At 37.5% G+C, this 486409-nt stretch overlaps 1 protein-coding gene across 18 annotated transcripts; it reads left to right on the top strand.

The window, feature by feature from the left end:
- Positions 1 to 20339: 20339 nt before the first annotated feature.
- Positions 20340 to 459914, top strand: ATP2B2 (ATPase plasma membrane Ca2+ transporting 2). 18 transcript variants are annotated; one of them, XM_049826154.1, is made up of 27 exons: positions 20340 to 20446; positions 131969 to 132020; positions 170551 to 170655; positions 268956 to 269440; positions 325039 to 325236; positions 351415 to 351672; positions 352675 to 352800; positions 361184 to 361309; positions 363086 to 363118; positions 364595 to 364690; positions 370989 to 371030; positions 372789 to 372953; positions 375214 to 375428; positions 376950 to 377192; positions 401803 to 402044; positions 402632 to 402866; positions 409367 to 409546; positions 410625 to 410712; positions 417958 to 418064; positions 418814 to 419005; positions 429295 to 429508; positions 433340 to 433551; positions 436686 to 436793; positions 440622 to 440804; positions 447280 to 447451; positions 453677 to 453732; positions 458183 to 458294. In XM_049826154.1, exons 4-26 carry the CDS (start codon positions 269242 to 269244, stop codon positions 453682 to 453684), a joined length of 3642 nt encoding a protein of 1213 aa, XP_049682111.1. In that variant the 5' UTR covers positions 20340 to 20446; positions 131969 to 132020; positions 170551 to 170655; positions 268956 to 269241; the 3' UTR covers positions 453685 to 453732; positions 458183 to 458294. The 18 variants fall into 18 exon arrangements, with proteins under 18 accessions (XP_049682111.1, XP_049682117.1, XP_049682109.1 ...); XM_049826160.1 differs by lacking the exon at positions 453677 to 453732 and having other exon boundaries at positions 447280 to 447366; positions 458183 to 459914; XM_049826152.1 differs by lacking the exon at positions 453677 to 453732 and having other exon boundaries at positions 458183 to 458335.
- Positions 459915 to 486409: the final 26495 nt, after the last annotated feature.

Raw genomic sequence — 486409 nt, 5'->3', positions numbered from 1 at the left:
CAGTGAATTAAAAGCCCAGCCAAGACTTATGAATTCACTCTGAGTTACAAACAGAAAAAGACAATCTTCAACAGATTTTTTTTTTCTCAAATATATTTATAGCTCCTTAATGTAAAAAATAATCTGCCCTTAAGAGAAGAAATACTTCTTGTGACCTTAGTCCAATAATCTCATACCTCACATGAGGTATAATTGAATTGGGTTTCCTGGATTTTCTTTGAGTAAATGACTGCTTTATACTGAGAATGAAAACTGGCCTTTCCCTTGACTTTATACGTGAGCTTTCTCTGTGAAGATGTTCTGCAGAATAGCACTGCCTGTCACGCGCTGTTAAAATAGATGCAGGCATGCTGATAAAACTTACAGTCAGAGATAAAGGATTTAAATTACTCACAGGAAAGGGGTGAAGGAAAAATATTGCTAATAATTCTGTGTGTCCCTTAGTTCTTCGAGACCTATGCAAAGGCAATAGGCTTTAAGACAAAGTTAGCGAAGACAGCACTTTATTTTTGTAGACCTGAAATGAGTCTGGTTAGTTTGTGCGTGAGGCTGCATGAAGGTTGCTGTATTAGCATAACTACCCATTACCTGCTTCTCTGAGAGTGTTTATGGAATAATAGAGTTTATACTGTACTCTGAAGAGCAACCTAAAAACCAAAGGGAGGCAAGCCATTATTTCAAGAAAAAGAGATGATGATAGACTACAAACTAGATGTGAAGCGCTTGTTTGTTTGTTTGGGTTTTAATCCTGTTTCACCACAACTTCATGTGCAAACAGGAGGCTGGAAGAATGCTTTCCTGTGGGTTTCTAGTCATACCACAAAAAATGAGACAAAATATGGCCAAAAAGATAATGGAATGTTGAACTGCTTTTGCTGAGTCTCCACAGTGTAGGTACAGAGTATACCTGTAATGGAACACTTGTATTCAGACACAGCCTTAATGGAGGGATGCTGCCTACCTGGCGCTTGATATTTGCATAGGTATGGATGTCTCCTAGATTTGTCTGAATGATAATTAGCTGCATTTCTTTCATTTGAGTAAAATACAGATATATATTCATATTGCTTGAGCTGGAAGTAAACGGTACCCCGCTTGGAACAGCATGAGAAAGTACTTCCACTCGCTCTCAGTATGCGAACAGGGAATGCTGAAAGTCTCGTTCCGAGCGGCAGTGTAGCACAAAGGATTACCTTTCCAAGAAAGGAGTATGTTCAGCTAGCCCTAAATCTGTCTTTAGAGAAGTTGACCCAAGAAATCCTTCAGTAAGGTCTGTTTTTCTTTTCCAAATGAGACTTGAGCTTAAAAATTAGAGGACAAGCATTTCAAGAAGCTGTACTCTGTAGGGCATGCAGTGTAAACAATGGAGTTCAAGCTGTTGTCTCTTCATGTAGTTGATTGTGCTTTTTTTCTGAGGTACCATTTCTTTAAAGTGAAATGGGTGTTGTGTGGGCACGAAGTTACACTACCTGTTTCTTTCCAGGTTTATGGACTTAATTTCCAGGGTCAGAAATCGTGTGTGGTGCCTGTTGGTGCTTCGCTTGCTCTGCTTCACCTCAGTCTCCTTTCCTCACTGCGTAGGCTTTTAATTCTTCCTTTTTTCCTTCCTCCTTTTTTCCTTCCTCCTTTTTTCCTTCCTCCTTTTTTCCTTCCTCCTTTTTTCCTTCCTCCTTTTTTCCTTCCTCCTTTTTTCCTTCCTCCTTTTTTCCTTCCTCCTTTTTTCCTTCATCCTTTTTTCCTTCCTCCTTTTTTCCTTCCTCCTTTTTTCCTTCCTCCTTTTTTCCTTCCTCCTTTTTTCCTTCCTCCTTTTTTCCTTCCTCCTTTTTTCCTTCCTCCTTTTTTCCTTCCTCCTTTTTTCCTTCCTCCTTTTTTCCTTCCTCCTTTTTTCCTTCCTCCTTTTTTCCTTCCTCCTTTTTTCCTTCCTCCTTTTTTCCTTCCTCCTTTTTTCCTTCCTCCTTTTTTCCTTCCTCCTTTTTTCCTTCCTCCTTTTTTCCTTCCTCCTTTTTTCCTTCCTCCATGGCTTTTTTTTTTGTTTGGTTGGTTTTTGTTTGGTTGGTTCATTTGGGTTGTTTTTTTTTTTACCTTGTTGCTTGTAGTTTCTCAGCTGTGGCTTTCTGTCCACATCCACATACTCCTCATGGCTTGTGATGACTGGAACAGAAATCAAAGTGTGCCCTTGCACTCTCCAGTCTGATCATCATATCACAAGGATGGAAATGCCCATAGATGCTATTTCTGTCTTTGGTAGGATCAGTAAAAGCTGGCAGAAGGGAAAATTCAATATGCTTAGAACAGGTAATGGAAGAATGAGACCAGAGTTTATCAGAGGACGCTGCTGAAAATGCTGCTGGGTCAGTTAACTTTACATCAACCTTTTACATAAGGAGTATGTAATTAAAAAAATCAATTTGTTGCAGAATTATAGTTTAATTTTACTTTCAGCTGCCACTTTATTAGTAGGCTGTGATCTCTTATCTCCAAAACATACTGACAGTGAATGTTAGGAACAAGTTGTGACCCATTTGGGTGAACTTGTGGGTTTTCTGCCTGCCTTCTCCACATCCATTTTTAGTGTTCTTTTTTTCATTATTCTGGATAATATCTAATCATTGCTTGAGAGAATTTGTCTTATGGGATCTTGAAGTGGGGAATGTTTCCTACTAATTTTTTTATTGAGTTTTTTTAATGCATGTCTATAACCTCATCTAGGTTGGGGTAACAATAGTGTCTTGGCTTGATGTGATACTCTTCAGGATTTATATACTTCAATTAGCTTCCCTCTTAAATAGCTTGTTACACAAATAAGGTCCCAGACCACTATTACCTCTCTCTGCGTAGAGAAAAACACTACCTAGGCACTCACAGAACTGCGTTCCACCATTTATTGTACTCTGTAGGAGTTCGTATCCTTGAATTCTGATGCAGTCTGCTGACCTTCTGCTGTTGCCTTTCACCTGATAGCAATACAGCACTCAATCTCATTGAAATGTGTGCAGCATCCAGTGATCTGCAAGAACTGGACTCTGCTGAACCAGCTTTTTGCTGTCGGGGAGCTGTAGGCCCTGGTACAAAATAGATCTGTTGTTAGAGCTCTATCCAGAAATCATGGTGCTGTGGCTTAAAAAAAACAAAAATGGAGACATCTTCCCCCCACCCCCGTCCTATTTCCCCTCCTTGTTTCAAGCGACAGCCCCTTGAATCTATGGAGGCTAGTTTGGGCTCAAAGTGATTCGCTATCTGTCCCATTTCTACCAGAGAGGAATTCAGTAGCTGATCCAAATTGGCACCCTTGACAGCATATTTAGCAAAGGGGCCTGGCATTGACCAAGACTGGTGACAGGATGACATCCTCGTCAGGCTTAGCCAAGATACACCAGCAAAGCTGTGCAGACAGTACAGCAACTGGGCTGTTTGCTCCCTGTCAGTCCAGTTTCCATCTTTCCTCAGAATAAATCAATGTAATGGTGGGTCAGGCTAGCTATATACCGTAGGAATTGTATTTCCTTTTTCAGTTGAATATACAACAGTCAAAAACTTGCATTTCTGTTTTGCTTTCATGCAGCAAAAAAAGTAGTGACTATTGGTATCCTTCTGCAAGTAACTTCCTTCCAGAGAGGTTTTAAGGAGAGAAAAATAAATCAGTTTCTTCTCATCCTGTATTAAGTTGAATAGCAGTTGATCAGCTGTATGGCCCTCTTGCAACTCAGAATCTCTCTATTTTTTCTGTCAGCAAAGGTAGAGTCTAGGTATGTTACTGGTTAAGCACAAAGCAATTATTCAGTATGTCAAGTCATTTTTTTCTCTTTATCTGAGTTCTTATGGGATAGACCCTTGACACTGATTAAACAGATTGAAAAAATAGCGTATGCAACTGCATAACAAAAGGTGAACTACAAAATAGTCTCAAATAGTTTCCTTTAACATTTTTCTGTCAAAGATGGAATGAAAGAGTGAGCAGCACAGTGTCATCCACACACAGAAGCAGCTTTACAGTATGAACGCTATTTGCTGAGTTAATTTTACTCTTGCTGTGCTGTGAGTGGTGGTTAACTGGGGTTGGGGGGAGGATGTGTCTTCAATTATCTGATATTTTCCCCAGTTAAAATGTTTATGTAACAAATATAATTATAGCTTTTATGTAATTGGGGGGGATCCTATTTCAGTATGTCTGGGTATCTCAGTTAATTTCCAGTCATCTGTCTGTACAAAGTTCTAATTAGGGGTCACAAAGCTCCTCACAAGACTTCTAAACTTCCTTGTAGATGAAATTAGAATAAAATTGCCCCTAAAGATATTTAATTTTTTTTAAGAGACTTTCTTGGGCCAGAGATAAGGGAGTTCTCTATACATTATCCTAATTTTGCAGTTTGTTCCAGTTCTCTTTAGTGTTCAAAATAGTGCAGTTGAAATCTCCCAAATAAGCAAAATGCACCCTGGCACTTAATGTTTGCTGTATTTGATCGAGTATGACAGCTGGACAGCTGCACGTAAGGTACTTCCATGAAATATCACTTGTAGTATACCTGAAGGACAAATTTACTTTTCAAGTCAGCAATTTTGCAAAGTTGAAGACTATAAAAATTTAGAGATAGGGCATGTGTTCTGTGATTAATAGTGCTGGCAAACCCCAAAATCATGGAATCTTTGGGACTTAAGTTGCTTATGGATATCGTAGGCCAAGCATTGCAAGAAGGAGGAGGGGAAGATAGAAGAAGCATGGCAAATTCAATTTAGGAGATCTTATACTGCAGATCTTACTTATGGACATGATATAATCTAAACAAGGATGAAGGATCCTGAATATTCCTGAAGGTAAGTGAATGTTTGTAAGATGAAAAAGGGAAGTTAGCCACTGGGTCAGCTGAACAAGCCAAAAAATAGGCTTATGCTCTTAGAAACCAAGAGCTTTCCAGTCGAGGGAGTTGCAATGGATTAGTAATTAAACAAGAACTAATAATTTCATACTCTTGCCAAACAACACAAATACCAAAAAAAGCAAGCACTGGGCTGTATAAACAAGTCTATTTGTAAGATGATGAAGTAATGTTTCCACTCAAGTACTGATAAGGCTCCTACTGCAGCACTGTGTCCAATTTCGGGAACCAGGCTATGAGGAAGATGTTGACCATTTGGAGGGAAGCCAATGAGGAGAAGCAGGAATAAGATCTGGGAAACATGATCTGTGGGGAAAGACTGGAAGAATTGGCATGTTTAGTCTACAACAGAGAAAACTGAGGGTGAGATGTGATAAGTCTTCCAATAAATAAATAGTAATTGCAAAGAGAATAGTAATGAACTAGTTTTCAAGAGGCTTGCAGTTAAATTGGATTGAAATTTAGGCCACATATCAGGAAAAGCCGCCTGATTATGAGAATAATCTGTCCCTAGAATGGGTGGCCTAGGAAAGTGACAGGATTTTCATCAAGGGTGGGTTTAAGAAGGTGTTATGACAGGATCTCCAGGGAATAGCTTGGATACAGATTGCTCTTCCTAGAGCTTGGCTGTAGGCTGGAAAACCTCTCAAAGCCTTTTGTGACCCATTTTTAAAATTTATTTTCTCACCTAAGGAAAAGATGAGTGCTCAAAAATTTCTTGATAAATTTCAGCCTGTCATTTGCTCATCTATGAAAATTACTGTGGAAAGAAGAAAATAAACTGTTTACTAGTTCTAAGGTATGTTTTCTATTCAGATGTCTATAATAATGTGTCCATCGTTCTGATGTCTGAACACCTCAATGGCACCTTGAATGCTTTTACTGCACTCTATTTGATTTTATATTTAGCTGTATTCTAATGTCATCTGAAAGACACATGTGAGCACAAATGCTGCTTAGGTGGGTCAGACCTGCCTTTGAATAGACATAGTAGGTTATTCTGTATGTGGTTTATCAGCTATTGTATGTACAAGCCAGATGCACTAGCAGATTTTGCTGGCAGTATTCGGGTACCTTCAAGAATCTGTCATTCACCTGATGTTAAACAACTAGCATCTAAATTAAAAGATCAGCTCTGATGGAGGAATGACAGTGACTGTATTAAAGGCACAGAAAGGGGATTAAAAAAAACCAACACAGGTTATATTTATCTGTGTGTGTGAGGGCTACTTGTCCCAAAGGGCAGTGGAGAGGACAAACTCGAACTGGAACATCTAGCTTATACCACGGATCACTGGATGATACCATTAGTCTTGTGGACTTGGGAGGAGCTTACTCCTGATCTTAATTCTCAAAATGAATTAGCACAGAAAAGTGTCTTGAGTTCCCCTTTACCCTTTTTTTTTATGGTCTTTTTCAGCTGCTTTGCTCTTCTCTCAGTGGTGCAAACTTAGAGTTCAAAAGTAACAAAGCAGATTAACTGGTGAACAGCCACAGGAGTTTCTATTTTACCCACCCTAAAATTAAATTAAGGAAAAATTGAGTATCTCTTTGAAGAAAAAAGTCAAAAAGCAGCCATGTAATATCTCTTCCACAGTGATTATGTGAAGAGGTAATCACTGATGATGACATGTTATCAGAACATCTATATTTGTGATGTTTCAAGTGTATTGATGATCAACATCACAGGATTAGTATTCTTTTCTAATCTATGTCCGGTGCTAGACTTTCTGCATTTTATAATATGGAGTTCTGAATCTCAGTTTTACAGAAGGCCTTCAATCTCTTCCACTCCGTGGCTGAGTACAGTCACTGCCCCATGAACCTGTGCTTTCACTTTTATTGCTTCTGTACATTAGCCAAAAACCACTGGCTATTTCAGGCTATGCATAATCCAAATAGATGTCTTCCTTCCCCTGAGGAAAATAGCGAAGAACCAGTAACGTTCATCATTTAAAACATGGAAAAATCTACAAAGAAGTACTACAAATGTAGACTTAATGGTCTGTGTCCAAATGACATTTTTCTGATGGTATCACCAAATACAAAATGCAAACAAAAAAAGCCTATCATGAAGAACAACAGCAATCTTATCAAAACTGAGTTTGACAAAATTGTCACATATTTAGCACTAAGGATCCCAAAGCATTGTTTCCATTTTCCATATTTCTCTGTGATCGTACATCAGTGCAACACTGTTCTTTGACTGTGATCTTCTTTTGGCAACCGGCTGCCCAGTGGTTTTGCACTCCTGCCCTTCTAGTCTCTTATGTATGGACTCAAGGGATTATTAGACCCAAAACTATGTTTCTTAAGCAGGATTTGTCTCTGTGCTCAACCTGAAAGGCACGAACATGGTGACTGCCACCAGGGGGTCCAGTCTTAACATCTTCCCTCCCTCCCCCCCATCACTGACACACTTTGAACTTCTTAAGAATGGTAGTCATGTTACTTTGCTGTTTTCCAGAAAGGCATTTTGCAGCTGACAGTTCAATAATGTCTATTTATATTTTTAAATGTTAAGGGTCTCTTTGAAGAATTGGCTCTTGGTCTGTCCTGAGTTAATTCCTACTTTCAGATTTCTTCTGATGTACATGAGTTGCTTGTGACTTTATTCATTAATTACATCATGTATATATGACATGAACAGTGAAGTCATTGAGGGGAAAGAAACCCAAACAAAACCATTATTTCTTTTAAGGCAAAGAAATATGCTGATTATTTTGTAGGTTTGCATTTTTAGAAGCTAATACATTAACTTGAAGCCTGTGAGTCTTGTCCTGCTTTCTACTTAGCTCAGTAGCAAAGTATCGGCTCTGTCTGCAGTATTCCTCCCAAAGCTGCCATTCAGAGCCTGAATCCAAATTAATCTTTGTTACATGATGTCAAAACAAAAATAGAGAAACTGACCCAGGAGTCACTAGCAGCAGGTTAATTCTTAAATAGTTTCCATTATAATAGGAGGGGGGAAGACAAAAGGAATGAAGTTGGAACAAAATGAAAGGTTTTCATGCAATTGTATATAATGAAGAGAAAAAAGAAGACAAGGGAACAGAAACACAGAGTATGCGTAGTCTTTATTGCAAGATTGTCTTCCTTAAGCAGATGGTTTTAAGGTGTTGACTTGCAAGAGGCCAAAGTAATTTACATGGGGCAATAATATCAAACAATTTTTATACACCTTTGTAATAATATGCCTAAAATATTTCCAATTTAAAACTATTTTTTACATGGAATAAGAATCACTTTGAAAAAATATATCATTCCCTTCAAAAGAGTTATTTAAATATTTTATAATTGTAGCTAGCAGTTTGTGTTATGGGTCTCAGCATTTTCCTGTATTACACTGGATATTATCAGTAGAATACAGTTACAGTAGGGCTTCTTTTTTGGGGGGGTCGTGGAGGTTGGTAATATGATAATCTTATGGTCATCTTAACAAAAGAAAGCAAATTAATTCCATTTGGGGCTCGAAACAAAATGCAGGGCTCTAAAGTTAACAGAATTTTCTACCTGCTCATGTTTCTTATTACAATACTCCAGGACTGGTTCAGAATTTTTTCCAGCCTTGTTGAATATATCCTCTAACCTGGAAAGACTTTCTTAGAGCAGTACCTTATCTCTGTTCATGTAAACATGTTAGTGTCACTTATAAAATGCATGTTCAGCACATATGTCAGCAATGAAATGCTATCTATGACGCTGGTGGTTTCAGAAAGGAATTGCTCCCCAGTGCCAGAATTTAGGGTGCAATGAAATCACAGTGTGAAAATGGTGGTACCAGTTAGTGTCAGTAATAGTTGAAGTAGTAATCTGAGCACAATTTTATTGCATTAAGTATAGTTGTTCTTATTTAATTTTGATTTCAGCATCATAAAACTTGCAACCAAGACTCAGACTTCCCCGCTGACCATTAAAGGTATGATCCGTGACGATGAAACTAGAGGGAGACTGAACATAAGAGAACATTTCAAACCATTTTCTGCTTCTAAAATAAAGATCCTAGCTCCCGTCTTTCAAAAATAAAGCTATACCAATATTCTCTGAAGACCACTTTGTTTTAACAACCATTGCATTTAAGTCAAGGGATGTTACATAGAAGAGCTTCTTGCAGCATGCACTGTCGGAGCACTGGTGAGTGATCACAGCACCTCAGTATCATGCTGAGGAAGAAGAGGCAGTTTCTGAAGCAGACAAATCTTCATCTGTTAGTGGTTTTCCAAAGATTTAAAAGCGGCACTTTAGGGTTTTTTGAGCTTAGTAGAAAGCCCATGTACATCTGGTAGAACTGCTGTCTGCTTTCGGTAAGATGCTCCACTTAATCAGCAGACTGTTGAATTTTGCGTTAAATCCAGCTTTCAGATAGACTTAATGTCATGATTAAATGGCTAATACTAAAACCATAGAAAAGCTGCAATGTGTTATATTAATTCAGAGGTGGCAAAAATAGAGAACATGAAACAAAGGGATGTATTTGAGAGCATAAATTTTTATAGCTGTTGGTCAGACATACATAACTTGACCAGGAGTTTGTACTTTGGAAATCAGGAGTTCCATAATAATGCAATACAGTGCAATAATGAGTACAAACAAAAAGGGTGTACAGGTGGAGATACAGATTTAATCAAGGAAAGTGAATATTTACACCAAAATAAAAATATTTTTGAGTTTAATTAGTGAAGCTCTTAGGGATTTAAGATCAATAGCAAGTTAGTAAGGATTTGAGATGAGATCTGTGGCTGTTGGTATGTGTGCACTTCTTTGAGTGTCATTTACGGTTCTCTGTTGGATAGTCTATTTTTCCTAATACAACAATGATATTAAAAATCACTTCCCACAGCTCATCTATATTTACAGTTTTGAGAGACAACAGTGTAATATCCTTCATCCTCCCATTCTTTGGATAAAGCTTGTTAGTAAAGAAAACCTAGACCTGATATGTTTCTAACAGCTGAGGCTGAAACTTAGTCCAGGAGTTCTCAGCAGAGCAGAGTTGAATTAATGAAGTAAGTTTTTATGTCCTGAGTACAATATATAAATTGCTGACCTTGAAACTTAGAAATATCAAACTAAAGATGATTTTTTCAATTCCTTAAACTATTGTCTCTATTTCACAAATGGATAAACAGAATCAACTCTTACCATTGTCGTCTTCGTAGGGATGGTGAATTGGTACAGTATGGTACATAAGATCTTGAACTGTTATGTTCTCTGCTGCTATGCAAGAACAGGAAATAAAGCACAGAATAAAACATAATCTATTTTTGTGTTGCTTATGTATTGCTGGAAGTATGGGAATTTGTTCTGCCCTTAGTATTTCTCTTCACTTTCATGTAATTTGCTTTCCCCTGTGGCTAATAAGAGGATCAAGGCCTAACATTAAAATGAGATGTAACAAATGGAAAAGCAAGAGTGAGCTGGAGGATGAAAGTGTCACCATGGGCTTTTCTGGGGCTCTCAAGCTTGTATGCAAACCCTGAAACTGAAAGGGGTGGAAGGGCTGGGTTTTTCTTTCCCCTTCTTCACCTCTTTCTGTCTCCTCCCTCCAATTTGCTCAACTGTAAAATGCTGCAATGTTTCACAATCACTTTGATAAAAATTGCTACATGGAAACATTTGCGTAGTCTTTGTTCATTCCTATGCAAAACATGATTTATTGAAGGTTGTAGTATTGACGAGGTAGCATCTGAATATATGAGCACCACTGTTCCACAAGAAAGGAGGGTTTACTTGTCTTTACCCACTTAAAAGTTGAATCATTTCCTATAAATACTCTGAACATAATGAGGATTTAGGCATGAAACAGTCTGTACTAGCATTTTAAGAACCAATTTTGTATTTTTTTTTGTACACTTGAAATACATGCCAGGCTAATCTTAGAATGCCTTTTAAAGCTTAGCAAGGTCAAATAAGTGCTTTGTGCAATCACACACATAAGTTGTATTTAACTTTTCATTAACTTTTCAGTGTGCTAAAAAATATGCATAATTCATTTCCCTGCTGTTTTTATGTAACCATATGATAATTGAATAGGAGAGGGGGAAAAAAGATGAGATATTGGTGAAGCTTTGTCATGTATGCCTACCACTGAGAAACCACTACGACTGCCAACTCAAAGGGTGTGCCACTGTATAGGTTCGTTTTTATTCATATCTCAGTTATATAATTAAAAGACTATTAATCTGTACTAAGTATGTCTACTCGAACACCCCCTTATAATTGTAGAACTTTGCAATAATTACTGCTTTAGTATAGACTTTCTGATTAATATATGCCATCACAGTTCACTAAAAGTAAGAAATGTGTGTCCATAGTCTATGAGAAGTTTTAAGGAATGGACGAAGATTTGCTGGTATCTTTTTGCTGTGCTATGAAAGACAGTTGCTTTTCCTTTATGGGTTTACTCTTATATAATAAATTTTTTTTTTTTTCAAATATTGTATCTTCATATCTAGGTTTGCTTTCTTTGGTCTTACATAACTGAACATATAGTTAAGACTGTCCTCTGTGCTTATATGCAGATTACAAGATGATCATAACATCTGGGTAGATACTACTTTGCACTGTATTCAGTGCCTCATCTAAACCTTTTAACGTTTGCCTTAGTGCAGAAAGTCCTGGATTTTCCTTCCTGAAGCTCTCATAACGTTGAATCAAATGTGTATTTTCAATTTTGCCAACTGTGGTAGACTACATGCTGAAACAGCTAATAAACATTTGTTTAACCAAGAAATAAACTAGAGACAGTAGAAAACTTAGAGGAAACAGTAATAACTTAATTTACAAGACCTAGCCCTGCCTGCCTTCTTCCACTGTTAACAGAACAGTCCGTCTTTGGTACCTCCGTTCTGTGCAAATACCTTGTTCCTTTCTTCATCAGTAGAGAAAGTAAGGAAACAGTTTGGAGTAACCAGAGGTATTGGGGAGAAAGTCTTGATGGTGATCCCAACCTGTTCGTTCCTGGAGAAAACAAGTCATTGAACTGCAAACAGGAGCATTTCTGAAAGACTCAGGGACTTTTTAGTCTTACTACTTTAGTCTTTAGACTTGCCAGTCATTCCAGAACTGTTTTAGCAAGCCATCATGGAAGGACTGGCAGACCATCACCCATGATCTTTTCCAATGTTATTCTAGCTTTTGTTGTCTGACGTGGCCCAGTTCATTCCTGCTACCGAGGTCCATGCTTTCTAGGCATAATTAGGACAGCTAGCTGTGTGTAGGAACCTTTTTAGTTGCCACTCTCAGGAAATGTGGTACATTAGATTTTTTTCTTCTGCTATTCAGTCAGAAAATTGTTTATTTTGGTGAGATACATAAATTGTAATGTAATATAAAAGTAATATTTGCCTCATTAGGTAGTGTTTGTAAATGAGGGTAGACTATGCATCAGCCCAGAAGCAACAGCAGACTAGTAGCAAAATACCATTTGCATAGGCATTGCAGGGAGACCTAAACCATGCAAATTCCATCTTCAGAGAATAATAATTCTCCCAATGACTTGTTTGTGTTAGGATATCACATACATATAAGAAAAAGTTTAAACCACCTCTAAGAGGTAATTAAATTTTAGAACTTTAGTGGGTGGGTGTCTGGGTGGGATGTTGTTGTGCAACATATCTGTATTCTGTGTCAAATGCTATCCCCAAAGTAGTTTTGATCCAATTATCACCAGAAAATGCTAGAGATAAGGTAGTACTTCCAGGATCAGTAAAACTGGAGAAACTCAGGTTGCTCCAGAAAAGCATTTTAAAATAAGATTCATCCCTGTGTTGATCCATGATTAATTAAAAGTTGTGTAGAAAGTTAGATTGAGAGATACTGTGGTTTGGATGCTCTTTGCCAGTAAATTGTCATTGCTGATAAAGATCAGGTTTAAAACTTTAAATGACAATTTTCGTAGTGATAGGAATAAGAAAGAAGTTTCAGTGAATCTGTTTGATGACGATGGTGGAGGAGAGGCTAATTTCATTCATTTGTATGGGATATAGAGTAGTTGAGGCTGGAAGGCACTTCCAGCTTCCCTGCTCAAAGCATGTTCAACTACAGCAGGTTGCCCAGGACTTTGTGCAGTTGGGTTTTGAGTATCTCTGAGGATAGAGAGTCCACAACCTCTCTGGGCAATTTCTGTCACTGTTTGACCACCCTCACAGTAAAAAAAGGTAGGGTTTTGGTTTGGGGTTTTTATTCCATTCAGATGGAATTTCCTGGGATTCAGTTTGTGCCCGTTGCCTCTTGTCCTGTCACTGGGCACCACTAGGAGACCCTGGCTCCATTGTCTGTATTCCCTGCCGCTGGGAATTTAAACCACATGAATAAAATCCCCCTGAGCCTTCTCTTCTCCAGGCTGAACAGTCCCAGCCCTCTCAGCATCTCCTCATATGACAGATGTTCTGGCCCCCTAAACCTCTCCCTGGCCCTTTACTCATTCCAGTAAGTCCATGCCTGGACTTAACAGCCCCTGTTCTGGGAGCCCACCAGCACTGGACCGTGCACTCTAGATGTGTCTCACCACTGCTGAGCGGGGGAGATGGACCACCTCCCTCGACCTGCTGGCAATGCTCTGCCTAATGCAGCCCAGGGGGCTGTTTGTCTTTTTTTGCCATTAATACAGAGCCTTTTTAGATTTTTTTTCCTCTCTTATCTGGGGCAATCAGTTGACACTATAAATTTATGCTGATGCAAATAAAATCACAATTTATTGTCCAAGAAAAAACTACAAGTAGTTTTAAACGGGGAGTAATTTTTTACCTAAAAGTTCCAGATCAATATAAATCAGTATGTTGCTGAAATGCTACAGGAAAACAGAAAGCTGAATGAAACATAAGAAAAAAAGGCTTGTACTTTTTCCACCCATAATGTATTCCATGTCCACGTTTTTTCCTTCCTGCTCTTTACACTCATCACTCGAATACATGTCCAAGATCATTAGACAAATATATGGATTTAATTATAAAACAATATAAGAGATTAATCCTATTTAAGTGCTTAATTTAGGTGCATAGTCACCTTAAATTCCTTTCCAGATAACAGAAAGATGCAAATGGTGATACTGAAGAGGTCTTAGGAGACCTGGAATGCCATCTGGATGCACTTACTTCTCTTTTCATTGTTTTATATATGTGTGTATACGTATGTATGTATGTATGTGAGTACACACACACTGGAGTCTAAGAAGAATGCTCCAAACTTCAGCATCATGGTTCAGTACACTGAATATAAGCCTATGTAATCATGATGATATATTAAATTTACAGGTAAGAGCCTAGTAAGAACCCCCTCTTTTAAGAGTTAAAGCCTGTAGGTGAGATCACACATGAATCTTGGGGCCATACATGCTAAGAATATGAACTGTCTCGCTGCTGCCATTTTCATATGCAGTTAACCACATAAACTACTGAGACAGCACATCGTATCAGGCATGCTGGTAATTGTGGGATTAATTTGCAAGTACTTTGCTTGGAGGTACCTGAGTCTATCCATGTCTGACAGGAATGCTTATGTTCATCTCACCTCAGAGCTCATTTGTAGTAATTGCTAAGAGATTCAAAGTGACTATTTATAGAGTGCATTGGAGAAATAAGTACTATATTCATTAGCAGAAGTTTTGGCCAGAAGCTGAAAAAGTGAAAAAGCAGACTTCAACGTTGCTAAATTGCAGAGCGGTCTAACAGTATTGTTAACTTCCTTTTGCAGTGACAGGGGTCTCCTGAGTGGATCCAAGGGCTTCCTGATTGTTTTTCCTGGCATCTATGACTTAAAGCAATCACTTGCTTAAAAGGCACGTTGGCAGATTTACCTTGCCCTTGTGCTGTTTTTTATTAAGAGTTTAAGTATGAAAGGTAAGCGGGCTTCCCAACAAAATAGCATGAATGTAATTTACAACCTTCAATCCAAAGAAGATATTTTAAAATGTTATTCTTCTCAAAGCAAATGAATTATTCTTAGCCAAACAGCAGCAGACTAAATCTGGTATTTATAAGATGACCACTGGGACCATGTCTAGATTCTGTATGCCTTGCTAAATCCACTTTATTCGCAACATGAATTTTGTGTTATTGATATATATTTTCTTTTAGGAATTTCGTGTAGTATTTTTTCCAGCAATTTCTACTGAAACCATTGATGACAACTAGTATTTAAATCAATTATTCTGTTTCCCCTTGGGAAACTGCTGTAGAAAGCAAGGACTGACTTTTAAATTTATAGGAATGTCGAGAAAATTTTGCCAATACTGAGCTTGTTTTCCAGTACTGACCTTTAGATGCCGCTTTGTTTTCACTGCTTTTTTGGATTTTACTCTTGCTTCTGAAATGACCCACATCCCATGTCCAAGGACTTAATTATCTTCCACATTCAAAATTTCTGTTACTAGCACTAAGGATTATGCAAACTGGTGCCTATTTCACTCTATCAGTATTTTTTCTCGGAAAACAAAGTCAAACAAGCAGTTGAAAAATGAGAAGAAAAGAACCATATTTAAGATTATTTGTGATTATGATTACTGTCCTCAAAATACAGCTAAAAGTTGTCTCTTTTTCTGGACTGTAAAATAACTGTGCTGCGATTTAACATTCAGTAGTTTACTGTCTTTTGTTCCTCACATCTACAGTGTTTTCAGGGTTTTCAATTCAGCACTGCAACCACTTGAGCATTTTCATTTGTGTACTTTCCTGTGAATAAATAAATTCAACAAAATATGTAAGCGGTTCTTAAAGTGATGCCATTCTTACGAAAACTTTTAATTTTGCCAACTGATTTCTCACAGTAATCTGTGGAATGGGTGTTATATAGGATTTTGGATTTTCTTTAAAGTAGACCTGCTGCATAATTTAAGAGGATTGTCTCAATGTGTTGCAAAAAGGTCTGAATATTGCAAAAAGCTCTTTCTCACAATTTATTCAATGCATATAAAGTAATTTTGTGACTGCTAATGAGTTCAGGGGTAAAAAAAGTTATTCTGGCCCCACTTATATACATGTATTCAGTAGATTATGACAAAGCAAGTAAGATTATGCATCTGATAAGCTAACTTGTGGTCCTTTCAGAAAATATACAATCATAATATTACGTTGGTTCCATTCGCCATATTCTTCTGATTCATTTCTATTGTGGTAGGTTTTGTATCCTCTTTTTGTAGGCTTCTTGTTGTTTGGTAGGTTTTTTGCTTGTTTTTTTGGAATGAAGGTGTTATGGACACCTCTGTCGAAGTTCTAAATGATGCAGAAAATGGCTTTTTATCTTGTTTCTGACTAAGTGTTTTTGGGTGCAAGATCATCAACTTTATGCCAGCTTTAACAAATTACTTACAGTTTGAGAATTCTTTTTGCCAGGGAAGCACCAGATTTATTTTATAGGGAAATCAATTCGTAACTTTTAGTAACTCTTATTTCTAGCCAGGGTCACTAGTGCCAACAGGGTCAGCATAAGAACTTTGTTCAGGCCCTGTGTCTGGCCTATACCATTGCTTCTAACATCAGGTGGATGTTGAAGTCTGTCTACTTTTCGCACAGCTGAAGCTAGGCCCTATCAAGGTCATTTCATGTAAGTGCAAATATAATGTGTGCTTTGCACTTGACTGTTTTTGCTTTGATACTGAACTAGAACTGTGAAGTGATGGTTGCAGAATATCCCAATATATCTGATAATCCGCTGGTCAACTTTTTTTTTTTTTTTTTTTTTTTTTTGTTAAAGAACAAAGCAGAGAGCACTTTTTTGTTATCTTCTCCTGGTCTTCTCCTGTAGTGCATATGACATTCAAATGTTAAATGCAAAAAGCACCTTCCTCGTGCTGACTGCTATAAAACTTCATGGTAATGTCACAGAATGTGTTACTGTCACAGCCTTTGTCTGTCATTAGTTTTGCTTTTAAAAACGATAGAGATTTAGGACTGGTTGGCTTTTCACTGGGAGACTGTTATGTGAGGGTGTGAGATTACTGTAGGAGATCACACTGGCGATTCACAGGGATATGCTTTCTACTGTAATCAGATGCTGGACATATGCCATGGTTTGGTGGCATATGATACCATGGGAGTTTTTTCTTAATAGCAACTAAGGCTAGGTCTGAACATTCTGGTAATGAAATGTCCAAATTCGTTATAAAAGAGTAGGACTTCATGGCTGTGAGTCAAATATGGGTACTCCAAATATCCTTCCTGGTCCTCATATTTCACAAAGCTCTGTACTGTTGTATAACAACTCTTCGTACAACGTTTCTGCCTGCTTCGTAAAGAATGATGACAGGTTTTACAGTTGCACTTTGCTCTGTTAATCTACGTACAACTACATTTTTGGCAGATCCAGTATTCTTCACTTTCATTTTTAGTGTTGCCATTTGGCACCAACAACACTTCAAAGGTAAACTCTGTAAGTGCATAAGGATTCCTTGGGATGGAAGAGGTTATGTATATATGATATGAAAACATTGTAGTTGTATGCTTTAATACATACATCTTCTTTTAGAAGTTTCTTAAAGGATACTGAAATATGAACAGCTATTTCATCCTAACATAATACAGCCAAACTGTAAGTTGTTGAATTGGCATCCATTATCACCTCCTTTTTGAAATGTCCTTGAAATTCCTCCTCCATTTTGTTAGTGTGGAAATTAAGCTCTAGGTTGTGAAAATTACGTGAAGCTGAAACCTGAGAACAACTATCTGACAAGTATAATTCACTATTAGATGATTCAAACTTAAGGCAAGCATACTGCCAAAGTGTTTGATGATTACATGATCTCTGCTCTTTCACATTCTTTTGACAAGTAGATTACCTGCACTGTGCATATATTCCCCCATTAACCAGGAAAATGAGGAAGAATTTAAAGGAATATCTAAACCTTACCTTAGGTGAGAGAATGTGCAATGAATTCAGGGAAAAACTTAATGCAAATGGTCCTAATCTCCAAGACATATTGAGAAGTGTTAAAGTAGATTAATCGATGCTGTTATTGTTAATGTCACGTTTTATCTTGTAGCATTATTAAAACCTGTACATAAAAGGTTGAGTTCCTGGAAATAATGTAGTAAAAGAAAGATCTCCAAAGGCAAAAAGAGATGCTGACACCTCTGTCATGTATGCTCTATAAAAATATGAGGCTAGCTTCTAAAGCTGAAAGAAATTTAAGCAATTCTACATGACTGTTTGCATGGGAAAAGATTTTCATAGGCAGAAGATATTAAAATGAAGAAAGCTGCCCTGTTATTCATTGTTTATCACAATTGATGAACAGCCATGTTCATTTAAAAAAAAAGCAGTCATAGGGGCTAAATATCTTAAGATGGAGAGCAAGCAAGGAGAGTAATAATTTGTTTGTACTGCTCTGGTGTTATTAGTCCCAGTTGCAGTAGCTGACCAGCTGTGGATGTTATGATGTGAGGAATCATATGCTTTGAACTGTCCTTCTGTGTAATATTTAAATCCTGAGCTCTGCTCTGATCTTCAGTGTTTAACAGGTGTGGTTGTGTGTGGAATTTAGTATTTTTGTGAAAACAGTCTGTAGGATGTAATGTTTTTATTCAGCGCAGAATTATCAGCCAAATGCATTTGCATGCAGCTAGTAAGAATGCACATCTAATGCTTTTCAAATGGTACTCCAATCATCTGCTTTAAATGATTAATAAGCACAAGCTGAAAATAGCACCACATTTACCTAATGTTTGCATGATTATTTTTGTAAACATTTCATTCGGGCTTTCTCTGCCATCTTTCTAAGCATTGTCAAAACAGAAATGTTGCTATTCTTGATTAGTTTTTCTCAGTTTGTTTGATCTTCATCATGACCCAGAGAGATGTAGCAGGGGAAAGCACCAGAAATGTTGATTCTCAGTTGACAGTAAGCATGCGGTTTAAGATCAAATGAGAAAATGAATCTAGATATTTGCAGAATAGTTACAGGTTTCTAACTTTTTCCAGAGCTAGTAACTGAACTTGGTGAGAACTACAAGTCTGTATTTTGCTAACGAGCTTGTCTGGAAGCACTACAAAAATACGGTCACAGCCCCTCCTGGTTTCAAGTAAGTTAGAAATAGTTTTAAAAGATGTGGAGGGATTTGTACTTTTGTTATGTTGGCTGTCCTACTTTTTCGTTAAGTCCTTGCTGAGATAAGGTTAAGACTGGAATTTAAATGGTGTTAAGGAAGAAGCCAAGATAGTAATCAGAGTATAATTAACAGCGTATCATCTCTCAAACAAGAAGGGCTGGCCAGCGCTGCCCTTCACCAATAAAAAGTGGTGGAAGATTTCCAGTTTTCCAAGTAAAACGCTAGCGTTGTTCGCTGTAGCAGCCTACAGGTGTTGTGTGATGCGTACGAATCCTTTACACTAAGCAAAAATCCATCCCATCTACCAAATATTTTTTTCTGCTCTTCAAAATTCGCTCTATTTAGTTCAGCTTTGGAGACATTCAGTAACTGGTTTTAACTGTCATGGTGAAAGATTATATGGCACAGCAGAACTGCTATAAAATCTAATGTAAGCCCATGTATAAAACCAGGAAGATTTGGTTACCCAACATTAACTACTCTGGCAACATTTCAAAGATGCCATCCTCTTTTTGGCAATGTTGCGAGGAAAAGTAGTATCTTCAAAACTATGTTGTGGGTTTTTTTTTCTGGGGGGTGGGGGGTGTTGACTTAATTTTCTAATACTGGAGTGTTAGTTCCTCAGTCTACGTAATGTACATCATCTGTCTGTCGTACTTCCTTCATGAAGTGAAAATATACATACGTTTTTCCACCACAGGTCCTGTGTCCCAGGGTGGGACTCTCCATCTCTCAGAATCAGGGTCAGGCCTTCCCCTTGCGGTTTTTGGAGAATTCTGACTGAGAACTGTGAGTATTAAGGAAAAAAAAAAAAAAAAAAAAAAAAGAAAGAAGAGGCGGCGGCGGTAAACCTTAGCTATTGACAGACGGCACTGAATCCCCTCTCGCTGAGGCGGGGTCAGAGCCGCCCTCACCTGCACGGCGTCTCCGCGCTGTTCCCGCCAGCGCCCCGACATCTTGCGAGCGCCAGAGGCGAATTTTAACGTCATAACTCGAACAGAGTCAAACTGGGGAGGGTGGGGGTGTCCCCCGGCCGCCTCAGGACGCCCCTTCTCCGGCCCTCAAGCCCCCGCCGCGGCCCGGCCCTCCTCGGCCCTGAGGGGTGCCGAGGGCGGGAAGCCGGTGCGGAGGGCTCCCCCCCCGCCTCCGCGCGCTCCCTGGAGCCCCGGCGGAGCTGGGCGCGGCGCCGGCCTCTCCCCGCTGAGGGGAGCCCCAGCCCTGCCGGGGGAGGCGAGGCGAGGCTCCGCTGGGGCCGGGACCTCGGGCGGGGAGGGGAGAGGCGCTGCCCGCCTTCTCTCCCCCCCCGCCCGTCCCCCCTCCCCCGCAACCACCAGGGCTTCCCCGCTACGCCGCGGCCCCGCTAAGTCTGACGGAGCGCCGCCGCCGCCCACCGCAGCGCAGCGGCCCGGCGCAGGAGGGAGGCGCCGTGCGCGGCCCGACTCCCCGGGCGCCGCCGCCGCTGAGGGGACAGCGGCCCGCCTCCGCGCTCCCGGCGGCTCCGCTCCGCTCCGCTCCGAAACGCCGGCTCAGGTAGGAGCGGGAGCCCGGCGCGGCCCGGCTCCGCCGGCGCGGAGGGGGGAAGGAGCGGGGGCGTGGGGGGGGGGGGGGGCGTGGGGAGCGGCGCCCCCCGGGGCTGCCCCGCGCTGAGGTGACCTTGAGGCGCGGGGGGCGGCAGGGGAGCGCTGCCCCTGGGGAGGCGGCGGTGGCGGGAGCCCGCCGGGGCCAAGCCCGCTCCGGAGGGGTGCCGGGGGCAGCGGGGATGCGGCCGAAGGGATGTTTTCTGGGAGGTGGATGGAGACGGCTCCGCCGGAGAGGGCAGCCGGTTGCGCTGCCGCGGGGGAAAACAGCCGCCCGCTCCGCGGCGGTTTCTTCAGTGGCGGGGAATAGGGGCGGGCGGAGGTGACCGCGCTCTCCCGTGCCCTGCTCGGGAAGCCCGAAGGCTGGGAGCTGGCTGGCGGCAGCGAAGCCCCGCGCTGGCCCGCCCGAGGCGCGGCGGGTCCCCGGGCGAGCACCGGCACCGCCGCCCCGCGGGAGCCTGAGCCACCCCGGGGACGGGCTCCGGGCGCCAAGTTTCCGAAGGGGACGCTCTTCTTTAGAAACGTTTATTTGGGAGAGTTGGAAGGGGGTTTATGCCCCTCAGTCCTGCGCCCTCGGCTGGGTTGTGTGAGACGGTGAGCTGATGGAAGGAGAAGCCCCTCGGGAGCGCCGTCGCCGCCGTGGCCGCGGGCGGGGGAACTCGCCCGGCTCCTGCGCCTTCAGCCGAGCTCTGGTACGGCGGGGCTGGGGCTCTTTTCTTTATTTTTTTTCTTCTTCTGTTTGGTTGTTTTTTGGTTGTTTTTTTTTTTTTTTTAACCCCACCACTGGGGGATTTAAGTATCTTTTACAAGCTGTAGTTTTCAAAGCCTCGCAGAACTCCAGTGAAGTGCTAAGAGCACCTCAGAGCCCGAGAAAAACTGCGGCGGGAGATAACTTTCCCTAGGTCACCCAGTAAACCACCCGCCGACGTGCCCCTGGATGCCGGCTGAGGTGTCTGCTGGAGTCCTCGTCGCCGCCACCTTTGCACGGATGTCGTCAAGATGTGCTTTCCTATCGTCACTGAACATAATGGATTCTTTTTCTGAAATTTTGACCTCGAGACTGTGCTAGAAACGTGAAAGAACGAACACTGTCCTCCGTTATGTATCTTTGAAAAGCCTGTTGTATTGTAGGTGGAGGAAAGCTTTCTCACTTAATTAAACTGTCAAAAAGTTTACTTCTTTCTGTGTATCTCTTGCTGATCATTTTTGCTTGTATTTTTTTTGTTCTTATTGTTGTGCTGCTTTATCACATCGCACCAACACAACCTAGTCCTGTGCTAGTACTTTCTTTACTTTCTTTTTATTTAAAGCATACTTTGTAGTAAAGTGATATTTGAGAAGCATGGATTCCAAGATAAGGTCATGGGAAGATAGGCAATCTGAAAGCAATGGTGTAGAGTAGGACTTCACTGCTGCTGAAATAAACTAAAATGTAAGTTTATAAACAGTGTGAAAGTTGACGCTGCTGTAACTCGACTCCCAAACAGTAAAAAGAAATCTTTTAAGGAATACTGATATATTGCTGGTAGGTACTGCAAGCCATTAGTTACATAAGCAGTTCTTTGAAACTGAGTGGGACTGCATGCATATGGTCTTGTTTGCAAGTAGCACTTCATTTCTGCTCCTGTCCACTCATCTAACACGTGACTAATTTTCACATGGTGACTCAAATAGAATTCAGCATTTTTATGACTTTTATGTGAAGAAGCGGTTGCTTGTCTATGTCTGTGTATCTTGCTAATAAACTAGTTCAGTAGTCTTTTTAATGACTTCATGATCTAATGGTGATCTCCATTTTCAAAGTAAGCATTGCTCTAAGTTTTTCCTAAAGCAAAAGAATATGTATTAAATGTTCAGTTTAGTGTCAACGTTAACATTTTCATTTTAACATTTAATGGAATGAATGCAGGGTAGTATGTTAACTTTAATTTGTATTTGATATCATTACCAGTATTGTCCTTCGCTGACATGCTATAAATCCAGGACCACAACCTCTTGAATTATCTAGGCTATTGAATGTGACAGTGATCCAAATTTCTGGCACGTGTCTCTATCCAAATAATATCTCTTAACCATTCAGTTGCCTATTTCCTGATTGCGCTAAGTAAACTTTTTTTTTTTTTTTAATGAGTTCCATGGGGAGATAATGGGTATACTTATATGGTTTCCTGTAATGCTGTCACTTCAATAGGATTAATTTTGGAGGAGTGCAAAGGGGAGAGCGAATGGACCATTATAATAGCCAGTGAATTTGGTTTGGTTTTCCTCAAATCAGCACTTGGTGTCATTTGAGATGCCTCAGGGTACCCCTCCTGGCCTTTCGCACTGCTTCCAAGGGCTGTGAGTCTCCACTATGTCCCATGTCACGTATCAGACACAATAGGGCACCTCGGATAGCATTAGCTACCTCTTTGTAGATAGCTGAGTCAAACCTGGTGCATTTGTCTGGTTCCTTATCCTTTGTTAGCTAAGAATAAAGCACTGCAGATCACTTGCCACAGTAGCTTTAGTGATGTGACTAGAAAGTAGGACTAGTTGTCTGAATATACATAAACCTTTAGGTGTTAGTTTAGAGTTAATCTACATCAACAAAACCTGCATATTCTGGTTATTTGTCCAAAACTTGTAGTAGGCGGTTTAAAGTATAGCAAGTGAGCTAAAAAGAAAATTCTGATACTCAAAATACCCTAAACTTTGCCTTGTTACTTCAGAATAGGTGCAGGATGATGAATATGGCTGGGGGAAAATAATCTGTTTTGACCATGAGGAGAGAACAGAGTGATTATACAAGATTTAAGTGATTTACTGACAGTCTGATGGGAGATGATAGTGGAGGAGATAACTGGGAACGGGATGAATGTTTACATTTAAACAACATCGTGTGGCTGCTGAAATCTTTTAAAATAAACATTCGAACAAAGTTCAAACTTCTGATGAAGCTTACCATTGGAATGCATGTGTCAGATGTACTTAAGAATTCTGTTTAAAAACAAAGCTTTACATGTAAAGTATACTGTGCAGTAAATGTTTGCAATTTGCAAAGTTCAAAGTGAAACTTCAGTTGTCCTTTGAAAGAAAAAGTATGTAAAAACTAAGTAAGTAAAGATGAGTATAAATGCAGCCTATTTATGTTAAGAATAGAACTGGCAAATGCAGAAGGATAAAATATTTTTAATTATCTGAAGAGGAAAAAATCTAAAATCTTTAAGAAAGGAAAAGTGAGCGTGGACAAATAATATTTACATGTAATAGGATAATAGACATAACAGTAATGCACGTCAGTTGCTGAGATACATGTTGGTCTCAGTATACTCATGCTACAAAATTACCAGTTAAATCAGAAAGGCTTATTTTTTTGCCAAAGCCTAGTCTGAAAAAAGTTTCATCTTCCATAAATGGAGTTGTTTAGTAGCAAAATATTTCAGACTTTCATTTTATAGGTGCAACCAACTCTTTCACATTTATTTGATCTAATATAGCATATCCTAAGTGATGTGTTAACTGGCATTTTCCTGGGTGACCCCATACACATCAGCATGGGCTTGTATCTAAAGGTCATTATGTGAAAGGCCTTGTTTTCACGTATTTCATTCTTAAATATTTTGTAACATATAAATAAAATAGCTGGTGTGCTGCAGGGACTCCCTCCATACACTGGAATGTAAACCAAAAAGGCTTAAATGTTTCTTGGAGGCAGAAGTTGCTGCATATGTAACACGTACAATAGGAAGTGTATTTTGAAGGGTTCATTGCATACCTTTAGGTGTGTGGAAAAAGACGTCATTTCTGAAGAGCCTGAGTTTTTTCAGTTTGAATGCTCAGGTCAATGTTCTCATAGCCTCGATAGGAATCATCTTGTGGGAGCTTATTTATCTGCTTTCGGCTGTTTCTCTCCTCTGATCTAAAGGCCTCACATTGCTGGCAGATTTTAGTCTTCCCATCACTCCTATTTCAAGGCCATATGTCCCAAGAACTTCTCGGGTTCCAGAAGTTGCCATATTTGGAGTGCCAAATACTTGTGAAGGCAACATTGTGGTGCAATTTCTGAACATCTGTGAAAGAGCAGCAACGGTGATATTATGTACTAGGTAGTACAGTTGTCATATTACAAGAATCTTTGTTGGCACAGTGAATTTATTAATTGTGTAGTGGAACCCCTTTAAAAAGTGGTAGCACTGGGTTTTTCAGAACCAAAACTGCTTTCTTTCATTGGTGCTTCTTGTGAAGGAGGTACTTTGTCCTGCCTGCATGTAGCAGTCAGATTATGTATGCATTGTATGTATATATGGAAACCATCACATGGGTTTGCAAATTCATCAAGGAGGAATTGATTTTAGTTGTTGAAGGGACAGGATTTGGAGCTGCAAGACTGAATCATGTTTCCCTCTCACACCTACCAAGCTTCACAGCCATTTGACCTTGAATGTGCATTTCAAGTTTTGAAAAACTTTGTGCAGTATGAAGCCCAGAAGCTGTCTCTGTTCAGCATTTATATTTCTAAGATTAATAAGTCATTAATTCCATACTGTTTAATTCCCATAGTGGGAATTATCTTTAGCCTAATTTATTTATTAACATGCCTAAAATAACTTATATTGAACTTCATGAAAAGTACGTCATATATAAAGTCATCCAGCAGGGATGAAGATTGCTTAAAAATATTGCAGCTGCTCATGTCCACTCCATATTACATGCATCTCTTTTTAAAATGCCTTAGGATTCAGCAGTTTTCTGATGAAAAAGAGCTTTTTCTTGGTGGTTAACAGTGAGGCTAACACCTAATGTATTCCTTTTGATATCTCATTATAAGCAGGAGATACTTTCCAAGCCTCTGTATAGCTTTACTGTGGAAAAGTCACAGTGTCACCTTGAATATATTTGGTGATCATATATATTCTATCCTGCTTATTGAATAGCGGTTCTTCATCAGTGGAAGTTATTCCCACTAATGGGAAATCTTCCATCATGGAAGGTGTGATTGCATTCAGCAGAACATACAAAATAGGCCCATATATTAGACTATCTGGCATTTCAGTTTTTGTGATGCAAGTATTTTCTTGGTATTTTAAACCTTTTTTGTAACATTGTTATTATTTAAACAGGCTAATAATGTTTAATAGGATTGAAATAATAGGAATTTTTTTTCAGGGAATGTTAGCTGTAACCAAAACTGGAAACTCCCAATAGGTTGTTGGGTCCCTAGAAAGTATTCTAATAGGTGTCTCGAAATGTTTTTAAGCAGCAGTATTAAATGAGGAGATTTTTTATAATCAAGAACAGAAAAACATTCTTTGCTATCATCAGATTTCTTTGCAATTCTGTTGATAGCAATTGCTGAAGCTTAAGGTAAATTCAGTTTATTAAAAAAATAAGATTTTGATTCTTTTTCACCTCAGGAGATTGATCTGTGCATTTTTAGGTGCTGGCCTACAATCACAGTAAAAGCAAAATTGTAGTTTTGAAAATAAACTTACATAAGAAAAACTAATTGGTGGCAATATTAGGTGCATATACAAATGCTTTGCTGCATTGAACTTGTAGTCTTAAGTTCAAGTGCAGTTGTAATGCATTGCTTTATTCTACAAAATCTACATGTTCACCAGCATTTTTCTAATGTGTGAAGTATTTTACTAGCTTTAAAAATCAGTTTTTGTGGACTAAAAGTAGAAGACTGGCATAAGTTTTGGCCTATAAATAGTAGAAAGTAATTACATGAAGACAAAATGTCAAAACTTTATCTGGAAAATGTCTATTACATGTTATTGGGTTTTTCTTAATTACGGTAAGTACCAAGTGTCCAAAAGCCCTGACAAAAACTAGGCCCATTTTTGGTTAAACATGCAAATGACACAAGAATTGTTCTGGGAGAGGTAGAATGATTCTTCTTGAAAGGTTAACTACTTTGAAAAATTAATGCTATACACTGTAGCCCCGCTGATTCTGTGTCAACTGCTAAAGAATTTGAGAGCAGTAGAAACAAGAAAATGCCATTATGGTCTGTGAGGGTTGGTGTTAATAGGTTTGTTTCCTCCAGAAGATACAGTATTATGTTGCTTTTTGTCTGACCCAACAGTGTTCTTGTCATATTTTTTCTTGGCACTGCTAACATTTATTGCTCCCTAGCTAAATAAGATGACAAGACAGAGTTACATTTACTGTGAATTTTCTTGTGATTTTTTTTTTTTTCCTTCCTTTTTTTTTCACTCAGGTTTTGCAAGTTTCTGGACAGTAGAGAAAAATGGAAAGGTTACTTTATGTGCAGCACTCCTGTTATATATCCTGGCATGACATATGCCTTTTTTTAAAATACCATTGTACTTTTTGTTACTTATAGCCTCCAACGGCTTCCAGATCCCTTCCAGCAGAACTCAGCTTATCTCTATTTTGTATTTTTACTTGATTTCTAGATTTGCACTTTCTCTGCTTACAGTTTACTTTTCAACAAGTTCTTCAATATATCAAGTTTTATTTTGAATTTTGATCTTGTTGGCTTGTGGACTGAAAGTAATATGAACTCTACCTGCTTACTTCTCAAACATGTTTCTCTACTGAAATTTGTTAACGTATACAGTCAGCTGTGATATATATTCTTGCAGTGTGCCACGTGAAATTGCATTCCATTGACAGCGAATTTTAGTAATCACTTTTAATTTGTGTGCCAGTTTGTTTTTTAAGAAACTGTGTACCCACTAAGCTGCAATTTCATATCAATCCCCTGCTAAGCTGTGATTTCATATCAGTCCTAGTCTCCCATGAAAATATCATGTTGGACAGTTACTGAAGGCCTTACTGTAGCCAGTATAAACTGACTATCACTGGGTTTTCCTTCTTTAGTAGGCGGGTTACCATATGAAAAAGGAAATCTCATTGATTTGACAATTTGATTGTTTTCAGGCACTTAATCTTGATGATTTAACTCATTTCAGCATCTTCCTTAGTATAAAAGGGAGGTTGATTGGTTTGCAGTTTCTAGACTCTGACTTGCTTCTCCTTTTGAAGTTGCATACTATTTTTGCCTCTCCACAGTCCTTTGGGAACTTTACCCTTCCTTCGTGCATTATTGAATATAATAGCTAAAGTTTGGGGATGGTTTTAGGTAATTCCTGAAGTACTCTGCAGTGAACTTCATCATTCTCTATCAAACTGAGTATGGGCTTCTTTCGATATTTTTTAGCCTGTTCTTTTTTCTTCAGGCCTGTAGTCCTGTCTTCTTCATAAAAATGACTTCAGAAATTTTTTTGCTTTTCATTACCCTTTAGATGGAGAAATTAAAAGAGTATGAAGAGGGTACTGAGTACTTCAGCTTTCTCTTAACCATATGTTATTTTCTATCCTTTCCCATTAAATTCTAGAACCTCTGCTTATGTCTGTCTCCCACTTTCTTCTGCTGTAATTGTAGATCGTTTTCCTATTGCCTTTTAATGTCCCTTATTAGTTGTTGATCCTTTTGTGTGTTGGCTCATCTGGATCATACCTGAGATGTTTGTGCCATTCTTTCCTACTTGTTCTTTGTTAAATGCTCTTGTTTCACCTTTTGTACAATATCTTCTAATAGTCAAAGCCTTTAAAGGCTCTGGGTGTAAGAGTAATAGTCTCTTACAATGCTTCCTACATTCCCTCTGCACTGAGATAATCTGTTGCACTATTTTATACAGGCTTTGTTGATAACTATCAGTTTTCCTGAACTCCTTGATCATCTCTTCAAGTGATGTTACAAACCATTTGGCTGAGTTTGCTGAAGTTGCTGCCCTGAATTCCACTTCTTTTTTTGTGCTGCTTTCACATCTTTCTTTCAATATGCTGGTGAATTCTCTTGACTTGTGATAATGCTTACTTGAAATGTATTGCTGCCCTTAAAATCTCAGCCAGTGCCTTCCTATTAAATCAGAATAAAATACAACTGTCATGTTAGTAACCTCTTCCATGTTCATACCTTTATCTTGTTAGCACAGGTCCACCTTAATAATATACCATGTTTCCTCCTCAAGGGAGCAGCATGAAAAGATTAAAAAAATGCATGTATGTGATGGCTAGGGCATGGCATGGGGGAACTAAGACTCTGTGTGTTTTTACTTGCTTTGTTAGGGGACATTTTCTGCCTTCATGCAAGTTGCTTGCCTTTGCTGGGCTGTTGTTTCAGATTAATAATTAAACTGCTATGGTATGCACCTAACCTGCATGTTTCAAGGGTTAATTCATCACTACTTGTAAAGCTACTAAGAATTTTGGATAGAAAATGCTGTTTTAAGTGCAAAGCACTGTTTGTATCAGCAAGATATTTCTAATGTTATTTGAAAAGAGTATTAAAGTCACTTGCTTAAAGAGAAATGAAGTGTGGTAGGTTCTACATATACACAAACAACCAAGTCTCTTCTCTATGTGAAAACATCAGTTTTTTTGGTGTTCTTCTTGCAGGCACCATTCTGAGAACCAGTGCATTTCAAGTAGAAGAACCTGCCTAGAACAGAATACCCTTTCAGTTAAAATTTCATCCTGCGCTAGGTAGGGAATATCACATTTATAAACTTGGCACTAAGTGTTGCGTTCTTGTCAAGAGACCACTTCCAAGTAACATTTATGGCCTGATTGTCAAATAAGTTATAGATAACGCAGTAGAAATATTTAATGTATTAAGGGCAGGATTTTTAAAAAGACGAGGAAGGGAAGCCAAATGGAATTTTAAGTCCTGTTGGCTTGTCAATGGAATTTGTGCATCTATAAGTTGGATGGTTTTGAAAATAGCACTCTAAATTGGTGACTAACAGAGATCTTCCCATCATAATGGCTTACCAGTTACAATTAATAATTCAACTGAAGATTATTGGAGTCTGATTCAGTAGCTCCTGAAAATGATGAAAGTTTCTCTCATTGATTTTAGTGGCTTTGGGTTACGTTGTTAGAGTGCTCTGATGAAATAATGTGCTTTTGGGGGATAATTTTCCCCCTTCCAATGCATCTAGGTAGCCACAATTGAAAGTCATGAGTTACAGGAGAAATGGATGATGGATTCTTCTTTGATGCTGTTTATATACCAGTATTTACAAGGATGTATAAGACCCCATTCCCCTGAGTGCAGGAAGAATCAGGCAAAGTGAGTTTCTCTTTGCCAGCTTTCCATAGCAAAAGCTCAGTGGTGGATTTCCTTGGGAAGGGAAGTGGGAGGTGGGCTCTGCAGTAGCTATTACTGCTGTGCAGCATGGGCTCTGCATCAAACGAAACAGCAGCAGTGCCCAGCCTTCCCTCCCAGCTTCCCTCCATCAGTGCACAGGGATGTCCGATGCCGCAGCCTTTGCTGTTACGCACCACTGAGGAGCTGGCTGTTTTCATCATTCCTTCTCTTTCTTTGTCTTTTACTGCCTGCCTCTCCTTTTTCATTTTAGCTCTCTTTCCATCCTCAAAAAATATCTAGATGAATCCTTTCCCCTTAAACCATTTGAATTCCTAAACAGTCTTATATTTGATATTGATTTGGATGGAAACATGCCTTTTACAGCTGTTTGAACAGAGCAATGTCAATTAAACCTACCAGTTTTATCCAACCAGATTTTCAAGCATCCCAGAAGCACAGCACTGTCTTCGGATAATCTGTGTATAAATATAAAAAACAGAAGCCCCATGTATATGTTTGTGAGGGACATAAAATCTATAAAAGAACAGCAGTGCATCACTGGTATTGTTAATAAAACAGATAGAATATTTAGAGGTTTTTAGGGAGATGTGGAATTTTTGTTATATTAATATCTGTGAAAAGAGATTGGTTAATCAAAACAAAGATTTGTGAAAATATGTTTATTATCACTGAAAGATGAGCTGATAGGTCCAGATTCCTCTGCAATGGAGAGAGATATTTTTCTAAATGAAAATACAGAGGTACTGCTGTTGAACTGGGAGTCATTTGGAAGTATTTTTGTCTTCTCATGACACCATGCAGTCCTGTTAGCAGTCTGCCTCTCTGCAGCAGCAATGGGTGTACAGCACTGATGTCTTTTAAAGTTGAATAAAATTCTGCTTCAGATATGACCCTGCCTGAATTTCTTCATCTGTGGAACAGAGTATTGCGTATTGAAGGACGCTTGCAGAAGTTGAAATGAACACTTAAGGCTGCATATGTTAGTGTTTAGTTCCTATGTGAATGCTTTTTTCAGTGCCGGGGGCGGGGGGGAAGGCTTTTTCTACCCATTATTATATACGACTTCTAGCTTCATAACTTTCCTATGATTTAGCCTATTTTTTTTTTTTTTCATATTTCTGTGTAAATATGGTGAAAGAAATATGAGATTGGAGGAGCTTATGATATCCATTCTGATTTTAAACCTATGACTTTTGGAAGAAAATTGTAGCCCTAAAAGCTTTGCTGTGTGAGGGGAAGGTATACAGAAGGAAAAGCCATAGGATGACTATAAGTGTTGAACAATAAAACCAGAACAAAAAGCTTTCTATAAATAGTAGCATGGTCCCAGTTCAGTGAAGTACTTAAGCATATGCCTAAATCCCTCCTTGTTCAACAAAGCACTTACATGTGCATTTGAATTCTGCTGAAATAAAGCATTAAACATCAGGCCTAAGTGCTTTGTTGAATTAGGCTGTATCTACACAGACAGACCTGGAGAGAAGGATGGTTTTCTTCACAGGAAAATTGTATGCTGTAAACCTTTGTGGCATAATATTTTCAATAAAGTTTCTGATATTGTGCACTGACCAATTAACTTAGAGAACTATTGGACATTAAAGTATTAGAGAGTAATTGTTTTCCGATATTCCAAAAATTGTGTTCTTTTGGTGTTTGCAAATTGATCAGACTTAATGATAACTGCTGCCTTTGTAACAGTAGGACCTGCATTATCTACTAAAGTGAATTTCCAATTTCTCAGTAAAACTAATACAACGAGGATTTTCCTCATGACCTTAGTGAAGCAGTCTGTGCTCAGGAATTTAAAGCTGGGCTTCTTGATCCAGGTACCCCAGTTAGCACCCTGTCCAGCAGTTTTCAAATACATGTAAAGACCATTTTGGTTCTCAATTTTTGAGTTATCTATATAAGACCTCTTACAAAGGCTTATTTTCTCAGAAAATATTTAGAACTTATTTTCTTAAAATGAAATCTAGTTAACCATTTCAATTTTTCAAAGCATTAGTCACTTTTGAAACTATTCTACAGGTACCCTATTTATTGACAGCTATTTTGAGTCATCTTGTCTCTGAAAGGGCTCCATATAATGTTATCAGTTGTTGTGATGGCTGGCTGGATTGATCAGAAGGCGATACTTAAAGTGTCTCTCGATCAGGCTAAAATAATGAAAATACAATGCATCCTGCTTTTTTATAACATGGACGTACACAACTAACCAGACAGTTTTTTTCATTTGTAGGAGTGTGGAGGTTATAAAACTTACATTTCCATTGGGATGGAAACTTCAACGTGTCACTCCCTTGTCAGGGATTCTGAGGTACAGACTTGGCTTTTGAGAAAGCTGCCCCAAGTTCCTGCTCTGATTGACAAGACAACTTTCACATCTCAAATCACTCAAAATTAATCAGACCCAGGATTCCCCAAATGCATTTCAGTATATTAGTTATGAGAGTCACCTTCACAGCTAGGATATTTTTTTTTATTTTTCTTTCCAATGGAAATCTGGGTGAAGTAGGTAGGTAAGTAATGAGTAGTTGGACTTTTGATAAAGCGAAGTTTTGACCAAACAATGTTCTGATGTTTTAATGAAACAGAATTACCATTGTGATTTGGTAGACATATATATGTGGCAAGTGGATATATATGTGGCAAGTGAAAGACCGCTTTCAAAAATAAGTCTTTGAAGTACTGGGACTCTATAAAAAGAAGTGTGTACAGCCCAAGTCATACCTAGTGCTAATTGCCTATCAGTCACAGTGCTAGAACACACTGCCTTTGCTTTGTTTATTTCACTGTTTTTCTGTTGAGCAAATCTGTGTACCTATTTTGTGTGTGTGCATTATGTCCCTATCAGGAAAAGCACACTGTAAGAATGGTTGATTCAAGTGTTACACCTTTGAGCTGATTAAAGAAATTCTAATCTGGATCTTTACATAGGAAGTTATAAAGGAGTTTCATAATTTAAACCAGATCAAGTCTATAAAGTCATAATAAGCTCATGTAAATCTCCCCAGTGTAATAAAGCTGAAATATTTCAATTGTATAATTAAAAACACGCCTCTGTAAATATTTGAGTGAAAGTCCCTTGTTGCTTTACATTATATTTGATTAGAGCAGATATAGCTTTGAAGAAGTACCATTTTGATCTGATTCAAAGGCCAACTGTTACGAGTCATGGTTAATGTCATAATGTTCTCTTACTTCATGTGCTGCATTTGGCACTTTAAGATATACAAAATGAGCTTTATCTTTTTGAACTTTATACTGTGTGGATGGTAGTTTCTGTAGCAAGGATCAAAATACCTATTAGAAACAGGATCAAAATAGGAAAATCAGTCTATAGAATGACATAAAAATTCTGTTGAAATTAATGAAATTATACTATGTGGTGTAATTAAGCAGGTTGGTAGATAAGAAAACTAATGAGCTGGTCTTTGTCAAATATGCAGACTGAGTAACTTCCAATACGATATTGCTGTAGAAATGACAGATTAAATTGGAAGTAAACTGATTAAGTGTTTGATGATCTAATGTTGAAATGTACAAGTAATAAAGCAAACCAGTTTTGCAAAATATGTCTCGGTCAAGCTTCCTCTTCAAAACGCTGAAAATAAGTTCAGTGTTTTGAATGAAATGGTCAAGAGCTGTTTTGTTAAAGTAGCGTGGCAAATAAATTCTTTAATTATTTAGTCCAGTGATGGTGCCAGAGGCATTTAAATCTTGCCTGCAGGAGAAGGAAGAATATTTTTTAAGCTATATATCAAGTACCACTACTAATTTTAATTACCAAAATGTACAATTTTTGATTAAGAAAAAAAAATCCAAGAAACTGAATCACATTCTATTCCTATTAGAAAAAAATAAATTTTTTCTGAGATAGGATTTTGGTATGAGTTAGACAATATTGTGAGTAAAGTTTAACAAAATGATAATGATTATTAAATATTTTTGTTAACTAAATAAAGGAAAACATAGTGGGGAAACATGAACAGTCATTATTTCCTCTACAATCCCTTCTGCGCATTCCTCTGCAGAGAGCTTTCAACAGATTTTAACCTAAGCGGGCTTCATCAGCTGGGTACATTCTCCTCTCTCCCTTCCTCCACCTCCTTGGGAAATTGAAATCAAATTGCATTGTGCAGCAGATTAGTAGGGAGTTGAGTAATCAACTTGCAGAGGCAGTGATGACCTGGAAGCTTGGTTTTAAGTTCTCCACGCCTCCAATCCAGTACTGTGGCTTTTTCCTAGATGCTTCCTTTCTGTTTGAGATAACTGACAAGTGAATATGGAAGCACATGTAGAAGTGTATGCATAGGTATATGAGAGTAAGATTGATAGGGGAGGAAAAAATATATCTGCCAACTCAGAGCAATTTATATTCTCATTTCAATTTCTTCCTGAAGGTGGAAGGCAGGTTTCCCTCAGCTACATTCATGTATCAGCTATTGTGTGTCTATGACAGTCTCATGGGACTGATGGCATCTTTTCATATTCACTTTTCTCATTCTTACACAGAAGGATCGTAGAGGTTCAAAGGTACGGTAACACTGGTCAAAATATCTTTGTTCTGAGAAACTCAGAATATTTTAAAGTTGTGGGTTTTTTTTCCTCTTTTTTTTATTTGAGTCTGTTAACCAAGATGCTTTTTAGCACCACGAGGGTTGGTAGGAATTGACGTTCTTCGCAAATTAGTCCAGCTGTAGCAATCTTTGCTGTATTCATAGAAATAAAACATTATTTGTTGTTTATATGAATAGCTGTTTGAGATCATTTTAAGGTAAAGGCTTATTTTTAAATACAACATACATTAAAAATATACTTCAGAAGATACTTTATTAATATACATAATAATATCTCAGCTTTCTGAAGGACAAATAACTTTTCACGTATGTAGAACTAGGAATTACAAGGATCTTCTGTGAAGTACTTCCTATCTATAAATATTTGTGAAACCCTGTCCAACTGTGAATAGTAAGGAAGGCTGCAGGCTGAAGATTTGATCTTAGAAGGCACCAGTTTCAGTGAGGATGGTGCTAGAACTCTGTAGCAAGTGGGGCACCAAAAGGGTATGCTTTTTACAGATGAGTATTTGGCTGTGATGATACAGACAGATTATTAAATTAATTAATTTAATTTTCTGTTTCTGGCACAAGTTTTTCTGTGCATCATCTCCATGATATTTGATCGTTTCCTTATAAGTTGTAATTTCTCGAGTCCGATAATACTGCAAAATGAGCTTTTGTTTTGTTTTTTAGTCTCCTTTTAAAAAAAGTAAAATCCTTCATAATTGTGTGGAAAAAATAAAAAATACCCCAAATGTTACTTTAAAAAGAAATGCTACTTTAAAAAGAAGCAAACCCCCAATTTTTCTTTTGCCTGCTTCCTCATTTTTGGAAGGAGTAACCTGATTAGAATTGTTTCAGTTTCTTGATAATAATGTCTACAAGATAATTCTGGGGCTGCTTTGGAAGCCAGTTCTCTGCTAGAGTAGTCAGCATTAATACAGCTGCATGAAATTCCTAGTGAGTAACATTGCCCTTTTAATGTTCAATTGAGAGTGTAAAATAGCATTTAAACTCACTGGGGCAGGAAGTGCGTATAAAGTGGAGTATCCAGTTGCCAGGAAGTTTACAGACACAGAATCGTTTCATGAACTTGAGAAAAGTGCCTGAATATGAAGAAAGTACATATTAAGTTTAAGCCTTGATATGCTCTGTGGTGCCATTTTACTAGAACAGATTACAGAAATCAAGTAGTAGTATTCAGCATTTTCCTGGGTTTTTTTGGTTGTTTTTTTGGGGGGGTTGGTTTTGTTGTTGTTCTTTTTGTTTGTTTTGTGGGGGTTTTTTTTGTTGTTGTTTTGGGGGTCTTTTTGAAAGAGATCTTTCCTCTAGGAATTAAATCCATGTTCTGTTAGATAAGCTCAAACTTAATATCAAAGCACCATGAATAAGGCATTCTTATCAGCTATGTTATACTGAATTCCAGTGTAGTTATGGTGAGTAGAAACTGGGGTTAGAATAAACCCTCCAAACAATAATTCTAATTGTAGACTTAAGAAGGTTCACCTTTGCTGGTAGGCTAATTTTAAAAAATACTTGATATACATGAAAGACATTTTAAGGAACAGCAAGGTTATAAAATTAGGTAGTTCCAGATTAGGATATTCTATAATCTCTATTCTCTGGGCAGTGAAGGGAATGCCGTCTGAACTAGTTATTTATGACAATGTGGCTGACTTTTGTGTAATGCTACAAATATGAGATGTATCTCTACAGACAGCAGAGTTCAGTGTATGGTATGTGTTTTCACTGTGAAAAGTTTCAGGTCTAATGACTGTGTGAACTGGATGAAGGCATAGGAAATGAATTATATTCCCAAGGCTCTTTCAAAAGGGAATGCGGGAAAATCCTTGACTGATTATGAACTTGGACTCTCAAGTGCAAAAGAGTGTATTTAGTGACTGTATTTCTCAGAATCCAGCTTTACTTCCCCTGTCTTGCAATATTGGAAACTGGAAGAAAATTAGCATTTAGAAAGTTAGGATTGAATCGACCACAGGAGCTGACAGTATTGTTACCTAAGGCAACTGGGCCAGGGCAAGCAAAGGAAATGCCTTGACCAAGAGAAAGTTTGTGGTAGGAGTGAAAAAGTTGATTTTTTTTTTTAATCTCAACTTGGACAGAAGTTAGCCCAATTACTCCAAGTATTGGATAAAAACAAAAATAAGGCCATGGATGTTGAAAACCTCTGAAAATATTTGTATTGAATCATTAATGTAAGTTCTGAGGAGAATAAGAGGAAGAGGCAGCTGATGAGGCAAAACCTTCACTGGCCATCATGCCTCAAACTCCACACACACACACCCACACCCACACACACACACACACACACACCCCGCTTCCAGAAGCAGAGGAGAGTGGTAGTGTTTTTTCTACAGGTTTTGTGTGTTGGTTTGTTCCCCTGTGGAACTCAAGGTGGACATCTGCGTAAGAGTCCTCTGTGGGGAAAATGGCAAACAGACCTGAAATCTGTGGATTGCACCCACTATCCTGTCTGCGTGTCTAGACTTACTTCAGGTATGGTTTTCCATTTTTATAGTGTTCTGTACACTGTAGGCAGAATGCAGATAAAGGCAAATTTATAACTGCATTTGAGTCGAGTGGGCATGCTCACACTTGGAATATTTCCTTACTGCTTATTGGCTTTTGCATTTCTGATAATTCAGTGGTTTATTTCAGTAGAAATGTTTTGCTAATTTGATAGTTTATGAACTTTCTCACATAGCTGTCAATGGACCAATAGAAGGTGAATATGCAGCATAAATTAAAAATCTACTGCCATGCTACTACATTAGAATAATTAAAAGTAATATGAATAAATGTTATCTTCTACAGATAATTAGTGCATAAAATATACAATAGGCAAAATACTCACCTGAAAATAAGCACTGTTATCAAGGGCAGTAATACTGCTAAGCAGAGACATTAGTAGTGTGTGTCAAAACCACATTTTAATTTCAAATGTCATTTAGGAAACATCAGTTATTCTTTTACCTTCCCTACTGATGATGTGACCTTTTGCAGTTCCTATATAGAAGTAGAGAATAAAACAGTTATTCAAGAATAGTAGGGCAGAAACACAGCAATTAAGGCTGAATATGTTTCTAAGCTATTGAATATAAAAACTAAAAACTGTCCATACACCTTCATTCTAATGGTAATCTAATCTCTAAGTCCATTCAGATGGACAGCCTGTTTCTCCTTCCTTAACAGCTCTTGTAGCAAATAAACAGTCCTTTCAATTTCTGCTTTTCAGTGTTCATTAAGTACCTTTAATTTTCAGTTAAATTCCTCTTTTATTTAGCTGTTTTGAAAGATGAGCTATAAACATTTATAAAATGTAATTATAGAGACATTTCATTGCTGCATAAATAAATATTTTTGAACATAGACACAAGAATTCTCCATGGAGTCACTTGGTTGTGCGTGTTAACTATAAAATTAATTTTCTGCTGAGTAAGTGTAACTGGCTCTGGAGTACAACCAGTATAAACTTAGCATAGCTTTAGAGATTGTTACAAATCTGTGAATGACTTTTAGCAAAGATTGTAACCTTAGTTTTGTTTAGTACTGCTCTAGATACATTGTTAACCCCATGTCGATGATTCAAAATGTTTCACAGTGTCATGGTAAAATTTAGAAATGACAAGTTTTAAAGTAAATGGTGTGAATGAGAAGAATAATTACTTGTATGAGCAGAAAAGATAAACCTTTATAAATGTATTCGAACAAGTCAAAAGCCTTATGAATTGCAGTTGCCAGGTCAGGGCTGTGCTTTTTGAAGAGTTACCATGTAATAATTACTAACATTTCATGCATGAAAGATTTAGGAAAGCTTAAAACCTGATGCATTCTGTCTCTCTCTTAGCTGATTCTTCTGTACTGTTTGATCTGTTTTTCTGTTCTCTTTGATTTGGCAAAGATAAGTGTGTGTGCATACAAACACAACATCATTTAATTACAACTCAGAGTAAATGGTGAATGTGTGCATGTACATAAACACACACATGCTGTCCTCAGTATCATTTAATTACCACCCAGTGCAAACAATCTTTCTGTTTTCTGTATCCTGGGGCACAAAAGGAATGTTTTCTTCTTTCTGTTTGTTTTAGGGGCAGTAGACTAAGTATTTCTCTGAAAGATGTAATTTAATATCTGACTACTGAACAGAACACAGAAACATAGTAGAAATTACTGTGAAAATTAGAAATACATGACACTTTCTTGACATGTAAATGTTTAGTATTGTATGAGATTGGGTGTCTTCTTTGCATCTTGCTAATATGCTTGACATTTACATATACAGCATGATAATTAAAAATTTGATCTGGCCTAGATGCTCTAGAAATACAGTGCATATTTATTCTTTGCATGTGGACACATACATTCATTTATGTGTATGTAGATTTCTGTTTTTCTTATTTGTTTTGGCTTTTTGTATTTTACAAAGGTATTAACAGTAAGGATAAATATCATCTCGCTCTTATGAGTTGAAATTAGCAGAGTGCCTTGGCTGCATAAAATAATGTTTAAAGTTTTTGAAAACTTATTATTCCCTAATGGCTTTCTTTTGTTTTCAGTATGCTTATACTGACTGCCTTTAAGAATTAATATAAATTAAGCTGGTATAAAGTGGTACAAAGACTGAATTTCACACTGTTTCATAAAAGAAGTTTATAGCAGGCCTGTTTCCCAATTCCTAAGGTGTTACTTTTATAAATGGTTTAAGTTATTTATCTCAATTAATACTTATCTTAAGCTTATTTGGACAATATATCTTTACAACTGGTTGTAGGAAATGAGGCTTGAACATATTTGATAAAATATTCTATCAGAAAAGTTATAATTGAACTCAGAATTTAATATTTGTCTATCTTTGATATCATCTCCCCAGGAAGGAAAAAACTACAAGCTAACAGCTTGCTAACAAGGCACCATTATTTTATTTGTATCTATCTGTTTATCAATTCACAATCAGGCTGCTGATTCAGCTTCAGCTGAATGTTGTTTGGACAATTCAAGTAGGTAAAGAGACTTTGGTCAGTTTACCAGTAAATAGATTTTTAAAGTTGAGAACTAAAAATAGGATTAGAAAGTGATCACTAATTGGCATCCTGTTGGTTTGCTCAGCAAGAGACTACTGAGACAGAAATAATATTTATGCAGTGCCTGGGTACCACTGTAATAAAAATGAATAATGACTGAGCTGCTTTCTCATCCTTGGAAGTGGTCCTTCCACTTCTGGGTTGGAGGCATGTTTGTTTAACAACTGCCCTCTGGGGTATACCTCTTCTGTAAGTAAGTAATAGACTTCAAGCTGCATAACCTTTTATCCTTGCTAAAATATTAATTATTTTCAACATTCCAAACTATGCACAAAGGAATCAAAGTACAAATGCTAATTGTTGAGGAGGGGACTGTAAGCGAAGACTTCAGAAGTCACTATACAAAGCAAACTTAATGCTGTTTTGGTTATTTTTCTGTCTCTTAACTATTTCCTTGGCCCATGCTTTTTCCATATGCCTAGGTAAGAGCTTAGAGGCAGTTTCCTGTTGATGGCATCAAAGACAGGGAATCAACTGCCCAGATTTTCCTAGAGGAAGCTGCCGAGTCTTACTCTTTGCCCTTTCAGTACTACCAGCATTTAGGAACAGCAGTACTTAAAAATGAAAGTCCTTTGCCTTATTTATCCCTGCTGAAGTTTTGTTTTCAGCTTAGAGAAGGTGAACACACCTGAGTCCTGAAAGATACCTCTTAGCTATGCCTGCCAGTGTAGGTACCAACTAATGGAGGTGTTACGTTAATCATATAGCATGTATACTGTAAGAATCTTAACTGATGATTTTACTCGGCTATGAGGAGCACACTTGCATTCCACATTGGACTAAAATCATTGTGAATTATTGCTGACCTAAAGTTGGTAAATTTTGTTTGCTTTCATATTCTCAGTGGCTGAACCAAATATTTTGCAAGAAACAAAACCAGAATTGAACTGAAGCATCAATTATAGAATCAGGCTTTGTTTTCAGCCTTAAATATTTGCTGGCTCAATTAAAACTAAATGTTTTCCAGATCTTCTTAAATCAGGTGAATTCTGAAATGAGAAGGTAATATTATAAAAATATTTTAACGTGAAACATTAAATTGTTCAGAAAGAAATCTTTCACTTTGATCTCAAAATGAGATGGTTTATATTCTGAAACTTCTGCTCTCACATTTTTCCCAGCTTAGCCTCTTGGTCAAATATAACTTCAGATAATAATTAGTTTTAGTTATGACCTTTTTCTCCTACTCCTGCAATCCCCAGCTATCCCCAAGACACACTTAATTTTTCCTGCAGCTTGCTGGCTCTATTATTACCAATCCCATTGACTTCTGCAAAATGTTCCTCTGCTAACTGGATGGTGTTTGGAGGAATGACATGCTCTTTACTGAGGTTTTCATTTGACTGCAGTTTGACTGACTTCTCAAGAAACCGCAGTCCATTTACTTCAAAAATGACTGCATGATAAGTGATACGGACAACCCCTTCCGTAAGTACTGAAAGAAGGAAAATCTAAGATGTCTATATTCATTTGTTCATATTCTAATTCTCAAAATGGATTAAAATCTAAAGCATGTATTATTTTTAGGCTCGTCAAGAAATGCACACATACATAATTCAGAATAGAGTAGAACCATGCTCTATGCCAGTGGCTTTCATCTAAAATAAATGCATCTATTTCTTTATCCAGGGCATTTCCCACCATCTGATTATTACAGTAGCTTTGTGTGATATTATACGATGTGTGTAGCAAAAGCAACATATATGCTTTTATCTGATAAGTACTCTAAAAGATTTTTTTTGCTTGATTTGCTATAGTTGTTACAAATTCTGCCGTTGCAGACTGGGATTGAAATTGTTTAACTTTGGAAGAAGTACTTAATGAAGAGTTGCTGAAATTAAATTTCAGGCAGGGAGATATCAGCGTAGAGGATGAGAAAAGGTGCAATATAAAGCTGTTAGTCATACCTCATGTACAGCATTGACTATGTTGCTCAGTGGCATTTCCTGTAATTTGCTCTGAAGACTTCTATGTATCTGTTAATCATCATTCCTGGTTTTAAATACAAAGTCTCTCTCCTTTGATCTCCTAGCTCTCCCGCAGCCCTGCCTAACGTAGATGTTAGGCTTTTCACAGGCCAAATATTATTTGTCAAAAAAATCCAGAGAAAACGTCTGCCCATAAATTTCTTATTTGCATATTCATCTGGGCATATTCCTGGCTCAGACTTGGCTTTTCTTTCTTTTCCTTCCATTAAAATCTTCTGCTGAGCAATGAGCTCATCGCAGCACTTTTCCTCTCTCCATTTCTTCTGGAGAAGAATTGCCTGTGTAAATCACTGAAATGGCATTGCTGATTGCCACAGTCTTGTAATGTAGCTGAACTCTAGCAATGATTCATCTTTGGATCTGCTGAAGGTCTCCAAATATGAAAGCAAGGAGAAATAGTTTGAATTATACAGAGAAAGTTTTGCAGTGAATTCTCAACACTACTTGAAGGCCATTGACTAACTATTGTAGATGATCAATATTGTCTATCATGTTTTTTTCATCCAGCTATCCAATTAACTTTGTCTCCCAGTGATGCATGGGAAAAATAAGACCAGAGTTTTGCTGGTACATTCAGACCCCGCAGGTATGTTTTACCAATATCCAGAAGAAAAATGATTATTTTTTTCCCCCCAGATTTGAACTCTCACAAGAAGAGCAAGGGATGACTTACCTAGAAAATCAAATTAGAATTTTCTCCAGCAAATGTTTTCCAAACACCTCTAAGCCTAACAGAGAGGAGGAATGAACACCATTTCTCTCTATCAGATAATCCAAAAAATGTTATGGTAAAATGTCTGTATGATTACCTCTATGTTGGAAAGCAATAACAAACTAAGAGAATGGGGCAACAGCATTGCCATGAGGGCAGTGTAGCAAGAATTGTGTAATTTTCACAAACCTTATAGTGAAAACAGCAGCTATCAGAGAAAATTACTAACACAGCTGTGTGGTGGGTAGTGTCTGTTGAAACGACAGTCATGTTAGCTCTAGTAAATGCTTCTAGTTTTATACACTTTTAGATTTATAAGCATTTTAAATAACCCTCTAATGTGCCACATGGTTGGAAGTAAGTCATCTCCAAAACAGAACACCTATGAGACAGATTTAAAGATCTAAAATTCTCATAAGAGCTATAACCAATGTCCTTTACTTATTCTCCAAAAGTTTTTTAAAAATGTAAATGTTTTCTCCCATATTCCTCTGCTTGCTAACTGAAAAGAATCCAAACTTCCACTGCCAATAAAGGAGGGGGGGGGAACTGGATCTGAGGCAAACAAAAATGTTTTGGTGAAATAGGATTAGTTCTTAAATCTCAAAAAAGCTTGTGGAGTCATGCAAAACAGAAAAGAGAGGTTTAGCCTGCATAGAAACAGAATCACATGAGTGCAATATCATTCAGACTTTCACTCATGTGACGTTTGGTTGTTGTTGGAGACAAATCTTTGAGAAAAGAAGTACAGTAGTTTTTATAGATAAGGAGCTCAGTTTCCTTAGCTTTTTGTGGTACATGAAATACAATTATTGCAAGGGGGATGAAGTGGGAATATGGCAAATACTCTTCTAATTTGTCTGCATGTGTGTTTTCTTTAAACAGTGAATTTTTTTTTTTTATTTATTTACGGTAATGTGTTTTGATTTGTGGGCTGTAACACCAGGTGCAGCATGTGTTGCTGCTAGAGTTTCACAAGTAGTTCTAAGAGAATGACAAGGCATGGGGAAAATTGTTAAGACCTGCCATAGTGAAGATGAAGTTAAAAAAGTCAGATCGTGGGGATAATGGCTAGAGAGAATGAGATTTGTTTGTTCATATATAGGAACTGCACAGTCCCTTCCTTCATTTTCTTGCAGACCTCTATGAATAATTGTGCACATCCACAGTGCATGTTGAAGGTTAGAGTCTTCATGGCCATCAGCACCTGCAGAGTGCTTTGTGTTTATTATGCTCTGCAAAAGAAGGCATGAAGGATATAGTATACTTCCTGGGGCTCAGTTCCTCTCAATTGCTTAGTTCTCCGAATGAGTGCTGTTTGCATTTGGACTGCAGGAATGTTTTGCGTTAGCAAGTTGCTTGTTAGTTTTCTTAGTGTTTTTAAAAACCTGGGCCTTGCCTGGAATAGAGTTTACTGCTTCAGCTCATTCAAAGGAGGCATAAAAAATTAACATTCTGTTTCCTGGGGTAATGCTGCATCTCCAGATTCCTCAACACAAGACAGAGATTGTCAGTTGTGTTGGAACCAAACTAGAAAATGCGTTCAAAGTCTGAGGGAGTTCGAGTGGCAAATCCCCCAGAAAAAGACTCCTTTAGAAGGAGAATTATCCTGGTGCTGCCTACGCTGCCTCTTTGCTGAGGCTTGTAGCAGTTCTTGAAGGCACTGACATTATGTACAGGGACAAAAATCAGATAAAATATGGGGTCAGTGTTACAGGTGTCACAACAAGCATTTTGTTCCCGTAGCACTTCTTTGTGTTTGAACTTTTTCCAGCATAACCTGGCCATCTAGACTGCATGTGTAGGATTTGTGTGCTGTGACTCATTCACCTCTTCAGCACCATTCTGAAAAGATCCCTTTACATTAATTGATCGCAGTACTTGGAGATCTTTCAGATGTGGTAGTTCTAAGTATGTTCTGCAGTGCACACTCATCTCTTCCTCCGTCTCTTCTTTGGTCTCTTGTCTCTGTAATTTAGAGAGAGCTGAGATATGGGTGGTGTATTTTGCTCTTCTTATGATTCTAGGAGTGACTAAAGAGAATTCTGGTCAAAACATGTCTCGGATTGGGTTCATAAGACACAGGAAAAATGTGGGACGTGAAAAAATGAAGTAAGGAGCATTTGAAACTCATTTCAAATTCCCACATCAACATCACCATTGAGAAAAGGTTGTTTTTAAGTTGCTGTGTGTGTTTTTTGTAATTAAAATTTGGTTTCTTGGTATTAGTATATAGGAAACCATCATTCTCGGCAACCCTTCTTTAATCCAGGAAAAAAGTAAACCTCCCTAAATCACACTGTCCCATAAGCCAAATTATGTATTAACCCTGAGATGAAAAATGGTAATACTTACCAGCATCATATGCTTCCTAGGTACTCTTCCATAAGAGTCTGTCATCCTTCTGGCAAGTGGGGAGGTGAGTCATAATGATTCTTTTCCTTTGCCTAATAGGTTGTACTTGGCTTTTCAGTCCACTTCCAATTTGACAAAAGTCCTTATTACAAAACATACTCCCTGTATACCTTCTCCTGCACCCAGATACAATTTTCACTTGTACTGCCAAGGATTCAACATGGATACTTTTTATCCACACTCATTGATGTGAAGGAAATAGTATTCTGATGGGAATGTGATTTATTTTTTTCCTGGTGCATTGTACTGTGTTCTCCTAAACTACGTGAAACTCCTATGCACAGCTTCTTGTAGTTTTCCAGTTATTCTTAATAATCTCTGTTGCCTTGCCTTTGTCTTCGATGCTAAGGTAACACCTGGCCCATAGTGGATGGAATGTAATGTCTTCTGAAACATACTCTCAGCAGGTTTTCTACCAGAGTCAGTGAAAGTTAATGGTCTTCTGAAACCTGAAGTAGCTTCTGGGTGATTTGGAATGCAGTCCAAGGAATGGACTTATCATTACCTGATAGTTTGTATTTCACTGATATAATTTTTGTCAAATCTACTTTTTTAGGAGAGATATTTTTGTTTCTCATTTTTCAGTAGAAAAAAATCCAAATACAAAATAGATTGAATACAAAGTGGATTGAGGCAGTATGGTTGAAGGGGAAAGAAATGTTTTCTCTGCTTAATAATTCTTACAGAAAAGTAAGTCAGCTTAAAGGAAATCAGTGTTGCGTTGTTAAATGAATGTTTTATTTAAATGAAGTAATGCCACCAGCTATAAATCACTTGATGACTCTGCCTTGAACATTTTTCTCTTTGGGTGGACATGACTGACTTCTGAAGGCAGGAAAGGTTTATTTGCATTGATCCCATAGTACTGACCTCAGGCTAAGTGCCATCAGCTTTGAGTTTAAAAAACATTTATTTAGATGGATTTCACATGACTGATGTGAAACTTCTTTATACCTTACAAATACTGAAGCTTTTCCTACTCTTCCTAGAAAGAACAAATGGGACTGTAATCTTCTTTATAAGAGTGGCAGCCAGAAGTTCCAGTCAAAATGTCCTTTTTTTTTTTTTCTTCCTTTTTTTTTTTTTTTTTTTTTTTTTTTTTTGTAGTGAAGAAGTAGCCTCTTATTTCAAGCATGAGTTACTGAATCTTGCCAGCTCTGGACACCAGCTCTGTCTCAGACATCTTCCCTCCAACACAGCCTGTGGGGCGGTGTACAGGGCAGTGGTACCAGTATTTTCAGCTCCTCTTGGGCCATGCATGTATGCTGAAGGAGAAGGCACTCTAGGACATGTCTGTCCCTTTCCCTGGTCTTTCCTTCCCTCTCTGCCTCCCCTGCCTGCACCAGCAGCCACAGGTGGATGTTGAACTTCACAGAGACACAGGTGGAGGTGTTTGGCTGTGCAACAGAGTTCAAGCCTGAACAGTCACTTCCTCACTGCTCTGGAGGGAGGGCATGAATCAAAATACATTTAATCTGGCTCTCAGACTGACAGCAGGACCATGCTGTGCACTCAACTGATGCTGTTATTTGAAAATGGAGAATGCTAAAAAAAAAAAGGAACTGTAATTAAGACATTGTAAATTAACAGGTTTTCTACTTAGCAAATTAAAAATGAAGCATGGATCGCAATATGAGCAGAGTGGAAGAAAGGTGCAGGCAGAGATGCAACAATGAAGTTGCATGTACATCTCTGAAATTGCTGCCATAGTGACCTGGAACCAGGGGATGCTCTGTGATACATCCTTTCAGAGAGGAAACAGGAGATGGTTAGAGAGCAACAAACATTTTCAGCCCCACACAGATGTGAGCCAGGGCTCTGAGAGCCTGGGGGAGCCAGATGCTAAAGCAGAGAGTATCCGTACCTGTTGAAGATTTGCCTATAGTTCCCCAGAACAGTAGTTCTAGTCATTTTAGCCTAGTGAGGAGAAACTAACCTGGTGAGCTGTTGAGGCTTATCAGATGAATAATTGGTCAGAACACAGAAAAATAACTTTTTAAAAAACACTGAGATAGCGTTTGTCAGGATGTGTATTTAATGGCTAGACCTCAATTCACTAATAAAAGCAGTTGTTACTAGTTGTTTGTAGCTGACTTCCGAGGCAAGGAAGTGTCATGAAAAATCAAAAGAGTCTAAAATTATTCAAATCAAAATGGTAAAAGATTGTATTTCACTGAATGATCTAGACCAGGAAATGAGGCTTGTTGGTTTTTGCTCATTAGTGATTTAAATCAATAACAGCTGACTTGAATTGGGTCAGAATTTCACCCCACCCAGACCGCTTTTCCCTTTCCCATTTGTTCCCTTGTTTCTCCAGTTTCCAGTGGTTCGCAGCAAGTGCTGGCATTAAAAAGGTACTGACACCCAGCAAGGACATAACCTGATCTGTTGTAAAACCCCAGTGTTGTGGCTGCAGGAGCCTGTGTGCTGAGCTTAGCAGAGTATCATTTATCGTGACAAGAAACTAGAATTTGTAGGCAATAGTGGGCATTTCAAAAGAACTTGCAAAAGCCATTTGAATGTTCTGATTCCAAGCTGTAAAGAGGATGAAGGAAGGATGTGCAGAAGGTGCCATCTTCTATATCCCAAGGGAACGGGAAGACCAACAATGAGGCAATAAGCTCAGTGGAAGTGTTACAAATCTTGAGACTTACCTTCTTTCATTTTTGTTTTGGTCTAGTCTCTGCTGTTCATGTCTAGCTCTCCCCTCCTCTCTCTGCTTCCAGAATGTTTTATGGGACTTCCATTGTCTTTCTCTGGCAGTCTATGTTGTAATTTCAAACTGTTCACACAGTATATTCAATTTTTCCAGACAGTGGATTTCAGCTAAGGAGATTAGTTGCTCTTATAGAATGCTAGTGGACAACATTAATACTTGGGAATTATTGCGTAAAATAAGGTTTAGGGTCCTAGGGTCGAGGGTGGTAAGCTGTAATTTTTTTTTTCTCAAGTGCTTAATTTTATCTTTTGCTCCAGATTGATGATTTCAATTGATTTGAGGCAAAGGTATTTCTACTGGGCATTCATAATGCAGAAGCTTCGGCTCGCTTTAAAAAAAAAAAAAAAAAAAAGTAACTTTTTTTTTATTTTGGGTGGTTATGGATTTCTCAAATATCTTTAATCTAGGACCCTGGAAGGTATTCTCTGGCACTTTTATTTGTGTAAAAAATATGATTTAAATGGATACTGTAGGTGACAGAAGTGACATGTTATTTTACAGTGTCTTTCAGTGCATTGCTTGAAAACTGTAAAATAGCACATTATATTTTACTTTTGTGTAAACAGGTATAATTTCATTCAAGTTAATAGTATGTCATTCATCCTAAAATTAGCCCACATTTCACGATGATAACTCAAGATTGCCTGTTGCTGTCATTTCTGGAAAGCAGGATTAATACTTCAGGACTCTTGCTCCTGAAGAAGCAAGAACATAGACAGAAATACAAATAAAAGCCTTTGTCCCTTCTCTCCTCCTTCCCCCTCCTCTTACATACTTTTTTTCCACTTATCTCACTGCAGCATGTAGGACATGGGATTTCAGCGTATTGCTTGCACTGTGTGCAAGCTGCCTTACAGTCCTTTGAGAAAATTTGATCTCACTGGGGGGGAATATTACTGTACTGGAAAAGGCTGGTTTTGAATTGCTTTTATACTGAAAAGTGATCTTGATGAATATATTATTTTAATGCCTCAGCTTACTGTACAATACTCTTAAAAACTTTGTCAAAAGCACACTTAATTTTCTGACTGAACATCTGTGTGCTAGTTACAGCAGCCTTTTCTGGGACATACTGGTATTTCTAGCTGCAAAAGCTGATGGTTCTAAAATGTCTTAGCAAGTCTTGAAATCTATTTCATGGAACTGTGACTAGACATGTGCATGGGCAAAGCTTCCCTTTAGAGGGGTTACATCACCTCCTGCTTTTTGTTTTGCTGATTATATGCTTTAAATGAACTTTTCTGTCCACGCTGGTGGACTTCAATGTGTGTGTGAAACCCGATAGTAATAGCTTTATGGTAACTGCAATGGCTGAAGGTTAGAGAAGCAAGATTTGTTGGGAGGGGGAATAAATTTTATCAAGGCACTTGATATCAGTGTAACTTGTAAATTTTAAAGTGTTGTGCGTGAGTGGGAAGGCAGAACTAAATAGAGCATACGGTTGGCCTTAAAAAAAAAAAAGGCAGAACAAAATTTAACTCTCAGAGGAGTGTAGTCTGTGAAACACTTCTTGCTTAGAATATTTTTTCTTATAGGAGTGGGATAAAGGAAGAAAGATTCAAAACTCATTTGCGTAGCTTTGAAATCTCCTTCAGTACTTCTTGTTCTTTTTAACTTTTAGCTATAATCTATCTTTTTAAGTTTCTATTTTGGACAAAAAAATTCTAGTTATGTTGCAGTTCTGCTTCTCCTAGAATTCAAGACAAAAAATTAGAAAGTGGCAGCTAAACGTTAAAGTGGCTGTTAAAAAGGATCAAAGTATCTTTTATATGAGCTTCCAGTCCTTTGCTACTAGACTTATACACATGACTAGTCAGAGTTTTTGTTGACATTTGTGAATTTTGCTGGCTAGTGAAGTACCATTTTTGCAGACTTAATATGTAATTAGAGACTTTTTTTTCCCCAGTGTTCTTGCCAACATGGGAAATTCTAATGCTAATGCTGCTATGTATCAAGACACTGAATTTGCTAGTTTTTCAGTATATCTTTAGGGTGCTCATAGAAGGTATAGGGTGAGCAGGAGAGAGTGAACGAGCATGTTTACACATACGCTAAGCACTTCCTAGGATATAAATGGTATTTAGCTCTTCCTGTGAATAGTTAATGTGCTATTATTTTTATATTTGCACACTAGTACTTTTGTCAACCATCACTGCCTGTCTCTTGGTGGACATAAACCAAAATGTATTTGAAGAGCTAAAACATTGTCTTGATCTCTAACTCTTCAGCACCACTGATTGTTTATACAGTAAGCAAACCAGCTGTAAATCAAGTTCATTGCCAATGTGGGAGGTTGATTTCCGTGCTCTTGTTAGCACAAAATACTCATTGGCGGTAGTTATGCCCAGAGAGTAAGATAACAGCAGAATAAATTGATATTATGGCATATATCAAAGAAGTTTTTTACGCTCACATGCACAGAACTATGTCACCAAGCTTGTTGATTGACACATACCCTGGACATTCATCTTCTAACTAGAGATGCTGTGTGTTCAGCTGTCACTCTTCCTCATGTCTAGGAATTGGCATTGTTGCTTGTAATGCTGCCGCTTGCTCTCTGGTGGGAGTACTGGGCTAGCTCTGCTCTTTTGCTGTTAGCCTCTCCTGCCTGAGCTAGCGCCCAAAAATACGTCGATGCATGTCCAGGCAGATGTAAGCTTATTCAGCTCGCCCTGAAGCAGGATGGAAAGCAGTGTGGCACCAAGAGCGAGATGAGATTATTAGATCTGTACTGAACTATGGAGTTGTGCAGGTTTGATATATGTCGTAGCACAGGCAGTATAAACACTCATTCGATTATGAATTGTTATTTAGAGATGCTCAAAGTTGTTTGAAAAATTCTTTCTTTATGACAACAGCAAAAGAAAAAAAACCCATAAGTGAGAGACTGGTGCCACGCAACCAAGTGCTTATATTGGCTCTGCCACTTAATAGCACCATGCTATCACACTCTTGACTATGTATGGTTGTTGAGTGTGTGCTTTTCACCCCTTTAACCTATGGATAGAAAATACGGGCTTCAGGTGCTTAACAGGTTTGTCCCTGCGCTTAGCGGCTAGATTTTTCTGAGTTGTTGAGCTCTTTTCTTCGGCCAAGTATCCTCTTTTTATATATATATATATATGTATGTCTATGCGTGAGTACACATATATGTATATATCTGTCTATATCTCACTCCCCCTTCTCCACTTAATGGCGTTTTCTCAAGTGCATGCTATAGAAAGCCCTTAGGTTGTGATAGGGCACTCGTGAGGGGAGGGGGCGAAAACTTCCCTCATCCTTTGCCTTATCTTCAGTTCTGAATTATCTTCTGTTGAAGATTGTATTCAAACTTCAAATATTGAGTTGACGTCTAGTTAAGATGGAAAGAGTATGGGGTTTGAGCTATTGTTGTTAAAAAGGGTTTTAAAGATCCAGGACAAAAGACTGGATGTTAAACCTCCCTCTCTGCAGAGAACTCATTCATTCAGTAGCTGATAATGCGATCCGCTCAGGATAAATGAAGATAAGATGTCCAGGCTCTGTCAGCAGCCTCCGATACTGTTGACTGGGGAGATTTTTTTATTTTTTTCATTTATTTTTTTTTTAAATGCTGCCTGGGCTCGCAGCGCTTATCAGATGCGGCTCCGCTCAGGCTTGCAGCAGAGGCAGCCTTGCCGCTCACATCTGGACGGCTGCGTCTCACTCGGCAGCGTTCGGTTTCCTGAACGCGGACCAAGTGCCCGATGCTGAGACGCCGCTGGGCTGGGGGGACCCTGAGGGGGAAGGGGCAACCCGGGTGCGCTCCACCCCAGCGGCCGGCCCCCTGGTTGCCGCTCGCGGTCAGACGGGGGCGCTCCAAATGGCGGCGGTCGCTCTCGGTGAGGGGATCTCCCCGTTGCCTCCTGTGGGCGCGCTGGGACCCCCACGAGGGTTCGTGCGGGGGCGCCCGCCGGGGGCGGCCGTGCCTCTCCCCGCCGCGGTCGCCTGGGGGCGCCTGAGCGCCGTCAGCGGCGGGGGCTGGGCACGGCGGGGGGCGGCGCGTCCCCCCCCGCCTCTCCCCGCGGTGTGGGGCCGTTGCGGAGCCACCGGGTGGGTCAATAAACCCGCCAGGGCGGCACCGCGGCCTTCACGGCGTTAGCGTGCCGTACGGAGGCGCGTAACGCACAGGACGGGGTTCGGCCGCTGCAGCACGCTTGCGGGTGGTTTCGCGTACGACGGCTGGGCGGGGAGCGTGAGGGGTTTGTGGAAGACCCTCTGCAGACCCGGGCGTCCTCCGCGACCCCAGCGGAATCCCGGGCCGGGTGGCCGGGCTGGGTTTGCTGCTGATCCAGCGGTGCTAGCACAGGTTTGGGCGGCGGGGGAAGGGAAAGCTTTCAAAGGAAGCAAGAATCAAAGGAGAAATTTCAAGGTCCCTCCCGCCCCGTTTATAAATCTCTTTGGCACCATCTTAACAGCGTTTTGTGTTGGTAATCTCCAGGTTCTCAGACACCCCGTTTTCACGGTGTGTAGTAAAGCGCTTGCTGCCGAGCAAAGAGCTTGTTCTTTTTTTAGAATGCAAACCCCGCAATGCTGCACCCATTTGAAAACAAAATTCGCACCTCTCCGTGTTGCCATTTATTTAACGCCCTATGGGAGGAAGAAACTTGACCTTTCTGATTGTTATGTGGTCTCCTTGAAGCGATTCAAGTAACTGAGTAAACACAAGGTTTCTTTTCTGTAATCTCTGTTTTCTAGCAGAAAGCTGCAAGCGAAAGCAGCTGATTATATTAAATCCAATTACAACTTAATACCTTTATGGAATCTTCTTTGCATTTCTTAAAATATTACGCATTCAGGACATGTACTGAGAGGAGATGATGGCAGCGTAACACCTGTACCCTTTGTGTTATTATTATTCCTGTTGTCAAACTTAAAGCCGGTATTTTAAACGTATTTTTGTTTCTGCATGTTACTGATAAGAATACATCACTGTATTATTGATTCTTAACTAAAATGGGGGAAAAATAACCACAACTCATGTTTTAATTTTTTAAATCTAAAATAGCTATTATTCTTGAGAAGGCTGTAGTGCTGAAACTAAACATCCTGCTGAGATAAAATAGTGAAAGTTTCTTATGGGGAGGGAGGTTAGAATATACTAGCACTCAGCTTGGTCTGTTTCTGTAACCACTGCTGCTGTACTGCCTAGAAGCATCAGGCTCTCTCCTACACATGATTTTTGCCATCCACTGCTGGTGACCTGATTGTATATTGATGAGCATAAACATTTTGTATAATCTAGGCATCTTCCTGTTATAGCCAGCATTATAATTTCTGTAATGGGTTTACTCTGTGTAAACAAACAGGTGGGGGGCCAGAGAAAGGTGTGGTTTTTTTATTTTATTTTATTTATTATTTTTTTAAAGTCGTAGACAGAGCTAAAGAAACAGCATTTAGCTTTTGGACAGATACTGTGGTCCAAAATTTGAAAAGTTCATCTGAGGTTTTTGTGAGCTCTGTTCAGAGCACTTTTTAGAGGAGGCTATTCAGAATCTCTGGCTCTGGGAAGCATCTAAAACTGGGCATCCAAAGCACATGCACGTATCCTGGTGTGTTTCAGAATTAGAATATGACTGTTCTTTCCAGTTTAGCTGTGATACATCTGCTTGGCACACTTAAATTGCTCCCTCACTCCCTCATTATGTGACAATAGTTTTGTTGATGTTTATATACATATGTTAATATTTTCCTCAATATTGTCAACCCCATATGCATATTGATGAAATGAAATTTCATACCATTTAGCATTTTTTATGTAGCATAAATATAGCTGATTGTTTAAGTTTAGGCATGCTCTTCTTTCGCTTGCATCAGTACAGCTTCTGGTTTCACTGAAGGCTCTATCAGTAAAAATGAGATGGGAAGCTGCCCCCAAAAATGTGAGTTACATAACAGGTAGAAATCCTCTTTGGCTATAAAATATTTATTCAGTATTATGTAAGAGAAAGGAAAAGCTTGGAGGTGGAGAAAGAAAAAGAAGAAGAAAAAAATCTAATATAAGATTTGAGTGGGAAACTGAAGCAGATAAAATCTGAGAAAGTAAGTCTGGTGATGGTGGAAACAGTCTATTTAAGGTTTCCTTCATGACTTCATCATTAATTCCCAAAGTTTTCAGGCTGAGGAGAGAAAACAAGTGTACAGGTTCTGAGCTTTCCGATGCACGGCTCTCACGTATTCTCAGACTTCAGGTACAGCAAGAAATGTCTTTTATTTCTGCCATAAAGCTTTTGTCACTTCATGTGAAGATCTAGTGACATTTTTTTCCAGGGTATCGTGACTGAAAGCTCCCTGCCCTCCGTGTCACCATCTACCTGCCTGGCCTTGAGACTGTCAGAGGCATGTAGTGATGTTCGAATACCTGAAGAAGAGTGCCTTCTCCCATGCCAATTAAGACTTCCAAAAAAGCACGATGTGTGCTGTAAAGTAGGCATCTTTAAATCTGGGGTTACAAAGTGAAAGTTTTTCAGCCTGTGACTGAAGTCACACTGCTGTCAGTTTTCTGTGACTGGGCCAAGGCTTTCCTGATGGATGTGATGTTTTCTGGATGTCTCAGAGGAGGAAGTAACTCTTAAGTTTGCTTTCTCTCAACATGGAAGGCTTTGTACATAGGTCTCTCTCTCAGTGAATGTATCTAATGTATCTAGGTTTCTCTTTGTTGTGTAAATAGCTGAAGAATATTAGCTTCAGTATTTGCAAAGCAGACGTTGCAAGTTTTGTGGTTTTTTTTTTTTTTTCTGGTGGTTTTGTTTTGGGTGTTTTTTTTTTAAATGAGCGATTCATGCTATTTTTCTCCAATTTTGAAGCTCTGATGGTTTTATGGACTCTTTAATTTAAAATCTACAGCATAGGGGGAAGAAAAGCCTGTAGTGGTTTTATTATTATTTTTCCTTAATAGTTGCATTTACTTCTGTGAGAATTACAGTGGAAAGCATGGGTAATATACGTACTACCTGTTAGCTTTGTAAATGATTGCTTTCAAATATTTGGCCAGGGAGGTAGGGATGAACTCAACTGGATGGTATTACTTTGTTTGAATTAATATATGAGCAAAAGATTCTCACCGGGGAAAAGCTATGATTCTCTTATCTTGTTGTCAAAGCACATGATGATGAAAATGAAATGAACTTGTTACAAGCGAAGTTTGGTAAGAACTCATCTGCGTGCAGAATAATTCCTGTAAGCGTGACATCTTCATTTAAAGATGTTTCTGACACGGCACAGAGAATTTGTCATGCAAATGAGATCCTCATTAGGAAGTAATATTTTTAGACTACTTTAAGCAAAAGGAAGCATGTTCTTCTAAAGCCTTTCTGTACACATATAGAACAATTTTATAAAAAGGAAGATCAGGCTGGACATGGTTGTATTAATGCGAGACAAATGTTTTCCCAGATCACCTCATTAGGAAATCTAAATTTGGAGTTCCTACATGATCCACCTTTCACAAAATGTTATTCTTTAAAGGCCGAGGTTTTAATGTCTAAAATTTAGCCTACCTATGCAAGATAACAAGGGGCTGTTGCGTTGCTGCAGTGCACCACTGGATATCCTTCCTGATAATTTTGTCAAAGAAGAAATGTGGGTGTTTTACCTGCTTTTGAGTAGGGTGAAATACAGGAACTCAGTTACAATATGACACTTATATAGGTGGGACAACAGCAATATTTCTTGGAGGGAGAAGTGGCAACACTGACACTGTGTAATATTTAAGCCTCTGGTCTTAAAAGCATGTGATGAAGTTATGCATCTGTCCAGCTGAAATGAGTATGTGTGTCTTGCTAAGTAAGACTGGGAATGTATGTTGCTGAAGAGGCCTGGGTGGGAAAAATACCTGTTTCTGAGCTGTGGTGAATGAGGGCAGTTTTCCGCAGCCCTGATTTTGCGGTCTTGCAGTGCAATGTGACAGCTCTGTACAAGGCAACTCCAGCCTCCTACCCCTCTGCTGTATTCACAGGGGAGGGTGTGGAGCTCCACACAGCCCAAACACCCTGTCTTGGTTCTCTGAAGAGGGGCTGTTGGGCTGGTGGGAATCGGCCACAGATTCTTAGCTGGGTTTATGCTTGCCTAAAAGGTTGGCTAGGTTGAAGGGGGCTTTGCATTCATCTTAATTATTTCTGTTTGTCTTGTTTTGCAGGTACTTCTGTAGGTAATTTCTAGTCAATTCTGGAAGTTGAAGAAGTTTTCTATGTGTCAGTAGGAGGAGTTTTGACTTTGCTGATGACAGAAAATACATGCAGTCCCCTGTGGCGTGAGAGGCAGGAGAGCAGGAGGTGATAAGAGGTTGCTGAGTGAACTATCCTACTCTACTGCAAGAACTAGAGAAGTCCTTTGCTTTGTATAGTGCTTGGGGAGTGCTAAGGACAGAAATGATCAAGGTAGATAGGAAAGGTGGTGACGGAAATTAGGAATTCAGGTCACTGGATAGTAGGAGTGATGAAGAGCAGATTGATTGGTACTCGCATTGCAACATTTGCTACTCTGCCTTCCCTTGCCAATAAGACCAAATAGGTATTGTTGAGGAGAAGCGGTTTGTGTGAACTTCTAAAGCTGTGAAGAGGGGCAACTGATTAACATTAATGTTTAGGGTTGGTGTCAGTCTCCTGTGAAACTGATAGTTTTGGGGACTGAGATGATCTCCGGTATCTGTCAGCCTGCCTATTGAAGCAACAAACTGTGTGAGCCCTTCTGCTCGGTGTGCTTAGAAAATGTATAGTTGATTAAAGTGGATATTTCTCCTGAAGTGATGAGAACTTTTGTCACCTTAGGTGGGCTTAGGTTCTATTGTTCAGATACTCGCGGAGTTACCAGGAAGGCTTTTGAGGCAAAACTTGGAAAGTACTGTTCCTGGCCAGAATGCCAGGTGAACGTGTATTGTACCAAGTCCACTATTCATCCATAACAGTGTTGAGATGCAGTAAATCTTTCTTCTTTTAATATAGATTATGAAATTATTGAAGATTCACAAGTCCTTGGTTTTTATTGCAGTCATCTAAAAAAGCCAACTGTGAAACTTCTAGCTTAAATAATGTAATAGTTTCTTAATAATTCTATATTCAGTATTGTAAGGTTTTAGGTTTACTATAATGTATATTAAAAAGATGAGGTTTGGTTTTGAGTGCATGCTTTTACTAAGCAAAGCAACACTTCTTACAGCTACTTAGATGGCAAGGAAACAAATGCAGTTACTGTTCAACAGCGTGACATTTCCTTTGAAATATGCTGTGGAATCTGTGGTCCTTTTATAAATTACACTTCTTCCATTCATCTCAGGAGGACTGCTAACGTTAAAGGCTGAATATTGCACTTTGGTGGACCTCTGCATGCAGGAAGAGAAACAGCGAGTGGAATGGAGAATCTGGTGACCCAGAGAAATAGGCAATAGAAATGGGTGAAGAATGACATGAAATAGGCTTTGTGCTGTACGCAGAATAGTTTTCACCTGGTGTGTTTTTTGTTTTGTTCAGGGAAATGGAACTTACCTACATGCTTTAAGTAACCACATTTTTTCAAGGAAATACCAGATTCCATCATTAAATCCCTCCTTCAACTAAAAAAATACCCCAAACAAAACGCAGCCAAATAAAAATAAAACAAAGCCAGCCCCCCCCCCCCCCCCCCAATAAAAAACCCAGTGCCACACCCCTGGATCTGGCTAACTCCAGGCAAAGTGAAGTAATAGTGATTGTAGTTGGTGGCAAATAGAAATGGAAATTTTATCATCATGCTAACTCCTTTCCAGTGGAGGAAAATACTGGATAGCACTTCTTATAGGTCAAATTTATCATTGTTGAATTAAGTATACGTATAACGTATTTGAGAATCTACAGGTAAATACCATATACATGAACTGAGTAGCAATGTACATTCAGTCAAATGAAGGGATTAACACAAAGCTGTATTCTTGACAAAGATAGGGAAATGGGAGGTGGGAACAGACATGGGATATAAAGGGTAGAGAGAAACCTTAGTAATGAAGGAAATAAGGTATGCAGGCAGGTATTTGTGTATGTCTATGAGAAAAAATACATCTCAGTGTGGTGCTATAAGACCATGTGCTACCTGAGTGCTGCTGTAGATTCTCATAATGGTTAATGAACATATTTTACTAAAAAAGTTATTTCGCTGTGGCTAAGCTTGTGTCTTTGAGAATGTGATGGAAGAGATACAGAACAGTTGGGACCGTTGGTGCTGCATTCCAGGCTACGTTCCAGCTGGCAGGCACCTGACACCAACATTTTACCTACCTGCAGTGTTGACAAAGATAATTGCAGCATTTCTGAAGAGAAAAAAACAGTCCTGTGGTAGTCAGCACAAAGGGGATTCCTTCCTGAGGCACCTCAGTGCCGGTGGGCACCTGTTCTATGTGATAGTGAGCTTGTCTTGTATAGCTTGGTGTTGTCACCTAGGGTCTATTCAGTTCCTGCAGGGAGCAGCAAGAACGGAGTGGATTATTGAATATGCTGCAGAGAATATAACGATTCTGCTTTACAGAATTATATAGGTATCCTTATTCCTCTTGCTTGTGGTCTAGGACATGAGGGCCTGCTAGAACATGTGCTGATGTTGCTACTGTTATTTTAAATTAATATCTTGTGTTCAAGGCTGTGGTCACAGTCTGCCAGATTGTGCAAGGGTTAGCAGAAAGCTGCCTCCAGAAATGGTAAGTTTGTAGCTTGGATGCCTTGGAGAATATGCCACTATGTGGATTCAGCTTCTGTGATTGATTTTCCTGAAAGGATAAAACCAAAAGCATACCTTTATCAAAGGAAAATTAAGAATGAAAATGATTCTTCAGTAAGGTGCTGCTTCTGGGAGGATACTCAAATGTTCTGAGACATATATGACTCAAGTCTGCTAGTATTTCTGTGAAGACTGTCTGAAGTCACGAACTATGGCTGTCCGGATAGAAGTGTATTAATAACAAAGATCTTATCGTTCCAGTTATGATACCATAGGGGAGAGAACTGCTTCACTTACACAAGTGTAGCAGCAGGGTGAATGACTGGGCATGGAAGAATACAAACTGATCTGAGACAGAATAATTTCTTCAAGGTCAATGACTGTCTTGGGGTTCAGGCTTAGTTCAACACTGCTTTGTTTGTGGTGATGTACTTTGTTGATGCAGTACTCAGAATAAACAGGTTTTTAAACTGTGAAGCAGAAGTGACAGAAGATGAATTTTGTTACGCAAGCACCTAACAGCAATAAGTACACAAGGCAGGCATCCTCTTGCCATCAACATTTTTTTTAGGGATAAGAAGTGCTGCTGGATACAACCAATTCAATAACATGTGCAGCAGACTTCTACATATATTATATTTAATAAAAGGTTAGTGATTGCTTTTTACTAATCCATTTAATAAAGTTATTTTATTGATTCCTCCCCCAATCTAATTATTCAAATAGTATCTTAATCATGCCATAATTAACTATGATCACAAACTCTAGCCTGTAAACACTACAGATGCATGTACTGTTAGAGACACTAAGTTACCACAAAAATTTGTCCTGGGTACACTAGCATTTACAATTGCCTTTGTACTTGCTGCTTAATGAGTGACAAAGTTTTGAACAAGGACACTCAGGTGTATTTGATGAGAATTTAAACTTTCCCATAGCTGTTCATTCTTTGAATTCTGTTACCAAAACTAATCTGGGAAGCTGTACTTTTTTTTTATATATATCAGGACAGATTTCCCATGACCCTGACTATAAATAAAACAAGATTATTATTTCTGCAGGCTGATTCTTTTAATACTCTGAGTAGTTTTCATGGATGCTTTCTTAAAATTAAAACAAACAAATAAAAAAGATTAATTCAGCCAGGTTTTTTTTCTCTGTTTTCACCCATTCGTTGTCTTTCTGTTAGATAAATGTTAGACCTCCAACTGAGGTTGTGCTGACACAGCATAACATTTTGGTTTGGATTGTTTGCTCTTTGGAAAAATTGATGGTAAATAAGGGGAAGGTTAAGAACTTACAAAGTCATAAACAAAGATGTATGCAACTACTTTGCATTTTGCATTCAAAGTACAAGGTTGGATACATGCTATATGTAAGTTCTCAATTCCTGTTTCTGAGAAAGAGGAAAAAGCTGAACTGTGGCCCATGTATTAATGGCTGGACACTCTGCTAAGTTGGCCACAGTTAAATTTGGACAAGGTTAAATGCAGGTAAAATACAGTCTTGGGGAGATATGCTTTATATCATTTATCTTTGATGTATTTTCAGTGAAAAGGTTAGATTCTTATTTCCAGCAAGACGCTGGAAAAAGAAAGAACTTCCTGGACTTGCTCAGGAATGATTTGTATTTATGATCTGTTAGTCTGTAGATATAAACCTACAAGATAGACCTGTATGAGATGTCTCTGTCCCTGCAGGCCTTCGGGACAAGCAAAAAGATCTTGTGCTCTGAACGTAGTGATTCCTTAACAGAAAAAGGTAACACAGTGTGATTAGAGTATTGCATAGACTCATAAGTAATACAAATTCTTTAAAGAAAAAGTAAAACTGGAGAATATTAACAGCAATATTATTTATGGATGCTGTGATCCCGTTGAGCAAAGGACTTGGCTATTTTTTTTTTCATCGTCAAGGTAAATAAGGCAGCCAAGTGAGGGGATTTGATGAGAATTTGCAAAATCTGGTGACCTTGCTTGAAAGCTTTGAGCTGAAGACATTAAAGGCAAAAGTTTTAGACCCTCTGAGTAAGATTCATTCTTACAGATCAAGATAGAAAAGACCTGAAGCATGTTGGAAGAGAAAGTAAGTGGCATATGCATTTGGAAAAAGAGTTCTGAAACAGTACAGAATTATCTAAAGTAGTTTGAGAGTGGGGTTCATGCTGTCTAAACAGTTGTTATTTCTGTAAGCAAAGCAAAACATAGCTGTAACATGAGGTAAAGCTGAGACCTGTGTGTTGGTGTGAATGGGGATGTGGGACTGGAAGAAATTACGTTTGCATGCAAGGCCAACCTCTTCAGTTGTAGGTAACCATATAACACTTTTCTGGCCATAGAAATGTTTACATAATGTCTGTTCCGTACCTTGTAGTGTACAAACACTTTTTGGCACCTGGTCTGAAACTTGAGATCTATAGCAGAAAACCAGAAAGCTATAGCTGCTGTGGTTCACTGGAAGAAAGGGGGAAGTACTGAAGGCTTTGTTCATGTCCTTGGTGCCTTCCAAGCTAGGATGTGTAATTACAGTTACTACTCCATTAATGATGGAGATTGTACACGCTGCTATGGAATAGGGCAGATGAAATGACCACGTAGTCCTTGACCGTCTGCCCTGGTGTGATGGGTTGGCCCCGGCTAGGAGCAAAGCACTTGCATAGCTCGCTCTTTCCCCACAGTGGGACGGGGCACAAAACGGACGAACAGGAGTCAGAAATCTTGTGGATCAAAATAAAGACAGGGAGATCACTCATCAATTACTGTTGTGGGCAAAATAAACTGAACTCAGGGAATCTGTCTTAATTTTAATTGTTTGATTACTGATCGGGAAACACAGATGACAAGCACTGAAACACCTAAAGAAAACCCCTTTCCTCCCCTTTGCCTGGTTCGCCTTCACCACAGACACCTCTCCCTTCCCTCGCTGCTGCGGGTTACACCTCCTCCCCTGGGTGAGGTGAGGGGCGGCACAAGAGACCAGGGTCAGGGCGCGGCAGTTTCTTTCTCCTGCTCCTTGTTCCTCACTCGTCCGCTGCTCCTTCCTCCATAATCCTTTCCTCAGCTCTGGTGACCGTCCAGGCGTGTCACCAGCTCCTCCATGGCGGCGGCGTTCCTCTCTCTGGCATTTCCCGCCTTTTCAGGGTGTTCTCCCAGAGGTGCCACAAGCTCCTCTGATTGGTTGAGGGGCTCCACAGACTCCCCCCATTGGCTCAGCTTTGGCCGGGGGCGGGTCTGCTGTGGAACCTGCTGGAACCTGCTGTGACTGGTGCAGGGCAGCCCCGGCCCCCTCCCACAGAGGCCCCCTCACAGTCCTCTTGCTACCAAAATGTGGGAGTTTACACCCAGTATACCTGGAAAAAGAAAACTTCCTGACTGCAGACTCGTTGCTGGGTTATCGCTGTGAGCAGGGCTGCTGAGCATGGATGACGTGCATAGCCAGGGCACTCGCTTCTTGGGGCACTGCTGGGCTGTCCTTTGGCAAGTAAGCAAATGGCGTCTTGGATTGATTGCAGCTTCTGGTGATACCTTTTGCTCGGCACCAGTGATATAATTCATTCAGTCTGAAGGCTAAGCATATATTCTAGCAAGGTCAGTAAGTCATAGCTATTACTTGAGGAAGGCACCTTATTTGCATTGTATTGCTCTGCTAGAGAAATTAATTTTGGAACTGCTGGCAGTTCCCATTGCAAATACTTCTTTGCAGTGGTTGGGTGTATGGAAGGAATAGAATTGATGTAACTAGGTCCTTGGTTCCTTCTTGGCAACACCTGCAACAAGATGCTGCAGGAGGATGAGGAAGCAACTATATGGTTGGGATCTGCTTATTTACAGCAGTAAACCCTGGAGATGGGAAGCCAGCCAGCCTAGAGCAAACGAGAACAGTGCTGGTCGTTGTTTAGCCTTTAGCAATTAACACAAGAACCAGCAAAGCAGCTTCCTTTCTCTCCTCCTTGCTATCGTGTTGATGCCCAAGTAGCTGTGAAGGGGAAGAGCTAAAGGATTCCCTCCTCTCCTTTAGCTCCCTGCAGTGTGGCAAGTGGGATACAACTGGAGCAGCCAGAGCTGCTGGCTGGCTGTCTTGCGATGTGCTGAGGTGCCAGCAGGGCAAGGAGAGCTGCTGGAGACACTGTGGCTTACCTTAGCCTGTTCCTGGAGCTGCCAAAAGTACCACAAGGCAGGTGTTGCACAGCCTATGGAGCAATGTTCGCATTTCAAAATTTGTTAAGAAAAGTTTGGGTGTGAGAACAACAAGTTTTCTACAGATCACAGTTTGGACATCCTTGTCATGCACTAATGAGCTGTTTGGGGGTTGTTAGGTTTGCTAGGAAAGCATTTTTCTTGTTGGTTTCCTAGTCTGTAATCTGCTTAGTTTGTGTTTGATTGCACTAATTGCTTTTAACTTGCATAATGTGTCAGTCATTCTGTGGCAGGTGCATAGTCACTCAGATCTAGGAGGTAAGAACATGTGGGAAAGTGACACTCCTCTGTTTGGCTTTGCCGTGTCTTTTTAGCTCTTGTTAAAATTAGAGGGAGGAAATTATTTTGAAATTAGTTTCTCTTCATAGGTTTTGTGTTGCTAGGTGGTCGGCAGAAATATTTTCAACTCCACAGTTGAAGGAATAATTGTAACTATTTGCTTTATTAAACTGATTTCTCCCAGTAGTATTTCAAAGCCATTATTTGCTACTTATTTAAGGTACTACAAATATTCCTATGTTTTCTGGTTGCATTCTTGTGTTTGGACTTAAAGCTAGAAGTGCTCTGCTAATGAAAACTGTGGGATAAATACCTCACTGTTTTGGACGCATTTGGTTATAAAGACCATGGCAATTATACTTTATCTCCAGTGCCTTAATCCATAGAAAGTGCCGTTTCCTTTATGCCACTAAAATTCTGAGGCTTGGAGGGGAAGTCCAGTGTGAAGGGAGAAGTGTCAGTAGCACAAAGCCATTTTCTTCTCTTCTACTTTCCTGAGAACCTTGAAGCTTGTGTAGAAAGACCTCACCAGAGGGAAGGGATGTTCTCCATTGCCCCACAGATATTAAAAGAGATGGTTCTCCTCAGACCCAGTGGGTGTGTTAATGTGGTGAATCCAGCTTTGCACCTCTGCCTTGTATTGGAGCTCTACCTACTGAGAACAGCAGATTCATTAGTGATGGCTGGCAGTGTTTCTGATACTGTGAATCCAAACACAATACTGCAGTAGGAATTGTAAGAGAGATGAAAGTTTTTCTCTTGTAAAAGAACGTAAGGCCTATAAAAAGAGAAGCGGGGGGGAAAGTAAAGCAAACTTTGGAGTAGTCAGGGGATTTAAAACAGAGCAAAATGAAAAGTTTGATTTGTTACCTGGGAACAGAGACAGTATGATTACTCTATGTAGATAAAGCACAAAAGGAAAGAATTTAGAAAGCTCTATTTATTTAAATTTCTATAGTTTGACTAGATATCTTACTCAAGTGGGCACCAGAAGATTTTCTGTGTTTGAATGTAGATATTTGTATTTCAAGTTCAGAAAGTTTGAGGCCTTATAGGTTCTAAAGGAAAATAACTTGCAGCAAAACTGTACATGACCTCAGATGTAAACACAAAATAAAATAATCCCCAGGATCATAGAATCATAGAATGGTTTGGGTTGAAAGGAACCTTCAAGATCATCTAGTTTCAACCCCCTTGCCATAGGCAGGGACAGCTTCCACCAGGCCAGGCTGCTCAAAGCCCCATCCAACCTGGCCTTCAATAATTCCTGGGATTGGGCATCCTCAACCTCTCTGGGCAACCTGTTCCAGTGCCTCACCACCCTTACAGTGAAGAACTTCTTCCTTACATCTAATTTAAGTCCACTCTCTTTCAGTTTAAAGCCACTACCCTTTGTCCTATCACTACATGCCTTTGTAAAAAGTCCCTCTCCAGCTTTCCTGTAGGCCCTCTTTAGGTACTGGCAGGCTGCAATAAGGTCTCTCCTGAGCCTTCTCTTCTCCAGGCGGAACAACCTCAACTCCCTCAGCCTGTCTTCCTAGGAGAGGTGCTCCAGCTGTCTGATCATCTTCATGGCCCTCCTCTGGGTTCACCCCAACAGGTCCATCTCATCCTTCTTATGTTGGGGGCCCCCAGAGCTGAATGCAGTACTCTAGGTCTCGCAAGAGCGGAGCAGAAGGGAGAATTGCCTCCCTCGACCTGCTGGTCATGCTTCTTTTGATGCAGTCCAGGGTATGGTTGGCTTTCTGGGCTGCAAGCGCACATTGCTGGGTCACGTTGAGCTTCTTGTCAACCAGCACCCCCAAGTCATTCTTCTCAGGGCTGCTCTCAATCCATTCTCCTCCCAGCCTGTACTTGTTCTTGGGATTGCCCTGACCAATGTGCAGGACCTTGCACTCGGCCTCATTGAACTTCATGAGGTGTGTACATGCCTACCTCTCAAGCCTGTCATCTGGATGGCATCCCTTCCCTCCAGCATGTCAGCCACACCACACAGCTTGGTGTCATTGGCAAACTTGCTGAGGTAGCGCTCAATCCCACTGTCCGTGTTGCTGAAAAAGAGGTTAAACAGCGCTGGTGCCAATACTGACCCCTGAGGAGTGCCACTCGTCACTGTTCTCCACTCGGACATTGAGCCGTTGACTGCAACTCTTTGAGTGTGACCATCCAGCCAATTCCCTACCCAGCGAGCGCTCCATCTGTCAAATCTGTGTATCTCCAATTTAGACACAAGGATGTCAGGTGGGACAGTGTCAAATGCTTTGCACAAGTCCAGGTAGATGATGTCAGTTGCTCTTCACTTATCCACCAACACTGTAACCCCATCATAGAAGGCCAACAGATTTGTTAGGCATGATTTGCCTTCAGTGACGCCATGTTGGCTGTCACTATCACCTCCTTATTTTCCATGTGCTGTAGCATAGTTTCCAGGAGAATCTGCTCCGTGATCTTGTTGGGCACAGCAGTGAGATTGACTGGCCTGTAGTTCACTGGGTCTTCCTTTTTTCCCTTTTTAAAAATGGGGGTTATATTTCCCCTTTTCCAGTCAGTGGGAACTTCTCCGGACTGCCACGACTTCTCAAATACAATGGATAGTGGCTTAGCAACTTCATCCACCAATTCACTCAGGACCTGCAGATGCAGGTCTAAATTAAGTCCATAGACTTAATGTAGAATGCATAAGATTTCCCAAGGAGTATTTTACTGTTTTGCTGAAATGATAGAGCATATTGTTTGTCTTTTAATTTTTAAGAGGATTTAAAGTTTTATTTTTGTAACAATTACTCTGCTTTGTTATTCTGAGATTTCACTGAGTTCCAGTTTTATGACTGTCAATATGTTTTTTAATTTGTTAAAGGGTCTCAGGTACATGATGGATATCTCACTAGGTTTGGTTTTGATTCACCTGGTTATTTTAAAATAGTATTTTCTGTGATACTCATTTGCAACAAAGATAATAAGTAACTAGTTAATGGGAATAAAATGTTTTGTGTTTCAGCGATGTTACCTCTTTTCTATCATGTTGATGGCTTTGTTTTCTTCTTCTGTTCATTAAGTTAGCTTTTCTCCAAAAAACCCCAAAGTGTAACTATAAAGCACATTTTTCTCATGAAAATACACAGCTTGTTAAATATTAGTATATAGGATCTTATGCAAACTCTGTAAGCAGTGTTGTGTAGCAAATTTTTTTTTCTTTTCCGAAGAGATTTTTCCATTAGTAAAAAGTTTGAAGTATTTTCTCACTTTATTTTTCTGCTTGCCATGTTCATTTTCATCTATTACAAATATGTTCATTTGGAAAAAATAGTAATTATTAAAACATTATAGCAGAAGCTGATTTTGGCAGTTAACTTGCTTTTTTTAGAGATCTGTTTTCTAATGTAGTTTGTTTTCCTTTGCCTTAGGCTAGAGAATTAATTTTGTCATGATGGCGTGAGGAGTCATTTGCTTAGGCTGTCGTTCTGTTGAAAGAGGTTATGAAGCAATGGAAGACAGTCAATTTAGAGCGAGGGGAAAATAAAAAATTGTGCTGTATCTCGGAGCTTCTTCCTTGTAAAGCTTTGTAATGTATGGTGTCTATAACAGGGTATTAAAAACTGGGAGTTTGAGATGAGTCCCTGGCTTTAATGGAAGAACCACCATGCTTTGGTGAAGGGAGTGGAGAGACTCATGGTCTCTTGTCATTATTCAGTAATGTTGACACATGGCCACATGATCAGGGATAATAAAATGTCTTTCTCTGAAAGGCAGAGGTTTTTATAGGGGAAATATGCAGTTATATGTGTGATGCTTTCTTCTTCATCTTATGTTTCTGTTCAAGTGCTTGTGTCTTAACATTGTGTTCTGCTTTGCACCATGAAGTCCTTTATTTCATTTTTAGTGATGAGAGTGACTGATGAAAAAAAATTTCTTTCAATGAAGCCTGTCCTCATGGACAAATAATACTTCTGATCTTCTGCAATAGGAACTAACACCAATACTCTGTGCATGCAATAGTACTTATGCTATGTTATAATAGGCGTGATTTTTGGTTTTGTTGTAAGTCTGTATTTGTGACTTACAATACCAGTTTGCAGTTCTTTTGTAATGCTCACTTTTCATTAAGACTCTTGATTTTATCCACCATTTTCTGAATGAGCCTTTTTCCAAATAATTTCCTTATGCTTTTTTCTTTTTCCATTTAATCTCAGTGTTTAAAAATAGAGAATTTTCAGACATCATTAAAGCCTCTGTCTCCATGAAATTTTAACAGATGTGATACTTGAGAGTCTCTGTAGTGGGCAGTGATAATTTATCAGGCAATACTTTTTAAGACCTGCATTATTATTCAGTAATTAAAAATTCACAGGAGTGAAAAGATACCTTTGTAAATATTTTATTCTCTCTCTTGCTTTTTTGGGGGCAGGGGGGGAGTATGGTGGGGAGTGGGGTGGTGTTTGGTGTGTGTCGTCCCCGTCCTCCCCCCCCCCCCCCCCCCCCCCCAAGAATTTTTAAGACAGTAATACCTTTTATGTAAGATTGCTAGCAACTATGGGGTAGTTTTCTGTGGACAATACTTGTGGCAAGGTAGGCAGTTGGAGACAAGAGTATTTAAGGAAATGGCTTAGCATGCCAGATTGTTTCATAGAGCGCACATGATCATTCTTTTGAGAATGAGGAAAGAAAGGAATACTTGTAGTAATGTGCATATTTTTCTCATGGTATTTTGTTGAGATACTGGGAAAGCTTTAGCACTGAGTGGAGTTAGGAACTGCTGGAAGAAAATGCATAACATTAACATAAAATACAATTGATCAAGATATTGCCAACTCTTTTTCAAGATGTAAATAGATGAAGTCTTGTGCATTGTTTGCCTAATTTCCACTTCTTAATTACTTCTATTTCTACCACAGAATATTGAATATTCTTGGGTTTTGGACATTTGAATAAAAATCTTCATCTTTTCCTTATGTTCCACTGCTAAGTTTTTCATATTTTGTGTGTATTGTTAAAAAGCTATTTTAACATAGATTCTTTGGGGTATCTAAAGCTAGTGTACGTACTTTTGTGTTCAGTAAGTATTTAGCCAGTGTTGTCAATGGAAAGAAAATGCCAAAGTCAGCTGTGGTTTGAACACCTAGCATACCAAATCATAAGACAGTAAATTTCCAGCTGGTTTACACTTCACGTGTTGTGTCACTGGAGAAGTTGGATCATCTTTCTTGCTTAGAGTTTTGCTAGTGCTAGCTTTTAGCATCATCGTTGTGTTCCTTGTTCCTTCATTGATTCTGATAGTGGGTTAAGTCTGTTTAGGACAGTACCAAATTCTGAACTGAATTCTCCTCTACTTGCGCTTGTGAGATAAAAAAAAAATTAAACAAGTATTATTTTTTAATATATATCACTGGGAAATACTACTAAATAAAAACCTCTTACCCATGCAACTGAATATAATACCATATGCGACTGAATGTAACACCATATGCAAATGTAAGACTTGCCCTGTATGTATGTATCTATATTGAAATAAACTTGCTTTTAAATTGGCAGAGAACATCTATCTACAGAACTCCAAGTGATGTTTCCCCTTGCTTTAAAAAGATTATGTCAATTCTCTTGTTTCATCCATGAAAGTTGACTGTATCTTGATGACTAATTTCAGGGGAAGATTAAAGCTAGCTGGACCAAATATTGGGGATCTGAAAAAAAGGGTTGTTTGTTGTTTTTTTTTTTCTCTTAGTTTGTGCTGTTTAATAAGCTCTTTCCTTCTGCTTACAGCCTTCTAGTTCAGTTTTGCCTTCTGCTGTTGTCCTTCTACTATTCAAGAGTCTTCAGATTTCTTCCCAGGTGATGATTTCTAAGTTACAGATATGTTAGTTTTTGACTGACTCACAGTAATCACTCTTGTAGTACATAACTCTAAATTTTTTACTTTCTGACCTCATGTCTTAGATTTTGACAAAGTAATCTGCTTTTACTATTTCATGTAGAAAAAAAATTACTTCAAAATCTCCTGTAGAAAGCAACATGTGTTTAGAAACTTTCTAAAAGTATACATGAAGTATAGCAAGTATGGCAAGACAATGACTTAAAAGCTTTCTTCATAAGGCTCATTTGTAAAAACACTGAGAATAGAAAAGACTTCTTATGAATGGAAAAGACTGAAGAGGAGTGGATGTTAATGTTATACCAATGGATATGCCGTCTCATCCCTTCTGAAAATCTACTTATTCTTTTTATAAAGCATAGTATAGGTTAAAAAATGAATGTGGGTGAATAATGCTCTATGAGATGTGAATAACAAATGGCATATTCAACAGTATTAGAGTCAGAAGTAGTGAGACAGGGCAGAGTTTATAGTAATGGAATTATATACAAAAATTCTAGTAAAATTTTAAGGATGATCTTCTGGGTTATTTCTCTCCTATTCCCCTAGAAAAAAATAATCTCTTGCAGCAGTGGAGCAGCATATGAAAGAATTGATTTGGTATCTTCTCAAAGAAGAGAGCTTGTTGTATTTACAGTGTATATATTTAAGCTGAATGGTTTATTTAAGCCATTTTCTTCCTGGAAATGTCAAGTTTTAGTAGTAGTACATTTTAACTGAAACTTAAGGTAATTGTGCTATATGGATGCTTATTTCTCTGTTTCTAAATATGCATGGATAAACACTTCAAGGAGACTTGGAGAAAGACATCTTTAATGCATGCTTTAGCTAGGATCCTGTGTTTTAGTGAATGTTGCGTTTCTAGTTGTCTCTCTGGCCTGCGTGAACTGTGAAAATTGTAGATGAACCTGAGAAAATTGTTATGTTAGGGATCCTGTTTTTATTTTGGAAAGTAGCATTCTAGTTTGGAGAACATCTGTAAGAGAAGCACTGTAAATGACAGGTTATTGAAACTTTGTCTTCCCTATGTTCCGCTTACCCTCTGGTTTCATTATTTCACCATATACTTAGTGGTTAAAGTGGCATGTACATGTTAGCTGTCCATTTCTGAAAACGAATGTGAAAACAGTAAATTTTTTTTTAAAATGTACTTGCTTTGTTTGCTTACAGATTCCAGGTGGCAAGAGATTTTCTGAATCTCCTTCTTAGTGTTCAAAGCAGCTTTCCTTTTCCCAAGTGTTTGTTTTTCCCTTACAGTTTAGGTCTGTGGAGATTGGATCTTTGATACTGAATGTTCCCTTCAGATGGAATAGCAAGGCACTATTTCAAGGGTACTGAGGGGAATGTGTGATACTCATAGAGCTATTACTGAGTAAGGAGGAAAATTTATTTTAGAAAGCTGATGAGGCAAACTGGTAGAAGTTAAGTTAGCACATGCCGTATAGAGAAAAGCTCATCAGTTGAGAGAGAATAGCTGCTCAATCGAGACAAAATTGAGACAGTACCTTAAAAAAAAATTAAGAAAATAAATTTATTTGTTTAGATGTAATACCTGTGTTGTCAAATACTAAATGTTTTTTTCCAGGAGATCTTGCATCCTTGAGTAAACGAGTGGCAGAAGAATGCAAAATAAAATTGAAATGTTTATAATATTCTTGTGAATTTTGGCCTGGTATTTCTTTCCTTGTTAATCCCTCAAAGACTTCTAATAAAAGAATTTAATAGTACCAGTAGTGTATGGTTTTTAAATTGAGAGGATTTTTTTACTGCTTTTGTTGGATCTACCTCAGCCAGAACAGCTAATGCTAGCTGTTTTATGGGATTGTTTTTTGAAACTGTATATGCTGATAGTATAAATATTCAGGAGGCAATGTAATTTTATATATAAAGGCAAATTATTCAGATGTATGAACTTGAAGACTTTTTTTGAGTTGATTTCTTCTTGGTAAAATAATTCTGGTTACTGCTGTGGGATGTGGATATGCTCTATAGTAAGGACTTCCTATTAGACCTTTGCATTGGTGAATGCAGAAAGCACTGACAATGGATTTGTGTCTGTATGAAAGATGTACTGAATTGTCCTCATTGTGCTTCTGTTCCTCTGAACCTATTCATGTTTCAAATAATAAAAAAGGCATTGTGAGAGCCAAACACTTTCATGCCAACATAACAATATTTGAAGAAGATAATCAAAGCTGTTTGTTCTGCTTTACTGCTTTCACTTTGTCTGCAATTCAGGTCTTCATTATGAAGCAAGATGGTGCCTGAAACATTGTCTGCAATAGAGGTAAAAAAATATGCCAGAATAGATCTGGGACTAAAGCACCAACAGAACTGATTTTGACTAGCTGGAATATTCTTGGATGTGCAGTGTATTCTCTGTGTGTTCATATACTGTTGCATGGCATTGCTAGTCTCCTACGGGCTATGGCTGTCATCTTTAGAAAAGAAACATACTGAAACCTTGATGTGTGAATATGTCTTTGTATATATAAAAATATATATATAAATTTTGTTTTACTTGGACTTACACTTCATAGAAAAACAGATTTTTCTTTCTTATTGTAGTACTTTCATGTAAAATAATGATACTTCTGCTTTGTCTGTAGACCCAGAATAGTTACTTAAACAGTACAATAATAATGATGGGGGAAACCTTCTGCAGAGCAGAACCAGAAAGATTGTTTATATGGCAAAAAGAGTAGAAGTGACAGTGAAGTATTAAGAGACAGCCTTTGCTAACAATATAAATGTTTCTGGCATGTTCTTGGGGTTTGGGTTTTTTTGTTGTTGGTCCTTCAGCCTTTTGTTTAGCCCTTAGAATAATGGGTCCTATGATAATTAAATATATTAACAAAAAATGGCCAGAGCATTTGCATGAACAAGAAAGCAAATAAAGCATGCTTATAGGACACCCTTCTCTATCCTAACTTGAAATTTGTCTTTAATTCTGATGGGCTATGGAAAGATATATGTAGAGAGGTGGATTGTTTTGTTTTGGGGTCTTTTTGGCAGGCTTAAAATGCTAATTTTTCCATGAAATTTCATGCAGTATGAGAGCTTTCATAATAACAAGTACTTGTAGGCACTGACACTTTGAATAAAATTGTATTGAAATTGATTTGGCTTTTTACACTTGAGTTGAAAGAGGGCCTCTTGCTAGCTGTACATAAGTAGAGATTATTTTGTGGTGAGGGAAAAAAACCCAAACAAACCAATAAAAAACCCCAGACCAAACAACCTAATACCTAACTGTAACCTGCCTTTGGAGCACATAGCTTTTCAATTCCTGAAGCTCTGTTTGGAAGGAATAATTATGATAATAATAGTATCAAATTACTGATTGATTATTTTTTTTTTTTTTAAAGTCAACTGCTTAATTATTCTTGGAAATTAGAAGATTTTTTTTTTTAGTGCTGACTTTTTACGTGAGTGCCCTGCATGATTCAATGTGTTAACTATAGCCTGAAAAAGCAGCTAAAGGCATGCTTAGCATTAGCTTGTCTCATATAATTAAATGCTTTGTTGGATTATAGCCAAACTGTTCACCATGGTGTAGAACTGACCTTTTGCATGGCACAAATATAGGAGTATTTTGTATATTTTTATGCTAACAGTCTTCTAATGCTAACAGTCTTCTAATGCTCACATCTTTTGGGGATTTTGTGGAAGATTATAGTACACCTCTGGAAAGCTAGACAAACAATTTATGATGTCTTAGTAAATGCCAGTTAATATTTGTGCTGTTAACACCTGTTACTTTCATTTTAATTTCTAATAGCCAACTGTCTTGGAAAGCAAAGGTATCAATAATTGTAGCTGAAATTTGATTCTTAAATTTCACATTGGATGAGGTTGATGTTCACATGTAAATAAATAGCTAACGGCCATAAAATACTCCATCTTTATAGACTAAGAGTATTGGACACTTATACAAGAGAAGAACCCCTAGTCTGTTGCAGGAACATTTAAAACTTATTATCATCATTACTTTGGTCCAAACTGTAATAGTGCTTTAGTGAAATAAAAGTGGAGACTAGGGATAAGGAGGGATTTATTTATTTGCTGCAAATGCTCCCTAAAGTAGTCAAAATTGTTGTAGTATCAAGGTGAGGCATTAGGCAGCGTTGGAGATTCAAAGAGGGGTTTTGATGGTACTGGAGCATCTGCTGGACATTAATCAAAGGCCATATACAGTTATTCCCGAACATGGTAACAAATTCTAATATAGTAGTTTCTTTTCAATATTTAACAATTAATTGCTTCAGATTTCACAAAACTAAATGGCAGTTTAAATATAATGTTTAAGGCATGCTACATAATGTCTACGGAAAAGCCTGAGCTGGCAGGTGAAAAAGGGAAAATAAATAAAAATTAAAGGGGGTGGTAATGATTTTGTAACTGTGAAAATGACTGTGCATTTTGCCACTAATTTTCCTGAATTCAGCACTTAAGTTCTTTCAATGGAGTATCAAATACTTCAATTTTTGTGTTTTCGTTACTATCATAATGTATCAAAAAACTTTAGTTTGATGTAGAATTTTTGTCTGGGGAGAGTTTCATATCAATTGTTTAATGTCTTGAGAGAGTTTCGCTTTTTCATAACATGTATATTAAAAACTTACTACAAAAAGCCAAAAGGGCATGCTGTGATGTGCCTGCAGCCCTCCACTTCTCCTACTTGGGGGAGTGCTTGCCACAGCAACTGAACTCCAGCGGTTTTTGTGTCCTGTTGTGTTCTTGTTTTGTGTATGTGTGTGTATAGTTCCTGTGACATTACGATGGATATGGAAAAGTAGAATGGACTATAAAAACTGTAACTTGTAGTTAGTTGGCGTTTTAGTTCTTAGTGAATTCAGTAACTGGGATTTTAACATAGTTGTTTGAATGGAATATTTACTCAATTTATTAGGAGATGAATGATTATTTGAATGACTTTATTTAGACTGCTTTCAGCTGAGGAGGTATAATGTTGCTCAATATGTAATTCACAGTATATCCTTTTTTCAGATTTTAAGATTACAGTTAATACATCTTCATTTTTATTCTGTGATCAGTATGTGATTAGTGTTCTTGAAATAACAGGTTTGCTAACTAGTAGATCACTTGCAGTGGTAGGCACTTGATAAGTCCTTTGGTTTTAGAGTGCAGATGTGTTGACCTTTGAGCCTTTTACAGTATGTAGCAGTGCAGATGCCTCGAGCGTTTAATTTTTATATGAGTCCAGCCAATTTTTTTAACCTTGACTCTGTGTGATATTGGAGCGCACTGTAGGTGTACCACGGCAGTTGTGTTGCAGTGGTGTAAATCATGCATGGAAGCCTGGATTGTGAGAGAACTATTTTTAAGCAGGGAAGGAAGGACCAGAGATGTGAGTTAAAACCATGTGTGTTTGTGTATCATAAGGATGAAGTGGGGAATAAAAATTGCATGCAGTATTGCATACTGCTTGATTTAATCGTGCTGCAAACAGGAGGAACTATATGAGGATGGTTTGAAATTCCTTTCCAGAACTCATGCTTATATAGGTCAGAAATAAATTTTCTCCCTAGCCCCAAATTAACCAATTTATTAGTGTCAAGATCTAGACTTAAAATTATATTTTTACTTAGGATTTTTCCTCTATTCTAATTATTTCTAAAAAGAAAGAAAAAGTAGATGTAATTTGGAATTTAATTTGCTGAAACATTCACTGGAAGAACAGTAAGATTTGAACATGTAGTTATGACGTACTGCAGGAATAAATGTTAGACAAAACTTTGATTTTTAGCTGTGCGATGCTAAATTATTTATCCGCTACTGAAAGATATTAGAAACAATAGGTTTAATGAAACTATCAACGACATCTTAAGAAAATGAAGAAGTTTTCTCACATGCTTCTGAAATAAGGCTGAGAAACAAAACGTATAGTCCAAAAGTTTAGGAGGAGGTCAGAGATTATAAAGTAAGTTAAAAGGATTACTTTTGTGTGTTTGGAATGAGCAATAATGTATTGCTGTTCACTTCTTTTCTGCTTGCTTTCTGTTTTTTTTCTTCCAGAATTTAACCTGTAATATGGATTAAGTACTGAAGAACACTCCCTCCCCCCATTATGTTTTCTTTCAAAATTTTTGTACTTTCAGCCATTGCTGGTTCACAAAATTGTGTAAACTGAGGACTTGACCTTTCCTAAGTAAACACTTGTTTACATCAGTTAGATCATGTGTCTGTTTTCTTTTCCACATTAGTCTTTAACTCACCATATTTCTGACAAACCAGTAGGACTAGATTTTTCTTAAGAGCTTTTTGTTGTGTGTACTAATTCAAAATAATGAGTTTATCATCAACACCACGTGATTGGCAACGGTAATACAGATAAATTTTTGGTGATAGATGAAATGCTATTCCCCCCCCCCCCCCCCCCTCCCCTAAAGGAAAACTATATGGTGATTTGGAAAAGAGATCAACACTGTTTAACTTCCTGTGAAAATCTAGGCAACTTGTATTGGTGTTTATTAAGCTAATTGCTACTCTGCTGATTGGGTTCCAGGCCACTTGTATAGTGACTTTATTAAACTGAACTATGTCCTCCTCCAAGGAAGGAAGTCTCTAGTCTGCTAGAGAAACCGATTCCTTTCAAGGTGTTTTAATTTTTCTTAAATGGTTTTGGGAAACCTGTGAGTTCCTGTGTGTTCTCAAAGGTTCTTAATTCACATGCTATTTTGAGCAATGCCATGTGATTATTTTTTTAATACATTATCAGATAATACCTTCTTCTATCTTCATCTCTTTCTGTCAGAGAATCAGACATGAAGTGTGAGTTTAGAGCATTTATAAATAGTCAGTGTTAGTTTGTTCCAGAAAATGTTAATAATTTCATGTGGAAACTATTTATTTGTAGAACTATGGAGAATTAGGCTTCTTAAATGACCACTCATAGAGGTGCTTGTATAGACTTTGGGGCTACAGAAGATGTGGAAAAGTTAGAGGTTTTCATCACACTACTAGCTGTCTGCAGTAATGAATTAACTTACATCTACTGTACATTGAAAACAAGGTTTATGTTTCAAGAACTACTCAACTGTGGAGTAGATAATGAAGTGAGCAGTTGTAAAATAACTAACTACAAACCCCCCTTTCATTCTGATAAACCTGTAGTTCATGTGTTTTCAGGCCAATGATTATACAATTACTGTACACTACATAATATGTGAACAAAAAAAATGTCCTTGGTTTAAACAGCTGCACTTGCCAGAAAGGAAAAAGTAGTCCGTTTACTGCTTCTGGATGGATTCTGAGGTTTTGCTTACTGTAATAACAATAGGGGACCCTCCCCTCCCTGCCACCTTCATACTAGTTCATAAAAGAAAGAATATTATCATTGGGAACCTTACCAGCATTTCAAATACCTAGAGTTGAGTTAGTTTGAGCGGTAGGAGCTGATAAGCAGCTCTGGAGGTATGCCAGCAAAAGGTCTTCCTCCCTCCCCTTCTCCCTTCTTTTTTTTTTTCTCCTCCCCCATCTGCTCCACAGTGCTATCTGTGCTAGATAAAGGCCTTCCCCCACAGATCAATTTTCTTCATCCCTGGAGAGAAGCAGCCAAATCCATTAATTATTCCCATTTCCTTTGCCAGGGAAGCAAGTGCAATAGTAAGAAAAGCAATCTATTTTAAAATTTACTTTTAATAAATTCATCCATCATATTATTTTAAGAGGTTATTTACTTAATGTTCCATTTATTTCTGACTGACCTCTTAAATGTTAGCTTCTTTTAAAACATTCATCAAAATATACCTAGTATTATTAAGTGGATTTCATTCTTTCCTTACCATGCACTTAGAACCATTTTTGTGCTCATAGACCTATGTTTGACATTACTGAACATTGGCATTAGTAGGTAAGTCTTTTTGCAGGAAAGTCAGGCAATCTTTTTTTTTTTTTTTTTTTTTTTTTACTTAAAAAGGAATTATTCATCAAGGTGAAGCATTACATAGAGAGAAATGTGGTTAGTTGCTTTGTTTTAGTGTTTTAAATAGGCAAAAATAAAACTAAGGCCCATTTTCTTTAAGGCTTTATAGACATCTTACGATGTTTTCCTTAGAAAAACCTGTTCATTTACTACTACATTTTGGTATAGTCAGTTTTCCTGATGTGCCTTTGCACTTGGTGGATGAAAATATAAAATGCACTACATTGTAACTTGCCATGGCTAAATGGCTGAAATGTTCACCAGTGAAGCAAGGTTTATGTTTATTTCTGTCGAGAGGTGAAAAATGTGGCTAGAGTTGTTGTAATATGGTAATGTTGACCTTTTACTGACCATTGTATCGAACTTCTTTTCATGATCAAAAGCAAAGCAAGCTTTGCAGCAACAGAGTCTGCTACTTATGCTGAGAACCTTTAGCCTGCTGCCAACACTGCAGTCTGGGTTGAGGAGGTTGCAGAGCTATGCAGTTTATATATCTATCCATCTATTTATAATATATATTTATATACATTCTTTCAGTAGGAAAAAAAACCCTTTCTGATATGATTTTTTTCCTCTAACAGATATGTTTGACTTATTCTGTCCTAATTAAGCTTATCTTTTGGTGGACCATGTTAAGCCAAGATTGTGCTCTGAGACTTGACAGATGACTATGTGCAAAATGGCTATATACTGTAATAAGAAAGTAGAGGCAGAGGAATTAATCCCTTGTATTTCATTTTGTTTTACTTAATTTAATAGTGCATTCAATATTTAGTTCTAAATAAGACTGAACCATAAAATCAGTTTGGGCAACAAAAATTGCCTAGTGAGATTCTCTTGCTTCTTGTTAAACTTTAAGAGTTTGTCGGCTCATCCCCCTGAAACATAGTGCATTTCTCTCCCTTCTACAAAAGATATTTTATAGATCTCTGAGAGTAGCAGCTGGTCGCCCTCCACAAAATACAGTGAAAGCTGAATGTTAAATCCAGAATGGCAGTATGGAGCACCCAGAAACAAGGTTAGTGACTAGTAATAACGCTGCCACTCCCCATCTTATCTGTGAGGATGAGTGTTCTGACATCCCTAGAGCTTGCGACAAAGCTACCAAGAAGTTAGGGCTTGAGCAGGAGTAGATGTAGAACATTACCTTGGCTCTAGATGGTGTCCTGCAGCACTTTTGATTGACTTCTAATCATTGAGTTTTAGGGAGATGAAGATGTTCCTAAAATACATGAGAAACTGGACTATGTCAACACTGGAACAGCTGCTAAGGTGGGGAAGTGTTTTTCTCCTAACTAGAGGTTGCACAGATTTTATAATTTGCATTAATTCTGCATCCTTCTTTTAGAAAGTTTCCATTATATAGCAGTTTCCACGCTTTGCTATGCAAACTACAGTCAGAAATTATTCAAGGCCATGCTTATTCCTGTTGCAGAGAAAGCTGTACTGGAATTAAGATCTTCAACCTCACAATGTTCAGGTTTGCTGAGGTGCTATTATGTAGTATTATGGCTTCATACCATTCTGGTAAATTTTTGTGGATGTAGATGCCAAGAGAGGCATCCATGTAATGTGTATGTTCTTTTTCTGATACTTACTAAAGAGTGGGTTACAATATCATATAGAGGTTATGTAGTCCAACTGAACTGATCAGGAACTTGAACATAGTGCTGTGTGGTATTCAGTGAGTATTTTCTGAACGTTGAATACAACTAAAGATTGTTTTTCTTGCTACTGTCTTTCTTGAGGGAATATTTTGAACATGTTTCTGCTTCTTTTGTTTAAATGGATGGTACATACTGTACTGCCTTCTGTGTTCAGCAAAACAGGTGACAAGGAATGGCTCAGTTCATCCTGCCTACACAGCCATTCATTTTAATTAAAATTCAGCCGACACTCTCTGCTGTCTGTATGATTTGTATAAATGACTGACTTTAATTTGACCTCCTGGAGTGTGAAGGGATTTCAGACTTCAGTTAAATGTTGTAAGTTGCAGTCTTTCCTGGAGTGTATGGGGAGTGGGAACTGATGAACCATTTCTATTGGAGAAACACCTGTTTGAGCTCAAACATAGAGCTGGGTGTGACAGGTCTCAGCTTCTTCTCCGTTACGTGTAAAATGAAAATAATGGTAGATTTATAATAGTTATAAGGAGCTTTCTGGCATGAAGACAGCCATTTATTATACCTATTATAATCATAAGCCTGAACTTTGATATAATTTTAGCTAAATAGTCTCCTACTTAGATCCTCTGGATGTGTTCTCTGGAGACTTGAAGCATGTAATTTCTGAACACTTTTTCAGCTACTGCTTCCGGTGTGCAGCCCTCGTGAAGACATTTTACTGTCTGATCTTGTGTAGATTGTAGTGACCTTGATGATAGGAGAAAAGGGCAGAAGTGCAATTCCAGCTCTGCAAAGGCCAAGGGAGGGACTTCAGTTTAACTGAGACATTGCAGAGACTGAGAGAGTGACAGGAGGGGAATGCCTTAAGCAATTGTCAAAGTTAGGATAAGTAGGATAACTTTGTTTATTAAGGACTTTACAGATGTAATTCAGTGAACCAGGTCAGCTGAGCATTTTCAAGTGAAGGGGCAGAGGTCAGAAGGAGTTCTAGCTCCAGACTGTGAAGCCTATGACTTACAAATGGACATGCTCGGGAAGACATGGAAGTGGAGAGAAGACTGTCGCTGATGGTTGTTGAAAGAAGGACACTAAGATAAAAATATTCCCTTCTGGTAAAATACGGTATAGCTCATAAAGCTCATAAAATGAGAGTTAAAGGATGCATCCCTAAGCAAAAAGGCAGTGTCCCCTGTTAATGATTTCTTTCGCATGTTGAGATGGTCCTGCCTTTGTCAGAGGGAAGACTAAAATTACAAGCTGATTTCCATTTTAAAGGGAGAGATAAAGGGCATAGAAACGAAGTGAAACTCTTGGGAGCTTACTGAAGGCAAAGAATTGAAAAGTTGATTCCATAAAGTGTAAGAAGTGGTGACCTTAGTCACCTAGAAACCAAGCTGGTAGAAACCAGAAGGAATATTTTACCAGAAGAGGTACTTTTAAAAAAACATAACAAATGCCCTTTGTTTTTTTTACTAGCTATAAAAGGTGTAATTTAAAAAAAAAAAAAAATTACCTCTTTTTTTTGACTATATATTTCCTATCCAAGTTTGAGATGAGGGGAAAAAAGGGAGAAGTTTTCCAGGTGGCTGTCTTTGGAAATAAGCAAGTAGACCTGACTGTCTCTAATCACAGAACAATAGGACCCATGGATTGCTGCATGCATTGCAACATGTAGCATGCATTATAATAAAGGTGAAAAGTACAGGAAAGAGGCATGTGCTGCAGTTCGATTACCTGTATAGAGTCAGCTTTGCAGAGTTAAATTCAGCAGTGAAACATACTGAAGTTTATCTAGGTGAAGTTTTAAGAAATCTTTCTCATACTGAAAGGAAACACATAAAATTGTTGGGTACCAATGTAAAGATGTGTGAATACCATAGAAACAAAAGAGTTCTAGGACACCACGTACATGTTTGGGCACTTCGATACTAAGAAAACCAATCTGTAGGAAAAGAACATAGGTCCAAATATGCCCAACTGTGTAATGTAACCATTCATAAATGCTTGATGTGGTCAGAGGTGAAATAGGGTAGGCCCTATTAAGATGACAGCAGTGAACGATGGACTAAATGGATGTAATGGCAGCTAAGAGAGAACACAGCATGTAATTTTGCCTAACAGGAATGGTTATTTAGGCGGATGAGGTCTCCTAAATTAATTGGCAGATATATCCTTGAATTAGCTCTTTAAAATGAGAAAGATCAAAACGTACAAGGTCTGAAAATTTTCTCTCCCCCCCCCCCCCCCCCCTTTTCTGGCACTTGCTTACAAGAAATGTGCTGCGAGACATGCTAAATCTGAGCCAATGCAAGAAAACGGATTATATAGGTAAAATGTGTGGTGCTAGAGAACAGAGAACTTCTGGGACTGCCTCAGCAAAATAATGAGCCGTGATTAGTGAAATTCATCAGATGACATCAGTCTTCTGCCATCTTTAAATTCTCTCTAACATTGTCAACAAATCCTGTAAACATATGTATGAGCATACATTGTGAGAGTGACAAGGGTTGCCTTGAGATAGCTCTGTAACCTGTTGACCACAAGAAGTTAAGCTCACTGTGCTTGATCTGACTTCTAGTTCCTGATGGTCTGTGATGACATCATATATACAGTTGCTTTGGAGACAACTGCAGTTATGAAAGGAGGTTCCAGGTTTCTCAGTATGTGAAACAGTGGCTGCTTGTTATCATCAAGGAAACGGGGAAAACTTTTGAGAGCAACTGGTTTAGATAGATTGCACTTGTTTGCCCATGTGTGCTACTGCCATGTGCTGGAAAGAAGTTTAATTGTGTAGTAAATGCTGCTTTTTCAGTTAGATATGTTTGGTTTCTGCTTTTGTGTTCAAATAATTTACTTAAAGCTTACCAGACACTTAGAAAAACTGTTTGATAAATAGTTACTGCTTTCTGGACTATACAGACAGGTATGGGAACATGTACCCCTCTTAAGTGTGAAATACAGCACCTGTGCCATCACTACTAATTTCTAAGTGGCCGAAAGACAGAGTATGTTGACAAACATGAAGTCACCTAAGGTTTTTAATTTGTTTAAATGTTACAAGATGTTCTTACCTGACTTCCTATTAGACTGTGAATAATGGTGAATTGAAAAGGAACCTGCGGCTGTTGTACAACAGTGCCTGTGGTACATTGGCAATATTTATTTTTAGTATTCATTGTGGTAGATTTACATGGAGACTATTTTGTTGAAATATTAGAAGGAGGTATTTGGAATCTGAAAGCATTTTTCAAATATAGTTTGAGTCTTTAATTTCAAAGCAGTCAGAAACAGATGTAGCATATTTTTCTACATCCCTCTGATATTTATTCTTTGGTTTAATCAGGTAGAACTTTTCATATGCTAGGGATATCTAATGTGATGGATTGCTTTGTTTTGACTTTCTTAGCTGTAACTCCTCTCTGAGAGTGCTTCAGATTCAATGAGATGTAAATAATGTTTAGAACAGTATAGAGGAATGTCACTTTTGTGAACATTTTGTTTTTCCTCTGGCTTTGTCCTTTGCACCTGGAATCTGATTGACCACCTCCAGTCTGCAGAATTTGCCTTGTTGAGGGTTCTTCAGTTTATCTTCCTGGACTGCTTAAGACCTAATTGCATTAATAATTCTATATTAATTAAGAGTATCTAGAACAAATAGCTGCAAAACACACTGTCAGGTAAACTTATTTTCACCAATCTTTTTTTTTTTTTTTAAAGGATTGTAAAATAGTATTTTTTAAAATGATTTTTCTGTCTGTTTTTCTCCCACATTCTTACATAGCGAGATATTTTAAAGACCTGGCAAATTTCCCAGATATTTTATTTAAAAATCAAGAAAAGAGGTTTAAATTCCTTTCTATAGAATGTTTAACTTCTGTGCTATAATTCAGATGGGTTTTCTTTGGATACGGAGAATGCTGAAACCTCCTATTCATCAATATGAAATAAAGTTTTCCCCTTTTACAGATAAAAATGTATTTTGTGTACTGGCTTTACTTAGATATGAAGTGTTGATTGGAGGTTATAATTTGATGTAAGTATCTATGATAGGCATTTAGATGCAGCGGTGATGAATGCTAAATAGTAGGCACACACGTAGATACTGATGTGAAGGGTTTTGACACTGTTCCATTACATTTTCTTTCCATTGGTTTTTGAAATAATTTTTTTTCTGTAGAGCATCAGTGAAGGCTGACTTACCATTACTGTGTATTAGTTGGAAAAAGTTAGGTGTTACTGGAATACTATGGGAAGTATTACCTGACATCTTGGATTTGACAGAATGAGCAATGACAGGGTTACAGATGTTGGTGGTGATTTTTCTTCTGTGAACAATACAGAATGATGCATCTGACTAGAGAGATGCTGACAAGCACATAATTTGTATATCTTTTTTTATATTTCCAGTTACACTGAAGAAAAAAAGTTTTTTTACCCAGAGTTAGCTGTAGGGATTAATTTGTTTGTGCTTAGTTCAGTAGTACTAAAAAACTCGTCTTTTGGTGTGAAAGATTCCCACCATTTTAGTCCTCTAAATTGAGATGGTGCTGAAAATAATACATATGGAATTCTTTTACTGCGGTTCATTAAAGTAACCTATTTGGGGAGGTTTTTTTCCCTGGGTTTATGAAAAATCTTCTATCATTTAACTTCAATGCTTGGCACTGTACCTTGCTAAGATTTCTTTAGTACCGTCTTCTCTTTTTGTCCATTAACAAATTCTCTTAAAACATGAGAAAAGTGCCTGTAATCTTCCTTACTCTTTCCAAAGATATTTTCTAATACTTATACCAATTGGGATTTTATAACTAAAGCTGAACCACTGGTGTCATCGTCAATGAATGTTACAGACAGTCTTACCCAAACAAACAAGAGATAATAGGAACTTTTGTACTTTGAGATTCACTTGTTCAATATTTATTTTCAAGTAATGAATTCACGTAAAGTCACCATGTGCACCTTTGAGGAAGTAAATGCAAAATCCTTAATTTGGATAGGATTATTGTCTACTGAAAAGATAACTAACTTGGAGGTTGATTGCAATTATGACTGTCTTTTGAAAAAATGAAATATATTTCCGCTGTCAAGCATTGTAATAAAACGATCACAATAAGGATTATGGGTAACAGGTTCACTTACATATGTGCTCTGTTGCTGTCTTGACCAGCTATAGTGATTTAATCTGTTGGGTTAAATCAGAAGCTGCCAGATGCAGTTACAGATTTACCAGCACTGGTGGAAAACTGGGTTAAAGTCCAATAATTTCTATAGGTTTGTCCAACAAGTTACATTTACGTGCATGATATCATGCCATGGGCCTATCCATATGTATAAACTTTTTTGTATATTTTTGTAAAGCATCAAGTTACCTGCAGAGGCACAATAGAGGCATAGTTTCTATTAAGTTTAACAGACTGTGAGGGTACCTACCCTCTTGTGTATGGAGTGTCTATAAATTTATTTATTTATTGTACATGAGACTGTGAGCCTTTGTTATTTTAAGGCATCACTATCTCTGTCTACTCTGTTACACACTTTGATAGTATTACTCTTCTCACTTTTATTCTAAGATCTTTTTGTTCCTGGACAAAGACTATAGAGGCCAGCAAAAGATGCTCACCAGGAAGAAGCTATAAGAATGTTTTCATATGCATGTTATTACTACAGCTATTAAAAGTTTAATATCCAGAGCTAGCATAAAATTAAAGAAGTTATGATTAAACAGGCTACTATGCATTTTTTTATCATCTCTTATTGCTTGGTATGGCTTCCACAAAGTTCATTCTGTATATTAATGCCGTCAGTCATTTGTATGACAAGTCTTATCAAAAAGCAGAAAGACTTGTCTAGATAGTCTTTTGACTCTTTTTTTGTTTGTTTTATAAAGCTGATAAACTATGCATTTAAAACAAGATTATTTTTGGAAGTTGCTTGTCTTTTATATGTTTTAGGAAACCAGTGCTTGATCCCTACTTAAATTTCATAACAAGTTTTGTGTTTTTCTTTAATGTTATGTACTGATTTCCTAAGATGATTTAGATATTACTATAACTACTGTAGTTGATTAAGCTATTTGTCATCTCAAACTTTTAAAAATGCAGGGATTGTGTCTACCCTCCTGGATACCACAGTGCTTGAAACAGATTGGTCCTTTTCGTGGTATGCACAAAGCATCACTCAGTCCTTCCCCACTTGGAACTGATTTAGTTGTAGGCTTATCCCTTCACTGAGTCTAAACATGCTGGCTCCAAAACCTGTGTGAAGGAATGTGTTTGTATGCTTTTTTTCTTCTGGATGTAGAAAGGGGAAAACTTTCTTGTCTTTTCTTGATACTGTCTTGTCAGATTCACCTTTCCCCTCTTGCTTTTACTGGAATCCATTTCCCTTCACCAGCTCAAGTCACATCTAGTGCATGCTGAGACATTCAGGCTGTGGTTTTTGACGAAAATTTTTGGAATTAGATGGTGTTTGAACTGAAATATTTCAGGGTGAAAGGCCAGCAATATTTTATCAGGGAAGTGATGAATGTAGAGGTTTTTTCCAGCCTTCTGACAAAGATTACAGTTACAAGGTTTAAATTATGACAACCTTTTTTTGCCTACATTAATTTTAATTGTACTTTTCCTTCCTTCATTATCTGTGAAATTGAAGGGCTTTGCTGCATTTAGTTTAGATACTTATTTCTGTTTCACAGCTTGTAATTTCAAAGTGTCAAATATTTACTTCTGGCATGTTTGACTGTAGTGTCAGGCTTTGTGTGTAATTTGTATTTGTGTATAATTTACACCTGATTCTTTGACGCTGTCAGAATGTATGTAATCTGATCTGTTGCTTTCCCCTCACTCTTGCTTTACCCTTTAGACTGCAGATCATTTGCTGTCATTCACTTTGCTTCACTGGGATGTGAAGAAACATGTGGAATTAATACTGAAGACTATGGGGTGTTTGTGCTCTATGTATGCAGTACCTTAAACAAGAAAATTGCAATGTAGCCTGAACTAGTCCAGTTCATGAGAAGAAAATGTTTTACTTTGTAAGAAAAGTATTTTTAGCTATATAGTCATCAGGTTTTTAAGACTTTACCTGTTAACAATTGCCATTTTTTATCTCTGATTTTGCAATGTTATGGTGAAGTGAGAGGTGGCCTGTGAAGTCAGTTTTCACCTTGCATTGACTACAGGAGTAAGTTTAAACATCTGAACTATTAACGCAACTTGGACTGCATAACTTGGTTTCTCCTAGACATCTGTCTGTATTTTTGGAAGCAGATTTGGGAAAATTAGGTTTTGAGCCTTCCATTTTTCTCCACCCTGTTCAAATCTCTCACTGACACTCAGCTTTCATTTACTTATTAAATGAGTAAAAGTGTAAATATATGGCTGCCTATCCTTGGGCATCAAATTGTGCAGGCAACCAAAGGTCTAGCCCATTTCTCTGAAGTTTTCTGCATCAGATTTGATCTGTTCATTTGGATATAATGGTGAAAATTGTAGCTTGCAATGACTGTGTATTCATAAGTATTTGAGCAACAATAAAATATAAATGGAGGTTTTAAAGGAACTTATGGCGAGTCCTAAAAAAACTTGATGATTCAGTATTCTGGTTTTCTTTGGAGACAGTTATATATCTGCAAGTTTCTTTTTGTTGTGAATTTTGAATGACTTCCAATCATCATCAGAAGTTTTATCAATGCTTTTTTGGGGGGTGGGGATGCCTTCTGTGCTTATTTCAATACAACTCTTAAATTTTGAAAGTATTCTGAGTATGTTGGGGTTATATTAAAGTTAATTTAAGCATGCTAGAGTGTGTTTCCACATCCCGAGTCCACCTGGCATGGTTGTATGCAAACTGCTTATAGGGAACAGTCCAGGATCTCTCACTAGATCTCCGCCCTTCCTTGCTCCCCACCTCTCTCTTGTGTGTGACTTTTTTTTTTTAATGTCCAGATTACATTTGGTAACCATATAATTTATGGTTATGTATACGTATAAATATTTTCATGAATTAGATACCAAGAACTCTTGATTTGCTCCATACCAGCTTCTTTACCAGTATGCTGCATTTTAAACTCCATATTCCAGAACATGAAGCTTAAGCAAACTGATTTTTCTCTGTAACAGACTCCTGCCAGGTATTGGCTTAAAACCAGCTCCTGTATGTACCCAGAAGGAACCAGAAAAGGCATATCTTCCTAGAGATTTTTTTTAAGTATCTCCCATGATGATATAGAACATGAATTAATCCACAGGTTTTTTTAAATATATATTCTACAGAAATACTACATCTTTTTAAACCTTTTTACATCAGAAGGAATTTAGTTTAATTCTCATTATTTATATTGTAAACTCATTGTTGATAATAAATAACAACTTTCCTTCTCCATAGAAATCAAACTGCATAGACTGAAATGCTCTAACAAGATTCATAATGCTTTGAGAAGAGATTTTCGTTTCTTACTAAATGCTGAATGATGCTTTGATTCCAAATTTGCAGTTGTCCTCTTCAAAAGTCTGAAGCTGGCCAACACTTATTGCTGTGCAAGGAATGCATTATTACTGCACAGAAGTTTGAATGCATTCCAGTAAATTCAACTTTTAAACAAAACTCTAGCAAGGTATGATTTTTATTTATTTATTTTTAAATCGCGTATTGTAAGAAGCTCTGCATTTGTGTTGATGTGTTATATTCACTGTATGTAAACTGAAAATAGTTAATGTGTAGCTAATTTTCATTCCTTATGAAAGAAGCCACCAAAAAAAAGCTAAGTGTATATTCAAAACCTCTAAAGACAGTTAGGGTCCAAAATTGACATAAATCATGAATACTATTTCTTTTAATAAATTTTCAAAAATTGAGGGGACCCTGGAATTTTAACTGTCACACAGCATGAAAAATCCACTTAGACACTGGAACTGTGTTCCAATCCTTTGGAACCAAATTAATGTCTAAGTAGAGATTGCTGTCTGAGATAGGTGGTGGTTTGTATGTAATTGCACCACCATTGATAGAAATGTTTGCCTTAAGGTTAACTGGTAATTTAAAAACAATGGTTTTAACTCTCTGGTTTTTGTGAATACAGATGGAATTCTAGCTTGGTTCATAGCAACAGTTATGCTGGTTGGGTTTTTTTCCTGAGAATGGGACTACAATCTTTCAAACATTGGGGAGGATCTGAGAGAGTTAAGAAATCTATCATAATTTAAAAATATTCCATAGTATGTAGTAAACGATTTGTAATGTTGTACAAGTGATAGAGGGCTCTAGGCTGTAAAATTCAAAAGTCAGATGCACGTGTGCAAAATGTGGGCAGGAAACAGATAGCTCTGATTTTTGTCTCTGATAAAAGATTGAAGTGCCAAACATTGCTTAAATAGCTATAGCTATATCCCATTCCTGGGAAAGTTTAGATGGTGGATCTATAGCATCTTGACAGATCCACTTATAGATGCTTTTTATAAATTAATTAACTGTGTTGCAGTGGTGCTCTTTCCTGAAATTTCTGTCTATTGGGCAGTTCATCTGAGCAAAGAATAAGGTCTGTGGTGTTAAAAGGTCTGTAAATACCATCTGTGCTATTTTAAGTTTTGGGTTTTTTTTGGTTTTAATAGAGAATAGTGGTATGAGCAGGTGAAGAGGGATTATGAATTGTTCTCACCCATCACTCTAAATAATTACCAACCTTCCTGAACTTTGACAGTATGAACTTTATTAATTTGAATACTTAGATCCTTGTATTTTCACCTTTTAGGTCAGGAAAAATCTCTGTTGCTGTTGGCCATTGATAGCTTGTGTTAATCATGAAATTTCTGTCTTGGTTTTATAAATTCAAGATACTTCTAGAAAAACCTAAGTAAATGTGTGTTTTTCACCTAGGTTGCTGGGGACCTTTTGCTGTAGAGCCTAATGGGGAATTACTGCAGGATAGTATCTTCAGCAAAAGAAATGGTGTGTGTGTGTGCTTGCCGAAAGAAGAAACTGAAATTTCATACAATCAATGTAATGCAATTAGTTGTAGACTTCTCAATGTTTGTCAAGAGGCAAAGCTAACATATTAGAGATACTTAACTGACAGTGTGTTGTTCTGAGTTAAATAGTGATTTGCTTCAAAATAAGGTTCAACAGTTTTGGTTCTCTACAAGCTGTTAATTGACTTCAGAAAACTTTTCTCCAGTTAAAATGGATGGAGATGGTAATTGGGACTTTTCTCCATGGCCACTGTCTGGTCAAACCAGAATGATTGCTATCTTTAGGCCTATAAAGAAGGAGGTGTCTCTTTCTCCTAGTGAGTGAGAGAAAAGAACAGATGATTTGGAGAAGGCTGTAGCATGTAATATCTTTTTTTTTTCCTTAGCCTATCCGGAAGAGATTATCTGTGATCAGATACTTTATGTGATTTCAAAATAGTAGTGCATGCCTGAAGATGAGAACGTGCTAGAAAATATTTAGGTAATTTAGATGAATTCAACTTGGTTAGGCTCAATGAAAATACTTTCTTTGCTATTTAAGGAATTCTTTGAAGTAATGTATGATTTACTGCCATTTGACATAGCAAATTTGTTAGAAGGAAAAATTCCCAGAGAACTGGATGATGTGTGTGGGTGGGAAGCAATATTGCTTTTCTTTGTAGGAGGGTAAAGAGTGCCTAACTGGATATTTGGAAAGATGTCAGAATGGATTTTTAAAAAATAAGCCTGACAGTACATATAGGACAGATTTTGTTAAATAGTTGACAGGTTTTACTGAGAACCCACCTACTTTATGGCTTTGAAAGGCTAGCTGGAATACCAGAAGAGGGGAAACACACAAATGTGGCTTCAGTAGGGTATTTGACATGGTCTAATATGACATTGTCATAAGAAAAACCTGATGTAGGTGAAATGACTGCAAAACAATTAAGCCTTTTCAGGGGAACAGACAGTTTAGAAGACTATTCAGAGTTATCAGTTATTCACTGTCTAATTGGAATGGATGACTCAAGAATATGTTCTGGGCCTGATTCTTCTGTGTAATTTTTTTATTAACAGGTTGATGCTAGAATAGAAAAACACATAAAACTTTTAGTGTTTCTAGGATAGGTGGGGATGCAAGCATTTTGCAGGACAGCACCACAATTAATATTGATATTTGCAAATAGGTGAAATTAATCAAAAACATTGAAGAACAAATTAAAAAGGGAAAGTATTCATTACTAATAAATATTAAAATCAAAAGTACAAACCTAAAATAAGAGATCATTTCATTAGTAGGCGGAAAGGGATTAAGGTTAGGGTAGGGTGTAGAATTATAGTGGACTACAAACATGACAGCATTGTGTTCTATGAAGTTTTTAATCTGGGATGTTTGGAGTTGGCCTTTGTAATATGCACCAGCTCTGTGTTCACCTTCAGAGCTCACAAAGGCCCACTTAGCTAGCCTCTAATTTTTGGTACTGCCCTTTAAAAAAGTGGAAGGGAAAGCAAAGGAAAAATTGTGGAGAGGACAGTGGATAAGGGAAGAATAAAATGTTTGTGTAAGGTGATTTGTGGGGGAAAAAGACCTGAAGGAATTGGAAGAAAAACCTATCAAATGGCAACATGATTCTTTAAATACAATATTTCTGAAAAGAGGATGGTAATCCATTTTTCTGTGTGATCCAAGAAGCATAGAACAAAAAGTCATCATCAGATAAGTTTGCGACAAAGATTTAAATGGGGTAGTGGTGGGGGGAGAGTTGAACTACACTTCGAAGAGTTGAAGCACTGGAGTGGGCGGTCTGTGGAGGCTGTGTGAAGGATTGTAAATGGGACTGGAGGCACATCGTCAGGCACACTTTTTAGGTCTGCTATATTCTGCCCAAGCTGTGGGAAAGGACTCTGAAGTTCCTTCCAGCCTGTTGTCTTTTTCAGGTAAGCAAACCTCACTTCACACTTGTGTGTGGCCCCTTTAGCTCACATGGTCTTAGTGGAGGGATTTAAGTGAAATGGAAGGTAATATTCCCTGATGAAGAGCATCCATCTGTTTCCCCCGTGTGAAAAGACTGGTATCAACAAATATGGTCATCATGTTCCTTCTTGGAATGTCTTTGCATGGGCTTAATAGGAAAATCTTAGGCATACTCTGAATTTTACCCATTGGTATCTAGAATGTTCCTTGCAGCTTTGTAAAGTGCTACTGCATCCAATAATTACTTTCATTGTTTTATTTTCAAAACTCAAAATGAGCTAACATAATGAGACAGCATATGCACATGGAGTTCTTTTGAGTAAGTTCATAATGCTGAGTCTCTGCTGTTGTTGTCCCTTTGTTGTGTGCCTTGAAAGGTCAGAAGATTGAGTGCTGATATAATCTTAGATTTAAATGGATTGTTTCCAGATATTAGAATGGCCAAAGGTGGCTCTGTCACTTTCCTCAGATCTTCAGAGCTTGGGGTTTAAGCACTAAACAACACTTAGACCCCTTCTGTCATCTAAAAGCTTAACAGCTTCACATAACTTTTAACCTATAAGCCTCAACTGCATATTTTTGAAGTCTAATTGTTTGAAGCTGCCAAAAAATGAAGAATTTATGATATCTGTTGGAGGAAGTAGAAGAGTATAATTATGTACCACTTAGAATCAAGAAGCATTACACAGCATCAAAGCAAACTGCAATGCATTTTTGGTTATGAAAATTAGTCTAAGTAATAAAAAAGGTTATACTTTTTCAAAGAAAAGCAAGCTGTGGAATTATTTTTAATGTAAGTCTTTTAAAATGAGGTCTGTTAACAGCTTATAACAACTTCAAAATCTTTGTTGGACTCACCACATATCCTCTGATGCTCTTCCTCACACAAACTAGCAAAGCAAGTTTTATTTTTCAGCCGCTTGTTTCAGAAAGCTGCACAGTTCTGCTTGTAATCTGAGCATTTTCTATTTAATATATTCAGGAATGTTTAATCTAAATAAATATGCCATTCTTTCCATTAGCCTATGCTCATGTATTTGTATGATCTGAGTTTAAGCAGCTGCTTAAATCACTGCTTGCTGCAATATACTAATAATGTCAAACAGAAATTGATTAGACAGCCTAACAACCCAAAGTAAACTATTTATTTCAAGTTACCCTTATGTTTACTACGTTCACATTTAAAATCTCTCACATGACTTTTACCTGGCCTTTTGCCTTTGCATGCTGTGCTTTAGGACAAAGTGAAAAATCTGTTTTCAGAGATCTTGTTAAATTAAGCATAATTCTGCTTAGTCTAAAGCAAAGAAACTTATGAAGAGAAAATAGCAAAGGAAGAAAGAGGTAGCAAATGTGTCACCAATACTTTGAGTTATTCTTAAGGATTTTGGTTTGGAGTTGTTGGCAAGAGCAATGATTGGTAAAATGTTAACAAATAGCAAATTCTTATTTTGTGCTCAGCAAATTATATTAAAGACACATTTACAAATTTGAAGAAAACACAGCAACTCTTTGGAAATGTACACTTAGTGTTAACAGGATTGACAGGTATTTCGTCTGAGATTTATTATAAATCTATCAATATCTTTGCATTCCTCACAACTTCTAAGACAGAAGCAATGTGAGAACAGCCTACTGGCCTTTTGCTTCTGATGCTTTTGTTATACCTGACATAGTGCACAAAAGATTCTTATAGGAAATCTTGGCAGACAATGATTTCTCAGGTTGTTTGCTTGACTTTAACCCATGAAGAAAATTCAAGAGTGAGAAGACAAATGCTTGAAACATGGAAGATTGAATTTCAGCTATATTTAAGTTTTTTAGGTGGTTCAATGCTAAGAGGTCAACCTACATAAATAAAATGTGCTACTTTTCCTTTACAGTAATTAAAAATGTAAAAAAATATAAAAATATTACATTTCTGTTTGTGGATTCCTCCTGTCCTTTGGAATTCTCTGAAGCAGCAATCCTGAAGTACTTTATAGGTCTTTTTTTCTCTAATTGGAATTTCAGTGCTTTCAAAGGAGAGAGCCAAGAGAGACCTTCAATGTTTGGCTAGGGTGGAAGGTAACAGTTTAAAAAAAACCCAGTGAACGAAACAAAACCAAACAAACACATCCCCCCCCCCCAAAAAAAAAAAAAAAAAACAAACCCACAACACCCCACAACAAAAAACCAAAACCAACCCAACAAAACCAACCCAACAAAAACCCCAAACCAAAGAAAGAAATCAGTGTTCTAGTTTTGCTGTGGATGCAAATGGGAAGTGCAGACAATCTCAGAGCTATTTCAAATGTATATAATGTCAACCTGTGTTGGATTCAGAATAGAAAAGAAACAGGCAAAGGCAACAATTATTAACTCAGGAAGCAGAGTTGTAGAATGCAGCTGGGTGCTGTCTCTGTCTGTAGCCTCTCCTTTCTGGTAGACTTCTTCAGTGAAGCATATGTTGCAGGTTCATGGGATTGTGTACTCAACAAAATACTATGAAGTGCTGTAAAATCATGCATACATCATCGTGTATTTTTAGTAGACTTTGTTTTGTATGTTTGGGTGCTTTTCTTCAGTCTTAGCAGTGGTAGCTTAAAATGTATGGTGAGTTCAAGGGGTAAATACCTTCCATATATTTGATGTACATCACTCCTGTTAGGCAAAAATATTTTCATGTGTCCATATAACTTTGGAGTCTGACAGAGTATATCTTCCTTAGTAATAATAAAGGTTGCATATGGGATCTTTCAGGCTATATTAGGTGTGATAGGTTCACCATATAGGTTAACACCTGTTTCTGTTAGTGTCACATTCCTCCTAAAAAGATTGTCAGAAATAAATTGCCAAGAATCTTGAGGGAGGAGGGAAATAAAAAAATTTAATAAAAAGTGCTAGGTCATGTATCTAGTAAGTGAATTTATAGTTGTTTTTAACTTATTATCTATAATTATAATTTTCTATAAATAAAAAAATGTCTTTGTCATCTACATTCTTCTGAGGGAAGAAGGAAACTTTTATAAGATACTTTTGATACAAGTCAGACTTGGGCACTGTGTCTTTGCTTTACATAATCTTTCATTCCTTTCGTGAAAAAGATTAATATTCGATGCTCAACTAAAAGGGGTTTGAATTTTATGGTTCCTTTGGTTTTCACCTCACTGGAATGTCACTTTAAGAATGGTAAAAATTATCTATTTGTCAAAATCTTTCTCAAGTGTGTTTGGGTTGTCTTTACCCCTGGTTAAAAACGTTACTATTTCTTAACTATAATATTTATTGGGAACAGTATGTATTGAAAAAAAATACATAGGGCTGGATGTCTATGGTCAGCATTATTCAAAATTAATGTTCTGTAGTGTTCACTGTCCTGCAACATTTGCCATTTTAACTTGCCTAATTGGTCTACAAATCACATAATCTTAAAAACTCTCTGTTTCAATGAAAACAAACAGCAGAAACAGCTATTCTTGGTATTCCTCCTCAAATATTTTTTTATCTTTTTAGGAATAATGAAAAACTTTTGCTTTTCTCCCTAGTAGTTATCTGAAAGCAATTGCAGTTGTTATCTTCGTGCTGTATTGAGTTTTCTTTCATTCAGCAGAGGACTAGCTTACATGTGACTTCCCAGATAGAATAGGAAGCTAAGAAAAGTTTTTTGGAAATGGTTTCATAAAATACTTAGATGAATGGCTGTTGGGGGTGGGGGCACCTTATATTTTGATTTATTTTTAAATTTGTCCTTTCTGAGAAGATGCCAGATTGTGTGCAAGAAATCTCTTTCCGAATTGGGAAAACGCAAAATATTTCCTTTGTTAATAATTTCTGTTAGAAGGTTAAAGGAAGTCTGATTTGATTATTGAGGCTTTTGGTGCTAGGGAACTTTACAGCTGAGGAATGCCTTTGTGAACTTTTTCTTCAACAAGTGGAAGGCCATACCCAAATACAGTTCCCGTACTGAAAAGCTGATGATTTCTTCTTACTTGGACAGAAGAACAGACTGTGTGCCAACATGCTCAGTAGTCTTAGCCAGGGAGACTTTTAGATAGGCAATTCTGTCCAGTCTGGATATAGTTACTGGGAGGTGAATTTTCCAGTGAGAGAAAGATGCTGTCCTTTTTTTATGTGATGTTTCGTAAGTCTGTGAAGATGAGGAGTGCAATGAAATGCTGAAGCTTTTACTTTCTTTTCTGAAGTTTTGGTTAGCGGTATATGTGTTTGTGAGTGCATGCGTATACATGGTCTAAACATTTTGTATGTGCACATGCGCGTGCACTTTTTTCTTTTACTCATAGTGAAATCTTTATGGCTGTTCTTAAACTTTCTTTATTTGGAGTGGCTCCTCTTTTCCACAGCACAATTCCTAAAATCACTTTTGCAAAGAAGCCAATATTGGCCTCAAAAAATTGCTCATACTTCCACTATTCAAGTGACTGAGACTTACAAATATTTTTTTGAACCGGAGACCAAAAAATGTTAAAATAAAGGTGGCTTCTTAACTGTGGATAACATTTTACCTACAAATAAAATGAAGAGTTGAAAATAAATTTCCTAATAGGGCTATTCTAATTATTGGGTTTTTTTAGTGACTTTGCAATCTATTTTTGTTATATTAAGTAAAAATTCATCTCAACTTTCAGGTTATACACATTGTGTTTAAGAGAAAGTGTACCCCATGTTACATTCGAAATAAAGATTTTGCAGATACCTGAATTTAAAAAAAATAGCTTAGTTTGAAATATAGTTGATATTTCCTTGCATAATTTTTTTTCATTGTTTCATTGTAATTTCCTACTTGGACATTTTTTGTTTTCCTCACTAGAACACAAAAGACAAAAAATCTAGTCATCTAATTTGTTGGATTATGGGTGTTTCTGTGAAAATGTATTTTTACTTTACAACTATGCTTTGACAAATCTGTTGGCTCACATCTAAAATTTTTAATTAGCATTACTGGTAGGAATGGGCCTGCTGATCACTTGCAGGTAACTAATGTGGGCTTGTGTCTCTTAGAGACAGTATTTGATTGTGGTGGTTTTCCATAAAGTGTACATTTTGAGAATAAGACTGAACACTGAACTTGCACAGTGTTCATTTAGAAGTTGGTAATAAGACATTGTTAATTATTTTCTCTTTAAATTATTGTATAAGCAACAGATGAAGTAGAAAGCATGGTTGCTGCTTCTGCATTATCTGTTTTCCCTACTCTCTTCTGGTATGTTTTGCATGTTAACACAGTTCCTCATCTCAGTGCTTCAGGACTCAGAGTGGTTTGAACCAGGGTGGAGGGAGAGGTAATCATAGTCTGACCCAACTAAAATAATTCTGTAATTCTACAGGGCATTTATATGAAGTAAGAAAAAACTGGTCTGACTGGAATTTTGAAGTACCCTATTCAGAAGTCATTAATGAAATATTTTCTCTTCTAGTGAATGTGTGAAAGAAAATGGGAGGGGGAAAGCATTTTTGGGGAGGGGGAAGGGTTTATGGATAAAATGTGAAATTGCATTGGCTTGCTTTGACAGGCTGAGATTGGGTCGAGTCTGGAAACTGGAATGTGCCCTTGTGCTTCTTTTTACTTTTTCTGGTCTCTAGACATTTCCCTGTGAGTTGAGGCAAAGGAAAACAGAAAGCACACAGGTTGACCTAAAGAGATAGGCAACATTTAACCTTGATATGAGCAGCTATGATATGTAGTATTGTACCTATGTACGGGACATAGCAGAATTATTTTACTATTTGCACTGAGTTTAAAACCAAAAGAAACGCACTCTTCTAGCTTGGACGGTAGTAGGAAAGAAATATCACGTCTGCTGTATAGCATTAAATACTGTCCTTTGATATAGTACTAATAGTGATGTTTTTTTTCTGAACACAGATTTACAGGTATAGGATAGAAGTATTGCATCATGAGGTGTTCTTTTCCTGTTTTAGCTGCTGCTCTGCAAGTAGGATGGGAAATGCTGAAGGACCTTCATTGCTGTATATGTTTTCATTGCTTACTACTTGCATGTTTTAATTCTCTTTAGAGCAGAAATATCTTCATTATAAGCAATGTTTTGAAGCGCCAGTAAGGATTATGGTCTCATCTTCTCAAATGCTATTTTCTTGCATGATGCCATTTAAGCATATTATGTTGAGTATTGCTTAAAATTATTCTTGATTAAATATACTTTCTATTCTGCATTTACTATAGAATTCCTCAAATCTAGCCAGCAGTACTTGACAATGTAAGGAAGAGTTCCTTCTACTTTTGATTTGGGGGGTGTGAGTGTGTATGTCCCCCTCATTTTCTTGCAAAAACGTGATTGCATAAAGATAATAAGACTATTCATTCAGTGATGATGTTGGGAATATTAATCTGAAATTATTGCTTATGTTTTGAGTAATTCTTAAAGTCACTTTTGTTTTAAATTGATTTGTTACTCATCATTATGACTTTATATTTTAGCCTAGTTCAACCCCCAGTGTCCATTGAAGAGGGTTTTTTTTGGAGGAATTGTGCTTAGTGCATTTAGTTCTGTCAGCATTTCCACTGGAGGGTAATGCTTGCTGCACTGACTTAGTGAGACAGTTGTAGCCATATTGAGAAACAGTAACTGAAGGGTTTCTAGAAGGTGAAACTTTTGCTTTATTTCATTAACACAGGGGATGTATATATGAGATCACACATCATTCAAAGAGGTAAGGATGTATAGAATTCAAAGAGAGAAGGGATTAGTTTTCATTTTATTCTAGTAATAGCTAATGTTAATTAATGCAATTGGAATATTTTGCAGAGAGAATTCAAGTTTCATATTTTTAAAAAGATGATTAACAACATCCTGGAAAAGACAGTGTAGGGTGGAAAGGAGAAATTATGGGGAAAAGAACTTGGTGTCCTGGGAAGGAAGAAAATAAATATTAATAGTAAATACTAATTCTCTCTATTCTGTGATAGAATAGAGAACTTGTTATCCCAAATGAGAAGTAGAATTGCAGCAGAAATCATTCCCCACAGATAGGGTTTTTGTGTGTGTGATTATGCTTTTTCTCAACCATAGCTAAGATAACAGGCATATTTTCTCTGATAGTTACTGATTTGCAACATAGTGGGAAAGTTACGAGGAAGGGGGAGTGAGTAGAAAGTTTGCTTTCTTGTTTTTTTGAGACCGTTGTTTCAAGACTTTCAATCACAAATGGATTCTTTCTTCATATGATACAACATTCCTCCAAAATCTTACAGAGAATATAGGTTAATTAGAGCAAGATAACTTAGTGAAGTGTGTGCCCTCAGGAAGAAGAAGGGAAATGGTACTTGCATACGTTGTGAAAAACATATGCAACTAAATTTATCTCATGCTAGCAGATTCTACTTATTTTGAAGATTGTTTGTGGGATACTTCCAACCTTGTATGAAAAAGGGCATGGGAAGATTTTTTAATTTCTATTTGGGCCCTCATATCTCCTTTCTCCTTTCTCCCTCCCCCAAGGAAAATGCCTCTGAACAGAAGACAAATTATTTCTCTGCCTACACTTGTATCTTAGTAGTCTGATTTTAGCACCATGTCGTCATGCTGCAAGATTAATTGACATATGCTTGTTTTTGGTTTTAGCCTTCTCCAGTTTTATACAGTAGCTAATGCTTCTCCCATAAATCTTAGATTTAACTGTGAAAGCTTAGCCTGTTATCCAAAACAATTTCTTTCCTGTTCTTTTGAAATGCAGCAACACTAGAAACTGCTGTTTATTGTGTGCAATATATATTTTGTGTATTTGATACTAATACTGCTGCATAAAAAATAAAAGGACTGGATGGCTTAATATTTATCTGCTAGCACTTTAGAATCTTTCTTAACCCTTTTTAGTGGGTATGCTGAGCTGCAAGTGCTCTGATTGTAGTTCACAGAAACACAGTGTCAAATTGACCTCTTCAGCTATTATTTTCAGAAATGATTCCCCCATTACTGGGGAATTCGAACACTAATGTAGGATGCATCGTAAACCTTGCTTTGATTTAGTTGGAAAAGTATTGATTGCTTTCCCTTTCGAGAAGAAAAACCCCACTGATATTATAATTACATGTCACATCTGTAGTTGAAAAGCAAAAATACTTGTACCCTAATGCTCTTCTAGATTTCAAAGTATATAATTTATTCTCATAAAAGATACTTTCTCTCCCTGCAGATTTTGCTGTGCATGTGCTGCCTTTCTATCTCAAGCTAAACAAATACTAGTTAGTTGAAATAGATTTTAAGGATTCTAATTGTTTATAATCTTCTTGTGGAGTCAGTGACCATAATATATTCAAATTCAGGGATTGTACTTTGGATTTCCAAGCAGTAAAATAAGGTTGTTTACTCACTGTTTTGAAGCTTTTCATGATACTCAGAGAATTACCTTTTAACACTGCACTTCATAAAGCTGTTGGTATTTCTTCCTTGACAACATGTACCCTTAGGTGTTGAATGCAAAGATTTTTGGCACATGGATAGTAAAAGGATTTATAAAACAATTTTTTTAAGAAGGTCACTAACAAATGCTGAGTTGCCATTTTTAGAGGTGACTGTCCCAGCTGCTTTTAAAGCTTGTCCTTTGTCTTTGGTGTACCTTATTTTACAACAGAACCACTGAAGGTTGAGTCAAGTTTGTTCAGAGCTGTATCCCCTGGAAACGTATTGGCAAGCATGATTCAGCACTGCTTGTCTTAATCCTGTACATTCCTGACCATGGCAAGGCTACACATTCAATAAGCTTTATTCCACACTGTACTTTCAGCATTTAAAGTTTGTGAAGCCAAAGGCATTAAAAAGACAATATGATAAATGAGCTTTTTTCTTTTTCTGTTCTGTAGATATAAACTTTGAAAGTTTCAAAAAGAGGCTATTACATAATATGAAACTATAGTTTCTGAAGTATATTAAGAATCAATCTGAAATGTGAAAAATATATGAAGTGACACAACTATTTTCAGCACCATTGGATTCTAGAAGTATTTGGGGCAGTTCATGCCAACAGCACACGTACATAAAATTGGTGTGCAGATAAGCTTGTTTTAACTTGTTCCAATGACTGCTTTATTTAGGCAAAGGACCTCTTTAAGACCAACCTTTCCTCGTCAGGGCAAGCTTCTAGGACAAATGAAAAAGCTTCCAAAATAATGGTAAGTTATTCAGTGGATCTGTAGAGATGAAGAGGACATATACGTTTTAAAACCCATACAAAGAGTAATGGCTTCAGGCAGTGCTGCTGGTAGGAGGCACTCAAGTAATTATAATGACTGCTGTCAATGTAAAATGGGTAGAATATGTTTCATAAGGGTCTAATTATTGCTTTTAAAATGAGCAATGTGGCTGGACTCTGTCTTACTAGAAGACCTAGATTTCATTTAAGTTACGCCTGTCTCACCCTGGGACATGATTATGTTACCAGCTAAAACCTTGCTTATTTTTCAGGAAGGTGGACAATGTATTTCAGTAATTTACATATAATTTCCTGCAGTAAAGCTCTGCAGAAAACTGAAACGAATTCCAACCCTTAGGGAATTCTCCAACACAAAGCTGGATGTTTTTGGGAGATACTTGAGTGTAAGTGAGTGTTATCACTTTGTTGTATTTTATGGTGCTTACACTAGTATTTATGATGGTACTACCATAATATTATGACATGTTGTCTTAATAGCTCTGAGAAGTAAGGGAATCACTCCTGTCTACAAAGAGAAAATGAGTCATGCAATAACTTGAGAAATTTCTTGTGATATATGGTAGATCCTGTGGAGCAGGATAGATAGTCATTACGTAGTGTCTGAAGGTTGTAGGCCAGGACTACCGCAGCACTAAGGATATATACAACATAAGCGACACTTTATATGACTATGAATGCAGCTGTCCTGTTTCTTATGTGTCTTAACCCATAAAGTAGTTTTCGTTTCCATCAAATAAAAAATAATCAGATCAATAAAATGATTATTTTATTGTTTAAAATTCTGAGTTGGTGAAAGGAAATATTCTGAACAGTAGTCTTTTCCCGAGACAGAATCTGTGCTTTTACAATTGGGATGAAGTGAGCAGAGAAAGAATGTCTGTTCCTAACTCATCAAATAAGTTATTTAAGGTGGTCGGTTGTGTGGGGGTTTTTTTTTTTGTTGGTTTGTGGGGGATTTTTGTTTTTAAATTACCAAAGTTTTATTAAATGACTAAAGTAAAAATAGTTCTATTGTTACTCCTTTCATGGAAAAACATTCTAATTGTTTGAGTACCACCACCCTTCTTCATTTCTTCCTTATGGCAATACTGGGCACTGCTAGGCTTTGAGAAAGCAGGGCCAGGGAGGAAGAAAGCAGGGAGCCCAATTTTCTGGAGAATAAGCACTTACAATAGAATCTGTGTAAAAAGCCAGTTCATAACATTACTAAGTGTTCCCCCCTAGATCTTGCAGTCCGAAACGAAACCATCACATCTTCACTGTTTGCAGCTGTTGCTTGAATGCCAAAACATTCTCTAAAGGATGTTTTGTTGCAAGAAATATGGGTGTCTGCGCATGAACAACTAATTTTTCAGAGTTTCAGTAAGTATACTATTCCAAGAGAAATTTCCATTTTTATAACTGTTTTCCATGGTATTTCAGGCCACCTTAGTTTTGGAAGAAGGAAAAATTGAGAGGTCTTTTAAGGATAGGAATCCCTTTGTTGCAAAATTGCTGTGATGGTGTATCAGGGAGGAGCCTCTGGTTTGTGAATAGAATCTAAAACAGGTTTTGCAACAGGTTACTGAACTCCTTAGCACAATCCATTGGCACTTGCTATGGTCTTTAAGTCTTGGCCATTTCAAAAGAACTGCATTTCTATCAAAACGCACTATGTTGTTTTAAGGGAGGAATCAAATACTATTTTCAGTATCCCTAGTCAGATTTGGAACCTAGAGGTTCTAGACATTGCATTAATGCATTTCAGATTATTACTGTATATGTAAGTTTGTTCTCTATTGTTCCACCATCATAATTGTATGTAAATTAGAGGGAAATTAGGCTGAGTAACTGCAAATCTCTGTAAAATCCACTTTTCTATATGGGAAGATTTTCCTGAAAGGAAGCATTACTAGAACCTTTAAATTAATGTAATACACTAACAAATTACTTCATGGAATTTCAGGGATAGCATACATCAGTTTTCTCCTTTCTTAGCACAAATAACTGAATGCAATTGTATTTATGTTTTTTATTGTTGCCTTATTGGAATGTCAATATTATGTTTAAGATGAAAGTATAGAGGCTAGTCTAGCTCATGCTTTAATAAATTATATTTCCTTGAAGTGGGAGATCCATTTAATCTCTACAGATAGAGTAAGCATCTTTGTTTTGAAATGCATTACAGTTTTGTGTATCAACAGTAGCTTCCAGTTAAGGTTAGCAATTGCACTGATACTAACTTCATGCTAGACAGAATCAAGCCTAATCTTTCAAAATCATTGTCGCACCAAACTGTTATGTGTCACAATAGTTTATATCCCACTTGACATCCCCTCGCTAATGGAAAAGCTGTTAGAAATTAAAGTAAATAGTTTGGGATAGGGTGGGTTATGTTTTTCTTCAAATAATTATTCACTTTGTTTCCCTATGATTCTGGTTGGGCGATACATTAGAGGAGGCCAAGGAGGAACAGTGAGAACACGTTTATTCTCTCTTCGGAAGTCATTCCATGAAGCGTGATTTATACAAAATGCACAATAAGGAAACACCCTGCTACCCTGATCTTAGAAAATAAACGGTCTTTGCAGAGTGAATCAGAAGCTGAGCTATTTCCATGGCTGCAGGTCTGTTAAGCGATTGGTCACCAGTGGCAGCTTGACAGCAATACCTGCATCAATTGCTCTTGCAAAAGTGTTATCAATAGTATTAATGAAGGTAATTATTTTGTTTCTGAAAGTACTTAATTACTTACAGCAGCAAGGGATAATTATTGGAAGTAATTTCTTTGCAGTAACACTTTCTCCAGCAAGATCTAGGGTGGGGAAACCTGAGCTTGTAACTTTTGTTTTAGAAATAATGTATTTTGACATGGCTCTGTCCTGTGGGTGTTGTGCATCATCAAAGCAAGAGAATCAATGCTTCTGTGCTGAGATGTCAGTAGGTCAGTGATAGTACATTTCTCTTAATCTTTTAATCATGAGGTAGCTAAAAAAGAGAATCTGATGTTTTTATGACTCAGAATACTGAATGGTGTCACCTTGTCAAAAGCATTAACTTGCAATACTGTCAGTCCTTTTAAAACTTTTTATGTATTAACATAACTTTTTCCGTTCTGGGCTCAAGCACCCATTAACTTGTTGTAGCTGTGAGGGTTCAGCATATCTGGCAGTTTCAGGTTGGATACAGAAAATGCACAGCAGATGATCAGCGAGCATGGGTGAAAAATTTTCTTGGCTCTGGGTGATGTAAGAATTCTGCAATAGCTTCAGAGAAAGAATCCAGCTGGCCAGAATTGCATAACAAATTCTTTCTTTTTATGGTTTTTAATTTGGTGGCAGGAACGGTGGAGACTTGTGACAAAACAATTTTTGGCTGAAAAATTTAAATTCATTGTAACCCAAAGTGTTTGTGTAAATGTATCCTTTTGAAATTCTAATGAAACAGACCATTGGAAACAGCTTGTTTCCTGCTAGCTCAGCTTTGGCTTGGCAGATGTAGACAGAATTTCTATGATGATTGCTGTGATCCACAGACCCAGGAGGCCTGTGGTCCTTCGTTTTCAGATTTTAGAACAGGGCCAGGGCTCCTTGTTTCACAATAGGACCTCACAAAGTCTGGGCTCTTGGCTTCTCTGGTTTTGCCCTGGCATGCTCAGTGCTTGCAGAAAGCCAGGTGTGTCCAGAAGTGCTGCGAACGACTGCTGACTCTTAGAAATCAAGCCTTGATTGTCCTATTTTTCATAAGTTATTTTGATTTCTTCTCCTGTGGGAAGTTTTACAGTATCTGTCTTCTGTTTTTCAGAATTTCTTGCTAAATAAAATTCTCTATTCCTACTTTTACAAATGCTGTCACAAATGAGGCAGGAAGCCCACAGGTGCTACACGTCACTCTAGTTCTTGGAGCTGACTTAGCTGAGTTTTAAGTAGAGCAAAAAGTTAAAATAACATATTATTCACTCACATGCATGGATTTGTTTTGGGTGGAAGGATTGGTGGAGAAAGAGTAAGGCTACCTGTGCAGGCCGCTCAGGTGAGTGACATGAAATGCACATGTGTTAAACAGGGCAGTGTCAGCAGGTGGGTGACTACTCTGTTCTTGGCAGTCAATCACAATGACACTACCTTAATATTTGCAAATTGCATGACTTAAGTTTATCAAAGTAGCATGAATCCCAGTTATTCTAAATTAATTACTTTGCAATTCGTTTAACTTAATGAATAGGTTCTAAAGCCATAGTTTAGTATAATCTTATGGACTAGAGTTATGTGCCCAGCGAATGAGATTTACCATATATACATTTGGTTCAGAGAAAGGAAAACCATTAGTTTTTGTGAAAAGATACGCTTTTGACCTAGAGTGACAGGTTTGTGTAATTTTTGTATGTATAAGCTGCCAAACACTCACCTGCTTAGGACATCCAGCACCGTCTGGTATTTTAACTTTCTTTTGCATCAGGTTCAATGTAGCAGAGTAAGCTTCACTGCTCTGAATGTTTTATGTTGTCACTGCAAAAGTCCCAGCTGGAAAGTGCTTATTTAATGGTTTTCATTTGGCCTATTTTAATAGAGCCAGACAAGGGTGAGAGTGACCTGCTTTGACTGAAGCAAGCAGCTGACAAAAATGATAGGTTTTATGAAAAGTTTTATGGTTATATAAACATTTTTAAGTTTCTAGATTTTCACTACTTTAGATATTAAGAGTTTTGGGGGGGGGGGGGTTAGCATGTGAAGTAATATTTTTACCTAGTGTGTAGCTTCATTTACATGAAAATATTGTATAGTCTTGTTTCATTCAGGTTTTTACACATGGAAACGGGCATACAGGTGCATAAAAGCGCAGGAAGAAAATACATATGCCTGACTGTAGAATTTGTAGAATTCAGGTAGTGAAACTTTATCTCAAAGTGCATTTATTGTAGAATTGAGTAGAAACTGCAAAGCATCCCTAGATATATAGAGGTAAAGAGAGTTTAATAAAGGCTTTAATTGCTTTTTAAAATTATGTAGTGTTGTCAGTATGTTACTTTACTTCATTGTTACTTGTTCCAGAGGTTATAATTCTGTTTGTAAATGCGTTTTCTTTCAATGTTTTACTAGAATTTTTTTCTTTATTTTGGCAAATTAGAGTTTACCAGTTTCTCCAAAGTGATCATAGAAATGCTTGAATATTAGACCTAGTTAAGCATTTTGAAAAAGAGCAAAGAGTCTGATGAAAGTAAAAATTAATGTGAGTGTCCTGAATGTACTTCACTAATGCTTAGTTTGGAAATACCTTTCCTGGTGAATCAGTCTTTTTGTTGCTTGTGTTGGGGGTTTTGTTGTTTAAAAGCCTTGCTGACTTCAGTTAAGTCAGTTTGAGAAGAGTTTTAAAAATTAGTTGATCTGTTTTGTAAAGAAAGGAATATGTTTTTTTCTTTAAATGACTATGGATCTATTTTGTACATCTAGCAATTCCACACGAGTTTTCATTTCCACCTGTAAAATTGAAAGTGTTACACATCTGTACGACAGATGTAACATAGAGGTTTTAACCCAGGAAAAAAGAAATAAAATCTGAGATTAAAAATCTATGAAGAGCGGTCATAAAACAAGTAGTTTCTCTAGGAACTTTTGGTATATGGTCTCTCTTGGAACTGCTTTTACCTCTAGAGCATACAGTGTCTCTATACTTTGCAGGTAGGTCTGCAATTTCACAGATATGTGTAGCTTCCAAATGTTTTATAAGAAAAGCTATAATTATGTAATAAGTGGAAACATTAAGGGCTTTTTCCACATCAGTGGAACAGTTATGCTTATTTAGAAAAATGGCTTTTTGTTGAGCTAGCTCTTTAGAGTTTAATAAGATTTCAAGGTATATCTGATCGCTAAAGTCAACCTCAACCCTTATGCCCTATTATTTTAAGTACATCTCAAGGAACCTTGAGATGAAGCAAAAGTGTTGAATGCTATTGGCTTTTTTAAAATAGTATAATAAAGCCTTCCCTTTTCTTTAGAATTGCTTAACTTTTCTGCTTTACTATTTGCATAGCATATTGACTTAAAATAACCCAAAACCCAACAAAGCAAACCCACTGCTTTTTGTGGCAAAATAACCTTCAGCAGAAGTCCAAACAGGAATTTGTTATTATTGCTGAGGAGGGTGGATGCAGCTCTGTTCTGAAGGAGGTTTCTGTCAGACCCTTAAGGATGAAAGCAAAAAAAATCAATTTTGTTTCCACAGTACTTTTGTACTGTCCTATACCACTTTTCTGTGGCATTACTGAACATTTACAGCCATGGAATAGGAACAGACATCATAGTATTTCTAATATAGAAGCACAGAATCTTTTACCCTTTGACAGTTTCTGTGTATAAAACACTGGGGATGTGTTTTTGTGAACACGTGACATTTTTGTGTTTTCAGTTTCTGTATTTCTTTGCTTGTCAGTGGCTACAGACACTTCTTCATAACTCGGGCTTGAACTTCTTAACTCGGTCTGGTGATGTTTTAGGTGTTTAATTTTTGCAATAGTATTTATTACAAATGCACACAGATTGCCAAAAGCATCAGAATCGGGAATACTCTGAAGGATCTAGCAGTATTTTCCACTGTCATTTAACTGAAGGGGTGTACAGCCCTTGTAATTTTCTCCTTGTGAAGATGTCCCAGAAAAATACATAATTTCCATTATGCAGGACCAAGGAATTTCACGTTGCACTGTAGATTTTTTTATTTTTAAAAGGCAAAAATCTGTAGAGCTCACTACACAGATTACACAGCTTGTTAATTATTGAAACCATTTATTTTTTTTCGAAGTTAGTTTATTGAAAGGGGGTAACTTTTTCTTACTGTTTTTCTCTGTTTTGCAGAAAGAAATCTGTTTCTCTATATTAAAAGCTTAAAAAAAGATTATAGTGCTATTACACTGTTTGTGCAACAGACTATGGTTATCTTTTACTTGGTGCTGGATTACCATGCAGTTATATTGCTACGATTACTGTACTCGGCCCCCTGTACTCGGCACTGGTGAGGCCATACCTTGCGTACTGTGTTCAGTTTTGAGCCCCTCACTACAAGACAGACATTGAGTTGCTGGAACGTGTCCAGAGAAGGGCAACCAAGTTGGTGAGGGGCCTGGAGCACAAGTCTTATGAGGAGCAGCTGAGAGAACTGGGGCTGTTTAGTCTGGAGGAGGGCGAGGGGAGACCTTGTCGCTCTCTACAACTACCTGAAGGGGGGTTGTAGTGAGGTGGGTGCTGGTCTCTTCTGTCAAGTAACTTGTGATAGGACAAGAGGAAATGGCCTCAAGTTGTGGCAGGGGAGGTTTAGATTGGATATTAGGAAAAATTTCTTTACTGAGGGGGTTGCAAGGCATTGGGACAAGCTGCCCAGGGAAGTGGTTGAATCACCATCCCTGAAGGTATTCAAAAGACGTGTAGATGTGGTGCTTAGGGACATGGGTTAGCAGTGGACTTGGCAGTGTTAGGTTAATGGTTGGATTCGATGATCTTAAGGTTTTTTCAAACCTAAACAATTCTATGATTCTGTGATTACCCTGGTATTGTCTGGTATTGCTTCCTTGTACATATAAATGACACAAGCAAGTAAAGGAGAATTCAGTTATGCACAATGCTGAAGCTTTTACATGTTAATATTTTGTATGGTTTGTAAGTAAAAGACCTTAATTTACATTTACTGCCTGTACAGTGTAAGCTATATTAGGTATGTTGCTTTGTTGGGGGTGAGATCTTTTAAGTAAATTCATCTTTCTGTATAACAAGAATTCCTGGAATGTGAGGTCCTTCACTTTGTCACAAAATTTCATAATTGTTTTTCTCCCTTTTCTATCCAATTTAGTATGGGGCAGGTTTCCATTAAAGAAGGCAGGTGTTCAGTTTGCATAGTCCACATGACAGATATGTATTTTGTAATTTACTGCTAAAGTGTGAATTAGAACCAATCTACAGGTTACTTTTCCCTGGGAACTGGGCTCAGACTGTTAAATTTGCTTCATGTAATCTGTCAAACATCCTAGTGGGCAATCATATAACTTATTTAGCACGCATTTTAACTAGCTACCTAGATATGAAAAGCTTTATATGCCATCATCCTCTTGAGCCATGTGGCTCTTTTTGAAGGATTATCTTTAGTAAGCCTACCCAGATGAATTCTAGCCAGGTAAGTTGATATGTACTGTCAGCTAGATCTAAACAATGGAAATGATTAAAATCACACTAACAGGATAAAATATCATTAGCAATGTCTCTTCCCTTTTGGTGTCAGGTCAGTTCTATGCTAACAGCAAATGAAAGACTGATTTAAAAAAACAAAACAACTGAGTTGTTTTATTTCAGCACTGCTAGAGGTTTGCTTGGCTTTCTGTGTGTTAGTGAAGTCAGCCTGCCTTCTAGCAGATAGGCATTAGAGCAGTTTTGGTTAGTGATGTGTCTGTGCTTTGGGGAGATGCAGAAAATAGGTAATGGAAAAAGGTAAAAATAAAAATATTTTATTTTAGTAAGTCTGCACTACTACTATTAGAATAGAATGAAAGTAGTTTGAATGCAAATTGTTCCCTTACAAACTAGCTATCTGTCTCAGACTGGAATCTTACAGGAGGAAAGTCTAGCTGATCTGTAAGCAAATCTGAACCAAATAATGAAACCCACAAAAATACTCTCCTCTGACAGTGTTTCTTCACTCCTGCTGTTATATCAATGCACTATTTCCTCAAAATACTTCCATTTTTATTTAGCCTAGAACTAAGTTTAATATTTTCCCTCAAACAGTAGGGGTTAGTTGTTCTGTGCTAGTAATCCCCATAGCATTTCCATTTAATTTTCCTAGCAGTTGTGTAACATGGCAGCCAAGGTATTCTTGTGACATTTATAATCAACAGGAATTCAGATATGCTTTAGGACACTGAGTTTTCCCCCACCTTGAGTAAAGTGAGGTATTTTTATTTCAGTACATTTTCCATAATTTTTGGAAGAGAAGAAACATCAGTGTTTCAGAAACAGCACTGTACTTGGTTTCTCAGTGGGAGGCAGTGTTTGAAAAAAATGAAATAGGTTACAGCAATGACAGTTATCTTCTTATTCATGGATGAGAAGCCATTCTTCCACCAATCACTCCTATCTATGTAGAAAATCATGTAAGACCTTTGTAATGTTCAGCACAGCATATCTTCATCCAACAAGTGAGGTATTTCTTCCTGCTGTCCAATTATTTTGGCTTGAGTGTAGCTGATCAAACTTCACTGGGACTACAGCTGCGTGACAGTTGCTGTAGTTAGATGTATCTTGCTCACAGAAAGGAAGCTTCTGTAAAACTTGGAAAAGATTCTGGCGGTAATAATACCATACAGTTCAGGAAGGATGGTGCTGGAGTAACGGAAAGGTAATTTTCAAAAATTTCATTTTGGCCTTTATCACCAGGAGGAGTGTGAAGGAAAAAGTTTTATTTCTACCCACCAAGTGTTGCATTATGTTAGCGTGGAGTTTGTCAGCACAGCAATAAAATGTTCATGTAATCCTACTGGAACTATTGTTGTTGTCATGTCAAGAAAGACCAATAACATGACACTTGCCACATAGCCTTATGAAGACACTACAGGATGGTAGTAATGAAGTCATCCAAAGCAGATGTTTCTGTTTTGTGTTTTTTCCCTGCATTTTTGTTTTAATTAACCTGTTCATTAAAGTTGGAGATAAATAATAGTAGTCATCCCATTGGTATTTTAAAAATAAACTTTTAAACTGGGGGTTTTTTGGTGTTCCCAATATAATTTTTTATTGGCAGTATGGTGGATTATAGTATGAAATCATGTGTTCTAGAAGGCACAGTTTCTAATTAGAGTCACTAAAAGTTGTGGGGGTTTTTGTTTGTGTTTTTTGTTTTTTTTTGTTGTTGTTGTTTTTCTTTTCTTAATTTGTTTTAGCTGATAGTAACTCTTTCAGGGCCATTAATGGGTTTAAGGCAAAAACCCGGATTATTTCCTCAACCACATATTTCATGAGATCAGTCATCATGTCTCTGTTCTCTCATCATAGATTTTGTTCTGCCCAGGTTTGGTTAAAGACTGGATAATACCAGTCATTGGATAATAAAGCTACCTCTACAGTATAGATTTGAATGATTTGAATCTCCTGTTTCTCCTCCTTTTGAGTGTGCAACTTTTCAATCCTTTCCTTTCCCCCTTCTGCTGCCCCCTTTCTTCTTTTCTCCTTTCTTCTTCTTAGTAGGATTTTGCCAGAGCTCCAGAAGATTGACCTTGCTGGGACTGAGGTTACAGGTCAAATGTATGAATCAGACACTTAAAAGCAGGCTTGATATGCTCTAGTGTGATGCCTAGGCTACCCCAGGAAGGGGTGACAAGTCTGAGAGGGGTATTTTGCAAGTGGAAGATCATTAGCTGTTGTTCTCTAGCCATTAGACTGTTTTCTTGCTAGCTGTCCTCTACACTGTAGTGCAGGTTTGTCTTTTTTTCTCACCAGGAACACCAGCGGGGATACGGTCTTATTTCAGGAAATAATTTCAGACATCATTTCCTCTAACCCCAACTTCCTCTTTGTGCCCCAAGATGGTGCTATGATGACTATTAACTGGAGGAAGTCGGAAAGGGGAAAAACTCTCCAGAACAGATCTTGCACAACTAGGGAGAAAAAGAATCTGATAGATGTGTTCTTAATTCCCAATGTTTCATATGCTTTAGTATTTGTTTCTTCCTTCGTATGCCTTTTAAAGAAGAAGAGAGCTAAGTTAGTGGTGGTTGCTAAAACTAGAGGAAAATCTAGCAGTAGCTTGATGAAAAACTCCCAAACCACAGTTAACTATTGATTATGACAGAAGTAGTTTAAGTGAAGATTTAATCTATTATTTGGAGTGAATACATATTGTTGTCACCAACAAAGAACCCAAAAGAGTAAACAGCTAAAAAGAAGGAATGCAAATACTGAATAGATTCCAGTATTTTAAATCCACCTGTCTATAGCACAGCTACTCATGCAAGTATTGATCAATAATGTACAGATTTCAGCTTGTTTTATCTCGGGTTTGATGCCAAACTAGCAAAGAACTATCTGGAAAAATGTTGTTCTTGCTCCTCTTCTCTTTTTTTCTCTTCTCACTTCATTGAAACTTTTGACCAAAATGAAGATGTTACTTACCCAACAGGCTGTGCCTGCAGCATGTTGCTCTACAGCAACAACATGTCTCGGGTAGAAGGCTGGAAGCAGTTTTGGAAACAAAAGGCACTAATACCCCCTCCAAATTAATCCTACAGTGAAATAAATTAAACTTTGGTACTTCGACAATAACTCTAATGAAGTTAGAATTTTGGGTCATTTCCATAAGTTAAATATATTTAAAAGCATATACTTATTTAATTTGCATAATTAATACTTTTACAAAATTCTCCTTTTTTTGAGCTCAGGACTGTTGAATGTTAATGGAGTTGCATTTACAGTGTGCTAAGTGAGGTTAGAACTGGGTCCTGCATGTTTGCTTTGATATGTTGTGGAGCAAAATTCTCTAGCAAAAGCCTTTGACTTCCATGGGTGTTAGTGTTGAAACCTTGCAGTAGAAAAGCTCTTTTTGTACGCTAGCAAAATCTTTATCTCTAGAGCTTGTACTTTTGGCATGTTTGTGAAGTCAGACAATAGGAGCTAGGCGCTACATATCACTAAGCATTCTGGAAGAAAGTTTAATTGATACTGTATTAAAATCTTAGCTGCTAAAACCCTTCAAGAAATGATGCTGGTCTAAAATATTTCCTGACTTATCTAAAGGCTTTGAGAAGTGCTTAAAGTTCCCTTGTCTATTGTAAGACGTTAAGGTGGGAAACTGGCTGTTAGCTTTTCGTCATTGTATAGCATACTGCTAATGAGGCAGGGAACTATTTTATATTTTTGTAAGATGATCTCTTGTGATTTAAAAAAAAAAAAATTATTTTTAAGAGAAATATATTTTTTCTTCATTAGATGTCAAAAAGTGTCTCCCACCAAGGACATTTTTGGTATAATCTCTTAAGTAATCGGTGTGTCCTTCTGCTAGTGCATTAAATAACACAGCCAAACAATTACAATGCCAGCAGAATTTTAAAATTATGTTAAACGGCTATCTTAGCATTAGACCAAAATGTTCATCCTTTTTTGCTCTGGAATATTTTCTAAAATAAATAATAAACAATACAACTACTAAATGTATGTCACTGGTGGGCAAAGCAGTAAGTTTTACTTTGCCTATAAAATGTTGCTTCGTGATCTGCTAGTGTCCTTCAGTGATCTCTTTGGTAAAAAAGTTACTTAGTGAGACAGGAAAGAGTGTAAAATGGATGAAACTAGAAGAAACAGTTATGCCTTCTATTTGTAAAATATAGGTACATTGGATATACCCTCCGTCAGGTGGATGGCATGTAAACACCATTGCAACAGTTCTCTGCATTGCCTTTTTATGTATTAGCCTTGCTTCAATAAGAAGAATATAATTTATCTTCCAGAGTGGCACTATGCAAAGCTGTGGTGGCTATAATAGGAGGGGCCAAAAGCAATAATGATGCCTTGCTCCTTTTATATGGTAAATTAATCTCAGGAACATTCCCTCAGATGTGGGAGATGTTACAAATCCCTAGTAAAAAGAAGTACCTCCTAACAGGAAGGCCCTAAGGTCTGAGAAGGAACTCTAGACACATGCTTGTGTGTTTTGTTGGTGGATCCTGTTTCTAGATGTATCCTGATTCATGCCAACAGGGAGTCTGTGTCCCTAAAACAGGATTGCCTGTTGCTCTGGGGGCCAGAGACCTATAAATGAAATAAGACACTGCTCAGGTTGTATGCTTAGCACTGGGGGGGGCTTTAGTTCCTTTTTGGATCCAGCCTCCAGCTCTTTCTTTCTATAGTTTCCGTGGCTTTCTCTTGGATGCATAAAGATGTTGAGGGTTAGAAGGAGAAGGGTTAACTTTCTGAGGAAGTATTACAGACACATGCCCTAATTGTAGGTGCTATTATGAGAGTAAGGCTGAACTGTGATGAATTAGGTAATTCCCTCTCACACAAGAAGAGGAATGAATTCTTAATAGCTGAGAATTGGAAGGCAACCTTATTTAACAGGCAGAGGGAAAACGGTCTCCTGAGAAGGGCCTGTCATAGACCCCCCTGGCTTGTCAAACTGTGTTTTCTGGAGATGGGAAGCAGGTTTGAGTCTGATTAAGAAGCCTTTTATGAACTTAACCATATCTGAGAAAGTTGAACCATGGCAGTTCATCTTACTGATGACTCTAGTTCTCTGACCTTTACTTACTTGTAAAGACAAATCATTATTGATCCATCAGAATGCTTCTTAGAAATTATTTTATGTGCTTCTAATAAGGAACCTCTCACAGGTAGATATTTTGCATTGATTTATACACAGTTTTAGAGAACGTGAACCTGCACACATCTAACCTACTCAATTAGCAATGGAGAAGATTGTTGAAGGTGTGCTTGCAGGTGCTGGATGTAGGGAGAAATACTTACTTCTATGTTTCTCCTCAGGAAAGTGGTCTGCAAAGAAAAGTTACCACCTTTGTAAATGTTTTGATATATGTTAGTATTGGAACAGGCTATCATCTTTGCCATGGGAGGTAATACAGTTGTGGTACAAAAGCTGGAGGGGAAAGGACAGAAAAAGCTTTTAAAAGCTGATTGTGAGCCTTGGTTTTTTACTATGGAGTGACAAGCAAGCCTTTTCTTTGTCATCACTTTTTAGGGAGAAATGAATCTAGGGAGAATGGCAAGTAAGGGTAAGAGTTGGGAAAAATCTTTTGCCTCTATGGGCTTTTGCAGTTCTCTTTTGCTTTACTGCACTCTGTCCTAGCCCTTCAAAAATTTGTGTTTATTTTTATCCCTGTCTGGGACTCCCTATGCAAAGCTATGCAAAGTAAAGCTGGTGTCTTCTGCCTAATGGGGCCTTGCTCTTGTATTCCTTCTTTTGAAAACTCTATACGCTCTGTAGGAAATACATCTTCTTTTTCTTGTGCATGGTTTGTACATTTTTAGGTGCTGACACAGTATAATTAAAATTGAAGAAAGTAGGGAAGGCATTTAGAAACAGTAATTACTGGTATGTCAGTAACAAAATTAGTGGGAAGTGAGTATGAAAAGAGAAATCGTCCTTCTGTGAACAGCTTTAGTAGATCTGTCCCTGCCTATGGGCTTAAAATGTTATATTTGAGTTGCAGAACCACAGATGTACCTGTAGCTGCCACTAATGATAAAAATTCTCTTACTCCCAGTGAGGGAATTAGCTGTCCTTTCCTTTTGCATATTAAATACTTATTAATTAATTGATTACACATTGATGTGCTGGTCCTTATCATACAAGTCCATAGTGTGGTTGGTTGCATTGCAAGAGGCACGGGCCATGAAAGCATCTGTGGAAGGTTTGCTTCTAGGCTACCAGAGAAATAGCCCTTTAGCTCTGGTGAATATCTATGAGCCTCACTTGCTTTTTCGTCTTAAGCCTGCAGGGCTGTTTGTTTGAACATTTTGGCAGAACTTGATTTTCCGGGATCAAAGAAATGTGAGCCAGAGCTTAGCTCTGCTCTAGATGTGGGTCCTGCAGGGTTGCAAAGGAAAACAAATAATATTCAGTTAGCTTTCAGGGTCTATAAAGCTGTTTGTAGTAGACTAATTTCAAAACCAGTTTATAGTCAAGTAGTACAGGAGAAAGAGTGAAGGGAGGTGCGGTTTTGGGTATTTTTGTTGGGTTTTTTTGTTTTGGTTTTGTGGTTTGGTTTGGTTTTTAATGGAAGATGTGTATTGTCTGCTTGGTTTTCTTTCTTACATTTTTTTTTTTGTTTATATTGAGCTGGTTTGATCTCTGCCAAGTGTGTTAAGATAAGCATCTGAAGCTAGTTAGTGTGCTCAATAGTTTACCAAAGCTAGTACATAATAAATACCTTAAAACAAATATTTGCTTTTAATAGAGATGAGCGTGAGTTGCAGAAGGATCTCATAATGCCAGCTGCATATGGAGCACATATTTTGGTTTGATCTAATGCAAAGACTAGAATCTGCTGTAAACTTTTTGGGTCCTGGTCCAGGCTTTGATCCCATTCTTCTAAGGTCAGGGTAATTTGCCTACTTTTTCCCTTGCCCCAGTCGTTGGCCCTGATCATTCAGTTCTTAATGGTATCCCTTTGGACAATCAAATCTTCATAATGTAAAAATTACTCTTCTGATTTCAAAAAAACTTTGAGACTGCAGTCCTATCACTGAAGGTTGTTAGGAGCAGTCCCACACAAGTGCAGTTCAGACTTTTAAAGAGGTCTCACTCGTTGAATCATTCGCTGCGTCATGAAGACTTTACTTAAGATAGATACAGAACTGCTGCTTTATGAGCTCTCATCCCTGCCTGAGACTAGCTTCTTTTTTTCTATCATAACATAGAATAATGCAAGATTACTTTTGACCTACAGATTCAAATTTTGTCTTGCAGCTGTTAACTTTCTTCCTTGTTATTTTACACATCTATTTATTTCTTAATGAGGTTTTGTCTAGGGATGTGCTTTTCTTTTCAGTGTTTTGGTGGTTTTACTATTTTGAAGGCATGTAAATGTTGAAAATTGTTTCTTGTGACAATGGCAAACCTAAGTGGATAGTAGCAATGATCATATCCGTAATCAGTGTTTTCTTTTCTGAGAAAAGTAATAAAAAATTGTTTTACTACTTTCACACTCAGCTTCTACCTCCAGTAGAAGGGATGATGATACCGGAGGCAGCCTGACGTGTGGGTTGTTTCTTTGGTGCCAGTAGACTGGTGTGTTTTGAAGGAGCCCAGCTTTCCAACTAGCATTAGGGGCTAATGTTTAAATATATGTTTAGGTTTGAAAAAGCTTTATTAAGACAGAAGATAAAAAGTTCTACAAAAACTGTGTGCTTTGAGTTTTGAAGTCTACACAGGCCCTGACTGCCACAAGTCTCACACTGTAGAGTGAGACAAACGCGTCTATCTTGGGAGCAGCTCACCAGATAGGTTCGCAGCACCCTGAAAAACAAGTGTCGCTATGTACAAATAAATTCCAATTCAAATTCTGAAAGTGTGAAATTGATTTGAAGTGAACGCTGAAAATGTTTCAAAACCTGAGAAATATCTGATTGGCGTAATAAAATCTTGGGAGCTATAGTTCATCTTGCCTGTTTCTGCTGTTGGAACCTGAGTTGACGTGAACTTTGTTTGCACTGAATGATCCAAAGGGAAATAATTGGGTTCTGACCCTGCAATGAGTTTTGCATGGGCTCATTACTATTTGGACAGATGGGATATATTAGAGTTGCCATTTCTTGTTTCATTGTAGTAATAAATGGCAGCTTTTTTAATAGTTTATGTTCATGAAACACTATAATTTTTATTATGCTTCAGTGAGATTTGCAAGCTGCCATTGAAATGAACAAAACCACACAAATGATTGTACAGCTGAAAGAAGATTTTAACAATATTCACTTTGGATTATTTAAGATAGTGTTCAATTTTGCTATTTTCCTTTCAACTGTTCAGCTACTTTTCCCATAAGCTTACGCTGCTACTTTTTCTTCTTGGTGCGTGCAAACCACATAGGCTTTGCCTGTGTTTCTCTGTGTGTGAGGGCAGGGAGTACCTAAGCGTTAGGGAACTAACAGGGTGGTTTTGTTGGTTTTACTGCTGTTGCTCTGTTAAGCTGGCTATCCAGTGATAAGTGTAAATGTTAGTATTCCATGAGGAATTCTACCCTCAGACATGGCTCTGAGATTTCCAGTGGTCTCTTCTTCCCTTAGCCTTCTCCTCCACTACCTAGTAAATTTCTCTTACAGAGTTATTGCATTTAGTGGCAAGATTGTAAATATGCTGATTATCTGGCAACTCCTGTTAATGGCAGTGGGACCTGAAAATTTGATTGCTTCATTGTGCTGGCTGAGCACTTCTGAGTATCTGGCTCGCAGGGGTTGCAAGGCACCCAGGAGAACTTGCATCTGATCTGGACCTCCCCACTGGCACATCATCTCTTCTTTGTTCTGTGGTTTTGATTTAAACCTCTTTTCTGTGAAGTAAAGGTGTGGCAGGAACAATAACTTGAGTGAAAAAATTCAGAAAGCTGAAGGGTATTGATCTGTGTCCTATAGAATAGTAAGTTACTGGCTTTGAGAACAGTTTGCTGCTCTGTGAATCACTTGCTCTTGTCTTCACATACAGTGTTAAAGTTTTGATGCCTTAACATGATAAATGACGGTATTTCTGTTCATTTCTTATCCCAAACCTATATGTCTAGGAAGGTCAGACTATTCATTTCTATACTCTCTGCTAGTGGAACAGTTCCTGTCATAAATTCCAGGTGTTGAGGAAAATGCTTCACACAGATGTGATGTACTGCTATTTGACTGAAAGACTTTCGCATTCTGTTCACATGTCATATCTCATATGTTAAGCTAGGGGTAAAAACCTGTTTTGTTTGGGTTTGCTATCTTATGTTTACATTGATGTAAAAATGTAACATATAGTAATGAAGGATAAAACACACCTTCAGATACTACAGAAAAGCTCTCTGAGAAGGAAACCTTTATTATTAAATTAAACAAATTAGATACATGGAGCATAATAGAGCAATTTTCATTAAAAAAAAAAGGGAAGGAATCCTTTTTTTTCACTTCTAAGGGAAAATGTCTGTTTCATACAGAGTATTCCTTTGCAACAGGATCCTGATTATAGGATATTAAAATAAAATATGTATTTTCCATTTGGCATTCATGGGTATGGGTCACTTTGAAAATCCCTGAAAGCTTTTTATTTTGTTAGTTTATGGGGAATAAAAGCATGTAAATGAAAAGATGAAGACCAACGCTACTGTAAAGCTTGTTACCGAGATGAGATGATCAGTCTGAGACCGTTGAAAACGGACTTAATTAAAAAACCAAAACACCCCCCTTCTCCCTTGCTTCTCCAAAAATTGGCCTTTTTGTGCTGACTGAAGTGGACAGCTGGAGTCTCAAGTAGTGAGAGTAGTAAGTGGGAGTAAAAAGTGTAATAAGAGAAAATGTCCAATATTTGGTTAAATATACAAGTACGTAAAATGGGAGTAGAGACATTTTAAGTAAAATTAATGCATCCTTGCTTTGAAATGTGGAATATTTTGTTACATATGGCTCTGGTGGGAAATTTTGTACGCTCTCTTGCCCTGTGGAAATAAGACTCTTGAAAAAGTATGCCTTTTTATGTCAGCATACCTGGGACCTTGTTAACCGTTTGACTTCATAAACTCCTCTTGGAGATTTATCTCGGTACAAAAGCCATCTGTCCTCAGTAGGAAACTAACCGAAGTGTCTTAAATTAATGTTTTGAGTACGATGGTTGAGTGGACCATGATTAGCTTGGTCCCCTATGGATGGAAAGTTTTATGGCTTTTTATATGCTGGAAATAAATCCAGCCTTTTTCATAAGTATATCTTTAGTGTGGCACTGGTAGCACTATAAATGTATCAAATAGTAAATATAAGGTGCTATTCATAAGAGAAATATTCGGGGGACTGTATTTCTTTGAGTCTTTGGCACTTAATATAGGGGGTACTGTTTGGAGGTAAGCTTTTACTGTTGAGAGAAAATGTAATTGTAAGTGTCTGCTAAGATTGAAAATATTATAAATTTTGTTGCTTTTTGCCATGGCAATTTGTAGTTATGGCTTTCTTAAACAACTTGAGCAGTTTTTCACTTTTCTGTTTGTGTTTGGGGTTTTTTGGTTTTGTTTTGGGTTTTTTTTGTTGTTGTTTTTTGAAAGTTATACCTCAAAAACAAACACAGTTAAATCAAGCTGTTTATTTTAACTTATTCTTTCCTTTTCGTTTGAAAATGCTTTTTATTTTCTAAGGCAAGCTTTTGCCTAAGCTCAACTGTTGAAGTCAAAGTCTATTCCATTCCTAAAAAGAGTGGACAGCAATGGGAGGAAAGTGGAAAAAATAAAAACCAGAACAGGCAAAAGCTTTTTCTGTGGTGCCTGCAGCTCAGCTGCTAAAGGGCAAAGCACATGGCACATGACCTAACTGCTGATCCTTGATTTCTGCCCCCCCAACTTCCCTCTTTTGGCTGAGGACAAATTATGTTCTTGGATGTTGTCTTTGTCTGGCCAGTCTGTGCAAGCAAAATTCACCAGCAGCATGCTGCGCTTTGTCAGGTCTTATTCTGCGAAACTGGTCATAGCTAAGTGTCATGAATAGAGAAGTTTCCCAGTTACTAGACATAAATTATAACGGAGTTATAGAAAAGTAAGTGACTTTTGGTAGAAGTAAAGAAAGGCTTTGCATTGCTTTTCAGCTGTAGTTTTTAGTGGTGTTAGAGCTATTTGCTGCTTGAAAAAGCAGCTATTCAGATTTTTTTTTTTTTTTTTGGTAACACTATTAGAAGCTGGAGAAATGGCTTTTGTGGTACTGTTGTAGATGTCTGAGGAGTCTTCTTCAGTTCAAGCCGTAAATAAAGCCAGATTGCAAAACAAAACATTGCTTATGTTGCACATTGTGTGTACTGGAAGTACCTGTGAGTAGAGATTTTTTCATGGCTCATTAAGTGAAGAAATGGTGACAGCAATAGGTAACCGCTTTGAATTGTTATCTGGAGGGATCCAAATGGGGAAACGTGGAATAATAATGATGCCAGTAGCTATAAGTAATAGGTAATACCTAGTAATACCAACATAAGCAGTGTTTGTACATGTTTGTCATGGTTTAACCCCAGCCAGCAACTAAGCACCACGCAGCCGCTCACTCACTCCCCCCCATCCAGTGGGATGGGGGAGAAAATCGGGAAAAAGAAGTAAAACTCCTGGGTTGAGATAAGAACGGTTTAATAGAACAGAAAAGAAGAAACTAATAATGATAATGATAACACTAATAAAATGACAGCAGTAGTAATAAAAGGATTGGAATGTACAAATGATGCGCAGGGCAATTGCTCACCACCCGCCGACCGACACCCCGCCAGTCCCCGAGTGGCGATTCCCCGCCCCCACCTCCCAGTTCCTAAACTAGATGGGACGTCCCATGGTATGGAATACACTGTTAGCCAGTTTGGGTCAGGTGCCCTGGCTGTGTCCTGTGCCGACTTCTTGTGCCCTGTCTGGGCATGAGAAGCTGAAAAATCCTTGGCTATAGTCTAAACACTACCGAGCACCAACTGAAAACATCGGTGTTATCAACATTCTTCCATACTGAACTCAAAACACAGCACTGTACCAGCTACTGGGAAGGCAGTTAACTCTATCCCAGCTGAAACCAGGACAGTGTTCTAGTCTGTTTTGTGCACAGCTATTGGTTACAGGTTTTTTTTTTACTTGCTGAAAGCCCGATACGTTTCTACCTTTGCAAACAGTTACTGAAAAGTAGTGCTAGTGCTTTGCCAACTATTATTTGTTGGCTCATTCTTCCTTATTGAAAGGAAGGTAATCATGATTTATATTGCCTTCCAGCTCCATTAGTTTCGCATGTGGGTGCTCATTGTGTAAAGTTAAATATTTGGCATCAATAATCTTGATGCATTTTCATCATATAATCATCACTGATGTGGTAAACATTTCTGAGCATTCTGTGCAAGACTTTGTAAGATTCTCATGCACTTGGCTTGGCCATATGGAAGCCACTGGGGATCTAGGTGCTGATGATCTCAAATGAGGATCAAAAATCTCACAAAAATTTAATACATCACTTACAATTAATTACATCACATCTCACACAATTTAATACATCTGCATTTGTTCTGTGAATGACAGATTTTACAAAAGAGTTATTTAAGACCTCCAAAACACTTTAAGAATAGTATTTTTGCATGTATTTGCATTTAATATGTCTAATCTCTGGTACAACTGAAACCATGTTACATTTCCTTTAGTTGATGGCAGTGGTTTTATTCCCTTGGATCCCCACTGCATTTTCTCTTGTCAAAAGGCACGCTTTATCAGAAAAGGAAGATAAATACAGTACAGTGTTATAACCTTTAAAACAGCCTTATTTTATTTTTGTATTTCTTCAAGTATTTGTTCAGATGCTTAGAAATTATCTCGAACAATCAATTTATTCTAACTATGTTCTCTAAACCAGTGTTGTTTCCCCTGTGCAGAAACACAGTCAGTAAAAACAAAAATGTCTAATCCATAATAAGGGGTCTTTTTTTTAAACCTAGCAAACTTACAGAGGTTAGCAAAACCCCTCGTCACAGAAAATTTCGGCTGAAATGTATTCTAATAGTGGTGAAAATACTGGTGACTAATGGGTATCTTCAGGTAGGTAATTATCATGCAACTAAGCTAGCGTGCTCATCCTTTATGCTGCTACCCTGAGGAATAAACTTGATTTTGCCTCTGTTTGGCTGTCCTTTTGCAATATAGTAACTCCTATCAGGCTGCATTTTCTATTTGCATGTGCTCCTTGATCCTGCCCATAAAACTTGCTACTGCTGAGGGGAAGCAGTAGAGTTGGCCTAGTTCTGGCCTCTCAGAACATGTGGGGGACGCACCTCCTGAAACCATAATGCGTTTTGAGGGCAGAGTAGACAGGAGATGGAATGGGAGACTTCATAAAAGGCACAGTAGCCTGCTCTGCTCCTGGATCCTATAGATAAGTGGGCTGGCAGCAACGCCGTTGGTTGCAAAGTGCTTTCTGTGGCAGATGATGAGTCCCCAGAGGGAGACCCTGCCAGCGCCGTGTTGCTGTAGGAAGAGGTGCGACGTCACGTCGAGGCCTGGCCAGGAGAAGCCAGTTTATCAAGGCAGAATTTTTCTGGATCTGTGTGTGGGTGGCTTCCTGCTGGAGCCTGAAGAGCTGTCACCATTGCCTTTTTGTGACAATAGTGTGGGGGAAAGCTATGCAGGAGAAGTCTTGAAGAGCCGAGAAATGTTTTAAAATACTTACTACTTTTCCTTCATGCTTCACTGAAAGACCAGTGTTTTGCCTTTAATAGAAGAGAGATTATAATCACTTGGTTTTTAAAAAGAGTATTTGGTGTTGTGCTCTAATGAATTCTTTTATGAAGAGCTTGCAGGGAATAGTCCTAGGCACATTAAAGTACTGGTAGCAAAACAATATTCTTCCAAACAGCTCTTGTAAGCATTCCTTCAAAAGTCCAGCCACAGATGGTAAAAGGAATAGTTTAGGCATAGAGTTAACTGTCAATCACAAGAGAAATTTTCACTGGCATCTCATTGTTACCTTTTAATTGATAAAATGGCCTGTTGTCTGCTCTGTAATCAAAAGAATTCATCTTGAACCACTTCTATATGTGCCATGAAAATAATTTCTGTATTTTAGTTAATCAAAGAAAATGTAATTGATTGCTTCTTTTGAGTCATAGGCATTAATAAACAGGCAAAGCATAACATGTCTTGCATAAAAAGCCAACAGTTTAATTTACAGAGAAATCTGTGTCAGATGCTCCTTCCCATACGTAATGTGTCTAGTACAAGGACGTACAAAATTTTTGCAAATTGTTGTTACGGTCCCATCATTATTCATGTGCTCTGAAACTACCTTGTTTATTATTGTGGCTGTAAAGAAACTATAAAAGTTGCAAGATCCGAGGAAGGATTCAGAAATATCTAATCTCTAAATTTTTGTATCTTTGTACAATAGCAGATACCACCTTATCAGGATTATAATCCTGTTTCTTGTAAGAATTGTTGCTTTAAATTAGACCAGAAGTAATCTGAGAATAATTCTGCCTATTCTACTTTGGAACTTTATTAGGCAGTTTTCAGTCTGCCTGACCAAAATTTTTTGTTGGTGACATCAAGGCAGAAAAAAAGGAAGGAAAGGAAAAAGAAAAGGAAAGACAATGACATATAAGCATTATACAAGACATGATTCATCAAGTTTATTTCCTTTTATCTGCACTGTTTTTCTGATCTGTGTCAAGAATACTCTGGAACTCTTTCTTGAGAAATTGAGAAAACAGCAAGACTAAACAACAAATGTTAAGGGAGGTGGTTAAATTCTAGCAACTCCAGGAACTCTGAATGAGATTGTTGTTAAAGACAGTCAGTTATAGACAGCCTTTTTCAGGCTTTACCTGTAATATTTGTTTACTTTCCTGGTAGTCTGCTTATAAGCAGATATATCTGCTTATAAACTGCACGCCAGACTTCTTGTTAATAATTGACTGAATATGCTGCAGAAGCAATGCTTGTTCCCTTTGAAAAGGGGAAATTCTTTTTCCTCCTTGAACTAGGGGGGTAAAAATCAGGCAACAAACAGTTGAAAGCTATATTGGAGCTGTATTTGTTTATGACAGTTACTATACTTATAACATGAAATAGAACAGTAATACTCCTTTGGCCAGCAGAATACATTATCTACAGATCACTGTGATGAAATGTATCTGTGTGTTTCATTTCTCCATCCTTTCATTTGTGAAAGAGTTCTAATAAATCAGCAATCTTTAATGTTCAGTGTTTCATGATGCCACTGGACAGCAATTTAGTTGGTGCAAATCCTCTGGTAGCCTATATTTCTTTTTACTTTTTTTTTAAAAAAAAAACTGCTGTAAGAGTGGTATGTGGTGTGGGACTACAGTGGCAAGATAGATACCTTGCAATAGTTCAAGTTGTGGCACGTGCAGTTAATTACAATTTGCAGTGAATAATTATGTGAACGGTTACTATAAGTGATGGAAAAACCAGCTACAACCACTATGTTGAACTTAGTTTAAGAAAATGCTGGAAGGCATCTTTGCATAAATAATCTTGCTTGGAAATGTTGTCACCATACTTTTCTGGTGCTTTGGAAGGCCTTAACAGAAAAAATAAATTAATCTGCAGGTAAAACTTTGGCAGGAAAAGAGTTCAACAGCTCTGTGAACAGGGAGGTGTAAATCCTTTCTCAAATCCAGAATGTTTGGATGCACCTTATGGATGCTCAGATTACTTTCTAGGAACTCTTTTAATCAGTCCTTCAGTGATCCTAAACTTTTGGTCCAGGCATGCATCTTAATTTGATGAATTAACCTACTGTGAAAATCTCCCGTTACGTCTACAATGCAAGAGGGATCCTGAGGTAGCTGAGCTGCGTCCAGAACCAGCAATAATACAGTTTTGTTATAGAGTATAAATTACTCTGAAACAGCACTATACAAGCATGTCTGTGCTTTTACTGGGACTCAAGCTCAGATCTCCCCATAGCACTGCAGCAGACTAGCACTTGCACCCTATCCCTCAATGTGTATGAATCGAATAAAAAGAAGGTGTGTTAAAGCATTGTGTGAAATGGTGGGAATGCTTCTAGTTTTCTAAATTCACAGTAAGATGCTTATGGTTAGGATCTGCCTGCCTGGCAAACTGCTGTAATTTCAGTGTTTTATAGCTCTTTCCTGTGAGAAGATCTTTAGCTAAGCTGCAGGTTATCCCTTGGCAGGCCTTGACTATGGATATGACCTTTATGCAGCAGGATGCACACTCCACTAGCCAGCAAAACTGAATGAGAACAGAATTATACCCCTTTTTCTTTTGAGGGTTGACTTAAAGTGTATGCACAGTTCTCTCTAGTGGCTGAGAGAGATTCTCTCAAATGGAATGAAGTTATTTTCCCATGCACATCAGCTGAGAATCCTCCCAGTGATATTCAGGTATAAAAGAAGTAGAAGGAAGCACAAAAAAGAAAATTCTTGTTATCCTTTAATACTTGAAAAAGTAGCAGTGGGATAAAAATTCACTAGCAGCATAGCCCATCCTATGATGCAGTCAGAATCACGGATGTCCTTGCGAACATCTGATATAACAGCAAGCAGAGCAGTAGATTAAACCTATTTCCTTTGCATTACTAAAAAGGTTAACAGGCTTTCTAGACAGTTTGGTGGGTTTAATATTAAGGTTGATTCATCTTTCTTAAATGAAGGCTTGCAGTACTATGAGCTTTTGCGATACCTCCAAGTTCAGCATTTAAGCATACACTGAACCACTGTGTTAAACTTACTGCAGTCCTTTATACTAAAAGCAGGTTGCAGAAATTAGTCCTTTCTGTATACGTGGAGCAGGCTGGCAGCATTCCTTTGTTGCAGAGTCATAAATGTATTTAAAATAAATGCAGCTAGCTTAAATTCTAAATGCATATTTTTTTCCTTGGGAGGGGACAAGAGAGTGATAGATTGCTAAGCAAATCTTTGAAACTCTTGAAAAAACGTACTTTAATCAGCATCATTTGGGGAGGGTAGCTTCTTTCCCCCTTGTATGAATGAATGCTCTCTTAAATGTGGATTTGAATGAAAAACCTTGAAAAATGCCTTTGACTAGGTTATTATGAAAATACGTCATAATTCTTCCCCCCCTGCTTTGGTCAGTCGTTTATATCCTGCACAGACTAGAATAGCACTGTGGGGGGAGCACTTAAATAGGAAGAAGATATTTGTCATCTGTCATACTCTGAAATTAAACTTTTGATATTGGGTTATTGCCTTAGAAATAACTTCAAAAAAATTTACATGCAGAGATAAGTACATGGTGGGGGAAGCTGTTGAACTAGTTATTACATAACTGTGTTAAATCCTCTGTCACTGAACAGACTTTAAAAATATTTCTTCATGAATAAATTAAAAACATACATCCTTACAATAAAAATTTCATTGATTCCTTGACCACTTACATGGATTTTTTTTCTTTTAACACAATCACAGAGGGGATGCTGAGGTTCCCAGAGCTGCTGCAGAGATTTCTAATGAGAGGCTGATCCCCAGTTTTGTTAGATGCTTTGAAAATTCTTGTTGTACATTTACATATATTAATGAAATAGAAAGGAGAGAAAAGGGCCGTGTCTAAGGAGAACTGTCTATTATACAGTTAGGGAAGTAAAGCTCAAAAGTACCAGGGGCAAGCTGTACAAAAGGGAAGTTGGGAGGAATATATACTATTTAATAATGGCTACAGCGGAAGGAGTATTTGGACTTTGGCACAATACTTCTGTTTTGTGGAAAGATGTTGAAAAATTATAAATGAGATGAAACGAAGGAGTGGCTTATCCCCAGGGCTGGGACAATAGAACCATTCCTGGCTGGTGAGTTTAAGACTACTGAGGGAGAATGATGGACTCCTCTTTCCCACAACCGGTTTTGTTTCAAAATGCTTGCTAAAAGAAAATATCTGTTTTGTGGCTGTGTTCATTAAACCTGTCATTTGTTGAGATAAGTGAGCAACTTGTATTTTTTTTTGTTTGTTTTTGCTAAATCGGGTTGCCTGCTTTGTGGTTTTGCTTATCCCCCACTGATAGCTTCTGCTGTCGTGCAGAAGGCTTGGAGGCATTGCCGTTACGTAACACAGTGCACAGCAAACGTATTTTCTTGTACTCTGCGTGGATTTTTTTATTTTCTGTCTGCTGCAAGTACTTCTGTTTTATTTGTAGCCATTGTAGCCTATGGTCATATCATTTCTTCCCCCCAAATGTTTACAGATTCTTTTTTTTTTTCTTTTCTTCTCCTTTTGGCACATCGTTGATAGCAAGTTTGATTTGGCATAACGAGACATGTGGTGTGAATGCGTCCGTGCTGTCACAGCGTAAGGAGGCCTTGCAGCAGAGGTAGATGGCAGTAGCTAGCAACATGCGGCTCCTCCATCTGATTCCCTTTTTGCGTGCAGTTAGCCATGCGGGAGCTGGCTACTGTGCTGTTTGCTGGCTGAACGCCAGCTCGACACACGGGCAGCACTGTAAGTAGCCAAGCAGCCTTACGTGCCGAAGAAATGTGTGATTTGTAGCTGGGAATGCCTGAAAAGCAGCGTTTTGTTAGTCCTCGGGTGTGCTTTCAGAAATAAGAAAATATGGGGGGTTTTTTCCTAATAAAAAAAGCTATTTTTCAAACACGAATTACATTTTTTGAGACTGTAGAAGAGGTGAATCTCATTCCTTTTTGAACTAGCTTTTATAGGGTGTTTACCGTACAGCCTTAAACTGTCTAGAAATGTTACCGGGTCACTGAACAGATCTCTCAGAGAAAACAATCTAGTGTCTATGTTGAATACAGCTGTAAAGCTCTATAATATCATATAGTTGTTATTATCCCAGCATTCTTCTAGCCCAGATAATCTTCTAGAATCAGAGTGACAAATTATTAAAGGAATTGGTAATAACTCCCATTTATGAAGTGCTGGTAAATACAAACAGTGAAAGTGTTTGCACATAAGCTGGCTCATAGTTGTTTTATGTCCTTTGAAATTGTTCAAGTTCTGCTACAAATCCACACCCATTCGTTAGTAATAAAATGGAATATTTAGAAAATATGTATCATATGTCTGTGGTAAAGATGGTACTATGCCTTTTGAGCTACTAAATGTTCTTATAACCAAAACCATTTCAGAAGAACAAAAGTTCAACCTCTTGGCATATGAATAACGTTGAGGCAAATGAAGGTTGGACATCACCTTGAGTCTTTTAAAATACATGGCTTTGATTCCAGCACTTAAAATCTTGAATACGAGTTTTATTATTTATTTTAATACTGAATACTTCTGGGGTACAAAGAAGAATACCGCTTAAGACCCTTATGGTTTTTTTTTTCCTGTTTTAAATCTATAATAGATGGCCTTTGAATAAAATAGATAATACAGATTAATATCTTAAACTACTAACCATACCAAGTACAATATAGGTCAACAACTAAATGCATAACTATACCTGATGAAACTTAAACATCAAATTCATCTGGATCCATTGTACGTTCCAGGTAAAGTTGTCCATTCATATTTATTGCCTTAAATTAACACATAGTCGTTGTATTAAATACTTGGTATTTAAATATATTGTGGATTGAAGTCAGTATTTGTTTCTTAGGTGTTGAATGCCTTTTTTATCATCCTAACTCTGCATCTTTAAAATAAAGGCAAGGAAAAAAAATAAAGAAAAGAAGCCCCAAACCAAAACTACAACCCAACCCCAAACCCTTTTTTCCCCTTTGCTCCACCAGAGTAACATTTCCATTGAGAAAACATCCCCAAAGAAGTACTCAGTGTATCGTGAAGTCTCAACCAAGACTCTTTGGTGACACTGAGGCATAGTCGCTTCCAGAAGTGTTTTTGACATTGTACAGTAACACTTTTATAATCAGCTCTTCTGTCTTCTCATTCCTAACAACTTAGGTCACTAATGAAATAAAGCATCTGTGAGGGCATCCGTGATGTCAGATCTTGAAGTAAAATGAATGGGATTATTTTAATTAAAGCATCTATAACTTTCATGATCAGGAAGAGAAGCAGCATTGTCTGTTTGGTGCCTGCAACTCTTTTCTAGCTCCAAGAGCGGCTCAAGGCACCTGGAATTTCACCTTCATTTTAATGCCAGTCACTTTGATAAAGGAAGCACCGGGTTTTGCACATTTGAAAAGATATGACTGCTATGGGGCAATGTTCCCAGCTCACATTTCTAGCTAGGTCTTGTCTGAGAGACAGAAGAACTTCTCTAGAAGAACGCCCTTGACTCATATAATAGAACAAGGAAACCCGTCACTTGCTGCTTTTTCAGTTCGTCATTTGATGAGAGATGACAGTAGATGTACCACAGCCACTGAGAGGCTTTACTGCCTGTCTTTTTGACATATTGAGCTAACACATAGGCTGTCAGTTTTGTTTTGTAATGCTATAATTACTTATACTGATATCCTGGCGAATTATGAGAAGGATGAGATGCATTTCACATTGTAAGCTAAACTTGGAATAATACTACATTTATGGAAGGTGGAAGCAATTGAAGGTGCAGTGGAGGTCTCTCCCACTATTGCAGTGGAGTTGTGGTGGAAGACAAAGCGCCTCACAATAACCATTTAATTAAAAAACTGAAGTAATTTCTGCTCTTTCCACGGGAATGTATTTTCCAAGTATCACTGTAGTTTGTCTTTCCTGTTGTCTTCCCTGACTTGCAAATGTTGCGATTTCATTTCTTTACCAGCTTGAATTGCAGATGACCAGTTCATTATGGATTTTTTGCTAATGCTACAGCCCTTCTACTGTATATATTATATGCTAGAGTGTCCACTTTAGAAAAATGGCATGTTGCTTTACCTGGTCTAGAGTTTCATTCGTGCATTGACCTGGGATGGAAGAGCCAAATGGAGTGGGGTTTTGAGGTCTCTTCCACTGCACAAGATGAAAGCACTGGCCAGCAGGATGCCTTTCCTCCCAGAGGCAGTCCTAACAGAGTTGACTGTTTTATTTATCCTTGCTTCACCCAAAGCTGTGCCTTCTATATTAACAAAAGCATTATGCTTGATTCAGAATCTACGTCCATGATAACTTTAACATTTAATTTATTTTGTTTATTTTAAGAGATGTTACTGTACAGCAGCAGCATTCTAGAACATTTAGAGATAAAGTAGAAAGAAATTCAGTGATGCTGCAGTGAACATATCTGACTGGAATTTGTTGTAAATTGAAAAATACAAAGCCTCTTCAATCTGTCTAAGCTACAGTGGGTTTGTTCAGTATCATGCCAAATACCGCTGTCATCTTTCTAATTTTGTTAAAGTTTCTGTCTTTACAAAGATCATTCTCTATATTTATATACATATGTAATGATGGACAACATTTTTTGGCCTGATCCTCATGGATTTGTGCATCAAAATAAGAATCTCTCATTGTATAGACTTTGCAAACTACATTTAAGCTATCGTTTGTGAAGTACGTGTACATGCTTTGTCCATTGGCTGTAAAGAAGTAAATCAAATAAAGGAAATAATGGAAAATCTTAACTGTCAGATTTCAAGTGTGCACATACTGAGTAGTGGAAAATACTGCAAATGGAAAAGCTCTTTTTGGGTGTTGGAATAATTCTATGTTGCTTGAAGCACACATCTAGAACAGTTTAAACAGTTATTAAAGAATGTTGCCAGATCTTATCACTGCAGTCACGCATATAGATCGGTGATCCTTGTGCAGCACTACAAAATGTGTGAATGAGGTACACTTGCTAAAAATAAACCTATTGACTGCTATTCCTAAATTGCCATAGAATACTGGATAAATGATACAATTCTAGCGCTGCAAAATCATCTCCAAGACTGTTAAAAAAATGCGTTTAACAGCAACATTACAAGTGAGTTTAAGAGATGATAAAATAGTTGCAGGCCTTCTTTGTTTGCCTGAGCATTCATCAATGGTTAAAACCCAAACCCAACAAGACACAACCAAACAAGAAACCCCATATGAGCAGTACAGTAAGATGAAAATACTGCTTTGAGATGAGGTTAGGACTGGGGTGATATAGTGGATGAACAAGCATGCATAGCACATGTGCCGAGTCTTACAAGAAGGCACCACGCAATATTTTACAGGTTTCACTTGGCATCAGTGAGTCTGCAACTGATATATCTCTGCATATCTACAACCAGTCTTTAATCATCCTCAGATTAGTTCATTGAACTTGGAGCCATTGTCGTTCTGCTCTTGCATCATTTGCAAGAAGTATTGATGCATTGTGGTTGTGTGGAAACACCTGGTAGGAGTACAGAGTACAGTTCTTGGAGTAGGCTGGAGTAGCTTGTAACTGCTGTGATTTACATTGTAAAGCCACTTAAGCAGCCCAAAATATAAAGAGAAGTATTTGTGTGTTTTGGGGTTTTTAAAATAAAATATTAGAAAATTAGTTCTCAAGACATTTGGCAACAGATGAGCATCCCAGAGCTGATTGAAAGAGGGACAAAAGAACCTTTTCTTTCCCTCCCCTCCCCTTTTAGAAGAATCCTTTAATACTTAATCAAATTTCTCTTGTGCCCTTGTTCCCCAAACAGAATCTGTTTTCTTTCTCATAATAAACTGGTTTGTTGATGAAGAGTCTGCTGTTGCCACCTCTGTGACTCTTCCAAATTTTTAGGTTATTGAATAAATGGGAATTCATATCAGTTTCTTTATAGTTCAATCTTCAGTTTGACTTGGGAAGATGAAACCTTTCCTTCATCAACAACAATTTCAAAAATCAATAAACTACTTTTCTCTCTAGCAATTTTTTTTTATTATCAATTTCTGTATGGTTATTCATATATTCAGCCAACTGTAGCAAATGAATGAGTGCAGGCATACTGAATTTCTGCTCCAGCAAGTGTTGAAACTATTTACGGAAACAAATGAAGCACAAAGGTTTTTATTTAACAATAAATTTTGTGAGAATCTATTTTTTTTTCATGAGTGACTGGCTTTCTCAGATCAAACTCCTTTACAGGGAATTTTACAGCAATATATAGTACCTTTAACAACTGTAATTTTCTAAAACTCTGGGAATGCCAGGCGAAAGCATAAAGAAATATTGATCTGATGGAGCCTTAAATAATCCCTGATCAAAGCAACAACACACTTTAAAGCTAGCATTGATTACTCTGGGACTTACAGTTTTATAACCCTGGCCTATCTTTCCCACTCTGAAAACGTTAAGTCTTTATACAGTCAGAGAAATAATATGGAGAACATTGATTAGACGTTTATTTGAATCTATCACCTTAGTATTTGAGCACTTTTATCTTCTGAATTTATACTCAAAACCAGCCTCATGGAAGTAGAAGTACTTTACTGATGAGGCAAATGGAGGCAGGAGGATTCATGACATACCTGTACTGTTAGGCAGAAAGACACTTTTTGCAACCTAAGCCTCAAATAGTAAGCATTGGGAACTGTGGTGTGGACAAAACAGAGCTAAGTATTGCCATCACGATGACTCTACCTGTGCTGCTTTGAGTTCTGAGCTGGGAGTCCCCCTTCTTACTCATTTAATTTACTTTGCATCAGTATAATCTCTGCTGTTAAAGTTGTTTTGGTTTGCTGTACTTTAAAGCTATTGCGTTCAGATATTTTCCCCTAATATGTTATCCTGTTTGCAGTTAGTTTGATTCTTGGAGTTACTGCAGATTGCCTGGAATAGTATCTGATGCACAGATTCCACTGCTAGTTTATGGAGAAGATGGACTGCTTTTGCTTAGCTCCAGTATTGTGCACGCAGTTCACAATGATAGAGCTCTAGTTTTCAGCCATTTTCCTGTAGTTCCATGATGGGAAGTCTGCGGAATAAAAGTGGAAAATGGTGTTGGTAGCCTGGGTGGTGGAGCAAGGTGTTTGACTTGGAACTACTGCAAGTAATTCTGTTGGCATAGGATGAAAGCAAGATATCTTGATCACTTGTAGTAATTGGATCCCATGGCACTTCTGTCAAGTGGGTTAGCCTTTTTCTTGGCCCAATTTCAATTTCATTTATGATGTGTCACCTACCTAACTTAGCCTTGACTCTGGAATAAGTTGTATCATCCTTTTAATTTCTGACCTGAACAGGTGTGCAGCGTTTACAGTGAAACTCACAGATTCAAAGAATTGCTTTTTGGCTGTTAATAGCATAACGTACATTCGGTTGGTGTGTCATGTCATGTTCCAATAGTGCTTTGAAGAGTTGAAAGAGAAATTGATATGGAATGTATCTATTCTGAAACCCTTAGAAAGCTGCCATTGCTATGTAACTGTATAAATCTCACAGCTTAGTGCAACAATTATGTGACTAGTGGTAAGATGGTATGTTTAACAAGACTGTATGCTTATCAAGTTGTGTCTTGGCAAATATGATACACCATATTATGTCTCTGCTTACTTAAAATCATCTCCAGAAGGTTTTTAAATAGGTTCTTTGTTGAAAATTTAGTAATCCTCTAGTTAGATTTGTGAACCAGAGAGATACCTAGATTTTTGTCTTGATATAATTCTTGGAAGAGATGCTTGTTTTCATCTCCTCCAAAAGTAACTGAGTAAAACTTTCATATACCCTGATTCATGCTTATAATTATTTACTAGACTTTTTTCCCCTTCAAAATATTTGATTCTAGGAAAAATTAAGGTTATCAGTTCTATTTAATTCTTACAGACGTCAGTGCTACTACAGAATAATTACAAATGGCAACAAGTGTGATAGCTTTTACTTTTTTTTTTTTAAGTAGATGATTTTTAATGCTTCAGTTACATTGGAAGGTGTGTTAGGTATTTTTTTTAAAGACTCACTTTTAAGTTTGCAATTAGGGAGGAATACAGAAGAGACGAGGTTAATTTTATTAATTGTGCAGTAAAACCGTTTGGAGCTAAATGAAACCAAATGCTTTTACATAGTTGGACTGCTTTTTGCTCTGATTTTACATTCATTGTATCTAGTCACAATTTATATTCCCAAAGTTGAAACTATTTGTTCTTTATTTTTATTAGGGCTTGCATGCTGTGGCACAAAGATTGCATCACGCTGTGTGCTATGTTCATGGTAAGCTTTATTTCATCTTGTTAAGTTATGCACATTATCATTCCAGGGGATATTATGTTATTTTGTCAGTCTGTCGTTTGAATTGATCATAAACACACGGACATAACTTTAGTCTTTATCTTTTGTACTGAATTACTGACAAATCTCCGGTTTTGTACAACTCCAGTGCAAAATTAGTTTTAAAAATCTGTGAAGAATCTGATAATGGCCTCAAAGTTTCAGTGGTTATGTTAGAAATTGTAGACAGTGCAGGACAGGGACATTTTTGTAGTTTAAGTAATGCAGTGGCATCGTAGTTCATGACTGGTCCCCAAATAACAAGAAGATGCAAACAGTAACACAAAAGGCCCAGCTTGGGGTCTAGTGAATCCTATTTTGTCCAGGCTCCATGTCTTCAGGCTCTTTATCTATGCTAAGTAATTCTCCATGGCTGCCAACTCTTTGGCACTTCTTAAAATAACTCAGTTAAAAATATTTCATAAACTCATTTTGTATAGGCAAAATAAGCCCCTGTGCTCATCCAAAGCAGCACACATTTTTCTGTTCCCCTTCTCGTCCAAATATTAGCAAATTACCACTTTTATTATGGATATGACATGAAAATAAACCAGCTTTTGGAATTAAGCCTCACATTTATCAAATGGTTTCCAACCATGTTCTGTTCTTTTTTGAGCTGTTAAGTAGAAAACACCTTCTGTATTTCTGGGTTTACTGATACATACTTTCAATTATTTTTCCTCTCGCTTTTTACTGGAGGTAGCTTGAATCCTCATATGGTTCCACCCCTCTTTATTTTTTTTCTTTATTTTTTTTTCTCCTACCTTGTAAGTTCTCCCTTACCTGCCAAAGGATGTCTGTGCTACTCATTGACCTCTGTCTCTGAGACCAGAAGTTAATAAACTGCTTTCCCTAGCTGATGGGATTAGAGATGTCAGAGGAGTGGTCAAGGCTTTAAGGGACACAGTCTTTTAATCTTCTTCCCTAGTTCACTTCAGTTCAGTCAGCCATTGAAAATCTGCCTTATTAAGCTGTCATGGTAATCAATAGACACGTTCAGTTAAGCTTCTTCTTAGTATTTCTGAGAGTCCAGTCACATTCATAAATGTACTGCTGCTTCCTGAATAAAAATGTTTAATCCTAGCATATTCAGCGGCTTCTTAATAAGCACACTTACCCATGGGAATAGTTTGGCTTGCAGGGTCTTAAACAGCCAACGGTAAAGGTTTATGTGCATCTTTGCAGATCGTGACCAAGGACAAGCCCTTGCTCAGTTGCATATGACATTTCATTACTCATCACTCTGGACTAAGACTTAATGCAAGAACAAAAGCTTAGCATCTGTCAGGTCTTTTAATGCCGGAGTGTGTATATTTCCACTTTTTGTTTTGTTTTATACCCTTTTTCCTTATTCTAGCAACTTTTCCATGTAATGAATGAGTTTTTTCCATAGTCTCCTGTGCAACATAGTGATATTTGGAGCAGTTCTTCTATTTTGCTGGTGCTTGCTGGAGGTTTGGAAAGGCTGTGAGGATCTTAGCACTGACTCTGCCAATTTAATTAATCTGGAAGCCCCAGACAGTTAATGGCTCTATTAATAATTTCTCTTTCTTATATTTTCAGTTTTAAAATATTGGACAAATATTTTGTGGTCTGAGGTATGATAAAAGTGTCTTTCATTTTAGAGTCCATCTAGTAGTAATGTACTGCAAGCTTTGTAGATGTTCTCTAAAGCAGGGGTTCATAATTTTTTGTTACATAATTACTGCATAAGGCCCAGAGCTTGGCATTGCTTAGCAAAAATATATTTTACAACAAATACAAGAAACCATTGTAATTTCAAGGGCTTATAGTTAAATTTTACTAATGCAAATAATTTTTGAGTTAAGCAAGTCTGACAGTATTATTGTCAGTCTAATTTTTTTTAAACACATTTTATCAAGGCTAGCAGAAAACCCCAGATAAACTGAACTACAACTTTTCTCATTTTGATGGAAAAATTTATTTTACGTTGTCCAGTCTTTCTTTAATGATTTTGAGAGGGAGAAAACAATAATTAAAACAGAGTATTGAAAATTCTGCACAGAAAATATTTTGTGAAAGGACTTACAAGTCAAGTAAAAAAATCCGCATTGTCAGATAAAATTGTTTCCTTTTGTTTCTAATTTATATTCATAGGAAAAAATTAGGATAAAATACCAGTCAGATCATTTAAAGCTATCAGCACAACTAGTTTTAAAAAAGAAAATCAGTTTACAGTTCATACTTTCGAAATTGCCACAGTGCAACTTTTGTATTTGTACTATGTTTGCAAAGAATTCTGTCCTGTATGAAGAACTGGTACAAATACAAATGGATTGCTTATCAGTTGTGAATCAAGAGTGAGTCATACATCTAGACTCATAAATATACAGTTAAGCTTTTATGATCTAAAATATGGCCACTATAGGTGATGCTGAACTTCTTTTTTAATAGTTTTAGCAGTTGATATGCTTCTAATGTGGTATAAAAATACTGAGCTTCCTCTGTAAAGTCCCCAGTTTATTTTCAGATCCCCATGGTACTCTAAATTGAACCTGGCATTATTATTCACCTTCTGATGTATGGCTTATTTGATTAATATGGTTTGGGGATTGCAATTACTTTGAATCATTTGTCATCTTTTGTCTGCTGTAATGTAATTTTTATTAGAATTCTCTTGAAGAATGCAGTCTATATTACTGAATAGAGTGGGAATGAAACATTAGAGAGCGCAGGGAGTGGTTCCTATATTTACTGAATATGACCCTTGTTGTATGTCTGCCTTGTATCCCAGAAACGCTTCCTGTGGCAAGATGATTTTTTTTTAATTGACCTTTTAAAAAGTGCTATGTATAAATAAGAGTCGTATAGCTTCTGCAGAGATGGGGCTTTTGATTGCAGGTGCTCATAATTAGATTAATTTACAAAGTAGATCAAGCCAATGAAGGAGGCATGGCAAACTGACTGAGAGCTTATCAAATTAGCTAAGTAGAGCAATTAATCAGGCAGACCTTAACTGTTTGGTTTCTTTTTTAAATTATCATCTTGAACAGTGTGTGGTGTTTTTCAGCTTCTGTTAAAGAAGGCATTTAATGCGAAGCTGCATTTGGTGAGACATTTTCCTTCTTGTCTCCTTGTGACGTGTGTCTTGCAGAGTGTCAGCAATGGTAATGAGCAGTACCACAAACATTGTACTACTTTCAGAAATCCACTGACATCCCCAATGCACAAAGCAGTGTCCTGTAAATTAAAAAAAAACAAACACAAAACCAACAGAACTGTACAGCAATGTCTTTGAAAATAGCTGGGATCTGCCCTAAATTTCTGTAGCCAGATAATGGAGTCCTGCCTAATGGCGTAGTTGCTCACTTCTGTTAGCACCAGTGTAGTTACACCAGTAGTTCTAAATGGCATAAATTCTCATCAAAGATACTACTATACACTCAGTAATATGTATAGTATTGGTATAAGCTAGAAAAAAAAGTAATTTTTGGTTTTTATTATTCAAAAGTTTTTCCACACTGAACTCTAACAATTGACTGATTTAACTCCCGCATAATTTTAAAATTATTATTATGGACTGAGAATAGTATCTTTTCAGTGTATTATCCTCTCCAGTACAGATGTTGTACAGGGTGGACATGATATTTCATCTAAACAATAAGTTGTCAGTGAAAGTGTTCAGTAGGCAGCTCTTCAGAAACTTCTAGTTGCAATGTGGCAACAATTAGCCATTCAGGTGTCCTTAAAATGATGCTTTTAACAAGTTCTTTTCATTTCTAAGTAAGTTCATTCAATTTTCAGAGTGTTACGCATATTGATACAAATTTCCTTCTTTCTTAACCCATTTGAAAATGATCTTGTATTTTTAGATGGGCTTTTTCTGCCTTTCACTGCAGAAAAAAAGGAAGGTTTCGTAAGATTGTACAAAGCATACTTTTTCCTTTTGTCATTTCACAATAAAACGCACTGGTAGTTGTCAGGTTTGGCCCTGACAAATTGGACCAAGGCCCTGTAACAGTGACATTGAATACGGAGAAGTCATCTCTCTCCAGACATGACCTTCACAGTTACCTTTTCCTTCTCTTGAAGAAGTCAAATAATTTCCTTTCCCACATTCACACTGAATCTTAAAGCATGTCAGAAAATGAGGAAGGATGGGAGTTAACACTTCTTACTCCAAAGCTGGGAAAAAAGATGACAGCCAAATTTGGCAATGTGTGTTTTCTACTTTCAAAATTTAGAGAGGTGCTATGATACATTGATCTTTAAAATGAATTTCATTCTTCTTTTTCTCCTATATAGCAGCTTTCTCCCCGTGAGATAAAAGCTAATTATGAAGTTGGGTTTTTTAAAATATGAATCCCCTGCCCTTGTGTACTCACTCAGGTCCACTCCTTGAAGTACTCTAGTCTGCTTTGGCTGTACCCTAGCACAATGCCAGAGGACTGTTAGTTGCACTAGGTAAAGTATTTTCTTGGCTGTTAATACCCAAAACACAGGGTTGAATAGGTTAATACAGAGGCACAGCTGACAGATTCAAATGAAAGAATTATGAATCCTTCCTTCAGCATCAGCACTGATGAGACTGAGACCTTCCTTAGGATACTTCTGAATACTAAGCTGCCTCTTGTGTAGAGCTTAAATATAGATTTCATGTAACTGATAATCATTCCTTGCGCCATCAGCCCAACTCTAATATTATAGTTAACTTGCACAACTATGGGCCTTCCTTTAAAAAATACACAGTGAACACCCCGGAACATGAACTTGGGGCATTTATATTTGATAATTTTATCACAACTTAAAATAGTATCCTTCTCCCTGCTGTAAAACTGATTTCTCCTCTTTATAAGTCCCCAGCCATTTTATATCTTAAATATCCAGAAATTAAAATCTTAACCAAGGTTATCAGCTTGGGTCAAGTTTTTGAAATCCCTCTTTAACATTTGGAGTGATATTTTTGTGACATTAACACTGAGTACTTAAAAACCCAAAATGTCCTGTGTTTAAGAGTTCTTTTGAAAGCTATAGAATCCTTGAACAGCTGAAGATAAAGAGGAGGTATTTACGTAATTATTTCAGGATTTTTGTAGATTGATCGTCATGTTTGCCTTCAGAAGATAAAGAATAGCTCTAGAAGATGGTGCCTGAGATGTGTAAGCTGCGTTTTCTTTTATATCTCTAGAAAGGTAGTCTCTCATTTATTTGATGATTTTCTGTCACTTGCCTTGATTTTCGAATCACTGAAAATAAGATACAACTTCAATTTCAACCAATATGGAAAACTGCTAAAAGAAACCTGTAAATAGGAGTAATTAACACCACCACCCGCCCAATGTTTCTTTTTTGTGCTTGTTTAAATACAGAGGTGTTAGGTCTAAAAGCACTGCGAAAATATTTTAAACATGTATGTGCTTTCGGGATGCTTGAATCCGATCAGTTATCCAAACACTTCTTCTTTTCCTCGGGAAGGCTGGAGGGCTGTACTAAACATGACCTAAATTACTTTGGTAGTAACGTGAATCCTAGAACTTTTTCATGTTTTCATTTGGTCTCTCTGAACAAGCGTAAGATACCTGGATGTGACTGATAAGTGAATCAGTACAGAGGAAGGAATGATGGATGACTTGTAAAGCTAAACATTGCCTCTGAATAGGTTGTACCTGTACAAAACCCTGAAGTATAGATCTTGAGGAGGATATTTTGCTTTGTATAGGTTTGAATTAGTTGATTCTTTTATCACTCTGTCAAACATAGGCTGAATGTGTGTACTATATTTCACTGGTAAAATACAGTGTTTGTAGCAAAATGTGTATTTCTTGTGGTGCTGGTGTCAAGGTCTAAAACCACTGGCATGACATTATCTTAGTTCATAAACCATATGTATTACTGCTCATTAACTGAAAGTACTGGTTCCGGTTTCACAGTCTGGGGGTTTTCAGTTTATCGCACCGCTTTCTGAAAAATAAGTGGCATTTCTAAAGTATGACGATACAGCAGCTTCCACGTCTCTGTAAGTCTATACACACTGGGAATCCAGACAGCACAGCTGAAGTATGTGGTGGAAGATGTCACTGAAATTAAGATGTGAGAAATTAAGATGCAAGATCAAAAATATCTGTCTAATAATGTGTTCGTGATCATTTTACTACTGGTAATGTCAGTGTGTACTTAAAAGTAGTTCAAGACAGTACCAAAACTCTGAGTTTTGCCAGACCAGGAGCGGATCAGAGTCAGAATTAGCTTCCAGCCAGCTTTTGGGAGGGGAGGTAAGCAGTGTCCTCTGTTGGATGAAGCTGAGTTGTGTTGTGTTGATGCGGGCTCTGCTGCACTGGCTGGTACAGCTTGCAGGTGGGAGCGTGGCTCTGTCAGCTCTTCTCTGTGCGAGTGCCTCAACTGTGACTTCTTCCTGCTTCTGTGCCTCCAGTGAAAATATCAATATCGCGCAGGTATCGTAGGCTGTCTCCTAGCTGTGAACTGCCCTGTGTGCAGAAGACTTATTTAGAGAACAGGTAACACTCTTCCACATGGTTAAGATTTCTCCAAGTCTTTCCTCATGGGTGTCTAAAGTAGCTCACTGACTGCTATTCCGCAGGGCACTGTAGCTTTCTCTTTGATGCAGAATGAGCCTGGTCATGAATGTGAAACTACTTGCCTTTTAAATTTTTTTCCCAATGATGTAATAAAATGTTAAAAATATCACCTAGAAAAAAAGACTTGAGAGCCTTAATGATCATATTTATGCCATTCTTTTCATTTCATTGACTCTCTGTCTATATTCCGCGGGTGGCAAGGGTTTTCTACCATTTTAAGTGGTAAAGCTGGAAAAGAGCTGATACATTAATGGCACTCAGGAGTTATCCTCCTCAGTCTCATTTCTTACAGGGCATGTACCATTATTTGCAATTTTGTTTATGACTTATAATGTTGTTTGGGATAACTACTTATTATCCCGTGGCTGAGTATTCCTAAACTTGCTTTCACGATAGCTTATGTGTCACATAAAAGATGTATTTTGTCCAGGACCCTTAATCAAGGTCATTGTTATTTTTGGTTTAGTAGTTGGCTTTTTTTCCTCCTCCAAGATGTGTATTATTTTTCTTTGAGAACCTTTATGTCATGGATGAAAAGCTGTATTCAGTAAAAAGAAAGCAGAATAAAATACCTTTTTCAGTGGTCTGAGGTTTATGGCATGAATACCTCTTCTTCTTCTTCTTTTTTTTTTTTAACTTACTGTTTTCTATCAAGTAAGAATATTTTTACATTTGCTTAAACACTGCATCAATATTTCCAGCAAAATACTTCTTTTCCTCAAATTTCCTTTTTAATAAAATACAGTCTCTTTGAACTCCACAGACCTCACCATCTGTTACTCAATTTTCACTCCATAAAATTTTGCTGACATCTGTTTAATCAAAAATATTTTTATGGTCATGGAGAAATTTAGTTCAAACTTGGTATTATACTGTTCCTATATGCCAAATAGAAAATAGGAAAATAATGAACAGGAACTTATGGGAGAGGAGAGGAAAACATTAAAATCAAGTCTGTTACCACTTAGGGCACCACTTGGATCTGGAAGCGCTAGTCCTGTCTTGCAGGCTGTGGAGCTCTATGTTTCCACAGCTTGCTGCTGTGCAGAGGCTTCCTGGGACAACTTTCCCCAACTTTGCCAAAGCTGGCTGTTCCCCCATGGCTGGGGTTCTGGAGCAGCTGCTAGGCTTGGGTTTGAAAAGCCAGAACCAACTTCTTCATTTTTTAAAAGCCTGTCTTCATTCGTTGCCCTGCTGTCGCCATCTTTGGACTTTCTTCCTTTATTCACTTTACCAGGTGAGGTAACTCTCCCCCGCAAGCTTATTTACGCTGTTGAAACTCTCCGCTGCAGCACAGTCAGGACACCTGTAAGACATTACTGAGGTAATAAAGGTAGGGGAGATAGATGGTCTTATGTGATTCATCTCCCTTTGGGTTTCCCATGCCCTCTAGGGTGATACGCTCTCCGGTTTCATTGTTTTTCTGTCAAATGCACGTCATGTTGAAGTTTGTGGGTGCTATAATAGTCACTATAATAGATGTAGTGATAATTATCAGTAAGACCTTATTTTTAGTCTGGTTTTTTTTTCAATAGGAAATGAGGCGTATGCAATTTCTGTCTATCTGTCAATCTGTTTATTTGGTTATCTGTCAAGCTTGATTAGGAAATTTTCACCAGTATTGTGGTTTGACAGACCCTTCCCATCTCCCATATGGCATAAAAAATTTACATAATTTTTAAGCAACAATTTACAACATTTGATAACCAAATAAGTATATTTTTTTTCATTGTGCCTCTTGGTTATCATAAACTTTTATCCGTTAAATCGGTTTGTGAAGGCATGATATTTTGTACCACATAATCTTGATTCTAGAGAAGTATCAAAGTGTTGTGGCTTTTCTGTTGTTTATTTTCTCAGTTGCTGTTGGGGTTGGTGTATAGGTGAAATTTCTCTTCCAGAATGATTTAGCTGTTTACTGCAGATTTATATTGTTTTGCATGCAAACTGAATTGATATTTACAACTGAGTAATAAATTTAGAATATTGCTTTTTAATTGAATCTTCAGCAGAATATGCTGATTATCTTTAATGATGATGAGCAATGCTTTTTAAATTTTTCATACAGATCCCATTATCTACACATTTAGTATTTACGTATGTATTATTAAACTGAAATTGTTATATCATGCTTTAAAATAATATTTTGTTCTCTTTCCTGAAGAAGAAAGTCAAGCTTTTTTTTTTTTTTTTTTTTTTTAAATGATTGGGTAGACAAAATCAATTGAAATGAAACATGAGTATAATTTTGTAATGCTTAGAGCCCTTCCCTAATTCTTCATCCTCAAAGATGCTATTTATCTACCTTTAAGTTTTCTTTATTCAGAGAGATTAACTAACGTATGCTTGAAAGAAAAATATCTGGAGGGATTCTTTGGTTTGTTTAAAATACTTAGTTTATTTGGAAGGAATACTTTTCATCTGGTCTTTCAAAATCCTTGAAAGCAATGTAAAAGTAAAGCTGAAATGACTATGTTTATTTCTTTGGGGTTTTATAATGGTAGATTACAAGGGGGAGTTTTGTTTTCTGGACATTTTGCGGATTGTTTATGGTAATGATCATCCTGTATAAGTTTAAACTCAAATCATAACCAGAAAAGTTTTGGCTAGATGTTGAAAACTGATTATGCTGTTTGCTTTGTGGCAGACAAAATGAGGTTGCCATCATATTTGCTTATAATGAGATCAGTAAACTAAAGAACAACAGCATGTCTTTTAGCATGAACAATGTGTACTGCTTCTTCAAAGAATATGAACTGAAAAAATTGCAATTGATTTCTTTTACTTGCATTGAAAGTGAAACTGCAGTGAAACAATGCTTTTTAACCTCTGTGTGTCAGAAGGAAAATCTGAGCGTTATATCACCTGTCAGTCCCATCCAGGCAGGGCTATATGTCACAGAGAAAAATTCTTGTCATTTTTTCTTGCTTAACTCTATCTTTTGCTGACATTTAGAACAAAACAAATTAAACTGAAACATGAGAGGAAAATCTACTGGGCACGAAGCATAAACTCAGTCTTCCATTTGCTGAAGAACCAAAAGAATAACATTTCACAATGTTTTACTCTTTTCCCAGCATAGGCAACAGGGAGGATCCTGAAACATTTCTCCAACGACAACATGGTTCAGTGCAGGAGTAAGTTTCCCAAGGTGTAGCTGATCACTGCTTGGCAGATTGCTGCTGCTGCCAGAATCACAGAGGGAGAGCTAGGAGTGTGCTGCATTGCAGGTGGAGGTGCACCGATGAGGAATTCTGTTCTACTCCAATTCTGTTCTGTTCCAACTCCGATTTCACCTTAATTCTTCCCTTAATGTATTCTTCTCCAGTTCTTGTTCTACCCTGATTCTAGGTCTTGTTCTACCCTAATTCTAGTCCTTGTTCTACTCTAATTCTAGTTCTTATTCTGTTGTGTTTAAGATCACAAGAGATCTTGGAGATAGATGGCTAGTATCCTTACACCTGATGCAGTAGAAAATTGAACAAGAATCATAATGAAAAAGCAGCAGGTTTCTGGGGGGGGGTTTTTTTGGTTGGAGGGGGGTTTTTGTTGTTTGTTGGTTTTTTTTCTTTGTTTTTTTAGTTTGACAATAGAAGAAGCTGTCCTGTAGAAAGACAGTCAAGTACTGCAGCAATCTGTAGCTAGGAGAAGTCAAATAAGGACAATGAGCTCCTGTTAACTGTACCTTCTCTGTTTAGTGACATGCAGTGGAATGAGGAGTTTGTTCAGTATTGTTCCATGTTGAAACTCTTAAGACTGTTTTAGGACAAGGTTCCTGGTGTAGAGGATCTTTTGATGTGGCTTGAGATAGTAATTCATGGAACTTTACCAACTCTTGCTGTAGAGATGAAACATTTCCAAAAATCAAGCCATTGCCAGCTGAAAAGAATAAGCAGATATGGACAAACCAGAGTGTTTCAATAATAAATACTTTGATTTATTGTAGAATAGTTTCAGGGAGATGGTAAACAAGCGGAAAGAACACCATAATCCAGTAATCTTGACTGTAAAAACTTTTAGTTTAGGAAGATAAAATCCTATTTCCTTAAGAATACAGGCCATTCAGAATGAAAGGTTATGTTATATCATGAATTAAAACATAATTAGAAATCAACTGGGGGGAATTAAATGGCCTGTTATCAATGCTGCAAAAGTGCCTCTAAGATGCCCAGGGGATCAAGATTTCAGTGATGCCTTGTTTGTGAATTGCTGAAGTTAAGAAAAAACTTTTAAGTTTCATTGGGAGTATCTTCCTGGCACTACAGAATTTTCCTTGAAACAGTACATTTTCAAGGTTTTAGTTTTCAGATATGCAAACCAGACACATTAATAATTGTTTTCCTAATTTAACTCATTATTCCTGCTTGTAATCTTGGCCAATTTTTAAATATCCCCTCTGCATTTTGTATTCATGTAACCCATTTGTTTATTAAAGTGTATTTCCCCCTACATTTTCTTAATTAACAGCCTGATTTTAGACTTAGTGTGTTTTGGGTAAAACAACGTGTAATGGTCTGCTTCACATGGTGATCCATTCAATGAAGGAATATATTCAGTGCCATACAGTGATGCAAAGAAGTAAATTGCTGTGAGAAAAGTAGTTTACTGTGTGCTACTGTATCACTACAGTATTTTTTTTTACTTATTATTACTGATTTGCCATGGCATAAATTATCTCACTCTGGTCTTTGGTAGTAATTTGGTTTGAATTTCATTAGGTAGAGGTAAATGCTGTCTCACTGACAGATTCCACGTTGCTGAAATAGTGAAACTTTTGACTGCGTGCTGCACAGATCTCTCTTCAATACATCTATGCCCAAAGGCGGCTGTTTGTGGCCTTCTTCAGCAGGCTCTTTAACTGGTTTCTTTGAAGAAACCAATGGTAATACGCCATCAAAACTGCCAACTAACAGAAATGTACTTTCTTCCCCCACCCAAAGTTTACAAAAAAACCAAAAGGCATCTCAGTTTCCACACTCCATGGCTTTGTCAAATCCTAGAAGTATCTTCATATAGGAAAAGGACCTGTGTGTATGGCTATTTCCTGGTCTGGCTCCTGATTTCCAGATGGAGCTCCTTGATAGGAGCTTTCCAAAAAGTTTCCAAGCTTTTAGCCTGTAGCCAGCCGTCTATGACATTTTGTGCATTGGCTGGTTTTTAAGACTGTTTTTCTAATCAAACTCACTTTTACAACCCAATTCTTTTTACTACAGTTGTTTTCCTGATTTCCAGCACTCCTCCAGGGCACTGCTATAGTCTCTCTTCGTAAGCAGGTGAGGGGGAAAAAACCCAAACCCCACATGAAAACCGAAAGTAACCTCTTTGCTCTTGAGACCACTCCTACACAGTTTAGCTGTGAACACTGGTGGTTGAGGGATTCACAGTTAAGTTTACACCCACCTGCGGTTGATGTTTCTGCATTCCGCTCCCCCCGTGCCGATTCTCTGTTTATTGTTAGACGTATGTGCTCAAGTGTTAGTGGGGTGAGCTACATAGGGTGGCTGAACCATATGTTAATGCAATCTCCTTGTGAAATAAATCAGGCATAACTCTCTCTTGTGATAGACTGTAACTTTTGAGTAATAAAGAATCTGGAGAATAAAATGTCTTATCTGCATGAAGAAAATGTCTTAGAAGTAGAATTTAGTAATGACTACTTTTCAGTTAGCAAATTTCACCTGAAAATGGCACACTGACTCTATATTGCATTTGCTTTGTTGGTCTGTTGGTATTTGAAGAACCACATGAGAAAGTAGGTAGTAAAAATGTGGAGAGAGGATAAAGAAGATAAATGAAGAGAAGAAATTAAGGAAATTGCCTTTTTTGGCCTTATGTTGGTCTATATATAAAATACAGATGTTTCCAGAGTGTTCCCCATTTTCTGTTTAATTCTCCACTCCGACTTTGGCCACGTCTTTTTGTCAGATTTGAAACAAATCAACGAGTAGTTTTAAATGCAAAAATTATTTTCAGAGGAGTTAACTTTCATTGAAAAATATTTCCAATTTTTATATTTCTTGGCCGATATTAAAACTTTGTTAAAAGTGAAGTTTAAAATATATGCGAAAATATTAAGTGTCCTTTTTCTTTATAAAGTTAATAAAAGGTAAAATTAATGGAAGGTATTCACTTTACACTTAGGTTTGGAAGAGAATGGGAACAGTTTTATTTTTTTCTATAAGTAGTAACTTCATGGGATTATAATGTCATATTTCTTGATAATACATAAGTGCTTTTACTCCTACATGTACTTTCACAAAATGTAAATTTAGTGAGTCACATTCAAAGTACAAAGGCACTGGGAGTTTGAAAGATTATTTTGCTTTATGCAGCAGAAACCATTATTTGGTATCAAGTCCCCAAACTTTTAAAACATCAAAGTTACAAAAGTATTGCAATAATTATAGTAAATACTGTGAATAAGCTACTCAGTTGATATCTAAATTTAGTTTATGCAGAGAATTAATAGACACTTTTGTTTTACATTTGTAGAATAACTTTAATTAGAAGCAATTAAATAAAATTACATTACTCCAAAGTAAATTGCTGCTTTCCAAAATTTTTTTTAATCGACATATATTCCATTTGTATGCGAAAGCCTACTATAATTAAAGTTTGACTTCTTTATATTCTATAGGAAGAGCTAGAAGTCAGTTCAAGGAACCCTTCCATGGAGATGGGTTTTACCAGATCGCAGATTTCTCAGACTTCTCTTACTTGCAGCATTTTTTTCTCCAAAGCATTTGGTACTGCCACTGTTCAAGGCAGGATGCAGAACTAAATGGACCACTGATTAAGCTCTGTTTCTAAATCTATAATAATGTGTATGCTGTTGGTATTGTCTTAGTGTTTTATGTATCTAATATTTCAGTTCAAGGAAATATCTGGCCAAAAAATGCTCCTATAAATGTATATATTTATAGGTTTCTGCTGAAATTTTCAAAGCATAGTTGTAACAGTGACTATGTTAATGTCCCACATTAAATTTCTTCCTTTACACTAACATGATAGTAGCGTTGTTTTGCTGTAAAATACTTGATGGAAAAGATGGTCTAAGGACAAAGTAGTCCTTCTAAAGCTTCTTTCTTTAAGTGCCTTATGAATTAGCCATAGATACTTCACAAAACTTCAGTATTTTGTTCTGGAACAACATCCATGCATATGAACAGTGAACATAAAATACAATGTGGAATACTTGGAATTCAGTTTTATGGTCTGAATGTTTTGAAAAAAATGAATTGGTTATCCAAAGGCAGTGAATAGAAGGAGTTAGCTTTCTGCTGCCAGTAGTAATTATAGATAGAAAAGAACCTTGCCAGTCAAAAATGGAAGTAAGCTGGTCCAAGTGTATTGGCCACCACTCTTAGGAGTGTAAGAAAATGTTGTGCTTTGTCACTTCCATCTTGAATTGCATTTCCACCTCCCTGAATGGGGATTGACAAATGAGCTTGTGTATAGCAGGCTTTGATATGAGCAACAGCATTTAATGGATGTTTCTGTTCCTTTTTTTTTTTTTTTTTTTTTTTTTTAAGTATTTAAGTTATTTAAAGAACAAGAATAGGTTTTCACATGAAGAACTTTGGTTCTTCTAATGGAATTGTCACTGCTGTCTCGTCTTCTCACTTTTTAGGCAACAGACAAAATCAAGTGTATGTTCTTCTGAAAATACTCTATGCAGGTGCCTGCGTGTACCAGTAGGTGCAAGTGCTGGTGGCTCTAATATAGAAAATGCATATTGCAACTGTCATTATAAATATCATTAAACTGAATTCAAAATGATATTTTAAAAATGAGTATGACTTTCTTCTTTTTGTTTAATTTTTTCTTTTTTTCTTTTCTTCTTTGTGATTCTTGAATATCCAAAGCCAAGAAAGAAAAGAAGAAAAAAAATTTGCAGCTTTTTTTATTCAGTAGAGTAAGGAATTTTTAATTTTCTTAAAATGAAGCTGACACTTTTTGTTTGTTCCCCTTTGCATTCTCATAGCAGGTTATAGTACCTTTGTCCTCTTGGATCCTATCCGTATGATGTTTGTAAAATTAGGATCAGTAAATTCTCAACTGTCAAGTACTGTTTAGTTTATAACAGCTTTGAAAGTGTAGACCTGAGTCCACTTTATATTTAAGGTAGGATAACCTGCTTCACCTAGAAGGAAAGCATATATAATGATGGTAGATTAATGCATATCTAGGTCTTGACTCAAAGTTTTCTTGTCCTTGTATGCCTTCATGAATTTGCCTTAGCTACTTTATACTGGATGTAACATGTATATTTACACTCATCCCACCTGCTTCGCAATGTAATTTACTATTAAGTACAAGATGACTTGAATTTAGAATATTTGAGTGGAAAAAAATTGCATAAATGATGCTTAGCAATGCTTTTACTAAATATTATGATTTCTGTGCCTCAAGTCTAATATGCTGATTTTGCATCTTTTATTAAATGCTGTGTGAGTTTTTGTGCTTTGACTAGACCATCATGAAAGTACAAATGCAAAATAGTGATGGAAGAAATGATGGTTTGGAATTAAATTTTTATTCACTGTATTTTATATTGTGTTACAGAATAGCTTTGATCCTAAGAATATGTATCTGATAGAGCATGTAACATATGAACATAAATGTATAACATTCAGTGTAAGCACATTAGTCTAACAAGATATTGCTTAAGGTAAAACCTGCTCTCCATTTTAAATAAATCGTGACTACTTCTACTCAGGCTATCTAGACCCCGGAAATTATCTCCTTCATTTATGTGCTGCAACTGATCTAAAGGAATTTGGAATTGTGAAAGCTGCTGATGTCTTCTGGTATAATCATCATCTGGCTATAAATAAAGAAATTTACGGACTGGCTGAAAACATGGCATTTAATTAGTTAGTGATAGTTTGGTTTTGAAGTTGATAATTAAAATAAGTAAAATCCAGGTATGTTAGTTGGCAGTAAATCTATTAAAGTAACTTTAAGTCAGTAGACAGACATATATTTAAGTGCTATGAACAATGCAGATATTTATCCAAGGTAGCGATGGCTAGGAATGGGCAAAAAATGGGCTGTTTACATCATGTCCTAATTAACATCACTTTTTCCGTGACAAGCCATTACTCAAGAAGATACAAGCATGGATGATATTGCTACAGAAATATCAGTGTGGAAGCTTGCTGTGATTTCTTTTTAGTATGTCATTGCCAGGTGAAATACTTATCCACCTTCCTGTCAGAAAAGCAAATTTCAAAGGCTAGGAAAAGCAGCCAAATCTGATGGATATTTTTATGGTTTGTACTATAATCTCCATTACGGGACATAAAAGGTCAAGAATGGAAAGAGTGTTGTTACTATACTACAGTATTGATTATTCTCATTTATTTAAGAGAAAGAAAGTTGTTATGAATTTGTATCTGCCTCCTGCTCTGATGATGAAGTATCACTACGTTAAAGATGAAAAAGCTTCTTAGAAGAACTATAAACATTGCTTCCTAATACCTTCTTTTACTCTATTTTTCTCACTCTTGGGAAGGGCTTGTGCCAAGCTGCATAAGAGGAAAGTAGTTCCATATATCTAACTTCTGTATAAAGTACATGAAAAGGAAATTTTATTACTGTGAATATAAATTGAAATGTCTTTCTAATGTGATTGTGGATGTCCTTTGTGTCATGTATTTCATGTACCTGAGTGCATTTTGATATTGTAGTGAAATTTACTATATTTCAGACTATTACAAAATTTAATGCTTATTTTAGTTACTTGACAGCAATATTTTTTCATCTTCTAATAGCTGAAAAGTCTATTGCATGGGATATTATTTATTTCCTTTTTAAAATTATTTTTCTGCTCTTTGTTAATAGAACATTTTCCATGGAAACTTAAGACTTTCTTTCACATATTCAAGGATTAGGACCAAAAAATACAATTCTAAATTGCTGACTGATTCTTCTTATTTTTATTCTTGTCAAAATAAATTTGTATTATGTAAGAAATATGAAGTAAAATTGAAAATTTCTAGATATGTTTTATTCCATATTACTTTCTGTTGCATTTGGTACATATTACATAATAAGAAATTAAGCAGACTTTCTGTGTTCACTTTCAAACTGTAAAGATTAGCTGCTGAGAAGATGATGGTTCAACATCTATGCAGATGAAAATTTCAGCAGCTTTTATGTACTGTAATTTAATGCCAACCTAATTACCTCTATTTTGATAACATTTAAAATAAGCACTGTAACATAGGGGATAGCAGACTAGTTAATAAGAGTTGTTTTCCTTATTTAAATTTTCCTTTCATATTTTTCGATACAGTTTCCTCAAGCTTTATGTGAAGTCGTCTTATGTTGGTGTATACTGTGCTGGTAACTCAGGTCAACTTTAACTTCCAGCTCCCACCTTGAGTTCTTAATGGTATTCGGTTTTCATTTAATCATAAATGAAACAAAATCTGCATATCAAGCATCCTTTTTGGATCAAATGAAAATACCTCAGGCTTTTCTCGTTTCTTGGTACGAAATAATTGTGTAAACTTAATCATGTTGCTGCTAGAACTTAATCATTGGTAGCTATCGCAGTACTGCAACCCAAACAGCTCAAAGTTACCATGAATTGAGGGCGTTTTTGAAAGAGGAGAAACACGTACACATGACCATTCTGCTGTTTCAACAGTTGAGCATGGAATACCTTCAGTTCTAGGACTTGTTTTTAATGCACAACAATGAGGGAATCTACTTAAAAAATTCCCTTCAAGTAAAAAGGGAAGTCGTAAGTCTTTGCTGTGAAGTTGTTTAGCTTTTGTAGCGAAGGTCAGAAGTGTTTAGCCTTCCTCCCAACTGAACAGTGTAGAGTTTATGACTGTGCTGTTACTGACACTTACCAGCCCCTACCATCTTGCTGGACTGACCTGGGCACAGAAGGTTACAGAAACAGAGAGGCGAAACAGTTTTTGTGTTTGCAGAAGTTTCTCCTGATAATTCAGCTAAGGACTCCCCCAAGTTCTCCCCACTAATAATCTCTTTCTTAATCAGCTCATTGTGTGCCAAGCAAACTTGACTGTATTTGGAAACATTTCTGGGAAAACTCCAGCCACTCACAAAATCATTGTCATCAATTGATAGTTGCAATTAGAAATCAGAGATTTTTGAAGGAATTGTAGGAAATCTGTGATGAGAGGACAGTCTTCACTTTGAGGAGTGCTCATTCCGAGTCTCATCTTTTATCATTTTGTTTAAGATCAGTCCAGATTTTTTTACTGTTTTCATCACTCTGCCACATGTAGCAGTTTCTGAATGAGGATCCTCTGAACTAAAGGTTCCCTTAATCTTTTTCATAGTCAAGGTTACCCTTGGAAGTTCTCTTTGTATAACTTTCTTGTAGACTTCAGCCAGGAAATGAGCATTCAAGGAAAATTAATTTCAGAAGGATGGAGGACAAATCTCTGAATAACCGTGTACTTTACACATCTAGGCTTATATAGGGCTATTTAAAAAAAATTAGGGATATTTAGAGATAAAAAGTGGTTTATATTTTCTTTATGATGATACTGCAGATCAGTTCATAAGGATGGTACCAAATTTAACTCTCAACAAAATAGATGGTCACAAAACCACATTATAGACTCGTCTTTTCTTAATTTTATATCTGTAATTATTGGCAATTTAATCTGTTACACTGTTTGTAGATAAATGTATCTTCTTGATTTTTTCAGTCAGTGCTTGTCTCAATTGATGGTCTAATGTGAGTGGTGCTCGATGCCCATGTCAGAGGTCTCGCTGTAGTGCAGTTTCTTTTATGTTCACATTACAGGGCAAAAAAGAAATCAAGTATCCTCCTGCGATCACTTGACACTTCAGGAGGCAGCTCATCTTCTATTTTCCATATTTCATCCAGATCCATGTAGATTTCTCAAGTCTATAACGATTGAAGTTATCTTCCTGAAAGGAAGAAGATGCACTTAATTATTTGGCAATATTCTGACTTCTATATTATACAAACAATTATTGTGTACTTCTGGTTTTTGTTTTGCATAACTCTGAGTATATGTGAGTGTGTATATTTGTATTCTATTTTTCTGCTGAGCACCTAGTATTTGTCCAGAAATAATATATAGAAACATTAATATTTTCATTAAACCTTTATCTTTGATTATTTCAGGTTTTTATAGACACATGTGTGTATATACGTCCTGAGAATTCTTAGCCTAAAGAACTTGATTATCTTCACACTTCTGTTTAAGAATCAGTCTTTCAGTTCTATGCTTACTCTGTGAAAGGCAAACCTCCTTAGAAATGTTCACACCCTGATTCCCATCCTACCCACCCTGTTGATGATGATGACCGCTTTTCTTTTAGAGACAAGAGTAATGGAGGCTTTTTACTTGAAGCTATATGCGTACTATTATTTTTTAATCTCTGCATTTTCTCAGCTGGCACCTGAATTTGAACTAAAGGGAAATAAATTATTCCATCCTGTTCCATCCCTTGCGATACAACTCCAATGTAATCTCTTTTGCATGAGCTAGAAGTGTGGATATCCATAACGTTATCATCAGGTCTCAAGCATTATTAATGTTAGATTCTTGATGAAGAAGCAGAGTTTAATATTTATATTAAAAAATGCCTATGATATTTCTCTGTATTGCAATCTTTCCAGTCTGGTTGTAACTGGGAAGGTGATAACCACATGAAGAATCCAAGAATATGTGTCTATTAAGGCTAAGGACCACAAGGCATTTTTTTACTAAACAAACAAACAAAAGGTGAATTATTTCATTTGTAGATGCCACATATCTGGTATAGGATCAGTGGAACTGCTCAGTCTAGAGAATCTAAAAATCAGTATTGTGCAAATACCATTACTTCTTCCTGAGGTGCTAATAGTTTGAGCAGGACTTGCAGTGTTATCCACTGTATGGACGTTAGCACTGAGGGAGCAAACCAGCCCATTCCTACTTACTTAATTTCTCCAATAAATCACAGTAAAACCAAAGAATCACTCCCAAATTTCTTGGTTTCCATTTCAATCTGAATTTAAAGTTGGGTGTAGATAAAGTGGGGTGAATGCTTTCAGTGTTTTAGTGACGGTATTTCCAAAATCTTTATACATTTATACGTAACCACATAAAAAAAGGCACACATGCATACACAAACACATGCAAATATAAATGTAGTGTGCTTTGTCATCTAGAAAATGACAACAAATGGTGCTAAAAAAAATTTTAGCATGTTGTCCTTTCTGGCACTAGGTGAACTTGTTGAATTTGTTCAGGTTTGGGTTTGTCTCTTTGTTCTCCCTCCACTTAAAGCTTTTCAATAATAATGAAAAAATATACTTGATATTGCAAGTATCACAGTTTAAAGATGTTTAGTTCAACTTGGTTTGTTGGGGGGGCGGGGAGGGGTGGTGGTGTTGGTTTTTTGTTGGTTTTATACCACTGCTGATAAATATTCTTATGTGCCAATAGCACTCATGGTTTGTTTTGTGGTAGAAAGAAATAAAAAAGTTACATGACGTAAGGCTCGTGATACTTTTACTGTATCATCACAACTTCAGGAAAACTATGGCTCTCAATGGCAAAATATAAACTGCTATCTGCATCAGAGAGCCTACTTTAGTATGCATCACAGGGCTACATTTGCTTTGCTGCTGCATAATTATATACTATTTTGCCATCAGTGCCTCTCTGAGTTAGTGAAATCCTGACCACTTGGTGAAGAAACTAATCCAGATAGGAATTTAGGATTAAGGATTAGTCTAAATGTTTTGGGTCTTACAGAAGAAAAATATTTTTCAATTTTTTAGAGTACTAGGAAGCTTTTTGGATGATAGAACTCTTTATGTTAGACTTCTGAAGAACCTTATTTCTTACTACTACTTTTCTGTTAGAACTGTTAGGCAATTAGGAAAATAAGCAAGTAGAAGCAAGTATAGCAGAAGAGCACAGGACTGAAGAGGCTGGTAGAACTCAGCTCAGGCATTTAGAACATGGGCAGCACCAGGAAAAGTCTTTGATCCTTTGTCTTCAACACTACCCCCCCCCCCCCGACACACACACACTTTCTGAGGAGAGGGACAGTTGCTGATTCTTCTTCTTTTTTTTTTTTTTTTTTTTTTTTTTTTTTTTTTTTAAAGAATCTCCTGCTGAGATTTTTTTTTGCCTTCCCTTGGTGCTAGGCATAAACTATCCTTCTTTCTATCTTCAGCTTCCCATCTGTTAGCAGAAAGTGATGAGTCTGAAGAAAACTGCTTTGAAAAGTAGGGTAGCTTCCCTCACGATGAGGTACTGTGAAGGCTTGACAAGTTCATTGTGACCATTTGCCTTCTTTGTCCTCATTGTTAACAGTCAGAAAATGGTGTGGTTCTAACTTGTGCAAAATATTTGTCTAGCTAGAAAGAATAAATTATTTTAATTCCCTTTTCTGGGCTTACAATAAATTTAGTTTGTTGAGATTTCTGTTGCATATGCATGATTTCTTGCTGAGTTTCCAAAGAGAAAAGAATCTCATAAAGAGAAATGTTGAGAGGTGACTCATTCCCGAAACCTAGATTCCTTTCCCGACTTAGTCTGTGCTTATGAGTGGGGGTAGAAGAGGGGAAAATGCAAAGGGAGAAGATGAAATGATTGAGGAGGAGCTGCAAGGATTTGGCAGTTGTTACCCTCAGAAACAAATCAGATCAAATCTGTTGGTGTGTCTTTGCATTCATCCTCTCTCTCCCCACACTTCAATAATTCTTGAATCCTTGGGCCAGTTTTAGTCTATTTGGCAGGCAGGTAGAGACAGAAAGACATTGAGTTCCTGCCAGCAGTGAAAACAGATGACCGGGTTGAGGGAAAAAAAAGCCCTAAGAAAAACGCTGATGATCCCTGTCGAATACCAAAAAGCTGCTTGGGAATAAGATCTTATGAAATGTCACTAATTTGTGAAGAAAGCTCCAGTTTAATCTTGTATATTATTAGACAGCAGAGAAGCAAGCAAGGCTTCATTAGCTCAGCTAGTCACAGAGGTTTTTTCTTGATTCCTTCTTGCTCTTAGTTGTAGAACCATTCTACCTTCATAATTTGTATTTCCTTAGGAATAGTTTCTTCTCAATTGCTTGTCATTACTGGCATTCTTCTCTGGCTGAACTATTACCTTATTTTTACTTAATTTATTTGAACTATTGTTGCTGTTGCAGTAGTATGGAGTACTTTGTATCCTAAGGAGCAAGAGCTGTAAAAGGTCTATAGCTTCCCTAACCATTATATGATAATCTTGACAATATTGGAAATCAGAATTGTACTTATTTTTGCACTGGAAGTTTGGATCTTGTCTTGCAATCTCATATATCTTTTCTTATTTCAGATTTCCTGTTTTCTTGTACGTGGTTCCTAGAGTACACACTGGCCTTTAATTGCAAAAGCCACAAATTTTGATTTCTTTAATAATCCTAGCATTACTTTTGTCTATCGGGGAGCAATGTTTCCTACTTCTGCAGTGTCCACTTAATGCTTTTCAATAATAATGAAAAAATGTGAAGCCTTGTTATTTTTCATTACTTTAACACACATATTTAATAATTCTCTTAACAATCCTGATTTGATTTCTTTGTGTAGTTAAAATTGTTTAAGACCATTACATGGCGTAATGAAAAAAAGCTTAGGCTTTTATTTATGGATTAATTATTTTTTATTTACTTTAAGAAACAGAAAGCTATGTTTTTGCATTCATGTTCCTGATGCACTGGCAATAGCTATGTATTGTCCATGGTTCAAATCATTCTTATATAGTTGGTGTGTGCTTTTCTTTTTCTTGGTTTACACCATTATTTTACTAGTGACAGGATGCTATTGCCTGCATTTCTCTTATATCCATTAAACAAACCCCCAATTTTCTACATGTTGGTATCTTTTGACATCCCATACATTTTCCAAATTGCACGATGTAATGGATTTTGTAAGTTAGCTATTGTATTCAGATGTGTCATATGTCTATTGCTTGACAAGCTGATGTTTGTCTTTCATGTTACGTCTTCATTTTCTTAAACTGTCCTGATACTTTGTTTTCCCTATTCCAGTTGATTTTTTTGTCATGGTGTTTCACTAAACATGTGTCATGGTTTAAGCCCAGCCAGCAGCTAAGCACCACGCAGCCGCTCACTCACTCCCCCCCATCCAGTGGGATGGGGGAGAGAATCGGGAAATAAAGTAAAACTCCTGGGTTGAGATAAGAACGGTTTAATAGAACAGAAAAGAAGAAACTAATAATGATAATGATAACACTAATAAAATGACAACAGCAGTAATAAAAGGATTGGAATGTACAAATGATGCGCAGGGCAATTGCTCACCACCCGCCGACCGACACCCCACCAGTCCCCGAGCGGCGATTCCCCGCCCCCACCTCCCGGTTCCTAAACTAGATGGGACGTCCCATGGTATGGAATACACCGTTGGCCAGTTTGGGTCAGGTGCCCTGCTTGTGTCCTGTGCCAACTTCTTGTGCCCCTCCAGCTTTCTCACTGGCTGGGCATGAGAAGCTGAAAAATCCTTGACTATAGTCTAAACACTACTGAGCACCAACTGAAAACATCCGTGTGATCAACATTCTTCCCATGCTGAACTCAAAACACAGCACTGTACCAGCTACTGGGAAGACGGTTAACTCTATCCCAGCTGAAACCAGGGCAACATGTAAAGGGTTGCCAAAAATATTTCTGAGTTTTTCTGTTCAGCTTTTTTAGGGAATACACTCCCTTTTGGAATCTGATCTTGCTTGAATTTTAATTCTATTTAGCAGTTCATTTATAACAACTGCTAAGGTATTGTGGTAATTTCAAAGAAGCTTTAGACATTTTGTAAGTACCTCTCTTGATTAACTTCCATGTATGCTTAAGCATTTGTAAAATTTATCAGGGTTTAGGGGTTTTGTGCAGTAGTGGAGACCCTGCAATGTGACAAGGAGAGTAATGTAGTTCAGCGGAGATGTTAAATCTCTTTGCTGATACCTGGTGGTTAGAATGAGAAATCCAGGAATTCTTTGAAATTGTAATGAGTGCTTATTTGGGCCTAAATACCTTCAGGTAGCCAGCAATTAGGTTCCTAAGTCCTACTGAAAGCGAGTGGTGTTTAAATTCTTAAGTGAAAAGGTGACTATGATTCACTTGAGTGCTTTTAAAAGTATGTCCTTAGCCTCCGATTCAGTTTCACCTCTACAGCAACCCTTTCCTTGTTATCTTTTTAGGTAATTTAAAACTCTGATGTACTTGGTCTTTCAGTTCTATGAACATTGATACCACCATCAGTCTACTAACCAGAAGACCTTAGCAGTACATCAGCCATTTTGACAGGAGCTACTCAAGGCTTTACCCTTTCTTTAATGGATGTCCATGCCACTGTGTTTGGGTTACTGCGAGTAAGGTAAAAGGAGTGGGCTGTTTCTGAGACCCCTGGCATCATTGAAATTCATGCCTTAAAATGCAATCCCTGGGAAAATCCTTGAGTCATGCTAAAATTGAATTGAGCACTCTGGAAACGCATACCTGTTTCTGATTGTCAGCTTAGCCATGGGTTTCTTTGTAATTGCATATTGTTCGCACATACAATATATTCGCACATATTGTTCTATATACAAAACCTACTTTAGATCAATTCTGCACTTGTTTTACATTTTCTTACTTCGTGTTTTCTTTCTTATATTCAGCCCAGTGCAATAGACTACAAATTATTTGCTTTTAGCAGGCATTAGGACATAAGAAACAATCCAATTTCAAGTCTTTAAGATATATAGAATCATAGAATCGTTTAGGTTGGAAAAGACCTTTTAAGATCATCAAGTCCAACAGTCAAGTAAATTTTGATATACTGTTTAAAATAGTCCTCTTCTGAAAGTGATATATTCACCTAACATACAGGCTTAGGATCATGTGAGGTTCTTATTGTCCTTTGTTAGGTCTTTCATAATTTAGTTGCAACTTCATCACCAGTGTCCCAAAGCCAACTCACAGCAACCCTGTGTTCCACTTACATAAATTTTATTTTTATATTTAATGAAACGAGACTTCCTGCCCAGAGATAAATCTTTGATGCACTCTGACCTGCCTGCATTTCTATTATCTGTGTCTGTATAATCATTGTCTAATAGTAGTAAATAAAAAAGAAAATTATTGTTGAGAATATCTGCTCAGTGAGCAGGGAAATCACTTTTGACAGATAGAATATGCATTGAACCTTAAGGCAAACAAACAAACAAAATTATGAATATATATATAGAAGGGCTTTTCCTTTCTTCCCAGTACTGTCAGGGAGGTTGATGGGGGAAAGTACAGATGAAGAATACAATTAGATGGCAAGACGCTTTATGTTGCCTAAAGCACATGTAAGATTCACTCATAAAAAAATAGGCAATTTAATTATGTTTTTAGAAAGCCAGGCATGGGAGAGATAATTAATCCATACAGTGGCCAAAAGGAATTTCTGTGAGTGGTAATTGTTTTCCTAAATGATCATAGGGAGCTACTATTTTATTTTGTAACTTTCTCTTACTTACAAGCTTCTGATTTAGGAGGCCTGCAGGCTAAAAATCCCATTTTCAGGGATTTTTTTTTTTCCTTTGTTCCTTTCCTTTGTTCCTTTCCTTTTTCCTGCCTCCTTCTGCTTACCTAACTGCGGCTCCTGTCCTAGCCAGGTAGTCTGGCCAAAATAGCTCCTGCCATCTGGAACAGTCACTGTGAACCTCTTGGTGACTTCCTCTCATTTGAAATGTCAGCTTGAATCTTTTCTCCTTTGCTTACTGCTCCTTAATTTTCTTTTCATTTCGTTATTCATTATTCAACAAGGTGACTGTGGTGTTTGATTGTGCTGATGTACAGTGTGCATGAAAAATGCTATGCAGAAGAGAGCTCTATGTTCCTCCTCTGTCTTCGCCATTATCCTAATCCACATCAGGGTCTGGTTGCTACTGATATGTCGTCTCTCCTATGAGAATTATTTAGCATGATGTATTGCAATTATATTTAGATTCAATGTGAGTGCAGAGCTGTCTAAATTTTCTTTTAAAAGATGGAAAGAAAATAAAATTTAGAGAAGTCATTATTTTTCAATTAAGATCAGGTTTTTTATATCATTCCCAACACATGTTTGCATTTTCAGATGTTTGATGAATTGCTGAATTTCCTGATAAGCAAACTAAATATTTCTTTATTCCCATAAAGGTTATTCCTGTCATTGTGCAGTTAGATGGGAAGGTCAATTTTGTTCTGCTTTTACATAAGCTACACTTATATTTGTAGGGTTGTTTGAAATCATGCTCTAGGACGTTGATGATGAAAAATTAGGAGCATATTAAGAAATAATTCTTGTATTAAATTAGCTCAACAATGATTTTTAAGACACTCTTCTGAATAGTAACATGAATGTTTTAAGATGTTACTCCAGTGAGTATTAGGGTTAGGACAGAAGCTGACTCCTGGTTATAGGTGGTCAGAACTGACAATGCAAGGCTCTTAGCAATGCATTTGGCTATGCAGAATACAAGCAGTGAAGTCTGTAAGCTTTTCCACACGGATCTGCCAACGAAACTTAGTCCTTGGTTGCTCGTGGACAGCAGTGACGTAGAGTACTGGAATGCTTAATTGCTTTAATTCACTGAAGAGCAAAGTGGTTTTACTAGACCTGTTTTCTTGCAGCATTTGTGTAATCTTTAAGTTAGAAATTAATAATACATAATATATGCTTTAGAAATTCTAATTTTGTTGAAAACTGGGGAGGAGCATGTGATTGTCTAATCTTCCTTTTAGATATTTGTCCTATCTTTCTGACTTACCTACACTTTGGTGGTGTTGACACAATACATACAATGCCTTGAACTACAGCTATAGCTGTCTATCATTTCCAAAGAAGGATTTTTAGAGTGTAATGCATATCTATCATTTACAAAGAACTATTTCTATGCTAGCTTTCACTCTTACGTGAAATCAGTCTTTTCTGGGTCAAAACTCTGATATCAGTATGGAATTAGGGGCAATAAAAAATGATGGGGGGAGGTTGCTAGTGAACAGAAAATTTGTTTCCAGGGCTGCTTTTGGTATTGAGATGTTCTTGCTCAGGAAGGGAGTTTCCCAGAGATGGCTTCATTTCAGTTTTGCCTGGTATCCAAATGCCTGCTTTGTGTCTGTGTGCCTTCACCAGAGAAGACTTTATTTGTGGCCTTCCTGTATTTTCTTCCCGGGTATGTATCTTTTCCAGGGAAATGTAGGTCTGACAACTCACAGTCAAAACTTACTCTGTAAAGAAATGGGGTTGCTTAAAGAATTAAGAGCGAGACCTTGAACTGATTTTGGAATTGCCTGTGAGAGACTTGATATACACCTGCTGTGTCACAGCGATGTAAACCTTGAAGAAAGCAGGTAGTCACAGCTTGTACCATCTTGAGCCGGTGTATCATCTTCACCCTGTACTTCAGCTATACGGAAATGATAAACAACGTAATCGCAGTGCCCAGAAAGCTGGCCAAGCCGCTGCAATTTCCCAGGAAGCTGGAAGTGAAAAGGGGAGGGGAAGTTGCAAACTGTTTGTGACTGGTGTCGCTGTAGCAAGTGGATGTTTCGTGTGCCAGCTGAAACAAACTTCATCTGATGGTTAGGTTTGGGTATCTTCCTGCCTCCTCCCTGCAAACACAGATACTGGTGTGCACGGCACTTGTCTGCGTCTTGCATTAGGGAGTTGAGAAACCTCACATTGATGCTTTTACTGGCTTAGTGGGGGGGGCCAGTAGCTGGGTGGAGCTGGGTTATGAGTTTCCAGGCTTTGTAAAGGGCTTGCCGACATCACAATCTTTCACGCTATCGTTGCAAAACCAGTAAGGGCTGTGAGATATGCTTTGCCTAATTCTGCACTGAGTGGGTGCATTTGGGGTATCAGAGCTATGAGCCATAGTGGTCACCAAACAGAACTTTTTTTTTTTATGGGCAGTGTTTGGATGTTTCTTTTTTTAATCTTTTCTTCCTGGAACAAGGTCAAGAGGGTTATTTTTTCATTTGCTGCAGTATTAGATTTCTTTGCCCCATTTATAGAAAACCCTTGAGGAGTTAAGCAGATAAGGAAATCCTTCAGGATATGGAAGCTGCTTTTTTAATTTTAGGTGCTAATTTTAAAAGAAGAGACATTTGGGCAAGTATTATTACTTGTATAGTGACTCTTCACAGTACTAGAAATCTGGAACAGTCTTTGTGTTTCAGAGGCAAATAAAATTCGCCTTTTTTTCCTGTGAGCCAGGTTGAATTAATTGGAAAGAAATAAACCTGTTATTTCTGACTGATTCATTTTGGCTTAGGAAGGCTATTTTGAAGATTGATAATACCGAGTGAGAAATAGGACGGCATTTTGCATGAAATATCTAAATTATTATTGGTGATTGCAATATCCAAGTCAAGGCGATGAACTTTGTGTAAGGCCATCATTTAGCAATCTGCAGCAGCTTACCGAGTAGTTTTAGTTTTATTGGTGTCTTTGGGTAGCAGTCTGAGGGAAAAAAAGATTGCAAAGTTGCCTCTTGCAGAGTAGATGGTAATAGCTGTAAAGAAGCAGGAGACTAAGAAAGCTGTCTTGGTCAGAATGAACCTTTGCAGAGTACCTTTTAAAAAACTTATATATCACATTTATTCACAGACTGCTTCCTCTGTGGTGTCCAGAATGTGCTGCTTTCAATGTTCACGGTAACATAACGTCTGTAGAAGGCACCGCAACTGTGATTACTCTATTGACTAACTTTGTGAGAATGAGTGAGTGGCTGACTTGGCTCTTTGGGAGCGTACTCCTCAGGGCTGCTGCAATGCTGTGAAAGTGCCACGGGTTTTCCGGTGAAACAGTATCAGATGCTTCCTGCAATCCACAGAACAAATCAAGTCAAGGGGGACTCCCTCCTGCAAGTGTCCTTTTCAATTAACTTCACTGAAATTGGAGGAAGACTAGCAGTTTTGAACTTGGTGCTTGTTCGTTCTTACACGTGTATATATATATATATATATATATAGGGAGAGCGTATCATCTTTCTTTGGCTGCTCTGGTGCTATCGGGGGGTAGATAAGAAGCAGAAACTATTGCATCTGTTATTTTCAAATCAGAAAGCAAAGAGTGAACATTTAATGTTACAGATAAGTATGAATACTGAAAAGAATATTTTGGGGGTTTTCCTACTATTGTAGGACTGTGATTAGCAACACACCTTCATCTTGGAACACTGTGGTAGTGATGATGCTGCAGAAAAGTGCTGCCCCTCCCCAACATAGTGTTACATATTTTAATGGGTTGTGGTATTTTTGAAATGATTATATATGTATAGCTTCAGACTAATTTGACCCATTTGTTTCCCAGTGTAACAAGCTGTTACATTCGTTTCAGATTTTTGCTTTTCATCTCTGAAAATAAGGAAAAATACTCTTGCAATCATGTTTACCTGTGGTAGAAGACAGTGCTGAAAGTACTTGTCTTTCTTCTACCATGCAACACTTGCTGTGAGGGTTCATGCATCTGCTTTTCCTCCTCAAGTGTTTTTTCTCTCTTGCTTTTCTTTAAATATGCAGGATCCTTACTTGACAAAGAGGAGTGTCACTCTAACCTGAAGAGCGTAGGTGTGCCATTGTGCTTTCTCTGATTCCCAGCTGCAAGAACATACTTGAGCCATTGTCTTATTTTCCCACCTGCTCTTTCCTTGATTGCCATAAATTCCAGACTTAAAATGGTACAAGGTAGGGTTAGCAACCCAGGGCAGGTCATTAAACAGCAGCATATGCATAGTTTCAATGTTTAGCTGTCTATGCAAGGACGTGCCTTTTAAGACCTGTGGGCTTCTAAGATGTCTTCCCCCAAGCGACTACAGCTTTGACGTGCCATACTCGGCGTAGCTGAGGATTCAGGAGTTGTAAGCTGCTGCCACTGTCAGAGGCAAGATATGCTACCACTCTCAGAGGCAAGGTCTTGTATGGTATTCCTGGTTTTGTTCCTCCATGGGAAGTAGCTCCCAGCTTTCGCTAAATCAGGAGGTTAGAGACTTGTTACAGGCTTCTATTTGGCAATGAGAAGTGTGTTTTGATATCATTTCTCTCTCTATCTGTCCTTGGGGTGCAAGTGCGTAATGTTAACCTCGCGTAGTTTGGGTCATTTGTTTGTGTATGTATTTCCTATTAATTTTCTTGCATATAGAAACTCTGCAGTATTTATGGCATTATCACATACAGTTCCACCTTAGTCACGCCAGCATGAAGGCTAATCCAGGTTCCAAAAGCAAGTAAATGCCAAGAAAAAAATTGCCATTTACAACAGAATTCTCTATTCAAAATGTTTATTTCATCTAAGCATGAAGTTAGATTAAAAATTGCTTACAAATACTGTTGCAGCTGGCTACTCAAGTAGTGCTTTGGTAATATTGACAGCAACATAGCTGATCAAACAGTGCCTTTTGGACATGTGGATAGAGTCACTTCTCCTTCTAGTAGCTGGTACAGTGCTGGGGTTTGGGTTCAGTAGGAGAAGAATGTTGATAACACACGGATGTTTTCAGTTGTTGCTGAGTAGCGTTTAGACCAAGTCAAGGATTTTTCAGCTTCTCCTGCCCAGCCAGCAAGAAGGCTGCAGGGGCACAAGAAGTTGGGAGGGGACACAGCCAGGGCAGCTGACCCCAACTGGCCAAAGGGGTATTCCATACCACGTGATGTCATGCCCAATATGTAAACTGGAGGGAGTTGGCCTGGGGGGTGCGGATCACTGCTCGGGAATTAACTGGGCATCGGTCAGCGAGTGGTGAGTGATTGCATTGTGCATCACTTGTTTTGTATATTCCAATTTTTTTATTATTATTATTGCCATTTTATTATTGTTATTATTATTATTTTCTTCCTTTCTGTCCTATTAAACTGTTCTTATCTCAACCCATGAGGTTTTTTTCTGATACTCTCCCCCATCCCATTGGGGGGGAGGGAAGTGAGTGAGTGGCTGCGTGGTACTTAGCTGCTGGCTGGGGTTAAACCACGACAGGGGTGTAACTTATTTTACTGTCATAATGCAGATACTTCTGACAAGAAGGTACTGGCTAATAGCAATCCCGCCCAGTGACCAATACTACTAAGTGATTAACAGTTTATGCACCTGTAAACTGGTGAAGTTCTGATTCTCACCTCTAATAGCAGTTGGAATTTTTGGTGTGTGTGTTTTTGTTTAGTTTTTATTTTTATTTTTTTAAATCCTGTGTTAAGTTTGTTATGCAAGTGCAGGTGGTTACATTTGTACATAATGAACTAGGAAAAAGGCTAAGGTACTCCCTTGTAAATGCATGTGATACATTAAGTGAAGGCCAACAAGTGACCCTTCTATTCAACACAGAAGATTTAGTAACCTTGTACAATGCAGCAAATTATGAATTTGTCTTACACATCTTTGTATGAGGTGGAGGCTGGATCCCAATCTCCCTGCTCTTTCCTTGGGCTTTTGGCATTTGTTAGGAGCTCAGAAACAAGGCTTTGCTTTTTTTATCTTTACTTTTTTTTCCCTTAAATATATTAAGGGAATTTTCCTCCAGGATTTTACCTGCGTTATTTCCATATATATTTGAATTTTGTTCCTTCTAGCTTCAATTTTTACAGTGCCTAAATCAAAATGGCCCCACTATAAACTTACAGTCAGTCTGGTAATATAACAACATAATAGTATTATATAAACATGTTTCTTGCAAGAAAATCCGTTTTGAGTGAAACCATATGCATATGTTAATGGAAAATACTTGCCACACTTCTGCTTTTCTGCCATTTTTTGTATTTGTTTCAATACTTATTAATAGCATCCTTCTGAAACCTCTCTGATGAGAGAATATACAGCAGATTTTTTTAATGCCATAACTGGAGTACAATTTTAAATGTCTTGGATGTGATTCCAAACAGAGCTGAGCGAGAGTGAAATAATATGTAGTCCCTGATTGAGTATATAGCTGTAATTACACTTAGGGACTTTGCTGATGTTATATAAACCACTAGAGCAAAACTCCACCAATAGATAAATTATCATTCTCTATTGCTATAAATCAATCCATAGGGACTCCTCCCCGTGGAGCTTCTTCTGAGGAACTTGATATATACCAATCTTTTTTTGAGTTCACATCTTGTTCATGGGAGAGGTTGCCATACTCATTTGGACTGCTTCCCACCTTTTTCCTACAGTAAAACAGTTGCATTAGAAGGGTATTACTTTGGGGGGGGCTAAAATTGTGCATTCTGACAAGTTTGAAGTAATCTCCATGACCTTCCAACATGACACTGCATTTTTTTTACCCTGTAAATCATCTCTCCATAGCAGATCTGCTTGGTGAGCAATGCTTGCTGGTGCTTGGTGTCTCACACTTCAATCTTCTTGGAAATTTAGTGTGGTTAATTGTTTAGGTGTCAGCATTGGCTGTCCACTTGATTTAAAAAATACTGCTTCATCATCAAGGGATTTCTATCCATTTAACAGGCAATGGTGATTGCTGTGTAAAGGTACACATATGAGTGTTTTCTGCTATGTGTTTTTGTGTCCTAAGGTTTTGCATATGAAAATGTAGGGGATGTTGTCCCTGGTAAGGTCAACTATCTATAGTCATCCCAAAACCTCGCTTCTGTATGGAAATTATTAGCTCAGAGGTTATCCATTTGAGCAATAAAGTTAGCATCGTTTTTCATCTGTGCATTGTGTCAGGGGTACCTGCGTTGAAATTCACCTGACACTTTAATGTCCAGTTACGCATTCTTGAAAGGTCTTTTCACACTTCTTCATGGTTAGCCCTCATCATTTTAGCATGAATAACTTTGCATCTTGCTTTGGCTTTGCCATGTTGCTGCCCGCTCCCTTTTCTGGCTAATCTGCGAATACGCAGAGCCTCCAGGTCACGGCGCGGCTCCCTGAAGAGCTCTGCCGATGACCTGCTGTGGGTCGGAGAACTGAGCACTTACTCCCGCTCTGGTTCCCATCTTTTAACCAGGTTTTTCCTAAAAGCAAAGGCCTTGTGTATCATCTTGTACTGGCTTAATTTTCATATGACTGACTCTCTTCACGGAAGGTGTTTTCGAAAGCCTGTGGATATCTATTGGATTTTAATACATCCAAATATATAGATCCAACTGATTTCCTCATGCACGCGCATGCAGGAGATTTGTGAAGTGTTACTTCCCTTTACAAAAACCCAAAGACTGACTTTCCTCCTTAATAAAAGGTGTTTATCTATGTGTTTATTTCTAGATTTAATAACTTCTTCTCATTTTCATGCTAACGGTGTCAAGATTACTAGTCTGTATTACTCGGATATCCACTATAATCTTAAGAAAATGAAAATGAACCACCCCACCACCACCCCCGCTCTGCCGCTCCAGTCTGTCTGCACTGGAAGAATCTTTCCTTTTGCCTATTAACTGGCAGTTGCTGCTTGTGTACAGCAGATTGGTTTAGACCAAGTTTGCTAGTTGCATGTTACACACAAATCTATTTTCATAAAACCATTACTGAAGCCCAAAATGTGGCTGTAAGCTTTGAAATATCTTTAGTTTTGATGGGTTTTAATCTTTTGGATTTTATGCTCTTGATACCTAACAGATTTCCGCCCCACCCCCAATCTTCCTCCTCTATTTCTTTTTCATCCTGCTTTTACGTGCAACACTCCTTTCTATTTTATTTTTTAACCAAGTTTCTGCCCAGATCGAGAGGTTTCTATGTTCTTAACTGTCAGGTTTTATTGTAAAGGATTTTTAACAGCAAGGTCAGTCCATGGGAAGTTCTGTTATTCATAATGAAGGATAGGTGGCACTCTTGTTATTTTTGTTTGGTTTCCTGAAAAAAATCAGGTGTATGTACTCTCTCAGTAAGATTTCTTTTTATAGAGTAAGTGCTTTAGAGAGTGTTCTTGAACACTGGAGAGGATTTTAAGTGTGCTTTTTTTTAAATATGAACACATACTTAAATTGTCTGAGTCTGGGTCTGGTTCACAGTACTCTCTAGGAAGAGGAAATATGTTATTTTTATGAAGACCTCAAGAATAAGTGCTCAGCTATATGGCATTGGCTCATTTTTACATATATAATTTTTGGTTTTACATATTTCTTACTATTTCATTAGGCAAAGAAGAAAGCCAACAAATCCTTTAATGTAATTCTAACTCCAGTTATTAATACCTTTATACTTAGTACTTTCTTGTTAGTTTTGTATTCAAAGTATAGATTTAGGTTGGCATGGTAATCACAGCACTGTTGAATGAAAGGAAACGGCATGTTAGCAAGTGCGAAACCGTCAACAGTGCCTTTATTTCTTAATCCGGGGTAGTAAATACTTGTTGCCCTAATTCTATAAATTGATTGTAGAATTGCATAGGGTTCTGTATAGGCTTTTGAGAGTTTTTAAAAATCCTGAAATACAGAAAAATATATGCCGGTAGAGGTATGGCATGTTGGATGTTTTCTGTAACTTTAAAGGAAAACTCATTTCAACTCTACTGAATTTTTTTCCTTCTCTTACTCAGTGCACAGCTAAGACATGATTATGTGGAGGTATTTTAACCTTGATGCTTGATTACATCAAATGAAATCAATTTCCTTATTACTACTGGCTGACAGTTTCATACGGCTGAGGCAAAGTGATATGGTGACTGCAGTCCAATTTCTCTTGATCCATTTGTCAATCAATTGATTCTGTTATTGCTCTTCCCAGAAGAGTGCCCCATGGTTGAAAGGAAAGGGGAGAAGTAGAGTTGGAATGAGCAGAGATGAGATAAGTTTCCATTCTGCCTCTGTCCAAGAGTATGAATCTCTTCCCCATGAGTATCTAAATACCTCAATATTTTGTGACATATTCTTGCCATGTAAACCTCTCTGTGATGGGGTCATGGCTTGTCCAATGCCACAGACTCTTCAGGGAATTTCTCAGTTGAAACCTTCTAAGTAGAGCCTTTCCTAAGTACTGAATGTCCTGTAAGGCTACTTTTGTCATGCAGTTCAAATAAAAAATTAAACAGGTAATGTAGAAGGAAACGTGAATAATAAAGCAGCTCATTATAGACAAAAAATATATATTTGAGTGATTTTCATCAAACATCTAGTAACATCTAGGTGTTACTACCTAATCATAGCAAAATGTGCATTGTGTTCTTTTATATATTTCTTCAATGCTTTACTTTTAGTTAACCACAGTTTCAGACTGTGCTTTGCTAGTATGGTATGAACTTAGTTGAAAGAAAATCCCTTCTTGAAAGAGTTTCCAATCTAATTTAGATTTTAGATATCTTCACTTTAAAATATTTAGTTAGTATATATTCTCTGGGGAAAGAGTGCTTGATTTTAATTTTGATGGTGATTGAATTCTGGAATTAAAAATTGATTGAACAAGCTATTTTGTTTTAATGGGTGAAGAAACATTTTATAACTTGGCAGTTTATTTTACAGGTTATACTTTTGGTGCCTTTCCATGTAGTACAGGCTCATGTATTACTCATCCCTCCCTTTTTCTCCTGCAAAGTGTTTGGGGTTTGGTTTTATATATAGTTTGTTTGTTTCCAATATCCTGAAGTGTTTGAATTGAAGAGTCTTTAAAAATCTGTTTTGGGGCAGGAAGTTTTCTTGATTTGGATAATGTTTACTTTTACTTTCTAACGCCAAGTCGGATTTCAAACTATTAGATGCCATTAAGGCAAAAAATTATATGCGTTTTGTACAATACTACAAGTCCCAAATGGTGGTAGTTACTGAAGTTAACACTTTTTGCCCAACTGTGGGAGTACTAGCATGTTTGAGAGATTCCAATTTTGGTTCTTATTTATGCTTGACATTTAATGTGCTTGACATTCTGATTATTTTACACCTACCTAATTTCTTCTAGCTCAAGGGATAACGACAATACTTTAAACAGTTGTGAAGTGTAGCTGTATGTTACTAAGCAGGTGCCTCACTACAAATGGAAGGAAAAAGTCTCTAAACTATTTCTAGAATCATTGGTTTTGTGTTGCGTATCTCAGGGTCAGCTAGAGTTGTTCATCAGCTTGTTAAGCTGTGCAGCTTGGTTATCTGTTTCATTGCCAGGAAGATGAAGCCTTACTAATATTTTATGTGCTTTTATTTACCTATATATGTATCTCCGTGTATATAGATGTATATAAAATACATAATGCTGGACTGTGTGCTTACACTGTGTCTTTTGTGATCTAGAGGTGAGGTGCTATAGTGAGAGAATTCTGAGCAGTTACTGAGGGCTTACGTTTTTCCTAAAGTTTGAATGAAAATGACGCTGTAAAAGAACATATTCTATATAAAATTTAGTCCGTTAAACCGAGCTCATATGTCCATAGTACACATTTACTGCTGGTATGGTAGATCTTAGAAGCAGCTGTCCTGTGTCTTGCTTTATAGATAATTGAAGTATAATATGAGAAATTAAAATATATTGAAAAAAATTATCTGATTGATTGTAAGTATACTTTGTTAAAAGTCTTTCCTGTCCCTTTGCAGAATAATTTTATTAGCCATCTTTGTTTAGTTGTAATCCCATGTAAATATGTGGTTCCCTGCAGTCTTCCAAGGTTTTAAGCTCTTTCAAAAACGGTAAAACAGGTATCGGAGAAAGAGAAAGCAGAAGGAAAATGGTAGGAAGACCAAGGTGGTGGTCACAACTTCTGTTTGTTTCATCTACTAGAAATTTTGTGTTGCATTTAACTGTTGTAATTGTGTGTGAATTGACTACATGAAGAGTGATGAAGAAATGTTAAAATACTTTATTTCACAGACCCATGTGGTGACATTTTAAGTACTTACTCAGGTCTTCACAAAACAGTCGTCATGTCCCAGCAAGGGGTCCTTGAAACAGCACTGTGTTACAACAGGGATTTATTTTTTTTCTTAATATCTATCTCTCTCTCTCTTTATTTTGCAATCTTGCCACCTGGTGGTATACTCTGGCAATAAAAGTTTGGTTAGAAACCTGTTCCAAGAGTCACATTTACTTTTGTAGGCAAGATCTTAAGAGCAGAATTTAAGACTGGATTATAAGTAGGCTCTTGGTTTTTAGTGTACAAGTTCAGTGTGTTATTCCTTTATTGTGTCAGTCTGCCATGGTAGGTGCAGTGTAAGGTTGTACGTGTTTTTGCATTAAATATATATATTTTCCTCCCCACTCTGATTTCTACAGACATGAGAGAAGAGAAAGCCTAGAAATATTGTGTGGTCCTGGAACACTGAGTGATGGCACTTTAATCTTCAAAATAAATTTGAGATATAGTTTAAAAAGGAATGGTGCCCATGTCCTGAAATTCCCAGATAAAATTATGCAAACTGAATTTACCTAAATTATGGTAAGAATATTTAAGGGATGTTGATATCCATAAATCAAGTACTACAAATCCAAGCAATATGGAACTTAAATGTATTTGGATAGTTTCAATTTTCATTTGGGCATGAGGTGGAGACTTGAATTCAATGATGTGCCAGACCTGGTGTCTTTAAAATCCTAGTGGCTGGACCACTGGAGGAACTCGCTCCTTTATGTTAATCCAAGATGAAGCAGATGTGGTCTTACTGGTGTCAGTGTGGGGAAACCCTCATTTCTAATACAAGATGTTTTCACATAGTGTTCAAAGGGCATTAAACAATCCCGTTTTTGCAAGCTGGATCCAAACCTGATTTACTGAGGGGCAGGATGAACTGATCATTAACTGGAACTTTTAAGTCAGAAGTGGATGTTTTCTCTACCAAGATCGCCTCCGGCGGTACCATATGCTGTTGTTTGACACAAGAGTAACTGAGTAAAATTCTGTGACTTAGGTCAAAAATGTCATCATACTGGAGCACAGTAGTTCCCTTTTAATATAAAAATGTGAAATTTTATTTCTTTTTGTCTGTCTTTATGGTATAGCGTTGATGTGTTTGCACATGGAACACTTGCATCCAGCACGACCTCTCCTGCTTACAGAACTGCTGCCTGTTATATCAGTATGCCTTCTTGAGTATCTCTGACTTCTTTCAGAATAATGTCATTTATTCATGATGACATCATTATGTTGACCTTAAGACCTCTCAGTTATTCACTTGCAGGTTCTACTGTCACGCAAGGAAAACCAAGGGAATCTCTCTCCCCTCTGCCACCTTCCCACTCTGTCTGTCTTTCCCTCTCTCACAGAGACACCCCCCCCCCCCCCCCCCCCCAGCTGGACATTGCCCCCCCAGCTGTAGCAGCCTGCAGAGAGCCTGTCATCCTCTGCGGTGGCTCTCCTGTACGATCCCATGCAGCACAAACGAAACATTGTTCTGTGTTTTCTCTCCTCCTGCCCTCTCTGATAGGAGGCAGAGCAGCAGATACCAAAGCCAACTCGATGAGCACTGTCCATTTTGTCTGCTGTCTGCCTTCTCGTTCTTATCTGTGTCTTGGCCTCAGCCTTCCCCTTCCCACTTTCAGCCCTTCGCCCTCCCCCTCCTGGTTAACATTCTGTATTTGTCCTGTTAGTACTGAATATTAATTATGTTGAGTAGCTGTTCTGGAGCAGCTTGAAGTGCTGAAGGTTTAGACTTACCTTCTGCAGTGTGCTAGCTATTTTTAAAGACGATGGGATTTGCAACCAGTTGAAAGTCTCCAAAGGACTGTGTGCATTAAAAATACCATTTATTTACATATATGAGAGGCCAGAGGGCTAGAGCGCTGATAAATGGACAAGTGCAAGAGATTGTTGAGACTGAGACTCATAATTCTGAGCTATTAATATAGATCTTTGGCCACAGAGTTAGAACTTTTAATTCACATTATTTTACTGCAAAATGCCTCTAACTCTTTATGACACTGAATGTTTGCTCTTGGATCTGTTTCTCCTGTGGGGTATCCTTTAGATCAATCCTTGTTTGTTCTATTAATTTGCTTAATTCTCTGGGGTTTGTCAAATCTAATTATCTCTTTTCTTTCTTCCAGTTTTGAAATCAAGATTGATTAACCAACACAAAAAGACCCAGCTGGTTATGTGACTTGGAACCCTGTTTATGAAGCACTCATTCGTTTTTACAAGACGACGGCACTGTATGTTGTTTTTTCTTTTTCTCCCCAAAATTAAAAATCAACTGTTGTAACTTAATAGAAATCCTAGAAAATATAAAATTCCTGCGGAATTCAACTCTTATTGATAAACAAGATCTTGATTTTTGGCTTAGTGACACCAGCCAAGGAAATAGAAATGCTCTGTTTGCTTTACCATACGACTAATCAGAGGTTTCTTCCACATAACAATGCTACTTGTGGTTTCACATCACTTAAGGAGAGCTTCCCTTAGTTTGAAAGATCAGTCTGCTTTCTCTTTACATTGTGTTGTATTAAGTGTGGGATTAGTGAGTGTGACAAATGTGTGTTTTAGACTGCATTGATAATGGATTATGTAAGGGCCAGTGCTGAAACCCAGGGCAGAGACTGTGAAGTACATGCAGGAGGAGACTGCAGTGCCACTTAATGATACCTATACAAACAGGTAGCTCTAGCAGAACTCTAGATTCTCTCCCACCCCCCGGGACTGCAAGATTTTGGACTAAATAATGCTTCCTCTGTACTTGATTTAGACAGGATTTTTTCCACAATTATACATTTTTTCTTTGTGAGATATACCCTCAATTTTAATTGAAAAATAAAATTGCACAGATAAAGTATCAGCCTTATAGTCTGTCACCCAAGGGTGGGAATGCATAAATGAAAGTTCCAACAGTAATATTAAGTGGCTTAACTTTTTTTTTTTAATATTATAAGCTAAAACCTAATCAAATTAAACTATTAGATACAGGTGAAGTGCTGATATGTACATCATCATGCTATATGTTGTATGAATCTTTTCCTTTTCCATTTCTGTGAAAATGTTCTGCCTTAACAGTGATGAGACTTTTTCATTTCTGTAATTAGGTGGTGGGTTTTTTTCAATTGTTAAATATTGGAGGCAATAAATTTACATTATGTTCCACTTAGACTAGGAGGAATCCAAGCAACGCTATCAGGTACAGGGCAGCACCAGATTATTTCAAGCATTTCTTTAGTCATAACTGCACTAGAAGTCAGGCAGCTTGGATTGGCTGAACTTTGTAACCACGTTAAAATGAAGTTGCTCTACTGGCTCTGAATGTGTGAAGATTCCGTTATTTTTTTAAGTGAAAGGAAAAAGCTGATATTTATTCTGGATTTTCTGTTGAAAAGTAAGTGGTTCTAGTGACTTGTAAGTGGTGGTACAATCTATATTTTCATATAGTACATCTCTTTTTACTGAAGGTTCATTAACCAAGAAGGGAAAATGAGGTATAATATTCAAACTGTTATAGAAAAAGGGGAAATAGCACTCACCACCTACTAAATTAAGTGTTGGGCTTTCAAAGTAGTAGAACCAATAAAGAAAAATTAATAAGTATTTACTCTTAAATAGAGTTTTGTACAGCGAAGTATAAGATTACTTTTGATTTTTATGATTACAAGATGTCTGAGCAAATTTGCTTTATGACAGCAATAAATATATTCCCAGTATGGTAATAAGATTTGGTAGCATGTTACTAGGAAAGAAAGAGGATCACACTTGCTCTTTTTTTAACAAGTAAACATAGGAAACAGAAACTTTACAAGAGTGCCCTATCATATTGGGTGTCTTTTTCTGTTCACTTCCTCTCCTATGACACGTGCAGAAGAAAGAAGACAAAACTTGATGTGAAAAACACAAAAAAATGAATAACAACTGCACAGATAAAACAGCTTTGCAAGTTTTCTATGCGTAATTAAGGAAGCTTTTCATAGCATATAGCTTTAAGTTCTGTATAGATGCTGTGAAGACTGTATGAACTTGTTTTAGATGATTCATTTGCTTTTATACTGTATGTTAAGAAGATGAAAGTAACTGTTGTATTATGAAATTTATAAAAAAGTATTATATTATACAAAATGGCACTTGCACAACTTTAATGTATTCAAAATATCATGTGATGTAATGTGGATAGAAATTATTCAAGGACTTGCTTTCTTTTGTCACTAATAACTTCCAGATGAATTTCCACTAGGGTGATAAGTGTACCTATAGTTCTCACGTACATGTAAATGTCTGATAGGCTCTTTTAACTAAAACTAATCTAACTTATATTAAAATGTTCTACTTAGTGCTTATATTTTTTCAATATACAGCAGAATGAAAACACGGCCGTAATGACCATGTGGGCAACTGTAACATCAGGTTACTGCAGTGTGTTAAGCATTACTACTTACTGACATCAGTTTTTGACTGCAGTAGTTTGGCACTGTTGCTTTAATGAAGGTTTTAATAGGTGTTATAAGCTGTGCAGACCAAATATTGCTCTTGTCTTTCAAAATACTAGAGATTCAAGCTTCATTTTTTTCAAAAACTCTTAAAACAAGTAGTCTATAATCTATTTGTCAGACATTGAAATGTCTGTAAGAGACTGAAAAGCTGACAGACTTACTAGAGAGGGAACTTTCTTAGTCATTCAGCTATTTAAAAAAAAAAAAAAAAAAAAAGCGTCCCCAAGGTTTTTGTACTTCTTTTGCAAAGAAATATGAAGAGTTTTAAATACCATCATTTTGGCTATCTCTTAATATAATACACAATAATTTTAATATCTGTTGTGGAAGGCAAGCTGCCGGGCACAATCACATAATTTAGTATGCTTGTAAAAATAAAAAAATGCAAAACCTCTAAACAAACCTTCCTAAAGAACGCTCTGCCTTTAGCCTCTCAAATACTGTTCTAGAAAGGTATAATGGACTAAGAGTCTAACTATAAGGTGTTTCTAACTATCGCTGGATTTCATTGTTTAACTTGCCTTCGAACCAAAACTGAGATTGCATTTACATAAGATGTTGCTTGTTCCACCGGTGACCACAAGACATCTGTTCTGGTTAGCTCTTAACACAAGCTGTAGATAACTGGCGTGGTTTAACCCCAGCCTGCAACTAAGCACCGCGCAGCCGCTCGCTCACTTTCTCTCCCCCATCCCACTGGGTGGGGGGGATTGGGAAGAAAAAGTAAAACTCGTGGGTTGAGATAAGAACAGTTTAATAGGACAGAAAGGAAGAAAGTAATAATTATAATAATAAAAATTGGAATATACAAAACAAGTGATGTACAATGCAATTGCTCGCCACTCGCTGACTGATGCCCAGTTAATTCCCGAGCAGTGATCCGCACCCCAGGCCAGCTCCCCCCAGTTTATAAACTGGGCATGACATCACACGGTATGGAATACGCCTTTGGCCAGTTGGGGTCAGCTGTCCTGGCTGTGTCCCCTCCCAACTTCTTGTGCCCCTGCAGCCTTCTTGCTGGCTGGGCAGGAGAAGCTGAAAAATCCTTGACTTGGTCTAAACGCTACTCAGCAACAACTGAAAACATCCGTGTGTTATCAACATTCTTCTCCTACTGAACCCAAACCCCAGCACTGTACCAGCTACTAGAAAGAAAATTAACTCTATCCCAGCCCAAACCAGGTCAATACATTGAACAGGAGGTAACACTACTTTGACTGTGGGATTTTGTCTGGTGAGGCCAGGAGCACATAAGGATTATTTCTTCACAAAAGTAACTGCAACTATTGTCCTCTCCTAAAGATATTCCCATATTAAATCCTTCAGAGTTTTGTTTTATCATTCTTGTGGTTTGTCTAAGTTATTAAGGAAGATACTTTGGGCTGCTATTTTATTTCTGTACTACTCAAAAATTAAGTATTAGTTGTAACTGCGAATGAAGAAGCTGAAGAAATGGCTTCATCTTCAGCGCCAGATGCAGCCACTGTCTTGCCTGTAAACGCAGGGCACTAGTGAAGCCACTGAAACTTTTGGCTTTTCAGATAGTTACGATGACCTTTGGCAAACTATGCTCTTGCAACTTCTTCCATCTACATTGGAGGAAAATAGCTGTAACAGCAAAGCATGGGATTACTAGTCTCACTTCATGACAACTCTCCGCACAGCTATGGTGCGCGCTAATTATACATCAGCTCATCCCAAACGATTGCCTATATGTCAACAAAATTTGGTTTATAGGTTTGATGTCAGAGACAGTCCCATCTATCTATTTCTGTGTTACTTTTCCTGGGTTTGTCCCCTATGTTTTGGAGGGCAAGAAGAGTAGGTTCCATTTTCTTTCACTTGTTAGATGTGAATATGTTATTCATTCAGAAAAGTTTTGCAGAAGTAGAGTACGTCTGTATCTACAGTTACCTGTACAGTAATCTTTTTTTGCACAACTAAATCAAAAATATAGGTATCTGTGAATATGTCTGAGCTCTTTGAAAATCAAACTTCCTTTAATTAAATAATCTTTTTTACTATCTGATGTTACTGACATTTTCTAATCATACAATTGCTACTTAATTTCAATTTTATGTTATTTTAAGAGGTCAGTAATGGTAATATTACAACATAACTATATTCAGTGAGAGGGTAATGGTAGACAATACCTAGCTCTTGCATAGAACTTCTCATCAGTAAACCTTGAAGTGCGTTAGAAAAAGTATGCACTGTTATCTCTATTTGATAGGTGATGGAAACCATGGCCCTGAGAAGTTATCTAGCCTGTCTGTGCAAACTGTTTCCATGTATTCTGTTGACTAAACATCACGGTACAATGACTTTCCTGGGCAACATATTAAAATACAATATGGAAACAAAAAAAGCCAAAAAAGCTTATGGTATTTTAATGGAATAAAATTAAGGAATGGTTTTTTTTTTTTTAACAGAAAAAACTGAATGCATTGCTGCTGAATTCTATGTGTTGTGTGTGCTGTCCAAGTCATTCATTACATTCAAATGTATTAAACAGGAAGTTAATATATAAAGTCAGTTTATTTTTTTTTATTATTGACTGTTAGCCCGTGGTTTAAATATTTCTCATCTGTCTTGGTGTGAACTAGCTGTTGAAAAATCACAAACCCCTTCAGTTCAAGTAGCTGATTTTCCTTTCTATACAGTATGTATGCCATTTTTATCTTTTGATAAAGAGTACGGTGGGTGTTTGAGCTCCAGATGGTTTTAAGAAATGGAGTAAGGTTAGGAAGAGTGAATAATCAGGTGAGACTTCAGTAAATGCTCAAGTGGCTGGAGAAAAGGGGACTAATTACTCAGTAGCTGTCATTACTAACTTTGAATATAAATGACAGCCTGGCCCTAAGCTAATGATTTGACTTCTGTACGGCTGTGTGAGGTAGGCAGCGTAGTTCCTGGCGTTGTCAGGGAAATGAAGTTTCCATGAATTTTTTTATAGATTAGGACACTAATGAAAGATTTTAAATTTTTTAAAAAAATCACATTTTAATACTGTATTACTGATATAATTATTTTTTTCTTCCTTATTATTTTTGATATATTTTTCTGATTTAAAATTATTTTGGAAATGTTGAATATTATTAAAAATATAAAAACTGTATAGCAATAATTGAAATCATTTTTTAATATTTATTTTATAATTGTTTTGTAAATAATATACTTTAGTTTTACATGTTGGGGATAATTTTAATTTTGTCTTTCCTCTTTATATACTGGATTTGCTTCGCTATCACTAAAGTAGCTGCTTTGAGGTTTGGCATTTGACCAAAATTAAATGGTTAGCTGTATGTTCTGAGAGGCCTGTGTATAGTGCATTGCTCCGTAATGTCACTGAGAAAAAACATTTGTTCAGAAATTTGTTCACTGGCTATCTCTGTATGGCATAACAGGAGCTTCTTACAGGTGCTGTTTAGCATATTTTCCTTCTCTGAGTAAAGATAACATGCTCCGGAGAGTAGCTGCAAATGACAAATTTCTGTTCGCTTTGAAACAATCCTTGATAATACCCTGAAATTGCTTGCAATCAATTAACAGATGCCCTCCATGAATGTGAAATTCATGTCTGCTATTTGTTGCTTTAGGTTTTTTTCTTGGCAGGCTTTTTTATTGTACAGATTTTGTAGGTATGCTACTGGATTTTTACTGGCTTCTCTCTCTTCCTAGGCTTCTCAGAGCCCAGCTGAATGCTTTTCTGCTGGTTTCTCCTAATACAAAGCATACAAATGTGTATTTTCTTAATGTGACACCACAAAGTGCTGAGTACAATTCAAATGCTAATACGTAGAAACTAAATCTCACAAAGGCGATGTGTTAACATTTGTCTTTATTCACTGTATTTCAAAGGCTATGTGCCAAATCTTGCTTGACACTTATAGCATACTACATTATACAAATTTATCCCTTAAAGGGAAAGAGAAGCATTTCCTTTTTGCATAGTTTGTCTTTTGATCCCATGGAAAAGTGAAGGTTTCCTTTCATGACCCCACCTGAGCCTGCTTTGCTGTTCCTCCACTTTCTCCCCGATTCCTGTGTTAAATTTCCCCTTTTCAGGGAGGAACTGTGAACTGAATATATCCAACAGAGCCTGGATTGTTTTGGGGTTTTTCCCCAGCTGATTTTGTTTTACTGCTTTCCTGGGTGCTGGAAAATCTCCTCAGTTACTTTGGTGCTCTTCCCTCTTTTTCAATTTCCCCTGCAAGTGTAGCTCCTTGCTGAGATCAGGCTTAGCTCTTTTTAGACAAAATACTAGTTCCCTTTTTTCCTTATTATTATGTGAATGTATATTTTGCTCATGGACCTTGTTTAGCTGCTTTAAATTTTAAGTGTTTTGCCTGCTGTTACCCATGGCTGTTAGAGTCCCATTGACTTCACTGAATTGTGTACTCTTACATCAACAAAGTAGGTAAATTCTCTGTTGGCTTTCAGCTGATGATCCAATCATCTTCTATTGCAATCCTATCCGTTTTTCCCCTGGAGAGTTCATCTAAGCCAGTAATATTAATGCCTTTCTTGAATGGGTATTTGGTACTTTCCAGCTTTTGCAGAGTTGTGTAACCCACTGCACTTCCTACATCTCTCCCCAAGCCGGAGAGTCTTCCAGAAAAGCAAATGAAAGTGGAGAAGAGTTTGTGACCGATCCAAGATGAGCCTGCTCTTGCTACTTTCCCCCAGTCATCTTGGCCACACTGTGCCTCGGGCTGGGCCCTGACTTCGGGCTTCTCACGTCTTTGTTCCTTACTTGTCTCTGTAGTATTCTGAGACGCAGGTTTTGAATTTTTTGCATTCTCAATCATTGGCACTGTCTGTTTGGATGGACTGAGTGACTTATTCTTAGGGCTCATTTCAGATTTCTCAGTAATCTCTCTCTGCAGATGTCGGTGCTTCAGCACTGAGTGAAGTGATGCTTTGTTTTTTATGTATGCAAGCAACACATGGTCTGCAGCCAGCTACTTAAACTCACAAAATATTTAAGAATGTGTTTAAATGCAAGGTCTTACAGAAAATGCAAATTTATTACTTAAGACTTTTCATTTGATTCTTACGATAGATTTCTGGAGAGTGCTCTGAGGCTTTTTTTCTTTGGTGCTATCACTACTTTGCCTTCATGCTTATGCTGATTTTCTTTCTTTGCCTGAGCCCCATAACACTTGTTATCAGTAGCTACAATTTCCTGCCACCTGTGGCGGAATATATTTCTTCATTATGAGCTTTTTGCTGCTTCCTCAAGTTTTGTTTTTGATTAGCTGCTATGGAATTCTTACTTATCATTTGCTTGTCCTGCAAAACTTAATCATCTGATAGATACAAAAATTGCTGCTTCTAGTTTATATTGGCCCAAATCACTTGGTGCCTGTTCCTGGTACCAGTACTGAAGTGGTACTAAATTTAGCACAAGGGAGTGTGGTGGAAGACTGGATTTTTTAGGGTTTGTTTTGTTTTGGGTTTGCGGTGGTTTTTTTTCCCCTTCCCTTCCCTTCCCTGAAAGTGAAAGAGCACTGAAAATGCCAAGGCTCAGTTCAGAGTGACTTACCTGAATTGGGTTAGAATATAGAATAGATCACAAGTTTTTATTCTGAATCTGGTGAACATTTTCTTAATGTCATTTGCAGCAACTTTAAATCTCTATTTTAGAAGCTATTATATTTTTAAGGACCTCTTTAAAAATGAGAATGTAAGCAGAGGTTTACCGCTCTCTATTAAATCTTCATGGAAGTGACGTACTGCGAATCCTCCTGCTCAGATTAGAATGGAAGAGAACTATAAATTACACCAACTATTGGCTTTATAAATGCAAATATGTATCTTGCTGTTGTCCATTAAATGGACTTTTCCATACTCAATTTGAAAAAAAAAAACCCAACTTTTAATCACAGGAACAGCTGTCCAACACCTCATCTCTAGTGGGTAGTTTCTTCTCTCCATCAACATCATCTGGAACAACGATAAAAACCGTGAAAATGTTAGAGTGTGATAAAAAGAAACATGCGTGTATATGAAAGCAAATGTAAATTGCACTGGATTTCCAGCATCAAAAAAGGGTCTTGGCAACTGCAGATGTATAGCTTAAAAACTGTAGGAGGAAAGAGAAGAAATGGTTTTGTTTCTCTGTGCCGAATTCTGTCGGAGCAGCTGGTGTGAGCTATGTACCAGAGATGAAGTGGTATCGTAGGTAAAACTGCTGCGGTCTGGCACGCAGTAATTCATCTGATGTTTGCCAGTGAGGCTGCTGGAAAAAGGGCTGCTGAGGAGTAATGCCTAATAAAAAAAAGAGCAAAGAATAATTTTTTATATTCTTTATTGATACTTTTATCTTTACTCTTCCTAACCAAACCTAGCCCCTGGGATATAAAGGACAATTTGAAGGGAGGTGCGTCCATATTAGTCTTTATAAACTTCTTGTATTAGGCAGCAGAAACCTATTTATGAAACAGTCCATGGCACTACTGGAAAAATTTGTAAGGATTACCTCGATGGGTCCTCCCTGCCCCCACTTCTCTCAGTTACTTTTGTTCCAAGATGCCAGCCCTACTCTCATGAGCTGGGGCTCATTTTCGGTTTTTTGGTGGTTGGTTTGGGGGTTTTTTGGTGGTGTGTGTCGTCCCCCCCCCCTCCCCGAGCTCACCACTGAGGAATTCTTCCTCTTTCCACCATCCCAGAGGTCCCCAGAGAAATGGCACACGGTCTTTCTGGAGTAGCATGATTCACCACTGTAAACGTCTCTGTCAGTCTTGCTTGAGAAACTTCACGGAAATGGAAATGAAATCTGTGCCCAGTGGGCATAGACTTAATTTACAACAACTAAACTCTTTTATTTTTCCTCCCTTTTCTTTTAAGAGTGCATGCATTTCTACTTCCTCATTTATGGATAAGGTGAAATTAAAATAAAGCACATACTTTGCAAGGTGGTGAGATTAAAGGTGGTGTTGAGTCTTAGTTTTCTCATAAGCTTTTTTTTTTTTTTTTTTTTTTCAATCCTGTGAAGTAGCTTTCCCGAAAATGAGGAAAGGCAAATGGTTATGTATATTTTCTGACAAGGGCTAGGAGCAGATCCTTTCTTTATGGAAAGAGTTTTAGCAAGAAGGCAGCTTCTTGTTTCTGTAACCAGTTCATGAGAGACTGAGTGAGTCCGAAGTTGCATCTGAACCAGAGTTTATAATGATCAGAAATTGATCATTTGTAGTCATCAGAGAACCACTGAATTTTGAAGAGAGATTTGATAGAGCTTGGTTGGTGGACTTTGCAGGTTAGTGGGACTGCCTTTTATGAAGAGATAAGACTAGCTCATGGTTGTTGAAAAATCTGGTAATTGGGCAGTGAAGGAGATCACTGCAGAGCAAAGGCATGTATAGCTCCAGATTAACAGCTCATGGAAGACTGTAACGGTCAGGGGTCGTTTGATGTGATTGTGAAAAAAAGAAAAGAAAAGAAAAGAAAAGAAGGAAAAAAATGCACCTGATGTAATCAAAGTAAAGAGCCAGCACAATTGTTTTAGCATTTTAGGACAGAATTAAAGGTTAGCAAATTGGCATTTGCAAAGGCTAAAGTAGAGGAGATTGCAGTAGTTAAGACACGAGATTATTAAGGATCAGAGAATTTTCTATCTTGTCTTCATGGATTCTGAATTAATTTTGATACAATATGCACTGCTAAAAAAGAAAAGAAAAAGAGAAAGGAGGAGGAAAGGACACCCTGCAAACCTGAAAAATAATTTTATTGCAATCTGTACGTGAAAAAAAAATGGCAGAAACAGAAAATCCTCCTCCAAATCATCATAAGCATTTTGAATATTTATGAACTTTAAAACACCAGGGGTTTTTTGCACATGCATGCATATAAATACACACGGGTGTTCATGTGCCTGTTCATACATACACTATTACAGTTAATCACCAGCTAAGTTATAGTAAGATTTAAAACTTGGGAAAAGCTTCAGTTGTTCTCTATCTGGAGTCTCCTTTTAATCCTTTGATTTTGCTGTAGAAGTCTTGACCCTTGTGAGCGTGTTTCATTTTTTTCATAAACTTTGTGTGTAACAAGGCTTCTGTTACTTCTGTAGTCAAATTTTAGTAAACTGTAGATTATTTTCATACTATAAATTAAAAATGCATAATTTAGATTTATTTCTTACCTTGCATTCCCACATTGCATTGTGCTTACAAAATGGTCTCTCTTATTATAAGACATTCTCAAAGTTTTTGCAATGGTGGTTCAATCCTTATCTGTTACAAGAATTTGGAAGCTGGTATGAATGATTCATTTTGAACAGCTATTTTGGTGGTGCACGCATCATCTTAGATACGACTTTACATAAAATGAATGGGGAAATGCTAGTTTATATACCTCCTCCACCTGCCTATTTAAATGAAAATCCATAAAACTTGAACGGGAGACTGTCATCTGGATTTATTTGGAAAGAACATACTTTAAAAATACAGTAGGGAAAAACAAGGAAGGAGCTCAGGAATGGTGAATGGTGATCAGCTAACTGTGAAATGGAGGAAATTCTGTGGGCAGTATCAAAACTCACCCTTGGCTTTCAGCCACAGATGTTTGCAGTGCCTGAAGATAAAATGATCCAAACCAGTTAAAATAAAATTAAAACTGCAGCAAGGCAAAAGATAAGATCTGCATGTGTTCTCACACATTGAAGCAGAAGCAACAGCTCTCAAAAGTGGTTTGGGTTGTTGTTTGGGGTTTTTTTTTTTTACTGGTTTGGAAGGATGAAGAAAGGGAGAGGACAGGTCTTTCATTAGTGTTCTTGGAGGAGGGCTGTATGGAGTGAGGTTTCTGGGAAAAAGATAATCAAAGAAGTTAACCTTCCAATGAGAGAAGTTAGGCTTTTTATGAAATGTGATTTTTGAAAAAATGTAAATTGATTAACAGTGGTGTTATTTTTATTGCTGTCGGTACTGGCTTGAAGTTGCTGCTAGTCTGTTATGTGGTGTGTAAAATTCAACATTATGAGGAAGAGAAAATACTATGATAATAACATGACAGCTATTTTTAAAGTACAGGCACAAAATCCTAAAACGACAATGCACTTTTCCTCATATATAATCAAAATAAAGTAGTATATTGAAAAAAGTTTACTACACCTTTGAATAAGCAGTGAATGAATTTAATTAAACTTCTGTTACACCAGATTTAGTTCCTCGTTGATTACTGAGAAATAATTCAAATTTCTCAAAGTATGAAGAAGTAATGTATAAAAATACAATTTTAATAATCAGTTTTTCTTTTTCACTCAACTGTGAATAATATAGTTTTAAGGGTTTAGTGTAATTGCTCTACAGCCCTATTTTTCTTGGTTTTTTATAGGCTGCAGATATAACTCAATCCAGGCAAAAGTCCTGGTGAGGTAAATGAGATGGTACGCTTGCACAGTTTGATCAGTCAGTTATGAATATTCACTTTTCTTGTGAGCAGATGGTAGTTCCAAGTCTCGCAGAAATATTGTCATAAGTATTTTCCTTTAGTACTTCTTGTGTTCTGGTTCTTTTCACAGCTCTCCTTCCATTCGGGACATGTTTGTTGTAGATAATATGTGTCCTGACAAAATGCTTAAAGGTGAGCAAAGACAAAGTGTGCTCAGAGAAAGGAATAACTTTGTCTTCTTCATACAAGGAAAATTACTGTGACACTTGGTGTGCTCCTGCTTTTTGAATGATGATATATACATGCAGCATAAACGGATGAAAGAAAGTTTGGATTTAGAGAAAATAAGTTTCCATGTCTTTCCTGCACTTTTTCTTCTTACAATATTGGTATATTTGATTTCTTAATTTAATGTACCACTTAAAAAAATGCCTGATTGATTATCTTAAAAAAAATTAAATCCTCTGTTTACCAGTGGAGCAGTATGTAAAAGGAAACTACGAAGTCATCTTTACCAAATATGAAGTCATGTATCGTGACTTCTTATAGTGCAGGTAGAATTGGAGACGCTCTGATGAATGGTGAGAGAGAGTAGCCTGATTTGCAAAGGTTGGTCTTTCAGTTGGTCTTTAAAATTCAGAGCGGACAAGTATTCAGGTTTGCTGTATGGAAAGTAGGAACTGGTCTCAGGAAGGATCAATTTTGTCCTTACGCATTATAGCACAGCTGCAGTTTGTGGTTATCACCCGCAATAAAATGAGTTGCTCATATGTAAGTAATGTATTGCTGTAAGAGAGAGATTTTTTCTTCTAATAATACTTTCAGGAATTGAAGGAAATCTTACCAGTAAGTTTACAATGCCAGTCCCATGAAGTTCTAAGTCAATGTTGAAATTCACAGTATTTATAGAATTTCATTAAACACCACACCTGTTAATTCCCCATCAAATGAAGGATAGCTAACCAAAGCAACTTAGAATCACAGAATCATTTAGGCTGGAAAAGACCTTCAAGATCATTGAGTCCAACCATCATCCATGCCCACTAAACCATGTCCTGAAGTACCCCGTCTACGTGCTTTTTGAATACCTCCAGGGATGGTGACTCAACCACTTCCCTGGGCAGCCTGTTCCACTGCCTGACAACCCTCTCAGTAAAGAAATGTTTCCTAATATCCAACCTAAACCTCCTCTGCCCCAACTTGAGGCCATTGCCTCTCGTCATATCTCAAGCCACCTGACAGAAGAGGCCAGCACCCACAAACTTAATTTGAAGAAAAAGAACTCTGCCATGAGATCTCAATGATTCTTTCCATGTCTTAAGTTTATTCACAGGTTTTATTCTGCTATTTTTCTACCTCTAATTGTTTGTTAAATGAACTTTTAAGGGTCTGTTGTAAATTAGACTGTAAATCATTTGGTGCAGGAGTTGTGTTGTGTGAATTTTGATAGATGAGAGTTTATTGACCACAATACCATTTGTAGATTTTGAGTAATTCTGCAATCCAGGATTTAATAGCTCTTTCTAATAGAGCTTTAAAATTTCATTTTTGTGTTTTTTATCTTTTCCTAAAGTAGTGCTTTAACTCTTATTCATGAATAAAAGGAAATTCTCCTAGAAGAAATTCTTAATGCTTTATGCGAACTCTCTTACGGGGAGAACTCCTATTGCAAGATGACCTATGTCTTTACTGCGACTGATTTGAAAGAGCAAAAGGTCAAAAATCTCCTAATGTGTTTTTGACATCTGTGTGTCAGCACAGCGGATTTCAGAAGGGCTGTTGGGACTCTCTTGAAATTGCATTTCTCTTCTGATTTTAATTTTATACCTGGAAAGGATTAGGGGATATTCATTTCAGCTGATGGCTAAAGGGAAAAACAGAAAATATTTTTAGAAAGGAACATGCATATCAGAAAAGATATGCGCTCAGTGAAATGTTATATGAGGAAGTGTTTATATAGTTTCATTATGTGAGTGATACAGAAAAAAATTTAGCAAATTTCTTTCTATCCACTATGCTAAATTTCTGTGGTTTATTTGCTATTAGTTGGGTAGTGCAATATTATTCATGACCTTGTTCCCTACTGAAAAGGTATTTTACATAGCAGAATATAATCTAAACAAAAATATAATCTCCTAGAAAGCATTATTTAGCTGTTGATTTCTTTACTCATTCTGTCTTTCCATCACCTATTATTTTTTCCAGGGCTGCTCTCTATCACTGTCTCTGGTGTTGATAGTCACCTTGCAAGGTGACGGATTAATTTCGGTGTTTAGGAATTTGTACAGGCTGCTACTCAGTCTTGTATTTTACAATATCTGTATACAATACATAGTATTCTTTAATTCAATTTAAAGCAGTTTAACCATGAACAACCCAAACTCAAATGCAGGAGAAGCTTTAAAAGCTCATCCATCTTTTTGCTGTTCTGTGCTTAGAGTGGCTCTTACGTTCCTCCTGTCATGAGAGAATCCTTTGCCTCTAATCTCTTCAGTGGCAGGGCAAAGCAGAATTCACAGAAAGATTATGGTGCCTGGCTGCGAGATACACCCCAAACATGTCAAAGATCTTAGTAGCCACAATGAGTGAGTCACAACAGTAGACTACAATGTACAAATGTCAACTTCTTGCTTTAACCTGACAGGAGGACCTGCCCAGTCCAAAGAGCCTTATGACAGGGCAGTGAAATTTGGCTCTGTGCAGGCACCTCTGTAACAGAGTCTGCTGCATAGAGTTAATTTAGCAGCTACTCTTAGAAAAGCAGCCACATCACCTCCAGTACTCCTGGCTTCTCCTCCCAAAAATGTGTGTAATAGCTTAACTGCTTCTTAACTGTTTGGATTTTTAACACCAGTGTGACATTTCTTTGGCTTTTGGGAAACTGTTTCGCTATCGCTGATATTAATGTAGCAATTTTAAAATAGGATTTAAAAAATAGGATTTAGGGAACCTTTTTAACATTTTTGCAGCCCTGTTGAGAACTATTATAGGTTTCGCAATTGACTTTTTTTTTTTTTACTGATCCAAGTGGTGCTTATAAATACATGGTATAAAAGGTGCTGAGAGGAACATATTAACGGCTGGGAGCACATAACTTCATTAACAGTTGAGACTATCCCAATATATTTTTTATTTGCTATTGTTGGAAAAATTAGTAAAAAGGTGTGACAGCTAACTCGAAAAAGAGGCTATAACTTCTGAGAGATATGGAAACTCACTTTTTGGCACCTGTGCAAACCATATAGTTTCCTGAGCAAAAGTGATTGATGTTTGATTTGCACAGCAAACATGCACTACCTATAGATGTGCTCCACTGGGACATTACAACCGAGTTTAACAGCTTGAAACTGGAGAAACTCTGCGGTCAGTGAGGAATCATTATTGATGGAATAATTACTTTTTTGTGGAAGGTAATTATTTACCTTGAGCAATGTTATGTTTGTACGGTCTGGTGGGGTTGACATGGGTTGCTGTTCCATCACAGCTTCGGCTGATAAAAAACCCTGGATATTGGCCTTTCTGGTTTCAACTTCTCCTGCAGTCATGGTCCCAAGTCCTGCCTTGCACTTGCTCTTGCACTTGCTCATCTTTGAGCTGATCTGAGTCCAACCTGGGCTGCAAGGAAGCCACAGCTCTAGGGTGGAAGAAGCCAATGAACCACATAAAGCTGACGCCAAGGTTGAAGGAGAAACACTTGGATTAGTGGGAGCGCTTGAAGTTTCATTCCTCGCTAGTTGCCTATCTGAACTTTAAAAATTGGGATCAGTAGCTGATTTTGTTAAAAGAACTACTTATATAGTAGATGTGCTCCATTCTTTCCAGGGACAGCAAACATAGCATAAGATTGCATGCAGTTTTAGCATGTGGTTTTAATACCCTATGAATGTTCTGTGGTTAATGCACTTTCAACTACATTTGCATGACAAGGTGTGCTGGTGTTGACTGTCATAGAGGGGGGGAGTGAGCAAGTGGCAGCGTGGTACTCTGGTTGCTGGCTGGGGTTAAACCATGACAAAAGGAAAAGCTTCAGTTCTTCTAATTCCCCTAACCTGTGGGGGTTGGTTTGTCTGTTTTAAGAGAAGTCATTATTGCAGAAAGCAAAATCAAAAGTTCTGTGTCTTTGTGATCTTAAATTTGCAAATCTGAGATTTGCATCAGTTAGCTTCCATTCAAGATTTTCTTATTTCCCGTGGCTGATTGGCTATCAGCATGCTTTCAGTTGGGCAGTGGTAATGTCCTGTAGTTGAAATTAAGATCCATGAAGGAATATTTGTTGACAAAAGTAGAAAAAGAATCCCATTTCCTTCTCCCTGACAATCACTTCTTTCTTGCATTTAGTCCTGCAGTGAGCTGGCTACAGAAGGAAAAAAAGAGCAGAAGCTTCTTTTTTTAAATGGAGCTTAGAGAAGACTGAAATAAATTTTCCATAGATAACTGCTTTCTGAAATGTCTCTTCCTGAGGTCAAAACAAGCTCCAGTGGTCACACATGGGCAGCAGGGGGAGTCTGCAACTGAGGAGGAGGATGTGGCACTGCTCTCTCTGGCAGTTGTTAGAACTGCTTGGGTGTGCTCCATTCTATGGTACTGTTGCTGGGTAAAAGAGCTACTTAGCTTCAAAATTAAAATACTTGATGGTTTGCATTGTAAAACAGCATTGCAAGGAACCTGTAGAACCTGTAGCCAAGCAGAAAAATTAAATGAAACAGATTCACACAGTTTCTCTGTCATGAGATTGTTCTTGGATAACGGAGCAGTGTGACTCTCACAAAGACATTAATGTGGATGACGAGGCTTATTTGTCACTTAGGATTGAGGAATCCGAGTGTATAGAAACTTCATGAGCTTGAGCAAATATACAGCTCTACGTGTAATAGTTGTGCAGAGGTTAACTTTGTGATTCTTACCATGCCTCATCTAATATGATAATTACTTTTGGCACCTTTGTGTCTAGGCCTAATTCATCTTGCAAAGATAAGGTAATAATTTACCACTTAACCTCATTCTTCATGTGCCAAATAACACAATAGTGCAATAAAAACTCAGAGATGCAAGTTGGGAGTAAAGAATGGAGGCCAATATCTTGGGCAAAAACAATATCTGAACAGTAAAATAGGAAGGATCAGAGGGAAATTCTGCCTCGAAACAAGTCGTGCTTTAGCAAAGAGTCTTGCATTAGTATTTTTACTTGCTTTTACTGTGGGAAATGTGTGGTTTGCTGTGGTGAAATGTGTACAATTCTCCAGCAAACATCTGTAGATTTCAAAAGAGGACATGGTTCAGGCAGTATTGCTGTACCATTAGTGGCATTTTATGGTAGGCTGTATAAAGTTGCATGTTCCTAGTTAATTTTTAGTTTTGTACTATTGCTCAGGCACACTTTGTGCAAATATGCCTTGGTCTGGGCTAAAAAAAAAACCAAACCCAAAACCTGAGACAGTTTTTAGTGTATTGGAAATAGGAATGACACAAGTTAGTCCAAATAAAGAGGGGAATATTTAAAAATTCCCAAGGTGAAAGAGACTGTAATTGCTACTTGGCTCTGAAGAGCAGATCTGAAGTGTAGTCGATAGCTATAGCTGTGTTGATGCTCTCTCCAATAACTCGCATGTGTGTGAGTTATGTTTACAGTTGAATAATTGTTTATGTGTAAATAAAGCTATTGCAGCTTTCTTTCCCTCTGTAAAGAGAGTTTTAGCTTAATTATGTAGAAGAGAGATGTGTGGGGAGCAGGGGAATGTTCATCTTGTGATTAATTTTAAATTTGCTTCCTGTGTATTTGCTACTTGCCACACTTGAGGGTTTTTTCATTCCGCACGGAAGAATATGCGTTCTTCCTTTCTGTTTTTTTAATTTAATAGCTGACATTTTCAGTCTTTCTGGAGAATTGAAGAAAGGTGAACTGTGCCTTCTCTTCTGGCCACCCAAGTGGGCTGATACACTACTGTCATTTCTCACTATGGATGTTTGAACAACTGTAGAATCAGTTTAGAGTTAATCATACTGTGGCTTTCTTATGGTGTGATAGAATAAAAATAATGAATTAGTCGCTTCGGTGGATCTCCGCTCCTCTTACAGCAAAGTTTCACTATACTGTAAATGCTTGGTATTATGTCAGTTCCCTAGAAGTAGTCATTATCACCTACACACTTGGTGTCAAGTGCTGCTTTCTAAAGAGATTAGTACCTTCTCCTCCTCCTCCTCCTCCTCCCCCACACTTGCTCAGCTAAGTAGAAGAAAATCCAAATTACTGCAACCATACAGGGTGGAAGACTGAAAATAATGCCCCTGATTTGATTGCTGTTTCAAGGAGAGAAATGAGAGACAGGGTTTTATTCCCCTTCACTAGCACTTTTATGCTGACCTAATTTCACCTGACGTCAGTAGGTTTAGCATGGTAGGTCAGAGCAGAACAGGGCCTTAAGTCTTTCAAACCCTCTCTGCACACTATGGAGTGGTTAATTAAGGAGACGGGTGTTGCAAGCTAGACACTGTGGAAGAAAACACAGGTATTTGCTTTCTCTTCAGTAGGGAAGGGAGGCAAAACTGCAATCAAAGTAACAATAAAAGCAAATCCAAATCAAAGGGGACCTTGAACCAGAAAACAATTTTTTATTCTTCTTTCTTTGTTACTTCCATAATGTAGCTATGCTCATGAGAAGATTTGGCTAATTGGACTCTTATCAGTTATATGCCAGTCACCTGGCAACAACTACTCATACCTCTTTTATAAGAGCATGAATTTGTTGTCTTACCAGGAAGGACTGACAAAAAAAAAAAAAAAAGAACAGTGCAGAAATTAACTAGGAAAAAAAAAAAAAGGAACAAAAATGCCGTTTACTTTTTTCTACAGTTGATATCTCATTCACTTGGACGCTACCTGTGCACCCAACAAAGAAACCCAGAAAAAGAAAGAAGAGTGGTATCGCGAAGGAAAAAGTTAATAAGAGCGTCCCAAGCAACACACACTTGTATCAGTAATGGCTGCTTGTGTAGAACAGAAAGAATAGCAGCATTCTTTGATTTAAATTCTGTTTACAAAGGTGAGAGAGAGAGAGCTGTTAGGAAGTAGGAAATGCTGCCACATTGTAAAGATGGGTGGGGGAGCAGTTTCTTCCCCATCTCTTAATTATTTTTTTTTAATTTCCAGTCATGCTAGCTAAGCACTCAATCTGGATGTTTCTGCTGAAATCTGCACAGAAACAATTCTAAAAGCTTTTAAATTTTGTTTTGCTTCCTGTTTAGCATTCCTTTGAAAAAAATGACTGAGATTAAAATTCCTTGCTTTTATGTTTTTCTGCCTTTAAGCAGACTTGTGCAGCCAGAAGCATAAGATTTTATGTTTTGATAGTCATCTTAATAAGTAAAAGGCTATGTAACTTAGACTGCAAGATTTAAATTCTGTAGAGAAATACAATGACACCAGCAGTCTGGGCAATAGCGTTTCGGTGTCTTCTACGGAGTTTTTATTTCAGAATGTTTAATAGGTCTGTTCTGCTGATCTTTTCTGGAGGAGTTTTATGTTTTTGGAGCAGAGGTTTCTAAACTGTGGTACTAACGTCACTAGTGGTACACTTCAAAGTAGTGTGCAGAAATGGCAGCTCCCAATTCAGTCTGCACAAATTAAGTGCCTTTATGCAGGCTGTTCCTCTGCTCGGTGGATTGGCCTGATTTGCTGCTGTTACATGGGGGCCGCTTTCTCTGCAACCTGATCGCTGCGTTCCACGCTATCATCCTGTGCGGGACCTTGTTGGTAGGAAGGCCGACAGTTGTTGGTCATGGGCGGCTCCTCCATGCAGGCAAGCGAGCCCGTGCAATAGGGCAGTGGGTAGAGATAAGGGCATTGCACTGGGATTCGGGTTTTGTGGAGCAGGATTGGAAACAGTTCTGGTAGTGCAGCGGGTGAGGTCCTACTGCCAGTGTTCGTGCGTGAGTAAAGTTAAGTTTGGAACTCCTTCCCTACAGAAAGCAGGGCTGTTAGTGTCACTGATGTTTTCCATATTTAAATAGTGGGCATATAGATAAAATAAACTCTTCAGTTCAGTGCTTGTTATTAGGACCTCATAGAAGACAGAAACAAAATTGTAAAAAGGTGTTTGTAGAAAAAAAGCCCTTTCATACTGGAGGTTTTTTATGGCGTTCTGGAAGCACTGGTCTTGAAGGTCTGTTCCAACCTAAATGATTCTACGATTCTATGTGTAGGGATTTGAGGAGATGCTCTAGGTGTTGCTCAATGCATACAGAAACTTTACATTCACTTAACACAAAAATTGTGTGTGTTCTGAAGAGTGTGGGGTTGTTTTTTTGTTTGTTTGGTTTTTTAAGAGACCCTAGTTGAAATCTAACTAAGCAGTTACAATTCCGTTTTATATCTGAAAAGATCTGGAAATGGAATTAAATTAAAAGGGGTCATCCTAACACAAGGAGCCAAGAATATGGGATGTGGAAGGTAAGCAAGAAAAGTAGGAGTTGTTTCACAAGGTCGGACAGAAGAGTGAGGCTAGCTGGGGCTGGAGTTCCTTCAGACCTCAGTCACGTATTTACTTTCATGCTTGGTAAGTCTGTGTTCTGAAAATTGACTGGAATGTATGTAGGTTAAAAATTGGGATAAAGGCCCCTTGAACAGTTTTGAGTTTTTTCTCATCCATGAAAAGAAGAGAAAGTGTTCGGTGTTTTTAAGAACTCACTGAAAAAAGTCTGTAGTCCTCCTCAGCTCTCTGTGGTTATGTTCAGTAAAGCATGGAAGATGAGTTTACACCTCTGAATTTTTGCTGCAATGCAATAGAGTGCAATAAAATTCCTCATGGTTTGGCTACTTAATATTTAATTTCTATTTATGCAGTATGTTGTAACTGTCTATGAAAGACCTTCAATACTGAAAGATTGAGTATTTAGCAGTCTTCCATTTGTCCTCACTGTACATTTGGAGATGATCTATCATGTATGTATATAGGAAATGGACACTGTGAAACTAAATCACTTGGTCAAGGGTACAGGGAGAATCTGTGATGGATGTTGAAATGAGATCTGGATCTTCTTTGCCCTGAGTTAATACTGTTGCAGCATGGTCATCCTCCTATCTAGAAATCTCTTCTTTTGCCATAGGTTTGTTTATGGCTTTGGCTAAGTTTTCTGCAGATACAAACTGTCTGTGATACCCAACTTGGGAAACTTTCACGGAAAAGCTATTAAACGAGCAGCCCCTCTCCCCCCATCCCAAACTATCAAGCAGTATGAACCCCTACTTCTTTAAGTGCTGTGAAGAATTGAGAATTGTTATGCAAGTGTGAGTTCAGAGATCAAAATAGCCTCAATGAATGTTTTAGTTGGAATCCGAGGAAGCCCTTTATCTGAGGTAGTATTTCGAAAAAGTATCTTGGTGGTAGTTTCAGTATGAGGAGTGGAACTGAGCTCAGAGTTGACGGTGTTGTCCTGGCCATCGGCCTCGGTGGCAGGCAGTTGCTAATGAAGGCGCAAACAGAGAGTCATTGGATAGATGAGGACATGCCGCCTGCATTGCTTTTGGGTATAACTATCAAACCCAGTTTTAAGTATTTATCTGGCTTGAATACTGATAATATAATTGGGACAGCATGCAGTTCAGCACAAACTAATTGCTCCATTCCTCACTCAAGTATTTTTCAGGATGATGTAACTGAACATAAGCTGTGCTAACTTTCATTCTTTTACAGCTAAATATACATCTCTGTAGTCTTGTTGAGCTTGAGCTGATTGTGTGGTGATGAGGAGAGGCAACATTTTATGTAAGGCATGTGTAGGAGATCTGAGAGAGATCTCCACAGGGATCATATTAGAGCTTATAAATGTGGAAACGGTTATTTACAGCTGAAGTGCAGAGTGAGAGAGGAAGGGAGTAAAAGATCTGAATCTCACTGGTATGATATTCAGCACTTCTCTGCAGATAATATACTATTTGCTCAGTATAAACCGAAATTGATGCTTAATTTCATTAGGTGCCAAATTTATAAAAGATTGGCTATTGGTTTGAAAATCAAGACTTCTGACTAATCTCACTCATAATGCTTTATCTTCTTAACAACTTTAACATTAAAGTTGTCACTAAATCTTCGTAAAACTCTATTACTTAAACTTAATGCTGGTTTTTGTATGTCCACTGGCAAATTTTTACTTCCTCTTGCTGAATGCTGAGTGGACAAGTACTGTGCAAGTCACCAGTTGTGTTTTAATATAATTACCTGGATTTGTTCTGTAAGGGATAGAAAAACTTAAGTGCAGGCCTCTCTTTCCTTGTCCTAGTTACACATTTCTTTCACTAAGATTGAAATCACTACCTTACTCTTCTCATGCTGATTCTGCAAACACACGTAGCATATTTTACGATGTAACTCCTTTGCACTCACTTTTTCTATTCATATTGCCCAAATAAATCATGTGTTTAAGTTTTCTCATGAAACAGGAGAAAAGAAACCAGGTTTTCTTACAAATGAGGTTTACAGACTGTGATTTCAGGATGTCTGTCCTTCATTTGTGGTGATTATTATTTTTACCTTCAAGAAAACATAGGATCCAAAACTTGTATATATTAAATATCCTGCTGTAGATTCTAACTTTATTGATGTTGTATCTCTGATTTGTATGACTCGTGTTTTTTCACTAGATTCCTTAAATACCATATTGAAGGATTTCAGGTGGTTTCCAACACTGTCCTCCATAACCATGGTCATTCTTTTATGGCTCTTTTTCTGTAAGAGGTAGGTAGATACACAGCTTCAACTTGCAAATGGACAGAGCAGAATCATCAGTACTTTCTGTGTAAACAGTAGAAAAAGGCAGTAACAGTTTCTGTGCCTTAGTATCTGGCTATTTGGAAATGAAAGATAAGTTTTGATATTATTGATGGAATGGAGATGACTCCACAGTGGGTTTGTATGTTTGGAGTGGGGTTTTTTTGCTTTGTTTTGGTTTGGTTTTTTGGGTGTGTGGTTTTTTGTTTTGGTTTGGTTTGGTTTTTTTTTAACACTGAAGTTTGTTTTAAACTGTTGGAATGTATTGTCCAATAAAATTTGAAAAATTTCCTTATCCACACAGTTTAAGTCTGGTCTCTAGTTTTATTACTCAGCTCTGTAACACTAACTAGAAATTATATTTGACAGAAGGATTCCACAAGTGTTAAACTTAAATGCAAGCAGGTACTCTTCCTTCCAGTGCATTGAGTTTCTTTCATCAGTTGGTTTACAAATACATCCTTTTGCACCCATTCAAATAATGTACTGTAAAAGAAATTAACTTATTCTGATTCTTAATAATGTGATAGACTTAGTTTATTACTGTGTAATTATATTTAATTTATTTTTAGTTTAGACTGTGAGAAAGTAAATGAAGTTCTGTTTTCAGAAGTGTCAGAAGTTTTTGTAATCTTGTAGGGAGGAAGAAGAGGCATCACAAAGATGCTTTCCCAACTATTTTAGAGGGTAGACACAGGAACCAGTTCTTTTTAATTTCCTTAATAACAAATGATCACTCTTATATCTGTACATTTTCTCTGAAAACTATTCTGGATTACATGCAGTGTTTTGCTTTCTGCTAGCATCAGTGGCAAGACTTCAGATGACAATATTGAGAGTACAGCTACAAATCTGATGTGGGACGGGTATTTCATCCTTTTGCATATGCACAGGACACTTACTTAGCTGTAAAATGGTCTTTCTGACAGCCAAGGGACACCATTGCCTCTTAGGAAAAATTCCTTTGGACAGCTACAGGATTCTGTACGTTTATTAGTTTAAATAACAGGTGGAACTCTGGTCTTGTACAGTATCATGTAAAGTTGCTATGAATTTTTTTCCAGTTAAGCCTGTGAATGCACAGTCTGTTTTCTTCATAGCAAATTAAATTGCTTTTGGGAACTGAAGGTGTTGTTACTCGCTTTAGTGAGTACGCTGAATGGAAGACGGATCAGGTTGCTGGAGAGCGACCTCTCGGGCAGCTCTAAAACAATTTAGAGCTCTTGAAGGCAGGTTGAGCTAAAACATGACAACCAAATACCTTAGCAAATGAATGCAAACACTTCAGGTGGCACCGTGGACTGCTGCCAGCATTGAGTAGATGAAGTGTCGTGTGTGATCATTAATTAAGGGGGACCCCAGGATTTTCATAAACCAGGAAAAATCAAAGGCTAACAGCTAGTGTAAAATGTGTCTTTGAGAAATAATTTCCTTTCTTTAAAGACTATTTCAGCTTAGCATTTGGGTGTTTCTTCAGAGAATTAATTATTTGAAAGTCAGTGTTAGTATATATCTCAGTGTTTTTGGGAAGCTTGTATTTGAGTCTTCTCTCCCCATTCACAGCAGTTGTATTTACAAAAATTCCATTATTTTAGAAGTAGAAAACATAGAATTCTGAATTATGTTTCATTATATATTTTATTATTTTATCTCTTACATATATTATGATCTTCTGTTGTTGTTCCTGAGTTAGAAATAATGAAATGGCAGGAGGACAAAAACCTCAGCGGGATTTAATTTTACAAATAATATGCTGAGGGTTCTCATCACTGCTTTATCTAAACATAATGCTGTAAGCATCTCTGTTGCTTGTGAATAAGATGATGTTTGGAAGCTACAGCAGCTCTCAGGAAACCTAATTTTCCTCTCCACAAATCAAAGTTAGGAGTATTAAATATAATTAATATGGGATATCTCTGTTTAACTGTTTTATGGTAGGTAAGCACAGAACATTTAGATGTCTTTAGTGAGCTAAGTTGAGGACACATTGCAGGACTGCAAAATTTATTCTTCTCCTCAAGGTCAACTAACATCTTTGAAGACTGACATCAGTGTTCAAGAAATATATGTCTTAATCCTAACCTTGAATGTAATTGTGTAGTTTCAGTGTATACAATTTTATATATATGAAAATATATTATTTACTTATTATCTTCTTTTTCTTGAACTTTTGAAAATAACTCTATAAGCTGTATACTTTTAGAGACTGGAGTGTCTGACTCGATCAACAGAACAACGAGATGTATAACAAAGTTATGCAGTTTATCTTTGTAGGACGACACTGTGTAAAAAAAAAAAAAAGACTATTTGTATATAGAAATTATTAAGGAATCCTTCCAAATATATGAATTTCTAAGAAGTAATGCTATTTAAAGTAGAATTTGAGTGGCAGCTGCTTATCTGATGGTGCTGGACTCTTTCAAAATTATTAAGCTGAAATGGCAGATAAATGCTTAATAGTCTTAAATTATCAGACCCTTAACAGCCCATGCATAAAGCACCTTGTAACAGTTTAAAGAGGAGAGAGAAAAGAATGATGCTTTTCTGTCTTTGACTGGTTTACAAGTGCTTCAGATTTTTTCCCCTCTAGTTCCTCTTTTTGGAGTGATTGAAATAAACTTTGCCTGTTACTAGTAATTTACTTTTAAAAAAAAATATTTTTGCCCATTCATTATATGTTTATGGAGATTCGGATGTTAGCATCATCTTCACATATTCAGCAGGTAAGGACATACGCCAGAGAACGAGTAGTATGGTAGTTTATGCCAGCCTCAGACAGGCAGAGGCAGTTGGGATTTTATCACTATGATCTGCAGTTTTATCACTGGACATTAAGCCATCCAACAGATTTATTTGGAGCAAAAACCACGCTAAGAGATCATGTCTATGAATCAGCCCTGGAAAAAGGTGATGGTGATGTTAGTTATCCAGATGGATGAGTTCTAAATGAGGCCTTGAATTCTGGCCTCCCAAATTTGCCTGCTGGTCCTAGAACACTTTCCTGTGGTCTCTGTAGCCCTGTGAAGGGGAGTTTGCCTGTGTTTGTGATGTGAGCTTACAAGTGACCCACAGTGAAATATATCATTATAATTCCCTCCCTCCCTGCGAAATAACGTGTCCTGTTCTTTGTGCTTAAAACTCGTTGTCCTTTTCTTCCTCCATTGCAAACTTATTCCTAGTTTGTGAGCATTGTTAGGTCTTCTGAGTGGAGCGACAATTCTTCCTCTGAGAAAAGTTAGATAAAAATCTAGTCAACAAATCATTCAAACTTCATAGCCTGTGCTTATTGGTAGATTAAACCTGGGTGTGATCCACCACGATTTACCATAAGTAATAAAAGTGTTTAGGGTTCCTTCTTAGTCTTTCGGTTCTTGTATTGCCTGGCTACTTTACAGCATCCTTGGGGGGCAGAGGAGATACTACCATGTGTTGTTTGCCCTTAAATCCTTTCTTGACCCATTTCTGACCGAACCCAAGGATTTTTTTATTTTTTTTTAACTCTTTCTGATGGAATAGAACTCTCCTATTAGTGAGGAATGTAGTTTTCTGCAGCACGTGAATGTTTCGGGTGAAAGATTATTATAATAATGCATAGTATGAAGGATTAGTTCACTTTGGGAAATACTAGAAAATATTTCTATTTACTTACATTGCTGGTTTGACAGACATTTAAATCCTCACTGAAGTCCCTATTCAGTTCTGCTTCCTGTTGCTACCTTGTCAAAAACATCTTTCACAAAATGTTGAAGAAAACACTTATACAGTGCAGTGTAGGTATTTGTCAGGTCAGCAAGATCAAAAAGTGATGTGTCTAGGGCTTGTTCATACATGTGTATATTCTGGTTAAATTAACGTGAGGATGTGTTTATTCTGGAATGCTCCATGTCTTTGAAACTGAATTAAAGAAAAACAAGAAGAGGCACACACAAGAGTTGTGTTTGGATGTGGGATTATTCTAGACTAGATATTGTGGGGTTTTCTTCTCCAATAACATTTTTGTTCACATGTAAAATTCTTCTGCACTAGACAGACTCCTTTATTCTAGAATAACTTTTGTGTTTTGGCAAGCCCCTAAACTCAGTTGCTTAAAGTCCTGAAATTCTGGCAAAATTGTCACAATTATTTTGTCATAGTCTTGAATCTGGAATTAAGAAACAGCTAATGGATCTTCATGACATGGTTTAGTCTGGAAGCCAAGCCTGATGCCCAACTAATCTTCACTTGCAGTGTATTTTTATTTCATATACCGAGTACTTTTTTTTACAATAAGTTTTGGGTCTGATATTTAGTTTAATATTTAATAATGTGAAAAAATATTTTTGTATATATGTTATATTTGTAAGTAAATATTCATGATTACAGTATCTGTACTGATACTTCTTCAGCTTTCATATTGTAAAGCGCAGAAAAGAAATCCCTTTGCTAAAGAATTTGAACATTTATTTTAAATCTACATATAATTGCGAATAGAAATTCTGAGTTCTCAGCGTAGTGTATTTATATATAAAAGCCACAAACAGCCATCTAGATAATTTCAGATCAGGTTTGACTGTATAGTTTGAACTCCTGGAATGGCTTTTGTGAGAAGTAATCCCAGAAGTTCTAGTGGAACTGAAAGGACCGATCTGTTGAAGTTAACACCTTTTTTTTGTTGTTGTTGTTGTTTTGGCTGAAGTGCAGCCATTCTGTCAAATCCTGTCATGAAAGGGAAGGACAGGACCGGTATAAAACATTTCGGGGTGTACCAACAAGTTCCAGCCAATACCAGTGAAACCCTTCAAAGCGCCGGAGCCAGCCCGCGAGTTACTGCAGAAAGCGAGGTGGTGGCTGCCAGCCCCAGTCGGGGCTGCCCGTGCTGCTTGGGGAGCCCTGGGGATGTCAGCCGACCCAAACTGACCGCTTTTCCCAAGGTAGGAGGTTGCGGTACGGGGAAGGACACATCAGAGTTTAATAGCGATTTATCTGACAGGCACGCAGAGGAACATCAAGAGCTGCACGTCTTTTGACTGGGCGTTGTGGCCCTGCAGCAAGGAGAGACTGGTGGTGGTGGGGCATGGGGACAGTCGCCCGACGAGGCGAGGGGTGGCTGTGTGGTCCCCTGGGATGGGGGTCCCAGATGCCCTGGGGTCTGCCCAGGTGTGCACGTCACCGTGCGGGATGATTACTGCCACTCGCAGAACAGGTCACAGATACCCGCGGCTTAACAAAGCTTAACAGGTCAGATTGCTTTGCTCAATAAGCTATATAGAGACTTTTATCTTATTATATTGGAAAAAAACCCTCGACACAACAGAAGTAATTCCCTCAAGGTGATTAATTTCTAGGAAATATGTATCCTAGTTGCATTATTTGCTGAGCTAGCAGAAGTCCTTATTTAATAGTTTGTTAAAATTTTGTTATCCCTTTTTAATTGCTGAGAGTGATTGAACCTTGTCGCACTGTTATTTCCCTTTATGTTAATCATTTGCTTTTACTAGAGTAATGTATTAAATACTGCTGATACAGGCTTCAATTCTTAGCCATTTGATATAGTCTTAAAAAAGACTACAGTGGTAACTACTGTGTCAGTCTAATGAGATTTACAGTAAGGATATCGAGGTATGTATGAAAAATCCATATATTGAAGAATGAAAGCTTAAAGAATGTCTTAAAAGGAGGATGCATTTTCTTATTATTAACAGGTCATAGTTGCACTTTAATTCTCTGCCATTATTTATTACTTTCTAATCTGTCTGAAATATGACTGTAACAGTTGTGCAATTTCAATAGAATAAAGCTGGGTTTCTTTTTTCAGGTGCAATCCAAGGCCATAGCATGACCTAGCTATGTAAAGGTGGTACTTGAGATTCATATCCATATCGTAGTCATATGCAGTTTCACAGTAAAGGATGCTCCTTCAGATGCATCCTGGCTTTGAATATACCTTTCAAATTGAAGACGAGTGATTTCCTCTACGCAACATTAGCCAGTAAGAAGAAAAAACAACCTCTGTAACACCGTGGCAGTATTTTGCATCAGTGATATCAGGAGAAGGTATCGAACCAAAATTCTTATTCTAAAATTCTCTGTTTTTTTCTGGGAGTATAGTTTTGGTGAGGTAGAGAGCTGGGTCCATGTAACCCATCTCTATATACAAAGTTTCAACCCTATTTCCAAACATCCCTGAAAGATTGTTTGAAATCTGTAGTCTGATGCAAACTAATGTGATCCTTTTAAATTGTAGAATCCTATAATTTGCATTTAAATGTCAGTAGCCTACCAGTGCCTCTAAGGGCCTATAATCTCCATTAGGACCAAAAAAGCAGGGATATGAGATGGAAGAGGAACTGTAACATTCCCTTCCAGAACACAGAGAAGGGAACTCCTATGGTGGAAAGCCACAAATGACTTCTGACTCCCCTTACTGGTACCAATATATTCTGTTAAGTAAACAGATTAATGCTAGAAGACAAGTTGGCACAAGTCCTGTTTCAAAGACTGGCACATTTATGGGGTTTAAATGCGTGCTAAATGAAAAAGTGATTCCTAAGCATATTGACCGTCTCATTCTTCAGTTCCTAAAAGTTGTGGCACCCTCAGAAGATTATTCTTTAAACCTCTTATTAGGCCAGTTTATTGGTTAAGATTTGTTCTAGGTGTCAAAAAAATAATTTCTCTCATCTGCATATGATATGGAAGATTCTGTCTTTAAACTTAAAAAGAAGGTGGAATGCTTGTATAATACTGTTTTCATATTCTTAGGAACATCTTAGACTGTTGAATCACGAAGAAGCTGATTTCAGCTGTGGCTTTAGGTTTGGCTGTATCAGATGTTGCAGATACTTACTCTGGCAAATACAGATCACTTTGGAGGAGACCGTGAAGATGCTTCTCTGTCATTGCTCTGGTTAGACAGTGGCAGTGAGGCAGGTTTACTTAAACTTTATTGGGAAGCTCAGGCTTATTAATGCTTCTTCCAGTCAGCTCTGCTTTTCTCAGGTTTTGTTGTTCTTGAAAGGGCCTAATGACCTGCTTGGGTGATCCTGAGAGTCTGGTTTTGTTTTCTGTGGCAGGGAGGGGGACAGCAATGCCAGCCCAACCTTGTAGACATCTGCTCTTTTGGGGCATGCCTGTTAGGGAATGGAAGAAGAAAAATTATTGTATTCATAGATATCAGACGGTAGAGACTGAAGAATGGGAGGTAACCGCAGAGTTGGCTGTCTGGCAGGTTTCCTTTCGGATACTGAGGAAGCAGGGAGTCTATCTAGGAAGTGAGCTGATCAGGACTGCGATAATTTATCAGTCAGAACAAGTAGTAATTTGTACAGTAAAATAAATTTGGTAGATATAATAGAACAGTTCAAGGCGACTATGAGATTATATGTTTTAAATGCATGCTTCTTCTCTCCGCACCTTCAGTACTCACCAAGTAGACTCAGGTATGTCAAATACCCTTCCTTCAAAGGCAGGAAAGAGCTAACCAATCAAGCAACTTATAACCATTCTAATTTAAACCAGTGAATATACTTATTTTATAGTTAGGGAAACTGAAGCACAGTGGGATCAAGTGACCTACTAACATCTCATAGTCAAGGAACAGCAGGGCAAGTCCTTGAATGTGAGTGTTCTGAGGTCCCTCTCCTCTACTACTTTTATTAGGTCATGTTGCTTCCTAGGATAACAACATGTTTGCGCAGTTTGGAAATGCAAGCTGTTCCTTTGCAGAAATATTACAGCAGAATGTTACAAAACTGGAGAAACAGCAAGTCTGAAAACAGATTTAATTCTTGTTTTTAAAATGTAGCAAATGAGATTTAAAAATACGAAAGGCTGCCAGTCTGCTGTTCTAGTTTAACTATCTGGGTTGTGATTAGAAAAATATTAGAAATCTACTGCTGATTTCCAGTGCTATTCCTCTGATTGGACAGGCTCACTGAAAAGGAGGTCTTGGTCCCCAAGATCCTGAAAGAGGAATTAAAATTATGTTCCTGTGTTTCCTGTCATTAATTATCTTGTGAAGACCTTGAAATGTGCTTATGATTTCTATCACCAGCACGTATGGAATTAAATTTTTCTCCAAAGAAATTACGTAGACTCTTTCTTTTGCCTCTGAATATCTTCTGAATTGTCAGTTGAAGTTTTACCAGAGAAACAGTTTTTCAATTCATATTTCAAGCTCAACAGCTAGTCTCATTCCTTTCACATCCTATTAGCATTGTTGTGTTTTTTAAACTTAGTTCCAAGAAGCATCTTTCTATTTTCCTTTCCATTTTTCTGCTCCTTTTCTGCTCCATTTCCATTCCTTGCCCCCAAATTAAGGTGTTAAATTGTACTTCTGTCAGAGCTAAGTAATATGCCACTGGATGCTTTAATAGGCATGAAGATGCGCTGACAAATCTTCATTTCAGGAGAGGCACTGTTCACACATTACATTGTTGTGCAATGCTTTGCTATTAAATTTTATGACGAAATATCTAGAAAAAGCACCAGCTAACACTGTAGCCATTTTGAGTTGCACATGCTGAAAGCCAAATGAATTGGAAAATTTTACTTTTTTCACAGTTGTGTTTAAAAAAGTAAAAAACCCCCTCCCTTAAACTCTGAGGTCAGAATATTACTGTTGGTACTGCTTACTAGATGGCCCATTTCTGGGGGTGGAATTGCTGCTTTTTAGCTTTGGTTGTAAGATACCAGTGTATCTACCGGCTACATATAGCAGGTATTCCCCGCGTTAAGTGGTTTAGTGACTTTGAGGGTAGCGAGCACATCCTAAGCCCTGCAGCTGGAACCTCGTTCTTATTGCAGGAACCAGATGACTTCCTGGCATTGACTTGTGGTAGCACTGGTGTTTAGCAGTCGGAGAAAGGATCTGTAGCATTTCTGAAGAATTAGCACTTGGAAGCTTTAAGTAAGGACAAATATAATATGACTCTTCATTCATAGATTCTTGATTGAAAACCATGGCAAGCTCCAGTGGTGTGCATGGTGCCATGACATAGGAGTTCAATTCTTACTTCAGAAAGCGCATCTTCTGGGATTGAGCTCAGCACTAGTGGTTGGCCTCCTCTTGCCCAGGTGGCAGCAGGATGACAGCGTTGCGATGAAGGTAGCACCGACACTAGCAGTAAAATACACGCAGCGCTGTGAACAGGCTCCAAACTGATGAGCCTAGCAAAAAGGTTAATAGCTTGTTCATCTTCTTTTGTGGTATGGTACTACAACAGCCCTACATTAAATGAGCACTGGGGATATTCATGTGAAAAGTTGTTCGGTTGGATTGGGTATATAAATACATGTTCAGACTAGGATTTTTTTTTTCTTTTGAACTTTTTTTTCCCCATTATTTTCCTCCTCTCCTTAGTCCCTTGCCTATTCTGTTAATCTAAAATGAGAGTTCCTGATTAAGTATAATGTAGGCATTATGGGTCTCTACCCGAGCTGAAGTTTCTGTAGTACAACACACAATCTTTGGGAACAGCAGTCCTCAAACTGGCAATAGCCAAATGTATGGAACAAGTTTTTATACTGTGTTTAATTTCTTTAAACTATTCCTCTCTTCATCCAGAAAAGACAGTTTAAGAAAAATCTTCTTTAATGTATTTTGGTACTGTGTCAATCAACCTTTTGTTGCTTTTCAAATTATCTTTAAAATTTGTACCAGAAAAATGAATTTCAGTAGCCAAATTATTGCATAATATCTTAGCATCTTCCTGCTTTTCTGACAGAGCAGTAGAGGTCACCAACATTTATGGGTCTGGGACCTAAGCACAACACATCTTAAATATAACACTTTTTTGTTCTGTTACTGTTTTGTTCAGTGCTCAAATTCAGTTTTGAGGCTGCACTCCACACTCCTTAAAGCTGCAGTTTGTACTAAAGACTTGCTAAGAAAATGAGGACATGTCTCTCTGCTTAATATAACACAAAGTCACTGCATAGTGTCCTGCCATGCATGCAATTGCCTGTAGCTTTCTAATGATAAAGACAGTTTCACATGAGAAAAATCTGCATTGATTCTAGTCCCGATTTCCATTTTACTTCATTAAAAAAAAAATTGATCAGCATAGATAAAACTCCTGATCAATGATTCTAGCCTTTTTTTTTTTTTTTTTTTTTTTTTTAAATAGCTTCCATTTTGGTGCAGTGCAGTACAGACTTTTGGTTTAACTGGCTGAATTGATATTCTGAGCAGCAAGTAAGGCAGGATGACAGAGCATCAGCACAGCTACTCCTATTAGTGCTCAGGGAGGTACGCGTACTTGCAATTGCCCGCTGTCCAAGACAGAGTGAAGTCACGAACCACTGCTGTCCTAGGATACTACAGAAAAGATTCCAACTTTTATGTATGGTGTTTTATACATACTTTAAGAAAAACATGATATTTTTCTGTGTTTAGTCACTCTCAGGATTGAATGGTTTGAGGTACAGAATCGGAAGTTGCAGTTTGAACACGGTGCATGTACTGATCGCAGTTCACTCTGGAAAAAATAAAGTATTACACAGGAAATGTTATGCCTTTTAAAGGACTGATCTCTCCGTCTTATTTTTAGTACTTGGATTTTTTAAAAGAAATAACACAGAATAGATGGCGAGAAGCTCCAAGTACAACGCACTGCTTCCTCAAAGTGTAAGGCTGTCGTTATCCTGAGGCAGAGTGCTTTATTTTGTATGGTTTCAAAGAAAAGAAAAAGGGGCAGAAAGCTACACAGGCATGCGTGTATGGTGTTACAGCGTATGATAATGTGACCGGCTCAGATGAAAGAGGAGGCTATTTTGTGTGCTTCTCCTGTACGGGCTTTCGATTTTGGGGAGGGCACGACAGAAACCCAAACGCAACAGAACCATCACAGCCCTGCAATAACTGGGTTTGGGTGTGGTTTTTTGTGTATTTTCATTATAATCAACGCTGTTCTTACACAAACAGGCAGCACGAGAGGCAGAGCGAGCTGTAGCTCTGCAAAGGGGGCCCCGAAGCCCCCTCAGCAGAGCCTCGCTCCGGCGTTTGCTGCCCCCGGCGCACGATCCGCGAACAAAGCCGGGACCCTGCGGCCCCCGGGGCTCCGGCCCCGCCGCGGCAGCCCGGGCTGCGGGGGTGGGCTTGCTCCCCCCCCGGCCCCCCGTCGTGCCCCCCCCCCCCCCGGCCCCCTGCCTTCTCCAGTGATGGCGATGGGACTTGACAGCCCTCGTCCTTGAAGGTCTCTCCCGTTTCTGAGTAAGTGGCGTATTCCTGGTCGTTTGCCATCTTCCGTTTCTGTCGTTATCCCAAGGGAAGTATTAAAATCGCAAACAACAACACGGTGGTTCGGTCCATTTTTTTTTTTTTTTTTTTTTTTTTTTTTCCCCCCCCTCTCGGAGGAACGTTTTCCCTCCTCAGCGGCGCCCGCCGTCGCCTTCCCCCCTCTCTAGCGATGCCACCCGGCGGGCGATAACCGGCCCCTCGCCCCTCTGCCAGCCCGATGCCGGGGCAGAGCCCCCGGCCGCCCCCCCCGGCCCCCCCCCCCGCCGCCGGGCGGGGTGGTACGCTCTGCAGAGGGGCTCCGCTCATGGAGCGCGGCTGAGGCAGCGCGCCCCGCCGCCGGCTCTGAGGGAGAGCGGCTGGGACCGGGGATGCGACCGCGGCCGAGTAAGTAGCGCCAGCCCCAGCGCGGCAATGGGCGTAGCGAGAGGAACGATAAAAAGAGGTCTCTCCCCTTCCGAGCTTGTTTATTTGGCGATTTGCTTCTCGCGGCGGGGGGAGCGGTGCGGAGACGGGCGCTGGGGGATGCCGAGGGTTTTGGGTCGTGCCCGGGAGGCTCGGGAGAGGTAACGCGGCCGCTTCCGTGGGCTGTTCTGTGAGGTCGACCGGCGGCCGCAGAGCCAAAAGGCACTCTGGCACCAGAGATCCTTCACGGAGACGTTGTAGCCGGGAAATTCGGTGGGATCGTGCTGCGTTTTAAACGTACGGGCTCGGGTTTGATTAATTCTCTCGTTTAGGGATGAGGAGAACACGTGGATGAGATTTTGCTTTTATCATCGCCGATAAGTATCGGATGTGCCTTTTTTCTTTCAGAGGTGAAGCGCAGAAAAAAAACCACTAAAATGTGAGCAGTACAGTTTGACTTTTTTTTTTTTTCTTTCTTTCTTTCTAACTTGAACTAATGTCCTCTTATGATAGGCAAAGACATTTCTCGCTAGGAAAATATGTAATCCTCGACTGGGTTTATTTATAGAGCTGCTTATAGTTTTGCAGTGTGTACGTTTGAAAGCAGAGGGCACACAGATTAAAAAAACCCAAAGGTTGCCTTTCCATTAAAATGGATGAGAAAATACTGTTAAAGAAACAGGGACTTTTATGTAATTTCTGGTAAGCATGCATGAGGTTTCCTATGGTAAGGTGGGGAAAGGCTTTCTGTGGTGTATGGTATAATAACTAAAAATTCTGACAGATAGATTTTTTTTTTTAATTTTTTTTTTTTTCCTTTTAAAAAAAAAGAAGAATCAGCTCCAAATCCCTGAATGCTGCATGGAAAAGCTTTTGCCTGTTCCTGAAACACACAACGCTTTAACAGAAACCATAAGATTACAGGAGTCATTTCCTATTATGTAAAGGGAGATTCTGTGCGTTTGATCCCTGCCTGCGGCGCTGGCAGCTCATCTGCCCAGTGGTCCCGGGCAGCAGACAGCTCTTCCCCAACCTCTGATTTACTGACTTTAACTTGTCCTACACAAGCTGGGGCAGTTGCTTGTGCATTGCACGTCGTTTCCGAGGACTAATGAGAGGATGGCTGTAGGCAGTCCTGGAGCACTTAAGCAGCCAGGAGCAGATGCTTAGCCCCGTACTTCCCCTACCTTCTGGAAGGTAAGTATTGAAGTTGCTCAAAGGGAATGTGCATCCTTTCATGGGAAAACCGTTCATTTTACTGTTCGTATGCATCTGAAGAGCTACATGCTTATAAGGACTTCTGGTCATTTGACCTCCTGAGTACGTTCTGCTAGGGACTTTCTTAAAGGATTGCAGAGATATTACACAAGTTAGGATGCTTGAAAGAGAGCTGGCACGCTTAATATGGAAACATTGCGCTTTTGTTGCTGGGATTTGTGGTTAATATTAGATAGATGCAGTATGAAATTGATAACGAGGGCTTTTTGTTAGTCTTTGCTTAGTAAAAGGAGATTACAGATCTACTTCGTAGTCCATGCTTTTTTGTGTGTGTGTTGAGATGCATTCCTGATTAGCATTTAATTTGTGAGAGGTCATCCATATGCATGACTAGCTCTTGTACCTTGCTCTGAAATAACTGTTTGACTCAGGTATCCAGCAGGTCTTTGATCACATACAGCTTTTACTTTGTGTTCTTCTCATTTTAATCAAAATTGCTACCTGTGAAGAAGCATTTCATATTTTCCCTGTAGTGCTGGTAAAATGAGTGAGTTTGTGAATAGGGCAGTAAAATAAGGCTTGTAGATAAGTTGTGTGTAGTAATGCAGCATGAATATTTTGTTCCTTTTTTTTTTTTTTTTTTTTTTTTTTTGGTGTGCCCTCTTTTCATCCTTTTCATAGATCTTCATTTCTGTGGAGAATTGATTTTGGTCCACATCAGTGGTAAATACAGCTGCATTTTCACAAAAAAGGTCTCTTTTTTTTTTTCTTTTTTCCCTGTTGCAAATCAGAATTGAATGATATTTCTCATGCTTTTTGCGTATATAAAAAGGTTTCTTGCATGTATGTTGAAACAGCTTGGAAGAGTTTCATGCTTCTCAGTAGGATTACAGGTTACAGAAGACACGGTAATGATGAACTAGGTATCATACTGTTCTTTTAAGAGCTTCCATGAAGTGACTTTTGTGAGTGCTTTTTCTTTTAAATTTCATATCATGCATCTAGGAAACAGTTTTGAAGGATTATTTTTTCCCCTTTCATCTTCCCCCAGCATTTAAAATATATAGCTTATATTTTTTCAGTACTGTTGAATTTGGAATGCAAACGTTTTTTTAATCATACTAAAAAAAAAAAAAATTCCTGTCTGAATACTGAAAATGTGAGCATGCATTCTGCTAATATATAGGAATGTTACAAGTGTTTTCACTTTTTTAATTTTCATCCTGCAGTTCATATTGTCAAATGTCAGTTGTGTATGTAGTAATTCCTTGTTACCTTTTGAAATAAATGTAGAAGTCGTGACCTTGTAACTATCTCTCACACTCACTGAAACCCCATTATACTGCAGTAGGACTCCAGCAGCTGATAGTTCTGTAAATTGAACCCACCTCCTTTTAATAAATTAAATACTTTCACAGGTCAGACTTAAAAGAACGTTCTGAAGGGAAGAAAGCGGTTTATTTGGTTCACCTGATGGTGGAATCTTATAGAGAATAAGCTTGCCTTTTGCCAGATTTTTCATTATGTTTTCAAGGAGAGACAAAGAAGGATGTTACAGTTCACTGGAATTTAGCAAGTATTGCTATGCCTTTTTGGCTGATTAATTGCATTCAAATTATACGTGATCTGATCAACTGAAAGAAAACGATTAAAATTACACTTTTCTGAATAATACGTCAATTGAAAAAGGGGTTAAAAAAAGCTAAGGGCGATTATGATTAAATCGTCTGCTCCTAGAGAGGTGGTTTTGTTTAGTTCATATATTAAAATGTGTTGCTAAAGCTTCAGACAGTCTCTCTCATGCTTTCATTAAGGTTCTTTTCTTGTTGAGCCAAGAAGGTAGCAATGAATCCACTCTGAATGAAGGCTCCCTGTCAGTATGGCTCAGTTGCAAATTGAGCAACAGAAATCTGTGTGACCGGGATAGGTTTGCTGCCTCTGCAGCACCTGCAGTCCAGGCGTTGTGCTTGCCATTAGGAAACCTCAGCTTGGATTCAACTTGCCAGGGCTTTATTAAGCACAGCAGGGATGCTCGACACTGTAAGACTGTATAGAATTTATCCTTGTATATCACCTATGTATACCTTGTGTTCAAAGATAATATATCCTTAGCGGAATGGTTGCATAATAGAACGTGTTTTGTACGCTAGATTTCTTTATATGCAAGTATATACAAGTAAAGGATATCTAGGCTTACATAGCTTATATAAATATATAGGCTTTAATTTCATACTTAAAGCAATGAAGACGATCAATAATGTTTTATTGTAATTTTTATGGTAAAGTTTGGTGCCCTTTTATACAAAGCATAAATATATGGTGCAATTTCAAGAGCGGTGGTTTTTTTGTTTGAAGTTTTACTGGTTTTACTCATGTCTAGGGGAAAATGCATGCTTTTAATGTTATTTTTCTTGATATATGAACTTGGTTTGTGTGTTAAAACTGGGGATTTGCAGTTGAAGAAAAAGAATCAATTTATCATAAAAGGGTTGGGAATGAAGCATATTTTAAAATAGCCCAATAATAGGAAAACAGTTTTAAGAGGCTGGCATCACTGTAAAATGCAGGACATGTTCCTTCATAACACTGCAGATCAGTGAATGATGAAGACTCAGAAGTGAGGTGGGACACCTGCTTAAATACCAGACCTTGCGTAGTTCAGACATGGTAACCAAGTTACAAAATACTTCCCTTCTACCACATTGTATATGAACAAGTTCATCCTGCTGGCAAAGTGTTTTTCCTTGTTTTTAAAGTAGCCGTTGCATGCTTAGAGACTATAAGGATTGTGCACCAGGCTATCAGAGAAATCCTAGAAGCAGTTCATGTAAAAATCTGGAAGAGGACCGACAGTAATAATTGTGCTTTATTTGAAAGAGTTTGTGCATTTTTTTTACCTATTGTCTCCTTTCCACACATGGTGAAGGTGAAATAGGTGGAGAAGGTAGCTGATTTCAGAGTCACAGAATCACAGAGTAGTTGAGGTTCAGAGGCACCTCTGGACATCATCTAGTCCAACCCCTCCTGCCAAAAGTGAAGGCGCCTATAGCAGGTTGCTCAGGGCTGTGTCCAGTCAGGTTTTGAGGATTTCCAAGGATGGAGACTCCACAACATCTCGGGGTAACCCGTGCCAGCGTTTGACCACCTTTGCAGTTTTCTCATCTTGAACTGGAATTTTCTATGTTTGTTTGCTCTCGTTGCCTTTTTGCCTTTCACTGGGCACCACTGAGAAGAGCCTGGCTCCATCTTCTTTACTCCCTCCCAGCAAGTATTTATACGCATCGGTAAGGCCCCCCCTTAGCCTTCTCTTCTCCAGGCCGAACAGTCCCGGTCTTCTCAACCTCCCACTTCCATGTCAGGTACTCCAGTCCTTTTATCATCTTTGCGTCCCTTCATTGGACTCGCTCCAGGAAGTCCCTGTCTCCCTTGTACTGGGAGCCCAGCACCGGCCACAGTACTCCAGATGTCTCACCAGTGCGGAGCGGAGGGGCAGGCTCACCTCCCTCGGCATGCTGGCAATCCTCGGTCTAATGCAGTCCGCTTTGCTGCCTTTGCTGTAAGGGCACGTTGCTGGCTCACGGTCAACTTTGGGTCCACCAGGAACCTCAGGGCCTTTTCTGCAGAGCTGCTTTCCAGTCAGTTGGCCTCCAGCCTGTCCTGCCCTGGGTTATTTCTCCCCAGGGGCAGAAGTTTGCACTTCCCTTTGCTGGACATCCTGCGGTTCCTGTTGGCCCATTGCTCCAGCCCACCGAGGTCCCTCTGAAAGGCAGCTCAACTGTCTGGTGTCACCAACCCCACATCCGCATTTTGTATCATCTGTCCACTTGCAGAGGGTGCGCTCAGTTGTATCATCCAGGTCATGAATAAAGATGCTTGGCTATTGCATTGCAAGAAGTCACTTGGAAGGAGAGGGTTAGACCTAGAACTGCAGTTTCAAAATTCAGCCCAGAACTGAAGCGCTGTGTTACTAAAGAATGCCAAAATGTGGTCAATATCCTGGATAGGTTTACAATCAAGAGTGTGGAAGTTGCAATATTGAAGTCAAATACGTTGCATCAGCATCCTAGATGCACTTGGGTATGTATATAAACTTTTTTGAGGACGAAAAAGGAAAATCAGTGATTTAGGTTTACTAAAAGCTTATTTTATGTATTAAAGAATGAAGACTCACAGCTGATGAAGTAATTTCAATTGATAATTTCGTTCACTGCATTTCAATTAAAGTGAGTTAAAAATAAAACCGTATGAAATGAATTAAAAATAAAATGAATTTTAGTCCCATATGATTCAAATCTTGGTGAAAAATCTATCACACAATATGAGGAAACAGGATAGGGAAGATGCTTATCTGTTAGATGTTGGGCAAAGAGATGTTTCAGTACAGTCATCTCCTGCCCAGTTCACTGGCCTTCCTAGCTCCTGACCTTCTGGAAATTAGTTAGGCATTTGAAGTAGATGACACTCCTCATATATACACTTCATCTGAGAAGATTTTTACTTAGAAAAGAGCCGTCTTCAGTATGATAAGTTATCTTCCGTGCTCTTACTTGAATTGTGCTCCGTAGTACAATTCAATGCAAACTTGGTACCTCAGTTTGGGACGAGATGTAGCATTTTAATTGTCTTCAAGGATTGCTCCCTCTGTATACCCCAGCCTCAGTCTGACAAGACAGTTCCTGCCTTGCTAGAGACAGCAGTCAGCTTACCACAATTTGAAAGTAGTGGTTAAACTGCCCATTGGGATCGGGTTGGTTTAACAATTGTTTTAGGTGAAAGCTAAGTCTCTCTGCATACTTCCGTAGCACCATCAGTTTATAACAGAACGGGAATTTTATACTGGCCTTTAAACATAAAGTCAGATAGAGTCAGTCTTAAGCATTCTTGGAAAAGCAAAAGTAGAAATACCTCAAACTTCTTCCATTAGCCAACAGGCTAATTGAAGCTGATCCAGCATCTGAAGAACCACAAGCGTAGGCTCGTGAGCGGGAGTAAGAGCTTGCTGTCAGGGCGAATGTCCTCTCTCCAGGAGAGCCGAGTCAGGCAGCTGTCACAGGTGAGGCAGGAAATGACAACCCCTGCTGCATTTGGATACCGGCGTTGATTCATTCAAGATCCAGCAAGCTTAGAGCTTTTACCCTGCTTGATCTCACACACAGGCTGTCCTCGGCATCCCCTGGCACTTGTCTCCACGCATCTCAGAACTCCAGGATCTCCCCTGACTTCCAGAGTCTTTTGTCCAGTCTTCGATTTTTTTTTTTTGTCCCAGACGCCCTTCTTTTCTCTGAGACCACTTCTTTGGGGAACACTTTTGTTCAGCCTCCTCTTCCTTCTGGAACTTGAAGGCCTCAGTTTTCCAAATCTCAATAGTCTCTGCGCAGAAGCACATGTGATTAGCCTCTTCGGTGGTGCTCTCTCATGTCTCTTCATTAATTGGATGTCCCACTGTTACTTAGTCCCAGTATTACCAAAATTTGCAACCAGTCCATTCAGGTTGCAGCCAGCAAGAAGCAGGCTTATGCATCAGAGTTGAACAGTTTTAGAGATATTTACACCCTCCCACTCATCCAGTTATCTGCTGCATTCTGCATTTAAGCCATTTCTCACCTACAGCTGTGGCACATTTCTCCACAAATAGAAGTGGTGAGGGCTTCCGTTCCTGTTGCCTTGATTACCTCGGGCCATTGGCTTTCAAAAGCAGACATTGCCATCCACAGTCTTTGTTGCAGTGGGTTTGCATCAGGGGGTCTTGAGGAATGAGTTACACTTTACAGAAGTAGGGTGACTGTTTATTTTGGCTTGTGCAATATATATCGTTTGTCTTGCAGGATGGATGAATATATTGTAATGGTCATGCTCAGCATCTAACTAACCTTGACACAAACACTGGTGCTGATGAAGCACAATAAAAATACGCTGCTACCGTTACGACTTGTCTTTCAGAATGGTACACTGTGTCACATAAGTAATTAGAAGAAAACAGTGTTCCCAGTAAACTGTTCTAGCCTCCTTGGGAAATATGTGGTCCCAACTGTCAGGAGGTAGCATTGATTTGTGTCCTTTGTAAGTCAGTTTAGGAAGAAATTCTCGTCCTGGCCGAGGACAACTATGTAATTTTACACTGCATGCTTACTGCATTCCTTTCCTCTGCTTGAATTATAATGAAGATTTTGCATGTTGTTCTAAAAATGTATCAAATTATGTTTGATATTAAGGGACCAGTGAAATGCAATTGCAATGAAATAATGATTTTGTGTTGCTTTCACAATGAAATGAGATTGTCATCCTCCCTCCCCCTGGCACTTAAAGGAATACCTATTTATGAATAGTTTAGTTAACCTGGGAAATTCAAAGAAGAATTGTGTGCAGCTTCGTAGGTGCAATGCAAATCGTTGCACTACCCAAGGAGAGCATTTGCATTATGGTAGCACTAGTTGCCTCTGTAATGCTGTGGTGGTAAATTGTTACGCAGAGAACTGCAAGATAAAATGGTAGTGCTAAATCAGCACAACTACTGAATAAGATGGCTGAAAATAACATAAAAAGAAAGTATTGGAGCAGGAGGATTATAGAAGTAATGATATGCCTAATTTCCATGCAATATATCCACCAGCTTTCCCTACAGGCTTGGGGGCAAACTCTTAGTTTTGCAGGTTATCATCTTCGGTTCGTACTGAATGTTTGGTGCCTCTCTCATGCCCATGCTGCATTATTTTGCATTGGGCAGGACAGAGCTCCTTGTCACGGACGGGCAAGGCAGAGGGGGCTGCCTTATGTGTCCTGGATTGACCTGAGAGAACATGAAAGGACTGCCCCAACATTTCTATTGCAGCACCAAGAATTCTCCTTCAGGGCATAGGGTTTTTGAGCTGAGGTCTTATTACTAAGCATATGCGGGGAGCTTTTAGTCCTCAGGGCACTCAGTTTAAGTGTATGCGCCACTATTTGCAGAATCTTCTCTTCATTTGATTTTAAATCTTGTGTTGGTTCATCCAAAATAGTATTGGGTATTTCTCTTTGTTCTGCGTAGTGCTTAAATATTAGAGATAGCTACAGAATGTGGAGGGGTGGAATTTATTTACATATTTGGGCTGAAACGGGAAGACAAAAGAGGGGACTATATTTTTTCCAGGAATATGTGATATAACAATAGGTGACACGTAGATGGAGACCACTGGAGTCTCTCTCAAATGAAGTTCTTTCAATATGCAGGTGGGACCTGGCTCGTACCCAAGCTGGGGGCGAAGCTTGGGTGGGCCAGCTGCTGCCTGCGGCTGGTAACAGACTTGACCTTGGTGAAGGGACAGCGTGTTAACAAATTGTGCTCAGATTGTTAAAAAAGGTACTCTTTGCTGCGGAAATTGAATTGCTGCCTATTTCTATGGCTAGCTTCTCAAGGATCTTAATATTTCATTTTAAGAAACTATAGTTACTATGCCATTACCTACTTCATTATGGATCCTGCCCCCCTGCCCACCTCAAGCAATGTTTACCAAATAATAGAAAAAAGAACCAGTAACCTGAGGAAGGGACATAAAAAATCTGCAATGCAGAAATAGGATTATATATTTATCTGACTTCTCATGTAGACAGTTGATTAATATAGTACCAACTACAAGGTTTATAGCTTGGTGTACCATTAAGGTTCCATGTAACTCTAATGTGAAAAGATAATAAATTAAGTGTCCTCTTCCCTGCCCTTGTCCTCCTTTTTGTAGTTTAGAAATACACTTAGAAGTTTTAATCTGAAAACATGGTTCTGATACCAGAACTGAGGATGGAAAGAAATGAAAGAGAAAATGGAAGACATCTGAAGTGTTTTTTCTTGAACCTTTTGAAGCATTAAAATTGAGTGCACGAGGTCTTAACATACAAGCTTCATTTACATATATTCTTTTGGATTAAGAGGGTATTTTTAAAAATATTGCTAGGAAAGTATTTTGGGGGATTTTTTTTTCCCCCTCACTTGTTAGAGAAAACTAGAATATAATTTCTTAATCAGGTCCAGTTTCCTTCTAAGGAAATCTTGTTCCCCTCCTTTATCTTATCTGGAGCAGATGAAAGCTGCAGACACAGGACACGATATTTTTAAAGTTTTTATTATCATTAAGGTAAGTAGCAGTACTTTTGGAGCTTTCATTGCCAAACTCAGAGAAGGATAATTGTAATATTTAAAATAAAACTGAATGAGAATGCTATGAAAGAACAAATGATAAAGTAACTAGAGATACGCATGCATACTATTCCTTTAAAACAAGGCACTTCATATTGGGAGGCAGTACCGCCGATCTCACTGCTGAGATCCTCTTGCTTGTGATCAATGGGAATCAAAGAAGATTAGGGTCTATGATTCTGTATAAAGCCTCTGTGCTGGATTTATTACATGAATTTGAAATATAACGCCTAACCCTACTCTCTTTACGCAGAGGCATGACCCAGGGCTTGTGACACTGGTGTAAAAATTGAAGTGGTACGCTTGGTCCTGAAACCCATAGCACAGAAACTGGATTCTGCAAAAGATTTTCTGGTAACTAGGACCATTTTTAATTTGAAGCTTGCTTGAGAAGAGTTCTGACCATTGCTGGATTAGGAAAAGGATAAGTCCTTCAACATAGAAAAGAAAATACATAAGAGGGTGTGTGTGTGTATATATACACACACACATATATATAAAAGTACTGCAAGTTGAGAGCAGTTGCTATAAAATCCTTTTTGTTTTTTAGTTTACTGTGTAGTTCAATTCCATTCAAAGTTATTCTTTCAGTGGTTCACTTGAAAACAATAACAATTTTGTACTCCCTCCCACACACAAGATCCACTCCCTTCCTCAGTAATTCTTGTTTGACCTTACAACTAGTTCTCTAGAAACTTTCATAACAGCTGCCAGACATTTCTGTTTAGGAGTTAACCTCAGCAGTGCTAGGAACACATTACCATGTTGGTCTGCTTTTTGCACTTGTTCTGTAGTGAACACAGAGCCTCAAAGTTTGAGGCCTTAGTTAATTCAACATTTTATATGGATTTGACTTCCTCTCCCATGGCTCTGCCTTTTACAGCAGCCAAGTCCCACTACAGTAATAAAAAGACAAATATGGGAACCCTTGTGATTGGTTGAGATAAAAATTTCTTGGGAGCTGTGGAATTCATTCCTGCAAAAGGCTGGACAGACCATGGAATGAACCTCTTAATCCATTAAGTCACACAACACAAAACATCTATGGTGATGCCCATAAGGGCTTGATGAAACTGTTTTTAATTCAGTTTAGAAAGGAAGAGGGAGTGTATCCTACTCTTTGTTCACCCCACAAAAAAACCAATAGAAGTCTAGAAGTAGGGACTCTCCCCCAAACCTATTACTATATGACTGAAAGATTGTTCAGCTTCCATGGCCAAGGCAGAAGGTGTGATATTCTGTGCTTGCCCATGAGAAATAGTCTCATAAGGAAAAAATATGTAGACCAATGACAGTGGTTTGGAGGTTTTTTTGAGCCTCTTAGAGGATGGAAAAATTCTTGATGTAATTAAGATATTTCGTGGGGTCTCTGTTACTGGTGGCAAATTCTTCTGTCTGTCTTGCTGCAAACTGAAGTCTTGCCCCTAGAAAGCCTCATAGATGTTTACAATAAGAGTTTAGGACTGCAGCTATATGACTCTGTGATGCTGGAATTGGAAGAAGGCTTTTATGGCACAGCTTTCTGGTCCTAGTGTACAGGCATGACAGTAGTTATGAGGATCTTACCCAAGGAGTACACTAAATACATAAGCAACTAGTGACAGGGAAATAAACCAACTAAAAAGCATGTATGTCTGATTTTAGAATCTTTTACATGCATTCTCACAACGTGTACGGAGTAGTACAGCTGCTGTCAATCTGTCCTTCATATATCCATATAATCTGCATGTGCCAAAAGCCTTCAGCAATGACTTGCCTCCCTAGAGCCTCATCATCAAAGCCCAGCAAGGTTGATTTTAGCTCTTCATCTCTCTTAAATATATACCCATAGGAGAAATGTAATTTGCTGTGTGTCTTTGCAAGACTTTTTGAGATGAGTTATCGAGAATTGAGGTCATGCCAGTTCAGCCTGGCAGCTGAGTCCCTCTGCTTGGTTTTCTCCATAACCAATGTCTCCCTAGAAATCTTTGACTCAGATTTCTCACTTGACTGTGTTGCACAGTCTTTCCCCTTTTTTCAGACCGATGGTTGTATCGGCTGTTGTTGCTTGTTGATCTTCTTCAGCATCATCTGCTTTCATTAGCATTTTTCAACAAAGGAATGAATCAGAATAAATCACAACTAATAGAAATATAGGAACAGATTATCATTTTGCAAAGCCGAACTCTCTCAAAGGAGATTAGAGATTTAAATTGAACAAATACAACTTCATAAATAAACTAAATTAAACATCATATAATTTTACTTTTGAAGCCAAGTAATTTTAATCCATGCTCAGCTTCTCAATATAAATATTTCCCAACTCAGTCTTATTCTTTGAAACATTCTTATTCATATTTAAAAACCAAAAATGTGCCAAATTGAACCACAGTAGTGTATGCTGAATAAATGTAAAAGCTTGGGTATATTACATAATAATCTGGGAAGTTGGCAAGAGGAAGCGATTGCTTTTGTGAGTGTCCAAGTAGTAGTGCAAAAATGTTTTTCAGAACCTAATATTTCTGTCTAAAGCTATCTGACTGATGGCATGCCTGAAAAATCCTTTTCATAAATCACTTATGTATAGTTCAAAAGGAAGCAATAGATTATTAGAAATCTATATATTCCCCCAGGGAAGATTCATGCAGAAACTCCGGTGGTGCAGGTATTACACAGATGGTCTGCATTTTGAACAAAATCTTGTTCATAGATGGAAGAAATGTTTCTACTGCATAACTAATTCTTAGAACTGGAAGCATTTAACACCCCAAATATGTTACCTTGTGATTGGAAATGCACTTTAACAATCATCTTATTAGACAAGAAAGAACCTTTTTAAAAAATATGTGGTAATAAGGTTCAAGAATATCTTGTTAAATGTTTCAAATAGTGTTCACAAAGCTGAAATACAATTTTAGTCCACCCTGTGTTCAGTCTAAAACGCATGATCAAAAGCCATTCTCCAGTAATAGACTTAAATGCAGTTCTTTCTTCCGTGTTCATTAAATTGTTACGTACAGGTTGCAGAACTGACCTGTCCAATGGCTTCAGTGGCTGAAAGTAGTTGACAGTGGTTTTCAAAAATATTTCAGTTCCAAGTAAATCAGATTTAAGATTACCAAGAACATTTTTTTGGGGGGTCTAATATCTTGAAGATCAAACAAAACAAGGGTAGTGAAACAAATTTCTGCAGGTTTTTTTCTGGTTTTAGTATTAACCCATTTATTTATGTTGTAACAGAGCAATTCCTTTCCAACGGTAGAAAAGATCTTGTACGTAAGATTTCAGTTCGTATTAAAGTCACTAATATCGAGAGTTTTAGTAAAATCATCATTTTATTACCACACTTGGATTTTTGTGCTAATAGCTGAATATAACTTTTCCCAATATTTGAATTGAGGATTCACTGTGTGTAGTAACAATAGAGTAGAGCTTGCTAATTCTCTTCAGTGATTCGGAAGCGTCATAGGTTAATGAGTATTGTGGGAAAAACGCACAGTTAAGAAATGCTTGATGCACACTGACGTTTTTAGTTTGGCTAATGAAGATAGCTTTGCTCTGACTGCTGAGGACCAAACTCTGCAGCAGCCCTGATGGCAGAGACCCCCTGTTAGACATGCAGCCATCAGAGTCCGAGGACTTTTTTGCTGTATATTTAAACTGCTGTGCCAAACGATGTGATCAAGAGCACCACAAGGACGCTCTGACTCATGCAGGCTGTGTCTACAGTGAAGGTCTTGCTGGCAATAAAGCTGTTCGCAATCTGGTTTTCGCAAGTACTGCTGAAGGGAGGTGCGGGCCCCAGTAGGAGGAGAGGTGCCATAGGCAGGGCAGTGCTCACGGTCATCTTGAAAGCCCAGTGGGACAGAATGTGAGACCGTGAGTTACCGAATTTCTTCTTCAACTGAAATGCAGAGCAGCCATCAACAGCAAGTGGAAATGAAGGCTGGTTTTGTTTGTTCAGTCTTCCTTCACAAACGGGAGTTCTGGACAGGTCTCCTGGCTAGGAATTTTATCACATGGCAACCAAAAAATATGGCCCTGTCAGTTTCTAAATGCATAGAGTTTCATCTGAAATCAAAGCCAATTGCTAGTTCTCAAATTAAATGTGCAGCCAGTGTATTTATTTGTTTGGTATAAAGTAAGATTTGTGATGACGGTGTGAACGTTGCCGCATTAGTACTTCTGTGTGTTTTCAGGGCGTCCGTAAGTATGTTTGCAGTGATGATGAGACAATAGGAGGGATAATTTCATTAGTAGAATGCAGCAAGAGAGTAATTCAAGAACTAGATAAAGGCATTTTACAAGTGAAATTTTAGAACTATCACTAATGCACGAGTACTTGTCCCTAAATGATACATTGTTGACAGGCATGTGCTCTTCAGGGTGGGAACGATGGGAGAGGTCAGGTACAATCGCCTATATTTAAAAAACATTAAATGAAAATTATTAGTGTTGTCTGCAAATAGTAGTTACTAGATTTTGACAATTCTTGCAAAGCCTGATGCAAAAAATTTGGCATAATAGCTTTGGTATTTTTTGGTAGTACATCTGCCTGCAGAGAAAGAAACATAAAAGCATAATTTAATGCAATTTTTAAAAACAATATATTGACTCTTCTCCTGTGGATTGTAGCAGTTCTCTTGCCACTGAACTCCTGGATGCTTTCCCATCTTTATGAATATACATGTTATTTTGGACATGATTAGATTCTTTTCTTCATCTCAACTATCTGTTAATTGCAACAACTGATTTTTATGTATTCAGATCTTCTAAGCATATCGCTTACAATTTTAAGAGACTGATAACAAAATCTCCTATTTTTAATAGATAAAATACAATCTGACCTTTAGTGGTTTAGCCACCATTACACATAACCAGTATATTAATCTCTTAAAAACTGATACTTCTCAAATGGCATGGGTTTTTGATAGTTTGGTAAGGATTTGATAGCTGAATAATCAAGGCATGGAGAGCATATGACTGCCTAGCGTTCAGGCTAAAATCTTATTTGGTCTAAAACATTAAATATTCTCTTACGTACAAGATACTAAAATTTTTATTAAAATCTGCATGCATGAATCATTCACAGTAACGCAAGGTAATGTATTTGGTTGCAACTCAAACAAAATAACCTCATTCCAGCAAATGTTTCTAATCAAGAGCCAGTAGTCTGGTATGATGCTGCAGAAGCGTTTGCTACTGTTGTGCAAAGAATATTTTTAACTGTGTGTTGTCAGGAGTTAGTGAGGTTACTGTAGTAAATCTAACAAAACAGAGCTTGACAAGCGCAGCAGTTCATGCTGTATATCATTCTCTGCAAAGGAACTGGCAAGCATGGTGTTAAGTGATTGCCTGGTGCCCTTTACTGGGATGCATTAGAAACAGCAGAACTGAATTTTAGGATTAATGTCAGATATTGGTTGTGCTGGTAGAAATGCCTGTAACTTCTGATGTTATGACTAAGAATTGTCATCAGTAGATTTCTCTAGAGAGAAATATTTAATAGCAGTCCTCAAGGGGCTATGTAATTTGCCCTGCTTGCTGTCTAGGGAAAATGTTTCCAAAGCTGTATAAAAGTGGAAGTCCTAAATATAAGCTGAGTCGGTGTGTTTTTCTTAAAAGATCCCATTAACCTTCTGTCCTCCCAAAACATCGTCTGGTTCTGAGATACATTATATTAGATTTTGAAAAGTAGTATATGCTACATATGGGTAGATATTGTTGACATCAATTGGCAGTATCCTACATAGTAATTAGGATCATGACCAGTAAAATACTCAGAGGTTAAGGGAAAAAAAAGTACATGAATTAATTAGAATTGCTTATTTTTATGTGATTTTTAGTTAGGTCTATTTAAAGCATTCCAGCCTTTTTTTTCCTGTATATACAACTATGTTACATACTAACTGTTTGTTTTCGGATGTTTTTTCAATCACATCTCTTTTACAGAGTTTTAACCTAAATTATTTCTTTCTAGTGGAGCTACACTTGATGAGGCAGCCCACATATATATGCATCACATGCATAATGGCTAACATAGCCAAAATAATTGTGAGGGAAAAATTTGCAGGTTGTCCATAAAAAAATCTGTATTGAAGAAACTGGATGAAGAGAGGGAGAAATAACTTGGTCTGTATTTTAGGCATATCTCTAGACTAAAGAGAAATAACTTTTTTGGTTGACACAGCTCTATTTCATTTTACTCTGTTGTAATGTCTTTCTCAGTTAATAGATGGAATAGACTTTTGTTGCAGAATTCTCATAATAATTATTTTATTAAAGTCTGTAAAGTGACTGGTTTTTGAATGAGTGGTGCTTGCATATTTGAATATTGTTACAAACCCCACAATGCTGTTTTTGAGAAGCATAATTTCAGCGTGTGACACATACAGTCTATATAGCAAATAAATATTGCCTGTAAATACATATCAAGAAATATGACAAGGCAGGCTCATATGGGGCCAAGAACACAGCAAAGACCATGGAGTACAGGATGTGAAGGCAGAATAAAACAGAGAACCACCAGACTTCGGAGTATTAAGAGAGGGAATGGCAGGTGAAGTGATTGCTACCTGTTGAAATAAATAGAGCTTACATCTTGAGAGGCATTTGGAAGTATTAGAAGTTTTTTTTTTATTGTACATTTTGTTTCAGGTACAGAAGGACTCCTTAGTCTCCCTTTTCCTTTTGAAGCAGTTGTCTGAAACTTTTTTTGTAAAATAGAACTGTGATAATTTAGACATGTGCTTATAGGTATGACTTCTTTGCATCTGAAGATGTTCCAAAGCCCTACATACCATTTGAAATCTATCCAAGCCTTTTCTGTATCTGCTCTTGGCTTTTTCCTTTTTCTGAATATTTTGAGATATGGAGAATTTTCCTAGTAAATAGAAAAATTTCTAGTTATTTTTAAATCGTACATAAGTTGGCTGTCAGATACCACTTTTACATAAGTTGGCTATTAGATACCGCTTTTAAAGTTATTACTTTTTAATAATATTTTCTGGAGAAAACAGTGTAACTACCACATGCATTTCTGCAATGGAAGAAAAACTGTAGAAAGCAAAACAAGCAAATTGTAATGGACTATTAGTCAGATCATTCTCCAGATGGGACATTTGATTTCATGCAAATTCAGGACTGTAGTCTATATAAAGTATGTGGTTATAATACCTCTATTGTGTTGTTCATTTTTTAAATGTGCAAACAACATTAATATAATCTAAAAGCTTTATGTGGTTTTTTTAATACTTTGAAATGGCGTTACTTTTCTTCCTTCTTTTCATTTGAATGTTTAGCAGTGATGCCTGTCTGGACAGGTATATGCTTTCAGAAGACCATTCTCATTTGTCTTTATCACTTGGTCCATGAAACAGAGAAGCTATTTGCGATTTGTGATTATCTCTTTTGGTCCCTCTTGGTTTCATGCTAAGAATATAGTCTATTAGAGAGGTAGCAGATAAATCTTTTTTCTTTTCTGTGACCTTAAATTTATTTACGTTCTGTGGAAAAACCCTGGGCTGCTTCAGTTAAATCAGACAAATCTTATCATGAGTTCAAGCGATGTGGTAATATATATTCTTCCAATGTTGCATTTAATCTCATGGTTTTTGGGGGAGAGAGGGTTTGGTTTTTGTTTGTTTGTTTGTTTGTGGTTTTTGTTTTTTTTTTAAATTCTCTCTCCTTCTTATGTTTGTGAAGATTTAACTAGAAATTGAATTTTAAAATATGGAATAATTGTCAGAATTGAAGTTAAAGGTACTTGTTTTGTATGGCCAGTAGATGATGGAGGAAAGGGAAAACCTAGAGTATGTGTTGGAGACATAATTGGGTATTCTAGAAAGCTAATTTAAAAAAAAATTTTTTTTTTAGAAGTACGTATTTATGTAAGCAGACTACTTTTGAAAATGACCTGAAGAAGCATATACAAATACAGACTATAGATTATGACAGTTTGAGCACAAGGCATCAGATCATTTATCAGTTAACATCAAATTTGGTAATACCTTATGTATCTTGGTATGTGTTGCTGAAGCCATACTTCCTCTTTTTTGGAAGGTCACAGAATCATGATTCCCCTTTGACTTTAATCATTCCAGTATAATAGGTTTTGACTCAGCTGTCGGACATGATGAGGATTAAAGCTTAGTATTTGAAAATAAACATCTTGGGCCAGCTAACCTTAAAACTGTTGAGATCTCTGTCTGCCAGGAGATGTGCTGTTCTAAACCCTGCCAGACCATGGGTGAGTACGTTGGGTTAGACCCTGCAAAAGACATGCTAGATTTTATCAACAACTTTATGGGCATTTTTTCTCTTTGAACACTCAGTTTTGCACTATTAACATTCCCAGAACATTTTTTGTCTGTGTGTGTGTACACACCGTGTGTATATATATGTATTTATATATATATATATATCTATAAAAGTTGTTGGGTTTTTTTTTTTTTTTCCTGAAGGAATATTTACTGAATTACCTGACCACTTTTGTATTGTGAATGGTTTAGTGGAAGTTAAACATTAACTAGATAAAACATAATGAATTATTAAGTAAAAACTTTGTTAGCAACAATGGCAAAGGTGGTATAAGTCTATCAGGTCCCATTATTGTGCCCTTTTTTTTGAGAGAAAGGAGTGAAGTTATAAACAGCAGCATTTCTCCTATAATGGCTTCAGTGCTGTCATCTGAAGACATTTTAAGGACTATGAAGGAGTCATGTGTTGTGTTCTAAATCTGCAGTTGTTCTTAAATGTATATTTGTATGCAAGTCTGTATTTGTGCTGGAGTGTTTTTCAAGGTAGCCATGGAACTACTCTGTCTGCAAAGGTTGAGATTTTTTGTTGTTTTTTTTTTAATGCAAACCTTTTGACAGGTTTTCTAGTGAAGAACATATGCATGAAAATATAATAGTAAATAGTCATGCAGTTTTTTGTAGCAGTTTAAAAGACTGAAAAAAATGGCTTTGAGAGAAGAGATTCATTTTCTTAAGGATACTTTAAAAGGTACTGGCAGTTTCTTCTCTCATTTCAGTCTTTGTCCTCCCGTTCTGACAGCTGGTGCTCAGCATTTTTCTTCTTCTGCTTAGTCTTGATAAGCAGTGGTGTTTTGTTTTGATTTTTTTTTTTTTTTTTTATTTTTTTTATTCCTGTTGGGCTTGAGCTGTAAACAGTTGGTACTTAGGAATATCATTAAGGTTGGTGGGGGAAGAAGCAGGTAATGCAGTGTATTTTGTTGGAGCTCTGATCTTATTGTAGATTTTTCACAAGACTCGTGTCAGCTATATCCTCAGTGAAGGGGTAAAAGGCTAATTAGGCAAGTACATCATTCATTAGGGGTGGGTAAACCTGTCTGGAAAATTGAAACAAGATAACAAAGAGTGCTCCAAACTGAAGCTAAGCCAAAGTCTTCTACATTGAAACCAAATCTAAAGGAGCTGTTCTGCTTATATTAACTTTCTGAAGCTCCATCCAGATTTTACCTATTGATAATCATATTGTCATCTTTCAACTCATGTGAGAAGCAGTAACAACATTTTAATAGTAGTTCTATTTCTTTTGTATCTTTTATCTGTGGTTTATTCCCAGTGTGTTAGGTGGTAGCTGACATGACAGAACTGTTGCTTCATATAAAAATGTGGCTAAACAAATTGTTTTATAAGCAAAGCAATTTCTGAAATCGGGCTACCTACAAATCTTGTGCTGTGTCCCTAAATTCTTATTCCACGATGTCCCCATTCCATTGCAGATGACGTTGTGTGCTTCCCCTGTACTCTTTTGCATTTGATCTCTCTCTCTGTCTCCAAGCCACCCTCATGATACCCACATCTCACTGTGGTACGTGCCCAACTTCCATGCCCTTCTCCTCTCCCTATCCAAGACCACCACCTTTCCCTTCTCACCCCTCTTGACTGCTGACAGGATCAATAGTTACCTCTGCTACTGAAGATGTGTAAGCACTGACCATGTGGTAATCTAAGAACTGCTAAGTTACAACTTTTCTATCAGTATCTGTGCTGATGAGGTTTCTTCCTTCTCATCAGACCCAGAGAGATATTCAACTATTCAGGAAAGTTGTAGGACCTAAGTACTTGTGAATTATCTCTTCTCCATCAAATTGGTTGTAATGGGCAAGTGAATTAAAAGTTTGTCAGGGGAGATGGAGATAGGCAGCATTCTGAAAGCCTCATTTCCTGGGGAGAGCACGCTAAACTTCAAGGAAAAGTATTTTGATAAAATTATGGAGAAGGAAACTGGTTTTGTGAGCATAACCTCTAATTTTTCCAGTGTATTAATAATAAAAACTGCAAGAAAGCCAAACATCTTCTACAATAAAATGTCAGGACTGTATTTCAGAAGATCTACTTGTATTAATACAAACATTCTATACTTTACTGTAGTGTGTTAAATGCAGACATGTGTAATGCTTTCAGATACATATTCATACCATGTATGTTACAATTCACCTGTTACAAATGGGAAATATCCCAAAGTACGTAGTTACACTAAGCCAAAAATAATTTAATTTAATTGCACAGTTACTTCTGTTGTTATAGTATCAGTGAATAAAGTAATTATTTATGAAACATTTTTGCAGCAGATGACCAAAATGTTTTCTTGCTCAATACCATTCATTGGATTAGGAAAATGGATTACAACTGTGAGTAATGAGTTCTTAAAGCCCCCGAATGATGTGATTTCTGTAAATGTCTGCTTGATGTCATTAACCTTAAGCATTCTGAGAAATAACTGACTCTGCAAGATTTGCCTTTACCTAATATTTTGTACTGAATTTACTCTGTGTGTTTGTTAATATACATGTGAGATCTAACTGGAAGTCACTTAAATGAATATGCTTGGTTTTGAAAAAGATATAGGAACTAAAGAATTTCTATACTTGAGCAGATTACAAATCTGCTTAGACCTGTGTTTACACGGTCCTATTCATCAAGTGAAGAGTGATCTTGTAAAATAATAGCATGAGAAATGAAAAGATTGTGTGTTTGAATGAGAGCATTACTTAATATAATCCTTATCTTATGTTTTCTTGCCAACACCACCACTTTTTAAGATTTTTGCCTGTAGTGATCTCTTACTCAGTGGAAGTTTAGCTCTGAAATCAGGGTGCAGCTCCTGTTATGAAGCCTTTGAATTAAGTCTCAGTGCTAGTCACTGGAGTGCTGTATTCTTTTCCAATGAACCTGTGGAGACTTCACTGCAGAACTAGTCCAGGAAAAATTACTTATTTCAATTTTATTTGTCTAAAATAGCAAATATGCCAGCAATAAATGATGAGTGAGATGTAGTACTGCCCCCACCTCCCGTGCCCTAGAAGGTTGGAAACTTTTTTCTCAGATCTGAAATGATAAATTATAGCTTCAGTATTAGTCCAACTGGAAAACCAATCACGTAGGTGTAAGTTCTCTGTCTGGGTGTCTTTTTTAAGGCACATGGTGAAAAATGTGCCATCCGGCAATGGGAAAGCGAAGCCTTAAGTATGGGGTTGGTAATTAAGTTTGTTAACTATGACAGTTCTGGGAAATTGTTTTAGGGGGTAAATGATCTGCAGTACCATCAAGCAGAGTATATAATTATAACTCTCTTATACATCTTTCTAGTTTGGTGTATCTTCCCTTCAGAATGCTTTTGCTGAATAGATGAACAACATTGCACTGAAGATAAGCCTTCAGGGGCTGGCTTGTAACTGTGTGTTGGCTTCAGCGGGCTAACTCACAAAACTGGTGTTGGGAAGGCTTGCTATGTGTATCCTGCTTTTAGACCAGCCTGCTACTGCTGTGTTGATTTGTTGGTGGTTTTGGTTCCAGTGTCTCACAGAGTAAGGTCAGACATGGGCAGCTTGGCTTGGAATGAAGACTCATATTTTCTGTGCGCTTAATATCTCCCATGACTCTGTAAATGGAAGGCTGCAACTTTAACTGCCAGAGAGCAGAAAAAGGAAACATCAGTGTGCTAGCATCTTCCTCCTCTCTGAAACCCACCATCTGTATCAACTACATTACACTCACAGATACAACAATTATGTAGAAAAAATAAACAATATGAATGACAATGTAAGGAAGACAAAATCCAGCGTTTTCAGAAAATTTCTTCTGGACTTCTGTGAAGCAGGTCGTCAGGTAATTCAAAGCAAAAATGGGCATTTGACAGCAACGTAAGAGGTGCGGATGATGGATGGGCTTCCTCCTCCCCCAGACAGATGGAGTAAAGGGGGTTGCTGTTGAGACGAGTGCTGCAGAGACAGAAGCCTCCTATCTACCTTGTTGTCTCATCCCTTCGTTCCTGCCACTTACAGCAGCTGTGTGGCAGCCATCAAAATTATTATACTTTTGCTTCAGGGTCTACCAAACGTTTCTCTTGAGAGACCTTGTCCTAAGAAAAAAACCCATTCCCATTTGCAGACTTCTATTTCTGACTCCTGAAGTTTGCTTTTGGCCTAGATTAATTTCTAGTCTTTGGTGTCCTACTAGTCAGATATTCTTCTTTGTGCAGCTGAATGGGAAAGAACGGGAGGGAGTCTTTAAGTAACTAACTGGATTTGCATGAGAAACCTAAATGAAGGGAAATATGCTCTTTCTGATGTTTTATGCAACAGCTGTACTAAAATCAGCATAGGGCGAGAAATGGATGTCCTACTTCTGGTTATCGATGTCCTCAGTAACGTTGTTCTATTTGTGCCCTTTTTTCATGGTTCCATTTCGCGGTGTGTGTTTGAAAGGTTTCAACTCCTGACAAGACAATGTATTATTTTCTTCCAAATTTCAGCCTCTATTACTTGGTGGTAATGGAATTACTAACAACAGAGTTCTACAATCTTTTAGGATCTTTTATCTGATGATTTATTACACAGACTGAAAATATACAGTGAACTCCATGCAGATTTTATGTAAAGAAAGGGACTGAACTGAACAGATAAGAATTTATTGGAACGTCATCAGACTGGGTTTAAATTCTGTACTTTTCTGATTGAAAAATAGAAGTCAACGTAGCAGGAAGAAAGATAGTGAAGAAAAGGAAAATGGTGACCTGCCTTCTCACGAAAAGCTATTGAATTGTTGCGGTTTACGGTACAATATTCTTGAAGTATTCAGAAATAGAACTGTTTGCCAGATCAGTATGATTGATTTGGAGTTACTGACCTTCCCTCATAAAGACTATCTGTTGTCTATGCAAGCTTATTGGTGGAATATTTTTGCAAAGACTGGCATAATTTATAAGGGTTTATAGAGGTTTCAGTCTTTAGAACTTTTTTCTCCTGAGTGATTTCTGTTCTCTTCTTAAATAGTTTCTACAGATACCTCAAGTGAGGGATTCCTGACAGAGAACTAGCAGCTAGTGTAACTTTTTACTGCGGTTACTTTTGTGCACCTATGGATGTGTAATAACACATTTGAGTAGGTGGTTTAACACTTGTCGTTTGTTTCTTTTGGGTTCTAAATAGTCTTGTTTTAGCCATGACTTAACACTTTGATTTTTCCAAAATTAGTTTATAATTTTGTTTGTTTGGCTTTTTTGTTTTTTGAGCAGTATGAAAATCTCATCACAGAGTTCATGTAGGAGATAGAATCATAGAATGGTTTGGGTTGGAAGGGAACCTTAAAGATCATCTAGTCCAACCCCCCAGCCACAGGCAGGGACATCTTTCAGTAGATCATGTTGCTCAAAGCCGCATCCAACCTGACTTTGAACACTTCCAGTGATGGGGCATCCACAGCTTCTCTGTGCAACTTGTTCCAGTGTCTCACCATCCTCACCGTAAAAACTTTCTTCCTTATGTCCGATCTAAACCTACTGGCTTTCAATTTAAAACCGCTGCCCCTTGTCTTGTCACTACAGGCCTTGGTAAAAAAATCTGTCTCCATCTTTCTTTTAAGAACCCTTTATATATTGAAAGACCACAATAAAGTCTTTCTGGAGCCAGAGTGTGCTACTTATTTGAAGTGCAGAAGCATTATTCACAGGAAAAAAAACCAAACCACTTTTAAATTAAAAAGTGGATACAGTCACATTACAGTGCAGGGGAGTGCAGGCATCATGATAGTTTTTCATACTGTACTGATCAGTATGTCCCATAGAGACACTGTAAATTACCAAAATATTGTGTGAAGGAGAAGTGTATTAATCTATTTGATTATTCTTTCAGTAAATCTACCTCTTTGAACACTGGCCGCAACTCCTTGAAGTTATAGTGTCTACTGTTACAATTTCCTTGGAACAATAAACAACAGTGACTGAATGGCTTTTCCAGCCAGAAACAAGATACATTATTGTGCATTTGTTTTCTTGTTAGTAAGGCTGTTTCAAAGAAAGATTGAAACTCAATACTTATGTTAAAGTTGCAAAAATAGAAATAAAAGGTATGTTTTATGTTTCTTCCTATAAGAACTGTGCTCTCGATGGCAAACACATGGAATATGTGTCCCCTACATATAGGAGTTGAAGTATCAGTTTCTTAATTGGAAATATAAATGAAGCTCTAATGGGATGTGGGTTGTGAATTGTAGAAGACCAGTTTGAGGTTTGTGTGCACTCAGGCATGGTAAGTCTTGCTGTTCCAGCCTTATTACATAAAGAATGTCTAAGCCGTTGTGGAAGCTTAGTACAATCTAAACTGGATGAACAGGATGTAGTAAACAGATTACAGCGATGTTTATTGGTAATTCGTTCTGATGTGGGGTGTAAAGGAACCATTAAGTGGTGTATAAATAGGGTAAAATGAATAGGTGCTGTGCAGGGTTGAACAGTTTTCAAGTTAACTGAGCAATAACTCCAGAGATTTCTCTAAGGAGAAAAAAAAAAAAAAAAAAAAAGAGTCAGCTTTGCTTAAGTAAGATTGAGATAAATATGCTTTCAGTTTGGAAGGTATGTTTTCAGCAGGAAGGATTAAGTGGACTTGGCAGTTCCTTTGAGCTTGACATTGATATTGTAATGAGCTTTAAATAGTTGATTCCCAACACCTCCTGCTCCCTTTGCCCATGAGGTCAGCCCCAGGGTCAAACTGAATACCAGGAGGCTGGCTTCCCAGACCCTGCGGGACATGTCCCCAGGTAGCACTCAGTCTTGAAAATCTGTCAGTTCATCATGACTCACTTGAAGTGCTACTAGCTGAAGAGGAAGCGCAGATTACACCATTACCATCTGTTAGAAGCCTCCTGCTCCCTCATGGCTGAGGCTTTGGTGTGTGAAGATGTGGATCAGGTTAGCAGGAAAGATGACATAGCAGAAGAGGATGGTGAGAAGATCTGCTTCTGCTTGGCGTGAAAAGCAGGTGATCAGACCACACAGTCCCTGTGCCATTTCAGTGACCTCCCATTTCATCACTTTTCTGTCATAGTATTATTTCTTAACAGCAAGTGCAACTTTCTCCTTATATATTTACACCGTTTCTTTCCAGAGCACCCAAAATAATTTTAATTTCTGCAGTAAGAGTGTGGTGGGTTACATTCTTTTTGTTTGAGAAAAGCCAACTGACCGCTTGAAGAACATAGAGGCAGAACTGGACTGGTACCTACAATATTTGAAAATAGATCCAAAAAAATCATCATGCTTGTCACACTTCAAGGACATACAAGACCTTGACACTTCTGCAGTGAGATCATTGCGTCTGACATGTTTGCAGATTTTTGTCAAGAAGGTGGGCAGAATCAACCAGAAAAGAGAAATACAATGAAAATATTTAAAACCGAATAAAGTAAATGCAAAATCATTCAAGTTAATGTAGAGAATGAACCTAAATGAAAATAGCTATTCTCAAAAAACTTTGAGCTAAGCACGAACCAGGCATTTCTATTCTGAAACAAATCCAAATCATTGCTATTATTCAGGAATAGTAATTCTGGAATAGTAAATTCAGATCATCTCCAATGTGGTGAGAAGAGGAAGCTCTGAAGACCTCTGCTCCCAAGTTAAGGATCAACAGTAACAGGTAGATATATGGGGAAGTGCAAGAGTACTACAGGGAAATACCACTTCCTGGGATGCCTATTTGTCAAATAAATAATTGTGACCTTCTTTCTCATCAGCTGTCAGGGAATAGATTGGTTTTGAAGTCTGAATTAATATGTTATTTCAAATAGCTAAGTGACCGTATGGTTAGAATGCTGTAACCCATTCATGATTCAGATGAGAGATGAGATCATAAAGTCCATAGGAACATTTTTACTACTGTGAGTAGCTTTGGAGTAGTTGGCTTTCAAAATTTCGACATTTTAAATGGGCCACTAGTAATACTTTTGGAACTATTTCATTGTTTAAGGAGAATCTTGTTCCAGGTCTGCAAAAAACCCCAAACAAACAAACCTCCATTCCCCTCAATCTGGGAATCAAAGTGATCTGGAATACTGAATCTACTCCTTTATCCTAAGAGGACAACTTTCCTGGTTGACTGAGGCATTGGAGGAGTTTGCACCACTTCTGTGACTGATTAGAACTAGAAGTAGAAAAATTTCAAGCTTTGTGTCAGTCATCTCTTTTGCAGCAATTTCATCCATACGTAGCAGCATCCGTTATTTTGTAGTTTTCCTTACATTGAGCCCTGCAGCATTTAACGAGCCGTGCTTGCCAGAGCACTCTGCCCCCGTAAGCGCCGAAGCACATGCAGCTGCGCACGATGCCTCTGCTTCTGCTCCAGGAGGTGTGAAGCCGAGTGCCCCAAGAGAGGCAGGGGGAACACCTCGGAACTTTCGTTCCTGGCTGGTGGGCTGTTCTGCCATCGTTCCCTACGTGTGAGAAGAGGAGCCTGCCCTCCTCTGCTTGTTTTCCGTCTTCTGTCGTGAGCAGGTCAGGGTGGGCTCAGAAAGGGCTCTGAAGTTACGGTGGAACATCTAGAGTTTTACTGTAATTTTGAAATTCTTATATTTGCTGAGAGCAGTATAAAAGAAGTCAGTTTTAAAACTGGAACAAAGGAACTTTAAGTCAGTCTCTTTGGCACAACTCTCTGCAGGCTGTTCTTGCCAACGATTCCAGAGAGCATCTTTGCTGTTTTAAAATTTACAATAGAAACAATTTGTCAAGTTCAAGATTTTATGTAATTTACACAGAGGAGAATGTAGTTTATAAGGCTGACTGTAAAAGCAGTGTTCCTTACAGTTCCTAATACAATATAATGAAAAATAACAAATGGTAGTAAATAGTTATTTGAAACCTACAACCAAAATTTCTGTGCTTCGTGTGTGTATGACAGAAGAGGTAGAAATAATGTGACTTTGATATTTAATCTTTGGTTTTGATAGTTTGTCACACTATTTTTTTTTTTCAAGGATTACTTTTATTTTCCTGAAAAACACAGGTATGATATGATACCCGAAGAGCACCCAATATTTTTTTCAGCGAGAACTTCCAGATGGTCAAAAGCATGATTTTTTCATACCAAGGTGGGAAATGACAGTTTCACCTTTGCTGTCTATTTTCTTCCTGGTAGTATAGAATAAGAAGGGGTAAATATGACAAAATTTGGGGTCTGTTTTTTAAACAGTGTAGGCACAAGTTCAGCGTTGGAAAAAAATCCGCTGTTAAATTGGCATGTATCAGTGATGAGTGATTTAGTTGCAGTTCTGCATTTCAGTTTTAACATCTACGCTTATTGTGTTGAATATGTTCTGAGTTTGCTGAGGGTGCAACAGAGAACAGTTTTGTTTTGTTTTTCTTCTAAATTGCAGGCAAATTACTGGACCAGAGCCTAAGTAAGAAATTCTGAATCCTCTGACAAGAACCAAAAGTTCTTCCCATGACCAGTCCTGTGTTAGGATTTTTTTGGTGTTGTTTTAACAGAGATTATTTTTACCCAAACCCAATAGTTTGCAAAATAACAGGCTTTTTTTTTTTGTCATGGAGTAAAAATAGCAGATTTTTTTCAGCACATTTTTAATCCTTTTTTTCTCTGTACTAAAATGTTCTTTTAATGAAGAAAAATCCACCTCATTGCATCTTAGAATTGTGAGGAGGCTTCCTTCAGGCCATTTTAAGAGAATTTATGTCAGTTTGCCTCTATGGAAGTGATACAGGCCTGTATGAATTGTCTTGAACTGCTTCTCATGTTGAGCTTGTGATTCAAAGACGGGAATATCTTTAGACATAGATTTTCCTGTTCAACACTGTGTTTTCTTATTTTTGTCCTTTTTGTGCACAAGATTAAATACAAAAAACTTTTACTACGGTTCACTGATGTTTGCAAAAGCTTTCCCTATCAGTCACATGCTCATAATTTATAGTTAAACTTAAAGATATTTACAAATGTTTTATACTTCAGTGTTCTTGGTAATGGTAATGCTTCTACTTTTCAGTATTACTTTCCATTGTACATGTTATAAGCTAAAGGTATCACTTGAATTTTGTGATGTCTTAAGCTGTTCTACCAGTCATTTTCACAAATGGAACAAAAATGGAAAATGCTGTAAAAAAAATGAAGTGAATTTTTGAGAATTGCTAGCTTGTACTTTTGTAATATTTGTAAGTATTAAAATTTTTCTCTTTCTACTAGAGACAGATTTTTTTTAGATTTTAAAAATTAATTTAAAATAACATTGGTCAGCATTTTCTTTTCTATTTCTAAGTTTTACTAAGATGCTCATGCAACTAATACAAATATGGATTAAATTTAGTCTGAGGGGGATAAATAGGAGCAAACCAAACTATTATTATTATTATTAACATACTGAATTTTTAGTCATTAATATGGAACGGTTGGATTTATGTTAATCTCAAATGTCAGCAAGAAATTATTATCTTGAGCGTTTCTGAATTCCACCTGGTGAAATGAAAATTAACTCAGTTGTTCAGAGTGCACTTACCGAAACCTTACTACACACACTGTTCTGAAACTCAAAGCGAGTAGCAATCACTAGCAGGAGAGATTGGTGGGATTTTTACAGATGCACAATGGTTTCTTATCTTCATACATGTACATTTTCCTAGAGTCAGTCTGAAATTGAAGAATGACTTTTCTTTGTACTGTTTCATACTTAGAAGAGCTAATGTTGTAATTCCATGTTAAGTATATATAGTTTAGGTTCTTCTGGACCAATAATATTCAAATTTTCAGGCTGCTGAGTGGCTTCCACCTTCCACTGAAGCAAATAATTTGACGTAATGTAAGATACTGGTGAGGAATGAAGAATAAATCTCTCCTCCTACTAATTTGCATTAATGTGTCACTGGGGCAGAATATTCTCCCCTAACCCATTATCTATTTCTTAGGTCATTTCTTGTAAACAAGAAATGGTTGGAAAAGTGGCTCTGGAGAAAGCATTCTGGGATTTTGGCATTTGTGGCATAGTGCTACCATGATAAAGTAGTGCTTTATGAAACATTCATGAAATTATGAAGTAATGCTTATATTGGTATATACTTTTTTAACCTGAGAGATTTTATCATTTGGATAAGGGCAAATAATTTCTTTCTTTATTTTCCTGCTTCATCTTCTGAAGAATCTTTGGGTATGTGTGTGTTTTAGTAGTCTGAAAGGAGAGTTCTGAAGGTTACATTTAGCTCCAGAAAATGCTTTGCACTGATGGTGGTTACGCAAGCTCTTCTAGCTGCTCTTATCCTTCCAGGATGGCTTCTACGTGGATTCAGATAAGCAGTTTGTGAAAATGGTGTAGTTGTGATCTATCTGGCCCTTGGTGCTCTGAGCAAAAAAGAGAAAAATTTCTGTTTTGATGACTTCCATTTAATGATTTCAGTGATGTGCCTGAATTTCAAGGAAATACAGTAATTTATTAAACAGCAATCATTCTGAATCTGTAAAATATAAAGGACCATAGTAGGGACACTGTGAGCCTTGTTTATATCTGATCTGGCAACTAAAGTACAAAATGTCCCAGTACCTCCGTGCAAAGACTGGTGAGAGCTTAAACAGTGTGTTTGAAGAAGCAGTTGCACTGCACTTGCTGAAGGGTAAGCAGCCATTAGGGTCCCCGATCAATTAAATATAAATATTTTAAACAGATCAGTTGCACCGCTCAAATAACTGCAAAACATACTTCTCTGGACATCACGTATGTTGAGATGTGTAATTACCAGTACTATAACCAGTTGTAAATTCTCTTTTGCTAAATGATTTATTAAAAAGTTTGGCTTAGGTTTTTATTCTGTGTGGTTTGGGGTTTTTTTTGTCTCTCGTTAAAAAGGTCAGGATTTCTTTCTTATAATGCAGCTGGCACTCATACCAAAACCAAAGCAGATGTCAAAAAAATGCAGACTGGCTTTTCTGTGTTCGTTAAACTGAACAGGCTACATAATTGTTGAGTGAGTAGCTACTGTTTAAGTTTCTTAGGAGATGTTTGTTTGCAAGTTAGCATTATAGGGCTTATCAGCTTTGGAAGCTGCATGTCTTCTACGGCTGCTAAAAGCTGTGAGAGGAATCTGAAAGCTTTCAACAGCTTACGCTGCTCCAGCTATTCTGGTAAATCTCGGCTGGATGAGCTGTGCATTGCATGGGGGTCTTCTGACTTCTCAGGTGCTCGCACAGGAGAATTTCTATCAGGTGTCTTACGTGTCTTTGATTTTTAAATGTTCAACCCAGATGAGCCCTGCTTGTGTTTGGCTTATGAAAATAGAGTCTCACCTTGAATTTTCTGGTATATGAGTATATTATGTACATATGTACATGTGGCGCTGATTCTGTACTTGGGATTGGAGTATAACAGTTTTAAAATGTAAATTACGGCAACTTCCTACTTAACTCCTTCTAGAGAAGGTTTGTTATCTGGGATTAGTAGTCCTTAAATGAGAAGAGGATATTTTTAAAGCTGTGTTTGTGTTTTGGTCAAATATTTGGGACAGTCTTATTATAGTTTGTATATTTTCTTTGTCATAATTATGGAAAAAAACATGGTGGGGGATGAATTCAGACTGTGAGAACAGTCTGAGCACAAAAGTAGACAAATGCAGTATTGGCTTAGCAGATCTAACATAGCATGTAATTAAATTATAATTTTACTGAGGTTGAAAGGGGTTTTGCAACTTAGGCGTCCACTGTTCTACCTTTTTAAAAAGCAGATGAATTACTTAAAAAGACTGTGTGGCTCTTCTGAAAAAAATGTTTTACAGAGCCTTGAAAAGTAGAAATCATTTACTTTTGAAACTTTCTTCTCAAGCAGAAAATCTGTTCTTGTATTATGGAAGGGTTTGCCATGACAGATGCATTCGGATGAGTTCAGACTAATAGTTATTTGAGAAAATGTTTGATTTGGTACTAACCAAACTGCACTATGGGCATTGGACAATCTTACAGATAGAAGAAATGGGTGTAGATTATAGAGAATATGAAATAGATTCAGTTTGTTCCCATTTTATTCCTTTGTATTATTCTGCCTTGAAAATTGCTAACAGCAAGTGATTAATAAAAAATAATGAAGATATCATTAGGTCAAATTTTGGGGCCCGCCCCTTAATGGGTTCAAATTGATACATTGCTGGAAACTGTTTTGTCTTGCTTATGCACCTGAGTTTATGACAAAAAAAATTTCTCCCCAAGCCCTATTATCACGTAAACTTTATTGGTTCAGTTCCTAATCGTCACAGGGCGCAGGGGAGAGTGCTGCTCCCTGCCTTTCTGCATGTTTTCAAAGTACAGCAAAGCAGTTGCTGTTGCTGAAGGTGTGGCCATTTAGTGAACACCTCCTCATACCACTGACTGGGGGCATCGTCCGTGATGCGAAATACATGCAACCTGCATAAAGATGTAGGGTTTTTAACAGTTGTGTTTGTATGTTAATTTGTGTCATAATGATAGTCAACACTGCATTATAGGTTTTTGCAATTATCTTTAAAGTCTGGAGACACAATGGCTGTCTTGCACTTACCAGTTACCTTTGGGGCAGTAAGTTGACACCTTCATAAAATATTACTGCACAGTTGCTATCTATACATCTGAAAAATGTGCTGCAGCGGTATGTCTTGGGTACTGCTGCAATAGCACAAAAAATCTGTGGAGTTGAGTTTGTTTTTACCTTTCTGTAGATGAGGTCAAATTTCCTTTACATGCGCAGGTTCTGTAGCACATTGTTTCGGGGAGATGTCTAGTTGTCTGTGAAATACTGAGGTACAACAGACGTTCGTTTATTAGATGCAGAGCTAGGAGGTGATTTTTCATAAGGTCACTAGCTTCTGTGGTGCCTACCTAGTAGCTTTTTTCGTAATTCATAGTTCTTGCACCCTTTTCAACTCTGCTTGCAGAGAATTGGTGTAAGCAAAATTATTCAGAAGATGGGAAATGGAAGATCTGATATAAAGGTCACCTCTCAAGCTGTAAAGCATACAATCGTATTGATTTCATCAAACCCACTTTTTTATTTCAGGCCGTTGGTAGAGAGTTTTTTTGTTAAAAAATCCTGGTTTCTTTTAAATGTTCTTTTAAATGAACTGGTTTGTTCTTAAATTTGAAACCACACAGCTAAATTTATGGAAATACTGGTAAAGATGGCCTCCATTTTCTATTACCCTTTGCCAAATTCATTGCTTCCTAGTTTTGTGATTCATTTAGTTCTTATTTCTCCCACGTATTTTTTTGAATGAGATTGTACATTTTAAAATGTTGCTGAAAATGGCCTTCTGATTTCCTATAAAGAAAAATCCAATTCAAAAGTTGAAAGTATTTTATGGCTTGAGAAACTAGTGGTGTTTGTGCCCTTCCCCCAAGCAACAGGACCCCCCCCCCCCCCCCCCCCGCTGGCCTTCCATCATCTCCGTTCTTCTTTATTCGTTCCTTGAAATGATACTCTCTCCTTTAACCTTGTACATATGCCTTGATACAATGATTTGTCATATTGTATAGACTTACTGTATCTTATCTTATGTAGACCTCTTAAAATAATCTGATGCTATTGTTACAGGTTTCCTACAAACTACTTGGACAAGAAACAATATTCTATCTGTTAGGAAAGTTATCTAGGCCAGTAACTTAAATTTATGTAGAGGAAAATGTGTATATATCTGGCTAACAAAGGTGATTTTTATAATCTAATATGAAGATAACGTTCAGTTACTCTAAGCTTCATGCAAATTTTAGAGCAGTGGCAAAAGTGACTTTCCTAAAGTAATACCTTGGAATGGTCTTGAATGTCCAGTTCCTACCCTGTGAGCGAAACTTCTGTCATTTTGTTTCTATAATTTTTAAGCACCCGCCAGTGTAGATTTTTGGCTTTTTGAGTTGATCACAGTAGTAATAAATAAATAAATACTCCCCACCCCAATTGACCTTTCTTTCTCTATCAATGTAGATAAAACAATTTTGGAGTTATTCAGGATGGAAAGTATCGTTACGGTAAGGTAAATAAGTTACTTAAACTCTTAAATTGAGACTCCTCTGCTCAGGTTCAGAATGGCTACTAGTGAATACTTCTGTTCTTGAAAATGGGAATTACATGAAAAGCTATTTATTTGTATAGTGCCAACAGTGTTTGCTTTGAAGTGACAGTTACCTTTCGCCAGTGTGGGAGCAACTACTGATATGCTCTTCCCCCCGCTAACTCCACTGACTCATTGTTCATATGTATGGACACAGTTGCATTTTTGTGCAACTGACTGTTGCCGTGTGCACTATGTACTTTTGCAGGTCACAGCGCCATTTGGGCTTTGAATAATTGTGTAATGTATTTATTGGTTACTTTTTGTCTGCTCTAAATAAGCTCCATAGTATGCTGTACAATATGTGCAAATCCTTGATAAATCAAAGAGTTACTTTTCAGCAAAACCAGTTAGAAATGAACTATAAGTTTCGGTGCGTGGAGTGAGTGGAGCTTCTTATGGATGCGTGGAAATGCGTTGCTGAGCAAACAGCTTTGATTAACAGAATATGCTGTAATTTTAGAAATTGGGTTGGAGTGTAAGTAGCTATGAGACAGAATTGTAAGTATATTTCAGGATACACCTGTATTTTTAAGGCTTAGTCAAATCAGTGTAGAATACTTGCAGGACACCAGTAAGAAAATGTGCTTAATGTGTATTTTAATTTTGCCATTTAAAAGGCAGACTTGCTATAACATTGTGGACTTGTAAAAATATGAAACCCAGCAATTTATTACAGTTTCAGTGCTTTCTTGCTCAAGTTCTTGTTTGGACATGAAATATGAATAAAAGTCCGTGATTTTTAAATAGGTACTTAGGCTGAGTCCTAACAAATAGATATTTAACATATATATCACTTTGAGTTAAGAAATGAGTCATCTTACTAACAGCAATTTCTTCTCAGCACTTAAAAATATTTTATGAATGTTGCACATACTGCTTTCTTTTTAAGATATAACTTGTTTTATTTTGGATCATTTGCATGCCTCAAATGTACATTTTTAACAGGTTGTATAATGCCATATTTTGTTTCTGTAATATTTTTAAGTGTTTGAATTACCTAGATTTTAGTAGTTGGGTGATGCTATCTCTAGCATTTGTTTGGAGTCTCTTTTTACACTCATAAACCCAAGAATCTGGGACTGTTTGTTCTTCACCTCAACTGTCTGTTATGGAGGGTCTGTCCATGTGAAATACTACTTTAAATTCTGATTGGTCAAGAACCCATTAACTCATAGAATTTGATCTTCTAAGGTAAAATTCCAACAATCCTAATTTTTAAATACAAAAGTATAATTCTTCTAGACTGTATCACAAATATTTATTAGGCCTATTGGGGAAAATGTTATGTTTTACAGATACAAAGATCTGTAATGGGAAAGAATCAGCAGTTATTTTAATCACTTTCTCATAGTGTGACAGTGGTAAACATAATTAGCACCATTAAAATATAGTAACTTTTACTGAGATAATTGGAGGATAATTTTAAAAAGCAGCACTAAAAGTTTGCTTTCTTTTGGATATTTTATAAGTCTTTTTTCGTAATCATAATTCTGTCTTTTATTAACGGGATAGAATGCTTATCTGTGAGAAATTAATGGGGTTTGAAAGCTTAGTGTTTCATGTTAAAACAGTATGATGTGATTGTTCTGTAGAACTGAATCTCTTCTGGGCGTATGCAGGTGCACTGGTCAATTTGTTGTTCAGGTGCATTCTAACGTCAGGAGAAACAAGGAGTAAATGATGGATGTTTAGAACAGACATATAACCAATATGAACTTCCTGTGTGTGTGTGTGTGTATAAATATCCATCTATATATTGTCTCTCCCATAAAAAATATTGTGGGTGGTTTTGTTTTTGTTTTTTTTTTTTTTAATGTGGATTACTACTACTTGGCTCACTTATTTTTGTGTGGATGTCTTTTAAAATTGAAGCTATTAAGAACATTCTTTCCCTTTTCTCCTTTCCTTTATTTCCTCCAAGCTTTGATTTGAGAATAATAGTTCAATATATTTGTATTCATCATGGAAAAAACCTGTTACAGTTCCATTTAGTCAGGTTTGACCAAAATAGAGAGCTAGGCTTACACATGGTGTTGAAACATCTGAAGAGAATCTGAGAAATAGGAACGATGACTTAGTTGCCTCCCCGCTTTTGTAATGTTTTAGTGGTTGAGGGATTCGGTGTGAAGGAGGCTGGGGTTCAGTTTCACCCTCTGCTTGATCACGTTTAATCCACTACCTCTTATTTCCTAGAATATTTCCATAACAGATAACTCGTGTGGTATTCTGGGTTTGGTGTGAAGACTTTCTTTGCTACTAGTCTTCCATTTCATATAAAATACTTAAATAAATAAGTGCAAATTGGCAGCAGTGGTTGGAACTCTAATAGCTTCCTGCCTTTTCAGTAGCATTTCCTAACAGTGGTTTTTGAAAGTCATTATTTCTGGTTTAAGTGCTTCTAACTTCAGTGGATCTTGTTTTGCTTAATTTTGCACATGCTTATGTTTGTTTTGTGAGTAAAGAGCTGTCTTCTCCCTGGCTCCGTAGCCTGAGGTGTGCACAAAGCCCAGGCTTTATTTTCTCGAGTAGGCATGGTGCATTAAAAAATTAGGAACACAGGAACTGACAGGGCAAATGAATCCCGCGGTCCCCTTTCTTTGTTGTCTTCTACTGCAAACTAGTGAATTCTGCAAGAGACAGTTTAAATTGTCGGGAATGGACAACTGTAGAAAAGTAATTCTATTTTTCAAGATTTGTTAATAAAAAAAAGCAACTACCTACTCCTGTTCCCTCGTCCGTGTTTTGTGTTGCCCTGTGCTGTGTATTTTGCTTTCAGGAGCGCGGTGCTTCTCTTGCCTTTCTTCCTCAAGACGGTGTGCAGTCGGCTGGGAAGGGGCAGAGGCAGAGGGAAGGGAGGAGAGACAGAAATCTAGAGGGGGTGGAGAGAAAGTGCTCCCCTTAAAGGAAAGGTGTGTCCTTTCTAACACATGTTCAGACCACTCGGGAGTTAGTCGTAGGTAAGTACATCGTAGTATGGTCAGCTGTGCCTTCTTGCTGTCATGGGGAGCTGTGTCTCACTTGCATAATTTATCTCTTGGTTCAGTAATACAATCCCAGTGGTTGGAGAATTTCAGGTACGGGAGACTACTGCTTTTCATGGTAACTTTCTTGCTATGCTTTGCTATGCGTCAGGATGAATTTATGCTGTCGAAACAATATTTTGTGTTCTGAGGGAGGGTGCACAAGCAGTATGTATAACAAGTAGCAACTTGAGTTACTTTTAAGTCATAAGGCAGATATGTGGGCTTGTAAGAGAGAGAATGTCCATTATTAGTTTGCACAGCCAGAAGGCAAATGATGATAATTGCTTTGAAAACGTCCCCTATGTTTTAATTTTAGAAAGCATGATAATAGAAATGATTCATTATAATAGAACCACGTATGTAGAAGAAAAACTAAACTATTACTATTTTTGCAGGATTTATTACCTAGTGATGATGATGTACCTGAAATATTAATCAACTGCTTATATTCTCATTAACAGTTGTCACACAGTGTACTTTAGCTCATTACAAATGCAATGTTTTGGGATGAATTTAATAGATAACAGTGTATGTTCACTATTACAAGAAGATATTTGGAAAGATAAAAAGCAGCTTATTAATGAACTTTATGTAATAATGCTTGTACTTTGCATAGATTTCTATATTGAAAATTTACAGCCTTTCTATTTAAACATAATCTGTTACAAATGCATTCAGGACCAGATTTTGCCTTGTCAGAATTTCACATGCACTGTTGTTTCATTCTTTTCTTACTTTCAGACCCATATAATAGCTGTGAATTTTATTTGTCTTTAAGTTGAGCTTAGACACCAATAAGCACAATATTCAAATATTCATTTTGGAGGTTACAATATTTGTTTCTGAACAAACTAAACCTGTTAAATGAGTAACATTAGACTCACTGTTTTAGTAGAACATGGAATGCATCACTATTCCTACTCCTTATTGGAGGCAGGGTTAGAGGAAAATAGATTACAGAATTATTTTTTATAAAATACAGCAACATTTTGCAAGTTGTCATGTTTTATGTAGTCAAATTTTGCTTATCCTTGAATTTTGAATAGATTCACAGTGCAGTTTTAGCTGAAATCCAAATGGTACTGAATGTCTGGATAGGGTGATATATTTGGATTTGCAAATACTTATATGAAATTTATAACTTCTCTGAAAGGAATTAGCTGAAAAGGGATTCTAAAAGAGATGACTTTTTTTTTTTTTTTTAGGATTCAAGTTGCATCTGAAATATTGGCAGGCAATCTGCCATTCATCAGTTTAGCTAGAAATGTATCTAAGAGCAAAGCTTTTTTTCATCCCCTCTGAGAGAGACAATCCATACTTTTAAAAATGTTCATATGTGGGCAAGTCTGTAAAACTGAATTCTGCCTGTAAATACCCAAAGTTGGTAAAGCATGGTTATGTAACTAGCATTGCATAATAATGCATTTAATGATATTCTAATAGGAGTTTACTTTTATCACTATTTCTTTAGGAGAAAAGGTTGCAGAGATGTGACTAATTACCCTCCTTCTTTAAGGTTATCAGATGTCCTAATTTCAAGGAGTGTCCTTGCTAACAGGGACAACCCTGGAATCTTGGAGGCTTTACTGAAAATGGGGCAATGTTCTAATTTCAGAAAAATCCCATGTCAACCAGATACCTGTGCAACTCCAGAGCCTCACGGAGACTCTGAGGGCACCGCATCTGTCTGGGGTAGTACCAGTACCTGCCTCTCATCTTACGAGAAAAAGATGTGAAATACAGGGCTGCTACAGCACCCGGCTATCCCATTTCTGGGGACGAGCACTAGTACAGGTAGAAAAATCTTCCTAGTCTTAGAAGTAAAGGAAATAAATTGTGTTTTCTCTTTAGAAGTGTGTTCAGTTTTTCCTTTCTGTAACTTCCCTGTAGCTACAAAGCTAGTAACTAGTCATGAGAATGGCTCAGCCAGATTGGGTTCATTGTCCCTTGCCTTTTGAATGGAAAGACCAGGCAGCAGATGATGGAGCACTGGAAGGAATTTCCACAGAGGTTGAAGCTAAATTTAAAGGAGGAACAGCTCCCCATACTCTCTATTCTCAGGCAGCTGTCAAAAGAAAAAAGTGCGTTTAAGAAGCATTCAGATTTGTTTGACTACTTTGTTATCTCTGTACTCAAACTCAGAATATTTCATATGTATTTTGAAATAGGGAAGTCCTGGGATTATATAAGAGGTTACCCAAGTACAATTTAGAGAAATCTGTGCCTTCTGGAGGAAAGATTGAAACCTGAATTTACTCTGTTTTAGATATGTGCTAAGACATCTCTGATTGCATATATATCCAAAGGTTTCTTCAATGGAAGAGATCACTGTGATGCCTCAGTTCTGCCCATCTAGAATAGGTATGCATGTAAGGTCCTTATTGGATTTCACTGAAGATTCCAATACTTGAGAAAATCCCGTGTAATTATATATTTTATTTGAATCAAAACTTTCTAGTTTTCCTAGCACAGAGACCTTAATAAATTTGAGGACTTGAACAGGAAGCTGTTAAAATGTTAAACTCCACTCTCCTCAAAATTTTGGGGAGTGATTGCTCCATAGTCTTTATGGCATCTAGGACTTCCGCATATTGGGTTCCACAGTTGCCTCGGTAGGCAACTTGCTTGTAAATGTAAATGGCTTAGTAAAGTATTTAAATACACAGCCATCGCATTCGGCCCTGTAATCTAATGTGTAAACTAAATAGGAAACTGCATGCATTTTTCATGTATGATGGTGTGTCAGGACACACGGGGAAAACTTTCCTTTGTTGGGTTTGGGGGTTTAAAATGTATCACAAACGCATACATGCTGTTTGTCTTCCCGTTAGAGTGGCAACTGTGTTTTAAAAGAAACAATTAAGTTACTGTAGCTTTATTTTGGAACAGTATAAATACTTGGTGTCCATGTAGCAACACCTGAATGAGTTTAAAAGAATGTAGTTTTTTACTTACAACAGCTGACTCTTACCTGGGTAAGTGACAGTTCTAGTATTTCATTACTTCCCCTTCTGTCATTTTGCAGTATAAAATTTCATGCATCTGCCATCTCAGTTTCGTTTCTTTGTTGGAAAGATTTCGTGTACTCCCACTTCTTGTAATTAGAATAATGATGCAAAATTTTCTCAAGGTTAAGAAAACTGCTGGAGCCACAAAATGGAACATGAGCAAGCTGTAATTGCCTAGTTTCTTAAGTGAAGGTATGAAACTCCCAAAGAATTATGATAGTCTTTTGTGGGGAAGGTATACTTTTGGTATCAAGGGAAATGTCGGTTCTTAACAGTTGCTGCTAATTAAGGGCCGAGGTTTCAGCTGAGGTGAAGGAATGATTTTGCTCAAGTGTCGGAGCCCATGTGCACCAGTAAAAGCATCTGTGGAACAATTTGTAAGCTATTTAATGTTGTAAAAATCAACTGAAAAGAGTGTTTGCATTTTCTTTATTAATTAAATAGGGAACATTTCAATGATAATGCATCATGTGGATCAAGTCCTACAGTTCTCACTGCTGCTAATGGGATTTGTAAGTGTTGCAAAATCCATCTGCATCATTAGAGAAAATTTGTTTCAGAGTGCCTTAGAAAGCTGTTTAGTCACTATTTCTGAAACTTGGGGTGACTTTAAGTTGCCCAAATCCAAACTTAATTGGATTTGCTTTTAAAAGACTACTGCTCTGAACTCCACTGCCCAATCATTTCATCTGAATATACATAGATATTTGGTTAGCAGGATGTAAATTTTAAAATGCTGTAAGTGTTCCTGAATCACCATATAGTCAGACAGTTGCATTCTTGGTAACAAATGCCTTTTTCTTTTTTGCTGGTTCTGTCTAGGTGAGCTGTAAATGATGTTCACATTTGGACAAGACAGCCAAAATACTCTGTGCCTGGCAAGTTTTGGCAATGTATAGGTATCCGAGAAGCAGAAGTGAGGATGCTTGTTTGTAACATGAGATGGCATGGGAAAGCCATGCTACAAAGCTGTATCAATAGATTTTCTTTCATCTGAATTCCACGGTGAAGGCTTGTATCAATACTAGCCTTTCCCTATCTTCTCTGTTGGGTCACAGTTATTTGGAAAAGGTTTAAGAGCTTCTGCTCTCTTCAGACACTTCATGACTCCTTCATTCTCCAGTTTTTCTGCTTGTCTGTGTTCTTGACACACGGTATGACAGCAGTGTCTCCACTGGTGCCACTGACATGCCCCGTCTTCCCTTTTCCACAAATGACATCTCCAAGGGTGCTACAGAGTTGCATCACTCCTGCTGAGTATGAGATAATGCTGTAAGACATTTAACAGCTAAATTAACATCCTTTTCTGTGCTAAGAGATGCTACCACTTATTATCTGTGCTGCCGAATGCCTCCGGGTTGCTCTTTCTAGATGTGTGCTGATTTTATTTTGGTTAAACGTCAGAGAAACTGACTTCATGCACAAGTTCTCTCTTTCTTAATGTTGTGGCTCCACTGAAGTACTAATTGATTTGGTCCTTTGTTTGTCCACCACTTTACCCGATTCCTACCTACCTCTTAGTGCATATTCAGACCTTTCCCCAGCAGTGCCCCTCTAGATAAATTTCAGTTTTTGGAAAGTTAGCTGAGTTAATAATCTCTGAATGCTGCTCTGATATGCTTTTGTTTGTCTGTATATGCCTTTACCAAAGCCTCATTTTTCAAATTGTATTTATGAAACAGAGGTATAGATGATTAAAACTAATTATCTGATAGTGTCTTACTTTGACCCTAAATGTTCATGTTCAGTTTTAGGTATTGCATTCTCTCATATACTGTAAAACTCCCAATATAGCAGAAATCAATATTCCTCTGAATATTTTGGGGATTTATATAACCTGCTAAAGCTAGTAAACAGTTGGGTTTTTTTCTGACAATCAAATTTAGTTATTTTTAGCAAGGCTGGCTTGATAGCATTGGGAATGAAGATTTGTAAATGTATCAAACTCCTTCACCGATGGGAGTTACGTCCCTCAATTCCAATATTTTGTGGACTGAAGGAAAACAGTTTTTAAATGGATCTCTCTTATGTGGCTAATCCTGTATGTAGGAAACATAGTTAATCTTTATTTGCAACATTTGACCTTGAGGTTCAAATATGTCTCTGAAAATCCACTCTGGGTTTAGTTTTTTGATCAAATGGATGTGCTTCATTATATTTGAAATGGTGGTTCCGCCCCCCAGTGCCAATTGTGAAACTTTATCCTTGATTCTGAAAATGAAGTTCTATTCCCAATCACTTTGACAAATTATATCCAAACTCTTCACTTACTCTCAGCGGTATTGTATAAATGATGGCGTTGTATAAGCAATGAAAGCAATTTGGTATGGCAGGTAGAACTTAAATGCTATGTCTATGATGCTTGAGCCAAAATCTGGCCACTAAAACTTTTTAATAACTGTCTACTCCACTCTTTTTAACTTCCTCCCTCTGCTTAAAACTTGTGAAATTGCATCTGGAGTGTTGTGACCGGTCTCAGTCTCCCCAGTACAGGGCAGACACTGACAACTGGGGGAAGTCCAGTGAAGGGCCACCAAGGTAGGGAGCACGTGGCATACAAGGAGAGGCTGGGCGAGCTGGGGTGGTTCAGTCTGGAGAAGAGGTGGCTTAGGTGGATTTAGTTTTATTGCTTTCTTCAGTTAGCCAGTGGAGGGTTATAAAAGAAGGCAGAGTCAGACTCATCTCTGAGGTACACAGCAAAAGGATATGAGGTAACATATGTAAGTTGCAGTTTGGGAATTTCTGGTTAAATATAAAGAACTTTCTCACTAGGAGGATGTTCCAACATGGGAACAGTGGCACAGACAGGGGTGGGAATCTCCATCCTTGGGGATATTCAGAGCTCAGCTGGGCATGACCCCGAGCAGGTTGTTCCAAATTTGAAGTTGGCAGAGAGTCGGACTAGATGGCCTTCAAAGATCCTTTCCAACCTAAAATACCCTATGGTTTTGTTAAGAAGGTAAAAAAGAGAGAGATACATTTGATTTGAAGTTAATTTTCAAAGTAGAAATGCATGCAAGTCTGAGCCTGCATTTTCGTCAGTCACATACAACTCTTAGTCTGATGGGATCTCTATAAGGGTTGTGGTGTGGAGCCGATGGGTCCTCTGGCAGTCTTGGAACGCTGGTTTGAAATGGCAGTTCGTGCTGAACAGTTATTAGGGGAGGTCATGCTTTCAGTGTGGTTGACTTGCCATCCTTTTTGATGTTTTTATATTTTTACATGACGGATTTGTGATTCTCTGTTGTTCTCTCTAATTGATTCCAGTTAGTGGAATTCATACAGGTAAGAGTGGAAGCTGCAGAAACAGGAGAGGAGGAGTGAAAGCGGCACAATCTTGTCCTGTGTAGGGAATGCAAAAAACGTTACAGGTGTAGTCCCCTAGTTCTTCCGTTTTAGAAATTATTATGGAGTTTCTTGCAACATTGGTAAGTGACCTGCCCCAAATTTCTAGATTGGTTTTCCATTTACTGTGTGAAATTATATAAAATTTAGGGTAATAAAGAAAAAATATTGACTTAATCTTGACTGCTTGAGTCCGTGTACTTCTTGCTATGCAAGAAGTTTGACACTTGTTTCTGCAGTGTTATTACAGAGCTTCTTAATTAATGTTTCTGTTGTTAAAGCACCCTTCCTGGAAGTGTCACTTTCCTTTAGCTGAATTATGCTGCAGTGGGATTAATGAGGGATGCACTGTAAAATAGTAAACAATACATCTGATAATCATCTTGATAACAGCCTATATCTGAGGGGGAACTGTGGAAAAAGAAGAAAATGAGCTATGATAAAACTTATACTCAATTAACATGAAGGTTAAATGCAGGTTAAATTCTAAAATGCAGGGTGGGCTGATTAAGGTTACAGGGATAAAAACTAGTAGGTAACTGCTACTCCCTCCTTGTTAAAGGGAAAATTGCTAGGGGAAGTCTCACTATAATTCTGTGGCCTTACAGATGCCTCGGTTCATCCTTCAGAGGCCTCAGTGGATAGGATTGACAGGCAGAGCAGAGGTAGAGATTCGCCAGCCTAGGTCGGGGTGGGATCAGAGTGCAGGTCGGTTCTGAAGCCAGAGATCTGGCAGTCAAGAGACTTCTGTCCTAGTCTCAGGGTGTGGGGCAAAAAAGAAAGGGGGGGGGGGGGATTAAAATAAATCATTGTTTACAGAGGCAGCTTGCTGGCAGAGTGAGATACGCCTTCAGACAGGAGCTTTCCAGGACTTTTAGCATATAATTGTTAAAGGGGAATTTTAGCTGGAGAAAGCCTGAAATATTTGAACTGCGCTAACAGCAGTTGCTGACTTATCCTCCTGTTAAATATCTGTGATGTGCTATATTGGGGTCGCTCTTTCTCTGACAAGATTTTTTTTTAAACGAGTCTTTCAGTAGAACTCCTCTCACTACCATTGTAGTGTTTGCAAATGTACCTTACGTAATGGTCCTTCCTTCTGTGAAAGTTGAAAAACCTAAAATACTGCTGTTCCTGCTAGATAAGTAATTTGATTTTGAAATTTTGACCCTTATTTGAAGGGCTGTTTTTGTAGCGTTCCTTTTCAATATTTTATTCTGATAGTGGATTTGCAGGTACCTAAGTTGGTCTATAGTTCTTATGCCCAATGCATAAGCTAAGACGTTACAGAACACTTGTTTACAAATAGAAATTTTCTTGATATAAAGTTGCTGGTTAATGCACTGCTAAACAAATGATCTCATGTCTAAAAGTGTCTTGGAATGTTAAGTCTGAGAGAGAATTTTAAACAATTAGAGTCAATTCCCTGTAAGAGGGAGGCATAGCTCTCAGGCCATAATCCAAAATGGAAATCTATGTAATTTAAATAAGAACCTGGGGATAAGACACAGAAGGTTGTGAACATCAGTAATGCTGTGTGAATTATTTAGGATGGCATGGGAAATAAAAAGATTATAGAGGTAAGAAGTAGAACTGGAGTCTGAAATGTGTCTATATCAGCAAGTCATTTGATGCATTAGAAGCAGATCAATAGCTTGAAGCAATCAGCGTTGAGGCCCCTGTATCTATGCAGGTTTTATGTTGAACTAGATTTAGTCTGAGCCTTTGGACTGAAAGTGCTCACTTTGTGTGACTGAAAGCTTTCCAAAGACCTGGGATTGTTTCAGATCTCTATGTGTTGAATGCTTTTGGTGTGAACCTGCAGTGGGGCTTCCGCTTTGTTTCCTCCAAGAGAAATTTAGTTCATGAGCACCAAAGCTGTTCTGCAAACTGAACTAACACACTGTAAAAAGGGATGGTTGTAGGAGTTGCTTCAAAACTGCAGCGTTGCTCAAAACCAAAATGGGAATGTAGGGCATAGCAATGTCATCTGGCTGTGGAGCCTGTTGTAAAAATACATCATCTTATCCTCTGATGAAGAAGCAGAGGTCCTTCTCTCTGAAAGTAGAATTTATCAAAATGAACTATATTGGCTTAAATCCATTTTCTTTGAAGTTGATGGTAAAGCTTCAACTGATGTAAATGGGAGTAGAATTAGGCCAACACTGATCACTTAAGGGAAATCAAAATCTAGGCTAGACAAAAGGCAAAGATCAACTCTGCACAGATACAGAAATAGTTTCTGTGTGTTATTCCACTGGTGACTCCTGTGTGCTTTAGTATGAGTTGGAGGGCTCATTTCTAGGGCAAATGTCACTGAAATCATTGTACCAAGTTTTAACGCCAGGCTAGTGGTTATCAGCTGGTAAGATGCAGCTGTCGCGCAGTTCTAGCTGCAGCGCAGCATTTCTGCCTATGGACATTTTGCTTTCAGACATCGTTAGACCTGTGAAACACTGCGTGTAATGGTATGGTATACTTTGATAAGCCCTTTTCCACCACTGAAACTTTACTCTTTGTGTTGCTATTCTGCAGACTTTCTTGACAATTTGTGAGTGAAGACAAGTGATTCAAAATGAAATTCTTTCAGATTTGTAGTGCTGAGGTACTAAATGGCTTAAGTGAAAATGGACTGAAAGACTTCGGAAAATGGATACACCGGCAACATTACTCTACTTTTTACTGTGCCATCTGTGATAACAATGTTCAAATCTCTACAGGAGGATGCCACCAGTAACCTGCATAGCTTTTTTTTTTTTTTTTTCCTGTACTGTGAATAGCGATGCTAGTACAAAGAAATCTATGTTTTGGTAGTCAGTCCTATGGTGCTGCAGACTTTAACTCCTTTTCACTCACTGATTTGTCCCTTATTTGCTTTTCTTGTGTTGTGTTTGGACAGAGTCTTTCTAATCTGTTCTGGAATAGCAGAGAGGCATGTATCACTGGAGTAAAGAAAATAGACTATTTAAGAGGTTTTCTGTATCTGCGTGCTGGGATTTCATTCTGGAGCATGAAATGTCTTATGCAATAGAAATTTAGCTCTGGTTATAATGTGACTCTGGCAAAAAAATCTGTCAAAAGAAATGACAAATGCACCAGTGTTTCTTACGCAATTAAAATGGCAACTTATCTTTGCGTGATTCATGTTTCTTCCTTTCAAACTGGTGAGCTATTCTGAAAAGGAAAAGCTCGCATCTTTTGGTCCCCTGGCTTCTGTGCATCTCTGATTCGGGTGCATCTTTACACTGATATAACCCTGGGGATGTTTTAATCATAAGAGAATAAGCGCTTTGCAATTCCGGCATGACTTCCTGTCTACTCTGAACTGCATCCTCAATTATATTAATCTGACTGCTGCCTATTTAAGCATCGTACTACATCTTGAATGACAGTGGGGTAAACAGATTCGGAAAATAAGCTGTCGTTCCTGTGTGCTTGCAAGTGGCAGATCAGGTCAACCAGAGAAACAGATAAACAGGAGCATACACACAGATTTTCTTGTGTCATTGCGTTTTGACTGTGATGTAAATGAAGAGCGTGAGTACACGGAGTGCTACAAGAATGTTTTTCAGTCTGTTAAAATGAGGTGTACGTGCTTTTGACAGTCACAGGAAGACACTGGGGAACTGCAGCTTTAGAAAAATGGTTAAATAAGTTTGGATGGTAGATGTATATTTTTACTATCTGTATAATTTCTTGAAGGTCACTTGAGTTGCTGTACAGAAATGGAAATGGGTCTGTTCTAGTCATTGTATTTCCACAGGTGCAGACTCCCAAGTCCTAAAAATAATTTTTGCCAGTGGGAATGTAGGTATTTTTTTAAATGGTTATGCTAGAACTTGGTAAGTTTTGTTCCTGCAAGAAGTTACAAAAAGCAAGATAAACATCAGGCTATTAAGGAACACATCTGAGGAAATATTTTCTGTCCATTGTCAAAGGCGGCAAAACAATAGACACATGAACATATGTGAATAACGCTGTGTTTATTTAAAATACTCACCTATAAAACCTTTGCACTGATTTATATAGAGAGCACCAGGTTTAAATAGGCTGTAGCAAGAGGTGGTATCTTGTTAATCCACAGCCTGGCTGAGTTGCTTACTGAAATCAGGAGCTGACTAGATATGCATTTTGTGATAGCATGTGGGTTAGGTACATGCAAATCAGAGACGTGGGTTACGTCTTGATTAGTTTTGCTTAATTTTCTGATATAAGCTCACATTTTTATTTTTAGGGGTTGTAGTCAAACATGCAAAGATTGTTGTTGTTGAATTGACAATTTCCTTTCATTATTCTTGAGACTGTGGCAGGGACTACTATCCCTGTAAGATTTCTGATTTAAAAAACAGATTCAGAGATTGCTTAAAGTTATTAGAAGCATAGTGATTTTAAGTCTCTGATGTGTGAATTATTTCAGATGGGTCCACAAAACATAACTAAGAAAAAAAAATCTGTTGTCAGGAGGTGTGAATTTGCTTCTCTTGGATATAGGATTTGATTAGCATGAAAACCTTGGAAACAACTGGATTACATTTTTTGTTTGCTTGCAGATTTCAGGTATTAAGTCAATGCAGGGGGGTTGAGTCACCCAGTGCTCCAAGATTAATCATGGAAATCCCAGTGTTTAAGACTTTATTGTGTTAAATTGGCACACCTTGTACACAACACATTACAGATAATTAATAATATTGCTGATTTTAGCTATGTTTAGACATGTTCAACACTAACATGGATCTTGCAGAACCTGTGACGAAATATGGATAGTTGCTTGTTACCACTTCTACCTGTAGAGGGAGAGATTTAATTTTATTGCTTCACTTGTAGATGTATCCACATCTATAATGATGTAATACATTTCTTTTAGAAACCTTTACTTGTCCAATATTTGTGGATTTGGTGTCAGATTAAGTGACGTGGCTTTCTAGTAAATCTGTGATGATCATTCATGACGGGTGAATTTAAAATTTAGTTGTGACATGGAGAATTCAGAGACTTACCAAAACCATTTTGCTTTAGAAGTGGAAATCAAAATATTGTAGTAACCGACTGATTTTTCTGTAGTGGCATTTATCCCTGAGAGAATTAAAAGCCCAGCAAATCAATAAAACATTGTACTCTGGTACTAGATGTAGCTTAAAAAATGGGAGTAATCAATCTGTCTTGGCATTTGGCGGGGTATTTCTTCCCAATGTCTCAAGATACTTCTTTCAGAATTCCCTTTAGGCATTTATTGATACTCTGATAGGAAATGAACACAAGATTTGATTCAATTTTCAAATAATCACTTTATAGTCAAAAGCCAGAACATTCTGTGTTGGATCACTTTTTGAGAAGTATAATCAACAGAGTACCTTTTTTTTTTTTTTTTTTTTTTTTTTTTCAGAAGCCTTATTTAGATAAGAAAGGTGAAGAAAAAATATGCTAAAAATATGCTAAATTTCCTAAGATCTCAGGATCCCTGGAGTGGTTCTACTTACAAGAACAGTTGTTGGTTTTACTCTTTTAATTTTTCAGATCTGCTTGGAATCTGAAGTTAAAGGTGTCATTTCTGGTGAATGCATAATTAACAGCACTTAATTTAAACAGAATGTTTCAATCTAAAATTGTTAATGGTGCATGTTGTCTGAGTTATTTTGGTGGAAGTCGTTACACACACACACACACGCACAAACACACACACTCCCCTCACCTCCAAACCCAATTTTGGTCTCTTCAAAAGTAGTTGTGAAGTTTGCTAAAGTTTTTAGAACTTGAAGTGTTTCACAAAGCATTAGTGCCTGTAGTATTCTGACGTGGAAAAATCAGTGGGAACATAGGAAGTTTGGGTTCAGTCCCCTATTCATTTTATTTAATTTGAGAATTGAGCAGAAGTCTCTCAGCTGTCTAGAGAATATTCTAATTAGTAGTCTATAAAATTATTTTCACACTTTCTTTTGTGGGACTATTAATTATATGGTAGTTTTCATTTTTTTCCTACAAAGTAGAACAGTTTCAACTTGAGAGACTGAAATCATAGCATTACAGTCTGCATGATCAGGTGTAGACCTCAGCTGGCAGATAAAAGTGGGGTTTGATATTTTCACCTCACTGCTGGCCACTTATTAGCATTGCTGGCAGAAAGGAGCAGCAGGTAGTGTGGAGAGCCCCCCTTTGGTAGCATCATAGATTTATGCTAAGCTAAAATTGCTGGGTAATTGCAGATAAATGGTGCAGTTTGGTAAAACTAAGATGCTTATCTAACAACTAGGTAATATTGAAAAAGGCAGTGCTCTGTGGAGCTGTGGGAAGAGGCTTTCGCTGCTCCATCTGTGCTGTGCTGCCGCTTGTACGACCGTGCTGCATGGATTTATGGGAAGTTAAACTAACAAAAAAGAACAGAAAAAAAGTAGTTTTGTCACTTTGCCTCCCCAGATAGAGTCATTGTTTATCTTGGAGAATATATACAGGATCAACAGATTATATATTTAAGTTTAATAACAGTGTCGTTATCCAGTACTCAGTATAGCTTTACAATTGAAAAATGTACATAAAGAAAGACAAACTGACCTAATGCTAACACCGTACAAAAGTGACAAATTAATTACCAAATTTTTTACACCAAATGTGTGTAAGGAAAAAACCAAACAAAAATGAAGAGAAATTTCCAGGTCTTAATATCTTAACACAACATCCAAAAATTTGGCATCTTTTATGTAGTTTGCGAATAAATGGTGGTATATTCTAAAATGGAAGATTTCACTGAGAATGCTCGCTGTCAGCCTCTTACAAAAATACCTTTTCAACTCAATTGTCTCTGCTTATCCCCATCACCGTGGTTAAGAGATGAGGAGGGAGTTGTTCCCAAAACAGACGAGTAATTTGCTGGAAATAGATTTTAGATCAACACATTTGATTACAAGGAGAAATCAAGCTGAGCTAGTGCACTTTGTGCAACACAGGTCTATGTTCTCTGCAAGAGACACGGTTAAAATCAGCAAACAATCATGCTCTGTAGCAGCTGAGACATCCAGATGGTCTCAGTTTATCCCTCATTAAAACACATTTCAGTGTTCCAATCTTTAGATAAAGATAGGCTTGAATAGCTGTGGCAAGGCCCATATCCTAAAAGAAAGGTCACAGGCATTTAGACAGTTACAGAAAATGCCTCTCAAAGCAACCCGGAGCCTTGCTTGTATACCAGTTCGCATAGCAAACCTAGGCAGCTTGCAGACTGGGAGGCTAGGCAGGTCAGAGGCACGTGGAAAAGCCCAAGCGCAGGCCCTTCCAGCGCTGGTTGTGTACGCTAGGCTCCTGCCTGTCTTGCATTGGTGTAAGTGGACGTTGAACTGAAGTTACCGACTTGCTGCTTTTCTGCAGGTCTCTGCAGGCTCTCCGATTTCAGCGATAGCCCAAGACTTGATATTGCTGATTTAGTTTCTTGCAAGTAAAAGCAGCGCTGGAAGACTATGAGAAAAGCGAGTGCTGCAGCACGTGTACTTCGTATTAACGGTATCCGTACTAGACCCTAGAGCGTGCTGGTGAACGATTTTGTCTGTACCTTCTCCTTCTGCCATTACTTGAAGGAGGCAGCAGAAGAAAAGCAGCTGGAACCACCTGATTTACGTGTCAGATGGCCACAAAGTGCCATGATACTCATCTCTAACTTTCCATCTTCCCTCGTTTGCTGCGGAGTTAATGAGGACCCCAGTTGTGCTGAAATTTGAGTATCTGCTGAAGGGCTTTGCTGGATAGGAGCCTATGTATCCCGCAGCTAATTATGTCATTAATTAATCTATTACCTATTGATGACTGGCAAGAGAGTTGCTGAGAATGATTCAGAACCTACATGGAAATTCGTAAAGTATTTATTTCCTGTATGTTGATAACTCCTTATTACTGCTCTGTAGCTATGATAAATCCCTGTATAGAGTTATAGTTAGGGTATTCTTAGAGAAAATTCCTATTTCTTACTTGTTCTCTTGATTTTTTTTTTCATATTTGCAGATAGCTAATGTAGTTTAAGAAATGTGGAGTGGGAAGATTAATCTCTCTTCCCCCTTGCAGCTCCTAAAGAAAGTTACAGCTTTATAGTTTTGAAAGAGAACATTTTATTTTTAAGATGCTATTAATAGAACAGAAAATTAAAAGCTCATCATGGTTAGGATGAGATCCCGATTGAACTTGACAAGGAAGAAGATATTTAATAAAAGTACCAGGCGTGATGATGGCTTTAAAATAAATCTGTGTGTTAATAGCTAAATTATGAGGCGATAATCTGATGGTCTATTTTAAAACGTGTTTGTAGGAGAATTTTTAGGATGACCCCATAGATAATGTATGGTTGTTAGCATGTCCTGTCCTACTGCTTGTATTTTGGGGCTAATTGTATGATTTTAAGGTTGGGCAGCAACATTCTACATAGCTGTGATCACTTTTTATCCATCAATTGATGTCTGCTGCTGTTTTATCAGCTTATTTTTCTGAGCCACCAGCTAGGATAATGTGCTTGAGGGAAAATTATACCCTACATCAGTGGTTTTGTTACAGCATGTTGTACATTATTGGTAATTTGAATGCACCCAGATAAAAATAGAAAGGTTAAGTAGTTTTTCAAATGTTGCTGCTGTGAAGCAGAAAAAGAGTAGTGTCTGTACCATACACATTTTTGAGGGAAGAGTGATTTTTTTTTTTTTTTCTATTTCAAAACCACTTGCTCAAATTAATGCTTTCCTTAAAGCTGAAAGTAAAGAACAGTTTGCTTTTGCAATTTCTCTCCCCAAACTCTTTTTATTCTTTCTGATTAATTTTTAGGATTAATGGGCCTGGTATGTGTCAGCTTTTGTATACATATGCATGTCCAGAAAGTGCCTTCCCGTGGGCCAGGTGTTGTGGTTTTTTGCCAGTTAGAAGGAGTTGCAATCAAGTGCTGATGATTTCCCTCTGCAACCAACTCCTCAGTCTGTCGACTCTAATGCAGTGCGTTTAGTTGGCTCCTTCATTTTTCTTCCAGTGGTGTGATATGTTTCTGATCTTTCTCAGATGTTTTCAGTAGAAAGGAGCAATGCCATTTTTGTGGCCGAGATGTTTATACACTGTGTGTCTATGATTTCTGTAAAACTGTAGTTTGTAATTTCTTTTCCAAAATAACTTCTTGATTGTCTGCATGGGAGAATAATTGGTGCAGGGAGCGTCTAGCAAAAATTTGGTATTTTGATGGAGTTGACTGATATACTTTTAATCCTTTGTGAATGCCCTATTTAAAATCACTGCAGAACATCAGTGTATGTCTTTCAGCTAGTGCCCACTGGGATTTAAAAGCTCCTTTTTGGCTGCTCTCTTTCTTAAGAGTGACCTTGGCTGACGGTTTCTATTGTAAAACTGAGTCCTGCGGGGATTTTTTTTTCTCTCTCTCATCCTTTCACATGGATTTATGTGGTGCTGACTTATCTCTCCAGTAGCTCTGCTTCTATTTCATTGCGGTTAAGAGGTTTGTAGTTATAAATCACTGTGGAGAACATATGTTTATTTTGATTTTCTTATAGATTAAAAATTTCATGATAGATGTTAGATTCTATCTTATATGAATGCTTTCCTTTCTTCTCCCCTGATTAAAGAGAAGAATAATCACATGTTGGTTTTGTGGCAGGTGATAGAAATAAGCCAGCTAACGACCTGCCCTGAAAGCTGGGAGAGGTGGAGGGGCTCTTGGCCTTGCTTTCAGGTGGGGGTGGGTCAGATGACTGTTTGCTCTCTCCCAGCTTTGTTGTCTGTACTCTTGAAAACCTGGAAAGACACTCCAGCCAAATTATAGTTTCAATTGCAATGTATTCTTCTAACTTTATATTACCTGCAAAATCTGTGCATGCTTATGGCCGAGGATGTTTGCATTTGAAGCTGGAATTCAAAGCTGTCAAGGTTTGGCTCTATGTTTAGTAGCAAAGAGAGGTAATTTCAGCTTTTTAAAGTGAAATTTTATAAAGCTGAGCATTTTGGTGTGACTATAAAAAATATTTATGTGGATTTTTTTAACAGAATACAAATATGTTTTTGAAGAAAGGTGGCTTTTGTCTTCTATCATATAATTTGATTCTCATATGATGTAGGAAAGCTAAAGGATTATTTTTCTTAACTCTGGTGCTTGCATAATGATGTGCTGAGAGTTCAGTGGCATAAAGGAGATTTAAACAGATGCGAAGTTTTATAGGGGGTACTTAATTCTAATATGTGTACTTTAATGTCATTCTCCCCTCCCACCCTTTCAAATTAAAATACTGGCAGCTTCATTTTTCAGTAATTTATAACCTCTTAAAGTTTGATTTTAAATTAGTTATACTTTCACATGCTGCTTTAGAATTCTGAGGCATACGTGAGTATGTTTTGGAATGCTTTGCAATGTACAGGCATGCAGCAGGATAGGCTTTTTTTATATATACATTTAGTTAACTGATCTCAAGAGGCAGGTAAGGCAGTTATATGATTTGACATAATTCCTCATGAAATTTAGAGGTATGAACAAAACAGAAGAGGAATGCAATAGTATTGTCAGCAACGTAATAGGAATCGTCTTGTATTTTCTTAGCAATACTGTAAAAAAATAGAGAGGAACTGTTTATCTGCGGGAAATGATCAGGTAAGTCAAAGAGAGGTGAAAAACTCTGATTAGAAATCAAGAGGGTAAAGAACAGGCCATGTCCAGTGCGGAACAGTCATTTTCTCCTTTGGAGAAGAGCACTGCTTCAGTTTGGGGTACTTGACTCCTAAAAGTTGAATGGCGATGGAACGGCACGCAAACCGGGCATCTAACGTAACGGAGATAGTACGGAGTTTGGTCCAGGTATGTCGGGAAGCTGTAGAGTGAGAAATACAGGATACTGCTGTTGGCAAGTGGGTGTGGGGAGCAGACACAAAGAAAGCACGGATTGCTGCCTTGTAGGTGACTGAAGTAACTCGATAGGAAGCAGGATGAATTTAAGAACAATCTGAGCTTAAGAGAAAGCTTTTACAAGTTGCGCAGTTTTTGCAGCTCTGTATTGTACCGATGGGTAGCAGTGGGGTCAGGTTTGAGTGATGTGTAGTTGGAGTAGACCACTTGGTCTGTCTGCGACTGGTACCTCCTGGATTTATGTGTCCTGTTCAATGAGATGTGTTGTCTGAGAATAGCTATTTGCTTAAAAATCCTGCCTAACAAAATTAAAATGTTCAGGACAGCTAATATCCTTGTACTGTGCTTAACCGTTTTGTGGTTCTATCCAGGCAAAGTGGAACTGGTCTCTTGCCCTGAAATACACAGGCAACAACAACAACAAAATCTGCCTTTGGTCCTTACAGCACCAAACGCAGCTGTTAGTTATAATTTGGTCTCTTGCTCTCATTTTAGAGAACTGCATCCCATCTCAGGAATAAAATAGCCTGATATTATTAAAAATTATCTTCTGGCTTCTTTTTTTTTTTTTTTTTTTTTTTTTTTTAAGAAAAAGACACAGAAGTTCTTTTTACTGTTAACAAAACCAAAAAATACCTTTGTTCAGAAAAATACATTATAGCCTGCAGTTTTCTTTTACAGCCATTATGGGAATAGTGCATATGAAAAATGTCTGTGTTCCAATTCCACTTGTATATATTTCTATTTACTCTTTAAATAACAATATAGTGTATTTTTAACAACCAGATGATTTTCTTTCATTTTTTGTGTTCTTCCTGTTTCATTATTCTGCTTATAGTTCTTTTGCATGGAAGCTGGATTTTCTGAATCTCGTTAACAACCAATGGTGCTGCACTAAAAGCTTCAGTATTAGTTTCATGGCTTTATATCTTTACTTAATGGTATAATAAGATGCTTCTAATAGTGAAACCACGGTGGCAGAAGATAGGACTGCAAATGCAGACTGCATTGTAAATTTGTTTGGGGTGGTTTTTTTTGTTTGTTCCCCCCCCCCCCCCCCCTCCTTTTTCTTTTTCCTTGCACCAGCTGCTTCTTATGGAGATCTGTATCATGCTCCAGCATTTCATCTGCTGAACAGTCATATGCCAACTGCTGACTGACATTAAAGATCTCTGACTTCAGCTGCCACTGTGTTTTCTTGCTCTCCACACCGGCTGGCCCCACTGCTAGCAAAGGATTTTTTTTCTTGAGTAACCCCTGAAACATGTAAGAAGGGAGTACCTCTCCCTGCAAATATGGATTTCTCTGCTATCGGTTTTGAAGCCACACTTGGGTAAAAGACATTATTGTATGTATAAGGCTGAAATAGAACATTTTGGGCTCAATAGAGCAATCTGATTCCGTTTTGGTATGGCCATGATGTGGCTCTCCTTAATATGCTCTGATTTTCTTCACTTTGAGGGTCATGGCCAACAGTAGTCAACTAATCCTTTTCACAGCTAATGTTTTGTTGATTTGTATGATAGATGCTGATAGAAGAACAGAGAAAACAGCATAGCAAGTGCAGGGTTTTTTCTGGTTTTTCTTTTCCCTGAATGGTTTCCCTTGGGTTGTTATGTAGAATTTTGAACTTCTTTCTTAGGGATGTGAGTGTCAACGCTGATCATGCTATAGTAGTTTGGAATTAGATGTTAAAACAGGAAAGGTCTTTTCTATGAAAAATGTTTCGATTTAATCTTGTCTGTAAATTGTTTGTGTTGCAAAGTATTTCCAGTCAGTTCTAGAAGAAACTGTGATACTTCCTAAGTAATCCTCCATACCAAGAATATTGCTATTTAAACAGGTTTTTTTAGTAAAATAGTCAGCCACTGGGACTTCCACACACTGGATGTAATTTCTATCTTCTTTTCTTTTTAAGAAGCACTAACTTTTTACCAGGTACAAAACCCATTGACCTGTATAGCATGTTTGCTGACGTCGGTTCAATTTTTATTATGGTTTCATCATTGCAATTTGAGCTGATGTAAAGAAATGCCAGTTGACCAAGCAAGATTTGGTTTGGGCCCTTTAACCTCCAGAGTTCAGAACGCAACAAAATGTATTTTGCTGTAGCTGACCGGTTATGGATTTCCTCAGTTTTTATTCTCTCTGTTATCCTATAGATCCATACGTATGAAAAACATGATACCTGTCAACTTTTTAGTAAAAGTAATCCATCAAAATTATATTTCACATGAATGAGTGCTCTTCCATTGTGCTTCCTTGGAAGCATAGATGTGCTCTTCTTGCTTCCATCTAAAGCAGGAAAAGGCCTCTATTTATCTCCAGCTTATTTAAAAATTAACAAAATTCTGGCCTCCTTTAAGTTTTTGATACTACTGTTACGACAAAATTCTAACCGGTACTAGAAATATTTTTGCTACCATTTAAGAACTCTCAAAACAATTAGTGGGTTGATGCAGCCCCCAAGGTAGGTGTCAGGAAGGCAGATGTGCATTGGCAGAGGAACAACGCAATGCACTTTCAGAGTTTGGTTTTCCAAAATTTACAGGCCAAAGAAGCGTTGTGGGTAAAAATTGTAGCTTATTGATTAAAAGGCTGATAGATGGTTCAGACATATATAAGATTTGCTTCATTACATTCAATTTTTAAGATAAAAAGTTTCTGTAAAGCATTGTTCAAAAATCTGAGAAAGGAAGGTAAAATGAGGTTAAGATATACGTGTACTTACCAGGAGAAATGGTGGTTTCTACCATAGTATTAAAACTCTCTGTTCATCTTAAGGGGTGAAGATCAGACAGAGAGGCCAGTTAATATTTCTATAATAAAACAATTAGTAATAGACTAAAAAAAAAAAAAAAAAATTAGGAGCCAAATTCAGTGTCCCTTCTGAACCGAGACTGAATAAAAGTCGAAAAATTTTTGGTGGTGTGGGGTAGAGTAGGACTGCCAGCTATATGTAATCAATCTCTATCAAGCTGAAGATCCTATTTGTTGTAAGGAGCTAGATAGCCTATTTCTTTTAAGATGTGCTGGAGAATTTGCTGATTAAAATGAGATATAATCAGATACCAGGCACATAGACTGTAAAAGCACAGACTTCTCAAAATCCCTTGAAATCACATGCTTCAAGCTGATATCTTCTTGATGGTTAAGGTCACGTGGTAATTAACATTCTAGATTTCATAAATCTGGTGATACGTACAACGCATGAAAAAAGGACAAATGTAGAACGCCCCAACTTTTTATTGTTTATGTTTCAATAATTTGCTTTTAATGAAGCAAAGTAAAGAAAATATCTGAATTGGAGTCTGGTAAGTTTGGGCAGTTTTTTGCATAGGGTTTTTCGTCCTTGTCCCCTGGGTTGATACTCTAATGGACTATAGCATAACATAATTTTTTTGCTGATAAAAAAAAAAGGCAAGTACTTCAGCCCAATTGAAGAAATGTTGAAAAATTTGTCCTGGAGATGATGGTGATGAGCTTGTACCTGATCAGTAGGTCTCTCTACTACATCATTGGATAATGCATCTTTTGTGTTTTCAGCTAAAGAAAGGCTGGGGTTTTTTCCCTCTCTCTCCCACCTCCCCCCAAGCTCTGTAACTGATGCACATCATCATCATAAACTGATGCTGAATCCGGGATCTCTGCTGGGATATGTTCCTTAGCTGATCAGCTATTGCTTTGAGAGCACTTAGATTTTTGTTCACATCTACTTTATTTAATGATATTTGAGTATCTGTAGCCTGAATACCCTTAGCTTTCTTCCAGCTGTGTTTTCAGTCAAATCGATAACATCGTTTGGAAGTTGGCCTTCCTTGGAATAACTGTGCTGTGTTAGTCTCTGTATAAAATCAATGCAGCTGTACATGAAAACATGAATTTTCTAAAGGTTATATAGGTGTAGAATGGGTCTTTGTTTAGTGCCAAAAGTACAACCCTGAAGAGTAGGACTCTGTGTTGTGTAGGAAGGTAATGAATAAAAGAAATCCATTAACTGCTTTGCAACGTGGAATTAGAGTCTTGGGAGAATAAATAGCTAAAGAAAAATAACCTTTCATTTTGTCACTGAAAGGAAACCAAAACAAATTTCATGTTAGTACTAGCAAGAAGTGAGAGCGGGTTCTTAAAACTCGTGGCTAGGACAGACTTTACTAGAAAAACCTCTCCGCACAGGAGATGACTTTTGAGTAAGCATCTCTAGTGCCGTGTAGGGCTCTAGAGCAGTTGGAGCGCGTACTGCTGGTTAGCCCTCTGGTCGCACACAGCAGGGCCTGAAGTCAGCACGCGGTAATGGTGTTGCGTAGCAAAGCCAGGAATATTTCATAACTCGGACAAGTGCTCAGCGATGAGCAATAATAAACATGATTTGGTTTCCTATTGCAGGCTGTCTACTAACAGCATTCATAAAGAGTGAACTTCTGGCGTCAGAGGAGGAGGATCTCATCTGCAGGACCTGATCCAATCCCCCAGAAGTCACTGATACAGGCATTTCATTGACTTTAATGGGACTGAATTGATTCCTTTAATAGTATTTTTGTTCCTGTCAGTAGTTCATTTGGCTTTGCTGTAACCATTTACATGAGTAATGGTGGAAAACAGACTTTGTATCAAATTATAGACTGAATAACTGTATGCTGTAACAGGGCACTGGAGGTAGTTTTATTTCTCAATTGTTATTTTAAGTTTCCCTCAGCATACTGGTACAGCATGGCAAAAAATTTTCAGTGAGTTTGTGAAAGAGTTTGATTCTGTTTGGTAGAAGTCCTAAGTAAAATAAGCTCATTGTATAACTGAAATTAATGATATTTTGTGCCCCTTTAATACAAATTTATTTTGTGATAGTGCCTTTTTTGCCTTCAACTAATCAACAGTATCTTGCAGGAGGCATGGAATCATTTTTATTTATCCTATCTGATAACAAAACTGGTCCAAGAAATCCAAGCTGACTGGAGGCGCGGATTCATACTGAAAGGACAGAAACAATTGTTACTTCAGGGATTGTAATAGCTAGTTGCCTTTGATTATTTTTTTTAAAAAAAAAGCACCCCCTTTTCATTTTGTAATATTTTAAAAATAATACCTTAACTTTATTGTCTTCATGTCATCATATTATCAGAGGGAATATATTTTTCTCTAAGAACAACTGAATGAAACATTATAGAAGAAATTCTAATTTTTTGTAAATGGAATGTACAAATGTATCATTCCTGTGTGCTCATCATGAATTATGTACGAGTTAATGTAGTGCAACTTGAAATTCATTAAGAAATGTAGTGATGAAGTCAGGAATATTTTCAGACAACACTTAGCTACAAAGTTCAGTTTCTCTTTCTTTATCTCCTCTCAGCTTACTGGTATTAAACAAAAATTTCACACTTGTGAAGGTGACAACCTGCTTATATTTAAATGGTGTTTTTCCTTTGTTCCTTCTGTATCCTGTGCGTTCCTGATAATTAAACTTCAAAGTCAGTGTTTGTTTTAAGAGAGTGTGAGTTTGAGCATCTTTTGGGTGCGTTTGATTAGCTTCGTTGACTGCTTGGATAGACAATCCATTTCTCATTCTGGTCCATGAAGATTATATTCACAAATGGATGGACCTTTTGTCTTTGACATGAAAAGAATAAGAAATTGTAAAAGGCAGTACAGCTGGGGCACACTTGATTTATTTTGCACATCTGGAGATGTCTACAGAGCAGGTTATGGTTTTCCTTCTCAACTGGTTTCACCTTGCAACGATCTTCCATGAGTTTTTCATCCTCTGCAATATGTTGTCAACCTGTTCCTACCCACACCTCACATCAGACTTTGAGGAGCTGTAGTCTCAAAAAACCACTGTTGGATGATTTTGCTCAGACTCAAGGGAGAAGTCCCTTAAATCTGCTTCCAATCCTGTATTATCAAGGAATGGTATCTCCAATGCAAGGACTACAGATAAAGCTGATTAAATTCATACTACTCACTAAAATGTGACACTTCCAGCACTTTTCCCCCTCTTATTTTGGGGGTTCTCTATAGGTCCCAAGAGACCATCTGGCATTATACCTACAGCCAAATAATAATCCAAGTGGGAGAGTAATGCTACATATAGAAGGGTGAGAAGTGCTAATTCCCTTAGTTTTTATTCCAGGGGAACCAGATCTGTATGCCTTCTTCCCAGTTGCATGATGAGTGAATAGTACTCGGGCTTTGCTGATCTCTCTGCCCTGGCTGTGCCTCTGCCAACCTGTCAAGAAGTGATTACCTTTTCATCCTTCCTCCTGTAATGTAAGCAATTCCTTCATCATCAGATTTTGAGGTCAGAGGTAGCATAATCTTGGATAACGGTTTAGAGAGTCAGATTATTAATATATCCTGATTTTTTTGGAGTCGTCATGAGTCCATTATTTGTCCAGTCCTTTAATGACTGTGAAATGCAAGTCTTGTGATTCTGATCTGATGAAATCTGGTTTGTTACCTTGCTACTAATTTTTCTGCCAACAGAAGTCCAAATGAAATCAGATGTCAGAATCTACTTAGAAATCATTCTAACACACTGTGAAAGTATTTACAAGCTTCCAAGATGAGACTTTTCCTGATTAGGGAAGTCAAAGAATAGTTTTCCCAGCAGGTTTGCTGTTAGCTCATCCAAATTTCTTCTGTTTTAATTGGCATGCATTTCCTTTAAGCAGCTAGAAGATGAAAAATATTTGACTTGGGCTCTACAGGAGTGGAAGCCTGTTCCCCAAGACAGCCACTTGGGGGGGGGGGACGGGGACAACCACCCGGCAAATAATTTGAGTTTGTAGTGCTTTTGTACAACAAAAATCCATGACATCTTTGACAAACAAAATCCCAGACCAAGATGAAGACATATATTCTGACTTTTTAATGAGAAAAATAAGGATACTATTTTACTCAGGTTTTCTAGTGTGTGCAGTCTTTTGCCACCTGAAGTGAATCTAGGTGGGCTGCTATTTTGTCTTTTTGTCCACAACATAGTTTTGTTTTCAAACTGCACCTTAGGAAATTTTTTTTACCCAAATTTCTTATTTCTAAAGCTCGTTTCAGAAGCATTGGTAAGAATAAATAAAAGGAAATAACCTTTATTAAAAGCTATTGCTGTTGTCTGGAGGAACAATGTAACACTGTGTGTGAACTTAGTTTTTCAGTTAGTGGAGTTTTTTATTTCTCTTTTGATGAACATGTCTATGGAGGACTGGTTTCCCTGTAAATTGTCATAGGGAATGGTGAGACCAATATGCATAAGGGAGGAGGAAATGATCGTGTGCTAGAATGATGTCAAAAGCTGTGCTCTCGGGATTTGGGGATGGTGGCTCTTTGTGGCCCGGGAGACATTTGGTTATAAATTAAAACCATTGAAGCACACCGTAGCTGATGGTCTTTGGATTGAAAGAGATTGAGCAGACCTTGGGTTAAAGAGGTTGAGAAATTTTGGCCTTGAGGCCCTGAGGGGACTCAGGGCTCTCTGAGAGGAAAGGGAGAAGTCCTTGAGCTCCCTGGCTATTTCCCGCCCCCGGTGCAATGCGCCTTCTACTGCTGAAACTTGTGGTTTACTCAGTCTTGTTCCCTTTGACTGCTGGAAATGTTATTCCCCAGGTAGCTTAGACCATAGCAGTGGAATTCAAATGTCATTGGATATCTTTGGTGAACTAGTTGTGCAGACTTGCCCTACAACCAGTGGAAGCAGGCACCCCGAGTGTGAAATTCAGTTCACCTAATTTAGACGTTCATATTGGAAAAAGTCTCAGTTTAGAAGTGCCTGTTTCTCTTCAGAGAGCGTCTGGATCTGCAGCTCCTGTGAGGCAAAAGAACAGCTGTATGGTAGATCAAGGTAGATCTGAACTGGATCGATGAAGGGTTTTCAGTGATATTGTTTCTGAATAATATCACTTGTTCATTTTCAAAATGTAAAGGTATCACCTGCTTTTTTAAAAATCAGGATCCCTTGGTAGTTCACCTATACTATATCCACATCTTGAAAATACCAATGTTTTGAGTGTGTTTTGTAAAATAATCCTCCCCCTCACCCAAACCTAGTGCAATACTTGGATTTGTTGTAGAGGAGACTTTACATTTCCAGTAATTTGATCTATTTTGGAGATGCAAAGCTTGTAGCCCCACTGATGGGGGAATATTGCTGTGTGCCGGTCTCAAGTTTTCTATTTCTCGGCTTTTGTTAAAGGAATATTAACTGCTCAGGAAGGGTGAGATGGTCATGTGTCAGTCATGCTAACCTGGTACGAACCCTGGCAAGGTTCCTGGACTTTTCATAAAAGAGATTCAAGGATCGAATGAAGCCTGCGTATCTTGTTCCGTGGGATTAGAGAGATGCATTATCGGTGAATAATGTTAGTCATGCTTTGTGCTTTCTATTTTTTACCATCTGCCTTTCAAAAACGTGAGATGGTGTTTCCCTGGTGTCATAACATTAGGTGCATCATGAAGAGCACAAACTCTGAGTGATTTGTTTTTAAAGCGCTGAAGGAAGTGTAAACTTCATATTTGTTGTTTATTGATTAATATTTAATTGAAAGTGAAATTAAAAATTAAGCAGGTAAATGACTCAAACATGCTAAAAAGCAACAACACTGTCTTGCTGTGGCTGACAAATGACAATAAATTTCTAAGAATAGAAGCAAATATGTTAATGCGTAGTGATGGCACAGTGCCATCAGATGCTTTGAGAGTGGTGGACACATCCCACAGAAAAATCATATAGAAAACTTCTTTGATACTGAGTTTAGTACACTTTGCTTCACTAATGAAATCGGTAGATGGTTTTCCTCAGAAAATACTAGTAATCGTCTTTGCACTGTGGTGTTATGGAACAGTTTAAGAGCAATTTTATTTTATTAGAGGAATGTTTAAAAAGCTCACAGGACCAAAGAAGCCCTGTAAATTCTGTGTTAGATAAATGGCATTTTTTGTTGTTGGTTTTTGTTTTGGATATCATGGCTGTTTTAAACAGCGTTCAGGATCTTGAAGTGTACTTATCTTAGGAATGGATTATTTTTTGCCCACTGGAAGTAAATAGCAGTCTGTCATTTTAGCTATTCATTATTATTATTGATGCCTCACTTTTTCACAACATTTTTCTGGCTATTCTTTTTTCATGATCAAATCTGAGTTTGCTTTTTGATGTGAACTGTCAGCAGCAACTTACCATAGATGAAACCAGGAATAGTCTGAAATGCTGATTTTAGGAAAGGAGGGGCATATAATCAGTGGAGGTTGTGGTGATTCCGTGCCTCTTGGGATGAAGTCTGTTTTACTCAACATCTGTGACATTTCTATCCTGCAATTTTTTCAAAATAATGCTACAGGCTGATGTTATTTCTCTTCAGAATACTAATCCATCCTGTTTAAAAACAGATAAAGCAGTAGTGAGTAAGGTCTTTTCTGCATGCTATACATAGGGAATTATCTAGAAATGAACTGATACTGTGAACACTGTCCAGCATGCAAGCATGCGAAGTTGAGTGTTGTTGACAGAGCAGAATATCTCCTCCTTGGCTATTGCTTGACAAATAAAGGCCCTTTTTAATTACTACTTCCAGTTTCTCTTTATTGCTCACTGTAAGCAGCATTTTTGTGCTGAAATTCTGCTCTTCTCATGAGCTTGAAAAGCAACATGTGAATATGTGAAACCAAGGTTGGCAGAAGTTCCTAGCATTAGAATATATGTCAAGAAATAGGATGGGTAGAAGAAGCACGTAGCAGTTGGCTGCTATTTTAATTGCATTCTGTAATATTGTAGTGAAACTTTGGTGCTTCCTTTTTTTTTTTTCTTTTTTTTTTCCTCCACAGAAATAGAAGGAATGTTGACTTTTTTTATGTGTAAATGAGAGGGCTGATAGAGGTTCAGTTTGTCTAATTGATCAAGGTATATTAGACAGCTCCAAAGCAGGTAATGTCACTGTGGGCAGAGGAATAAATGCATACAGTGGGCCTGATCTTTCCTGCATGCAGAGCAATAGCAATGCAGTATAGATCAGTGGAAATACCAAGCCTACATGTTATGTCACCTATATGTGGGTGGAAGATTGGTGCACAAATATAAAATTGGGACTTAAAGAGGATCCCAAAGTGTTTCCAGTCCTTTATGTGTGGACTCGTTTCCACTGTGTATGACTGTACGTAGAAAGTTCAGAATATGCACTTTGACTGTGGCAGGTTTGTCAGTCATTAAGCTGATGGTGTGCTCTTTTAAGGATCTTTTTTATTATGAGAAAACTATTCTGAGACCTATAGATTAGACAGTGTGCTCGCACTAACCCGCTTGAGGCCAAAAAGAAACCTTTAATCTCTGTTAAAACTCTCTGTGCCAAATATAATTGCTGGTTTCAGCAGTATTTAAACCAACTTCATTAGAATATGGGAAGGGGAAACAGGTTTTAAAGGCTGGTTTTAGCAAGTAATCAACTGTCTCCCAGATGGTCCAAATGTGACTTGTTCAACACTGCACACGGAGGGGGGGGGGGGGAGATAAAAAAAAAAGAAAAAAAGAAAAAAGCCAACCCCACCCTGCATGCATCTGTACTCGTGTGTGTCTGTGTGTGTTGGCTCCGTGCTCGCACGTTTGTAGCTGTCGAGGCGAAGCTGTGGGTGAGGGGGCTCACGGGCAGCGCTGGAGGAAAGCAACCCAACAGCTGCCTTGTACGAGACGTAGCTCTGGCTGTTCAAACCAAAACACTGAAGCATTTTCTCTCTTTTCTGGGGTATGCTTCCTTCCACAGAAGGCAGGGCTGCAAGATGTAACGTATTTTAAATGTATGCTGAATTTGTAATGGTGGCTCTAGTTTTTCCACCAGTTCTACTGTCCTTGCATTGAAAAACAGTTTTGCTTTAACCCATTGTGAAAACTAGTAGCGTTTAACTAATTTTTGTTACCTTGTAGCCTTTATGAGAGAGTCTTTGTTCTTGTCAGATGAAAGATTGATGTGGCTGTATGAACCAGAGCATATACTGGAGGTGCATCTAGCATGCTGGACTAATCGCTTATTAATATTCATGAGCCATCTCATTTAGCAGGTGCTGTTGGGACTTGATTAAAGTAAGCAACACTGCTGTTGGTGCTTTAGCTGTAGAGAGCTTTATCTAAGACAGAGCTAGTGTTATCCTTGTTGTCGATGCTAGCTCTGACCACCTGCAGCATTTTACAGGACACCTCTATGGTTTTTCTGCCTAGCTTTTCTTAAATGACAAGTCAAACTGCAATGATAGAATAAATTTGAAATCACCTTTGTAAAGCGTTATTGCTCACTCTTGTAATGAGTCCTTTCTGTTTGTTCCCAAAGGTCCAGAGGAAGAAATGACCATGTAGATTCTACAGCTTGGGTGCAGCATAATGGGAAATGGTGAATGGAGCACAGCTGGTCTGCAGCCTTGAAAGCAGCCGTTCTGCGGACCACTAGTCAGTCAGGGACACCTTGCACGCCAGAGGCATCCTCCACATCGGTCACCGGACACACACTGGATTCTTTTTAATTTCTTAGATTGGAATTCAAGATTCCTTTCCTGCAATTTTTAAACAGTTTTAAGATTGTATCAACTATAACGAGTGGAGCAATATAATCAGCAACAATGGGTGACATGACAAACAGCGATTTTTATTCCAAGAACCAAAGAAATGAGGCCAACCATGCAGGAGAGTTTGGGTGCACACTGCAAGAACTGCGCTCCCTCATGGAACTTCGAGGAACAGAAGCAGTAGTAAAAATTAAAGAGACATATGGGGAAACAGAGGGGCTCTGCAGACATCTGAAGACATCACCAACAGAAGGTAAGCATATTTCACTTCAGTTCTATCAGGGAACTTTGCATGAGTGCTCTCCAGACAGTGAAAGAAAGAGGTTTTGTTTCAAACCTGAACACAATTCTCATGGTGCTGCCGTTATTCCCAACAATAATGAAACAAAAGAGGAGTCTTCAGAGAAAGAAGATAAAACCAGTCTAGCTATAGCTGAAGCTAGCATGAGAATAAAAGAAGTGCTGTTTATTCAAACAGCTAAATGCGTTAATTCTTCCTTAAAAGGCAGACAAAAAAATCAGGACCTGTATTATGGCATTATAGAGAGGCTTTGATATATATATTGGGGCAAAGAAGGTGCAGACTAGTTACTTCAGAAGAATTTCTAGGTGTTTGGACATCTTGAGAACATGAAATGACCTTTTGAGATACACATTACGTTACTTTGTAGATCAATATGTAATACATACATATTTTGTGGTTACTAATCTTGACTTACTGTATTACCATACATAGCTTTGCTTAAGTTATTAATATATGACTGTATCAATGTTTTTATTACTTGGATTTCTTTTGTATGTATAATTAAACTCCTTACTTTCCTATGTTTAATAATACGCATCATCACTTTTCCAATATCTATTCTTCTAAGTGTTTTTGGAGTTCTCTACCTGATCATCAGACAGTAGTCTGGTTTTCAACAGTCATCCCAAATATCTCCCCATAGAATGTTGACAATAGTGAGATGTTTTCCTCTCCTCATGCAATTTTCCTTTTCACCAATTCTTTCTCTTTTAGTACAAGTAAAATTCCCTTTAATTCTAAGAATTCTATTTTCATCACTGTATTTTCATCTCCAAGGAATATTAACACTTTTGGAAATGATAAAGTCTTTGAGTCTATAGTTTTTATCTTGTCTTGTAAAGCAGCCAAGATGTTCATTTTAAGTTATTTTCTTTTTCAAGAAGATAGAAGTCTTGGCTTTATTCCATCCTCTCCTTTTTTAAATTAATCATTTAGTTACCTCCTCTGTTTAAATGCTTGAAAGTCTTGAATTATTGGTGTAATCATAAACGTGTCAATTGTAGCATCACATAGTGTGACATTATAAATTACACTAGTTGAAGAGTCCCAAAGGAGCAGCTATCAATGCCTAGTCTTCAAGTAAATTCTTCATGGTTCTACACTTGATCATATACAGTCTTAGTATTGTTTAAGCATTATAAACTATAGAACTGTGAACGGTATCTTTTCAGCAAAGGATTATTAAGCTAATTCTGTATTAAAATGAGCAGCCAACTCCGATAGTGCTTCAGCGTTCATGTGCACTCTTGTATTCTAGAGTAGCTAGTGGCAAATGGAACATTTTGTAACAGATCTGTCCTATTTTCTAGTCTTGCCCAAAGATCTGATCCTTCAGACAGGACCTCTTTTCCTACCTGGAGATTGCTCCCAGTAGGAGCGCTGAGGTAGGAAAATGAGACCCTGCCCCTCGTGTGGGGTTTCCAGAAGTCCGTCAGTCTTTCAGAGAGTGGCCTAATAGCTGGTGCACATGAGAGAATCAACTCTGCAGAGAATATGCAGCGATTCTGACAGATCCCTGACACATCTGGGGAATTCCAGACAGAAGTGCAGGATCTTTATATTTACATGACAGAATAAACACTGATTTATAGATATCCCACTAGGGATTCAGCGGTTTATAGACTGTCAAAGCTGAAGTCTCAGTCTGCGTGAGCCAAGATCACTTCAGTGACTGACTTTAGTAAAGTTTTGCCAACTCATTCCAGCAGTTACTTGGTCAGTGTGAACTTCAAAGGAAATGTTAATTGCATTATCTGTTCAATTTGTGACATCAGGGAAACTTAATTCCTCATATCGGAACGGAGTGTATGGATCCAACTAGTGTGGCATGCTGACTCCAGCAGTAATCTATATCTGATACTTCAGATAAGGTAACTTTCCTCTAAGCCTTATGTGCACTTCATCACTTGTGCATTAGGGAAAAACATTTCCAGCTTCAAATGGCAATCAGCATAGCCTTGGAATCATGAAGACTCTGCTGGGTTTTAATTTTAAATTAGATCACATAATAAGTATTCCCAGTCACACTAAGTTTTCATCTTATTTTTAATTGTTTTACTTGGAGAACCCCTTTTAGGATGGAATCTCTCTGAAGTATGTCATGTCAAACTCAGAAATTTTCATTTGAGAGAAAGTATCCATAAGAAAAACTTTAAAGGCATATCTCGCATATAAGCATATGTTTAGATACAAGTCCCTAGCAATTACTTTTCTTGTATCCAAGCGCAGAGAAGAAACTTAAAATACAATGAAGAGGATGTTCTTGAAGATATGACTATTCTTAGAGGAATGAAACATCATAGTTTCTTATATGGAAATGGAATTTTAACATCAAGTAGACAAGATTTAAGAATAAATTGTTGACATACATAGTGGAGGCTCCCATAGAGTTTTATCTTTTGGTATTTGCAGCAAACAGCGGATTCCCCGTGAAATATCTTTATGAAATCCCATAGTTTGCCACCATGCCTGAAAAGCACTTTTCCAACCAGCATCTTTTTTGGTGAAGCACAGTTAACTGAACTCCCACTATTTTTTTGTAGTTTGGAGTGCTGCACATTTTACACTATTTTATGAGGAATAACAGAATAAGCATTACTGCAGGGCACTACGTCTTTCAATAAACCAAATAAACTCTTGCTGAGGAAGAGTCCTGGGTGAATATGAATGAAACAGCAAAAAGGACTTGACTGCAGAATTTGGTTCTTCCTAGGCTTGTAGCTCTTTCAGAACTTGTTTTCAGAAAGTCTCTCATTTTGTGGGGTATGGCTTAAGTAGTTGTTGGAACAGAGATAAAAAAATGTATCCCGGAAGCAGGCGCTTCGTAATTTGGTAAAATGTGGTGTAACCTGAATTCACTGTCTTCCTCAGTATTTAGAAAATAAGAAGTAGCAGTTAGCTTAGAGTTTACTCAGCAATTCATTTCCCATGTTAATATTTGATGTACCACCTATGGACTGGTAGAATCAATCACTTATACTAAAAGTGCCTTTTTGAAGCTCTGTTTTAAAGGCCTTGAAATTCTCAAGGTAAGATGCTTCATGAATAACTCAAATGTTATTTATGCTGTTGTGAAGATACACTTACTAGTGCTTTCTGAACTCATGTATTAATTCAGTGTGGAGCTTTAAAAGTCTGCTGAATGTTGAGTAGAATACTATTTGCATGCTGAATGAATTCATGATATTATTATGGATTACAAGGCTTCAGCCTCTTCTTTAAATTTTCTTTGATTGCTTTTCTAGCTATAGATGCAGTGTGGATCCCAGCTCTCAGTTATGCCTAAGGGATTTCCTGCATTAAAGTGATTATATTATAACGAAAAGCTACCATTTAAGTGTTCATAAAAAGAACGTCCCCAAAATCTATGGAAATACTTTATATGAAAAAATACAAATAAGTGTCTCCTTGAATTTTCTTTAAAAATATATTTATTCAGATTAGTTTCACTTTCATTATTCTAGTAATACGGAAAATAAGCAGGGTCTGGCTTGCTGTCATTTTGCAAAACAACACTTGAATCCCCCATTGGGCAGAGCTGTGATGACAGTTGTATAATTTTCCATGCAATCCGAGTCTCTGAGGCCCACTCGAGCATTAGTGATACCTTATGAAGGACAGCTGGTAAAATGTGATGAGTTAGTTGGATGAATACCAAATTAGATTGGAATCCACTCTTTCCAGTGCTTAACTGTATTTTACCCATCATTTTATGTAGAATGCAGCGATTTACAGTAAGTTTTTCATCTACATTCCCTTCGTATTACAAAAACATTTATTCCTTGTAAGAATACATTAGTGAATTAACTTCCATGATTTCTTGCTTAAAATACTTGGATGCAGTCATTTCCAGTGTGCCTGAAAAGTGAAGCTGTGTATAGTGATGCTTCTTTCATTTTTATATAAAGAAAAAAACTTGTCCCGTGGTGATGTCTGTGTGATCAGGCCTGAAGCAGCAGCTCCAAAAGATGTTACCCATTGGTGGTAATGTTACATCACCATAGGAGAAGTTTTTTCTGCTGGTGTTTAGTGGACACCCAATGGGCTAAATTTCTAGAAACGGTCTGGTGGAGTGCGGGAACGTTTCAGGTGTGATATTATTATGTGAGCAGGTGGAACCTACTTTTAATAGGAAAAATGCAAGGTTTGGGGATTTTTAGCTGTAGCTCTCTTGGGATACTGTAAAAAGGCTTCATGGCAAGGGAAAGTATCAATTAGCAGTTAAATGATAATCTTTCTAGTGTAGAATTTGACTTTTTAATCATCATAAGTGCCCTTAGTTAAGTTAGATACAAGATATGAGTGACTCTCTCTTTTCAAATGCAAGTTTGTTATGTGGGAGATAGGGACTGAGTATCAATTAAGCCAACTGTGTAGGTGTATTTATGTTTCATTATTCCAATCTAAAAAGCCTTTTACAATTTTAACTGTGAGGTAAAAGATGAAGAAATACTGAATACAACAAAATTAACCAGTTGCTTTTAGTACTTGCTAGTTTTGGTTCCTCGAGCTTGCTGCTATAAAAATACACCTTTAATAAGTTATTATTCTGTTTTGAAGCTAATCTTGCTAGTAGATGCTGAATTCCAGTTAGGTGCATCACTGTGTTGTTATGCATTAACTTAGCTACAGATATGTAAAGAATTTAGAAACAAATTGAGAAAGGAATGAAAGATGATTGATTGAGACAAATCTAAGTGTAATAGAAATATAAAATAATGGGTTGCCAGAGATTGAAATCTATAAAACCACACTGTCAAAAATAGATTATGAAAGTAAGTAAATTGGTAACAGCATCATTTTAGCTGTTGTTAAAAGAATACACTTAATCGTGCATAAACCATCAAATACTATGTGTAAGTTCAAGATTTTCTGAACTTATTTTAAATTCAAGGTTAGGATGAATACTATTCTACTCATGAAATGACTTTTGTACAAGCTATGCTGCCAGCTCTCCTAAAGTAGATTTTAAGAATTTGGTCATGAGGCTCAGCTGAAGTACTTTGGAAATCTTCAAAGCAGCATCCTAAAAGCACTGTAAGAGATGACCCGCTCATCCTCTCTCCAGAGCGCTGTGCCGTCTAATTCCTCGCCCTTATTTATGGTGTCAAAACATGACTTGTAGTTCAGGCCAATTTGCCAACACAGCCAGGCCAGAAGCCAAACTCCAAGCACACATCTAGTCCTTATTTGTACATGTTCTCTCCACATGGGAGGATTGGTTTAAACAATGAAAGCAGCCTTCCCCATGAAAAAAGCCTTCAGTATTGGCACGGCGAAGGCCTCTAAGGGTTGCATTTTGCAACGCTTCTTTCCTACCTTGCATGGGAAAAACCCCACTAACAAACTTTAAACTCCTATTTCGCCTAGTTATTCACGCAGCGTGAAGCATGGTTGAACTGGTAAGAGCTTGCGATAACTTGACATATTTCTGTAGTCACTTCAATAAACACTTGCTGGCCTGTTCAGGTGCCCACAACCCCCCCGAATGCCCCTGCCCGCGCCCCGGCAAGCTGTGCTTAGCAAAGTTACTGGCTGTCGCAGTCAGAGGCCGCTGAGCTAGGAAGGCAGGCGGGTTCTGACCCTACCTCATTTCGAAGTTACTGTGGCAGTTGCTGAACCCCTGACAGGCACGACTGGTGGATTTGTACCTCCTTTACCTTTGGGGGCAGGCCTGGGGGAGCCAGAACGGTGCCTGCCCCCCCCGGGACGGGTGGGAAGCAGCGATGGGACGCGCAGCGTGTGTGTTCGTGGGGGCCTCCCCTTGGGCACCTTCCCTGCCTGCACCCAGGGGCTCCGCTGGCTCCTGCTCGCTCGCTGCGAAGAGCAGCGCTGAAGCGATTATTATTTATCTGGCTCTTTGCTGCTCCGTTCTGTGGGGAAACTCTGGGTCTGACCCAAGTTTGCATTAAACACCATTGTCATAGTAGGTCTTTCAAGATTGCGAACAGATGGAAAAAATCTAGGCAAGATGGTTGTGTGTTAATAACTCATGTGAGGCAAGGAGATTTGCTTTGGCATACGGTACTGTCTCAAAGTCCTATATAACATGCCTGTTAAAGCTGTAATACTTGGCGTTAGCGCAGTTGATGTTGGCTCTTACATTTCGGTTTTTCGCCGGGTGTATCAGCACGGTGCCATGTAGATGTACTGGTCTAGGGATTTCTGCACCACAGTCCTGGGACCATGCAAACTCAGGGTTTGGATGAAACAGTTCTGTACGTTTGACATTCCTGCTGTATGCAGTATGTTATACATCCATAAAATAGTATCTACACGTTTAATGATTTGAGAGTAGCGCATGGAGCTTTCTTGGCAACTGCGGTTATTTTCCTTATCTAATATTTCCATTGTTTGTGTAATGGAACAGCAAACATTCTCCCAAAGGTTACCCAAACATAAGCATCTCAAATGAATGGCTTAGATTTTTCTAGGTGATAAGTACAATTTCATCGCTCATTTTGTTTCTGGATTTTGGCACATCGTGCTACTTGCTGATTTACTTTGGCTTTGTTCATTCACTTGTAGAAAGCTAGAGAAGTATTGCCTGATGCATTTTCCCCATGAAGCTTTTAAAATAAACATAAGCTAGATCACCTGTTCCTTTGAGAAGCCTAAATGGTTTGCAGAAAGCTTCTCTGTGTAACTGGCATTGCTTTCTTCCTTTGCTAACCTTACTTTAAAGCAAGTGAATGTCTTCTGCCTGTTGTATTAGGTAGCATCAGAGATTTTCTGAAGCCAGTGGTGATTTATTTATGTGATTACCCAGGAGGTCATCTTCCTTTCAGTGATGATCTTACTTCAGCGGGTGCAACACTTTTAGAAAGGAGGCTATTTTCATGCAAATCGAATACTCCTTCCCTTTAAGACTGTACATTAAATACATGCAGGCAATATTACTGACTACAAGCATACATTCTGCTGTTGCACCTCAAATTTAGATGAACAGAATAATAAATGGGTGTGAGATTTTTTGCACCTGTTCTGCACAGGTCTGATGTTTGTTCATTGTAATTAGCTCAATTACAACTACAGTGTGTTCTAAGTGAAAAGAAAGTCTGGCCCAGCAACTTTAAGTAATTCTTTCCCTCTTTGTAAAGAGGTTATTGTAGGTTAACATTTGCCATAATGTATTGTGCCACAGATTTCTCCTTGATCTAAATACAATGATGCAATACAGTATGTCATTCCGTTTTTGCAAAATAATAAGTGATGGAAAGTGTTGCCATTATACGGTGCAGTTGATAAATGTGTAATCCCATTCGTAGAAACAGTGGTTTGAGTTTGTTGGCATAACCAGCTCGTTTATTGTGTGAAAAAAGACGAGGCCAGATCTTTAACATAATAGCAACAGTGTACATAACGATGGGGGAAGTAATTTTTACATTTCATAAACTCTGGCAGTTACGTCAGTTGTCGAAATCGCAAAGCAGGATTACGTTAGTGGTGCTCCCTCAGCAAAAGGCAATTAGTCCTTCGCCTGGAGGATCAAAAAGGTATTCTCTTGTGTGCACTTTCATGCACGTGTATCAAAGTGGTGGCTTCTGTGCTGGGAAAGGAAAAGCAGTAATGGGAAGGAAAGAGCAGAAGGGAGGAGAGAAGCGTGGAGCTGCTGCTGAGCTATGCTGCAGCCTTCCCTTTACAAAGCATGCCTATTTTCTGCGGAGCCTATGTAAGACTAACAGTACGGCCGAGAAAAAAAAAATAATCGTGTAATGATTACCTCGCTTCTATTGTATTGCAGGGTTAGAAATCCATAAATGTACATCGTGTGTCAGCCTTGAGTGAGAGCTGATTTATCTTAATTTTGTTCTTGTTTTGAGAAAGCTGCAGGAAGAAAGGAAGGTCCATTATACCAAATGAATAATCCAATCGATGTAGCCAGTTTGCCCTTGATGAAATTAAGCTTTGTCTTTGCAATATATCAGAGACAGTGAAAGGGGTTTCTGCCTTATTTTGTCAGTGTCCTGTGAAAGCAAACCTTTGACATGCAGTGGTTTTATCCTTTTGTGATTGGCCCTGCTAGAGGGAACATAAGAGCACAGCTCTTAATCAGTTGTCTCAGCTGATGCTTACAGGGTTGCAAAAAGTACTCCCTTTACAATGCCACCTTAAAATCTAAAGATAAACCAATTACCTGCATCTGTGTTAGGCATTCCCAAACTTTTTGCCAAGTGTCGCTGCTAGCAGCGATGCTGCTTCCAGCTGAGCCATGGCAATTGGAAAACTTTGCTGCTAAAGTCTTTGCAGGGATCATCTGTGGATTGGACAGATGATGCCAATGCTGTTCCTCACAGTAATTGAAATTGTGAAAGTTTTTTTTTTACTTAGCATTGCATTTATATTTTTTCACGAAAGAGGATTATGTTATGTTTTGAAAGAGTAAAAGGTGTTTGGATAAAATGAGGCAGTGGCTTTCAATATGCAAGTCTAAGTTCAGTCGTCTTGCAAGTGCAATTAGCATGACTGAATGATTGGTCATTTTTCTTTTGATGATAACTGATATGAACAGGCTTGGGATAAGCACAGTGTCAACTGCAGTAATGATTTCCGGCCTCCTGTCCTCTTTTGCAATTGCTACTTACCCTTCAAATCTAGGCTGATCAAATTTACTCTTTCCGTCTGTTTTCCAAGAAGTCAAATATTGATGATGTTTGACATGCCTGTTGTTTATAAAGGTGAGGTGAGCAGAAAATAAAGCCAAAGATGTATTTTTGGCAGTCAACTCAATGTGCTTCCAAGACAAACATAACTGCATTTCCTCAGTACTGATTTCCTTTAATGTGATGCATTTGTAGTTTCTGACTTGCCTTCTAAGTATCTCTAGAAATTATTTCTACCCTATCTCCAGTAATTTTTTTCCACATCTGTCTAGGTGTTCTAGAAAATATGCTTGCAGTTGCACATCCCAAAACGTGTAAGGACAAAGAAGGCTTCCCCACACATCTTGAAAAAATGATGATCGCTTCTGACATAAAGAACCTATTTTCACTGATAATAGGTGACATAGTCTGGCATAGCTTGCTGCATGGTATAGTAACTTTCTTTTGAACTTTTAAAGAAAAAAAATTCCTTTCTGAATGCTCATTAGGAATCTCATTCCTTGTCCTTGCCTCGGAGCTGGTAAAACAATGGATTTTAATGTCCTGTCCTTATTGCCAGTCCAGAACTTGGCAATGCAGCCACGGATTATATTAAATGCAGAGTATTTCTGTTGTATAATAGAAATAGCTGGGTGTATGTAGCTGCTATTTCTGTAACAATAGCATTTACTAGCCCTTGTTTCCTCTTTGCTTTCAAATGAAATTCTTTAGGGACTGCAGATACTCAGTTCCTGTGTGGATTGTGAGCTGAGTCAGTTCTGTTAAAAGACTTGAAAACCTGAGCTTGCACGGGCTGTGCTACTCCTTTGATTATTCCTTTTGCATTTTGTGTCAATCTCTCCTCCCCACCACTTCCCACAGAGGAACCGTCTTTTTCAGTATGAGGGCAGTGTAGGTATAGTTCTCTAAGTTAGAAGAAGACTGAAAAAATAAGTAGGAGGAAGGGAAACTGACCAAATTTATAGAGTAGTTCAAAAGCTGTCATGATTCTTTTTTCTGATCAGCATTGGACATGAGGAAAAATTGGGAATAGCCCACTTCTTTACAGGTGTGCTTGAAAAGGAGAGCTTGCCCTTGAAGTAGTTACAAAAGAATGAGAGGAGAATTTTCTTAATGTATTCAATAAGTATCCTATTAACTGCAGCAGAATTTCACTTTGACTTCATAAATGAGAGCACAGCGCCGCAGATGCTATAGGCTGAGTACTGTTTGTTGAGGATCATGTCAGCATTAATGCAGGAAGACAAATACATGGTAATGCTCTAAAATTACAGTACAACTATTAAGTTATAATCTTAGAACTTAGCATAAGCATTATTCTAGGCACTGCAGTTAATTCTTTGCTCAAACAATCCAACAAATCTACTTGTACTTTCTTCACAATTTTTCTAGCAGTTTCAAGTCGTTACCTTAGTTTGGAATTTTGAGTGGCAGATTGGAGCACCATGAGTTTCCTTGTGCTTGCCTCACTCCAGCGGTGTGTTGGCCCCCACCCATTCCCTGGCACAGGGTCTGAATTTTAAAGGAATGATGATTGCTTTCTGAGCCACTGGTTGTTTGGTTTGGTTTGGTTGTGTTCGGGTTCTTTTTCTTAATTACACCCTGAAGTGTTTTTGCATTCATTACCCCCCCCCCCCCCCCCGAAGTAGTAGAGAATTGTTGCATTACCTCATCGTTCTACTTTGCCAGTAGGGTCATGACTGTTGCATGGTTTTGTGCGGATAGCAGAGGTCATCCAGCTTGACATTTGTAGTCTTGTGGTACTACAGCCAAAGTATATGCCTTTTCTTGAACTGTAGTCTCACAGTTGACTTTTAGCCCATGGAAAACTTGGGGTACATAAAGATGACTGTCTTGGTGAAAATCACTCCTGTTGGTGAGTGATAATTGATTAAAAGGGTAAAACAACAGTGAAGAGGCTGGCCAAATCAGAACCTATCACTATGCAAATTGTCTAGTTTTTGCTTAAAGAAAAAAACCTCAAAAAACTTTAAAAGCACCCCTGTTTCCTACAAAAGTATAGTGTAAATCTGTAAAACTATTCAAGCGTTAAGGTGCGCCTACCTGCTGACTTTGTACACATCTCATGTGATGACAGTGAGGGCCTTGGGCCGTGGGCTTTTCCTTTGTTCTATTGTTTTCTCAAGTCAGTGAGTTTGTGCAGTTGCGTTCAGCAGGTGCAAGGGCAGCCTGACAGAGCTGACCCTGGCTCTTGGTTCGTTAACGTACGTCGAGTAGATGCAAAACAAACTGCAGAACAGGGCGCTTAGTTAAGCGTTCAGAACAATTGCTTTCAGGCTTAAGAAATAATATGCTGAAGGAAACCATGAAAGTAAATTATTGGCGATTACCAGTATTATGCGCGCATCAAACAGGAGCAAGACGGTGCTACGTGAGGCTGTTACGCAAGTGTTGTAGCTGGCCCTGGGAAGTTAAATTTGCTTATTTCTGGTGCTGGCCTTGTCCGTCACTGATACTTCAAAGCTATAGGTGCTGAAGGACTCTACAAATAAAGTCTAAAAATTTACAACATAGCTAAGGAAAAAGGCATGAATGTCATTGGTTTTGTTCCCAAGGAAGCTCTGTGACTGTATTACCCCTCCTGCTACTTTGCCTGCTTATAAACGTGAAAGCTAATCTGCTCCAACCCACAAAGTAAAAACCATAACCTGAAACTACAGAAGTGAACTGTCATCCAAACCTGTCATGCACACTGAATCGTAAGATGGATATGAATAGTATGTTGTATTACCAGAGAAATGAAAACAGTTTTAGCTGAGTAAATGGATTGGCTGTGCAAAGATCAGCTCTGTTTTCTTCAATGAGTTGCTCGTGATAGTTTGTTTTTGTTTAATGCTATAGTGTAGCTGAAGTAATTTGCTTAAATATGAAATATCAGATGGCAGAAGTCATTAAGCTCAAATTGTCTCATTGGCTGTTTTAAAGTGACCTCTTAGAGGACAAAGAATACACCCAGTTTGTTAACATGCATCTGCACGACTGCTCCAAAATACTGTATAAAAGCTGAGAATAAGCCTGTGTTAATGTTTGTGTTGAATGTTAAATAAATGTCTTGGAACAAACGGAGATTTTTTGCCTTCAGCCCTGAAGAGTGTGCATGGCAAAAGATCTGGAGAGTTTGAAATGATCTAAAAATAACTTATCACAATAACTGTTTCAGCATTACCAACATACAAAGACTTTTAAGGTGAAATCAGTGTTGGTTTTTTCTTTTTTTTCCCCCCAAACCTAGATGTTATTTTTAATTCCTGATGTTAATCCTGTTTAACAAGGATATCAGTGTGGCGTGTTTTGCCATGAGATGCTGGCAGTGCTTTCTGCTGCCCCACTTTTCCAAAGGTATTGATGCTGACGTTAACATCGCTGCAGCAGCAGCTTAAAATTATAGAGAAAAATATATTGGTTCTTGCTATGCAGCGGCAATCAATACCATTTCCTGGATGTAAAAATCTTTGCGCCTCTCCTGTTCTGTTCTTCTGGCCTATAAATCTTCCCTTGCTCAGCAGCTGCTACGAGGGACACCTCACCTTGCTCTGCGGACGTGCACCGTCCCTGCAGGGGCGATGCCAGCCGTGCTCTTACAAGTCACTTCCAGCCACTGTTTACTGTGCGAGGGTGACTGCTGGCGTCCCTCCCTGGAGAATCAACCCAGCGCTTTTGCAAGCTTGTCATTTTTTCCTATCTAGTCGTGTTCATGTAGTGACAGCAAACTGAATTTTAAATGAGGTATTTAAAATTAATGCCCTGAATCTGGGACCCAGTTTGGAATCCCCTAGAATTCTTGTTCAATTGGGTCACTATTTCATCACAATTTAGCGAGACCTTCCTCCTCTCTCGCTTTTATTTTGAGCTGTTTAACTTGCATTGTTGCTTAAAAGTCCTCAATTTTATTTGGCAGACTTCTTCAGTCTTCCTAGATGTCTTAAAAGACTCAGGTGCACGAGGTTGCCATGATATCTTTAAGAAGAAATTCTTGCCAGCTTCTTTTGAGTTTGGGAAGCGGATGGAGGGAATAGACTTAAGCCTGGTTTTATTTCGAAACATTTTGAAAAAAATTCATTCTTTTGTTAAAAATTGATAACGTGTCTTATCTGCCTGGGACTATCCATGAAAGTTTTGGTAGCCTTGTTGGATTAGCAAGTGACTGGTGGTGGCTGACTAGAATAAAATTATGCTTCTTGCTGATATTGCAATGTGAGCAAAATCCCTAGCATATGTGTAGTTCTACAGGCAAAGGGACCATTGACTGGTATGTCCTGTCTGCTGGGGGAACAGGTTTAAGTTCCATTTGCTGAAGTTGCTGTGTCTCGTACCAGAAAAATCCCTCTCCAAAAGGAGGATTCCCAATGTGGCAGTATAACATTATTTAATTCATTAGTTAGGGTTTTTTTTCCCCGCCATATGTTAGGTATATATTTTAAAATTATCTCACTGCTTTTACTGTAGTAGAAATCAGATTAAAAAAAAAAAAATCTCCAAAATTCTTGTATGTACAGGAGCTTTCGGAAAAGTTACTTCGTTTTACTCCAGAAAGAGGGTCGGATCTTTGTGAGAAGGAACCTGCAAGCCTTCTGGGGACAGAAGAGGGCATGGAGAGCAGAGCCTGCGGATGCCGGTCACAGAGCCTCGCTTCTGAGCTCTCAGCTGTTAGGAGAATGCAGTGCATGTTAGGAGAGATGGGTCTTCAGTGTAACACGCCTGCCATGAGAAAACAGCATTCTAACAGATTAAAAGTAGCAAACATAATAAATTTGCTTATATATATGTAATCTCTAGAAGGTATTTATTCATATTACAAATGATCCATGTTTTCTTGTGTTATTGAATAATTGCGTACGTTGGTATGAGTGGTCAATGATGATAGAAATGTTGCCCTGATAAATTTAAGCAATTTAGTTATCCAAACACGATTGTTTCAAGATGAAGCAAAACATTAAACTTCATGTACAAACCCTAAAACTGGTTGGAAATGGATTTTCTGAAATTCCGCCCCCCCCAATGTCTTCAACCTTGCAGGCGAAGTAGTATATCCATTCATTTGCTACATGAAACTAGCAGCATTTATTCTGGGAAATCTCTAGTGAGATATGGAGAACAGGAAGGAGCTATAAACCATTTCTGCATTCTTTAGTATGTAAGACTTTTATGGCTGTGCAAATATATGGCCTGCTATGAATATCTGCATTTTCCATATTTAAAATTCAGTATACTGTTCCTACTTGAGGACTTTTCTGTATTTGAATTTATACTTATAGACAATCTGAAACAATTAACACCAAAGTTGTTTTCTGCATGTTTTCGTACCAAACCATTCTTTGTTCAAATCTCTTCACTTTCTTCCATCGTCCTTTGACTAGATCAGTTTTTTCCTGAACCATATTTCCTTTATTGCTCATTTGCTTTTTGCTCTACGTCTGGTTGGTTTTTTTCTTTTTCTGTTCTGCTGCTTCCTGGAGGTCTTTCTTAAAGATCTCTACTTTTGAATTGGTTGTGAAATCATCCTTGTGGCCTCAGGCAGTTCCTCTTTTATTAACAGAGATACCTCTTCAAGCCAAAGTCTTTCGAGAAGACCGTGTACTTTCTGGTATTGATCAGGTCATGTGTTGGGCATTTGTCCTCTTTGAACTTGGGCCTCTTGGCAGAACTATGTCTTATCTGCTTGGTCCTATTTGTCCTCTTTGAACTTGGGCCTTTTGACAGAATTGTATCTTCTTTATCTGCTTAGGTTGCTCTACAGAATGGTGGTGATCAATTTAATATTGCTTGTACAACTGGTTGATTATGACTGCATTGAGTTCTAAATCTTGGCAGCAGATTTAATGTTGACTGTTAAAGGCCAATACTTCAGCATGACTCTGAATAAGTATACCTGAGGTATTAAGTACAGTTGATGCAACTCAGCTAGGTTTATCAAATGAGTGACTAGATGGTCTTCTGTAAATGTATGCACAAGTTCCCAGTTGAAACTATTTTAAGACCAGCGTTTATCTTCAAACTTGGCTTGTGGCTTTTAAAAAACAACAAACCTAAATTATACAGTGATTTTCATACCATTTAATATTATATCAGTTTTTATTTCTCAATCTTTGAAAAAACAAAGTTATTCTTTGCTGGAAAGGCTTTCAAGAAAAATATTTTTGCAAAAAATGAATTTTGAAAACTCCTGCCACTTCTCACTGTGTAACATAATTAAATGGAAAACTTACAGGCTGAAGTTCAGTATTTTAAATGATGGGAAGGATTGGCTACTTGTGTTCATATTTTCAGACATACAATTGTCAGAATTGTTTTTTGTTAAGTTCTGTCTCCTGACTTAAACCTTATTTTATTCAAGTCAGTGATGAAATTTCTACTTTATCCTTAAGCAAGGTAATTTAAAATTTGAGTTTGGGGCATATCACAAGAAATTTATATACTTTCTCCTAGCAAAGATATTAATTTAACACTTAGTGTTTATGATAAAGTCTTTTTAGCTGATAGTTTGTTAAAATGAATGGATTTTGGTGCTGTGACTCCTTAATCTACTCTAAGAATCTAGATACTCTAAGAAATCAATATGTAATTATTAAAAAAAAATCAGTTGTGAAAAGACTTTAATATCATGGTTGGTTTTGATAGGAAAATGTTGAGAGTGATAAGGTAGAATGATATGAGCAGATACTTTTCTACTTAAAATATCTTTGTTTAAAGTCAACTGTTTCCTACTTAAGGCTTCATTTATACTTATTGAAAAGCGCTCAAGAAAAGTGCTCAAGATAATTTTGGTTTTGAGCACTAGGAGGAACTCTGGAATAGCAATTTATAGAACCTTCATTAATAGTATTGAGTTCTATGTGTAAAGCAAAGTAAGCCAGATAGCATTTCTACTAGTCAACAGAGACGTACTCATAGGAGTTCTTTACAAATCAAAGTTTATAGTGAGAACTTTGTTTCTGCCTGAACATCAATGCTCTTACTTTCCCATTCAGTGTCCAACATCATAAAAGACTAATTGTATGTAACCCTCAAAAATTTATAAACATAAAATGAAAGGAAAAATTAATAGCTTTAAAATAGCCAAATGTGTTTAAAAATACCACAGTCTGTAGTACATTGGAAGTGTTATAAAGACTGGGAAACCAGAGAAGAAAGTGTTAGGAAGTGAAAGGACAGTAGCACCCTCTGGTATGTTGGTTATCTAAGGATTCAAACACGTTTTGGTTCAGTATGAACTGCACGAGCATTTATAGCATGTGTTGGCAAGAGTAGAGACTAGGTAATAGTCCAGCAAAGGAGTGTTAGGCTCAGTACAAAGTAACCTCGCTGAAAAACCAAACACTGGTTTATTCAGTAGTCCAACAACTCATTAAAGGGAGTTGGCAAGCAAAGCTAATTAATAAGCATGTCCATGTCTTTTCAGAGGTGAGCACCTGACATTCTATTTAATATTGAGTCAGTATGTGTAAGTAAGGTGAGCTGGCAGGCAAGATTAATTAATACAGTCATTCAGTTTATCAAAGGCTCCAGTCTTATTATATAGCTCATGCTGAATTAGGAGATATTTAACAGGAAATGGAATGGCAACTTTTACACTGCACCAGTTTTTATTCTCTTTGACTGTTATTTTACAGTGGGTAGAAGCAGCCCAGTTCATCCAGAAGTTGTCCACTATTAGCATGATCTTCTCTGCAGTAGGTGTAATTAATATAGGAAAAAATTGTTTGGGTTTTGTGATTTTTGTTGTTGTTGTTGTTGTTTTTTTGGCTTAACACTTAGGGCAATATTGCATTCCCAGATACAGTCCATTAAGCTTATGGAGCTAACTGTGGATTTGTAACTACTATCAACATTGTGATAGCAGGGTCCTTAGTAGTCTGTAGACTTCCTGGAACAAAACATGATCGAGTAAAAAATGTTCTTCTTAATAGGCAATAGTATTGCCCAATGTTTATTCAGAGTCACTCTTTTGTACGACAGGGCTAGGTCCAAGGTGCCAGGTGGCTCACTAGGGAGGAGACAGAGTTTGCTTTTTCAAAAGGAATTATCTGTCAAATAAGAGGATGAAATAGGCCTAGACCTTTACGTACAACGGTGTTTAAACTGTTTATTACCAGAAGACATGATATTGCTTTAAGTTATGTCCAGTTCGTTCACTTGGATCTACTTTTCAGCTGGGAATCTGTTGCAATTTACTGCTTGAGTCTGCTGTTCATACTCATCCTTCTGGGCAGTGTACTCAGAGTTTCACTCTAATCCTTTTGGGAGGAGGGAAAATATAGAAGTTTCAGTCTACAGAAACACTCAATAATTCGACCTTTCTTTAAACCTCAGTCAGCAACTGATAAATGCCACCCTGACGCCACCTGAAGAGCTGACAACTTTATTTCAGTTATTCTAATAAAAGAATCCTAAATGACCAAGTCGCCAAAATAAAGCACTGAGAGTGCTAGGCTAGCAGACTTAGAGGAAAATTTTTAGCTATGGGTTAGATGTATCAAAAAGTATGTCTTGACAAGGGTGAAATGGATCGTCCTCAGTGTCACATTAACTTAGTTTTGTGCACTCTATACAGTGCAATTTAATACGGTATCAACCATCCTTGAAAATTGTGTCTTACTTGCAGTTTGACTTCTGACATCCCAGGATAAATATGTATTTTTTTTCTTCAATTCTGGTGTGTATGTTTAGAGGCCCTTGTTTAGATTGAGTGAAAATTCAATCTTTCAGTCAGAATATCTTCTATAAACACTGATAAATCTAGTAATTTTGTGTATATCATGATGTTATAGCATCTGGCTCTGAAAAGTAACATTGTGAAGTGAGTATGATCACAGTTACTCCTCTCTTTCCCTCCATCTTTTGGCAAAAAACCCCAGAATCTTCATAGGCAGCAATAATACGCTTGGAAAATAAACTTATTGAAATGCTTAAGAATCTTAGGAGGTTCTGGGAACTAAAATTGAAAAGAAATTTTATTAAAGCATATGTTAAAAAAGAAGGGTGGTGGTGTGTGTAACCAATAGAAAACAGACCATGTAACCGTTTCTAACTAAAAAGCTGGAAGTTATTTTATGTCAAAGCTTGCACAAGGAGGAGGAAGACAGAACCTATGAAGGAAAGACTGGATTCCTGAACTATTTTCTTCAACATAAAACTTGAACCACAGCTCTTCTAAAGGACACAGGATATTTAGAAGACTGTTGTTAACAAAAGTAACCACATTTGGGAAACGCCATGTTTGAAGAAATTGTCTACAAAAGTATAAGTATGCAAAGAAAGACAGGGGTGGATTTAATTTGAAATCTTACCATGTTCAGTGCTAGTAATGGATTTGGTTTTGAACACTACAATGCTACGTCTGCCTAAATGGAGACAGCTATGTACATTTCAAATAGTGGAAATATTGGCCTGATTTTATAAGGTAGCACTTGCTCCTAATTTAAGTACTTGTTCTTCATAAGCTTGAGCTTCTTTACACAGAAAGCAAAATATTTTACTGTGGCTGCTGTATTTTTTTACTCTGATACAACGTAGGTTTCGTGAACAAGGTTCTGAATGAGCTTTTCCCTCATGGAAATATTGGTGATGTTCCTGCAATTCAAAAAAGGCTGAAGAGAATCAGAACAAGCATTGGAGATTTTATAACAGACAACAAAACAAAACCTTCAACAGCTGTAGAATGTGAGAGAGTTAAACTAACATCTGGAAACCTCCTAGCAAGAACTGTGAGATGACTTGTGGGCAAAGATGATATTCGGTTAACCGTGAAGTGTTTGGACGAAAAAGGGGAGCTATGGTGAATTGAGTCAGCGACGTTATCACCGCTCTTACCAGCCAAGCCTTAGAAGAGAAGACTAAAATGAAATGGGCAGCGTGCTTTGGAGCATAATACAGACATCCCTGATCTAGCTCTGAGTGTGCTGCTAGTACGTGTTAGCGCCAGAGGTCATTCTGGTTCAGGTCATAAAAAATTGTAGTGCTGTGCTATGGCTGAGTGAACAGCCCCTTGCCTCTCGCATGGTATACACCAGCAAACAAGAAAAGCCCTCTTGGGCGGCAGGTCGGGGACTAGTGTGAGGGTTTTGGTTTATGCAGTATAGCAGCAAGGCGAGGGCTAGGTGTTTGAGAGCGCGTCACCCTTGGTCTGTTTGTTGCGCTAGCGTATCTGTTTCATTCATTACCATGTAAGAGCACTGGGTGACGTTTGCATAGTGACGTGAAATATGACTTGTTTCAAATAGAAATAATCCAGTGGTTAACCTGTAATTTTTCCACTGCTGTAGGATCTGGGTCTTTAATATATGTAAACCAGCAACAGCCACTAGATCAAAACATTGATTTCCATGGTAACAAAGAGTTCTGAATGTGACCCGCAAATTAGATCACATCTGAGTGGGCATTCAAACTTTTGAACCATGGTTTTCCATATCTGAATTTCAAAGCTCTGGCTAGTATAGAGCATAATGGCATTAATTCTGAAATACAATGTTTTGAGAAAGACCGAGTAAAGGTAGTGTTTGAATACTTGATGAATGGGAGCTGTCCTGCATTACTGAGTAACTTAACAATGGCTGGCTGAGACTGCTTTATTTCCATGTGCACTTTTATCGACCTGTAAAATGGAAGTTAGACTCATCTGCAAAATCCATAGCAGTCCACGTGCAAGTAATCTGCTTTGAATTTTAGAGCAACATGTATCTTTGAAATAATCCGAGTTCTCAAGCTGGTATGAATACAAGTTTGGGTAGCCTGTGGCCTAGCTGGGTATGAGCAAACATAGATCTAAGTATGGATATTTCTTCTTGTTATAGACAGAAAAGGGGACTGTCTGCCATTTAGAGATCACGTTTTCATCGCATGGGATCAATACAGGCAGGGCAGTTACATTGCTAAGATCTGCAAAAATCCACTTCAAGTACAGGCCTTCGGAAATACTTTTTTGAAGTCACACCAGCTGTCTCGTACTATTCTAATGCATTGTATCTGAAAAGATTTCAAAGGAAAAATGATCAAATTATATATCTGCGTGACCATATGGCGTTGGTTTCCAAGATGTTGTCATTTTTACTTTGTGGTTTTGTAGGGAATAAGAAAAGTGCTGGAAAACTTTAAAGTTTCCAGCTTTCATAGATGATAATTGTTACAATGGACAAACTCAGCAATGTGGTGATTAGGAATTACTCTCCAGAGGCTTTCCTGGAAGAAGAATCTTATATTTTGACTATTTTGTTCAGACCATATTGGAAATGATGTTTTTCATCTGTTGTTTTGAAACTAAAAGCAGTTTTACTTCTTTATTCCAAGTAACTGATTAGTTGCTGTGCATTCTAAATTATGGATTCACAAAGGGAACTCTGCTGAGTTTCAGAAACTGTGTATTTAAATGTACTGCTTTTCTAGCTATCAGCTGCCTCTGGGCAAAATTGCACATGTGTGGTGCCCTCCACTTCTGTGCATTGTCTTGCATGTGTGAAGATGGTGGGAAGTCGTTGTGGTTTTCACTGTATGTGTTCAGTCAGATGAAATTCTGAATGGTGAATTATAGATAAGTGCACCTGAGAGGGCTGAGGTGACTGTTCCCAGAATTTTGTGATGAAGAAGATGCCTGAAGAAAATTGTGCCTTTAATAATTTAGAAGTCAGGGTTTGGCATGAGGTGTCCTGGACATGCATACCATCAATGTTATTGCTTTATGTCAGAGTATGTCTATGACAATTTCAACCTGAATACACTTGAGGAAGCTGCAGTACTCTTCTGGAAGAAGACAAAAATTGGGTTTGTGTAGTCTTTTCAGAATATCCACCTATTGCAGCTTATTGCTTCTTGAAACTGGAGAGAGATTATATACGGTGTGTGATACAACAGGGATTACTCTTGAATCAGGTATTTCAGTGTTGAACAGTAAAATATTTTTGGTGCCATTCAAGATTTTCCATAGCTATTTTGTTTGAGCTATTAAAATATCTATGTTGCTATTTTGTTAGTTACATAGTACCTAGTTATATTCCTCTAATAATATTTGATTTGGGGAGATCAGCATTTGAAGTAATGTATACACAAACGTATATACTGTGTTCATGGCTTAAACTGAGATGTTGGGTTGTATTGAAGGGACAGTAGAATCAGAGAATCATTTAGGTTGGAAAAGACCTTCAAGAACATCGAGTCCAACCATCAACCATGCCCACCAAACCATGTCCTGAAGTACCTGGTCCACTCGCTTTTTGAATACCTCCAGGGATGGTGACTCAACCGCTTCCCTGGGCAGCCTGTTCCACTGTCTGACAACCCTCTCAGTAAAGAAATTTTTCCTAATATCTAACCTAAATCTCCCTTGCCACAACTTGAGGCCATTGCTTCTCGTCCTGTCTCCAGCCACCTGACAGAAGAGACCAGCACCCACCTCACTACAACCCCCCTTCAGGTAGTTGTAGAGAGTAGAAATGTGATGTTTTCCATTAAACTGATAAAGCCACTTATCTGTTAGGTATATGAAACATAGATGTTGCTTTCTTTCACACAAACATTTAAGTTGTTAAGTAATAAGAGAAGAATCGTAAGTTTACATTTTACTACAAAACATGGAGGCATTTTTAAGAAACCCTCTTAGCAGTATTGGACATGAGTAGGGAATATAACCCTTGTGTATTATTATTATAAGCCATGGTACATGCAGGAAAGGTGAAATCTTTTACATGCCATGTTCAGTGTCATCATAGTTACCAGCAACTTAACACAGGTTATTACTGCCAGAATCAAACGAAAGTACTGTTCCTGTTCTTGCTATAGATTTTGCTCCAGAAGTGTTAATTCTGCACACGTGTAGAACATCATTCTGATGAGTCCTGTAATGATATTCTGCTTTGCTTTGTGATATATTCCCCGAATCCTAGTTATTTATAGGTAAGAGGCAAAGCAATATGCCCACGATGTGGTACAAAGGTGAATATGGTTAAAGATTCTAGTGCACTACATGGATGCTTGTGTTTTCTATGCTTCATAATAAAAAAGATTATTTCTTTAATTCATTTCCAAGAGCAACTTACACTTAGTATTATTCCAGTAAAAAAGCCCTCTACCCTTAGCTTCAAATTGTGTGCAAAATTCCTGATGAAAGCTTTTTATGTGGAAAAACAATTGATCTTTCTGTATGAGAATTCTTATTACATTTGATGATAACAATGTTCTCTTCATTAATTTCCTTGTACCTTTTGATTTATAGCCCTCCATAAATTCTCATTTTAAAGTAATCTATGATCTGCCTCTGATGTGGTACTTTAAATGTTCCATTGCTGATGCTAAAATGTGGGCTAAAACAATAGAAAATTTCAGTTGTAATCCTGAATCATAGGAAACAGAAATTTTGAGAGATCAGTACTGAATGTGCAGTGCAACACTTACTGAGGGGATTCTTTTTGCAGGATTTTAATATTCTAGGACAGTATAATTTTTGTTTCAGCACTTTTGTTCAAGTGTTTGCATTGAAGGACAGTCTTCAGAACAAGAAGTGAGAGTTTAAGGCCAAGATCCATACAGTTTAGATTCTGCTTTTCATAGTGTAGGGTATTTAGGGCAGTATGAGGCATTTGCACTTAATCTAGCACAAGACCTATGACTCCATCGCAGTCTACAAAACTCCTCAAAGAAGCAGAAGTACTTGGACAGTTAACCTTTGAGTCCATTGCCATGCCATGCTGCTATAAATACCTGAACTAGTTAAAGAAAGGCAGCTCAGGTGTACTGTGCTGGAGCACTCCTGTCACTGCAGTAAATATTGATGCACTCTAAAGCATCTGACAAGTGGAAGAAAGGCACTAACCGAGAATCTTCATGAAGGAAGCAGGAAATTATCTGTTGCTACTATTGTCTTCATCCAAAATAGCTCTTTATTGATGCTTAAATGTATCAGAAGAGTTTAGTTTGGGCTCCTAAATGAAGAAAACAAATGCAGAGTCCCAAAAAGGAAACAGAAGCCGAGGTGAGCATAGAAAATTCCTGCCCAAGACTGTGAAAAAAGCTGTAGGGAGAGGCTCTTGCACATGTTGAGGAAGAGGGCTGAGCATCTAACGGGGAAGCACTCCATCATAGTGCTAGTTCATGGGTACTTGAGAAAGGAAAAATGGGGTAGAGTCAGGCCTCTGCTGCTTAAGGGTATTAAACATTGCAAAATGGGGAAGGAGATATTTTTTTCTTACAAAGTTCTCTTAATTCTTCCACAGGAAAGAACAGCTATCTCTGAAGCTGGCCAGTGTTTTAAAACTTGGCTTCTTCAGCTGACTATTCACAGCATTCAAGGCATTTTCTGCAATGGCTACAGGGGAATAGAAGAGAACAATTTTACTTCACTGTGCCTAAACCTTAGCAACAGAGGAGGAAAAATTAGAAATTGCTTAAAGCAGAGACTGAGATTCTTATAAATCTAATAAAGGGTGGGAGTGTGTGTGTGATGTTTATATTTCTTTCCTTTTAGCAACAGCTGTTATTGTATGGTAACACTATGGTACTCTGTAAATACTGTGTCAATACATTTGATTCAATGTATGCAAAGCTCTTCTGGACATTTCTGCATATGGCTTTGCTAAACAGAATTCCTCAACTCGTCCCTCTCCCTTCTCTCTGCGCTCTGTTAGGATTTTTGGGGCAGAGTACACAATCTGTTTTGCAGGTCTTTTGTGCCACCGTTTAGCTCCGCAGAGGCAACATCCCAAACATTGATACAGTTGTAATTAAAATACCCCAACACCATATATAGTGAGTGGACTTACAAAAGCCCAGACAGTGAGAAATAAGATCCGACTTGCGAAATTAAAACTGTTGGCTGCATCACTTGTCCTGAGTGCATTTTACCTTCCCCCTAAAGTAACTAACCAACTACCTAGAGAAGCAAGCTGAATGTCATCTTGACTATTTACCGGTTTTCTTCTAACCTGGAATAAGAGGACAACAAGAGAAAAACCTGTGCCTCAGGACAAAACCTGCCTGTTGTCATGAGTTAACAGTTAACTGGTGAAAGAACATTGGAATACGTAGAAATCATGCTATATTTAGAATTTATTCCGTGCAGTGGCAAGGTCAAAGCCTCTTTGCCTGTTCTGGATGCAGAATGCAGAAGTACCAGGGTGTTCTACAATAGGTCACAGCTGAACGTATTCAGGAGGCTTGATAGCACCGTTCCCCTGATTGCCAGGTAAGGAAGATAGGCCTTGTAAATTGAGCTGGTTTTCTGAATAGGAAAAAGATGCTGTGTGTAGAAGTTAGTAGTTATTTCCAAGGTCTCTAGGGAAAACATTTGCATAGTTATTCTAACAGAGGCTTCAGAGATCCTGCTTTAAAACAAACACTCCCCCTCGCCCCCCCAAAAAAAATCAACAAAAACCAACCAAACAACCCCAGAACAACCCAACCCAACCATGACAACCAAAACCAAAAAGGTGCTGCTCATGAACAGTTTAAGAAGGATGCTTGTGCCTGGAAATGGGGCTGACCACAGGCATGCTTTGCTCCTATTTCTAACTCTTCACGGTGCATGTGCATTTTACCTTAGAATTTGATTATTCCAGAGCATGAAGCAAGGCAGTGTGGGAGGGGATTATCAAAATAATCAACTGGTAACTGTCGAAAAAACTTTTTAAGTTTTTAAGTGTGTATATCTATTATGGATAGACTTTTCTGAAAAATAGTGCAGCATATCATGTATCATATGGAAATTGCTCTTAAGAGTATGGGTTGTTGCCTACAAATTTGTTTCAAGCATGGTGCTTTTATTCTGCTTTTCAGAATAGCAGCTTCACAATTTGAAGTGCAATTAAAAATTCATAGTAGAGTGAAATGTGTTCAGTCAAATTTGCATTTGGACATTCTTTAGCATTTATCTTATTTATGTTAATGAATAATCAATGTGAAACAGAATGCTCTTACTCTTAACTGATTCAAAATCTTCTGTCATGGAATAAAATGCTGATCGTCTACACCACAGAGCAGTTATGGGGCAGGTTTTATGGTATAACCTATAGGTATTTGAAAGGATTGCTGTGCAAGTAAGCTTTATGAAACCTTTTCATAGTTACAAAGATTTTTATGGAACTTCTATGTATTTCATAGTGATAAAAAGAAGTGTATAACCCTTCTACCCCATCTTTTGACACTTTGCTGTATTTCTTTAACATTTGCATCCTAATGTATACTGCAACTTACTTCTTGATTCACTTGTTCATTTGGCAATCTCAAATGAAGCCGAAGGCTTTTGAAATTAAATTTCTTAATATCATTCTTAAGAGTTAAAATGTTAAAAGTGAAATAGTGAATAAATGAATTTCTTAAATAAAATTCCATGTTCATAACAAGTTGATGAACACAGACATAACACTATGAGCTAGGAACTCTTGTTGACACAGTATTTCCTAAAATGTAATGCTGCTAATATGAATATTCTTATATCTATCAGAACTAATATTTGTGCATTTGTGATAAATAACTTGCTAGTTGGTTAGATGAGAGAACTATTAAGGCAACAAGTTAAAAAAAGGAAACAACCTGCTTACTAGGTATCATCCCAACAGTTGCTCTAATGAAATAATGCTTTTAAAAGTTGTCAGGAGCCATGCCAGTCCTGGGGAATAGCACTGTTCTGCCAAAACCAAGAACCTCAAAGTGAAAAGACAGATCCGGTTTCCCAAGACTGGTCTTTTAATGGAAGGAATTAAAAGTCAGCTGCTGCAGGCAGAGACAGACTGAGAATGTCTTTTCCAGGGACCCACACACATAGATGTTGTTAGGATATTGAAAAGCATCTGATTATATAATAATCAAGTTTAATGACAAAGAATTTTTGCATAATTCTTAGTATGCTTTGACTTCTGATTTGGTAAAATAACCTAAAGTTTTTGCAACAGTGTTGAGTCAGTAGCCCAAGTACCTGTGTAGTTTTGAAATATCAGTATTGTCTGATAGTTATTTATAACGCTGAATTTATAACATTGGGTTTCATCTCATGTTGCGCTAACAGGGTAAGCTTTATGCTGAACGTCGTTTCTTCTGAGATTTCATAAGTTTTATACTCTGAAGGTTACGCAGTTATTGGTGGAAGTGAATTCAAAAACTCCTTTATGACCAGTTGACTTATAGATAAAACATAGAGAGCACAGTTCTGGCATATACATTAGTAAAAGGCAGAAAGACACTTTTTTATTTTTGGTGAGGACTTGTTGCAGAGTAACAGTATAAGTATCTGGTAGGAAAAGCAAAATTTCATTTAAATTGTTTTACTTGATAGTATAATGGACTCATGCTCTTACAGATAACTGCTCATGACTCTCTTTGAACATCAAAGCATATAAATACAATTGACTGTTCTTCAGCACAATGTACATTTACAGCTTTAGATCACAGGGTCGGATAGATGGAAATGTCTCCATTGGAGGGGGGAGCTGGTACAGCTCTAAGTATCACCCCAATGGCCTGGGGGGTTCTGGCGAGTCCTTCACCTCACCGCACCGTTTCAACGTTTGCTTCTTGCTCCAAGGCTCTGGGGTCAGTTCAAGTGCTAACAAGTATCATTATGCCGAAGGTGGCACGGCATTCATAGTACAGAAACATGAAATATTTTCAAAATGATGAGGTGGTTATTACGAATGTTTCTCGGGTCTCTAAAATTGTATTGGGCACAACACAAGGCTCTGCAGTGTCTTGGAGGTTTAGCATGTGCAAGATCACAGCCTGTATGTGGTTTGCATTAGGCATGCCATGTGAGACCTTCAGAAATTTTTTGAGCGTTTACTTACTTTAAAGTATGTACACTAAGTATGCTTAAATCTCAGTGTATGCTCAAACACTTTAATTTGGAATTGGATTATCCATATATAGAGCTAAACTGGGTGTTAAGTAAAAAGAAAGCTGTGTGTTAACTGGCTCTGTTCTGGAAAAGAATTAATTAGAGCCTGAGAAATGTTTCATCTGTTGCTGTTTTGTTAAAGCCTTGCATGCTCTGCCATACCAGCAGGGACACAAAATCAAGACTCTATTCATCCTCTTTTTGTTACAAGGTGACGTTGCTTAGTGTACAGGGAGGTTTGCTATTATGCTGTGACTACAACAGATGAAGACTCCAAAGCTCTCCTGTCAAGCTGTTGGAAGTGTATATACCTTTAAAGCTAGGAATGGGAGTATTTAAGGAAAAAAAAAATTTAAAAATCTGCATTTATTGTTTGAGATCCGAAACAATGAAGATGAGGCTGTATATGCAAATTTTTAAAAGTTGGAGGGAGTCAGAATTTTGTGAGGTCCCAGTAAGCTTTTGTCACCATTCTGTTTTGGGCGTCATCCATTAGGATTATTCTCCTTGCATCTTCTACAAAGTTATACATGAAATATGATGTCCCAAAACATCATTAAGAAAAATAAAATTTTTAATAATTTTATAAATAGCTTATTCTTTGGTAATATGCGATTTGTCAGAAATTTGACATTGCATTGAAAGTTACTGATTTAATTTTGTCAGCTTGACTTAATTTTCTGTTCTATCTTTGCAATTGGTGTTAAAGGTTACACCTTAGAAGACACTCTGGATTCCTGAAATCACATTAGTGATGAGTTATTTAATCAACAGCGCTATTTAAAGGTGTTTGAAAATAATGTTGTGCCACTATGGTTGTGAGAGAGTTGGTATGAGGTGTTAAACGCACCATGCAATAGAACAGATATTAAAAAAAGCTGTAAGTCTAAAAAGGGCAGTGGGATGCTAAAAATGTAGGATGATGGAAATCAAAGAAAGTCACTAGGTGGTTGCTGCCTTTTCTCGAGGCAGCTACATCTGCTAATGCTCTTAATTGTGGCTGTATAAAATACTGTGTCTGTGACACAGACCTTCTGATCCCCATACTCAGACTTCTCCAGCCAGCCAGGTTCTACATACGTAGTTAGCTGCTGCTTTGCTTACTGCTGGGCATGTCCACTTGTCCTGTACTTTCACATTTTAGACCTACCCAGGAAGAAATGTACTGTTGAAAGATTCTTCCTAAACCCCAGATATGACTATGAAGAACCGTCAGCGCGTTCTTGGGGTTTTTTTTATCTGCTCTTTTGTGCATACTAAAGTTTTTGCACTGTATAAATCGCCCTGACTGTTGTATGCACAGAAACGGAGGACATCCTAGTCAGCAAAAGAAAAATTGAGAAGTTTCTTGCTGGTAGCTCGGTTCTCAATTATCCTTCCTCGTAGTCTACACCCATATGAGAATAGAAACTTTATTTTTCACTAGCACCATTTGGTGCATGTAGAACAGAGGAATAGATAGGAAATTCTGATAAAGTTTATAAAGCTGCCTGGCCAATTGATACTCACCGAGAGGTGGTTGTGAAGAACCCTTAGTGGCTTCTTTGCAAGGTTAAGTAAAGAAACAGCCTTCTAATCTACATTCTTAGAGGTACATTCACAACTTTCAGAAGCGATCAAAACCCTGGCCTAGACGCTTTAAAGATCATTTGATAACTTGTTATGGATTCCACTTCCATGTGGTGCTTCATATATTTGTTGTTTGTCTGTCTCATGACCTTATTTGTAGGATAAAGGTGGCAGTGAACATGGAAATTATCGTAAATACTGTGTATATTTGAATGGGAAGAGCAAATGAATGGCACTAGATAGCAATGTTTATTGTGTCAAGTCTTTGGGATGTCATTTATATGTAACTACTTCTAATTAGTGCCATTCAAACCAACTAAAATGACTCCAAAGCAGATGCCAGTTGTTGCAAGGGATGTGCCTGGATACTCGTCATTTTGTACAGTCAACTGGCACTTGGAGCACTGACAACACTTTAATATTAGAGATGGAGGAAAGGTTTCAGTACTGCTGCTCACAGTAATTTTTAATAGGGAACATTTCTCTTAATAAACTGTAATAAGGAAACTGCTGCTTCTCAGATGCGAGTTACCATTCCCTTGGGTCTTGGTTACTCCTGATGAACAGTAATGGCTTACAGTTCCTCCTTCCACGTCCCCTCTACAAAACGGGCACCATGCTTCATCCTCATTGTGAGCAGTGTTAGAGAGTGAGATAACATCGGATATCGGTCTAAGAAGGAAGGACTCTCATACTTGAAATTTGGCGATTTGCTTTTTGTTTGAGAATACATGCTGAAAAGTGACAGAAATTAATGACTACCTCAGCCTAAATTCTGGTGATATCCAAGGTAAACAGAATCATTCAGCAATAATTTTTCTTCTGATTTGAATGCAATTTATAAACATAATCAAAGAGCAATATAGCTTTATGTAAATTGACATCCAAATAGCAAGGCTTCACTTTGTAATGATACTCCCCCCACCCCTTAAAATTGCCTGTTATTTAATTAAGACTCTCCAGGAGGCTGACACTTTTCTATAGCTGAAACAGCAGCTGTACTGCAGTGATGAACCTCAGAAAAATCTAAACATCTCTGTGACTACTGCGAATCTTGGCAGAACAGTAGAAAATATCTTCTTGGTATTGCTAAGAAAACAGCCTTCTAGCTTTTATAGCAATTTTCTCAGTGATCACCATAATACTCTGCAATAGGGGGTTTGATTTTAAAACTAGTAATTTTGGATGTTTCCCTAATGTAATTTAACTTTCTCTTTTTCACAGAGGTATTTAAAGCCACATTTGGGCTACATTTGCCAAGATAGTGACAAGAATAAGTCTAAATAAGGTTTAAACTTTATGTACGTGCTGCTGTTAAGCGGACACTAGCTAGTATGGGGACAGACTAGGTGTAGATGCCAGGCTAGGTGTAGATGATCTCAAAGGCCAATGGGATTAACCTCCCTGCCTCATCTCTCCTTTCTCTTGCTTGTTACGTAGCTTGCAATGATGGCAATTTCCATGTATCCTCATGTCCCAGAGTCAGGCTGATTTCTGATTAATTTTTCTATGCTGCTGCCTTCTTATACTCACATTGAAGGAAGGACTCTTGAAAAACAAGTTGACGTGCTAGCGTTAATAGCACTGAGAACTACAGATTTATTAAGAATGACTTCCATAAGAAGAAGGGGTGGAGAAACTGAGATATTAACACTTCAGAAAACATTTGAGTCAAATATGAGGCCTTTGCTTTCTGTCAAGGGAGTTTCCTTGGTTTCAAGAAGCTATGCCAGTTCTTAAAAATTCTGTTTCTGAATAGTTGCACCCTGATTCGAAGCCTGTTTCAGTTTGCCTTCAGGTGCTTTTCTAGTCTCTCTTGGCCATGCTGAAAATAGATCTCTGTTTAAGATGCTTACGTGAATCAGAGGTTGGTGGAAAGTAGAAGGCAATAAATTAAAAAAGGACAAAGTCTTACCTTTAGTACGCAGTGTTGAGTAGTTATGTGACATATTCCTGAATTCTAGACACATGGCTTAGGAAAGCTCAAAAAAAAGATTCATTGGCAAAGTGGTCTTGAAGAGAGGTTAACGCTAATTAGCACCAAGTCTACTGTTACAGAGTTCCCCACGATACCGAAAATGCTGTCCTGACGTGCATAATAGGAGTGCTGTCCTGTTAGCACAGTGAAGGACTCTGTGGTTGCTTCAGGTGAACGTTTAAAGCTGGAGGAGTTTGGAGACATTGTCTCCTGAACTGGTGGGACTTTTAATGCTCACATGAAGACACTTAGCTTTGTGCTAGTTTGGGTTCTTAGTATGTCTGTTTCTTAATAAATGGTAGCAGTTACTGCTTTGAGTTCTGTTCCCCCATACAAAATAACTTAAAAATTAATATATATGACATTTTGTAACCACTGTGCATAACACAGTTATTACAGAATTTGGATGAATGATTATTTTTTAAATAGGAAAAATTGTGGAATCCATGCAGTAGATGAAAACTTCTCTGAGGTGCTCTTTCAAAAATAACTCTCTTGGGTTAAATGTAGACAAAGAAGATGTTTTGTGGTAGTTGTGTTAGATTTAGATATGAGGATTGCGTCTCCTGCTCGTACATGGACTTTGAACACCATAGGGAAGCTTCAGGTAGCTTCAGGAATAAGTTATTTATGTAGCTTAGCAGTACTCCTTGCATCCTCTATGCTGAAGTCAGTCCTCACTTTGAAGGGGTCACATGTAACAATCCAACTATTAGGTGGTAAACAAAAAATTCTGTGCATTTTTAAGCATGTGAGTAGTCATTTATAAAAACTAGAGTGCAATATGATTTTCCCAAGAGGCAATAAATCCTCACACTTCAGATGATAGACCTATTTCTACTTAATGAGGAAAAATTCACTCCTAGCTTAACTCCACTGAAGTTAATTTCTCTGACAATAAATTTGGCCCAATATGTCAATACAAACTTAACTCACTTGTGTTCATAGAGATTAACTCAACAGCATCTTATGTATGCCCAGAATAATTAGTTTACTGTCTCTTGAGGTTTAGTTAATTAATTTAGAATGTTTTCCATTTAGAAGATACTTACTGCAGAAACAGGTCTGGTGCAGATAAGAGAAACTATAACTACTCCTTCAGTCTTGTGATTGACTTGTTGGAAAGAAAGTACTTGGAGCAGGGCAAGTCATGTCATTTTGTTAAACCTGCGCTCTCTGAGCCTTTTTTATAGAATTCCAGCAACCTGGAATGGTTTGGTGCCTTAAAAGAATAATTCAGATACATATTTTTTACATTTTAATAGTACTGTGCTTCCTCTGATCAGCTAAGAACCATTGCAATACTTTTTGAAATTTGTTACAGCTTCAGAGAAGATAACTTATTTATAGCAAAGTCTTTCAGATCTGCAGTCAGATGCTGAATTTTTAAAGGGAGGGTATGTGTCAGAAGCTAAATAATTAAGATCCATGCCTTCTCAGCATTTTATTTCCAATATTAAATATTACATAAGAGATTTTTCCCCGTGGAAATCAAGCCTTTAAAGTGGTGCAGACTCGACCAGAAAATCACTGTATTGTACAGTTAAATTGATACATCTCGAGTCCTACAAATGATTCAAAAAAGTTCTTAAAATATTTCAGCATTCTATGTACTGGTTCAAATTGTCCCTGTTTAGAAATGTTGTGACGACATGTTGTGATTTTGACGTAAACTCGCCCTTTCTGAAACCCCGAACAGTGATCGTTCTAGAGCTCCAGGTCAATTCTAAGCAAACTTTGGTGTTTGGACTAGCCCAGGGAGAGCCCAGGCTGGGGCTTGCCATAGTTAGCTCACAGAAAACCTGGGGAACATGGATCTATGTGCTGCCAACATGAGGAAACACATAACTTGCCAGATGAAATGCAGTCATTAAATTCCTTCTGTTGTAAGCCACTGTCCTCCACTGGAAGGAATTAAAACTGCACAAATTCTTCTCAAGACCTATACTGCAAACAACTGAGAGTCCTTTGCTTGGAGAGCTTGCAGGCAGAGCAGTGTTCACTATCCTTACATCTGGCATAAATTTCTTAATGTGGTCATCATGTTTAAAAACCAGCTGAAGCTTTGAATACTTAGAAGTAGTTTCCTCAAATTTTGCTGGAATTTAGATGCATTAAACCTGTATGCCATGGTGCCTTAGGAAACAGCTGTGCCACAGTTGTCGTCTTCAGCAAAACCTGTGCAATTAAAGGAACCAGCACAAATTTCCACACAGCTCAGGTTCCAGTCCTGTCTTTGTTTACCAGATCTGCAGCCCGGGTGTAATGGTATACGACGGCAGAGGCATTGCAAGCTTATGAATATACGGGAAGCGAACACTGCCGTTATCTTCTGTCGCCCAGCATCAGAACTGCAGAGTTTGTTACCTGCTTGCCACTTTCTCTTCAGTAAAAGGCTTGGTAATCTCTGGTTTCCCTAAGAAATCACGAGATAAGTCTTTGGTAGGTTGGTATAGAGGCTGGAGCTGGTAACGTTCTCCTCTGAGGGCGACTGCTTTAACTGCCGTAGGCTGTGAATGGCCTCAGGCTGCTATCTCAGTAGGGTGGAAAACCAAGGCATCAGATTCAGCTGACGAGTTACTTGCACTTAAAATTGTCCCTGCCCTTTTGCATCTTCCCAAAGGGATGTGGGGGGGTGTGAATGGAGTTGGTGTCCGGCTCCCAGCTAGAGCCACCCTCCTGCCTCCACCTCCCAGCTCAAGCTGTGGTTCTTCCCCCTTCGGCAGGTATTAAACTCCCCGGCGGTCCTCTTAGACTTCCACACATTTTGCCGTTTTTCACATTTCCTGTCGGTGAGACCTCTAACCTGGAAATTCAGTACCACATTCAGTATGTAAGTAGTTATTTTAAGTTGAGCAAATGCTGACCCGTCAGTGCCATATATGATATACGTATTCCTGATGGTTTGGGGTTTTCTCCCCAATTTATGTTTATAGGAATATGAATGGATGTGTGGAGAAAGATCACATTTACGTCATTTGAAAACTTCTTTCTGGAACTGGGAGAGTTTTGGTTTTGAAAGCTGCGTATATGCGCATATATATATGCACCATGTGATTATTTGCCAGGATTTCCTTCACATGGCAGTTTTGAGAGCAACAAAGTGTTGTTGACAAGCTATTTCTCATTATTTGCAAGTTATTTATCACTAATTATAACCAATGCGGATGAAATGATTGGTTGACAAGTGTATCAAGATTGATGCTGAGCAAATCCCAGAGAGCTTACTGCAATTATCTAGAGTATGGGCACACTGTTATTCTTGACTCGGGCCGATCCTACGCTATCGCAGCCTTTTTAAACTGTCCATCATTTCCTTCTCCTGGTGATCAACTATATATCCAGAGGAACTGCCTGGTGTATGAGACAGATCTCTGTAGTAGGAGGAATCTGTTTTTCACTGAGTTTTCAGCACACTTAGGATTATGAAACATCAAAGGAACTTGCAGGAACCAAGACAGTATTTTAATAACAGCCTCTGCCTGTTCTGCAGAGGCTGGAGCAGCTTGGGAGAGTATTTCTGTCACTCTGGGAAGCAGGTGTATTTGGATGGTGTAACTTACCTGCTTGCATATTCAAGGATCGTTTTCCACCCTTCCGTCAGCTGTTTGGGGTTGCACGAAGGGGATGAATGTACAGGAATATCCTTAATAACGATAAAAGCCTTTAAAGCGCAAGTACTGCAGGGTGTTATGGAAACGAGGAGACATCAGACACCTCAGGGGATGCTGGTTCAACACCAGCTCCCGCAGGGCCCCTGCGTTATTGTCGCTGCCCTCTTGGCCGCTCCCCTCGCCAGAAAGCTGAGCAGCACAGAAAGCACGAGCCAGCCCACGTGTGGCCCTGCAGAGCAGCAAACGTGCCTCTAACCCGCAACACGTCCCTCGTTGGCTCTACAAGGGTTTTGCTCCGATTTGTCGGGTGCCACACAAACATCGCCGCGCGGCAGACCTGCCCCTGCTTAAACGTAACTCCCTCTTCACCTGCGTGTCCCCGGCATCCTCCGAGCACTTTGTCTTTGCATCTGCTGAACGCTGCTACCTCTTCGCACCCATTTCCTCCGTGATCATAGTGTTCATCCTTAGGTTTGTAAATCAGGGTCTATAAGTGAGTTTCTCATATCTCGTATTTGTAATGGAAATGTTGAACTCAAATTGGATGATAAAACACCATTTATAAATAACACCCGTACGGGGACTTACGAAGCCAAGCCTGTTATAGGGTATTTCTGTTCCCTATACATAATGGTTTTCATGGCTTCATTTCTATTTCCTTTATTTTTCCTTGTGGCCTTCAGCACACCTATCTGCTCCAAGGAAACCAACTGATTATGTGCAGGAATATTTGATCTTTGCTGTTTTGCTACATCTTGTATTTCTAGGAGATTTTGTGGCAATAACACCTGGTGAAACATATTCCTAGGAATTTGACCCCCAGTTTCAAGACTTCTCTGAGGGTTATCAGTGTTTGGGTGCTGCAGAATTTGGCCTTTCTTCCTTCAAGGTTTGATACCCACAGTTAGTGCTGTGAAGGCAAACAAAAGCCAATATCAATCTGAGTTTTGAAAAAAATATTCCAAATCCTTTCCATTGGCTGGAATGGTAAATGAGTCAAGGAGAAGTATTCGGTGGTTCTCATTGTCATTTGCAGTTTGTTGTGCACTGAAGGCAACTTGTCCACTGATTTAATTGAAAGGAGTAGGATAGGTTGGGTCAGAATTGCTTTATCTACTCAAAGATTGCAGTGGTTGTGTGTTGGTTGTCCGTATGCCAGAGAGTTACAGCTGCAGAACTCTGCATCCTCATTTTTAGGATCTACAAGATTTACTGTTATGTTCAGCTTGTAAAATCTTAGGAAATGAGATTTTTTTTCCTGAGCCTACAACTTTTAAAACTCTGTGCAAGAGAAGTTGCAACATCTTACAAAAATCTTCCCAAACATTGGGACCAAAACTGAATGGTAAGAAATACTTGAAGTGAACTTTACACTACAAATCTTTAAAGTTAAAAGTGTTTCTTAGGGTTTTTGCTATAAACCCTTTGCTTAATTTAATTTTTGAGCCAATTTTTGTAAGCATCACAATTAGACAGAATAGATGGATAATTTCCTTCTTGCCTTGTATATATTTATATGAAACTGTGTAAGTACCTTTACTAAAAAAGGAAATAATGTTCATGCTTTAGAAATTAGCTTAGTCATGCAGGACAGTTTGGTAACTTGTAAGTGCATCTTGTGTTTTCCAAAGTTGCCTTTATTGGGATCTATAAGGATATAATTGAAATAGCATTGAAAAAGCCTTGAGGCATTGTACCTCAAGGCAGGTCTGTTGCTCTATGATTTGTTCCTACTGCTTATGATACCTGGACTCTCAAAATAATTGTAATTGTGTAGATGATTTCAGTTATTCGTTTTCATAAGAACTCAGAATCTGATCTATCAGCAGTTTGCGCTATTTTTAAACTATTTTTCACAATGGTTTGGATATGTATGGAGTCCACAAAGGCTCATAGGACTTCGCTGCATGGTTTGACATCTATAGGAAGCCTTTGGATGAGATGACCTGGGCTGATGTACTTGGTTGGTTTGTACTCAGCTCAGCCCTTCTTTTATGTTAAACAGAAGTCTGAAGACTTACAAGCGAACTGGGGGCAACACTTCTCCTGTACCATCATCGTTGAGGTATCTGTGGTCCATTCTTAGGTCCATGTGCACTCTGGAGGGAGAGCAAGGAGACAGTGTATCTTGGCATAAGCTGTAGTTTTGGTAAAATTTGCATTCAGACTCCTCTGAAAGGTTATCTGGGAGGAGAGACGCTACAGGCCAGAACATATTGAAGTTTTAGTTCAACTGATTTGCTTAAAATTAAGCATAAAAAAAGTGAGCATATAATAGTTAACTAAAAGGGAAGACAAATATCACAAGACATACAACATTTGAAAATATCTATGGGGGAAAGAAAAGAAAAGAACAATTGGGGAACACATTAATAAGAGGAGCCTGTTTGCTTTCTTATGGTTTAGATCAGACTGTGAGTTTTTTGTATGAAAGTATTTAATTAAATCATCCCTGTGGTATCTTCTGGCTTTTTTTTATATCGCAAACTGCCAAGACTGCCTGGGATTCATACATTTTGTTAGTTTGCTGATAATAAAAATTTGGAAGGCCAGGTCACTTGTAGCATTTAAAGAAAAAGAAATACTGCAACTTGCTTTTGAAACAGTTTGTTTCCTGGCTTGCAGGTTTTTATCTGTTGCGTAAGTGAGTGCGAGCTGTGAGCACGAGCAATCAATCTGCTAAACAGCAGAATCATTAGAAACCTGTATTAGAACTGAAATAAGAATTACCCTGAGATATAAATTAATGCAAAGCCCCTACCACGTTTAAAATACTTCCACAATTACTTAAATCCCTGTCTATATGTATGTTACTTTGTCAGCTTCAGATCCTGTTTTCTGACAGTCTTTAAAGATAATGCTTTTGTACTTATCATTCCTAGAGGTCTCAAATTTTTTTCCAGATCAGAAGATTTATGGCATGAAGAGATCCAAAGTAAAAGACCTATAATGTGATCTTTCAACTGCATGTAATTTTAGAAATAACTGCAAGGTAGATTACATTTAATTTTCTGAAAGTTTCAAAAGCAGTTATATCCCTTCTATCCAACAAACCCTCAAAAACAGAAGTGCCAAACTGAATCCAACATGTCCATGAAAATAATATCTTTACTCATCCTTAATTTTGTCTTGCATGTTAGAAATGAGAGCTTTAAAAATCACGCTGACGTCCTTCTCATACTTGTCCATTAATTCTAAATAAACTCCATTAGATTTCTGCATTAAATCAGTTTGCTGACAATGAGCCATAGCAGCTGTGTGCTTGGAAAAAAATTATTTCTACCAGCATAAGCCATATAGGGCAGTTCCATTCTCGGGAGATGTTTTTCCACCAGTCTGTTCCTTTATTTTAAAGATATCGTATCTTAATGTGCAAGTATAGTTTCACAAAGGAAGAAAAAAGTTAAGTGCATTTAGACGGGTTTTATCATATACACACACAACTTTTGAGCCTAAATCAGAGCTCCGTATCTCAGCTTTGTGTTTCATGTTTCTAGTCAGCATTCATATTTATAGTTTTCACCTTCCCTTGCATCATCACTGTGGTATCCCTGACATGTTTTCTACATTTGTGTATATTCTTTCTGTCTCTGTATACATAAGGGGATAATTATGCGAAAGATATATGTGAGTTAAGCAAGAATAAACACCTTTGATCTATGTTATGGCATTTATTGTACAAACATTATGTAATGCACGTAGATTAGTTTCTTCTTTTTTTTGCAGAAATAAAACTTCCTGAGATTTGTGAAAATCCAAACATTTGAAATATATAGGCATGTAAGCGTTGAGAAGTATTCTGCTGCTAATAGCTTGAGCATTATGTTATGCAAACATTAGAACTGTAAAAGCAAAAAGTGTGTGGCTGCATTTGCTGTGAGGATAAACAATGCTTGCTATGAGGATAAACAGAACATTTGAGCATCACTGGGATTCGTACAGACCATTAACATGTACACCTGTGGTTGCCACTGTAGTGCTACAAATTAGTACTTTTAATTTCAGTAATTTTCTTAGCACTGATACTATGTGAGGTAAGTGCTTGTAAACACACACTGAAGACTTTTATGTTGATGCTCTAAGTATTGTTTAGCAGTTTAGATGCTTTAAGCCATGACTATTGCCACCCTCTAGTTCCCAGCTATTTGTTGCCACTAGTTTTCAGTGTCAGCACAGCTGTCTGTGTAACTGTGCTAGGAAATAGGGCTGGAAAAATGCCTGGCTGGCTCAGGAGCCGACCTCAGTGTGGGCAGGGGAAAAGAGGTGTTTTACACTTGGCTTTTGTACCACTATTGCATGTGAATTTCAGGGAAAAGTAATGAACTCAGGTATTCATCATGACTTGTATATAGCACGGGATAAGGCAAATCGAGATGTAAATTACTTTATTTTTCAGTACGTTTGTATTTTGCTGGTCTTCAATCATAATTCAAATCCCCACCGTGCCAGATAGGGGACTAATGTCTAATCATAATTTGTAAACACTGAGTGGACAGAGGAAAGGGAGAGAGTATAAGGAGCTTAGATGATATCACACAGATCACAGATTATTAACATTTATTGGGAAGCAAACAGCCTAATGACTGTGCATGGTTTTCAGGTAAATAAATATGTTCCAGAAAGCATCCTGTGTTATCAGTTCTGGAATGACAGCTTTCAGACATCTTGCTTAATCTGTCTGAAGGCAAATTCCAGACAGAATTTTGCTATTGAAACAGATCCTCACAGTCTACTCTAGCACAAGAACACTTGGTCCTCTATTTTATAGCACTAGCAAAATTACACCCCAAAGTTTCCAGAACTACAATACAGTATTAAAGGAGTTTCTTTCTGAAGAACAAATAGTCAGTCAGTTACATACCAGTGATGTGGTATGTGAAGAGCAAAGTAGCCTGCAAACAGAGCAAAGTAGCCTGCAAACAGCTTAATTACCTGCCTGTTTGCAATATGTTATTTTCTCCTAATACTCATATAATTCAAATACTTCCTGCTCTGCACTTTTCCCCCTTTAAGTGGTTGCTCGTGAGGCAAAAGCTTGGCGGTACTATTTTTTTTCCTACACATAAATGAAATTGTGAATTGAGAAAGTGCTTTTGAAGCCAGGAAAATGGAATTGTAGATACCACTTTTCTTTGTTTTTAAACAGCAAGAACACTGATCTGATTGCTTGTGTTCCTTCCTCGTGCCCCAGGAATCTCCCTGTCATCCCTCTCACACGGAGACATCTCTCCATGATTAACTCTCTGTCACTCAGCTCAGTTTTCTGACAGCAAAATGAGTGCTGTAGTGGAGTGAGTCATGGCTGCAGAAAGCCATTTCAAGGACAAGCCAAGGGTGTTGAAGGCGGCAGCTTGATAAAGCCAGGATTCAGGACCAGTCCAACTGTTTTCAGCCTCAAGGAATTCGACTTTAAGAAGCAGAGGCCTCGATAGTGAAACTACTCTCTTAAAATCAACAAAAGCAGAATCTACAGATGCAGTTTCCTATTGAAATTGTGTATTTCGGTCCTATGATGTTGCACAAAGCTGCATTACATAAAGCACAGCAGATGCAGTCTGGATTCAGGGGCAGGGGGAAAGACGTAACAAGAACAAACGCGGAGTGCCATAGCAGAGGAAAACATCTTAAAGATATATCATAAGGAAAAAGAATTTCCAAGTGGGGAGCTGACGTGGAGCCTTAACAACTGCCTCAGTCTGGCATTGACTTTTTTTTAACGTTTAAGAAGACTTTAAGTAAGATTTACAACTTGGCATTTGCATCTGGTTTCTGTGCCGTATGGGTCCTAGCGGGTGCAGAGTGCTGCTCCGTCGGGGAGGAAGGTGTCCCTGCCCGCCCGCCTGCGGGGACGGGGGCACCTCGAGACGCGGCAGGAGTCGGCCCTGGGCAGCATGCTTCCACTCTGAACCGTCTGCTTAGCCCTGCAGCAAACTGCCGCTTACCTCAGAAGCGGGATCAAGCTCTAAATTAAGTGTTTCTAAAGTAAAGTAGTCCTGGAGAAATCTGCGTCTTCACTGCAGTTGGAAATATGTGATGACAGCATGTATCAGGCGCAGTTTCTTTGATGGTTAACCACTAAGCCGGGGCACCACAGGTGCCAGCACTGGTTACCTGCCTGCACAGGCATCTACAGAATCCTGCTGGGGCTTATACGGCTCTTGCTGAAGCCTGAGGTCCTGTGGCTTGACCGTCATTTGTGACACGATTTGGGTTAGAAGAGTTTGGTGCTGCTGATGTGAGCTATGTCTGTGGTGCCCAATGCTGCGACTAGGCAGAGCAAAGTCCTTTCTAGCGAGGGAACTAGTGAATCCAACAACGGATACTCTTCTAAGGCATCATTTTCTGAGAAAGTTGGTCTGCGTTGGTTCTGGTTAGATGTCGATTGTATTAGTTGCTGTATTTGGTTAGTAATAGAACGTTGTTATTAAACAGTTTTGTATTCATAAGAGAAAAGCATATTAGGTGGACTGGATTGAGGATATTGCATCAGTTAACGATATCACCTGTCGTCTTCAACCGTTGGCAGAGGAAACATCTCACATTTTACAGATCTAGTGTTTTGATGTAAGTGAGCACAAAAGGATGCGTAAGCTCTGTGAAGCATTCTTACGCGTATGTTTTCGTCAGTGGAGATGACGGTCTTCGCGTGTATCATCCTGACTGCATGTAAACAAGAGTGCGGTAGATAGATGTATAGATGTGTATATATATCCATATACATTCAGTATAGATGAAGGGCCTGTGTTTTTATAGCATTAGAACTATAACAAATGAACAAACTGGATGAATTAAAGATCGCTTTCAAGATCCAGAACCTTTCATCTCGAGTCACGGTGATCAAATTCAGCATGGCTCAGGATTATCGTTTCATGGCAAATCAGTCCAGCCCAGAAGTAGGGGGAAAGGTGAGGGGATCAAACATAATTGTTACCCTTGTTGAATGAATTGCTCAGATATCAAGATCTGAATGAAATTGTAATACCTTCTCACTTTTACCAGACAGGTCTAATAGGTCAGAGTTTGGTAGGTCAGTGTAAAAGGAGCTTGAATTACCCATCCTGGGCTGTATCAGTCCTCTGAGGGTTGGCAGGCAGTGAACTTCGTATGCACTAAGCTTAATTGCAAATAAAGGCTGCGACACAAACAAAGCTCAGGAATTTAAAAGATTAATGCTGTTAGAGTCTTTTTATGTTCTGCAAGCCTGTTTCCATAATAACAGGAATTGTTCATTTTTCCAGTAAGTTCTAAAATCTTGAGGGCACATAAATGGCAAGTGGTACTGGTACTTGGTATTAATAGTGTCATGTAATTCCTTTTGAAGTTTTTTGTTGGCTGCTCTTTTTTCACAATCATTAAACAAATAGAGTGGGGTTTTTAAGATTTTCAAAGTCTTGCAACATGAGCAATATTTTGTTTTCTTAAAAGGGCTTTTCTTCACTGTCATTCATAAGTCTGCAAAGTACGTAGTGTTCTATGGCCATCTTTGAGGACGTCAATTCTGACAGCACATGGATACCGCTACATGCTGATCTCCCAAAGTGTTGCTTACTTTGTGTGCATGCATCTCTCTCAAAAAAAGCAAGCAAGCAAGCAACCCACCCCCATCCCCATCAAACAGGTGTGTATTGTTAAATAACAGTTGTGACCTCGGAGTTACAGAATAGACAATTTCCCTAAAGTGAATAGGAAGTTTAAAGGAGAGAGTGAGAACTATGCTGAGCAGTAGAAACTCGGAGGGAAGAAGGAAGAGCTATCTGATATTTATCCGTGGCATTGGTTTCTTTGGGATAAAATGAAGGGAAAAATAAGGAATGAGGAAAAGGATACAGAGGGAAGAGGGAGGATCAGCTACGATGATCTTCAGGAAGAGCAGTAGACATAGGAGGCACAGAGGGAGACAGGAAAAATTATAAATAAGTTTAACAGAAGGCACAGCAGAATTAGGGCAACACACACACACAGACACACAAAGAAAGTCTGCCTTTTAGCATCCTGAATATTTCAGCATGACCATTCAGTTCATCTCTGCTTATCATTTACATAACCTATAGAAAACAGATGCATACCCAAGATGCCTGCCTGAAAGGAATAACTTCATCCTTAGCCCTGTTATTTCAAGGTGTTTGCTCTTCCTATATTAATCAAAATTATTTCATAATACAATAGTATGTTATCAGTGCTATTTAAACTGATAACATTCTCTAAATATTGCTAAAGCGTAGATTGAAAGTGCGTCAGATTTTCTTGTCTTTGTCTCTTGTTTAGTGTTAATGTGTGTCATGCTTAAGGGATGTATTAATGAACCTTTTTTTATCCTGCAATGACAATCCTCTAGGCCCAGTCTCTTCATTAATGAATAATGATGGAACAGAGTAGGCAGTTGGGTCATTTTATCCTTTAAGTGCGATGAACAGTCTTGAAGAGAATGCTGCATTGCAGCTGTAAGCAAAATGGTTGTACAGATGACAAAATACTTTTGAATCATAGTCTGCATTTCTGGATCATTCTGGGTTTTAGGAAGATTGCCAGTTTCCGAAAACATTTTTTCTTAGGAAAGGAATCTTTTTTTGCTATTTAAGAAAGACTTAGTCCAATGCCTCCTATGCTACAAACTTGGAAACCTGAGCTTCAATGAAAATATAAAGTCACTTATCATGCTGTGTTCAACAGCCATTGAAAGTGGCTCGGGAAGACTTCTGTTTCATAATATTTGTATAGCAGTTGGCTAGCAGTAATTTGCATGAGATTTTGGACACTGACCTTACTATGAATTTGGACTGATTTTCCCCAAAACGTTCTGTGTGAGGCAGGAACTATACAAGAAAAATAAGCTGACCAGTTAAGGAACTATGCAAAGAAAAGCCTACTCTCCTACCAAAAGAGAAGCATATGAAAATCAAAATAAGATTTCCAATTAAAGTAACTAATGGGACAAACCTCTAGGTTAAGTCAGGTAAATGTTTTAAATACTGCTTTTCTTGGGGTGAGCATAACTGGGATAACTTCATTTTTCCATCTCTTTCATTGTAAAGAATGTAATTAAGTCCCTAAGTAGTGGTTATCTAAATCTGTGCCTCTGTGTTACATGATAAAAGTCTTTGAGCTCCTAGAATTCTGCTCTACTTTCGTATAGTAAGAACATTGGGTTTAGTTGCTTTTCTTTAATCTTTTTGCTTCTTTTCTGCTTCTTGGTCTTTTTGTTTCTCTTTACTTGCAAGAATTTGTTTCTAATTTGACAAAGTAAATTACTGTGTTCTCTTGTCGCATGATGTGTGGCTTCAACTCCAAACACCTGTGTTGCCATAGCTGTGGGATGAGGAGGTACATATCTAGCAGCAGCTTTGAGAAGCTGAGGTGAAAGTGGTCTAAATCAAACCAGTCTAAGGGATTTACGTATTCTCAGCCTGTGGATTTATTTTGGAACATCTATTCCTGATTAACCATTATGGATTAACTCTTTGTATGGATGTTCTTATTTTGGATTAAGAGTGCCTCTTCCCAGTTAAGCTGGATTAAGCAAAGCAATGAATTAATCGGCTGGAAGTAAAATGAAATGGCTAGCGCAATATAAACATAGGCAACTGCTGTGCAAGGAAAATGGTTAAAGCCATAAATTGATTAAATTACTTCCAGTTTGAGATCTTATTTCAAATAAAAACTTCTGCTTCCACATGTATAATGAAGGTTAATTAATAACTAAAGGGGTTATTTGGGGGGCATTAAGAAAACGTGATTTTTGTTTACTCACTGAAGCTGCCCAAGGATGGTTGTTAATATGAATTTGGTGCTTCTATTATGATACAATATAATATTTTGATTTCTGCTAATGTGTCTAACACAAATTCATAACTATTTGTAAGGTGAGCACACTTCTGCCAGAGTTTTGATGCAGAACTGCCTTATTACATTCTCTTGAATGTGCACTTGCCAAAAGACACGCAAAGTTTTCAACTTCTCAAACCACAGAAGACAAAATTAAAAGGTGGAAGAAGTCATTCTTAACATAAAGAACACATAGATATTATGACCAAATAAGTGAAGAGATATGAATGCAAATCCTTTCCCACTTTTGTCACCTTGAATAGAGGTCCTTTAGAGTTGAGTGTTTTTCAATGGCTTTTTGGATTGCTGGAACTCCTTCTTTTGTATCCCCCAAATATTTCCTGCTTTTGTCATCAGTGAGAACTGGGGTTTGGACCTGCAGTCTTCTCCTTTCAGGAGTCTCCCAGGGTGTGCTCTTCCTTCATGCTTGCTGTTTCTGTCTCATGTTTGCCTCTGCCTCTACCTGGCATTCCCACAGGTCTGAGCTGGCCGAGATCAGTCGCTCTAGTTATTTGGATGCCTCTACCCGACTGAAAGGGTTTCCACGTCACCCCCGTAATAAAATGCACGGTGAGATGCAGGTCGGAGTCTGTATTTCTACAGAATATACAATGGAAGTTATGTATTCAATAAAGAGTGAAAAACAGGCTAGTGAGATACACTATTCATTTGTGGAGAAAACTTACCAGCAAACCTTGATTAAGTCTTACATGTTCTAGAATATTTCTATTAAGATTTTTTGTAGGATTTTTGAAGTGGGACCAGTTTGGTGTGCCTAAAAATATAGTGTCCTCGACTGCTTCTGACATACTCTTACTACAGCTGGTGGCTAGGAACACCTTCCCTGAGGTACTTACTTTATAATTTGACTTAGTATTTGATTTGCACTGGAAAAGAATCTGGAGAACTGTAGTAGTGATTATTGTATTCAGATCAAGTTAGTTACGTTGAGGGCTAATCAAGATGATTGACAATATATGCTTCATATAAGAGAGAATCTATTCTGTTGGGCTCTTTAGTGTGCTAAATTAGGAGGTGGCTGGGGGTGTTGTGTTTCTAATGGAGTTCTGCTGCATGTGGGTTTGAGAATAAAATAATGCTGTATCCCACAGTGCATCTTGGGATTGCTTTGGTCACAGTTTATATTTTCTAATAATTCAAAAATAAAACTGGAGTCAAGAAAATGTTGTCACTTTTCACGGTATTAAAAAAGGCATCTCTTGGTATTATCCTATTTTTATTATCCTTACATAAGGCTGAGAACTCTTTGGAGGAATAACTTTACATCTGTTCCAATAGTGCCATCATCCCAACTAAAACACTGCTACTGATGGCGAGTCCCCTGCTCTGCTCTGCTGCTCTTTTACACCAGCTTTTGTGGGCTGAATTAACTAATTACCAGAAGACTGGAAAGTCTTAAGACTTTCTTTGCCATCTTTTCTCCACTTGTCTAGAAAATGGGGCAATAGGGAGCTTGACTTGCTAAATTATCAGTGCCGGGTGACTCTAAACTTTGACCGTGTATCTGTGTTCAGTTATGAGATATTCACTGTAATAGTATTCACGCTGGCACCTTTGGATGAAATTTTACAGCTTCTTTCACTTTTTTTGCTCCTCCAAGTCTGTGTGGCACTTAAGTCTCCAGGAAAGGCAGCTGATGATCTAAAGGATGGGTCCCACTCCTTTATGGAGAGGATGGAGCAAATGGGTGGTGATGAGTGCAACAGTGTTATGCAGGTAACAGTGAGCAGAACACTCTATGTGCTATGTTAGAGGTTTCAAATTATTTTAATGCTTCTGAGCAGTGGGATGTAATCCATTGGATGCTCAAAAAGCATCTTATTATCTTACTGTCTCCTCACAGGCTGGGCTTCGTGGTTTTGAGCGACGTCATTGTCACTTGCAGGAGTGACTCTGGCATTTAACGTTGCTTGCAGATGGCATAAAGATCATAGCACTTTTTCTTCAGTGTTCTCACTTTTTTTTAGATACCTTGAATACTCTCCTGAATACACAGCAGCACGAGATACACTATTGCAAATGCTCTGCCTCTTGCAAAGGCAGAGCTGGAAGTGAGTACTGTTGCTGTGTAGCTGACAAGCTGACATTACTCATAGGAAAAGCAGATGACACTGACAAAGATAGCAGTGAAATTAAGAAAAGTTGCCAAGTAGCAGCATTTGGAGGTAACACCTCAGAAAAATGCAGTTCATTGCTATCTGGTTTATTTGTTGTTTTTTCTTAAGTGAGGGTGGGAAAGAATCATGCTATGGAAGCAGACTTGGCAAAGTGGTTTTTGGTATTTTGACTCCCTTATAGACATCATAAAAAGGTGTCTCTTTCTTCCGAACATAAAATTTCTTCTTCTGTTATTTATTTTAATGTAAAAGAGTAAAACAGCTATATGAGGAATTAGCTACCTTAACCTACAAGTTCCTGGCCTTGTCTAGAAAAAACCCTCTTTTCCATGCTGTTGTTATGAGAGCATATGTTGTTATGCTATGTTACTTTTAACATTTCCCATAGGCTTCATCAAATAAATATGAGCTATAGACCCTTGGAACTGCTTATACTAAAGAAACTATGGTGATTGCAGTGACAAATAATAATGGTAAAGATCCTTCATATAAAAAGAGAGATGCATGGGACTTTCAGGGTACTGCAGAAGAGCGTCATGCTCTACTGACATAGAAGTCTGTCTAATGTGTCTTCAGCTGCACAATGTCTTCCTTTCTCAGGCCGTGCTTTCCTGGTTGCACATCTTTTATTCTTTGAGCATTTTCTTTCTCAGATTACTAGGACTGTCATCCTGAGTGGACAAGCTCTACGGAACTGAACAGAAAATCATGAGGAGTCTTTAGGGAGTCTAGGCCACATCTGTCTGAAAGTACATTGTAAGTGTAGAGAAGCCAGCTGAGGCTCTCCTTACTATATATTCAGCTGGATTGAATTTCAGTCAGATGGCCTCAGTTTCTGGGACGTTTCATTGCCACATATGTCCTTTAAACATAACGTTTGACTTGCAAAACTTCAAGTGATGTGAAGTTGACCTGCGATAAGAAATGGGAAAAGTCGAAGTTGAAGGCTGTTTACCGCCCATGAACAGTAGACAGTCTAGCAGCTATTTTTGTAATTGTGGATTGCTTTGTTGTGGTCCTCGTCAGCAGCGGGAGGCCCCCGGCTCAGCGTCACCGGTCAGACTCGCGGTAAGTCTGGGCCTGTGCACAGGCGGACACGTGGCTCCGTCCTTTCTTTCCCTCTCCAGGAAAGGATCGCACGCAGGAGAGGATTGCATGCATAGACCTCATTACTCCCTGCTTTACCACTTGCCCGCGGCTCACTCTGGTCCTGCTGGTGGACTGGTGGTGGCTGCACTTACTCCAGGGCTTAGAGGAGCTCCTGCACACACACAGCTCCCAGCCGGTACATGCTTTCACACGGGCACTTACTTGAGCCGTACGAAGAGAGCCTCCCTACGGACCGGGACTGATGGTCATGTTTCCGCTGGGGGACTCGCATTTCCCCAGGCTGTGCTGTATCCACACGGACAGGCAGAAGCTGCTTCTGTAGCAGCCAGAGTGGTTTGCTTGTCAGCAGCGCTACTCAAACTGTGGTTTGGGAACAGAGAGTCACGGGTTGATTTCAGGGTCTGTTTTTTCCCCTCCCCATTCCCTGTGGTTGCCATTAGCAATACATATGAAGTGGTGAATTTTTTTTGTAGGGTCCAGTGAAAGTGATGGTAAGTGGTTATGGAGGTGTAGGTTTTCCACTTTGACTTTATTATGTACTCATTTATTCCTTGTTCTTTTTCTTGGCAAAGATCTTGGATCTCCTCCATTAAACTTAGATGGTTGCTCTTCTCTGCCGTTACATGATTCATATGTTAGTGCTTTTTTAAGCCTGATCCTACAGAAGAGCCAGCAAGTCTGTCTTAAGCTGTAGTCAGGGATGCTTGATTTGGCTTAATTATTAAGAGCAAGAAAAAGCTTCACATTATCTGGAACAATCATTTTATTACTCAGCATTGTAACAGCATGTTTTTGAAACTGTTTCCCTCATACTCTCTGCCAGCTTCATTGAAATGATCCAATCTTATACATCTATGTTTCAATAGGAAATCAGAGCTCTGTGGGTAATCCAGAAGCCTGAGCAGAGGGTATTTGTACAGTCTACTCTAAACTGTAACGTTACCTTTTGTGGGAGTGAAATCCTAGCTTTGTTTAAAAAACCCCAAAAAACCAACAGAAGAAACTGTCTTTGACTACCTGGAAAGGCGGGGATGAGGGAAAAGAAACCATTACATTCCCCCGTTTCCTCTTCTTCTCTTCCAAAATAGCCCCAATACCAGTAAACTGCTGAGGATACGTGATGCTGAACAAACCTGAAGTTCCCAGCATCTGTGGTGTATCCCACTGGCTCGAGGTTGGTTGGCTTAGCAGCAGTAAAGACCTGCCATAACTTTTAGGTTAACTGTCTCTTAGTGCTGGGTGAAGATCTGCACTCTTACTGCACTGTTGTTTATAGAGAATGTAACAAGGAATTTTTAGTGACTTCTTTATTATCTGGTTGGTAATGGGTGGGAGCTGGATGGTGGATATACATACTAGATTGTTAGTATTTATTCGTATTGCTGCCCTAAATCTGTAATGACTTTATTGTACTTGACACTTCATCGAGATAGAAGAAAAGAAAAACATCTCCAGGAGCCTGTGGTACACAAGATGAGACATATGTAAATGGTGTAACAGTTCTTGAGTGGAGTAAGAGCTGAAGAAATGATTTCTGGTGGGGTGATTATCTTCCCTCTCAACAGCTGTACGCCCACTGACAGCAGTACATTTGTAAAAAAGAAATCCGAATTCCTCTTTCTTCATACTGGACCCGCAGCTCTCGTTGAATGCTTTGTTATCAGCCTTTGCAGAAAGCTTTTTGTTGTCTGTTTGGGCAAGAAAAATATTAGTCATCTCTTATGATGCATATCTTGCCTTTAATATTTGATGTCTCGTCTCTTGCCTTGATATTGGCTCATGGTTACGCACTGCACATAAGTCCAGTCATTAGATTATTAAGAAATTGTAGCATGTCTTTCAGATGAGTGGCTTTTTTTTGGACTACGTTACAGTCACTATCGGGAACCATTTCTGATTCTGCTGTTATTAGTCATCTTATGTAAATTATTTGTTCCTGGTTAATACCTTCTTTTCAGAGCAATTTTACTTTAAAAAGAAATTAGAAGAAAGAAGAAATAAAACCAAAATGGCTAGATGGGGAAATGAATGAAACATGTCATGGAACACTGAGAGCTTTTGGCAGTGATAAATCCTGTGTGGTATCTTGCAGCTAGGCGTAAATCAGGAATCCCAGGAGATGTGAATTTACTCCCCTGAACTGCCACCAAACTGTCTGGGGCAAGAACTTCAGCCTTTCGCTGCCTCGTAAAATTGAGATAAAGTTGCTGATGCATTTCTATAGCTAGAAAGAGATTGAGAGATAGCAACTCATTGTAGAAACGCAAGTTGTTACGTATCTGTTCCTAACATTTACATTAGATGCATCAGTCCGTAAGAATGAGCGTTAAGCTCTTCAGTTACTTTGTTTCTAAAAAAAGCCATGGATTTGGAGATGTATTTATGCACTTTGTATGACTTAAGAGTGATCTGTTTGCAACTCAGATCAGGGAAGGTTTGTATGATGGTTTTTGTAGTTAGCTTGCTGCTTTCCAGAGGCTGCAGGGTGGTCCCTGTACTGCGGTGGCAGAACTCAGGAGGGCAGGACCGGGTGACTCGGCCAGTTGTTGCTGTTAGATGTAAAGAGGGAGGATGATTAATGAGGAAATGGAGGGGGAGTTAATTACTTTCCTGGTTCTGCACTTTCCGTGCCCCTCTTTTCTGTGTGTTGGCTATTTGGATCTAGCTGTAAAGCGTTTGACTCAAGAAGGTTCTAAATCCTGTAAGGGTCTGTGGGCAGAACTGCCAAATGGACTCATAGAAATAGTAGCGCCAGCAGCGTAAAGCTTACGGGACATGTGCTAGATGATTTCTAATTCCAAAGGCTTTGAATTTTTGGACAAGTTTCTTAAAATTTATGTAAACAAATGTAAGCAAGTGATATTACTGAAAACAGGTAATAAGATTCATTACACTTTACAGACAGCTTTGTTGTTCCGAGATTAGAAAGAAATTATTATCCGTTGAGGTTCATTCACTAGTGAAATTCAAATTCAGCTTGCTGAAACTAGTAAATGCTCTCCTTAAATAGTCTCCTACTGAAGAACTGCATTCTCTCAGCTGATTTTATTTAATATGACCTAAACAGAATTTCAATGTACTGCATCCAAATGTTTTTCAAGCAACACGATAAAACTGGGAGATCACAGAGGCATCCATTCTAGGTGTGAATATTTTCGCTTTGTGTTTCACATCTCTGGTATATGTTTTAGTTTGAAAAAAAAAATCATCTTGTGTCAGTAAAACAGGTAGTTTAGTGCAACATATATTTTTGTGGCATACCTAGTACCAAAGCAGGTGTTTGTTTTACTTAGATACCCCTTAAACAAGTGTCATGAAGACTTCATGGCCTAATGAAGACTGATGTTGGATTACACATAGTGTGCTTGATGACATCATTATATGTAAGGGACAAAATAGATCTTCCTTAGCATTTGATCAAAACCATAACAGTAAACACAGTTTACTGTGCATGTCTCCTTGCCTTCCCCAATTTCTTAGGTAGGCACAGTTTCCTAAAGCAGATCTTAGAAACTAAATCTGTCAGTTACTAGCCATTTGTTTGAATTGAAAATTTGACTTTTTCAGCTCTTTCAGTCACTAGATAGATACTGCTTCTTAGATCAAAGTGGAAGAAGTGGAAGAAGAAAAGGCCTTCTGCCACTCTAGCTTTTTCAAGAGAGAAGAGCAGAATAGAGCACAGAAATTTGCTTCCAAAGCCAGAGTGCACAATCCCGCTAAACATTGAATGAGGCTGTGTGTTTGAATTTTCTATGTTACAACAGCAGTAACTGGGCTAATATTTCTAATTCACATTATGAAGTTCTCTATGCAAGAGCTGTAGAATGTGGTGCGCCTGGGTGAGTTATACAAAAGCGTTCTGTAGCAGTAGCAATGACAGGCATTGTTTCATAGCTAAAGGTGAAATAAATGGAATTGGTGAATCAAGGCAAAGAAAATGCAATAACTGTTGCAGTGAGACTTTGTGGTGTTTTACTTTTTAGTTTCTGTGAAGACCTGGGTAATGTCATGCTAGGAATGCTCATCATTTGAGAAGAGAGATTTAGACTAGAGTGATAGGAGCTCATGAGCTAAAATATAGGTCTGTGTTCTTACAGGAGGAATTCATGCATGTTGTATCTAATCGTGATTAAGAGTTCACTAACCAAAAGAGTTGCTTTACCTCTATGCGTTAATTTCAATAGCAGTTCAGTATCATTGTGAAGCCTTTACTTTCCTTGCTGAACATTTTTTTGCATTTGAAGTTACACATGCTGTGATTTTTAAATTACATTGTTTACAATTTTTGCTATTTGAAATTTTTATCTACTTTTCTGGATGTGTCAGAAAATGTACAGAAGGAAGTTAGTAAGTAATGAATGGTTTACTTGCACAATCAAATGTAAATTCTCCATTCTTCATCTCATAATTTAAGCAGATGTGAAACATTCTCTTAAAAGTTTTATGTTTGTTTTTTTTTAATTGTTGCTTTAGTAGTGATGTGCTTTTGCTATTTTTGCAGCATCAAAATCATTCTCTGTTTGTCATGCTCCATTTGGTTGCAGTGGAGATGACTGTCAGAGAAATACAAGTTTCCAGGAAGCACTAATTGAAATGATGTTTTTATATTCAGCATGCAGTAACTGACAGATGTAGATAAGGAACAGAGAAAATTCATTAAGTGGCATTTCTCCAGTTTTTTAATCTTTTTTCCCCTCCAGAAAAGCAACAACGCTGGATGAATTCGGAAATGCATTTAATGTACTGCACAACATTGTAGAACATTTTTTTATGCAATCACTTTCATTCTCCCACAGATTTCAAACAAATTTTGGGCAAACTTTTTGGAAACTGAAACCTTAAGAAATTATTCAAGCATGAGTAATTATTTTTTGCAATATTTCCTAAACCTGTGTATACTATTTGTATATAAATTTAACCCAAATCTGCATAATCATTCTAAAACACTTGGGTCAAGAAAAGAAGTATTGCACAGCTTTGACGCAGAAAAGCACTTAAAAAAGGTAAAATATTCATACTTGTGTGGACAAATGAACATAAAACCAGCCAGTCTGTGGCTTATTGTCACACAGAATATAAGCCGGACGGCTGCTTCTTTTGCCAGTAACATATGAAGTCTGACGTCACATTGAACTAGTGTTTCCATTAATTTTTTTTTTTGTCTCTCCTTGTTCTTTTTCACTTCCTTAGTTGTGTTATATCTTCATATAGAAGCGATAGTTCAAATTACTTTCATTTGCAGTGCTCTTTCATTATTGTCACAGGACTCAATACTTAAGGGAGAAGCGAGAAATAAAAAAAAATATTCAGGAACAGTAATTAAGTCAGTATGTGTAATATGAAAAAAACCTAGCAGCAGGAAAGCCGTCTCCTGGTTAAAAGTACTGGTGAGGACAGATGTCCACTTCCAGATCTTGCTGTGCTAATTGACATTTTTACCATCTGTACTGCCTGTCAGTGCGCACTAGCTGGGAAGCAGCATCCCGCAGATCTGCCAGTGCGACAGAAAGTGTGCGTGACCTCTAATCCTCTTCAAGCGACTAAGTTAGGCTTGCTCAAAACACCTTTAGGACTATTTAAAATGATGTTTCTGAATAAAGCAGATTATTTGAAAAAGATAAGAAGTACCCTCCTTATAGCTTCTGCTGGCAATAGTGTGGAGAATTTATGGAAGCTTTTGCAAAATAAATGTCTTGCATTGCCTCAGATTGTCAGTCACATGTCCCTTAGCTGTATCTCTGTACAACTTTGGCTTCTCTGTGTATTTTATTGTCCTTTTCTGACCTTATCTCTACAGTAAAGCTTAGGACTGTTTTGATGTCATTTCTTCAATTGGTCTGTAGAATTCTTCATTCTCTCCTTTCCTTTCTCTCTCTCTCTCAATATAGGAGTGGCATTCAGTGGGAGGAAAAATCCCTAAAATTTTGCTGAATGGGTTTTTCTGAGTGATGGCGAGATTTCAGGAGAAGGGAAACCTTCTGGTTTGAATTGAACATTGAATTTCATTTTCCAGTATTTCTAAATGATTTACAAGAAAATAAATTTCATGTTTAAAGATGAATATCCTCTTTTTTTTTTTTTTAGGTGAGACTGACTTGGTGAGTAATTTCACCAAGACATAGACTTAAAGAAAAGAATAAAATCACACACATGATTTACCCTTGTCTATTTATGGGTCTTAAGGAAGATAACATTTATTATGAAAAATTAAAGAGTACAGTTAAATAAAATGTATGTCTAAATTCCAATGTAGGTTACTTAGACTATAGTCTTGGAGATAATGGTGACCATAGATACTTTAAGCTCAGTCTAGTCCTCAACCTTATTGTGTCTAAATTTCTATGTTGTCTATATTTCTGTGGTGTCTAAACGAACAATTTTTGTCTTGGAGAAAAAGCAGCTCTTTGAGTCCCAATTTCTCTCTTTTGCTTTGGGGGCTTCTCAGTATGTATGTGTATTTATATGTGCGTTATGATCAGTAACATAGGACAGGATATGTACACTTTCTATGGCCTCCTGACAGTGAAGTATATAGCATAGTTTCAAAGTTGTGAAGTTGTCATGTCTAGGTAAATATAATTAGGATTGTTGAAAAATACTGCAGCTATTTCCTGTACTATTTCAGCCATCCCTTTCATGCTGTTGAGTATCCAGTCATCTATCTACATGCTGGAGCTGGCCCACTACTGCGCACATACGTTGTGTATTGGAAAAATGGCATTTTCCAGACATGTCTTCCACTTTCCAACATGCTTTTGAGCTTTTTCTGTTTCAGAGTTTTGTATTGCTGCTTGCGGGTGTATTAAATGAACATTTCTGTCCCAAATCCCTTCCACTATCAATGCTGTCCATGTACTTTCCCCTTTATGTATGAAGTCACCGCTATATTTGCGGTAGGTTGTGTTTTGGTGGCCTAGTGCAAATTGTGCATGCCATTTTTAGTGAAAATTCTTCCTTGTACTGAAGGGCTTTGCAGCCCTCTGAAAGCTAATCAAACTGCGTGCGTTTGGTCTCTGCTAAAGGTGTGTCCCGACGCCAGATCCCATCCGTGTTGGGTGAGTCCCCTGAGCTCTCACGTGTGTTGTCCTAACTTCTGTGGTCTGCGTCGGCTCACAAAAGGGCAACTCTCCAAATGGCTCATAGCCCGCAATTCCGATTTCATAGGGGAAAGTGTTTACCCTACGTTGGAAGCTGAGTGGGAGCTCATGGAGGAGCAGAGAGGTTTGACACGTTATTGTTTGACTCACGGAGAATAACGTAGACACACTTTGTAATAGCTGGGACCTGTCTGTTACCGTGCCGCTAAGCTCTAGGTACTGAAAATTAAATTAAGTGAGGTAATAACTACAGCATGCCTTTATCTGGGAGAGAAGGATAGTATTTCTTAGAAGCTGAAGGTGAAATGAAAATTTGATGAGTTAACCAAGAGCCAGAAGCTACACAACAGCTGTAATTATATACCTTAAGTGAAAGGTGAGTCGACATCTTTGCCTGTACTGTGGCAAGATTGATCTGTTCAGAGCAGCATCGCTTTCGTCTTGAGGAAATTACGTTTGGGCCTGGTGCTTTCATCCAAGAGGGGACTCACTGGCACATGCTGCTGGGAACAGTTGCACCAGTCCTGGATGAAGGAGGCAGAAGGCTGAGTACCGTTAGCGCATTAGGGTCCCGATTTGTTTTGCTTGACGTCTTGAAGGTGCTATTAATAGGGCTTTCCATTCCTGAAGTACCCCATAGGTGTTGATATGCTTTCGGGGAGGTGAGGACCTACCCTAAAGTGTGTGAGGAGAGGAATCCTTGCAGCGTGGGATTAATCGTTTCCTCTTGCTCTCTTGCAGTCGCCTTTGAGAGTTGACCTCAGAGGAATACAATTGAAGTATCTTCATTGTGTCATGTTAGGGTGAATAAGTGTGAATAACTTTACGTTGCTGATCACATTCAAAACCTACAGTTTTGTAAATGTTCCAACTGATATCGAATATTATTTGGCAGATATAAGTAACCACTTATTGCAGTTCTTTAGGCTGCTGAGAGCAGTGTATGGGCACAGTTATTCTACCTGTACTCTTGCAAGTCATCCCCTCCCCCTTTTTTTTTTCCTGAAAAGGCACTAGATATGCATACTTTAAGATAAGTAAAAAATAGGGAAAAAAGCACAGAAGTGGGTTGTTCAACACAACCAACACATTCTTACACTGTATCCTTAAATTTAAATGGTCTTAAGTTGAAGTATCGTGCAAAATACATGCATTTTGATATGGATTTAAGGAAGTATATAATTTCCTTTTTACTTTCCTTGCATTTATAACCTGTCACTTTAGCTGTCTTTTTTCACTTAACAAAAATTTCATGCAGTTCATTCCAGCGATTGTGTGACAGTATGTAGGCAGCAAGAGAGGTTGCTCTGAAGTAGAACAAGACATGCTTTATTGATTTATACTTTGAGGTCATCAACCTGAGGTCAGAACAAAGATCTGTATGCTGCTCCTATGATGTTGCCAAAGCTGCCAACAGCTATTCCAACTTCATCCCAAATATAGTTTATGTGTGCTTTATGATCTATTTTCAGAAGTCATTGCTTACATGTATGTATGTATACACATAGGTCTTATTAAAGTAAACCTACTAATTGAAAGACATTTCACGATTAAGACTGGCAGGAATTGGTAATAAGTTGAGTCCATAACCATTCTGTTCAGAACGTAAGGACAAATCATCTTGCAAAAGCAAAATTTAAGTGGGATATCTGCCTATTTGTTAATATGCCAGAGGTGGTACAGCTTGTAGTTGTTCTTGGAGAAATAATCTATAGGAATGCAGATATAAGTGGGCATTTTCTATTTTACTGCAATTTTAATTTATTTTATTTTATTTTATTTACAGGATTAGCTGGCACTGCTGCAGACCTAGAAAAAAGAAAGCTTATTTTTGGAAAAAATTTTATACCTCCAAAGAAGCCAAAAACATTCTTACAGCTAGTCTGGGAAGCATTGCAGGATGTGACTCTTATAATCTTGGAAATTGCAGCCATCATATCTTTGGGGCTTTCGTTTTATCAGCCACCTGGAGAAGGGAATGAAGGTAAAAACTTTTATAGAAGTCATTCGTATAAGTTTAAGTAAAACCGGTCCTATATCTCAAATTAATTCCAGCCCCACCCTCCAGAAGGTCACTAACAGGAAATTTCCACGTGGGTTGTTCCTATTACCATTACATCTGGTACTGACATTTTTTGTATGCTTGACATTTCGTTATGCAACTAGCTGGACCTTGTGACATGTGCTAAATGAGTTAAAGAAAAATCATAATATTCTTCTAAAACTGGAGTATTTTTGTTTCTGTTTTCACCTTTAAGCTTGTGTTAGGTGTTTGTTTACCACATAGATGGTTATTTACCACATTACAGAGGAGAAATATGTAATTGCTTATATAACAGATATATCCTATCTACACGATCATGGACAAGTCTTCAGCTGGTTTATATCAACTGAAGACTTGAACTTAGTGAAATTCACTCATTTCAGTATTTTTAGTGATACAGCTAAGGCTGGTGTGCCTGGCTGAAAAGGGAGTATTAGAGGCTAAGTCATGTTACTTATAAACTATCTACTGCAGAATCCTTCTGTGATAGCTGTAGAAAGTTTTAACACCCTGCCTGCCTCCCCCCACCCCCCTACCCCCTTCCCCCCTTTTGGAAAGCACTCTTGAATTCACATGCTGAAAATATTCATTCCTCTACATAAATGCAAGATTTCCATTTCTGGCAACTGATCCAGATTTATTTTTTTTCCCTTGCTCTCTCATAGACTTATAAAGCTGGATAAAACATGCTGTGTGAAATGACGTGAATAGCTTGGCAAATGTATGAAGAATGTCTTCCTCTAAATATAGCCTTGCAATGCTTTTTACATTCGCTTCAGTTTCCTTTGGCTACTTTCCTTGACGACCCTTCCTTCTTCCTTTTCCATTCACAAGCAGAATAAGCACGTAGCTATGCATAGCTCTTGTGTCATATTTATGCTTCTTTAATCCTTTATATATAATCAGGATCTTGTGTTGATTCCTCACTGAATTTTGAATATGTGACTTGATTCAGCAGGTGTATGATTTAGGCATGAAAAGATAAAGAAGTAATTTGGTTTTTTAACTGAAGAAAACATTATTTATTGTTATTACCTCATATAACTGGACATAGAAGAATACCTTGGGGACATTGTAAAACATGAACGATGCTTTACAAAATTAGAATTTAGTTCTGCAAACTTTTTTCTTAGCCATAAATGTGCAGACTACTCTCTTATTTTTTAATTTATTTGGTGGGAAAGGAATTTTGAAAATAGGATTGTTACAGCTTTTAGGAAGAGGGGAGATGTGTCATCAGGCAATTTTTAATATTTTTTTAAAAAATTCTTATTATTTTGGTACTGCATTTAAAATGTTTCTTTTCCCATGGGAAGGTATGACACATCTGACATTCTGAGATAGTCTGAAAAGCTCAGCAGCACAGCCTGGGAAAAAGTGTTTGTGTTTTCCCACAGTACAGTGTTTTATTCAATGGTCACTGTTTTCCCTATGTTTTTAGAATTGTTTCCCTGGAAGGTTTTTCCATGTTTTACAGAGGGAGAATAAATCAAGTGAGTGAATATCTTTTAGTCCAACTTTTTGAACACATTGTAAAGGTCTTTTACATTTTTTTGAAGTCTTTCTTTGAGCCGTTGTATAAATGTGGGAGATTCTCTTTCATTTTAAAATTCGTATATTATAAACTGCTGCCAAGAATACCTATAGTTTATTGGTAGATGTCCTTTTTAAAGAGTCCTGAACACCGAAAAACCGACGTATTGATCTTGATTTTGCCATGTAGGGTGTAGTCATACTTGAAATTGATTTATGGTTTTGCATAATCTTTGGTAACCAATTATAAAATAAAACTATATGTAGACTAATGTTGAGTAAAATTCAAGTGAACTTTTTATGAAGAAACAAAATATGCCATTTTGCCTAAATTTAAGCCAATTTATTGAACAATTTAAACTCTTTCTTCAGTTGAACATGAACCTGGATTCAGACCAAACGTGGGCCTATCTGAGGAGAGTGTAGTTCTTTGAAAGGGCAGCAGCTCGCATGCTGCCTTGTGAAATGTCTGCTTTCCTCTCTAAATCTCATATTCATTACACGTTGCTTTAGATTGGTCCATCTGTGCATTGCTGTTGTAACAGAGAATATGGAAAAAAGTATCAAATAGCATGCAGTGTCCTGGCAGCAGTCTGCATTATGCCTGACCTCATTTTCTTGAGGTGAGAGGGTAACGTTGTCTATGGGATGTAATAGGGAATCCCTACCCAGTGGCTGGGATAAGTGGCAAATTCGCCGTTGGGAAGCGTGAAAACTGGTATTTTCCTTTTCCCAGAATGAAAACTATTCATTGAAATGTACGTTTGTTTGCAAGTTCTATGTTTTTCCTTGAAAGGAATGTATTTTCTTCTGAAAACACAGCCCAGTGTGAGGAAGTGGAGCTGGCATTTCTTGCTGTCTACTCTTGAACTTGCCCAACTCCTCCACGGCCTACTTTAAAAGTTTCTCAGACAGTTTCTGGATGAACTTAGTAGGTGTACTGTCCACCCCGCTGGGCGATGCCCTCGTGGGGAGTTGGTGAGAGGCAGTGCCCGTCCCTGGTGCTCAGATCTCCCCTGGATCTCTTCATGGAAGCGGCGTGGAGGGGCTGCGGTGCCCGCTCGCCGCTGCTGAGGCTTGGTCTGTGGGCTGGCTGGCTAATGGTCAGCTTCGCTGGAAAGAATTTCTCTTCCTAGATGATGCATTCTTCAATATTTTTTTCTTTTTTTTTATTTCTGTCCCTAAAAGTTGTTGGTATTTGATTTTGCTGGTCGATGGCAATGTGAAATATAAAGCTTATGACAGTCAGGTTTGTCTACAGCTCAACAAAAAGTCTCTTTTGTGTAACAGGACACTACTTTTTGCTGCGTGGTTGGTTTATAGTATGTGACAGCCTCCTCTTTTGAGTTCTGATTTTTTTTCTTCTGTTTTTCAAAATGAAATGCATTTTCATTTTGAAAATGAGTCAACAAGACTGTTCTCCTTCCCACACTGATTTGCCTGATCATCACTGCTAATTATCTGAACTCATCAACTTACTATCATGCACACGGACCTTTCAGAGTCTAAAACAATTGTAAACATAAATTCAGTACTATTGCAATGCAAAAGACTTAAAGAAAAAAAAAAAGAGAAAAAGCAAAACCTTTATGACCAGGCAGGTGTGAGACACTGTTGGTAAGTGGGATGGCAAGGGGAGATGATAAGGAATAGCCAATTTCCACGCAGGTCCATGGCGTACGTAGCGAACTGTATTTTTCTTATCACAGTGAAGCTTGTACTGTGACCTGGCCTCACGTTGCACAGATTTGTGCTGATTCTTTGATCATGGCTAAAAGTGCCTGCGATCATCTTATGCTTTTTCGATGTCTTTGAGATCTGTCACAAGGACAGGATGGTGAACAGAGCATGAGCCTTTCTGTTGGAGACAGAACTACGTGAAAGTGGGTATTTCCACAGAAGTGATTTTGTCAATGGCAGAAGCATTAGCATTAGCCAAATGCTTTTTTTCCCCCCCTTTGCTCAGAAAGACCTTGGTCTGTCTTCAGGAGCAACTTGAATGAGAAGTCAGGCCAGGGAGTTGTAGCTGAAGCCATAAAAGATGGTATATCTTGGGAAATATCAGAGAAGGATTTGGACAGGCTGGAGTCTACAATGAGAGTTGGATATCTGTTATTTTCTATTATTGTCAAATACACAAAGAGACCTGAATAAGAGATGGCAGGGGTGTAGTGCAAGTTCATTAGCAGCTACGAAGGGAGTGGAAGAGCATCTGAAAAAGCCAGTGGAAAGCAAGGCTGTGATTTGATTTAGCCTCTTCAGTTTTTATTGGGAGTGGAGCCTTGTGGCTATTACCCAGTCGTAAGGAGTGCTTGTGCTGTGCTGACTCGTATCGCACAGTAAACCCAGACGTCCAGGCTCCCTGGTGATGGGGAGTGAGTGTAAGAGCAGAGGGAAGAATTGAATTTTGCGCTGGACATTTTGATAGTCAGCATTTTTTTGAAAACAGTAACTGTACGTGAAAGCTCAAAGAAGAAAGGAATAATGCAAGTAAAATTTTACAGAATGTTTAAAAGTGGCCAATGGTTTTCTTTCAACATTTTTGATTGATACAATACTGTCTTGCAATATTTCATTTGCTTATTACTTAGGACTAACTTGAAAAGTTGTGACCATCTAAAAGTGACAGCCTTTCTTTGTAGGAATAAGGGATAATAACATGAAAATAAGAGACTTCAAGACACAGTGTCAGTAAAACACCACCCTGCATATTTTTTTAATCGAGTCTACATATACACTGCCTTTATATCTAACATATTTATATCTGCCTTTCGCATATCCTAAACTTTTATCTACCAATGACCTTCCTTATTAATTAATATAATAAGTTGAACTCAGCTTTATTTTTTTTAGAGTTGATATAACTCTTTTCTTTTTGGACCCTTGAAATCTACTGTAATTTTTGATGGTGTGACAGAGTTAGCATTTAACTGTTTTGTGCAGTTTAAGTGCAAAATATTTCCCCCCTGAGACTTTTGAAGGAAGAATGCATGATAAAATCCACACATCTAAAAAATACTAGAGTGCATGAATTGCCTCAGGAACCTTGCCTAAGGGTATAGCCTAATGTATGAATGTTAGTGCATCTTGCTGTGTAGGCAGTTACAAGCTCAAAAGTTCATTTTCTATGTGTGTTTCTAGATTGGCTAGTATTTCCCATTTTAAGCTATGAATGTTGATACATACATTGCCAAATTTAAGTCCTTTGACTGTAGCATAATTGCGTTTCCAAACATCTGTAACGCAGTGTCATGGTTTATCTTGAGAAAAGTAAGTAGATTATTGTCTACTGAGTTGCATTTGGTTTACGCCACTGGAAACAGTCGGTGTTTCTGTGGTTTTGAACTATCAGTAGTGACATTTCTCAACCAATCTGAACTGGAAGAAGTAGTAACCTCTATTGTTGACAGGACGTGAAGTTTTTGTTCTACTACAATTCTTCATTTAAGATATGGGTGAAACTTGGAAAACACGATTTCATTTTCTGCTGCAGTCACAAAATCTAGTCTACAGGAATTACTAGATAATAGCATAGTTTTATTGCTTCTCCAGAAGCCACTTCAGTTTCTGGTTTTTCATATTTCTTAGCAAGAGTGGAAGCTTCAAGAATTTTGTTCTCAAAAGCTATGCTAGAGTTGTTTTTATGATCTGCTTTGCATTCCCTTTCACCATCTGACAGGCCATTAGGAGCAATTGAGAACTTCTGCATAAATTATTGTCAGCCCTGTGGCAATTACTGCTCTCATTACTGATCCACACAGAATCATTTTTCCACTCTTTCAGAAAAGTGCAAAACTGCTGCTGCATTTTAGCAAATGTATTTTGAGAGAAAATTCCCGGTGCAGATGTAGTCTTTACTACAGGGATGATCACATAGGGGTGTGACTTAGGCAAGTTAAAAATACCTTGTTTCTCAGAACAAAATCCTTCTGTGTCCTGGGTTAATAGATTACAGGATCTGTTCCCTGAGCAAACAGAATAGTGAGCCTGTGATATGTAAAGAGGATTTAATGAATTTATGGGATCCTGGCTTCATTTTTTTTTTTTTTTTTTTGTTACGTAGATTAGAGTTAGTCCAGGGCTAAATGTGAAATATTTATCTTTGTCTATCTCTGTATGGTGAAATCATTTTTGTATGCAGTTTGTAAAGAAATTGTTTTTGTATGCAGTTTGTAAAGAAATCTCAAGTGTCCTGTTTTTAAAGGCAGGTATATGAATAGAAAGAGCTTCTTCGTGAGATCAAGTACCTGGACTGTGGTCTCAAACCATTACATTGCTTGAGGAAATGAAACATCCTTTGGGAAAGAGAGCTTCGACTCAGTCAGAAACCCACCAAGCGAGTGAGAAATGGCAGTGCTTCTCTCAGTTGCTCCCAGATCTCTGTCTTGTTTTGGCTGTAGATCTGCAGGAATCCCCCACCTGGCTTGGTTTGGATTTTTTTTTTTTTTTTTTTTTTGACTCTTTCTCCTTAGATCTCTGCTGAGACAGTCAGTTCTTCTTGCAGGAATGACTTAATTGCAATTCTTCTGTCCCTTTCCAAAGCCATCTTCATACAGTCTGCCCTGTAATTCAGAGCAAATCAGCAGCATTGCCCAGGTTGGGTGCATCCCCCATGTGTACCCTTGTTGAACTGGTTAAAAATTTTCAGAGTCTCCTGTTGACACCTTCACTAGCAATTTCTGAGCATTCTTGGATCTTCTCCCTTGTTACTCTTCAGGCCCTATATCACATGTGGTTCTTACTACCCAGTTGCAAAAACCACTAATGTCAACACCTGACAATCATTTACTGTTTACATGAATGTAACAAACCTTTTTTCAAATTCTATTTCCTTATGTGGATTACAAAGGGAGAACAAAGTAGCCTGAGGTAAGAGGTTTTAACATCCCAGAGTTCAGTGTGAAGCTGCAGGCATGATGTCTGTATTCAAGTGTACAGTTCTTTGCAGTTTTGGTGGGGTTGGAAAGGAAAAGCCTTCTTGGTTGAGGTAGCTTCTGTTAAAATCCCCAAAGCGAAACTCTAGATTGAAGACAAAGTGAAATAATTGATTACATTGCTTAATACTGCTCAGTGGAGGTTTGGCTGGGTTAGCCTTCCCCTTACTCATGCAACAAGTTAATGAACAGGAAAAATAGAGAAACAGGGCTCGGTCCCCTGAAATTTGGTCTTCCCAAGCCACTTGCGTGACGCTGTTGGTGGTGTTAATGTGCTGCTGCTGCTGCTCAGGGCTGTGGCTGGGGTGCCTGCTGATCTCTCATGACTTAGTTTCCTTACAAGAGACTGTATTTCCTGGGGTTCACCACTCGGTTGTTTCCTTATCATTCCTACGATGTGCTGCATTGCTTGGTCAACAGGGACTGAAGTTGGAGGTTTAAATCAGGAAGGGTATCCGTATAGTTGGAGAGGAGATACAGCTGATCCACAGCTCCCATGAGGATGGTTGCTTATCTTGTTTCTGTGCTAAGCCTCCCTGTTGAGGTCGTACTCACTTGTGCTCATGGTACTGTTTTGTGCATAACCAGCAAATCTTATGCTCCTTGTATGTGAATCTGAACAAATACATGTGTACGGATTGAATGGACAGCAGGTCACAGTCAGACGTGGAAATGCAAATGCCAACATGCTCATCAATGCTGGATTCGCCAGAGAGCTGTAAAAGTCTTCACTACAGCAGCAAAGGCCCATGTGATGTTTAGATAAAAAAACTCCATAAAAATCAGTCTGAGGGGAAAAAAACCCACCCCAAACAAATAACTTAGCCCCCGCCTTGTCCAGATCTATTGCTTGGGATCTGAAATGCTGTGCTGTTCTCATCTTCTCTCAGGTTACTGCCTATGAAGATGTGACTCAAAATATGTCTCTTGACATTTCATCACATTGAGCAAGTCTGTAGTGATAAGTCACAGTGGGAAAGATTTGACCAGCCGTTAGTGCAGATATCTGTGGAAGGAAGTGAAAATAAGTAAAAATTTCATCCACATATATAAAGAATATATATAAAGATTATATTAAAAAGGAGATAGATAGATAGATAGATATAAAAGAATATAAAGCACCTGGCAACAAACTTCTCTTTGTTTGTTAGGAGTGAAAGTGCTGAATTTAATACCAGCTAACGTGAATTTCTGTCCAGTTTGTAGTTTGTACTGGTGTACATTTTTTAAAAAAAGTATTTCTGTTGATTTCGGTCAGTCCAATCCTCCTCCTTGCAAGTTCCCTACCCCTGATGCAAGTTCTGCTGGAGCAAAAGAGCTGCAATAGGCTGTCTGCTGGGTTTCAGCTGGACTCAGGTACAATGACAAGTTATAAAGATATGTTGTCTGTCCCAATTCCCCAGCACTTTTTACAGGTATTATGGAACCTCTTGGATTAAAAAAATCTTGTAATAACATGTAATTAAGACATTGCTCCTTCAAAACATTTCCAAATTTTGTTATTATGGGCAGTATCATCTTGTGGTTGCAGTTCTCAGCTTTCCTTAGATCAGTTTGTGATTTCATTGCTTCTCACATGACATCTAAGCTACTAAAGGGAATTTTACCCTAATAGCATCCAGCAGACATTCAAGCATTCCCCTGCATCCAGGGGAAAATAAGAAATACCACCTTTCTAATATAGCTCTAAGGTCATGTTAACAATTTTGTTAATTGTTCGGTATTTGCATGTATAAACAGCTCAAGTTTTTCATCCAGCTTTTAACTTTTTCCATAAATTGGTTTTGTTGGTTGTTCTTTTTCCTATCTTACCCAAGGGTAATTCCTATCCCCCATTGCCTATATTTGCAAATCAGCCAAAATCATATACCAGTTTATTATTATCTTCAGAATCATGTGCAGGGTTTGTCTTCTGCTTTTGTACGCGTTTCTCTGCATATAGAGAAATTTTCCCTCCATTGGAGGATGCAACTAGAAATCTCAGCCTGCCGTGCTGAATCAGCAGATCCCAGTCACCATCACAGCCTAGCAAGATGCATGTTAAGGGACAATGGAGAGGGGAAAAAAACCCCAACCAAACAAAACCGCAAACCAGCCTTGGCACCATCACAAGAAATAATGGCTCACAGCTGTATTGCCTTGTGGACAACTCTTAGAGGTTAATTTCTTCTATTTATTGGTATGCAAGAGACGTGTGTTTCCTTTCTGTTGGGAAGGAAAGCAGTGCATCACTTTCCAGCTTCCCCAGGAGGACGAACGCTGGGGCTTACAGGGAGAGCTGGGCAGTCTCTGTAATTCAGGCAAGGTGGGACAGGAAGGAAAAAGACCCTTTCTGCGTGACATGCATGACAGGACACCTTGACCTTAGATTTGATAAAAGTCTTCTCTTTTTCCCAGTTTTTAATCTACGATTTTCTTCCTTTCTGTTTTTTTACCAATAGTTGTGACGCAACTACATTAATTTTAGTATTTTCAGGTAGCTGATGTTTGGAGTCTCTCACTCCTTCAGTATCCAATTCTTAATTTTCTCCCCACTCTCACAGAAACGTTTTTCTTTACTGGACTTATTGGCCAGATCATAAACTTCTTATATTCTCTTTCCAAGAAGTGTAATGTCTTAGTAGATTGATCTGTTTTTCTCTGGGGATTCTAGAAATCTTACATTTTTCTGATGAAATCAGCTTATTCTTAAATTGTATAAACATACGAAATGCCTGCTGGGGAAACCTTGAAATAGATTCTTGTGTACGCAAACACATATTGGCGCAGGAGAAACACACAGGTGTCATTTGGACAGGAAGCAAACATTGGATATCAAATGAATAGCAGGATTAGCTCTGCAGGAGCGTTGCCATCTCATCTGGTGTTGGAAATGGTGCTCGGTATTATTAAATTCTGCGGTAAAGTACAATCAGTTCCTGCCAAATGTAAACATATTGTTTTTATTGTTTTTATCTTTATTAATATTGATCATTTGTATTGCCTAAACACTAGAAATGAGCACTAGAAAATCTATGCATGGCTCAAGATTTCATGTAAACGAGAAATACTCGTGTGCCCTCTTTGCTTAAATGACCCTGGGGGATAAGCAGTTGTTTTAAAAAAGTGAAATAAAGTAAAAGCACTAATTATTGAGGAACTTTAACCAAATTTAATTAAACTCAATTAAAAGTAACCTCAGATAAATAACCACATGAAAATCTTGAGCCATCCTCTGAGGAATTCAGTTCATTTACTTCCTCGTGAGATGCAATGAGTGTAATTGAATACAAACTAAATATTTTAATGCAGCATTCATCAATTTTTACCTCATCTTTACCCATACAGTCCACATCCAGGATTTCATCGTACATTTTCCTTAGCATTTTAATTCGGTAGGGCTACTCATATGGTTAATGAAGCACAGTAATTTTTTTAAGTCCTTTATCAGACTTTTACATACTGAGAGACTTGCAGGGCCAATTCAAGATCCTCGGACACAAAGATTTCCACAGGAAAGTGTTGCATATGTCTCCCTGTCTCTAAAAATCTGCCTCCCTGGGATTCATTAATATGCACTTAATATATTTGACTGAGTGAAAGAATCAGAAATGTCAGAAATGAGTCTGCTGAACAAAGTTAATTCTCTATTCTTTGTGGCAGTTTTAGATCTTAAGCTTTTTTTTAGAAGCGTTTTACATGTGATAACATAGATTGCATTAAAAATACATACATGGAGACAGCATAAAAATCTAGTTTGTAAGGCCAACATAATGTTATTTTACAAACCTCCTAAAATCACAGCAGTACATAGCAATAAACAACTGTAAGTCTTTTGCCAGCCCCCCCAGTCATGAAGCCAACATTAAGATGAAAAATTGATTCCACAACCTATGTGTGTGCACTTTCTATTTAAAAAATGTCATCAAGTAATATTTTTTGTACATTGAAAATCCATTATCTCTTTAAGTCCTTTCCATAATGCAAAATGTATTGTAGAAAATGTGAAGCCTTTTTAAAACAAAATGAGTTAAATTTCATTCATTTTAATACTTTGCAGTGATTCGAATCTTAACTTCCACCCTGCTTTGTGAACTATGTCAGTGAAAAAACAAACCAACCCAGCATCCCTGAACAATTGCTTAAAATATTTTCAGAATTTTGTGCAGATGCTGAAAACAAGAATAATTAGCAAACGTCTTCAAATCGCTTGTATATCTCAAAAGGTCAAGGGAACAGCTGAACTGTCTTGTAATCCTCACTGTCAGTCTCAACTAATCACTCGTTGGCACGGCAGGGCAGTCTAGCTGCCGTTTCCGAGTTCTTGATCTGTACTATTTGCAGGACTGTCAACCATTTGTCTAGTAAAACACAATCTTATACCAAACCAGGTACTTCTTCAGAGGGTTTTAGTTCAAACTTTATTTCATTTTGGCCCTTCATTAGAACAGATTTGGAATTCCCCCCACCCGCATTTGTATCAGGGTGCTTTCAAATGACTTTGGTTTGACTATAAAAGCCTAAAGTGTGTATATTATTTTGTAAGTCTATATAGAGCGTGTTACATAACGTTCTTCAGGCACTGAGGAATACTGAATCAATGGAAAAACAGGTCGTGTATAAGAGGGTATAAGGGCCATGCAGCCTTAAAAGCTGATATGTCCAAATAGGAATCCTTTATCGTCTTTGCTGCTGAACAAATGACGCTGATCCAGCTGTCACTTCACTAGAGGTTTTTATTGTGCTGCCCAAGCAGGAAAATTCGCAAGAGAAGCTGAGACAATAGAAGTGCAGCTATTAGGAAAATAGCGTTTTTATATAAAATACATTAATCTCCAAGTATGGATTAATTTCAGAGTTATCAAAACAGAACTTTTGAGGAGTGTTTTTGCACGCACTCAAGTACTTTTATCATTCTTCATGAAAATTAAGCCGTGAGATTCCCAAAGGATTTTTTTAAACCAGTCTAAACCGTCTGTCAGTACAAGGGATGAAGCAGTTGGCATCCTGGAAAATAGGAGAAAAAAATAGGAGAAACGGAAGTGTTTGCCCTGTTAAAAACAGCTTGTTCTGCCAGAACCCCACCATTTAACCTCCTTCCTCCCAAAACTAGGATGAGGTGAAGCAGCATATGGCTTCTAGTGATATTAGCCCAATCTGTTTTGTTAAATAAATTTAGTTGCTTAAGAAAGTATTTGACTTTTTAATTCCTGCCCTAAATCGTGCTTCAATGCAAGGTCTGAATATCCAGGAGCAGAGAAGAGAAGGGGTTGGAGTATCCAGCTATTAACACGTGTGTCCAAACTGTCACGCGTGCAAATTATCATGCTGTCTCCCAATACTTGTATCGGGCTCTTTTCATGAGGAGAAAATTGTGCACATGTGAGTTGTCATTACCTGGGTACGCTATTTAATTTCAGAAACATTTTTGCTCTTATGTTGTTTTCAAGATTTAAAAGATGGGACAAATGTAGGGTTAGGGCTCTAATACTAGATGAATCGGTGAGAGTCCGGGGTGGTATGGGGTCACGGAGAGCATGATGCAAGGATGGTTTGGTGGCTTGTTTATAGAGCCAGATGGAGCCTGGCTGTCGGCGTTCAGCTGTAGCCGACAAACACGTCAGGACGTGAAGCGAACCTGCAGAGCCTCTCTGGGGTTTTGTAGCCCCGTGCTCAAGACGTACCCTACTGAGGAGAGCGCAAAAGCTCAGACAGTGCCACAGCAGCCTCCTCCGGGGCCTCTCTGCGGGATCGTGCCGGGAGAGTAATAAACCTGGCTGCGCCGGCGTATTTCTGCAGCTTCAGGCTGGCTTGTTCTGTGGATTTGGGGAGATGACATCATTTTGGCTGGCTCCGTGGGTTCGTCCAGAGGTGCTGCGCAGCCTGCGCCCGGGGACCGCTGGGGAGCTGGGGCAGGGGGTCGTCCGAGCGTCGTCCCCGCACCCAGCGAGAGTCAGGAGGACTCTGACCGCAGCAGAGGCAACAAGCCTCGCCGGCCTTGTTTGCATCCTACGCAGAGCAGCAGGGCTGTGTTTGCTTTAAGCCCCCCAGCGCTCCCTGTATCAGGAGCGCAGGGCTGAGACCAGTGCTGGGTATACAAATCCCAGAGCACTCCAGCCTCTGTTCCTCCCTGGCCTGGTTAATCCACAGCCTGGCGACAGCATCCGAAGGCAGGATATGAGAAGACCTACTCGAGGGGACCTTGGGGGTCATTTAGTCTGTCCCCATACTCAAAAGCACTATCAACAATACTTAAGCCATTCTTGACAGAAAGGTATCGTACTTATTTTTAAAAGGTTCCAGTGATGGCGGTTCTGTGTCTTTCCTAGATCATTTGTCTCGGTGTCGGTGCAGCGAGACAGTTATTCCTGGTGTATAACCTAACTGTCTCAAGAATCTAAATGCATCACCGCCTTGTTATATTTTTACATGGATGTGAAGACCAATTTGTCATACTATAGTTCCAGCCATATTTTGTCTGCTTGAAGACAACTTGATTATAAAGACCAATGTATAGCCATTTATGGGAACTTTCCCAGCTTTTTCAGTAGGAATCTGAAACTTGAACAACATGTCAATAATACAGAGGAATACAAGTATTGCACTGAATTTGACAAAGGGATCCAAAATATTATCTTAAAATTATTTACCTGGTGTTTAAAAAAAAAAGAAAATTCCCCCAAACTAACAAAACCCCCAAAGCTCTGAAAACACCTTTATTGTCAAAAGTTAACATTAATAGCTTATAAAATAAACCAATGTGAAATACAGGAATACTGAGTGTTTTCTTATTCGATCGTGAATTAAAAAAATCGGTTCTAATTTAGCAGCTTTAAAATCTCAAATACTTTTAAAATTTGCAAAATCTGTTTATTATGTGACATTTATTAGTTGAAAATATTTTTGGATCAGGTTATAGGGTTGGTTTACAGTTTCAAAGGAGGGTGCTGCTTGCCACCTAGTCTGCATGAGTTCAAACAAGCTATGTGAAAACCTAAAGTCTGCGTGTGCTTATGGTTCAGGTCTGTTGGTGGGTTTCAATTAGAATGGAAAATTATTATCTGCGAAAAATGTTTAAGCACAGATGACTGAAACAAAACAGGTATACCTTTTTGAACACAAAAACTGTGATGACAAGGCAGATGTATAGCGCTTTGCTGCCTTTTTGGGGGGGAGGGGGAAGCCTGTAACAATAGAACAGGACTTTGAGACAAAATATCTAAAACTCAGCATGAAGTATGTGCACATATATGTGTAATCAAGTATTGAATTGGGACCTGGGGAAATTGGGGCCTATCAGAAAACTAACAATTTAAACAACTGATTCCAATTTATTTCTGTTACTGCATAAGGAGTTCTGCCTTTTCTCTGTAGGATATACTGCTCATCTTGTTTCAGTTAAGTATGCATAAACTTTAAGAATCTTAAAAACTAGATGAGTTGAAACCAAAATTAATATGCAGAATATATGGAATGTGTGTTCTAAATGGAGGTTACCCTAATTACACGCAGCTTTAGCTTGCTTTGGGTGTATCGACATTAACATTTTAGTTTGGATCCAGAGTATACTTCAGAAATTACATCTCCTGTTTGTCCCCAGTTGATATGCTTTGCTTCACATTGCAGGGTGCTTTTGGGGAGTGCACAAACTGGATGCGCATTCAGATGGGATTTCATCCCATCCTTTGGGATGAAACTAAACTGAAAAATACGGTTCAGAAATGTGTTTCCTTAGCACATAAATTTGCACTGTAAAACTACTTTTATAGGGCCACATTATTTGCTAGTGTTGATAGAAATTTTTAATGCCTTCTGGTGCAAGACATTATGATATAATGTTTAATCTTTTACTGACATGATTTTTCACCTCTTAAAGCTTTACAGCACAATGTAATGAAGATGAGAAATTTAATGAAAGTCATAAACACTGCAGTTTATGAGCTGGTTTTGTGGCTGAGGTCTATAAATCTTTCATATCTTTTTCAACCTGATTTTCTTGTTCTCATGAATATGACTGATGAATGAGGGAGTAACGGCGTCAAAAGAGGCTGAGGTGTTTCAAGAACTGGCTCTACAGCACATCACCATAGCCTAAGCTCAAAAGAGCATTGGTTTAATTTTCTGGTTTTGCAGTTTCCTAGCTGTGTCAGGTTGCTTAAGTTACTCAGTTGCAAATTTTCTTAATCAGTGGCTTTCAAGCTGTGGTCTGTGGACCTCTGAGAATCCATGAATTACTTTGAAGGGGCCTGTTAAAATCAGTAACCTATTCTTCGTAACCTCTCTCTGCAGGGCTTGTAGATTGGAAGAAGTTGACAATTACTCTTTAAATGGTCTAGGTGTGTGAAATGTATCAGTTGGCAATCATAACTTCACCCTGTGCTCGGGTTTGATTTTTTAGAAGCTCCGTTGAAATGTCTGTCAAGTCTTCCAGACAAATCCAACTTTTTTTCAATATTGTCTTGCAAATTTTTGGTAGCATTTCTGTTAAATACAGTCTTTCTCTAAAATCATCTTGGTTGGAACATCTCGTTTTAAAGCACACACAAAAAAAGAAAAAGAATAAAGGGAATATTTTTGGAAGCAAGTACATTTTGTTTATATTAGAACACAGTCAAAGAGCGATGGAGCAGTACAAGCACCCATTACTCGGGCGGATGTCACCCTAAAAACCTTCTTCAATGATTTGCTCTTCTGATCATTCTCCTTCAGACAGAAAGAGAATTGGCTTTGTTTGTAAGGATTTGGTAGATGAAGCATAAGTAAGAAAGACAGCTCTCAATCTGATTACGTATTTGTGAAATATTTGTTGCTCTGTGTTAACATTAAATGTTTTTCTTAGATCTACTGAAAGTCAGGTGGCTTGATGATAGCCAGTTTGCTGTTAAGCAGTTATTTATTTTCCTGGGCTTCTGTGTTTCCTGGTGCCTTCAGTGATCTGCATTGGGAGTGGTAGCTGAGGAAGGGTTCAAATCCTCCTCTCCATCCACCTGTATTTAGGAAGTGCTGGAAATCGTCAGGGATTGCTATGGGAGAAATGGGAACATTCTTCCTGGTTTTAGAAACTCACTTAAGTAACTGCAGCTTTAGCTTTCCGACATGTTTGTACTGCGTGCCTGGATAGTTGGAGCTCCAAATATACCATATTTTCTTGAGATGGTACTTTTTTTTTTTTTCTTCAGCCCTGTGTTCAGGAGCTAAATGGGCCATTTGTGTTTAATAAGGCTCTTCCAAGACAACTTTACCCCAGTAGCTGCAGTGTTCCCTATGCAGGGTTTTTAAATAGCAAGGTTAGAATTTTAAATCAAACTTAATTAAACTTATCCAAGTGAATAAATGTCAACATATGGACAGCCACTTCACTGCTAATATCAAGCTAACAGAAATTCTAATTTCTTCCTATCAGTTTTATTCATAATGTTTTGTTTACATTGGCACAATAGCCTATTCCAAGTACGGTCTTACAATACATGATCATGAAAAAAGGCATTCCTTTCCCTCCTTATTTTACTCTGAATCAGCCAGTGCCATTTATATTAGTGTTCCAGTTAAGTGATTCAAAACTCATGCAGTTCTCTGGGATCATAGTCTCCTACATTGTTAATTCCATTTAGCACATATATCTTTCAAACTGAGTTTCTGTTTTACATTAAGTTTTGTCATAGTTCTGGCATTTAAATAATGTCATCCAAAGGGAATCCCCTATTTGTGCTATGTGTTCTTCACTGCTGTAAATTGGTTTGCGCTGTTGTTGATGCAGTCAACATCTGCATCTTAAACACTTTCCTGATATGGTCGAATCAGTTGAGTTATCCTTAGTAACCCTAACTGGAGGTATTGAGGCTGGGCACCAAACAAAATTTCACAGCAAAGTATTGATACATATTTCTATTCTGCACTGGAACTGAACCAAGGTCTTTCAGCGTTTTTTCCATGAAAAACCCTGGGGAAAGTGCCTAAACTGAATGACTGAGCAAGAGTGTTTACGGTTAAGGCCATATACACTTGGTCTGCATTCTTGGAACAGTGACTTAAATTTGGAGAATTTTGTAACTCCATTTTTATACGTCCTGGATGAATACAAAGAAGCCTTCGACCGTAACCAGAAATGTCATTGTAGACATTGATATTTGCACTGAAATGAAAAATTACATCAGAAACAATTGGTTTTGACAAATGTAAGTATTTTTATATTCGATTGAGATTTTCCCAATATCTCTATAGAAACAGTTAAATAAGAATAAGCAGCTTATATTTCTTTATGGAACAGTTATACGTTACGCTAACAGATACACAAGCTGTTTCTAGTGTGCAACTTTACTAGAGAAGGTCGTTGTTAGATTATTCAGCACAGCCTTCCTGATGTAGACAAAGCTCTTGCTCTATGGAATATGTTATCCTGTATTGGGAGCCTTAGTTTTTGACTGACAGTCTTTACTTCTCTCAATTAACCCGAAATAATTAATTATTTACAGAAGGTAAGAGAAGGCTGATTATTTCATTTCATTAGTTTGTCTCTTTTGAAAAAGTTTTTACTATCTCATCCGTTTCATAATGCCTGTGAAGCTGTTTATGGTTGTTTATTATTATGGGGTAAGTATTTTTGATGATGTGTGAAAACACTTGTTTTGTAAATTCTTACTGGCTTGCACAGCAAACGTATTTACTTAAAAGATAATTAAGTGAACACAATTGCTCTTTTGAAAGTGTTTTGATGAAAATATATTGCATTGATTGTTTTATAATATGCTACCCTGGTTTTTACCATATGCTAAAATGCTTACAAATGGCCTACTTCTAGATTATACAAGGTTGCATTAAAATTTTATTTAGTAGATATTGTCTTTCCTGAAGCTTCCCTATTACAAACTTCTTGATTCTTAACTTCCTACTTTTCTGGCTGGGTATGCAGTCTGTCTATCTGTCTTTCTGACTCTCTCTCTTACCCCTATTTCCTTTGAACCCATCACCTTGTGAATGAGATAGAACAGGTGAGGCTCTGCTCACCCAACAGTGGTTTGGGTTTTTTGTGTCAATTGATATTTTTATTGCAATGTGGAAATCTGGAAATACCGTACATGTGGTGTCTCTGTAAGAAGCAACAAGAAAGAAAATGTAGGTTTATGCACAGATTCTCAGAGTCAGCAAGGAAAGGCCTGATATAGGTATCACTCTCTGCCCAAGAACAGATAACTCCAAAGGAAGTATGGAAATGATACTATGTAGTGCATCATGGACTCAGAAAAAAGCAGATGTATCAATTCTAAAATACAGTTGGAATGAAGTGGAACATCAGGTTTTGGGAGCCAAGCATTTGTCCAAAGAACGGTTGCCCTCTGGTTTTGCTCAGCTGTATCAAAACTATCAGTTCTATACTGTTCACCAGCACAAAATGTGCTTAGGGAGCAAATTCATTGCTGGGTGTCAGTGATATAGATGAATGACAGAAGTTTAAGCCTTGAGCTGGCTTCACTAACAACACATTAAGAACTTGTAAAGTGCAAAATGTGCACATTGTGTCATATGGGACCTGCGAATTAAATAATTGTTTCATAATGTAAAGTGACTTACGTCTGGTTTCTACAAATCTGTGTTGGACTGCAAAAAATTAAGTCCCATAGATACCTTCCCTTCATTAGAGATGTGTAGATCATCGACAAAACTGGGTTGCTTTTAGATATTGCTCATTAGATAGATTCTCAGATTGCCAAGCATGACTTAACTCTCAACTGGGGACATGAGGTAATGAGATTTAGAACTTTGGGATGAAATATACAAACTTCTCACATATTTTCCAGGAAGAGATTCTCCAGAAGTATTAATTCTGTAAGTAAAACTCAGCTAGGACATGACCTTGCAAGCATTGTTGAGTAACTGCACTTAAACTCTCATGAATAAACACAGAGAACGACTTTGAAGGTCTGGTGCTTACATTTGAAAACTGTGGTTTACCTTTGGAATATGTGGCTGTATTTACCAGACATTTTTAACTCTGAGCAATATACAGTAAAACTATAGCAATCGGATGTCAAGCTTTTCCCTTGCAATCCCTAAGAACAGGACTTGTGACTAAAATTCCCGTATTGGCCTTTCTCTACTTTCTCTATGGCAACAAAAGGAAACAAAACTGAATACGAACGTTGTAGAAGTAGTTGTATGGTCCTGTCCCCTTCCGTAGCCTTCGGTGGAGTTAGGACCCCAGCCTTTTGACTGATCTTTACAAAATGCGTTTCCTTGGAGGTGCCAGTCAGAAGAATCTTGCTCAACATACTGCATCTCTTGAAGTTGAGTGAGTATTTTAATTAACATTGCTCACAAATATTTGTGATCAGGCTGAGGAATATGTGAATATATATGCTTCCAGGGCTTACAGATTTGTTTCCTTGCATGAATATGTCAAAAATGTGTAAATATTTAATATTGAACTCTAAAGTTGACAGTTATATAACTAACCTGCAGGGACAGTATCTTCTTTTTTTTTCTTCTTCCCTCCCCGCCAGAGTCCTTATGTAACTCACTGATGTATCACAAAGCAAGGAATTCTCATATTGTTTTCAGTTAAGTATCCCAAAATCACTTTTAGTGAATGTACAAGCACCCTAAACCTGAAAAGTGTGTAGAATAAATATCTCATGCTAGTAAATCCTTTCTGCGTGGCTGGTCACAGAAACGAATGTTTCTGGAGCACACAGTCTGACTTACTACAAGTATCTAGAAAATGTTTTTCACAGTTGAATAAGTCCTTGGAGAGTATGAGAGAAAGACAGAAAACTTGATTTTTGAAGTTCTGGTAATTTCCGCACCTCTGCTGTTAGCTATGGCTCTGCGGTGACACGTGGAGCTTTGCCGGGCTGTGGCCTCACTGCCTTGTGCTGTGCCCTTACTGAAGTCATTCGACATCTGACGATGCATCATCACACAGAGGATTTGGGGAAGGAATATTGGTACTTCAGTAACTGGCAGTCGCTCTTTGGACTAATTTTGTAGCAAATGGTATGCTGCAACATGGAATTTGTAAAAATAAATATTACAGTATCTGTTACAGCGTAAAAAGTCTTGTTAAGGAGGGGAGTTTATTATATTTATTGCATAATTTTTGGTTATTGTTCCTTTCCCTACCCAACTGAACAAGTTTGATAAAATAAGTAGCATCACTTACGGTGTTAGTAACAAGAGCCTAGCTCTACTAATGAAAAAGCTGTAACTTAGAGCTGCTCAATTTGCTTTAATAACATCAGCACTGGAGTTGCAGCTAAGGAAAAATGTCTTTACAGAAAGCAATTAAATAAAAAGTTTTTATCATGGGAACTGTTGTCTTTCTGATGACAAAACCAGTTTGACTGACTAAAAAAGTTACCTCTGGGGGCGTTAGGAGATTTTCCTGGGGAATTTAAATGCCACAAGGTATTCTCAGCTTAAAAATAGAAATGTGTAGGTTGAAATGAGCAGCTGAGAGGTATGTGCTGTAGGTTGGGACTTAGGAATACAGATGTTCACAGATTTTTAAAAATATCCTTTTTCTGATTTAAAAATTACCATGCTGCAGCTTAAGACTGTATGGTTTGTAATTATTATCGTTATTCTATTCAAAGTGACTTTAAGAATCTCCTCATAACTATTTGAAATCTTAAGCAGATATTCTTTTTAGCTGCACAGTGCTCGTATGCTTCTTTCTGTATTTGCCCAGATTTGGTTGATGCTATGAGAAATGCACATTGAAATGGTATCCCTGACCTTAAAAGCATTCCACTTTCCAACAGGACATGAGCCTGGTGATCTGTCAGGTGATGCTGTCTGGCTATTTGCAGCCTTTTCCTTTTTTTTTTCCTTTCCCCCTTTCTGGCTTTTACCAAATTGAGATGATTAATAACATCAACCAACATTATTCTCTCCTGCCAGTTACCGTGAAGTTTTCTATCATACAGTTCCCTTCCCTTTTAATATCCTAGGCCTTGCTTTCTTATATTTTCCTTCTAAAACCTTATATAGAATTAAAATACCGCTAATGCAGAGTAGGCTTCTCAGGCTTATTTTGAAATTACTGGCAATGAAGTGCATCAAAGGGTCCAGCACAGGCTGAGTGCCTGGGTATTTGCTCAGCTTTGCAGGTTCTTGGGCAGGTTTTGTTGCCCACAGCTCTTGCTCCCAGGTTGCTCGCAATCTCTGACGAGACAGAAACCCAGGTTGCTGCGACTTCAGATGGACTGACTACGTGTGTTGGTTTGAATTACTTTCCCATTCTTTTTTTCCTGAATCCTCTTTACCTTTGGGTTCTATCTTCCCTTCATCTCCCTTCAACAGAAAACTTTGTCGACAGTCTTTGCTGACCTATTTCTGGTCAGATTTCAAGCCTTTAAAATTCTGTTCTCTTTCCACAAGTTTTTGGTAATGTACTTTTGAGGTATTTTATGGAGGACACAATCATATTAGTCCCCTTTTTTATTTCTCGATGTTCTTTGAGGCCGCACTGTCAATGTCCTCCCACTCCTCTGTGGGGGGTTCGGCTCACCTGTAAGTCCCTGCGCGCTCCTTTGGAATAAGCTCATCCATTTTATAACTCCATCTGCTTTTTCTATGCCAAAGGAGTTACAGCCCTTTACATTCTTGACTTGCATTCAAATCTTTATAATCTCAGTTTCAAACTGAGTATGCATTTTCTGTCTCATGAAGATGAGACTTTGGGGAATGACATACACATGGCATATGTTCATAGTATATGGTAGAAAATAGCTTCATACTGAAAACCTGTTGACTTTTTTAAAATTGAATTTTCTGACAGACAGGACCGATGTTAAATATAATTTTAAATAAGTACTTCACAATTCACTGTCTTGGAATAAAACCTTACCACAAATCACGTATGGATATTAAAAATTCTTTTGTGATGCTTTCAGTCTGTGCCTTTCAGTTAAATCTCAGGCATATTTTTTGGTAACATTGAGAACAAAGTACTATCTTGTGAAAGCATAGCAGCAATCTTGGACCTTAACACAATCTTTTAAAGCTTATATGAGCATTCTTAATAAAGATTAGATGCTTTAAACTATATTTTGCTACTTAGGCATGTTATAATTACATCATTTGTGTGTCTTATTTATATTCCTTATTTTCCCCTTATCTGTAAGGTCAGTACTGTGTCACTCTGTGTACTACAATAAGGGCGACAGATAGTTTTAAGTGTATTGTTAAGAAGTATGAGATTTTTTTTCTCCAATGAATATATACAGTTTCTTCCTGTGAATTAACATAAGGAGTTCTAGAATTTCTAGAAAATCCTGTGTGATATAAAGGCAGAAGAAAAAGAAAAAAAAAAATTGTTTTTCCTCAAGTATATAAGAAAGAATTCTATAAACTTAAACTTATACCAATGGAGATGCAAGTTTCGTTTGGGTTTTTTTTTCCTTATTAAAAGTGACTACTTCCAAAATAGTTTTGAAGCAAGAACACAACATAGTTCAAGAAAATGTCTCCTGACAGATAGGTGATGTCTTAAAGGGCAGGTTGCATTTTTAAATCCTGCTTCTCTGTAAACCTCTGTTTAAACAAAAAAGTCTATTCTGAAATATTCTTACTGTTGTAAGAACCAGATATTTATGTACTCCCTCAAAGTTGCCAGAGTTTATTCCTATAATGAGAATGATGTGCACATTTTGCATTAATTTATCTAGCTCTTTTATCCTATTTCATTTCTGTGGAACTGTAAAAAGCAAAGACAAAATTCTGGGAAATTCTGATGATCAGCTTGGTTAATCATTTAAAGAGCCTGGGTTTAGTTATATTAGGTAGATCCACAGAGAGTGCAATTTCAGTTCTGAAGTGTTGTTATAAGTATCTACCTGCAAATCTCAGATATTCAAAAGACTTGCTCAGCTGCTGCTTGAACTTGGAGATATCTAGTCCTTTATGTTCAAACTCCTCACATAGCAGAAATTCTGCTTCCTCCTAACCTGAAACATACTGATAATGAAGCACTGTTTTTTTCTGATAGCTTAGGACCACCATTCATCTGACGTGTGGGATTAAATGAGGGAATCAGCTGGAGGAGGCAGGAACACACGTGTTCGTGGTGCTCAGGAGAGGACGTGGCTGGCCCGCCTGCAGGCTGGGGATCTGCAGGGCAGGAAGAGTCCCAGTTGTGTAGTATCAACTTTTTTGTGGTCTTTCAGATTGTGGTCCTGAGTTCCGATCCTTTGAGAGAGAGGGGGATAAACAGAAAAGAATCTCTGCCACCCATGTCCTAGTTGACTATTTTAATTTTGAATCATATTGAATAGGGACAGTGGGAGCTGTCTGCTTCATGCCCCCTGTCCGCCTCTCTGGGCAGATTTAGTCTGTCAGATAACCTGGACCAACGGATTACCGTAAGAAGCAACACTTGTAGTTTTACAGAAGCCAGATTCAATCTTGACCAATAAGGATTCTAAAATCCATAAAGCAATTCATTGTTTCTTCCATCCATCTAAAAGACTAACTTCTGGTTTTCACGATGCCTATCAATTCATTTCTCTACTCCTGGCTGTCACCCCAAGAATTCCTTCCTCCCCTACAAATAGCTTTCCTCCATCTGAATTTAACATTGTCTGATTGAGTGAACAGAAAATAAAGTAAAAGCATTTTAACTTTTGTTGTTGCCATTGGGTTGTGGAGAATTTTCTCAGGATTTTAAAAGTTAAAATCACGAATTGTTATTCAGTGCAGCAGCTTGTCAAATTTAGGGACACTTTGCAAGAGCTTGATCTAAGTTCAGTCTGTTTTCTCCAGATTTTCTTTCACTCTTACAAACATTTTTTTCAGCTGTAAAATGAGTGAATTATGTTCTTTGCTTGTGCATAATCTATGAGACAGGTAAACACAATTCCTTTCATCTTAATGATAACATCTTGTATTATTTACATGCTATGTTAGATTATTTTTTCTGGTTATACGAACATACTAGGAATGTTGTTGTTTATATTAGCATGGAAATCAGTTCTGAGAACATACACACACAAAGTTAATTTCATTACTCAAGTTAATGAATATTTTTAATTTTTAACCTGTTTTTCTGAGTGAAGGGGTTTGGGTTTTTTCCTGAAAGAACACAGAAATGTTACTCTCCAAGCCGTCCAAGGTCCAGTGTGTTAGCACCGCACTCGAGTGCACTGACTAGCCGTTGTTTGGTTTCTCCGACACATCTCAGAGGCAGTGACGAGGCCTAGTGGTTCTTTGGAATAATAGCAATGGCTTTCTTAAAACTGGTAGCCTTCTGCTGTAGAGAAGAGGATATTCTACTCATCTAATATTACCATAAAGTTTACACATGTCCAGAGCCATAATGGGATCCCTATAACGGAGGACAAAGCACAGCTTGTGTCCTTCAAATGGGTGATGTTTGGGGTATACTGATACAGCTCAAATTAAAACCTTGTATTTAAGTATTACATAATGTTAATTCTTGATTTTGTAGAAAATATCATGATGTAAATTATCAATAATCCATATGCAGAAATCAAAGATTTTCAGTGAAAGCATAAGAAGGCATGCTACAGAATAAAGTAAATAAATATCACCCCAGTGGAAATGCCTAAAAGCACCGAAGAGCTGAGCTGCCCTCCTCTGAGGGCCCATCTGCATGTTAGTGTTGTCAGTTAACCTGGACGAAGGCATCACCGTAGGAAACGCCACCTTTCTGTACTTTTGTATGAGCTTGGCTGAATTTCAACCATCTAAAAAGGAAATAAAATCAGTCTTTGACTCTGGTTAGGCCAGACCATGTTTCTTTTGTGAGAAGTAGGAGAGGAGGTAGACTGTTAAAAAGAACAGGATATTCATGATACTTAATTCTAAATCATATCTAATGAAAAATGAATAGTGAATTTTTGCCTTATATTTGCCAAAACAGAATTACTTGTACTAGGAAATAATTTAATCCAAACAAAGCAAAAGTGAATCTATTAATTTGGAAAAGTAATCTAAAATCTAACATAGACCAGTTAAGACGATTAAGGTTAAACAGAGCAAAGTTCATTAGTCCTTCCCCAGAGTAATGTTCTGCTGAAGGAAGAAACTGAAGATGTGGTTTGTAAGTTGCATTTGTGACTAGTTTTAAGTAGCGTAAGGTACTGAACTTACAAAAAGTTACTTAATTTCTTTCTTGGTTTCTTTAGCAAGGTTCTTGTACTGCAGGTAAAGGTTCACACTGATCATCAGTCTAAGGGCATCCCTGCTAGGAAAGCCCCTTCTCTGGGGAGTGTGCTTGGCCTTTCAAATAGGTTAAATCTAAATTTAAACTACAGAGAACATTGGTAAGAACTCTGTTTATTTTAATTTTCTTCTGTTCGCTTAGTGGACATTCAGTCCCATCTTCCTTTCTTTGACTTTTGGTGATTTTGTTATTGTTCATACACAAGAGTAATTAATCAGCTGGTTAATGAATTTTGATGCTTGTGTTACAGGGAAATCTTTGTAACCTAAAAATAGAAATCAAATTGCTTGTTAATTCCCTCTAGTGACAGGTGACAAATATACCAAAATTAAACTTTAGTCATAGATGGAAGCAAGACACTTGCTAAATTGCTAAACTCCCTGGTACCTGGGTGAGATGGAAAAGTGATGTCAGATGCCTACCTAGTTCTATTCTTCATGAAAAATTAAAAGATTTCTTTACTCCCTCCCCTCAGTCACTCGGGAGAGGAGGCTCTGTTGTTCAGAGTGAGTTCTTTTTTTTTCTCTCCTGCCAGTTGGGATATCTCCGAATTGTGTGATTCCAGCATGTGTACTTTGCTGTCCACTATTATAAACTATCTTTTTTTAGGCCTTATTTCATCATGAAGGAGAGCTATATTAGTTTTATTTTGTGAACACTAGCTGGGAAATCTATTTAAATTTTAATCGCATATTACTTTGAAAAAAATAATTAGCAGATGTGTATAAAGCAATTCAGAATTACCACTTTAGAATTAATACATAGAATGTATTTTTTAATACTGTTTTACTTGTGACAAAAATAATATACTTTATAGAACTATAAGCATGCCACTATATTACTCTGTAAGGAAGAATGATGAATTAATATTAGGCTGTTATTTTTACTCAGGGTTCCCTAATACATTTCATTATCACATCTAAATACTAATATACTTAGTTCATCTCAGTATTTTTTATAAGCAAGTGTTGCTTATAATTGCATTTGGTTGAGAATATTTAGAAATTGTGTTGAAAACGATTTCTTAAATCTGTTTTAATTTAATTGGTTCACTTTAATTTGAATTTAATGCCACTGCTTTGCATTGATTGATGTTACTCACTGTTTTAGTCCCTCTTGTCACTTTTAGTAAGTCCTCCTTATTTCTGGAAATGCTCCGTGGCTCAGGTGAAGCTATCAACCCTTCTCTTAGATAACCGAATTAGTGCTGCCTTCTTCTGTTTGTTTAGTTTGGGTTTGCCAAGGATAGCTTGTTCAGTTGAAAAATGAAAAGATCTACAATTTCTATTGATTTGTTTTCTTTCTCTTTTCCTCAGACATCTTTATTTCTCCTTTTTCTCTATTCTGCCAGTTTCATTTAGCAGACAGCACTTCAAAAAGCAGCTATATTCCTTAACCTTGTTGTCATTTCACAGCAAGTTTTTCTTCTTGTGATAAACACGACAAACCCAATCGTCACTTGACTGACAGATTCTCGCATTGTCTTTGCAGGATGCGGTACTGCAACAGGAGGAGCTGAAGATGAAGGTGAGGCTGAAGCTGGCTGGATTGAAGGTGCTGCCATCCTACTCTCTGTTATCTGTGTTGTACTTGTCACTGCCTTCAATGACTGGAGCAAGGAGAAGCAGTTCCGTGGGCTTCAAAGTCGTATTGAGCAGGAACAGAAATTTACTGTTGTCCGAGGTGGACAGGTTATCCAAATCCCAGTGGCAGAGATAGTAGTTGGTGATATTGCACAGGTGAAGTATGGTAAGTTCTGTCAACTATATGTCTACTTTTCTGAGCTTTATTTATTCTCCTTTTCTTTTCTAGGAGAGTAGGCTCACTTCACTGGAAGTGATCTAAAAGACAGAGAATTATGTGATGTCATTATTGTCCATGGCAAGGTAACAATTTGGCTGTTAGAGCAAAAGGAGAACTTAAAGATACTTGCTGTAAAATTGCACTAGGTAATTAATTTTATTTTTGTAATTTTCACTTCCTTTCACTGACAAGGACAAGAACTGTTCATACAAAGGTAATTCTCTTTCATGGAGGATCACACTATTTGGAATTTTTGGTTTCTGTCCAGTTAGGAATAAGAGGAAGTATTTTTAAATGCTCTGTGAAAGGGAATTGTGCTTCTGTGCTTACCTGACTTGGTAGACTGCTCCAGAGCTATGGATCCTGTAAGTCCCCCCAGATCAGATGCTTCTAGTAGGTGGTTGCCTTATAACTATGAGCCATAGGGAAAGCCCTATGCTCCAGTGAATGGGGGGACTTTTGCAGGAATTCTGTGTACTCTGTGTTTGACCAAGCTGGCAAATTCCAGCAAAATGCCTGTTCTATCAAGCATCAAGTTTCTCCTGGACTTAGCTAAGGGCTTCCTGAGAGGGGAAGGGGAAAGGGCAGCTTGAGTGTTTATTAGCCACTGTTAATTCCTATGAAGTCTGGTAGAGAAACATTCATGTCATGTTAAGAAGAGTACTCCCCCTGCCAAATCTCAGTGATTATGATGTTCATCCTGTGTTAAATGTGATGCGTTCTGGTTCTGGGACAGCATTAGGCAAGAAAATATTTGCAATACGAAGGCCCTTCCTTATAGGTTTGCAATAATATGGCTAATATGGACAGATATGGTAGTAGTTCTTTCACTTTTGCTTTCATTTCAATTGTTGTTAATTGTGATTTTGTAATAAAAATCAGTATGTAATTATAAAAACAATCTTACTAAACCACTGTGGTTTTCCATTACCATGTTCTTGCTGAAAGGTGATCTTCTACCTGCTGATGGGATATTTATTCAAGGAAATGATCTTAAAATTGATGAAAGCTCTTTAACTGGAGAGTCAGACCAAGTCCGCAAATCTGTTGACAAAGACCCAATGCTACTGTCAGGTAAATGTGCCTGAATTCTTGCTGACTTATCTTTTACGCACTGCTTTGTTCATGTTTTGTTTTGTTTTCTTTTTCCACACCGTCAGGTTTTGGTAACCTAGATCCAACTGATCATTTGAACACAGACACTGGCCTTGTCTATTTGTCATTCAAAGGACGTGCTATTGTTTTTTGACTGAAAGCAATTGTTTCTGATCGTCATACTTATTTTATAAAGTGAGAAAGTAATGAAACATTTTCAGAGGAAAAGGAAAGTATCACTTAGGGAAATAACAATTGTTTCAATTCATTTTATGCTAGTTTTAATTTAACCATTAAATTCAAAGCCTTTTAAAGTCTCTTTAAACACTTTCTTTGTGTGTATACTAGATACAATAGAAAAAGAAACAATGTGCTTAGAAGGAAATGGATATACTAAAATATGTGGGCTTGACTTCTTGAATTGTGGTAAATTCAATAATATTTAATATTTATATTTTATAATATAACTCCATACAGTAAATCAGTTAAATAGAATATGGTTTTTAAAATTCCAATTAAGATAGTTTCTAAATAGATTGGTTGTCAATAGTTTCCAGCTGGGACGTGATCACAAAATAACAGCCTGCTGATCTCATACTCATCATCAATGTGTTATAACCTGAAACAGTCATTTTCAAATACGTTTGAACTTTTTATTCATGGAAAGGATTCACTTTGCTGTCTGGTTGTACAGTCAGCCAAGAGTCATCCCAAATAGAACACTTATGTTGCAATGCAGCAGGTAAGTACGCATTCCTGCAGAAATCCTGCCCCCATCCTGCCTCACTGAGCCGGTGTTTCCCAAGCAACAACTGTTGGGAGATGCTTTTGCTCAGAAGAGACAAGTAGCAACAAGTAAGGATGTGAAAATTTTTAATGAATTAACAGTGCAAATCCTTTCCAAACTTAAAATCAGATAATTAGTTCACTGTTTATGAGATTATGAATGTTTATTATGTAAATTATAGAATTGCGGTCTGGTAAAAACCTGTCAGATTTCAGTCAAAAGGTGGCTACATTAACTTCAGATGAAGAAATTGCTAATGTTATTTGTAGACTTGCCATTGCCACGGACTTCATGTTACAAAAGACCATGTTCATTAATTTTAAATTTAGCAAGTTTCTAGCATCTTTCCGCCTGAAACTGTGTATTGAAAATTATTTTTGTCAAAAATCACGACACAAAAAATTCCTATTGCTTCTGAGAATAAAACAGCAAAACAAATGTCTTTTTTTTAGGAAAAAGTTTCCTTTGGTTTCTTTAAAAATATGCTGGGTTTTATTTGTTAAATGTTTTGCTGCAGTGTCTCTGCCAAATGCATACCTTTTGTTGTTCATGTTGTAAACCCCCAAGTTTTTCCAAGTTATGAGCGTCTGAAAAATATATCCGTGCAAGTTCATTAGAGACTAATAAATATTAGCGGAGTAGCTGCAAACTCTGAAGGCTGCATTTGTGCAGAGAAAATACAACGAAGAGCTCAGCATTTGCAGGCAGCTCACATATAGAAATGCTGAATAGTGGGGACACTTCTGAATTCTTGGTGTCCCTCTTGACTCCTTGATGTACCATAATTTAAGGAACTGTTCTGACTTTCATGAGTGATGTATGAAACTAATGACTGTTATTTTTGCTAGATTTACAATAACATGACTTATCCTAGTAGTGCAGATATTTAGGCTTAACTTGATTGTAGTTTAAGAATTCTCTTGGAGATGATTTCCAGTGTGTAAACAGGGAGGCCTGCAGTGATATTTTGAGGAAGGGTAGCTCACTGCTGCTATTCCTAACAAAATTTTTAATCCAGCGTTGTCCTTGAAATATTTGGGGTGGGTTTTTTTCCATTTCTTTTTTCTTAGCTGATAGTTGTACTGTTTTGTAAATATAACTTCATAACTAGCATAAAATTTTCATTTTAAAGAGATAGTTTTGATAATATTTTCTTATAGAAACTTCTATCATGAAATATCACAGACTTCTATCAACTAAAATATCCTGTTGTTGAATTCTAGAGGTTTTCTGATTATGAAGTTTCCATTGACTTGTGTACTCATAAATATTCCTAAATTGAATTAGATCTTTTTGAATACCCACAGATTTCAGTGGTGGCTTTGAAAAAACATGAAAGTATTGCCCTGAAGGGCATGGTGGGAAGAGAAAGGGAAAGCAATCAAGTTAGTTTTGCTTTCCCAAACCTCAAATTTCATTGCTATAAGGAGACAAATTTGTCTTTATGGTTTTATTGCAGAGTTAAATAAAGTTTATACGCTTTATTTTTCTCTATTACTATGTAATCTCTATTATGCTTACAAAAAAGGTGAAGAATTAATGTGATATTTTAACAAGCACTGTATACACCTTTGTTCCATACTTAAAATTTTTTACTCATGTTGTGTTAGAAAATCGCTGAACTCTATTTGCTCAGGAGCAGAGTTGATGATTTGAGATTCTATCATGCAAAAAACTATCGTCTTCCATACATGCAGTGCAAGGTTTAATCCTAATGGTGTGGGAGTTGATGTTATTGTTAGCTGATGGAAATTGTTAGTAGTCCAAACCCCCAAAGCTTGGAAACCATCATGTCTTTCAGGGTGGATTTGACCTGGTTTAAAAGCTGAGTTCCTGTTGGATTTTAGCCTAGACCTACATTTTTATAAAACTTGTTTAAAGAAAAAAAAAAAACCACAAAACCAAAACCAAACAAAAACAACAAACCAACCCCCTGCAAAAAACATTGAACAGACCTTAAATTTTCCTCTTATCTTTGCACCTGAAGACATCAGTAAGTTATCTCCATGTAGGCTTTTGGAATTTAGACAAATACAGTCAGGATGTTGCTTGCCACTGTTCTCCCTTAAGCATCTGTTGGAAATGAAAACAGTTTGGGTGTGACAGAGGAATAACTGAAAAAAGGTAACATTTGAATTGCAGCTACAGTTTGTTTTGTGAGTCTAAATCTGGTGAAAGATAAACACCCTGAATCGGGAGGTATTATTTTCACCATTGGCACCTGAAACAACATTTTTAATATTCAATCAGTTTCGATGACATAATTAAACTAAATGAGTTTCTGTGCTTAATGTCCTGTTTAATCATCCAGATAGTGATTTACTGTACTTGAGAAGCAATTCTAAGGGTACAAGTGCTGACTAAACCAGATGGTTCATTTCCATCTGTATATAGCACATTTGGTAGCACCTAGGAAGGCAGACATGGAAATACAGACTCTGATATACCTGAAACCAAAAGAAGGAGCTTCTCTTCTATAGTTCCACTGTACTTCTGTCTAAAACATTTTCCTTCTTTTAGTTCTTTAACAGAGGTTTGCATGCATGATGTAGCATAAGCCATTGCATCAGAAGTCATCAGCTTAAATGAGACTGTGGTGACGTTAAATTTCTTTGCAATGCGCATGTGCACGTATCAACCAACAGATAAAGACAGCTTGGAGAACCCAACTGACTGCTACTCAACTGTCTTCACTGAACCTGATGTGCCCTTGAAGTTTTGTGTAGTTCAAAGTTCGCAGAAATCCATGATTCCTACATATAGACGTTTTGAACATGAGTCTGCCCTCAGCATTGCACGCAGTGAAGTATTTTGGGGTACCACGTATTATAATAGTTAACACTGTAAAAAATACCTTATGAGGCTTACTGTTTAAAACTTTTTTCCCAAGTATTTAGATTAATTTGATGAAGGTATGAAAGAGTGACACAGAGGAGCTCACCTAGCATAGTTCTCACTGAACTGAGACTCACAGAACATTACTTTATCCTAACCTAACTTTTACAAATGCATATTTCTATCAATGCGCAACAAGGATTTGAAACAAAGTAAACAGAGCTTATTCAAGAACAAATAAACAAAAGAAATCTCTTGGTCATGGTGCTTTGTTAGGTTTTGGAAATAAAAAGGAAGCCCGATTAAGGAATCGGGTCAGTTACTGCCTGGAGAAAAATAGTTCTGATTCCGTCTTAATTCCCTGCCAGAAAATATTCTAAGCTAGGCTTCTAGCACAGCAGAAATTTTCAAAACCAAGCAGCTGACTTCAAAAGTTCCAAATTATTTGGTTATGTTGAAATTACTTAAATTACTTGTAAATAAGTTTTTTTCTGGAAATCTCCTTTTTTTTTTTCTCCCTGCCCCATACAGGATATTCTGATGGTTGGTTCACTTTATTATTAACTTCAGTTACCTCTTAATAATCGCAGTGACTGAAACAGTTGTTTAGAGATGCTGATAGAGAATTTTTGTTTACCACAAGTTTGCTGAAAGCAGCAAAACAGTATAAACCCCCCAAACTGGCACGCTCTGGTTTTCTTTTCTTGTTTTTCAGCCCTATTTCTAATCTATTTCACCAGTACTCTTATTAGATTTGGGATTTTCTGAATAGTCTCATGTTTAGTTGCATTTTTGTCTGAAAAGTATGTGCTGTAATAGGTTCCTTATCTGTCTAGTCTGTTCATCTCTTTTCTTACTAAACTAGACTTCTTCCTTTTCTATCTTGGAATATTCACCATTTATCAATTTCAAATTAAATACTCAGCATGTGAAAAAATGTGTTTTACTAATACTGAAAAATTACTCTTGAGAGGGAAAGTAGTCAGGAGAACTGTTCAACGTGAAGTTGAAATACATGGTTAGTGTACAGATAAGTGAAAAACATGCATTCATTCCAGAATTTCATTTATATAACAATAGTTGATTGAAGTCATAGCGCCCATTTCTTTACTCAAGCTAATGTAATTATAATACCGTTTAAATGGTGAAATTGTCAGAGTTAGGTGGAAGGAGGTTCAGGTCTTTCGTTTAGCTTAGATGCTGAAGAATTTTTCCAATATTACTAGTGGAACATAATCTGATGATAAATTAGTACCTGCTCTAAAACATGCTTTTGTATGCACCTTAACAGTTTTGAGTTACATTTTACGAGACTAATGTTAAGAAAAGGCTCAGAAAGGCGTTTCAAGTTAAGACATTTTTGCCCCTTCCAGGTGTGCAGAGCTAAGCTTGAAATCCTTCAAAACAAAACATAGGAATACTAAAAGCAAGTTCTTAATTAAAATATATTTTAAATGGTGTTACATCTTAAAGGAGGTTCCTCTAAATATCTGAATTAAGTTTCAGACATTTTCTGTTTTGTCTGAACCACTACAACCAAGCGTATTTTATTTTTTAAAGGTCTTTTCTGTTCCTTTAGCCTTGAATGTAACTTGGTTTTTGTTGTTTGGGTAGCAGTCCTAATTTTTTATGTTTGTGACATTTTTCTTTATCATATGAAAGCAAGCAAATGACTTTTTAAGGAATCAAATTTTATCTCAGAACTCCATAGGAACAGTTCTCAATGTACTGAGAAAGTCTGATGCGCTTTATTTTTTTAAATACATCTGACCATTAGTGCATTTTTGTTTTTATTTGGCTTATTTCTGCTGAAATTTTCTTAGTGTTCTGATGAGATATTTATGCTCTGAAATTAGGTTTAGTGTTGACAGATGTTCTCTCTGTTCTGTGTTTCTGTTTTCCTTTTAAGAACATGAGAGATTCTGCTTATTTCAAGAAAGATCTTTTGATTATAAATAGATAGTTGCATTGCTTAGTATGTTCTAGGACAGAATTGGATGAGCAGTAATAAGAAAATGGGAATTTTTTTAAAAAATGTGTTGCAAGGGTGTGTGTGTATATATATATTAAAAATATTGATCTGTTTAAGGACACGTGTCCATATATCTTTCCTCTTTTCAGCTTTTGAGATAACTCAATGAAATGAATATATGTAGGTGAGGATGAACCCAATAAATGTTTTTTAACAAGGGAGGGAGAAAGAATCTTTCCATGACCATCCAGGTTTAATAGATCTGAATGCCCAGTAAGATTCTCCATGGTAAATTAATTATATTCCCCGTTTGCTCAATGCAACAGGCTCACAATTCAGTTGGTTAAAAGCCATTTTGCTGGAGTTTGCAGAAAGCTTGTTTGAAGATTTCTTTTTTACTATGGCTTCAGGTGTGCCCTGCTGTGGTACATTTCAGGACTACAGGCACCAGTGAACGACTTCACTTAGTTTTAAAATATTGAGTGGTAGTTAATGATGGCAAATGTTGGGTGGTAGTTCATGATGGTAGTGGGTAAGTGATAGGGGCAAGACAGTTGAGAATAAGCATACGAGCATTTTTACCTCATTAGCTGCAGAATTGTTTAGGACAAGTCAGTTAATGACTCTACCTTATTCATGCTATTACAGAGTGAATGAAACCATGATGTTGTCTTAAGTAAGGTATATGGAGATCGTTACATTTATGGAAAACTTAATAATTGTAAAGCAGTACAATGTAAATTTTGAAGTTAGGTGAGGATCTAAGGAACCATAGATTAACACCCAACAACAAATAGTAGTTTGTCACTGCAGTGACAAGGCAAAGAGTAAAGTGAGCAGTGTAATTATAAGCAGTATAATTTTTATTACCACAGTGGTCAAACTGATTAGTTGATTCTTTAGTTGACTCTTAAAGCAATGAATAGCTTCAGAAGAAGTGTAAAAATTCTTTCCCTCTCCATGCCTCCCCTGCTCCCCCAAAGGAAAATGTGATTACTGGATTATGTTCTGATTCCATCTGGACTCATTCTTCTGATGTCCCACGCTGCAAGTCTGGAATAATACAGGTCTTAAAATATAGTTTATTTAAAACTATAGCACCTAGGATTAAGAACAGTTGTTAAATAATAGAATACTTTCTGAGGAGGTTCTAGTTAACCATGTGTCCATCCATAGGTCACCTGGAGGTATAAATCTGTGTTTGACTTTTTTGTATACAATGATTTTTTTCTCAAGGCTAACAGTTTGTGTGTTACAGTCTGTTTTCATAGTTTCCAAACTAATTGCTTCTTCAAACACAGGAAAGAGTATTTAAAAAACCCCAAAGCCAAGTAAATTTTCAATCCCAGCTTGCTCTGTCAACTCTGTGTTAAGAAATGATTGCTTTTCCTCTGTGTTTTCACAGTGACTTACACTTAATGGGCATAACTTAATTTTCTACTACTGAAGGATAAAATATAAAGTCTATTTCAATGAAAAGCTTTATCTATCAGTAGTTTCTGGTTATTATGTATTTGTTTTTCATCTGTTTCATAGGAGCACGTAGGATCTGCTATATATCTTTTAAAATTTACTACCCACTGAAGACATCTTTCTTCAAACACTTTAAATATTACTTCAGTAATGAACTTTTTAGATAAAGACTTTGTCACCATATGAAATGACAAATTTGTCATTTGATGCCATCCTTGGCATATTTGTTCCTATGCTTCAATAACAGGGTTTTTTTAATAAGCTTTTAGTAGCTGGCCTTATATACATGTCATAGCAATAGGTTGTTCTTCAGACTTTTTTTTAGAAATAGCCAGTGTGTAAATGCATAGAGTGATCTTTAGCAAATCCTCTCTCATAAAATTTTCCCAAAATGTAAATCAGAATACTTCTGATCATTTCTAGGAAATTCTATTTGTTTGTGTTTCCACAACTCATAGCAAAAGATTTCTAAGAGGCTGTGATCTTTGATGCACCTGACATTTGGTTCAATATAGGAATAAGAGCTGTAAATAGACTATTTCTATAGAATAAAGCACAAAATATTTCTCAAAAGGAATTTACTAAATGATAAATGATAAAATTACCTCAATAAACAAATGATCCTTCTCAGTAAAACTTAATGTACATTTGATTTGTTTTAGAGTAATAGAAATCTCTCATACTGAATTTGTTTCCAAGTGTATGCCAGATTCTTCTTGCTATTTGGGAACCTCCTGATTTAATTAAACATCTCCTTGAAGATTTTTCTCTGTATTGATTTTTGAAGTTTGAAGATGTGAAATTGTCTTAAACAATGTGTTTTCTATGCCTGTAAATCGACCATAACTGAGGAAGATGAGAGAAATTGCACACATATTTTCACTTTGTTTATGTAATAGTATTCCATGTACAGTCAGTGTCATCTTGACTAGAGGCACAGAGGAATGTTTGCAGAACTCTGAAAAAATATTTTCAAAGTTACAATAATTAACTGTGTGAAGCTATCTTCCAAGATAATGTGAAGTTGGTTAGTGACAACATTTCTTTTAAAAAGGGAATCTGGTGTTTGCGGTTAATGGGTGTGCAGCCTAAGATTTGCAGTTAAGCATCCGTTCTTGGTTGAGAATGATATAAAACAATAGGGTTTATTTTTTGTATGTAATTATATTGGCCTCAATATAGATTTTTAAAGTGTAACAGATCTCTCTTAGTGCTACAGTAGAAGTCTTGCATCAAATATTTAATGGTTGTTCTTATTTTTTTAGCTATATGTAACTTATATTGCATATTTTCAGGTACTCACGTCATGGAAGGCTCTGGACGGATGCTTGTAACTGCTGTGGGTGTGAATTCTCAGACAGGCATCATCTTTACTCTGCTAGGGGCTGGAGGAGAAGAAGAAGAAAAGAAAGATAAGAAAGGTAAATTTCACAACACGTAAGGATGCTCCGAAGAAAGCTCTTGGGCTTTGTGTAGCCAGAGCATTCCTCCAGTCTTGACAAATAAATATGATTTTAAAAACTTCCTTTTTTGTATACATTTTTATCATTACATGTCACACAGAAAAACAGCAAAAGCTGTTAACCAATAAATACATTGGATAACAAGATGTTTTTCCAGTGTGAAACTGCAGGCTCTCAGTACATAATTAAATGCAAGGGAATACATGGGCATACTCCCATCTTTACATAAATCCATACTCACCTAAAATTCGCTAAGGTTTTTGCTCTTGTGCATTTACCTCTATGTAATATCTTTTTTTCAGAAAACAACTTGGCCATGGAAATAGCGTTTTTCTTTGAGCTTCAAAAATAAAACAAAGATAAGATGCAGCTTTTTGCTAGCCTAGTTGTTAAATGTCAGTGACTGGCTTTAGAGGCATTTTAATTTCTTAAGGTGTAAAGGTCAAACTAAGAATAGTAAAAGACAAGAAAGTAGCAGTAAATGTTAGCAGAGAGTTTAATTTTGATGTCCTGTATCAGTTAATGAAATCAAGAAGTCTCTTCAGATTTTTCGCCTTATTATACTGTGATGTCATAAGCAATTGCTAACTTCTGGGTTGCACACTAAGCAGAAACATGATTTAATGTGTGTCCTTTCCAGTTTTTGTTCATACAGTCTTGTAAATTGTTCAAGTCTACTTTCAGAATTTTGTTCGAAGTTTGTTCTAAGAATATTTATCTTTTAGACATAATTAGGGGCCAATTAATGCAGGGGTTTTAGATATTTCCACTCTTTTTAGTGGTTTTTACTGTTAATAAAAAAGAGTAGCATGGCTTTACTGACCATTTTACTTAGTATCTGTCAGGCAGTGTGATTCCACCTTTTTTTCATTTCCATCCTTTTAATGTGAAGCTGCAGATAGGAAGGCGAAATTCAAATGGTTTTCATGACCTACAATTTCCATTTCTGAACATGTTCAACAAGTGGTTGCACTTGACTCCGTGTTTCTCTGAGGAAATCCCTTTTTACTTGATGAAAGACTTTATGAAATGTTTACCATTTCAGTTCTACACAGAAGTGCAAAATACCTGCTAGGCATGGTAAGTTCTAAGAACGTTAAAAGGAGAACGACCAAAACTTCCCAAAATAAAACTCTTCATGTCAGACAAGTTTTGAGCAACACCTTGCCATCATTAAGAGAAAGACTCCTAGAAACAGACTTTTCGAGATCTGGCAGCATCTGTTTTGGCAGTGTCTGAGGGTATCGTGGGTGAGAAAGAGCAACTTCAGGACCCGTTTGCAAGTGAGAGCTGTCTGCCCTGAGGTCCTTTGTGTGACTGGGGTAGCCTTCTCTGTAGGCTATTTTGCTCAGGACACTGGTGATTCTCTCGTGTTTCAACATGCATCGCCCTGAAAGACAGGGAAAGAGAAAGCACAGACGGCAGAGTAATGCACTGCACCGTGGTCTTACAGAAGTGTGTAAGAACTTGCTGTGCAGACACTGAATCTAACTGAGTATAGCTACAATACCGTGAAAATTCCCTGAAATTTTCTAATGTCGCTCGCAGCTTTGTGCAAGCGCAGTGGAGTGCCTCGCGGAGCTGGTAGCAAACTGAGGCCCAATCTCAAATACTGTACTCTTGCATATAAACCTGCAATTCTCTGAAATCCTGCCAATCGTAAATGTTTGTTTCAGTCTTATGTGGGTGTGTGCTTTTATCGCTCATTAACATTTTGTAAAAATCATCATACAGGTGTGAAACAGGAGGATGGACATCAGCTTCCAGGTAGAGTAAGAATTGTACCACATCAAATGAAAGGATGAGGCTTTTAGCCAGCAAGCTTTGGTGCAAATCAGGGTTGAACTAATGATTAAAATAATTGTCTTTGAATCAGTCCAGTTAAATTAAAGAATTATTTCAAATCAACGGGATTGTTCGTGGCAAACATTTAAGTGTGCACACATTGTTGGTGTTGCAAATCTTAATGTTACGCTTGAATAATCAGTTGTTCTCCAGAAGTAAATTACAGTATATTAAATGTTGGAATGCATGATTTGCTGTTAGCAGTTCATGCTGTGCTGGTTAGTTTGAATATCCAAATGGAATAAAAAATAAGCATGAGTAACTAAAACAGTTTAAGTTATTACCATCACAGTAATCAAATTTGCAATTGAAATTTTCATGAATGTAGTTACACAGGATGTGTTTTTAAATCCTGTATGCTGTTTATTTTCTTCTCCCAATTTACCATTTGTAAATAAAACAAGATCATTTTTCTTGAATAACAAACCAGTACAGTGTGAAACAGTCACTACAGGTCAAGTACTGAAGAAGTTCAAGAGCCTCGATCAGGATTCATTATAGGACTTCTGTGTTCTATTCTGAACAATTAACCAACAGAAAAAACCCAGAACTTATTTTACCTATTATTTCTAGAGACTAATTTTCTGAGCTCCAGTATAAAAAAAAAATAATAAAATAATAAAACCTTCTTCGAGTTTTTTGCTTTCCTATTCGGAAAGATTTTGTGACCAGTTTCTCTAATATGCCGATAATTGCTGAAAACAGAGAGGATTTTCTTTTCTGATACTTTTGTCATTTCACCAGAAAACAGGCAATTACATAATGTCTATTATTTGGATTTAAAATAACTCATTATTCTCCTCAAGACTGTATTTGCCATTTCCACATACAATATTGAAAAGTCTAGTGTTTCCACTCAGATCAATGTGCATATTAACGAGGTTATGGCAGGATGTAGATTAAGCCCATGTTAGGCTGGGATGTATCAGCAATAATATGTCATAATATGCAACATTACATAAAATACAAAATATGTAATGTTGTATATGCTATGTAGTAAGCTGCATGTCTTAAAACTACCCACGCATTTTGTATATTCATTAACTCAAGGGAAATATTTCAACCATTCTAATATTTGCTTATTATGTTAAAGGTAAAAAAAGAAAAAAGGACCAAAGCAATGTACTGTGTGCAGTCAGTTCTCACCAACTGTTAACTTTGTTAAATGTCTTTCATATTTATTTTATTCTTATTCTTATTCTTATTCCATGTATGAGTTTTTGCCTTACTTTGTAACACCTTTGTAATGACATTTTGCTTTGGAAAGTTATGTAAATTAATTTTAAACAGATTGATTTTGGAGAAAACAATGCCATAGTATTCCATAAATGTTTTTTGTTTTGCCATGTTCATATTGTTATTATTATTTATTGTTTTTTTTTATCCATTATTGCTCAGTAGATTCTTCCCATCCCTCCTCCCACCCTCCTTCAGCTACAGATGGTGCAACAGGTGCAAATGCCACCGATAATGCAAATGCCAGCTTAGTCAATGGTACGTCAAGAACACGTAGCTTGTTTTATTTGATAAATTTCTCTCCTGACTATATAAGATTCCCTTTACCTTTTATGAACTGCACAGATGTTGTATGTGCATGTGATTACCCCCTGAGAGATCCTACTCCATAAACTCTATAGTAGCTTATAAGAGATGCCACAAAGATGCTGTGACTTATTTATTTTATTCACACAGAATTTATTCACACAGAATGGGAGAGGAAGAAGTAGGAATTATGAGGTATTTGCCATTAATTAAAACTGCAGTTCAAAGGAACCATTGAATAAGGCTAGTTTCAAAACTTCCGAGTTGCCTTTACATGAAGTTTTGCTGTAAAGCCCTTTGCATATTTGTCAGCATAGATCTGAAGGACAGCACCATGATGCGTGGATTTCATCCTCTTTTCTTCTGATGTGGCACTCTCATAAGTATTCATGTAGTCTTCATGTAGTTCTGAGAAATAGTGCTGGGATCAGGAATCTGGCTCAATTTCAACTAACAGTGCTTTAGGAATAACTTTTGCTGCTTTGAGCATCTTTTTTGGAAGAGACTGACTGAAAAGTTATGTCTGTGGGTATTTGTGTATGCCCTTAGATAGTGATCATCTAATGAGCCTACCTGTATTTACTAAACATAATAATAAAAAAATACTAAAAATTACTGTAGTCAGTTTTGACTGTCTCTTAGTACAGATTCTTGACCCCACTTCTTAGCATGCAGATATTTCAGTATCTCTTCTAACAGTCTAATTCCAGTATTGAATGGAATGGGTCAATATTAGTCTAGGCATCAGCTGTATTTTTCTGGTAATCAGATACGTTAGTCTTCATTTGTATAGAAACCTTTCCCTCTTGTACAGCACCAGTAATACTGACAAAAGTAATTCTACTTTTCATTGTGTTAGTGATAGAAATTTTTTTCCATGCAGGTCAGTAGTTGTTGCATTATGCATGTGAGACTAAAGTTTCTGACACAGCAATAACAAGTACTAAACAAGTACTAAGACTTACTAGTGTAGTATCTTCTTTAAAACAATGACACAGGAAATCTTTAAGCCTATTTTAAAATAATTTTATTATAATTTAAAAGAAATGTATAACCAGATTTAAAACTTTACTTCTGCATATTCTAAGTTTGCCGGAGAACTAGGATTTGCAATCCCTACATCTCACTGCATGACAGGAACTTGTATCATCCTGGTTCCAGCGCCCCAATTTCAGATTCCTTAGAGACCAAGAACCAGGAAATTAATGATGAATATTTCATTCCCCATTCTTTATGCTCTATAATTCTACTCTGTTGTGTGTAAAACAAACATACACCTACAACGACGTCTTACCAGATACCCTCCTTCAATCCCACTGGAGACTGCACTATTACATTTATACTCAGTCCTGCAAGTTACTGAGTACTAAGTTGAGCATCTGCTTAAATGCTTTGCTGGATGAGAACCACTGCTCAGCAAGACGCAGAAAGGAGTCCTAAGTTGTTCTGACCCGGTCTCTCTGTTAGCAAGTCTTAGTTGCCTGGTAAATAGCTGTTGTGTTTGGTCTTAATGCCTGAACTTAATACGGAAATTAAGTTCCAAGGGATACTAAATCAGTGTCTTAAGTAACTACGTGATTTTCCACCATCTTCTCTCCCATCATAAACAATAGTTACTGCCCCTGTTTATCCTGGAGTTGAGAGATACATACTCAATTCTTTTCAGTGCACAAAGCATAGAAGTCAATTTTTTGTGCAGCTGAATGTGGTTTTGCTTTTAACCCTTCTGAGGTGAGGCGGTTGAATTAATTCTGCAGATCTCTGGTAACATGAAGAGGAGATACTTTCCCCAATTCAGCTTACCTGACATTGTGTTCAGAGGAGAACCAAGACTTGGCAAGTAGAGTTAGAACTGAGGGCTTTGAAATTGTCCGGGAAATTGCCAAAGTCTGGTTTCTGCTTATACTATACATTTTTCTAGTTAGCAGTGATGATGAGTTAGAGAATACTTAAAATGTAGATATTTTTCGGAGGGGAGAAAGGAAGGAAAAAATAAGTTCAAAAGCAAGGAGACCAAGTTCATGCAGAAACTTTCTCGATCTGGACGGAATGAATTTTTTCAATAATATCTGAGAATTCTCCCTGAGATGTGCCTGGAAACAAGTTTTTTTTACCTAAAGTCTAACACCTCTGTGTAGAAAATACCTTCAAATAAGAAAAAAAATTATATACTTGAGTAAGTACTTAGCTCAGGAAATGCTATTGCTTGTTACATGAAAATCAACACATTACCATTTCAAATAAAATATTGTCTTAGTTGTCAATATATAGTTGACACAAAAGAAGTATTTTTTTTTTCAGTCAGTGAGCTTACAGTGATAAATTCATAGAGGTTTGTGATACAGCCTGTTTGTTATCTGCTGTATCGAAGGAACTGTTTTAAATTCTTTGGGGTTCTAGTAGTTAGGATTAAAATACATAATTGTTTGATGGTCTCTGTTAAAACTATGGACGGGGTGTTCAGTTTTTAAAAGGTTACAAGTTAAGGTTATAAGCAGATGAGAAAATTTTACAGAAAGGTAGTAATTCATGAAAAATTGTCTAATTTTAATGTATGGTATTCAGAAAAGGTAAATTTTTAAAAGAAAATATGGGAAGCAGCAATCATTGTTTACAGTTTATTTTCCCCAAATTTGATTTCTTTAGAGAAAGGAGTGCTCACCATTGTCTAGTAAAGCTCTCCCCGATTCCTAAATCAGGATTTCCATGGTGGATTGTTGGGGTTGTTTTGGCATTTGGTATTCAGAGAATTTGTTACTTAAAATTATATTCCGATATAGCAATACCATAGCAGGCTCAGAGAAATGTCTCAGCTGAAATACTTTACATTTACTGTTCTGTCAGTTCTGGCGTATGTACACTACTGTTCAACTCCTGCAAAGCAATTTGCTGTTTTAATATTTAGAATATTTTTCTGAATTGTAAGTGAAGTTATTTAGTGAGTGCATAGAAGAATTATCTAAAACTTCCTATTTGATACAGTGGAATCAGATTTATTCTTTTGCAATTAATCTGTGTTTTACTAATGCATTGGCTCTGATATCACACTGCATGAAAGAATTTCTAATGATTCACTTCAGATATGTTTCACTCTTCGCCCTATATATAGGTTTGCAACGTGCGTCTGTTCTAACTAGCTGCAGGATATAACTGACTTGGCATGAAGAGGGCTATAACTCAGTTCTATTGCAAGATAAGACATTCTGGAAAACCAGTAGGGTATTTTAAATTTTTTGCTCCATCATGGCACATGAGAACGTAACTCGATTAGCTTCTTCGGTTGCTTCCAAGCAGTTCCTCCAATGTACCATTAATGTTTAATGCCAGTGACAGGTCTTTGTTATTCTGTCTCATTGACTCTTCATAAAGGGCTGGGGGAAGTAAAGGGGAGTCTTTTCTTGCAGAGTTTATTTGGAGAAGTAACTGTCTTTTGGAGTAAGAACTTGGGCAGAAATGGTGCCATGGGTACCTTCCAAAAGGCAGAAATTTTAGTACAGCAAAGACAAAATGCAAAACATTTTATATTCAAATTCAAAACCTTCACAGCAACTGCAGAATACAAGTCATATTAGGAGGTTCTACAGTCTTTTCTAAACCTTCAGATTTTTCATCCTTGCTTAGAAAAGTGATAAAAATAAACTCAGGTGAATTCCTCCAGATTTCAGGGCCCAAACACTGTCCCTTTTCCTTATTTCCAAAAAGAGAAGAAGAAAAGATTTGCAAAATTTTATGTAAAAATATATTATATTTTTTAAGAATTATATATATAAAAATATTATCAAAATATCAATAGATACTCACAGTTCTAATGTTTGTAAACAGTGCACGAAGGTCAGATAGATGGGATAGTATTGCTGGTCCTAGCACTAACTGAAAGGAGAAAGGATCTCTCAGCAGTAGTGATTCTATCATCTTAATTTCTTTCTTAATTTCTTTCTTTGTTCATAATTTGTAGCCAAGTGCAGGCTTAAAATTATTTGGAACAGGAGGAAATAAATCCTTTATAGTAGTCTCTTCTTTATCATAATTACCTAAATTACCTATTCTTTGTTATTCTATCTAAATAATTGCAATATAACTAGCTATGATGACTCCCCCCACCCCCATCCCCCAGTAACCTAAATGCAGTAGCTGATGAGGTTAAGAATATATTTCTAAATACACGTGTTTATGTTGTTGCTAACAATTGTCCATTTTGTGTACTGGTATTTTTAGGTAGTCAGGGTAGATGAATTGTTAGTGTAATTTGTTACAACAATTATGATACCCCAATTAAATAGCAAATATATGTCATAAAGTTAAATACTTAGATTTACATAGAAAAAACAGTATATTTTGTGTTTGCCAGGGTTTGGGTTTGTGTTTGGTTTTGTTTTTTGTTTTTTTAAGTTGAAGAATCTTTAATTATACTGTTTTAAGTTTTTGAATTGTATTCTGAAAAGGGAACGATAGAGCAGGACACAGAGCAGACTGTCTGCTCTAAATTAATGTTTTCCAGTGCTTAAGGAAAGCTTTATCTTCTAGCCAGAAATCAGAACGTCTAGAGGTGGTTTATGTCTTCCACTAACTTTATTAAAAACCATTCTAAGGAAAATAGCCATTGGGCAGATATCAAGTTCAACTATGCACTGTATGCAAATCCTTTTTAAGGAAATTTCACAATGAAAATTAACTTGGTTTTGTTCAGGTTCATAGATTCATGTCTCATGGCAAAATGTAAGTCTTTGGAAGATAGATCGTGCCTTTTAAAAAGTCATATTATAGCCAAGGTGGGAATAGAGTTAGGAATATAGACAAGCAGTTGATGCTAAATGACTTACTTCAGCATACTTTAGTAATCCGAGTACTGAGATGGCGGCAGGTCGCGATACATCCTTTCCTTTACTGTAGTTCTGTGCTTTTGAATTTCTCAGTGCCTGTAGCCTGTTAGTATGGGGTGAACTGTTATGGTGAGACATTTATGACTGATTTGGCCCTTTTTGCTCTTTTTGAGAGGGAAGGTTTTAGTGATCTCCCAATTGCTGAAGACACAAACATGCAAGAAATGCATCTTAGACTTTCAATTTTGCTACTATTTATTCACAGTGTAGAGTGAAAAAATTAACGCATACACTGAAGCATAATTTCTTCTGCTTTATCGTGCACATCAGTACCAGCTGTATTGCAGGAAGCCAAAAGAGCAAGACTTAACTGCTGTCGTATTTGTTTTATAAACTCTGATGATACATTTCTTATTAGAATTTGGCAAAAATCCAGTAAAGGTGTGTTAACTATTAATTCTCCTTAACATTATTTTTTTATTGTGCATTATACATAACTACAAAACAATAATGTCATCCATCTAATATAATATCTATAAAACTCAAATAGTCTCTTCTGTAAGACAAATTCATGTATCACTGTGAGAGTTTCATAAAGGATCCCATCAAGAAATTTTGAATACATTTGAAATTGTTTAGTGGTTATTCTGAATACCAAAGTTTTGTATGCTCTAATTTGTATTTTGCCATTTTTATTTCACACGCACTTTGAAACGATGTATTTTCAATTTAAAAAAAAAACAAATAAGGACTTTGATATGGCAAGACTATCTGTAGCTAAAATATTAAATTGGAAATTACAGATGCACTTGGCAAATCTTTCTTTAGGACAAGTTTGAATATAGGATGGTCACCTGGCACTTGTATTTACAGGAGTAGCTTGCTAAATAATACAACCAAGTGAGGAAGTTGTCATTTTAAATCATATCTGATTTACATTTTTATTTATTTATATTTATTAACACTATTATTTCTATTTTGTCTTAATTTACTAAAAATAATGAATTTCATTCTGGAATACATTAAAAAAAGTCCTACTCTGTACTGGTGTGTGCCAAAATTATACCTGTGGATTTTTTAAGTCACAGGTCTCTGAAATTTTAGTTCAGGAATATTATTCAAATTCTACTGGATTCTTTTTATTAGTTTCACCCTCTTAATTTATGCAATTTGCTCAAAAATATGTGCTGATATTTAGTATTTTATGTGTTACAACATTGAACTTGACTGCAGTTCCTTGAATATGTCCAGCTAAGTTGTCCATGCTTCTAAGTAAACATATAGTAACAATGGCTACTGATCATAAATAATTATTTGTAACATGCTCATTACTTTCATCTGCCCTTTTTATTTAAATTCCCATTTTCATGTTCTGTCTTGGGTGAAGATTGTTTACTGTCTGTTGTCTGTTGAAATTTTTCATCATATAGGCAAAATGCAGGATGGGAATATGGAGAACAGCCAGAACAAAGGTAATCTTCTTTCATATTAAGGAGGTTGTGGATTTTATTTTTAGCATGTAGTTAAATTCTTTTAAAAAATAAAATGAAAATTTGTGATTTGTGCCTGTGCGTGAAAATGGCCCTATTGTTCAAACAGAATGTTAAAAACCCCCGAACAGCCAAACCCAGCAAAAGAACCTACCAAAGAGATTGTAACTTTACAGAATTTTGATATATCAGATATTTAGGACAGGAGAAGATCGGTATTTCAAATAAGCCATTTATAGATGCTACTTTCATGTCACAAAGCTTATTTGAATTCGTTTTTCTTGTGCAAGTTATGTATGCTGTGTATTGTTAGTGAATTTCCAACCCTATTTTTGATATGTCTCGTCATCTTTGGTGTTTAATGGCATTGTAAGGACATGTTTTCTTTTGCAGGGAGACGGTAAAGCAATAACAAAAGGAAACTTTAAAGCCAAGAGGTTATTTAGCAATGTAAAAGTGTATTATAAGGGTAAACAACAGGAAGAGTAAGAATCTTAGGAATTTCTTATTTAATGTACAATCTTAGGAAGAAATTGAAATATTTATTTTGCTTTCTCTGAAGCAAAAGTCATGGTTCCCTTTTTATTACATGAGACACAGCTATCTTGATTTCTTTAGGTTATGCCAAATAAGTAAATTAAACTATAACTTTCTCTTCTCAGATAATACTAAAGATTGCAAAGGTGATGGATCAGAAACTGAGTAGATAAACTTAGTGGTTAATGGTACAAAGCTATTAAATAAAACGATATTAAATGAATAAGTTTTCAGGTTAGATAGGTGAATTGGATTTCCAGGTCAAATAAGCATGGTTTTGTACAGTCTTTTCACGAATGTCAAAGCAAAGCTGTTTCATCTCATTCTATTTAATTTACTTATGTCTGTGTGCAATACAAAACAGACACGTACACATATATAAACTGGAATGTCATTGCTTTTAAAAGACACATCTTTCTCTTTGATACTAACATAAAGTTTCCTTATATTAGCAGTAGCATTCTTTCCAGAAAGGATGGTTTAGCCTTTAAGTTATGTGTGCTTTTGACAGGAGAATGATGATAGTATCACCATTGGACCTGAGGGTTAAGTTACTTGAACTCTGAAATGCTAAGGAAACTTTTAAAGTCTGGTATTATCTAGAATAGTGGTTTGCAAAGTGTGGTCCACTGGCCCACGCAGTCGAGAGAAGTGGCGCATGGATCATCTGTGGAACCACATTACCTTAAAAATGTTTTCATTAAAAATATGATTACAAGGGTGCATTGTAGTCTATGAGACATACCAAAATTTAGAGAAATACAGACCGTCTATTTGCCGAAGCATTTGGGAACTGCTATTCTAGGAAGTCCTGCAGTACTGATGTACCGTTACTTGCCAAGTAATTTGCAAGACATTAAGTGATATATATGTGTATAACACAGAATGTCATTGGTGGATTAAAAATAAATAAATAAATAAGTAAAAACCAATGGTTTTCGCAGTGCTTGAATGGCGCAGTACATGCCCCATATGGACGGAGTGCACATGGGTATGCTTAGTCATTTGTGCCCCCGCAGAACCCCACTGGGTCTCCTAGGGGTGTCTGTCTGCCATGGAAGTGTAATTCTGCACAGTTACAATTATCTGTGTTGCAATCAGCCCCTGCAATGGGAGTTGCTGATTGAATTCAGTAAGTATCAACACCAAGGTAAAAAGAGTGAAGAACCCTTTTGGAGTAACAGTTTTGTTCTGCATTATTAGCCAAGCAGCAGGATGGGGCTGCTGCCATGGAGATGCAGCCACTGAAGAGCGCAGAAGGGGGAGAGGGAGATGACAAAGACAAGAAGAAATCCAACATGCACAAGAAAGAAAAATCTGTTCTTCAGGGAAAGCTGACCAAGCTGGCAGTCCAGATAGGCAAAGCAGGTATGACTGGGGAACTGACCGCATAGCGGTGTGTTACACTAGCAACGAATGGTTTTAAAGCACGTTATTCTTAAAAGGGATAGGCCTTTTGTACTGCAATATTTAGAAATAGGTCATCATAGTACTGTTCTAAGGATAGTATGTGGTATTGAATGTCTTCTATTCTTCTAAAACTCACCTTTGACTGTCAAGAAACTGGAAGCTTTGGGCAACTTGGATTGTAATGAGTATTTGAATCAAAATGAAATGTAGCTTTTCTCATAGTCAATATTCCCAAGTGCAGTAATTACATATTTAATTTTCTCCCCCCTTGGAACTTTTGACTACACAATTTCAGAACCTCTAATATAATCTCAAAATATCACTCACACACTATTTCCCTCTTATGGATTCTGAAATCATTCTGCTCTCTCTTAATATCTGTGTTCCTGCCTTCTACCCAAATATGACACATCTGTTGACTATTGTTTCCAGTACCATCTGGTCCCTACCGTTATAAGTAGCACTTCTCCAACATGTAGGTAGAAAGCGAAAATCTTTCATAATGACATAATATTCATGGTATTAAAGAAACCTTGATCTCTATCCAGACCTTGGCTGAGGCCCTGCAACAGACTTCTTATTTTGCCTCGGTTCAATCTCCTTTATCCTTCTTTACCAGCTTGATTTTTTTCTCCTGCTATTCCTTCTCATTCCTTTTTAAGTTCATTATACTTAGTTGATCACATAACCCCATGATGCCACTTCTGTCTCTTTGCCTGAACAGTGCATAACTTGGAATCTATGGTTATCATCTCTTTAATATCCAATTTCGTGCTTTGCCCAGTTTCATATTCCTCAGGCTTCTCTGCTTTGTTGCTAGTTGTACAACAGTACGCACTGATATAAAAACACTTCATTTCTCATCATCATTAATTTCTTAGATTAAGTACCTTTCTACATTGCCTTCTGATTATTACTCTCTTTGGTATTTCGGCAGGCATGTGAATATCACTTTTAAAGTAATTGTATAGAGATTTCTAACCATAATGTGGCAAGTAATATGAATTAAATTAATTAATCATTGCCTCATTGGGTTTTTCTTTGTCATTGGGCAATCTATGGGGATGTCTTGTGTTGTCATGAGTATTTGCCTGTACAGTGTTTTAATAGATTTTTCTTTATCCTCTGGCATTTAGCAATCTCCCTGACTCATCTGTTTCCTGTCAACCTTAGCATCCTTCAGCTTACCAATTTTTTGAAATTTTTTTTTTTTACTTCGATCAAGACATGAAATTCACAGCATTCTCCTTCTACTGTATGATCTCGTTAGAGAGAAATTAATTTATTCTGAAATGCAGGCTTAACTGCTTCATAGAGACCTGCCAAAAAGCAGTAATAATAGCAAGGCAAAATAGATGTTCTGATGGAGTTTTGATTTGTATACTCAAATCCAGGAACAAAATTGTGGAGGAGGAGTGCTATCTTAGCAACGTCTGTGTCATTGGGAGAACATATTATGTCCCCGGGACCTTTTGTGAATTCTGTGAAATATTTATTAATGTCTCTTTTGCTATATTGTCAGTGTTGTACCTCTTTTGAGCCTCTTCTCACAAACATATGCACTGTTTGCATATATCCTTTTGAAAAGGGCAACCCCGGAAATGCTAGTATTTATCACATTTTCAGGAAAAACAGTAAAAAACTGTTCTGTAGACAATTCTGCAGTATTGCTTCATTGCATTCAGCCAGACACATCAGCAGGGCTTTTCTAAAGCAACATAAACTATACGAGATTCCTTTTCTCAAGCCTCTTAAGATAAGCTTATTTAAAAGAAAGATGAGTGTTTGAATATGGATAGACCAGTAATTTGTAAAAGGTGGAGGTCAAAAGGACAGATAAATGTTGTACCAGGCAAAGTAACGTACTAAATTGAAAAAAACTTAGCTTAAGCAATAGCAGAACTCCTGTTGAACTAGATTGACTAAGAAGTTTTAAAAGCAGCAGTAAGATGGTGCTTAAAAATTAATGCAGTGTGATTCAGCTGTTCTGTAGAATTCAGTGTTTCCTTATTCACTGGAATGTACGGCTGTTGTAAATGTATTATCGTAAAGTTTTTTCTGCATTGTAAAATTCATCATTATCATCATTACTGGTACTGGTGAAAGATGTCATGTAGAATAAGAAAATAATTTCATATGAAATTCAAGTGTAGATTTCTAATTGCACATGTTTTTAATTGTGTTTTGTTTTATAGTAATTGATTATTTCTATTTTCAGGTTTGGTGATGTCTGCCATCACTGTAATAATTTTGGTACTCTATTTTGCCATTGACACGTTTGTGGTCAACAAGAAGCAGTGGTTGCCTGAGTGCACTCCTGTCTATGTTCAGTATTTTGTTAAATTCTTCATTATTGGTGTTACTGTACTTGTGGTTGCTGTTCCCGAGGGACTTCCACTTGCTGTCACTATTTCTCTGGCCTATTCTGTAAAGGTAAGAAACATTAAAAATAATTACGGGAGAAAAATGCTGTTCAGCTGAGTTTACTAGTGAGTTAGTCTTCAGGTTTTATCAGGTGTGATGAAAATTGGCCTGTAAATTAATGTGCTCAAAATATTAATGAGTGTGAAATTTCTTTAAAGTGAAACTTTGCTTTATATTGAGAGTTCTTCTGACAAAAATGCAAATACATATGTATTCTAATACATGTCTTTAAAACTATGCAGTGCAAGAATATCAAACAGTGGAAATACCTGCTTAGTTTGCAAGGTTACCAGGAATTTATAGAGCAGAATTTACTATGAGAACAGTCCAGTCTTTTGATACAGAATAACCTTGTCTTCAAATTTTCTTGTGGAATAGTACAAAGTTTTGTCAAGGATTTGAAGTCTCCAGGAACACTTTACAAAGAAAGCAGAGTTTCACTGGAGCTTTCATGTACTTTTCTCTAATGCAGTTGCAGTTCTTTGTAGCCAATGTAAATGATTCTGTTAGGAAGTTAAAGAGGATTAAAATCCTGGACTTGTGGATTACTCCATTGTCTATCTAGGAGTTATCTCAGATTGTTTTAGCAATTTAGTCAGATGGGCCTTATTGAAACATTCTGGGAATCTTAGATGAAGATTTTGTAAAGTTTATTTCCATTTAGTATGTAAACAATTTAACATATGAACATTAAGAAGCAACAGCTTGATTTGTATGTAGGCAAACATCACTATTATTAGGAAAAAAGAGCACATCTCAAGCATGGGATTTTGCTAATAAAGACTTTAGCTGCTTTTAAAATATTTTCATGTTCTTATGTCCTTCATCTAACACATGCAGCATGTACATGTGTATCTATATTTGCAGTATCAAACCGCAATACAGCTTTGTGTACAATTGGTGATATTGTGCCCAATGAATATAAGATATTATCTGACAATAAGGGTCAGGTGACTGGGCATAGCATTTTTTTAATATTGAAAACACAGAGGGAAGGATAATGTGTATTTCTAGGATGACCGTGCATCTTGTGAAAAATATGCACTGTGTAGTGGAGTAGTCTATAATGGTGGGGTTTTGTGGGTGTGGGTTGTTTGGTTTTGTTTGGTGGAGGGGTTTGTTTGTTAGTTTGTTAGTTTCTTTCTTTCCCAAAATGCATAGTCTCTCTGTGTGCTGCAAGATAACATCCTGGCATTGGAAATAGTATTTAAAAAAAAGTCTAATATTTGCTATAATGATACTGTTTTAAAAATCCTGTTATCTTCAGTTTGCTGTTCTAGCTATTCCTTAAAATGTATATGTTCTGCAAAAAATGATGGAACTATGTCCGTTTATCAAAGGTGAAATTATTCCAGGGATAGTTACTGCTCGGTTGTCTGTAACTGGGGCTTGGGTTATTGGCCCCAGTCGAATTTCTAGTTTACTAAGCATTACGTTCTCATGAACAAGACCAAATACATGCTTTTTATAACTGATGTTAAAAGTCTGTTAAAGCAAACCTTGAAGGTTTTTTATTTTGCCTTTTCTCAGAAAATGATGAAGGATAACAATCTGGTCCGCCACTTAGATGCTTGTGAAACTATGGGTAACGCTACAGCCATCTGCTCCGACAAAACAGGGACGCTAACTACCAACCGGATGACGGTTGTCCAAGCCTATGTTGGTGATGTCCACTACAAAGAGGTCCCTGACCCAGATTCTGTACCTGCCAAAACCCTTGATTTGCTGGTTAATGCAATTGCTATCAACAGTGCTTATACTACAAAAATTCTGGTAAGGAGGCTTTTTCTGTTGATAAAATGAAACATAGCAGAAGAGTTGTAATTTTTTTAAGCAATGTTAATTCCTTATCATCCTGTTGTTGATTATGAAGCATTAAATTCTATTGAGGTCCTCAAAATGAGAACGGGTGCAGTAAAAACCATATATTTTATGTTTTTCTTTTAAGGGTAGGGATGTACTTGTAAGTACAAGACCATGCTACATTTAAAAAACTCCTGCTGTTATTTTGGGATGGCCCAGTTTTGGTGCAGGTAAATTTGCTAACACAACTAGTTTTCATGGAGACTTCATATGTGTAAAATTATTTTTGCGTGTCTAAGAACTTTCGATTCATTCTCAAATAGGACAAATTGGACTGGTTATATCAGTGAGCTTAATGATCTTGATTCATTCTGGTTTCAGGGGAATTACAACCAGAAGTATTGTATTGAGTCTGTAAAGGAGGGCAAAATGGAAATATCCTGTTTACTTGTGGCATTAGATTCTTCCGTACAGAGCTAATTAAGAGGCTGAAAACTGTTGCATTTCCAATAGATTTGTTCTTTGAAAGGTCAAGCTTAATCTTAATACTGCAGAACAAATACATTCTTTTTAGTTTCCAAATTTAGGTATTGTCCTTTTTAGAGCTCTATGCTGAGCTGTATAATATAGTCTTGCATGCATTTCACGTTTGTTTTAAAAGTAGTCTTTTAAAATACAATCACAGAAAACAATTGGTGAAATACTACTGAGTGCTGGAGCAGGTATTTCCTTTAATTCTTGCTACGTAAATATCTGGATATTAGTAACAATCAGCACTCTGGAAGAAGAATGTTTAGAGAAATCTGATGCAGATGTGCAAAGTGTGCTTGTAGCAAAGGTGGGTTTGAAATTAATTTTCCCGAGGCTTGTTCAGCCAGAGTTAGTGTCTGAAGCCGAGCCACAGCTTGGGCACGTTTCAGACAGTCATCTGTGCTGTGATGCACTTGCTCTTCTGTGCTCGCTGAAAGCCCGCTGGAAAGGGAAATGTGGGAAGAACCAGCCCTGAGGCAGCTTGAGCCGCTTCCTACGTCAGGAGTGGACAGGGAATCCTACAAACGCTCTATCAGCTCAGAAAGGTGCTGTTAGTTGCCACCTGCCAGCTGAAATCAGCCGGCACTGTGAGTGCCCCGCTTCTGTTGCACTGTAGAGTCAAATAGCTCTAGTCAGCTGAGGCTGGAGCTAGCCCTTTGGACTTTGAATTGAGATACTCTGGCAAAGCAGAACTCAGCTGTGCACCAATCTCAGCTGTGAGCATCCAACTAGTGGCACCAGTTCCCAGCCGAATCCTGGATCTTATCCTATGCTTTTCCTGTGGTCTGTGGAGGCTGCAATCAATTGGGTTAGCTGACATGAAAGATGGACCTTCCATTCTCAGATGGTTTGGTGTAGATGCTGTGTGATAGCTCAGTGTTGATATTTTCTGGCGGTGGCTTTTTAGAATCTAATTTGCATATTTGTAAATTAGCAAGAATATTTTACTATTGCTGGGTAAATCACGCTTTCACAAATCAGTATAATATTTGACTGTTGGGGAGAGGAACATGCATCTTAGTTATTTTAATATTGTTACAGCCTAAGGAAGGTTAGTTACTTCCTTCTGTAGAAAAAAGAAATAGAATCAAACTCACCCTCAACACACAGGCTGGGATTAAGACAAGGTAATAGAGACAAATTGGGGTAAAGGATAATAGGTAGCTATATAAATTTGTGTTTGTATAACTGCTACCATGGTAATGCTAGTCACCAGCATCAGTCCTACGGAGTTTGACTTTGGGAGAATGTTACCAATGTTGGCAGAATTTTCCTCATTCCTAAGAAACAGAGCAGAGGGCAGGTAGATTGGGTGGTAGTTAAGTCGGGCGTGACTGGCAGAGCAAAACTCAGTGTCAGCTGTGCTTCATTTGTTTTATATTTTGCTGTTCATTTTGAATGCCTGAGATCAAACACAGTAACAAAGTGTTTCTGTTCCACTTCCATACCAGTTTGTCCTCTCTGAATCTCAGAATAGATTTAGGTTTCTGGGTAAGTCGCGGGAAGGCATCAGACTTTCCGGAGCGATGCATCTGTAACATTAAGTTTAATGTTCTGTCTTTCTCTTGTGGTAATAGTTTCATTTGACTGAAAAATTTCTGGTCAATAGTAGATCCAAAGTTTCACTTTGGTCTCAATATATATTTGAATATTTTTCTTTTTTTTTACTCTGGCTTGACTCCATTGCTTCTTGTTGAAATTAGTTATGTGTGCCTATTAAAAAGAGTCAAAACTTCACCATTGCAGTTCTTTTTTAGCTTTGCACAGAGACTGATTCTCTGTAAAGTTGATAAATGGGTGAAATCCTCTGGAAATCACCCTTGTGCTGGATGCGTATCAGAGAACTACTTGAACTTATCTGTGTAAAATTAATGGTGTTTCTATTATAACAGTATCATAAGATCGAGCCTTGTGGTATGGACCCCATGAGAATTACAACTCCAATATCAGAGGAGTTCATTATATTCATTGTTTATAACAAGCTTAAGCTAAAGTTTAAGATACAAGGTATTGTTCCATAGCCCTCATTCATTTTAAATCATAAATAAATACAGTAAAAAATACGTAAGGGAGTTGTTTCCAGGATGAAGTATACAGAATTATTTTTCTAGCTCCTAATACTGAATGCATACTTGTGCACTCAGAGCATATTTAATCAAATTGTGAATATCAGCTCAAACCCACAGGGCTTCTAAGTTTTATGTCACTAAAATTGAATTTTACATACTCTATTTTTAGATATCTAGTTATGCGTATGCTGTAAATTGCGCTTTGTATGAACTTCTGTTCAGAGTAATCACATATGGGACCATAAAATTAGTCAAGATGCTCTGCTGAATGAGAAATATTCCCTCTTGCATTGTCTTTTGATTAAGGGGCAATTGAACCATTGATAAAAATATAAAAAGAAAATAATACCACTGCTTGGGATAAAAGATTTGAATTTCCCTGAGAAATTAAACACAAATTATTCCAACTGAACAATAGCATCATTAAATATAGTTCTTTTTAATGCTTTCCAAGGATTAAGTAACTGAGTGAGCTGATTTTGTGTTCCATTAGCTTCAGAGTAACTTTAATGCTGCTTTTATGCCGTTTATGCGAAGCTGTTCTCCAGAAAACCTTTGTTTTCCAGTATTCATGTTTCAGATAGCTTTCCCACATGGAAATAAAAATTAGAGTTCATACATTTTTACACGTGAGCTGTGATGAGGATTATAAGGCATCTCTTACTCTGAAAACAAAATTTGCCTTTTGGGAATACTTTCATTGCACTTGGAGCAGAAGTACATTGATCTTGAATATCATGGAGCGATAGTGAAATAGAGACTCCAATACCAAAACCAGTGATTTGAACTCTTCTATTGAGCTCTTGCTTGCATAAATTCAGTTTTAATTGGAAAAGTATTTGTTCTTCTAATTTCCCAAAAAATGTCCGAGGGCAAAGATGACATGCTTGCTGGATGGGTATAATGTGTTCCTGTTAAGAAGAGATCACGATTAGTATTTGAGTGATTTTCAGCACCAGTGGAAGAGACCCAGCTGAACCTGTTATTCTTAGGATCTAACACAGGCATTTCATTTGGTACTTGATAGGTGCCTAGGGAGCAAAAAAGCTACTTACGTCTGGCTTAGGTGAGTATCTGGATCTGCATCAGGAGGACTGTTTTCAGTTCTGACGGTCTGGAGTATCATTTACGGCATTTGCATAGTATGTGGCACAATGTAGCGGCATCCTTTAACCAAGGATCTCAAAGGAAAAAAGGCAGAGGTGTCACAGAAAAGTGCAAAACATTCACTCCCTTCCACAGCTTCTGCCAACTTAGGAAATGAAGTAAACGTATGTTAGTGTGTATGTTAGTAAATTATAGTCGAGTAATGAATGTGACCTTGTAAAACTTTTGAAACAAAAAGGCTTCTATTGGATAAAACCAAAAGGGGGCAAATGAAAAAAAAACAAAACCAAAAAACCCCCCAAAAGAAAAAAGGATGTAGACAAGTTTATTGCAGCCAGAATAGAGAAATCAATCTTTCCTGTTTATCATATGGCAGAACACCTGCATATGACACTGTAACATCTGTCTAAGGAAACAGTGAAGTTACCAAGGTTGCTGCCAGCACCCAAATTCCAACCACATTCCTACCACAGCCGTAGATGAGGGTCTTCACCGTACGCTCCGACAGACCTCTCCTCACAAGGCTGCAGGGATAGCTTTGAGGGCCCCAAGTAACCCCAGCTGGGAGGAACAGGAATTCCCCACAATCTTCCCTGAGCGGAGTTTTTTCTGGGGGAGAGCGATGGTTGCCCTCCGTGGCAGAAACGATGCTGAGGACACAGGCTGGCTGCGGGGGCGCGTGGCGGCACGTAGCAGCAGGATGGAGCTGCAACGTGGGCACAGCCATTACCGTTTACTAGGAGAGAAAGGAAGGTGTTAATTCACCTTCGTGCTTTGTGTAATTGCTTTTTCCTGAATATATAATAAATGACCTTATTAAAGTAAGTGGAACAAAATTTCTAACTTCTTTATACTGAAAGCAGTTCGAGAGATTTTGGGACAGAATTTTATTGTTAAGGATAAATAGCTCTTTTTACTGATGGTCTGATGCGGAATACTGGAATCAATGCCCTTCATACTTTCCTGGAGAACAGGGGTGGAGGGAGGCTGGCAGAGCAGGTAGGTAACCCATACTATATGAAAACCATAAGAAGAAATTACAGTCTACAGAAGTGAAATGGTAAAAGTAATGGAATATAAGATTTTAGCACAACAGCTGCTTCACAGGAATAGATGAAAATCTACTGTGGATATTGAGAACATGGATGTAGTAGCCAGGCGAAGGGTTCTTTTTATTTGTGAAGAATTTATTTGCATCCAAAAGAAGTACCGCTATCTGGGTTGTTGGGAGACATAATGTTCCGGTCAGAAATGGTCTTTAAGAAGGTACGCAAAGTACAAAATACACTTCTCTCTTGCAGATTTTTCTTTTTAAAAATCAAATTTAAAGACTGGATTTCACTTATCAAATGCTTGAATTAATCTTGTATATTTTTTATTTTTTCTAATTGGATGAAAATTTTTTTCTCAAGAATAATATATGTATGCACACACATATTATTTAGCCAACAGAAATTTACTGTGACTTCCTTTTACCTTTAATAATTTCATCACTTTCAATATAGTAAGGCCTTCTTGAAAGCAACTTTAAAATTGTTTTGGGGAGCGTGGACATTTGGAAGTTTCCTACTGAAGTATTTAGAAACGTGAGAAGTAGTAGGTAGGTTTATGGATTTTTCCATACATTTTACCACATTAATGTATGAAGTTATCAGTGATGGAAAAGAGGATTCAAATGTCGTACCTTTTTAACAGTAGTTGCTTGCAGCTCTCTAATTCTTGTCTGACAGAGCATAGACCTTTTCTTTTATCTGTCTATATACATATGTTTACATGTCTGTGTATTTACATGAAGTCTTGTTTTCAAAAAGGAATGGAAGAATGAGCCCCTAACTGTTTAGGAAAATTATTTGTTTTGTTTTTACACAAAGCTTAAAACCCAATAGATCAGGTTATGCCATACCTATCAACAGAAGATCATCAGAATTTATATTTCCTGAGGCAACAGCAGAAGAGCCTGTGCTTTATGGTAGCTGTCTGCCAAAGGCAGTCATGCTAAATGAAACTGCAACTGGATGTCACTAGAATTCTCTCCTTTATTCAAAGGAGAACCGTGAGAAAATAGCTTTATCCTCCAAACTACACTTTAGTTATTTTGGTATTTGAAATTGGAAAGATATTTTTACTCTCAAGTGTGGTTTTCTTAAAACCTATTCTCAAGCACTTTGTTTCTTGTGTTAAAATACAGATAAAATTACCATTTGTTTTTACTGTACATGAAGGTTCAGGTCACCTCTTACTATACCCAGATAAGTTCACCCATTGCTGCTAACAATGTTCTAAGTTGAAACAGATACTTTAAAAAACCCCAAGAAACCTCAACAAAAACACATACACGAAAAACGGGGACAGAAATGGGGACAGAAGTGATAAAAAAAATGAAGGATAGATTGAGGAAACCTTTCATTTATGATAACATTAAATGACAACCCAAGTAAATGGCCTGGCCTAAATTCTGTTTTATTCCTTCTGTAGTTCCCTGCCATTAACATTAAGCTGCAAATACAATGGGCAGCTCCAGTTGTTGACTTGAAGTCTGTGAAAAAGATCAGTCATTTATTAGACAGGCAGTCAAGTTGTCAGTCAAGGTTGACCTGCCTATCAGAAAGCAGGTCAGCTTTGGGGAAGAAGAGACGGTGGAAGGAGGAATGAGAACTCCAGAAAACAGGATGTCGGAATGAGAGCACATTGAGGGGAAAAAAGGTAGAAGTGGAATGTAAGGAGGAAAGACGATTATAACTTGGTAGCAGCAGAGTTTGCACATATTCTTCACAATGTGCTCCCCCTTTACGGCTCTGCGGCTTCCCCTGTTTTACCGCACCACTTTTTCTCCACGTAGAGTTGCAAGCTTTGTCCACGGGGAGGTTTGCACTAGTAATTTTGGTACAGAAGGGGTTGAGTGGATTGTGGTGACAATCTGAGCAGAGACCATCCTTCGTGATATTTTTTTTTACCCCTGCTTTCTTTCCTCAGGTAATGCTCAGAAATAAATTCTACCTTTAGATAATGTGCCAAAACTTCAGTAATTTGTGTTTTAAGGTTGAGAAGGATGGGGAGGAGGAGGAGGAGTGCTATTTGACAGCAATTTTATGCAAGGATGGATCTGTGGAAGGTTTTATCCTTACATAACACTACTGGAAAACCATAAACAGCGAGAAGCATATCTGGGATGAATTTTTGCAACTTAGCCCATGTAACGACACTGGGCTGGCTTGTGGTCGGTGTCATCTGGCTTTGGACGAGGGAGGCAAGAGGAAGGAGCAACAGGCTTGAATCATCTTTCTGCACTGTCACTGTGGAATACATGTGGAGGGCAAACCCCTCTACTTCTAGTGTAATTAAAGCCACCCAGAAAATGTCACTAGAAAAATGTACTGAGAGGAGAATCCTCAGCTGACAGATTGATGAACTGGTGCAGGAATTCAAAGGTACTAATTTTTTTCACTGTCTGAAAAAGAACAAGTGCGTTTGTATGAACTCACGCAGCTCTGGTCCAGGTTTTCCAGTTGATTCTGCAATCTTCGGGGTACAGTAAGTTACTAAATATACAATACAAGGAGGAAGACAGAGGAAAATCTGCTTTGCAGAAAATGAGTGCTTGATTTTCAAGGTGGAATCTTCCAACTCAGTAGGGTTGGATTTAGGTCAGTAAGGCTGTCTTGTGAGTCAAGTAACTTGAGTACTGTAAGTCTTCTGTTGGCTGCTTTCAGCACATTGGTTTGGTAATGGAAATCTGTGAAAATTGTATATGCTCTTGGTTTTGAAGTGCTCAGGTGATGGTAATAAAATATTGTCTGAAGCATTTCTGAATCGCCAGGTAAACGGTGCATTTGAGCCATTTAAAATTTAAAAATTATTTGTTTTGATGGAAATTGGATTGAACTGATTCCTAAAAATCTGTATATTTTGTAAGAGTTTTTACTTCATAGGCAAAATTATTACCATTATAGGTAAATTTGTATCTTTATATCATTTTTCATATTTTGTTCCCAGTGTTACACAACTGTATAATGTAGGTATACATCACAGATGGGACCAGACAATGCAGGCCAAAGTATCTTTCTATATATAAGCAAGACAACAATCATCACAAAAAAATCCCCAACAATATTTTCTTTAAAACTTTCTCATTAAATCCTTGGTAAGCATTTTCTCCAAATAAGCTAGGCATGAAAAAAACAACCTATAGTGTGCATATTATTTACTGTGGAAATAATAATTATTAGAGATAATAGATCACGTAGCTAATTGTCTCTGCTTCTAGGAATGGTAATTAGCAGAGAGTAATGATCTTCACAGATCACTTGCCATTGAAGTTTTATGTAATCAGAGGTACAAATATAGCTTTTCTCACTAAATTAGCTACTGAGTTAATAATCAAAATAACTGTGTTTAGAAAAGACTACTTCAATGTGTAAAGCATCGGACATGTCATCCCAGTCATGCGCTTTCTGCTGTCAGGGTCCAGGGGCTTTGTCCTACTAGCAAAAAGCTGCTTTTTATTTTTAATAAAGTCTCCTTTTTTCAGCATTGTAATTGAGGAGTAGAACAGAATCAGCTGCCCAGAAAGCTTCTCAGCAGTTGGCTGTGGGATGGATTTACCTAAGCAAAGAGGGATTAGGGAGCAGAGATCAGAGCAGGGCTGTCCTGTAAATCTGCTATTGACATTGTTAAACTCTCTGGAAGGTTGCGTATTTTCATTAGTGACCAGGTTTTCAGAGGCAAGGCAGGTTCCCCCCACAAAATAGCAGAAATGTTACAGCAGAGAAGGTGAGATAAATGTGCTCAGAGCGAGCTAGTTCTTTCACTGAAGTTCTCATTATACAATAAACTGTAATTGTAAATAAACTTGGCAACAGGAGGACTAGCTCCTGACAACTCCTTTCTTTAGTTCCTAGTCTCCTTTTCTGTCAAAGAAAGAGGTGGCCGTCCTGTCTCGGCAACAAATGAATGTAGGAAGAGAAGATGGATAAATAAAATAATCCTGCACTGTAGAATGTAGCATGACAAATTATTGCCATGCTAGCTAAGAGTTTATGATCAAGTCAGATTGTATTTCTTTATTTTCTTTCTTCATGTGGCAGAAAACAAGGGAATAAAAACCTCCTTCACACTGGCCTTCTTTGCCTTCACAGTTTGGTAATTGCAGATTCCATTTATTCCTGTTGGAATAAAAAATCACTGCAAGATTATAAACAGGAGTGACAGTCACTTGGAAGCTTTTTGATACTATAATATAATTTACCACATTAGCTTTTTTTTTCCCCCACTTGCGTGTATAAAAATGAGTAAATTAGATTTTTAACTTGCTATGATGCAACAAATGTTTTTCCTTTTACCTTGCATAGCATCTTCTCTTATGTTACTTATCTTACTTGCATGCTTTTATTTTCCACTCATCTTGCACTGGCATAAGATGATTCACTTGTAGGGATAACTGCCAGCTGTTTCCAAATACACTTGTTGATGAATGCAGGCTTTAAAAGTCAGCATTTCCTGCAAGGTATTCCAAAATGTTTTCATCTAGATATATAAATATTGCTTATTGTTGTCTGATCATTTTTAGGACCAATTTGTTTTTAAATAAAATAAGTTGGCACAATGAATGTTTTTAATATGTATTTATTTTTGTGCCTGTGATACCCTACTGATTGATATGCTGGTTAGAATTTAGTGTTAACACTTTGTAGGGGATAATATTAGGGAGCATGTTTTCCTGATGGGAGGTTTTGTTTTTACAAGAGTGGGTGTAAACCATTTACTTCGGGCACATCTGTTCTAATGTAGGTTTTCTTTGTGTTCTCTATCATCAGGAACAGGAGGATAATAATTTCAAGTGTGATAATTTAATATCAGTTTTATAGAAAATGGTAGTGTTTTTTTATAATCAAAGAAAGATGCACAGGCTTATTAGAAAGAAATGCAGTGGGTGAATCACCTCATAATGAAATATGACATTAATTTGCTTTCAGATATATGTTACATAAATATATATTATATAGGTTTTAGTAAGTTTTCTTTTTACTCTCAGAACTCCAATGTGGTTTATTCCTCTGGGGGAAAAAAACCAAAAACCAACAACCCCCAAAAACCTCAACTGGTACAATGCCTGAAATAGAAGAGATCAGCAAAAAAGTATATGACAGAAAACATCTTGCCGATTTCAGAACAATAAATGCTCAGGACTTACTTTACAGACTTGAAAAAGACTTTAAATTGACCTGTGTCGTGGTTTCAGCCCAGCCGGTACCAAAGGACCACGCAGCCGCTCGCTCACTCCTCCACCCCTCCTCCGGTGGGATGGGGAGGAGACGGAGGAGAGAAAAGAAAAAGTAACTGGAACCTCGAGGGGTGAGATAAAGGCAGTTTACTGGGACAAACACAAAGAAATTACAAAAACAGCAACAGCACTAATGGAAAAAAAGTATACAAAAAGAGTGATGCACAGTGCAACTGCTCACCACCTGGGACGCGACGCTCCGCCACTTCCCCCACCGAAAACAGAGCCCACCCCCCGGCCCGCTCCCCATTTCTATACTGAGCATGGTGGCACATGGTATGGAATAGCTCCTTGGCCAGTTCAGGTCAGCTGCCCCGGCTATGCCCCCACCTCCCAGGTTCCTGTAAAAATTAACTCTATCCCAGCTGAACCCAGGACAACTTGGCATTACTATTCTTTCTGAATGAAATTGCACTTAATAAGATTTATTATATTTCTGTTAATGTAAGCAAAATGTTATTTTTTTTCTTTTTTAGCTGAGTCACAGCTAGTCCTAGAAAGTTGGTATTAAATATACAGTAAGCAAAAACCTGTGCTTCGAATTTTAGTTCCTGCTTTCTTCTGCAGGTAGCCCCCCCTACTAATTTTTCTTTCAAGCTTCCAGTTTTCTCTTCTTACATGTGAAGCTCTTGGCTCCTCTGGATTCCAATCAATCACATTACTGTGTTATTTACAAGTGAGTCTGGAAGGTGTCCAAAAATGATGGCCTTTCTGCTTTTAGAGATGGTGCCAGATAAGACAGAAAAATCTCTAGAATGGATGGGGTTCTGAAGAACTGTAACCACAGATCCTGAGCAAACTGCAAGGGGCACTGACTTTGATGGATCTGATTTCTCAGGGGCACATGACTTTGATGGACAGAAGGCATCTGTTAGACAAAATCCTTTTCGCAGCCGGAGTCTAGCAGAGGAAACAAAAAGTTTTCAAAGGAAAGGTTGCTAGAGTATTTTAACGTAGTCAAAACTATACTGTTCCTTAGCATCACTGAAGAAATGACAGACCTGTTTTGGCAGACACCTTGCATGGAAAAATTAAGCTTCTAGAGGGAAGTTTTAAAAATTTAGAGCAACTTTAATAAGTACCACTACAAACGTGTCTCACACATGCAAGTGCAAACACGCACAGCAAAAGAATGTGTCTGGCTACTGACAGGTCCTTAAGGAGAAACCAGGACATCTCATGCATCTGAAATTATGAATGAGTGTTGGGCAGGAGATGTAGCTCATTGTGCATGACACTGAATGAAAGTATTGAGCATGTTAAAAAGTTCCACTGCGTATTTCTTATGCTATTGTTATTTTTCTGTGGTTTCTACTTAAGTGAGCAGAGAATTACGTTACCTTACACTTCCCTTCAACCCAAAGAAGGGTTGACAGGGCTCAATGCTGGTTTACTAGGGGCTATACATTTGGAAAAGGTGAGACAAGTTTTTCTGGGAGAATTTTCCTATAAAGAAGGACAGGATGTTCAACTTCTCCATCGTTCCTGTCCTGTTTCCTTCTGAATGAATAATCAGATAAAAATTGGCTGCAGTCTCTCAGTCTGCTATTCTGCCCAGCAAAGGCATCATTCTTTGCATCCTGACAAGGAGAAGGACTGGCCAGAGGACTGAATTTATAATGCATCCAAACATTACCCCACCAATCATGCAAAAAAATTCCTCTGAGAAAATATGAGATAAGCATTGCTGTAGCATATTATATACACTTGAGCTCATGCATTTGCCTCCCAAAAAAACAACCCCTAGCTAACCAAAACCAATTTTAAAATAATTTCAGCTGATAAGTGCTATATAGATTTAGAGAGGAGTACATTTTATATGGTAAGTGAAATAGCTGCTGTTAGTGTTTTTAGACTAATTCAGAAATGGATGCCTGAAGAACCCTTTACCTTACTCTGGAAATGAGTATTATTAACAGAGAAGATCTATTATTATTATGGGCTACAATCAGTAGCTTAAGTCCACTGAAAGAACTTCCTTTTACGTTTCATGTGGCTAGATTTGCTTTGCACTTGCTAAATTTAGCTCCTTAAACTGTACAAATTGTTTGTAATTGTGCTGCAACCAGAAAGGCAGTGACTATTAAGACTGATTTTTGCTTTGGTTTGGTCTTTCTAGAAATTTAGTTTTCCTATCTGGGATATATTTGGTAGAAAAATAGAAAATCCAAAGTATTGATAAGTTTTGTGCAAATGAAGACTGTATACACAGATCAGCTACCTGTAAATACTATTTCTTTTGTTAAAATTCAGGCTTTTGATATGCATATGAAAAGGGCATGCATTTTCTGTTATTTCATTCTTGCACAATATGACCATTATCACAGTATATATTTTTCAGATAGTGGCACTGCGGCGTTTTTGGTGGGGTTTTCTGTGTTGTGTGGGTTGGGTTTTTTTCAATTCGTTAGCCTAAAAAGATTATTTAATGTCTACAGTGCACTACAAGCTTTCTAGCTCTACTTAGTAAAAAGCATAGAGAAGGTAATGCAAATTAAAATGAGAGTTGGTGTATTTAGGTAACATGGAATAGATGGTGTGCGTTTCACAAGTTCGTGGCTGAAATTCATGTACAGTGGCTAGTAGAAAGCATGCATGAGATGCACTTCAGACTACTAGTGGAGGTGTGTGGTAGGTTGACCCTGCCTGGACACCAGGTGCCCCCCAAAGCCGCTCTGTCACTCCCCCCTCCTCAGCTGGGCAGGGGAGAGAAAATATAACAAGGGGCTCATGGTTCAAGATAAGGACAGGAGAGATCACTCACCGATTACCATCACGGGCAAAACAGACTCAACTTGGGGAAAATTAACTCAATTTATCACCAATTAACCAGAGTAGGGTAATGAGAAATAAACCCAAATCTCAGAACACCTTCCCTCCACCCCTCCCTTCTTCCCGGGCACAACTTCACTCCCGGATTCTTTACCTACCCCCACCAGCGGTGCAGGGGGATGGGGAATGGGGGTTATGGTCAGTTCATCACACGTTATTTTCTGCCCCTTCATCCTCCTCAGGGGCAGGACTCCTCACACTCTTCCCGTGCTCCAGCGTGGGGTCCCTCCCGTGGGAGACAGTCCTCCACAAACTTCTCCAACGTGGGTCCTTCCCACGGGCTGCAGTTCTTCACGAACTGCTCCAGCGTGGGTCCCTTCCACCGCGTGCAGCCCTTCAGGAGCACACTGCTCCAGCGTGGGTCCCCCACGGGGTCACAAGTCCTGCCACAAAACCTGCTCCGTGGGCTCCTCTCTCCGCAGGGCCACAGGTCCTGCCAGGAGCCTGCTCCACCGTGGGCTTCCCATGGGGTCACAGCCTCCTTCGGGAACCCACCTGCTCCAGCGTGGGGTCCTCCATGGGCTGCAGGTGGAGATCTGCTCCCCCATGGACCTCCCTGGGCTGCAGGGGGACAGCCTGCCTCACCACGGTCTTCATCACCACGGGCTGCAGGGGAATCTGTGCTCTGGCGCCTGGAGCATCTCCTCCCCCTCATTCTACACTGACCTTGGTGTCTGCAGGGCTGTTTCTCTCACGTGTTCTCGCTCCTCTCTCTGGCTGCAGTTTCTGTGTGTCCCAGCAACTTTTTTTCCTTCTTAAATATGTTATCACAGCGGCGCTACCGCTGTCACTGATGGGCTGGGCCTTGGCCGGCGGTGGGTCCGTCTTAGAGCCGGCTGGCGTTGGCTCTGTCAGACACAGAAGCCACCCCTGTAACACACACACACACCCCCCGCTACCAAAATTTTGCCATGCAAACCCAATACAAGGTGTTTTTAAAAAATGTGATTAATTTTGATTGTGTGTTAACTAGTTCATTAAAAGTGAGGAAGATTATGTAACTGCAGTTTTGATGATGACATGTTCAGAAACAGTGAATAAGGTTTTCATAGGCAACCTTGGTGAGAGAAACTCTTGAGATGCTAGGGAGAAAACTGTTGATAGATTACTAAAGCATGTATCCGAGTGCCTCAAAGGACATTTTACAATTGTACAGTTGCTACTTAAATCATTGCTATAACTAAAGAAAATGTATCTCTGTTTCCTCAAAACTGAAAGATGAGGTTTCAGCCCCCAAACAGATGCATTGATGCTTTTAATGTTGGCAAAAAACCACATAAATCCCTGGAAATACACTTTTTAAACTGCAGATGTTGCCTTGAAACTGTATTTTCACTATCTGATCGGCTCAACATTATGGTTTGTCTCCTGTCTGTTTTCTCTGTCTGCATCACTCATGAAGCCAGTCTAATATCAGCATGCAGTAAAGCCTCCGTTTAATAGAACTAAAACAAGGTAGCAGATGTTTGGGTTGTCATTATGGAGGTACCAATTACAATTCTGCAATTAAGTGCAATTTCTCTTTTGCACTTTAAGGAAAATGTTCAGCTCATTTTTTCATGAAAATATAGCAAATGTTTGCCAAATATATGGATCAAATTATCAGAAATTTATAAAAGTTATTAATCTGTACTTAATCAATTTTGTTTAGAAATGGCACATCTGTCACTCTGGTCTGTGTTCTAACAATATTGGTAATAGGGGAGAAACATGCTCTTGATTCTTTCTTTATAGCTAGCTTGAACTGAAACCTTGTACTTAGACTATATTTAAAGTAAATTGCTTGTTAATTAAAGTTTGTTAATAACAATTGCTGTGTCTAATTATCTTGATTATATAGGTTACTTGTCAACAGATCTTGTTGCACTTAAGCAAAGCTGGAATGGCACTAGTAGAAATCTAACTGCCAGTTCCCTGTGAATGTGACTGTATAAAAGGACAAGAGTGGCGATTTTTAGTGTCCAATATGGAAATGGAATACATAATTTTCAAAATGTGAGATCCAGATTGTCATTAAATGACATGTTTTAAGGGAACATATGATTGGTTTTGATCAATAACAATAGGAAAGTCCCCACATACAGATTAATAACATCTTATAGTATAATAAATATACCAAGACTCTTCTGGGGAAAATGTGGAGAAAAATCTGTGTCTGTAAAATTCACTTTACATCATCTGGAAACACTAAGGCTTGGAGTATCCTAGTCATAATGATGATTAATCAATAGTGTCATAACAAGGCAGAGTTCATTCTTTGTGCAGTGATATGGTGTATTAATGTACCTCTGTTTAAATTCAGTCATGAATTGTTGTCATTTGGAATTGAGAGTTTTTTAAAAACTATTTTATTTTTTAAACTAAAAGACATCCAACCTTCTATTTTAATTATTTTGATCTCGAAGTGTAGACTATTTATTACAAAAGGAAAAAGTTCAAATTAGAGAACCAAAATGGTTTAGGAGAAGGAAAGGAGTAACTCATGTGGCACATCTTCTGATTACAGAGTTGCTAATGAACCGTAATGTATAAATACAACATACATGTCAGTGTTTGGTTCCTTAGAATAAGTATTCAGTTATATGTGCAGGACTTTATGAAAACTCATTATTAATTTTAAAAAGTTATAATTTAACATTTTCATAGTTTGAGATCAGAAATCCTTGCTCTGGGCCCAATTCAATTAATTACATAGATAACTGTAGTTAAATTTAGCTTTGTAAACTACCTCAAATATTGCTTCTACTATAGCTATCCCACTTTTTCTCTGGTTGTGAAGCTGAAGGAAATAGCAATTTTTGTTCTAATTATTTCTAACAAGTTCTTTGTATCTAGGAGTAATATTCTCATACAAATAGTGCAAATTGCTCATGTGTCAACATTTTGCATGTCTGAAAATTTATGCACAGACAATATAAGTGGTTTTTTTCTGTATTTTTAACTTGCATCCCCTGTTCTTGAGAGTGAATTGAAAAACTGATCAAGAATGGACTAGAAAAGTGGACGGGGAGGTGGGCTGAAACCTGGCTTGAACTGCTGGTCTCAGGGGGTTGTGATAATAATGTCCAGCTGGAAGCTGATCACTAATGGTGTATCCCAATGATCAATAAGGGGGCCAATACCGTTGCACGTCATTAATGATCTGGATGATGGGCCTGAGCGCCCGACATGCAAGTTGGAGGTTGCAAAAATGGGGGCTGTTCAGCCTGGAGAAGAGAAGGCTCAGGGGAACGTTATCAATATGTATAAATACCTGATGGGAGGGAGTAAAGAAGATGGAGCCAGGCCCTTCTCCATGGTGCCCAGTGAAAGGCAAAAAGGCAACGAGAGCAAATTGAAACACAGGAAATTCCAGTTAAACATAAAACATGTTTTACTATGAGGGTGGTCAAATATTGGCACAGGTTTCCTAGAGAGGTTGTTGAGTCTTTTTCCTTGGAAGTACGCACAACCCAACCAGACAGAGCCCTGAGCGACCTGCTCTAGTTGAACCTGCTTCAGCAGGGGCACTGGCCTTAGAGGGTCTCCCAAAAGAGGGAGGCTGGTGCCTGCCAGCCTCAACTACTCTAATTCTGTGAAAAATGTCTACAGGATTGACATATCCATCTTTAGTGAGAAGAAACGATTTTCATGTTTGCGGAAGTATTTTTTGCCTTATCCTTTTTTTTATTCAAATGAATCAAAGGTGAATTTGTCCTACAAACTAGAAGGGTAATTTAATTATTTGCTATCAAAATTAAGGGCAACGTATTAGCTCTCTGAATGTAAAAATAGGTAGCAGTCAATGAGAGAGGGAACAGAGACTGTCACACCAGCCTTTCAGTCTGTTCTTCATGCATGATTTCGTTCTTTCGTAATCACTCTTGGGGGAATTTATGGATAGTATCATTTTTTCCTTGTTCCTGCTATGTGAGCTGAAACAAGCATGAGTCCATATTCACTGAGCCACATCACTGTTGCTCTCTTAACTTTGCCACGTTGATAGGAAATGTCACACTGATACATTACATAATTACAGCTGGCCTCTTTTTATATGATTTTTGCCTTGCTATTATTTGAGGCAACAAGAGATGTTGAAATACACTGGTTTTATATAATGTTATATCTGACTAAACTTGTATCCATCTCAAGCGCTAGCAATGAGAATTACATGGTACCACAGCATTGCATTAATTAAATAGATTGTCGCATCATTTTCAGGCCTGTCTTCAGATAATAGAAAAACATATTAAATAATTATCCTCCTAAAAATTAAATAATGATCCTGCATCAGAGCTAATCTGATGCAGGAAGCCTGAATTTGAATATCCTCCAACTGCTGTGGTAGATCTAATTGCGCCACGTTGTACCTACATAATTCCATCGTTCTGGCTACTGTGCAAATATATTGTTTCTTACACCCAATACAGTAATGAGTCAAAAATTCCTGTTACCAGTTTCCTAGGAAGTTTGAGCAGATCTGATAGTTAAATGGTTGTTAAATAACAAGCCAGGGGCCTGTGCTGGGGAGCAGTGCCAAATGACAGTGCTGTCACTTACCTGAAGAACCTGCTTCGTGCAGCACATGCCTGATCAGTGACAGAGAAGTCGTTTAAACTGCTTCTTTATTGCTACTCGCTTCTTGCGGGGACAGCGTAACTGAGCTCAGCGGGATGTCCTGGTCAATCTCTAACCATGAGACATATGAAGGTTATCTTATGGCTTTAACAATTTGAACTGCCAGTGAGTTGGGGTCCTGACTTAGGCTTGACATGCAATATAAATGTACTTTGAGACTACAATTTTCCCATAGCATAGAGGTCTAAATGATGTGAGACTGCTGCCTGCATTCAACATGTAGTAATTAAGGGGCTGTGCAGTAGCCGGGTCGGTGAGAAGGCAGCTTCACTAGTCGGTAGTATCAAGTAACAACTTACAGATGTATAAATTTACTATTAAAAAATGTGTTTGTTTACATTTCTTATTTTAGTCTTCAGATTTTAAATCTCTCTTGAGTGCTGAAATATGTTTCAAGTGCTTTCATTTTAGGTTGTCTGGATCTGGAATGCTTATCAGGCTGGCTAACAAATCAGTGCCTGTCAGTCAGGATTTCAAATAAATTGCCTTGATTTTCATAGGCTTTTGATGGTGGCTGCTGGCGCCTAGAGTAAATAGTGAGAACTTGAGGTGACTTATTTAGTGCACATTTTCCCAAGAAATGGAGCTGCTGTGGGTATTAGGGGTTTGTGGATAATGGGAAGCAAAAGGAATTAGCTGTTGTATCCCCTTTTCCAGTCTTTGCAGAATAGAAATATGGGACACACATCAATACAGGGCAGCACTGGTGAAATTTCAGATATTTATTTACTTATGTGATCCATTTATTATTTCCCGCTCTACATTCTCCTTTGGTTTAGTCCTGTTTTGTGCTAGGGAATACTGATGATGTGCTTGATTACCAATACACATCTGTGTAAACCCATTTTTTCTCTTAATCCTGTTCCTCCCACTGATTTTGAATTCAAACACTCCATGTCCTCCGGTCTGTGACAGAGATGTGTGTCTAAAACACGTAGGAGTGCTTAAAGAAAAATAGAGAGACTTGGTAATAAAGAGGGAATTTACTAAAAACATCACCTTCTGTTTGACTCTTCCTGTCTGATTCTTTTTCCTCCAAAACATGCTGTTGATAATGCCAGGGCCCAAAATATATGCCACCATTAGAGGTGAATGTCTTCTTTTTTCCCCACAAGTCTGCTCTGTGTCAGAAACTCTTCACAATCAATTTTCTTGTTTAAGCCTATAACTTTTTTATTTTAGATTAGCTGTATTAGCATGCCTCAAAGCATATTAAATGCCACCCTACGATATATTTCTGGCTTCTGTGCAGCACTGTGTAACACCATTATGTACTGTGTGAAACACAAATCCTATTATATTTAGAAAATATGGCTAGTACCAGAGCATGTGCAGAATCTGTTAAAGGGTTCCCAAACATTTTTTGCTGTCTGGTTTAGAGCCAAATTCCAAATGTGCGTAACATAGGGCTTTGAAATGATGAATGTGTAATCACCGGACATAAAAAATGATGCATTATGATGCAAACTGATCAAAGTCAGGAATTTAGAAGCTCACCATCCTTAAGGGATGTGGACCTGTAGTTCTTTGGAACTGAAATGCTTTGCTTGAGTTTGAAATAAAGTGAAGGAAGAGATCTGTATCAGTTTAGTGTATGAAAATTTTCAATCCTCTGAAGGTAAAAGGGAGATAAATTTTACTTTCTGATGAACAGGCATGATATAAGTGAATGGGAACACCTCTGTTAGTCTACTCAGTGGTGTACATAAGAATAAAAACAAAACAAAACCTTTAACTTTTAAATGTTGGGCTTTAAATCCAGGGAGTGAGACCAGAACGGTATGTAAGGTTAATGCAGTCTGTTTCTTCTGATGCCAAAATGATTATGCAACCAGCTCCAAGTTGTTAACTGTTCCTTTTTCAATCCCTTATGCTGACCCCAATTCAAACTGACTTTTGACTTTAATTTAACTGAATTTCAACAGCATTGTACCTTGCAGTGATGATTCTGAGCTGTAAAACAGCATGTATGTTATCAGAAAGCATGTTGCTTTCTGTGCTCTGTATAAAACAGAGGCAACTTATTAATCATTAACATGAAAAAACTACTTAAAATTCCAAAGAGTCTGAGGACAAATTGTGATCTTCCTCATCAGTCAAGTCAATAATATTATTCTAGATGTGTCCTCAAGGGTAGCAAATATCAGAATCTGCACAAGATATAAAGACTAATTTTTATTCCTAAATAAAGACCTTCTGAAAGTAAATTTGTAACATTTTAACAGTATAGAGCTGATGCCAGGTATTTGTAGTGAAATTTATCTTTAGGATGCTTTTTTTGTTTTTCTTTGGTTTAATCTACAAAAAGATTTTTCAAGAATTCTAATAAAATGTTTGGAGTTTGGTTAATTAGTATTATCCCAGTCATATGTGTAATTAATATGCCAGTTGTGGTCTGCCTGGCAAGCCAGCAGTATGCTATGCACTGACATAGTGTTGAAAGTACAATGGGGGCAGAAGTTCAATAAAACCAAAGGAAAGTTCCACAGTACTGTTTGGGAAAAGTTAGACAGGATTATTAAGTAATCTTTCTAAACAGTAAGTGAAAGTTTAAAAAAAAATTCTGTAAGAGAATTTTAGCATATCAAACCCAGCCTATTTCCAGACAAAGTTTCTGTTGCATCCTTATGCAGGGATGTGTATTTCTATGTAGTTACGCAGAGGTGATACAGCTAGAAAACAATAAATACTCTTAGAACAAATAGTAAAGCACAGAAAAGAAGATAAAACAAATTCATTTCCATTGTTTGGCATCCAGAATCCAAATTATAGGTGGGGTGAAGGATCTGTGGAAATGGTCATATGATGAAAGACAGAAAAAACAGTGCTGCTGTTGAACTTCTGTAGTTAACAGGATTCCAGAGAAATCATAAATGAAAACTGGGACAGCTGATGTCTAGTATTACTGCTTTCTTCTTGTCAACACATCTTTTGAAACTGTTTCCCATTTTGTAATTGAAAACTTTATTTAGTCAAGCAAAGTTTTAGATTCTTAATGCTTGGCCAGAAAGAACTGACGCCTTTCATTTTTAAGTTTCTCGCTAAGATAAACAGTAATTTCTAAATCTGTCTTTGTTTAGCTTGAAGTTAGTTGAATAAACCTGTAACTACAAAAAGCTGACACGTGATTATAAACTTCGTGTGTTTTAATCTTGCTTTAGATGTCTTCCATTAAACCATTGATTCAAATTATGTAATGCGGGATTATCTCTGACTTCCATAGTACTCTAGTTTTTTAGTACCTGTCGTTTTTACAGTATTAGGAATTTTAAAAAAAGTATATCACATGATTTGGACAGCCCTCATCCTTCCTGGTTATTTTAATTTTTACATATATAATGCTTAAATCTACAGAGAAAATTCCTGCAAATACTGGTCCATTTTCTCTTTTTTGAGTAAATAAAGTGGAAATTTTTTGCAATTTAATTTTAAAAATGTATTTTCCTCTGTTTGCCTGTTGTGAATGGAGTTGAAACGGAACATTTGATATGGATATAATATTCTAGCAAAGTTCATTTTTTATCTTAATAAAATTTGTGTGTTTACAATCATCATTGTTCTAAAGGAGTAGTCTGATGGGTAGAACACAGGAGAATAACATAAAACAAATGAAGGCTTCAGGTAATATATGAAATCCTAACATTTTAATTTGGAAAGGCTACTTGGATCTTCTTGCCAGGTCCTCTCTTTTCACATCAAAAGGGGCAATGAGAAGATGAAGTTTAGTAAGTGTTATGGTAAAAACGGAAGCATTATAATTTCCCAATCTAATTTTACAAGTTGAAGGACATCTTTAAGTTATGCCCACAGTTTTCTATTTCTTCCTTCTTAACCTGTCTTATTAGTCAATTCTTTTCCAGTGAAATAATTCTGAAAATTCCTTTTGTAATCCAAATTCAGTATTAGGTCAATACTAGCTTTTGGGGTGGTATTTTTAAGCCTTAATAATACAGCTGTACTTTGACCTAGAAACCTATTCTGATTTGATAGTTGTAACAACTATTTTTTTAACATCTGTCTGCAGTTTGGTTTACATGCAAGTATTTACTTACAATTCAAATATTATTATTACACAAATAATACAAAGACTTGGAAGAAACATTTGAAAACATTTTACCAGGATCAGTGGAAGTTGTTATTGGAGGAAGATATTGGATCAGTCTCTTCCTAGTAGAAGATTGTATAGTATGTAGCTGTCTTGTGACTAGCAAAAGGTCTTTCACTGAGCTCTTGAGAAACAGTGCATTCAAAAAGACTGAGTTCCTATCTGCAAATCACAGTTCAAAGGCTTTCTCTCATATGTTGTCAAAGGGTTTTCATTCTCCGAGGAGTCAATGGAGTTGTTCCTAGTTAATTATTCAAAAGTAACCCCTTTGGGCTGTCCTTTTAATTGTTTTCCAGGTGCCATAAACTGCAGATTTCAGCAAGAAATAAATATAGATACAGCACAGTAGGAAGTTGTATAAGCCAGCAGCGTCTGCAAAGGATTGTCAAGAACAATCTGCAAGGAGACTGGTTTTGGCATATAGATTTTGAGCTGAAACAGTACACGAAAGGAAGTGCTACTTGCCAGCTCTCACCACCATATGCTTTATTATAATGTAATGTACAAAGAATATGGAGATAGCAGCTGCTCTAGAGGGAGGTGGCCACTTGTTAGATTTTGAAACCTTTCTGAAATGTCTGTTCATTTTCTTTTCACTGGTATTTTTTCCCCTTGCTTACGTATTTGCATTCAAAAGATGTTCACTGAAAGAAATCTATTTTTAGACCACAGTAGGAAGAGGAGAGTGTGATCTACTTTTTGTTGAAATAAAAATAATTTTAGAAGGACTCTAATATTTAGTTTTATATATTGTGAAGTGTGGGCAGATTTTTATTTTCTCAATATCCATTCACATCACAGTGTGATGAAATCATGTATAAATTAACTATTGTCTGGGATTGTATGCCTTTGATGGAAAGAAATTGATGTCTTTCTCATTGTTTTCCAGTGTGTGTTTGCTAATAGCTTGATCACATTCACATTAAAGTCAATGGCAAGATTTGCTGACTTCAGTGGCAGAGAGAAACAAAGCATAAGTGAGGATTGGGGTCTAAAATGGAAAGACTTTGCTATGATGTGCAGAGACAAATCAGTCTTTCCTAGCATCACTACCCAGGCAGTGAAGTCGATTACTCTATTGCTTTGAGAAATCTGAAGTTCTTAGCATGTTTCAGGAACTGTGTGCCTGCAGTGTCATGAAAATGAACCTTATTTATTTAAAAAACCTGTATTTTAAAGGGTATTTTTTGACTCCTAACTGATGATTTTCATATCCACTGAATGTAACAAACCTTTCAGATACACATAAGTACAAGCACTTGGGTGTTAAATTAGGGATTCTTAAGTGAATTTGAGAATCCAGAAGGAAGTTACATCACAGTATAATGGGATTACAGCAGGGCAAGTTGTTATAGCATACAATAAAATTAATATAGCATATTAACATTTTTGCTGAGTGTCAGTGTTTTACATTGACCCTAGAGTAGTGCTAAAATGTCATAGCAACACAAATGTGACCCATATAACTCAGTAAAAATGATAGTTCATATAGAAGAAAGGTGTTACAGTTCTTTTTGGAAGGATAAATCTCTTTGAGACAGAGATTTTTAGATTATTATGTATTGCTCACCATAGAAGCATCTCTTTGCAAAAGAAATTACATTAATCTATCTGTCACCAGGTATATATTTTCCTGGTGATAGAAAGATGATTCTTATGGAAAAATCCATGTTTGTTTGCTCACTTCAGTTCTAGACCAGCCTATTATTATCCATCTGACCTTCATTTTTTAAACCAGCTGCAATTTTGGTGGTTATCTGGAATACTTATTTACTAATGTTTACTTAAAGGTCCCCTTTTCCCTTTTTGTGGTCGTACTTGTTGCAAGAATTCAGATCTAAGTAGGATTACTGATTTGCAACTTTAATCATTCCCTACGTTACTTCTTATCCCACTGAGGGGCAATGTAGGGGATTCCATCTACTTAGGAATCCCACTTCCAAAGTAGACTGGATTTTAAAGTCTCTAGTGAAATGAAACATGGATTCTGAACATAGTCCTGCAGTCCTAATTCTGCAAAATGTGAGGCAAAAGTTTAAGTCACATTGAAAATGATGATTTACAGTCTTGTCTTGAGTCAAATCAAAATCTGTTTTCCATGGAAAGTAAAGTTGTGAAAGGACTTCTTTCTGTTCCCATAAGTATATTTCAGCCCTAGCTTAAGCAACACTTTTCTAATTTTATTGAGTACAAGAAAATTTAAATTATCAACAGTCTATAGTTCACACATTGGTCACCTGAAGTCAGTCTGGAGTCTTGACAACAGAGGAACTTTTTGTTTGGGGTGTATTACAACTCCAAGAAAGTCTGTAAATGAAATGTATGTTTGTTCATATTTTGAATGGGAAGGTAAAGCCTTCCTTGGTCCTAGAAGGACTGAGAATTGTCAGGAGTTGAAAAATGTTTAGCTTACTCCATTTTTTCTAACTTATAAAGCATTTATTGTCTGAAGCAGCAGACTAAAGTATGGTAATTCTAGGGTACATTTAGATGTAGAACTATTATTTTATAGATCGTTGGAAATACCATTTTCACTGAGATTTGCTGTTATGATTAGGTGCGGATTTATTTTCACATAAAAATTCCCTGGTAGAAAAAAAAGACAGATCTTCCTTGAAGTCACCATTATAACCATGCAAGTCTGCAAAACAATATAATTCTAAGCAAGTGAGAAAAGGAAATACTCTGTTTGTGACAAATGAGAATTATTTTTGAGCCTAAAGAAAGTTACTTCATTTTAATGATGTATTGCCTAACCATCACAAGCTATTCAGCTGCTAATGGCTAATTTAAAAGAAAAGAAATGCAAGAGTCCAAATGTCGATATTTGTCTAGAGAAACTTTCCGCATTGTGAGAATCGCTGCTTCAAGTCTGTTAAAGCTCTATGGATCTTTTGCTAGCTTTTAAAAATCAGAAGACATATGATTGCGCAGTTAGAGTTTCAGATCTTAAACTGTACGCTGTTATTAATTGTTCGGAAGGCATTGTGTACTGCTTATCATTAAAGAAATGATTATCTAATTTTTTCTCCTATTCAGCCACCAGAAAAAGAGGGTGGCCTGCCTCGCCAGGTAGGCAATAAGACGGAGTGTGGCCTCTTGGGATTTGTCCTGGATTTGAAGCAGGATTATGAACCTGTTCGGAACCTCATTCCTGAGGAGAAACTCTATAAAGTTTACACGTTCAACTCTGTCAGAAAGTCAATGAGTACTGTCATTAAAATGCCAGATGGTAGTTTCCGAATGTACAGCAAAGGAGCTTCTGAAATTGTTCTGAAGAAGTAAGTTCGATGGATTAGTTGCTGTGTTTTTCCAAAATGCAAAACATTCTGACACTAATAAGACATACGTGGGAATTTTGGTGTTTGGAAATTGCTACTTATAGTAGAAATACTTAGTATACAGTAGACATACTTTAGTAGTATAAGCTGTTATTGTTCTCTTCTAATTAGTTTTTAAGTGCTCACTCTTGCAAAAATCTTTGGCTTATTTTTCTTATCACTAGCTAGCCAAAGAATTGGGTCTGCATTTGATAGCTTACGAATGGATTCTTTACATTCAACCCATTTGGAAAATAAGGATTTTTCAATTTCTTTGTAAGCTGTCAGCTCATTAACTACATGGGTACTGAGGAAATAATGGAGGAAGGGCTCCTGGTGTCTCTGTAATAAGTTACAAACAAATTCTCTGATCTTTCAGTAGTAAATCTTCTTGTTTAATCTAGAAATTTACAGTAGGAATTTAAAACGTGCCATCAAAAAAGCAAAGTGTTGAATGAAATGAGCTGATACAGGGAAATACTTTTCAGCAGTCATGCAAATACAGAATCAAATCTTTTTTTTCTTTTTCATTTTCTTAAATAAAAAAGGTGTTCCAGGATCCTTAATGCAGCTGGTGAACCTCGTATCTTCAGACCACGTGACCGAGATGAAATGGTGAAGAAAGTAATTGAACCTATGGCCTGTGATGGACTGAGAACTATCTGTGTTGCTTTCCGAGACTTTAACAGCAGCCCAGAGCCTGACTGGGACAATGAAAATGACATATTATCTGACCTGACTTGCATTTGTGTTGTTGGCATTGAAGACCCAGTAAGGCCAGAGGTATATCAAACTCTTATCTTATAAGGCATTTCTCAGAGAACTGAACATAAATTGAACTACTGATTTCTTGCAGTTTTTATCTTTTCTTAATTAGCTCTGTCAAAGAAGATGGACGTGAGCTTTAGAAATAGATTTTACTTGATAAAAAGTCAAATAATTAACTTGATAAAGATCAACTATTAATCAAACGATATTGAAATAAAGCAAAAAGGGCTTTTTGAACTACAGGATTGAGATGACTTAACCTTCTCTCAAGGAGTAGTATACAGGAGGACTGATCAGCAGTTTTATTATGCTTGCAGATATTAAAGAATTTTTCTTTAGGTAATATGGTGATATGCAACTCTGAAAGTAGATAAAAGATGTGCAGTGATTGTAACTGCCATGATTATAATTGCAATGTGCTCGCTTTCCACAGATATTGCATACAGTCTTGGAGTTTCATGTTTTACTGTAACAGTTGCCACTTTACTAATTGTCTTAAGATTGTAACTGGTGGCTACTCAGGAAAGCTGTTTTTAATGTTGTGTTTGGACAAGGAAAACTTTGCTATGAAAAGGCTGCAGATTTCATGGATACTATACGTAAATGGCTTGTAAAAATATGACTAAAATTTCAGCTCAGCTAAACTGAGAAAATCAGTACTGGGTTCACCCACTGGAAGCAGGTGCCTGCTACTACACTTGTAAATTGTATTACTACAGTCATGCAAAGGGCGGATTAAGAGGCAGAAACTTTGTTTCTGACCTATGTATATGGTGCTCGATAATTAATCTTGACAGTGGAGAATTAATTCCGTTTTACCGTTTAGAAACAGTGACAGAAGGCAAGTCCCGAAGTTGGAAGTGCTGAGCATAAAATGCAGGCATTTTGGATATCTTTGGTGCTTTTCTGGCTGACTCAGCCTTGAGTGCGTGGCCATGGCTGCTGGGGAGGCAGAGCTGCGGCCGCGCGGTGTGATGTGAGAGCACCTGCCCCAGCACCTCCTGCAAATGGGGGGAGCGATTCATGCTCTCCTGGTTTGCTCCAAGAAATGCACTCTTTGATTCTCCCGTTATTTCAGTAGATGATTAATGGCCGTGGTTTGCTTTGGATTAAGGTCATTGAAAGGTAACTCAAATTCCTCTTATACAAGAAGAGTGGGTTCTTATGGTGCAAAAAGTAAGTAGTTTGGTACCAATCTTCTTCTTTTTCAGTTTTCTGTCTCATTTGGCATTTTTACTGGATCTTTTATTTAATCACGTCTAAATACTTGTATTTGATCCACTGAGAATTGGTGGCAATGCTAGACAGGTTAGGAAATTATTATTTTTTTAATAAAACATTAGAAGTATAAATTAATCTGATTTATTTCCCCAAATCCTTTATAGAGTAGGCTTTTACATACTTCTGACTTCTGTAACTTTGGAAACTAGCATGATATAATTACAACTACAGGTACAAACTGCATAAGTATGCTTTGCGTGATAATGGACTTTCTTGGGGCTTTTTCAAGATCAAGAAGGTTATAATATAAAGTAAATCTTGCTTAGATGAAAACTGTATGATAAACTCCTTATCTTCACAATCAGTAGATGAACAGCATTCACTTTATCTGTCATTGGATGGTCTCTTGCTAATCCATCTGTCCCTGCACCTGACATTGCAAGTCTTTAAAAATATTTCAAAACATTCTTAAAATGTTCTGTCTGCAGTGATCCCTTAATGCTCTAGCTCACATATATATATATAAACTCAGAAAGTTTTTAACTGTCAGTGACTACTGGAACTGCAAATCAGTCCTCTTTCCCTCCAGAATTGATTCATGACCCATGTTGTTAGAAGATAGCTTTAAGTCAGGTTATGTGTGGTATGACACACTGAGGGAATAGGTTGCAGTGGGATTTGCAGTTATTATTGAAAACAGCTGCAAACTATCCTTTCCTGTGATTACTATGGGTGTGTTTTATAAGAAAACTGCTTCCATTTCATAGGGAATAATTTCTTAGGAGCTAGAGGTAAAAATGTTGCTAAAAATAAAGAGGTCAAGTCTGACTTCTACGTAAAGGATCAAAGAAGATGAAGGCAGGAAAACATTTTATTTCTAGATAATTATTTGAATAATGAATTTCTTGTGGTTTAACACCAGAATATGCAGTAACACTTCTTACTTCATTGCAAGACACACAATTAAATGTCTGTCATTTCAGAATTTTACCAAACGTTGGACAAATCTCCAGTTCTCTTTGGGACTTTGTTTTTTGGGTTTTGTATTGGTTTGGTTTTTTTCCCTCCTTGTCCCTTTTGGCTGTTTTAGAGTGGTAATAACATCGTGAGAACATTTAAAACAATGTTTAAATTATTACTACTCCACACATTGGTAAAAGCAGTAGCAGTACCTTGGGGGGGGGGGGAAGAGAACCAAAAAACCCCAAGCCAGAAGAAAAACATATACTGTCTAGGTATGAAATATCTGACTTAGTTGGAATATCGTAATATACATATGTTACAATGGTGAAATCACCATGGTAGATGCAAATAGTAAGACGTTAGGCTGTTATAAGGGACCTTACTATTTTGCCAGAATTAACCCCACTTATTATATAGAGTCACCACTGGAGTTTATGAATTTTCAGTGTGCTTTCTGTGGCTAAGAAAGAGCATTAAAAAATTAGAAATCTTGCTACAACTGCTGTTTCATTAATATTCTCCGTATTAATGGATATCAGAATTTATTCTGACAGAAATGATGGAGTAGGTCATTCCAATGAAACAATCTACTGTCACCACCCTGGCAGCCCTTAGTTTCCCTTAAATTACATTCCCATTTTTTCCTGGGGAAGGTTCAGTTTTTCCTTTCCCCTAAGATAATTGTTGGAGTTAACACATGCAAAATGGTAGCCTCCTTGTTTCCACAGAGCTCCTGTGGCACATTGCTCATGTGCATCCTTGGAGTGTTTAAGTTAGTGAATACCTGCAGTGGCAGTGGTGTCACGCTGTCATGGTTTCAGAAATAAGAGTGCTGCATCTTTTCTGATTGTAGTGCTGGGGGCTTTCTTGCACTTGCATTTCCTTCTGTACATTAAAAGAAGCTATTTGGATGAATTATTCAACAATGATATCCAGCAACTGACCAGCTTTATCTGGAGTGTAACCACTGGATACCCATGACTTTTGCATAATTCCTGGGTTAATTCTGACACCGCCTTAGTCATTATCAGTGGCTGTTTTTATCAAGTACTGAACTACCTGCTTGATATTTATCTTCTGTGTGGGGGGGGATTTTTTTTCTTTGATAAATAAACAAGAAGAGAACAAATAGAATGATGTGTTGCTCCTATAGAGATTTCTCTGTCGATTCTGACAGTCTTTCTGCGTTGATTTTAATGAGTCTGTACTGGCTTATGCTGATTTGCCGTGTACGCCTACAATCTGTTATATCTGGGAGATGAAGATAAATCACTTCCAAATGTCACCTATTTATTTGTCACCTGATTCTGATAGATATTCCTGCATTGGATAATTTATGCATGCATTAGAAGGTTTTCTCTGCAGAGAGAAAATAAACCAGAAAATCATAAAATATGTACTTAAGCTCTGCAAAACTGATGGAAAATATCTGCTTCCACTGCCCACTCAGTCTGCCAACACTCTTTCTTCCTTACAGCAATAAAAAAATATGAACAATATTTTAGCTGTAATTACTGTACACAGTATTAAATCAGATACCACCCACCAGCTGTCCAAAAAATGAGAGAAGAGGAAAATAGAATTATTTCTCTAGTTATATGTGAGTTTGAGATGTATTTGAAACTAGGTTGTCCTCCCATGACCTTATTTAATAGGAGTGGCACTTTATGTGAATAGACCGTGTTTTCTGTTTGCGCTGTAATTTATATTTCTCCTTCATGGTTCATACACTGTGCTGGTTTTACAGATAGTCAGCTAAATCTGTCATATCCTATGCATGAGGGTCTCCACCGTTAAAGTGGATACTAAGGGCATTCCAAAGTGGCAAATGGGATATAGTCAGGATTATTAATGTGGAAACTGGGCAAATCAGGAGTCATTTGCTTAAGTAATAGATTTAATCTGATTGTATGTCCCCCATAGAAGTCTATTTCATAACGTTAAAAGGCTTCAGGTCCAAATAATGTTTCCAGGGTACAACTTCTGGGAAGAATATTCTCAGTAGAGATGAGGAAATGGGAAGATAAACCTTCGTCCCTTAATTTTTCTCTTGGTTCTGTAAACTGCATTGGCAGAGGGTCATTCTGCAAACAGCACATTCAATAGATGGAGGCTGAGGGTGGAGTGATTTTCTTCGTAGTACTAGTCTGATCCTCAATTAGGTGTTAGTTTGGTGTGGCATTTTGGAAAATAGAAGCTTCACAACTGCCTTTAACAAAGATGCAGAAACACGGTGTGAAATTATATTCACTGATTAGAATAATCATTGTCTACAATATGGTTTAAGGGTGTATAATTTCAGCCTGATGTGCAGTCCAAGATGTATAGCCTTTCTGGCTCCATGAAATCATTACAACCCCAGCATTTGCCACACCGGATCAGAGCAGTGGTTGTCCTGTAAAAGGCAACGTCCTGCCCTCAGCAGTGTCACACGCTTGTGGCTGTAGAGGAAATTAAAATATCTAGCAACACACAAAATAGTGTAATGTTGTAGATGGTGGCTGCTTTTCTTAATACTTTTGGTACTAATGGATGAGATTAATCTGCTCTAATTGGCATTGAGTTCTACAGTACACTTATATCTATGATAGAGGTTATGATCAGCAAGCTGCACTGAATTGGCAGAAGAATAGAGAGAGGCCTTGCTATTGAAGCCAGAAATACCTATTTTGCTACCCTTTCTTAAATAGGTGCTTGGTTTGTGGGGTTTTTTAAATTTTTTTAGAATTATTTGAAAATTAAAATTCTTCTCATATCATATCCTTTACTTACTAGTTTCCGTAGGAAATCAACAGCTCTATATGCATGATTGCTGACATAATTCATCACAGTCAGACAATCCTGTTACTTTACATAAGTATGTCATCTGAAGAAGCTCAGCTGATAATGTAGCAGCAATTTGCAGCCAGTGGTCAAGTATATGTATTTGGGGAATTTATTCAGATATGGTTTATGTATGCATTACATAGACTGAGAGTGTTCGGTAACATTGCAGAGCAAGCATCTAGGGCCAGGTCTTTGGAGCTATTTTAACTTGTGAGGTAACCTTCAAATTGCCTGGAGGTTTACTTAGGATCACTGCCTAATATTCAGATGCTGTCTCTTCAAGTACCTTTCTGCTGCCCCCCATATAAGAACCACTGCAATCTATAATTGCTTTACATCTGTCCTTTGCTGTCTTCTGCAGTAAGGCAGTTTCTTGTAGCTCTGTGAAGGGTTTCTGTCTTCATGAGGAATCCTGGAATGCCCTTAGTCTCTTCTAGGTAAAAATGAAATTTAGAGAAGTGGTGGTGTGCTGAAGTATCTAGGCTGTTCTTGAAGCGTTAAACTCCCTTCAAATAATGAATGGTGTTATTTTTTTCATGAAGAAATAATGCTTTCATAATAATGCAAAAGTGTAATGAGACTGCATTCACTGGTTAGAGTAATATTCATTAATAAATTATCATTGATTATGATATAGTTTAAGGGAATAGAAATTTTTCCCCATCTGAAATTGAGCAATAGATATGTAGCCTTTCTATAGGCACTGACTTCATATACCCACGTAGCTGTATTAAAAGAGCTTTATTTAATTAGTAGGAATCAGTTTCCTACCTCTTGCACATTTTAATTACAAAAGTCTTTTTTTTTTTTTTTTTTTTTAAATAAGCTGTATATGATGCCAAGTCAGTGTATAACCTCTATGTTAATCTCATGGACCCTGTTACACACTGAATTCTCTCTCAGTGGTATGTATACTGCGCAGCAGGAAAAGTTAGTCTCATGCAAAAAGGAACATAACTAAAATCATACTTCATTTTTACAGTTTTGAAATATGTGAATTATTAATGAAATTTTAAACTCATATATTTAGGAATTCCACCTGTTGGTATGCGTGAATTAGTGTTACAGTGCTGAATTACAGTAACTTTTTAGAGAATCTTATTGAAAGGACAGTTTGGATCAGAAGTGAAATAATTTTCTGTGCAAAATACGCGTATTCTTAGCTTATATTTACGTGTATGATGAGTATGTTAGGTTCAGCATGCTGTACCTTGATGCTGAAAGTCAAAAAAGGTGGAGAGCACTCCTTTTTATTATAAAGTCAGGGGAAGCTTTAGGCAACTGATCTAAAAAATGGTTTGTGTGCTTCTCGATACAAGATTTGTCTTGCCTGTGGTCTAACCTCAATTCCATAATAGCCAGGTAGCTATAATATGCCATAACATGTATGATTTCTCTTTTTGCTTCATGAATTTCTTAGCCTCAAAATATTCTGACTGTAAACACCTGACTGACATTTTATCTCTTATCTAGGAATTTTTTTTCCTGTTATATTGCTTTTGTAGGTCCCAGAAGCCATAAGAAAGTGCCAGCGAGCTGGAATTACAGTCCGCATGGTCACTGGAGACAATATCAACACAGCACGTGCCATTGCCATAAAATGTGGAATCATTCATCCAGGAGAAGACTTTCTTTGCCTTGAAGGGAAAGAGTTTAACAGAAGGATCCGAAATGAGAAGGGAGAGGTAATTCATATACTAAACCCATACATATTATGAATATGTTATTAAAAAATAGCAATAACATTGAGATGTTGTTTCTCCTGCGCTGATGTGTACCTCATATCAGTAAAGACTACTTGGAGATATTGCTACTTCTTTCTACTGCTAGTGCTTTACAATGCAAAATAGCAGTGAAAATGCAGTCTATTCATGATGCAGAGCCACTATCAGTTTAGCACTAGCCTAATTCAGTAGTTTTTAGAACCATAGTACTAGTCTACAGGAAATCAAAACCAAGCACATTAAAAGCAGGTTTGTTAGCAGAGAAGAGAAGAACGCAATAGCAGTTTGCAGGTCTGTCTCATGAAAATGCAATCTGTACTGAGAACCAGCTCCTCTCATTATTTTATACCACTTTATCTAATGTACTGCTATATCCACTCACTCTAATGATTTGCATAACTTAATCTATTCTTCAGAAGATTTTTAACTCCTCATAAAAGATGGAACTAACACACAGGCTACTGAAGTCAGCTTTAAAAAGGTAAACTCTATGCTGTGTCTTTGAGTCCATCATTAATGAATGGACACAGTCGTTTACTCCTTGCTTTGATTGATGGAATCCTGGGAAGGTTAGTACATGCAACGGATTTGTCCTTGTTGCTATTGGTATGCAGAGAAAATTCTGCCATTATTGGTGCCAAAATGAAGAACTTGGATTCAAATGTGCAATAGAACAACACACTTTCACTTGTAAATGTTTGATCAGCTTTGAGAAACTCCACTATCCTATATCTAGTCATGATTCTGAGTGGAATTATCCATAAAGATGATAAGAAAGCCTGATTAGATACTGTGGCAAAATTTACCTACATTAGCCAACAGCTGAGCTTTGGTAGTAGAAAACTGCCTTTTTTGATCTTGCCTTCATTTGCAGCATTGATGGCTGTTGCAATTTTTCTGTGCTTTTGGAGAAAAGTTGCAGATCCGAGTAGTGAAGTGAATCATCTGACGCAGGGATGCGAATATATTTTGCATTTTGCTAATCACAGATTAACAGCTTTACTGTTTTGGGTTTTTTTGTGTTCTGCCTGGCCCCCAGATTGAGCAAGAGCGGATTGACAAAATCTGGCCAAAGCTTCGAGTGCTTGCTCGCTCATCTCCCACGGACAAACACACTTTGGTAAAAGGTGCGTGCAGACTACCTTCATGCGCGTGTGTTATTAATGTCAAAAGTTACTGGATTATGTTGGGCACATTGATTGTGTTGTAAAAATTTTACTGTTACAAATATATGACTTGTTATCTTTACTTGCACATCAATACATAATGCAAGGAAGTTTTCTCAGTAACCCAGTCTCTTGCGTTTGCATTTTACCTGAGCCTTCAAATGGAAAATAATAGGAAACTGGTTGGCAGGAGTAACAAAAATACCAATAAGATGTCCGGCAAGTAGATGTAGGCAAAGTCGTATTTGCCTTGTGACTTTTCATTGGACTAGAATGAGGCTCTAGCTGGGAAGGGAAAATGCATGTTTGCTGGTCAGAAAGAAAATATTGTCCAGAAATAGGTTGTTCTTCATATAAACAAGAGGGGGCATAGATTTTTCAGTCTTTACCTATACCTTTTTATGAAGAAAAGAAGAACAAGTTCACTTAGAGTAAATCAAGTAACTCAAGTGGATCTGTTCTCCCACAATTATTTTTAAAGAGTATTCCAAGATAAACTTTGCATGTTGCAATAGCAGTTATTGGAGATCATGTAACTAGGAGCCGCCGTCTGTAGCATTACATGAATGGAGATGTATTTTAAGCCATTCCGTTTTCCTATAGGCTCACTAATTGTATGATTTGCATTGGCTTCCTTTAGATTTCTGGCTGTATTTTTAGATTCTGTTTTTGTCCTATAAAAACCTCACCATACAAATTTTATCCTCTTACCATACTGTCTGCAGATGGAATGCTCTATAGAAGAGGGATTTGTTTGCAGTTTTCTTTATAAAGCCTTTTTCATATCTGTAACTCGCAGTTCCCGATGACCTGAAATCTTGTTCTGTTGACTTTGAAGCTCACACTTAAAAGACAGCTGATGAAATCAGAAGATTTCTGATCAGGAGTAGCATAATTTCTGGCCGTGATAAGATGGGGGGCCGGCGCAAGCAGAAGCCCCGCTGGCAGATGGCTGTGTTTGCTGGCTTCCTGATGAAGAAAGAACGGGATTATTTTGCTAAGGCCCTAGAAAGCCCAGAGAGACTCTTAGCAATTCTTGAAGGAGCTAAAGTTCCGGATACGATCCAGATGATCAGTTACATGTTTTCAGCTGGTTGAGTACTTAAATAATAATTCACATTTAGGTAGGAAATCCTTCTGGAATGGCAAGGGTTTATTGATGTGACTCCATACACGACTGATTACAAAGGCTTTTGAGCGGTATGTACCTTTTTGAAATGCCTAAATGACTGTAGAGCAAAAGTTCCATTGTGAATTTGAAGCCTGGATCAGTTGGGTCCTTTGGGATTAGGACCAGTGTATGTGAAGAGCTCTGGAAGCATGGATCATTCAGTAGAACTAAGATACCTTGTAAGCTCTGGCACAGTGCGTGAGATGGGGCAGCTGGAGACATAGTGCTGTTACCCTCTCCAGCCATTGTTTAGACCAGTGGTATCCAAAGAGGGGTGCACACATGTCGGGGACAATCCACTGGGATGCAGGAAGAAAATATTTTTTTACCATTATTTAATAGGAGAATATTTTAAAAACACTGTTTATTTCATCTCCATCTCATCCTTTTCTAATGTATATTTTATAATGCACATAATATAGTAGTACATATGTATACTTTATAAATAATATACGTATTTTGTGTGTGTGCTCAAAAAGATTATACTGATAGGTGTTCATGATTGAAAAGGTTTGGAGACTGCTGGTTTGCACAATATAATTATTAGCTCCATAAGGTCAGTATTAAAACAGCACAAAGTTACCTGAAGTCTCCTCACTTCCCTAGTGTATATAAAATACTGTCTTATAGCTCTTAGAGGACATGACTTGTACAGCCTAATAGTTTATTTGTTTCAGAAACACACAACAATTTGTGTTTCATTAAGTGGATTAAATAAGTCCCTTGGGAGTACTCATTTGAATCATTCAGGATTTTCCCTTAAGAGAATAATGAAACCTTTGCCAGACGAAATGAAATCAATACAGAGCTGAAAAAAAATAAGCAGCAAATTAGCGATGTTTTAGAGTATATGCACTTTGACAATCCGAAAGATATTTACTACTTCTGAATGCCTTATGCAACTAATACAATTAATGTTTTAAAGATGTCACAAGGTCAAATGATAGAGCAATTAAGTATCTAACGAGGTTCAAGAGCAAGTCTGTGGAAAATCATGATGGAATTTTTGGGTTGGTAATACTCGAAGGGCCATTAAAAGTTACAAGAAACTATTTAAATGTTCACTAGTTTTGGGCCTCTTGTTAAAATGTTATGTTTTTCTCAGACACTTGAGGGATCAAGAGGATTTTCTCTTCTTTGATGTATTCTATCTGCTCTAGGGTAAAAACACACATCACAAAATAAACTTTTTTTATATTTAATTTTTAATGACATACAGCTGCTGGAGGGAATATTTTTTCTCCTTAACAGAGCACAATCCCACCCAGCAAAAGGATCATTTTTATTTTGCATTTTTGTTTTTACTACTGCTAAGGGACTAGAGAATGGCATAGTTCAGCATTTCAGGCTGGGCAGATAGTTTCTCTCAAATTTTTATGGCTTTGAAGTAGAGGTAGATTGAAAAAAAGATGTCAAAATGGTTTATCATCACAAACTGTTTCAGTGAAACAAAAAGTTAGATATCTCAATCCAACTGAAATACAATTTCTTATGGATTTTATGACATCCATTGGTATAATTTCATATTTTTTACCTTAGTTCAAAATACAACAAGTAAACATGCATTTCATTTATACTGATGTGTCCTTATAATACTATTGCTGAAATACTTCAATATTGTAATATTGTTTTTTAAAATACTACGGGAAGCAACTGTTTAGTACTGATGGGAAATATCTTCTTATTAGAAGGTATAGAGAAGATCAAATAAATATTCAGCTTACCAGTTAAAGCAGCTGTGCTTTCCAGTACGTTTAAATTAGGCTGGAATTATTTTTCCGTGATATTAAAAACAACTATTCTATTCACACGTAAGGCTGATTTATTAACAAGCAGAAAGGGAACTTTAAAGAAGAAAATATTTTTAGTAATTGCCCTTAATTACTAAAATATTTCAAAAATTATTGCATGGGACAGTATTATATTCGTGACCTTGTTAATGTGGACATGCCATGAGACTAGGTAGAATAATACAAATATAGAAAACTATATTAATTGAAAATCTGATATTAAATATCAGCATGTTGCAAATTGCAAGTGGTTTTGATTTCCGTTTGAGAGAAAATTTTAATATTTATTTTTATTCAAATTCATATGAAGAAATATTCAGAAAGTTGACCTGTTCCACAATGTAAAAAGTCAGCTTCAACCAACTCTTCCCTGAAGCGAAGAACATAAAAATAGTTTAAAGGAAGCAGGAGGTATACTGCATTTGAATCTAGAGTTTTGGATTCGGTAAATACCATTTAGGTCTCTGCAGCCTGTGTTCAGTGTAACTTTGTGAGAGGCAGTGATGCCTTCAAGGTTCCCCTTCAGTGTTTCAGTTTTATAATATAAAGCACATTGGTGGTGCACACTTAGTACAGAAATCCATGCGTTTTAGCCATGTTCTTTTCTGCCATTCTAATATCATGAACTTTGTGGAGCACTATTCACTTAACAATTACCAATGCTGTCTCTAATGTTATATATAACACTTCTATGTTAACCTTTAAAGCTCTATTCCTGCATGTACTTCAGCATGTAACTAAAGTGAATTTAAATTTTCTCTTTCAGACAGACTTTCTAAATTCTTGTTAAATTAACGGGGAGCTTCAAAAAGTTTGGAAGTATTAAAAACTAATCTGAACAGAACATGCCTATGAAAATATATTACTGCATCTGTCTACGTTTAGCTTGTCAAAGAAATAGAAATATGTGTAAGCATATGGGATGATCACCTTTACTGCATTGGTAACACCTGAAATGGTGTGCATCTTTGAAATGCTCTACTGTAGTTAAGTTTTTCCTGTCTGCCTGTTTTGAGTTAATCAGTTGAGACAGAAAGAAATATCTAAACCAGGAATGGTTTTCACCCAGAACAAAGGGTTTCTTACTGATGCAACTCTTAAGGGTGATAATGCAACTACCAATTGTTTAAATGAAGCGGCATTTGTTCTGCAATAAAGGGAGAACCTGAGGCTATACTTGATGTTTTTGATCTGAGCCATGGGTACAGATAGCTCCTTGTAAAAGAAATGGAAGACACATTGTTGGTTAATATTCTTTATATTAGTATCCTGAGTGGATTTGATTTAATGCCTCCTTAATATTAGATGGGAGGAAGGTGGGAGATACAAGGTGTATTTCACTTTCAGCTGTGTATGTAGTGCTGGTACCTTTTATACCAAGCTTGTGCATATAGTGCCCCTCTTGATAGCTATACAGAGTTGTTTTAAATCTGATTTTTTCCCTCATCAGAAACAAGCTGCTTGCTCAGAAAAACTTACACCTTATGCAAGCTACATGACTCCTCCCCAAATTTTGCAGCATCAGCAGAATCTCTGTGGGGGACACACTGTAATGTTATCTCTAGGTGTATTCCTGTGTCTGTTGAATAAAATTCTTTTTGACAGAGGAAGGTCATGGCCAAACAGCTTAAGATGAAGGAGCAGACCAATGAAACATCAGAGGCTGTTTTGGGAGGAAGCTTTGCTGAGTTTTAGGAATTTTAAAATTTTTAAGTTTTTATTAAAATACTGTATGTAAGCACTCAACTGGAGTAAAGCAGTTTATTTTGAAGAAATTTCCTGGCTGTTAGGCATGACTAATTAATACTGAAGCTTTGTCTTAGCTGTTTTGAATGAGTGGAAAGGCCAGTAAATGTTAAAGAAATGGGCATTCTCTTAATTGGCAGTCTGTCAGGTCATGCCTTTATTTACATTTTTCAGTGATCACTGAAGCTGTTGTTCCCCACAGCTCAAGACTTCGGAGGGGGAACCCTTTCTAAGCATCCCTTTTCTGTTTGGTGTCCTTACACTGTAAAATCGATACAGATGTATTACTCGACACTGAAGAAAATTCTCGAGGTGAAACCTTACCACAAGTATTAACAGAAAAAGAAAGAAAGAAAAAAAAAGTAAAAGTAAATGTGGTTAGGAAGGAGGAAAGTGCTGCAAAGAAGAAAATTCAGAAACGTGAGGAATGGGGAAGGAGGAATAGATTAAAAAGAGCATGCGGAAGTCAGGGAGCATAAGTATAGCTATGATAAATCCTCTGAATCCCAAATAATCACTACTGCTCCATTTTAGAAATTTGTCTGACGTACAAATGAAAGTTCTGCAAAGATCTTCTCTCTTCCTATGAATAGCACTGAAGTCCATCCACATACTGTTGTGCCGTGCATTGATGTATTTCTGATGACCCTAGCAGTGGTCACTGCGATGAAGGTGTGTGGCTGAGATGCTGGTGGTAACCAAGACCATTTTATCTCTATTTTTCCATGACTGCTGATTCTGTATTCTAGAGGGTGCTGGGCTTATCCCGGCTGCATAGTTTGCTTTTAGGGATAAAAATGACTACTAAACCTTCCGAATGACTACTAAACCTTGTGAATTACTTAGCTGCATCCAGCAATTGGCTGATGCAGGGCAGTTGGTCGTATAGTCATTGACACTAGAGCACTATTTATACCTATTAGGAGGTCTTTTGATAGAACCTCTTCAACTTGATTTGGGTTGTGCTCCCATTTGGAACCCACTTGTGATAGGATACTACCTACCTGGTTGGAGCAGTTAATATCATGATGTGTCAAAGATTTTAATGACTTTTTTCAGAAGCTTAAACTATTAATTTAACATCAAAGGTTGTGATAATAATAAGAAGGGAAGACCAAGATAAATGCTTTTAACAGTAATGGCAGCTGATGGTCCTGTTTATTTAGTTAACACCAAAGGCAAATCACCCCAACAAATTGAAAGCTCTAATTATAAGATCTTATCAGAATAATGTGCCATTTATCTGAGCTCGTACTGCCAACAGAAAGTGAATAGGTTTTTTTCTGATTTTCATAAGACTGAAAAATACAGGACACTAACTGCATCCATACTGCATTGCAATCTTCTGCGTGCCTGATAAGCCTGAACCTTGCCAAGAGGCAGCTATTGCTCAGTAATCGGCAATTTCCTATTTCTGGTTAGTTATCTGATATGTGAGTTATTTTTTTCCAGAGTAGAATGAAAGCTTTTCACACTGGGTAGGTTTTGATGATTGTTTTTAGAGGTTATGATTTTGTGCAAAATGTGTTAGCCAAAGGAATTTTGTCATTTTTTCCCACTAAGTCATTATTGTGGAGAGGTGTTCCGGTATCGTACACAACAATCCTGTATTCTGGACTCATATTCAAATGGACTCTGACATGGAAATAAAAACATGAGTGGTGAATGATCCCCATGCTATTAAAAACCAGGGCAGCTTCTGTAACCTCAGAAAAATTCTTGATTCTTTTCCTTACTTTCCCCATCTGCATAAGTGGAAAATACTTCCCTGCAGGCTAGTTGCGTGAAACTTGATTCACCAAGTGAAAAGTCCTTTCTTTTCTCAAAAGATCTCAAAATGAAAATAGAAATTATTTTATTATGTCTATTTATTAAAATGTTTGGCTCCAGAATTTGAAGAATTATTTTATATCTTCTCAATCATTGTTTGGCAGAACTGAACATGTCTGTTAAAATGCTAATTTGGCTCCAGCTAAATATAATTCATCAATGGCATTTGTTATCTTTAGGTTAAACTGACTGCCAGAAGGCATAGCAGTAAAGCAGATATTACAGTTCAGTCCAGTCCCAGTTTAGGACAGCTTTAAGCATGAACTTAAGTCTTCAGCAAATCCTTTCCATTGATGTTTAATCAGAGAGCTGGGCTGAAATGGGTTTACTGTGACACATAATTTTAAGTAGTAAAAATCTTCCAAAAGAACATAATGAGCTGATCTCATTCTCTTTGAAGTCTGTGCAAGTTTTGGTGATGTTTTGATGATGCAGGATCAGAACTTTCGATGTAAATTCTAGTAGTGATGTCTAGTAGCGTATATTAGTGATGACACTGCTTTCATCATTATTTTCCTTAAAAATCACCTCTATTAATCTCTGTAAGACTTGTGTGGTATTATGTAGTCTACATTACACAGACCCTGCTATTTTTCAGAGGGAAGTTTTATCTTGCTAATTATTTTATATATATATGTATGTATACACTCAGATACATATTTTTTGCAGGTATTATTGACAGCACACAGGTGGAACAGAGGCAGGTTGTAGCTGTGACTGGTGATGGAACCAACGATGGACCAGCACTTAAAAAAGCTGATGTTGGCTTTGCAATGGTATAATCTTGAGCATATTTATTGATGTTTGTGTCACTATAAATTTGCTGTAAGAGGTTTTTCATTCATTAAATGTTGAGAAAGTTGCTTAGTTATTACTTCTCAATGAAGCAATATACGGGAGGGGATGAGTTATGTTGGTTTAGAATCCTTTAATTTACTATGTTAGATTCACTGGTATTGCTAGCTTTGATACTTCTTCAATATTTTGTATAGGGTAATTATTGGCTATGTGCAGAATCTGGTGCCAATACAGAAAAATGAACTCTGTGTTCTTCACAACAGCGGAGTACTATTTTGCTTTGGTAAAATCCATCACTAATTGTAAAGATGTCTTCCCAACCTACTCTGACTCTGAAGACATTAATATACTAGACATTAAGATATGTAATACCAATTTTTGTTAGCAATTCTGTTCATGTTTATTAATAAAATGTCATCAATGATAGGAATAACTCAGAAGATCAGTAGTCCTTAAGCTGTTAATTTAAAACACTCAAAACTATCATCACATGAATGCCACTGCTCTGTATCAATTCCCTTTTCTGCACCCTTATTCACTTTCAAAAATAGGCCAAACTAGATAACTTCCTAGCAAATATAAAATGCAGAATATACTCAGCAGTCACTGTTACTATGTGCTGGGAAGTCTCTGCATAACTGTGGACTTTGAATGAGTATAAAGATTTGTATTCTAACTGTCACTGCACTTTTTAGTAGGTAATTTTATTCACAATTAATTTTTCCAGGGTATTGCTGGAACAGATGTTGCGAAGGAAGCCTCGGATATCATCCTAACAGATGACAATTTCAGTAGCATTGTGAAGGCTGTAATGTGGGGACGTAATGTCTATGATAGTATCTCCAAGTTCCTGCAGTTCCAGCTCACTGTTAACATTGTGGCTGTGATTGTGGCTTTCACTGGTGCATGCATTACCCAGGTAAGGTTAACTTCAGATGTTGCTTAAAGTGTGGGGCCAAATCCTACCAAGCTATGTTTTCTTTTAAGTAATGGCAGCTTACATTTGATTCTTGCTTTGTACAACAGCAAGTATGCTTTCTGAAATTCTTCCGAGCATCAAGAGTGCATTTAGGATCAAGCTGCTAAATGTTAAATAGCTGCTGACATAAGGAAGTGTATTAATCCATCTTCTCCTGAAAGTAAATTGCTTTTAGGAGCTGCTAATTTTTGTGCTGCCTCTATACAGCTCCCTGGTTTTGATTACATATTATTGTCATGACTGAGCCTGTGATGGTAGGACAGAAAATGTCAGGGATTGGGAGAAGGAAGAGGTTATGTGACTTTGCCTTTTCCTCTCAGAATACTTCCCTATTAAATATGTATTTCTTGATGGATTATGGAACGGTATTATTATTTTCAAGAGAGCAGTACTGGCACACAGAAGTAATCCCAACAGGGGAGCTTTTTGACTGATAAAATTATTTTGTTGCTTTCAGGCAATTCCTTTTAATTTCAGATGCAAATGACAAACCAATTAAATGACACATACAGTTGGACTTCGATTTCTTTTTCTCCCTCTACATTAATCCCTCACTGCAATCCTGGTGTACATGCAACATGTCTAGGTCTTTCACAAAAATCATATGTGAAAGCAAACCACATTTTTTCCCTTCAAATTACTACTTTTTGATGAATAAAATTAAGTCTTCTTTTTCCTAGAAAGAAAACAGGATGTATTTAGCACAGTATGAGGTTTTTTGTCCTTCATTAGAAAATAGCAAAACATGCAGGTTTTAGAGTTGTCACCCTCTAAAATAATGCATATTTCCAATGCTGCAGATAGGTGCTGTTACAAAATGCCTCCTTTGATTAAGACACACTATGGGAAAGCTGATGCTTCCCTGTCCTGTGCATCCTTCGGGTGCACATACCTGTTTCAGCAGGTAAATTTCACCTCCTGCACACCTGAGCAAAACAATGAATAAGTCATTAGCTCTGCTCCAGGGTAAACTTACATTGTAATCATGGAATTGATACTTGAAAGCAGAAACCCAGGTACCTTTACAAAACCATAAGGTCAAACTTCTAAGCCTTGACTGACATTTAGAGGCCTTTTTTTGTGCTGCATATGAGGAGTCTGCAAGCTCCCAGCTTCTGCCAGCACCATGCAACAGCTGGATAGATACAACTGTCATCATTTACCTCCTCTGAGCTAAGCAAGCAATAGGCTAGTGCTAGGGCTGGGATTCTCAGAGAAATCAAAAATGGCTGGTTTTGAAGCAAGTGGAAGTGATCTTAACAAATGAAATAACTATTTTATTCTGTGCAAAGGAAACACTGAAACATCAATTCGCTTGTTTTCCAAGAAGGAAAAATTGCAAGCTGCTAAGTGCTAGATCCCTACCCTACTGCCCCCAGGTCTTGATGATGCCTTGTTGTCATGACTGAGCCTGTGCTATGGGACAAAATTACTGATACTGAGGCAGAAGTTGGATAACTTTTCCTTTTTCCTTGGGAATTATTTTCAAGCACAGTGAGAAAATGTTTAGCTGGAAAGTGAGTGTTGCTGGTAACAGAAGGTGTATGAAAAACATACAGAAAACAGTGCTAACAGCAATGTGGTAAGAATACTGTAACTGGAACTGAGGCAGGTGCTTCCTTTTAAGACCCTGTTTTATAAACATTCAATCACTGCCTACTAACATTTACTTAAGGTGAATTTTTTTTTTTTGTTAGTGTCCAGCATTTTTTTCAATTGCATTGTGAAAGCATCAGAAATATATTCTATTTATAAACTAAGGAATTTCTGTTATTCTTGAAAAGGTTAAACATTACTGAATCAGTGTAAAGACTATTTTAAATCAAGTCTAAGTGCATGTGTAGTGCATAATCAGTGCAAGCATATTCCCCTTTCTAATTCCGGAGCTTTCTTCATCCTTTGAATCATTTGATTGGCTTCTAGAAGGATTTGGATCAGGCCCAATGCATTTATATTGCCCCAGTGGTCTATAAGGCCATTGCTGAGCCTGACAAGTCTATTGTTGCCGTTTACAGATTTTAATGTACACTTCCTAGAATTCCTGTATTTCTGTCCAAATAGATTCTTCTGCAATTCTTAATTTGGCAGTAAAAATGCAAATCCAGAGGAGATGTCTGAAAGGAGCTAAAATTGAAACTGTAGCAAAAAGGCAGCAGTTATTTCCATTCTAGTTCTGTTTACACTCAACAACCTGACTGCTGATAATCTCAAGTAGCTCTCAGTTCTGTCTCATTCAAGAAGGATCTTGCCTTACGAATGAACGTTATTATAGAATCATAGAATCATTTAGGTTGGAAAAGACCTTCAAGATCATCGAGTCCAACTGTCAGCCATGCCCACTAAACCATGTCCTGAAGTGCCTTGTCTATGGGCTTTTTGAATACCTCCAGAGATTGTGACTCAACCACTTCCCTGGGCAGCCTGTTCCACTGTCTGACAACCCTCTCAGTAAAGAAACTTTTCCTAATATCTAACCTAAATCTCCCTTGCCGCAACTTGAGGCCATTGCCTCTCGTCCTATCTCCAGCCACCTGACAGAAGAGACCAGCACCCACCTCATTACAATCTTCTTTCAGGTAGTTGGAGAGAGCAATAAGGTCTCTCCTCAGCCTCCTTTTCTCCAGACTAAACACCCCCAGCTCCCTCAGCCGCTCCTCGTAAGACTTGTGCTCCAGGCCCCTCACCAGCTTGGTTGCCCTTCTCTGGACACGCTCCAGCATCTCCATGTCTTTCCTGTAGTGAGGGGCCCAAAACTGAACACAGGACTCAAGGTGCGGCCTCACCAGTGCTGAGTACAGGGCGACAATCACCTCCCTGCTCCTGCTGGCCACACTACTTCTCATACAGGCCAGGATGCCGTTGGCCTTCTTGGCCACCTGGGCACACTGCTGGCTCATATTCAGCTGGATGTCAACCAGCACACCCAGGGCTTTCTCTGCCGGGCGGCTTTCCAGCCACTCTTCCCCAAGCCTGCAGGGTTGCTTGGGGTTGTTGTGACCGAAGTGCAGGACCCGGCACTTGGCCTTGTTGAACCTCACACAGTTGGCCTCAGCCCATCGATCCAGCCTGTCCAGATCTCTCTGTAGAGCCTTCCTACCCTCAGCAGATCAAAACTCCCGCCCAACTTGGGTGTCGTCCGCAAACTTACTGAGGGTGTACTCGATCCCCTCATCCAGATCATTGATAAAGGTATTAAACAGAACTGGCCCCAATATGGTGCCCTGGGGAACACCACTTGTGACCTGCTGCCAATTGGATTTAACTCCATTCACCACAACCCTTTGGGCTCATCCATCCAGCCAGTTTTTTACCCAGAGAAGAGTGCACTTGTCTAAGCCATGAGCCGCCAGCTTCTCAAGGAGTGTGCCATGAGAGACAGTGTCAAAGGTCTTGCTGAAGTCGAGGTAGATAACATCCACAGCCTTTCCCCCATCCACTAGGTGGGCCACCTGGTCATAGAAGGAGATCAGGATGGTCAAGCAGGACCTGCCTTTCATAAACCCATGCTGACTGGGCCTGATGCCCTGTTTGTCCTGCACATGCCATGTAAGCGCACTCAAGATGAACTGTTCCATAATCTTCCCTGGTACCGAGGTCAGGCTGACAGGCCTGTAGTTCCCTGGATCCTCCCTCCGACCCTTCTTGTAAATGGGCGTCACATTGGCAAGCCTCCAGCCGTCTGGGATGTCCCTTGTTGACCAGGATTGCTGATAAGTGATGGAGAGTGGCTTGGCGAGCACCTCCACCAGCTCCCTTAGTACTCTTGGATGAATCCTGTCAGGTTCCATAGATTTGTGAGTGTCCAGACAGCATATTAGGTCACTAACTATTTCGTCCTGGTTTAAGGGGGATATATTCTGCTCTTTGTCCTTGCCTTCCAGCTCAGGGGGCTGAGTACCCTGAGGATAACTGGTCTCCCTATTAAAGACTGAGGCAAAGAAGGCATTAAATACTTCAGCCTTTTCCTCATCTTTGGTGGCAATGTTCCCTTCTGTATCCATTAAAGAATAGATATTCTCCTTGGCTCTCTTTTTATTGTTAACATGTTTGTTAAAACGTTTTTTGTTGTCTCTTACGACAGTGGCCAGATTGAGTTCTAGCTGAGCTTTTGCCTTTCTAATTTCCTCTCTGCATGACCTAACAAGATCTGTGTATTCCTCCTGAGTTGTCTGCCCTTTCTTTCAGAGATGACAAACTCTCCTTTTCTTCTTGAGTCCTACCAAAAGCTCCCCGTTCAGCCAGGCCGGTCGACTTCCTTGTGGTTTGTCTTGTGGCACGTGGGAATAGCCTGGTCCCGAGCCATTAAGATTTCCTTCTTAAAGAATGTCCACCCCTCCTGGACCCTTTTGCCCTTCAGGACTGTCTCTCATTATGTTAGGCTTTGACTTAAAGACTCTAGCCAGTGAAAGGGCATTATGTTTGTTTGGCCCATAAACTTTACTAAAAATTACACCTGAGAACATACTGTAGTCTCTGTTTGCTGTGAAAATAGCTCTATGAAAATAGCACAAAATGCATGAATATACCAAAAAATCTTGTATACAACAGGCTAGGTGCATACACATAGATCTAAGTCTGCAAAACTGTACACAGGTCTTAAGTCACTATTTTGACTGAATCATTTAAGTTCTTCAAACAAATGAAGCTAAAATTTATAGTTTCCAAAAGGTAGCGCAGCTTTCTGTGACCTTCAAAATAAATATAAAGAGGGTCCACATTGGACTGAATCTTACTTTACTTTGAGGTAGTCAGTTTGGCTTTCTTTGACACACAGAATACAATTTTAGTCCACAATTAATTATCAGGTTAATGAATAGTACACAGGCTATCTTTTTGGTGATATTTCATCAAATCTAGAATGAGAAAAATTCTGTGTAGGTAGTAACATTTCTTCCATGCTTCTTAATGTCGCGTCTCAAAAAATCTGTTCTGCAATTTAGAACCAGCATACTGGGGTACTTTGAGTATGACACTTCTTTTATACTTACCTACTGTTTTTGGTGTTTCTACTGTTTGTGCTTAAAGGAAATACAAAGATAATAAAAACTTCGTTTTGACTAATTTTTTTTAACACTTGGCTTGTGCTTTGCAACTAAATAGACTTAATTTTATTCAGTCTTGATCCTGCAATTGCATCGGTATATGTGTAAATATGTGTATGTGGTTGTATCACTGCAGGACTGCAAGTGAAACCACAGCAACTTTATATTAATGAAAGGGTCCAACTGTGTGAGTACTGTTATGAGTGAAACTAGACCTCCAAGGAGCACCCAGAGAATGCATTGCCAAGTAGGAGCTGATTTGTTTGGTCCAGAGCACCTTAGGCGTGCCATGGAGAGAAGCTTAAGAAAAGTATTAGGTAGAACTTGTGAGCATTGGTCATTGTACGAATCTGCTGCTTTTTTTTTCAAATACATAAATAAAATCGGTGTCCTTGCCAATTCCACTTCAGGGAACTACTGTTTAACTCAATTCTGTTTATTTTAAGCAAATATATTATTATTTGTCTACCCAATGCCTGCTTCAGCAAGATGCTGCTGTTAGGATATCTACCATATCAACTATTTCTATTTTGTCCTGGTTTGCTGTTTCCGTAGTTGTTCAACTACATGTACAAAGTGTATGTGACCCTACATGCTACTCCAGTGTTAGATCAGGATTATAAAGAGTAGCAGTGGGCTATTAAAGAAATTACTATGCAGACTAAACGGGACCAATGCAAATGGTCATTTGCTATTCTCTGTCATGGGTCCCAGCACTAAGTCATGTTAAGGTGACAGAAATCATATTCTAAGCAGTATAAGAATTACAGAGACAGTGTCACCTGTTGGCAAGCTTAGGGCAGCTGCTGCCAAACCTGAGCTGCCCCTCACAGGGATCCAACTTCCAGTGGGCCCTGTTTCAGTTTACAGCAGCTCAATGTGTAAGCCACGTGTTCCGATTTCAACTAATAATGAACTTCTGTGTTGTGATTCTGCAGTTATGTAAAGCACTCTGAGATCTAGGTGATACAAGAATATGAAGCTTAAAGAAGTCCCTGATTAAAAGCTGAATCAGGATCCCTCAATCTGTGGCTGCATAGGTGCTCTTAATTTTGTCTTCAGCGTGTACATATCACCCACCAATGAGTTCGCAACTATTATTTCTGCTAGTCCCATGTCAGTGCAGTTTGTGTGGCACAATGCAGCCGAGCTGTGTTATTCATCTTATCTTTCAGTTAATCTAATTCATCTACCTCTTGCTTCTTTCTCTCTGTGTTGCCCAGTGCATACTTTTAAAATGATTAGGGTGTGGTTATCTCAACCAGTTTGCGTATAAATTTCCTTACTGTTTAGCACCCATTACCTCAGGTTAAACCAATAATTTCTTTTTCCAGTGGATTTGTGAGCTATAAACACTAATATTCTGACTTCATTCTCTGAATAACATTTTTGCAGAGCCCTTGATTGACTGGGTGAGGGTTCTTCTTTGGAAGAACTGCCTACAATTATTGTGAATTTTGTACTTCAAATGAGTCATTGCTCCACATGGCTAGGTATCATACAGGGTTCTATATGTGCCTTACAAAGTCAGAAGGTTCATCCTGTTTCCTGTCCCCAACATATACACAGTACCCAGAAAATATTAGGTCATTATGTTTGGAGCTGTTAAAAATAATCTGAGTATGTACAAAATAAAGATTTTAAATTGCAGTTCAGTCAAATAGAAAGTTTTTTACTGGAACTATAAAGAAGGCAGGTTTATCTCTGTGCCAAATTTTGTCTGTGTCTCCAATTGTTGAGGCAATGTAACTGTTCAAAAAGGTTGCATTTAAAGAAAGAGAAGAACAAAGACTGTGTTTTAACATTTTACATTCAAATTATTATTCTTGTACTTGGAGAAAGACTTAATGTTTTAGCAGACATTAGGAACTAAAAACAGTGACTGTATAGGACATTATGTTTGGAAAATTAAATGTTAATTAAAAAGCACTGTAGCAATGAACTACTGCATGAATCACTTATTGTTTTTACAGACCTTTTTCAAAAAATGAGGATGATCTATACTTACATGTATAAGTCAGTAATTTACATGGTTATAATGTTTTACTGCAGAACTGTATTTGGCAAATCCTAAAATAATAGCATTGGCAAATTTGAAAAAGCTATAATATAAAATCAAAGTGTGTGCTGTTCAGCTTTGTTCTGGGAAGGCTTAGAGGCATGGAAGTAGAACTGACGATGCCACTTCCATACAACTAGTGGACAGTGTGATCTACCAGCAGAAGCGAGGGCTGATATTTTTTTGCATTGATGTATATAAAGTTGACTTATCACAAATGCTCATTTTTATGAATCCGTGCATGTGTTCTGTGACAAGTGGGAGTAAAGAGGTAAGGGTGAAAATACCTTTTTATTCCCATACAGCTTGTCATCTAAATCAAAAGTAACAAGCTCTAAAATTTGTGAGGCTCTGCATGTCACAAAAGATTTGTATTTTATTTCCAGCCTTTGGCGATTTGTACTTTTAAGTGTTTCCAAGATGAAGTGTAACATCACTTGATTTAAGGGACATTTTCCTTTTACCTCTAGGCCAATGCTAACCTATTCCAAGGTCAAGTGGAAAGGAATTTGACAAATAAGTGGTGATTTTGGGTGGTTTGCAGTTTGAACAGCTCTCATCCCCAAAGTTTTCAGGAAGTGAATTAAGAATTATTAGCTGGTCAGTTAGTGGCTAAAATGCAGTGAAAAGAACATTGAATTTGCATCCCACTTGCGTAAGTGACTAAAATCTGTAATAGAAGACTAAGCTCCTTAGCTGATAGGTATTTTCCTCAGTTTCCACCAACTAGTCAGAAATCAGATAGAGTTGCAGTGGAAATTTCATTCCATTGCCTGCCCAGACTAATGTGTATTTAATGTTTTGGCTTCAGCTTAGAATGAGCTTTCACACTTGACTGAACAGTGTAGCACTGCCAATAATAGATAATTATTAGGGGCACCATAGCCACCCAAGGTGATTGGCAGTGTGAAATGGTGAGAACATGTTGTTGCCAAAACTGATGACTGCCAATTACAGTTGTGTGATTTAGAGACTGAAATAATCTGACTTTTTGTTGTGCTAGGAATATGTCAGGCTCTGAATATTTGACTCTATTAAGCGTAACAGACAAATTCAGTTTTATTGACATAGAAGCACATGAGGCGGAAATTCAGCTATTGTAACGTCTCAAAGCAGAGCATGTTTCTCAAGAAAACTTATTAACTAGAGAGGTAAAAATATGACAAGGAGAATTCTTCAGTAGAAAACATGTTTTCCTTTTTCTCTATATACTATGTCCAACTCTAGGGTCTCTGAGCCCTAGTGACAAACTGCTTTTAGTGCAAGTACTCTCCTTGTTTGACCATTAGTATTAATAAAAATAACTGAGCTCTCAGTTTGGAACGAAGTTTGTCCTGATTGCTTTTAGGTTTTTAGCCACCTCTAAAGACAAAGACATTTCCTGTTTCTGCAGCTGCATATCAAATGAATGAGCTGAACTCTCCAGATAAGCCCAGTTAATGCAATCCGTAACCAAGAGGTCAAGAATCTATTAATGCTAATCTTCCTCACTTCCCTGGTATAGCCAACCTGTAAGACTTAGAAACAGTAGGTTGCTTTTCTCCATCCCTTTGAATAAGCTAAAAATGACTATTCTTTTGTAAATAAAATGTATCAAAATTTGTGTAAATGTAGGAGGGTTAAAAATATGTTTTCAGGAGGAAATATTTTATCTCAAGGGAGGGTTGGACTATAAACCAGATCCACAAGAGACCAAATCACTTACCTCTGTTCTCCATATGCCCTTGGGATACTGAATGGATATTGGCCCTCATTATGTGATAATATTTCATTAAAAATGAACATTTAAGCCTTTGAAGAAAAGGGCAGAGTTCATAAGGTGGTTTGATTTGCTTTGATTTGGCTTGTATGCTGTTCCATAAATTTCTTTGCTTCACTACTGCAGCACTGTGGCAATGTAAAGCTTAAAAACAGAGCTCTGATCTTCCAACTTTCACACTGTAGATTAACTCCCTTCCATTATAAAATTTGTCATACTGATACCTTATTACCTTATTACTTTTGAGATATTTTCCTAATACAAATGTCTGTTTGAAACAGGAAGCAGACCTTACTAATGCTGTCCTTTTTGTATTCAGTCTAAAGGTATAGGAGATTGCTAGATACGAAAAAGAACGTACTTCATTTTTCCTGATATGGCTGCTTGAAGCAATTGCATCCATCTATCATTACAGCTGCCCCAATGAATTACAAATCAAAACTTTATGACAGTCACCTAGAGTTCTCCTGAGATTTGTGTTAGTTTGCTTTATTTATTTACTTTTGGTTGTTTTGTTGGGGTTTTGGCGTTTTATTTTAAACATGGTCTAAAGTCCTCTGTAATATGACGATAGACTCTTTTTTGAATTAAGTGAGGAAAGAGCTCCTTCTAGTGGTGGGCGATCTGCTTCAGAAAATAAATACTCATCCTGACAAGTAGTAATGTTGTGTTGGGTTTTTTTTGTCTTCCCAGTTCCACAGTTTCAAATATCCTATCCTGTTACCCAGTAAAATAATAAAGATTTTTCTCACTTTTTCACATTTGATATAGTTTAATGAGTTTCAGAATATTTTTTAAATTCAAGTATCAGGCATTTTTTTCATCACTGTTGTTTTTAAAAGGTCTTATTTAAGTAAGATGTTTTAAAATGTCTCAGTAATTGTTTCATAAATTTTTAATAATATCAAGCTGCTTCTGAAAGAAAAGTAGGTTATAGTAAAAGGAAGTATTACTTTTTAAATTGTTTCAGTATAATTTATCTTCCCGAAAAGAAACTCCCTCTTGTATTGTCTAGTTACCTAAATTCAGCTGAAAATTTAAGCACGATGCATGAAGTAATAGAGGGTATTGTAAAATGTATTATAAAGTGATAACATTATGCTTTTTGAGAATTGTGTGATTGTAAATATCCCTGATTTAAATGACTGGAGAGAAATAATTTCTCTTTGCTCAGATCACTGTGCTTCCTGTGACTCTGGTCTTGCATAAGAAATATAAGAAAGGTCACAGTAGGTCAGACCAAAGGTCCGTGTATTTCAGTATCCTGTCTTCAGCACTACTTGCAGTCACACAGGACAAGACGAAGTCATAGTAAATGGCAACAATTATTTTTCTAGGAAATATGTAACTTTCCGCTTTGTCTCCACAGGACTCTCCTCTAAAAGCTGTACAGATGTTGTGGGTCAATCTAATTATGGACACCTTTGCCTCACTTGCTCTGGCCACCGAACCTCCAACAGAGGCTCTATTGCTAAGAAAGCCATATGGCAGGAACAAACCTCTCATATCCCGTACCATGATGAAGAACATTCTGGGCCACGCTGTTTATCAGCTTACTCTCATATTTACACTTCTTTTTGTCGGTAAGAAAGTTTGTTAGGCTTGTTGCTTAGTTTAGAAGCATCTAGGTCTTGTAGCCTGACATGTCAAAATGCTTTAAATGTAGCCACTTAATGCACATATATTAAGTCTGTCATAGTTAAACAGCGAGCAGGACCGAGCTGTTTAATGGGATCAGAAACAGTAGGGGAAACAGAACAGATGCAATAGAGGGATTTAGTCACCTTTCACATGTTGTTTACATTGGGAAGGGCCACAGTGAGCTTTTTTGCCTTCTAACAAAATGTGGGTTTGGGCTTTGGCAAAAGTTTCTGTTAAAGCTTCTATACTGAAATTTCATTTTCAGACTTGTCTTTAGTAGTCACGTAACAACGAATTTAAAAAGACACAACAAAAATCAAGATCTGTTTTACCAATATCTGGAGAAGCTCTAACTGGGAGCAAAATGTTTGTCATAGTCAAGAAATAATGCTGATCTTAAGTAGTATAGATAAGCAAATATTAAGTGATACAAATAACACTCCATTTTGACATTTAATATCTAGAATGGATATTAGAAGGGGAAAAATCCAATTTATTAGATTACTGGACTCTTCTTCAGGCATTGCTAGCAATGGATGCTTTTAATAGGTTGTATTTTGGAGAGGGGAGGGAAGGAGGAGGAATGTTTCTTGCTGCAGGGAATAGTAGGGGCTAATAATAGATTCTGTTGCTCCACAATAATAAGTGAACTTGCTGAAAGGAATTTTATTGATTGGGTATTGTGTTCTTGTCACTATGTCATCATTGTTAAATTTCATGTGTTCTCTTTCAGATTTTTTTCTTTATACACAGACTTCCATATAAGCTGTAAATGTAAATTTATGCTTCTTGGGAATTTTTTGAGCTCCATTGTGAGTCTTGCTCCACCTTACCAATAACTGGCTTATTTTATTAACAAACAATTGCTTATTTGCAATGCACAAAGGACGTGATGGTCTGTTTACAGTGGAGCTATTTAAACCAAAATAATTGCCAGGTTTTGAAGAGAGATGGTCTGTAATATTGTTAGGCTTGCAGTGTATTTTAAGAATGTCTAGTGAGTCTAAGGGAATGGTAATTTCAGATTCTTTGAAATGGGTGTAGAAGGACTTGGTAATTCACGTGATACGAGTCTTGGAACGAGAACTTCTGTGAACTTTATGGGGAGTTTTAATGGCTTTTTGATGAGTTCTATGGTTTAAAATACTTTATACTGAGCCCAAATGAAAAGAAAACCAGGCTTTTTCACCCTATTCTAATTACTTCTGTGTGTCTCTAGACAACCCATGCATACTTTGAAGGACGCAGCCCAACCAATTTTCTGATAAGTCTAGGAGATACGGTCTTTTCCTTTTTAAACTCCATGAGGCTCAGCTTTGCACTGAGATGATGTTCTAAACTCAGCCTTTCGATACATTCCAAATGAATGAGAATTATTTATATCTTGATCAACTAATACTTCATTTTTTTTTGCTAGTAGGTTCCTGTAGAGACTAGTGCATCAAGTTCTTCTATTTCTTCTATGATGTGGCAATTAATACATTGTGTTTGAACATACAGTAATGCCTTTGATACATCAGGCACCTCAGAAATCACCATCTACTATAGTTCTGTCAAACTATAGTATAAAAAAAAAATCTTAATCTCAGCAATTAGGCATAATAAACACTAAAGCTGATGTACTATAATGCCTTTTGGAAGATGTTTGGAAATAAAAACTAGGTATGGGTTTAACCACTGCCGTTCCACAATGGTGGCATATTCTGGTTTGCCAATTAAGTGATGCGATGCAATAATAGAGACTTAAGAAGAGGTACTCTCACTGAGGAAAGTATTATTCATATATTTGTGTTTCTGAGTGTATGAATGAAAGCAAATTGATGTAATGTGTGTATATAGATATGTGTGTGTGTATCTATAAAAGAAAAAATTATGGTATCTGTTTGCTTTCATTCATTTTTTCCTTTATTGTTTATATATAGTAAGGGGAATGTTTTCCAATACTTATCTCTTTGGAGATGTACAATCTTCTAAAAAAATCTCTGCTTTCTCACAGTCAAAGTTTTGTGGCCTCATGTTGCGATACTGATATATTTGTGATATCATAATCTACTTTCTGTCAAAAAACTATAAGCCAAATTCTGTCTTTGGAAACATGCTCATTATAACCAGTGACTTGAACATGAACTGCTCAAATATCCCAAGGCAAAAAAAGTGCTCACTGTTAACTTAGCTGACGGAATTAATGACCTCAGGAGAAAACCTGAGGAAACCTTTCCTCTTCTTTCTTCAGAAATTCTGAATATAATGCTAGTGGAAGAGCTGAAAAAATGTTCAAGTTTTAATTTGGTTTTATTAACAAAACACTTGTTATGAAAAAGAGTAGTATTGTGATAATCTTCTTTAGTCTTATTTCATTCACTATTTATGCTTTCATGTGAATGCCCCATCCTTAAAGACAATGCCCTCTTTCAGTAACTGTATGTTATCTGTAAACTTCGCGTATAAGAAAATGGATGAAAAATCAGGCATGAACTGGCAGCCCATGCACTTGCAGCCCAGAAAGCCAATCGTATCCTGGGCTGCATAAAAAGAATTGTAGCCAGCAGGTTGAGGGAGGTGATTCTCCCCCTCTACTCCACTCTTGTGACCCTGGAGTACCACATCCAGTTCTGGTGTCCCCAGTACAAGACAGACATGGACCTGTTAGAGCAGGTCCAGAGGAAAAGCCACAAAACTGATCAGAGAGCTCGAACAGCTCTCCTGTGAAGAAAGGCTGAGACAGATGGGGTTGTTCAGCCTGGGGAAGAGAAGCCTCTGGAGAGGCCTTATTGCAGCCTTTCAATCTATAAAGAGGGCTTATAAGAGAGACAGGGAGAGCCTTTTTACCAAGACCTGTAGTGACAGGAGAAGGGGCAACGGTTTTAGACTGAAAGAGGCTAGGTTTGATTGGCCATAAGAAAGAACATTTTTTTACAACGAGAGTGGTGAGACACAGGAACAGTTTGCCCAAAGAAACTGGGGATGCTCCATCACTGGAAGTGTTCAAGGTCAGGTTAGATGGGGCTTTGGGCAACATGGTCTACTGAAAGATGTCCTCGCCTGTGGCAGGGGGATTGGACTAGACGATCTTTAAAGGTCCCTTCCAACCCAAACCATTCTATGATTCTATCAGAAAAGAGGTTCCTTAGGTGCAGGTATCTTTTCAAAACTTACCTCAATTTTACAGTTACTCATTATGGGTTGTATCTTGCTTTTTTTATTGGTCAGATCTGAAAGCGATAGTAAAATTATCAAAATAAAGAGCAATGCCTGATGGTGTGCTCTCAAAGCAAACTAGCAGAATGATCAAACCCAAATCTATTTAAAACCAGGAAAGTCTGTGTTCTTTATAATTAATATCCTTGAATGCTTGTCAAGAGTTACGCCATACTGGATTAGAAAATTGGTAAAAACTGCTGAAGAGTAGTTGCTTCTAATTATTGTAGAAAATCGCAAACATACTGTCAATGGTCTCAAGTGCTCAATACGTCAGAAAGAATTGACTTAGAATAATTACCACTTGGTTAGAGAAAAAGTACTACTGAAAACTATTTGTGTAGGTATACTAAGTTATTAGATGAAAGTCATCATTTGAGAAGCTTCTTGCTCAGGAAGTTTAGATGTCTTTTGCTCACTGGTGTTATAAATTCTGCCTGTATTACAGTAAGTGCAGAAAGAAAGCTGGTAAAAGTGAGCACAGGAGGCAACTAGCTAAAGCAAACAAGGGAAATGTAAAATTAAGTTTGATTAATTTATTCTAGTGGAAACCTTTATTTTTGTCTTATACCCAGGTGAGAAAATGTTTAAGATTGACAGTGGGAGGAATGCACCACTTCACTCTCCTCCTTCAGAGCATTACACCATTATCTTCAACACCTTTGTCATGATGCAGCTTTTCAATGAAATCAACGCACGGAAAATCCATGGTGAAAGAAATGTCTTTGATGGCATCTTCAGAAATCCTATTTTTTGCACTATTGTACTGGGTACATTTGCTATTCAGGTAATGATTTGGGCAAGAATTAGTAGCTATTCATCAGAAATTTACCTTACATTTTTTTCTCTGTGCGTGTGTGTTTGGGTTTTTTTTTAATCTAAATGTTGTAGGAAGCACACTTAATAGTAAACTACCTGGTTTCACATATTTTCTCAATCAATACAATTGTCAGTAATGGAAAATGTTACGTAGCCATACTAATACAGCATAAATTTTGATTATTATAACTAGGTTAAATCTTAAATTATTCTGAAGATGTACAATCATAACTGCCATCATGATTTGTTGATATTGTAACTGATTCTTTTAGAAGAAATTATTAAATAGTTACCAAACAATAGCAACAAAGCATTTTACGTTAATTTACTACTCCATGAATAAACAAATTAGCCTTCAAATAGCTAACACTGCTCTCTTCTTCTGAGGTTAAATGCCACTGCCAAATGCTACTTGATGTTCTTGGTAATACTACTTCTTGGTAGTAATTCTTCACGTCCATCTCATTTGTGAGTTTGCTGTCCCAGTCATATGTGAACATAATTAAAGAATTACACACTCTTCCCAAACAGTTGTAGTTCTTCTGCTGTATGAACTCTTAAGTCCTTCTTCTGCTCCTGTATGCATCCATTTGCTGTCATCTATCCTGTACTTGATACTGTTTGACATTACCTTTTTGAAGTCTACTGCAGCCCTCACAATTGCTTAGAGTTGAGCTATTTCTATCTTGACATTATTGCTCAATTCTGGAATGGCATCCTGGAAGCTATCTGTATTGGGACCTTTCTCATGGAAGGAGTAAGGAGGAGGATAGATCTATCTGAATCTGGGCTATAGTGGTTTGAAACAGGAAAGGGGAAACACTCAAACTGAGTATGGGAGAAAGGGCACCAGTGATTGGTAGTAGAACTTGATAGTGATGGTCTTTTAACAGCTAGTTCAAAACCATGGGTTTACTACCATGAACTAAAATGCCTTTAGAAGAGGCCTGACAAATTTACAATCATCTCTATTTTTTTATTTTTTTTTAATCATGGATAGTGTTTGAGGATGTTTTCTTAGTTCTAGGCATTACTGTACTCAGTTGTCTGCCTGAAGGAAGTGTCATCTAGCTGCTAGCCACAATTCTGAATCAGCTGCTGATTTTACTCCCTCTTCCCTGCTTTCCTAGTAGCTGAAATACTTAAGTGCACAGTTCAAAGCACTAGGTTTGCACTCTGACAGTAAATCAAAAAGGACATTGTAGCACAAGAGTACTTAGGCTGTGACTCTTACTTGCTTTTAAGTCTCTTTTTAAAATCAGATATTTTTTCTAGGGACAACAGAAGGTTAATCTTTCTATTAATTTTCCACTTTGTTTATTACATTGTGGAAATACAGCTTTGCATATTGTTGCTTGCTGAAGCAATGTCAGAAAAGCAGTTATTATTTTGGTGTGTGTTTTAATAGCTGGATGTGTGAGCCAAGCATTTCATGCTAAAGAGATTGTCTCCAGGAGCTTGGATTATGTAGATGGATAATGGGAGATTACAGAAGTGTTTTTATTTCATATTTAAAGGTTTCTTAGTTCCATATGTATCTACTACACTTTCTGTGAAGTACAGACTAATTGGCTTTGATATTTCATCTTTGAGTGCAATAGTTCCATTAACTGTTAGTTAGTTTAATTTAGTCCCCCTCCTAAACCCCTCCAAAAAGAAAAAAAGGCAGCAGCAGTGGCCAAATTTTCCAAGTGAAAAATATGGAGACTATTACAATGCATCCTCAGTAAGGATCAGAAAGTGTTTCTGTGAGAGCTACAACAGCTTGAGAAATAAAAGGGTAGTTACCACTGCTGCCCTCAGACAAGCAATAGCTTTTTTTTTTAATTCTTTCTCTGCTTTCAGAATAAATAAATAATTTTCACTGTGAAGGAAGATGGATTAAAATATGCCATACCTACTATAAAGTTTAGAAATTTCTCAATATGGAGTTGTAATCTCCTTCTTAGAAATTTAGCATCATAGTCACAATTTTTGTTTTGTCTCCTCCTTTTTCCTTACTCTCTCCAATCATTTTCCTGTTTCCTATCCACTGCCTTCCATTCTCTGTCCCCTTCCTTCTTTCTGTGTATTTGGACTTCACATGGAATGAGTTTGTGTTCATAGTTTGTGTTTATTCACTCACACAAGAAAGCAACCACTTTACGTATTCGTGTTATTTTGTATCTTAGACTGGACAAATTACTTTGCATTTCCGTTCTGCAGCCTTTGACAGTTTAAATCTCTGGCTTGTGCTTTCAGGTTCCTGGTTTTGCAGCAGCACTACTGCAAAATATCAATAATAACTGATTTTCAGTTAGCAAAACCTTCTCAGTCTAATCAGGCTTTGAAACTTGTTCAGATTCAGTGTGTGTTGGTTATCCTGCTGCAAGGTGTGTGGTTTTCCCACCCTCTTTCTCCAACAGGACTAGATTTTGGTATACTATCAGTCTATCCATGATAACACGTCTATAAGTGTACAATAAATGTTAATTAGAGGGAAAAATCTCTCATGCAATGGACATTCCAAAATAAACTATGTCAGAGTCAACATATCCCCAGCTGAGAATATTCAGAAGCTGGGAGAACACCCAGGGACAGTCCTGTTTTCTTTCTTCCTGGGCATTCATATATGACTGTTGTTAGCTATGAGGCTAAGGAAGCCTTAGTCTGAACTGGTATGGCTTTTTCTGATCTTTAATTCAGTGTGCATAAATTTGCGTGGTTTGATTTTTTTAGTGACTGGGATTCTAAAGCTTTTGCTGGATGGGTTCCAAAAATGTCCTTCTGGTAACTTGATTTAGTGCCACCTAAGAGTGTCAAATGACATATTTGGAATATAAGATAGTATTTTGATTTTAGGTACTCTTAAGATTCGGTCCACTAAACAATAGATTGATAATAATATGTTTGAGTATTCTACTGGTAAAATATGTTGGAATCAAACCAGGAGAGCTGTAATAAGTAGAAAGATAAAGTAAAATCTCAATTGAAACATGACTGAAAGTTGCTCGGTTTTTTTTGCTGGCATTTGGGGGTTTTGGGGGTGGAGTGTTTTGGTTTGGGGTTTTTTTTTCCCCAGAAAATATTTACCCCCCCTTTCTTCTCTGCTTTTCTTTGTAGATAGTAATTGTCCAGTTTGGAGGAAAACCATTTAGCTGTTCTCCCCTGCAGCTTGACCAGTGGATGTGGTGTGTATTTATTGGATTAGGAGAACTTGTATGGGGTCAGGTAAGCATTCAGGAATATGCAGATTTCTTTCTTTTGTTTTTATAAACCAATCAAAGATCTGATATTGCTCCTAATCCTACTGTACTGTTGTTTCTTTGATCTCTCACAATGTTGTATTTAGCACACACTGTGAAATACAGGGTGCTCTCTATGTACTTCAAGAATAGATATAGTAGTAAGGATAATTTAGCCCAGTGTTCCTTTTGATTTTTGTTAATTTTCATATCTTTTCTTTTCCTAAGCAGGGTGTGCTATCACCAAGGTCGTCTTCAGTTAGGCTTTTTCATGAAAGACGTTTGATTCATAACCTAGCCCTCTAGTCACAAAAGAAGTATAGTAAGGCCAAATGCACTGTAACCTTTCCTGCAATAGAGTACCCAATGTATCCTGTCTATGTTCAGCCATGGCAAATTTTTGAAAGTGAAAAGAAGTTCCAGTTCTATTTCAACCCACTCATTCCCTTGCTGAAACTGCCATTCTATCAATCCATAGCAGCCTTGTTACTGACATAGGACTAAGTGCATTTAACATACACCAGCAGTGATCCTCCATCCACCTAATTCTGTGTGCAAAGGATGGAAGAGGGAATGACAGAAAAATTATTTTTTCCTATAATAGTTGCAGAAAAGTGCCGTTTAATTCATATGTAATTTTAAAATTCTGCTACAACCTGTGTCATCGTTAGCTAATATAAAATTATATATAGACATAAAAACAAGTGTCAATGAGATAAGCAAGTTATGTGATTTTCTGTCTGGAAATAATAATACAGATACAATCAGTATTGTTAAAATACTACAATATTCTTTTATATACAAACATATTGCAAATGTTATTTTTTTACATTTTTGAATGCATTATTAATGTATTTAAGTTGATGCCACCTGAAACAGTAAAAAAAAATGTGAAAAATATGAAGTTACGTTTTGCCTCTCAGATGTAGAGATACATATAGATCGACTAGTTTGCCACTTTGAAGAAACAGGCAAGAAATTGCCAACTGCAATTGAATACTGGAATGGTTCTGAAGGAATTATAATGTATAGATGCTAGCTTTCAAAACTGATTATTTGTTCTTTTATGGAAAAAAAAACCCTTTTTGGACAGTGGGGCCTCAGATTTTTTTGAAGGAATAAGCTCAGAGTCATGACAGCTTTTAATGCATATGTTGCTGAAAACCACCACTATTAGATTGTTTTACTGTAATTATTACTGAGGATGGGATTTGATTTATGACCTTGCAGGAGGAAGACCTAGAATCAGTTTGGTAATTCTTGGAAAGAAAAGATTTATTTTCAACTGATTGGAAAATAACAACTTTGAGAGGGGAGAATAAAAGCAGAGAAAGGGAGAAAAATCCTAGCTGTTTTATTATATTATTCAGCTGTGAAGACTTTCCCACAGCCTTTGATCAATGTGCTACTTGGCTTCTAAATTTTGTTATGTGTGGTTATTACATATCCATTGAAAACTAAGAATACCAACATCTCTTTTCTATTTGAAGATGGACATAGTTGCCCAAGCCTTAATGCAAGAGCCTAGCCATTAAATTAAAAGTGGTATTGGAATACCTCAACAATTTAATCACTGAAAAGACTACAATTTTACATAAAGGAAATGGGGGGAGGGGGGGCGGGGAATCTTTCTTTTGTGGCCAGTATTTAGTGACCAAAAAAGAAAAACACAAGCTAAAAAACTGTATTATTTACATGATTTACAGGCTCTGGCAAGTCCTCTCTTCATGGAGCTCTACAGTAAGAGAGACTTCATTTCCTTTAGAAGAGGTTCTTCTCTTCCTTCTCAGCCTTTTCTCTCTTGCTATGACTAATTCTAGTTCAGCACAAAACAAATTTGTTATCCCTTTGTTTTATCAGTCTCCTCAACCTGCTGTTCTTGTGAACCACTAAAACCAATCAAGATTTCCAAGTTTGGAGTTAACGTTGGCACTTTTAGAAGTGATTAAAGATGTAATTTCTAGGAAGCCAATCTGAGATGCTTTGAGGGACAGTTTTCTGAAAGGTGGCCCTCATCACTTCTGAAAATCAAGTCTTTCTAAAATATTTCATGTTACATTCCCAGAATTATTGATCACTTTTGAAAACTGTGATAATTTTCCTGGGAATAATATTTAGTTCCTTAATCTACCTCCAGTCTATTGAGTCTGCTGTTACCTGAGCTGGGCAGGTATCTGCAGATATGGAAGACAAGTGAACAAACAAAAAGACATGTAAGACCCTAAGAAAAGAACTAGAGCAGAATCTCTCAGCCTGGCTAAGAGAGGTCGTGAAGGAGAGGTACGTTCTATTGCACAGAATCAGTACCAAATACAGTTGTTTCTATGTGTACTGTCTTACAAGTACTTTATCATCGTCAGTTTCATCCGATACCAAATAGTCTCAAGTAGCTTCTTTTGGTAAAGTATTGGCATTATAGTGTTTTGAAAGCTGGGAAGCTGAAAGAATTTCAGTAAGTATTTAAATGAGTAGCACTTACCTTTTCTTTTTCTATCCTGTTCTGTCTTTGCTCGTGTCACACCATTTCATTAATTTTCCAAGTTTACATCTTGTTTTTCAAAACCCAAAATGCATTTTAAAAAGGTTCGGTAGTAGCATACAAACTGGGTTTATTTTGACATTTCTTTATCCGTCTTTAAAAATAATATAAATGGAGTTGTGGATCATGAAGTTCAAGGAGACCCTCAGCAAACTCAACAGTTTATTTTCATTCTGAAAATATTTGGTGCCTTTTCATGTGTCTTCATTATATCCATTCCAGTTTTCCAAAACTGTAAGATACATCCTCACCAACTTTCCTGCAACTGTCCAATTCTATCTCCATCTTTCACACATTTGGGCTTCAGAGATGTGATTGCTCACTGCTGAAATAAAGACAACAAAAAAGAAAATTGCAGCACTTTTTTACTAAATGGGTCTAATAGTTAACTTTGCAGGAGTTGGGGTTTTTTAAGCATTCAATATGTTCCAGGTAATCCTGTTTAAATAGCCATCTGCTCATATTTCAAGCTGACAAAAGAAATCAGAACAAAGAGAAAATGACTGCCCAAGAGGGTAACACTTGAGATTTATTTAAAACAATTGTGTTATAACATTGTCTAACTATAGTATTTGTGAATTTTTAAAGATTATTAGCCATGTCCTGTATTAATTACTTCCAAGGACCACTTTGATGGACAAACAGAATAAGAAGAGGGGCTGAGTTAATCAGAGATTATTAGTAATAAGAACACAGAGTAAGAGATAACCCTATAAGAAGTCCAACAGTGAGACAGTCAAAACCACACCTTTCAGAGACCTCATTTTTGATAAACGCTGAGAAAAGCATTTCAACTTGCTGAAACAAAGAGAATCTGAATACCAGAACCAATGTAGTGTGAGAAGATTTATAAGCATGAGGTGCAACTAATTTTAGCTAACATTAAGATAAGTCATTAGCAATATCCAAACTAATTGCAGAAATATCAGTCTTGATAAGTCTTCTTTAAATAATTACAATTGAATACTTACATCAACTTTTAGTTTTTTGCGAAAGGATAACATTTTTCCCAGCCTTAAACTTGCTCCATAGCTGTGTTTTGCTAATGTGGTTTAATGATTCAAATAATGCTAATTGTTTACACAGTAAACTAAGTAGTTTTGGACTAAAATGGAGTTGTATAAGTGTAAAGTACTATTATGAATATGCTTATCTTAGCTTTCCTGAAAGATTATACATCTCATTAAAATATCAACGTTCTTTTGTAATTAGCAGATTATTATACTACTGTTATTGAATGAGGCTTATGTTTTCAGTACTTTTTTATAATTTTAGGTCATTGCAACCATCCCAACAAGTAGGCTAAAGTTTTTAAAGGAGGCAGGGAGGCTCACTGAGAAGGAGGAGGTCCCTGAAGAAGAACTCAATGAAGATGTTGAAGAAATTGATCATGCAGAGAGAGAACTTCGACGTGGACAAATTCTCTGGTTCAGAGGGCTCAACAGAATCCAAACCCAGGTATGCTAAAAGTAAATGCCCACATCGTCTAGAAAAAAAAATGCTTCGTCTTTGATCAAGGCAAGATAATGTTATAAGGAAAGCTATAGAGTGTTTGTGCATGTGAACGAAGGTACTTGTTAATTGCTGTACTGTTTTCAAAGGAGGAACACGTGAAAAAGTAAAATAGGTGAATTGACCAAAGGTGTGTTTGTACAGCAGAAGAGATAAAGTGAAAAGGCTATAAAATTATAATGCAAAAATAGGAATACTTTTTTTAAGAACTGTGAATGGACATTCCATTTCAGTGATGACAGCTCATAAAATAGTGCTGCTTAGAAAATGCTACTGTGCCAATGGCTAGCAAAATGTTATGAAGGCTTTCTAAAACATACTGGTTTATTTTGTCAAAAATACATTGTTGCTGCCACTTCTGCAATAACAGAATAATTTAAATTGTTGAGTCTAAACTAAAAAGTACCATTTGATTAAAAAAAAAAAAAAATCTTTTCTGTTCTGGCACTACTATATATGTATTATGATTAAAAGGAATTTATTTTCTTTCCTATTAGGTGATGAAAAATGTGGTTCTGGATTTATTTTTAGTAGTAAGGGCCTAAGCATCTATTAAATATTGAAATGTATGTATTGGCTAGTATGGATGATTTCTTAGACATATCTATCTTTTTATTTAAAAAAAACCCAACTTTTGCTAAATACAAAAATCCATGGCATTTTTTTATGTACTAAATATTTGCACTGCATCATGGTGCTAATATAGTACAGATTACGATATCTAGTAAAATTTGTCCTGTAGTGCTAAAAAAATTATTTGAACTATTTTGCCTTTTTCATTGCAGTGAAGTAGCATGTTTTATAGCACTTTAGTGCTCTCTACTTGATCTTTCTAAGATCAACTGTTTGTGCCACCTTGCAGAAGAGAGCAGCTCTGAAAGAGATATGTACTCGCCATATCAGATGTGAATGTTTTACATGATGCTTACAAGAAAAAGAGGTGAATAATTAAGAAAAATATTTTCTCCTTTAAAGAATCTTTTAAAAAACATTTTTATCTCAGAAGATTTTGATTTTTGTCTTTAAGATAAACAGTACTTTCTCCTGTTCCCATCTACAAATTGATACATTTTTTTTCCTGGAGAAAGAGAGGCAGCCATGCATTTTAGAAAAAAATGAGGGAATGCAGTTAACTTAAACTAGGACAGGTAGGTCTCTTTAGTGCATCTGCAGAGCGAAAAATAAAGAGTGGGAACTGCCATGAGAGAGATTAAGGGTTTGGGTAAATTCCCAAGGTTCTGTGGTAAGTAATTAAATACGGATCTTCAGCTTTGAGGTTGTGTGTCTTGACTCTATTGAGTCAGGAGCACTCATCATTAGAGAAAATTCAAATTGTCACAGTAAAAAGGTGACAAACAGGTGCCCAGGTAATGGTGATCTTTATGAAAAGATGACCTCTAAATGTGCATTCTTTTCTTCCTGATGGCTATAGGAGGAGTGTTGTCTGTTGGCATTTCTGTCAGGATGTCTTTCTGGTTGTGGTGAGTGCAAACAGCTACAAGCACAAAAAAAAGCAAATTACATCCTTTCAGTTCTTTTTCTAGTCTGAGAGGTAGCTTTTAGTTCTTTGTCCATTTAATTCACAGATAAATTATTATTCTTTTATACTATTTTAAACAAAATGAACTTTAATTATGTTTCTTTGCTAACATCCATATTCTTAGTTTCCTTTCTGCTCTTAGTTGTAGAAGTATCTTCAGTAGGATGTATTGCTTCTCTCCTGCCAAGAGGCCTCTGTGATTGTTTTTCTCATTTTGTTTATTCAGTGACTTTGATTTTTACATCCATTTCACATCTGTGGAATGATAATGAAAAAAGGAAATGGGCCAACAGATTCAAAAAGTTCCAACGTGTCCACTGGAGAGTGATGAACTTATATGCAGGTCAAATTAGATCCGTTGTTGGATGGACCTTGAGTCGAGCACATTTGGATGCTCTGTGTGTTATGGCCCATCCAAATGAATTCATACGCTTGTACTACATTTCTCAGGAAGCCAGCTAAAGAAGAGTTGATGGAAGAAGATGAGGATGTCTGTAGCATCCTTGGGGAGCTGGAGGATTTGCAAGAATCCTCTGATGTCTAATGCACTTCTGGAAATGCGGAAGAAGAAGGTAGAGCATCCCCTCACTTTATATATATAAGAGGATGACAGTAAGGTTAGGAATAAACTCTAGACTCTCTCACGACTAGATTGATCATTCAAATCCTAACAAGACCAGTTTGCACCAACATACGCTTGTGCTGTCTACTAGATTATCTTTATTTTTGCTTATTTTCTATTCAGTCATTATTGGATGGATAGCCACAGCACTCAACAAAGGCCTTCACTCCTAAAACAGTTATAAAGAATCTATGATAGGTTTGGGTTTTTTTCAGATAACTGACAGATTTCCTTTGTAATGCTCCAGTAAAAACTCATCCAAACTGACAAAAAATTTGCAGTACTAAAGACATTTTTTTCTTTTTCGTGCCCTCTCAAAACAGAGGGTTCAAACCTAGGCACCAGAGAAAGGATTGCCATTGTTGATTCTTCATACTGAAATGTCAGGCAGATTTCTAAGATTTCTAAGAAGACATGCATGAATTTACTTTAAAGAAGGGTGTATGAAAAATGCACATAACTAAGTCGAAGAGACTGGCTATCTACTTCTGATTTTCTTTTTTTTTTTTTTTTTCTGCTTCTGTTCATTTAGATATTTTGTTGTCTTATAAATATACTATAGGGCTTCTCTGGATGGATGCATGTTCTCCTCCTCTGAATGGAAGAGTGTTTCCTTATTGGATAGCAGTCTCAGATCACTGACATATGAAGTTTCACAAATGGCTCGTTCTAGTTATGCAAGTTACAGAAAGATATAAATGTGGTCTCAAATTGCATAAAAGACAGGACTTTTCAGCCTCTGCTGGTTTTCAGCAAATTTTTCCAAGTCTTTATTGCAGTTCTTACAAATTCTTTGTTCTGAAGGAAGAGACGAGACTTATCATACCATCTTGGCAGATCTAATAGCCTTTGGAAAGTTCAGCAAGTTCACCTTCAGGCAAAAACGTGTAATCTGAGTAACAACCAAAAATCATTGCATCATTTTAAATTGTATATTGAAAAGTTTCTCTAGTTACTTCGCCTTTGAGTATGGAAAAATCGTGAAGTCTGGAGATTTGAAAACTTTTCAAGCTACATGTCAGATTTTTACAACACTGGGCCTGATTCTTTCCTCCTCTGCTTCCTTCTTGCTGTAATTCACTTTGCTTTATCTGTTTAAGGTGGGAAATAACTGTCTAGAAATGTTTTGAGAATAAAAGCAAAAACTGAAAAAAACCCAGGTGCCATGTTAACTGCTACTGAAAAAAGATTATTACTCCTTAGATACTAAAAAAATACATAGAGGTGCTGTACTGCATTTTCTTTCCGTTCCTTTCTGCATTAAAACTTTTCTCTTGAACCAATGCAAATCCTATAGGAATGAAAGTCACTCCTGGCAAGTGGTTTTGAACTTAGATAAAAAGCTAGCACCTCATTTTACGGCTTTCCATATAGCTTTTAATAAAAAAAAAACACTGCAGTAGCCCAGTGTAAGTGGAATGGAAACTGTTTCATTTCATGAAGATTTTTTTTTTTTTTTTAAATAATATTCTGGTTGGAGATTAAGTGAATGAGACCTGGGTCCTGTTAACATTACTGACAACAGAAATGCTTGCTGAAAATCTGTTCTCTGTTAAACATCAGAAAAATATTTGTTCTGCCAGGACTATTCTACTAGTATAAGACCATTTTGTTTGTTGGGGTTTGTTGGTTTGGTTTTTTTTAACTGCTAATCACATATTTTTATTAGCTGTGTGTACATCAAAAATATGGATCTTCTAGAGAGTAGAACATACAGAAAAATGAGAGCGAGGTGAAAAATTCCAACCTTACAAATAAGCTTCAAGTGTAGGACAGTATTTTTTTTTTCTCTACCTGAAGACCTATAATCAAAATGTGATTGCATCCTATCTTTTGTTGGAAATTTTTCTAACTTTTCATGATGTATGACTTATCATTTACTTTCTCCTTTTTAGCAACTTGAATTGTTCTAAATAAATGCATTCTTTTGTAATTAAAAAAAAAAGGTCAATTTAAAATGCATTACTTATTTATTTCTATGAGCTCTTTCTTCTTTGTTGTTTTCTGGTTTTGGAAGATAAACTATTGGGCCAAGTTCTTCTCTTCTTTCTTGGCTTCAGACAGAGCACAGCCCTGTATGTTCAGCTTTTAAGATTCTGAAAAGGTTGTCATCCTCCTTCTATGAATTAAATCCATGAAGATCTGTAGCTACTTTCTTCAGGAGAACAAGTCAATTACACACCTGTAATTCTTGTTCTCTGGAGAAACTATTAAATACAGATCTTCCCCTATCTTTTCACTCTTCTGCTGAGGTCTTTGCTTTCAGTTTATTAGGAAGACATTTGTACATCTAGAAATGCCCTTTGGCTTAGGATTTATCATCTGTGTCTTCCACAGTGATACACATTTCATGCTCTCAGTAAGAGTCTTTAAAATCTTTTTTGAATGGTCTCTTTTGAAGAGTGCTCTGTCACCTGTTTTCAGGTGATCATGAAAAGCCAAGATCTGTATTTAATTCTACTTTTGTACAGTGAACGTTTCAGGTGAGTATATACTATATAAACAATGGTTTGAGCCATATGTTTTTTTTCTAGATGCCAATGTGAACCTTAGCTAATGATTCACTTGTACCCCTATTCCATTTGCTAACTCACCTGATACTGCATTTTTTTGTACTGTGATATTTGTATTGGACTTGTAATTCAAAATAAGTCTGCTGCAGAGAACACTGAGAGCAAAGCTGTGAAATGTTGTGATGACTGCTAAATACCGTACGTCTATTAGCGTGCACATTCAAATGGGTGTTCTAAACAGGACTCTCAAATAGTGGGTCAGTGAACAAATCAGCTGTTTCATGTTTGTATAGTAAAAGTTCAGTGTGACAATTTTACAGTAGTAACCTTTGCTCCCTTTTACAGCTGGCTGTGATATGATTATTCCCATAAAAACATGCAGGAAAATAATCAATGATGTCCAAAGTTAAGATTATGGGAGGGGATACAGCTATACTATTCAAGATGAAGCCATATAGAATTTGTTTATTCCTAAGACTGATCACAGCAGAAAACGTTAGCCAATTTATTACCGTGCTTTCAACTTGGAAAATTTAGGAGGGCTTGCACCAAGATTTGTGCTGTTTTAAGTGATAAATATACCACTTTACCTTCTCCTAGCTACTTTCTAGGCTGTGTATCTTCAGAAATCTGGGTTGCAAGATACAAATCTGGTAACAGTGGGTTACTTCAAATAAGTAGTTGGTTGAATTCTTCTAATTGATACTACTACTGCTGCTTTGTCATATTGTGGTTGTACTAATGTAACAAAGAGGACATATGGGTGTGTAGTGATTTGTAGAATATATTTACTCCTTGATATTATCTACTGCCAATCGCTGGCTTTACATTTGTACACGGAGCCTGCTTTTTATTGGGTTATACTGGTGACAGGGAATGCCTTGAAATACTCAGTTCTGTTTTTTAACTCATCTTCTGTGGTGATGAATAAAGCGCTCGGGAAGGTATTCAGGATGGATATATCAGTGTGTACCATAGGCATATGAAAATAACAATTAGAAAATTTTAATGTTATTGCTGCAAAAGTCAATCCAGTTCCACATAATTTTCTGTGTGATTTTAAGTGCTCTGTATGAAGATAAAATATTAATCTTTTAAAATCTGTAGTTATAAAAGACCAATATTAATTCATTATGCTTAATTTATACAAACTTTCATTATAGAAAAAGTCAGATAAAATATTGGAACACTTTCTATTTTATCAAGCTAGTATAGTGACAACCCTGTTTTTGTAGACAAAATGGAGTCGTATTTTGAATACTGTAAAGGTTTTTTTGGTTTGCTTAGGTGTCGTCCCTGTCATCCCTCCTCCCTCCCTTCCCCCCAAATTCCAATTAAGTGACTGAATTTTCTTCCCTTTGAAAGAACACCCAGAGAGCAATTAAAAAGTAATTTTATTCTCAGTAGGAAAAAAGTGGAGATTAGTTATATCAAGTATTCCAGTTTTATTTACTTTATTTATGTATAAATAAAATAGTTTAAATTTTAAAGATTGTTATTTCAAATCTAGTTGTTTAAACTGATGCAGCTCCACTGCCTCCTATGGAGCTGTTTCATTTTATCCAGGCAGAGAATTTGGATCATTTGATGTCTAAAAACATTAAAAGGGAACACTTAAAAGTATTTCTTTCAATTGAAGTAAAACTGTGTACACGGTTGATTTATTGTTTTTCATTATTATTCCTGTCAGTTATGCAACTGTATCCATACTTTAAGCAACTTGTCTCATTCTTTCCTCCATTACAGATCGAAGTAGTCAATACTTTCAAGAGTGGCACTTCCTTTCAGGGGGCTCTAAGGAGACAGTCCTCCGTCACAAGCCAGACCCAGGATGTAACCAATATTTCTAGCCCTAGTCACGTATCGTTATCCAATGCTCTTTCCTCTCCTACCAGCACATCTGCTGCTGCGGCTGGGCGTGAGTGTGTATTCTTAATGCATCAGACCTACAGAGATGCCAACTTACGTAGCAGTCATTTCAGACTAAGCTACTTTGCCCTTTCCCATCTTGTCCTGTTATTAGTTTACACATACCCTGAAACACATAACATGACTACTTTGTGTACAGTAGATACTCTCCATGATTCATTGCAAGTTTTGTTAACTTAATGTTAGGACAGGAATTTCTAGTAATTTTTTTATCCAGTGTATGGAGATTCTGATTTTATTTGGGGCTTCTGTGTCATGTTTTCTCAATCTCATTGGATATATTTTCTACTGCTTATAAAATAAGTACTTTAAGCAATTCTACAAATATCTTACTTGAAGCAATACAGCTTGTCAGAAAAAGGATCATTCCATCTGGAAGACTGTGTCTAATATAGGTTGCTCATGTCCAAGAAGATGTGCTCTAATTAGCACAGGTACAGGAAGGAACAAGGAAATAGAGAATCTAGTTTATGATGCAAGGCTAAGGGATTAAGGTTTACATGAATGGTGAAAGAATAGATTTGTTATCTCTAAATTCACTGGGAGGTAAGCATTAAGGAAGGAGGGAGCTAGACAAGTTAAAGGACAGTGTTGAAACAACAAAATAAATGTGGTAACAAAATTCTTTGTTAGAAGAAGCAGATTTCTAAACACTGAAATCCTGACACAGCTTTCCTCTCGATGCAAACAAGCATCCAGTGAAGATGTAGTGAAGTGAATAAAAACTTTCAAGTAGATAATAAGAAAGGGCTGCTTCACTAACAGTAAAATTCTAGTTGCTCAGGAAGACTCTTAGAGGTCTAACTTTGTTTTTATATTTTTATTTTTATTTATTCAGGACTGTAAGTAGCTATTTTGTTTTACAGCATAGCCAGCATTAAAAGTATATTTAAATTGATAGAACTCAGTTTACAAGCTTGTCACTTACTTTACAAAATAATGCAGTATATTCCTTATGCAAGTTTTAGTGAAAAGTTGGCCAAACAGACAAGAAGCCAGTCATGTCTTTCTAGCCAATGGAGAGAGGAAAGGCAAACAGAGACAAGGCAGGCAAGAGAAGGAAATAAGATTCCAGACTCCTGCAGAAAAAAGAATCTTGACCTTTCCATTCAGTCTGAGTGCAACCCCTCTCAGTATTTGACCATCAAGCATTTAGACGTGCATTAGAAGTTTTGTTGGAATTAAAAGGCAAAGGAGAAACTTTGCTTTTGCTAGGAACCCAAAGAGCCATTAAGTTTCCAACTTTGGCAGTTGCTCCTTGGAGAAAATATGTATCTTTTCTTGTCTCTTCTTGGGAAGTTTGGCCTGCTAACTTGTACTCCAACAGCACCAACCATTTCAGGGCAGAAGCACGATCAAGAGAAGCAAAGTCACTGAGCTGCAGGCCACTGCTGTGCCACAGGCACTGTACCCTGCTTCTGAGAACTCAGAGCCAAAGTTCCCTCATTTCCACACTGAGCAAGGCACAAAACATCACACACAAACCAGCCTTTAATCCAGGGAATGATTTTCCATAATAGCATTTCTACATTTGAGCAGAAAACAGAGCACCTCATTCTGCTGTGGTAAATGTTTCAATAACACCCTGTAGCTAGCAGTCTGAAAGGGTAGATCCAATAAAATCAAAATAGTCAATTTATCTTCCCTATCTTCTCCATTGCAGCAAAGCAACTAAGAGTTGAACAGTCTTGCCTCTTGACAAAGGCCTTACTAGGTTATGGGCTGAAGTTAATTAATAGAAGAAAGCATAATCTGCTACAGTCTTTGATGTCTACTTCTATTTGGAAGAATAAAATGGGTCTACAGAGCTCATCAGTTATACCTACGTTTATTCAGTAAAATAAAAAATACATGATTGATTTGGTAAGCTACCCAGAGATAGGTATCTCCATTGCAGAGGACAATTAGAGATTGGGCCTTTTAAAGCGGTTATTCTGGCCTGTTAGTATTTTATGACGGCAATATAATATCTGTTTAGTATCAAACTAGTGTGTCCTTCAAATTATAACCCTTAGGGAAAGTTTTGATTTATTAATACAACGACACAAACCTAATGAATGCCAGTGAAAAAGCAAAGAAAAAACATTTGTTTTTTATTTTTAAATTGGGTATTTACAGTTGGTTGTTCATCTTCCAGAACCAGGGAAACCTTTCCTAATCCAAATTCCATAGAAATGAGGTATGGTTTAGTGAATTGGGATTTTCTGAGAAAATTTCAGTTGCAAAATGCACACCTAGGTCTACTTTTCAGCTCCTTGCTTAAAATGTATATGGTGGGACAAGACTGACTTCTTTTCTCCTAGCTCCCAGAATGAATTAAAACATAAATCATTATCTTCTTCATATGGGGTGGAAGGGAATAATGGGACAATTGTACCTCTGATTTTGAAGCCTTTCTCTCTCTTCAGGAATCCTTAAAATATTGCTTATGTAGATATATTATGGGGAGTATCAAGGGAAAACCTTGAGGGTATAGCAAAGACAAAAGGGTCTAATACTTGAAAAGGCCCAATATGAGACACTGTCAGGCAGGTTTATTTTCAGAGAAATGGTGCTCAACATGTTGCAACAATCGGGATTTTTCAGGTGTATTTTGGGTGCCCAAAATGCAGAGGTTCTGATATCATTACTTAATGAAAAATACAAGAATCACATGATGCTCTATCAATAAGAACATGTAAGTCTAATTCAACAGAGTATTTATGTAGTTCTTTACTAATTGTATAGCTTTTTAATACATAGTTCATTGTTACACCTCACCAATCTGTGAGATTTATTCTGCAGATTTATAACAACATTTTGAAATTTTTAAAAAGTGGGGTTTTGTCCTAGTATTTTTGGGCAGATTAATGTTTGATTCAAAGGTTAGTGAATGCTTAAAAAGAAATGTGCCTGCCAAATGCAGCCACATCTGCAGTAGTTTGTGAAACAGATGAGCAAGTTATTACTTGAAATTTTCAGCTATTCATAAATACGGCACATTCAATTCTTTCATAGGATTGTGGAATACCTTAATTAAAAGCAATTTATACAAAGGAGCATTTGCTACAGTACTAGAGTTTTCCTAGTTATACTGATACTTTTTAGCTGTCATGGTGTTTTTGCCAGTAACAAATAACAAATTTCTGGATGTCAGCATTAATTGATAACAATGAGGTCCATATTTTGAGTCTCTTATCTCTTGAAAATGTTGCAGCTTTAAATAAACATAGTGAAAATCTCTGCAAATTTAAATCTGTCATTTTATGTACTCTGATAAAAGTAGAAAAATCTATTTAAATGCAACCTAAATATGCACATGTATTTAATATGCACACATTTAAGCTACAGAAAATGAAAACATGGGAAGAATAAGGCTCTGTATGCAGTACGGTCTTGGCCAAGTTCTCAGGTTTTGTCGTGTTGTGCATGGACACACATACACACACACAATCTTCTATCATTGGAAAGCTGTTACAGTACAGGGTTAAAAGTGGTTTAAGATACCAGGCTATCCCATACCAGCTTTGGTGGATATATATTTAAATGCGTTTGTTTCTACGTTTTATTTTGGCAAAACAAAATCAGATCCTGTGGGGCAATGGAGCATCTTTTTTACTTTTGAAGCTCAGAATTAGTAACACAAAATGTTAGCTTATGCTTAAAATTAAGTATATGCTTAAAGCCTTTGCTACTACGTTGCTTAATTACATAGAGGATGAGTAGATCTAACTGTACACAAAGTAAACAAGTTATTCTTTATCCTAATCTGTTTATATCTGGTTCTCAGATGTTGTTTATATAATCAGTAAGTAGCGCCTTCAAAAGAACATGATTTCAAATTTTCCAAGACAGACATTTAATATTCCTTTGTACTTGCTCTTCCTCCTTCCTCTCAATCTCATATATAGTTAATACTATTCCTACGTGGAAGCAGCCAGAAACTGTAGGTCCCTTACAAAACGCCCTCCTTTCTTTCATAAAAGGTTATAATTTAAAATATTGTTAGGTGTAGGAAACACTGGGGTAACAACAAACAAAACCAAACCCCACCTGAAGGCAACCTCGCAGATCATGAATCTGCTGTAGTTTCTGTATTTGCAAATTCCTTTTTCTTTGTTCTGTTGAGGTCTGTCATTTTTGTCTGAGATTTTTAGAAATGAATATTTTCTGGAATCACTTAGAACTTTTTGTTGTATTAACTCTAGCAACAGTGGCCTCAAACAAGCCACTTGTAAGGATGACACAGGAAAAAAATAGAGTGGTGAATCCAAATTTTATAGCAGCCAATTAAAATCTTACCAAACAATGACAAAATATTCTCAGAAGTATTTGTCTAACAAACAGATCTCTGAAGGTTTTTGTTTGGGTTCTTTTTTTGGTTGGTTGGTTGGTTTTTAAAAAGTGTTTTCAAACAAAAGAAGAGCATAGCACCCTTAAGGCTGTATTTTTGTTCTGGTTCACTTTTTGGATGGGGCTACAATCTTCAAAAGTGGGGCTAATTTACATGGAAATACAACTTTTTTCATTCTCCCTTTAATTAAAAAATAGTTGAAATTTATCAGACTTGCCAAGAAACTGTCATTTATAGGTAGAAGCTTTACACATGTAACATTTGCCTTGGGGTGGCACAAGGGCATAAACATCTGCAAATCGTGTCAAACTAAAATAAGGCATTCAGCAAGTTTAATTCTAGTGCATATTACAGTCTATTTACTAATAGGTAATTTTAAAGAGAGAGCTTAATTTAGGTATTTGTCATGTCATGTATGAAAATCAGATTCTTTTGTATCAAGAAAAATTATTTACTGTTATAGCAGCTTTTGCTTTTCCATATTTCTTATATACTTAGTTTCCTATAAATGTAATCACCATTCATCTGGACAGACTTTAAAACTAAAACTTAAGATAAAATCTTAAGTTTGGATCAAATTTTCTCATGAAGAAAAATGGGAACAAATTTCTTAAGAAAAAAAAAAATCTTCTATTTTAATAAATGTTAAGGCAAAGATTACTGCGCAATGTTTATCCATGTTCAGATCACAGACCAAGTCAAACAGGCATACCAGCCTTAGTGAAAATGTCTGTTGCTTTCTGTAGCAACATGGTATATAACTATCACATGAGGAAATGGAACAAGCAAAACTTAAAGTCCACATCCATTTAAAATTATGTTTATGAAAGTTGCACCATTTGGGAACATCATTAAACTAGAGACAGAGATACCATATGAAAGCTTAGAAGTTCCCACTGCTCATAACCAAGACTTCACAATCCTGCTGGGATATGCAAGATCAAAATCAACTTCTATATCTTCCCTGTAGGGAAACTAACTAGGTATACAGTCTAAATATAAAACCAAGTCCTCAACTGGAGATATGGCATGGCAAGAAGGTTTAGACTCCTAATGCAGAAATATGCTCTTTCAAATGGTTGTATAATACATTTAAACTTTGCCAAATCTGATACAAAAATGTCAGACTCCATAATTTTGCAATAATCCTATAATGAAGGAGATATGCTACGGAAAGTGGAAGCCCTACATATGGTTCTGATCTCATACTCTAAAATTCAGTGGAATAATAGCCATGTGAACCTTTTGTGAAATGTGAATCAGGCCTAAGGATTTCATAGAATATGTAGGTATTCTATTTTCCTCTTGCTGCGTGTGGTTTGACTTTTCAGCAGCACTTAATGGATTTACTGCATATTTATGTAGAAAGAGAATAGCACAGATAATGTTATGCATCCATTTCACTCATTAAAGCAGAAATCTAGAAATTATAGTTTTTCTAAAATTTATTGGGTTTTTTCATTTTATCTTTGAATTTGCCCAACTTCAGCATCATACAATCCAGAACATACCAGCCGCAGAATTTACAGGTGACTCCAATATATGCAATATCTTCTCCTGTGGATACCCAATCTGATTTTACTGACCTAAAACTGGGAGGATTCAAAAATAAACAAAACCAAATATACTGAAGATATGCCTTCTATTTCAAAGCTTTACATATGCAATAGTACTTGACCCAACTCATTTACCTTTGTATAGCTATAGTCTTGATATAGAATAGTATCAGTTACACGTAAGAGTTGGCATCTCTTTGCAAAATTGACCTCTTGTTTACAATTTTATACTAATCACCTTACTGATCTTTCAGTATTGAATTTATTTGCTTTTGCAGTGCCCTACTCTCTACTGTCTGAATATTAAATGTGTTTGTTTTCCCAGAGGGCTAGAGAACATTGGACAAAAGGGTTCAGCAGGAGAGAGTGAAATAAAAAGAGGTTGTGAGTCTTTAACCTTGAGCCTGAAATGAATGTGAACCAAACTCAAGATACTTGGCTTATATGAAGCCAGGTAAACATTCGAGTATAAGCCCACACACTACCAACCATAATACATCTCTTGATGCTTAACAGGCCTTGTGTATTTTGCCTAGATTGTTTTACTTAGGAGTGAGATTCTGAACTTCATCTTTTTCTTCTGATGGGAAAAATTTGTAGTATCTAAAATTCTATTTCTTTTATTTTTCTTGCCTTATGCAGTATAATAAACCTAACTTCAAGGTGGGATGAAACTGAAGAGTTTTTTCTATTACAGCTACAGAGAAGAAAGAAGTGGAAACTTATAGCAATGTCAAAAATGTCCTGAAGTGTTGTCCCCACAGTCTTTTGTTTAAAAGCAGTTCATTTTTTTCTGTTGTCTCCATTACTGTGGGAAAAGGGAGCTGTATCAAACTGTTTGTCTTCCCTTGGCATTGTCAGTGTCATAAAGAAGTATCATTACATGAACTTTACATAGTTCATAATAAAGCAACACTTTCTAGGTTCTATCCATCTTGGGTATGTCCCTGCTTTTACATGCTGTACAACCATAACAACATTATATGAAGTTCATCTGCTTTATTTTATCTTCAAAAAAGTAATGTGGGCTTTGTTTCAGCAGAGCCTCTAAATATTTTTACACCAGATATTACTTCAAATCTTGAACTTAAGCATGTATTAAAAGAATTTGTTGCTGTTGGGCCATGTAACTCTGGGTAAATAATATTTTTTCAGTTCTTAGCTTAAATATGGTAGTATTATTATCTAGAAATTAAAACGCCACCTTTGTATCCAACAAACCCTCTACCCTTGTGTCCACCAACATAATGGAAGAAGCAAGTTTTGTTCCTGTCAGCAATAATTTGAGACATTGGGGGATAGACTATGAGCAAGATTTTGAATTGTAATGCAGAAATTCTGTCACTGAATGAGGTGTGACACTAAAAAAAAAAATTAAAAAAAATTTCTTCTAGATGCCAAGCTAAATATGCAAAATTTAAAGTTGGGGAGGGAGTCCCTCCTTAAGTGAAAAATTAATGGAAAACATATATACATCTCTGAAACTGTAGAGAAATTTTAAGAAGGTATTTTTCTACAGCTACTTAGCAAAGAAAACTTATTAGAAAGCTAACTTTATCTATTCTCAACTTTAGGGATTTGCCCAAGTTTGGCTCTTAAATTACCATTGAAGTCAGAAGATTAACTACTTTAGGTATCAGCAGATCCAAACTAGTTCTAAGCTAATATTTCCAGTAAAAATCACTATGAACAAGTAGAAGCTATTCTAGTAACATCTAAATGTTCCTGCAAGACTTGAACAGTCCATGCCAAAACTTTGCCACAGATCTTCGCACAAAGTGATATAACTGCTGGCTGATTGTAAATTCTGCAATTATATCTTCAGATTGTTGTGTAAACACATTTAAGCAAAAGATGTCAGTGTAGTGTTTTCTTTCAACGGATCATTAGTTCAAGCAGTCACTGCAGAGTACCAAATTCAGGTCATGGCAGGCAGGTTTTTCGTAACTGGCTTTCAGATACAACCTAAATCTATTTCTTTCCCTCAGCTGTGTAAGATGTTAGTCAGCTAGCTAGACTGACTAAAAGCTTGGTATTAAATGCAAATCAGATGCCAAATTTTGGTATTAAATGCAATATAGATGCTTTCCCTAGTACGGAAATTGGAGTCTCATAAATTGAAGTCAGTTCCTCCCTTGCTAACCCAGAGGCTTAAACACAGTTTGTGCAACTTGAAGAGAAGCTTTACTTTCGTTGGATTCTGCTGGATCTGTTCACGCATAATATCAAATTGCAAACCTTTCTATTTAAGTAAAAATTTACTATATTAAAAAGAATCCAGCTGGCAAATAGAACCTAAATCTATGCAATAAGAACTGGCTGCTTTCAGGAAAATGAAATTCTTTTGTTAATTGATAAGATATACCAAACAGCTGCAACTGAATGAGATGACTGTTATTTTTATTTAGATAGCAGAAATAATAGGTAGCTTTGCAGAAAATGTCACCATATCAGCCCATACTATAAAGTAAGCATGTTACAAAAAGTTTCCTGATTTAAAATAGGACAATATAGTAACATGTTTTTAAGATTGCCTCGACAAAACATACGATTTTTTTCATTGTTTAGACTGATTATTTTGCACTTTAAAATACAAGACAGAAAGGCATAGTTAATAAGGGAATTAGTGTGTCACCTCTTCTCCATAAGTTCTAATCCTATCTTTAGTAATGCAAATGAATCTCTTATCCCGATCTGTTTGTTCACTATATGGAACCATAACATAGCACAGCACAACTCAAGGAGATTCAGCTTTCCTAAAACCCTGGTTTATAATTCCAGGTGCTCTGTCAAAGAGGTGTTAGGTACACTATATGATTTTAGCATGTAAAATTTATTCTTATCTTCCTCTTGTCTTGCACATCTGCCAACCTCCTAAAATCTTCTAGTATCCCAAGATCTGGACAAGCTGTTCTGTACCACTCCAATCCTCTATTTTGAGCATAAGCAGTCACATGAACTACTTTTTGTACTGTCCCCTGCTGTTACCAAATGTATGTGTAAGAGAAGGGAGAGTATTTGGACTGATCAAAGGCCATGTATCTGAAGATGGCATGACTTAACTTCTGCTATTAGGATTTTTGAAAGATGATGAATATCCAAATTTAGAGAACATAAACAAGAACAAAGGTCAAAGAGATCAAAATATAAGTCAGCCTCTTTTTTGAATGTGCTGAAATTCTGTACAACTTGGACAACTCCAACCACAGGATCAGCTAGATCCTATAGCTGTAACACTGTGACCCCATGCCATTACTAAAATGCGGTTTGCCAACTGAAAGAGGAATAAGAGTTTTACAAATTAGCGGTATATTAGGCCAACCAATAACGTGCAGCATATTTACATGTAAAAAGATACACATGCCAACCACCAAACCATTTCAAATGTGTGTGAAGAAGCTTTCACAATGCCTGCTTGCACCTTTTCTGCCTCTGCCTGTGTTTTGGTCTCCTCTCTAAGAAATGCTCAAAATTCGCTCATGGACTACATGGAAGTAGAAGGATAGAACTCATACTTAGTCATAAAACATTTGCCAACAGATCATATTTTGCCATCCTGTTTTTTCCTTTCTGCCCCCCTACCCCCTTCCAAAAAGTTATGTTTTTTTCAGCAGTAAAACAGCACAAACCTTCACTTTTCAGAACTGGTAGATCACTGGGACATAGACAGCATCCCTCCCTTTGCCCACCCACAGAGGACTTAGTGTCCCCACTCTGCTATGCTCCTCACTCTGTTCCTCTCATTTCCTATTGGGAAAGCAATTTGCACTGTCCCTGACAGTCTGATGGGCTAAGTCTTGTAGTTTATTTTCACCTGTGTTCTTACTGTCAGGTGGTTAATGGCATTAGATTGACCCTGGCATAAGTCAGCTGACCTAGTTTAAAGACTGCATATATGGCATAAATTATGTCGCTTTCAGCATTTAACTTTACAGTTTTACAACTGAGACACAGAAAATGAAAAAGCTTGCTGTTTAACAATGTAATTCAATTCAACCCAACAATCAATACATTATTTTATTACATGTTTTATATATATTAAAAAGTTAAATGGCTAGAACAGTGGGTCTATACTCGAGTGTTTACCTCACATATGCATGAAGGAAAAATAAAAGTTGGTTCAACAATACTATGTTCACATTATCCAGGCTTCCAAGTGTAGTTGTTGTGTGCAAGTTATCTCTGTTCATGCGGTAACTGTGAATTTATTTTTTTTTTTTTCCTCTGTGGTAGCATGATTATGCTTAGTACTTTGTCTGCTTGGCTTTTTGTGCTCTTGGCTGCATTCATTTAGATTTTGCTTTAAAACATTGATATTACTTATAGTTTTTACACTTGGCTCCTGTGTGTGTCTCATATGTACCCATCCAACCGTGTCTGTGTTTTGTGCTTTTCTGTTTGTGAAGTGTGATGTGTTATGTGTAATGGTTTTTTAACAATACAAAAGAGACTTTTTTAATTAAAAAAGCCTTCCTACTTACTCACTGCAAAACTATCAACATGCATGGTTTTACATTTGCATTACAATTAACATGGCTTGTCTTTTACTAGGGATGTACCACACGAGTGGACGTTCGCTTTCTTTAACCAGTACTTCCCATCAGTTCTTTGATGGCTTTAAACTTGATTTATTTTAATATTGCAGTTGATACAGATATTCAAAATGCACATAACTGAGCCACTCGTTTATGCATATAACATCCAGAGACTATGGACTTCAGCTGCCTGCACTGCCCTAACCATATGCTACATTTTTCACAAAGTATTCTCTAACACCATGTTGCCTTTCGAAGGTGCTACCTCTGACACTTCTTTCCTTTTCTCCCCCCAGATCCGCGTCGTGAAGGCATTCCGTAGCTCTCTCTATGAAGGTTTAGAAAAACCAGAATCTAGAACCTCTATTCACAACTTTATGACTCATCCTGAATTTAGGATAGAAGATTCCCAGCCCCACATCCCACTCATTGATGACACAGACCTAGAAGAAGACCCTGCTCTCAAGAAAAACTCGAGTCCACCGTCTTCGCTGAACAAGAACAACAGTGCTATCGACAGTGGAATAAATCTTACAACTGATACAAGTAAATCAGCTACCTCTTCTAGTCCAGGAAGCCCAATACATAGCCTGGAGACATCACTTTAGCTGAAAAGGTCACTGCAAAAAAAATTAAAATAAAATAAAATTTAAAAACCCACAGCAACCGAAATATATAAATATATATATTAAAAACATTGCTGGCTGAAAAGCTGTTTGAACTCTTATTCACTCTGAGAGAAGTGAATGAATTGTTGATCACAATGGTTTTGGGGAAAGAATGAATGGCTGATTTACATACCCCCCCTTGTTCCCTTTCAGAAAAACAACAAAAAAAATCCTCCTGCATGAATGTACTGTACACTTCTGGCCCTTCTTTCTCTATTTTGTTTCTTTTTATTTCCTTTTTTTTTTTTCCTCCTTAAGCAGGAACTGCAGAGGACTTCTTTCTGAGGCTATTTATCCAATTCACTGGTCTGTGAGTTTTTTGAAATGCTTGTGTGGCATGGACTCAATTGTATAGATTAATTTAAATAACTTTTTTGAAGTTGCAAAGCTTAACTTGCACAGTAGATTTGCACCAGTTGGACAGAGGAACTTAAACATTTATGAGACTATATATAGAGATATATACATATAAGTATATACATAATTAATTATATATATGTATATATCTATCTATATATATATAGTTATATATATATAAAGTTTCTTTGTTGGCATGTTGCCTTGTTTCTGCTCAAATTGCTCTGACTATTTTAACTTATTTATGTCCTAAAAAAGAATGTAATTTGTTTACAAACCTGTAGATAATATCCTTAACTATTTGTAGGGTTAAGAAAGCACTTCCTGCCGAAGTAGTATAAAAATGGCTCAGCTCAGCTCATTGAAAACGTCTGTAATACTGCACCCTGGATATTTTATTACAACCGTGTTCTGATTTCTGCCTGATATTTTTTTTTTTTTTTGTTAAATAATGTAGATACTGCTAGTAAATAACAAAAGAAGCCAAAATATAACACATTGGATGTAGCATTGTGATCCTATATACAGGGAGGTAAACCAGGCTTCCTTTGTTGCAAATAAAAATCAAAATGATCAGGTTCTCTCTTTTTTTGTTCTCCCTCTGATAATCTGCTTGAATTTGTTTTGGTGCAACATACAATAATGGAGGCTATTTCATTCTTTAAACATATGGCAATGGCTTCCAAAAATATTTTTAAAGAGATACTGTATGAAACTGAGTTGAGTTATAAATATAATTTAAAATAAGTTATATTTGGTTTGTCTATATGGAGATAAAACTGATGTTAAAATATTGTGATATATTGTGTTAATCCTTTTCAGTTAGTAATTTAAGCATTTATTTCCTTATTACTTGCAAAGTATGGGCTGTTGGCATTTTGGATGAAAATCACTGTAGGTTGTTGCTTTGATTTTTTTTTTAAAGAAAAATATAATTTCTGCACTATCAGGTCTGAATGAAACTTTATTAATTGTACATTGAAATGTGCTTTGTGTGATTTTTTGTTTTGTTTTTTCTTTTTTTGTTTGTTTTGTTTTGTTGGTTTTTTTTAACCAAGCTTGTCTTCCTGTAGTCACAAGGTATACTGTAACACAGTAATACGTTATTTTACCTAGAGCTTTCTACAAAGAAAGCTATTCTGAAAACCTGCAGTATGGAAGGTGAAAAATATTTTTCAAGATGGTAACAGCCCTGATAACTTAAAATTTATGAGCTTATATAATTGCTATGTCAACCACTTGAATGCTAAGCACTTTGTGGATCACAGATTTTTCATAAATAATTTTTGTATTTAATATAAAGTTTGCTTGGAGACTTTTCAGCATATGATCTTTTCCATAACTGTACAGTGCAAAAGACATTTTGAATTACACAATTGATTATGCCAGATGTGTTGAAAAACACTCTCAAACTAGCTTGATAAATTGATCTGTTAAGCTATTACTGGTTGTCTTAAAGTTGGCTCAAAGTGGTGCATCTCTGCAGTCACAAGAACTAAACCAAGCCAGAACTCTCCAAAACAAGATTAGACTCATGGCCAAACTGCAGACTGAACTGACTAAAATGTTTTCAGGGTGCATCAAGACTATTCAGCCAGGTAAAGCTCTAATCAGCTTGAATTGCCAGCTTCCGGACTTTTGTGTAGAAGCTTGAATGTTTTGGGCTCAAACTCTTAGTTTGCTATCTGATCCAAACTTTTCACTGAACAACAGAACAGGTCTTTGAAGGCATATACAACTCTCTTTTCAACAGATAGTGTGACCCGTTTCTTAACAGTAAAAAGCTAGCATGAAAACATAATTATTTTAGCTAAGTCCTAGCAACGAAGTGATTGAAACTCAGTCAGGATTGTTCTTCGCTTTGTAAATATGGTGATCAACCTTTGTATAACATGTATTGGGTTTCTATGGCCTATTTGGGATATCATATTCAGAAGAAAAAAAAGTGTTATCTATTTACAGGGAAGCCTCTAGCTTTGGACTTGAACATCTACAGAAGCTGTTAATACTGGAACAATTTATTTTCAGCATCTTAACACTGACTGTTTGCCTTTTTCTTTTCAAACACTCTTCATATTTTTTCTTGGTTTCATTTTTTAAAAATTTTCCTGTAGGAGTACCCCTCCCTAAGGTACCATTTGCAGACTTGAAAACTGTTAAGAAAATGAACACTGCATTCTGTGTGTATATAGTAAAACATATATAAACTGAGATGCATAGAAAACTTGGGCTTTTGTGAGCAGAGACTGTGCTTTATGTATATGATAAATGATAGACTTTTTTTTTTTTTTTAAAGCAGAATAGCTATGACCTTTCAACTACAAGTCGTGCATCACAATTCCTTTCTTTTATTGCTTGACCTCTCTGTGATGGGAACAATGGATCAAAACCCAAAATGATCAGTTTGTTAAAATTCCCTGCAATATATAAATGCTCGCTCTCTACGTACTGTACTTAGCAGCATGAGATTTGTGGACAACAATACAGTGGTACATTGGCAATCCATCCCACTAGGGGTTATTAATATATATGTTCATTCATCTGTTTTTATGAATTTTTTTATCTAGACAATAATTGTAAATAAAGAACTTACTCTGTCTGTTCATTTAATACTATGCAAAAGGTTATGCTTTCTATTGTTATTCTTATTCCTACAGTGTGATGCTGGAATGTTTGTGGTTTCAAAAAAAAAAAAAAAAAGACAAAAGTAAGTAAAATATGTGATGTAAATTATTTTATAGTTTGAAACAAAATGATAAAGTTTTACTCTTGCTGCTTTCTGTCTAATAGATCTCTCTTGGCAGGAGCACAAGTGGAAAATTTAAAGAAATAAATTCACAAAGCAGCATGAACAATAATGGTCTGAACGTAACAGCTTTCTTTATTTTCACCTGAAGTCATTAGGTCTAGCTTTGGATTCCCACCGGGATATTTAATGTAAAGGTGTATGTAAATCTTCTGGATTGGCAGTAAGAAGCCTGCTTATACCGGTTAGTGGTTACACTTTCATTACACCCAGGTGACGAGTCAGCCCAGAGTGCTTTTAATTCCTGTCTGACTGTGGGTCAGTGTAACGCCTAAAAAAATGACTCGGTCCATGCTGTGGTGGTGCATGGTGGTGGGAATGGCTGACGTGAATGCTGCAGTGAAGTTGGCTGAAATTATTAAGTACAGTATAAGTAAAATGGATGAAGCCCCTGTGAGTTTAATCTTGGTCCTAAGACCAACAGACATCGAAGTCTGTTTTCCTATGACTTTGGCCCATATGACATATCCCTCCATTTATATATATTTTTTTCATTTCTTTACTCCTCTGTCACGATCAGAAAAATTATCTTTGAAACTTTCTAGAACTGGGGAGTTCAGAACTCATGTCCTGCCACTTAAGACCTTAAAAACTGTGCATATGAAATGCCAGGGAAAAATGAGGGAATTCTCATTCTGGTGCTCAGACTCTCAGCCCAGAAGCTCCTTCTTTTCTTTTCAGCTTAGACTAATGCAGTTGTGCCATAAACTGCAATACAGCCTGTGATCATAGAGTATTATTGCCCTAGCAATAGCAAGGTTTAGAAGTTAGCCAGACAGACATACTGGGTTGTACTTCTCACACAAGGTGTGAGGTGAGCAACTGTCATATAATCTCATTTTTAAAGGTAAAATGCTTCAAATTACAGATTTTCCTGTCTTCTCACCTAGATTTCAAGCTTTTACCTACAAATTCTGTGTGACAAGAAGTATTTGATAGCAGCCAAAACTACAATGAAATAGTACTATACTGGGAGAAAAGTTACCAATAAATAAAAATATATTCAACATAGTAAATTCAACAAAAACCCTACAGAAAACAGTTGTTAGAGGATTTCATGGATTAATTGAGCTTTACAACTACTTTGGAATTAAACTGCTTTCTGCTTTCATTTTGTGAGCTCAGTCTAGGTAACAATCTGAAAATATTTTTCTTTTAATTCTCTGTCACTCATTTACTTCCTTCCTACACACATAACTTTATTTACAGCCTTAGTCCAAGTGCTTCTGGCAGGACTCTTCATCTCTGCAAAAAAGTATGCTTCTGTTGAGGTGTTAGTAAGAAAGAGAACTGGGCTTGTTCAGTGCATTTTAAGCACTGTGTATATGTTAAAATTTGTCAGCTTCAGTGACTTATTTTATGAGTTGCACCTTTCAAGGGTGTTTGTGAAATACTTCCTTAGCACTGCATGGACGTGAGTTGTACCTGCAAATTTAGAAGACTAACAGGGATGAAGTTACCTGCTACACTAATTTCCTATTCTTTGCATCAAATTGAAGATTCAGAAAGGCATATAGTATTTGAAGTTATTAGTTCATCACAGCAAACTAAGACTGATATCCTGATTCAAAATAAGAATGCCAGGTTTTATTCTTGCTATTCTTCTTTTATCCATACTAAATATACTGCTGAGAAGACAACGGAGGGTAGTCATGCATGCCTAGATAGAAAAATCAAATGCTGATCACATACGCTGATGCTGCACTAAATACCACTATATGTATTTGTCGTGAGATGTTGTACTGATACAGAATGGGGGAAATGGTTCATAAATAGCAGATGGAGAGGCAAAAAGAGAAGAGCAGGGAGAAAGGAAGAAAATGCAGGTGCATATATAGTTCACTTATACTGAAATGAAATAAAATCCTAATTGCTTATTATTGGCTTGATCTAGGCATTGAGTTCTAATACAAGAGGTACTCAAATACTATTCTCTGTCTACCAGCCTTTTCCAACTAAAGTCCAAATTCATGAATACGCTGAGGTTTCCAAAGGGAGCTCAAGACCTCTAGCTGGGAAACACTGATTTACAAAACTCTTGCTCAGGTGTTACGCCAAACCTGACATCTGTCTGACCAGAAGGTTGACCAGAAGTAGCTGATCTCCAGCATCCCCTTCCAAATTAATTTTTTTCTATTTTTCTATGATATGAAAATAAATGACACAATTTGTGGTATTGGTTTACTTCAGTGTACTAGTGAACTACTCACACAGGCTATGAGAGGACCAGGGTTTGACACTTCAAACTTCCTGGTTGCTTTTGAAGACCCACCAAAAGGTAAGTAATAGACAGTTCCTACTGATGTTTGTATTCCTGCAGCAGTGTGAGACATTGTCATAATAAAACATAATAAAAAGTACGTGATAAAATTTGTTCATGGACCAGATCAGGACTACGGTCCACATATAAATTGCCCTAGATTAGAAACTACAAATTGATATTTCTAATTTTATCAGAACATGCTCAGTTTTGTTCACCAACACATTGATATAAGAGGTACTGAATAAGACAGAGAAGTGTCTGATTTTGAATTTCTTTTTACAAACAGGTATTAACGAGCATGATATAACTTGGTGGAAACTGAAGAGAAGTTATTAAATAACTCATTAAATAAAGCAGACTGTTGAAAAATACAAATCAAAGGAATTATTTACAACAATGTTTTCTCCCACATGTACAAATAAACTTTGATTATCTGTGCGTCTTGGGAGACCATGTTTGCCTGGTACAAATGAAGTGTTAAACTCCAAGTAAGGGAATGTACTTCACTTTGTCTGTGATGGATTTGTTAACTTTCCAAGCAAATTATAAAGCACTTCCCTCTACCCCTTGTGTGTGTGCATTTCAGAATCATTAGGAGTTGAGCTGGTATAAGCAGTGTTGGTGCACAGCCAATGAAATGACTTCAGTTTTTACAAGATAGTCTATGATTATGAAAATCAGAAAAACAAGTTACCTAGCTTCCTGGAAAAAACTTTGTAGAACATTTATGTCATCTGTTTAAGATGACCCTATATGTATTTGTAGAGCCTCCTAGTGCTTTCGTCAGCAGGTTATTTCAAGTTATTTCAGATTCAAGTTTCGTGAGAGGCTTTTTAAACGATTTTCTAAAAAGAGTAAAGAAAATAAGATCAACATTATTAGATGACAGATCAAATGAATAAGTTACCAATACTTTCTCATCAAAGCATGTCAACTAGGAAAGCTTTCTTATGCTTACTTTGCATATGTATAATTAATTATAATTGTTAATTTGACCCATGTTTGGAATTCTTTTATAAAAGACAAAGATTACAGGAGTTATAGAACACGGCTACTTGTCATTGTGTACATAAATAGTGTTTTACATTTGGGAAGCAACTGAATCAAATAGAATGCTTTCTGTTACAAACGAACATGCCAAATGCATAACACTATTATGTAGCTACCTGTGATAAACTTGCTATTCCACTAAAAGGCATCGTACACTCTCTTATGTGCCAGTACTAGTGTTTATGTAGTTACGTGGTCTCAAACAGACTGCTCATCTACTTTTTTTTTTATTGTTGCTGGCTAATTTCAGTTGCTTTCTAGCCAGTTCCATGACTCATCTCACCATATGATTTGGTGGGGGCTAGTGCTGGAGCAGAGAAGCAGCAGCAACAACTGATCAGAGAATCAAGCCACAATTATTTCAGATTAAAATACTGTTCTACCAAGCCTACAACAAAAGGAATTGAACAGATGCCTCTAGAACTCCCCATCCCCCAAAGACAGAGCATTTAGTGCTTTTGACTGTCTGTCTGTCTTACAGCTAAGGTACCAAGCCTATCATAGAGAATTACGGTTTCAGAAGCAAAACTGCAGAGTCACTAGCATCTGCTCAGTGGCTGCTGCAGAGCAAGATGATTTTCTGCCAGACAGAAGCTTGCTTCTGACAAAATTCCATCACACTTCACATTAGCTGACATTCTTGCTGGAAGTGCAAGCAAGGCTGCAGAGACTGGCCTCTTTACAGAGCTGTAGGATGTACAACAGTGGCCGTATCCAGGGAAGCCATTTCTGATTACATATGTACCTTTTTGCTGGAGTTTAATCTACCATCAAGAATTTAAATCACTTCTAGTTGGTTTTATTATCCTATTTTCTCCACTCATGAGGGATTTGGTTATTTTCAGTATTTTTCTATTACATTTTTTGTGCTATCACCTGTAAGCCTGAGGTGATAAAAAATGGTCTTAGTGATATATGCCTTTTTACTTATTTCCTTGTATTAATGTCAATAGCCTCCTATATCCCATGACTCCTGGATATAAATTGTATTTTCACTGTATGAGACAATACAGAGGAAAACCACATTGGTTGAGTATACTGTAGGAATGGTTGAATTGCCTTTCTTTTCATTTTCATGTTTAAGGATAGAAGCACTACCTAATAATGACAAAGCATTTTGTCTCCTCAGTGTTCCTGCACATCTGATGCTGCCAGTACATTTTGTTCTTGAAAATTTCCAGGCTGATCTATGATATGCCACTGGCAGAGCATCCTTATGCTAATAGTGAGCAGAGTGGAAATCTGCCATCCCTCCAAACACCACACACTAAAAGTACTAGCTGATACAACTCTTATACAACCTTGAATTACATCACATCAGAGAAATACTTTGCTGCCTAATTGTAGTCAATAAAATGTTTGCTTAAGATTTACATTTTTTATCAATGGAGAACCCCTGCAGTCTTGCCATACTTAAGTGTTCATTTGTATTCTTGAGTCCTGAAATGGGATGAAACTGTAGTTACAATTTGAGATTCGTTTGTTCAGTAGTTCACATAATGCACAGGCTACATTGTACAAACCATGTCTCTATTAAAAAAAAAATCAAAAGAAAACTTTCTCCAGGTTCCCCAGCAATCTGAGATTTGGTAGGGCAATTTGGTGGGGAACTCAGACAGGTAGTTAAGCCTCATACTGAATGATCTCTCCTTATGAATTAGTTCCACAAAAACATCATTCAAAAAATGTTATCAAAGTAGAAAAAAATTGAACCTGGTTTTAGAAAATAGCAACTAATCATTGAATTACCCTCGGCTCAGAAAACACCTACTTTTGATGTTAAGACTTTGCAGGCATTATCAAAAAGGAGAGGAGAAGAAATCCTACTTTTGCCACGATAGCAGCTTTTAAAAATACTGTGTTTGTTCCTGAGGCTGCAACTAAATGGTGTCAGAAGGGCAGAAAAGCCAGTATAGCTCTCTCCGTTTGTTCTCATTGCTACAGCCCTGTGAAAATAAGCTTTGAAAATGTTACGAGGAACACTTTAAGAAAATTTCTATTAAGATAATTTCAGTAAATAGTTACAAAATTCCTAAAATAATATGCAAGTTTGCTTAAAAAAAAAATCTCTGTGCTTTATTTGAAAATTAATTTTCTTTAAAAGATAGGTCTCCTTCCCTTTTTTATTTCTGAGAAGACTTTTCTAATAACATCTTCATAGAGCTTATAATTTCAAGGACTACTTGCAAGCAGTCATACTGAACTAAGAATGAAACTACTGCACTTGTCCTTTAAGCTTGCAAAATTGAAAAGCAAATTTTTCTGCTGGTTTAAACAATGGTCTTCTCAAAAAGTCCTGTGTTATTTCAAAGCCACTAAAGCTCAAACACTAATCAAGATAATTTCAACACAGAAAAAAGGTTCTTTTTTAAAAAGAATATAGCTAACACCTATTAGAAACTTTTTCAAGACTTACTTAAGTGCTTGAAGTGCAATTACAGGCTAAGCCAAAAGGTACAAATGTTTGAAATCTTGTAATGAGAGGGACTGTTGGCAATTGCAAACCAACAAAAACAATAGGTGCAAAAAGGAAATCTTTGGAAGTCCTATTCTGCAGAAGTACTAGGTATCCAGAAAGTGTAATTTTGTTAACAACAGTCGTTTGTATCTATCAATTATTAAAATCAAACCACTGAGCTATATTATTTCTACTACTATCACAGATTTATCTAATTTGTAGATATAATGAGCATGAACTCCACCAAAAAATTGAAGGTCAGCTTGAATAGATGTAGTAGTTACAGGTGTGTGAGCTACTTGAGATGAAGCATTGATGTAATAGCAAACAAGCACATTAACAGAGGAGAATACTTCATGGGGGAAGCAAGAGAGAAAAAAATTCTGTTGTGTGATGGTGGTATGGGACAACCTGCAGCTTGAACAGCTCTGCGCTGGCTTGCTGACAAGATAAAGTTAATGAGTTGAGACTGTGGTAAAGGAGAGTGTACACCATTTTATTTCTTGGAAAGGCTCAGTGCAGTAATTCACTTCTGTTCAAATATTATGTCCTTCAAGATTATTTTGACCTGTAGTGTGTTACTAAGCAAGTCTGGAAGAGATTAATGTAGTGTTCCTGGTGAAGTTAGTAAGTGTTGTCTGTTGCATCAATAGACAGCCCCCTCCCCCCCTCTCCCCCCGCTTTGGTTTATAGCCTATCATGTTCTTGCTCTTTTTGTTTGTCTCTTATTTTGCTGCTTGACTTTAGAGACTTTCAGAAACTTCCTCATAAGATTTGGGCTTTTAGGCGTCAGAATAGTGCAGCAAAGCTCCTCTGAGGAAATAATGTTTTTATTCTCTCATCCCAAAATCATGATTACCTTTGATGGCAATGAGAGGCATTTACAACCTTAGTCTGGATCCACAAAAATTATTTAACTTATTTGGAATATGATTTCATTTGTTGTGATTGCTTCTCACTTCTTTTCTAATCTGTTTTAAAATCACACTTGGACCCCTGTAATTGAAGTAATTTATATAAATAATGAAAAATTACAGTGTTCTATGTTTTAATACATTATTCTCTAGCTTTCAATATCTCACAGTTACTATTACTCTTCATTTCACATTTCAACTAATAGACCACAGATATCAGTAGCCATCTCTTCTCTGCTGTGAGTTCACCCAAGCATAAGCTTTCTCATTAGTACTATCAGTGGCTATTGGTGCTTTTTGTAGGTTGCTTGATAGACAGAAGGCTAATTAAGGGTGGAGGAGAACTATGCACTTGTACTTTGAGATGTTTGCTGCATAGGATATCTTTACTGATGCAGAAGCACAGAGTATCTCAGTGTGAGAAACCACATTCTGTGATTAAAAACTATCCTTGATTATAAGCAAGGCATAAATGAATGTTGTGATGTACTGCTTGCTAAACAGGAAGGCAGAATTAAGATAGGAATTACCTACACTGAAAATCAATCAGATTTTAAAGATCCTTCTGATACATCTTAAAATTCATTGGAAAACTAAATTCCATCAGACTCTCTTACTGCTTGTTCTTGTGCTTAATCTTAATCTGCCTATCTCAGTAAATGATAATGCAAGCAGTAGTGTGTTTAGTATTGATGTTAAATATTTTGAAATCTGCCTTAAGGGAGATTTTTTCTTTTCCTGAACCTCCTCTTACATAATAGATCTCCATTTCCCTTTGCAGTGATTATTTTTAATTTAAATCTATCAAGTCATATTGTATTTTTTGGGAGTAACTTCTGTGGTAGGTTTTTTTAAGCTATTCTTCAGATTATAATACTGAAATTAAGAAAGCATGCAACTGACTTTTATGTGCTGCTTGTGGCATTGAAGGCTGAGGTAACGCTGCAGCAATGCAGTGAATTGTTGCCACAAGATTAATATGTTTTGGTTTCAGACGTAGGGAAATGCCAGGAACAGGTTTTTGCATAAAAAATAGCTAATTTCCAGTTAGAGTACACAGGTGTGCTTTTTGATATGGAAAGCTGAAAAAATAAATAGCAGTGTTACATTTCCAAAAACTATGGTAACGTGTTCTTGTCCCTACAATCACTGACAAACCCTCAGAGGTTTGCGATTGAAAAAACTGATACTGTACATGTACCGTGTCACACAAAGGCTTGTAAACCTGTCAGATTTGTACAATATCCATTAACCTTCATAACACATCTATACAGAGAAACAGTTGCTATAGAGGGATGACAAAAGAGACACTGGACAGAATATAAATTAGATCAGGATCTTTTTAGAAACTTCTCTCAAGTTTTCGATTGCATTAGTTTCTAATGTTATAGAAAGGCTGTGCTTTGTATTTGAGAGTCACAGGTGAAAAGCATAATGCTACATTGGAAGAACAATGGCTGAATGATGTAATTTTAAAAATTGTAAACTGCTTTTGTTTTAAGTATTGTACAGTATAACACAGCCAGAATGCTCCAGGATCTAGGGACTACGGTAATGCATGTGATAATAATTGTAACGATTACCCATACTCGGTTTTCATGATGCAGATGCAATCCTCTGATCTGGCACCAATGGGAGTAGAGGGCATTCTCCATGATGTTAATGGTCCATGCTATAAGAAATACTCTCTTTCAAATTGAGTTGAAAATACAGCTGATACAACCCAGATTTGAAGAACATGTTATGAATAACACTAGACGGCAAGAGTGTATAATCAGTAGGACGCAAATTCTCCACAGGTCCTACAGCCCACATTGCACAAGACTACTGCATAGTGTCACCAAAGTGCAAATATATCTGTGTATTCCTCTGCAGTTTTAATGAGTACCCTACACATAACAGTTACTTCCACCACATTGACACTGTTGTATGAAGAATGACTAACTTACAAATTATCTAACCTTTACCTTCAAAATGAATTTTTATTTCTATAGAATAGAAATTGTGTTCATTCACCCATACTGGATTCCCTCAGCGTAGATTAAAATACAGCTATAAAAGGCACACAACATAAGAACTGAATCTCATTAACATCATTTTGTGCAGTCCACCACTACGAAAACAGCAAATTATCACTTGAAGCAGTCTCTCTTCAAGCTTCAGTAATTCCCAGAAAACTGCTGAGCTTTGAAGCACTCCCTTATAAGTTAAGTTATTCTGATCAAATGGAAGAACTGTGTCTAAAAATTGCTTTTGCTTTCTGATAATTTTTTCTTTTTTTCTTTTCCCTGTTTTTTTGTTGTTGTTTTGGGTTTTGTTTTTGTTTTGTTTTTAATTGCTCTGGGTGGTATTTTGGTTTTGGCAGCTAGATTATCAAAATAAACCAACCAAAAAATAGATCATTAGATTGTGCACCTGTTCATGAGTTTTGGGGGGTTGGTTGGTTTGTATAAAAGCAAACAAACAAACAAAACATGCTCAATAGCAATGTACAATTTTTTTTTTTTTTTCTTTTCAGGGATTCTTCTTTTCCATTTGGCTTAAATATGGCTGCAGAAAAGGTTGATAATAGTCTAATGACTGAGTAATATATTTTTAAATCTTTAGGAATAGTACTTAAAACTTTTCTACACAAAAATTAATTAAATCATCCACCTTGAGGATAACAAAGATGAACAAACAAGTTCATCAAACCATTCTTATTTTTACATTGAGTTGAAAGACAAGTCTTTTTCATATCCAGCAATTCCTGTATGCGAGTCACAATCTTTTGCAGGAACACTTGATCTGCTGGGAGCATAGATAAACATAATACACAACACAAACACTACTCCAGGGGAGTGAATTCTGTTACTCCCCCAGTGAATCTGTAGGACAAATGACAGAACATTCTGAGGCATGACAAGGAAAATGGACTAAGAAGTTTGGGAAGCTGCAAGTTGTTGAGGCAAAGGATCTTTATCAAGGTGGAGAATTCTTTATTGGCTTGCAGAGTGTACAGGACTTGAAATTGTAAATTGGGTTTCTATAGCCAGAACTTTGTGCCCCAGGTACAAGAACGCAATGTTTCCACTTATCATATAAATGTAGCTATAAACTTAAAGAGTAGGAGCTCTTCTGATCTCCTTCAAAGTAGGGGAATAGCATACCCTCCAGCAGTTCTAAATTAATTTCTCATCATTAAAACAGACTACCTCTCTTCTGGTCATCTTTTCATTGTATTTTCTTATCATGTTTTTAAATGCAGACTTTCAAATCTACCCATTAGCTATGCAGATCGTCAAAGCTTCATTTAACAGCCACACTTCTGATTTCACACCTTTAAAAAAGCAATCAATCAGGTCACTCTGTGGAATAGTTTGCTGAAACCATTGTGACAAGGAAACAGAGGGACAATACAGCTTCCTTCTAGTCGAAAACTCAGTAGGATACATATTTGTCTCATTAGCGATAGTCCATGGGAAAATTTAGGATAATGAATTGTTAGGCTTCTAGCATACAGCGTAAAGTTGAAGCTCTCAAAAAGCAGTGGAACATGCATCCAGAAAAGGGCCCGAATTAGACATATTTAGTTCTAGGACTTCAAATGTCATTGAGAAGCCTACCACCATTGTAGGTTGTGAGTACATGGCTTGGCTATTGATGGTTGAGATGAAAACTTCTAGGAGAGGTTCTCAGCCAGATAATCATAAGGACTTGAAAGACAAATTGAGAACTAATCAATTTACTTGGCCTGTGACTTACAAATCATGATCAGCAGAGACTTTCAAGGTCAATAATGTTCCAAGAGTTTGTCAGAATCCTGTCAGAACTTGAATCTGTCCTTACAATAGCAAAAAAATGTCTGTTTGTGGGGAAGACAGAACCTGAACACTATATGCTCTGTAAAGTACATTTCCTTGACCACAGAAATGGATTAAATGATAATTCTAGCTGGATGACTGACTAGTAAGGAGGATCATCTAAATTTCTAGAACAATAATGGGGAACATAATGGAGTGCTACTACTGAAGGGAACTGGACACAAAGCAACCTTCCTATTGTAAGATAGAACTTGGCTGTTCTTTCATTGTCTTAGCGAAAGCCCATCCACCAGAGATTTAGGAGGCTAAGCTTTAGGGGATAAACTTGGGAGGTCTCCCTATCCTTATGTCTTGGATCAATGAAATACATAGAAATGTTTTGGCCCAGCTAAGAAAATATGAGACCAGACCTACTTCAAAAAAGGTAGGCATTGCTTCTACCTGACCCACTCCCCCAGCTCCCATTAGAAATAGCTAGGTCATCTTAGATATGATTGTAATATGATGATGACTTACAACTTCTTTTAAGATCTAATTTTGGGGGGTCAGTGTTAAAATTCAGGTGAGAGTTACAGACAACCAAAATAGTCAGGTTGGTTCTTACTATGTAACTATGTAATAAATGCAAGGAAAGGTGTCTAGCAAACTAACTGTAGAAATTCCCTTTGGATAAACAAATTGTTTGGAAAGGAACTGCTCTGCCATAAAAATGTTATCTAGGGATAGAAATTCTAGTAGCAGCAGTGATAGCTAAGGAAGTGAATGAAATCTGGTTTGAGAGTCAACATCTCAGGTGATCCTTAACCAGCAAAATTTTTGTACCTCTGAAGGAGGCATAGACTTACGGCTACTGAGTCTCTCTGTCAAGCTGAAAATAACGAGACAGGGAATCATGGTCACAAACTGCATCAGTGGATGTGGTAAATGTTGAGATACAAAAAAGCTACAAAGGGACAAGAAGGAAGGTCCGTTCCCAGAAGAATTATTAGATTTGTTCCTGCTGTGGGATTAAATATGGGACAAGTACAGCAGCTGAGGATACAATGTGGTTTAGGACAGTCTCTGAATCCAAAACAGACTTAACGTTAGTTCTAAGGGAAACACTACAGCGAACTGGCAGAGGGCTGGGCAAGCCTTTGGAGGAACTGCGTCAAAGAAGTATAAACGCTATTAAAATTGCCTCACTCACAGTTTAAGTCAAGAGAAGGCGGGTGGGAAGGAAGAGCAGGATCTAATTATGTAGAGATGATACAAAGCTGCTTGAACTAATTATGAAAGTCCTTACTCATTGCTGCAATAGATGATACCTAGACATTGTACCAGGCTCAAACTGTTTTCTACCTTAAATTTCAAAAGCGGATACCTGAAAATGGAGTTGCATCTGAAGGTCAAAAGAGAGTTGCTTTCATGGCAAGACAAGGCCTGAAGGCAATTTAAAGTGATAGTTATCTGTCAGGTTGCGATATTCACTTGGAGGGTGCTGCACAGTATGTCACACTCAGACTGTTGCTCCCAGATGATAAGCTGGTGCATGTTGAAAAGCTTTAAATTGGAACTGATATATTTAAAGTATTAAAAGCTTGTGGCTGCCTCTCTGCATTCAGTGTTGATTCATAAAGGGAGTTTTCCTTGGACATGGAATAAGTTCACAAGCTGATGACTTCGAATTGTTAAGGGGTAGAACTGGTGAAGATTTGTTAAAATCTGTGAAATTATGTGCTACATTTCATTCAAGATTTACAAGCTGAAACAGGAAATTTGACAAGTATCCATGCAAATACAGTGGTCTGGTATTATTTGCAGGATTAGATTGTGAGTGTACATATCCATGTGAATACATGGGACAGAAGCACTCATTCCAAGTGGCGGTGGGGAGGGCAGGGACAAAATGAACTTCAAGCTAACAGGAAAGAGATCAAGATGTTGGACTAGGAATATTGCCTGCTGTTTGTTTCCTAATAGCTTAGGAAAAAACAGTTGATGACAGATAGAGGACAGTATCAAAGAAATTCTATAAATATTTTTTCTCTTTCTAAAAGAGACCAGAGTTAGACCACATGCTAACTCTCCTATCACTTTTAAGGCAGAGTATGTATACTTTCAGTGTGATCTTGTCTTTCATTGTTGCATAAATTTATGTCAAGTAATTCTCTGTGAAGGTTACAGTTAAGAACAAGTTCAGATGTGCTCACCGCTTCATATGACATATTCATAAAACCTGATACACTCTACCCTTGCCTTAGAATGTTTAGCATTAGAATTAAGAGGTTAGATCAGTTTCATTCAGACTTATTCCAAGACGTAACTTGCAATTGATATTTTAGTGCTCAGATTAGCCACATAGTGTCACCCTAGACCATCAAAAAGTCTAATAAAAGGCATTCTGCCTAATCACTAGCTTTGCGAAGTTGTACTGGAAATAGTCTGGAGAAGTGTTACTACTTCTAAATAAATTAAGAAGTTTTCCCGAGGAATTTTATTCATCCTGTATGACACATCTGGAGCAAGAATCTAGCCATCTTCAGGTGTTCCCGAAATTTTGGACAAGAGCCATCTGCAATGCTTTATGCTAGTTATCATCAGTAAAGTATATTTTGGTAGATACTTTCTACTTGAGATCTTGGCCTCTATACTTTTCTTATTTAAAGTCCTAACTCTAAAGTTTTGGATTTCTAGTGATTACATGTTAGAAGCGTATTTGTCCAAATCTTTGAAATACAATTTAGATTCTGAAGGCATATATATGCTTCAGGAAAAGCATAAGTACATAGGTTTATTCTGCTAAGCTACTCCGGTGATGCTTCGAAAGAGGTCCTAAAGCAGAACCTCATATTTGACATCCTTATCCGTGGTTTCTGATAGCATTTGGAATAGAAATTGATTTACATACCTTGGCTTACATTTGCCCCATACGGCTTTCACTTCAAATGAAGTTTGTAATGTCTAGATTTAGACCTATATAATACAGAAGTCTTGAGCGATCATTTTTAAAATATAATTTTTTTAAAACATAAAGCAAAGTTACAAAGCATGTTTGAGATCATAGAATGGTTTGGGTTGGTAGGGACCTTAAAGATCATCTAGTTCCAACTCCCAAGAAAACATCTAAATCCAAATATACCAGAAAAGCTTCCTCCAAAGCTATGGTGGCATTAAAATCCAGCTGCACACAGAAGGTTATGGACATCTGGATATAGGAGTGAATTGAGATTCAAAGCCTATCCTCACTCTTCACAGCCGATTAATTATTAAAAATACTAACAAGGGATACTACTTATAAAAAGTAAAAGAAACTCATAGTTAAGGTTACTGGTACATAATAGATAACACCTAAGGTGCACTTGATAGCAATAGCTGATAGCAACAAACCATCACCAGGTATATTTAAGATGGTGTTTTTGACCACGTTTCATTTGTGACCTGTTGCATCTGCTAAATTAATGAGAAGATTAAAACTATCACCATAGTCTGGTAGGGAGACAGACAGGAGAAAACTTCAATGCTTAAGGACTCCAGACAACCACAGTAAAAGACCTAGAATGTTGTTAGTAATGGGAGAATTCTAGAACTGAGATTTATCTGGATCCTGTCTCCCCACTATGTATGATCACACAGGCCAATATATTTCAAGTCTAATATAGTGATTGTACTGGTTAACAGAAGCTCCAATTGCTAACTTCTTCCAGAGTGACATGAATCTCCTGAAGAACAATTCTTGATGTTAAACTCTTGGTATTTTGCACTGCAGGGCCCCATTCAAAGCTATTACTCGCTACCAGGATACAAAGTGAAGTGACAATTTAGAACTGAATAATATTTATAAAAAGAGTTCACTAAGCTTCAGCTTATATTTTGGACAAGTTCTACCTTTCAATAAGTAGTGCTTAATGAAAATAAATTAGTTAAGTTTAAATCTGACTCAGGAGTTCCAAACTATGGGTAATGATGGATGTATGTGCAACTTGCTTTCTCAAAGTATTTCCTAGTAGTCTTAAAATTCTGGATTTTGGTAAATATTCCTTAATTACTGGCTATATGTTCAAGGAAATAAAACAGTGAAATTGATTCAATCAATATGGGTGAAGTTAGAGAAAGCTCTGTTAACCTGTTTACTCATTTTTACAGATGTTAGTTACACATGATGCCATGGAGATATGAAGTCACCTTTATCTTGATACTGTGGGCTGCTTTCCCTTTGAAAAAGATTGATAGTGTTGATAGCTAGAATTTAAATAGAGGTTTTTTTCTTCCTTTCAGCAATAAAACTACTGTCTTCATTAATAAACAATCATGTTACCATGTTTACACTACCAATTCTGTTATAATTGCTCCTAACAAAGTGCAAGAGATGAGAAAGCCAAGAGGCAGCAAAATAGTCAGCTACAGGGCCGCTGAACTGTGCCCCAAATGAAATTATAATTTTTAGTAAATCCCAGAGGTTCCAAAATTAATTGATCAAAAGCCTGCTGCAAAATTCAGATTTACTTTGTGCTATATCTTCTTCCCTGGGGACTAGCCCGTGGAAGCGGATGAAAGAGGAATGTAAGGATTTTGTAGGCTGGTGGGTTTTTTTCTTGTTTGTTTGTTTGTTTTGTTTAGTGGGTTTGGGATTTTTGTTTTGGCTTGGTTTCTTGAGGTACTGGATTTTTTGTTCCCTCAGCTGGGATATTTTTGGTGAAAGAAAGTTGTGTGTATATTGAGTTTGCAAGGGCAAAGGCAAAAGACCAGTGCATGACCTTTAGCTGCACTACCGATGCATACACCACAAGATATTTGTGAATTCTGTTGACATGGAATTCAACTCTGAAAAACATACTTGGAAAACTAGAAAAGCTGCAAATGACTGTGAAAAGCTTCTTCCTCTACTTGCTGTCAATCCCACCAGCTTCTTGTTGTCTACTTGTTATCTCTGAAGTGCCTGCTCCATTTCCATTCTCCACTCTTGTCTGAGCAGCCTCCCTTTTCACCAAGGCTCACAGCAGAACCCACAGCTCCTCCTTGCCTTCATTCCTCTCCATTCAGTTCCTGGGTGCTCCCTGAACTTCACACCAGACCCATTTTTTCAGGGACTGGGCTGTGCTGCTGTTGAAAATGACTCTTTTAAAAGTCCTTTGGTAAGTCCTAACCACACTGAGATTGCTAGGAGCAGTGTGTGCAAAGTCTGAAAAGCAGGCTAAGAGAGGTGCAGGGATCTCTGCAGGGACTGGCTTTTTCCCAGAAATTGTGTCCTCACTGCTTTTGCCTCCTGACTGCAGAACCTTCCTTCATGGTATACCCTTACATTCTTCCAATCTATTGATTATAAATAAATAAATAAAAATTTTGCAGTTACACAAGACTGAAATCATTATGGATTGGCCAGTCTCTGAAAGTTAATGGCGTACATACAGCAATGAACGGGCTATTGAGTTCACCTAAAAGACTAATTAATACTCATAAAATGTGAAGCATGGAGAGAAACTGGAGAGCATACATTTCTAAGACTAAGAGGCACGCATGTCCTGAAGACCATTCAGCAGCTCAGAAATCCCCCCACAAGATTAAGATTTAAGATGTCACTAGAAAGATATGCAAAGCATTAGTACAGTTCATTACCAGAATTTGAGTTTCAAATAACATGAGATCAGTATCTTGCATAAATCAGACCTATAGTCACAGTATTTTGTAAGAGTGCTACTGCTTACAAAGAAAGCTTTCTGGATGTGCTTTGGTTAAATAAATGAACTAGCTTTGGTAATAGCTGTCACTAAGATTTTGTCAATTTTTTTTTTGACAAATTTAATTATATACAATAAATGTCTATTTATTTTTATTTTCCCATATTTCTGTCTCCAAACAAGAAGCATGGAGGTTGTTAGCTGTCCTACTGCCTCCCTCATTATCTGCTGGCCTTTCCTAAATTGCTAGAATGCTGAGCCTACTGTCTTCAGATTGATTTGGTTTGGTTCTTTTGCAGCCTGTCCAGACAAGCAGACTGAGCCGCCCTGATCTGTAATTAATATACACACCAAGAAGGGTCATTTAGTAAAAACGAATAAGAAAACCTCACTTTTGGGAGAAAATTCTGAAAAAAGGAGGAATCTCAAAATTACTTTCCCTAAATAGCTGGAACTGCTAAAATGAAATCTCTTTTGTATGAACAGTAAAATGTTATCCTCCTCCTCTCTTTATTTACTTTTATTTAAAAAATGAAGCCTCTTTCTTTCTAAGAAGTCTTAGAACAACAATTGTAAATAATGGAAGGAAAACCTGAAAATTATCTACTATGATTAAAACATACCTTAAAAGAACATATACACACATAAGAAAACAGACTAGCTACAATATAAAGAATAAGATACTCTGTATTTCTTTCAGTATTTAATGAAAACAAGGCAATTTGAACATTTCTACTCTTATCTAGAATACCATACAGCAGGACTAGAGCTTACGGGGAGCTAAGCAGTTCCTGTCTTGCAGTATATTTGGTTTGAGTGGGATTGGGAAGTAATCAAAGCCCCCACTTCACTCTCTCCTGGGGCTTTCTGGTAATTCATCACCAATTCTAGGGATCCTCATCACAGACAATGCACAAGAGGAAATAAAGCAGAAAATCTGGAATATTTGGGGTTTGGCTTATTCAGTTTTTTGAAAGGTACAAGCAGAACAGAAAATATGTTAAAAAAAAGTTTGGAGTGTTTCCAAACAGGAAAATAATGTAAAAACTACCAAAGATGAGTGATGATTCTTAATTCTTTTTAAAATAAATTTATTTATGTTTAAGAAAAAAGCATTAAACACATAGACACAAAAATGGATTAGCAGCTTTCTAGCAAGATCAATGTCCAAAAGTTGTAGACTTTTAAAGGGAAGATTGCTTTGGAGCACTGTTTTCCTGCCAGTTTGTCCATGCTCTCTCTCTGTTTTAAAATCGATCCAGGTTCAGTATAGTTTTCAAAATTGCGTAGTCTAGAGATCTAGGCCCCATTCAAGATAACACCTAACAGGATACAGAGGGTTTTTGCAAAACTAAAATGAGAATAATTTGCTGTTGCTGATATTGTAAACCTGGAGTAATTCTATTGTCTTCCAAAAAGGAGCTATTCAGCATGTAATAAAACTGATCAGAGCTCCTAAGTGAAGATATTATGTTTTAGAATGTTTATTCTTGCAGCAGTTCTTTGCTTGTTGCTTAATAAGGCTCATCTTTGATTACAGATAATCAGGATAGTGTTTTGTTCTTGCTGAGTTTAAGTACAGTTAGTTGGATATCAGAAGGAAGTTCAGTCTTTATTGTGTTACATCCATGCCCATGATTTTCTAAAGAAAATAAAATAGTTTTTAAATATTATACTGTACACAGACATATAAAGCAATGTTTAAATTTTCCCACAAAATCAGTTCTGAGCAGAAACACTTTATTCTAAAAACCCCAAAGTTTTGTGTTATCAGCCTGCAAGTATCTATTTTTGAGTTTGTAAGGAGAATAAAAGCTATAAAAGACTTTCAAACTTTGAAGAGTTTTATGATTCCTATGCCACTGCATAAAACCATTTTCCTCTTTCAATTAAATTTAAAAATGTTTAATATATATATGTAATTAGCAATGTTGATCTCTTTTTATTCTATTTTAAATTGCAAGAAATAGGAAAGAGTTCATAGCAAAAGCCCATCAATCCTACCCTTTCTAATGGATTAACCAATGAAGAGAGCATGCAGCTCAACACAAAGGGGTAGAATCTGGCCTTGGGTTTGGTCATAAAATGTCCTTAATTCCTGGAAAAACAACAGAAATTCCACCTGCTTATTTTTTTTCGATTATATAGTGTGATGAAACAGTCTGTTGACAGTTTCACCTAGAAAAATTACTGCTAATTTTGGTTTTTTTTCCCTTCATGTGAAGTTTTTCAAGAATTTTGCCTCTAAATTGAGTTTTGAGGTGTCTACTGCTAAGGGCTCATTCTCACTTTCAACCTCCAGTAAAACCAGATGAACAAGGCTAGACTAATATTTTTGTCTGTAAACCTTCAGAGATATTCTTATTTTATGCGTGCTTCTCTGCTTATGAACAGAACATAATAAAGCAAGGCTTTATTATCTGGAAAAGACTTTATCATCTTCATCACACAGGCTTTAAAATAGACAACGAACTTGTTGAGGGATTCTTTTCTCAGAGTAGATTGATATTTATCTAGATGGCCTACTTAGAACCTGACTCAAGCAAACATCTTTACTAAGAATGACAAATGAAGTGTGTGTTTAAAGTAAATTACATGCTTAAGTCCTGTGACTTATATATCCCTTCCTAAAGCACAGACATAATTCTCTTCTCTCCTGACTGCTAGTTAATAGGGGCCAGTTAATATCAACTACAAGATCAGCTTTCAAATTGGAGATAAGCCAGGAAGCATTTGCAGTTCAAATGTAATATACAATAACAATGCCACTTATAAAAATGGAAATACACTCTAAGGCTTGACAGATAATAACTTATTTAAGTCTCTTGTGCACATATTCATCTTCTTTAGAGTAATAAAAAAAAAAAAAAGACAGACTGTAAGGCTAAAGGCTACAAGTATTGAAAAATACAAACTAAATACGCTTACAGGCTATGCAATGTCTTGCTTGATTTTTAACATGCCAGAAGAAATTATGTTCCTCTTCATTAAGTGTGAAAACACAACTAGCTTAGCCTATTAAAATCCCTGCTGCGATAAAAGACATTACCAGGAAGTATTCTCCTAAAGTCAAAAGGAAAGAGGGAAAAGAAAAGCAAATTCAAAGTCAGTAAAAAAAACCCTTCTGATGAAACTAGGGAAAAACACATGTCCTGGGAATCTAAACAGGTATTTTTTGGCATAGATGTTAAGCACAGAGCAAAACCTTCTTCAGGTAGATATGGTACTACCTTTGTAGCAGTAAATGCATGTCATCAGCCTGGTTCATCAGTTCAAATCAGTTCTTGTCAGTATGTCGAAATGGGTTATTAGAAATGTACTAGTCATGGTAATTTTATGCTTGTGAGACTCCTTTAGGAGACATTCCTGATTTTACAGCTAAAATAGAAGTGAGCCTTCTTTATACTACATTACATACAAAGGCCTAACTCACCTTTTCACTATGGTCACCTCCCATATCCTGTCCAAGTACTGTAGAGTTTGGCAAACCCCAGATGGCTTCAATAAAGCTCAAGCTGAGCAGAAATGAAATGGCTGGATTTTATCTGTCCCTTCACATGGAGATGCTAGACTGTTTTTGCAAGTGAGGTGATTGCCCAGTTTACTGTTCATTCAGTTGCCAGTTTGAGATGAGTCAAAGACAAGAAGATTTCCAATCTGTACCAACAATTTATTTCTGCATTTAATTCTGAGTGCTAGCTATCCAATCAGATGTGGCTGTCTACTCACTCATTAACACTTCTCTTATGGCTGAATTAGGAAAAATATAGTACACTTTTCCTTCAGGGTTAATCTTACAGAGCAGTCAAGGCTACATCTAGATCCAAATATGTTAGTTTAACTCCATTTCTCTCATAAGTTATGGTAGCTATTACACCTTATAGTGGTACTTGCTGACCACATCTCCTGGTAACATCAACGTACTGCTTCTTATCTTTAGTGCTCTGGCCAGATTTTCTGTCAAATGATGCTGACTATCAAGAATATCTTTACCTCCAGGGCCATACAAACAGCTATCAGAACCACAGGCTATACTTGCTGAACAAAAACTTTGTTCAGGCAGAAACTTCTTTAAGCCAAAACAGTTACATTGAGAAGGAAGGTATGGCAAAAGGTGTCCTAGTTTCTGCATACCTCTGCACAGAAAAACTCCTGGTTGTTTGATTACTTTCTACTTCTGTCTTTGTGCTTTGGTGATCTCCTGAATATTTGTTTCCAGGGTGTAAACACATCCTCTGTTAAAAAGAATAAGTGCCTGGATATCAGAGTCCTCCTACAAATGCTCCTAACAGTAGAAATTATAAATTATCTATATTTGTTTCTTTTCAGATTTATAGACTTATTAAGGTTTATTTGCACTTTGTATTTATTTCTGTTTCAGTGGATTTATTTACATTAATTACAATTTAATTTGATACTCTGTGGAGAATTTAATAATGTAATACATTGTACTAGTGGAAAGAAAAAAAGCAAGTGTGCTGGAAACAAATTTATGAAAAACCACAGTCTATAGGTTAGGATAACTCAATAGGCAACTTACCCAACTTAATTACTGCAGCTCTACAATCATATTCAAACAAGTTTTACAATTATAAAAGCTGTCCTTTGAGTTACACTCCAGTCCTGAACACTTTACAACTGCTTAGTTAGTGGTTAGCTTACTAGCAAATGGGGAAGGATACGCCCCAAATTGGGTATCATCTTTTAAGAATACCTTTATCATTGTACTGAAATGTTTTCTGTAGGTACCATAAATCTGTAAATCCTTTCTTCTTTCTTTTAGCAATCCACACAAACTGATAGATAAAAACACCATTTCCTTCAAGTGTGCCATCCTTTCCATCAAGTTTGTTCCTATCTTTTCAACATTACCACACTGCTACCACAGGTGCAATATCTATGTAATCTAGATATGTTTGCTGGAAACAGCTGCTGATGAAAGCAGAATAATTTGAATAGTCACTCTGATTTTTTTTTACAATGATATATCAGTCATAATGCAAATTATCCCTTCAAAGAACGCAAAGAATCAAAGTAAAAGCACCATCTAGGGACAGCATATATAACTTTTTTGTTCCCTTGTAAACTGGGGCAATTCCATCCCAAATATGATTAAATTAATTTTACTGTGCTATATATTTATTGTAGTTAATTTCAGCACAGATTTATAATCCCTTCTACTCATCATATGTTAAGAATTATATATTCGTAAATATAAAGCAATGCCAATCAAGTGCACCAAATTATTTCAGATTTATGTCTCAAAAAAATTCTCTGAGGACAAAAAAAATCCTGCAGTTCATGATAGGAGACTATGTGCTCAGCATCATAGTTGTTTCCTTAGAAACAAGGAATCACATGGTGCACAGTGCTAGTGGAGCATGCTCAATGCATACATAAATCAGGCTAATTTTTCTTCTTTTGTTCTGAAATCTACCCCAGATTTCCTGCTGTCAACTGCAGCACTGAGAGCTGCTTAATTTGCCTCATATGTAAAAGCACGGTACAGGTGATTGGCAGTGTTGTGTACCACTAGTGCTAAAATCTTCATTAACATGGAACAAAACAACATGCACTTTTCCTGTGGGAAAGTTCAGCCTCCCTGCATGTAGACTTTCAAAAGAAATATCAGCAAAATTAATTTCAACCAGTTAGAAGGGAAAAATTAGCCAAATGACAGATGACAGCAGCAAGCTGTCAAAACAGATAAACTAGAATTTTTCTCCATCATTTCAATTCTGTTTATGAACTGTTTCTTTTTGCTTGTTTATAGCCCCGGTATTCTGACAGTACTTTAATTGAAAGAGGAAGAAACCTCAACCATTAGATGAGGAAAAATTCACAAAATAAAGTACTTGGTCTTTGCAGGATTTTTTTAGTATTTTTTAGAAAGGAAATCACTGCTTCGGGGATGGGAAAAGAATCTGATGTCTGTACTGCAGCTCTGTTGGTTGGCATTTGTACCTAACAGTGTGCCTTGAATACATGATGAGCCATTCACAGACTCCCACAGGCTGATGGAGTTTAAAACTGAATTTATTCAAGTCCATACCCAATCTGATTTCCCTAAAGAATAAGACCTCTGTTGGAGCTCACTTGAATCACACTTGTTTTTCATTACTAAACTGAGGTAGATGTCTCTGACAATCCTTTAGAAATAACCAAAATTGGGACCCTATATATATATATATATATGCTTTAAATATATATACACACACACACAGTTTTATATACACACATATATAAATATATATTTAAAAAAAACCCAAAACATAGGATTGAGGTTAGAATTCTTTTGTCCCTGGTTCATGACTGGTCGTGTTTCTGGACTACAGTCTTTCATAACTCTTAACACTGCCATATCATATGCTTGGATCATAATAAGGAAACTAAGCAGGAACTCTTGAAAAGGTTTTGTTTTACTTGAAAAATAATTCCCTCTTTTCTTGAACTCTTTGTTGTTTAGCTCTTCCTTAGAGCTTAAAAGTATATTGTCTCCAACTGCATGCAAAATGCATAGATTTATAGATAAACTAGATGTCAGAAGTAAAGTAATCGGGTAAAACTCTTTGTGCCTTTCTTCCTAACCCCAGTAACCTAACCACGAGGGCTTTCATATTCAAAAGCTATTGAACATGCTGAGAAAGAGAAAAACTGGAAAGTTTAGTATTGCATAATTACCACAAAGGAGGGAGTTGCAAGAAGGTTGCAAGGCTCAGCGTAGTGACAATTCATCAGATGTCTATGTACTTGCTTCATAGGGGTCCCCATTTTGTAGTACAAGCTACAGCCATTGCTATTCTTTACAGCACAGTAAGTTTATAGTGTAAACTGGGGAGCACCATGAACTGCTAACAGAAGTAGCATTTCCTTTTTTTGTCTGACATTGTATTCCCAACTTCATGAGCCATATTGCTCCAACAATAGGACAACCAACAGTAGAACAACCAGTCAATCAGGCCCAGTCAGCATGGGTTTATGAAAGGCAGGTCCTGCTTGACCATCCTGATCTCCTTCTATGACAAGGTGACCAGCTCAGTGGATGAGGGAAAGGCTGTGGCTGTTGTCTACCTCGACTTTAATAAAGCCATTGACACCATTTCCCATAGTATTCCCCTGAAGAACCCGGCTGCTTATGGCTTGGATGGGTGTACTCTTTGCTAGGTAAAAAGGTGGATGACCAGGCACAAATAGTTGTGGTGAATGGAGGCAAAGCCAGTTTGCGGCTGGTCACAAGTGGTGTTCTCCAGGGCACTGTATTGGGGCCAGTTCTGTTTAATATCTTTATCAATGATCCAGATGAGGGGATCAAGTGCACCCTCAGTAAGTCTGCAGATGATACCAATTTGGGCAGGAGTGTTGGTCTGCTTGAGGGTAGAAAGGCTCCACAGAGGGATCTCTGGATCGATAGGCTGAGGCCAACTGTATGAGGTTCAACAAGGCCAAGTGCCAGGTCCTGCACTTGGGTCACAACAACCCCAAGCAACCCTGCAGGCTTGGGGAAGAGTGGCTGGAGAGCTGCCCAGCAGAAAAAGACCTAGGGGTGCTGGTTGACAGCCAGCTGAATATGAGCCAGCAGTGTGCCCAGGTGGCCAAGAAGGCCAATAGCATCCTGGCCTGTATGAGAAATAGCGTGGCCAGCAGGAGCAGGGAGGTGATTGTTCCCCTGTACTCGGCACTGGTGAGGCTGCACCTCGAGTCCTGTGTTCAGTTTTGGGCCCCTCACTAGAGGAGAGACATGGAGATGCTGGAGCATGCTCAGAGAAGGGCAACAAAGCTGGTGAAGAGTCTGGAGCATGAGTCTTACGAGGAGCAGCTGAGGGAACTGGGGTTGTTTCGCCTGGAGAAAAGGAGGCTCAGGGGGAGACCTTATCGCTCTCTACAACTACCTGGAGGGAGGTTGTAGTGAAGTGGGTGCTGGTCTCTTCTCCCAAGTAACAAGTGATAGGACAAGAGGAAATGGCTTCAAGTTGCACCAGGGGAAGTTTAGAAAAGATTTCTTCACCTAAAAGGTTGTTAAGCATTGGAACAGGCTGCCCAGGGAAGTGGTTGAGTCACCATCCCTGGAGGTATTTAATAGACGTGTAGATGTGGTGCTTAGGGCCGTGGTTTAGTGGTGGACTTGGCAGCTGGACTTCATGATCTTAAACGTCTTTTCTAACCTAAATGATTCTATGATTCTGTAACAATCTTGCTCATTGCTGCACCAAGGAGACATCAAAATGAAAGGAATGGAAGAAAGTTGTTTTAGATCTGGCACACCTACCAACCCACACAAAGTTCATCACAAATGTTGTCTTTTACTATCCCCTGTAGTTCTTTCTATTCTATAAGCAGACATGACATATATTGAATAGAAGAAGCTGTGTCTCAATAAGCTATGTCTCAACCAAAATAAATGCTGCCATTTTTTGACTGAAAGTACAGGAAACTAAAGACAGCTGCTATACTGCAGAGCCTGGCAACAACTAAATGCATACTAGAAAGGTCAAGAACTATCATAACTCTTTGCATATCCTATATTGACCAGCATAACCGAAAGCATGG

The sequence above is a fragment of the Accipiter gentilis genome, chromosome 23 (genome assembly GCF_929443795.1).
Source record: "Accipiter gentilis chromosome 23, bAccGen1.1, whole genome shotgun sequence".
Taxonomy (NCBI): Eukaryota; Metazoa; Chordata; class Aves; order Accipitriformes; family Accipitridae; genus Astur; species Astur gentilis.
The sequence above is the reverse complement of the archived record's forward strand: the minus strand, read 5'-3'. Positions and strand labels throughout refer to the sequence as shown.

Excerpts from the sequence above, each read along its gene's own strand:
- ATP2B2 (XM_049826160.1), top strand. The coding sequence starts at position 269,242 with ATGGGTGACATGACAAACAGCGATTTTTATTCCAAGAACCAAAGAAAT. Across the intron at positions 402,045-402,631 it reads TCTGAAATTGTTCTGAAGAA|GTGTTCCAGGATCCTTAATG; the intron begins GTAAGTTCGATG and ends TAAATAAAAAAG. Across the intron at positions 447,367-458,182 it reads TCACAAGCCAGACCCAGGAT|ATCCGCGTCGTGAAGGCATT; the intron begins GTAACCAATATT and ends TTCTCCCCCCAG.